The sequence below is a fragment of the Protopterus annectens genome, chromosome 3.part0 (assembly GCF_019279795.1).
Source record: "Protopterus annectens isolate FY-2018-M chromosome 3.part0, PAN1.0, whole genome shotgun sequence".
In the NCBI taxonomy this organism is placed as follows: domain Eukaryota; kingdom Metazoa; phylum Chordata; order Ceratodontiformes; family Protopteridae; genus Protopterus; species Protopterus annectens.
Window position 1 is genome coordinate 1906359740 of NC_056731.1, and position 568632 is coordinate 1906928371.

At 39.7% G+C, this 568632-nt stretch overlaps 1 protein-coding gene across 1 annotated transcript; it reads left to right on the top strand.

Annotated features, from left to right (window-relative positions):
- Nucleotides 1-115398: 115398 nt before the first annotated feature.
- Nucleotides 115399-473911, top strand: ATP6V0D2 (ATPase H+ transporting V0 subunit d2). Its single transcript, XM_044065990.1, has 8 exons — nt 115399-115685; nt 277290-277461; nt 364977-365155; nt 377805-377884; nt 427049-427126; nt 443353-443529; nt 464734-464811; nt 473442-473911. Exons 1-8 carry the CDS (start codon nt 115556-115558, stop codon nt 473601-473603), a joined length of 1056 nt encoding a protein of 351 aa, XP_043921925.1. The 5' UTR covers nt 115399-115555; the 3' UTR covers nt 473604-473911.
- The last annotated feature ends 94721 nt before the right edge of the window (nt 473912-568632 follow it).

Sequence of the window (568632 nt, forward strand, 5' to 3'; positions counted from 1 at the left end):
CCTTCTTTTGGCAATGATTGAGATTAAGCAAAAGTGAAAGATGTAAGACTTTCAGATTTTAAAGCATCCACACAGAAAATAATAAAACTACTAGCTGGTTCACAGAAAGAGTTTTAAACACATATAATGTGTTGTCACAGTTAGTTAAGGAGAGCCACAATGTAGAATTTATCAAAAAGGTCTTAGATAAGCAATTTTTAACAGTCAACATGTTGGGGTTTCAGCAAATCCTGAAACATTATTGCCTTGTTTTGTTTTGTATTGCAGTGTACTTTATTGTATTTTACTGAATGGGCAAACTATACATCAGCACCCTGATTGGAGAATGAACCTTTTCCAGCAGGGTGTTAATATACAAGTAATGCCCTTTGAAAAATTAGTCCGCCTTTTCACGGCAGCATATCAAGCTGCTGTGGAGCTCGGACTGGAAAAACCTAATGGCCGCCATTATTTTATACTCGCTAAGCTGCTGTTTAGTGACTGTAAAATGTAAAAAAAAAAAAGAAGAAAGAAAATTTAAACAAAACTATGTGCATGTTTACGTCTGTGGGCATGTAAGTGTATTCCTGCATGTGAGTGAAAGCAAGATCGATCAAGCCATTATTTTACATTGGTTAAGCTGCTGTTTAGTGAGTGTAAAATGTAAAAAAAAAAAAAAAAATAAGAAACAAAATTTAAACAAAACTATGTGCGTGTTTACGTCTGTGGGCATGTAAGTGTATTCCTGCATGTGAGTGAAAGCAAGATCGATCAAGCCATTATTTTACACTGGTTAAGCAGCACTTTTGCCATTTACTGATTGTAAAAGAAAAATAAAATAAACAGAAAAAAGTGTATATGTATTTATGTATGTGTACGAGTTTGTTTTTATTTCTGTCTGTATGTGTGAGTGAATTCCTGCATAAAAGCAGAAGATACTGTGTGTATATGTATGTGTGTGTATGCATTTGTGTAAAAACAGAAGAGACTGTGTGTGTGTGTGTGTGTGTGTGTGTGTGTGTGTGTGTGTGTGTGTGTGTATGAGAGACAGAGAGAGAGTAAACAGTAAAAAAAAGAAAGAAAATTTAAACAAAACTATGTGCATGTTTGTGTCTGTGGGTGTGTAAATGTATTCATGCATGTGAGTGAAAGCAATTTCAATCAAGCCATTATTTTACATGCACTAAGCAGCACTTTTGCTGTTTATCGAGTGTAAAGTAAAAAAGAAAAGAAACTTAAAAAAGTGTGTTTGTGTATGTCTGTGAGTTAGAGAGTGTATGCATGTATGAAAGCTGAAGAGATTGTGTGTGTGCACGTGTGTGTGCAGGTGTATGTGCGTGTGCAGACGTGCAGTGTGTGTGTGTGTGAGAGAGAGAGAGTAAACAGTAAAAAAAAAGAAAGAAATTTTAAACAAAACGATCTGCATGTTTGTGTCTGTGGGTGTGTAAATGTATTTGTGCATGTGAGTGAAAGCAATTTCAATCAATCCATTATTTTACACTCACTAAGCAGCACTTTTGCTGTTTATCGAGTGTAAAGTAAAATGAAAAGAAACTTAAAAAAGCATGTTTGTGTATGTCTGTGAGTTCGAGAGTGTATGCATGTATGAAAGCAGAAGAGACTGTGTGTGTGTGTGTGTGTGTGTGTGTGTGTGTGTGTGTGTGTGTGTGTGTGTGTGTGTGTGTGTGTGAGCAACAGTTAAGGGGTATGCATATCTCTCAACCTCTTACCTCAACATATCTGGATAAGCATAAAATAAACACGGGGCAAAGGCTCAAAATAACAATATATTTTTACATGATCCTGTTATAAATTCACAACATTACCTCAAGATTAGTATCTGTATCAGCTTGCATTTTCTGAAGCAAAAGTGTGTGTATGTGTACCCGCATGAGAGAGATTGACCACTGGCAATAGTAGTAAAGTAGTAAAAAACATACCTCTCAACCTTTCAGCTAAAGAAATACAAATAAGATAAAGGGAGAACAATGGCTCAAAATAGTAACAGATTTTAATTATTGTTGTTAAAAAGAGAATTTATGTTAGAATGACTTTTCTAAATGAAATGAAGGTCTGAAACTCAAATCTATGTCATCATTTAGAGACATCAATCTCTAATAAATGGCAACAAACCGAGCATTTTAGGAGAAAGGAACCAAGAAAATAAAATAAATATCTGGACATTTTAAAGTGCTATATTTTGAATGTAAAATGCGTCTTCCAACACAATTAATGTATACTACAGTGAGTTTGAGACATTAATTGGAGGAACTATTTTACATCAAAAATATAGTAAAAAAAATAATATAGTACTTAAAAATAAATAAATAAGTAAAACGCTACAATTTTACAGAGAAGCCATTCTCTAAGTGCAATGATGCCCTCCAGGGTATGTGTTAATGTGCAATTAGTGTCCTTCCAGGGGTACAGATGCCCTCCCCTGTGGCATCAACCCACGTAACACCCCTGCGCATACGTTAATTACACATTAACACACACCCTATCAGGCATTATTGCTTGCATCTAGTGCTATATCTCTGATCACACTGTTTCAGTTAAATTAATGTTACAGTGTGGTGATTAGTGGTTGTACTTATCTCAGTTAGGTCCAAAGGAGAGGTATCCTAGTGAAATAGACTTAACTAACACATATCGTAGAAGAGTCTTAACTAATATATATCCTCCAAGAGTATTTCAGTGAAACTTCCAGATAATTAATGGCTCATCATAGCAGTCACTGACTTTCACTTTTTTATTTCCATTTGTTCTGCTTAAATGAAACTTTCAACCACATGTCCTCCAAATAAAAAAAATAAAGCAAGAAAGAACTCAGTAAGCTGTTTTCATCTTATGAAAGTTACTAAACCAAACTAAAGTCCCGGTAGCTACTTGCAGAAGCTTCTCCTGGATAAAAAGGAGCAGGGAAAGCTTATAAAGGGTACATGTGGTAAGAGAAGGACCTCATCCTATAGGGGGTAAGAAGATAGCTTGAATGTTATTGGAAATTAATCCCTGTCCATTTTTGATTCAAAACATACTATTAGACACCTAGGTAAGGTATGCTAGAAAAAAGGTTGATATGAAACCTTCAAGTGCATGATTATCAGTTTATATCTTGCCTTGGGGTTTTTTTTCCAAACTACGTGTAGGTGCATTATAACCATACTCATGCAATTCCAATGGGAGGGGGGTCATGATATGTATGGGAGACTGGAATATGGTCATGAGGATTGTGGATATGTCTGATGGGCATAGAATACAGAGGTTTCCCTTGGACAGGTACTGCACAGGTTTGCATTTGAAAATGATAAGGTTAACAGATGTTGTTCAATCAGTTTATTACAGGCTGCACTATCCCTTTTATAAACAGAACCTATCTGAGTCAGACAGGATTTATCTATGACAGAAAAATGCATTCCTGGTAGGTAAGGTTGGTATCCATCCACAGGGGTATTTGATCATGATGTAGTACTGACTGTGATATGAAATCAGGAACATCAGATTACAGGCACTAGAGATTCATAATTTATAATTTAAAATAAAATCATTTTAGGAAACAGAACAATAAATTATTAATGGAAATTATTAAATGTAGCCTGTACTGAATATGAATCAATGGTGACATAGGATAATTTTAAACATTCATCACAGATAGGTAAAGGCCCTTAATATGGAGTTGTGGATTAGTGGCTGTCAAAGATATAAACACCTGGAGATGGGAGTCGTGGAAAATAGAAAATATGTATGAGCAAGATGATGAGTAAAGGGAGCAGCAGGTTAAAAATATTAAGAAGAAGATAGAAGAGATCCTAGATAAAAAATAAAGTTTCTGTAGGAGTTGCTAAAACATATTTTTTGAAAATGAATGACTATTCACCTTAGGAAGCAAAGGGCCCAGTGTATCATTCCTACACTGTGTTCACCCTTACATACAGACAAATCTTAAGGCTCTAGAAGAGATTGGGTTAGTATTCCACAGTTTCTGTGGAGCTTTATTTACAGCAGAAATTCAATGCAAGGGCAAAGAGACTTTTATAATTGCATTTTTTAAATGGATTAGATCTGTCTAATGTGTCAGAAGCTGAATGTTCTGACTAGCATCCAAGACATGCAAGAAATTATTAGTAAGCAGGTTTTGGGAAAGACTCCATGGACTGCAGGGTCATCACTGGATATTTGGAAGTAAGTAGGGGTGATTTTAACGCGTCATTAGTGAGGCTGTTTAATGACACACTATACATGATCCTAGCCAAAAGGCCAGTAAGTGACATTTTGGTTCCTACCATGGTCCCTGATTCATGGAAAAAAGATATGGTAGTTATAACACCAAAAGAAGGAACTGATCATAAATTGCCACCTCCAAAAGGACATTCTCACTATTGGATCACAACTGCTGAATCATTATGGCCTTGTTGACATCACCACTTGCTCATCTTATCCTGAGGCTTGTGAACTTGGATCAGGCTAAGTTTTGTAGGGGGACAGCAGACTTCTGACAATATTTTGAGAACAACATTGACACCAAGGGATACTTGAGAAATGAGGAAGTAGGTTGTGCTGATTAGCTTAGATGAAGAAAAAATATTTAAAGAGTAGAATGGGTATACATATGGTTGGTGTTGCAAAAGTATGAGATCTCCATTAAATTGGTGCAACTACTCTAAACTCTATGGAGCCTCTATGGCTAGAGGGAAGACCCCTTTTGGGCTATTCCATCAGCTTCAACTTTCCAAAGTATCTAGGCAGGATTGCTCCAGGTTGCTGATGTTAGTTGCTATTTATTTAGAGTCAGTGATAGTCCATAGTAGTCCCAGATGGTAACCATTTGAAATCTGGAACCTGCTAGAGTGAGTCCCAAAATATGGAGATTGAATGGCCAAAAGAATGGACTTACATATACTTTAAAGAGATATTTAAGCAAACTTTGTAAAGAACGTATGGACATTAGCAAAATGTATGATAACAGAGGATTATGGACTGGTGGATTAGACTGCCATGTTGTACTGAAAATGGAGAAAGAAAAAGTCGTTATATCCCTAGTGTGATAAATGTAGAGGGTAATGTGGGTGTTGTAAAATATTGAGGACAACCTAAAACATGTTTTTTTTCTGTGAAAAAGATGATAATTTGATAAGTAACTGAGATAAGAGGAAATGTTATATTTGTGGGGAAACAGGTCATGACACAAAAAAGTCTGAGCTGAAATGCTACAAATGTAACAAAATTGGATGGATTGTAGTCTAGAGGAAAATAATGAAGAAGAAGAAAATAAAAGTGAGGATAGTGTACAGAGAGAAGAAACAGTGCCAGTAAGCGATAAAGGGGAAGCAGAATAGCAAAATCAAGGTAGAAATAAAGATAAGGATAAAGAGAAAACTGAAAAACAAGATAATATAGAAAACATTCTGAAATAAGTCATGATGAGGATATAAACTGGAAAGTAGTGAAAGGTAAAAATTATTCTATTAAAAAAGTAACAGACAGAAAAAGAAAGTTTAAGGGGATAAAAGTAAAAGAAAATAAGAAAGGAAATGGATAAAGCAAATGAGATAAATACTTCAAATTTTAGATAATTTCTGGTAAGCTACAACACAGACATGATGGCAATTTCTTTCAGTGCACATGAATAATATTAAAAACATAAGCAGAAGAATATATATCAGAAATTTGTATAGTTGGTGTGATATCAATGTAATAATATTCAAAGATGTAATATTTTTGACACAAGAAGAGAGATCACAAGCAAACAGACTTTGGGAAGGAGATATAATATGGAACCTAGGAAAGGAACTGTGTTCAGACATAGTTGTACTTTGTAGAAAATCAGTGAAAATATTGACTATAACATTATCAGTGATGGGAAGATTAACTACTGTAGATCTCAGATGGCATAATCAGGTTTATAGAATTATAGCACTGTATCCCTATGTTAAAAGGAACATTTATTTCATAAAATTGTGGATTATGCAGTAATAAATATGAATAAAGATTAGTGGGAGATTTTAATTTTGATTTAACAGGAAAAAAAAGAAGAGAGAAAATGATGTTAAGAACATTTTTGAAGTTATAAAATGTGGCAATTTAAAAATTTCGAATAATAATTTGTGGACATATAGTCAAGTGCAAATAAGATGGAAATAGAGTATTTTATTATATCCTAAGGTTTAAATATAGCTAAGGGAGGTACACTTATAACAACTTTTCAGATCACGCAACTAGGTCTATATCACTTCAGCAAAAAACCTATTCATTGAATACCTTTTTCTCAACCTCTGATTATTGAAGCCTCAAACAATCAAATGCTAATTTAAGCAAATTAGTTTCCCAGGGGAAAAAATTTTAGCCAACCTAATGAGCATCACAAAATGTAAAACCCACCCAGGTGGGGAGCTCTGCCCCCACACCCCCAATGTAGGGGGCTGTTCCCCCCACACCACTCCATCTACATATGCCAACTATGAGATTGTGCTACAGTGGGAAAAATGGCAAATTCCCAATGATGGTCTATGTTTTTGCCCTAGCAAAAAAATTGCTTAAATGAATGCTCGTTGGAGTAACGCTTCAACAAATAGAGTTCGACAAAATGGTGTTCGATGAATAGGTTCTTTGACAAAGTGAAGTAGGCCCCATTCAACCATAGGGATAGAAACACAAGAAAATAAAGAATAAATGAGATTGGGAAAAGAAATAAAAAAATTAGAAATTATAGGATGAAAATGGAAAGAAAGATCACATTACCACTAGACTGTGCTACAAAAATTGGTCTGAGTAGTGGTTAGCTTTTAAATAAAACTATAAAAAATGTTTTTAGAATGGCACAAATCATAAAACAATCTATATAAATGTTTTAAATAATTTGGAAAGGAATGATAGAGCATATTATGCAATAGAATGGAAAATTTATGAGAAGAATTAAGAGAAAATTAAAGAATTACTACTTAAGCAAATATATTACTTGCAAGGTAAAAGAGAAGATGTATCAACTTATTTGAGTGGCATAGTTAAAGACAATACTACTATAATGACAGAAATGAAAGATAATAGAGGAGAGGTAGAAATATCTCAGGAACAATGGTAATAAATTATGCAAAGAAAAAGTTTTGAGATAGAAAGAAAGTACAAAAAATAATGGCATGTTAAAAATGAACAGCACAAAAAATAAAGAACTGGAAAGCAAAATGTCCTTATTTGAATTAGAAAAAAAATTATTTTATATAAAATAAAAATTAAAATAAAAATGAGAGGAAAGTGTGGTATACAATTATCATGACACAATATTATTATGTTATTCCTTGGGATGAGCTGGAGAACAAAACAGTTAAGCTATAAAAGTACTAATAAAAGTACAAAAAGCTTGGTGTAATAAGCAAATAGAATATTGAGATTGTTTTATAGAGATTAGTGATTAATATAAAAGAAAATATGCCATATAAAATTCTATATATTGTTGTAAAGAAGAAGCTACAGAACATGTTTTCTTACAAAATATAAGGGTTGCAAAATTGGGGGAAAATTATGTAAAAAAAAGTTCTTTGAAAATATAAAGGATGTAAATGAAATAAATATGAATATGAGTATATACATATATTATAACCATAAAAATTAAGAATATGTTAGTAAAATAGATAAAATATTATTTTCCACTCTGTGGACCATTTGGAATGAAAGGATAAATTAAATCATATTTAATTGTAAATGGAGGCTAGCAATAATTTTAAGAAAAAAATAGATGGTGGTTATGGAAAAGGAGTGGGAGTCAAGCAAGGATAATGAAGACAAACGTTTAATATAATAGTGAAAAGTAATGTATTTATGATTGCAAGCCAATAACAAAAAGGAATGGAAAATTGTGCACTGTATACATTGTAACTATATAAATATATAAGTTTGTAAATAGTATTCTAAATAATGTTTTATTTTAAATAAAGAACCCCTACTGGTTTTGATAGGTTCCATGGGGTTTTTAAATCCACCTGAGCTACCACCAACTCAGGCAGATGGGGCCTCACTTTAACATCTCATCTAAAGGATGGCACAATCAGAAGTGCAACACCCCCCTTATACTGCAATGCAGTAAAAACAATCAATTTAGCTAGTGTGGCAATAGAACCCAGAGGTAAGGGTGTTACCTGTTGTGCTACTGACCTTCTTTGAGTTCTCTCTTCCTTACCTCACTGTCTCTTCCTTGAATTTGCCACTCTAGTTTTTAGCTGACTCAACAACCATAGATAATGCTCTAATGTAGTTTTCTTTAGCATAATTGATTTATATCCATCTAAACTTTTTATGGAAAGAATAAACAGCTTTCATTTTTCATCCTTGCTAAATCAGCCTTCACTATTTGTAGACTATGGGGTTTCTTGTGCCATTTTTAAAGTTAATAAAATATGATTAAAAAGTACTCTTTATAGAAAAAAGTACATACAATGCAGTGTTCTTACCCTAGCCATGATATTTCCAGTTTGCAGTGTAATGACTCCATCATGTTTGAACTTTAGGGTTGTCCATAATTTTGTGTTTTTTTAAAATACCTTTTTATTAATTTTAAAACAAAGATTGTACAAAATTATTGAAAGATAAATAGAACAAAACATAAATATTTACAGATATCCACAACAAAATCAAACATAGAAAATAAAATCATTAAAATGTATCAAGTAAATAATTTTAATTTTGACCAAAATCTAAACTGATGAGTAATATTCGAAGTTCTCATTTTGGCAGTTGACAATTCTTTTTTTACAGACATTTTTTGCTAAATTAACAAATTCAGAGAAAGAAAGAGTAGTTTTACATTTCCAATTCTTTGTGACTATTTTTGCAGTCCAATATCATATGAAACCAAGCTATGTAAGAGACATCATTATACCTCCAACAATTAATTTTCCCATAGTTATATATTAAAGCTGCTTTATGTTGAGTTAAGAAATCCCCATGTATATATTTTCCAATAAAGGCAAGAAGTACATTTTCTCAGAGATTTAAGAATAAAGCATTCATCTTAATCAGAAAATGCCTTCTCAATAAATGTAGTTGAGTAATTCCAAAATAATGAATCTGTGGAAACAAATTCTTCTCTTATTATTTTATAAAGTATTGATATATATGATTTACTCTTATCTGAGTTACTATTGATTGTGAAAAAAAAAACTCAAGTATCTTTGGGATATGTTTTTGTTTGCAAATCCATGGAGATTTTTATTTAATCACTAACACATTTTTTACAAGATTGTATAGTCAACCAATATTTTTTAAACAATGTCTTGCAAGAAGATACATGCATTATGTGATTTATTTCCAATTAAGAACTGATGCCAAAAGATTAAATTTGCATCTCTAATATCTAGCATTTTATTTATATTAAAAGTTCCCAAACAACCTGCAGTATTTGATATACAGAACAACAAAAACAATAAATCTTAAGTAATTAGAATTCATTAATCTTTTAAAATGTATAAGGGTGTTATCAGTGAAGGGAGAGGAATAGTATTTTTTTCTTTTCATATAAACATAAGTCTTTCAAGATCCAGTAAAATGTATTAATTCTAAAGTTAGAGAAAGATTCTACAACATAGCTGTTATTATTTATTAAACTTTCATGAATGGATTTCCAAGTGGCTTGGTAAGAGGAATTTAACCATAGCAATATTAAATTGAGAATTATGGATTTGGCATATAATTCAACATCTAAAAAACTTAATCCACTTTCTTGCAAACTTTAAACATGCTAATCAAATATATTCTTGGTTTATTGGGTAATCAGAGGAAATTAAGAAGAATATAATTTAATTTCTTAAATAATTGTTAGGAGAGAGAATAATTAGTGATTGTAGATAGAAAAGCATTTTGGTAGGAAGTCTATCTTCCATCATAAAAAAATTGTTCCAAATAATTATTTTAGTAACAGTGTCTATTGAATTATTATAATTTACTGATATTGAGCATTTTACAGTAAATGAAATTATAATTCCAAGATAATTAATTTGTGGATTGTCCCAAATAAGATTATTATAGTTTCTTAAATAACTATTAACTGTTTTATTAATAAGTATAGTTTCTGTTTTATCAGGGTTAATTATTAAACCTGATGCCTTTTCAATGTAATTAATAGACTTAGTTAAATTTTCTATTGATGCGTCAGCATCCCTACTTGTTATTAAAATGCCATCTGCAAATAAATGAATTTTACAGGAATAACTTTCATCTATTGAGAATCCCTGAATTTTGCTATTAGATCTAACAAAGTTTGTGAAAGTTGCAATTGCTAGAGCAAATAATAGAGGTGACAAGGGACAACCCTGCTTTGTGTTTTTGTAATATTTTAAAAGAACTAGAAAGAAAAGAGCCAATTTTAATAAAAGAGAATGAGTTACTATATAGGTCAGTTATAACATTTATAAAATCTAGGGAAATTCATATTATTTAAGTGCTTTGAACAAATAATTCCAACTAATAGAACCAAAAGCCTTATTGATATCAAGACTTATTATAGTTAGTTCTTTTTTGCTTTTATTAGCCAGCTCTATTAAAGTATTAAGCCTGATTATGTTATCTTGAACCTTTCTATGTAATATAAAGCCAGTCTGATCATCATTTATTAACCCTGGCATAATGAGGTTCAATCTATTTGCAAGAGTAGACATAAATATTGTATAATCAAAATGCAATACTGAAATAGGACAATAATAAGAATATAAGTTATAGTCTTTATTGGTTTCAACATAAGAGATATCAGGGAATATTTCCAGGAGGAGGGATGGTTGACATATGTTTAACTTGTTCAAAAACATTTACTAGGATATTTAAAATATTCTCTGGGAATAATATGTATACTTCTGGGATTATACCATCAAGACCAGGGGCTTTATTTAGTTAAAGATTATTAATTAGATTTTTTTTGGATCTTTGTTCTTTGGTTCATTTAAACTTTATGTTATCTTTTAAAAAGTCATTGGTTATGTTGTTGATTTCTAAACATGTCTCTTTGCTATTAATGTCTTCATATTTCCAAAATCATTCTAGTATATATTTTAACTCAGTCACTTTTTATCTTATCACATTGTTTGGCAATTATTTCTTTAATATGATTAGTATTTATTTATTTTTTTTCTTAGATCTAACCACCAACCCATGTAAGCTTTTCGGGTTTATTGAGTAAGTTTGTAATTTAAAATTTTCCAGATTTATTGATATTATATGGTGAAGTACATCAAGGTATTTCTGATTTAGTATTTTCACCTCAGTGTTTGCTGATTTGTCATAAGGTTTTAAATTGGATTTTAATTTGCTATAGTAGGCTGCAAAGGCATCAGCTTTTTATCACACTCTTTTACATATGTACCAAATTTTAATTCTTCCATATTAAGTTTTTAAAGAATCCAAGATAAAAACTTCTGAAACTTTTCCATTATTATTAATTTTAATGTATTGATATATTTCTTTTAGACACCATTCCTTAGAGTTGTTTTAATTTTACTATATAAGCAGGGATTCTCTGGTAGTAAATCAAATTACTTGGCATTAAGTTTAACATTAATGTAATAATATCGTAGTCAGATAAAGGACATGAAGTTATCAATACATCTTCAATTTTAGTAAATAAACTACTAGAAGTAAAAACTTTATCAATGTTTGTCTGGGCGCCAAATCTGAAAGAATGATGTGTAAAGTTACGAGAGTTAGTTGATTTAATATCATAGGTATCTCTCAAATGTTGAGAAGTAATAAAATGTATTTATTTTTTTTATTTTATTTAACATTTATTAACCGGGAAAGTCCAACATGGAATGAAGCCAGTTTTCAGCTGAGGCCTGAAAGGCTCCAGATGCATGTCTTTGTTATGTGGGAGGAAACCAGATTACCCGAAGGAAACCTACATGAATGCAGGGAGGACATGCAGACTCCACACAGAAGGCACCCCAGCTGAGAATCGAATCAGAGAACCTGTTGTTGTGAGATGACAATGCTACCGCTGCACCACTGTGTCGTCCATAAATAAACAGCCTTGCAGGTCTTGAACCCAGGACCCTATACACTATAGTCACAGTAGTTAACCACCAAGCCATCACAGCATCAAATATCTAAGTGTTTATTTACTGAGGATAGTTTAGAAACCTTATCAGCAGTTGTGTCTTTACTATTAAGAATACTGTTAAAATCTCCTGTAATAATCAATTCACCTTTTGTATATAAGATTATAGTATGCAAATATTTCTTAACAACTTTGACTCCAATTCCAGGTATCCAGTAAGAATTCACAAAAGTATAAGGTTTGCTGTCAATTTCTACTACTCCTAACCCCCAAATACCATTTTTATCTGAATAGGTAATTAATATCTTAGGCATAGGTAATGAATTTCTCCAATGAATAAATGTGCATCTCCTTTTTGATTTAAAATGACAGCTCACAAGAGTTGAATAATCTTTTAACATAAATCTATCTACATCTTCAGATAACAAATGTGTTTCTTGTAAGAAAATTATACGAGCTTAATGCAATTTTAAATATTTGTTTAAGCTACTCCTCTTTAATGGATTACTAAGTTCATCGATGTTTAATGAGAGACAATTATATGCTAACATTCATAAGAACATGTAAATGCATGGATTTAAGATGATTTAGCTTATAATATAATAACCAATTACTAATAACTGCTGTTATGGACAAATACAAAAAAGCTACATTTCAAGCTTATATATATTCAAAGCTCCCATCATGAAATGAAAATTCCCTGATTTGATTATATAATCATACAAATCACACACCAACCAACCCATCCCAATGTCACCTATCTAAACAGTTGCTACTGCTTCTTAATTTAAAACAATATTATGACTTATAATTATTTAGAGCACACTGAAGTCATGTTAAAAGGAAAACAATATAAAGTGGTAGCATTGTTGCCTCACAGCAAGAGGTTCTCCTGTTCAATTCTCGGCTGGAGTGCCTTCTGTGTGGAGTCTGCATGTCCTCCCCGCAGTCTAATGGCCTCCAAAAGACATACGTGAATGGGCGTGCCTTTGCTGAAGGTTGGGCATCGAGCTGGCAACTCGGCACCATAAAAAATCAACTGCCAATCATTAGCGGACCGGAGGTCCACTGTGGCGATCCCTAACCGGGAAAAGCCATAAAGACAAACATTTGAAACATATTAATATTTAAGATCATAGAACTATAAATGTGGAAATGTTAATAATAAAGAATTATAGTATGTATTTCTGAATATATCAAAAATATCCCAGAAATAATGCATTTCAAATTTCTCTCTTTGATCAAGACATTTTATATAATTCTTTCTTCTAATTAATCCTACTATAGAAAATACTATAAATAGCCTAGTATTTAAGCATTTATATGAAGGAAATAAATAAAACAAACAACACCTATAATACATTAACCTATAGACATTATAACACCAATACATATCAAGATCATGTACCATCAAACTTTTAAAACTCACTTAATAACATGGGTGAAAAGGTGAAAGCAATAGTTAGAATATGGAATTATAATTAAAAGGTGCTACAATTTAAAATTACATATTTGTGTACTGTATGTGCTTATAAATGCATAATTTATTTAAATGGATGTGCATACATATAACTGTGTGTATATACTTTTGAATTATGAGTAGGTGCTTGATATTTATATTAACAGTTAAGAGAGTGAATATGTTCTATGTATCTATGTATGATAGTGAATATACAAATGACTGAGTGGTTTTAAGTGAATGTTTGTATTATGAATATATATATGTTGCTATCAATACCTCTAGTACTTAGAATATGCATTTAACATCTAACTTCTGTACAGGAAGCTTTCTTCTATGAATATATTTTAAGTATAATGTACTTACAAATGTGCTTATAGTACTTTTCATTGCCATATTCTGAAATGTGCGGATCAAGTTTTTGTATTCATCATACTAGTGGGAGATGAAACATGCTTGAAATGATTTAAAAGTCAGTTTAGTATAAAACAAAATCACATATTTCACTAACAAATGCAGAACACTTTGAAGAGTTAAATCTGCTCATTGATATTATTTTCCAAAAATTAGCGAAGTAACTCTGAATAATTAAGGCAACAGATGTTGAGCAGATTGAGTTGTTTTAAACATCTTCGCCTCTAAACTGTTTCATGTAGCACAGAAATAAACAGCTTATATTAAAGTATAAGCAAAGTAATGTATACAAATGCTGTTATATGCAAATTAATATCTATAAAAATCAAATAAATATATTTCTCTCAGAGCAAGTTTATAAGCACTGTTAATAGTTTCTAGTCAAATGTCTGTAAAATTGTATTGTATAAAAACTATTTTTAGCAATCAGTGTACAGAGGTATGAACCATATGTTATTCCATATAAGATATGCTAGCTTCCTGTATGCTTGCTTTCATTTGCATTTTAGTAATGAAGTGTTTCCTGTGTTTAACCTTATAGTTTTGTTACATTGCACAGCTCTTTTGTGAATCACATCAGGTGTTAGACTTCACAATTGCATTTCAAGGAAAGCATTGGGACAACTATATACTAAAGTAATACCAAAAGGTTATGAGGGTATTTAATTTTTGTAGGCAGTTGATTATACCTTATCTATATATATCTGTAGACCCCTTACTTATGAATAGACAAGTGTGGTATGTATAAATATGTATTTAAATTTGATTTCAATTACAGGCAACCTGTAAATGGTTCATCTTCCAGGCCTCTACTTGTAAATGTTTCATCTCCCAACCTCCTGCTTACACTTATCAAGGGTATCAGAACTTGTCAGAGATTTGGGATGCATGCCTAGGCTTAAAAAGTCCCTTGTGGCCATTAGCCTAGTAAACACCTATGAACCTAGGAATCTATGAGTGTGGTTTTGCATGTGGTGACCTTATATATATATATATATATATATATATATATAGAGAGAGAGAGAGAGAGAGAACTGCAATCTAGCATCATTTATTTAAGTACACAGATGCTTAATCTGTATCTTACCAACTTTCAGATGATTAATAGCTCTCCATAACAATAGTTTAATACACTGCCAGATGTTATGCATGCCACATGTCATTTTTCTGTTTGCTATGCTATCAGCTTCATTCATGCTATTCATTTGTAAGTAACCTTTATTCCACCAACAGTCTTTATACTTAATTATCTCTTTGTATTATATCTTAGGTCTTCCATTATCTGTGGATCACCCATGGTCTATGTGTTTTTATATTTTTTATGAGATTAAACCTTTAGGCATGCCACTGTCTGTTGCAAGAAGCAGATCAGTTATTTTACTTATTAGATCTTATTCAATGAAACTATCTATTCTTGTCAAGAATCTGTTTTCAGAGGGAGCTCAGGTAGAAAATACCAGATAGCCCTTGAACAATGCAAAAGTTAGAAAATGCCAGAAATATAGGACATAGCTAGCAAGAAGTTAATGATTTGTACTTGCATAAATGAAATGTGGATATGAAACACTATATTAGGTCAGCGACAATAATGAATCAGTTAATAAAATCTCAGGACTCACAATGCCAAGTCCTGAAATGTTTAGACTGAATAATCAAAAATCCAATTTGCCAGTGTGTAAATATTTATGTGTATAATATAATAGGTAGCATGTTACAGAACCAGAGAAACTATGGAGGAAATTCTATCTAGTTCATTATTATTAAAGTTATAGTAGTTCTTTCAGCTTCTTTCGTGACATATTAAAACTAGTAATAGTGTTTTAAACAAGCATTTTAATCAATATAAATGACATATTTCTCGGTACTGTGCTGTATGAGTATATTATATTTACACTGTACTTATATAAAGAATACAACTTTCAGTGAACATTCATTAGGATGACCAGGTGTCTTTAAGTCTGCAGATGTCTTCTTTTTCTTCTTCCCACTGCATTCTTCTTTCCTTTTCTTTTTTTCATTATTCCACTTTTTAAAAGATAATGAGCACAAAATCTACATTTATATGTTTTAAAATTAACTAGATTAATTTTAAGTGTTCTATTTTTGTGTTTCTGCTGCTCATTTTAACATTCTAAAAGTGCACTTCCTGTAAATGATGGTTAAAGTTCAAAATGCATTTCCTGCAGCACAGGCAGCTTTAACAAGGAATCTACACTGTTATAAGTTGAAAAACAGCTCAAGGTATGTGAAAAAAAAAACATTCTAAAGCAATTTAACTAACATTAAGTGGGAAAAGGGACAGAAAAGAAGCAGTTACTTTAAAAAATGATTAGTGACCACATTTAACATTCATGAGTTAAACAGAAAGCCATTTTTCTTCTTTTAATAAGAACAAGCACTAGTCTTTTTTAAAAAAAATGATTTAATACTTATATAAATAAATGTACCAACAGTCAATATCATCTCTAATTCTTTGAATAACAGTCCAAGAAATGAATAAACACCACATTAAACCTATTAAAAGAAAGTGAAGTAATGTATATAAATGATTTTCATGCAGCCAAAATCACTCAACACAACACACACTACTTGAAATTATGTAGAGAAAGTATATATAAATTAAGTTGATTAGTTAAACATCTTAATATGCACCCCCATACTGTCTATGTTATAAAATAATGTTCGAGAGGATTTAAATAAAATAATAAAGAGATTTATAAGTAATAGTAATATTAATATATATGCACACACTATCTCAGATTCTGTCAGTACACACCCCCACCACATACACACTACTTTCTATGTTTGAAAATAATGTTAGAGAGAATTAAAATAAAATAATAAAGAAACATAAGTAATAGTAATAATAACGCATATGCACTATTAAAGATAATATAGAAAAGGTATTTTGACAAAGTAGACTTTTTTATTTGTTGTATCTAGTATTTGATGATGAACTATAAAAGATCACAAAAATGAATACTTATAGGAAAGCTATTTAGGCAAAATAGAAATGAGAACAACATTACTTTTCTTTAACACTTTTACTATTTTTGTCCTTCAAACACCAGCCATTTCTTGTTGCTTGTCTCTTTAAGCTGACAAGAGTGCAATCCATATTTTCTGATTGATTAAAATGTTTCTTTTTCTGAGAAAAGTCCACTGCATCTTCTAGAGAACTAAAAGTTTTCTGATCTGCTGGTAAAAAGATTCTAATTCTGGCTGGAAAATTTAGTTGAGCTTTAATGTTTAGCTTCAAGTCTTTTATGACTGGAATACATGCTTTCCTTTTGGTCATAACAGATACAGTATAGTCACTGTCAAACCTGATATTGTTATTTATTTTTATAAGAGAATTAGCCTAAGCAGTCTTCAGTACCAATTCCCTTTCTTGGCTGCAGAGAAATTTTACAATAATAGATGTGGGGACTGGAGGATTTTTCTTCAAAGAGGAAGTCAAAAGAGATCTATGGGCTCTCTCAATACCAAAAGAGAGAGTTTCTTGAAAATTTAGAATTTTAGGCATCCAGTTAGTTAAAAACTGCAATATATTGTCTCCTTTTTCATTTTCTAGTATTCCATATATTCTATTACTTCTTCTAAATCTACTTTTTAGGTCCTCAAGTTTTTCCAAAAACAAAGTATTTTGTTTTAACAAGAATTATGTGTGATTCTCTCTCTCTCTCTCTCTCTCTCTCTCTCTGTGCCTGTCTGATATCCAGATCATTTACTGTATCTTCTATTGCTAAGATCTGAACAGATTGTTGTTTTATGATCTCTTTTAACATTTCTGTTTTTTTCTTGGGATCTTCTTTTATATTGTCCATTTTGATCTCAAGTTTATCAAATTTAATAGAAAGCTCCTGGATACTGCCCATTATAGACTGTAGTTCCTTTTTCACTAAGTTGTGTTAAGAGGCCACTTTTGAGTGGCTCATTCTGTCACAACAACCAATAAAATTCTGACAAGAAACAGTCAAAGAAAAACAATAAAAACTTGCTTTCTCTTTCAAATTGTTGTCCAAGTTTGTTTAAAAGACTCAAAATATATAAGAAAATAAGTTTTTGTTAAGTTTGTATAATAAATTTCTGTCCAAAAAAAAGAAAATAAAGCAGAGCTAAGACTTTGTGCTGTTAGCAGTTTGCCATCTTGACCATGCCCTGGTTGTCCATAATTTCATAATGAAATAAAGTATGTCTTTTATCTGCATCTTTAGGCTTCCTAGCATGTTAGTTACCAGGTAGATAGCTTCCAAGGAATATGTGCTGTTCATTGACCACAGGGTAGCCCTATTACATCATACTCTACAAATATATTCTCAATTCATGCTGAATCTTCTTCCCTTGTTATTTGATAAATAACTTGCCCAAGCCTAGCATTTGTTAGTGTATTTAGCTGTTCTAAGCACTCAAATTGTAGTAAGACTCCTTTTGAAATGCTGTAGTTCTAAGGCTGTTTAACTGGAGCTGATGTGTCAAGCAAAAGATGAAAACAAAAAAGCTACTTGGTCTGATGTATCCTTGAATTTGATCGCTGATTTGTACTGTATATCTTACAAAAGTGTATTTTTCACCAGCATTGCCTTTGTGGTTACCCAAAAATATTAAAGTATAAAATGGTAGTAAATAAAGGCTAATACCCATTGAACCCACCTGAATATATAGCTTGGCTCCACATAGCTGTCCTGCCTCTCTTTTTACTATCCCACCTCTTTTTCATGTTAAAATCACCCCACTGATACAAATTTTACTATGAATTTCTTAAGCTACTGGTAATAAAAGTGACTTGCATCTTCATTGTGGGGGAAGACAACTGGTACCACTATCTTAATTCCAGATACTAAATCATGTTATAAATGTAAACTGAATCCAGAAATGCATCATTTTTAGCAATTCCCTACAATTTATTCTAATCTGGGAACTCATTTCAGTCTTATTACTGCATCAAAATAAATGCATCTCACTTACTAACCCAAGTTCAGAAGTATATCAGATACAGCAATATATCATTAATTCTAATATGGAAGTTTGTTTCAGTCTGATAATCTAACTAAATGTCATCTCATCTAACAGTGAAGATTAACTTAGACCATTAGTATTTCATCTGTACTGAATTCATTACAGTAACTGTAAAACAAGACCTCTGGTCTTTCTAAATCACTGTATTGAACCAAATATTTTAACTGTATGTGCCACTTCAGTCTGTACTTACCTATTCCTCACATAACAGGAAAGTTAACTGGCTGGATAGAGAGCTAATGCTCACCCTACCAGCTGATGGCATATCAAGCTGTGTTAGTTTTATGTCCAGCTATAACATGGCATATGTTCCAAAGAGTAGCTCTTCACTGCTACAAAGGGCAACATGGCAAGAATTACAGCAACAAATACAAACATCTGATTTTGTAACCTTAAAGAATATAGCCAGACTATCATTGCCACACTTTTAGTTTTTACCAACCACCCATCTAACAGTACTAAACCATCAGTAAGCTTGACAACCAACTACTTGTGTGCTCAACCAATTCCTCCAGGGCAACAAATGAATTTGGTTAATCTGCATGAGTATCAATAGGCTTACAAAAATATATCCTTCTTTTCAGGCCCTGCTAAGGCTCTACATGCCTGTTGTACTTTTATTGTCTGATACATGGCTTAAGCTACACATCTTAGATGATAATGTTACACTGAAGTGCTTCTAGCCATTCAGAAAGGACATAATTTGCAAATTTACCAATCTCCACTTTCCACCAAACATATACTGGAGTAATGCTATAATAAAATTAGTAAGTTTGCACTTAGCCTCTCACCCTGCTCCAACCACTGCATAGCCCTAAACACCTTCAACTGGCATGAACTCCTCCATCACATCTCTTTATTACATAATTCATGGCACACATGATATTACAGCACTGACTTAATGCACCTTCACTGGCTAATCTCATCAACTGGTATGTGTCAAATAGAAATGTATGCTCCAAAGGACTTAAACAAGCTCAGTCCAATAAATCCAGTAACTCATATGGCAACCTGCTATACTCATTCAGCATCTCTAAGGCATGGAGCAACATTCCAACTAATATCAAACTCCTGTGCAATATCCAACACTTCAAAGCTGCATTGAAAGATCAACTGGTGAAAAGCAAACTATGCAACTACTTTACCCACAGGTTGATTTCCACATTTTCTTTTACCTTCTTTTTCCTCCTTCCCTGTACTAGTAACATGACCTTCCCCTTATGTTTTTCCTTATATTTCCTTGCTGCGTGACTCTTTCCTCTTCTAGTTGTTTTCCTTGTACACTACCTTCTATTAACTATCCCCATCTCTTAATCCCAACTTCCCATTAATTCCCTGTCTGCTTTCACCATCATCTAAACTAAACTACTTTGCACATTAAACCCTCTCACCTTAAGCACTAACCCTAATTAACCAAAAACTGCATCATCTTCCACTTTTGGCAACACAAAACTACCAGTGTGTAAACCTGAACAAAACAAGCATGTAAAAGTGGAACAAAAACCAGAAACATTAAAAAGCTCTTCAGAGTGTAAACTTAGCAAACCTTTTGCACTTTGTAGCATTTTGTAAATTCTCTGCATTTCTTTGACTGCCCTGTTGTCTAGTTTCTAAGGTCTGCAAAAATATTTGAACTTTGTAACACAGTTTAAATACTTCTGTCTTTGTATCTTATTAATATTTCTATGCAACTGGCACTTTACCCACAAGGCATCTGCTGAAAATGGGCATGTAATCCCAGTAAGACTTTCTTGGTAAATAAAAGGAACTAAATGTTTACAAACAAGAAGGAAAATAAAAGAAGACAACAGCAGGCCAAGTTATGTATCTAGTGCAGTGCAGACCCTCCATGATGAGGCTCAGCCATCAATGAATGTAGGCTGTGAATAAAATGTTATCAGTGCCTCCATGTAAGACACCATGAAAAGTAAAAAAATTAAATCACAGTAATCTGAAAAATTACAGTCATTCCAACAACTAACAGGAACAACATCTTCACAGAGAGAGAGAGAAAGAGAGAGAGAGAGATCTAAGTACCACACTAATGGTTAACGGAGGTATGCTAGCTGTAAATACCAAGTGGTAAGTTCAACGTCCTCAGCTGAAAGGGCTCCCCAAGTGGAAAACCAAGCTGCACTATTCAGCTTCTCAATAACCTGAAAATGTGCATCCTATTAGCTAGCCATAATGGATACCTTCTTGTACATGAAAGCAGCTTTATAACTGGGCATCTCCATTTGTTGTGAGGTATAATACTTGTCTTGTCTAAATTTATCCTTCTGCGAATGGGTGCATGCTCACTGCCAACTCAGTTCTTCATCCAGTCCTATGATAAGATTGGAGCACATTGTCATATCAGCTTTCACATAGGGCAACAAGATCCAGAGACATGAGAATTAAATAACAGGTACTTTCTGTGCCTTACCACTGGATGCATCATGAAATTGATACAGGAAAGGAAACAAGATTTCATGTGTGGCTAAAATCAATAATTTCTGTACTACACCAGTACTTAACTTGAATGAGAAGCCCAGGGGTGCTTAAATGGCAAAGGACACTAGGCAGCTGTTATACTGAGACCAGCTCCACTAATATTGAGTTGGAAACCCAAGTGCAGAGTAGGTCCAAAAGGAGGTAATAATTTAAGCAAACTCAAATCCCTTCATAATACAGATGATTTTTAAGACAGACATGAACATCTCAGTTGCCCAGATGTTGATATCACCACAAATTAATCGGCTTAGGATGATTGTCAATGAGACAACAAAGAAATCTGTGAACTCGTTGAAGGAAATGTCCTCAGATAATCAGAGGGATGGTAGATGAAGAAGAAATTCTGGTTTGATCCTGTACCCTTGACATATCTAATACACAAAGTGAGTCCACCACTTTCAGAACAGTGCTCTGAAGACAAGAGTGCATGTTGGGAATCCTACAGTTCTTCCTCCTTCAGCAGCTGCTGTCATGGTAATAAATGGTATTGCCACACCCCATACAGATGCATATCTATTAATATGTCTGCAGTACTCCAAAAAGAAACTGAACATTGCATGTTCTCAGTAGTAGAGCTGAGTAAAACTTGTGAATTCAGCTTTTACCAGCCTGTACATCTGGAATGAAGTCCTCCATTCAATCAGTTCAGCTCAAGAAGCATATATCTGTACTACCACTAATGGTGAAACTAACAAAAAATAAATGGACAACTGATAAACTTCCCGTAGAACACCATTGAAATGAATAAAACCCTTATTGAAACAAATGAGAAAAATGTAAAACAATTTATAAAAACAACAAAAGGACTAACAGAACTTAAAATGGCACAGAAAAGACAAGAATATATGCAAAATAATAAAAGGAGAAATAGCTTGTATAAAAATGTATCAAACCAATAAAATCAGCCTCAGAGGAAGAAAAGTTTGCAGAAATGTAGACAACCACTTACATATTGAATTCAGCAACAGGGCTAAATAGACAAAATTAGCTTCCACCCTCCATTTTTTCTGTTTGGAAGTATTTATGCTTCTGTCATGGCATCCATTCTTCCACTACAAGGTTCTACAGGGCAGTTTGGCAAAAAATGAAAGTAGTGATACCAGAAATGTGAACTTCTCAGTACTGCTTCTGTCACACCAGGAAAAAAAAATAAAGAAAAATGTTCAGCTTGCTGATAGTGCTGTCAGGCTTGTCATAAAGCTATGTAATGGAGCTAATCTTGCATGGCTTAGTGCACTAAAAATGGTTCAAACTAAATTCTAAAAGGGTAGTATCATCACTTTTGGTATGCAACCCCGTCCTCTCATCCTACTGTCCTAGAAACACAATTCAAAAAAAAGAATGAAAATGAAATTAGGGACCTAGGTATTTGGGTTGATAGCTCCCTGTTTTTTGGGCCATCATTTAACAATGGTTGTCAGGAAATCTTTTTGTTTAGTCAAGCTAATTGCCAAAGAAATATCATCAAGGTCTAAAGAGATAAACACTCCCTTATACTCAATATTGGTCAGGCCTGTTATCCAGTACAATGCCCTCTTTGGGATATATCTCACTAAACATATCAAAAATTAGCAGAACTCCAAAGGTTCCTAACCAAACTTATAACACACCTAAAGTCCCTGAGCTACCAAGACAGGCTGAAAGTTCTATTACTTTATTCAATGGGTTATAGACATTTCAGGAAAGATCTACATCTTATTTGCAGGTCCATTTGAGACTTGATTGCTGGGGAGCTCTTATTTCTCTACAAGTCTAATATCTCCACCAATACTTGGGCCAGGTATTTAATATCTTCATCAACAGTTAAATAAAACATGATAGATGGATAGGTTTAAAACCTAGTGCCTCCCAATCATCTGGAATAAACTTCCCATGCATGCTAAGCAGTGTAACTCAATATTTTCCTCTAAACATAAACTAGATGATTGAATGAGTAAGCACAAGTTTATTCCAGGATTGACTGGTATGGCCAGCCTGGAGAAAGGAGCTACTGTCTAAGGGAGGGCACTGGCAAGACAAGAATAGTTATGTGACTCAGTGGCCTTGGAATATCTATAAATCTGTGAATCTACTAGAGACAAACATATTACATACTTTAAGCTATATACACCTGCCTCAAGTTGCAATCCAGTAGTCTGGTGCCTTAGTCTGTGGTAAGATTGCAATAATGGCAGTATTGTGAATTCTGCTTCAGTACTTTTTATAGCTGTATATTCCTGCTTAAAGTTCCATTCCAGTAGTCTGGTACCTTAGTCTGTGGTAGGACTGCAGTAGTGACTGTATTGTGAATTGTATTCCAGCATATCTCTCAGCTGTCACAAATGTCCAGATTTTTGCAGAATGTCCATATTTTTGTTTTATATTTTTGGACTATTCCTCATAAAAATGCATGGTTTTCTGGCAAATCAATGAGGACTGAAGTCACTAAACAATGACATACATTTCAGCTTCAGATGTTACATCCTTCAAGAAAATGCATATTAATGCAACACCTGTTATTCTAGCAACTTTCTAAGTTTATTGGAGCCATATTTCAAATCCCTCCCTATTTTTGGAATTTATCACCCAATTATTTTTGACTTTGCCCAGATTTCTTGCATTAAGAATTTGAAAAGTATGTTCAAAGATTTATACTTCAGTACTTTTTATATCAGTATATACCTACTTAAAGTTGCATTCCAGTGACTTTCTGTTTACCTTGCTGCTGTTTTTTTCCCACTTTTGAGTTTTCCCCAGCCTCAACTGAGACATTAAGCTAAAAGTTTCTGAAATTCTAACCGTAGCACTAGAGTTCCAGTTTGATTTTTTTCAAAACCTCTCACCTTTTTCTTGTGGTTTTAAAAGGCTATGTCTCTGGCTGGATCTATCTTACAACGTCGACAAGTCAAAACGCCGAAAACGAAATCACCGACACCACATAACCGACATTTCACAAACACGAAACCTCACATGCCCGACACACCATAATCCCGACAAGCAACAAACAAAACAAATCCCCGGTCCAAAAAGCACACACACAACACAAGCACACCAAAATCCTTACAAACCAACACTAAACCTCACATACACAACTACCTACAACCTTAACCCAAACCCTAACCCTAAGGTCCGCCACTATCGCACACTCACCTAACCCGCCTCTAACCCTAACTCACTTAACCCGCCCTAACCCACAAACTATCACAGTCGCACACTTACCTAGCCGCCTAACCCTAACTCACTTAACCCGCCCTAACCCACAAACTATCACAGTCGCACACTTACCTAGCCCGCCAACCCTAACTCACTTAACCGCCCCTAACCCACAAACTATCACAGTCGCACACTTACCTAGCCGCGCCCTAACCCTAACTCACTTAACCCCCAACCCACAAACTATCACAGTCGCACTTACCTTACTGCACCCTACCGTCCGTCACTACCGCATACATCCACAGCCTTTTCCCATGTCGATGTTCTCAGCGTCGGGGTTTTGATCCGTCGGTCTTCTCCGTTTTCGATCTTCTGGCGTCGGTGTTCTCGCTGTCGGCGTTCTGACTTGTCGACGTAGTCAGATAGAACCCTCTGGCTTCCATCTCTTATGGTAATCTCACTGCCAAAGACTCTCCCTCTTCTCTTACATTGCTATTGTCTGTTGTGTAACCTATTTAACTACCCCCCCCACTGTTCTCCATATACACATAATACTAAGTGCCCACCCAGCAAACCAGTATTGTACTTGAGTAAACCTCCCTTACCACAAATTGACTCCTACTTATTTTCCAAGAGCTCCCATCTCCTTGGCACCCTCATCACACTCTGAGAGTGTCCTGAGTTAATCCTGCTCCATTCATGGCAGATAAGAGATTTAGTTTATCGTTTTGCCCTTCAGTTAACTGTTTAGAGTGATTCTGCTTTATGTTTGCTTTATTTGTTGATTTTGCCTATAAATCATTCTTAAGGTCTCTGATACTCAAAATTGCCTTGTCAAAGTAGTTTATTTAAGTTGTTTCCTTCTAGCATTATACTCACAAGCAATCTTTCTTGTTGTTTTTATATCAAGAGGTTAGCAGTGCCCTGTACAGACATAAATGCCCAGGTCATTTTTTTTCTATAAAACTACCATTAGAACTGAAACCAGTAACTAAGTGTGGCTAAAATAAAGCCAATGTGCAGAAACATGCTTAGAGCCACTAGTTTGCACATTAAGCAGTACTACTATCAAATCTTAGTACGACCTAACCAGCTTGGTTGATATGGACATCCTGAGACAATGTAGTTATTGTCTCATGTTTCAGACAATCATTTAATCCTTAAAGTAACAAACAGTATGCAAGAGATGCACATACACAATTTCGCTGTTGTCATAAGGGACTCCAATGCATGACACACAGATGCCCCATTCACCAGACTGAACAAGGAAAAAATAATGGAGACAGGATTCGACAAGTTACACACACACTCAAGTTAATACACCACAGGTACTAGCATGATTCTATTATAGTCCATGTGGGTGTTATTGACCAGAGACATACTTCACTGCACTATATGAAGACAGACATTTTTGATCTCTCTGAATATGTGTCTCAAGCAGGTATGTGCCTTGCACTGAGCAGAATTCTACCTTCACCAAGGATGATGTATAATATGAACAAAAGATAATTGACTTAATTGTCTTAGTTTCTGGTGGCTTTCCAGGGGGGTTTAATTGTCGTCAGCATGAGAGGACATGGTTAAACAAACCATGTTACTTTGACAAGGATATTCTGCACCTGTCTCCCCTAGGCTTTCTGAATATTGGCTAACACTTCATCCACCCCTTAGAGCCTCTGTTAGGCAATGCCAAATTGACAAACCTACTGACATAGCAAATAAAAAGAAACCTAAAGGTGCTATTAATACTAGGAGTATAAACAAGAAACTCCACACCCTAAAAGTTCTCACTTTGGAGAATATAGACATCTGTGCCATTGTCAAGACATGGTTTAAATACACAGAAAGTAATCCTGCAGTGCAAGGCTTCAGTGCCTTCCACACAATATTACCATCAGCTGCACAGGCAGGGAAAAAAGTGGAGGAGTCTCAATCTATATAAGCAACAAGCTTAACTCTAAGTTGGTAAATCAGGATGATGCCCTGGAATTTTTGTCATTGTGCAAGTCACCATAGACACAGTCCCATACCATATTCTAGGACGCTATAAGTTACCCCTTCTGTCACTGGAATCCCATAGCTCATACATAGACCTACTAGAGATACTCACCTTTAAACCAAAAACCCTACTCATGGGAGACTTGAACTACCCTACTATAGACTGGGAAAGATATACTACCTCATACTCACCAGTACAATGAATCCTGCACTTTATTAACACAAATTACCCACAAGAGGATCAAACATACTACATCTGGTACTCACAAAGATGGGGCAGCACTACAACCCTCCCCCATGCCACTTCTTTATTGGTGAGGTTGGATAAAGCTGTCTCCTTTGAAATAAAAATCAATCATTGCCCCTTCTGACCCAGATTTCACAGTAACCTATGCAGAATTTTTGACAGAAACCCTGTAAATAGCTGTATAGATGCTGCTGTATTTACTAGAAGTAGGCCCAAAATAAACTCTAGAAACAAACTACACTGGTGGAATTCTAACCTTAATAGAGTATATCTCAAAAGGAAAGAAAGTCATGGATAAAATCAGGAAGAGCAACTCCTATAATTATAGGAGCTCACTAATTAAACTAAACAGAAAACTAAGAGGACTAATGAAGTCCAACAAAGCCAATTACATGGTCCAGATAGCCTCACAGGCTAAAGACAACCACAATGCCTTCTACAGCTTTATCCAAAACTTCAAATGCAGCACTTATCACTGTGCCAAACTCATGTTCAGTAGTGCCACTCTCACTGAGCAGACTGACATGGCAAATTTGCCAGCTGACAAATTCAGCTCAAACTTCACCCCCACTCCCTGCCTGCCCCCCCCCATGAAATACCAATTAGCGTAATGCCCTCCAAACTATTAACAGGTAGTAAGTCCTGGCAGTGCTCAATAAGGCCAAAACACAGCCTCAGTGGGTGCCAACAATATCCCAAGATGCCTCCTAAACAGATTGAAATATGACCTATCAGGACCACTTCAGTCTGTTTTCAACTATAGCTTCAAAACAGGCTTTGTACCACAAGAATGGAAGACTGCAATGGTTATCTCACTTCACAAGAGTGGACCATCAGCAAACCCTGGAATCTACAAACCTATTAGACTGACTAGTCTAATATGTAAAGTCATGGAATGAATTATCATGGAAATGATCAACAAAGGTATAGGCAACCTTCAGAAACTGGACCCAACCCAATTTATCTTTGTCAAGGGAATGTCATGCCTAGGAAACCTGTTAGATTTCTTTGAGAAGGTCACCAAAGCATTGGATGAGGGGAAATGGTGCATACCTCCTACCTGGACCTGACTAAGGCATTTGATACAATACCTCATTCAGGTGTAGTTAACAAGTTCACAGAAGTTGGCTTTAACCAATACATAACTTACTGGATTGCCAGGTGGCTCACAGACAGGTCCCAGGAAGTAAAGATTAGTGATACCACCTCCCCTGAGAAATTTATCACCAGTGGGGTACCTCAGGGCTCCATGCTGGGACTGCTCCTATATCGCATCTACTCTTGGAGGTAAAGGCTTATATCAACCAATGCATAACTTACTGGATTGCCAGGTGGCTCACAGGCAGGTCCCAGGAAGTCGAGATTGGTGATACCACCTCCCCTGAGAAATTTATCACTAGTGGGGTACCTCAGGGCTCCATGCTGGGGCTGCTCCTATTTCGCATCTACTCTTGGAGGTAAAGGCTTATATCAAGGGCCTTTGGCTGACCAAGTTTGCATATGACTGCAAATTGGAAGCTATCATAAATCCCCCCATGATACAAACATCTTTACAAGAAGGTCTAACAAAGCGAATGACTGGTGCTAAGGTCATGGATTAAAATTCAATGCCAAGAAATACATTATAGTGCCTTCTGGGAAACAGCTAGCCAGGTTAATTACTCCATCAACAAGAAACCCCTAAGAGTTGACCCAGTAGTCAGGGTTCTGGGAACATATGTGAATAGTAATCTGGCCTTTGACTAACATGTGGTCAAGGCATTAAGAAAACCATTCTATGTCACACAACGTATAAGTAAGCAATGTAAACCCATCATTGAGTATAATGCCTCTTTCTGCATGTACCTGACCAGACATATGCAACAACTGGAACAACACAAAGGTTCTTTAACAGCAGAATCCAGATTTTAAACACATTGTCCTATACAGATCACCTTAAAAGTCTTATTCAGTCTCCTACAGGTTACTGAGAAGCAATCTATGCCTGGCATACAAGGCATCCTCATAACCAGCTCTGATGGATCTTTTGCACAACTGCAAAATTAAAGGCATCAGAGCCATTAGATCCAAGGATATACATTTTTCTTGTGACATAAATAAGACACAGTGGCAAGATAGATATATGTCTCAGAGGATCCCCATTCTCTGGAACACGTGAAACAGAGTCCATCCCTAGCCCTATTTAAGCATTACCTTGACCAATGTATGGAAAGCATAAATTCACCCCTGGTCCCCCATATCTTTGATAGACAGAGGCAGACACTAATGCCCAAGCTAACATAACCTCTAGAAACTTAATAATTAACATACCCCTCCTAATAAATGTCCATGATACATATAGGTACAATTGGGTTGGATTGCATGGCTAGACTTGTAAAGGCCCTGGTGGTTGTTAGCCTAGTATATACCTATGAAACTATGAACCTATTAAGTTGGCTGTTATTGGTAGCAGATTTAAACAATACTATGACTCTAAAGAGAAGTTGCCATATATTCACGATTTATTTTTCATTTGAAATCAAGGGCCAGTAAGGCTCTATTGATGACTTTGTGACTGAAGGGAAGTGAGATACAAAGCTAAGAATTGTGACTTTGGAGAGCTACATGATTCACTGCTGAGACACAGAATCACCTGTGGCATAGGGGCAGTGGCGGCTGGTGATTTCAAATCAAAGGGGGGCTGCAGGAGACAGCTGAATGGGTGGGGTCAATGAGAAGAGGTACAGCCAACTAGAAAGGGGAGGAGCTATGCTCAAAACCACAAAAACTAACTTTAATTAAATACGCTTCCCTGGGTGCCAAACCATCATTATGAGAGTCCAATCAAGACAAAATGAAATGTAGAAGAAAAAAATATTTCAATGCATTGGCTGCATGACAGCTTACTTAATATCTAGATAGAAACAAAAAGGTTGTGAGGCATGAAAAAATAAATTACTTTTTAAATACATTACTGGAATGCCAGTCTAAATCAAGTATAAGAAAAACAAGCAGCACTCAACTCAAACCACTTCTCCTTGCACTGCAGTTCTAATTATAATTTATATTCAGCTTTATTAAAGTACCAAGTAAAATGCTGAAAGTAACAATCTCTGTGATATCCTCACTTGTAAAAATGTTTCTTATCCAAAAATGACCTGCTGCCTGACAACTATCTACTTGTTTCATGGGGAAAACATGATCAAAGTAAAAAATGAAAAGCAAACAAGAAACAAGCTCAAGATACATTGCTTAAAGGATTACTGTACAGGTTATGGACCACACATGATAGATTGGCATTCTGTTTAGTTTATGGGTAAAGCCTGCAGAGATGATTGGAACTCTCCAACAATTGTAATGAGCTTCTTAAAATAACATAATCCTGTCCTTTATTACAAATACTGTCATATGCATTTCAATACCCAAGGCTTATACATTATCTAGTTATGTAAGTATTATCTGCATGGCAACAACAGAAAGGCTTTCAATGTTGGCAATTCTTTAACAGTATGCTTATTAAAGCTTACTTGCATCTTACGATCTCAGACAAGCTTACCTGATGGTCATCAAAGCATTGCTACTTAAACACAGAGCAACAGGCACTTTCTGAGTAATAAGCATAAATCAACAGTACAAAAATATGACAGAAACCAGACCATTCTCCAAAATCAAGGACAGATGAAAAACCACTGTAGTACTTATGTCTACCTTGGATGGGGGATACTCTGCACATTTACACTGCATAACTGCTCCTTGCCTTGCTTGGACACATCCAGAGTCACTACATGGGGGAGTGGGGTGCAACAAGTATGTCACAATTTGAAATGTCTCTGGCTGACTGTGATGGCCCTGACACATTTGTCATACCTCTAAACCTCAGAGCAAGAAATCTGAACAAAGCCATACACAGACGTGGGACAAAGGCCCAAAAATAAGGACAATTTTTAAATACTGCTCTTATAAACTTAGAAAGATAATTAAATAGTAGGTATTGCATTAGTATGCATTTTCTGAAGGGTATGAAATCTGAAACTCAAATGTCTGTCATTATTTTCTAACTTCAGTCTTTAATGATTTGCCACTAATTTGCCAAAAAACACAATTTTTTTAAAAAATGGACCAAAAATGTGATGCAAAAATATAAAATAGCCACACAATACAGCTGGGAACCTGTCAAAGAAGGGACACTTTTTTAATATTAGTACTGCTAACTTGAGCACCTGACAAAATAAAAGAATCTACATGCATTTCTGAAATAAAAGTAATCTATAACTCTGATCATTACAGTTATTTCTTAATTGTAAACCCTCCATGTTTTCTTCCAAAATTGCTATATTGCAGAGGGATTATTAGGGGAAGAGCAACATTTTGAGCCAAAATCGGGGACAGTTGAGAGGTTTGGCTATGCCTAATTCTATAAAGCAATTTATTTGCATGTACCTCTCAACCTGTTAATGCAATAAATCTAGACAAGGCCAAATATATTAGGGGAACATATAAACTGTACTAAAAATTGCTCTTGTATAAACAGAGACAGTTGATATAATAACAGGTCTTACTTTACCATGCATTTTTCTGAAGGTTATGAAGTCTGAAACTCAGTGGGCCCGATTCACGATGGCTTGCACGGAGTCTAAGAGTAGAGTAAGACTCCATGCAGCCATCATGTCCGACGAGTGATTCAGGAACAGCCTGCAGGGGCGTGCAAGAGAGCTCCTAAAATGGCTCTTACACGGACAGGGCTGGGATATGCAAATTAACTCAACTGCAGGCGAAAGGCATGCAAATGAGGTAGATTTGCAATTCAGGAAACCCGAACCTGTCCGAGTAAGAGCAGTGTTATTTGCAGAAATGTACTCAGTTGACAACTGAGTACCATTCTGCAAATAGCAAAACGGAGCCGTGACAGCTCCAAATAAAGGTTGCATCCAGTGCAGGAAGCATGCCAATGGCCAAATATACGGCCATTGGAAATGTTTCCTGATGCAATATGAAAATAAAAATAATTTTTTTTTTCTCCGATTTCCGATGTTTAAGCGTAGCGCAGCGCCATGAAAACGGGCTGCGCTCTAAAACCCAGAATACTAAAAATTAAAACCCACAAATGTGAATCTTATTTAAATTGTTAATGTACAATGCAAGGGAATGGCAGGCTGAAGACAACATGGCCACCAAGTAGAGGTTGCTAAGGGGGGAAGCTCAGTCTAAGAGATGTAACCAAGCATTAGTAGGCAATCCTATGTAAATGAGGGTTAGGATAGTGAATCGCAAGTTTACATAGCAAATGAGCACTGTCAGTGGAGTGTAGGAGTAGGATAAGGGGAGTAACAGAGTAGAAGATAGGTGACATCACGAGGGGGGTATGTATGAAAGAAGTGAAGCTCTTTGGAGCAGAGTGGCATGTGTCAGCTGTTATTTACACATCATGGAAAGAGGTGTGTCAACAGGTAGGCTAGGGAAAGGCAAGAAATGGAAGGTGTATGCCGTGGATAACACCAAAGTTTCTTGCTGAGCGTGCATGCGCGCATGTGCGTGCCTGTAAACCCGAGTAAGACAGAGTGCGCATGTGTAAGCATGAGTGTGCACGTTTAAGCCGGAGTAAGCATGTATAAGGCTGTTTAAAGAGTTGTAAGCGCATTTGCGCTGGTGTGCACTCATTTTAACCTGAATAAGCAGGTTTTAGTCCATGTAAGCATGTGTGCATGCGTGTTAGCTGCTCTGTGCATGTTTGCACTTGTGTGTGCGGCGCTCCCCCCTGAGGAAACAGAAAGGAAAAAGGAAGCATAACAAATAGTAGGAAGCTACCAGGGAGTACTAGCAGAGCTAGCAGGTGAAAACAATCAGAATCAGACAATTACACAGGCAGTACACTAGCTCAGCCCAGCCTAGCACTTAAAACTCTGCAAACAACAGTCCATTATGTTTCTCACAACAGACACTGCAGTAAGCTAATAGAAGTGAAAACTGAAAAAGCTTTACTGAGACAAAGAAATGTTAGGGGCTGCCATTGCTGTTATAAGGTGACATATGCAACATGCTGAGGGTGATGACAATGGAAATGCTGCTGGACAACCCACAGTGAGGAGACGGAGAAGAGTGTACAGGCCCAGGGTAACCTACCAGGGGCTACATGAGCTGGAGATAGTGGAGCACTATAGAGTGGACAGAGACCTCCTGCAGCAAATTGTTGAGTTGTGCAGGCCACGCCTCACACACAGAACCAACAGAGAGGAACCCATCCCAGTGGAAACCAAGGTATGTGTTGGCCTAAGAATATTAGCAACAGGTATCTTCCAGAGACCAACTGGTGATATGATGGGGATATCACAGGCATCAGCATCCAGGGTACTGCACCAGTTCCTGGATGCTATGTCAGCACATGTCGGTGAACATGTATATTTCCCCAATTCCTGTGAGGTATTGGCCAGCAATATGTGTCTCTTCCAGCAAATAGCGGAATACCCTGAGGTAATGGGTGCAATAGATTGCACGCACATATGCATCAAAGCACCAGCCAGTGAGCGGGGTAGGGTCTACTTCATCCGCAAGGGCTTCCCCTCCATCAACTGCCAGGTCATGTGTGATGCCCAGGGCATAATACTGAATGTGTGTGCAGGCTGCCCTGGAAGCTACCATGATTCCCATATCTGGCATCTGACTCAGCTGTGCCAGATATTTGCCAATGGGGACATCCCACATGGTCACCTAGTGGGGGATGCTGGCTATGCACTGGAGCCATGGCTGATGACACCCATCAGAAACGCACACACACCTGAACAGGAACGCCATAATGAGGCACACGCACAAACACGTAATGTAATAGAGCATGTGTTTGGGCTGCTCAAGTCACGGTTCTGGTGCCTGGACACATCTGGTGGAGCCTTGCAGTACTCACCAACTACATGTACCCAAATTGTCATGGTATGTTCTATGCTACATAATATGATCCTGCAAAAACAGCTGCAGCAGGACCAGCATCGGCCTGGACCAAACAGCCCCCAACCATTGCCAAGGCCATCACAGGCAGAGCGTGACTCAGAGGAGGAACAACCTGAGCCTGCCCCAGTAGGCAGAAGGAGGCATGCCCAGTATGCTTTGGCCTTGGCAAAGAGGCAATGCATAGCACATACACTGGCTCACTAGGAACTCTGGAAATTATACCTCTCTCTGACTTGCACATAAAGTAAAAGGGATGCCCAAGTTGACACTACCTGCTTTCAAACATGTACAGGGAGTGCAGTATGTGCATCCGACATAGGCAGCCCTGCAGCACCACCTAAGGCATGATTGCCATGTGTTAAGCAATATAAAGCAGTGCTAAACAGCATTTACCACCATGTAGTATATGCAAACAAAATCGCACACACCAACTAGCACAACTGTGGTCAATGTTGAGTAATACTGGGCAACGTCCAGCAATGTTGGTGAATATTGAGCAATGTCGGACAAGCCTGGTCTAAGTAGGGCATAGCTGAACAAAAGCCAACATGCTCATATTTGCTTAACTGGCCCTTAAGCAGTCTGGTCTGCTCAGTATGAACATATAAAGTAGTGATGGGCCTCGAACCCTGTGCAGTATAGTCAAAGTACTGAACCACTAAACCATGACAGCATTGCAGTGGCCAGCCTGTATGAAGGAATGTTGATAAGTCTATGAAAAGTATCTCATGGAAACCCTGCAGGCACAGCATAATCCCTGTCAAGTTATGACACAAAGGTGAGTCCTGCAGTAAGAACAGAACCTGAGTTCCAACACACACAGTGTATAAATGTTAATATTGGTCATGTTCACACACATCAACAAATGTAGTGGACCTCAGATAGCAACATACTGAAAGGTTACACTGGGCATGCTGACACACTTGAATAAATGAGACAAATGTTAGGCAACAAAACATGGAAAGCCTGAACTGGGCATGCTCACACACTTAGGCCATGTCTGAGTACAGCAGTGGGCCACGCATATCTGGCAGTTGCATGTGTTAACCCAGGAACCTGTCACTATACAGCAATCCGCCCTGTGCAAACAGTTATATGACAACAGACACATCTATAATATAGTGGAACCCTGTCATAATCAAATATGTTCTGCAGATACCGAAGTTGTTCATGGAAACTGGTAAAGCAAAGACGATAAAGACATGCAAACAGTATCAGCAATAAACATTGTGCATCCTGAACATTAGCATAGGTTCAGAGGTCGATACTAGGCTATCTGCCCTAGGGCATGTACAAGCCTAGCCAGAGTGTGTTTGGCATTCGCAACCCTGTCAGATTACTACACTGTGTGTGTGAATAGTAGGTCACACAAGATAGCCCATGTACGTTTAGGCTAGTGTGCCTCTGTCTAGCAGGGACACAGAAGATATCCCAGGGGTAAACATACGATCACCCATACAGTCGTCAAGATGTCTCCTGTAGGTGGTCAGTGGGTGGCTCTGCCTATGTGAAACTGGGATTACAATCTGGAGTGAGTGGAGCCTCTGGGATAAGAATCTGTCCCTCCAGCATGTCCTATTAACATCTGTGCTGAGGTATACGTCCCTGGAGTGTGTAGCTCCAAGGGAGTTGGATATCCTGAGGTGGAGCATGTCCAGTAATTCTGGGTTGGGTATATCTGTAAACAACAGGCACACATCATATTCGAGTAGGTGGTAAGAGACTGAGTAGAGCTGGAGTTACTGCATCCAAGCTGTGCAGGGCATCTGTGTGAGTCCCTAGATCTGCTTGGTGAGGAACTTCTGTGGCCAGTACAGTTGCTGCAGGTGTCGGGTAAGGTACAGCCCAAATATTGCATTGTAACCAAGCATGGTTATGATGAGTATAGGGGCACAATGACCTCACTCGATCTAGATGTGAAACCATATGGGATAAGGTGGCCCACATAGAAGGTGTGTCCAACCACTTTGGCAATGTGAATGTCAAAGGCGACAGTACGAACAAGTCATGTCCCCAAACCCCTAACAACTCCCACCGTATGTAGTGGAGTACTACCTATGTGATAATGTGTGGGCATGTTGTTATTCCCAAAGGGGATGACTATGCAACTAATGGCATTTAGCTGTAGGCCATGACTCAGGCACCACGCATCCATCTTTGTGAGACCCTGTTTGAGTATGCATGTGGCAGCTGGAGAGTTGATCATGGCACCCAGTTTGCAGTCAAGTGCAAACATGTTCAGCCATATTCCCCCTGTGGTAGCCTGTACGTCAGACAAATATATACTGAACAAGAGAGGTCCCAGGACTGAGCCATGTGGGATGCCACGTGTAACTGGTGTATAGTCAGACATGGCACCTGCAATTCTGACCATGTGGGTGATATCCCTGATCCAGGTAGCAATCCATCGTGTGAGATATGTGTCCATATCGACGCTGGTGAGCCTATGCATAATGGCCCAGTGGGTTATTGTGTTGAAGGGTTTTGCAAGGTTCAGGTAGGCTGTGTGGACAACCGTCCCTATGTCGATGGACCTGTTAACCATTTAAAGAATACAAACAGGTTCAAGAGGCAAGATCTGCCCACAACAACGCTGAAATGTGTAGGACACAGTGTCTGTAGGTTCCCGATGTCTATGTGCATGAGTCCCATGATAATACGCTCCATAGCTTTGCAGAACAGGCTAGTTAGGCTTATAGGGCAATATTGTCTGTGGTCCGTTGTGGCACCAACTCTGTGGAGTGGGATCACTGTTGCTGTATGCCATTCCTTGGGTACATATCCTGTAGTAACTCCGATAGTGAACAGTGATGTAATGTGAGGGTTACGTCTGTCATGAAGCTCATGTAAGATGCAGGCCAAGACACTGTCTGGTCCCATTGATACTGTGATGTACGCTTTGGGGAGGGCAGCACTCACCTGTTACTGTGTGATGTCAGGGAGGTTATACTCTGTTGGGATGGATAGTTGCTCCTTAGGGGGGATGGGGGGAGACATCTGCACTGAACCTGTTTGCCAGGATGTTGGCAATGCCAGTGGGTTCAGGGTACGTTTAGTCAGTATTCAGTAACTCACAGCATATCAGTGAGTGTTCACCCAGGTTCCTGACATAACTGAAGAAGGCTGTGTGATAGTTCTACATGTCTGGTGCAATTGTCCGGTAGAAGCAGCACTTATAAAAGTTCATGAGTGATCGTAGTTGTCTGCTAGTACAGATCACAGATGCCTTCCCAGTCTGGGATTGTGCTCTTTCATGTAGTAGCATCCTCTTGACGTTGTACAGCTTATTAATGGCTGGGGTCTACCAGACAGGTCCCCTGCCATTGGAGTAGTGAGTCCTGTTGTTATTTGGGATAGCACAATTCATGCAGTCCACTAGGTGTCCATAGAATGTGAATGTAAAAGATTCAGCAGTGTGAGCGGTATTTGCCACTGTCTCAGAGTCTCTGAAGGATACCACCTTGCTTTGGTGAAGTGAGACATTGGCTCATGAGAAGTTCACCAAGATTACCCAGGATCGGTGTGTGGAGGGTATATGTATGTCCAGTGAGATACATGTATGTTCTGAACTTACCAATGAGGGGTATATCACTGGTGTGGAACATAGAGTCCCCATGTTGGTGATGATCAGGTCCAATATGTATTCCACCTTGTGGCTGTGCTGACTGGTTGTGCCATAGCATATGAGTCTACAAATTGTAGTGACTGTTGGGTGAGGGTGTTGGGGCTTGAGTAGTATCCCCAGTCAATATTTGTGTATATGAAGTCACCCAATATAATGGTGTTTGTGGAAACCTTCATATTCTCCATAGTTCCCATGAAAGCCGAGTGTGGTTCCTGAGTTTGGGAGGGTGATCTGTAGCAGGCAACAAATTGAAAGGCAGTTTTGCACAATGGTAGTTGTGTATGTATGGTCTGTGATGCTTTGTGTAGTGCTACTAACCCGGAGGTGTGTGTATCTGTGATGTATATGGATGCTCCCCCTAGTTGTGTTGTCTGTTCCAAGTCTTGTTGTCAGAAAGCATGGTATGAAACATAACCTGGTAGTGCTGGTGTGCATAAGTGAGCCTGAACCAGGCATCTGTTAGTGCACAGATATCACTATCCTCCATACTGAGGAGAGTCCTGAGTGGCCGCAATATGAGGGTAACACATCTGGTGTTGACCAGTATTACCCTTAGTTTCATTTAACCTGTAATGTATATGGAGGTGGGTTTGTCTTTTGAGCCCTGCTTAAAAAGGGCACTATGGTGGTAGCAAGAGCCTTGCCAGCATTCAAAAGTCCAAGGGTGACAGGTGCAAGCTGTCCATAGTGAAGCTACGTGCCATGTTGAGCATGTCACCACAGGCTGACAGACACTGTATCCCCTATGAATGAAAACAAATTTGTTAGGAAACTGTTAAACGTGATATGTTTGTCTATATACTGTGACATCATAATTGGTGGGTGTAAGATGCTAGACAAGGTCAGGGTCATACTGGCCTGGGCTACATGATCAGAGTGTTCCTCCATGTATCATGTCATGTGGTCCAGGGGAGTAACGTCTGAGGTTTTACGCACCAGCATGGACAATGATGGTGCCAGTCCTGTACTTGCTTTGGAGTGACCTGACTGCCTGTGTTATGTGGCAGATCCTGGCACCCGACAGACAGCCCAAAGTGACTATTCCCTTGTTAGGGCTGGTGAGTGGTACGTCAGTGTGTCTGACAATAAGTGCTGCCTATTACAAGTGTATTAGGTGTGTTGTTTAGCCCGAAGGGCAGTGACTGTGTGGCACACTGACATTGTGAACTATGTGATATGTGGGTATTGTAGTGGGGTAGCAGTTGTGTGTGTGTCTGCTTTGGAGGTCTCTGCTGCTGAGGCAGAGTACATTTACAGCATCCGAGTATGTCTATGTGTGATAATGGGGTTTGAGTGCTGTTGCTAGAGGATATGTGAGACTGATATGTGGTGTGTGTGGTTACCTTCACCACCTGATAGACTATGCCAGTCATGGGTCGAGAGAGTTCAGCACCCTGTATGTCTATATAGGTGCATCTCACACATATATCTGAGTTTGTCGGGAGGAGGAGAGGGTTGTCTGTGTACATGAGGCAGATGTGACATTGTGTCAATATTACAATATTCACCAACTGGACTGGAGAGTACACACGAAACCGACCCCTGGACATGCCAGGATATTATGATGACATACTCTGTAGCCTGATCACAAAGGATCAGTAGGGTGTTAAGTGTGTAAAAGAGTATAACAGGGATTAGTGCTCATGTTCGTTGGTGTTTTGTAAAGAGTAGCTGAGAAGGAGTCCAGACTGAATCATGACACCTCCTTCAGCTATGTCATAAATAGCAATGTATACCCATATATGTCCTGAGTCAGGGCCAACTGTACCTGACTGACAATGACGACATCCTGACAGACAGGCCCATATGTACATACCCACCTCCCACTGACAATAGTCCATATCATCATACCAGGAGATATCACATGTAGAATGGATGAGCAGCTACCCCCACTGCCAAAAGCATGTCAGCAAGTGGAATACATTGATTCCCAATATGTGTCATGCACAAACTACAGAACAAACAGATCCTGCACCTGAACAGTCACCTGAGCCTCACCCCCTACACAGGATGTGGAACCGTTGAATGTGTCACAGCAACATATGGCACTCTCCACAAGTGTTGGTGCACAACACACCATGGGAAGTCAAGTCCAGTACGCCTATGAAATCTGATCTGCAAAGTCATGGAGTCCATCATGGTTGCAGTCATAAACAGAGCTATTGGAAGCTGACTTACACACAGTCCTACCAACTGTGGTATGTTCATGTGTGGATCATGGTTCCCAAACATGCTAGACTGTTTGCAAGGCAGCCACCCAGGACATACATCAATGAACTCATCTACACATGTCTCACATAGACTTTGAATAGCCCTTTATCAACATCCCAGACACATGTAGTATCTGCAAAACCAACAAGCTGTGCATAAATATGTGTTGACATATGACGGAATGTCAATGTGTCCACAGATAGATCACACAAGGTAAGGATTATGAGGTCTTATTCAAGCTGTTGACACCTGCTGACCCACATGGACCATTCCTGGAATGGCATAAAACAAAGTGTACACACATCACCATGTCCAGTCTGATGATGTCACCATCCTACAAATACAGCAGGAGAAGGGAAACCAGCCAGTAAAGCAAATAGCGCGCTGTGTTAATGCATCTCTCTCTAGTATCATAACATAGTTAGGTAGGGGTTTGAATCCTGCAAACAGTGAGTGTGTGTGGGGGTGGGGGTGTATGTGTGCAGTTTCCTTTGAGAGGTATTCCCTTTTTGGAGACTGGAAAAACCCACTAAAAGAGGTACATTCTTCTTTGGAAAGTCTGATGATGTCACCATCCTACAAATACAGCAGGAGAAGGGAAACCACCCATTAAAGCAAATAGCGTGCCATGTTAATGCATTTCTCTCTAGTATCATAACATAGTTAGGTAGGGGTTTGGATCCTGCAAACGCTGACTGTGTGTGTGGGGGGGTGTTTGCAATTGTCTTTGAAAGGAGTGCCCTTTTTGGAGACTGGGAAAACACACTAAAAGATGTACATTCCTCTTTGGAAAGACTGACAATGTCACCATCCTACAAATACAGACGGAGAAGGGAACCCCCCCCCATAAAGCAAATAGCGTGCTGTGTTAATGCATCTTTCTCTAGTATTATAACATAGTTAGATAGGGGTTTGAATCCTGCAAATGCTGACTGTGTGTGTGTCACTGTTGGTCAATGCGGTGTGGGTTTTGCTTTTACTATGGTATGACATGTTATGATTACAACAGCAACAGCATTGCACACATCAGGTATCTGCGTGGCAAATATATATGTGTACATGTCCCCTCAATCAGTACATAGGTGTGACGCCTGCATACTACATGAATACATTTGTTTCCATTGACAGGTTGTGCTGCTGCTTCTCAGATTGTAGGTCACATATGTATGTATGTGACAAGGCCGTCCACTGTCGTGTTCTGTGGCCAAGGTCATCTGTGCCACACACACCCATGACAGTTATTTAAGAGTAGTGTGAGTGAGGGTATATGCCTGGTGTATATGTCAGACATGTTCATACACAACGACGACTGCCAATAATGGACAGTCTTTATAGGTCTACAACTGCCTTGTGGATATGCATTCAGACCTCTAATGTCTTATGTGATACACCTTGGGACTCCACAATACCTATGGATATGTGGATACCAAGGGACTCATGACATAACATGAGGCTGTATGTACACATTGGTACCCATCATACATGTTGAGGGCTACCACCTGTGTGGTACTGACGGGATAGTATGTATAGTACATGAGGATGACTATGCCATAGTCGGCTTACTGCTATGCAGCATGTATCAGACAACAGGTATCGGTCTGTATGATACCCTTGTGTAGGATATGCGTCCCATCCAGGGAATACATTGTAGGTCAATGCATGTATTTTCAGATTTGGATGGACACATCCCTAGTGTGTTTGCATGTACCTAAGGGGGCTATATGCCAAACAGGTGTGGTCACAGGAATGGGTGGCGGTCATTACCACTGGTTAGTGTTATAGTGTAGCACCAGAAGGATCCAACTGTTACTGAGTTCCCTACGACTGTGTGTCATTTGTCAGGACATCATCCAGTGATTGCTTATAGTCATGCTGTTGAGGTTGTGTATGCTACCAGACCACAAATCATTGATAGATATTAATGGTATCACCCACAGCATAGTGTCAACCCATGTCATACACACATGTCTACCCATGTTAGTACATAACTGTAGTAGAATGGATACTGGCCATTGAAAGATACTATGAGATGTTAACAATGTGTACGACAGGGTATGCCACACGTCCCATGTGTCCACTATGCACGTACATGCAGACAGTGCGCACCCACCATGTTCACAGATGTACACTTGGTAATCTGTACTGCACACATCACACACGTACTGTCCACTCACTAACACATGCTGGCAATACATTACACTTCAGCCAAGTGGCACATGGGTGGACAATTCATACTCAGACCTAACAGTGGTGTAAACAATGCTACATTGACAATCAGAGCTTTGATGCATAATGTCTGCTCAGATATACCTACAAGGATGTCGTTACACTTTCTTGTTGACAACTTGCTAATATTGCCACACTGCTATAGTGACACCCTGTGCATCAGCACCATGTTAGCCTGTTCCTCCATCAATGTTGCAATGACAAGAGGCGACACAGGTATCATCATATGCACAGGATGTTTTGTTGTTTGCCATAGCCTGACATTGACCCATCCAATCGACATGTGTGTGTATGTGTGTGTGTGTGTGTGTGTGTGTGTGTGTGTGTGTGTGTGTGTGTGTGAGGGACAACAGTACAGCATGGGCCAATGTTGATGTAATGTGTGTGTGTATGTATGAGCCCTAGTTGTTTGGTTAATGTGTCTGTGTCTGCATGCACACAGCTCCACCATGTGGCTGCCATATACGGTAGTTTGTGGGACAGCCACAGACTGTACCTGCTAGGCTGTACAGATCACTGTCTCCGGCCACGGACACATTACCTGTGCCTGGCAGTGCTGCTACGGACAGTATCGGGTACCAACCCTGACTGGGTACTGTCATCAGAGGCAGAGGTATGACGACTGGACCCATTTCCCTGCTGGGACTGGCCAGAGCCATGTGCACGTGGTCTACTGGGATTGTCAATGGACAGGCCAGCCCCAGCATTGCTGGGGCTGGTACTGCCACTACGGGAGCGGCTGTGAACTGTGGGCCATTCGCGACCACTGCCAGCTGTTGCTGTTGCTGGCATGCATCCGCGTCAATGTCGCAACCGTCCCGCACGGTCCTGGCTTATGGAAGACATATTGTGGAGGGCATCTAATGTCTCCCCCCAACGTCTATCAATAACCTCGGTGTAAGTCCGGATGGCACCTACAAGGTCAGGGATGCTGTCATTGATAGCGGTGTAATGTGCCCTCTGCACCCTAAGTCCCTGCCTGGTGTACCGTTCCATACGTGCCTGAGCCTGCATTACAGCCCAGAACATATTGGACGTCATAAGACCTGTGAGGGCATGCCTGCCAGGGGCAATACGACCAGCGGTGCTCCCCCGAGAACACCTGGACCTCCGCCTATGTCGTACCATTCCAGGAATATGGCTACGGCTGCTGTGAGGGGATGCAAGTGCCATGGGTAAAACACTCTCCTGGTCAATGCCAATTCTATGCTGTCCCTCGCCTATGGCCATTGGTGGTGAGGGATGTATTGACAGTATGAGTGTGCGCATAGATGGAGTTGAACGCTGTGTACTGTCGACTGGCGGACCAATGACAAACCCTGTCAAACCTTCCTGTGCCAAAATACATGTCTCATCATCACCACTATTCGTGGCAGTGGCTTCAGGTTGCCTGCTGCTTTCGCCAACCGCTAACTCAGCACCTGTGAGAGGAAGACAGGAAACACACTTTACGGTCTGCACATGCACACATGCACACATGCGCACATGAACATATGCACACATGCACACATGCACACACGCACACATGAACACATGAACAGTAATATACTCCTCACTACAGCACATACACACACACACACTAGCAATCCAACACATACTCTATAGTGGGTGAAGGTGGGTGTCAGTATCACAAGGTAAACAGTCACCACACACGTGTCAGCATGCAGAATATGTGTTGCACAAGACCATGCAGTGCAAGTGTAGACACCCATATTTAATGGCTTTGATGCAACTGTGTAGTTGTTCAGTGATTAGCTACACCCTGGAACACAATGTGTACATGGACACAACATTGCTGTGCAGGTATTATCAGCTCTGCAATGCCCTGTGCACCATCACTCACAAGTAAACATGCCATGGCTGCATGTGCTATCTGTGTGACACATAGATATCCATGTCTGAGTACAGTGTCTGTGTCCATAGCAGATAATAGTGGGCACGGGTGTAGCACATGCATGCTATGTACACACACGGGATGTGTGGTGCATGTTGACGTGAAGGAATCCCAATGCTTGACATGGCCAGTGTACAGTGGTTATGGTGAGTGTGGGACATATTGCAGATATGTCGGTGCCAGACATGGCATGGCATGCTACATGACTGCAACATTAAACACCACACATACCCAATGTGTGTCAAGTGACCTATATACCCACTAGCATTCCAGGACATATATGTGACACTTTGTTTGGATGTTGACTGCTGTGCATATTGTGTATACTGGCATATGTAAGCACACACACAACATGCTATGCATATTGTGTATAGGTGCATATGTTTGCACACACACAACATTGAGGTGCAAAGCAATGACTGCTATGAGTAGTACTGTGGTCACTGTAACTGGATGGGGTGTAGTACCCTGTGCCATCATCAACATACATCTTGTGGTCACTCACAGCTACTAATGTGTGCAAGACCACCGCCTAGCATGCTGTACCTGAACTGCAGTACCGTGGCTACGTTCACAATTACACAGCCACCTTGTACTTGGGTGTGTGAAGTGCCCAGTAGGGAGCATTGCCTAACATGACTGTGTTATGTGTTGCAGAGTGTTGCACAGCCCCATGATAGGCCTCTACCCCTGAGGTACATCATGTGTGTGTGCATGACATGTGGGATACTGAAGTGTGACCTTACAGCGGGTGCGTGGTAATACCAAATGTAGCATGTTTTCGTCTACTGCGTATGGCAAACGTGTTCTATTGTGTACAGCTGTAGCAACGATGCATATTCAATGTGCAGTACAGTGTTGCCACAATTGTGTCTGCTGCACTGTGCATTGCATGTGATTGAGGCAGCTACTGACTTTACTGAGATGATTGATGTCTCACAGCAAACATGCACAGCATGCATTATGCATAGGTGTGTTATGTGTACATGGCCTAGACCTCACCTAACCTCACCTATGACATGCACATTTCATTACCAATATTAAAGTGTTAACACACTCACCAGCATGTATCGTCTGCCCTGCTGTCACACCAGAGGGACCTACAAGAATATGACACAGTTTGTCAGTGGCCACAACTGTGGCATTGCTACTGTGAGTGTGCTAAACTACAGTGAAACAACAGTCAACAGTCACAGGTGTACGGATACTATTCCAAATATCAGTATTGCACACGTCAGGCAGCACAACTGCTAAACACACAGTACACATCTCACATATGCATATTTTAACAATACAGGTAACGGTAGTCTACAGCTAGGGCATATTACCTGCACACGCCATGTCATCCTGCTGGGTGGCTCCGGCCTCCATGATGACACATGTGTGATGCTGTTGCTGCTGTAGGCCAGGAGCCACCACGCTTAGGATCAGCTCCTCCACTCTGGTGAGGGGGGGATGTATGGCCGTCCCACCACCTGTGGCAAGCTGTTGCCTATGGATATCAGACGCACGCCACCGGACATGTCTAATTAAATCACTGAAGTGATGGTGTACCTGCTCATATGTCCGGTTATGCATGCCTATGTCATTTACCCGGCAAACAAGGTCTTGCCACAGTGCAGTACGCTCATGCTGGTGCTGGCTGGCCCTGGAAAAAAGCAGGTTATAGTGCTGCACCAGGCTGTTCTGAATTTCCTGCACCTCAGCAGCTGTATACGATGGATTATGTTGATGAGCCATAACCCTGGAAGACAATTAAACGATATGTGTGAGCAAGTCATGTGGCACACTTAACATTATGAAGTACAGATATCACTTAACTGCCATATATAGCATCTATCTGTCTATCAGAGGATACACACGTTCAATACCACATATCAGTGCTCAGTCCACAACTGGCTGACAGTGCCTGCCACACTCCATATAACAAACTAGTATACACCAGTAGTTGGCACACTGTTTGGGATACAATGCACAACCTCTCCCCGGCGGTATATATCAGGCTAATGCATGAAGAAATATGTCATCCAATGCAATGAATGTAATGTACATTTACCTTATTACCAGTAAACCACCCTAGTCTTTGATGCCATATCCCTACCTAACATATGTGCACGGTTGTTAATATAGCTGGCATACTGCTGTAACAGAGTATACATGTTGCTAGGTACACACACATACCCTATAACACACATGTGATTGCGGGCATGGTACAGGCATCATTACACACACATCAGACATAAATACAACACACAGATATATGCCGACACAGATGAGCATTACCTGTGTACCTTATAGTACTGTGTGCCCCTACTTGCAGATACCTATGCCTGAGGTATGTAATCTGTGCAGACTACAGGAAACACACAAGACAGTGTTACCAGGGACTGTGAACATACACCATACTGTGCTGTTTAGGCCTACAGCTTCAGGTAGTACAACAGTTCATATGTGAGCTGGAGTCACCAGCAGTACCACTTACTGAGCATACATGTATTGCTTCAGCCTACAATGGGACACCACAGTCGTACACAAGGAACTATGTCACAACATATGCCATCCTACTATGTCTGCATCCCAATAACTGACACATATTTCTCTGGCCTCACATCTAGGACACAAACTACCATGACAGACACAACCTCACACTAAGCTATCACACCTTTACAAACCTTGCACACAGTCACTGTCACACTCATTTCACCTCACATAGCAGGTATTGCACTGAGTACATGTGTGTGTGCATTGTGTCATAGGTAGGTAATACGCTATTGGCCCTAGGGCCTAGAGCAGCCTAGCCATATGCTACCCCGGCCTTTGACACACATCTAATGTGATTTCACTTGCTCCTGTCAACCGGATACACAGAGGTGACTCCCAGGGCATATTACCTATCTCCAAAACAATCATCAGGGGTATGTATGACATCTGCTAATGAGGAGCCTTGTTTGTTAATGCTGGGTGGTTTAGTCCAGAGTATGGCATATTTGTGGATATGAACCTGTACCTCCAGCATGTGCTGTTTAGTGAGGTGACAAGGATTAGGGCCCTAGGTCATGTAGCCCAGAGTGATTGTGAGGTGTTGTCATGGTGGTTGGCCGACTGCTATGGGTGTGACATACCTCTGTGTGTCCGGCAGTGGTAACCTCTGGGTGGGCGGTATGCAATGCACTCTAGCTGTGGTTTTGTGAGTCAGTCTGCATAGGGCATGTGTTTGAGGGCAGTATTACTCTTTGTTAGGTATGTCTGTGGCCTTTCCACTTGCTGTAGTTGTCATGTGAGGTACATACCACATGGGGCATTGTGATGAGTAGAGGGGAACGCTGTCCTATATTTCCCTAGATGACACACCTTTTGTGATGACACGTACCACGTAGACAGATTACATGACTACTGTGGCACTGTGATTATCAAAGGGGAGCCTACTGTCCACCTGTGTCCCATGTTCCCTTCTGACACCTTCAGTGTTAGGCAGGCTACCACCTATGTGGCAGTTACTGCGTAAGGTGTTTTGGAATGGGGTATGGCACTGCAGTATCAACACTGGTGTTCAGTCCATGCCTTGGACAACAGGCACCTGTTGCAGTACATATGACCCCGTGTCTCTCTCTCTCTCTATATATATACATATATATATATATATATATATATATATATATATATATATATATATACATATATACATATCTATCCATATCTATACATATCTATCCATATCCATACATATCCATACATATCTATATATATCTATATATATCCATATATATCTATATATATATCTATATATATCTTTATTTATCCATATATACCCATATATATCTATATATATCCATAGATATATATATATATATATATATATATATATATATATATATATATATATATATATATATATATATATATATATATATATATATATATCCATATATATATAAAGATATATATAAAAATATATATATACATATATAAAGATATACATATAAAGATATATATATACATATATATATCTACATATATCTATAGCTATCTTTATATGTATATATGCATATATTTATATATAGATCTATATATCTATAATTCTATATATCTATATTTCTATCTATCTATATATATATATATATATATATATATATATATATGTGTGTGTGTGTGTGTGTACATATATATATATATATATATATATATATATATATATAATCTATATATATATATATATATATATATACATATATACATATATATATATATATCTACACACACACACACACACACACACACATATATATATATATATATATATATATATATATATATATATATATATATACATGTATATATACACATACATCTAAACATCCATTGCTGCACATATAGTTGCACATATAGGCACATATACTGCCCACCTTTCATGGTGGGGATGTCAATTATGCAACAGTTGTGAGACATATGGTTATATAATACTATTGCACAATGTTGTGCAGAATGCATTCTGCTGTCCTCAGGCCGTATAGCTGTAGCAGGCCTCACTGCCTGTAGTTCAGTCCCACAGTGTTTAATCACCACATGATATATACCGCCACTGCTTGCTGTCTGCAATGCCACACACTACAACCTACATACATATGTACACATAGCAGCCTTCAACAACATACATATGTCCAGCCTTCACTGACAGTTGCAGTATGTCCCTTGCCCTATGCAAATGTGCATGTACATATAGATAAGGACTGCTGCCACATATGGATGATTCACAGTATGTAGGGTACCCTTCAGACACATCTTTCGGATGTCAGCAAATACATATCTGTTACATACCTTACCTTTGTATTCCTCACCTCCGTCTGTTGTAGGTGTTGTATTTTTTTTATTTTTTTTTTTTTTGGTTTTGGTTTCCTCTGTGTGTTGCTGTTTGTTTTCAGTGTCTGTCTCCTACTGCCTGTTTGTATCCGTCTGTCTGTCTGTCTGTCTCTGTCTCTCTCTCTCTCTCTCTCTCTCTCTCTCCCAGTTGGTGCAATGATATTATTGCATGTGTAGACAGCAGATACAGGCTGCTTTCTAGGTATCTGCACATGTGCATGTGATGGCCTCTGCACCAATTGGTGCCCACCAATTAGTAATTGCATGCAGCCTGCTGTGTGGTAATTGCAGTTCTCACTGTGATTTCAGGACACTGCTATAAAATGATAGGTTAGGTAGGCGTAGCCCTTTGAGTTTTGCAAGGTGGGGACCATGCTTGTTTGCTGTGGACACTGTTGTCTCAGTCAGAAGGTTGGTATATGTCTCATATCTGAAGCTGGGTTGTAGCCAGTGAAATGCATGTTGTACTGAAACCTGACTGTTGCTTCTTCCAGTACACTCTTCTCAGGTTTACTCACACCTCCTAATGCTAACACTGGATACATGGGAGTACGTACTTTCTTTTTGAATTAGAGAATTAACTGGCATACGACAGTAGTTATTGCAAAGTATTCCTATGGCTTTCCTATTTTCCCTTTACATTCACTCATTGTAATGCATGTTATATTTCTTTCAACACCAAGTTATTGTATGTTTGCTGTGGCTTAGCGGTACGTCATGCAGACTGGTGAGTCCAAGGTGTGGGGTTTGAGACTGACAAGGGTATTTTATTTTGCTGCTGAGCAGTACAAGGGCCCTGTCATACAGAGTGACTAAGGCACTTTTAAGCTGTTGTAAGCGGGTTTGCATGGGTTTGCACTAAGCTTAGCTTAGTTTATTTTATTTTAGCAATACTAAGCTAAGCCATATCTTAGCAATGCTAAGCTAAGCGCACACATGCGCACACTGGTGCAAACACGCTTACTACTGTTTACAAGTGCTCACTCTCGCTAACCCCTGTGCTCATTTCTTTGACAGAAAAGTAAATGGGGAGATAGGAATGTGGTGATAAAGGGTGCACAAAGAGGGGAAGACAGTAGGGAAACCAGCTCGGGATGTACAGGATGGATGTGGAGAAGGTCCATAGCTGCCCATTTCTTTACCAGCAACAGCTGTGCATATGCAATACATTAGGAGGGATATTTAAAACCTTCCACCCCTGAGAGAGGGGTGAGGACAACTAAGTATGTTGTACTACCAATTATGAATATCAGGCACATGCACTGTTTGTGAACTGCTATACTGTCATTAGTACGTTACTCACTTCTGAACAGTTTGTGGTTTGTTTGTGTTGACATTAGCACAGTCTGCTCAGGACAACTGGACATATTTCACTACTGTGTATGCCTACCTACACCCTTGGTTTTGCCTGACTACACGGGTATGTAGTACCTTTGGGTAGGGGTGCAGAACTGCAGAGTGCATTATTTATTATCGTGTGATGTTTATCTTGCTGAACATGCAGAGTTGCTGTGTACGTGTAAGTCTATAAAGGCTAGTAATCTGTCTGAGTAGCTCCCACCTGTGGACATATCCAGATGATAGACAGAGGTTAGCCTAGTATTCATTGACTGTGCACCACACCAGTCTTTTCAGCATCTGAGCAATGGCATTGTCACAGGTGGTTGCTAGCAGTACATGGCTACATCCTTTGATATTTCTGTGTTGTACTCCTACATAAGGGCATGCTTGTGGAATTCATTCTACAGCTATTCGTAGAGTGTGTAACAGCAGACAGGCTGATATGCCTGTGTGTTTCTGACTCTTCCAGGCCTCAGATACTCTCAGGTATATATTTGAACAGCCTCAGGGAAAGGTACATATCAGTGGGATACACCTGCGATATAATTCAGATATTTTGCAGTTGCGACTTTGGGGGATTCTGAGCATATGTATTACTACACCTTTTCTGACGTGCAAGCAGTGTCTGCTCTCACTTATTGAAATTTATCATTAAGTCGGATTCCCCACCTTTCTGCCTACTGTTACTACATTTCACAGGGAGTCTGAGGGGCACAACTAACATTTGTTTGAAAATCAGGGACATCCCTGTAAACCAATCACAGTAGGGAGGTCTGTCCACTGACCTATTAAAATATGCCAGTGTTTATCCTGCTCTGATACTGTGTGGGGTTTGTAAGGTGCTACTGTAACATTATTCCCTACTAGCATGGCTGGTTCTCTTTTCACAGTCATGTCATGCAATTCCACAACACTTGCTGGTTAAGGGCCACAGAACATGATTTGTGTTATGCCATTCCTATTCTCCCGTTACATTCACTCATTGTAATGCATGATATATTTCTTTCAGCACCAAGTTATTGTATATCTACTGTGGTGTAGTGGTACTTCATGCAGACTGGTGAGCCCAAGGTGTGGGTTTCGAGACTAACAGGTGTATTTTATTTGCTGCTGAGCAATACAAGGGCCCTGTCATACAGAGTGACTAAGGCACTTTTAAGCAGTTGTAAGCGGGTTTGCGTGACACTTAGCGATGCTTAGCTAAGCACACACAAGCTCACACTCGCGCACCCCTGCTAACTACTGCTTAAACGTGCTTTCTCCCGCTAACCCCCGTGCTAATTTCTTTGAAAGAAAAGAAAATGGGGAGATAGGAAAGTGGTGAAAAAGGGGACACAGAGAGGGAAAGACAGTAGGGAAACCAGCTGGGATGTGCAGGAAGGGTGTAGGGAAGGTCCATAGCTGCCCATTTCTTTACCAGCAACAGCTGTGCATATGTTCGTAATTTGGTGCGAAATTTGCAACCTTCCACCCCTGAGAGAGGGGTGAGGACAACAGAGTATGTTGTACTGCCAATTATAATTATCAGTTTACATGTCCTGCGGACATGTGTGCGAAATGGGCAGCTATGTATGGGGCGTAATTTTTTTGTGGGAACAGATTGCCCTTTTTTTTATTTTTTTTTCAGGTGAGAGTGGAATGTGAGGTAGGGGATGTAAGTATATTTGGGGAGGTAGGTTGGGGAGGTAAACAGACAAGACAAACAAGATGCATACAGGGGCAGAATTTGACACATGGGGTGGGTGAGCACAATTGACGGGGAAGGTTGTTTGGAAATCGCAAGCCCATGAGCCCATAGATGGTAACAGTGAAACTGAGATCCTCACCCATGGGCAGTCACCACTGCACCTTCACAGCCCCGAGGGTGGCTGTGCTGGGGGCTGAGTAGGACGGGCAGGCTCACCCGAGAGACGCGCCACTCTCGCCTCAAGCTGGCGTAGGGGATCAGTGACTGAACGCTGGATCTCCCTACGCACCGCAGCCCGGACCCTTCGAAGGGTGACAGGTGGCCCTTCTCTGCCCACGCTTGCATGGGGGGATGAGCCCCATCCCCTGCAGCGCTTCCACCCGAAGGTGGCACTGGACCAACAGAGGAGGGGAGCCGGGGCTGGGCACCAGACCTGCTGGTGCCAGGTGCACTCGCCGGCTGAGGTGGGACAGGTGGGTCCGCTGGGACTGGCTCTCCCATACGTTCTGTGATTAGGTGTGTTTAATTACAGCATAAGCAAAACAGCATTCCAGATTAGTTGTAACAGCATGCAATAATATTCTCATTAACCCAACACACCAAGGGTACAACAGTTGAACAGCAAGCATAACTCATGCATATATTGAACCACAGTGGTTATTCCAACAGCATGCAGGGATGTTTGGTAGCAACAGACCACCATGATTGTGGTGTTTAAACAGGGCACATGCATCAACGTGAATGCGAATATTTATAGAACAATAGGACATATGTCCCAACAAATATTTAAGATTACACATACCCACTGAGGTGTGGAATTGCATGGTTTATGCACATACAGTAGGGTGTAGAAAAAAACCTCGGTTAACATCTTTTTATGACCTTTTCATCTACACTACACTCCTAGTGACTGCAAGTGTATATCCCCTACATGTAAAATTACACTTGCCACCATACATTAGGTTGTGTAATGGGTTTGGCTAGTTCAATATATGCCTGACCTATATCTGACATACTAACTGTCCAGGATCCAGATGTTACTGCTACATATTTCTTGATTGCATTTATATTTCCTTATCTACATATCTGGGATGTTTTCACATGACATTTTCACTTCGATTTATACAGAACCCTGCATTTCTTGACACACACTCACATTTTTGGTGAAAAAATAACATGCTACACGTGTGCCAGATTTACTCATTCATGCCAGCCAGTAACTCACTGTTGTGGACTGTATATATGTTTCACAGCTACTAGCACTTCCATCACCTACTTTATATGGGACTGCACAACTCTGGGTTGCCAGCACCTTTTCAAACAGTACTGTTTGTATAATGCAAGGGTACAACAACATTTCAGACTCTGTGACACAGACACACTCTGGGATTTAGACCTTTATTAATGACATTAAACACTTTTCCACAGGCTCACTCCTTTATTTGTTTTAATGGTGTATATGGCAGACATGTTCAAGACATATTATACCTTTATTAATAGGTTAGAACAATCTTTTTTCAGGCTCACTCAGTTATGTTATATAACAGTGCCTGCAGAGATATTATTCCAGACATATGTTACCTTTCTTAATGGGTTACTACACTCTTTTTCTGCCTCTCTGACATTTTTATCTGACAGTACATGCAGAGGACTTATTCAGGCAATTTTATGGCTGTTTTATTGGACTACACCACTTTCTTTCATGCTCTCTCCCATATTTTATATAACAATACATGCAGAATAATCACTAACCTGCCTGGTGGCGCAGCCTTAGCAGCCTAATCAGCATAGGCTTGCTGATTTGTAGCATGGTCACCTGCAGCTGTAAAGTAAATGAAGGGATATTGAGACATACCTATCCGTTATATATACTCCATTATCAATTCTTACATACTGCATTCCATGGCTACATACCCAGTTGTGGGGCATCCCGCATCCCACAGGCCTCCTGTATCCATTGGTTCAGGTGGTCCTGCTTTCATCTCTTCAGGTCTGCATGGTGGTGACGGACCTGATCACCAGTCTGAGGAACGCCTGTGGCACTGGTGAGGTCACGAGCTAATTGGTTCCAAGCCTCTGCCTTGTACACCATCCCTTGGAACTGACCCTGCAGGAGTCTTGATTCGTGACGGTGGACAAGGAGCCAAACCATGTATTTGGACTCCTCAATGCCCCAACGTTGTGCTCGGAAGCATGTTCCCTCTCCGACACCAGACATTCTAACTGCAGATGTGAGCTACAATCAGTTATGGCATGTATTCCCACCTGTGGGGCTTAAATATGCCACATTTCCCGCACTTTTTTGTGATTGGCCGTTTTGTAAAATTCTCGGCTGACTGCAGACCTGCTTAGTAATGGTTAAACTACCATTCGTAAGTATATGAATGTTAATAGTGGCTGTTTCCTGTATGTTGTCATGGCTTAGTGGTTCTGTACTTTGATTATGATGCACAGGGTCCTGGGTTCGAACCTTCTCATTCTTTTATTTTAATACTGTCTAGACAGGCTAGGGGGTGTGGCTGTGTTTAAGCAACTTCGCTCTATGTTGCTCCCTGGTGCCCTGGTTGGCACGGCGCGCACGTCCGCACAACAACATTGCGCTGGGTAAAGCGCTATTAAACTATGGGCAACTCTGTTTAGCTGGGTAAAGCGCTATTAAACTATGGGCACCTCTGTTTAGCTGGGTAAAGCACTATTCAACTATGGGAACCTCTGTTTAGCTGGGTAAAGTATTGCTTAACGGCAGGCTATTATATATCTGGATCCTTTAAAAATATATATTTTGTTCACTGATACATTGGCCATTTCACTGCTTTTACTAATATTTTCATCATATATGTCTGGTATTATTTCAAATACTGATTTAAAACATAAATAAGAAGGGGAGTGGTGGGACTCGAATCATGAATGCCTCCTCTTTGTGCATACGCTCTACCATTATGCTATTGCAATTTGGTGTGATTTGTATAAACATTCTTTCTTATGCTCTTCCATGTCGGAATTGCTAACTATAGCTAAGTAATGGGCACACCCGCGCACACACGTGCAAATACGGGCAGCTATATCGTGGATTTAAAAAAATAAATTAATATTTTACTTTTTATAACTGTGATGGGGGTTTACAGTGTCAGGGAGTGTGGTGTTGGGTGCAAGCACATTTGAGCGAACTCGCTCTTGTGTGTTGACATTTTGCTTTTACTACACTTGCAGGGGCGTGGACATTTAGACTGCTCGGCAGTCAGACATGCCCCCTGCTTTCATACTCGGTCCGTGTAAGAGTTACGGTTGAGTCAGCGTGCCCTCATGAATATTCATGGCACGCTGACATCATACCGTTCAACTGCAGCCTCCGAGTAAGACAGATTAAGTTTTACACGGAGGATTCGTGAATCCGGGGGAGTGTCTGTCATTGTTTAGTGACTTAATTACTAAAGAAAACCACACATTTTCTAAGGAACAAACCAAAAATAAGAAGCAAAAATCTATTCATTCTGTGAAAATCTGGACAGTTGGGAGGTATAGTTCAGCCGGGACTGTCTTTGAATTTGCCACCCTTCCCCCTCACAAAATCATGGTTGAATGAAGCCTCCCCCCTGCAGCCATTCCAAAGAACCATTACTTGGCTATTTCACCCCATTTACCATAAACACTAATGTGCATACTGCTTTACTTCTATGATAATTTGGACTTTGTTTGAAAGTTTTATTTTGCATTTTACATCACAAACACTAAGACATCTGCTAAACAAAGCAATGCAGTCTCACAATGAAAACAGACTTATTAAAACTTCTCTGCCATTGAAACTCACATTCATTGAAACATCATTGAAACCCACATTCAAAGAAAATAAATTTTGCCAGTGGCAGATAAAGATTAACTTTGGGCTGTTTTCAAATCCTAGGCCCCTTGCACATGAAACATACATGTGCTCTTTGATACACCTTCCTGGTTGTACTAAATTATATTCCTTGTACAATACAGTACAGTTGTTAGAGGGCATTTTAAATTTATTGTTTTGAACATTTTTCCAGTAAACAATGAAACATAATGCATGCACCAATAATGACAAAACTGCCCAGTTCAGAACATTTTTCCAGTAAACAATGAAACAAAATGCATGCACCAACAATGACAAAAGTGCCCAGTTCAGAACATTTCCATAATAAAGGTCTACTCAAACTTCTACAGTCCACCATTATCAGTAAATATGCACAATCTCTGAAGAAGTAAAAGTCATCTAAATAATTCCACATTAAAGAAATCTGTTACTAATGAAAAGGTTGCTGCAAGCAAACACCTTTATATTTCATGGTTTCATCAAAAAATAAAGTGTCTGTTGCCCCTGAGGAATAAATTGCTTATATTACATTAAAAAAATGATAAGCTAGTAATATTGCAATAGGAAATGGATGGCAAACTAATAACAGGTTTATAGTTAGTATCTTTGCCAAAGCGAACATTTTCAGTACAGTAGCATCCATCATTTGTGGGAGTAGAACCCACAACCTTCTGCATCAAAAGCAAGTATACAACCTGTTGTGCTATTAACAATGCAAGCTGCCTCAGTATAAGCAGCACTAAACTTCTCTTCCCCTGCAGCTCTCAGCTCCTTGTAAAATCTACTCAATACTCAACTGCATCTCAACTTCGCAGCACAAGAAATCTGGAAAAAGCCAAATTTATTGGGGGAGGGGGGTCAAAAGCCGAAAAAACAGGGACACATTAAACATTGCTTGTATAAGCTTGGAAAGTTGCTAGAATAAAATGCTGTTACCACTATACATTTTACTGCCAAGGTCCCTGTGCAAATCAGTCAGAGCAACACACCACTATGCCAAATCAGCTGCTTTGTGAAAGAGAGGAAGACTAAAACTTAAATGGCTATCATTTAGTGAATTCAGTTCTCATCATAGCTGTCAACCTCTTAGCACAAAACACCTGGACAAACTCAGTAATGAGAGAATACAGCCCTCAAACATATTCAGTGAATCAGTTCTTGCCATAGCTGTCAACCTTAGCACAAAAAACCTGGACAAAGCCAATAATGGGGGAATACAGTCCCAAAAATAGGGACAAATTTCAAATATTCATCTTATAAACTTAGAAAATTGCTAGAATAAAAGGTTTTGTGTTACTATGTATTTTCTGAAGAATATGGAGTCTGAAATTCAAATGCCTGTCAATTTTACTTATTTAACATTTGTTAACCAGGAAAGTCTGACAGAACAAAAACAATTTTCAGCAGAGGCCCAGGGAGAAATACTGCAGACACATGTCTTTGTAAAATGGCAGAACACCAGAGCAAACTCACACAAACACAGGGAGGAGATGCAGACTCCACACAGAAGGCATCCCAGCAAGAATCAAACCAGAGAACCTGTAGCTGTGAGGCAACAATGCTACCACTGTATCTTCAAATATTTAAGGAATTAAACATTCAGAAACCTGAAGTCTGAAATTCAAATGCCTGTCAATTTTATTTAACATTTGTTAACCAGGACAGTCTGATTTGGAACAAAAAAAAACAATTTTCAGCAGAGGCCCAGGAAGAAATAATGTAGACACATGTCTTTGTAACATGGGAGGACACAAAAGCAAACCCACACAGAAAGAAGATGCAGACCCCACAGCCAAGAATCAAACCTGAGAATCTGTAGCTGTGAGGCAATGATGCTACCACTGCACCATCAAATATCTAAGTATTGAAATATTTAGAAACCACAGATATTATGAGGAACAGAACAGATCAAATATGAGGCAAACATTTGCAATTTTTTTGCAAATGGTGGTGGGTAGGGAATGCAGGCTCTTACCACCTGCATACAAGGTACAGAGTTCAAGCCTGAGGTATTCCCTCCCACACCACCATGAGATTGCTCTAGCCACCAGTATATAGCAACTGGGGCATTACACACACACACATACACACACACACACACACACACACACACACACACACACACACACACACACACACACACACACACACACACACACACACTGCTCACCTTGTTGCTGGTGTACATTAGCTGATTGCCAATGAGCAACCCTAGATATCCAAACAGTCCAAATCCCACTGGTGTACATTAGCTGCTTGCTGATGAGCAACCCTAGATATCTGAACAGTCCAACTCCCCACTGGTGTACATTAGTTGCTTGCAATTGGTCCGGTGCACCTCATTAGCTGCTACATGCATCTTGATTGGTCCAGCTTGCTGCTGCAGTCCAGAGTGCCTCCATTCTGTGATGTCACCACTGCACAGAGTAGAGTGCTGGGCATCTTGGGGATGAGATGCCTTTCCCCCTATCTAGACTGCTGAGAAAGCAGTCTGAGAGTATTCCCGTGTATCTAGAGTGTGCGCACATGCTCAGTGTACTTGCGGGAATTACGGTGTTTGGTTTTGTGTTTTTTATTTTTATTTTTATTTGTTTTCTAGGTGGGAGGGCTGCAGTCCTATATCACAAGTCGCCCCTGCATAGGGGACATTAAAGTGAGAAGCAACAATTTTGTCATAGTCAAACTTAAGTCTTGGCAAATGTGTACAGTGCAACATAACTGAGAAGCATTCAGATGAAAGACCTGAGCATATAAATGCATGTAGAATTACAATGAAGCAAAGATCTGTGAAAAATAATCAAAATAAATCTGACAGGGCACAACATAGTATGAAAAGCATTTCTAACTATGTGCCAAAAAAAAAACAGATGCCACATTGTTCAAAGTGTGGACATCTATGTGATAAGAAGCCTTGCCCAGCAATACACAGAGAATGCAGAACATCTGCCAGAATTTAAGGAGAAACAAATGTCAAGTGAGTTTTGCATATAATTGGTGCAAATAAAACTACTGACTCCAGTCAGTGACACAAACAGCACCCTATCAGCAATTAAACTGCTTGTAAATGCAACTGATGTGTATTATTTGCATGCTGTTTCGTCAAAGGGACAGAAATTCAGCAAATATCACTTGTCTAAAAGCTCAGGTTATAAATGGCAAAAGAAAAGCTTTACTTTTAATTTTGAAACTGATACAAAATGTAATACCCTAACTGAGAGTATGTTTAAACACTTAGCCTGAAAGGTGTCAACAGTCTGAAACTATACTACTGACTTACCCTGGTCATAAATTTACACCAATGGGTCAGAAAAAGCTGAGTCTTATTTATAAAAAAAAGAAACCCTACACATTTTTTTAATTTAAAATAGTTTCAACAGAACAACAAAATATTTGGACAAAAAGGCGTGAGACCAACATAGCGTGACTAAACTAATGCACAGTGGAAGATTGCAGTTGCACTGCACTAGAGGGCAGTGTGCAGTCACTCAAGAAAACCATTAACACACTCAAACAGTAAATGATTCATAGAGGCATGCTCTCCCAAGTAATCATGTTGCACATTCATGCAGGAAGTGATTCACATATTTTTGATTTGTGAAGACAATAGTCTGTAGGTTTATGAAGCAGATGTGCACATTCATGCATTATAGTCCTTCACAATTCAGTCTGTAATGAATATAAAAGTTTGATGTAAACAAATATATGAATGTTGATGATCCATTTATTTTGAACAGTATCCTTATTCACCTACCAATGTAGAAGACAGTGTTTCATCCAGACCCATATGACAAGATGTTACCACATGAAATATTAGGCAGGCCACAGAGAAAAGAAGTTACACATTTACTCCATTTCAAAGAATGTCATTACTGCATTTGTTTTGACTAACATTTGAAGTGCCCTCAAACAGTGGCAGATCCCAAACACATACAGCTGGGGGAGCTATTGCTGCCCAAACATGAATGCCAATAGCCATTCAGCATTACATGCCCCTACGTCTTGATTCACTTCTCCTCCCCATTTTCTTTTTTTCTGCATATTTAAAAATGTACATTATACAACGACCCCCCCCCATTAATATTCCAAAACATGTACGCTGATTGGTCAGTGCGCACGTTGTAAATCAGAGTTACAGTAATGGAAAAAGGTCCGGTGGCCCAGACTTTTTCCATTAGTATAACTCTTTTTTTTTTTTTTTTTTTGACAGTAACGGAGAACGCAAGATCTCCGTTGCGTTTTACAACCTGTCTCGCTATGTTAAACAAGTTTAACATAGTGAGACAGCTTTAAAAAAAGTAACAGAGATCTTCCTATCTCCGTTGTTTTTTTTAAAGGTGTCTCGCTATGTTAAATGGGTTTAACATAGCGAGACAGCTTTAAAAAAGCAATGGAGACTCTCCGTTGCTTTTTTTAAAGCTGTCTCGCTATGTTAAACACCTTTAACATAGCGAGACAGTTTGTAAAAAGCAACGGAGATCTTTTTTATTTTTTTTTTTTTTATTTAACATTTGTTAACCGGGAAAGTCCGACTTGGAATGAAGCCAATTTTCAGTGGAGGCCCAGGGAGAAAGGCTCCAGATGCATGTCTTTGTAACGTGGGAGGAAACCGGAGCACCTGGAGGAAACCCACACGAACGCAGAGAGAACATGCAGACTCCACACAGAAGGCACCCCAACCAGAGAACCTCTTGCTGTGAGGTGACAATGCTACCGCTGCACCACTGCACTGTCATCTTGCTATCTCCGTTGCTTTTGCCCACAGCTCTGATGTACTGCATAAGCATACGCATGTGCAGTACATCAGAACTGCCACAGAATACCAGACAGCTGTGGAAGGGCAGCAAGGAGGCATTATACAATGCCATTATTTAAGAAAAGTAATTATTTTTTTTCTTAAATAATGTCATTGTATAATAGCAATAACCCACTTCTTGGTGTGGGTAATGCTGGATTTAGCCACGGTTGTCTTTGTTTGGCTACTCGGGCTTCACCCTCGTGACCAAACCACACCAACCGTGGGTAAATCCAGCATTACCCACACCCAGGCATGGGTTATTGCTATAATATGACACTGTGAACATTGAACTGCAGAAAGCAAGTACATTTCATATAGACATTAAAGACATAAGATGATTCCATAATATTAGTTATGATGTTTAGCCCAAGGTGATAATTCTGGCTTGTCTTCCATGACCTTGGTCATCATCTTCCCCACAACATCTGGATGATGTTTTTCATGTATTTTCATGTTTTTTCTTAAACTGAGTACTAGGAATGGCGAAGAGTGCACTGAAATAACTAAAATTAAGTCAGTGCTCTGTGGGTTGTCAGAGATCCGAAAGCTGGGGGTTTTAGATACTTTGAGGTACATTTTAGAAAAATTTTCAACCTTTTGAAACAATAATGGCCTGAACAAAAATCTTAACTAAGGAAAAAAATTCAATCTTATTTTCTTTCAAGGAAGAGATCAGTTCTGTCCAAGGCCGTATGCTCAAAGCTGAAAAAAATAGTATTTCACAGTAAACTAAGAAGGCATATGCTTACAAGGATACATACAGCATACTTTGAAATTGTGGTTGTCTTCCTACCATCCCCCAAAAATATTGTAAAATTGTCGGCTAAACACCACGGCTTAATTATTATTCATTGAAACATTTGTTTATTGAATAAAGAGGTTTTCTACCGAAGCATTTGTCTCGTCTAGTGTTTCAATGAACAATAATTAAGCCATGGTGTTGCATTCGTCTTGTCAAGATTTTCAATGAACAATAATTAAGCTGTGGTGTTTAGCCAAAGATTTTGCTTTGTTTCTTCAGTTTTCATTTTTTGGCAAACTTCAGCAGTGTTAACAGAGTTTTTTTTTCCCAAAAAAATATTGTAGTCACTTCCTATGCACCCCCTCTGGTATTAGATTGGGATTAAAATGAAAGAACAAATAATCACAATCATATAATTACACAGCATGTCTCATCATAACAACCACCAAACAACATCTTCTGTGTGCCCCTCTAATGTCAGACCGTGTTAAAAATTAACAAAATGCCAGACTACATGTTTAAATTTAATTCTGTCATGCCTCCTTATCCCTATCCCTGAAAGTCAGCCAACTCTGCATGTCTAATGTCTGACTGTGAGTAAAGTGCAAAAAAATACTGATCACAGTAATGTAGTGCAGCATGCTGCTCCTAAATAGCACACTGCCACCAGACAAAGTCTAATGACCTTCTCTGCAATCCTCTGAGGCCCAGTTCTGAGAAGAGTTTAAAAAATGACTAAACTGTCCCCAGCCCCCAAAATACTGTAGGAAACTTTTGTGCACACCTCTCGTCAGGGCTGCTTTTTACTTTTAGACTAAGTGAAGCATGGAACAGAGGTTTGAAGATGATGTCCTGCATGCTAAGTCTGTGTCAGAAGCTTGAAGTGTAGTATTGCCAGATCCCCAAAAGGTGTGAGTCCAGGTGTTCTGTGGTATATTATCTGCTTTATTTTTGAAAGATAATTACTTGCTTTATTTTTTACTATCCTGAAACGTTATGTATATTATCAAACCTGTTATTCTAGCAACTTTCCAAGTTTATAAGAGCAATATTAAAATTTGTCCCTATTTTTGGGCCTTTGCCCCCCACCATTATTTTAGGCTTTATTCATATTTCTTGTACTAAGAGGTTGAGAGATATGTATATTATCCAATACTGTACATGTCCTCAAATAAAATAGGTGGCACACACACACACACACACACACACACACACACACATACAGTATATACAAACATTGACACTTTTCCTGAGAAGCCAGATCTATCACAAGATACACACACACACACACACACACACACACACACACACACACACACACACACACGCACACACACACACACACACCATTGTCTGGCAGCATACACCTCATTGCATGCTTATGATCATATTAATTAATAAATTCATAAATAATGGCCTAGAAATGTATTTCAATTCACTGCAGTCAGATCCATAGAATAACACAATCAACTGAATCCAGCTGCCCTCTTAACTCATCATTTAGTGATTACAGTTCACATTTTCCCATAAAGCAGCATTTTTTTAGAAGAAATAGACCAAAATATGAGGTAAAATTGTGAGATAGTTCAGAGAAATGCCCACTGCCCCAGCCCTTACACACACACACACACACACACACTCGCACACGATCATCTACAAGCATTTGTATGATTCTGGGCTTATGATAAATAAATGGCTCAGTAGTACATTCCATCTTGTTGCTTTCTGAACCATAAAGAGCACCCCCTTGGCTCAAGAATCGGAGACAAAGCTAAAAGTTATCATAGGTCAAAAGTCCAAAACACAGGGATGAACTTTAAGTGCTACCTTTAAAAGCTACTGCAATAACAGGGTTTGCATCCATTTTCCCCAAGGATATGAGGTGTGAAACTCAAATATCTGTCATTATGCTGGGGACTGCAATCATCAGTTTGTCAGAAATCCACATTTTACTAGGAGCTACCCAAAATGCAAGGCAACAATCAGGAGCATTTTGCAAAATTGGAGACAGTTGAGCGGTATGCTAAAAAAAGCAAATATAAGTTGACCTTTTGTGCTCCTGTAGTGGCACATATACCTAAAATCTCAAACCTGAATCTACAGGCCTCTCCAAATCTTATGTTTAATAAGTCTGCTGACAGAAGCAATGACAGCCATAAACGCAGTCTGGACACTAAGACAAACTGCATTATTTCAGGTTTTACTGTGCAGTCTTTAACTCCCGGTCCACACTTTAAAGCTTGGCTCCTGAATGCAACTGGATAGATGAGATCAGCTGACAAGGAACTGATTCTCACAGTCCAATTGTGTTTGAGAAGCCATGCTGTCAAGTTAACTAAAAAATATCAGTTCTTAATCAGAAAAACTCTAAAAATAAAATGCACTGCCAAAAGTGATACACTTGAGAGAGGCAGATGTTAATAGTAGTTTTAGTTCCCTTAACTCCCTGGTAAACTTGCCACTGTAAAGCTAATTGAGTCATTATCAGATTCCATTACTATGCTTCTTAAAGCAATGTTGCCACATCTTGGAATTCCAGGCATCATACTTTCTGTTCTACAATTTGCAAATCAGGAATTGTGCTTCCTTTCACAGGAACAGAAATTATAACACATGGCACTTAGTCCAATATATCCCTAAGCAAATTAGCTGTAGATATTTGCTCAGCTTTACCTAAATACTGAAATTCTCTACTGCTACATGATGGGTTATCACCTTCTAATTTGTTAATGGGAGAGGAGAATGAAAACAAAAAAATTGCCTATGTAACTAGTGTTGTTAAAACCAGAGCATATAATAAATGTTAAATTGGCTTGGCAAAGAGTCTTAACTAAAACAAAAAGGTTTCTATGCCAAATCAACTAGAGTATTGTTTGCATTTCAGTCTGGAGAAGTTATAAGACTAAAAGAACTCAAATGACAAATGCTCAGAGCAAAAAAAAGCTGTTGCCTTTAAACTAGCTGATACCCTGAGTTTCTCGTACATAGTTGAGAACAAAGACTGGCAGTTGCTAAGGCCTAGTAGAAGACATCCATACAAAATAGAGCTGATGAAGACTAGCTATTTTTGTGCCTGGTGCCATTTTCTGATCTGGCACCCCTTCTCTTCTACTCACACATGAAGGAGGAAAAATCATTTTCTCTGCTAATAAAGAGCAAAAAAAAAGTTTTATAACACACACAGAACACTACAATGTTCAGTTACCACTGCAAATGCAATATTGGCATTTAGAAATTAATGCCAGTATATAGTGAAGAGAGATAGTGATTGGTCAATTAACACTTTGCACCCAGGGAGGTTGCCCCCTTTGCTTCACCCTAGCTTTACTTCTGGATTTAGGGGTTTATTCTATATGCATAGAATGTGCTGGATTAAAAATCTGTCACATGACCAAGTGCTGCTTTTCTTATGAAGGATGTTGCGGTCTTTGTAATGAATATTACATGGATCAATGGTTCTGCAGAGGTGAAAAGGTGAAGAAAGAAGGGACTTCCAATAGTCAAAAGGTTAAAGTAGATCATTCCTCAGTAGTTGATACAAAACAGAGCAAAAAGATAGAGTTTTTAGTCTTTTGGCAAATGTAAGTTGTGTAGTCTAAATACTGATTTGGTCAGAAACCTTTGGGCATCTTCTAAGCTGACCAAAGTTTTTTGTGAGGTACATTCTGAAAGGGCATCGTATCCAAGGTTAGAGCTAATAAAGAAAGAGTATGGAAGGGTCAGGACTGCATGAGACCTATAGGAGATATCCCTACAGATCAGCTGAGCAAGGTAGAAGTACTTCTTAACCACAACCAAAACACGGAGATCACAATATTGTTATCAACATAGATACCCAAGTCCTAGATAACTGTATCTGTTTTGAGAGTACTAGCAATGTGATAAAAATAGGGATGATGTCTTTCCCACAGGTGATATATTGATTTTTTTGCATTTAAAGTGATCCTATGACTGACATACCAGGTGCTGCTCTGGTCCTGACTCATCTGGGGCATTTGAAAGCCCAAGGAGGGTTTGAGATTTGAGACATTTTGAGCTGCACCCAGTAAAAATCAAACCTAAATAGCTATACTCCTCTGAGAACTGGTTTCATTTCTAAGAAGTAGATGTACAAGAGTAAGGGTCCCAGGACACAGCCTTGTGGAATTAATACCGATAGATATCCTCTGCCTACAAGAGGTATGCCCTTCCTTAACAGAGTGAATTCTATTAAGGAGCCAACTAGCTATCCAGTGGAATAAAAATGTATTTATTGATATATGTATGTACATTATGTATATATTTATGTGTTTATTTATTTATTTATTAATCATACATTAATTAGGTTAATGGACTGGTATAAGACTCTTTTCAGCCACTGCCTGGGACATATGGCAAAATCAAAGTACAATGTGTTACAAAGAAGCACTGAAACACACCACATACATAAATCATTTTCATATTAACAAGAAACAGAAACTGCAGTAGTAGGAATACATACAATGAGATAAGTAAATATTCAAAGCAGCACTTGAACGTAGTTTAATTCATATTAAATCATATCATATCATATTAAATGCATCACTTGCTGGGGAATGAAAATGCAATTAGCAGTGCAAATATTGCAAAAAGATAAATAGAGAGATTCAAAGTAATATTTACACAGGTAGCATCTTCGGTTTTGCAAATTACAGTAGCACAAGAAGATGAAATCAAATTTAGCAAGAGTTAGAAGGTAGAGCAAATGTCATATTGAAAGGAAGAGATGTGCCAAGGCTAAAATAGTTAATGAAAATATATTTATGGAGCAGCCTACTATGTACTGCTATATACAAGACAAGATATTTACAAGATATGTAATGCCTAAGCACTTTCCAAAATGCCAGGTAATAGGTAACACAGGTACAGGCAAAGGTGCCATAGTATATAATCAGCATCTCTACAATGTTTATATTGATATTCTTGGAGCAGAACTAGTTTTAGCTGTAGCTGTAACGGCACCAGCTGGGATGTTTCAGTAAGCAAGAGCAAGTTTGAAAAATGAATTTTTACAGGCTGTAAATATAAAATTAGGCCTGTGTAGCTTTAAAGTGCTGTTTCTGAGTAAGAAGATTCATGAATGAATAGTTTGATGAGGGGGCCAGTAATTACATTTAAGTAGCCTAAATAAAAGCATGTTGAGATAGGAGGACCTTTCAGATAAAGGAAGCCATTGCAACATTTGTATAGTGGTGTAATGTTTTTAAGGATTGATAGATGGAGGATCTTGTTGTCCATAGTTTGAAGTAGAGTGGTATTTTGTCCTGAAAGGAACAAAATAATGGGAAGTATGTATTTCAGTTGAGGCCAACAACATTTATAGCAATGATCCACCAGGCTTTAGCTGATAGTACGTTTGCAATTATGTAGTGTTACAGTAATACAACATGTAGTATTGCCATCTCAGAGGAAAAGGTTCTGTTGTTCAATTCTTGGCTGGGGGTGATTTCAGTATGGAGTCTACATGCCCTCCCTATGTTCATGTGGGTTTTCTCTGGATGCTCAAATTTTCATACACATTCCAAAGACATGCCGTAGGTGAATCAAAGACATTTTCTTTAAGTGTGTGTGTGTGTGTGTGTGTGTGCGTGTGCGTGTGTGTGTGTGTGTGTGTGTGTGTGTGTGTGTGTGTGTGTGTGTGTGTGTGTGTGTGTGTGATATGGAAGAAAGATCTAGCAACCTACTTAAAAGAGTACCAAAAGAAGTATAAAAGGACATCTCCTGTCAGAAGCCTATTTTCCAAGTTGGTGTATATTTATATCCAATACAAACATATGGGATAGTGTCAAAGGCCTTGGTGAGCAGTACTGACTGTCAGGCCTTTGTTCAGGGCTTCATTGACCTTTTAGAAGAAATCATCTAGGTTTAGTTACTTTGACAAGCCCAAACTGGTTTGGGTTCAGGATTTGAAGGTAACCTATATTATCTTTAATCAGTTTGACAGTTACTACTTTAATACTTGAGTCAAATAGGTCAACAGTTTATGTTGTCTATTATGGGGCCACCTTTCTCTAATGGTATCACTGTGGATGTTTTTCATGCTTCAGTGACATAACCCGTGGAGAAGATTAAACTGGAGAGGTTTAAGATGATTTGGCTAAGTGGTGCGTACACTAATTGACAGACAACCAGAGATATTATTGGATCTCATTAAGATAGAGCAGACATAACATGATCAAGCGTGCTTTGGGGAGGAATGAGATTGGTGGGAGTGAAAGGAACATCTGGCTGACTTTGGGCATGAAATTTGCATAAAGTTCCTCTGTGAGGATATCAGCAAAAATGTCAGGATTAGAGTGGGAGATTCCATTGGAAATATATTTGGTACATTAATGTACATCATTTCTTCTAAGTTTCCTAATGCAATTAAAGAAGGCCTTGTAATTATCTTTAGAGTTGGTAATGATCCTGAATTCATACATTGCCTTACATTCCTTTAGATTGTTCTTAATCTGTTCCTTGATGGTGTACTTAAAGGTTTTATTTATTAGGCTTAAGTTCCTTTTATAACGGGAGGGTTACAGATAGATTGACATTTCTTATTTTAGCTGTCAAGCTTGTTTGTTTGTGAATCCCATTATATGGGCTTATTTCTGAGTTTGCTATTATTCTTATGGTGGATGGGAACATACTTGTTGAAGTATCCATCCATTAAGGAATAGAATTCATAGAATTCATATGATTATGCAAATAGGATTTGGTACCGTGTTATTTCAAGAACTGAACCATTTATAGTTGTTAAGCAAGTCTATAAATATGAGAAAGATTGTTATGGAGGAACCACAAAATTCTGGTACAAAGGGGAACAATCTGATTTTAGGAATTAGCGTTAATGAAAGTGAGGATCCCTTTAATGTATTTTGAACTAGTTATATAAGTGTGTCAGTTTATTATGGGGTAGTTAAAGTCAGTAATAATAAGTGTATTCATTTTAATGAAGAATATTCTGATCTGACTTAGATAATCAGCATTTTAAGAGGGGGAGATAAAAGGGGCCATTAGTTGACAATGATATAGTAAGCAGTTTTAGTGAGAGTTTCTTGGGCTCCTACACAGTCCATTATGGTATAAGTTCATAGGTTAGTACTAGGCTAACTGTCCTTGTGGGCCATTTTAAGCCAAGCCAATTACCCCATGTGAGAATCAAACCCTGAACCTTGTGTCTGCAAGGTAAACACCTTAACCATTTTCCCATCCTCCCACTTGAACGATATGCACCCACAGTTCCCTATAGACTTTAACATATGATAGGTGCTGAACTCTGGTAAAGAGGGAGGGATAGCTTTGTAATGGAACCAGGTTTATGTAAGTACAAAAATAAGTATAGGTTCATAGGTTCATAGGTTCGTACTAGGCTATCTGCCCTAAGGCATTTATAAGCCTAGCCAGAGTGTCTGATGAAGGGTTGGTGAACCCGAAAGCGCTTACCACTATTTGGAGTTTGTATCTGCAGTTGTTTTTATTAAAACTGAGTTATTTTATCAGCCTTGTCTTGCCAATCTTTTCTTCACAAGTTTTGGACTATTTGATTTTGGCAAGACTTTAGCCCTAGCACAGAACATTGTTTTCTTGACTTCCTAGCCAGAGTGTATGTGGCTTACACCACCCCTTAGGATGAGAATACTACGCCCTTTTAGGGTTTAGTTTACTATGCCTCTGTCTAGTAGTGACACAGAGATGACCCCCAGGGTAAACCTACGATCTCCCATCCACTCGTCGAGATTTCTCTTGAATAGAGTCAGTGAGGGGCTCTGCCTAACATGGACTGGGATTCTGTTCCAGAGTGTAGGGAGCCTCTGGGTTATGAATCTGTCCCTCCAGCACGTCCTATTTATTTCTGTGTTGAGGTTTAAGTCACTTGTTCTCATGGCTCTGATGGATTTGGATTTTCTGAGGTGGAGCATGTCCATTAATTCAGGATTGGACATGGCCTTGTACGTCAGGCACAGATCACCTCTGAGTAGGCGGTATGCGACTGAATAGAGCTGGTGTTTTTTCAGTCGGGCAGCATATGACATATGTTTAAGACCCTGTATCCTCTCGGTGAGGAACTTTTGGGGTCTTTCCAACTGCTGCAGGTGTCGGGTGAGATACATCCCAAATGGGGCATTGTACTCAATCATTGGCCTGATAAGAGAAGAGTACAGGGGCACAATGACCTCTCTTGATCTAGATGTGAAACCGTTCATGATAAGGTGGGCAATATAGAAGGTCTTCCTAACCATTTTGGCAATGTGAGTGTCAAATGAGAGGTTACTGTCAACCTGGGTCCCTAGGTCCCTGATTACCTCTTCCGTACTTAATGGATTTCCGCCTATGTGGTAATTTGTCGGTACCTTGTTTTTCCCAAAGGGTATGACTATACATTTTTTGGCGTTCAGCTTAAGGCCATGGCTCTGGTACCAATTATCCGTTTCTATGAGGCCTCTCTGAAGGATGTTTGTGTCCGCTGGAGTATCAATTATGGCGCCCAGTTTGCAGTCATCTGCGAACTTTGTCAGCCACAATCCTCCTATGTTTGCCTGTACCTCGGAAAAATAAATGCCGAACAAGAGGGGTCCCAGGACTGAGCCCTGTGGGACACCGCTTGTGACTGGCTTAGAGTCTGACATAGCTCCAGCAACTCTGACCCTGTGGGTTCTGTCCTTGAGCCAGTTTGCAACCCATCTTGTGACATATGGGTTTACATTTAAGCTGGTGAGTTTGTCTATGATGCCCGAGTGGGGTATTGTGTCAAAGGCTTTTGCAAGGTCAAGGTAGGCTGTGTGAACTGCCTTACCCTTATCAATGGCCTTAGTGACTGTTTCAAAAAAGTCGACCAAGTTCAAAAGGCAGGATCTGCCCTTGACAAAGCCAGATTGGGTAGGATCCAATGTCTGTAGGTCCCCAATGTCTTTGTTTATGAGTTCCATAATGATCCTCTCCATAGCTTTGCAGACCAGGCTCGTCAAGCTTATGGGGCGGTAATTTCCAGGGTCCGTAGAAGCACCGCCTTTGTGAAGTGGGACCACTGTTGCCGTCGCCACTCTTTGGAGTGCGTATCCTGTAGTAAGGCTAAGATTAAACAGCAGCCTTTTGTGTGGGTTTAGTTCCTCTTGGAGTTCATGTAGCACACAGCCCGGGACACCATCCGGTCCCATTGATGCTGTGTTTTTAGCTTTAGAGATGGCGGCTCTCACCATGGCATCTGAGATGTTAGGGAGGCTACACTCTGCTGGGATAGTTATTTCTCCTTTTGGGGGGGGGGGAGGAGAAATTTGCACTGAACCTGTCTGCCAGAATGTTGGCAATGTCAGTGGGTTCAGTGTATTTTGTGTCATTTTGGACTAACTCTGAGCATATCTAGGAGTTTCCACCCAGGTTTCTAACATAGCTAAAGAAGGCCTTGTGATTGTCTTTTGTGTCTTTTGTGATTTTTCTCTCAAAGTTGGCCTTGGATGATTTTATGAGTGATCGTAGTTTTTTGCTAGTACTGATCAGAGACGCCTTCCCTTTTAGGGATTTTGCTCTGTCATGTAGTAGCTTCCTCCTCCTGTTGTAAAGTTTGTTTATGGCTGGGGTCTGCCAGACCGGGCGCCTGCCTTTGGGGGAATGGGTCTTGGTTTTATTTGGGATTGCATGATCCATGCATTCTTGAAGGTGCCCATAGAAGGCATTTGCAAAGGATTCAGCAGTGTGGGTTGTGGTTTCCACTGGCCCAGGGGCCTTGAAGGATACCACTTCAGTCTTAAGAAGTGTGAAGTTTGCTTTTGAGAAGTTCTTCACTGTGGTCTTTTGTGCAGGGGGTGGGGGCGGGATTGTGGATTTCCAGTGAGATTAATTTATGGTCTGATCTTACCAAAGAGGGATATACTTCCGGTGTCGAGCATTTTGCCCCCATGTTTGTGATGATCAGGTCTAGTATATTGTCTCCTCTTGTGGGAATGGTGACTAGTTGTTCCATTGCATTTGAGTTTATGAATTCTAGGAACCTTTGGGCTAGGGTGTTGGGGCTTGAGTAATGTTCCCAGTCTATGTTTGGGTAGTTGAAGTCTCCCAAAATGATGGTATTTGGAGAGACATTCATACTCTCCAGTGTCTTCAGGAAGGCTGTGTGGGGTTCCTGAGTTTGAGAGGGTGGTCTGTAGCATGCTACAAACTGTAAGGCAGTTTTGCCTATGGTTAGTTGCACCTGGATAGTCTCCGATGCTTCGTGCGTTGCCACTAACCTGGAGGTGTGGGTATCTTTGATGAAAATGGATACTCCCCCTCCTTTTGTGGTTCGGTCCAGGTTTTGGGGTCGGAAAGCATGATATGAGGTAAAACCTGATAGTGCTGAGGTGCTCTCAGGAGCCTTGAACCAGGTTTCAGTCACTGCACAGACATCGATGTTCTCCATACTGAGGAGGGCTTCGAGGGTGTGCATCTTGAGGTTTAGACTTCTGGCATTGAGCAGCATTACCCTTAGTTTTTTTCCACTTGTGTTTTCTAGGGAGGTAGGTTTGTCATTTGAGCCTTGCCTAAAAAGGCACTATGGGGGTGGCAAGAGCCTTGGCCAATATCCGGAAGCCCAGGGTGACAGGTGCAAGCCATCCCTTGAGCAGCGTGGCTTGTCAAGCATGTCATCCCAAGCAGACAGACATTGGATCCCCTTAGAATGACACCAGTAATTAAGCCAATTGTTAAAACTGATCATTTTGTCTTTGTACTGTGGCATCATTCTTGGTGAGGGTAAGATGCTGCTTAGGGTCAGGGTCATACCGGCCTGGGCTACATAATCAGAGAGCTCCTCTATGTCTCTTTTCATGTAGTCCAGGGAGGTACGTCTCAGGTCGTTCACACCGGCATGTACAATGACTGAGTCATATTTGTACTTGCTGTGGAGTGACCTTAGTGCTTGTGTTATGTGGCGGATTCTAGCTCCCGACAGACAGCTTACTGTGACCTTTTCCTTGTTCAGTCTGGTGAGCGGGACGTCAGTATGTCTGACTATGGAGTCACCTATTACAAGTGTGTCTGGCATGTTGTTTGGCCTTAAGGGCTGTGACTGTTTAGCACACTGACTTTGTGAACTATGTGTTGCATGTGCTATGTCTTGAGGTGGTGGTTGCTTGGGTGTCTGCTTTGGAGGCCTCTGTTGTTTTGGTAGATTTTTAATCAGCGCCTCCGAGTATGTTTTTGTGTGTTTATGTGTTTGGTTTGCTGTTGTGATAGTTCTATGTAAGACTGGGTTTGTGGTGTGCGTGGTTACCTTCTCCTCCTGACTGGTCTTGCCAGTACTGAATTGAGAGAGCTCAGCCTCCAGTTTGGCTATATAGTTGCATCTCTCATATATTTGTATTTGTTGGGAGGAGGAGAGGGTTGTCTGTGTACATGAGGCAATTGTAACATTGCCTCAAGATTCCCAGATTCACCAGCTGAACAGGAGAGGACGCCAGCAACCGACCCTTCGACATGCTAGAAATAGTGAAAAAGATTGCTGTGTAACTGAGTCAGAAAGGACCTATAGGGAGATGTGTACTCAACAGAATTTAGGTGAATGAAGTACTTTCTTTTGTTTAAGAGTGCTTTACCTGTATAAAAATGCTTTAGGAGCAAGTGCTGAGCTTTTCAGATAGAGTATAGGCTGTTTAGATTGCAAGTAGAACAGTTCTAAGGGAAAAATTGAAGAGCAGACTTGGCAGAGCCAGAAAAAGTTTAACCTTGTTTACCCGGCGCTGCGCTATGCGCAAAGCCGTGCAAAGGCGGATTTTAAGCAGTGAACTACAAAAGAGCTAGGAATGGTCCCAAACAACCAATTACTACAGCTTCTTGTGCTGAGGTCACTTCCCCCAAGGACAGGTAGACTGCTCAAGGCTCCCTACTCCCACTGGTGAGCAAAGAAACTTCCTTCTATCCAAGTAAGGTAATGGACAACACAGGAACTACACCACAGCCCAGAATACAGCAATGCCTGTATACTGGTCTAAACTAGTCGAGAAAGGCGGGAAAACAAGGATTATTTTTTTGTTTTTTTGGGTTTTTTTTTGTAGAAATACACAGAAAATGCAGAGACAGTGATAAATTAGGTACACAGGCTAGCACACTTTAGTGGGCAGCCTCCACAGTTAAATTAAACAAACAAACAAGCAAACTTTCGATTAAATTCGACTAAATGTAACTTTAAGTGCAGATTTAAAAATAAATGCAGTAATCAGAAAAAAACAGTTCAGGCTAGTTTAATGTAAGCAACAGAAGCTATTTCCAATGGAAAAAAAGCAAATATACTTAAATCCAGAAGGTAGTCGCTTTTTCGAGTTCCTTGCTGCTAGGACCACTCTGTAAACCCACGTGGAGCTTGTCTGAGCAGTATAGCCAGAAAAAAATGCCCAGAGGCGGATTTTAAGCAGTGAACTACAAAAGAGCTAGGAATGGTCCCAAACAACCAATTACTACAGCTTCTTGTGCTGAGGTCACTTTTCCAAGGACAGGTAGGCTGCTCAAGGCTCCCCACTCCCACTGGTGAGCAAAGAAACTTCCTTCTATCCAAGTAAGGTAATGGACAACACAGGAACTACACCACAGCCCAGAATACAGCAATGCCTGTATACTGGTCTAAACTAGTCGAGAAAGGCGGGAAAACAAGGATTAGTTTTTTGTTTTTTTTTGTAGAAATACACAGAAAATGCAGAGACAGTGATAAATTAGTTACATAGGCTAGCACACTTTAGTGGGCAGCCTCCACAGTTAAATTAAACAAACAAACAAGCAAACTTTCAATTAAATTCGACTAAATGTAACTTTAAGTGCAGATTTAAAAATAAATGCAGTAATCAGAAAAAAAAAAAATTCAGGATAGTTTAAAGTAAGCAACAGAAGCTATTTCCAGTGAAAAAAAGCAAATATATTTAAATCCAGAAGGTAGTCGCTTTTTCGAGTTCCTTGCTGCTAGGACCACTCTGTAAACCCACGTGGAGCTTGTCTGAGCAGTATAGCCAGAAAAAAATGCCCAGAAGTGGATTTTAAGCAGTGAACTACAAAAGAGCTAGGAATGGTCCCAAACAATCAATTACTACAGCTTCTTGTGCTGAGGTCACTTCCCCCAAGGACAGGTAGGCTGATCAAGGCTCCCCACTCCCACTGGTGAGCAAAGAAACTTCCTTCTATCCAAGTAAGGTAATGGACAACACAGGAGCTACACCACAGCCCAGAATACAGCAATGCCTGTATACTGGTCTAAACTAGTCGAGAAAGGTGGGAAAACAAGGATATATACCTCTATGAATAGAGAATGGTTTCAAGCTCATGCAGTTTGTTATTCAGGCTTCTGGCACTGAGCAGTAAAAGCCTGATACTCTTCCCTTCACTAAGTTGTTCTATCTATGAGCTGACTTTTGCATAAAAATGGCATTCAAGGGGCAACAAAGGCTTTAGCCAGTAAGCATAACACATACAGTAAGAGGTGTTTCCCTTCCTTGGCAAAGCATGATGGCTTCTTAACCATCTCTTCCTAGATGGATACATGCTGGGTTCCCCTGGAATTACACCAGTTAACTAGCCACTTGCTGAAGCCAATAATGTTATCTTTGAACTTTGACATCATTATTGATAACAGTAAAATATTACTTAACACCAATAACTTTCCTTTCTTGAAGGCAAATTTGGAGAACTCAGTAATGTCTTTCCACATCTCTTCCAAGGTGGAATGTGCAAGGCCATTCAGTCCTACATGACAACCACAAGGCCACATTTACACATAAAATAGTGAAGGGTCCGAGGGCATCATTGAAGCAGATTACTGTAATCATGTTGTTTTCCATTTTGGTTACCAATAGCATGACCTTTTTGACTCCTTGCAGACCTACAGGCCATCAAGTGAGAAGACTTGAGTTTGATGATTCTTCATAGAGGTATATATGGGTAGAGTCATGCCCAGAGACGTGTGACTCCCTGGGTGGCTGAAGCTTGTTAAATTGAGTGACTGGGAGGCTTAGGTGGACATTTTTTTAACCACTTCAGCATGTGTAAAGGTAGCATGCTGTGCTGCTATTTTGTGATACCAGGCATTGTCAGGAACATGTCTCCATACTAAGTAAGTATTTACATCATATCTTGCATTTGGAATTAGGATGTCCCAGAAATAAATGTCAATAAACATAAAATAGTTGCTACACTGCCTCAAAATCCTTATTGCCAGCAGACTGTCAAGGGAAGAGGTATGGAAAAGACATGCGTCCTTAATGATAGCAGCAGCAGCACTGGCATTTTTGGAGTTTTTTGAAGGAAATAGACAAGGACTGCCAGCAGTAAAAAAAAAACATAATGTTTCACCTATTGGCTACTGCTTATCTACTAATACAGCCAGTCTCCCTACAGTTGCACTCACCATGAAATTACTGACCCTCCACTCCCTGTCTCACTAAGTCCAGATGTAGCACTAATGTCAAGATGGTTATTGAAAAGCAGATCACAGGCTCTATAACAAAAACAAGTTTTGTTACAGATGTTGTAGGGGCCTGTAGGCTTGACATAAAAGACTTGGTAGGTGCACCAAGTAATGCATTCATCAGCTCAGCACAATACAACACTGAGCTGTGCAGTGGTTTGGAAAAACTATCACCAGGAGAATAATCAGATGAAAAGGGGAAGACACACACACACACACACACACACACACACACACACACACACACACACACACACACACACTGCATCCATGTCCTTCTCTTTTCTTCTCATACAGGGCAATGTAGAAGTACTAATCCAAAGATGGCTGCTGGATGGTTTGTTGTCTTTCCAGTCACTGGAAATCTATAGGAAGGCTAGGAATCAATAACCCTATACTCCCTTTTTATTCATAAACAAAACAGTAGTGTTAATCCTAAACTAATTCCAGAGGCATTTTCAATGATCATTAGTATCATACAAGACTGCCAAGATTTTTTAAAAACAAGTTGGAAAAAGAAGGCAATATTGTATGTATTGCAGTGTGTACCAAATGGGTGGGAAGATGTGAAATGTAACTGAAGTTTTATTAGTTTAAGGGGGACCCTTCCTAATATGGCCATGTAATACTCAGTAGTATGAGCAGACTAAAATACCAGGAGTCAAATTTTCAAAAGGAACAGACAATGCATTTAAAAGTACAACAACGACAGGATGGACAGAAAACATCTAAAATGGTCACAAAGCAGCTTACCTGGCAGCTCACAAGATTAAACTTTCTGTTGTTCTACTTACCTTAAATAAAAATGCTTTTTCTCAACTCCTCCCACCACTGAATAGTGTTAACAATAAATGCAATACAAATGATTGCTTAATGACTCAAAACAAGACGTTCAATGTTTTTAAATCAAAGAAAAAAATGTATATTAAAACAAACTGCAACAAAACAAGAGCAAAATATAAGAAGCAATGTAAGTATGTAAACTATAAATCAATAAATTCAGAATGGCCATAAATTAGATTTACCTGGTAGCTTGCAATTGTTAAACTGTCCCCTGTTCTGCTTACTTTAAATAAAAATACTACTTCTCAGGTCCACCCACAATTCCAATAGAGTCAATTTTTTTCAGTCAAACAAATTGTCAAAGCTAGCATTTTGAAAAGCAAACTTACTAAAAGTCAAAAACAATGGAAATAAAAAATATTGAAAAAGCAGTGCAAATATATGTAAACTGATACTAAGAATATTTTTAAAACTCCTAGAAAAATAATGTAAACAGATTTAAAGCAAAGCAAACCAAGAATGTTATTAAAAATCCTAGAAAAATAATTTAAACAAATTTAAAGCAAAGCAAATTTCAGTAACACAAGAGTGTACAATAAAGAAGAATGCACGTTTACAATTCAGATTTCCTTTATTATTTTTAATTTCTTCCTTTGATAAATAGGTAGTTGGACTGATCCTTGAACCCTTTTCAGCCTCAACCCAAACCCAAATGGCACAGAGTGAAAATATATATACTGGAACTAGCAGTTAGCAATATTATACAAAAAACTATCACAGATATTTGAATTAATGGCATAGAAACAATTGTATTTTACAGAGACAATAAATTGCAACAATCACTCAGACGTATTAGTGATGAACAGATAATGTGATTCTTTGAATATCAGCTTTTTAGTTAACATCCACTATGCAGTTATTTTTTTTTTTCGATACTGAACATCATACCCAATTGTAGACAGATATAGTTAGTACATGATATGCTAAGAATAACACCAGAGACAACAGACCAATTTTAATTGTGGAATGGCTTACTATTATTTACATATTTACAAATATCCAATAAGAAATGCAATCTGAGCATGTCTTCCAGTTAATGGGTGTGATATTTATTATGAATTTATTTGTGGCTAGTGAATCAGAAAGATGAAAGGTTGGTTTATTAGAAAAAGTTGCTTTTACTTGCGTCTTTGAGGTGTTTGAGAAATTTTCTTTCTTTACTTAAAACCTTTGTATTCTGTCACCTTTCTGAGATCTGGAAGGATATTGTTCCAATTAGAGGATATAACTTTTAAGAAGCTTTTTCATTTACTACAGAAATAAATGAGGGGCTTCTGAAAGGAAGGATGCTTTACCCTGCTCACCTTACTAATGCATGCTAATCCTAAACCTAATACTGCCACTGCCCTTAACCTGCACCTCACATTAGAAAAGCCCTTTCAGTAATATTATTACTATTCAGATAAACCATGTTCTATGATATTAATGTTATGCTCTTGTTGTTGTTGTGTATTTGTAGTATAGCTTAATCAGAAAAATAGAGTGCCTGTTTTTTGCTATCAGTTTAATATGAATTTTGTCTGTATTTTGAGTGTCAGCATTTTGATGTGTTAAAATTATGAACTGTCAGTATTTTGGTGTCAATATTGTGAGTGTCTGTATTTGTGCTTATATCTATCTATATATCTGTCTTTATATATATATATATATATATATATATATATATATAATATACACAGAAATATATATTATATATATATATATATATATATATATATATATATATGTGTGTGCATTTACTTTAGTGGATCGAACATATTACAAGTTTTAACCAGATATGGCCGAGACCATGGGCCGGATTCACGAAGGCTTGCACAGAGTCTAAGAGTACAGTAAGACTCCATGCAGCCAACATGTCTGCCGAGAGATCCAGGAACAGCCTGTAGGGGCGTGCAACAGAGCTGCTAAAACGACTCTTACACGGACAGGTCTAGGATATGCAAATTACCTCATTTGCTGCTGAAAGGTATGCAAATGAAGAAAATTTGTGGTTCAGGAAACCCTAACCTGTCCGAGTAAGAGTCGTGTTATTTGCAGAAATGTACTCCATTGACAACTGAGTGCGTTTCTGCAAATAGCAAAACAGAGCCGTGACAGCTCCAAAAAAAGGATGCATCCAGTCAAGGAAACATGCCAATGGCCAAAAATACGGCCATTGGCAATGTCCATTGATGCAAAAATAAAATAAATTAAAATACATTTTTTTCCCGATCGCTGATGTTTAAGCATAGCGCAGCCCCGTGCAAACACGGTAAGCTGTAAAAACCAGAAAACCAATAATTAAAAAGCATAAATGTTGATTTTATAGTAATCCCTCCTAATATACAATGCAAGGGAATGGCAGTCCAAAGACAACATGGCTACTGAGTAGAGGTTGCTAAGGGGGGAAGCTCAGTCTAAGAGTTGTAACCAAGCATTAGTAGGCAATCCTATGCAAATGAGGGTAAGGATAGTGAATCCCAAGTTTACATAGCAAAAGAGCACAGTCAGTGTAGTGTAGGAGTAGGATAAGGGGTGTAACAGAGTAGAAGATAGGTGACATCATAAGGGGGTATGTCTGAGAGAAGTGAAGCTCATTGGAGTAGAGTAGCATGTGTCTGCTGTCAGATACTAATCACTGGAAGAGGTGTGTCAACAGGTACCCTAGCTAAAGGCAAGAAATTGATGGTGTATGACGTGAACAACACCAAAGTTTCTTGTAGAAATGCCTGCACCGTGTATGCGTGCGTGTGCGCGCCTGTAAAACCAAGTAAGCCTGTGTGTGTGTGTGTGTGTGTGTGTGTGTGTGTGTGTGTGTGTGTGTGTGTGTGTGTGTGCACCTGTGTGCGCGCGTTTAAGCCCGAGTAAGCAAGTGTAAGGATGTTGAAACCCGTGTAAGCACGTTTGCGCCTGTGTGCGCGCGTTAGCAAGAATAAGCAAGTTGTAGTCCATGTAAGCATGTGTGCGTGCATGTGAGCTGGTGTGTGCATGTGTGCGCTTGTTTGCGTGGTGCTGCCCCCTGAGGAAACAGAAAGGGAAAAGGAAGCACAACAAATAGTAGGAAGTTAACCAGGGAGTACTAGCAGAGCTAGCAGGTGAAAACAATCAGAATCAGGCAATTACACAGGTAGTACACTAGCCCAGCCCAGCCCAGCACTTAAAACTCAGCAAAAAACATTCCAGTATGTTTTTCTCAGACACACTGCAACACTGCAGTAAGCTAATAGAAGTGAAAACTGAAAAAGCTTTACTGAGACAAAGAAATGTTAGGGGTTGCCATTGCTGTCATAAGGCGACATATGCAACATGCTGAGGGTGGTGACAATGCAAATGCTGCTGAGCAACCCACAGTGAGGAGACAGAGAAGAGTGTACAGGCCTAGAGTAACCTACCAGGGGCTACATGAGCTGGAGATAGTGAAGCGCTATAGGGTGGCCAGAGACCTCATGCAGCAAATTGTTGAGCTGTGCAGGCCACGCCTCACACACAGAACCAACAGAGGGGAACCCATCCCAGTGGAAACCAAGGTATGTGTTGGCCTAAGAATATTAGCAACAGGTACCTTCCAGAGACCAACTGGCGATATGATGGGGATTTCACAGGCATCAGCATCTAGGGTACTGCACCAGTTCCTGAATGCCATGGCAGCACATGTCGATGATCATGTATATTTCCCCAATTCCTGTGAGGTATTAGCCAGCAATATGCATCTCTTCCAGCAAATAGCGGAGTACCCTGAGGTAGTGGGTGCAATAGACTGCACGCACATTCACATCAAAACACCAACCGGTGAGCGGGGTAGGGTCTACTATAACCACAAGGGTTACCCATCCATCAACTGCCAGGTCATGTGTGATGCCCAAGGCATAATAATGAATGTGTCTGCTGGCTGCCCTGGAAGCTACCATGACTCCCATATCTGGCATCTGACACAGCTGTACCAGACATTTGCTAATGGGGACATCCCTCATGGTCACCTAGTGGAGGATGCTGGATATGCACTCGAGCCTTGGCTGATGACACCCATCAGAAATGCACACACACCTGAACAGGAACGCCATAATGAGGCACACGCATAAACATGAAATGTAATTGAGCGTGTGTTTGGGCTGCTCAAATCACGGTTCTGGTGACTGGACACATCTGGTGGAGCCTTGCAGTACTCACCAACTACATGTACCCAAATAGTCATGGTATGTGCTATGCTACACAATATGATCCTGAGAAAACAGCTGCAGCAGGAGCAGCATAGGGCCGGGCACAACAGCCCTCCACCATTTCCAAGGCCATCACAGGCAGAGCGTGACTTGGAGGAGGAACAACCTGAGCCTGCCCCAGTAGGCAGAAGGAGGTGTGCCCAGTATGCTTTGGCCTTGGCAAAGAGACAACGCATAGCATATACATTGGCTCAGTAGGAACCCTGGAAATGATACCTCTCTCCGACTCGCACATATAGTAAAAGCAATGCCTAACTTGACACTACCTGTTAACAAACATGTATAGAGAGTGTAAAATGTGCATCCAACATAGGCAGCCCTGCAGCACCACCTGATGCATGATTGCTATGTGTTTAGCAATATAAAGCACTGCTAAACAGCTCTCACCACTATTTAGTATATGTAAACAAAATTGCACACACTAAGCAGCACAACTACAGGCAATGTTCAGCAATATTGTGCACTGTCCAGCAATGTTGGGCAACATTGAGCAATGTTGTGCAAGTCTGGTCAAATGTGGGTATAGTTCATCAAAAGCAGGTTAACATGTTCATATTTGCTTCACTTTTCTTGAAGCAGTCTGTTCTGGCATGTATGAAAATATGAAGCAGTGACAGTCCTCGAACCCAGGATACAGTGCACTATAGTCATAGTACAGAACCACTAAACCCTGACAGTATGTCAATGGTCAGCTTGTATGAAAAAATGTTGATAAGTCAATGCTAAGTATCTCATGGAAACCTTGCAAGCATAGCATAATCCCCGTCGAGTTAAGACACAAAGGTAAGGCCTGCAGTAATAATAGAACCTGATATTCAACACACATATAGTATAAATGTTAATATTGGTAATGTTCACACACATCAACAAATGTAGTGGACCTCAGACAGCAACATACTGCAAGGTCACACTGGGCATGCTCACACACTTGAAAATATGAGACAAATGTCAGGCAACAAAACACTGAAAGTCTGAACTGGGCATGCTCACACACTTAGGGCAATTTTGAGTACAGCAGTGGGCCACACATATCCCTCAGTTGCATGTGTCAACCCAGGAACCTCGCACTATTCACCAATCTGCCATGTGCACACAGTGATATGACAACAGACACAATATAATATAGTGAAATCCTGTCACAATCAAATATGTTATGCAGAAACCTAGGTTGTTCATAGGAAGTGGTAAAGCAAAGAAGAAACAAAACCTGCAATCAGTACCATCACTGAACAATGTGCATCCTGAACATTAGCATAGGTTCAGAAGTTGACACTAGGCTATCTGCCCTAGGGTATGCAGAAGCCTAACCACAGTGTGTTTGTATTTTGTAACCCACTAGATCAGTAGACTGTGCCTGTTAATAGTAGGTCACACAAGATATCTCACATATGTTCATTTCATTCTGCCTGTCTAGCAAGGACCCATAACACATCCCAGGGCTAAACATATGATCACCCATCCACATGTGAAGATGTCACCTGCAGGTGGTCAGCATGGGTCTGTGCGTATGTGGGACTGTGATCACATTCCCGAGTGAGTGGAGCCTCTGTGATGGTAATATGCCCTTCCAGCATGTCCTGTTAACATCATTGCTCACGTACCTGTCCCTGGAGCATGTAGCTGTAAGGGACTTTGATATCCTCATGTGGAGCCTGTCCATCAGTGCTGTGATGGACATGGCTTCAAACAAAAGGCACAGACTGCATCCAAGTAGGCAGTAAGCAACTGAGGAGAGCTGGGGTCATCATAGCCAAACTGCGCATACCATCTGTGTGAGTCCCTAGATCCACTTAGTTATGTAAATCTGTGTACATTCCAGTTGCTGCAGGTGTTGGGTAAGGTACATCGGAAATGGGGCATTGTATCCAAGCATGTGCCTGATGACTATAGGGTCACAATGACCCCACCTGATCTGGATGTAAAACCGTATGGGATAAGGTTGGCTAAATAAAAGGTGTGTCCAACAACATTGGCAATGTGAATGTCAAAGGTGAGAGTACTAAGTATTCATGTCCCCAAATCACAAATCACACACATTGTACGTGATGTACCATCACCTATGTGGTAATGTGTGTGCACGATGTTACTACCAAAGGTGATGACTATGCATCTAAAGGAAGGTAGCTGTAGGCCATGGCTCTGGCACCAGTCATCCATCTCTCAGAGACCCTTTCTGAGGATGCTTGTGCCAGCTGTGGAGTCGATTATGGCACACAGTTTGCAGTCATCTGCAAACATGGTCATCCATATTCCTCCTGTGTTAGCCAGTATGTATCAGAAATATATACAGAACAAGAAAGGTCCCAGGACTGAGCCCTGTGGGATGCCACGTGTAACTGGTGTATAGTCAGACATGGCACCTGCAATACTGACCATATGTGTGCTATCCATGATCCAGTTATCAATCCATCTTGTGACATATGTGTAGATATTGAATCTGGTGATCTAATGTATAAAGGCCAAGTGGGGTATTGTGTAGAACTGGTGTGTGAGCTCCAGGTAGGCTGTGTGGACAACCCTGTGTACATATATGGACCTGTTAACTGTTTAAAGACATCAAACATCTGCAAGAGGCAAGATATGCCCACAACAAAACCAAATTGTGTAGGATCCAGTGTCTGTAGGTTCACAATGTGTATGTGTTCCATGATGATACACTCCATAGCATAGCAGACCAGGATAGTTAGGCATATACTGGGATAATGTCCAGGGTCCCTTGTGGCACCAGCACTGTGGCGCGGGTACACCGTAGCTGTACGCCATTCCATGGGTACATATCCTGTAGTAACTGTGATATTGAACAGTGACATAATGTGAGTGTGAAGTGTGTCATGAATCTCGTGTATGCCACAGTCTGGGACACCATCTGGTCCCACTGATGCTGTGTTGTCTGCTATGGAGAGGGCAGCACACACATGTTCACCTGTGATGTCAGGGAGGCTACACCCTGTTGTGATGGAGGGGGGATGGTGGGGAAACATTCCCACTGAAACTGTTGTCCAGGATGTTCGCAATGTCAGTGGGTTCGCTGTACCATTTGTAATTATGCAGTAACTCACAGCATATCTGTGAGTTCCCACCCAGGTTCCTGACATAACTAAATAAGGCCTTGTGATTGTCCATAGTGTCTGTTGCAAGTATCTGTTAGAAGTGGGCCTTAGATGAATCAACAAGTGACTGTAGCTATACCATAGTACTGATCAGAGATGCCTTCCTGATTGTGATTATGCTCTATAATGTAGTAGCCTCCCCCTGTCCCTGTATAGCTCAGTAATGGCCGTGGTCCAGTAGACAGGTCCCCTGCCTTTGGAGGAGTGAGTCTTGTAGTTATTTGGGATAGCATGATCCATGCATTCCAGTAGTTGTCCATAGAATGGGCTTGTAAAGTATGAAGTGGTCTGAGCCATAATTAACACTGTCCCAGGTTCATTGAGGGATACCACCTCAGTTTGTACAAGTATGACATTTGCTCAGGAGAAGTACATCACTGAGATCACATAGGATGTGTGTGTGTATGGGATATGTATGTCTAGTGAGATGAATGTATGTTCCGACCTTAACAATGACAGGTATACCTCTGTCGTGGAACATAGAGTCCCCATGTGGGTGATGATCAGGTCCCACATGTTTTACCACCCTGTGGTTGTGCTGACCAGGTCTGCCATAGCATTTGAGTGTAAAATCCTAGCAACTGTTGTGCGAGGGTGTCAGTGCTTGAGTAGTATACCCAGTCAATGTTTGTGTATTTGAAGTCACACAATATAATGGTGTTTGGTGAGACCTTCACATTCCCCAGTGTTCCCAGGAATAACGAGTGTCATTCCCGAGTTTGGGAGTGTGGTCTGTAGCAGTCTACAAACTGAAATGCAGTTTGGCCCACTGTCAGTTGCACATGTACATTCTCCGATGCTTTGTGCAGTGCTACCAACCCGGAGGTGTGTGTATGAATGATGTATATGGATACACCCCCCTATTGTTGTTGTCCGGACCGAGTCTTGTGTCCAAAAACCATGGTATGAAGTAAAACCTGGTAGTGCTGGTGTGCTTTTGTGAGCCTGAACCAGGTGTTTGTTACTGCACATATATCGACAGATTCCATACTGATGTGAGTCCTGAGTGCATGCATTCTGAGGGTTAGACATCAGTTGTTGAGCACCATCACTCTCCGTTTCCTGTACCCTGTAATGTCTATGGCTGTGGTTATGTCTTCTGACCCTCACTTCAAACAGCCACTATGTGTGTGTCAAGAGCCTAAGGCAGTCTGTGAAAGCCTATGGGTGACAGGTGCATGGCGTCCATAGCGAATGTACGTGGCATGTTGAGCATGTAATCCCAGGCTGACAGACACTGGATCCCCAGTGAATGACAACAATATGTTAGGCAACTGTTAAAAGTCATCATTTCATCTGTATACTGTGACATAGTACTTGGTGAGGGCAAGATGCTACACAAGGTCAGGGTCATACTGGCGTGGGCTACATGATCAGAGAGCTCCTCTATGTCTCTTGTCATGTAGTCCAGGGAGGAATGTCTGAGGGTTTACACACCAGAATGGTCAATGATGGAGCCATATTTGTACTTGCAGTGGACTGACAACAGTGCATGTGTCATGTGGCATATCCTGGCACCCGACACACAGCACAAAGTGACCTTCACCTTGTTCAGCCTGGTGAGTGGGATGTCAGTATGACTGACAATTACAGTCACCTAATACAAGTGTATGAGGTGTGTTGTGTAGGCCTAAGGGCGGTGACTGTGTGGCACAATGACTTTGTGAACTATGTGATATGTGTGTATGGTTGTGTGTTAGCAGTTGTTTGTATGTCTGCTTTGGATGTCTCTGCTGCTTAGGCAGAGTATATTTAGATGCTCCAAGTATGTCTTTGTGTGTCAATATATATGGTTTGCTGTTGTCATAGGTCCACGTGCGACTGTATTTGTGGTGTGTGTGGTTACCTTCACCACCCGATAGACTGTGCCAGTCATGGCTTGGGAGAGCTCAGCCTCCTGTCTGTCGATACAGTTGCACCTCTCACATATATCTGAGTTTGTTGGTAGGAGGACAGTGTTCCCTGTGTACATAAGGCAGTTGTAACAATGCGTCAAAATTCCAATATGCACCAGCTGGACTGGAGAGTACACACGAAACCGACCTTTGGACATGCCAGGCTATAATGATGACATACACTGTCGACTGATCACAAAGGATCGGTAGTGTGTCAAGTGTGTAAAAGAGTATAACAGGGGTTTAGTGTTTAGGTTTGTTGTTGCTGTGAAAGGATAATCTGCAAAGGAGTACAGACAGAAACATTACACCTCCTTCAGCTATGTCAGAAATATAGATGTACAGTCATATATGCCCTGAGTCAGGGTCAACTGTACCTGACTGACAATGTCGACATCCTGTCAGACAGGCCCATACATACATACCCACCTCCCAGTGACAAAAGGCCTTAACATCATACCAGGAGATATCACATGTAGAATGTGTAAACCGGTCCTCCCAATGCCAAATGAATCCCATCACGTGGATAACATTGTTTCCCCATATGTGTCATAAGTGAACAACAGGACAAACAGACACTGCACCCGAACAGTCTGTTGAGCCTCACACTCTCTACAGGATCTTACGTTGAATGTGTTACAGCAACATGTGACACACCCCACAAGTGTTGGTGCACAACACACCATGGGAACTATATTCCTATAAGCCTACGAAGTCCAAAATGCTAGTCCATGGAGTCCATCATGATTGCAGTCAGGAACAGAGATATTGTAAACCGACAAACACACAACCCAAATGTCTGTGGTATGTTAATGAGCACATCATGTTCGCCAAACCTGCTAGATATCTTGCAAGGCAGCCGTCCAGGACATACATCACTGACAGGAGCAACACAGGTCCCACATAGACTTTGAATAGCCCTTTACCAACATCACAGACACATGTTGTATCCACACAACCTACAATCCATGCATGAATATGTATTGTCATATGAAGGAATGGTAATTTGTCCACAGATAGATCACACAAGCTATGAATTGTGTATTCCTGTTCAAGATGTTCACACCTGCTGACCCACAAGGTTCATTCCTGGGATTGCATAACACTAAGTGCACACACATTACCATGTCCAGTCTGATGATGTCAGCAACCTACAAATATAGCATGTGAATAGAAACCATACAGTAAAGCATATAGCATGTTGTGTTAATGCTCATCTCACTAGTATCATAGCATAGTTAGGTAGGTGTTTGAATCCTGCAGTTGCTCAGTGTGTGTATGTGTCTCTGTGTGTGTGTGAGATTGGCTTTGAGGGAAGTGGCCTTTTTGGAGACTGTGGAAACACATTAGGAGTGGTGAATACCTCTTTTCCAAGTGTGATGATGTCAGCATCCTACAAATAGAGCTTTGGAAATGAATGCTCAAGTAAAGCCAATAGCGTGTCGTGTTAATGCATATCTCACTAGTGTCACAACATAATTAGATATGGGTTTGAATCCTGCAAATGCAGAGTATGAATGTGTGTGTGTGGGATTGCCTTTGAGAGGAGTGGCCTTTTTGGAGACTGTGGAAACACATTAGGAGTTGTGAATACCTCTTTGCCAAGTGTGATGATGTCAGTATCCCACAAATACAGCAGTGGAGATTACAGCACTCAATAAAGCATACAGCGTGTCATGTTAATGTGTATCTTACTAGCAACATGACATAGTTAGGTAGGGGTTTGAATCCTACAAATGCTGAGTGCGTGTGTGGGTATATATATGTGTGTGTGTGTGTAATCCTATGAGAGGAGTGGCCTTTTCTGAGAATATGAAAACACATTGAAAGAGGTAAATACCCCTTTTGCTGGTTTGATGATGTCAGTATCCCACAAAAACAGCAGTGGAAATGAAAACACTCAGTAAAGCATATGACGCATAGTGGTAATGCATATGTGTCTAGTACCATGACATAGGTAGGTAGGGTTTTGAATCCTGCAATTGTTGAGTGTGTGTGTGTGATACTGTTGAGCAAAGTGTTGTGTGTTTTGCTACTACTACTGTATGACATATCAGTAAAACAACAGTATGTGCATTGCACACTGCTGGTATCTGTGTGGCAAATACACATATGTACATGTGACCTAAATTGGTAACTGTGTGGACAAGACATATATGTACATGTGACCTCATTCACATCATAGGTGTGAAGTCTGCTGTCAACACAACTACATCTGTCACCATTGACATTTTTTGCTGCTGCTTCTTGGACCGTAGCTCACATATGTATGTATGTATGTAACAGGTCCAGCCACTGTAGTGAGCTGTGCCCTAGGTCATCTGTGTCACACACACACATGACAGTTGTTATACAATAGTGTGAGTGTGGGTGTATGCCTGTGGCATATGACAGACATGCCCAAGCACAACACAGTCTGTCAATAATGGCCATTCATGGTAGGTATACAACAAACCCATGTATATGCATACAGACACCTTATTACTTATGTGATACACTGAGGGACATCAGCATAGCCTTGGGGATGTGGATATCAAAGGAAAGATGAAATCACATGTGGCTGTCTGTACACATCGGTACCCCTGCTACACGTTGTGTGCTACTACCAATGTGGTACAATCAGGATACTATGTGTAGCAAATGTGGATGAGTATGCTGTTGTTGAATCATAGCTTCACAACATGTGTTTGTCAACAGGTATGTGTCTGTATGATACCCTCATGGAAGATAGGTGTCTAATCCAGGGAATGCTTTGTAGGCCACTGTATGCATCACCAGATGTGGATGTACATATCCCTAGTGTGTCTGCGTGTATCTAGGATGGACACATGGCAAACAAGAGTGGTCACGGGAATGTGTGGTGGTCATTAACACTGGTAACTGGTATAGTACAAAACCAGAATGATTCTAATGCTACTGTGTATCCTACAGCTGTGTGTCAGTTGTCAAGACATCATGTAACGATTTGTTAAAATCAGGCTGTTGAGGTTATGTACACTACCAGAATGCTAACCAATGACTGATATCAACACTATCACCCACAGCTTAGTGTCATACCATGTCATACACACATGTGTACCCAAGTTGTGACATATGTGTAGTGACATGCATATTGGACACCAATAGGAAATGCGAAGTATTAACACTGTGTAGTACAGGGCATGTCATCCTTTACATGTGCCCACCATGCACATACATGCAAACAGTGCACCTCCACCATGTTCACAAATGTACACCTTGTAATCTGTACAGCACACATCATAGATGTTACATCCACTCAACAACACATGCTGCCAGTACCACACACATCAGCCAACTGTCACATGTGTGGACAATTCATGTTTGGTATTACCACTGGTGTATACAAAACAAAATTGATAATCACTGCTGGGATGCATCATGCCTGCTCAGATACACCTACAAGGATATCATTACCCATTACTGTTCGCAACATGCTAACATTGCTACACTGCTAGTAGGTCACCCTGTGCATCAGCACCGTGTTATCTTGTTCCTGCATCAATGTCACAGATGACAGGAGGTGACACAGTTTCATCATATGCACAGAGTGTGTGGTTGTTTTCCAGAGCCCGACAATGACCCAGCCAATCAACATGTATGTGTGTGTGTGTGTGTGTGTGTGAGGGACAACAGTACAGTATGGGTCAGTGTTGATGTGATGTGTGTGTATGTGTTAGCCTTATGTGTTGGTAGTATGTGTGTGTGTCTGCATGCACACAGTACCCCCTTGTGGCTGCCAATTACGGGAGTTTGTGGAACAGCCACAGACCGTACCTGCCAGGCTGTACAGATCACTGTCTCTGGCCATGGACACAGTACCTGTGCCTGCCAGGGGTGACACGGACTGTATCGGGTACTAAGCCAGACTGAGTACTATTGTCAGAGGCAGAGGGATGTTGACTGGACCCATGTCCCTGCTGGGACTGGCCAGATCCATGTGCACGTGGACATCTCGGACGGTTTACCGACAGCCCAGCCACAACACAGCTAGGGCTGGTACTGGCACTACGGGAACGGCTGGCACTTGGTTGTCATCTGCGTTGGCTGCCAGCTGAGGATGTTGCTGGCATACGTCCACGTCAACGTCCCAGCCATCCTGCACTGTCCTGGCACATGGACATAACATTGCGGAGGACATCTAGTGTCTCCGCCCAACGTCTATCAATGACATCGGTGTAATTGCAGATGGCACCGGCAAGGTCACGGATACTGTCATTGATCGCAGTGTTATGAGCCCTCTGCACCCTTAGTCCCTGCCTGGTGTACCGTTCCATACATGCCTGTTCTTGCATCACAGCCCAGAGCATACCTGAGGTTGTGAGACCTGTGCGGGCACGCCTGCCAGAGGCATTATGCCCAGTGATGCTCCCATGAGAACCCCTGGACATATGCCTATGTGGTACTGTTCCATGTGTCTGGGCATGGCTGCTGTGTGAGGTTGCATGTGCCATGGATACCACACTTTCCTGGTCAATGCCTACCGTATGCTGTTCCTCACCTAAGGCCATTGGTGTCGAGGGATGTAATGGCAGTACATATGTGCACATAGATGGGGTGGAAAGCTGTGTACTGTCGATTGGTGGACCACCGACAGGCCCTGTCAAACATGCCTGTGCCACTACACATGTATCATCATGGTCACTATTAGTGGCAGTGACCTCAGGTACCCCGCTGCACCCATCCAACATTACCTCAGCACCTGTGAGAGGGAGACAGGAAGCACACTTTACCATCTGCACAGGATGTTCGCACACATGCACACATGCACACATGAACACATGCACACATGAACAATGCACACATGAACACATGCACACACGAACACATGAACACATGCACACATGCACACATGCACACATGAACACATGAATACATGAACACATGCACACATGCACACATGAACACATGAACAAATGAACATATGCACACATGAACGCATGAACACATGCACACTAATACACTACACATTCAAGTTGACACACACACACCAACAGCAATATGGAACATAGTCATTAGTGGTTGATGGTGGAGTACAGTATCACAATACAAAGAGTCCTCTCACACGTGTCAGCATGCAGGATGTATGTTGCTTGACAGCATGCAGTGTGAGTGTAGAGAGTCCTTGTAGTTAACAGTATACATGTCGTTGATGCATGTGTGTTGTTCATTGATTGCCCTCACCCTGGTAGACAATGTGAACATGGACACAACATTGCACTGCAAGTCTGAAACACTTTCCAATGTCGTGTGCACCATCACTCATAGGTATACAAACCATGTCCGGATGCATACAACTGTCAGGTGTCTAACAATGAAAGCTATGTGTAGTACTGCAGGTACTGTAACTGGATGTAGTGTAGTACCATGAGCCATCATCAGGCAGCATCATGTGGTCACTCAAAGACACTGATGCATGTCACATTGGCAACTATCTTGCTGTACCTGACCTGCACCACTTAGGCTACATTAAACAGTTCACAGACAGTCGTTGCATGGGCATGTCAGGTGTTTAGTAGGGAACATTGCCTAATATGACTGTGTTGTGTGTTGACGCATGTCACACTGCCCCATGATAGGGCTCTACCCCCAGGTATAGTATGTGTGCTGTGTTGATGACATATGGGATACTGGAGTATGACCTTACAGCAGGTGTCTACATACGCCATGTGTATCATATTAACACATACTGCATATGACAAAGTGGTGTATGTTGTGTGCATGTGTATTGACGATGCCTATACAATGTCCACTACAGTGTACTCCATTTGTTTGTGATGCTTTGTGTGTTGCATGTGTATGAGTCTGCTACTCATGTCATTGTGAAGTGCATAGTCACACAGAGAACATGCAGAGCATGCACTATGCGTAGGTGTTTAACATGTGTATATGGCCTACAACTCTCCTATGACATGCAGATGTTATATGCTAAATTGACTGTAGCCCACTCACCAGAATGGGTCTCCTGTCTTGCTATTACACCAGAGGGACCTGCAAGGATATGAGACAGTATGTCAGTGTCGACAACTATGGCATTGCTGCTGTGCGTCTGCAATTATACAGTAGTACATGGGGTGACAGTCATAGGCATACAGATAATGTCCCGAATTATCAGTATTGCATGACACCAGGCACCACATATTCTGCATACACAGTACGCATCTGATTAATGCATATTACAACACTTTGAATAACAGTGGTCTACGGATATGCCATGTTACCTGCACACTTGTTGTCGCTGTGCTGGGTGACTCCGGCCTCCATGATGACACAGGTTTGTTGTAATGGTTGGCAGGAGCCACCATGCTGAGGAGCAGCTCTTCCACTCTGGTGAGGGGGGGGGGGTGTGTGGCAGCACCACCACCTGTGGCAAGCTGTTGCCTGTGGACATCGGAGGCATGCTGCCGGGCATGTCTGATTAAATCACTGCAGTGATGGCTAACCTGCTCATAAGTCCGGTTATGCATGCCTACATTATTCACCCGATGGACAACATCCTGCCACAGTGCAGTGCGGCCATGCTGGTCCTGGCAGGATCTTGAAAACAGTAGATTGTAATGTTGGATGAGTGTATCTCTGATGACATCCTCCTCCTCAGGGGTATATGATGGCTTTCGGTTATGTGCCATAACACTGGAAGACAATTAAACAGTAATTGTGAAAAAGACATGTTGCACACTCAACATTCTAATGTACAGACATCATTTAAATGCCATATGTAGCAACCTATTGGCTGTCAGCAGATACACACTTTTAATAACACATATGACTGCTAAGACCACAACTGCCTGACAGAGCCTGGCACATGCTAAATAGAAAACCATGTTTTGCACAACCACAAAGTGAAACCAGTATGTAGGACAATACAACAGTACATGGCACACTGTATGTGACACAATGCAACACCTAGCCACATGGAGGTGTATATGAAGCTAATGCATACAGATATTTGTCATCCATTTAAATCTATGCACAGTACGGTTACAGTACTAGCAGTACACCACACTACTTGTTGATAGCAAACCCCTCAGTAACATATGTGCACATTCACCACTATAGGTGGCATACTGCTGCACTACACTATACATGTTGCTAGATACGCACCTATATCCTGTGACACACATACCACCAAGGACATGTTACAGTCATACCCACACACACATCAGACATACCTACAAGACACAAGGGTATGGCAACCCAGATTACTGTTACCTGTGTACCATACATTACTGTGTGTCAGCACATACATAACCTCATGCCTGAGGTATGTCATGTGTGTGGACTACAGGGAACAAACAAAAGTGTGTTACCAAGCCATGTGGATATAAACCACACTGTGCAGTTGAGGCATACAGCTTCAGGTAGTACTACAGTCCATACGTGACTTGTATTCACTAGTGTTAACAATCAATAAGCATACATGTACTGCTTTAGCCTACAAAGGCACACTCCATTTGACAACATGGGACTACATCACAACATATGCCATAGTGATTTTCAGCCCTGACAATAGCATACAGACCTTTGGATGGGATTAGAGCTACAACACTACATACCATGGTATACACAGACTCCCAGTAGGCTATCACACATATACACATCATTGATACATTCACATATGCATTCTCCATCACACACAGTCAACCTCACATAGCATGTGTTGCAACAGGTACATGCGTGTGTGTATCATGTCCTAGGTAGCTGATAGGCTGTTATCCACAGAGCCTATGGAAGCATAGACATATCGTACCCTGCACTACAACACACATGTAATGTAGGTTCCTGTGCCCCTGTCATGCAAAGCCACATGGGTGATTACTGGGTTGTGTTTCCTATCTCACATGCAATCATCATGGTTATTGATGGCAACTGCTAATGAGGACCTTCATATGCTGTTGATAGGTGGTTGGTTCGACAGTATGGTATGTGTCTGTGATGATGATGTGCCAGTCAAGCATGTTCTGCTTTTTACATTACAAGGTGTTGGACAGTAGAGTGTGTATCTTGTCTGGTGTTCCATCTGTTTACATGGAGCACGTCCAACACCTGTGGGGTTTGCCATAGCTTTGTATGTTGGCCAGGGGTGGCTCTGGGTAGGCGGTATGCGACACAGTGTACAATTGGTTTGGTAAGACAGTCAGCATAGGGCATCTGTTGTAATCCGGTACCACTCTTTGTGAGGTATGTGTCTGGCATCTACTGTTGCTGTGTATGTGTTCTGAGGTACATACCAACAGTGACATTGTACTCTATGATGGGTGTTATGACTGATGAGTGGAGTGGAACCCTGACCTCTGTTTCAATGGATGACACAAATTTACTGATGACATATGGACTGTACTAGTTTTACATGACTAGTGTGGCACAGTGATCATCATTAGGGACACTACTGTCCACCTGTGTCCCATAGTCTCTTATCACACCTTCGGTGTTGAGTACACTACCACCTATGTTTTAGTTCATGGGTACAGGGCTTTTAACAACAGGGATAGCAATACATGTACAACATTCACCTGGGGCGTACATTTCAACATCCACTGGTGTACACATTGATATGCATATCAGCACATATACAGTCCACCTTTCATGGTGGGAATATTAATAATGCTAAGGTTGAGGGGGATGCAGTTATGTAATGATATTGCACAGTCTTGTGCAGAATGCATGGAAGGTGTTCTCAGCCCATAATTGTTTAGCAGGACCCCATATCTGGGAGACTATATACCTAACAAAGCATACCCATGGCATTTGAACAACACATGTCATATGCCAGCACTGTATGCTGTCTTGTTTGACACACACTACAACCTACATAGATATATGCACATAACCTGCACCAACATATAAATGTCCGCCTTTCACAAACACTTGCAGTATGTCCCTTGCTCTATGCACATGTTCAGATGCTCAGAAATCAGACACAAATGTATCTCGACATATGTGTGTGACATACAGACACAAGGTCCACAATGTTGTAAGTCCATACACCTCACGGATGACCTGTTGGGCCTTGCTACAGGTAGGACAGTTGTCACATGTGTGCATACAGTAATAGTACAAGGGTATACATAGCTGCAAATGATATATCACTATGCTAGCCTGCTACAGCAATTGCCAATGCTAAGCTACACATTATGTGACTATCATGCATGTCTTACTCTGTGACATCCAAGTTTATCTAGGTGTTTGCAATACTCCCCAAAACTGACTTTAAATGCAGTACTGTACAGACCATAGATAACATGTTCAGATGTTTGACATGTACTGCTGGCCTACAACTGTCACACTTATGTCCCACTGCACACAGCTACCCAACAATTTCTCCATGGCAATACATTTGCATGGCATCAATGCATACATACCTACTGCTACCACATATGCATGTATCAGAGGATCAACAGTACTAGCCATAACCATCTACTATCTGTCAGTAACTACAAACTGTTACATACCTGTATGTCCCTTCTGGGTCCATCTGTGTATGTAATTTTTTTTGTGTGTGTGTACTGAAATGTACTGTTTTTTTTTTTTTTTTTTTTTTTCCTGCTTGCTATGTGCAACTTACAATGTAATGATTGCATGTGGGGCTAGCAAGTCCTATCTGCTTTTATAGGTATCTGCACATGTGCATGTGATACCCTCTGCACCAATTGTTGGCCAGCATTTGGTAAATGCATACAGCCTGCTGAGTGGTAATTGCAGTACTCACTGTCATAGCAACCCAATGCTATAAATTTCTAAGGTATGTAGGCATAGCCCTTTCAGATATCCAGAGTGGGGCCCATGGTTGTTTGCTGTGGAGACTGTTGTGTAAGTCAGACAGTTAGTATATGTCTTATAAATGAAACTAGAGGTGTAGACAGTGCTGTACATGTTGTACTCAGACCTGACTGTTGCCACTTCCAACGCTAAGCTATCAGTGTAGAGTTTTGCTCACCACTACAAATGCTTACACAAAATTTATGTGACTATACTGGGAATATTAATGTACTGACATCTGCAGGGTTATGTTTTTTTACTGTTGACATTAGCACAGGGTTCGCAGGACAACCGGACAATTCCTGTACTGAGTATGCCTACCTACACAGTTGGTAGACCCTAAACGCACAAGTATCTTTTAATTGGGGGGGGGGCTTACATACTGAGAGCATTATGCATTAATGTGTGAATATTATCTTACTGGACTTGCAGGATTGGTGTGTACCTGTGTGTTTATCAGGGCAAGGTGTCTGTCTGCATGGTTCCCACCTGTGAACTTACCCAGTTGGTAGCCAGACGTTACACTGTCATTCTTTGTCTGTGCAACTCACAGGTGTTTTCAGAACTGTTACAATGGCATTGTTATAGTCAGTTGCTACCAGTACATGGCGACATCCATTAGTATTTCTGTGTTATACTCCTACATAAAGGTATGCTTGGAGAGGGCCTAAGAAAGCTATTTGCAGAGGGTGTAACAGCAGTATAGCCTATATGCCTGTGTGTTTGGGCCTCTGCTGGGCCTATAGAACAGTTACATACATCTTTGCATGGTGTCATGGATATGTAGTTGAATGTGAGGTACACCTTACACATAATAGGAACAGTAGGTGTATACTTCAGTGAAGCAGTGCATATGGATTAGTACTCCTTTCATGACATACAAGCAGTGTCTACTGTAATTATTGTCAGTATTCATTGTGTAATAGCCCACCATTCTGACTGACGTCAGTACTTTTCTGTGGGATTCTGAGGGACACAGCTAAAATATGTTTCACAATCAGGGACATCCCTGGAAAGTTGACTGAGTTAGGAGGTATGGCCTCTGCCCTACTCAGATATGCCAGTGTTTGTGCTGCTATGAAAATATGTGGGGGTTGTAAAGTGACTCTGCAACATTATTTTCTGCTTGATTAGCTGCTTCTCACATCACACTCATGTAATGCAATCCCACAACAATTGCTGGTAAAGATCCACAGAACAGGCTTTGTGTTATGGCCTTCCTATATTTCCTTTACATTCACTCATTGTAATAAATTATATATTTTTGCAGCACAAAGTTACTGTATATGCGCTGTGGCTTAGTGGTACTTCATGCAGTCTTATGTGTCCAAGGTCTGGGGTTTGAGACTGACAAAGGTATTTTAATTTTGCTGCTGAACAGAACAAGGGCCCTGACCTAGAGTGACTAAGGCACTTTTAAGCAGTTGTAAGCGGGTTTGCGTGGGTTTGCGCGATGCTTAGTGATGCTTAGCTAAGCGCACACATGTGCACACTCACTTAATCCCACTTACTACTGCTTAAAAGTGCTTACTCCCACTAACCCCCGCGCTAATTTCTTTGAAAGAAAAGAAATTGGGGAGATAGGAAAGTGGTGCTAAAGGGGGCACAAAGAGGTGAAGACAGTAGGAAAACAAGCTCGGGATGTGCAGGACAGGTGTAGGGAAGGTCCATAGCTGCCCATTTCTTTACCAGCAACAGCTGTGTATATGTTGCAAATTTGGAGTGAAATTTGAAACCTTCCACCCTTGAGAGAGGGGTGAGGACAACATAGTTTGTTGTACTGCCAATTAGAATTATCAGTGTACATGTCCAACGGACATGTGTGCGAAATGGGAAGCTATGTATGGGACGTAATTTTTTTTCGGGTACAGATTGCCCTTTTTTTTTTTTTTTTCCAGGGGACAGTGGAAAGTGAGGTAGAGGAAGTAGGCATATTTGGGGAGGTAGGTTAGGTAGGTAAACAGACAAGACAAACAAGATGCATACAGGGGTGGAGTATGACACATGGGGTGGGTGAACACAATTGATGGGGACAGATGTTTGGAAATCGCAAGTCCATGAGCCCACAGATGGTAACAGTGGGACTGAGATCCCCACCCATGGGCAGTCACCACTGGACCTTCACAGACCCAAGGGTCGCTGTGCTGGGGGCTGCGTAGGAGGGGCAGACTCACCCGTGAATCGCGCCACTCTCGCCTCGAGCTGGCATAGGGGATCAGTGACTAAACACTGGATCTCCCTATGCACCACAACCCGGACTCTCCGGAGGGTGACAGGAGGCCCTTCTCCGCCCACGCTTGCAGGGGGGGTGAGCCCCATCCTCAGCAGTGCTTCCACCCAAAGGTGGCACAGGACCTACGGAGGAGGGTGGCCCGGGCTGGGCACCAGACCTGCTGGTACCAGGTGCAACTGCCAGCTGAGAAGGGGCAGGTGGGTCCGCTGGGACCGGCCTTCCCATACGTTCTGTGATTAGGTGTGTTTAGTTACAGCATAGACAACAGCATTCCAAGTTAGTTGTAACAGCATGCAGTAATATTCCCATTAACCCAACACACCAGGGTTACAACAGTTGAACAGCAAGCATAACACATGCATGTACTGAACGACAGTGGACATTACAACAGCATGCAGGGATGATTGGTGGCAACAGGCCACCAAGATTGTGGTGTTTTAACAGGGGACATGCATCAAAGTAAGTCCAGATTTTATATAACAATAGGACATATGTCCCAACAAATGTTATGAGATTAGACATACCCATTGAGGTGTGGAATTGCATTGTTTATGCACATGGAGTACGGTGTAAAAAGAATCCTCCATTAACATCTTATTAGTACTTTAACTGTACACTACATTCCCATTGACTGCAGGTGTATATCCCCTACATGTATTCTTACACTAGGCAACATGCATTTGATTGCGTTATGGGTTTTGCTACTTCATGATATACCTGACCTATATCTGACATAGTAACTGTCCAGGATGCAGATGTTACTGCTACATACTTGTATTACATTGACTTGTTTATGTATCTGCACATCTGGATGTGTTCACATGCCTTTTTCACTTGTTTTCTACACAACCCTACTTTTCAGGTAGCACACTAACATTTCTAGGGAACACCTTGACAGGCTACTTGTGTGCCAGATTTACCTATGCATGTCAGCCATTTCACAACTGTTGAGGACTGTTGCATACTTCACAGCTACTGGCACTTCCTTCATCCAATTTATATGGGACTGCACTACTGGGGGTTGTCAGCACTTACTACAACAGAGTAACATTTCTTCACTGCAAGGGTACAACAACATTTCTGAGTAACTGGCACATACACACTGCAAGCATTATACCTTTCTTATTTACATTAAAACTCTTTTCTACAGGCTCTCTCCTTTATTTGACATTACACTGCATACAGTAGACCTATTCAGGACATGTTATACCTTTATTGATAGGTCACAAGACTGTTTTGCAGGCTCACTCACTTTTTATCTATGACAGTGCATGCAGAGATAGTATTCCAGACATGTTTTTGCTTTATTCATGGGTTACTACACTCTATTCCTGGCTATCTGACTTATGATATGTAACAGTACATGCAGAGGATTTATTCAGGGAATGCATGTTTTATGCTTCACAGCTACTGCCACTTCCTTCATCCACTTCCTATGGGACTGCACAACTGTGGGCTGACAGCACCTAATACAACAGTACTATTTTTTATTGCAAGGGTACAACAACATTTCAAAGTAAGTGACACAGACACACTCCAAGTTTTATACCTTTATTAATTACATTGAACACTCTTTTCTACAGGCTCTCTCCTTTACTTGTTATTACAGTGCATACGAAAGACATATTCAGGACATATTATACCTTTCTTGATAGGTTACAACACTCTTTTTTAGGCCTGCTCACTTATATGTTATGACAGTACATGCAGGGATACTATTCCAGAATTATTTTACCTTGATTGGTGGGTTAGTACACTCTATTTCTGGCTCACTGACTTTTGTTATATAACAGTACATGCAGAGGATTTAATCAAGACATTTTATTGCCGTAGTATTGGGCTTAAACACTTTTGTCATGCTCACTCACATATATCATGTAACAATACATGCAGAATATTTACTAACCTGCCTGGTGGTGCAGCCTTAGCAGCCTATCTGCATAGGCTTGCTGATTCATAGCATGAGCACCTGCAGCTGTGGAGTAAATAAAGGGATATTGAGACATACCTATCCATTATTTAGACTATATTAGCTTGTCTTACATACTGCATTCCATGGCTACCTACTTAGTAGTGGGGCATCACGCATTTGATGGGCCTCCTGGATCCACTGGTTTAGAAGGCCCTGCTTCCACCTCTTCAGGTCTGCATGGTGGTGACGGACCTGCTCACCAGTCCGAGGGATGCCTGTGGCACTGGTGAGTTCATGAGACAACCGGTTCCAAGCCTCCGCCTTATACTCCGTTCCTTGGAACTGGCCCTGCAGGAGTCGAGTCTCATGCCAATGGACTAGGAGCCAAACCATATATCTTGACTCCTCGATGCCCCAGCATTGCGCTCGAAAGCATGTACCCTCTCCAGCACCAGACATTCTAACTGCAGATGGGAGCTACAATCAGTTATGGCGAGTATTCCCGCCTATGTGGCTTAAATATGCCGCATTTCCCGCACTTTTCTGTGATTGGCCATTTATGAATATTCTCGGCTGACTGCAGACCTGCTTAGCAATGGTTAATCAAACATTTATTACTATATATATGTTAACAGTGGACGTTTATCCTAAGCTGTCATGACTTAGTGGTTCAGTACTTTAATTATGGTGCATGGTGTCCTGGGTTCAAACCTTATCATTGCTTTTTATTTTACTACTGTCCAGACAGGTTAGGGGACGTGGCTGTGTTTAAGCAACTTTGCTCTACATTGCTCCACGTTGCCCGACGGTGCACTGGTTGGTGAGGTGCGCACCTCCACGCAAACCAATTGCGCTGGGTAAAGCGCTATTTAGCTATGGGCAATTATTTTGTGCTGGGTAAATTGTGATTTAGCTATGGGCAACTACATTGAGCTGGGTAAAGCGCAAATTAGCTAGGGGCAACTATATTGAGCTGGGTTAAGCGTTGCTTAACTGCGGCCAATTATATGTCAGGTTCCTTTATAAATATACAATTTGTTCACTGATACATAAGCCATTTGAATGCTTTTTAGTAAAAGTTTCAGCATATAGGTCAGGAATTATTTCATATACTAATTTGAAACAGAAAATAGGAAGGGGAGTGGTAGGACTTGAACCATGAATACCTCCTCTTTGTGCAAACGCTCTACCACTATGCTATTGCTATTTGGTGTAATTTGCATAAACATTAATTATTATGCTCTTCCATGTCAAGATTGCTAACTGCAGCTAAGCAATGGGCACACACGCGCACACACATGCAAATATGGGCAGCTATATTGGGAATTTGAAAAAAAAATTAATAGTTTTACTTTTTAGAACTGTACTGGGGTTTACAATAACAGGGAGTGTGGTGTTGGGTACATGGACATTTGAGCGGACTCGGTCTTGTGTGTTCACATTTTGTTTTTTAACACACTTGCAGTGGCGTAGACATTGCCACTGCTCATCAGTCAGACACACCCCCTGCTTGACTGCATGGTCCGTGTTGGACTTGGGTTTGAGTCAGCGTGCCCTCATGAATATTCATAGCACGCTCACATCATACCGTTCAACTGCAGCCTCCGAGTAAGACTTATTTAGTCTTACATGGAGGATTCATGAATCCGGGGGCATATGTTCGAACTTGTAATAGTTCGAACACTGAAGTAAAAAAAGAAAAAACAACAAAAACAAAATTAAACCTCTGTAGCAGGGGCCCCTGCACCCCCCACACCCTCTTTACTTAAATATACCAACTCCGAGATCGCACTAGATTGCAGAAAAGGGAAATCTTCCCATTCTGCACTGTACAGAGATTTCCATTCAGTCCGATCAAACATTTACAAGTTCGAACATATGGTCTCGGCCATATGAGGTTCGAACTTGTTATATGTTCGATCTACTGAAGTGGACCCATACATATATAGACAGCTTCATAACATTTAATAAAAAATGCACAAGCATTGAATCAAAAATTATCAAAGGTGACATTCTGAAAAACAAACTTACCAAAAGACAAAAACAATGGAAATAAAAACAAATACTGAAAAATCAAAGCAAATACTTTCCTTTTCCAATCCAATAAAACTCTACCACTATATTCAGACCAAATTGGTTTGAATACTAGCAGTGTTACTAAGGTAAGATGTTAGGTTAGGGCTGCGGCAGAGTTAGGGTTTGGGTAATGGTTAGCATGCATTAGTAAGGTTGTGCTAACCCTAACCCAGTCCCATATCTATGGAAAACCCTATCATTAGATACCTTGAATGTGTAGTAGTAATATTTACTGTTCAGTAATTAGTATTTTTTATTTACAATTGAAGTATCCATGGCAAATCATATCAAATCATGTTAATTCATAAAAATAACTTTTTTGCAAGTGTAAAATAACACATTTAACTATAAACCAACCAAAAAGCAGTAACCACGATAGAAGGCGCCAACCAGTAATTTTTGAAGGAGACTTGTCCAATTTTATTTCAAACACACACAGATAAAACATAAACGCCTTCACCATACATCCATTTGCGTTTTCGTCATGAGAATGACTTCATCAGATGACCAGCATACCCTAAAGCTTTCAATTTATACTTAAATACATCATCTTCCACCAATAAAAATTCACTTTTAATTAATTAAATATTTTTTATAAAAATATATGTATATATGTAAAATCCATTTCAGTTAAATATTGTTAAATATACTAAATGTATTTAATAAATATAATGTTGTAAACATATTCAGTTTAAAAACAATCATTAATTAAAACATCAATTAAAATTAAAACATTTAAAACCATTAATATTACTTGCAGGGAAATAATGTATCTCCTACCCATGAGTTTAATAAAACAGTGCCCTCTCCTGACCAAATATGTTTATTACATTCAAAGTTTTGCAGCTCTCATTTTTAATAGAGGTACTATGGAAATACAATCATTCAAACCTGGTGTTTTGTCAGCTTCTAAAGTGATCTGCCACCACAGTTCTCTAAATTCAATTGTTTCTTCCCATAATCCCCCTCTATTGTCACTTTTAACCTGTTCTACAACTAAGAATTTGTACTTGTATTCAGGACAAACTTTGGTGTGCTTAAACAAAGCATTACTTACTTTCCCTACTGAGATATCATAAACATGTTCGTAAATCCTTCTTTTTAATTTCCTTTCAGTCTTTCCTATATAAAACGAGCCACATTTTTCACAAATAGCTATATATATTAAACCTTTGGATTCACAATTGTAAAATTCTCCACTGTTTACATGTCTACCTCTACTTTCTAAAAATATTCTATCATTGTTAATAATATATGGACACTGGGTACAATGCCCACATTTGCATGTACCTATTCTACTTCTCTTTTTTTTCTATTTTATTTCTATTACTACTATTCTCTATTATAGATCTTATGTTTTGTGAATTTTTGAAAATTACTTTCTGTGGTATAGTAGTTACATTTTCTATATCTGTCAAGGCTATGAATTTCCCCCATTCTTTTAAAAATATTTTTTTAACTATATTATTCAGTCCATTATATTCGAGCACCAACGTTTGCTGATATTCTTCTCTTTCTTGCTTATTATTACAATCTGTTTCCTTAATAGCTTCCCTCTTTTTGTATATAGGGCAAAATTTGTCACCTCTCCCTTTTTCCACCTCCTGTCTTATTTGTGTAATAAATGCTAATGGGTAACTTCTCTCTAGAAACATTTTTTCTAAGAGGTCACATTCCTTTTTAAAATCAATATCAGAACTTGTCATTCTATTTCCTCGAACAAACTGTCCCTTCACTATGTTTCTTTTACAGTGAAAGGGGTGAGCACTCTCAAAGTGTAGATAAGAATTACAAAAAGTATCTTTTCTAAATATTCTAGTTCTTAATTCATTTCCTTCTTTGTATACTTCCAAGTCCAAATAATATACATTAGATTCGGACATATTATGTGTAAATTTTAGAAAGTTAGTAGTATTTTCTATATATTTTAAAAATTCAGTGAATTTTTCTTTTCCAGCTGTCCATAAAATTAAAATATCATCCAGGAACCTTCTATATATTTTCCAACAATTCTTAAATTCTGAATTAAATATATATTTTTCTTCCCAATAAGCAAGTATTAAATTAGCATATGTAGGGGCGCAAGCCGCCCCCATAGCTACTCCCTGTTTTTGCTGATAAAATTCCCCATTGAAATAAATAAAGTTATTCTTCAAAACTAATTCCATTAGCCAGGTACTTGTTAATTTCTCATTTTGTGTTAATAATACATCTTCATAAACAATTTCCTCGAACATTATTGTCCCTTCTTTATACGGAATGCAGGAAAATAAATCAATAATGTCTATTGTTACAAACAATATTTGATCATTAACAGGACTATCAGGTAATTCCATTAGTAAGTCCCAAGAATCTTTCAAAATACATTTCCTTTTCATCCAAACACTTTTTAATTTTTTATCTATAAATTTGGCTAAAGGATATGTTTTTGAACCTTCTGCCAAAACTATCGGTCTAAAGGGTGGATCCTCTTCATTTTTGTGGATTTTAGGTATCCCAAATATCGTGGGGGTTCTAGGTTTATCCACTTTCAAATATTTGAAGGTATGGTAGTCTATAATTTCTTCATCCAGCATATTCTGTAAAATAACATCTATTTTATTATAGGCTATATTCATTTCATTTAAGGATACTATTGAGTATCTGACCTAGTTCCACAGGATAGTATTCATTTTACCTTCATATAGGATAGTGTCCATAATAACTAACCCACCTCCTTTGTCAGGTTTCATAACCCTAATTTTACTATTATTTTTTATTTTATGCAGCAAATCACTTTCTTCCTTACTTAAATTTGGGTTGTACCATATTTTGTTTACCTGTTTCCTCACTTCAGATTCTATAATTCTCTCTACATTTTTTAATTGGGGATGTAGCGGGGGGTTGTAGATGCTTTTCCGTTTCAATTCTGTCTTAAATTGAACTTTATTATTGTTGGGAAACATAATATGTAGGTTTACTTTTCTTAAAAAACTTTTTATATCTAATATACTACCTGTTATGTCACCTTTCCTTTTAGGAATATATTTTAGGCCCCTAGAGAATAAATAAAAATGTTCTTTCTCTAAAACTAATTCACTGAAATTGTAAATTGTAAAGTTATTGTACACATATTTATACCTATCCTTTACTATTTCATTGTCAACATGTATGTTGGGGTGGGGATTCAATAAAATTTCCCCCTCCCCCTTCTCCCCCCTCTCCCTGGAAAATTTTGCTGTTGAGGGCCGTTTGCTTTTCAGTCTTTCAGATCTCCTTAAAGGTGGGAATTCAACATCATAGTCTTGTCCATCCTCTTCATAAAAACATGTTTCACCATCATTTACATTGAAATTATTTTGTCTATCATTGTATTTATGTCCATCAACATAGTTGTTATATCTTTTGTTAGGTATAGGGTAACATGTATTGTTCTCATATTCATTAATATCCCTCTCAAGTTTTCTAATTTTCCTACCTATTAAATCTTCACATTTTGTATCAATATCCTTCCTAATGTTGTAGTATTTTTCTTTTTCTTCTCTAATTGAAAAAATTAAATCATCTTTGATATGCTGGTCCAATTCATCAATATCTTTCTGTAAAGCTTCTTGGCTTTTTGTGTTATCTTTTATAATCAACTTTAAAACATCAATACCACATTTGTTGAACACATCCAAAAGCTCTTTATGAAAGTCAGTACCAATAACCACATTATTCGGAAATTTAAACACACGTAATCCCTTAGGAACAATGTCTCTGGTAATACATTCTTTTAAATACTCATTCTCAATACTCAATACTTTGAATTTGTGCATTAGTTTAGACAATTTATCAACTTTGTTTTTGTAAGAATCATTTAAACTTTCTCTTTTCTTATTGTTACAGTCCCATTTAAACACATATTTGCCTTTTAGCCAGTCGGAGGTCTCTTTATACATAGTAGTTAACACAGTACCTGAGTTACAGCCACGCTCTTCTCGAAAAGCGTTATTATTTCGATTTAGGCCACTTCTTGCTTCCAGGTTGTGAAAAATCGTCGGAGTGTTAGCAGCGTCAAAAATACCTTCTATTCCCCCATTGTTAGTTCCACCAAGGTTGCCGGCTTCAGAATTAACGTCAATAAGTTCCCCTTGCTTCCGGTTGTTTTTTACACTTTTAGCGTTAAACCCTTCGGTTCTTGTCACTTGCGCTTGTAGGTTGACGCTGCTAGCCTCAATAAACGACTGGCTAATGGGTGTGAGTAATTCCACTAGGGCTGTTAACTGACCAATGAGCTTCCTTACTTGCTCTGTTTCGTCCTGCCTCCTAGAATCAGGAAGTGGTGAGCCATCCATTGTGAATCCACAAAGATAAACCAATAAAGTACGAAAAAAATAGAATAATACTGCCAAAAGTCACCAAAAAACAACCAAAAAGCAGTAACCACGATAGAAGGCACCAACCAGTAATTTTTGAAGCAGACTTGTCCAATTTTATTTCGAACACACACAGATAAAACTTAAACGCCTTCACCATACATCCATTTGTGTTTTCGTCATGAGAATGATTTCATCAGATGACCAGCATACCCTAAAGCTTTCAATTTATACTTAAATACATCATCTTCCACCAATAAAAATTCACTTTTAATTAATTAATTAATTAAATATTTTTTATAAAAATATATGTATATATGTAAAATCCATTTCAGTTAAATATTGTTAAATATACTAAATGTATTTAATAAATATAATAAATATAATGTTGTAAACATATTCAGTTTAAAAACAATCATTAATTAAAACATCAATTAAAATTAAAACATTTAAAACCATTAATATTACTTGCAGGGAAATAATGTATCTCTTACCCATGAGTTTAATAAAACAGTGCCCTCTCCTGACCAAACATGTTTATTACATTCAAAGTTTTGCAGCTCTGCACCCCCCACACCCTCTTTACTTAAATATACCAACTCCGAGATCGCACTAGATTGCAGAAAAGGGAAATCTTCCCATTCTGCACTGTACGGAGATTTCCATTCAGTCCGATCAAACATTTACAAGTTCGAACATATGGTCTCGGCCATATGAGGTTCGAACTTGTTATATGTTCGATCTACTGAAGTGGACCCATACATATATAGACAGCTTCATAACATTTAATAAAAAATGCACAAGCATTGAATCAAAAATTATCAAAGGTGACATTCTGAAAAACATACTTACCAAAAGACAAAAACAATGGAAATAAAAACAAATACTGAAAAATCAAAGCAAATACTTTCCTTTTCCAATCCAATAAAACTCTACCACTATATTCAGACCAAATTGATTTGAATACTAGCAGTGTTACTAAGGTAAGATGTTAGGTTAGGGTTGCGGCAGAGTTATGGTTTGGGTAATGGTTAGCATGCATTAGTAAGGTTGTGCTAACCCTAACCCAGTCCCATATCTATGGAAAACCCTATCATTAGATACCTTGAATGTGTAGTAGTAATATTTACTGTTCAGTAATTAGTATTTTTTATTTACAATTGAAGTATCCATGGCAAATCATATCAAATCATGTTAATTCATAAAAATAACTTTTGTGCAAGTGTAAAATAACACATTTAACTATGCTTTTGAGCTTCCTTGTTGAACATGTTTGTGTCCTACATTTTGACCATTTGTTTTCAAGATGAAAGATAGTGTTCCACATTTTGGACATTGAAGATTTGAGACCTACATGCCTGTGTTCAGCAACAGCTCATTATGTTACAATGAAGCAGTGAGTGCTGATAAATATATTTATATGTTTTAATTTTTTAGGTTACTTCTAACAGGATCACCAATAGTCTTCTGGATCAACAGCAGAGTACTGCCCAATGAACCAATGAACCTATGAGCAAATCCATGCAGTCTCTCTTTCTTATGCACACTTGCACATACACAAACAGGTGCATGTGCGTTTGCGAGCGCACACACAGACACACACACACACACACACACACACACACACACACACACACACACACTCACTGCAGACATGTACACACACACATGCACACTCTGGGAAAAAGAAGCAATCTAGCACTTCTACTGTAGTCTGAAGAATCAGTCTTGTAGGAGATGCACAGAGTTTGATACAGTATCTGACTAGCTGGAAAATCAAGGAAGAACATACACTGTCTGCAAAAAAACCCTTCTGATAATGCAAATGTTATAAATTTTGGCATATCATGGTCTCATACATTCCATCAAAGTGTGAAATATTTAGCACCATATTTAGTAATCGTTTATCATGCTATCTGCCTATATATTCTAATGTTTTTTGCGCATTTAATCCATTGTTTGCTTGTTTATTCACTCAGTTAAATTAGCAGGGTTATTTTTGCTGAACTAGGGACTTTGTAGACAAGGTCTGGAGCACAATTGTTTATAAGTACAAGTATAGATATAAAATATGTACACATAGCATTGTATGTTTATTTGTTATGCTCACTGTATAGATCTGTAAAGGTACTACTACAATTTTTCTCTTCACCACTGCAGTATGAGGGCTTAATAGCTAATTATTTAGAGCATAATATGTAATTAGCCATGAAAGTGGTTAATAACGCATATACTGCACAGCAAACACTTGCATTCACCTCCTGCAGCCTCATGGGTTCATTGTTTTATTTATTAAGTTTTCCATTTTTTGTCTAAGAAAGTTTGTCCATAGGTTCTTTTCAGCAGCAACCCCACCCACAAACCACAAGGGTAAATAAATATGGATGAAAATATATGGACAACTTAGTGTACCTAATCAAGGATTATGTTTTTGACAGTAATCCAGAATACCCATGCAGACACAGGTAAAGCATGGAAACTGCAGTGACCAGAAGTCAAGATTGAATCCCAAATCTTGACACTGTAAGGAAGAGATATTTGCATTGAACCATATACTAACGCATGTAATAAAAATGATTACCAAATGCAATACACTCTCCAACAAGAACAACATAAACATAACATCATGAAAAGTCACATTCATATTAGAATCACATAAGCTCCATCGTATGCGACTGAGAACTCAGAAGTACATACTTCAGCTAGTACATACCATTTATGCTAAGGATACATAAGATTCTTTTTTGTGGAAGATGACAGACTTTTGCCTCTTCTCATTATTGTCAATTATTTAATAAGTAATTATGAGGGTAGCGAGCTGGCCCACTGGTGCAAGACCACTTGCACCATAGGTGAACTGGATACATATGCAGCTAGCATGCCAGAAGGCTGACCAGAGCAAGGTCCTCAGGGACATAAGCCTGCATGGGAAGCTAGGTGACATGAGCCAGAGATAGTCATTCAAACTGCAGAATGTAAATATTGGTTGAAAATTTAAACATGGTGGATGTGGATACTATTCTTCACCATCTAGGTAAGGGACCTCTGAGTTGTTCAGATTAAGTAAACTTGTGCATAATGCGTATCTCCTTGAAAGGGAATTGTGAGGATATGCACTCCCTACAAAAATTGTTCAGTGGTTGTACCTAGCAAGCTTTTTTTTATGAAATGTCCGTTCACTGTGTAACCTATTTTTTTTATTTCAGAGCCCAGCTGCAATATACATCTCTCTTTCTCTCCCCTTCATATGTTCATAGGTACTTACTAACTTAATGATCTGTGAGAATCCTAAGAAACCTAACCCTGCATTCCCATGGTAACTATTAGGCGTTATAATTTGCAATGTGTATCTCCAAAGACAGACCTCACAAGTATATGTTGGTTACTTACATCGTTCCCCAGTCTATAAGGACCATTGGAGTTAAACCAGGTATGAATTTGTGGATACCCAGCTATTCGTCAAAGTTACATTTGAATAGAATAAGAGAAGTACCTGGCTTTATGTGGAAGAGAAGCTACTTCCATACATACCAATCTCTCCTGCATGATATGTTAATCTTCAAAGGAGATTGATGCTCCTTGAGTGGGTGATCCTGATAACACTGGACTTCCGAATGTGTAATAGGTCTAATAGAGTAGGATCTGTTGAGGCTTGAAGGATAGGTCACCTCTTAGTAATCTTTATAATACTGAAAGGAGAGCTAAGGCTTTGAGATGGTCTACATATTTTTTATGATTTAGGCTCATTATTGGCCTAATTAGTGCTGAGTAAAGAGAAACAATTACATCCAACGGTCTAGATTTCATACCCGTCAATGCAAGCTATGCAATGAGAAAGGACTTTGTTATTTATTTATTTATGCATCTATTTATTTATTTATTTATTTATTTATTTGACATTTGTTCACCGAGATAGTCCGACTAAGCTAGTGCCCTTTTTCGGCATAGGTCCAAGGAGAAAAGCTCCAAAGTAAAGTGGAAAAACATAACAAAGATTTAAGTAAATATACAATATAAAAGATTGCAGTAAAAATACAATAAAAATAAGCAAAAAGAAATTGCAAAAAACTGAAGCAGAATACAATAAAATACAATAAAAATATATACAGTTATGTAATTCTGCAGATGTCCAAATTGTAGTAGAAGACTAAGAAATCTGTAAAAGAGACATTGGGATGAAATAGCGAGTATAGAAGTGGGTAGTGACAGAAGTCTGCTGTAAAGAGAGGACAAAAATAATGAAGTTCGGATTATCAACAGTGGGCAACAGAAAATAAGAGGGTATTGTTTTATAAACAATAGATTGTGAGGATACGAGCTACAGAGCAGTTGCGTGTAGTAGACAGTAAGTTTAAAATGTGAGCAGGTGAAGAAGGTTGGAGACTAGTAGCTGACTGTAATTGTCAGTAATTGGGGGTTAGCAGGGAAAGGATTAGTAGAGGGAAGGGAGAAATAGGAGGGAGAGTGAGGAAAGAGTAGAGGTTCGTGGGGGAGAGGGGAAAGGGCTCAGTTGGGGTGACTGCAGTGACAAATCCAGGTGCTATTGAGGTAGTTTTTTTACAGATTTCTTGAAGTCAAGGACTTGGGGTTTAATTGTGAGGGATAAGGGGAGCTTCTTCCAAGATAGAGCTAGAAAGTAGCTGTACAGATTTTTTCCAATAGAGCTTTTTAGGTTTGTAAATTTGTAAGAGGCATTTTCCTTAAGAAAGTGGGTACAGGGTGATCAAAGAACACTTCATTGTCAAAAAAGGTTCCCAGTTCTTTAGCTATGGGTCAGTTTCCAGAGGGATATTGTCGATGTGATAGTTACAAAGGACTCATGCTTGTTGAAGGATACAATTATAGATTTCTTGGCATTTCTCTTCAGTCCATGATTTTGGCACCAGCTATTTGTTTGGGACAGGTCCTCTTATAGGTTCATGGGTAAGCACTAGGCTATTAATGATTATATATTATCCCTAAAGAGAATAAATGGGATTGTACCATAGATAATTTGAGGGGACCCATGCATGGGATAAAGTATTTAGGAGGGGGTAGTCCTGGGGTAAATTTTATGTTTCCCACTCATCAATTTAATTTGCACTTGAAAATTGAAAGGGATGAATTTGTTTTATATGGATGGGGAGTCTGTTCCATAGCAGTAGTATTCTCTGCAGAATATACCTCTCCCTCCAAACTGTTCTGTTGATGTTGCAAAAGAGGTTTAGATCCCTAGATCAAGTATTTCTGATGCCATTTGACTTACTGATGTTCAGTAAATCCATCATTAGTGGGTCAGATGATGCCTTCTATACCAGACACAGGTCACCACTTAACAGTCTGTAGGATACCAAATATAGTGACAAGGCTTATTGGGATCACCGTGTCCTCTGGCACATTTATGGCAACTGGTAAGCACAATCCCTTAACATTAGCTTTGACCTCTGAGAAGTAAATAACAAAGAGAAGAGGCCCAAAGATTAAACTCCTAGGATACTGCACAAGTGACAGGTCTCCCTTACTTCCTATATTCTATTTGTGAGACAGTTTGCTATCGATTAAGCTGCACAGGAGTGAACATTTAGCTGGGAGAGTTTATGTATAATGACTAAGTGTGGCATGATGTCAAATGCCTTTGCATGGTCCAGGTAAGCAGTGTGCACTGATTTGCCCTTGTCCACTGCGTCAGTGACATTTTCAAAGAAGTCAACCATGTTAAGTATGTAGGACCTGTACTTCACAAATCTGCATTGGGTTTGGTCAAGAGTCTATTATTAGTTCTATAATGATTCTTTCTATAGTCTTGCAGATGAGGCTGTTCGGGCTCATGGATCTTTAATTACCTGGGTCTCTCACATCTCCACCTTTATGTAAAGCAATGACTCTTGATTTCCTCCATTCATCCAGCATAAAGACTGTTTTAAGGCCAATATTGAATAGCCTCTGCAGGGGGTCTGGCAATTCATGTTTCAGGCTTGCCAGTTGGCAGTCTGCTATGTTATCCAGCCCCATAGACATAGTATTATTGGCCTTAGATAGAGCCTTAAGAAGTTGTTCTTGCGAGATTTGATATGGGGGATAGATGTGGATATTTAATCTGAGAATATTGAAGGAAGAAGAGGAGAGGGGGTTGAAGTCGGAGCTGAATTTGTCCTCTAGTAGACTGGCAATGTCCACTGGATCTGAGTATGTGGTATTATTTGCTTGTAGCTCTGCACAGTGCTTCTTATTGTTTCTTAAATTTCTAACATAGTTAAAGAAGGCTTTGTGGTTATCTTTCACATGGGTGGTTATTTTCACCTGATATCTAGCTTTGGTTGATTTGATTAGGGTTCAGAGTTTCTTGTTTATTTTATCAAGAGCATTTTTGGCTTAATGAGACTTAGATTTAGGTTTGTGTACAGTGATTTTTTTTCTTTTGCTAAAGGGTCTGTTTTCTATTAGAGTTCCACCACAGGGGTTTATTGTTGAATTTTGCATTGTATATATTTTGAAGGTGGACAGATGCATCTATGCAACCATTTACACGTGCATAGAACTTGGCAGTAAAGGATTTCTTATTAGCAGTAAGATTGTCAAGTGAAAGCGGTTTTGGAATTTAGTCAGGTTATCATTCAGTTTTAGTAGATTAGCCAAGTCATTATCTTGTCTATTGAGTCTGGACGTGAGTTTTTTTTTTAATTTAGAGACACTACCACCTTCAGTGCCTGCTCCTAATGCAATGGGCCTGGCTAAGTGATAGGAACTAAAGGGCTCCACTGATGGAGTGCTTTCACCAGATTTGAATCAAGTGTCAGTGATAATGTATATCTCTACATTTTCCAGGGAAAGTAGTGCTAGTAGGGCGTGGAATGTTTTGTAAAAGCTCCAGGGATTGAGCAGTAATACTTTAATGTTGTCCAGATTCCATTTAATTATGATAGAAGTTTTAGAAGGCTGACTTTGCCTGTAAAAGGCACAATGGAGGTGGACAAGGTTTTAGCCAATATGCATAAGCCTTGGGGAATGAAGTACAGACCCTCCCTGGCAAAGCAGTTTGGGACTGCCTGCCATCTCATCCCAGGCTGATATATATTATCCTCCCTTAGAATGACACCAGAATCTAAACCAGTTGTTGAAATCGATAATCTTTTGCTCATATTGTGGCATCATTCTTTGTGATGGTAGAATACTGCTCAGGGCTAGGTTCATTCCTGCCTCGGCCACATATTCCAAGAGCTCCATCATGCCTCTTTTCACATAGACCATAGAAGTCTCAAGTCATTTACTTCCACATGTACAATGACAGTGTTATATGTGTACTTATCAGGAACCTGAGTGCTTGTATGATGTGGTAAATTGTGGCCCCTGATAGACACCTGACCTTAACCCTTTCTTTACACAGCCTGTTGAGTCGTGAATCAGTTTGTTTCACTATGGAGGCACATATGACAAGGATATTGGTATGACTGGTGGTTTGCTTTATGGGTTTTTAGACTGAGTCTGCATGACTCATGCATGCATGTTTCATGGTGGGTGCTGCCTGTGATTTGCATTTGGGAGGATGCTGAGGGTAATTGTTTCTTGATTTACATTTAGACTGTCACTGTAGTTTAGGTAGGTTATTTCTAAAAGCCTCAGCATATGTAAGGCTATGTGCTTGGTCTGATTTGTTTGAGACAGGTTTGGTGTGGTGTTGTGTGGTGCTGACAACCATGTAATTTGTTATGGATTTCTTTGAGAGCTTTGCCTCCAATAACACTATATAACTACGTCTCTCTCACACACATACCTCTCAAATGTATAGATTTTCACAGAATGTCCAGATTTATGCTTCATATTTTTGGTCCGTTTTCCAGAAAATTGTGGTTTTTCTGGCAAATTATTGGCAAATCATTAAAGGCTGAAGTTAGAACAATAATGACAGACACTTGAGTTTCAGACTTCATACATTTGTCCCACTTTTATATATGGCTTTGTCCAGATTTCTTGTTCTAAGAGGTTGAGAGGTATGCACACTGTGTTGGATTGTTTAAATAATAAGTTGGTGTCCATAAACATGAGACAATTGTTGCATTTCTCATGATGCTCATTTCAACCAAACTGGCTACAGAGGCAGTTGGAAAGTGTCAATCCATGGTTCCAGTTGTTTACTACAGTGGGCTGTTGGGGCAGTAGTACGTAGAAGTTTAGGAGTTGCTTAACTGGAATGTTCTCTAAGACAAGCAACACAAGTCTACACACAAAGAGAAATGAACCACTTCAAGCAACTACTAACTATAAAATACACTTAGATGAGAGTTGGAGGACCTCCCCCCTTGGGACCCCACGTGGGACTTCACTTTGTTCTAACACCCCCCTAGAGAAGATAATGGAATCTGTGAATAGTCATCTACCAGAAGCAGGCCTTTCTCTGTCGCCTACTTTGCATACAGAAACACATATTTCTGAAAGTTTACACCTACAGAGCCAAACATTTTGAGGAATTGCTGAAAACTTGGTTTAAGGAGAAAGTGAACATGGTTAGGCCTTAATAAGGAGAAAAAATACCCACTTCATGAATCAATTGCCTTCACCAGTCCAGATTTTGTTCCCCTTGTAAAGAATAAATGAGGGTAAAGTGGGACATCAACACTAGCATGATGGAACTAAAACTGTCTGGTGGTTGATCAAGTCTTTTATAGGCAAATTGTTCATACCTGTTCTTGTCAATCATATTCTGACTGCATTGCCCTGTTACTGTTTGTGTCTGTTGTATACATTATTAATTTAATGGAAGTAAAATACTTCCATTGCTCTTAACCTATGACATCGTCAGCCAAGGAGCGAACCTTTATAAACTGCAATCATTAATTTGAAAACTAATAAATGGATGTACTGCTCCTAGACCATTCTCTGCACAAGTCTGTACTTTCTGATTTGGATCCACCACCTTCTGTCCTGAAATCAGAACTTATATGAAGGAAAAAGGAAAAAACTGAGTGAAACACAAAGTTGTTCCTAACTATGAGAATAGTTAAACTGCATGGCTGCATTAAAACCTCTAGTAGTGCATACTTTAGAAGCATTAGTGTCAGTATCAGTGTATGTCTGCCCCGTATCAGTTCACGTGGCCAGCTGCAAAACATAACTAAGAAACATAGAAAACAATAATATAGATGATCAGAGCTAACACAGATCTCATACTATGACGATTACTGAATAGAACTCAAATTGAAGTCAACTAACAGTCCCACTTATGAACCCATTAAATTCAAGCTTGTGCTGTGAGTTCTTAAATAATGTAAAAGCACATTGAACTGGAATTTAGCTCATTTCTCTCAAGGTGACATTATGAAAGCTACAGGCATTTTTTTTCTGCACTCTAGACTAGACACAGCCTGATCGATGCAGAACTTAAGACAGCAGAAACAAAGAGTCATTTTGTCATCAGACTGAGTCAGCTTCCAAAAAAAATTGTCATTTATCTTGGACCATATCTCAGAATACTTCAATGTTAACACTGTTGACTAAACAAGTGCTGTTTATACTTATACAGTTAAAATACCACAGGCTAACTGGTTATTGTATGCCATGCATCATAAGAACCCTGGTTTCAGCATGTAATACAAGTAAGGTGTGTGTGTGTGTGTGTGTGTGTGTGTGTGTGTGTGTGTGTGTGTGTGTGTGTGTGTGTGTGTGTGTGTGTGTGGGAGGAGCTGAGATGCAGAAGAACAGACTGAAATTTCAACTGAAAAAAGAAACTGAGAACTTGTGAGTTTCAGAGCATTCAGCTGTGGATTGAACCTGCTGGTGCTAACAAGTGAGCTCTGTGATTTCTAGTGTCGAAAGACAGGTCGTCTACATGAGAACATAGTTTACCTACAAAGAGATCTGAAGAATTTTTCACTATGGCAGGATATTCTGAGTTTTATTTTAATGTTGACAGTGGCTACCTGGAAGGGCTTGTGAGGGGATTCAAAGCAGGGATCCTAACGCAAGCCGACTATGCTAACCTGGTTCAGTGTGAAACACTAGAAGGTAAGCTTTTAAGGTATGACTGAAATTATCACATAGTAGTGGAGCAAGTTTAACTTAGCAGTGAATTTAGCACAAAGTTTTTTGCTAATGCTAAAGTCTCTTCATAGCATTTGTATAGTCCTACAGGCACAGAGACGTCAGATGTCTTTTAATGTGTTAGCAATGCATTGTGTTTGGAACAGATTACAGGTAATATTTTTTAATATTTTCAATACAAACCTCCAAACTATGATATATATTTGTAGTTTATAGAAGACAGCAGTAGTGGGCCTCCTATATTACTACCCCATTCACCTTCAGTTATTCATCTGCTTCTATACGTCTGGGTCAGTGACTAGGGGAACAATGTGAGATATGTTATGCCATCATTAGGCCCCCTTAGAAGTAGCACAATACATTTTGTTGATTCTGAGATATTACCTACAGTTTGCAAGTACAACACCATGATTATAGACCTCCGATAATGGCAGGGTATACTGCCACTTAAAATAAGAAAGTTACTCTCAGTGCAAGTAAATGTAACTAGAGTGTGAAATGCCATGACTAGTTAAAGAAAAAAATGAGAGAAAAATATGGAATATCCTTGCAAAATTCTGAGCACAAGCTTTATGACTGTTGCATTGTCAGGCAGCAATGGTTATTTCATTCATGTTAAATGGATGTGATATTATATAAAAGCTTTTTTATACATTATTCATTTAATGCTAACCTCACTTAAGTTTATATATATTTTTTGTATTTGTTCAATTACTTTTGTAACCAGGTATGTTGACTAACACAAAAAGGAACCTCAGCTATAATGCTGTGGAAATAAAAACAATCTGAAGTTACAGACTCAGTCTATCAAAGACACACTTTCTCACACATCAAGCAAGTCACTTGCCCAACAGTCCCACTGAAATGGGTCTGGATGCATATGATAAATGAAAAACCCAGCAGGCCTATTTATAATCTTAAAAATCCCAAGAGATACCTCTGTAACAATACTAAAACTCTCACTGAAAGCAGAATAGAAACTGAATGATAATCTGAAAATTATCTCCTCTGGAAAGCAATAGAAATGTCTCTCTAAAAAAATAATAATAAAAAAACTTGTGTTTTAGAAATGTTTACATGCGAGGCCATCTTGGGGGTGAAAACTGTTTCATGAGGCATTTGTTGCTTTCACTGTCTGTGCTTATTTACCAGAGAGTGGCTTGCACACATCTACTCTGGGAATAGGAATCTTTTATGCAAATATTTAGAAGTGTTAATATTACAGAGTTTGATTGTATGTATTAACATATGTATGAACTTATTTATATCACCTTAGTAATGTAGTGCTCCCATTAAAAGACAGTAGCCTCTTATCAATGAGATAAGCCTATGGTAGGTGACGTAAATATATATCATAGAAACATAAGAACATACTAGACAAGCAATCACTGGCACAAGAAGATGCTTAGCTGTATATACCTTTAAGATAACCCTTTTCAAGCAACTAAAAGTGTTCACCTCCCAAACTAGGCAGGTCTGTACATGATACCCTGGTGTGACTTTGTGTCCATCCATCTAGTCATCAAAACTAGCCTTAAAAGTAGACAAGCAGTACTTTGTTTGACCTGTAGAGGTAACCTATTCCATAGGCTAGAAATACATTAAGAGCCTATCTTTGCAGAGAGTCTTATTTATTTGTTGGTGTAGATTTAGGTCCTTAGTGCAGGTGTTTGTAGAGACACATTTTTTGCAAGAAAATATGAGGTCATATAGGACTGGGTCTTTCAAGCTTTGAAAAGCAAGACATAGGTCGCCTCGTAAACTGTAGGCTACTACAGATATAAGGGAAGTTGTGCTAATCTACTGGGGTAGTTAAAAGATTTAAGACCTATTTTCTTGGTTAGAAATCTTTGGGATCTTTCCATTTGAGTGATATGCTTGGATCCAGTGAAGGGTCTGATAACTTCTTTGGATCTTGAAGCTATTCCATTGGAAATCAACTGGGCCAGATAAAAGGATTTCCTGACTATGGTGGAAACATTATGACTGAATCTCTCTCAATCTCTCTCTCTCTCTCTCTCTCTATATATATATATATATATATATATATATATATATGTATATATATATATATATATGTATATATATATATATATATATATATATATATATATATATATATATATATATATATATATATATATATATATATATATATATATATATATATATACAAACACACACACACACACACACACACACACATATATATATATATATATATATATATATATATATATATATATATATATATATATATAAATATATACAGAGAGAGACTGAATCCTTTGAAGAAAATACAAGTTGTTGTGTCTTTCGGCTTTTCCCGGTTAGGGGTCGCCACAGCAGAACTCCGGTCCGCAAATGATTGGTAGCTGATTTTTACGTGCCGAGTTACCAGCCCTGACGCACAACCTTCAATGAAAGTATGCCCATTCATGCATGTCTCCACGCAGAAGACGCTCTAGCTGAGAATCAAACCAGACAGCGTCTTAAGTTGTTCAAAAAGAAAAGGTAATCCCATAACAATGACTGTATGTGTGTATGTGACTGAATGTGTGAATGTGCGAGAGTGTGTGTGTGTGTGTGTGTGTGTGTGTGTGTGTGTGTGTGTGTGTGTGTGTGTGTGTGTGTGTGTGAGGGCTATAAAGCCTCAATCCTCACCAAGGCTAAAAAAATAGATCCTACAACATTGGCGTGACAGACAATAGACACCAGGAATAACTCTTTATAGCATGACTAGAAGGCACTTAAAAATAAAAAAACAAAGTTTTGTAGCACGAAAAATATAGTGGGGACAGCACTAGATACCGGGGGTTCTCTATATAGACTACCCTAAAGGCAATAACAAAGACACCCTGTAAACTCACAGGCTACACAGAGAATATTCACTTTCTGTACCACCATTAAACACCAGTGAGGATGTGAAATATTACCTAAGTTTTAAAAAGTGTAAAGTTAAAGGAGAGAAATGTCTCAAACCCATCATGCTTGAGATAGAAACCAGCTCTATTAACATGCCATGATAACTCATCTGTAAGTACTGCAAGCTTTTTCCTTTACTTATTACGAAGTATGAAATGCTTCATCTCTGGCAAGAATTCATGAGTTGCAAGGAATAGGGCAGCTAGAAGAGGCAACAACAGAAGCATCCTGTAGAATCAGGGAGAGACAGTTGTGTGTCAATGTTGGGGTAGCTTCAGGACAAATTTGGGAGGAACATTAGACAACACAGGGATAATTTTTTTTAAATATGATGAGCAGTCACTTAAAGAGGTAAAAGAACAACAGGTCTAGCATCATGATACACTTTATGACTATTAAGGAGAATGAAACTCTAATGCCAGGCGTTATTGACGGACTGTAAGGCTCCATGCACTTTATTTTCTGTGCTCAGAGCTATCCAGACCTTGCTGTGGCAGAGGGAAGTCCTACTGCCTACCAGTGGGACTGGTGAGCATTGTACTGCCTATCTAATGCTAGAGGAGTGGTTTCCAGCTCTGAAATTGTAATTTTATTAGCCTTTTTGGGCTGATTTCTATCCCTTTCAACTTTCTGGCTTAAAAACGCGTGTGTTTGCACATTTTTCACATCGTGCAGCACTACAAGGCTACAGTTAAACTATTCCAGGTGCCAGAAAATCTGCTCTTCAAATTTTCCCTTAAAACTAGCTGGTTTCTCAGTAGTAGCACTAAAATCTGAACCCCTGTGACTAGCACGTGCTCTAGAACCTGCTGTAAAGCACTAGGAAGCCTGAACCTGATACAAGCACTCAGCTCTCCTTGTCAATAAGGGGAAATGAATCATAGGCACTAAACAGCCTACAATTGCAAAGTACCTTGCAAAGGTAAGGGAAAACAGCTCTTAAACCTTACAAAAAAGCACCTAAACAGGCATATCCAAGGGTCAGCTTCCGGTGGTTTCTCCTGTCCACCTGGTGAATCTGGGCATACTGGGGCAATGCGGCAACTGCCTCATGTACACAGACAATCCTCTCCTCCTACCAGCCAACACTACAACCTGCGAGATGCACTTACATAGCCAAACTGGAAGCAAAGCTCTCTCCTGTCAAGACTGTGCTAGACAGTCAAGAGGAGAAGGCTAACACCTGCATTATACCTCTAGCAACTCATAGCCCTTCAAAACCCACATCATCAACTCCCACACACAGCAATACTAAACCCACATATGTGGAGGCCCTCAACATTAACCTGCCCAAGCAACAAGGACCTCCGAAGCCGAAACGCAAACAAACACCAGTCACAACCAAAGTGACACATAGCTCACAACACCAGTGTGCCACCCAACAACAGCCCCTAAGGCAAGACAATGTACCCAACACTTTAGTCATAGGTGACTCTATAGTCAGGCACACTGATGTCCCACTCACCAGGCTGAGCAAGTAGAAAATTACAGTCAGCTGCATGTCGGGTGCCAGGATCCGCCACATACCGCATGCACTCAAGTCACTCCACAACAAGTACAAATACGACTCTGTCATTGTCCATGCTGGAGTAAATGACTTGAGACGTACCTCCTTGGACTACATGAAAAGAGACATGGAAGAGCTCTTGGATCATGTGACCCAGGCAGGTATGACCCTAGCCCTGAGTAGTATCCTGCCTTCGCCCAGAATGATACCACAGTATAAGGACAAAATGATTGACTTCAACAATTGGCTAAGCTTCTGGTGTCATTCAAAGGGGATCCAGTATTTGTCTGCCTGGGAAGACATGATCGACAAACCACGATGCTTTGCCAGAGATGGTCTGCACCTGTCACCCCTGGGATTCAGGTTACTGGCTAAAGCTCTTGCCACCCCTATAGTGCCTTTTTAGGCAAGGTTCAAAGGATAAAACCACCACCGTAACAGATACAAGCATGCAAAATCTGAAGGTAATGCTACTCAATGCTAGAAGTCTAAACCTCAAAATGCACTCTCTCGAGGCACTCCTAAAAATGGAGAACATCGATATCTGTGCAGTGACTGAGACCTGGTTCAAGGCTCCAGAGAGCACCCCTGCAAATACCAGGCTACAATTCTTACCACACTTTTCGGCCACAAAACCAAGACCGAAACACTAAAGGTGGAGAAGTGTCCATATTCACCAAGGATATTCACACCTCCAGGCTAGTTGCCCAACACAATGCATCTGAAATTCTCCAGGTGCAACTAACACTAGGTAAGACTGCAATCCAAATTGTAGCTTGCTACAGATCCCCCACCATACCCCAAGATTCTCACTACACCTTCCTAAACATACTGGAAAATATTAAGATACAACCAAACACCCTAATACTAGGCGATTTCAACTACCCTGCCATTAATTGGGAAAACTACTCAGGTACCAACTCCTTTTCCCAACGGTTCTTGGAATTCATAAATTCCAACACCCTGGATCAACTAATCCATTGTCCCTCCAGGGACTGCAATATCCTAGACCCGGTCATTACCAACATGGGAGATAGATGCTCCACACCAGTGGTCACCCCCTCATTGGTCAGGTCTGACCATAAGCAAATCACCCTTGACATCCACATCCCACCCCCACCCCCCAGTAAGGAAACCTCCTTAAAAAACTTCTCCAAAGCCAACTTCATGCTACTGAAGTCAGAAGTGACAAACTTCACATCACCCACGCAGACAGGATCTGGAAGTTTGACTGCAGAATCCTACACTAAGACACTGTATGAGCACATCCACTCATGCATGAATCATGCCATCCCAAATAGAACCAAGATGCTCTTCTCCAAAAGAAGGAAGCCAATCTGGTGGTCACCTGCTATAAACAAACTATACAACAGAAGGAAGAAACTGTTGCAGAAAAGAGGAAAATCCCAGGATGCAAAAAACTCCTTCACCAGCCTCAGTAAGAAGCTGAGATCCCTCATAAAATCCTCAAAAGCTAGTTACGAAAATAAAATTGCCAAAGATTCCAAAGACAACCACAAGGCATTCTATAGTTATGTCAAGAATCTAAATGGCAATGCTCAGATCTGCTCTGAACTACAACAGAATGGCATTAAATATACTGATCCCAAGGATATTGCCAATATCCTGGCAGATCGATTTAGTGCCAACTTCACTCCCCTCTCACCCCTTAAAGGGCCCATCTCAATACCAAAAGATTGCCAAATTCCGATAATCACAGCCACACAGGTAGAAACAGCACTCTCCAAAGCTAAGAATACAGCATCCATTGGACCAGATGACATCCCAGGCTGTGTACTACATGAACTACAAAATGAACTGGCACCCCACCTAAGTGTCATGTTTAATCATAGCCTCACCTCAGGCTTCATACCCACTGAGTGGCGCACAGCTACAGTTATCCCACTCCACAAGGGAGGATCCACCTTGGATCCCGGGAACTACCGTCCCATCAGTCTGACAAGCCTGATCTGCAAGGGCATGGAACGCATTATCATGGAACTTATAAACAAAGACATTGGCAACCTCCAGACACTGGACCCCACCCGTTTGGGTTTGTGAAGGGCCGATCTTGTCTTCTGAATCTGATTGACTTCTTCGAATTGGTCTCCAGAGCTGTGGACGAGGGTAAGGAGGTCCACACAGCCTATCTGGACCTTGCCAAGGCCTTCGACACCATCCTCCACTCTGGAATCATAGATAAACTTACTAAGCTGGGCATAAATCCCTACGTCACTCGATGGGTTGCCAACTGGCTTACTGACAGAACCCAGACTGTAAAAGTAGCCGACTCCAAATCCAGCTCCAGACAAGTGACAAGTGGAGTACCTCAGGGTTCAGTCCTGGGACCACTCTTGTTTGGCATCTACTTCTCTGAAGTACAGGCCAACATTAAGGGACTCTGGCTAACAAAGTTTGCAGATGACTGCAAACCGGGAGCCATTATTGAATCCCCAAATGATGTGGATATTCTACAAAAGGGCCTTACAGAAACAGATGCCTGGTGCCAGAGCCATGGGCTCAAGCTTAATGCCAAGAAATGTATAGTCATCCCCTTTGGAAAAAAACATGTACCCACGAACTACCACATAGGTGGCAGGACACCTAACATCAAAAGTGTGATGAGAGACTTAGGGACACAAGTGGACAGTGGTCTCACTTTCGATAACCACATCGCCACAACAGTCAGGAAATCCTTCTACGTGGCACACCTCATCACTAAGGGCTTTTCATCCAGAAAAAAGGAGGTCATTGTCCCACTGTACTCAGCCCTCATTAGACCCATTATAGGGTATAATGCCCCATTTGGTATGTACCTCACAAGCCATCTGCAACAGCTGGAAAGGCCACAGAAATACCTCACTAAAAGAATCACAGGCCTAAAGCAGATGACATATGCTGACCGTCTAAAAAAACTCCAGCTATACTCTGAGGCATATCGTCTACTCAGACGCGATCTCTGCTTAACATACAAGGCCATGTCAAACCCTGAGCTGTTGGACATGCTCCACTTAAAGAAATCCCAATCCCTCAGAGCCACATGCTCCAGGGATCTAAACCTTATTATCACATTGAACAAAACATGCTGGAGGGATAGGTTCCTGACCCAGAGACTCCCCATACTCTGGAATAGACTGCCCATACATGTCACTCTTCAAAAGGAACCTTGATGATTGGATGGGAGATAGGAAATTCACCCTGGGGATCATGTCATTCACCCTGCTAGACAGGGGCCCATAGAAGTAAATATTGTGGGAAAAAATTTCCAGGGAATTGTTATGGCTAGGCTTGCATAGGCCTTAGGGCCGATAGCCTAGTACCAACCTATGAACCTATGATTATGTCAGGCGTTATTGACGGACTGTAAGGCTCCATGATTATGTCAGGCATTATTGATGGACTGTAAGGCTCCCTGATTATGTCAGGCATTATTGACGGACTTTAAGGCTCCATGATTACGTCAGGTGTTATTGACGGACTGTAAGGCTCCATGATCATGTCAGGTGTTATTGATGGACTGTAAGGCTCCATGATTATGTCAGGCATTATTGACGGACTGTAAGGCTCCATGATTTACATGGGCAGTGAGAAAATAAGAAGTGTAAATTACAGTAATGCTGGTACAGTAGTTAAATAGAAAGGTTTGTAGGATGCACGGTGCCATAGATATGGATTTGAAACCCCCACCTGCTGCTTTTCCTCCAAAAGACCTGTCCCTAACAGTGTACCCCAGTGTTCAGTCCTTGAGCCACACCTCTTTGGCATTTACCTCCCAGAAGTCAAAGCAAATGCTAAGGTTTATGACTGACCAAGTTTACAGATGACTGTAAATTGGTCACATCTTAAATTCCTCAGAGGACACCAAAATCTTCCAAAAGGGCCTTTCCCAAACAAATAGTTGGTATGAAAACCAGGGACTAAAACTAAATGCCAAGGAATGTATGACGGTGTCCTTCAGTAAGCATGCTTTCCCTTGTAACTATCACATAGACAACACACCTCTGAAAGTTGATTCCAGAGTCAGGGATGTGGAAACCTATATGAACAACAAACTGCCTTTTGATCATCACATACTTTTGCATGGAAGTCTTTTTACATTGCACAGCTTATATCTAAAGGTATGGCATCCAATTCCAGGATTGTAATCATTGAATATAATACCCAGTTCAGTATGTACCTGTCCAAATACTTGTCACAACTGATTCAACCACAATACTTTCTCAGTAAAATAATCAAGAGCCTAAATCACAAAACATATGCAGACCATATCAAAGCCTTGTCTGTCTTCTCAGTATCATAAAGGCTACTAAGAGGTAACTCCTGGCTTATGCATAGAGACTCCACAGACCCTGTCTTGTCAAAACCTTTACACATTGCTAGTCCAGTGGTAGAATCCACACCTGATCAAGGGATCTCAGTCTCCTTAACATTATAAATAGAACATGTTGGAGGGATAGGTATGTATCACAGAGACTACCTGTAGAACTCTTTTACACTCTACTTCTCCTTTTTTCAAATATACTTTGATGAATGGATGGGAAACGCCACATTCATCCCTGGTTTAGCAGCTGGGGCAACAAGTAAACATCCCATAATATCCTTATTTCACACACCTCAAGATTATTCATATCCAAAATGCAATGCCTAAAATCTACCATGAGAATGTAAAGCTAGGCTTCTTAAGATTCTCACCGATCAATAGCCTAGTAACCACCTATGAAGCTATGAACATCAGGGACATTCTATCAACTTAGTGACAGTTATGAGGTGTTTGTGTGTGTGTGTGTGTGTGTGTGTGTGTGTGTGTGTGTGTGTGTGTGTGTGTGTTTGAATGTGAGCATGTTTGTGGGAGAGTGAATGAGGAGGGTATCTGTGCCAATGTGATGTTTGGACTGCCAGTGTTAACTATAATGGGAAGGTGCTGATTTGTACTCCCAGTTTAAGGGCAATTCAGGGACATGCAAATTAGCTGATAATGAGGTCATTTCTCATTCCTGTTAATGTGTCTTTGAATTGCATTTTTCACATTGTGTAAACAGACCCTTTTGGCCACAGTTCTTACTGCCAGCAGTGAGGTTCTTTCAGAATCCCCAGGAATGTTTATGAACTTGGTCCTTGCTTTTCAAGACAGATCTACTAGAAAATAAAAAAAAAAACAGTTTTCTTGGGTAAGTGAAATTATTAGCAGCCACAAAGTAAGCAAATGAAGGGTGTGGAAATCAAACCTGGAAGGACAGTTTGCAACTCATTAACAAATTATTGGCATATTACTATGAAAGCGAAGTAATCTATCCATCCACAATCATCTAGAGTCAAGGATTACAAAGCTGGGTGACTAGACCTGCCACATTAGTTCTTCCACATCAGACACTCACATGTGCACTCACACCTATAGCCAATTTAAGGTGTCCAATTCACCTACTGTATGTCTTCGGAATGTGGGAGAAAAACAGAGTACCCAGAGGAAATCCACACAAACACAGGGAGGACATGCAGACTCCATACAGAAAGCACCTCAGCCAAGAATCAAACCAGAGAATCTCTTGCTGTGAGGTAACAACACTACCCTCTGTGCTGGAAAGCCAGGTAAGCCAGATTGTTACATCTACTTTGCATAAAATAACTTCTGCACGCCCTGCCAGTTAAGAAATACTGAGTAAGACTGATAACGTGACTGCACAGAAAATAAGGATTCTGTAGGCATGAATAGGAAGGTTGCATCTATTAAAGTGATTTGCTTGTGTTTCTGTATACATCACAACAGTCAATGAGTCAAGTACTGCAATGTATTTTCCAGCTTGTTTTTACCTCCTTTTTTGGATATTTTTTTAATAAAAAGCTCTGTAAACTTTTTATTAAACCAGGCCCCAAAATGTAGCTTTTCCAGTTGTGGCTTTACCATAGGGTAAAGTGAACTACATCCATAGACTTTTAATGGGGTACCTTTGTGCATGTGTTGTGGTGCGCCCATTAAAGCCTAGGGACACAACAGATGTTTTGTAAATATCAACTTCACTGAGGTTAAACTTCCTTGTTTTTCCTCAGTGACATTACTGCAAGGAAACCATAAATTTAAAACTAATTTTATATAGGAATGGGATAACCAAAACCTTTCCTGATAGCGGAAAGTGCAGTTTGAGAGTTTAATCACAGCATGCTGAAATGCTAAGGTACATTGAAAGACACTGACAAATCACTTTAAGTTAGTCCAGAAACAAAATGGAGGAAAATAGAAAAGCGGCAAGAACTACCAGTGATTTGTGCATCTGTGTGTGTGTGTGTGTGTGTGTGTGTGTGTGTGTGTGTGTGTGTGTGTGTGCGTGTGTGTGTGTGTGTGTGTCCTTGTCTGTGTCTGTATCTGTGCATAAATTTGTAAAAGGGTGAAGCTTTATCCAACATGGCAAACATATATCTATGTATTGATCCTGAATGTCTTACACTGTGCTGTATATTAAAAGATGCATACATCATGGCACTATTATGAGTGTTAATGTCTTGCATTATACCTAAAGGAAGTCCACTTCCTCAATATACCCAGGTGGTTAACTAATAAATAAATATTTTATTATTTCCATGCTTTTTCTCAGAGAAGAAGCAAAGACTGTTTGTATTAGGTAGAGATTTCATTTATGTGCAGACCTGTTATTACGGACTAAGTAATTGATTAGGTGCCAATACCCCAGAATATAGAAATGTGAGGCGAGTTTGCACAATGCTGAGTACACACATGTAACACAACTGATGCACATCATCATCAGAAAGTAAAGGGACTGCAGTTCATGCAAACATATATTTTAATGATGAAAGACAAAAGGTACAATAGGTAAGGTAACTTATATAAGAGTGCTCCAATTGATTTAAACCCTTATGGACTGTTTCATAGGAACATTTCAGTCTGGGTCAAATACATGGAAAATACAGCTGCATCATGCACTTTCCATCAATAAAGGTTGCTACAGGCCAAGTGAGGCATTTCTGTGATTTGTTAAGACACTGCCTGCAACAAGACTTTGGTGAATCAAAATAAAAAAGTTTGTATTAAAGTGACTGAGTAGAAGAGTAAGGTTCGGGAAGTTTTCAAACTAGTTGCCTGAAAAAAATATTACTCCATTTTTTTTCTGGCTGGTTTACCACCCATGTCTCCCAAGGACTGGGGCAACAAGTAAATGTCCCAGAACGCACCTCAGCCGAGAACCTGCTGCTGTAAGGCAACAACATTATCATATATATATATATATATATATATATATATATATATATATATATATATATATAAATAAAATTAACCGCACTCAAAAAAATTGAACGAAGAGAAGAAACTTTAACTAAGAAATGAACTTCGTGACAATAAAAGCATTCAATAAAATAGTAAATAACACCAACAACTCTTGCAGAACTTTAGCGCTTTCGTCTTATTTATTATCAAGACTTCTTCAGAAAGACATGTTTATGTCTTTCTGAAGAAGTCTTGATAATAAATAAGACGAAAGCGCTAAAGTTCTACAAGAGTTGTTGGTGTTATTTACTATTTTATTGAATGCTTTTATTGTCACAAAGTTCATTTCTTAGATATATATATATATATATATATATATATATATATATATATATATATATATATATATGGGTTACCTTCATTTGCCTGACAGCTCATTTGACTGAAATTCATTTCCCTGACAAGTAGTACTTGCAGTGCACTGTAAGGCAAATAAAAGGGATATGTCCTTTTCCTCACTGTAGTGCAACCCTGGAGTTAGTATATATAGTTGGGGGTGTGGGGGACTGTGGGGTGTGGGGGGCAGAGCCCCCTGCCTAGTTTGGTTTTACTGAACAATATAAAACAAAAAGCATAGAATTTAAATCAAGCATTACATTTTCTCATTTCTGTTGCATTGTTACCCCTTGAATTATTACACTGCAGCATACTAACCTAATACTTCATTAAAGCCATAATCCTCAAGTGCGTCAAATGAGTAGTTCTCTGTGCTGCTTGCAAGACCAAAATACTTCTTTCTATAAAACCATTGCAGTCCCATAAAAGTATACCTCTTAAAAATGGATCACTGTGCCAAAACATGTGGTCAACTATTAGGGTTGCCACTTTTTGTAGATGCCCAAAGTGGAACATTCTTATTGAATCTTGAAATTTTGCAGGGTAAACTATTCCATCAACCAATGAAGAGGAATTATATTGGAATTTATTACTGAAATAAACACTCTGTGATATGCAATGTTGATTGTTAACACTAATTTGTATGATAATAAGATGATTTAAATGTATTTTTATAGTTTTCTGCAACATTTAGAGACAGAAAAGATTTTTTTTTTGTAAAAAGGTGGTAATTCTATAAACTGTGGGCACTGATACTGTTTCGCTACTATTCTGGAACAAAGGCAGTGGAGAACAGTTTCACAACACTCTGCTCTGCTACTTTTTTATAACACCGACTGCAATCAGCAACACTAGTTACCTATGAAAGAAATGGGGTAGTACCTGACAAGAAAAAACTACAGATTTCCCTGGGTCTGTGGTATGTCGTGCAGGAAGAGACAAATTCCTCTGCCAAAGCATGTGAGAATTTAAACTTAATAAAATGGTGGGTGAGGTTTCCCTTCCTTAATTCCAAGGCAAGGAAATGAAAGTTGTATAAAATATAGACAGGTTTCTAGTAACTAAGTTATACCTGCAACCAACTAGTGAGAAAAGTAGGTTAAGGATTGAGTTAAACTATATGAGAGGGTTGAGTTTTCCTTTTAGTATTTATTAAAGTTTTTCTAATACATTTTCCGGTAATCTCCAAGCGAAGTACCTCGCGGGCGGTTCCGCGCAGCTTTGGGCGGGGAGTGGGCATTGCTGACATGATTGGCAAGTGTCCGAGAATGCATCATGTCAAGAAATGTCAACAGCTAGCACAATCGCAGTAATAGCATGACAAGCTATTATTAACAGTACCTGACACTTCGCTAAAAATAGCACGTCACATACATACTCACAGTTATATGTTTAGCACCTTATTATATCTGGAAGAAGGTTTCTTTGTTGTTTTAGCTCAAACAAAAGTGTTAATGTAATGGTCGCTGTGTTTGGTGTAAGAAATGTAAAACTTCTTAAGAGCTGTGTAAACAACTTGGTTTTGGGATGGCAGGCCTGTGTCAAGGGCTTTTTCCATGGTGGGAAGATTTGAGAGAAAATTGCTTTCTTTATTGCAACGGAGTACTTTGCTAAGGTATTTAGTCATTGATTAATATGTTTGAACATTGGATTAGTTGCATGCAGTAGTGGTCAAAGAAAACAGGCAGGGGCTGCAATCTTAACAGTAAGATTAATAAGAGAGATGATAAACAGTAACCGTTCTATATAATCAACTAATCAGCAGAAGTATAATGTATTGTTTTCTTAATAGAAATATGCACAGACTATTGTCATTGTGGGTTTCGGAAAATATGAGAATAAATGTAGTCTCTAATATTGTTTGTACAACGCTGTTGTCATTCTTTTCCTTGCTATGTGTTCTATGTGTTCGTAGTCTTGCAATTCTTTCCAATTCAATTTGTTTACATGCTTACATGACATTTCGGAATATATGTACAAACAATTCAATGTGTTCTTTAAGGCCGGAAAACATAAATATTCATGCACGCTTGCCTAGGAGGCGTGTTCGGGGCGGGTTTTGCTACTGCGCATCATGCAAGGTACTTCACTTGGAGAATCAGAATTTCCAAAGTCTAGAATGGATGCAGTTTTGTTTTACCTTTCTGACTATGTTTATTGTTCTTTTTAGGTGTAAGTTTTATTTTGAATCATGCTGATTACTGTTAGGAATTCTCAATACCATCTTTTGTTTTGTGTGTATAATTAATGACTACTCAGTCCACAATGGTGTAGCTGCTGTATTGCTCACCCTCTGTGATTCTAAACTGACAGGCAAACCTCAAATCAGCACTACTGTCATGTCAGTAAACAGCTTCACCAGTCAGAGGCTAAAATTACCATACAGTAATACATCAAAGCAAAGATGTTTATCAGTGACTGATGCTTTTTACTTTCCTCTGAGGGAGGAAGTATACACAATGTACATTTAGTTCATCTTACCAAAACTGAAAAGGAAAGCTGCCATCTGGCTAACATGGTACAGTGAAAATTAAGGATAAATGTTTATAAACTTTTAAATCAGTATAACATGAACAAAGACAGCCACATGATTCTTTTCTAGTATGCCTTTTCAAATGCACTTACAGCTCTCTAGTGTAGCTTAATATTGTCAGGTTCCAAAGAGTCTTTCAAAGCTGACATACTAAATAGTCCACACCCACTGACAATATTCAACAGGCATAACATGCAATTCACTTTTTAAAAAGTAATTTATTAGATTTTATGCAGCAAGGTGTGCTAGAATTTGTATAAAACTATAAAATAGCTTCTCCCCAGTCCATGTTTTTTATGTAAGCTTGTCATATAACTTAGTACTGAAACAGGATGTGGTATACATCTCAGAAGTATTGTGGGGTCAACACTAGTACACAGTTCCAAAATGCCCCTGTAGTAAGTAGATCATTCATGGGTCCTGCCATGCAAAGGAATTGCAAACTTGAGACAGCTGCCTTTCAAGCAGTTGAAAACTACAAATAAGCCACTTAAGAGTAATGTTGAAAGCATCGGGTGATGAGAAAATTAGAAAGGTGAACACACAACCAGAAAGATTTCAGTTATTCCAAAACACTCTAGAATTAGACCCCCTTGTTTAAGCCATACTTCTGTAATTCACTCTGTATCAGGGTTGTGAGTGCTGAGCTAAGCTTCAAGGTAGCAAATGTATTTCTAATGCTATAACTACAAAATACACCACTACAAATGCTTTTTTGATTGGCTGTGTGGAACACGATGAGAGTTTTATAGTATTCAGCAATACCACACAAAATCAGAGAGTAAAAAATGTATTTTATTTATTTCAGTTTGATTACCGGGGAAGTCTACTGGGCCAAGAAGTACCCATTTTCAGTGGAGGCCCGGGGAGAAAAGCTCCAAAGACAGTACAATCAATGTTACATACAGTAATGGATGATAATACAATGTCACAAACAGTTAAGAATATGTGAGGTGCAGTAGTAGGCAATACAGTAAGGATTACATAAAATACAATCATAAAAAGTGCAATGTCCAAGATGCAGAGTCTACAAAGAAAGAAAAAAAAAAAGTTTAAATTTTTTTTTTTTTTTTTTTTTTAAATATAAATCATCAGAAGCAACAAAGTCAGATAAAGTATCTCCAAAGTACCCTGCATTTAAAATGAGATCCTGGCAGTAAATGAGGTCCCTTAATAACAAAATAATGCTATAAGGAAGTGATGTAATACAGATACAATAAAGATAATATTGCCCTAGAGGCAGGTTGATATGGAATGGGTAGCAGCATTCCCTTCATATTTATCAAAGGCAGTGATAAAGAAGGCAGCAACTATCTGTTTCCTGTACTTGCATATAACTTCTCATAAGGTACATGTTATGTTTGTGGGTAAAAGAAAAGGGGAAACAAAGTCAGGGCTGGCACTTTCAGAAAATAGTGCAAGCATTTGATTCAGTAAACTGTCCTGAGAATAATCATCCTACTGCAAGAAAAAAGGCCAGATTTTATTAAAAAGCCCTCTTATTAACCTTAATTGGGACAGTTTTCACCTACAGCCTATTCCTAGTCCAACTGAACATTACCCAGGGTAGGTGAGCAGAGAATCATTACCCAAGAAATCACTCCATTGTTTCCATGAGTGAAAATAGAAGCCCGGTGCTGAATGAGACCCTTTTCCATACATTTTAGTATCCTATATTGCAGAAACTCTGTTTCTGCACTAGTAAGGTTCTGTCTGCCAGTTTTAGAAACAGGGAAATGATATAGTTTAAAACATTGATACTACATCACCCTTACGCCCGACTCAGAAACAGGAAATGGAGCAAAATTCGGGTCAAACACCATTAATCTTCCAGAGTAATTTTGTCCATGTCCTCCCAGTTCAGGTGGAACAGAAAAATAAATTAACTATTCAAGATGTCTACTTTTTCTGCAACCTTACGTATTTTCTCCAGATTCCCTTTCCATTCATGATTATAGCTTAGAGATAATATTGCAGAGGTTATGGCAGTTTCCCCAAATAAAGGAGAATTACATAGGAAAGATAGCGATAACAAATTTGTAGCTACTGCATGTGTACCCTTTTTCAACCAGAAGAAGATTAGGTTTTGTCACAGTAGTATTACAACTACACCAAACTATTTGCTGAAAATTGGGCACATCATTTTCTTATTTACTCACTTATTTATGCATTTATTTGTTTATTCACTTATAAAATTATTTTGTCCCCCTTTCTCCTTGAATATCAGTCCCATATCCCTGGCTGTCCTATTCATTCCTTCTGATTCCAAGTATCCTAGGATACCAGGAGAATGAGGAATGAGGGTCGGGGATAAGAGATTTTTATATGCTTCTAACAATGTCCTCTTTGGGCTTGAACGTGTAATGCAATGACAGTTATTCTGAACCTTGATTGAGTGTGTAATTCTGCATACCTGCAGTTCCAGAGAGAGTGCACTAGGACTCCTTAGAAGCCTTCTGTTTCCCAAATTCCCCAGATGGAAATGCTGCAGTCTTGGCCTTTCCTGCAAATTTAGCTCTTGCAGCACAGCTCTGTCACTACCACCCTCCTCCCCTGGAATGGGCGAGCTCACATTAGCTACTCATCTACACCCCACACCCCCAGTTGGCTTCTCCAGACCCTGGGACACTTGCTGAAGCCAGGTCATATGGGACACAGTTATAGCTAAAGCCTATATAATGGACAGACATTTTTTGTATATGTACATGTGTTTATGCATTTTATTTTATTTATTTATGTGTGTATGTGTGTGTTTCTTTATTTTGCTGACCACATAGGTCTTCCTGAATTTAAGTTAAGTATTTATCAGACCATATTACAAATCATAAACTCTTAATAACTAACAAGTTAATTGTTTGGTTACAGCAAAACAAAGTCATTCATCAACAACACAGAAATGAGACTTTTGGCTATATCAACTCTAGCCACAATCTTCCTGAGAATACCTTAGTGTAAGTAGCAAATCCGAGAAATTAACAGGTAGACTGCTTTTATACTTGTGATTTAAAACCAAGAAGGCATGCAGATGGTGTTAAACAAGTTAATTACATTAAATAATATTACCTAGGATTTACAAACAATCCCCAAAGCTGTATTGAAAAATTCATGCACAGGAAACAACTAAGCTATACAGTGAAACTTGCATATATAACCTTGGTGCCATGAATAAAGCCTCTACTATGTAGACTAGCCATAACAAAGGTCATGAGGTATATCTCGTTGTCCAACATGAACAACTTTCGCTGGGCAGAAAGTCACTCCCGGAGGATACAAAGTAAAGTCTCCATTTGTGCAGTCTTTCTAGTGCATTATGTATTTCACTACATTGGATTGCATTGTTCCCAACTACAATGCAATGCAATGCACTGTAAACAGGAGTAAATAGTTGTCATACCTCTATGTCAGTTGCACAGCGGTAGTTGACATCCATCTGTGAACATCATGCCTGGATACCAGTACCCTCCCAGCTTTATCCCAGATCATGGTATTCCATGTTCCTGAAGGAGTATGACTGCCCCGTGCAACACCTCCAACTACTCTGTAGAACTGTGTGGGGCATTCAGCAGCATTAACAAAGATACTATTTGCTTATCTCTGCGCTGGTGAAACTGTCTAACACACAGGATAGTTGAAGGCATCTTTGACACTGCAGATATCGCAGGCTTTTCTTATTCTTGCTCCAGGCACAGCCCTCCATATACTTGAAGTAAGCCATTCACAAAGTTCAGCCATCATCATAAACTACAACATCCTGATATATTTTTTAACTGACTGTTGATACTAGAATAATATATACTGGTGATATTAGCTTGTTGTACAGCAGTGGACATTTTTTAATGAGAGTATGAACAAATATTATCTTATTTAAAACAGTTTCAGTTTTGTGCATTCTATGTAAAACACACACACACACACGCACATACATGCACACACACACACACACACACACACACACACACACACACACACACACACACACACACACACACACACACACCAGATTATGTTACAAATTGTATATATTATTATGGTTCAGCAGGTTGTATACTTGCATTTGATGCCTGGAAGTTCAAATGATGTGGGTTCTGCTCCTACACCAGTTGCCTGGATTTGTATTCCAATAATGGCATTGAAATGCAGCATAAGGGAGGTGCTGCACTCATGAGCTTCCTTCTTTCAGGTGATACATTAAACCAAAGTTTTATATACCTTAGGTGGTGGTAGCTTAGGTAAATATAAAATATTCCATGCCAGTTAGAGTAGAGGAATTTCCCCATAGTACTGGCCAAAGTGTCCCCATTTGTAGAAATATCACCTTGAGCCTCCACTAAAAATAGACCACAAGCTTAGTGGAACTAACATGGTCAAGAAAAATGTAAATAAAGTATGTTAGTAAGCAAACTCAAATGGCTCATAACATCCTGACTCAGCTAGAATGGAAGAAGAACATACAGAAAGCAGGCTTACTAAAACAAATAAGGATAATTTTCTGAAGACAGTAAACACATAACTCAACATTTTATTTGTGGGTAAGCCCCTTTATGTCTTTCCATCACCAGTAATTACATTTCATATACAAAGTCACATAATGCAGAAAAAAAGAAGAAAAAAAGAAAAAAAAAAGAAAAAGTTTTTTTTACTTCTAAGCTCCTGCGATCTTTGAGTGGGAATATACATTAAGGTGGTTATGGCAATACAATTCCCTGCACAGCCCCTAAGCTATTGCAACTGTGGAGAGGAAATACAAATTAAGGTGGTTGTGGCAGTATGATTTACTGCACAGGGTCATTGAACTGATTGCTTCTTTGAAACACGTAAAACACTGCATCACAGAAGCACACACCATTGTTGTAAATGTTATTAGCACTTTTATCATCTTGTCTTTCAAGTTAAATGGCATTGTCTGTCTACTACTTACTACTTCCTTTCTTTTAAGACTCCATTGCTGGATTCTTCCAGGTTTATTTCATAAATGAAACAGAATTTGTATTATGTCTTATCAATATTTATGCTTGTGAAGAAAGGAGGTTCTGCAAGCACAGCTAGCTGGAATTTTGTAAATAATTACATGTCATTGGTGAATACTGAAATGGTTTATACAAGATGCTTGTGTTACAGATGTATTAGAACTGTATGCCATATGTATATCAAACTTATTTGTAGAGGTTTGTATTGAAAAGATATTTGTAAAGTGCTTGAATTTAAAATGTACCCATAGTATGCCCTACTGGAAGAGAACAGAAATGTAGATGCACTATTGTTAACTGTTTAAATATATATGTTTTAACAGAGGAAACTGGAGGATTAACCTCAGTCCAGCAAACCTTAGAAAAATATCTGAAATGAAATAACTTTATAGGCTAGGACATAAAGATGCTATCTCACAGGTTTCAATGCAGCCTGCAACACAGAGTCTGTACTAGGAAGCTTTCTGTATTGTCTTTGGGGTGAACTAATCATTACCCTGAAAGCACGGAGAATGCAATTGTTTTATGACTTCCAGCACCTGCCAAAAACCTGAGCAAAAGTCCTTGTATGTGTATTTTTTTGGGTAGGTGTTAAATATTGCCAGCTGCCAGCAGTGGGGGGTTTGCCTGGGAACTAGAAGTCAGATGACCAGAAATAATGTAATTCTGCAAGCTATTCCAGCAGTAATATTTTGGATATTATTTTGAGAAGTCTCTTAGACGGAGACAGAGCATTCTGCATTCTGTCTTGGACCTGTCACCAAGAAGAACCATTCACCACATCATCTGCCTTGCTCTATTAGTAGGTTACTAGGGAATAGTATAACTCTCTTAGATTCAGTCAGGAATATAGTGAAGCTTCGTTTAGATATTATTTTTCTTTATTTGTTTGAGACTGTCTTTCAATGTTGTTTTAAATATTTCCTGTGATTTTGAACTCTGATGTCACTGTGAATATATACTTAGTATTTTCTTGTTCTTTTATTATATATTATTAACTATATTTAAGCCTTTCATTGTAGCTGATCTTTGGTAAGGTATTTAAGTTTTGTGAGTACATGCATATTTATTTGGTGACACTGTGTGGGCCACTCCTAACAGCCTTGCTCTTGGTCAAACTACCATTTGTATTAATATACATATTACACAGTAAAATTGGACACCCTTTGTTAAGGGCCTTAAAGTGGCTGTCAAGGGATTCTGGTGGCAGTGGTAACTACCTTATAGTCTGGGCATAAGGGAGGTGTGTGTGTGTGTGTGTGTGTGTGTGTGTGTGTGTGTGTGTGTGTGTGTGTGTGTGTGTGTGTGTGTGTGTGTGCGTGTGTGTGTGTGCGTGTGTGTGTGTGTGTGTGCAAATCAAATCTCCAAGAGTATGTGTGTGTGTCAACTACTTTGGTAGGAACATGAAGCACTGGTTGGACAGAGAGAGTGTTGGAGGACTTGGCTTGGAACCCTGGCTAAGGACTCAACTCTATAGCTGTGCTAGTGGGGAGTTTTATTGGGGATCTGGAGAAAGAGAAACCAGTCCTGGACTGACTGTGGTCTCTGTGTGCTCTTGAGTGAAATTGCACTTGATGGAAATACTGAGTTTCACCTGTTATCCTCCCAGTGAATGTCTCCCCACATGTGCCAGTGGTGAGGATAGAGGCTCCTTGATTACTGGCACAGAGGTGAGCTATCCATGTCACATATTGGTTGTCAGTGGTGGGTCGTCACAATGTTAGCAAATCGTTAGCCATGGAATCACTGTATCAATATGAATAACAGCCATGGAGTGTTATTAGACATGCTATTTATTAGAGTAATACATATCATCTGTCATCATAAGACTAAAGTCTTTATCCCTTATTTGTTAGTCCATAAAAGCAGGAAAACACATAAATTAGTCCTTACAATATATCATGTAGTTTTAATAATTAACTCTCTAACATCATATAGTTAGAAGGAACTTCAATCTGCCAGCTCAAGTTGTAAGATATTGTGGGGCAAGGATTTAATTTTGCGAAAATCATGAAACAGGCAAGTCACATGAAGGTAAATGTAGGCAGATAGTAATAAAGCATTTGTCAATTTATACAGAAGGTGAGTGGGAGAAATTGCTGGAGAATGCAGCTCATCTTATGTCTGTACAAGCATTCAAATAATGGTTAGAGACAAATGGCAATGACATGAGTGACAATGGATTTAATCAGGGGGGCATAGTGAGGGACTGTTAATATATCAACATTTCACTGTATGGCACTAGATCTAGTCTAGAAACTGTAACACTGAGAGTTGTGTTTAGGCAAATGTTTCAACTTTTTTCTCCATTTATTTCTGATTTTGGTTTATTAACATTCCCCACATCATTCATTCCACAGTTGGCATATTACTCACCGCAGCTGTACAGCTGTTTCAGACTGTGTCTGCTTGTACTTTAATAATTTCCTTCACAGTCTTTATAGAAGGAAGTTAAGATGAAAAGATAGCGAGTAAGTAACATGAGATTATAGCGGTTTGTGTTTGTATGCAGATGTTCCATGAAACTTCCTCCTACTTTATTAACTTGAGTTTAGAAAAACAAACAATAAAACTATTCTTTTTTTATATTCCATTGATAACAAACCACTCTGAGAAGTACATTCAGTATAACCTCCTAATTAAGAAACAGGCTGAAAGAAAATGAACACATACATACAAATATTTTAAAAATGCTGAAGTGTTTGCCAGTATTGCTGTTAGCATTGCCATATTATTAAACTGTAACAGAGCTACAAGGAACAGCGAAAGAGCCATGCGTGACTGTAAAGCTGCAGGTTACAGACATCTGCTTTACATCGTATGTTTCTGTGAACACATGTGCAGTGTACTTATAAGGTTCTCAATTGATTTAAAAGGATCTCAGCTAAATAGTCTTATGTACAGTTCGGAATGCATCTGATATAATTCTGTCATTCTAGTTTAATTTCTTTAACTATGCTAGCAGGTAAGGCTCCAGATAAAAGATATCCATTTAAAAAGAGACTATGTGAGTTAAGCAGGCTTCTCGAAGTAAATAGTAAATAAGTGGAGTGGATGAGATTCAGGTAGTATGCCCTACTACTTCCTATAATTCTGTCAGATGTTAATAGTTTAAATCTAGAAATGTATATTCATAGGCAAATGCACCAAACATTACATTTCCTAGGTACTAGTATATAGCATGGTAGTTGCTTTTTTCAATGTCTTGGAATCAGATATAAGGCAAACTGTCTAAAATGAGTACAGCAAGGATTTGTATTCATATACTATAGATAAGACCACATTGTTGCAAAAAAATAAATAAATAAGTAAATAAAAATAAAAACAAAGGATCGTTGTACCAGGTGGTATTTTGAATTCCTTTACAGAAGTATTTCATTATGATTACTGGCTTATTAGACAGAGAGCTGACCACCATCAGTCGCATCTTCTGTGGGGTTTTCTTCATTCAGAAGCTACTGGAAATACTCCTTCTATCTGCCTTTGATGTTCTGTAGACTAGTAAACAGGTTGTTCTGGCATTCCTTATGAAGAGGGTCTGGTGACTATCTTCGTTATTTTTCTTTCTTTGCCTTGCAACCTGATAGAGTCAATTTGTGCCATCTTTTGCCTCTGATTCCTTGTTTTTTCTGCTATTGCAGCTGCTATCTTTGCCTCATTGTCAGCCAACCAGTATTTCTTCTTAGCTTGGTAAGTCTTTCCTGTCTCCCACTTTTTCTGCACTCCTTCTTTCTTTTGATAACTTCTTGGGCTTCTGCAATTCCCCAACGTCCTTCTTTATGTACATTGTTTCCATACCTGGCTTAGCCGCATACCTGCTCTATAGTCCTCACGTACGTTGTTTTGAGGCCCTGTCATTCTCCTTCTTCTTTAGCTCCACCTATTTCCTCCTGCTCCGGGCGAGCTTTAGTTCTAACTGTTTCTTGATCTCTTGTGCTTTTGCTCCACTCAGCTTCCAGGTCTTCATTTAGTTTCTATCGACATCAGAGCTTTCTCTGATCATTGCTTGCTGCTGATTGTGACAACCAGTGGTTTATGCTGTGGGCCGAAGATTTCACTGGGGATGAATTTGCAATCACTGATTCAATGCCAGTCCCCTTTCCTTACTAAGTGAAAGTCTACATGTGTTGCATGTTGGCCACTCTTTTATATGATCTTGTGTCTGTCTCTCTTTTGTTAAACCACTTGTTGACCACCATCAAGACATTTGTCAGACAGAAAACTAGAATGGCATTTCTTTCCTTGTGCCTTTTTCCCACCCATGTGGACCCAGACAGTCCTTACAGCCTATTCTGTTTGTCCTGATATAAACATTCCCCCCATTATCAACATCAATTCATGTTGTCTTGATTTATTTAGAAGGTCCTGCAACTGCTGCCTGAGGGAATTATTTTCCTCACTATCACAACCCTGCTGTGGAATATAGCTGAGATGATAGATACCGCCCTATCTTTGCAATGGAGTCTGATTGCCTTAAGTCTATCACTAATTCTAATGATATCCCAAACTGTCTTCAGAAGACTCTCCTTCACCACAGTTCCATGCCATTTCTATTTTTTTCCTCCCTGAATAGACTCTGGATCCCAAGCCAAATGAGTTTGCTGCACTGCCCTTTAATCTTGTCCCCTGGATACACAGAATGTCCAGCCTCCTCCTTACCACCATGTCATCTACTTTCAAGCTATGTTCTGTCAGTGAACCTATACTGAGTGTAGCAATCCTTAGTTCATATTTAGCAGATTGGTTTTGCTTCCAGCTTTCACTTAACACATTTATCCCAGGTAACCCAACCAAAGGAACTGAATGCTGGCTGTATAGTAGTTTATTGACCTAGGCTTTATGGTGAGCACACACTGGCCAACAGGGGCATGTGGACCCCTTCCAACCATTATCATGGGTCCCTGGTGTAGGTCAGATCCTTAACCTAATTATAAACTGGCAAATATGTATGTCAATTTTTGATGATATTAGAAAACATGACCAAATCACTTAAATCCAATTTTTACACCATTGAGTGGCTAGCTATGGCATGGTGCTCAGTCTGTCATCCATGTTCTCCAGTTTATGCCCAAAGTGGTTGATCTATACAACTCTTTCACTGATAGGTGCAACCTAGAGTCTGTGCTGTTGCTGCCTCAGGACTTTATTCAATTTTTGGGGGAAAGTTTAAGGTGGAAATATCCAGCATGTTTTTGGAAGAGGGAGGAACCCCACAGAGACACAGGGGGAACACGCAAACTCCACAAAGGCATTTGTTGTCAATCAGGATTGAACTTTGTACCTTGTGCATGATAGCTGAAAACCCTTAACCATTATGCTAACTGTGTGAAAGATATACTCTGCTCTAAAACATGGTAAGCCTCTTTGAAAAGGTCATAAAGGAAGAGGCATGCTGCCTATCTGAAGCTGACCAAAATGTTTGACAGCATTGCTAGTATTATAAACAAATTAATAAAGCTTAAAATAACCCCTATCACTGCCCATTGAATTGGAAATTGATGGAACTCAACTTGTGAAAATTGTGGGTACCCTCTTGTAATGTAACACTATAATTGGCAGTGACCAACACAGTTATATGCTGATATATCTCCTCTTTGGCATCTGATTTGCTTGCATCCGTGCCCTACACCCCAAAAGTGTGGCTATCCAAGCTCACTGGCATTTGGAAACTGGGCACTATAACTCAATGCCCCACTGGTAACAATTGCTCCAGCAGGGATTGGAGTATGCCTACTCCTGTTGTTAAGCAAATGGACTCAGACTTAATGATAAAAAGTGCAGAGTGGTACAGCTCACCAAGCAAACCATTCCCACTTCCTGTCATATATGTAATGTGCCTTTACAGACACTGTTATAAGACACATAGGTACATATTTGAATAACTTACCAGAAATCTCTTTATCCAAGGGAAATTCCTTAAGGCTTAAAGATGTCATTGTTTCACTGCCTTCCTCCATAGCATGTCCCATGCAACATGCATGTAATATATTACTTAACCAGACATGCCACAGAAATTTCTAACTAAGAAAATAAAGGATCTTAGAGCCCTCACCTGGTCTGACAGATTAGTTTGACTAACCTTGTGTTCTGCGCTTTAGTAGTTCCTTTGTGGTGACCTATGCCTAGCTTACAATGTCATAAAGGACCAGTTCTGTCAGACCTATATTGCTTGGCAGGATCAGTGGCATCTCCATTTCCCATACAAAATATCTTCATCTACACCACTCATGGACCCCAAGTTTTGAAAATTGTGGTTACCTTGTTGTAATATAAAACTGTAATTATCAGTATCCTACACAGTTAACTGCTGGGGTATTAAAATGAAGTCCCATCAGTCTGAGTTGGTGGTAGCTCAGGCGGCTGTAAAAGATCTCATGGCTCCTACTGAAAAGAGTAAGGCCTTTTATTTAGCACAACATAAAAACATTATTTGCATATTTACAGAATGTACATATTTGCAGTCATTTACACAAATATATTATTATGTTTGACTGTTTATAATTTTTTTCTTATAACATCCTCATTATCTTTCTTCCATAATTGTCCCTGCTCCTTCTTCCACAACCAGAATCTGATTTTTCTCAATATATCTGCCAAAATCCATTTCCCACTAAATAAAATTTAATTCAGTCTTTCATTCCAAATAATCCATAATACACAAAATAGATTATCTACCCTTCTCAAATATTAGTTCTTCTTATTCTCATATCAATATATTATCATAGTCATATGTATATTGCTTATGTCATTAATATTCTCAAAAAATCTTCACACAACTTTTTCCAGAGTTTCACTGCTCTTTTACATTTCAAAAAAATATATATCCTATAGTCTCTTCCTCCCCATAAAATAAACACACTCTTTCAACTTTATTTCTACATGGCATATTCTCCTTTATAGGTAATTTATTTATAACCAGTCCCCATAGAAAATCTGACAAGTCTCTATTTTGGTATACCACTTTTTCCTTACTTTCATGAATTTAATAACTTCTTCTGGTAAATTTTCCATGGATTTACAAAATACTATTGTTTCATCGCATTATTATACCACATCCTTCTATCTTTCTCTATATCATCAATTTTTATTTCCCATTTTAGCATTTTCTCTTGATAATTTTTAATTTCTTCATTTACATATTCTTTTTTCTCTTTTTCTTATTCTTATCATTTCCCAGAATGTTTTGTACTTATACTTAAACATTATCATTATTAAATTTGCACTCTCTTCCTTTACCTACTTTAAAACTCCAAACAAGATTAATGAAGCAGAATAAACAACTCGATTTAGTAACCCCAATCCCCCTTCATCTTCTTTCATATATTACACATCTCTTTTCAATGGGTTTAATCTTGAACCCATATGGAAGAAAACATCAATTGCACAATTTCCTTTTCATAGTTTTCTGGGATCAGATAAAGATTTGACATGTATGCTATTTTCCCATTAATACAGAACTCACCAGATAAACCTTTTTCCTGAATGATAATCTATACTTCCTCCACAGAAGATGTATTTCTTTCATTTCATTTATCAAACCCTTCATAATTACATATTTTTCCCAAGTTTTACTCCTCACTTAATTTATTAAAGAATGCATACATCCCGTTTTCACTACATCACCCAAACCCTTACCTTTACCTTTATTCAAGCCCATTCCCATTTCCTTTAAACATCCATTCAGACAAACCAACAATTCCCTCATCCTTATTTTGTTCTTAGCAACTATAACTATATCAGCTGTGTATGTCAAAATTACTGAAATCACCTCATCCTTTTGCTTCACATATCTAGCGTCTTTTATTTTATAAGCTACTTCACTCGTTATTTCATTTGTTACCAGAGCAAGCAATATTCTACTTGTTGGACATCCTTATCTTATGCCACATTTCATCTATATGTCTTTACTCAGCCACCCATTCACTAATATTCTCACTCTATTATTCTGATATGTGATACACACACTCTCCAAATTCTATTATCTATTCCATGCTTCTCTATAACATCCAAAAAACATCATGTCTTACTGTGTCAAATGCCTGGCTAACATCGCCTATCATAAGTTTCACATCATCCCTTTTACTTATACTGTCATCTAAAATTTCTCTCACAACCAGTACAATTCTTGACATTCATTCCCTTTTATACAATATTTACTTTCTTCCACAAAGTCCCTTATCCTTCCTTCCATTCTCCTCTGTATTATTCTCATAAAAGTATAATCTGTGTTATTTAGTGTGATGGGTCTTCAGTTTTCTATTTCATTCTTCTCATATTTCTTGCATTAAAATTTTAATAGTACATTACATAACTCTTCACAAACAAACACTTCCGCCAACATTTACAAAATACTCTCTTTGCCAATCCATTAATGTCTTATACATACCATACCCTATACCACCTGGGCTACTGATACTGAATCAATATTTACTTTCCAAAGGGCTTCATCCAGTTTACTAATAATTTCTTTTTCACTTTCTTCCTTAACTCTGGATTTTTTTACCTTCCATTCGCTCTTATTTTCCTTCTTTTTACTCTTGCACATACTTTTTCATGCTGTACTACAATACTCATAGTTTCCTCTTGCATTATTTGACCTCTCCTTTTATATTTTAAATTTTCCTCATTATAATAATATTTCCTTTCCTATTTTGCTTGAATATGCAGATACGTCCTCCTTTCTCCCTTGTAAATAATATCTTTGCCTAAACAGTAATGCCTTATTTTTTTTTTTGATTTCTTTTATATATTTATTTTTCCATAGCATAATACTCTCTTTTTTAAATTGTCTAATACATTTTTGCATATTTTCCTATACTTCATTTTATCTTCCTTTCTGGCATTGAAAGAAAATCACTTTTTATACTTATTTTTAAATTCAATCCACCATTCAGACCATTTTATAGAAGTCCATCAAGGTTATATGATATTTCCATTACTGCAATACTTCCCACTCTCCAGTTTCATCCCATAATTTCTCCTTTATTCTTTACTCCCTTTCTTCCATTACTTCCATCCATATTGCTAAATGGTCTGAAACACCCATCACAACTGCATCACCATCTGCTACCCCCAAGCCTTCAAGATACAAAATAATCAATTTCAGATCCAAGTGCCCCACTTCTATGTCTATTGACTTTTGTTTCATACAGCTAATTTACCACATTTTATCACTTCCTGTATATTTTTAAATCTTTCCCTTTCTTTTCACATCACAATTAAAGTCCCCTGCAATTATAATTTTCATGTTAGCCACCACAGTCTAATATTTGATGAAATACATTCGCTTTCCTTGCTAGTTACATATGCCTATAATACTAAAATTCTATAAGCCTGTTCTCTCTACCTCACATCCACAACACTGCATAAAAAATAGGAAACTGAAGGTAGAAATCCACAAACACTTGTAAATGATAACCATTTTTGTTCCTTTATTCCAAGTAGGAGAACTTCATCTGATTCCTACCTTTGATTTCCCATTGTTTGTGCAGTGGTTTTCTCTTATAATTTGGTTGGTTTGCATCACATCCACAAAAGTTACCCTTCCCATCCTTACCAATGTTACATCTAGTAGTTTCACTGTTTTTTTTTTTTTATACAACATAGACACTCCGGAACAATGTTCACATCCTAAATTTCATATTATATTTCTACCCATTTGCATTCACTCTTCATTTGTCAGGAATGTTGCATCTTCTAACAGAATAGCATTCACATCAGATTTAGCACACCATTCCAATATCCCTATCCTTCTTACAGTGTTGATAATATCATTTACATTTACTGAAAATACTCTAAAATTGTTGCTTTTCATTCTTTTTTAAGTTTAGGGAAAATATTTTTATACTTTAATTTTCTTATATTTTTTCATACGTTTATATACAAATAATCCTTGATCCTCAGAATAAGTTTTCTCACTAGTTAGAACTTAAAAAAAATACTATAAATCCCTTTTCCTGACATCTCTTCTTGCATGCACTCTCTCCATATTATTTTCTACAGTTTCTTCTTCACCTAGTTCACCCCCTCCTCCAACCTCTTGTTATCTTTATTCATGTATGTTTTCTTCCATTTCCCCTTCTTTTTCATTATTTACTGTTTGCTCCTGACAATGTATCCAAAAGTCCCCTTTTCTTATGCAGCCTGCATTCAGGCACACACGGTCTTGCTATAGGTCCTTTCTCGCCATATTGGTTACATTGTCCCTTGTCAAATCAATCACGGATTTAAGTAAAACACAGCTCGAACAAAATCACAACAAAGGAAAAACAAACTGGGTAGCGTAGCAATTTAAACACAAAGAACAAAGCTTTCAGGTTAAAAACCCTTCATCAGTATTAACTCAATATCCTACTACACGCAATTTATATAAACCGCAATTAAGTCACAACCAATAGAATTCATCATATGTTATTAAAGAAATACCACTGCAAAACCAGACACCTTTTCAGTTTGTTTCTGCTTTCCTCTGTTACTTTCTGTCACTGTTGCATACGTTTTTACTTCTGCACTGTCTGCTGGCACATCACCAGGTTCCTTCCTCACATTACCTTCCTCAGCACTTCCAAAATAAAATGTCTACCATTTAACCCCAACAGCAGAAGTGTCACTTGGATCATCCTGCGCCATTATTTTAACAGAACATCATCTGCAAGCCCTCCTGACACCATTTCTGTTATCTGCAGCACTTCAGCAGACTTGCTTACTTCACTCTCCATTGAGACAGTTATATGGTGCTCATTTGTAACATCCAATCATACAGGAGTCTTTGTTTACATTTTGAACCTACATATCGAACAAATTTCTCTCCAAATTCTAATTTTCCATCTCCAAACTCTTCATAGCTTTTCTCTCCTCCTCCTCCATGCTGCTGCTTCCTTTAGGCCCATTCCTTGCTGCTGCAGGAGCCTTCTGGTGCCATCTAGCAGCTCCATAGAGTAGGAGAGGTTCTCCAATGCACTAGTCAAATTTCCTGTAGTAGTATAAATACCACATTGAGTCTCTCCTGAAAAGAGACTACTAGCCTTGTGGGACTAAACCAATCAACAAAGAATATATAATAAATAAATAAATGGACAATGTTACCCATTCCCATGTGTTCAGTCAGTCACATATGTTTGTTTAACTTATTTGAGAAGTAATTTGTTAAGAACACTGAAAAAAAGAAGAGTGTGCTATTTAATATGTATTTTCCTGTTTAATATAGAAGTTTTAACTTTAGTTTCTGATAAGGTTCATGGCAGTTTCAGACCGAAAGCTTCTTACAGGCAAATAGCCGTCTTCACAAAGTGTGAAAGCATTGTATTGATGACAACAGTGCCCTAAACAGCACTACTGAAACATGACAACTTAGAGTAATGTTCTAAGGTACATTATATCCCCATCATTGCTTTAGCTGCTATCAATCACAGCAACATTCTATACTATTACACACTAATGGGAAATAATTCTAATGCTGTGCAGTCCATGACTTAACTGATACAGCTTACTTCCTACAGAGAAGATTTACAAATGTTTTTGCATTTTATTTTCACATTTTAAAATAAAAAAAAAACATTCTGAGTGATGTGCAGTCTGTTTGCAAGTAGCTCGCCACTGCAGATTTCGTTTAAAAGAAAAATGCTTTCTGTCATTCATATGATTCACTCATGTACTTCAAAACCAAACTCAGTATTGCTTTACAAACATCACCATTCTTATCTATGTCAGTTCAAAATGAAATAAGGGTCATCGTACCATAATAGCTTCTTTCATGAAGGATGACTGAAGATAACCATATGTTTGTAGTGTTAATCAAACAATATGCAGCTGAAGCTAACTGAAATTGGTTTGGTGGCTGAACCAAGTGTATCTATCTGTCTATCTATCTATCTATCTATCTATCTATCTATCTATCTATCTATCTATCTATCTATCTATCTATCTATCTGTCTGTCTATCTATCTATTTGTCTGTGTGCCTGTTCTAGTTTTGTTGACCTCTGTGTGTCTGTCTATGTGCCTGTTCTGGTTTTGTTGATCTAGAGGACTAGTTATGCAGTGCTCTTTTTACAGCTGGATCTGGGTTTGTATGTTATTGAATTTGCATTGCCCATGATACTGTGAAAGTGGATTCCTTGGCCTGTCATAACTACTATTAGAACTTAGAAATGCTATAACTGTATTGACCGCAATTCACAGAACAGCAAATGTACCATCTCCAGCAAACTACCACCCATACTGCACTGCACTGTCAACACTAAAATTAAACTCGTGCCTGCTTGGAATCCTAAGTGCCCCGAGGGTAGGAATCAGTAATACAGTATGCAGCTATTCCAGTGCTTGCAAATCTGAATAAAAAGCCCAGCATGCAGAAATGCTGATGAACCCGTGTTTTCTTCTGTTGATTCGGAAAAAGAAGCTGAGGTTTTCAGCAAGTATTTAGTATTATTAATGATGTTTTTAACATGTTTTTGTTGCTAGTTCCAGATTTTTTCAGTACACCTGGTAATTTGCAGAGCTTTCAGATGCATATGTTGTCTTTTGTACATTATAAACATTCTCAGCTGCTAACTGCCAGACAAAATGACTCTAGTTCTCATGAACAACTTTTAGTCTTAGTTGATTTATTCTCCATCTGGAAAGGCACAAGTAAAACAGGTTTCTTCTGGTCAGGAGCTCTGCATTCATATGAGTATTTAAGGCAATACAATGTTTTGTTTATGTATAAACATGTTTTACCACTGCACTTCAATGGAAATAACATCAAATTCCATGTTGAAATACTATTTAGTGAGATGAAGGAGTCACATGCAAATGTATAAGGCCAGACCCATTTCTGTTTATTCCCTCTCAGCTATTGAGATTTGTGAACCACAAGTCAAAACTATGCATGTTAATTTGCCTTTGTGCTAGTAATTGTGTGGAATAGGTAGTGTCAGCAGTAGCAGCATGACCAGTATAGCGTTTTAACAAATGGGTCAAGGTAATATGAACATGCAGAACAATGTGTTTTGCTTGTAATAAACATGCCACGAGCTTTTGTTATTAAAACATGTTTCCTCATACTCCAAGCATTTTCATTATTTTTAAACTCATTGACATCCTGAAGCTTAGCGTTGCAGCTTGGTGATGTCTACTGATAAGCCAAGATGTCCATGCTAAACTGCAAAATGCAATCCAAAAGGGTGGTCCTAAATGGAGACCCATGAATAATTTATTACATACTTTGATGAACTATAAAAAAAAAAAAAAAAAACAGACAGAGGTTGGCTTACTGCAGCCATACCTTAATGAATGGACCAATGCCACAGACATCCATATATTGCTTGTCACATTGCTGTCAGTTGGTTGAGATCAGATGAAGAACTGTGAGTACAGGTAGCCAAGGAATTTTTAAGTTATTATTAAATGCATATACTTGCTTGTTGAAACTGCTAAGTACGCAAGGCATCTATAACAGATTCTGTTCCTTTTTCTTGCACTATGTCTACAAATCTTGTGCTGCCCAGAAGAAACCTCAGTTTGCAGTTAAGGAATAGTTCTACCAGAATTGTGACTCACAATTAATTCCTCTATTTTATAACTCACTTTCTTTGAATGATGAAATGTTAAGCAAACAGCTTGCACAGAGTTGCAAAAGCACTTCCACAGTGGTACCAGTTATCAGGCACTTCATGCTTAATCAAAATAACCCTTTCAAATAAGTGCAACATTTTATAAATCATACTATTTAAACTTTGACTTTGTCATTGTTTTCCTAGCCTTGTTTTGGCCAATGTCTAGGCACAAGCTTCATAAAGATTACAGATCTAGTCTTCTTACTAAATCTTGTGAAGACCTTTCCCTTTCTCTGATCGCCATCTATATTCTGAGGACCAGTTGTAATATGGTTGAATATCTTCTTGATTACATAGAAAAGAGTTGACGAGATGCAAATGACTTCTGCCATTTCTTAGCCCAAGGCCATGTCTCTCTGAGTTGCAGAAAGAGTTAAATACTGACCTCTTTTTAGGGATGATTAGTTTCAATGACCTGTAGTGAAACTATGAACCTACAACCCTCGTCCAGTAATATAATATAGGAGTGCTGCTATATCCATAACCTGTTCTAAAATATAAGAACAACTCCAGGAAGGTTTTGGAAAGTTTTAGAGGTGATTGACTGGCAAATGTTTTATATCCAATGTTTTCACAACAATGGCAAGACTGTTTGAAGGCAAACACTTAACAAGGGCAGGGCAGAGATAATTCAGTGACAGCAGTCTAAATACCTTGGATTTCATCTTATGCAAGAGATGGCATTTGCTCAGTTTATTGTTCTAGTGTTTTATCATTTTCCTGTGTTTTCTGTGCTTTTGTCAAGAAAGACACAATGAGGATCCTGTGTGTAGTCATGAGTGCTACGATTCTGGAATCCAATTGCTTAGGGCTCCTCTGATTCTCTTATAGGTTCATAGGTTCATAGGTAGGTACTAGGCTATTGGCCCTAGGGCCCATACAAGCCTAGCCAAAAAATGTACCCTGGCTTTTGCCACCCAAGAACATTATTTTCCTGTGCCCCTGTCGAGCAGAGCCACAGAAGTGATCCCCGGGGTGAATTTTCCATTTCCCATCCAATCATCAAGATTTTTCTTGAAGAGTGCTAATGAGGAGCTCTGTTTGACATAGATAGGTAGTCTGTTCCAGAGTATGGGAAGTCTCTGGGACAGGAATCTATCCCTCCAGCATGTTCTGTTTATTGTGGTGACAAGATTAAGGTCCCCAGAGCGTGTAGCTCGGAGGGATTGGGATTTCTTTAAGTGGAGCTCTGGGTTTGCTCTTGTTGTACAACTCCTTAATTGTAATTGTCTCATTCCTAATTCCTATGATTGAACCTAAAATGTTTGGTCACATAACATTAAATAATGAAATTGGCTTCAGATGTATTTTAATTAAGTACTCCTACTCCAGGAAAGATCTCAGAGAAACATATTAGTGATCAGCTTGCAACCTATCTTCAGAAGTATCAGTCTCCAAAGAACAACACTGATTTTGGTCTGGCAGAAACAAAATGACTACTCTCCAGACTCTCAAGGATGATATACTCAGTAACATATATATAAAGGATAGCTAACAGGTGCTGTTTTCATTGACTTAAGATGCACCTTTAATGTTGTCAAACACTGCATCCTGATAACACACCTTACAGACATAAGAATTAGGCCACTGACTATCAAGTGATTTCAGAACATCCTAACAAACAGATCGTTCTGGGTGAAAATTGACTATTCCTTCTCCCAGTCAGCTAAAATTTTCTCTGGTGTCCCACAAGGCTCAATTATAGCCCCTTTACCGTTGTCCAGTTGTATTACTAAGCACCTTTTTGCTCTCCTGCTATATGCTGATGATAGAGTTATCTGAAGGTTTAGCTCAAATCTCCTTGACATACAGCAACAACTACCAACAGACCTCCTACAACTAAAGAATTGGCTCAGGTCAAATAAACACATTCTTAACTAAATATATATATATATATATATATATATATATATATATATATATTAGTAAAACCAAACAACTGTCTAAATACTCAAAAACAATTCACATCATTAATCAATATAACAACCTCATTGCAACAGTTACAACCATTACATACTAAGGTATTTGGCTAGATTAGTCACTCAGTTTTCAGGAGCACATAAACAATATCAGAAACAAAATTAATTACACACATTCTGGACTCAAAAAAAAGTTAATTTTTCTCTCTCCACCTGCCAAAGTTGCCATTGGTAAAGGCATTCTCTTTGCACAATAGAATACAGTTTACCTATATTTGCTTCAGTTTCACTCAAAAACAAATCATCAAGACAATCCATTTCAAATAAAATCTGCCATTTTATTACAAATTCTCCTCAACTGCAACATCACTGTATCATCCTCTCCAAAGTTAAATGGTTACCAACATATGGCAGATCAACTTTTCTCCTGGGAGCCCTCCTTTTCAGACTAATAAATCAGGGCACATCTTTGCCTCTTGCAATGAAACTTACTGAAGTTGCTTCACCATACAGTCTCAGAAATCAAACTAGAGTAATCACAACTCCTCAAACTTCTTCAACTAAATAACACTGCTCTGACCACAGCTTCTCCATCCTAGCCCCCAAGCTCTGGCTAGTACTTCCTGAATATTTAACTGATACTTCTGAATATTCATACTTCCCAGCCCAGCTCTTCAAATGTAAATGTTTTAATGCAGAACATATTACCTAACTTAATATCACAGCCAATGATGTCCTAACAAACTTAACTCTATATTCAAATCTTTTTCAATTTATTGCTGCTTTGTAAATAAATAAATTCACTCATTGCTGTCACCTCTTTACAGTCTATGAATGACCCGCCCTCATAGATAGACTGTTGTTACTTCAAGCTAATACTCATAATCACCATGACTGCTCCAGACAGGTGACAGGAACTGTGCCAAGCTATCCATCAGTTACTAAGTCTTCTGAGTGGATCTTATGTATAGTCATCTGAATAGCTGCTGATATGAAAGTATCTAGAACTATACTAGTTAACAAGTGCAAGGTTATCAAAGTTGTTATTCCCAGTCTATAGAACATCTTCCCAATGGGGAATACAGACCCGTCTCTCCAAAATTGCATTTAGAGTTATACTAAAGAAGTAATTATTGAGAAGGAACAAACGTGTGTTATGGTACTCTAAAAGCTGACTGCATTATGTCTACCTGACTGTCTGAACTGTAACACTAATGTAAGCTAGAAATCTAAGAGAAGGAAAACCAAATCCAATTTTGGAAAAAGGTCGTGTATGTAAAAAAGGGCCAAAGATATAGTGGATTTAACAACAACATTTTGATGTGATCTCATTCTTACTCTACTTTATCACACTCTAGTTTACAATTTTCCAAGGAATTTTGTTTGCTGCAAGTGTTATACTGAGACACATCAATGCTTCTTTATTTATACGTTAATCAGAAAAGGCATACAACACACAGCTACCTCTTTTTTTGAGCAGGTCAATAACAGTGATCTTGTTAAGATTTTGCTCAAGATCACTGATAGAATTGAAAAAGCCAAAAAAGGTCTTCATACGCTGGTAATACTGACCAATCTATATCTGCAGATTGTGCCTCCTAACATCTTACTGCCCCCAATAATATGATTAGGATTTATTCTACAGATCACTTCCTTAAAAAACACAGCTCCATTCTCCTCTGCAGGCCACCATTTTAACTGACAGTATGTAAAAATGCATTCTCCAGATCTGCCTCATCTTCATGAAATTCCCAGATGACCTAAGACAATAAAATAACTTTCATGAGCTATGTAAGCTACTCCTACAATTTCTTTATGAGCAATCAGCTTGTAACTGCCTTCAGCACCATGGGTAATGTAGAGCACTATTATGACACCATTTGCCCTAATCACACAACCACCTCCCAGTGTAACAGTACAGCTCCATTACCCCAGTGCACACTAGTCATAAAGGAATGGTATCTTTCAAGTTCAATTCCCTTATACAAATTCTTTCTCCCTGGATTCAGCAAGCCCTGCACGGTGTGCAGGAACAGTACAGGAGCTCCAGGAGGCAATATGTCCGCCGTGTGATCCAGGAATAAGCTGCAGGGCCGTACACGAGCGCTCCTGCACTATTCCTGTACAGACGCAGCTCCTGTATGCAAATTACCCCATTTGGAAGTGAAAACCATGCACATGAGGTGAATTTGCGATCCAGGAAGCTGGCAGCCAGCTATGCAGGACTAGTGTAATCTGCAGAAATGTACTCGGTTAGTAACCGAGTACATTTCTGCAAACTACAAAACGGATCCATGACAGCTCCAAATAAAGGGTGTATATAACGTGTAAAGCATGCCAATGGCAAAATATATGGCCATTGGCATGGAAAACAGTTTAAAAAAAAAAGATAGCTTTTATTTTCTTTTTAGCTGATTTCGGCTGTTTAAGCGTAGGGCAGCGGCGTGCAAACAGGATCGAGCAAAAAATAAAAAAAAAAAATAACCTGAAATAAGCATTCTGTCCAAAATCTATTTTTCCATTATACTCAATGCCAGGCAAAAGACAACATGGCCAGTGAATAGTGGTTGCTAAGGGGGGAGGCTCAGTGTGGGACATGCAACTATGCATTAGCAGGCAATCCTATGCAAATGAGGGGAATGATACTGAATCCCAGATTTCCCCTCAATGCTAGTCAGCACCCAGCAGTGTAAGTGCAGGAATAGCTTGGTGTAAGCCTAGGAGTTAGCTGACATCATAATGGGTGTGTCAGGCATACTGTAAACGGATTGGAGCCCTGTGACTCAGGTTTGCACTTAGCTTAGCAGAGCTAAACAAGGGGGTGTGTCTAAGGCTCCCTAGCACTCTTTACATTGCCTAAGCAGGTGTGTGCGCTGCACACCGTGTTTTAAAGGAAAAAAAAAAGTAAACCAGGAAATAGCAGCTCTGTGCACATTTGAGCACTGTGTTTGCGCGGCGCACCACGGGCTTAAACAGGAAGGCAATGGGAAGGGAAAACAGTATTAGGAAGGTCATCAAGGAGAACTAGCATAGCTGGCAGGTGAAATGTATCAGAATCAGCCAATTACACAGGCAGCAGACCAGCCCCAGCCCAGAACACTACTATAAACTATGCAAAAACCTTTCCCTCTGGTTTTTCCCATATACTCTACACCACCGGTGTATACAAGTGGGGACATTTTAACAAACAAAAACAACAAAATGATAGGGGCTGCAATAGCTACCATACTTTAACATGTGGAACAGACTGAGGGTGGTGAGGATGAGAATGCTGTCGACCAACCCACAGTGAGGAGCTGAAGAAGAGTGTACAGACCCAGGGTAACCTACCAGGGGCTACATGAGCTAGAGATAGTAGCGCACTATAGGGTGGACAGGGACCTCCTACAGCAAATTGTTGAGCTGTGCCAGCCATGCCTGACACACAGAACTAACAGAGGGGAACCCATCCCAGTGGATACCAAGGTATGTGTAGGTCTAAAAATACTAGCCACAGGTACCTTCTAAAGGGCAACTGGGGATATCATGGGGATCTCACAAGCATCAGCATCCAGGGTACTCCACCAGTTCCTGGATGCCATGTCAGCACATGCTGGTGAGCATGTATATTTCTCCAACACCCGTGAGGCATTGGCCAGCAATATGCGTCTCTTCCACCAAATAGCAGAATGCCCTGATATAGTGGGTGCTATAGACTGCACCACATATGCATCAAAGCACCACCCAGTAAGCGGGGTAGGGTCTACATCAACCACAAGGGCTTCTCCTCCATCAACTGCCAGGCCGTGTACGATGCCCAGGGCATTATAATGAATGTGTGCGCTGGCTGCCCTGGAAGCTATCATGATTCCCACATCTGGCATTTGACGCAGCTGTACCAGAGATTTGCCAATGGGGTCATCCCTTACGGTCACCTAGTGGGGGATGCTGGTTACGCACTGGAGCTGTGGCTGATGACACCCATCAGAAATGCACACACACCTGAACAAGAACTTCATAATGAAGCACATGCGCAGACCAGAATTATAATAGAGCATGTGCTTGTGATGCTCAAGTCATGGTTCCAGTGCCTGGACACATCAGGTGGAGCCTTGCAGTACTCACCAGCTACATGTACTCAGATTGTCATCGTATGTGCCATGCTACACAATATGATCCTGCGAAAACAGCTGCAACAGGAACAGCATGAGGCAGGGACACACAGCCCCCCACCATTGCCAAGGCCTACACAGGCACAGCGTGACTCGGAGGAGGAACAACCTGAGCCTGCCCAGTAGGCAGAAGGAGACGTGCTGAGTATGCCCTGGCCTTGGCAAAGAGGCAACGCATAGCACATACACTGACACAGTAGGGACCCAAGGAATGATTCCTCTCTTTGACTTTCACATACAGTAAAAGGGATGCCAAACATGACACTACTTGTGCTCAACCATGTATAGGGGGTGTACTATGTGCATCCGACATAGTCAGTCCTCCAGCACCATCTTCAATACTGGCACACATCTACAAGGTAAGTCACTCTTCTTACCAATTGCTGAATGGAGTAGTATGTGTTGTTACTTGTATCTACGGTATGGATGTGAGCATGCAAGGGACTCGGGTGGCTGAATGGGTTACCAGCAGATAGTAGACACCTACAGTGGCAGCATGAGATGTACAACAAATACTGGTGTCACCACAGTAGCCAGTACTACACATGGTGACAAAACCCACTGCAGAAAATGCACTGGGCCACATGTGTGTCCATATGACACACAAAAGCCAGTCAGGGAAGTTCACATATTCAACAACAGTCTCAGCCAGCAGGACAGGTGTAGACAAACACAAGCAAAGGCTGTGCTAAGGCCTCTGAATGAAGGCTATTAGTAACCTCCCCCCCAGGCCTACACAGACAGACTACATCAGGTCAGGTAGTGGGATGTTAATTCTGAAGGGTAAGAAGTCAGAAACTGATATGTAGGTCAATCAAACCTAAGACCTGTAGTGCACTGATATGCCTGTAGTTATCATGATAGGTTAGAATACAGAATGAAATGGAGTACCTGACATACCAATACAGTCATAGCAAATGTGTACAAGTTTCAGGTCTGCCCCTCCGGTTCTATGTAGAAATGTAGTAACAGTCAGGTGTGCCCCCCAATCCTATGTAGAAATGTAGAAACAGTCAGGTGTGCCCCCCCAATCCTATGTAGAAATGTAGAAACAGTCAGGTGTGCCCCCCAATCCTATGTAGAAATGTAGTAACAGTCTGGTGTGCCCCCCAATCCTATGTAGAACTGTAGAAACAGTCAGGTGTGCCCCCCATCCTATATAGAAATGTAGTAACAGTCTGGTGTGCCCCCCAGTCCGATGTAGACACATTGTAACAGTCAGGTGTGCCCCCCAATCCTATGTAGAAATGTAGTAACAGTCTGGTGTGCCCCCCCAATCCTATGTAGAAATGTAGAAACAGTCAGGTGTGCCCCCCAATCCTATGTAGAAATGTAGAAACAGTCAGGTGTGCCCCTCTCCCAATCCTATGTAGAAATGTAGAAACAGTCAGGTGTGCCCCCCAATCCTATTTAGAAATGTAGAAACAGCCAGGTGTGCTCCCCCAATTCTATGTAGAAATGTAGTAACAGCCAGGTGATCCCCCCAATCCTTTGTAGAAATTTAGTAACTGTCAGGTGTGCCCCCCAATCCGATGTAGACACGTAGTTACAGTCCAGTGTGCCCCCCAATCCTATGTAGAAATGTAGTAACAGTGAGGTGTGCCCCCCCCTCCCAATCCGATGTGGAAATGTAGTAACATGAATGTGTAGGCATAATACCAGTGGAGCACAGATTACCTGAGGTTGCCATGGAAGCAGGATAGATTGTAGCATTTGTACAATATGCAGGTATTCATGTGTTAGGTTGGTGTGTGTTTCATATTGTGTGAGAGTGGTCAATATGTATGCATGGTGAGATTTGACCTGGTGACCATTGCCCAGTACCGTCAATGACAGGGCCAAGCCCTCACAACTGCAGTGCCAAACACAATGTTCCCCAGTATAACACATTCTAGCAGTAAGCCATTGTAAATGTATGGAGGTAATATGTGTCACCATCTGAAAGATGGACATGGTATGACTGTTGGGCCAGATATACAAATAGTACACAGGGGAAAGTACCCCAGACAGACAGTGTATAATGTGTAACCATGAAATGGACACACTCTTGGAATTATACATACAGGTTTGCATCACATTATCTGGGCTTGTAGTAGGGAATACTGATGTCATCTGGCCAAACACTCGCAGATAACAAAGGTCATCGGAATGATGCATTGAGAAACAGCTGATGTCCATGCACAAGCCAGCATAAGTGGAATGCCCCATGCATATCTGTAAGTTAGATGCAAGTAGTGTCCATAGCACACATGCACCCAGCTCACCCAACCACCACCCACAGGTACCTCTCCGGTCTTATCCCTGCTGTTGAGAATGGGTGCAATATGACCCCCACCTGTGTATGGCAATAGTGAAAGAATGCAGCATGCAGTGTAGGTGTCCTATGCAGGTGTGTCCTTAGCTGTAAGCAGCATCCTGCCAGCATCCACTCCACCTGATCAATACTGACAGAAAGTATTGGCATGAACAACTAGCACACCTACCCTGTCACCCCAGAGGAATATACTGTATGGTAGTCTGGTACTGTAGGACTGACAGAATACAATGGCCTCCTACAGCTGGCCTGCATCACTACCAAATGGCCTACAGTCCTCTGCCAAAGACCTGCATCTCACCCGTACTGCCAATGTATGTTATGTCATGGACTCCCAAATAACAATATAACACAGTCCACAGAACCCATATGCAAGGCCATGTGGACAAACCACAGTAACATGTCCACCATGTCCCACTGCATGAACTGTGGACCAACACCAATACACTGCTGTGATGAGGTGATAACTATAGGGAAAGTATCAGAGAATGTTTGAATAATGTATGGAAGAGGATAGAATAATAGGGGGGGGGTGGGAGCATGGGCAGCATGGCATGTGTGAAGTCTGAAACACAGCCGTGTGTACATACTATCCCTGGCTGCAAACACAAAAATGGGTAGCTACAACCCTACCCGTACACCACAATAGGTGTAATGTCTTGACTTATGACCGCTGCCTCTGGGTAACCTCTGTGAATCTGTACAGCTGTGAAGTATTGCCAAAGCAAGATAAGGCCATACTGTCACGTTGGTGAATATACAAGTATGGGATCCTCTGCCACCACTGTACCAAGGTGCTGAACCAGTTACACAGACCCAGCAGCAAGTGTCTGCAGCTCCCCCTCCAGAATAGCATTAGCTTGCAGTAATGTGTAGGCATTTGACCACAATACTGGACACAGCTGTATTCACCCTGTGTTCCCCAGGACATCACTGCGAGCAAAAATGTCTATCTGATAGTACCTTGAAGACATAAAACATCACAGTGTATAACACTACACACGTCTGAATATCTCTGCTAACACCAGGACCATGTAGCAGAAGCAGCACAGACACAATTACCTACAGTACCCACTATTCCTTGCCCAGTTTGACCCCATATTGCCAACTGATCTACAGATATCCTGCGGAAACAGTTTGCTAGCTGTAGGTGTAGAACACAAAAGTCTGCACTGGAATACAATCTACCTGGGATGGATCCACGCATTCAAAACAGAAGGGCATACTGGGCATGCTCCCACACTTACAAAAATGAAGGCAATGTCAGACAACAAAATACTGAAAGGTCATACTGGGCATGCTCAAACACACAAAGAAATGAAGCCCATGTCTGGCAACAACAGTAGACCATACATATCTGACAGTTGCAGATGCTAGTGCATACACTCCTCAGTATGCACCAGTCATGCTTTGCACACACATTGGATAGGAATACATATATATATCTAAGGACAACACACTATAATGTGATAAACTAGTTAGGTAGGAGCTCTAATCCCAGACATGGCAACTGTGTGTGTGTGTTTGTCTGTGGAGGGAGCAATGCTTTTTAGGCTAGTCACATCCACTACAATTCAAATGCCCTACTTTGGCAAGCCTGCTGATGTCATTCACTTTGAAATACACCTTTGGGGAAGGAGTTGTCCAGTAATCTCTGTGGTGTGTCCTATAACAGTGGAATTCTGTAGTGTGATATAGCAGTCCAGTATGGGTTCTATTCCCAGACATGGCAAGTGTGGATGCCTGTGTATTCGTTTGTCTATGTAGGAAGCAATGTTTTTAAGGCCATTCACAGTCACTACAACCTCCACTGCCCTTCTTTGGCAAGCCTGCTGATGTCATTCCCAGTGAAATACACCTTTGGGGAAGGAATAATCCACTAATCTCCATAGCGCATCAAATAACTGCATAATGCTGTAGTGTGATAAACTAGTTAGATAGGAATTCTAATCCCAGATGTAGCAACTGTGTGTGTGTGTGTGTGTGTGTGTGTGTGTGTGTGTGTGTGTGTGTGTGTGTGTGTGCGTGTGTGTGTGTGTTGATCTGTCATTCATATCCTGTGTGGAGGTGGCTGTGAGTGTGTAACAACTGGACTCATTGTGGAGCGGGTTCCGCAAATTTCTTATATGGTGGGCCTATTATATGTCACAATGTCCACCTCTCAAGGATAACAGATGTCAAATAGCTGAGAGGCTGTGAAGTGGAGTGGCAATCCATACCCCTACATGTAACATCAAGGCCTGGCGAACAAAGTAAACAACTCTTGTATTATCCAGAGAACACTCTCAACCCATGTCTAATACACAAACACACTTGCCTAGGCAACAACTGCTTTGTTGGTAGTACCCTGCATATTTCCCACAGATAGTAACTATGGTGTGATTGCAGTGGACTACAGAGGGCATGGCACCCTGTCTCATCACTACAATAGGCGCATAATTGCAGAGAGTGCGCATTCACTATGTTCCCCACTGGACTCCTGCAACAACCATGGTGCCATCAAATGTGACCCACAAAGGACAGACCATGCCTTAAACACATGCCCTGTATGGACAGATGCCACTGACACCAGGAAATACCTGTATCATGCTATCAATGTAGATGCAGGGTCAACCTGGTGTCCATTACCAGTTCCAGCCACATTAGGCCAGGATTGGCACATCTGATGATAACAATCTGTGTACACAACATGGGCCAGACACCCCAGGTACAGTTCCACATGTCACTGAATATGCATGTGGGATGTGTGCACATTCCAGGCACCATCCATGTCATGGACTATAGAACACATACATGGCAAGCACTGCAGAGCACTGACCACACACAATAGTAACCCAGGTGACTGGATGGTGAATACAATACCCACCTGTGTAGGCCAATCCAGACACTACACCCCTGAGCCACACTGCAGACCACTGTCATGTGGCCTGATGGCCAGGTATACCCTTCACCTAGCCTTGTACAGCCTTCTGACACAGTCAACCACTACACACCCATGAAGCAATGCACCCATGCATGTCAGTACTGGCACGTTGTGTCTGTGTGTGTGGAGTATGATGCTTTTGACCACATTCACACTCGCTACAACTCCCATTGACCTACTAAAGCATGCTGTCTGATGTCAGGCACCTTCACATACCCTTTGCCCATATAACCTGTGGTGCATGTGATACCTGCGCATTACTGCATTGTGGCAAACTAGCTAGTTAGGAAGTCTATTCCTGCCCCTACCAACTGTGTCAATGTGTGTGAGTCCCTGAGAGAGTGTGGCTGTGTTGACATTGACACCTTTTCATGTGGACAGGCACGTGTACTACACCTACCTTATCGCTACTATATCACTGTTGCAGATGTCACTCACCATCAGATATACCTTTGGACAGCTCCCCAGCATGTAAGCTATGTGGAGCATGCAATAATTGCATAGACATGGGATAGAAATACATAGTCAGTCAGGGGTTTGAAACCCCGTACTGGTAGGTGTGTGACACAAACATTCTTAGGTTTTACTCTCCCACCCCCTCCCTGACTTACTTTGTCTCTGTCTGTCTCTCTCGGTCCCTCTCTGGTGGATATGGAAAAGTACACCTGCTTTGCTTAGGTTGCAGCTTGTGTTTTGTAAGTGATGCTCATGATCAGCTGATGGCCTCTGCACGAATTGCAGTCCCCCTCTAGCTCATTGCATGTGGAACAGCTGTGGTAACATTCCCATAGCCAATTGCATGGAAACACACTCCAATATCTAGAAACATCATGTTGGTATTGGGCCTTTTCATTCACTGTGAGCAGGACCTAAATCTGGTGTTTGGCAAACATCATCACAGATGGTATTGGGATTTACCTCTAACAACATACACTGTGGAAACAGGCCAACAGATGGGAGGGGGTGTGCCTAACATAACTACAGAATGTAAGTGCTGCTCTTCTGCATTTGGAGTAATGTTGGTTTAACAGTGTGTGTGTGTGGATATGGCTGGTCTAAATGATTTAATACCTGTCATGACAGTGTTATGTGTTTGAGGAACATCCCATCTGAAGGGTTATCTGCTGACTGGGCAGTGTGTGGAGCCTTTCGTTTCTTCTGTTACTCACAGAACACCTATCTGAGAACTGTAGAAGCATAGTGTGAAGATTGCAGTCAGTACATGGTGACAGCCATGGGAGTTACTGACTTCATATCCCTCATAGGACATATGTCACAACAAACCCTGGTACAACAGTAAATGTATGAGGTTATCAGAGCAACATGCCAATATTGGGCAAGTGTTTGTAGCTCCAGCCACAAGTCTGTCAACCTTTGTACATATGTCATGCTGTAAGAGGTACATATGTTCTGTACACCATTATTTATTGACATCATACCTGATAACAAGCCAGTTAGATATCAGACTGCTAGACATGCTATGTATAGTAGGGGTTGTTTCTGAGGACATAACTTGGGCATGTGGGTGGTCTTGGCTTGAGAGTTTTTGGCTGATGTGGGCTTGGTGTGGCACCGACTCAGTTCCAGGGATGGAAGTGATAACCCATCAGTGATGAATGAATGAAGATAAACAACATAGATGGAAAGTTATGGTAAGACATAACTTCTTTATTTTGTACCTAGTGCACTTAGTGCATTCTTGTTGTCTCTATGGATTTGCAATACGGTACATTGTTAACAATGCAGGTATACTCCTAAAGTACTGTGTAGCATAAACTGTAAATAACCAGATGTATATATTTGTAAATGGGTTCCTTTTTTTTTAATTTTCCATAAACAATACTACCAAACTCTTCCTTCCAGAGGTCAGAGGTATGTAAAAAAATGTTTTTTCAAAACCTTGTATCACATGTATGCTAAGTTTTGGAATACTTTTATTGCTTTGTAATATTCTGGACACATTTGTATTGTAGCAGCTTTCACTGTGCTTGAGTCTAGGCTGAAAAATTTCTAAGGATTAATCCACCCATCAGGTTAACAAGTGAGTGGTTTGATATAGTCCCTTAATTTATATGATGGGTGTTTCTGAAAGATGTGATTTCAATGCTGGACTTTTCCTAGCATTAGTGGCTGGGAATGATGTAAGACGTTCTCTGTTGTTAGATGAACCTGGTATTAAGGGGCATATGTCATATATTTCATATATAGTGCTTCCATTACTCTTTTCCAGAGTTTCAGTTCAGAGAACTGGTTAGAGTAGGTGTAGGATGTCAGACCTACTCTGCCTGGTACTGAATGGCAGCACAGCAAGCCTGTCAGGAGGCAGAATCCATTACTTAGTAAAAAGTTGGAAGAGTATCAGCCCCCCCCCCCCCCCCCATAGACTTAGTGACCTTTTCATCAACACTGCTGCTCTTCTTTTCATGCGAAGACATTCTTCAGTCATTCTAAATTTATTGATTTTCATTTTCTGATTACCCGCTTAATGTGGTTTTGATTTATGGGGTGGTGGGCATGCCTGTTCCAGCACTCACTTAGCACAAAGCAGTGGCTTTCGCACAACTTTAAAATGGATACATGGCTACCATAGAGACTTCATGCATCACAACTAGTTTTGTCAAACAAAGTCAACACTGCATATTGTTGACTGCAGCAAACTATAGTACAACAGTGTCTTTACAGGGTGCAAGCTCCTTTACGCTTCCACATAGTGGCTATTCCTCCACTCCACCCTCCTGCATCTCTAAATATAACAGTGTGAGATTACATACCCTTGAGGAGGAGGAAACGCTTCTCCAATGAAACATGGGAATCAATACTTGAAAAACAATTCTGACTAGTGTGCTCTTAGAGACAAGAAAAGAAATAGTACTCCCTAACAAAACCCCACACAGATACAGTGAGGAGGTGCAGATTCTGCACAGTAGTGGCACACCAGATAAAAAACAAATGTTAGTCAGGTTACAGCTGCATGTGTTTTTGCATTTGCTCATTTTTTTTAGTTGTTCAACCATTATACCTCAAGCTTGCAGTTGCTTGTGGGCTGTTGCTCACTTCACAGAGGAGTTTTGTATGCATGCTCTTACTGTAGAATATGGGATGGTCTGATCTGTCTGCTTTTATGAGAAAGAGCACAACAGGTGTTTCATGGTCCATCTCTGTCTGGAATTGCTCTTCTTCCAAACTGCAGTGACTGTAGAATGAGAATAATAATCGTATAAGGAGGTATGAGGAGTGCAAGGAGCTTCCCCGAAAACATTTTTAATAGCTACCAAAAACAAATAACACAGACACCTAAAATAATTTCAGAGCTTTTGCTTCTACATTTTATGTGAGTTTTTTCAATATGAAAAACAATTCAATACATTTTAAATAATTAAAAATACTAACCATATCACATTTAAATACAATCAATCACATAAAAATTTGACCCTCTTTTAAAGGTCTACCTTCTAGAATACCTTTAATATTAATTCCATGTAAACCTGATAGAGACATCGCCCTCCCTCAAAGTAAGTTGCGAAAATATTTCTCTAGTTTGTCATAAATTATCAAAATCACCCCTTCAAGATTTTGAACCAAAGGTATGTTAGACTGTGCTTTGCAAATAAACAGTAAGATTCACAGGTTAAACAAGTGGCTAGTTATTCTGTACCTGTAGACTAACAACTATAATGCCCCCAACACCAAAAATGATCATGTTTTAACCGTAGTATAAGAGGAAGTACTAACATATCTGCCCTGTGAACAAGCATGACACTGAAACATTGTTAGAAACTTTTGAAATAACAACAGGACATCCTGTTGTGAAGTAATTATATTGAAAATCTCAGCAAATATTGCTATTTTATCTCTCTTCCCACCCAACTGCCTTACTGAATTGTTGACTCTGACCATTGCCAGTAAAGGTTCTAGATAAAAACAAATAAGACTTGTGATTTGGGAAACCTTTTAGTCCCACAAAGTTGGGCAAATGATTCTGATGCCCATCTTCCTAACTTAACTTTGGCCAGACAGCCCTTGTATATACTAAAGATAAAGTTACTGATTCTTGTGAATTCCACTTGCCTCATAACCTCTTTTAAGTTCCAATCTACTTTACCAAGTTATTTTTGTGTATTGAAGCTTATTATTAATAGAGGTCTTTTGGTTTATTGCCTCTTCTCATAACATGGTTGTATTCTAAAATGTTTTCATCTTCTTGTCACAAATCCACATTTTACTAATTTAGGTAGTAGTCCAGCTGTTCTCTTTGTTAAAATACCTCCAAAGATTTTGTAATCATGATAGAGTACAGAAATTGGTCTATATGAAGTTGGGCTCTTAGGATCTTTCTGTTCTTTCAAAATTAAAACAATTACTTGATTCCAAGAATTGATTTATTTATTGCATTTGTTTACTGGGATGATCCAACTTGGTAGATAAGCAGCCTGTTTTCAGCTGAGATCAGGGAGAAAAGCTTCAGAATAAAATGAGTAAATAGTAAATCAATAGTTAAAAAATTTTAGACAGTAAGCATAAATATATCTTGGTCTATACAGGTAGTCTTGGTTTGTTAAAGATTTTTTTTACACCTGATATGGAAAGAGTACACAGATTAAAAATGGTGTTACAGTGTTGCATTTGAGGACAAAAAATGGAAACAGATTAATGATTGCAACAAATTTCATTACATGTCAAAGCTTTATGTCAGAAATTCTTTGTAAATTATGAGGTTGACTATGAACATAGAGGTTCTTTGAAGTGCAAAGCTCGGTAGATCAGATTGTGGTTATACCAGGAGGAATATGAGAACCATTTAGTGTTAGGCTGTATGGAGAGCAAAGAGGCCCAGGAAAAGAGGTTGAGAGTGGCAGCTTTTAGGTTACCTCAGGAGAGGTGCATGAGGCTAGCATAGAAACTTCAAGTGATCCTTATATCTTAGAAGACACTTAAAGAAACAAAGAACTATACCAATAATAGTTATTGGAATTATTATCATGTTAATCAAAAGGCTCCTGATAAAAATGAAAAAGAAGTGATCCTTTTATCACCAAGCCTTACCACCAAGTCAGTTCAGTGGAAACTTTATGCATGGAAATTCCTACACAGATCCTTTCTAACCCCTCATAGACTAGAACTAATATATAAGAAACATATTGATTGTTGGAGATATAAAACGCATACAAAAGCAGATTGGGAACACGTTTTTTTTTTATTGTCATTCACTGAATAAATATTGGTTTGAAACTAATTATTTCTTTCAAACAATTTTTAATGATACTTTTCAGTTAACCAAATCATTAGTTTTGTTTACCGTACCCATACCATAATGTGTCCCAAAAGTAAAACATCCTTTACTGTGGACACTGCTTACCATTGCATGTAAAGCCATAACAACTTACTGGAAGAATAAAGCACCACCAACGTTTCAAGATTTCAAGAAAATCACAGTCTTCATGTCTCGAATGGAAGTAGCAACCATAAAGAAAAGAACTGATGAGACAACATCATACATCACTTATTGACAGAAACTTGAAATATTGGACAAAACAAATTGATCTGATTAGTCAGCACAGCATCTTAATACAAATTGCATATTGTATATGAAAACGTGATGTTATAGATTGTATACTTAGGCAATTATATCTAGTTTTTTTTGTAAATAGTTGATTTGTTGATTATATTATTTTATGTTTCACTATTTATGGTTCAGTCTATTTGAAGATATGAAAAAAATTTTAATAAAAGTGTCTTTGAGTAAAAATTATCCTTATAGCTTGAGGAACGTATGTTTTCTAATATTCTAAGATAATGAGGTATGGAATTCTAGGTTTTATAGTAGAGAGGAGTACAAGCAGTCTCCAGAAGTTTGATTTAGTTACAGTTAACAGCATTTTGTCAGAAGAGCGTAATGCTGTTTTGCGACTGTAGAGCTGGAGAATATTGTTCAGATTTGAGCTTTTCGCTGGGTCATATATGAGCTTATAAGTCATGACAGTGAGCATGTTTAGTGCCTTAATTCCAACCACCAAAGTCGCTTTAATGCGAGGCAGTGATGAGATTTCTTTCCCATAAAATCCTGTGGTTTTTCTAGTGTGAGAGCTATTTGAGTTAAGAAAATCTTAAATTTTACTTAATTATGGCTTGTGTTCTCTATTATCCAACTGACCCAAAGAGGCATGTCTTTTTATCAGTATTAAATACTTTATTGGCTAGGATGTCAATAGTTTTCTATATCTTGTCTCTCACCTGAAAGATGGTTTGAAAAATCTCCCACAAAATGATATTAGGCTTTTTTCCTGTCTGTTTATAGAAGCAGCCCCAGTAATGCAACTTCACTACAAGAGGATGCACCTGTAAATAAAAAGGTAAACTAATCACCTTTATCTCCCTAATAGTGGTAAGTTTAGGCTTCTCCAGTGCTAAGTGGGAAGAAATTATTTCTTTAGAAGCCAATGCAAGACTGTATGTTGTGCTGCCAAAGCATATAGTTAAACATCCGGGACACTAAGTCCACCCTGCATTTAATGTTAAAGATATAAGATCCCACTCCAGCCAATACCTACCCACCCAAAATGACCCACAGGTCATTTTCAAAAGTCTACTGAAAACTTCATTTTGCAGGTGGGATAGGTAGTCCTTAAAAAGTATATAATGTCAAAGGAAACACAAACCAAATGATTCAGCCAGCTGCAGGGAATTTATTTAAGCTGAGTTCCGCCCAGCAATGAGTTATTAGTTTAGTCCTGTTTAACATAGCACGACAGGATTATATCTACCAGGTTGGCATGATGGTTAAGGTGTTTAATTTAAAGACACAAGGTGCATGGTTTGATTCTCACATGGGGTAATTGGTTAGGTTTAAAATGGCCCACAAGGGCAGTTAACTTAGTACTAACCTATGAACCTATTCTGTGGTTGTGTGTACAGTATTGGGGTGTGTACTTATGGTGATTGTCAACAGTATGTGTATTGCGCATACATACCTTGGGCTGTGCACAGACTGTGGTAGATGCCATTGTTCATGGTCCTGTTCTATCTGATGTTACGTGCTGCTCAGTGTATGGTACCCTATTGGCTCATGTCTGTAGGGCCAGACACACACGTGTCCCATACTACAAACAGGAACTGGACCACACTGTGTCATGACCCAGTGTATGTAGGGTTAGTGTGTGAGTGGCACATATGAGGATGGTGTTTATCAGACAGTCCATATAGTGTCATATTAAGCTTGTGTACCATATGTGGCCTTACTCTGTGGTTTGACATGCATGTAGAGCCTGCTATAATTGCAGGTACATGTGTATTCCCCCATACAAAATGTAGTCCAGTGTTATGGCAGTCTGCCTGTAGCTTACACAGTGCTTTGTGACATGCCTAGCAGCCTAGTGTAATTACGCAGTGTACTATGTCCAGTTATTTGCAAGATATACTGCTGCCAGGCCACCATAACTGTTGTGTATTTCTGACAAAGCAGTAGGATTCTGTACAGATGTATGTCAGTAACTACTGGGTAGTATGTGGCCATGTGACCTCTGCACTACCAGGTATTATGTTTCAGGACAGACTGGCGTGTTTGAATGCATAAACAGTGCGGGCATATGCAGTCCAGTATTTACGTGATATATCCATGTACAAGGCTATTAACATCCACACTGTGAGGCATGGTCCACATGTCTCATATGAAGGGGATTTGTGTACACGTCTGGACTGACCACAGAGTGCCAGACTGTCCACATATATTGGTCATATCTCTGCTGTAGTCCACAGGATCATTACTGTGCTAGTAGTGGTACTGTACTATGATGTCCTTAGGATGTCTGTCAGTAGCCAATGGCGCACACGTCAAAAGCAGATGTGACCTCCCACACACAACATGTCTGTTAAGACAACCACTGTTGCAGTATCAACAGTCTACATATATACCTGTAATACATACATGACACCCCTTGCACTAAGAGTTTGGGACTATTGGTGCTGAGGAAAGACTCCACTCCATGTTCTGGACATATGGTAAACATATATGTGTGTGTGTATATATATATATATATATATATATATATATATATATATATATATATATATGCACATATACATATATAAATATATATATATATATATATGTATATATATATATATATATATATATATATATATATATATATATATATATATGTACACACACACACACACACATATATATATATATATATATACATATGCACATATAGTTATGGATAGCTACATATATATCAACACAAATAGGTATATCTGTACATATAGGATTTGCATACATATATATCTATGTGTGTATATATATATATATATATATATATATATATATATATATATATTCACAAATAGATCTACAAATGGCCATATATATGATGCACTATACAATGTGGACATACATACGTATGAATATATATGTGTATGTACATGTAGACATATATCAACATATGTATATATATATATATATATATATATATATCCATATTCCTGTCATGTGTAAACATCATGGTTGTGTATACCTTCCCAGATGTATCTCACCATATGTATCTGATATGTGTATATTTAGATATAACAACATATGTAATGAAACAGTAATATCAATAACAAGTACTACACAATTGTGGAAGTCAAAGCAATTGTGCAATATTATTCAATATGTATAGTGACAGATATATTGGAAAACAACAACTGTCTTCACAGCTGTCATGGCGGAGTGGGTAACTGTTGTAACTATAGTGTGCAGGGTCCTGGGTTCAATACCTGCAAGGGCTGTTTATTTTGTTGCTGGGCAGAAGAAGGACTGATGGGTACAGAGTGGTTAAGGCAGTTTTGGGCAGCTTTAAGCCCATTTATGCAGGTTTGCGTGAAGCTAAGTGGTGCTAAGCTATGTTTAAAAGTATGGGTGCTTACACCATGTAGGCTTTGCTTACCAGTGCGCAAATCTGCTTAGCTGTTAAACTGCAACAATGCTGAAATCTGCTAAGCATGGCTCAGCCCTGGTAACCAGTGCTCACATCCCAGTCTGATAACATAGCAGGGTAATGACATCTGTAATAAGTGTATGTAATGCCATGTACAATACATGCGTCCATGTGTCATTACAGTAGCAAGGGGTGAGAGTGTCATGTCTGGGACACACAAGTATATAAAACCTGCACAGCACTTTTATCCATGTGAATGTATTACATACAAGGGTAGTAACCCAGGTTACATGCTGTCACACTGGCATGTAGTGTATCATGGCAGTACTAATGTTGACAGTGCTTTCCCAGGCAAGAGTAGAGTGCTAAATGTAGTACTGACAACAAGCACACCTGCAGGCATAGCTGGACTCTGAGGCCTCACTGTCGTGTTCCTGGTGTATGAGTTGTGTGACAGTCTATATCCCCTACTGGATAATGATCTGACATGTGGAATGTAACTGTAGACTACCATCTGTACAGCACATGTCAGTGAGGGCTTCCAACATGTAGTAATGGCATACATATTGTTGTCAAATGTCTATCTGTTGACACATTCATCCTACTGCATAGCTACTTGCCAAGCTGATGTCTGTCAGTCCCTGTACAGATGTGCAGATGGCAGGTATTCAGCTTGGATACATACAGGTAACCTATACTTGACTGACACTGACGTGTCTGCCCAGATGTGTTATAACTGGCACATATAGAAGACAACACCCTGTACGCACCACATGCCATGGGTACCTCCACTACACTATCACAGTCAACAGAACATGCTTGTCTACAGGTCTCCATCACAGACACTAACCATGTGTTGTAAAACATCTTGCATACATGTCAATTGGATCACCTCAGTGGCCATTCGCAGAAGGCACCCAGAGGATTGGTTGATGCATGTCACTCACACCCTCAAGATCACCACAGTGGTGTCTGTTGATAGATTGCCTGCTGGTACATGGTAGGTGGCATGATACCACTGTACACACATCCCCTACACTACCCATCTCTCCATGGACAATAGCCAGGTACACACCTATGACCACCTGCAGCAATGCACCCCAGTACTGACACATGTGTATGTGTGCATTACTGAGGATAGCAATGTCTGTGTGTTAGTGCACCTATAGTTGGGAATACCATGAGGGCCTTCACAATCACCACAACACCCATTGCCATAGTAAGATGTGGCTGCTGCTGCTGTATCAGACATTACATGTACCCTGTTAAGCTCCTCTCCCTAATGGCTACATGAGCCTTGCAGTACCAGCACAACAATGTTGTACAAATGGGTCAATTGGCATGGGATTCCCATTGAGTTCTGGCAAGTGTGTGTATGTGTGCATGTCTGTATACCTGTAGGGTACAGCATTCCAAAGCCACATACTCCTATTACAATACGCATTGCCACACAATAGTATGGATAGTGTTGTTGCTTCCCATAGGTGAGGCATAACAATGCAACACCCTACTATGCCTGTGGCATGTGCATTAGATGCATATCCCTGTAATACCACTGTTGGGATATGCAATAGGTTCTATCACAGTTTTGGGCAATGTGTGATGGTGGGTATGTCAGAGTGTCATCATGGGTTCCAGTGAGTACAATATCCACTGTGGGATGTGGGCACTGTGTACACTGTTATTACACCATGGTACACCCAGTATATATCCCATGTACCACTGTACGGTAACCACTGTCACTATCAAGCATACAGGTAACTGATACCAAAATCCAGACCAGTTATGCATGTGCTGTATGCAGCCTACCTGTAACATATTGGACACACTGACAAGTTAGCACCGATAGGCCCAGGTCTCTTGGATGTGTGTCTGCCTGTTATGTGTCTGTTAATGTGTATATGATGGTATGTCACACTATGTATTGTCCATATACAACTATTACAACCCCATTACCATACTGTACATGTCTGGGGATGTTCTACATGTAACCTGGAACACACCTCACCCTAAACGCTGTGTGGTGTTTGCAATGAAAGCCACACACTTCAGTAGCATTACATACCTAGGTAGTGGTCTAGTCCCAGTGTTGCCAAGTAAGAGTGTGCATGTATGTGGATGGGTCTACATCAGGTTGCTGATTATACATGTCCCAGCAGGTCACCTGTCCATGTGGCACAGGCAATAAATGTTATACAAACCTGTGACATGTGTTCAACTGTACTCCAGATATGTCACAGCCATTATGTCACCACAGTGCCATACCCCTTGTGGAATATGACTGCAGACCATCCTCCTGCTGACACATGTACACCTACAACACAAATGGATAACATTATGGAGACCACAATCACCCAGTGTTACTAACAGCTATAATGCATCATTGCTGGATGGCTACACTACATGACATGTATGCATTAAACATTACTCCTGACAACATGTTACACTGCAGTACATTGGTACACTGCAGTAGAGTCACCATGTGCATCAGAACCATATTAGCCTGTCACTGCATCAATGTTATGGATGACAGGGATGTGGCACAGGTATCATCATATGCACAGGGTGTGTTGTTGGTTTGCCAGAGACCGAGGGTGGGCCATACATTTGACACCATGTGTGTGGGTGAGGGGTGTAATTAGTTGAAATGGGCATGGTGATGTGGTGTGTGTAGGTATGGGGTTGCCCTAGGTGTGTTCATATAGTGTGTGGGTATGCCTGCACACAGTTCAGCCATGTGTCTGCCCTATACAGGTGTGTCTTGGACAGCTGCAGACCATACCTGACAGAGTGCTCAGTTCACCGCCTCTGGCCACAGACACATGGACTGTGCCTGCCAGGGGTTCCATGGGCATGTCCAGGTACAGGCCTCGATGTTCTACTCTCCCCTGATGATGACAGATGTCCATTGGAACCAGGTCCCTCCTAAGACTGGCCAGGGCTATGTGCACGTGGCCTGCTGTGGTGTGGACAGCAACCCCCCCCTGCAGTGCTGGGGCAGATACTGCCACTATGGGAGTGCCTTGATGTCCTAACACATCCATGTTGACCACCAGCTGTTGGTGTTGCTGGCCTACATCCATGAGGCCATCGCCACACTTCCACCACATGTTCAAGCAAGGACAAACCACAGTCGATGAGGCCCACCATCTCACCCAATCATCTATCCATGACCTTGGTATAATCATGAAGGGCACCAGACAGTTCATGGAAGTTGTTGCTTGCAGATGTGAGAGCAGCCCTGTGCAGACTCAGGCCCTGTCTGGTGTACAATTCCATACATGCCTGCACCCCCATGACAGTCTGAAACATGTGCCAGGTGGTACCAGTTGTGGCACTTCTGCCAGGGTCATGATGACCAGCGGCCCTACCATGAGCACCCCGGTACATCTGCCTATGTGGTGCCCTGCCAGACATCTGGCTATGCCTCCTGTGACCAGACACAGTAGGCATAGATACCACACTCTCCTGTGCTCTGCCACCAACCGCCAACTGTCCCTCTGCTATGGCCACTGGTAATGGGGTATGTATAGGCACTGTAACTGTGTGCAGGGTTGGGGTGACTAAGAGGGGGATGTCAAACGATGGTGCAGTTTTGGCCCCTAACAACTCCGCCTGTGCCTAAACAGTACTATCATCATCTTCGGTGACTGTATGGACACCAAAATCAGATTATATGCAGAAGGGACCCATACCCATCTCGTCACCTGTGGGGGAAAACAAGAAATGCACTTTAAGACCTGTACAGCACTGCATAACAGTACACACACATACACACACACACACACACACACACACACACACACACACGCACACACACACCCACATTCCACCTTAATACCTACCTGTCCCTGATTTTACAGTCAGTCTCATGTTTATTCACATAAGTTCCCCATCCTGCATCACACTTGGTAACATACACTCATTAATACCACTCATTAATGTATAATTTCTCTAAATGCCTAGATGAGTGATCATAATACAAGGCCTGTTACTCCATTACCTCCTTGACCTGCGCAGAGTAGGTTTTACATGGCCTCACTGCTGTCATCCAGTGTTCGCCCTGTGTATGTCCGAACATCATGAGCATGGCCCCTATATGTTAGGGGCTACTACGTTCACTCTATAATGTCACGCACTGGAGTGTCATGTGTAAGTATTGCTCAGTACATGCCAGATCTGCTGCTCAATCAACCTATCATATGGACAACAGCAATATATGGATACACTCCTTCATGTTGTCTACTGATTCCCCAATGCATCTGTAGTGCTGCATATGTGGGTAGACATTTACCTCTCTGCTGATTGCAATATTAAGGGTATACCTGGTGTCTACTTTCCCTCCCAGTGCATGATCCATGCTACAGACCTTATTATACTATTAGCTGTCCTGTGATTACATATCAGACACGTATTCCTGGTGTCTCATGTGTCAGTCCATGTCCATGTACTGCACAATCCCATAGGGAAGTACTGCCATATGAACAACCCCACAATCACACATGTGCATACATGGACACCCACACAAACATACACACATGCACACACACATCCTACATACATCAACCCCCCTCCACTCCACCAGATTGCACTTACAGACAAAATAACCCCCCACTCAGACACACACACACACACATACAGGTGAGGTTGCACAAAGATAGTACACACAGTCCTCCCATTACCCATCTGTCAACATGCATAACATATGGTACTCAACAGCATGCAGTGCAGCTATAGTCAATCCATGCTAAAAACAGTATACATGTGTGTGATGCATGGGCTGTGTTAGTAGGTGATGCCCCTTCCCCTGGAAAACACTGCACCCATGTATACAGTATTGCTGTGCACCTGTACTGCACCCTGCCATGTACTGTACACCAAACCTCACAGGTGTACAAACCATTGATGAATGTGTATTACTGTGTGGGTTATGTCTGCACTAATGCTCACAGACCCTATGTTTTTCAGCGACACATACCTGGGATGATATGTAGACAGATGTCATTTGTGAATGCCTGATGTCTGGTTTACAGATCTCAACATCAGCGGTGAATGTATGATCAATCCAATACCATTACACTGACAACTGTCAGACTGTACTATGGCTACGGGGAGTGTACACACCCTTATTGATATGACACACTCTTCCGTGATCTGCCATGGGACCACATCACTGCATATATTAACAGTACATGAGCCTGATATGTGACATATGTCCTGTACATTCACATGCACTGTCTAAGAAATGCATTAGGTGTGCAGATGCTGACCGCAATGTATACACTCCGTGGGTGCATATGCATGCACTCCCTTATCATGACGATTTGTTGCACCTATTGTTATATGTACTACAACAGTCACTATTCCTGGCAGGAGTATACTAGCATGGGCCATCTGCATTTGCCAGTATATGGTCAGTCTGCCCTACACATGTCTCCCAACTTTGCATGATTGCAAGGTCTACTCATGTTCACATCCCTTGGTGTTCACACACTGCCATCACTATTGCTGTGGGGATAGAGTTACATCTGCCACAGTTCCTGAACCTGACTGTGTGCAGATACAACCATTCTTAGCATCCTTAGGATCCCTTCTGTAGTGCACTGGTGTGTCATGCTGACACACCCTCCCCACCTTCAGCCTTTTTGCAGATGCTTGACAAGTATGGCCTACACATGTGTGTCAGTTTGCAGTGTCCCATACACTGAACACCACATGTTACAGCCTAGTCCCAGCTAATAATGTGGACCACAGTATTATGCTATGCCATAGTGTAGATTTGTAACAGTTGCCATTGTAATACTGGTATATACACTGTTGTTGCACTGTATAAGGGTGATGTTTCATACATGTCCTTACTGTAGGCCATGTGTCATAGGTTCATAAGTTCATAGGTTGATAGTAGGCTATCTGCCCTAGGGCATTTATAAGCCTAGCCAGAGTGTGTTTGGTTTTCGCCACCCTTTTAGATTAGTTGACTGTGCCTCTGTATAGTAGATCACAGAAGATAGCCCTTTTAAGGTTAGTTTACTGTGCGTCTGTCTAGTAGGGACACAGAAGAGATCCAAGGGGTAAACCTACGATCTCCCATCCACTCGTCAAGATTTCTATTGAAGAGGGTCATTGAGGGGCTCTGCCTAACATGGATTGGGATTTTGTTCCAGAGTGAGGGGAGGCTCTGGGATATGAATCTGTCCCTCCAGCATGTCCTATTTATTTCTGTGCTGAGGTTTAAGTCCCTGGAGCATGTAGCTCTAAGGGATTTGGATTTTTTGAGGTGGAGCATGTCCATTAATTCTGGTTTGGACATGGCTTTATACGTCAGGCACAGATCGCCTCTGAGTAGGCGGTAAGCAACTGAGTAGAGCTGGAGTTTCTTTAGCCTAACTGCATAGGGCATCTGTTTGAGTCCCTTGATCCTCTTGGTGAGGTACTTTTGGGGTCTTTCCAGTTGCTGCAGGTGTCGGGTAAGGTACATCCCAAATGGGGCATTGTATTCAATTATGGGCCTGATGAGTGATGAGTAGAGGGGCACAATGGCCTCTCTTGATCTAGATGTGAACCCTTTCATGGTAAGGTGAGCTATATAGAAGGTCTTTCTAACCACTTTGGCAATGGGATTGTCAAAGGACAGATTGCTATCTACTTGGGTCCCCAAATCCTTAATTACTTCTTCCGTACTTAATGGATTACCACCTATTTCCCACCACTATGTTCATCCCTATGGACACATTTCACAATGATAGGCTGTTAGTTATCTTGCAGGTGTCTGACATACCCTTCAGATACCCCATCATGGTCACCACTGTGATGCAGTGCATTTAACAGCAACAATACATGAACATGTATGGCATGAATTATGGGTAGGTATGTTAGATGTGTGCATGGAATATACCATAGCCATTACATGCCCGGTGTATTGGCAAACATCAACATAAACCATACTCACCAGCTACAGGCTGCTGTCTTGGGGGTATACCAGAGGGACATACATAAAAGTGTGACAGATGCAATGTCAGTGGCCACAGCTGTGGCATTGTTACAGGGTGGGTGCATCATTACAGTACATCAACAGTACAAGTCCACAATACTACTGTGTATGCACATCTGTTTATTATTACTATGCAGCAACAGACTATATATATGACATCTCACATATGCATGATCTACCTGTACAGATGCGGATGCATATGCAACAGTGGTCTACTGATGTGCCCTGTGGCCTTACCTGCATGCTCCTCAGCTGGTGTTTGGGTAGCATCCACCTCCACAATGGTCTCTGTCAGTTGTTGGGTGTGTGGGTGGGCAGATGCCATGAAGCTGGCGAGGAGCTCCTCAACACGTTTCGGGGGGGTGGCTGGCATGACCCCCCATTGCAAGGTGATCCCCCCTGACTGCAGCAGCACACCAACGGGCATTGTGAGGCAGGTCAGAACAATGATGCCAGACCTGCTCATAACTGCATTTATGCAGGCTGACATCATTGACCCTGTGGCCTACATCGTTCCACGGGGGGGGGGGTCTGCTCCTGCTACTCATGGGTGGCCCTGCTGAACAAAACTGGATAGTGCTGTATTAGGTGGTTCAACACAACCTCATTTTCCACCACTGAACACGCAGGTAGGCGGTGGTGGGACATCTTGCCTGAAAGACATAAAGATGGAAACAGGTCTGAGCAACTCATACAGCAAGGTTACCATAGTTCTTAATACACATCTCTGTCACCCCTCCACCATATTAGTGACAACAAACTGTTCACACAACTCAATAGGTATGGCTACAGCTTACCTACCATTGGGATATATATTGTATTGTACCACACTTTGTGCTATGTGTTTGTAGCCATATTCCCTGTGTGGACACTATCATTGCTGGCCTGTTACGGACTATTTCACCTGCATGCCATTGTCAGGGCCACTATGGTTCCATATATGCATGTGGTATGCTTGCTATGCGATTGCTGCACATCTGTCATTCTGTGTTATTGGGGATATCTATGCATGCTGTTGGACATGTTCCGGGAATGTGTGGACTATTACTACCCACATATGTTCTATAACAGTGACACAATAGCATGTTTAGGGAATAGTTGCCAGCAGAACTACCTCTCCCACCTCATCTGGCCATGTTACCAGGCCACATCACATGTGGGACCCACCCTGGGGCCTCCTTATCTATTGGTCCAGCACTACCTTCAGGTGGAACCACCTCAGGGGATGTTGCCCCGCCGGCGGCACACACAGACATGATCCTGTCACCTGAGGTCAGATCCAGGGTCTGTTCCATAGGGGGCTCCACAGACACTTCTGGGAAGTGCTACAGCACCTTGAGGCACACAGTACACATTTACAGGGTCCATATGCTCCTCCTGCTTAGCCTCCAGGCCAGGTACATTCAGGGCTGTGGACTGCTGTTGTGAGTAGCAATGGGTGGGGGGCCTTGTTCCCATTGTTTCCAAATGGAGGCTCATGGGGCTTCCACATCACAGACTCCACACACCATCCAGGGTGTTTACCCACCACATGTGTCATATAACACCTCTGTAGGCTGTCCTCTATATCTACCAACCCGAACCACCTCCACAAATATACCTGCTATCCTTCCCCATATTCCCATTCCCTACTTTACAGACAAGGGCAATGTGGGCCCAACAAGGGGTTCACATGTGACATACCCATCCATGTTGCACACACTTATAGCTGTATATATCTGTGTGTATTGCTATGTATGCTGTTCCCTGACACATAGCATGCAACACTGTGGTGGTACTATAGGGGACATGTATTTACATACATATATGTGTGCATGGTTGTATATATGTAGACATATGCATATATATATATATATATATATGTGTGTGTGTGTGTGTGTGTGTGTGTGTGTGTGTGTGTGTGTGTGTGTGTGTGTGTGTGTGTGCGGGTGTACACACATATATATGTCTACATATGGGTATCTGTATATCTATACACATACATATATATATGTGTATGTATATATATATATATATATATATATATATATATATATATATATATATATATATATATACACATATACATACCTATATATGGGATGCATTCACACATAAGGTCCACAATCTCTAACCTGCAAAGCTGCACTGTTCTGCCTTGCTACAGCACAGACAAGTGCCACATATGGACACAGCCTAACATTAGGGGGGTATATATAGGGCCAGATTGCAGGTAAGCCTATTACACACCTATGGCATTTCAGCATGCTACAATACATGTTAACCTGAGTGTCCTGCAAGTGGTGGGCTCTGAAACTCACATGTCCATCATTATGGCATTACTTCCACCACCAGCTATTGGCCACAGTAATATACATCCTTTCCTTTACACAACACACACTATGTTGGCTTACATCTTGTCAGTCAGTGCTGCTCTGTACAGTTGACGGGTATGGCCCACTACCCACAGGGACAGACTCTAATGTCCGTAGCAGTTGTTCAGCTGAACATCATTACAACAGCAACACCTGATGGCACATATATATATCATTCCACATCATCTACCCCAGTATTATGGACCAAGTACTACAGTCAATTACATGCATATATACTTCACATACCTGAGGTGGGAATGAGGTCTGTTGTGGATGGTGTCCTTGTAGGAGTTTTTTTTCTCCTTGGCTAAGGCCTTAGCCTGCTTCCTTTGTTTCTGTTTTTGGCTTGGTTATGGTTCCGGTTTTGGTTGTGGATCTGTTTTCTCTTTCTCTCTCTCTCTCTCTCTCTGTCTCCATCTCCCTCTCTCTCTCCAGTAAATGGATTGAGCTGTTTGAAATAGATTACAGCATTGATTTTGTAGGTGATGCACATGATCAGGTGATGGCCTCTGCACAAATCTGTGTCTTTCACTTGCTACCTGCATGCAGCATGCTGTGTAGTACTTCCAATTACCACTGTCATGGCAACCCACTGCTATAAATCCCTACATCATGTGGGCATGGTCCCTTTACCTTTCCTGTATAGTGGACATCCTTACTGTGTGTGGGCAGCAGTGTTACAGAAAGCAGATAGCAATACCTCTTACAAGAGAACTTGCACACTCAGGCCAGCTACATATTTGTATGACGTTCCAGAACTACAAACAGAGTGTGAGTAGTGTTGTTGTATGCATTGTATAGCACCAGTGTTACAGGATTTGTGTGTACATACTAGTTTAACATGGACTGCAGTCTGTCTGCATAGCTCTCAACTGCGTGCCTAGCCACTTTATGACCAGAAGTGTGCCTGTTATGTTTTGCCTGTACACCACACAGGTCTCGTGTCAGATATATCACTGGCAGTGTTTGTGTGTTGAGTGCTATCAGTACATGGCTACATCCATTTGTGTTTCTGACCTCATATTCCTGACTAAGAGTATGTTGCAAACTATCCTGTAATACCATCAACTTGCTTAGTGTATGACAACACTATTTCACATATGGGCCTGTGTTCTGGCCTCTGGCCTCCACCTAAATAACAGGCTTTGTCCATATGACGTGCTGTCAGGGGCTTTGTAGTGGCCTGTGAGTATGTCATGCTGCTATTCTGCCATCATTCCACTGCTGTTGTGGCCCCCATACATATTCTGGGGTTGGGTCCATATATGTGTGGCCTTCATCTGCACAATAAATGTGTGCCCTTATGCAGTCCAGAGGTCAGTGTATGTAACAGTGGTATATGCCCCTGTATGTCAGTCTATGGGGGGGAATGCACCATAACTAACCTAGGCTGTTACAAAATGAGAGTGATATCAAGGGGTAAGCTGCCTTAAGGTATCTGGATGCACATTACCATACAATTTACCTTGGGTAAATGCAGGCCTACTGCTTCCTGCTATACAGACTGTTCTGTTTGTCAGTGTGATTGTGATGGTTTCAGTTATGCCTTGTTATGTAACAGATACATCCCATTGTGTCAGCTGAAGCCTTTACCCCCTAAAGATTGTGTACAGTGTGTAGATAGAGGCTGCTGGACTATACATCTGCATTACTTATTGTTGATTGCTATCCTGTGGCCCAGTATGTCTTTACTGCTGTATTACTTGAAGGCCATGTCCTGGACAGCAACATATGTTATGCTTTCCGGAATACTGTATTAATTGATCTGCTTGAGAGTTGCATTAGTCTGTTTATATGTATTCCACAGTCTAAACAGCTATATGACATGGCATATACAACTGTAATAGTACACAAATAAAGCTTTCTCATGTATACAAACCTGTGTGTGGTGTTATATCATTTGATCTCTCTGTGGGTATATGTTTCAGGCAACACTTGTCTTTTGTATGGGTGACTCATACAGTGTCCAGTTGGTAAGGTGGCAACTGTAGGCATATTGGCTGTTCCATATGGTGTGCACCCTCTAAATATGTATCTTCCTATACAAATCTCTGTGTGTGTATGTGTAGTTACATATATATGTATATATATATATATATATATATATATATATATATATATATATATATATATACACATATATATATATATATATATATATGTGTGTGTGTGTGTGTGTGTGTATCTGCATATAGGTGTATGTGTATATGCATCTTAGGAATGTTTATTGCTTCTACATTGTACATTCGCAATGGTAGCCAGACTGTACTGCATGATATGTTATTGATGCCAGCCTGACATTATACAGTTGGGATGAATTACTGTTAACATCTTGTGCCCATGTTGTGTTGAGTCCTGGTTATGGGACTTGCAACAGCTGGTATTGTATTGCAGGGCAGACCTGTTTGTTTGTGGGGGGGGGTTAATATCAATACGTACAAAACATATGTAGCTTGGGCCCCCTCACCCCCATTAACGGTGTCTGTGGTCATATATGTATTTATGTTCTCTTTTATATCTATATATATATACAGCTGTATACACACACACACACACACACACACACATATATATATATATATATATATATATATATATATATATATATATATATATACTTACATAGCTATATTGCTCTATATATAGAGAGACATATATATGTAGACATATCTATATCTATAGATGTATGCATATGTATATATATATATATATATATATATATATATATATATATATATATATATATGTAAATATTTATATGTGTGTGCACATATATATATATATATATATATATATAGATATAGATAGATAGATATAGATATAGATATGTATATATCTATTTAGATATAAATATATATACAGACACACATACATCTGCATGCTTAAATACATTTCCTGTACTGTTGAAGGCCTGTACTGGATGATATGTTTGTAAAAACATCAATGTTATGTATATCTGACATGGCTTACTGGCCAATCACTTTGGCTATGGTGTGCAGGGTCCTGGGTTTGAGCCTTGCAGAGGCTTTTGTTGTTGGGCAGAACAAGGGCCATTGGATACAGAGTGAGTAAGGCACATTTAAGCAGTTGTAAGTGGGTTTGCACAGGTTTGCACAAAGGTAAGCACTGCTAACTTCCAGTTACACTTTCTTATACTCAGCTTCTGAATTGCTTAACCTGTGTAGGCATTGCTTACACCCACGCAAGCAGGCTTTAACCTGCTTACTGCTGCTTAAAAGTGCTTACTCCCACTTACCCCTGCACTAATTTCTTTAAAAGAAATGAAAAAAGTTTGATAGGAAAGTGGCAAAAAAAGGGGCACAAAGAGGGAAAGATGGTAGGAAAATAGCTAGGGATGTGCAGGAAGGGTGTAGGGAAGGTCCATAGCTCCCCATTTCTTCTACAGCAACAGCTGTGCATATACACTGAATTTGGAGATAGATTTGGACACTCATACCCCTGAGAGAAGGGTGAGGACAACAATAATATATTAAGCCAATTAGACCAGATTACATAGGTCCAGTGGACACATGTGCGAAATGGACAGCTATGTATGGGGTGAGATTTATTTTTTGGAACAGATTGGCCTTTTTTTTTTTTTTTTTTTAGGTGAGAGTGGGATGTTGGTGGAGGGATAGTAGATATATTTGGGGAGGTAGGTTGGGTAGGTTAACAGACAAGACAAACAAGAACCATACAGGGGCGGTATATGACACATGTGGGGGGTAAACACCTTGATGGGGAGGGATATTGGGAAATGGGAAACCCATGAGCCCCCTAGTGGAAACAGTGGGACTGAGGTCCCCACCCATGGGCAGTCACCGCTGCACCTTCACAGCTTTGAAGGTGGCTGTGCTGGGGGGCTGAGTAGGAGACCCAGGCCGACCCTCTAGTCATGACACACAACCCTCAAGCTGTCGTAGCAGATCTTTGACCTCCCAGCAGAGTTCACTATGCACCACGACCCAGACCTGGTGACAGGCGACAGGTTCCTGTTCGCGCCCACTCCCAGGGGGAGGCAAGCCCCATCCTACTTCTACCCGAAGGTGGTGCAGGACCAACGGATGAGGAGGTCCTGGATTGGGCCCCAGACATGCTGGTGACCAGTGCCACGGCCAGCTGAGGTGGGACAGGTGGGTCCAATGGGACCCGCCTTCCCATACCTGCTATGGTGTTTACGTTTTATCAACATATGTGGGTTAGTAATAGTCAACGCATTCCAGGATTAGGTATAACAGCATGCATAGATATTCCCATTAACCCAAACACCAGATATGAAATAGTTGCATAGCAATCAGAACAGATGCATATATGGGACCACAGTGGTCATTACAACAGCATGCAGGTATATTGATGGCAGCATGCCACCAATGTGGGAGTATTTCAACATAGCACATGCAAAGAAACAGATTTAAATAATTATCAAACAATAGGACATATGTCCCAACATTAAAGTTAAGTCAGCACATACCAATTGAGTTGTTTATTTAGTTTATTTTTGCAGATATGGTGAGGGGGAGAGAAAGATGTCAATTAAAATTAGTATATTCCTAAAGTTCACATTACTTTCCTAGTCAGTGCTGTGATCTGTACCTTACAAGTATTAGTACACTACCCTATTGCCTTAGTTTGGACAGTGGTATGGCTGTCGACAACTATATACATGAACTAGTTTTACCTGCAGTATACACCTCTTACCTGGTATACCTGTGGAGATATTGTTTGTTAATACTACCTAACTGTTTCTACACATACTCCCAGATTGCAGGTTGATGTTATGCACCTACCTGTCCATCTCTTTTTGCACACACTCTGGGCATGTCTTCACCATATGCAGGTGAACCGGAACTTATTTCCACTATTGCCCTCTTAAACCTTTAGTGACTTGTACAATGACAGGTTTGTTTTATTTGACATTTTTTAAATTTGTACAGGTCTGGCAGTCAGTTATATGACATGACATGCTGCCTACATGTCAGAAATTGGCACACTGATATGGCAGGGGGCAGGGTAACAGCCAGCAGATATGGGCCAAATAACTGGACATTCTGGACATTTCTGCAGACTTGTGAGGTATGATTCTGCATACAGCTTACTACCACTCCCAGGATTTGAACCATGGTTGTGTCTGCTAAAAATAAGACACTGTCCATCACAGTTGAATATACTATATAGGTATTGCTGCATATCTTTTGTCTGATTTCTGTCTATAATTCTCCTGTGGTTTTACATTCTGACCTTGTAATTACAACACTCTTATACAGGATTTCCTAGACAGTTGTATTATGTAGTACAGTGTTGGTGACAGTGATGAATAATACCTTATTATTCTGAACAACTGCAACACTAACAATGCCATACAATACCAGAGTAAACAGTACCAGTACAGGATATCAATATTTTATTTATAGGCACAGTGTTCATATCTGACAGACCTGTGGGAGCAATGTTTGTTAGTACTACATGCATGTTGTCACACAAATTACCAGTTTCCACATTAGTATTATGCACACATGTCTCACTCTGTTACTGTACACACTCTGGTCACAGCTTGGCAACATGGGGGTGGAGATGGGACATACTTCGCTACTTACTCTCATAACATTTTGGGGGGGTTTGTTGTTATGGACGTCTGACAATCAGTTGCATGTCTTGTTTGGTGCCTAAACATCTGGGATCATCCCACCGGTTTGCCAGGGGGACATGGTGACAGGCAGCAGCTATGGGCCGATTTATTAGACATTCTGGACATTTCTGTACACTTGTGAGGTATGATTCTGCATACAGCCTACTACCACTCCCAGGATTCGAACCATGGTTGTGTGTTTAAAAAATACAGCAGTTTACATCGCAGTTGTGTGCGCTATTTGGATTTTGTTGTTTGTCTTTTCAGTGTTTTCTAAGTCTCTCTCAGTTGTACTATTTGACCTCTTGGGATTATAACAGTCACATACAGACATGCCTACACAATTTACTTATGTAGCACAGTGTGGGTAACAGTGCTTACTACAACAGTACTGTTAAGTGATTTTAGCTCTACATTACCATATGATACCAGACTGAACACATGCAGTCTAGCAGTTAGATCTTAATTGTCAGGCTACTTTGCTTTTATTTACATACAACTTATATGAGACTCTTCCTGCCCTATTCTCTGGTGTATGCAGTACATGCCTTAAACAATACAGGTTTTATACAGGCAATTAACTTACTACTACTTTTAGATTTATTTCCTATGACAGTACATGCAAGAGTATTACTAACCTGCCTCACGTTACAACCATTCCAATCTACAGCCATGGACCTCGTGGTTCATAGCCCACTCACTTGTCGTTGTGAAAGACATAAGAGGAATATTTAGCTATACCTATCCATAATATACATGAGCTGGCAATTATTAAACAGGTAGTGGACTGATACACACGGCTGGGCCTTCCCCTATCCTCCTAGCCTCTTGGATCCACTGATCCAAGAGATCCCCCTTTCGCTGCTTCAGGTCAGCATAGTAATGCCTGACCTGCTCACCAGTTCAGGGTATGCCAGTGGCACTGATGAGGTCACGGGTGAGATAGTCCCAGGCTTCCACTTTGTATTGGGAACCCTGGTACTGGCCCCGCAGCAGTCTCATGTCATGGACATGAAAGCAAAGTCATGAAAGAAAGTCATGAAAGTGGTCATGTCATGGCAACTGGAAAGACCCCAAAAGTACCTCACCAAGAGGATCAAAGGGCTCAAACAGATGCCATATGCTGCCCGGTTAAAGAAACTCCAGCTCTACTCAGTGGCATACCGCCTGTTCAGAGGCGATTTGTGCCTGACGTATAAAGCCATGTCCAACCCGGAATTAATGGACATGCTGCACCTCAGAAAATCCAAATCCCATTGAGCTACGCTAGAGACTTGAACCTCAGCACTGAAATAAATAGGACATGCTGGAGGGACAGATTCATAACCCAGAGGCTCCCTTCACTCTGGAATAAAATCCCAGTCCAGGTTAGGCAGAGTCCCTCATTGACTCTCTTCAAGAGGAATCCTGATGAGTGGATGGGAGATCGTAGGTTTACCCCGGGTATCACTTCTGTGTCACTATTAGACAGAGGCACAGTATACTAGCCTCAAAAAAGGGCATAGCAAAATAAATTTAAAATGGGTGGCGAAAGCCAAACACATTCTGGCTAGGCTTATAAATGCCCTAGGGCAGATAGCCTAGTGTGAACCTATGAACCTATGGTCTTTCACAAGGAGTCCTCCCATAACTCTGGACTCCTGGATGCCCCAGTGCTGTGCCCGAAAGCACAACCCTCTCCCATTCCAGACATTGTGCCTACAAGGGGAAGCTACAACCGGTTATGAGATGCATTGCTGCCTGCTGGGATTAAATAGGGCCAGTTTCTAACACTTTGCCATGATTGGATGGTTTTGAGAAGGCTAAGCTATGGGCAAACCTGCTTACCTAAGGTTGGCATTGCTTAAGGGGGTATACCAATGGCCAGACTGAGTTAGCTGGCCTACACATTGCTTACACCTACTCAGCTGGGCTGTGCAATGCTTAGCATTGCTTAATATTTAAGTTGCATTATATTTGCATTGTGGCATTGATTTATTATTCATTACATGTTATATATGTGTTTGGTATCCATGATTCATGGGTATGTAAACTGTATGGGGTCCTTGTGTTTATTAGGGGATTTCAACAATGACACCTCACACCTGGGCTTAATGCAGTACTCCAGTTCACATATTTATGTCCTGTAGTTGGTTATACAATATAAAACTGTATATAGATTATTTTCACATGTTCAGTTTGTATTTCCTATGGTGAGGATCTGTTTGGTGATACCACAATCTTATGCACTGCTGTGATGGCTTAGTGGTTAATTACGGTGACTATAGTATACAGGGTCCTCGGTTCAAGACCTGCAAAGACTGTTTATTTTGGTTCTGGGCAGAACAGCAGCTGATGCATACAGAGTGATTAAGGCACTTTTAAGCAATTGTAAGTGGGTTTGCGCAGGTTTGCATGAAGGTAAGCAATGCTAACCTCAGGTTAAGTATGCTTACAGTGAGTTAGCTTCAATATTGCTTAACCTGTGTTGCTCATACCCATGCAAACAGGCTTAAACCCACTTACTACTGCTTAAATATGCTTACTCCAGCCTACTATTGCATAACTATGCTTACTCTTGCTTACTAGTGCTTACACCCACTTACCACTGCACTAATTTAGACAGCGATGTCTAATGGTTCTTGGACAGGTGGTGGATTTGGCAACTGTATGGATTTATCATTCATTACACATTTTACCTTCCATTTGTATTCCTGATTCCTGTGTACATATACTGTATGGGGCACTTGGGATTATCTGTGGACTTTGCAACATTATGACAATGACACCTCACATCTGCATTTAATGCAGTACTCCAGTTTACAAATATATGTTATGTCGTAGGTTATGCAACAAAATAAATTCATCATAAAGTGATTTGACATGGAAAATGGATTGTACTGGAGTGTGACTCGAACCGGGAATGACTGCTCATAAGGAGAATGCTCTGCCCACTACACTATTGGTGTACTGCTTCATTTGCATATATCTTGCTTTTTATCCTCTTGTGCCATTTAAGCTGCATTAACTGTAGCTAAGTGATGAACAAACCCGTGCACCTACGGTTAAATTTGATCTGTTTCATAAAAAAAAAAATCTCTATATTTAAATGTTGTAACTATTGCTTTTATACACTTGGGGGGATGTTGCTGGGGGTATGCGAACACCTATGAGTGGTCTCACTCATTCTTATTCCTACGCTGCTGTTCTTGATTGCAGGGGTGTGTATATTCTGAGAGCTCTGCTCCATGTCTGTTTCGTAGCTCAGGCTGCGCACCTTCATTACTATGCATGGCGCGCTGCCGTCCTGTTCCTAAATGGCCTCATCCGTGCAGGACTAAGCTAGTCCTGCACGGAAGGATAGTGAATCTAGGGGCTTGTGTATTCATAAGAGTGCTATCTTTTAATTGAGTTCCGTTGTGCACACTTATGTTATTATTATCATATAGGCTGTTGTGTGCTAATAATATAGACTATTCATTATATCTGCTCTTACATTCATGCATCTCACTTCTTTCATGACAATTCTTTATCTTTACACATTTTGCATTGCCGTATGCACTTAATAATTTTGTATATTATGTAAGTTTGCTGGTTTGTCATGTCTAGCTTTATGTTCATAAATTTGGTATACCATGTGACTTATTAATTTTCTGCCTGTAGTAACTACCTCTAGACCCCAGAAATGTTCAAAAAATGTCCTCAGACCAGCTCATTACCCCAGTTAACAAACTCAAATAAATGATTAAGTAAGCTTATCAGTGAATTTATTGATTAGATTGAATTTTCCTAATGTCTTTCATTAAAAATATAACCTTCACAGAAACAAAAATACTTTCTGGAGATCAAGTTAAAAATTGCTACTGCTGGCTAGGTGCATTGTCCATTATATACTGAATATTTAGCCAGAGGCTCCATCAGTACAGTGTGACTGACTGTTTTGTGATTTACTCACATAACTGAGAATCAAAGAAGAGTGCATTTGCTGAATAGAAAGGACTTTCAAAGTCATAAAAGTTGGGGAAAATATTTTTTTGTGGAGGGAGCTCTTTGTACTTCCACACCCTTCCTACCTATATATACTAACTCCACAATTGCTGTGTTGTGGGGAAAAAGGCAAATCCCTGAATGTCACAATCTTGACCTTTGAAAGCAAAATCTTGGAATTGTATACTACTGATCATACATTTGATTGCTGATCAACAGTGTGCCACAGTTAAGCATGACACCCTTAGATGGATCCAGACCATATCTGCACTTCCATATCTTCCTTTGATAAACCTTAATTGCATTGGAGAGGTCAATTGAAAAATGGTATTTTCCACCCTATGGGCTAAAAAATTGTATATTTCAGCTGGAAGAAGGAATATAGATCGATAACTTGCCAGTTTCCGAGAATTTTTTCTTTGTTGGGGAAACAAAAGCATGTTCACAAGACATGAAAATGCAAAAAATTCTACCTGCTTTTCATCCTCTTGAAAAATATAAAGCAAGGGAAAATAATTGTCTTTCTTGTACTGCAGAAAACATGACGTAATGTTGTCCAACCCTGGCACTTTATGGGAAACCATAGACTCTGTCACACAGTCATATTCTTGAACAGAGATTAGATCATCTGTCTAGAATTTCACAGAATGTCCAAATTTTTGCCTCATATTTTTTATCTGCCAGTTGTAAAATGTGTGCTTTTGTGGTAAATCAATGAAGATTGAAGTCATTAAATAATAACAGATATTTGAATTTCAGACTTCATATCCTTCAGAAAAACACATACTGCATCAAAATCTGTTATTCTAGCAAATTTCTAAGATTATAAGAGCAATATTTAAAATCTATTCTTGACCTGGGGCCTTTGTTACCCCATCATTTTTGGATATGTCCAGAATTCCTGTACTAAGAGGTTGTGAGGTATGTGTGGGTAGCTAGCTAGTTGTGCTACCAGCAAAGTGGGAAATGTTAACATGAATTCACAAGACATCAGATTGATCCTTGATGTTTTTCTGGAAAAAGAAACATACAAGGAAGGTGGGTGATTCTTAAAGTATAAACTCAGGAATGAATAATTTTTGGCTATGTCTGTGATCTGACAGAAAGCAATATAAAATCAATTGAAGACTTATTCAGAATGATAAATAGAATTGAGCAGGGGGATACACCTGGAGCTGCTTTCTGTCACTTGCAGTGGTCAATCACTGGAAATGAAACTGTACAAAAAGTCATTCAACTGCTTCAGGCAATAATGTAGTATTTAATAAGTTAGTGGTTTGATATTCTTAGAACATGATATCATGAATTACAGTAATGTTATGATATACCTTATCAGTCATATATACTAATGCAAAAAAGGTATGTTCCTTCCTTTTCTTTAGGCCTTCAAGGTCTGCTTGAAGCTTATATTTCTTCCTACCTATCTCTTATTTATAAAGCAGAAGCAAACATTTTCAGTTCTAACTATATTTCCAAGTTAGCTGAGATCAAAGACCTTCTGTCAAGAGTTCTGACAAAATGTAGTAAGGCAGTCCTTCAGAAGAATTAGATCTGACTCCAAAGCCTCGGGCAGCTGAAGAACATCTGTCCTTCTCCCCTACTAGTGATCTCCTTATAAGGGGCAATATACATAAATTATTTTGCTAAGAAGATTGAAGGCTCTCCATGCATTTGCTAGGTCACTAAAATCCTACCTAAACTGGGATCCAGAGCAGCACCAAAGCACCCTTCAACAATAGAAGGTGTATCCCCCTGCTCAATTCTATTTATCATTCTGAATAAGTCTTCAATTGATTTTATATTGCTTTCTGTCAGATCACAGACATAGCCAAAAATTATTCATTCCTGAGTTTATACTTTAAGAATCACCCACCTTCCTTGTATGTTTCTTTTTCCAGAAAAACATCAAGGATCAATCTGATGTCTTGTGAATTCATGTTAACATTTCCCACTTTGCTGGTAGCACAACTAGCTAGCTACCCACACATACCTCACAACCTCTTAGTACAGGAATTCTGGACATATCCAAAAATGATGGGGTAACAAAGGCCCCAGGTCAAGAATAGATTTTAAATATTGCTCTTATAATCTTAGAAATTTGCTAGAATAACAGATTTTGATGCAGTATGTGTTTTTCTGAAGGATATGAAGTCTGAAATTCAAATATCTGTTATTATTTAATGACTTCAATCTTCATTGATTTACCACAAAAGCACGCATTTTACAACTGGCAGATAAAAAAATATGAGGCAAAAATTTGGACATTCTGTGAAATTCTAGACAGATGAGCGGTATGATCATCTATCTTTACCTATATCTTAAGAATCCTACTGATTCCAAACTTTAAGTTAATTTCATGAAGGATCATTACAAAGGCCTCCACTTTATCCAGCTGTATCATCATCAACTTAGCTTTAATGGGAGGTCTTAGCCCTTTCAAATTCCAAGTTATACATTGGTTACAGTGGAATCTCCTGACATTGAATTGGAGCCTCACAGTGATACATGAGACTACAACATACTGGTCCAAATAAAGTGCAATGTGTCAGTGTATCCTCTCTTTTCCTATCCGTTATGATTGAAAAAGATTACACTGAACTAAATCCAGGCTAAATCTACTATAAAAACATACAGAGGTTGCCTCTAAATGTAGGTAATAAAGAGGAAAAATTGCATGTAACAACAGCGGCTTGCATTTTTGACACTGCATGATATAGAGCATCTGAGAATATACTGCTGAACCAGTATGAGTCAGACTATCTATCAGCCCCTGTTCCAGCTAAGAATGTACACCATCACATTATTTTATTCCAGATGCGGCAATGTCTACCAGTCTGAAGGATAGCATTGATGCTAATTTAAAAAAATGCATCCAGACATACTAATAACAAAGGAACATCATCTCAAAATGTGTAGCTACATTACTGACTATTTCCACTGTAGCACTGCTATCCAAAACCCATCACAAGGTCTCTTTTGTGTAGTGTATAAGCTTCAGAGTTACCCAAGACTAAAACTATTCTTCAGTCCTGAGGAGAAGATTAACTGTAGTTAGGCTTATCCCACTCATATCCTTGCTCCATGGTAGTAAGCATTACCTTCGTCTAAAACTAAAGCATTTACCTTAGAAGGTAGACCCCTGGCACTATCTCACCCTGTGCACTGCCAGCTCACCCTGAAGCCACTTACTAAAAACAGTCCCGCTTTTAAGAGACTGAGATTTAATGGCTGTAGTAAAACAACAGCAGGTCCCTTAGATGTGCCATGGAAATACTCATACAGGTACGCATTTCTTGTGTTAGAAAAAGAAAAGAATGAGCAATTTGAAATCATGGCACGTTCTAAAATGAAATATCAAAACCGAAAAGTGTATTTAAATTTAAACCTGAAGATTGTTTGATAAATGGATATTGAGACATATTCCTAGTATCCTCACAGTATCAGGAAGCCACTCAAAAGGAGTGTGGTGGTTGCTCTGGGTTACTTTTACCACTAATTCATTCAAATCTAATAAAGGCATACATCTGGTCTGTGTTGTAAGAGCTGAATCATACAGATTCTGCTTTGCGCCATAATTCTTGGGATATGTTATATGTGACAGCTAGGTATTTCAGCTGTTCTTTAATTCTGAATATCTGAGTAGTATTGGTGAAAAAGGTCAGTCTCGCTTCTCCTTATCTGTGGCTGGCATCTGTTGTGGTTTATCTATATTTTTATATAGAAGTTTCAGTGGTGTTATTCATGATGTATTAACATTGTGCAAGGATATTACTTCTAATGACATAGTGAATGAATGCATCTGGTTATTCAAATTAATATAAGCATAGCTAAGAACTGTAATTGAACCATAAGTCTCATTTCTTTGTAGATTTTTAGAACTCAGAGAAAAGCCCTCCTTTAAAGAACAATGAATTGCTGAAATCTATAGCCAGCTACACTGCCTATCCAGCAATTTTAGATGCAGTGTCCAGCAGTGCCCAGCTTCTATGTTTTCCACAATATTCTTTTTATGTAATTATAACTCACACTTCAGAAAATAAAATACCTCATTTAAGTTGAGTTCCAAATCTGAAGATGATACTGCATGCCATTCTAATGACTGGCATTTGTTAAGACAAGAAAAGTCTTCATTTCAGCATTAATAAAGTTGATAGGATTACCCCTTCCCAGCCTTCAGGCAGAGTAATGATTCTGACATTGTCATATCTTGCTTTGTTCACTGAGTATATATACTGAATGAATTACCCAGGACTGGAAATCTGGAATAGCTTTAGACTGGCATATCATAAATCTCCTTTGCTCCATAAACTCTCGATCTTGTCGCACTACCTTTTCTCATTTTTTGTAGTTACAGATCATAATTAACAATGATGCTCTTAATCAGTTGCACATCCATAAGTGCAAACCTTTACATTGATGACAGCAGTTCTCAACTATTTCAAATGGCGTTGATGTCTTCTGATGTGGTAGGGCCCTTCTGGATCCAGGATGGGAAGACACATGGTTCACCCTAAATTTATGCAGATTTGCACCATAAACAGAAACAATCAAAAAGTAGTTGATAAGAGATGAAGACAGCACAGTTACCATCTGGCCTGCCCTTAAAGAAGAAAGGTTAATGTTCAGCATTTATTTAGTATAACTGTTAATGACCTATCAATGACCCCCCTCCAAGGAGCAGGCAGCTTAGCAACCATGCATGGACTCTGTGCCTGTCCCTGTACATTCCCCTGACTCTTTGCTTCATATGTACATATGTTGTATTATTTCTTAACCCGTTTGCAATAATTTCAATGTAGGAATATGGTTTAATAATTGCTTCAGAGTTTTGCATGGAGTATTTACTCTGAAAAATCACATTCTGCCATATGTTTGACAGTTTCTGCTTCTGGTATTCATGAGACAGTATCATTAAAATATTGTGTTGCACACATTGAAACAAAATATTGAAAAAGGCTGGAGTTATATAATACTGTACTTCATTTGACAAATATAGTATCTCTGAATTGCTGTGATACAGCTATGATACAGCAGTTTATCCTGAAGTGGTAACAGTCATTAGTAAGGGTATGTTATGAAAGCAGTAACTGCTATTTGCCAATTGCAAATGTCAAATTAATTTTTCAGTCCAAACAGAAGGTTTTTAATTTGACTGTGTGGAATCATTACCTGCACAAAACATGAATATTTTTGCTTTCCATTTTATAGAATTAGCATCACAAAAACATCACTTTGCAATGTTGATGTCAATGTGCTTAAAACTATCAACGTTATTGTGCTTAAAACTATCAACGTTATATTAGGATTATCCATTTCATTTGACTTACTATGAAGTTATTTCTGTACTGCTCCAAAGTAATGTGTCAACTGCCCCCTTCTCTGTCTAGTCCCAACATGTTTTTCTCTCACTTACAAAAATATTTTGTGCTCACTTTATGAAATTCTTTACCAGACTTTGAGAAAATTGTTGCTGCTTGCATTTACTAGGCGCCATCATAATTGTTCTATGTTAATCTTTTCAGATTCAGGTGTTGTATTCACTTTGCTAAAGGCAGATGAGTAATTTCTAATTTTTAAAATGGCATCCAATACCTTACAGGTTCATATGTTAGTACCAGGTTAACTGACCTGGCATGCCATTTTAAGCTTAGTCAATTATGCCATTTGTTGAGTAAAATTAATCTATCCTGTTGGAGTTTAGATTAACCTAACACCTTCCAAGATCTATATTTATATATTACTATAGTGATAATTACTAGATCAAAACATAGATATTTGGAGGGGACCCATGTGTTTTGATAAAGCATTTAGGAGCTGCCTCTGTCCATTAGTAGCGCAGAGGGAATCCTGGGGTAAATTTCCTATTTCCCATCTATTGATGTAAGTTTTGTTTTACTTGGCTGGTATCCTCTGTGAGATATACCTATCTTTTCAAACCATTCTCTTAATGTTGCAGAAGAGGTTTAGTTCTCTGGACTGAGTATTTCTAGTAGCATTTGACTTGTGTATGCGAATTAAGTCCATCAGTAATGTGTCTGAAGATGCTTTGTAAGCTATACACAGGTCACCTTATTTTCAGGTTGCAGTAGACAGAATATAGAAATAAGACATTGAGGCAGTCCAAGTAGGACATATTTTTTAGGCCTAGTATCCTTTTTGCGAGGTATCTCTATCTCTATGGGCATTCCAGTTGCTGCATGCATGTAGACAGGCATGTGCCAAAATGGGAATTATACTCAGTGATTGTTCTAAAGAGGGCTTAGTAAAGGGGACAATGGCCATTCTGGATCTAGAAGCAATCTCCTTGTTTATGAGCTGTGCTATATAGATGGATTTCCTTAGCATAGTGGACACGTGCTGGTCAAAAGTTAGGTCAGTGTCCAAATAAGATCCCAAATCCCGAACTACTGGATCAACCGTTAGGGGTGTGGTGTCAATGTGGTAGTTACCTGGGGAATCAACTTTCCAAAGTTGACGATAATGCATTTTTTGCTTTTAGATTTAGTCCATGTGTCTGGCTCCCATTATTTGTTTGGGACAGGCCTGCCTGTTGGATGGCTAAGGTTTTGGGGGATTTGATCACTGCTCCTAGCTTGCAGTCATTTGCAAACTTAGTTAGCCAGAGCCTTTTTGGTATTGGCTTTTACTTCTGAAAAGAAGATGCTAAACAGAAGAGGTTCCAGCACCAACCCCTGGAGGACTCCACTGGTGACTTTTTTTCCCTGGTGGTAGATTCTCCTATTTTAATCTCCTGTGTTCTATCTGTGAGCCAGTTGTCAATCCAGTTGTTGAGGAAGGGGCTTATTCTTAGTTTATTGGCTTTTCTACTATGCCTGAGAGGGGGACTGTATCAAAACATTGGCCAGGCCAAGATACATGGTGTGTACCATTTTACCTTTGTTGCTTTGGAGACCTTTTTAAAAGCATCCTCCAGGTTGAGTAAGCATGGCCTGCCTCTTGCAAATTCAAACTGAGATGTGTCCAGTGACTGGACTTTACATATGAGCCTGGTAAGTTATGAATATATAATTGCCTGGGTCTATGGATCGTCCTCCCTTATGCAGGGGAATAATTGTTACTGTTCTCACTTGGTACAAAAATAGTACAGAGGCTAAGGTTGAACAGTGTTATATGGGGTTTTGTTAAATTGTGCTTCATCCTGGGATATTGTCAGGACCCATTAACTCAATATTTTTTGCTCCTGATAGTGCTTTCAGGACTTGGTCTGTGAGATTGCTGGTGATGAGCCAGTTTCATATATTTCATGTAAGATAGATGGGTGAATGTTGAGCTGAATTTATTGGCCAGTAGGTTAGCTATATCTTCCGTGACGATAATATCATTTGCAATCAGCTCAGAGCATTGCTGTGGTGTGCTCCTGAGAGTATAAACATAGGTTCATAGGTTCATAGGTTCATAGGTTCATACTAGGCTATCTGCCCAAGGGCATTTACAAGCCTAGCCCATCGTTTTGTGGCTTACGCCACCCCTTTAGTATGGGGAACTATACCCATTATTTTGCTGTGCCTCTGTCGAGCAGTGATGCTGAGGTAATCCCTGGGGTATATCTGCGATCTCCCATCCATTGGTCAAGATTTCTCTTGAACAAGGCCAGCGAGGTGCTCTGCCTCACATATACCGGGATTTTGTTCCACAGCCTAGGGAGTCTTTGGGTGATGAATCTATCCCTCCAGCACGTCCTATTAATAGCCGTGTCGAGGTTTAAGTCTCCCGCCCTTGTGGCTCTGATGGATCTAGATTTATTGAGGTGAAGCATATTCATCAAATCTGGGTTTGACATGGCCTTGTATGTTAGGCAACGGTCACCTCTGAGCAAGCGGTAAGCGACTGAATAGAGCTGGAGTTCTTTCAGTCGGGCAGCATAGGACAGATTTTTGAGACCCTTTATCCTTTTGGTGAGGAACTTTTGTGGCCTCTCCAGCTGCTGCAAGTGTCGGGTCAGATACATTCCGAATGGGGCATTGTACTCAATCATTGGTCTGATGAGTGATGAGTAAAGGGAGACTATGACCTCCCTTGATCTAGATGAGAATCCCTTCATGATGAGGTGGGCAATGTAGAAGGTCTTCCTAACTACTTTAGCTACATGGGTGTCGAATGACAGACTACTATCAACCTGGGTCCCCAAGTCCCTGATAACTTCTTCTGTGCTCAGTGGATTGCCACCTATTTGGTAGCTAGGGGTAACTTTGTTTTCCCGAAGGGTATGACTATGCATTTTTGGCATTTAACTTTAGGCCGTGGCTCTGGCACCAGTTATCCGTTTCTGTGAGACCCTTCTGAAGGATATCTGTGTCAGATGTGTTTTCTACTATGGCGCCCAGTTTGCAGTCATCTGCAAACTTTGTCAGCCATAACCCTCCTGTGTTTGCTTGTACTTTGGAAAAGTAGATGCCAAACAAGAGTGGGCCCAGGACTGAGCCCTGTGGGACACCACTTGTGACAGGCTTTGAGTCTGACATGGCGCCAGCAACTCTGACCCTGTGGGTTCTGTCACTCAGCCAGTTTGCAACCCATCTTGTGATGTATGGGTTAACATTTAAGCTGATGAGTTTTCAATGATACCCGAGTGGGGTATTGTATTGAAGGCCTTCGCCAGATCGAGGTAGGCTGTATGGACTGCCTTTCCCTCATCAATGGCTTTGGTGACTGTTTGAAAAAGTCAACCAAGTTTAAAAGGCATGATCTGCCTTTGACAAAGCCAAACTGGGTTGGATCCAAAGTCTGCAAATTCCCTATGTCTTTATTTATGAGGTCCATTATGATCCTCTCCATGGCTTTGCAGATAAGGCTTGTCAAGCTAATGGGCGGTAATTTCCAGGGTCGGTGGAGGCACCGCCTTTGTGAAGTGGGACCACAGTTGCAGTGCGCCACTCCTGGAGTGCGTATCCAGAGGTAAGACTTTGATTAAACAGCTGTCCTAGCTGTGGGTTTAATTCCTCATTGAGTTCGTGGAGCACACAGCCGGGGACACCATCAGGTCCCATGGATGCTGTGTTTTTGCTTTGGAGAGCAGTTCTCACTTGGGCGCTGGAGATGTTTGGGGGGCTGCAATCGTTTGGTATAGATATCTCTCCTTTTGGGGGGGAGGGGGGGGAGTTTGCACTGAACCTGTCAGCCAGTATGTTGGCAATGTCTGTAGGTTCAGTAATCTTCACATCATTTTGAACTAGTTCTGAGCATATCTGGGAGTTTCCTCCCAGGTTTCTAACATAGCTAAAGAAGGCCTTATGATTGTCTTTTGAGTCTTTAGCTATTTTTCTCTCGAAATTTGCTTTGGATGATTTTATGAGAGCTCTTAGTTTTTTACTTATAGTGATCAAGGGTGTCTTACCTTTTAAGGATTTTGCTCTATCTTGTAGTAGCTTCCTCCTTTTGTTGTAGAGTTTGTTTATGGCTGGGGTCCACCAGACTGGACGCTTGCCTTTGGTACAAACAGTCTTTGTTTTGCTTGGGATTGCCTTATCCATGCAGTCCTGCAGGTGCTGGTAGAAGGCATTTGTAAGTGATTCAGCGGCTTGAGTACTGTTTTCCGCCGGCTCGGGGGCCTTAAAGGAGACCACACTAGTCTTTAGAAGTGTGAAGTCGGCTTTCGAGAAACCCTTGTAATTGTCCTTTGTTGGGGGGGGGGTTTATTTTTGCCCTAAACTTGGCTTTAGTAGATTTCATTAATCACCTAAGTTGCTTATTTAGTTTAATAATGAGGGCTTTAGCATTCTGTATATTGCTATTCTTACTTTTAGCCAATAATCTCTTACTTTTGTTTTTGTAAAGCTCGTTAATATTAAAGTTCCAGGGGGGGGGGGTTGGACTCGTGCACTAGTGGTGGTATAGGTTTCCCAGTCTATAGATGGATTATATTGACATTAATATTGCATGGCTGTAGTTCTTTCTTGTAGATATGGATTGTGGCTTTCTTAGTTCATAGAGAGAGTTCTATAGCGAACCAATATGTGGTAAGGAGGTATTTCTGATGGGGATTTGGACATGAAGAAGCTCTAGTGCTTCATATTGCTTAACTAGTCCTTGGGTGTGTCTTCTGAACCTCCACATATTCCTTCTTACAGGCATTTTTTAGGTCAAGAAAAAAAGCATAAAAGAAGATTTTCCTCTCACTTCCAAAATGACCTATCTTCACATACTTGAAACTGTTGGTTGTGTGCCTTTTATTCTGTTCAAAACATTTGACCTACACAAAACCAAAACACTTGTCCATATCTAGTGGGTCTGGCTTGTTGATCTGATTTCATGAAAAAGTTATTGTCTTTGTGTATTTTTGAGCTAGTGTGCTGAAACATTTCCCATATATCCAAGAATAATCTATATACCTCCCATGATGCCATGAAAAAGGAAAGTTTGTAAATGTCTTACAACACACATTATAATAATGTATAATCATCTCTTTCAACCTCTTAATACAAGAAATCTGGAGAAAGCCCAAAGTAAAGGCCCAAAAATAGAGACAGATTTTAAATACTGCCCTTATAAACTTAGAAAGCTGTTAGAATAGCAGGTTTTGTGTTAGCATGCATTTTTGAAATGATATAAAGTCTGAAACTCAAATGTGTGCCATTATTTAATGACTTCTGTCCTCAGTGATGTGCCAGAAAACCACAAATTTTATTATGAGGAAATGACCAAACATATAAGGCAAAAATCTGGATATTCTGTGAAAATATAGACAGTTGAGAGCTATGTGTACAATATCTTTTATTACTTAATACTACTCACCTGTATTGTTATTATTTATTCATATCACTTTTAATGTACAGGTAATTGCCAGCATCATGTTCTGCATTTTGACATAATTGCTAGCCCCGTATAGACAATTTAGTTTAGTTGCTCATCATTCTTTTTTTTTAAAGGAGCCCTTCTGCGTTATATATTATGTAAAATTATGCTACTAAAACAATTATGAAACTGGGTTTGCCCACCTACTCAGTATATGGCTAAACTGTGGACGGCGCAGTGGTGCAGCGGTAGTGTTGTCGCCTCACAGCAAGAGGTTCTCCGGTTCGATTGTCAGCTGGGGTGCCTTCTATGTGGAGTCTGCATGTCCTCCCTGCATTTGTGTGGGTTTCCTCTGGTTTCCTCTCACATTACAAAGACATGCATCTGGAGCCTTTCTCCCTGGGCCTCCGCTGAAAATTGGCTTTGTTCCAAGTCGGGCTTTCCCGGTTAACAAATGATAAATAAATAAACAATTTTATCACTGCCTCTCCTACAATAGAAAGCTGTCACCTGCTGCCCTCTAGTGAAAAAAAGATGTAAGTCTGTTTTGCTGTGTGCAAACAAGAAAAAGTTCAGTTTTGTACCTACCATAAATGTAGATGTTCGAGGATCTCCATTGCTGCAGTCCTGACATAAGGGTATTCCGCTGTCCACCATCGGCCCGAATACCAAAGGGCTAGAACCGGCGTCGGTCATCGGCGCTCGAGACTGACATCAGTACGTGCCAGTACAAATGCGCATGACCGACGCCATAACCTCAGTCTTTCTTGCCTCAGACGTCAGAATGCAAAAAACACCACCCAAACCCCAACCTAAAAAGAAAAAGGGGGAAGGAGGGAGGGAAAATTGGACTGCAGCAATGGAGATCCTCGAACATCTACATTTATGGTAGGTACAAAACTGTACTATGTTCTTCGTCTCCCATTGCTGCAGTCCTGACATAAGGGTAGAATCCCAGAGCAACGGAAAAAGGGAGGCTGGGGAACTAAATAGTGGTAGGAGCAGCTGACATGCCCAGTAAGATGGCAGTGGCAAACCCAGCCCTAGACCTAGAATAAAGAGGTAAATGATAATGCTTTGTAAAGGTATGTACAGAACTCCAAGTAGCTGCTTCTAGAATGTCTTTAGTAGCTACCCTCTCAAAAAGCAGTAGAAGTGGCCGTAGCCCTAGTAGAATGAGGCCTGATCCCAGCTGGAACATCCTCACCATGATGAGAGTAACAAAAGCAATACAATGGCTAATCCACTTGGAAATAGTTTGTTTGAGACAGCTTTCCTCGTGAAGTCAAAGCAAAAGAAACAAATAATTGTTGAGATCTTCTGAACTCTTTGGTTCTGCTCAAATAATACCTCAACTGCCTATGTACATCCAAAGAATGCAAAACTTTTTCCCCTTCATTTTGGGGGTTAGCATAAAAAGTAGGCAAATGTATAGATTGGTTCAATGCCACATTAGAAATCACTTTAGGCAGAAAAGTAGGATTAGTACGTAAGGAAACTCTGTCATTGTGAAAAATCAGAAAAGGTTCCACTGCCATGAGGGCCTGTAATTCAGATACCCTTCTAGCAGAAGTAATAGCCAACAAAAAAGCAGTCTTCCAAGACAAGAACTGCAATTCAGCTGTAGCTGCAGGTTCAAAAGGAGGCAGAGTCAGCTTTTCCAAAACAAAATTAAGATCCCAGGTAGGAGTAGGAGCCCTCCGTGGGGTCTGATATTCTTTGCCCTCTAAGAAACTGTTTAACCAATGGATGTGAAAATAAAGGAGGGTCACAATCATAGTGAGCAGAAATAGCTGCAGCATGCACTTTTACAGAAGAGAAGGACAAACCCTTGTCCAATAAAACAGTCAAATATTGCAATGTACAACTCAAATTAGGCAATTCGACATCAAAGCCTTTAGCTGAACTCCAAAGAAAAAATCTCTTCCATTTACCAGCATAAACTTTTCGAGTACTAGGACGCCTGGCTTCCAAAATAACATCCAAAACTTGTTGAGGGAGCTGAAGGTCCTCCTTCTCTAAAACAGAATCGCCAGGCTGTCAGGTGCAGGAGTGCACCCTGACATTGAGAAAATGATTGTTTTCCTGAGACAATAAGTGAGGAATCTGTGGCAATGGCCAAGGTGGTACATGAATCAAGCTCCTCAACAGAGGGTACCAATGCTGACGAGGCCAATCCGGTGCTATAAGGATCATGCAAGGCTTGTCCCTCCTGACTTTCAACAGCACCTTTGGAAGAAGAGGCAAAGGAGGAAAAGCATACACGTGAAGGTTGCTCCAACTGAAGGATAGTGCATCTATTTTCCAGGCTTTCGGATGAAATAGCCTTGTGCAAAACAGTGGCAGTTGGAAATTCAGAGGAGAAGCAAACAGATCTATGTCCGGAGTTCCCCAAGCCATTGTCAACTGAAGAAATACCTGAGGGTCCAATTTCCATTCGTGAGGATCCACAATCTGTCTGCTCAGAACATCTGCTAAAGAATTTTGTGCTCCTGGCAGAAACTGTGCTCGAAGAGTGATGTGCAGATTCAAAGCAGTTTCCCACAACAGCATTGCTTGTCTGCAAAGAGGGTAAGAATGAGTTCCCCCTTGCTTGTTGATGTACCACATGACAGTCGTATTGTCTGTTCGAATCAACACCAGTCCTGGTTGAAGTAGGCTTTTGAATCCCTCCAAAGCAAATTGAACTGCCAGCATCTCTTTCATGTTGATATGCAAGTGAAGTAGCTCTGGGGCCCAAAGGTCTTGAATCCATTTTCCTCTGAAATGAGCTCCCCAGGCTGACTCCGAGGCGTCTGTCGTTAATATCTGACTTGCCTCTGGTTGGGTCACAGAGAGCCCCTTGTTTAGGTGACATTCCTGAGCCCACCACAGAAATTCTCTCTGAATGCAAGGTAGAATCTGAATGACAGTGTCCAAATCGTGGCAGTGTTGAGTCCAAACGTTCTTGAGATACCATTGTAGCTTCCTCATATGCAGTTTGGCATTGGGAAGTACTAGAATGCAAGATGCCATGAACCCCAAGGCTTGAAGGACTGTCCTTGCAGTCAGCCTGGACATTACTGATAGCTGTTGGAAGTATAGGTGAAGATTCCTTTGTTTGTCCGGGGTAAGAAATGCCATCTGAGCAGCTGTATTCAGTTTCACACCCAGAAAACACATCTCTTGTGAGGGTACTAGACTGGACTTTATTTCGTTCACAGAATACCCTAGGCATCTGAAAACTGTCATTACATACTGCAGATGTTGAAGAAGTTCGTGCTTGCCTTGAGCCAGAATCAAACAGTCGTCCAGATAAGGATAAATTTGAATTCCTGCTAGCCTGAGAAAAGCTATTACTGGAGCCAGGACTTTCGTGAATACCCTGGGCAGTAGAGAAGCCAAAGGGCAATGCAGAGAACTGATAATGCAAATTCCCATTCCGAAACCTCAGGAATTTCCTGCAACTGGGCCTGATAGGAATGTGAAGATAGGCCTCTTTGAGATCCAGAGTCACCATCCAGTGATCTTTGCCCAGCATAGGTAACAGCTGTTGCAGTGTTAACATCTTGAATTTTGGAATTTCCAGAAAGGTATTTAGAATGGACAAGTCCAGAATTGGTCTCCAAGTATTTCCTTTCTTTGGCACTAAGAAAAGATGGGAATAAAACCCCGTGCCTCTTTCTGCAGAAGGTACTTCCTGTATTGCTTCCAACTGAAGCAGAGAAGAAATTTGAGTCTGCTTCCAGTCTTTGCTGACGAGGCACATCCGGCATACCTTTGAAAGGAGGGAATGTGTGAAAATAAAATTTGTAGCCTCGATTTATTATGTCCAATACCCATTTGTCTTGGGTAACCGAATGCCAATTCCTTTTGAAAAATCTCAGTTTTCCTCCTAGAGGGGCTGCCAGCAAGGCAGAGTCCGGCAGCTGAAGACACGGGTCATTGGGTCTGTTTCCGAAAGGACTGACCCCTGCCCTCCCCAGCAGAAGGGGTAGAAGAACTCAAAGACCTAGAAGTAACAGGGCACTGAGAGGAAGCCCTACCCATACCTCGCCTCGACCTGCCCCTAGACTGATAATCCAAAGAGGGGAAAGACCAACCCTTAGCAGGCCAATTCCTACTGAACTTAGGGGGCTGAACCTGTAAAAAATCCTTAACTGTCTGCATAGACTTAGCTTTTTCCTCCATTTTTTTCAAAACTGATTCTACTGGAGGACCAAAAAGAACATCAGATTGCAGAGGAGCATCCATAATTCGAGCCTTAACATGCTCTGACAAGGTCTGATCTTTAAGCCAAGCATGCCTACGAATAACTGAACTAGTAGCAGCCACCCTGGAAGAAGCCTGTAAAGCATCAAAACCACACTGCAAAGAATGCTTACCAACTTGGTCTGAAGCATGCACTAAATCCTGAAGCTCCTTACATTCAATACCTTCAGCTAAAGCATCTACTTTACATTTCAATTGGCCCAGCAAATAATTTTGATACCGGAGCATATGAAACTGACAATTTAAAGCTCTCATAGCCAAAGTGAAAGAGGTATACAGTTTCTTACCCCACCTATCCAGGGCCCTAGCATCCTTGTCCAGGGGAACCAGATTTCTAACCACAGAAGCCCTAACCCCTTTGGGGCCTTGAGTAACAGTTTCTGGATCAGCCCTAGGACTCTTATACAAGTACTTGTGAGCTTCCGGAACCCTGTAGTATCTATCTGGTTTAACCGGGGCAGGAGGCAGAGAATCTGGGTTAAGGGCAGCCTCAGAAAACACATCCTGAACAACATCCAGTACAGGGGGAATAGCCAAGGGCCTATGCTGAGGCAAAAACAAGAATTCCCTTAGTCTTTTACGAGAATCAGAATAATCCTGGCCCTCCCATTTGAAATGTTCCCTCATGGAATGCAAAGTCTCAGAGAAAGAAAAATCTTCTGGAGGGGACGCAGAGGGAGTAGAGTCCTCAGCCTCCGAATCAGAATAAGAAGGGAAATCCTGAAGTTCTTCTACAGAGGAATCTGACTCATTGGAAGACTGAACCAAACCCTCCAACTCTGTCTCTACCCTGGGCCTCTTCGCAGGGGGGGGCATAGAACCCCTAATTAAAGTAATCAAATCTTCAGCCATCTTTAACATGTGCTTTCTAGGAGCTGGACCCTGGGGACTAGCACCAGCAGGGGCAGACTTAGACTTAGAATGGGCTCTGCTCTGAGAAGGAGGAGGCCTAACTACCCTATGAGGGGAGGGAACCACTGACAATAGAGAAGCACCCTCAGCCTGGCCTAACACAGGAGAAGCCACTTCCTGCAGTAACAAAGGCTCCCCTTGAGACTCAGGTAAACCTTCAGAAGGAGCCGCAGAAGTAGCCAGTGGTACAACAGAACCGGCGTCCGGAGTGGACGCCTCATCCTGTTTGGACCGCAAAGACTTTTCTTTGCGTTTCTTAGAAGAACCAGTCGTCGGAGAATCCGACGGCATGTTATAATTACAACGTTTACCAAACACCAGCCTAGCACAGTCCAACTGACGTTTAATAGTACGCTTGTTAAAAGTAGCACAAAAGCGACACCCAACAACGTCGTGCTCAGGCCCTAAACAAGGAATGCAGAGTGAATGGTAATCCCTATGAGGAATCTGTTTCCCACAAGAAATACAGTTATTAACTTTTTCTGACATCCGTCAATACTGAGGCAAGAAAAAGACAAAAGTGTCCCCAACGGGGTACTTAGCCCAACTTGGTCTCCGGTCTGAAACTCGAAAACCGACAATTCCAGAACGCCAAATGGCACTTGCAAATGCTGCTTCTGCTTAGGACCACGCGGCAAGAAAGACTGAGGTTATGGCGTCGGTCATGCGCATTTGTACTGGCACATACTGATGTCAGTCTCGAGCGCCGATGACCGACGCCGGTTCTAGCCCTTTGGTATTCGGGCCGATGGTGGACAGCGGAATACCCTTATGTCAGGACTGCAGCAATGGGAGACGAAGAACATCTAAAACTATCTCATTGAGTATTATTCAGCATCTCACAAAGATAATTTAATCAATGTTATTTTAGCCAGGTCACTGTTTTGCATGGCTTACCAGCTTTACTTAAATACATACTTTTAAGATAACAATGTTATATCTATCCTGTGTGCAGGACACAAATCAGCATTTATAAACTCCAATAGATTCTACTATTAAGGAAACTGTTTTTTCAGAAAGGGAAAAACAATAATCCTCACTGAAGTGATTATAATAAGCTTTAACATGCTGGATAAATTGTATCATACGTAACAGCAATCTAAGTTTTCTAATTCAGCTGAAGTCATTCCTTGTGCAGGCATACAAATAAGATGCAAGATGCTTAGACACACACACACCTACACCCACCCACACACACACACACACACACACACACACACACACACACACACACACACACACAGTGATGGCAACTCATGCCTAGGCATTCTTTTTAATTTGCAGAGATCTGTAAAACTTTATCTGCATCTGCTTTAGATTGCACCTTCTAACACTACTTTATCATGTGTCTAGTCTATCAGAAATGCACCACTAACAACTCCAACCTGGGTTGGGGACTTATCTCTGCTGCAGTTCCTGTAGATTCACAAACTGTGTAGTACTGCGTAACGTTTGTAGCAATCCTTTGTAGTCTAATGCCAGGGCCTAGATTTTTGTAAAAGTCAAGTGAAGCAGTTTTTATGCCTTTGCAGTTTACTGCTCCCTTAGAGAAATATAACGTGTGCCATTCTGAAAAGTGAGTCCTACATGATCACTTTGGTTAAACTGGTGCCTCACTAATTTATTTCCTCTCCCTTTCAAGCATCAACTTTTGCATTTCATTTTTCTGAGAAGATATGTATATGCTGCATAAAATCTGTTTAACCATTTCTCCTAACACTTTTAGTAGGAATAGTAGAAATTCAGTAGAATTATGGTGTTTTGTCACAAAAAGCTGCTAACAGGCTTACTACCTGGTATATTCAGCTTGAGGTCATGGACAACAAGAACCTATAGTGGCAAGTAAGCATGTATAAATCTAGAACCATCATGGATGGGTCCCAGTCCATCACAGGACACATTCACTTGCATACTAAATACAGATCTAGAGGTCTATTCATATGACCATACTTGTCATGAGGGAGCATCCCACATATGGTTGGTTCTTCATAGGGATAAATGGACGTCACACTTCAGAGTGGCACATTTCATTTATTGCGTTTTTTTTGTTCTTTTTTTGTTTTTGTCCATGAACTCAAAATTGCAGAAGTGGTTCTTAGTTAAGCTGCTTATTCACCAACTGCAATAATATTGCCTTAAGATGTTTAATTAAAGAGGAGATAGAGGGAAAAGAGTTCCCATTTCTCCATAAGTACAGTGTGCAGGTGTTACTTCAGGGTGTATAAGAAGATCTAATGATATAGGGATGGGTCTGGTGAAAGCAGAAACAATGTGTGTCAGTAGCATAACCCCCCTCCGTAAGCAAAAGACATTTTATATATACCATAACCTTAGTAGGGTATATCTCAAAAGAAAAAAGTCATGGCTAAAATCAGGAAGAGCAGCTCCCATAATGACAGGAGCTCTCTTATTAAGCTAAACAGGAAACTAAGAGGACTAATTAAGTCCAACAAGGCCAATTATGAGCTCAAGATAGCTTTATAGGCTGAAGATAACCACAAGGCCTTCCATATGTCCTGAGCCTCAAAGGCAGCACACAACAGTGTGCCAAATTGGAGATCAATGGTATCACCTTTACTGAGCAGAGCATCATAACAAATTTGCTAGCTGATAAATTCAGCTCAAACTAACTTAAGCTCAGACTTCACCCCCCACTCCTCCTGCCTCACCCATGAAATAGCTACGTGCATAACCACCCCCCCAAATATTAACAGAGACCATTCCTGTACCCTCTAAGCCTAAAACACAGCCTCAAAGGACTCCAACAATATCCCAGGATGCTTTCTAAATAGCTTGAAACATAAACTATCAAGACCGCTTGAGTCACGTTTCAACCACAGCCTCAAAACAGGTTTTGTACTATAAGAATGGAGGACTACAGCAGTTATCAACCAACCCTGAAAACTACAGACCTTTTAGACTGACTAGTCTAATATGCAAAACCATGGAAAGAATTATCTTGGAAATGATCAACAAAAACATATGCAACTTTCAGACACTGGACCCAACCCAGTTTGGCTTTGTCAAGGGAAGGTGATGTCTACTAAACCTGCTAGACTTCTTTGAGAAGGTCACCAAAGCAATGTATGAGGGAAAACAATGCATACCACCTACCTGGACCTGGCTAAGTAGTTTTATACAATACGTCACTTGGGTATAATTGACAAACTCACCAAACTGTGCATAAACCCTACATAACTGGCTGGATTGCCAGCTGAGTCGCAAACAGGGCCAAGGAAGTCAGGATTGGTGTAGCCATCTCCTCTAACAGACCAATCACCTGGGGGTACCTCAGGTCTCCATGCTGCCACTGCTCCTATTTTACATTTAATTCTTGAAGGTAAATGCTAGTGTCAAGAGCCTTTGACTGACTAAGTTCACAGATGACTGCAAACTGGGAGCTATCATACATTTTCCCCATGATACAAACATCTCACAAGAGAGTCTAACACAGACAAATAACTGGTGCCAAAGTCACAGACTTAAACACATTTCCAAAAAATACATTATAGTGCCTTTTGGGAAAACTGCCACCCAGGTTAATTTCTCCATTGATAAGACACCCCTAAGAGTTGATCTAGTAGTCAGGGATCTGGGAACATATGTAGACAGTAATCTGGCTTTTAACCAACATGTAGCCAAGGTAGTAAGAAAATCATTCTTTGTCACCCAACTTGTAAGTAAGGGCAAGGCATGCAGATCCAAGGAAGTCATAGTGCCACTTTATTCAGCCCTTATCAGACCCATCATTGAATATAATGCCCCCTTCAGCATGCAACTGTCCAGACATATGCAGCAAATGGAACACCCACAAAAGTTTCTTACTACGAGAATCCAAGGTATAAACACATTGTCCTATACAGATTGCCTTAAAGCCCTGTATCTGTACTTTTTGTCTTCAGCAGGTTACTGAGAAGTGATCTACGCCTGCCATACAAGCTCTAGCTCTAAAGGGCTTTTTGCTCATCTGCAAAATGAACACCATCATAACCATGATATCTAAAGATTTCAAATTGCTTGTAATATAAATAAGACAAGTTGGTGAGACATATATGTGTCTCAGAGGATTCCCATGCTCTGAAACAGGCTCCAAATCCATATAAAGCAGAGTTCATCCCCTTCCCTTAACCCTATTTAATTGTAACCTTGACCAATGGATGGGAAATCAGAAATTTATCCTGGGTCTGGCCCCCATGTCTCTGATAGACAGAGGCAGATAGTATGCCCAAACTAATATGCCTCCCTACATAACCTTTAGAAACTTCTTAACTAACATACCCCCTCCTAATAAATGCCCATGATACATAGGGACACATTTGAGTTGGATTGCACAGCTAGGCTTATAAAGGCCCTGGTGGTCGTTAGCCTAGTATTTACCTATGAACCTGTATAGTGGGTCTTTTCTGATATATCAAAGCACTGCCTATCAGTGCTTGACTTACTGAGCACATGCCCACTACCCAATCTGAGTGGCATGTATCATTAATAAAAATGCCTCACTTTAAAGCATTTATGAAGTAGGGATTGTGCCCAACTGCACCTATGATGGGGGAGGATCTGTTCCCACCCCCTTATATTTTATTCTTCAAGATATTGCAACCTCAAAAGTAGCACATTAATGTGAGTGAATGGAGCAAAGTTGCGCTACAAAAAAATAAATCTATCAATACACAGTAAATTGTGCATAGTAGCTGCAACTTAACCTAAAGCATATCAAATATAACAAAAACCTGGAATTAACTGTTTGGAATTTCTTTGCAAATTACAAAAAGCACTCATGTTGTTTAAGGTTCACCAAAATTAAAATAAGAAAATTATGTTCCAATATGAACATTTCCACACTGATGATGTGCAGGTCTAAGTACCTTGACACTCTGTATGGTGAGGAAAGTGATATGGATAAGTATTTACATTGTGGCACAAGTGAGTGGCTCATGTTTGGTCACATTCTAGTGTTGGTGGTAAAGACACAAGTGCTGGAAAGTTGGAGGATAGTGTGCCAGATGAACTCTTTGTTCTTGATATTTAACCATCCTAAGTACAAGGCAGAAATGATTCATATATTCCCAGCTTTAATTAAGCCTCTGCTTTATAATACATCCTCCAATATTCCTCACAACTCTACTTGATTTTCAAGGCCATCTTCAATATTGCCTTAAAATGTTGCTGAAAAAGGAAGTATTGCAGTCATTAAATATTGCTGTGTATTACTGTTAAAAAATGATTAGCACCAGAAAGCATTGTTTTATCAAAGGGAGAGCTTGCCAAATTATTTGGGTGGTTTCCATGACTGAATTACAAACTGTTCAAAAAAAATGTGTATACTTAAGGTGATGAAAGTAGGTCAAAGAATGGTTGATGAATTGAGGACTTGCTGTCTAATGGGTCTGAGAAAGTGATAGTGAGATGAAATTGTCACAAATTAAAGCAGGAGATAGCAGTGCTCCATGTGAAACAATTTTTGGTCAAAGTTTATTATTATATTGTATTGTTCCTAGGCTATAGTGAATAACATTAAGGTATACACAGATGACGCAAAACTGGATACAGTGGTTGTTTGTTTGTCTTTCGGCTTTTCCCGATTAGGGGTCGCCACAGCGGAACTCCGGTCAGCTAATGATTGGCAGTAGATTTATACGTGCCGAGTTGCCGGCCCTGACACATAACTTTCAACGAAGGTACGCCCATTCACGCATGTCTCCACACAGAAGACGCTCTAGCTGAGAATCAAACAGGACAACATCTTACTGTGAGGCGACAACGCTACCGCAGCACCACCACCACAGTAAAACTGGATACAATGGTACAGCTTGAAATAAAATGCCTTTAAAGAAGAGTTAGGCTGATAGTAATTAACGTCAAGTAAATGTGAGAAAATTCAGATTAATGCATTTAGGGTTTATCACCACGTGGCCAAAGTGGTTAGAAAAACATTTTATATAGCCCACCTAATCATGAAGGGATTCACATCTAGATCAGGGGAGGTCATCGTGCCTCTTTACCCATCCCTCATCAGGCCCATAATTGAGTACAATGCCCCTTTTGCGATGTACCTTACCAGACACCTGCAGCAACTGGAAAGACCCCAAAAGTACCTCACCAAGAGGATCAAAGGGCTCAAACAGATGCCATATGCTGCCCGGTTAAAGAAACTCCAGCTCTACTTAGTGGCATACCACCTGCTCAGAGGTGATCTGTGCCTGACATATAAAGCTATGTCCAACTCGGAATTAATGGACATGCTGCACCTCAGAAAATCCAAATCACATCGAGCTACGCACTCGAGAGACTTGAACCACAGCACTGAAATAAATAGGACATGCTGGAGGCACAGATTCATAACCCAGAGGCTCCCTTCACTCTGGAATAAAATCCCAGTCCAGGTTAGGCAGAGTCCCTCATTGACTCTCTTCAAGAGGAATCTTAATGAGTGGATGGGAGATTGTAGGTTTACCCCGGGTATCACTTCTGTGTCACTGTTAGATAGAGGCACAGTATACTAACCTCGAAAAAGGACATAGCAAAATTAATTTAAAATGGGTGGTGAAAGCCAAACACACTCTGGCTAGGCTTATAAATGCCCTAGGGCAGATAGCCTAGTATGAACCTATGAACCTAATCAGTTCTAGGGCTAAGTATGTATTAAATAGATTCACAATGGAGGTAAGTAAGGAGGATTACAAAGCTTTTGGGTTGTGGACTTCATTGATGCTTAATCAGTCTATTCACTTTTGTAAAGCAGTGTGCAAGCGTGAATTCTAAAAAGCATTTTGAGGCCTCATCTAGAGGATTATGTGTGATATAGTGGACATAGAAAGAAAGATATGAAGGTTAGAATACTTGAGTGTTTTATGTTTTGTTTGTTTTTATGGAAAGAGTGGTTGATAGTTGTAATAACATAAATAGTCTTTTGAAAAGGATTCAGACTTGGTTGGAATAGGCAGTATACACTGGTTAAATTTGGGACAGCCACAGATAATTAGCTGTGTAACCAGACATCTTGACAGACATCTGTCTTCCTTTGTAACTTTTACATGCAGTTTCTATGTATACCTTCATTAAAACTAATCATAGAAATGTCATTCATAAAAATTTATTTGCCTTCTGAACTGAATGAAAATTTGTCTTGGCTCTATTATCTGAGTATAGGATGCATATTAATTAATGAATTTTATGTAACAATTTGAGAAGCCCTGCAGCTCTGAACAACTTCTTTAAGAAAAAATGCAACTTATACTACAGTTAAATAGTTCCTGAATATAATCCTGCATCTTAGAACACACAAAAACATCCCCTTCCTTGGACCAGAACTAAAAAACAATCTCTACAATCCTTTGTGCTTGCTATCAGATCTTCTGATGAAATCCCTGAAGCTTAGATTAGTCAAGAAGAACAAAAGGACAATACAGACAGAGCTGTCATAATGTTTAGCCAAGAGATGAGGGGCAGGAGTATACTTTGGTATCTAAGAGGTGGGTACAAAGGTTTGCTTTGAAGCACTTGGGATTTACGATTTGTCTTAGGTCTTGTGGGAGAGTATTCCAACATTTGGATACATATGAAGAATGCATTGCTTCACCGTGTTTATTATTTGTCTATGGACTTGGACAAGATATGTGTCCTTAGACCCAAGAGATTTAGATGGGAAGTACCATAGCATTATTTTCATCAGTGCTGAACATTTGTTTAGATGATGCTCTACTTTGAGCCACTTTATGTTGATTGGATTTTTGATTATTTCAGTATTCCAAACACTTTACTTGATTGAATGTAAGGCAATGATGGGTTTTACTTGGAAGGTGGGTTGTAAATTTGTATTATAATATTGTTCTGGGTTTGTTAAAAGAGAGAAGATGACATTTGTGAGCAGGGGAGAAGCATAGAAGATAGTTGGCAATAGAAATGTCTTTCTAGATTTTAAAGTGAGGTAGGGAGATGCTTTGTAAAGGAGACCTGGGTTTATAAGGGTCTTTATGATAGGATTTTGGATGTGCAGGCTAAACTTTAAATTATCATCTATGGTGCGCTAAAGCAATTCAGTATGTGTGATAACCTCAAGTCTAGTTTGTTTGTTTTTTTTTTGTTTTTTTGCAGATGATATAGTAAAGGTATTTTTGTGTTGAGAAAATTTTTGAGAGGATGAAAAATAGAATTTTTGTTCTGTTTGGATTCAGTGAAATTAATCTCATTCAGCAATCATTGCTAAGCTGGCTTCTGAGCTGCCCCAAACCAGTCCATTGAGATGCTTTTCCACTTTCTAAAACATAAACATGAAATTGTGACAATTCTACACTGAATAGCTAAGCACTCTGATTGGGCAAATATAAGCATGTTTTACACAGGGTGTTTAAGACCTGTCTGTCTGATTTGTTGCCACCACTGCAAACATTTACAAGAACATTTCTGCTCAGAGTATTTGCAAGGCTTATATATGAACATATATATGTTTAGGTCATTCGCTGAATAGGGATTTCGACAATTAGGATTCGATGATTAGTTATTCAATAAAATAAAAGTTCAACAAACTGATATAGAGTTGAAACAATTTTGTCCAGCAAACGTGGAGCATAGTAATTACATTCCTGTATCTAAAAAAAGAGAAATCAGTTAAGCACTACTTTAGCACGAGACCTGGTCTTAACATATGAAAAGCACCCCCTGCTTAATTGTTAAAGTCAGGTCTTGCACTAAATAGTCAAATCTGCCAGTACTGAGCAACAAACAGTGACAATTTGTTTCTCCCTGTTGTTTGTGCTAGTAACAGATATCTGACTTCCTCTTATAAACTTATAAAGTTGCTAGAATAACAGAATTTGTGTTTGCCTGCATTTTCTAAAGGGTAGGAAGTTTGAAACTCAAGTGAATGTCATTACTTACTGACTTTAATCCTCAATGATTTGTCAGGAAACCACCGATTTTATGAGGAATACACCAAATATATGAGGCAAAAACCTGGACAGCCTAGGAATATCTGGATAGCTGAGAGGCATGGAAGGTGAGTATAAACAAGAAACTGAATTACACTATCTTTCTGACAGCTCTTGCTAAGGGCTTTATGGCTTTAAAAGCCTGCAAAACACTTTGCATTTTTTTCTGTAACCAGTACTACATGCAGCAGATAAAGCTCCTCACACACTGCACACACTCCAATGAATTATGATCAGGTCTCAGATCATAACCCCTAATTATGTGTTCTCAACATGGATGACAAGATTCACCTCTCGAGCTTCGCTCTTGAGGTGAATTTCTTGGCATCCATCTCTCAAACACATAATAAACAGGTTATAATTAGCAATCTACCATAAGCCTCTATGTCTTTTTCCCATCTTCATAGTATAATGGTGGTATCCCTTGCATTACACAGTAATATACAAGTTTCCTTTGTGCAAAAGGAAAATAACATTAAAACTGAGTTATTCACTAATCTGTGATAGTGAGCACAACTGTTTGCATACATTTTTAAGAAGTTCCACAGATTGTAGCTAGTTAATAGAAAAGCTTAGGTGATGGAAAGATAGGACAAGCAATTACAAATGTCTCTTTATCTAAACTGTGAAATGAGTTCTAAACTCTTTAATGGACTGAGGCTCTGTGTTGCTGTGGAAAGGACATACTACTTAATGGCCCAAGAAGTAAGAAGGCATGGTCAACTTGATATAAGCGAGTGTGATGTTCATTGGAAAACCAGCATGTCATCAAAATAGAATACATGAGAGTATATTGTTATTTTGGGGTACAACCTTGAGACAAGCTGTGGAGAGAAAAAAATTCCAGAAATGTAAATATGCATTAGACAAAGATAAGTGCTTCCCTTTATTTGGATCCAGTTTGCTCTAGAGAAGTACATGTTGCTCATATCTTAGAGACAGCAAAAAAGTCTGCAAATTGTCCCAAAGAGGGATCTGTAGATCAGATAGATTTTAAGGGAGGCATTAGCTGTTAGAAAGGGGCTATAATTTGATATGTAGTGTTTTTTTTTTTTCCATTGTATGAACTTGCCATAGAAGTAAGGAGTCGGGATAGTTTATAGCAGCCAGCAAGACTGTGATTTTGTGCTTAAGCTGGAGTCATGAAATATTCCTACATAGTTCCATATTCTTTTCATGCCACGGTGGTACAGCGGTAGCGTTGTTACCTCACAGCAAGAGGTTCTCCCATTCGAATCTTGGCTTGGCTTGGGAGTGCCTTCTGTGTGGAGTCTGCATGTCCTCCCCACGGTTGGGTAGCATTCGAAAGACATGTGTGCATAAATGGATGTGCCTTCGTTAAAGGTTGGGCGTTGAGCGTTTCATAAAAATCTACTGCCAATCTTTAGCGGACCGGAGTTCCACTGTGGCGACCCCTTACCAGGAAAAAGCCAAACAACAGTTCCATATTCTTTTCATGACAGGAGAGAAATTATTTCCTTGGAAGTAGTGGTTTTAACTTGGCTGAAGGGAAAACTAATACGTATTGACTTTCATTACAGTTTAAATTCAATTGCTTATCACTAAGCCAATTCACAAGGGTTTTGTGGCCTTGCTGGAGGTTATGTTTAATTGTAAGGTAAAATGCAGGGTTTCAAAGATGACCTGATTATTAACACATATAATAAGATTAGAGGGGTTGAGGTCAAAAGCGAGTGAGTTAATCATTATGGCTAATATGTGGACCCAGGACTGAGTCTTGAGGAACACCTGAGTTTAAGATAATGAGAGGGTACAGAGGAGCCAAGCTTTATCCTAAACGATCTTTCAGTATATAGCTTCCAAACTCAAAATAGCATCAGCAGCAAAACAACAATATTGAAAGAGACAAGCGTAAGATAAAGGTTACCAAGGCTTTTGGTAAAGTCACCTCTGGAATAAAGATATTCATCCATAGTGGTGAAAGTAGTGTCTGTGCATGAGAAGAGGGCAGTCCAGCTACTAATGCACTGAGTGAAGACATGTTGATATCTGGGCAGTGTTTGATATCTGTCAGTTTAGTGCAGACAATTAATGCAATAAGCTATCCAGTACTGCTGCAGGCCTGCTCTTGATTTCTTCAGTTTAATTTCTTAACGCTGAGCAACTCATTTAATCAGGCAGCTCTCCTAGGCTTCTACTGAAAACCAAGGTGGACAAGCTAGTTTATAAAATATATAAATAAATAAAGATATTCCGAGCTTTCCAGACAAGTCGCCATTTCAAGCAATTTGGCCGGGTAGTCGGAAAGGAGGGAGATGTGTGGTCTCAGTAAGTGAGAGGGCAGTAGGATTTTAGAAAAAAAGGAAGACTACAGTTTTCTTCATGGCAGAGGGGAAGGTACATTGGCAAAGAGAAAAGTTCAACAGGTAACACAGAGGAAAAGTTATTAAGCCTTTAGACATCTATGCAACTATCGGAAGATGACACCACTCCCAGGATCACTGTTCTGAAGACCTGTCAAGCAGCTTTTCAATTAATTTATGTGAGACCATGTTTAAGATGAAAAGGGTTTCAGAGAAACTCTGAAGATGAAGAAGGAGACTGTTAGTGAGGATGAAGTATGGGGTATATCTGAGTTCTTTTTGTTGTCATTAACTCAACAGATTAGGCTCATCTGTCATGGTGGATGGGTTGTATATATTTAATGATGTGTTAATGGGCTGTTTTGCACATTGGCAAAACATCTTGGATATTTATTTATTATTTATTTTACATTTGTTAACCGGGATAGTCCGACTGGATATATGTCCATTTTCAGCGGAGGCCCGGGGAGAAAAGCTCCAACAAAAGCAACAAAAACATAAAGAAAGACAAAAACAATGTACAAAAGTATTGGGTTGCTTGGAGAAGCGACGAAAAACATTTTAGAACACGGATTATGTATTGCTGAACATTTAAACAATAATCAATGTAAAAAGTAAAATAATGCTCTTTAAATATACTTTAACACACAAAGTAGAAAAGTTTATGATTATATCAACAAACAGCAACAATACAGACCTAATAAATTAGGCTGGCGGGGAGGCTATCTGACCAAGAAAAGAGATATGTTCCTCAGTTAGGTAGTCTTTTTCTACAGGTTTACATGAAAAATTGTAATAAACCAAATAATGTGTGTGTGTGTGTGTGTGTGTGTGTGTGTGTGTGTGTGTGTGTGTGTGTGTGTGTGTGTGTAGGTACAATTTGAAATTATTTACTACTAGAGTTCAATATGTTGTTATAAGGTACTGATATAATTTTCACTATATTTCATCTTGTATACATATAATATAAAATTTGTAATTCAAAAGTATGGACACAGTACACCTGGAGCCACAATTCACGATAAAAAGGTTGCTTTGATGTTGAAGTGCTGATAAAAACAAGTAAAAGATAAACTCTTTCTTCTTCTTAATGAAAACTTCTTCAGATAAAACCATGTTTGAAAAATTGAGTCCATATATACACCAGTCTAAGGAAGGGGAATAGATCACATGAATACCAAGCCACCACCAGAGATGTTGTATTTCCTTTTGGAGGATTTAAAGAGGATTTTTAGAAGATTTAAAGGGCCATGCAGGTAGAAAACTGACACGAATTACAACAAAATTAAAGTTAGTTTATACATGTGCTTCTGATTTTTTACATACTAATAATGTACTGACAACATATTGCAGCCATCACCGTTCTAAAGATTTCAGTATTTTAAAATACAGGTAATGGATATTTGGTCATTCAAGCTAGGCCACTTCATGGCATTAAGTTTCAATTGCCAGCAAAGTTCAAGTTTATCCAGACTGAGCGTCCACAGGCCCCCCTCTATCTGACAGGGCAAATGTTTCTAAAATGAAAAATTTAAAGGTGTGATCAGGGTATTCCATGGTATGTTTGGAAAGAGCATTAGTATCCCAAAGGAAGCATGACATCACTGGGGGCTTGGCATTCATGTAATCTATTTCTCTTCCTTAGATTGGTGTATATATGGACTCAGCTACCTTGGTTTGCAGTTTGTTCTTTCTGGATTATAAAATGTGTAATTTTTGTTCCATTTTCAGACATGGTTCCTTCTTTCACTAATAAGAGTGCTTGCTTTATTAATAGTTCAAATGGGATCATATTCACTTGATTTTGTTTCCACTAACATAAGCTGCTTTACAACATAATGTACTTTTATGACTTTAGCTTTTATTTATAAGTTGCTGTTATATATGCATTGCCATATTAATATAATTGTTTGAATAAAGTATGTTTCATAGAAGAGTTCTCATCGAGTTAATATTTATAAATATCTTTTTCACTTTAAATAAGATTAATATGGTGATTTTTTTTATTGGAATGCATGTATGCTAGCAAGATAGTTTGCTTACTAGATCTTATTTGTGAAGGTGTACATATTTTAAAAACACTAAAACCTGTATGTTTTTATTGTCTGCTTGAATAGTTTAGTGTCACTTCTGTGGCTTCACATACTTGAAGAAGGAACAGCTTGTTCCTCATTACGTACATCTGCAATAACATACATCTAGTAACCTTGTGGATTTGAATATTATACATTTTTTTAAATTCTGTGGCGATGTAATGTGTATTGCAGTTATTGATTCAGAATGCACAAGCGTGCACATACACACACACACACACACACACACACACACACACACACACACACACACACACACAGTATTGAGGCAGGCTTGTGTGCTCTTCTTTGTGATTAATTCTAAATTTACCTAGAGGCATCATTATTTATTCACTTGGGCTTTGCCTTGATGATCAAACAATGCCTACCTTAGGTAACTCTAACATTACCCACACGCATTTGTGGGTTCTTACTAAAATGTATGGCAAGGTCTTTTTAGAATCACAATATTTCTTAAATGTGTCCTCCATATCAACGTAATCAGTCAGTTTCTCTTCAGTAATATTAAATGCATTGACTACCTTTATGGCATCATCTCCAACAAGGTGAAGAATCACAACAACTTGTGCCTCTTAACTCTTCTCTGCTACATCAATTGTAATACCAAAGAGATTGAATTTCTGAAATCATTGTGATTTGTTCTGTAGGACCAATGGTGGATGAAGGAAGTTTAAAAATGGATGCTGTTACGCATTTGTAGCTGTACTCAAAAAGAAATCACTATCTCATCTGAGAGATTTTGATTCTGAATCAGTTTAGTGTGTTGTGACGTTATTTCTTGACTCAGGCCTTTGTTTTTCAAATATATTGCTCATGTAGTTTGAAATGTCTCGCCCATCTGCACGTTTTCTGTTTTATTACTCACGTCATCATTTTTTTGATATCATGTTTTTATTTATTTATTTATGTATGTATGCATTTTTTACTCATTCCATCTGTCAAATTTTACCTGATGGTCTAGTGGTTGATTTGTCATTTGCACCATCTGTTTTGGATAGTTGCAATTCATGGCAGTAGTGGTCATATAAAGAATGTGCCTTATAGCCACATCAGAGGAGTCAGTTCTGCTAAATAGACATTAAAAGTGAATTCCATAAGTGCTACTTGATCCTCTTCTGACAGCATGTGATAATCAGTTTCTTTCAGATATACCATAGGCCTCTTAGGTGGTGGGGACATAAGACAGATGTACAGAAATCAGTGTAGATTGCATCCATTTCACTTACTGACATTGGAGTAACTAATGAAGTGGGAAGACCCATGTGACACCAGGTGTGCATGTTACCCTTATGGGTAGTGATTGTTAAAGGGGTATTTTCATTATATATATTGCATAATGGTGCAAGTGATTTATGAGATACTGTTCCAGATTCTGAAAGGAAATAATATACATTTTGGGGAGCCTAACAACACATTAAAATGTATGTCTGTCAAAAACTGTCAGGCATTATAATTTAAATCAAATATGCAATACTGATGAAAATAACGTCTCATACTGACTAGCATTCCTAGGACACACACTGTAAGAGACGGTACATCTCTTTCCTTATTCTGCCATATTACAACCACCTACAAAGATAAAGACTAGTGAAAATAACCATCATGTGCCTGGAGTAATGAGGTCCATATGTCTGATGTTAACATCACAATGGGGTAAGCCAATACTACAAATGGATGGCTTCTTGTATAATTTAGGGAAAATGACAGAAAAAAAGAAAAACTGGATATGTTAATATAAGCTAGTAGCAAAATGTAGAGCCATGAGACAGGGCTATTACTGAATCATCATTATGTGGGGCAACGTGAGCAAAGGTAAGTATATATCAACATGCATACATGCATACAAATATTTCAAGCATGGGTATTAATGCCCTTCTAGCCTGCCAATATACCAAAACACTTGTTCCCATAATAAGTGTCCAAGCTGTTCTTAAGAATATCTAAACTAGTACTTAATTTAATGTAATTTGGTAGTCTGTTCTATGCATCAGCTGCTCTCTCAGAGAACCAATTAGTACACTTCTCATTCCTATAGAATCTTCTACATAGGTTGTCTGATGATTGTCTACTACTTTTTAATAACCCTAAACATTCCAAGAGGTAGTTGTCTCTAAATTCCCTATATACCTCAATAAGGTCTCCTCGTAGATATCTATAAGAGATACTTTACAAGGCCAGATATTCTAGCCTTTCATAATAACTTAAATTTTCACATCCATCAATGTCCTTGGTATATTTCCATTGTACTCTTTCCAGTTTACTCATTCATGCCTGTTTCCATACCGTTATTCCATACTCAAGTTTGGGTGTAATATAACTAACAAACAATGACTTCATAATTTCTGATTTCCTAGACTTTATAAATTTTTCTATACAATCTATACTTCTATAGCTATCATTAACCAATTGGTTTATATGATTAAAAAAACTCAAAGCGAGATCTACTCATATACCCAGGTCCTTAAATGAGTCTATAGTTTCAATCACTGTGTGCTGCATTAAATATTCACCTTTCAGTTCATGTCTTCCAAATCTCATATGCTTAGTTTTTGATGTATTTATTAGCATATTATTCTCCTGTTCCCAAATGGTCAATTTGGTCAAGTACTTTTGCAGACATGCCTTATCTGTAATGCGTTTAATCAAGTTTAACTTACCTAATTTTAAGTCATCTGCATATAGACTGTAGAATGCCTCAGATGAAAAAGTTAGGTCTGAAAGATACAATCTAGGTTCATAAGTTCATAGGTGTTTACAAGGCTAAAGATCACAAGGGCCTTTTTAAGCCTAGCCATATATCCCAAATCTCTGACAAGTTCTGGTACCCTCGATAAGTGTAAGCAGGGGGTAGGGAGATGAAACATTTACAAGCAGTGGCCTGGGAGATGAATCATTTAAAGGCTGCCTGTGTCCATTATAGACATAGGTGCCAAACCAGGGATGAAGTTCCTGTTCCCCATCCAATTGTCCAAGTTGCACTTGAATTGGATTAGGGAGGAACTCTTTTTCACATGGATGGGGAGCCTGTTCCATAGATGGGGTAGTCTCTGAGATACATACCTGTCTCTCCAGCTGGTTCTATTTACAGGTAAGGACCTAAGACAGAGCCCTGTGAGACACCCTGACTGTAACCAAGAATTGTACCTGTCCAATTGCTGTATGATACCTGACACTCTGACTGTAACCAAGAATTTCACCTGTCCAATTGCTGTATGATACTTGACACCCTGACTGTAACCAAGAATATCACCCGTAGAATTGTTGTATGATACTTGACACCCTGACTGTAACCAAGAATTTCACCTGTCCAATTGCTGTATACTTGACACCCTGACTGTAACCAAGAATTTCACCTGTCCAATTGCTGTATGATACTTGACACCCTGACTGCAACCAAGAATTTCACCTGTCCAATTGCTGTATGATACTTGACACCCTGACTGTAACCAAGAATTTCATCTGTCCAATTGCTGCATGATACTTGACACCCTAACTGTAACCAAGAATTTCACCTGTCCAGTTGCTGTATGGTACTTGACACCCTGACTGTAACCAAGAATTTCACCTGTCCAATTGCTGTATGATATTTGACACCCTGACTGTAACCAAGAATTTCACCTGTCCAATCGCTGTATGATACTTGACACCCTGACTGTAACCAAGAATTTCACCTGTCCAATCGCTGTATGATACTTGACACCATGACTGTAACCAAGAATTTCACCTGTCCAATTGCTGTATGATACTTGACACCCTGACTGTAACCAAGAATTTCACCTGTCCAATTGCTGTATGATACTTGACACCCTGACTGTAACCAAGAATTTCACCTGTCCAATTGCTGTATGATACTTGACACCCTGACTGTAACCAAGAATTTCAGCTGTCCAATTGTTGTATGATACTTGACACCCTGACTGTAACCAAGAATTTCACCTGTCCAATTGCTGTATGATACTTGACACCCTGACTGTAACCAAGAATTTCACCTGTCCAATCGCTGTATGATACTAGACATCCTGACTGTAACCAAGAATTTCACCTGTCCAATTGCTGTATGATACTTGCCATGCGGCTCTCCATCTTATCAAGAGTACATTGGTACCTAGTTGTTCTAATTTATTGAGCAGTGTTTGTAACTGACCCTGTCAAATGCTGAAGCTAAATCTATATAAATTACATCACAGCACAATGGCAGGGGAAGCATACATTCCAACATAAGAATTTCTCAAAAGGTGGAAACAGTAACATCATACTGGAAAATCAAAATGTTTCTGAGTGGAAATTAAAGAATGGGGAATTCCTGAATAATAAAAAAATGTCAGATGTATTTTGTGGTGTGCATGTGATAGTCTTTTCCATCAAAGATGACAAGCATATGGTTGATGAATGGTAAGTTTTTAACACACGGAAAGTTGCCTAGGTAATTGTACAGCTGGCATGGCTTCATCACATATAACAATGGAACCTGCACTAACCCATTAGTATTTGTGCTGATGTCAAAGAAATATTTAAAGACTTACAACCTGATGTGGACATGTGTGTTTGAAGTGATTCATGAGCAGCAGTTGGCATTGTGGTTACGTTGTGTGTTATGTGACTGTAAACAAACCACTATTAAAAGAGGACAGAGAAATATTGCAAACATTCTGGTAAGGGATGCATCTTTCATTTTTCACAAAACCTGTACAGAAAGACTCAGACAGTGGGTGTAGCAGCACACTATGTGAACAATTGCACAGAACAAATTTGTGTGAAAAGGTTATTGGCTTTGGAGTTATAGGGGAAGTTAATGATGCTTATCTGGCTTTATGTAAAGAGTTTCTACTGAATGCTCACCTTTTTAAGTACTTTGAGGACATAAATCTTTTTAGTAAAGCTTGTATGTTTTCCACTATGGGAATATTAACAGCAAATGCCACCCCCCCCCAATATTCCCTTCACAGTGCTGGAATGTCAGTGTCCTAAATCACATTTATCTACTCATGACACAAAACTTGGTAGAGCCCTGGTATCACTAGGTAAGGTGTCTTCTGCATAAAAGGTTAATTGATCTGTCTGTGATCATGGATTTTCTTATACTGGAACAAAACTATGTAGATGAGATAGGTGTAAGCTCCTATCTGGTGGAATGTTATCTCTCAAAAGATGGTATTTGGCTGAACTTGAAAAGCAACTGAAGAAAGTGATGCCCAACAGAGTGACTTACTCTGTTGATGCATTTCTCACTGCTGTAACGCACAATATGAAACTGTGATAGCAAAGGAGCACTTCATCACATCCCCTGTTATACTGCAGCAGTATTATGTATCACTGTTTACAGCCCACATGGTACACATATTTCATTTCCATTTCTGGGATTTTATGTTACATCACTGTAATAGTTATTTAGGGTCTAATATTATGTATTTCCCTGTGGAGTTTTGTGCTTTTCTATCTCAGCATCCAGTTAGGTATATGTCAATGCAAATTAATGGGATTTTTTTTCTTGCACAACATCAGTGTTTGACACATTCACTTTGTTACCCACACTGCATTCTGACTTTGCACTAGCTTCCCCTGTTTTTTCAATAAAGCTCACATCAATAAAAATCACAGTTGACAATATCTCATTCAACTATGTAAAGTCGACATGTGTCCTATTGATGGATATGCATTTTGACATGTTTTAAGACTCACCAGTTTTCATAAAAAGTCAATCAAGCTAATATAAAGCAACTGCAGTATGGTTTGCATAAAGGAAATAAAGGGAGAATAATTAAACCCTGTTTTTACTTTCATGTGGCACTCTGTGAATCGAATTATGAGGAACAAACAGCAGTGCATGTGTGAATAGAAAAGAAAACAAAACTTGATGTCCTTTATAATCCTTCAAAGTAATTTTGTATGGTATCTAATTTAAACATGTGAGAAGTGACTGTATTAACTAACTTATTATACCTATTTTATTGGTCACGGTTGCTGCTTTTAGTAGGGATAATTTGAAGGTTCTTGTAGTTCATAGCTAGAGAGTCAGTGATTATGACTGTGGAGAGGTAAAAGCAAGCTCTAGGATTAAACAGTGTGGTTTGAGCTCCATATTACACTTTGTCTTGTACTCCAAAGGGGTCAGATTTACAAGGGTGGCTGACAGCTTCAAGGCAACATGTTAAAGTGCTCCTGAAGGCAACCTTTTTAGCAATTTTCATTTGTTGGTCACTAGGAAAACCTCACAAGGCACAAGTGACTGTTTTCTTGTATTACCCAGAAGCATTATTGTGAAGTTAAAATAGAAGCAGTTTTTTTGTCCAGGAAGTATGCATCATTTCCCGTTTCTGCACTGCTTTATCGCATAACAGCCAGATTTTAAGTGTTACATTTGACTCCTATGTTATAATAAATGGCTTCCTTTGTTTTATTCAATCTGTGATACTTTTGACTCCTATGTTATAATAAATGGTTTCCTTTGTTTTATTCAATTTGCAGTATTCTATAGCTCAACAGAAAATATAAAAGATTCGGTATCATTTCTTTCTGTTCACAGTCTGTTTACATAACTTGCCTTTCAACAGGCAAATAGGACAATGTCCAGTTATGCCAAAGTGATAACCATGAGTATTAAATTATCACACTTATTTTTTTGCATTCATCAAATTGCTTCTGGCAGAAAATTGAATGTACCTGTCAAAAATATATTAAAGACAGGAAATGTTTGAAAACAGTGTGTTAGAGAACTTTCAGTAGGAGCTTCATTAAATTGTAGCATTATAAACTTTTTTTGTTTCTTTATAGTGACATGCTTACTTTTAAACATGACCTGCATAAAGTGTTGCATTTCATATTTGTAAGTAATGACAGTTTTAAAAGAAAAGGAAACTACATTGCATTTTCTGTTTGTTTTAAACTTTGGCTTTCATTTAAAACACTACAGAAAGGTGGCTAAAGATATCAGGAACTTTTAGTCTTTTAATTCCCAGCTAAATCCAAGAACTCAAAAGGTAACTTAACTTACAAAACAGAATACCAAAAGGAACAAGAGCAGCTTCACTCCTAACTCTCTGCCTTCAGTTAAGAAGAAATTAGAATAACAGATACAGAAAAAAGAGTGGACATTATAAATGTTAATGGAGCAACATCTTGCATCAAAAACCTGGAAATTTGAGGTCCTAATCTTCTCAGTCAGCACCTCCAAGATCCATAATGACATAAGTACTTAACTCTGCCATATTCCACATATCATTGCTTTGTACATTACTCAGATCATGTCACATCAACAACCATTAAATCGAATATCAGCAGACCAAGGAAATATTGACAAAACAACTTTCAGTGACAGTGGAGTTTTCTCTTTTCTCCACTGTTGTGTGACATATGATTAGGTATATATGTTTTGGTGTCCAAGGAAAAAAATGAACTTTGAGGTCCTCCAAAAGTTTTTTTTTGTGGATTTTTTTTTTTTTTTTTTAGTCTACCAGCCTTTGATTTGATGCTTGTCAACAGCTCATCGTGATTCCAATCATTCTAGCTCTTCCTGTTACTTGACATAAAGGTAGCAGGTTAAGCAGGGCAGAACAAACTCCCTTTCTATAACCACAGACTTATGATCAGGCCAGTCAAGACTGTATAATCTCTGCAGTATGTTCTGAGCCTGTCCCATGGTCACTGTGGGCTGTGCCTGAAACAATTCCAGCAGAAGCCATCCGCCAATTATCCTTACAATGTCTATCAAATGTCACTGATTTTACACAATGCCCCTGATTTTTGCCTCATATTTTTGCCTTATATGGCACAAATGTTTTGATATTCTGGTAAATTACTGAGTCTGCCAATAATGCCACTTATTAACGTTTTGTATTTTTTATTGTTCAGAAAATGCACATTGATGTAAAACCTGTTCTGTTAACTTTTTAATTGAATTAGAGAAATATTTAAAAATATCCTTAATTTTGGGGCTTTGTCCAGAATTCTTGGCCAAAGAAGTTGAGAGGTCTGTCCTTATAGCATGGCTGAACTAGCTCACTTGGTTCCTTCTTCATCTGAAGGAACAGTGTTTCTGTTCTAAAGCTCTACAAAATCCGAGGTCCTCACCCTGACATGGTCAGTACCCCCAGTAACCCTGCAAACATATCTAGTTTCTGACACTTATACCCATGATCTTGTTCTTTAGTCACAACCCAAAGCTCATGACCATGGGTAAGGAAAGGGATATTGACTGGTAAATGAAAAAAAAATTTTTTTTACAAAAAATCAGTTCTGACTTCCCCACCACAGACAGTTTGCTTCCATTCATTAAGGTGATTTCTCATGAGCAAGACCCTTACATACTTAAACTTTTCAAAAGGTAGATATTCCTCCCAACACACATATATGCACACTAAAAATAAACAGATCACTCTTTTCCCAAAGAATATTGTGGATTTGGAGCTGCTAAGTTTCATATAAGCTACTCTGCACCCAGCAGTGAATCCCCTATGTGGCCAACATGCAAGTCAGATGAACCCAAAGGGCATCATGTGCAAACAAAAGAGGTGTCACAACTTGGCCCCCATCTTATTCACCCTCCTACCCACAGCTGGGTTTGTATGTCCCATCTATGAAAACAAGGAACAGGAGTGGTGATAAAGAGTTCAATGCCCACAGTAAATAAATTCAGCTTAATGTAAGAATATAAACACACCATGCATTGCATTCATACAGAGATTGAACAGCATGCATCAGTGGCTCTTTTATTATGTAAACCTACAGTACCTCCATCCAATAGCACATGTCAAAATATACGGTCATAAATATTCTCCAATCCAGGAAAACCGCTACAGATTGGATTAGCTGCCTTCCGTGACACTCACACAGCTGCACTTGTCTAAAGAGCAGTTCGAATGACTAGGCAGAAACTGTATTGTTCCTCCTAAATCTGAGATTTGGCTGCTAGTCAAGTGCTTTCCTTCAACACTCTGACATCATCTATTCTAAGGAGACTGAGAAGTGCAGTCCTTTGATAGCTGGGAAATACTCCAAGCTCCTTTTTTTTAAATGGGTGTCACCACCCCAGTTTGCCAGACTACAGATGCAATGTCCATTTCCATACAAACAGAGAAGAGAAGAGATATGTTTGCCATAGTACCACAGTCCTGTCCAGTGTCTTTAACCTTCCAGCTAGATCACATCCACAACTGCATCTTTATCATTGCAGAGGCATCTGATCACTGTAGTAGTTCTAAGAAAAGTAATATGCCCCAGACCATTGGGCATGCCTTGCACTGACTTCTTACTAAAGGATATGCCTGCAAGATTAAGAAGCTTCTCAAAATGTTCTTTTTATTTCCTGATTATCTCCAAAGTAATGGTCAGTAGTACCTCACCCTTGCTTAACACAACCTAACCAAAGTTGCATCATTTCCTCTTGAGGAAATGAATTGTTTGACAGAGCTTCTTTAAGGTTAACAATCAGTCTTGCTGTCTCTTCTATATACTCTGTACATGTCAAAGCTATTGCTTTTGAAACCATTGCTGAAAAATTGTTGTCCTGGCAGTACCTCTTAGCTGATCAGGAAGTACACCCCATAAGCATTGGTCAGATAGTACTGTTCTTCTTTTTAATAGCTTCAAACACCAGTGCTGTCAACTAGCATGTCCTATGGTTAACATCATTACAGGCACCAACCTGCTTCTGACTACATCTACTTGTTGAGATCTCAGTGACTGAAGTCTTCAGCATGATCCTTTCTTATTAAGTATCCCAGTCCTTAATTTAGATACAGTCAATGTCTTTTCAGATATAGAAGTTCAACTTATCTCTAAAAAAAAAAAAGGAAAAAAAAGAAAATATTTGCCAGGCATTCTGAAGAGTCACTGACTGCTCCTTTGGGATTCCCAAGTCTGCCTTTTCTATGCCCTGTCTGATGACTTCAAGTCACCAAGACATTTCCTTCACATAAATGTCAAAAGTGTATGGTCTTAGACCTAGTAATATGGCCACACTATTCATCACTGACATTAAGTCCAAGATGCTCTGATACCAACTACACTTGAGTTTGTTCAAATATAGCCTATGTTATGAACAACCTATGATATGCACAAAATTCCGATAAAACTTTACTACTCAAATTTATATTGTGAAGGTCATTCATCAATGTCATGTTCCTCAAATTATTACCAGCATTCCTTACATGAGCACTGAAATCTCCTAATAAGATTTCAATTAGGTAGTGGCACCATCAAGCATTCAAATTCTTTGAAGCAACTCCCCCTTTTCAATTTTCAACAGGGGGAAATCTAATTGCCTGGCTGTTATGCTAGAACTTGTGAACATTCTCTCATCTGCATGGACCTTTTCATAAAGAGCAACTGCAGAATAAGACAGAGGCCACCTCTAACAAGAAGCTTGATTCCAGAGCCCATGATTTGTGTAGAGGTTAAAATGACCACATCTAATCATATCCTCCACTTCTTGTTCCTTCATGGGTTCCTTCCCTATCAATATCACTGTATTATGTTTAAGTCCATAAGGCAACTCCACTTAAACTAAATCAGCTTGACCTTCACTAATAAGATGTCAACAAGCCATTATGAGGGTGCTATCTGTCTTCATAGCATTCGGAAGCACTTCTGTCTCTTGTTTGTTGAAATTTACCTACTTCTTCCTCACAGTTAAACAACTAACCACTGATAAATTGCATAATAAATACATGTGTAGGTAACTAAGGTATACCTGCCTATTACTCATAACACTACCTATTTTTTAGTCTAATTCTAACAGTTATTACCAATGTAAACTGAAAAATATGAATGCAAATAGAATGCAAATTCAAATTTTCAGGTTAGATATATACCATATAAATCTGTTGACAGTAAATTATGTTGTGATACATTTCAAAAGGTGACGTTAAAATATCTATAGCATATATGCATCTCTCTAACAGCTGTGTTCATTCACATAGGTTCATAGGTTAGTATGAGGCTAACTGTTCATGCAGGCCATTTTAAGCCTAGCCAATTATTCCATTTAGTGCTTAAAATTAACCTATCCCACTGGAGGTTAGAGTCATCTAACCCTTTCCAAAATCTATATTTATGCATTACTCTAGTGGCAGTTATTACATTAAAGCATATATGTGTAGATGGGACCTATGAGTTTGGGTAAAGCATTTAGTAGCTGCCACTTACCATTAGTCCTACAAAGAGGAGTCCTAGGGTAAATTTCCTATTTCCCATTCAGTGATCCAAGTTGCATGCAAATGTGGTCAGGGATGAGCTTTGTTTTATATGGATGGGGAGTCTATTTCAGAGCAGTCGTATCCTCTGCAGTATATACCTGTCCCTCCAAAATGTTCTGTTAATGTTGCAGAAGAGGTTTAGGTCCCAGGTTTGAATATTTCTAATACAATTTAACTTGTGTATGTGAATTAAGTCCATCAATAATAGCTTGGAGGATGCCTTGCATGTTAGACATGGGTGACCTCGTAGCAGTCTGTAAGAGACTGAATATAGTGATAGGCTTGAGGTAGTCCATGTCGAATATATTGTTTAGACCCTGCATCCTTTTTATAAGGTATCTCTACAGATGTTCCAATTGTTGCATGTGTGTGGACAGATATATGCTGTAATGGGTATTATACTCAATGGCTTACCTAATGATGGCTGAGTAAAAGGAAACAACAGCATCCCTGGATATAAAAGCAATTCCCTTGTTAATGAGCTGTACAATATAGAAGGACTTCCTTACCACAGTGGACACATGCTAGTTAAAAGTTAGATCACTGTCCACATACGTTCCCAAATCTTGAACCAGTGGGTCAATTCTCTGCTTTCAATGTGGTAGTTCCCCAGAGTACATGACTTTCCAAAGGAGAAATAATGTTTTTGGGGGGGGGGGGGGCATTTAGCTGTAGTCCATGAGTCTGGCACCAGTTATTTGTTTGGGACAAACCTTCTTGTAGGGCATTTGAGTCTTTACGGGGTTCAATTACCATTCCTTGTTTGCAGTCATCTGCAAATATAGTTATCCAGAACCCTTTGGTATTGTTTTTTTTCATTTTTGAGAAGTAGATACTGAGTAGAACAGGTCCCAGCAGTGAGCCCTGGGGGACACCACTGGTGACTGGTCTTTTTATGGAGGAGTTTCTCCTCTTTTGATCTCCTGCATCCTATCTGTGAATCAGTTGGCAATCTAGTGGGTGATGAAGGGGTTTATTCCTAGTTTATTGAGCTCTTCTACTATGCTTGAGTGGGGGATTTTGTTAAAAGCCTTGGGCCAATTGAGGTAAATGGTACCATTTTATCTTCATCCACTGTTTTGGTGATCTATTCAAAAAGGCCACCAGGTAGAATAAGCATGACTTGCCTTTGATGAATCCAAACTGAGATGGTCCAGTGTTTGCAGGTTCCCTATGCCCTTATTAATTAATCCCATCATAATTCTTTACATGGTTTTGCATATACAGTTAGTCAGACTTATGGGTCAGTAATTGCTTGGGTCTCTGAAAAGTCCTCTTTTATACAGGGAAATAGCTGTAGATGTTTTCATTCATTTGGTTCAAAACCGATGTGGAGACTAAGGTTGAACAGTATTCTTAGGGGTTGGCTATGTTGTGCTTCATACTGTTCAAGATGCATGCTGGGATATTGTCAGGACTTCTTCTTTCAGCTTTTCCCGGTTAGGGGTCACCACAGCGGATCACCTGTCCGCTCATGAATGGCAGTGGAGTTTTACGGTGTCAAGTTGCCATCCTGGCGCCCAACCTTCCACTGAAGGCACACACAATCATGCATTCACACCTAGGGCCAATTTAGAATATCCAATCCACCTACAGCATGTTTTTGGGATGTGGGAAGAAACCGGAGCACCCAGACGAAACCCACGCAACCACAGGGAGGACATGCAGACTCCGCACAGAAGGCACCACAGCCAAGGATCGAACCGGAGAACCTCTTGCTATGAAGCGGGGATATTGTCAGGACCATCTGGTGCAATATTTTTGCTTTTGATAGCACATTTAGAACTTAGTCTTGTGTGATTGTTGGTGGTGAGCCAGTTTCAGACATTTCATTTGAGATAGATGGGGGAGGGATAAAGTTTGACCTGTCTCCATTTTTGGTGTAAGTAACATTGTTTACAATCAGCTCATCACGTTGTTACATTGTGCTCCTGAGATTATGAACATAAGTTCAAAAATGCCTTGTGATTATCCTTTGCTTGGGTGGCTATTTTCACTTCCACCTTTGCTTTGTCGGACTTAATTAAGCACCCAAGTTGATTATGCAGGCTGCGTCATTCTCTGTATTGCTCTTCTTACTTTTCACCAATAATCTCTTCATGTTATTATATAGCTTAAAATATTAAAGTTCCACCATGGAGGTTTATTTTGTGGTATCCCCTTCATTTATTTCTACTGGGTACAGCGACATCAATGCAACTGTTTGCATGCTGGTAGAGTTTAGTGTTTCCATATATTCAGTAGTTAACTGGGTTTGCTGGGGCTTTGAAACTTGCTAATGTAACACTTAGGAGGTGATATTTTCAGAGAAATGAAGGTCTGTATCATATGACTTATAGTCTATACAACACTTTAAGAGACACACACACAGCCCAAAATACTAGTCTAAGCTAAGAAGCATTCCAGTAACTTACTGCTCATCCAGTGTCAAATTTCATACAGAAGTAGCAAAAATAAAATAACTTTGTTACTGTGTGCATCACACTGCAATGTACATATCAAGCTGCATACTGTTCCAGCATTTCATAGACATGGAGGCTTGAGTAATATGGATTAAAGTATACCTTACGCTCTGCCTATTACTTCATCTCAGACCAAAGCTGTTGTCAGCAGTCTGCATCCTAGAAAACAGACTGTTCAGTCACATATACACACTCAAAATATCAATGGCCATATAAAGAAGTAGGGAGGCAAGCTATACTGCCCAGGCCTTTCGAATATTGCACAGTACAGGAATAACAGGCCCATGTATATGTTGACAGGTGTTACTTCAAACAACACTGTAATGCCTAAGCAATGAAGAATGATAACATGTACAGTGCTGCAAAATGAAACTTACTAATTGTGACAATAATCACCTCAAAAAATAAATAGCTTCCATCAACAAGAAATGAGTATGCAGCATCGCCAAACACAAAAAGATGCACCAGCAAATGGACATCAGAGGGTATCAGTAGTGGGCCGGTATTCTAATGATATTTAAAAAGGCTTTGCTATGCCATATTTGCAATTAAGTATATGCAGTTCAGTTCTTCCTGAATCATTTCAAGAAGAAACTGCAAGCCTTTATCTCCAAAGGAAACATGGTATGCAATTCACTTAACTCAGTAACACCAACAGTACTTATCGTATTGTGGTGTTATTCACGCCTGTAGTGCTAGTTGTGCAGACTGGCTTGCCTCATTCAAGCAAGAGGCAGACCATACAGAGCACTTCAGTCTCATTGTACCTTAACTTTGATACTAAATCAGCAGCATTCAGAGCTGCAGATAACATCTTATTTGTGAAAAAGTACTTTGATTGAATAAGAAATATAAAAAGAGTCATGTTTTCTGGTTTAACTGAAAATATTTTCTGACATTAAATGTTCCTTCTGAGTCACTGATCTATTTAGCTGTGATCCAGTCTGCCAGTAATCATGAATATTACACTTAATTGATTGACTGCCAGTAGGTGTTAATAAGTTCATTTATGAATAAAACCACAACAGGCACCCAAAGAGGCAGAAGGTAATAATAAAACACGAGCCTGTAGGTGTAAGCAGCAGCAGGTTTAATCGCATAAACGCCACACAATACAAAGCGTTTTTGTCCACCAGACTTCCTCAGATGTAAAATGAAAGAATGAAGGCTGTGCCTGCTTATATACCCCTCCCAATCTAATTAGTAGTTAAAACAATTGTTTAATTGACGCCAATTAAATCCTGTAACTAAAATATTCGTGACAACCTACCAACTTGCCACAAATACAGATGAAAGTAGATAAAAACATGCACTTTTAAAAGAACTTTAAAATAAATATATAAATACTAAAACCATCACAATGTGTTGGACAGATAAATAAACTTGAATCAAAAACCAACAAAAGGAACTTGCAAAACAATATATATATACTTATTTTATAGTTTTGCAGCTCTCATTTTTAAAATGGGGGCAATGGATATGTATTCATTCAGCCCTGGGAATCTATTGGCTTCCAATAACAACTGCCAAAATATTTCTCTCACCGCTATCCTATTTTCCCACGGGCCCCCCCTCACATCACATTGCACCTTCTCTACAACAAAGAAGCCCCATTTTGCTTGGGGACATGTCAGTGTATGTTTAAACAAGGCATTTTTAGTATCTTCGACTCTAATAGCATATAAATGCTCATAAATCCTCCTTTTGAGTTTACGAGTATTTTTTCCAATGTAAAATGCACCACAGGTTTTACATAGGTTCATAGGTTCATAGGTTCATAGGTTCATAGGTTGGTACTAGGCTATCAGCCCTAGGGCGTATACAAGCCTAGCCATAACAATTCCCTGGCTATTTCTTCCCACATTATTTACTTTCCTGAACCCCTGTCTAGCAGGGCGACTGACGTGATCCCTGGGGTGAATTTCCTTTCTCCCATCCAATCGTCAAGGTTCCTCTTGAAGAGGTCCAAAGAGGCACTCTGCTTGACATGTATGGGCAATCTATTCCAGAGTCTGGGGAGTCTCTGGGTCAGGAACCTATCCCTCCAGCATGTTTTGTTTATTGTGATGACAAGGTTTAGATCCCTGGAGCGTGTAGCTCTGAGGGATTGGGATTTCTTTAAGTGTAGCATGTCCAACAGCTCTGGGTTTGACATGGCCTTGTATGTTAAGCAGAGATCGCCTCTGAGTAGACGATATGCGACAGAGTATAGCTGGAGTTTTTAAGGCGGTCAGCGAGGGCATCTGCTTTAGGCCTGTGATTCTTTTAGTGAGGTATTTCTGAGGCCTTTCCAGTTGTTGCAGATGTCTTGAGAGGTACATACCAAATGGGGCATTGTATTCTATAATGGGTCTAATGAGGGATGAGTACAGTGGGACAATGACCTCCTTTTTTCTGGATGAAAAGCCCTTCGTGATGAGGTGTGCCACATAGAAGGATTTCTTGACTGTTGTGGCGATGTGGTTATCAAAGGTGAGACCACTGTCCACCTGTGTCCCTAAGTCTCTTATCACACTTTCTGTGTTTAGTGTACTGCCACCTATATGGTAATTCATGAATACATGTTTTTTCCCAAAGGGATAACAATACATTTCTTGGCATTGAGCTTGAGCCCATGGCTCTGGCACCAAGCATCTGTTTCTGTAAGGCCCTTTTGTAGAGTATCCACATCATTTGGGGATTCAATAATGGCTCCCAGTTTGCAGTCATCTGCAAACTTTGTTAGCCAGAGTCCCTTAGTGTTGACCTGTACTTCAGAGAAGTAGATGCCAAACAAGAGCGGCCCCAGGACTGAACCCTGAGGTACTCCACTTGTCACTTGTCTGGAGCTGGATTTGGAGTCGGCTACTTTTACAGTGTGGGTTCTATCAGTAAGCCATTTAGCAACCCATTGGGTGACATAGGGATTAATGCCCAACTTAGTAAGTTTATCTATGATTCCAGAGTGGGGGATGGTGTCAAAGGCCTTGGCAAGGTCTAGATAGGCTGTGTGGACCACCTTACCCATGTCCATGGCTCTGGAGACTGATTCAAAGAAGTCAATCAGGTTCAGGAGACAAGATCGGCCCTTCACAAACCCAAACTGGGTGGGGTCCAGTGTTTGAAGGTTGCCAATGTCTTTGTTTATAAGTTCCATGATAATACGCTCCATGGCCTTGCAGATAAGGCTTGTCAGACTGATGGGATGGTAGTTTCCGGGATCCAAGGTGGATCCCCCCTTGTGGATTGGGATAACTGTAGCTCTGCGCCACTCAGTGGGCACGAAACCTGAGGTGAGGCTATGATTAAACATGACACTTAGGTGAGGTGCCAGTTCATATTGTAGTTCATGTAGTACACAGCCGGGATGTCATCTGGTCCCATGGATGCTGTATTCTTGGCTTTAGAGAGTGCGTTTTGTACCTGTGTGGCCGTTATTACTGGAATTTGGCAATCTTCCGGTATTGAGATGGGCCATTTAGGGGTGAGAGGGGGTGAAGTTGGCACTGAATCGATCTGCCAGGATATTGGCAATATCCTTTGGATCAGTATATTTAATGCCATTCTGTTTTAGCTCAGAGCAGATCTGAGCATTGCCATTTAGATTCTTGACATAGTTATAGAATGCTTTGTGGTTGTCTTTGGAATCTTTGGCAATTTTATTTTCGTAACTAGCTTTGGAGGATTTTATGAGGCATCTCAGTTTCTTACTGAGGCTAGTAAGGGAGTTTTTGCATCCTGGGATTTTCCCTTTTCTGCAAAAGTTTCTTCCTTTTGTTGTAAAGTTTGTTTATGGCAGGGGACCACCAGATTGGCTTCCTTTTTGGAGGAGAGCATCATGGTTCTATTTGCGATGGCAGGATTCATGCATGAGTGGATGTGCTATTACAGTGCCTTAGTGTAGGATTCAGCAATCGAACTTTCAGTTCCCGTCTGCATGGGTGTTATGAAGTTTGTCACTTCTGACTTGAGTAGCATGAAGTTGGCTTTGGAGAAGTTTTTATGGTGGTTTCTTTACTGGGGGTGGGGTGGGATGTGGATGTTAAGGGTGATTAGCTTATGGTCAGACCTGACTAACGAGGGGTGACCATAGGTATGGAGCATTGATTTCCCATGTTGGTAATGACCAGGTCTAGGATATTGGAGCCCCTGGTGGGACTATGGATTAGTTGATCCAGGGCATTGGAATTTATGAATTCCAAGAACCGTTGCGCAAAGGTGTTGGGACATGAGTAGTTTTCCCAGTTAATGGCAGGGTAGTTAAAATCACCCAGTATTAGGGTGTTTGGTTCTATCTTAATATTTTCCAGTATGTTTAGAAAGGTATAGTGAGAATCTTGGGGTATGGTGGGGGATCTGTAGCAAGCAACAATAGGGCTAAATAAATCAAGCCTTCACTATTACAGTTGGAAAAACTGCTACTCTGAATCTGATGGTCTCTTGACAGGATGTATACAGAATCCTGTCTAAGTATATATGGGCATTGGGCACATGCCCCACATTTGTAGGTTCCCAATTTCTTGCATGAAACAATAGAACCATTATGCTCCAGCAAATCCTTGAGGTTCCTGCCTTTTTTATATGTAAATCCTAAGGTGTTGGTAAACAAAACGTCCAACTCTGAATAACACCTAAACCTGCTCCAGTGTTGAGTAATAATGTTTTTAACCCTAGAGGTATTCTGATTATAAAACATCACATAGTTACCCCCAAGGTTTCTTGATTTCATCCCTGGTAACGTCAACCCTGGTTGTTGTGTGGTACCCTGTACATTTATTGGTACTATCACACTTGTATCTCCTGTTCCCAAAATAGGGGCAAACCTATCCTTTCTCCCATTCTTTACTTCCTCCAAAACCTCATCAATTAAATAGTTAGGATACTTCCTAGATATAAACATTTCTTTGACTCTCTGACTTTCGTCTTCGAAGTCAGAGTCCAAAGAGGTCATCCTACAACTACGGACAAATTGTCCCTTGATAATACTTCTCTTCTGTTTAAACGGATAGGAACTAGTGAAATATAGGTACGAGTTAGAAAAGGTTTCCTTTCTATATACATTAGATGTAAACTGCTGCCCTAGGACGTCTTTTTTAATAGTGACGTCCAGAAAGTTCATATAGTCATGTGTAATATGGGAAATAAATTTCAAAAAATTAGTGGTATGGTTTAGATAGTCTATGAATTCTGTTAACTTTTCCATACTACCTTTCCAAAAAATGCAAATATCATCCAGGTAACGTTTGTAATATACCCAATATTGTGCATATTCAGACTGGAATACAAACTTCTCTTCCCAAACCATGAGCACAATGTTGGCATAAGTAGGGGCACAACTTGCCCCCATGGCCACTCCCTGGATCTGTTTAAACAACTCACCCTCAAAAAATATAAAGTTGTGTTTCAATATCAAATCCATCAACTCTGTATAAACCAGAAAAGTATTGTGGTCAAGTTTTACATGTTGGTGAATGGCATCATGGAACCATTCTGAACCTGTAGAGTGTGGAATCACATTAAATAAATCCTGAATATCAAGGGTTACAAATATTAAGGAATCTGAATACATGTTGCTATTAATGCTTCTCAAAAATTCCCAGGAGTCCTTAAGTATACCATTGGCCCTAACCCAAATATCTTTTAATTTTATATCCAAAAATTTGGCAAAAGGATGGGTTTTAGAGCCATTGGCTGCCACAATGGGTCTCAGGGGTGGATCCTCCACACTTTTATGTACCTTGGGTATCCCGAAAATAGCAGGGATACGGGGGTCTGTCCACACTGAAATACTTAAAAGTGTCCTGGTTTATAAAATTGTCATTCAGCATGTCCTGTAAAACCAAATCAATCTTACGGTATGCAAATTAATCTCATTCTTGGATACCCTAACATACCTGTTGGTATCATTAAGCATATCCATCATCTTACTGGAATACAAAATACTGTCCATGAAGACCACCCCTCCACCTTTGTCGGGTTGCATCACCCTCAGGTATCTATTTTCTTGAATGGATTTGAGAAGTACCTTTTCTTCTCTAGTCATGTTAAATTTACCATGCCATCCCCCCCTATAAACATTCCTGATTTCTTCTTCGACCTCCCTTTCAAAATTTTTTAGCTGGTGGTGTATAGGGGGATTATAGGTACTAGGTCTTCTAATACCACTATTAGTACCACCATCCTGTTGCCCCTGAAACATAATATCTAAATTCTTTTTCCGTAGAAAAATCCTCAGGTCTATTAAGCTGTCCACTAAATTACCCCCTGTAGAGGGGATAAAATTAAAACCTTTTGAAAATAAAAGAAAATGTTTCCTGTCAATCTCCTCACTACTGTAACTGTAAATTTTAAAGTCATGTAGGGTGTGACATGGTCCATCCACAGTAATATTCCCTGTACTCCATTGGTCCAACATGATGGCTAGTCCCCCTTCCTGGCTACCAATCTTATTTATCTCGTGCCATTTGGGGGAACCCTGTAAAAATACCGCACAGGGGATTTGTGCCTTAACCTATCTGATCTCCTAAGTTCAGGGAATTCAGTATTGTTTGAATCCTGATGTTCCCCCATCCCTGAATCACTGTAGATTACTCTGTGGTCCATAGAGTCCCAGGCATTGTGTCCCCCTGGTGGAAAAGAAGAGGAATAAGTACTGTGTTGTGGTCCAGATTTATCAAAAAAATTATTTTTTCGACCACATTTGTCATTCTTAGGGTACGGGTATGCTTTTTTCTGTCTGTAATCCCTCAAATCCTTATCTATTTTGCCACACTTCCTTTTAAAAATAACATGACATTTTTCTTCCACCTGTTGCTTAATAATAAAATATTTTCTCTTCTCATTTTCAACAGAAAACATAAGATCATTGGTCACTACTTCATTAATGATAAGATCACTGGTCACTACTTCATTAATAAGATCATTGGTCACTACTTCATTAATGATAAGATCATTGGTCACCACTTCATTAATGTATTCTATCTCCTGATATACTTGCCCCATAATCCTTTCATTTTCTTTAATCAGGGCTTTCATGACTTCAAAACCACTATGGTCAAAAATACTCAACAATTCTTCGTGAAAGGGGGAGCCTTCCACTACATTGTTCGGAAACTTATAAATCCTTTGGGTACTATACCCCTTTTAATACAGTCATGCAAGTAACAATTGTCAATACCCAGAGTTTTATGTTTGTAAATTAAATCAGTGAGTTTTTTAATATTGGCTCTATAAGACACTTCACTGTCCTTCTCAACATCCCGGTCATTAAATGTAAAGTTATTATCAGTACCTTGGTGACTGGAAAAAGACTTGTAACTAACAAGCCATGAAGCCAAAGAGGAAGAGTCCGTCCACTCGTGCACTCCATTGTCACCATTAGCCATACTATCAGTCATTTCCACAGGAGCATGTCCCTGAACACCACGTTCCCCTAAAAGGGAGGACTGTCCATTCGGACCTTGGTTCTGGGAATTCAATGCCAAATGATTGTAACAAAATTTAGTTGCAGCTCCCTTCTGTAATGCAGCCTCACCTCTAGTGCCCCTCGACGGCAAACCGGAAAAAGTTGCAGTTACTTCCTCTACGGGCACATCAGCCTGTCTGCGATCCAAATCGGTTTCCTAATTGCATGCAGGAGTGGAAATGCAATCCTTCCTGTGGGTAGGCCTCATAGGGTTGATATCAAAAGAATTGTCTTTCCCTCGCTGAGAGTTACCAGTCATAAGCAAAATCAAATGGGTAAGCTGCCCCTCCACACGAGACAGGCGCGAATCCAGGTCAGTACCTGGAACTGCTTCCCCATCCTGGAAGCTAGCCTCTGCCTCAGATACCTCCATGTAACAAGTAATCCAAAAACTCCAAGGAAAGGGTGCCACAGAACCAGGAACCAATAAAACCACAACAGGCACCCAAAGAGGCAGAAGGTAATAATGAAACACGAGCCTGTAGGTGTAAGCAGCAGCAGGTTTAATCACATAAACGCCACACAATACAAAGCATTTTCGTCCACCAGACTTCCTCAGATGTAAAATGAAAGAATGAAGGCTGTGCCTGCTTATATACCCCTCCCAATCTAATTAGTAGTTAAAACAATTGTTTAATTGATGCCAATTAAATCCTGTAACTAAAATATTCGTGACAACCTACCAACTTGATAACTTATTTAATTGGCATCAATTAAACAATTGTTTTAACTACTAATTAGATTGGGAGGGGTATATAAGCAGGCACAGCCTTCATTCTTTCATTTTACATCTGAGGAAGTCTGGTGGATGAAAATGCTTTGTATTGTGTGGCGCTTATGTGATTAAACCTGCTGCTGCTTACACCTACAGGCTCGTGTTTTATTATTACCTTCTGCCTCTTTGGGTGCCTGTTGTGGTTTTATTGGTTCCTGGTTCTGTGGCACCCTTTCCTTGGAGTTTTTGGATTACTTGTTACATGGAGGTTTCTGAGGCAGAGGCTAGCTTCCAGGATGGGGAAGCAGTTCAAGGTACTGACCTGGATTCGCGCCTGTCTCGTGTGGAGGGGCAGCTTACTCAATTGATTTTGCTTATGACTGGTAACTCTCAGCGAGGGAAAGACAATTCTTTTGATATCAACCCTATGAGGCCTACCCACAGAAAGGATTGCATTTCCACTCCTGCATGCAATCAAGAAGCTGATTTGGATCGCAGACAGGCTGATGTGCCCGTAGAGGAAGTAACTGCAACTTCTTCCGGTTTTCCGTCGAGGGGCACTAGAGGTGAGGCTGCATTACAGAAGGGAGCTGCAACTAAATTTTGTTACAATCATTTGGCATTGAATTCCTAGAACCAAGGTCCGAATGGACAGTCCTCCCTTTTAGGGGAACATGGTGTTCAGGGACATGCTCCTGTGGAAATGACTGATAGTATGGCTAATGGTGACAATGGAGTGCACGAGTGGACGGACTCTTCCTCTTTGGCTTCATGGCTTGTTAATTACAAGTCTTTTTCCAGTCACCAAGGTACTGATAACAACTTTACATTTAATGACTGGGATGTTGAGAAGGACAGTGAAGTGTCTTATAGAGCCAATATTAAAAAACTCACTGATTTAATTTACAAACATAAAACTCTGGGTATTGACAATTGTTACTTGCATGACTGTATTAAAAGGGGTATAGTACCCAAAGGATTGCGTTTTTATAAGTTTCCGAACAATGTAGTGGAAGGCTCCCCCTTTCACGAAGAATTGTTGAGTATTTTTGACCGTAGTGGTTTTGAAGTCATGAAAGCCCTGATTAAAGAAAATGAAAGGATTACAGGGCAAGTATATCAGGAGATAGAATACATTAATGAAGTGGTGACCAATGATCTGATCATTAATGAAGTAGTGACCAATGATCTTATCATTAATGAAGTAGTGACCAGTGATCTTATCATTAATGAAGTAGTGACCAATGATCTTATGTTTTCTGTTGAAAATGAGAAGAGAAAATATTTTATTATTAAGCAACAGGTGGAAGAAAAATGTCATGTTATTTTTAAAAGGAAGTGTGGCAAAATAGATAGGGATTTGAGGGATTACAGACAGAAAAAAGCATACCTGTACCCTAAGAATGACAAATTTGGTCAAAAAAAATATTTTTTTTGATAAATCTGGACCACAACACAGTACTTATTCCTCTTCTTTTCCACCAGGGGGACACAATGCCTGGGACTCTATGGACCATAGAGTAATCTTCAGTGATTCAGGGATGGGGGAACATCAGGATTCAAACAATACTGAATTCCCTGAACTTAGGAGATCAGATAGGTTAAGGCACAAATCCCCTGTGCGGTATTTTTACAGGGGTCCCCCAAACGGTACGAGATAAATAAGAGTGGTAGCCAAGAAGGGGGACTAGCCATCATGTTGGACCAATGGAGTACAGGGAATATTATTGTGGATGGACCATGTCACACCCTACATGACTTTGAAATTTACAATTACAGTAGTGAGGAGATTGACAGGAAACATTTTCTTTTATTTTCAAAAGGTTTTAAATTTATCCCCTCTACAGGGGGTAATTTAGTGGACAGCTTAATAGACCTGAGGATTTTTCTATGGAAAAAGAATTTAGATATTATGTTTCAGGGGCAACAGGATGGTGGTACTAATTGTGGTATTAGAAGACCTAGTACCTATAATCCCCCTATACACCCCCAGCTAAACAATTTTGAAAGGGAGGTCGAAGAAGAAATCAGGAATGTTTATAGGGGTGGATGGCATGGTAAATTTAACATGACTAGAGAAGAAAAGGTACTTCCCAAATCCATTCAAGAAAATAGATACCTGAGGGTGATGCAACCCGACAAAGGTGGAGGGGTGGTCTTCATGGACAGTATTTTGTATTCCAGTAAGATGATGGATATGCTTAATGATACCAACAGGTATGTTAGGGTATCCAAGAATGAGATTAACTTAGCATACCGTTAAGATTGATTTGGTTTTACAGGACATGCTGAATGACAATTTTATAAACCAGGATACTTTTAAGTATTTCAGTGTGGACAGACCCCGTATCCCTGCTATTTTCGGGATACCCAAGGTACATAAAAGTGTGGAGGATCCACCCCTGAGACCCATTGTGGCAGCCAATGGCTCTAAAACCCATCCGTTGACCAAATTTTTGGATATAAAATTAAAAGATATTTGGGTTAGGGCCAATGGTATACTTAAGGACTCCAGGGAATTTTTGAGGAGCATTAATAGCAACATGTATTCAGATTCCTTAATATTTGTAACCCTTGATATTCAGGATTTATTTAATGTGATTCCACACTCTACAGGGTCAGAATGGTTCCAGGATGCTATTCACCAACATGGAAAACTTGACCACAATACTTTTCTGGTTTATACAGAGTTGATGGATTTGGTATTGAAACACAACTTTATATTTTTTGAGGGTGAGTTGTTTAAACAGATCCAGGGAGTGGCCATGGGGGCAAGTTGTGCCCCTACTTATGCCAACATTGTGCTCATGGTTTGGGAAGAGAAGTTTGTGTTCCAGTATGAATATGCACAATATTGGGTATATTACAAATGTTACCTGGATGATATTTGCATTTTTTGGAAAGGTAGTATGGAAAAGTTAACAGAATTCATAGACTATCTAAACCATACCACTAATTTTTTCAAATTTACTTCCCAAATTACAAATGACTATATGAACTTTCTGGACGTCACTATTAAAAAAGACGTCCTAGGGCAGCAGTTTAAATCTAATGTTTATAGAAAGGAAACCTTTTCTAACTCATACCTATATTTCACTAGTTCCCATCCGTTTAAACAGAAGAGAAGTATTATCAAGGGACAATTTGTCCGTAGTTGTAGGATGACCTCTTTGGACTCTGACTTCGAAGACGAAAGTCAGAGAGTCAAAGAAATGTTTATATCTAGGAAGTATCCTAACTATTTAATTGATGAGGTTTTGGAGGAAGTAAAGAATGGGAGAAAGGATAGCTTTGCCCCTATTTTGGGAACAGGAGATACAAGTGTGATAGTACCAATAAATGTGCAGGGTACCACACAACAACCAGGGCTGACGTTACCAGGGATGAAATCAAGAAACCTTGGGGGTAACTATGTGATGTTTTATAATCAGAATACCTCTAGGGTTAAAAACATTATTACTCAACACTGGAGCAGGTTTAGGTGTTATTCAGAGATGGACGTTTTGTTTACCAACACCTTAGGATTTACATATAAAAAAGCAGGAACCTCAAGGATTTGCTGGAGCATAATGGTTCTATTGTTTCATGCAAGAAATTGGGAACCTACAAATGTGGGGCATGTGCCCAATGCCCATATATACTTAGACAGGATTCTGTATACATCCTGTCAAGAGACCATCAGATTCAGAGTAGTAGTTTTTCCAACTGTAATAGTAAAGGCTTGATTTATTTAGCCCTATGTAAAACCTGTGGTGCATTTTACATTGGAAAAACTACTTGTAAACTCAAAAGGAGGATTCATGAGCATTTATATGCTATTAGAGTCGAAGATACTAAAAATGCCTTGTTTAAACATACACTGACATGTCCCCTAGCAAAATGGGGCTTCTTTGTTGTAGAGAAGGTGCAATGTGATGTGAGGGGGGGGCCCGTGGGAAAATAGGATAGAGGTGAGAGAAATATTTTGGCAGTTGTTATTGGAAGCCAATAGATTCCCAGGGCTGAATGAATACATATCCATTGCCCCCATTTTAAAAATGACAGCTGCAAAACTATAAAATAAGTATATATATTGTTTTGCAAGTTCCTTTTGTTGGTTTTTCATTCAAGTTTATTTATCTGTCCAACACATTGTGATGGTTTTAGTATTTATATATTTATTTTAAAGTTCTTTTAAAAGTGCATGTTTTTATCTACTTTCATCTGTATTTGTGGCAAGTTTGTAGGTTGTCACGAATATTTTAGTTACAGGATTTAATTGGCGTCAATTAAACAATTGTTTTAACTACTAATTAGATTGGGAGGGGTATATAAGCAGGCACAGCCTTCATTCTTTCATTTTACATCTGAGGAAGTCTGGTGGACGAAAACGCTTTGTTTTGTGTGGCGTTTATGTGATTAAACCTGCTGCTGCTTACACCTACAGGCTCGTGTTTTATTATTACCTTCTGCCTCTTTGGGTGCCTGTTGTGGTTTTATTGGTTCCTGGTTCTGTGGCACCCTTTCCTTGAAGTTAATTTATGATGTTAATGCAGTATGCAAAAACAGATGCTGCACCCGTTAACCCAATGTTATGCTAGTTAAGGGATGTAAGGTAAACCCTTGATACACATGCCTGAAAGCCATGTAAACACTCGATGTATGTGCTCACACATTAGTACATTTAATCAGTTCAACTAACATACAAAAAAAGCAGGATAAGGCATTATTTTACATGTTAACATCTGACGAAGCAGTGTCAATAACTCTGAAAGTACTTACATATTTATTTTTCGTATTGGATTACAATAAATAGATCAAGTACTTTTATTAGTATATGGTCATCATCTTATCCTGCTTTTTTGTATGTTAGTTGAACTGATTAATTTGTGGAGCAGGATATTTGTTTGGAGTTTCTCACTTGTGCTTCTGTGTACATTAACACATTTATCTATTTCTGTCTAGCAAGAAAATATAGCAGCACACCTAAAACAAAGGTTTCCATTATGAGAAGCAGGGAGACAGAGACGCTTATCATCAAGAGGGTATTCAAGGCAAGTGTGCTGTGCCTCAAAGAGTGTCACCGTAATGCAAAGTACAGCAGTTGTACATCTCTGTACTATAATGTGCATATTGTGAGTGATAAAATGGACAAGGTCAATTGACTAATCAGATTTTTAACTGCCTGTGCATCAAATATGCTACACACATTGGAGATAGCTAGTGAGGGCCACCTAGACCTCATTTCATCTCTCAAATCCTTTCTCCTTTCAGCTTTCAAAATCTCAGTGGCAGTCATTTTTTTCTCTCAACCACTTACTTTTACCCACTTGGTGAGGAGGACTTTAAGGTGGCTTGTGAACTTTGTGTTAATTTTACTCGATTTATTTTAAAAGAAGGGAGAAGTAGACTAGAGTTAGAGAAGCTTAAGGCTTCTTCTACTGCCCCAGTTCAGGCTTCCTCCTCTCTACTGAGGTATTTCTTCCTTGTTCCTGACTCAACATTTGTACACCATAAGGGCAATGATATTAAGATGAATGCTCCTGCTTTGGACATGGACCCTTCTCCAGTTCCTGCCAGTGTGAAGCCCAAGTCCATAGTTTTCACTTCCCATGCTTGACTTGCAAGTGCATCTATTGTGTTGTCTGAGGAGTGCCCTGCAGACCCTTTGCTGTTCAGAGATCACTTCCTGTGCAGCATCTGAACCTCAAATTAGAAAGTTTTAGCTAGTGCTTTGACCTTCGTGTTTCAGGTCCCTTAGGTCCTGTAGGTCCGTATCTTTTCGGCTGGATTATGCAAAAATATGGCAGGCTTTTTCACTGATGTAACACATATGGTCTTCTGTCTCTTTCAGTGCTAACATCAGGGTGATCAGAGTACCTTCCTTACCAAATGTTGTTGCCCAGTACCCTTGAATATCACATTTTGTTTCTCAATGTCCGCATCTCCCTTCACTGGGCCCAAGTAAGGCTCTAGCTCCAATGGGATTATTGATCGACTAGCAGTTTTTGACATCAGTATTGATGGATGTTTCAGCACAGAGTATAATCCCAATGTCAGGGCTGCAGTCTTTTACTGCAATTTCACCAAAATTTACATGACCAATAGGGTAGACTTCTTGATATTGGTTCCTTTAGCATTAAGAGGTCCTCAGCTTTGAAGCTTAGTTCAAACTACTTGGGGTCAAAGTTCTTCCCTAATCCCTTCAGAGTCCACCATACCATTGCCATGTTCAGCTTTTTAGTCCTTGACATTAAGGCCCCCAACACTGCTACTAAGGCCAAATCAGTCTTCGGCTAAGTAAAGTCAGGGTCAAATCATCAGTATCTGTATTTTCTTTCTTTCTTTCACTGCTAGGTTCAGTCTCATTTGCCTTTGATGCTGATTGATACTTGTCATTAGCATCCATCTTTGTCACAACCTAGGAACTATGTATGACTGATACTCCAGGTATTCACCAGCCTCCTCTGTAGAACATCGAGTTTGGTGGGCCATTGCAATATGCTGGTACCATATTCAGACAGCAGTGTTTTTCTTCCATCTTAGACCTGTCACCTCTGTGGGTAGGAAAGAATAACAAATACAAGGCGGGAATTTAGAATCCCCAGCAGTGTATCTGAGTCTGGGTACTGATGAAAATGAGGAAGCTAATTCCCCCCAGATAACTGCAAGTTTATGGAAATATTACAACTTATGAGGATTATGTTGAGATGTCTCCTAAGCTTCACCTTCATTTGAACACATCTTGCAAGAAGTCTTCCAGTCTACTAAGCCAACCTCCTGTGTAATCCCACCATATGATAAGGTGGTTCAACTAGTGGTCATATCAGCATGGCAAATGGTCTATCAGGATCCTCCAGACTCATAAGGGCTGGACATATTGATCACAACATGTGAACTCCATAGTTAGTGCAGCAGCTGTGAAGAAGACATCAGCTCTGCAGTGCACAGTCTACTTTTTCCTTGGGAGCCGCACATGATTTTTCACGTATGCTTCATTTCCAAAGACATCTGGTGGGTTAAATTAACTATCTCTGGATACATTGCCAGGTGGGAATTTAAAAAAGAAACCTCCAATCCCAAGTATCAATCTTATCATCTGTTTCTATTGTAACCATGCACTTATCTCACAATGCAGCAGATGGGATGGTAAAAGGTGATGAATGCTGAACTTACTGTGTGTCAGTATGCTTGAGTCTACCTAACTGATTGTAATGAAAATACAAACGCCAATTTTTGAACTCCTCTTTTGATGGGACTTTACTTTTTAGTTCAACAGTTAAATCCAAGCTCAAGAAACAAGGACAATTAGGGAAGACTTTCACAGATGCTGGAGTTAAGTTCAGTCTTCCCAACTCTCATTCTTTAGACCCAGTGCAAACTTCATCATCTGTGGTTCTAGCATAACAAAAACAATGCTAATATAGAAGCTCTGGGAAGGACCAATATGGACACAGCAGTTTTTACCCAGCATGTGGCTGCAATGAGAAAATCGCTAGTTGCCCAGAGGCAAATGAAATAATCAGCAAAGTAACCAAGAATATTGCAGCTCCTTTTCTAAGGGTTTATATTTCACACTTATCTGGCTATCCAACTGTAGAATCAGTCAAGGGTCAACTATCCCTCCTTTGCCTATATCAATGGCCATCACACAGGATGAATAAGGACTATCATATCATATTCAAAGGCTTAAAATCCCTTTCCATCTTCCCTCTTAAAATCATCCAACAAGAAGTATTGCTAAACCTTTTTCATAGGAGAACCATTCAAGAGGTCCCAGTTTCACCTGAGTAGAAAGAGTTAGGATTTTATTCAAGATTTTGTTTAGTGCAAAAGGAAGCAAAGAATCTTAGGCCCTTTCTTGATCTGAATGGCCTGAATTAATCCATTCCAAATTAGTCCTTTCATATATAGTCATGGTGCAGTCTATCCTTCCTTGTTTGTCTGAAGGAGAATGGATATGCCGTCTGGATTTCCAGACATTTATCTTCAAGTCAGAATTTTTCTTCAGTGGAGGAAGTTTCTGCACTTCTGAATAAAAGCTATTCACTGACAGTTTTGGATGCTGCCAGCTGGGCTCACCACAAGCCTCTAGCATGTTCACCAAGTCCATGTCCACAGCTAAAGCATACTAGAAGTTGAAAGATGCCAAGACTTTCCCCACTTGGATGACTAGCTCATAGCTGCCCCACAACCATGGACAGTCTTTTAGCAATGAAGGAGTCACTTCTAGCAATGTTTCAATCCTTGAGAATCACAGCAAACACTTCAAAGTCACCATTAATGCTCATGGCAAAGATAAGATTATTTGGATGCACATAGGGCCCTCAGTCTTATTTAGCTTGTAAACCTCTACACCTAATTTTACTTCCAAGAGTACACTTTACCAAATCAGGATCACCTTGTGGATCCCATGACCTTACCTGTAAAAATATCCCAGACATGCAAAGGCATGTAAGTTGGTGGCTTCATTGGTCCAATGTAACACTAGGCCAACACTTCCGAGCTCCTATACAACTGTGGCTGTCACCAAAGGCATTTCTGTCCTAGGTTGGGGATCATTTTTTGGGCCAGACAGTCCAAGGTGTGTGGTCACACAAATCAGTCTGCAGATACATGTTTGAAAATGAGGGCTATCCTCCTTACTCTTCCTGCCTTTCTTACTCTAGAGTTAGTCAATTGTCAAAGACCATCACACAGAACTAGTGGATAATAACATGGCTGTGGTATGTTATATCAAGAAGCATGGTGGAACCAGGCCCTACTCTGTCTGTAAGGAAGCTGTGAGAGTTTTCAAATGAACCCAGGAGGCTGTGAGAGACTTGGAATGGCCTATATCCACCGGCGATCTTCTCATTGCAATCACATGCTAAGTGAAGCCATCTCCTTGACAGCTCAGTTAATGTTTTTCTGATGCCACCCTCATGGTCTGTCATCCAGTAGTTAGCACAGATATTGTTCCATTATGGGAGAGGCTTATTGGGGTCTGTTTACATCCCCAATAAACACCCAGTGTAAGACCCACTTTTCCTTGTTTTATTCCTTTGGTAAAGGGTCCACAAGATACAGTTGTCCAGAAGTGGTATAGGACTCCTTTGTGTTTTCCCCCATTTCCCACAATCCACAATGTTTATGGAAGTTCACAGTGTGCGAAGAAGAGTTAATTCTCATTGCTCTCTTTTGGCCCTGACAAGTATTGTTTCTTCTATATTTTGGCCCTGACAAATATTGTTGTGGCCTTATGTTCTGGAGCAACCTGTCTGGGTGAGGCCTTTCAGAATCATCATAAAAAATCCAACTGACAAACATTATCTGTGCCTTTACTCCTGCAGTCGACCACATGGTAGCTCCAGTGAAGGCCCAACAGCTTTCTTACCTAAAAGGATGGTTCATATTTTTAACTCCTGCCCAGATACCCATTACTGGGAAGAATTGCAAAAGCAGATGGATTGTCACCGCCAACAGTTTAGACTCATTTTCTGTCCCTACTTCTGCCATTCTTGACTATTAATCACAGGTGTGCCAGTCAGGTTTAAGATATTTTTCCATTAAAATTCATTTGGCAGTCATATCCAACTTTATTCAGGCTAATCACTCTTTGTTTTTGGATTCTTTGAAAGTTTGCAAAACTTTCTTGATAAGTACCTTCTAAGGATCTTTTTCCTGCATGGGACCTCTCTTTTGTATTGAAAAACATAACTGTTCTATGCTTTGATTGAGTCTTTTCAGAGAAGCTAGAATACATGTCTCAAAAAACTATCTTTCTAGTAACCATTACATCAGCCAGAAGGATTTCAGAACTTCAAGCAAGATGTATCAATTTTCCCTACTTTTTTTCATAAAGAGAGAATGTCCATGAGAACATCTTTCTTTCTTATTCAAGCTAGCTATAAAAGCAAATATGAACTAGCTAACTGATTCACATGCCTTTTATTCTAACTAACCCAAACAAAGGCAAACATTTATTACACTACATGTATCTGCACAATCAGTTAAGATTTTATCATGACAGAACAAAATCTATCCATAAGAAAAGACTCTCTGAGTTGTAAATCTTTAAAATGCACTCTAGCAAATTAACTTTCTGTTTGTACTTGGTTCTGGTACCAAAAGCATAACAAGCCTTTACCATTTATGCCTATAGTTTACTCAAACAGACCTATACCTTCTTCAAACTTTCCTCAGGAATGCACCCTTGGATATTGTCTATGTAGCTGCTACATGAATGTCTTGAAAAATGTTTACGGAATTCTATAATCTGGATGTGAACACAAGATCTAGGTCACCCTTTAGAGGTACCATCATTAGAGGCATGGTTCCATGTGGAGCTGCCCGGGAGAGTGAACTTGAGACTGTGTCATCAACATGACAAAGAAGTCCCAGTCCCAATCATGAACAATACATCTTTACCATAATGATACATAAGAATAGATATGTGTTTGTTTTAGTAGTTTATACTCTGCTTTACAAGTCCTAAACTCTAACTCATACAGCATTGTGGCAAAGGGCATTGGCTTTACAAGCATGAGAAAGTTGCAGATGCCAGGATAAGTCCTGCCAGTCTTAGTTCTCAAGGTAATGAAGTTAGACCTACCAATCCAGATCCATTGTTATGATAACTACACAACTGTCATTTATTGCTGTTTTCACTGATAATTGGAACCTTGCAGTTTACAAGTGGGTGCTGATTGAATCAAATCTGCATGTCCATGTTATAGTATGACCACATTCTACTACACTACACACTAGGCAGCACTACCAGGCAACTTAATAACTCAATAGTCCATTTTACAATAATGGTAGTCTAATACTTTGGATAATTCCACATTTTGATTTAAGCTATCAGTCTGCAGCATGCAAAGCATTTGATTCAAGCTGCTTTGGCATTTGTTTTTTTTTTCATATCTTCTGAGTCTGTGTGTAATCACTCTGAATACTGTTTTACACTAAATTAAAACTCACAATCCTAAGGTAGAAATAAATGCTGGTAAGTAATGAGAAAACCAAAACAGGTGATTAATTTCAATCTGAAATAATTCAGTGATTATTTTACATTAGTTACACATCTTGTCTACCTCTAGATTATTATATATTTATGTATGTATATATGTGTATGCATCTATGGGTCTACCTCTAATAATCTAAACACCACTTACCTGAAACTGAATTTACCAAGATGACAACACAGAACTGTTAATTTGACAAGCGATCACACTACCAAATATTTTAACAAGGAAAGTATGCACTTGGCCAACATGGGGAAACTTACCCTTTTCCCCACTGTAGTGTGATCCTGGAGTTGGTATATTTAATTAGGGGGTGTGGGTTTGACATAGTACAGTGCATTTCTTTGTTCAATGTTGGCCAAGTGCATATTTTCACTGTTAAAAAATTAGGTAGTGTGATCGTTTGGTAAATTAACAGTTCGGTGTTGTCATCTCAGTAAATTATCTTTCAGGTAAGTGGTCGTACTTACTATAGCCTCCAAACAGGCTTTATCCCTCATGAATGGAGAACAGAAACAATCATCCCTCTGCACAAATGTGGGCCATCTACAGAACCTGGAAACAACAGACCCATAAGTGTCACTAGTCTTATATGTAAAGCCATGGAAAAAATTACCATAGAAATGATCAGTAGCGATGGAGTAAACCTCCAGACACTGGCCCCATCCCAGTTTGGTTTTGTCAAAGGCAGATCATGCCTACTCAACCTGGTGGACTTCTTTGAGAAGATCACTAAAGCAATGGATGAGGGCAAAATGGTTCACACTGCCTACCTTGACCTGGCCAAGGCATTTGACATAATACCCCACTTGGGCATTGTTTACAAACTCAAGAAGTTAGGTACAAAATCATATGTTACCCAGTGGATAGCCAACTGGCTCACATACAGGATTCAGGAAGTTAGAATTAGGGAGTTCACCTCTGTAAAGAGGCCAGTCACAAGTGGAGTCCCTCAGAGATCAGTCCTTGGACCGCTCCTTTTTGGCATTTATTTTTCTGAAGTCAAGGCTAATGTCAGTGGTCTCTAGCTGACTAAATTTGCAGATTATTGCAAATTAGTAGCTGTCATTGAATCCCACACTGACACAAATGTTCTCCAGGAGGGGTTGACACAGACAAACAACTGTCAAAGCCATAGACTAAAACTAAATGCCAAGAAATGCATAATAGTATCCTTCAGGAAGTCATCCACCCCTGGTAACTATCATATTGACAACATACCCCTTAGAGTTGACCCAGTAGTCAGGGATTTAGGGACACACATAGATGGTAATCTAGCCTTTGACCATCACGTGTCTGCATCGTCATCATCAGCCCTCTTTTTCCCATTTTTCCTACATAGGGTCGGGGTATCATGTTAACTTTCGCCAACTTTGTTGATTCAGTGCCACACTCCTGCCTTCTTCAGCACTCATGCCTGACTGTCACAGATCTTCTTTCACACAATCCATCCACCTTTTTGCTGGACATCCTCACTTCCACTTACCTTCTTCCTGTCTGTCCCAAATCTTCTTCATCAGATTGTCTTCTGCTTTTCTACATATGTATCCAAACCACCATAATCTGTTCGCTTTGATCTTTTCTGCAATTGGAGCTACTTTGGCTTCTGCTCTTATGTCCTTATTTCTTCATCTGTCTCACCATGTGCATCCTACTACCCTTGTCAGGCACTTCATTTTCATCACCTCAAGCTTTTTCAACTGTTCTGTCTTTACTGCTCAGGTTTCTGTATGATACAGGAGTACTGGTCACACTGTCTTGTACACCTTACTTTTCAGCTTCTTTGGCATTCTTCTTTCATAGACTACACCTGACAGTCTATGCCAGTTGGCTGCAGTCCCTCTGATTCTAGCTTTGACTTCTTCATTCAGACTACCCTTCTCCTCAACCACCTCTCCCAGACACTTGAAGCTGTTTACCTGTTCCATTATCTTCCCTTCTATCTCTAGTCACAGCTTCTTCTGATTTTCCCAGTTTGCTGCCATTACCACCGTCTTATCTGTGTTTAGTTTCATCTCATGTGCCTTCAGTATTACATTCCATTCTCCTATCCTTTGCTGAAATTTTCACTCAAAGTCTGCCTGTAATGCCACATTTTCTGCATATAGCAAATTTGTTGATTTGACCTGTTTGCTAATGTAGTCCATCGCCAGTATGAACAGCAGTGGGCTCAGAGCTGAACCCTGGTGTACACCCAGTCACACTGGGAACCTCTCTGTGAGGCCGAACACTTAGTCATACTTGAGTCATTGGGTCCTTATACATAGCCTGCACTAATTCTGCCAATGTTTCTGGGACGTCAAACCAATGTAGTATTGCCCAGATCAGCTTCCTTGGGACCTTGTCATCCAAGTCTAGGAATGCCCAGTTGGTCTCTCTCCTCATCTCTAGCTTCTTCTCAAGTATCTGTCTACTGCAAACATTGGGTCAGTTGTGCTGCATCCTGATCTGAATCCAAACTGCATCATGTGTCTACAGTAGTGAGGGAATAATTCTATGTTGCGCAGCTTATAAACAAAGGTATGGCATCTAAGTCCAAGGAAGGCATTGTTCCACTGTATATGGCATTCATCAGACCTATCATTGAGTACAATGCCCCCTTTGGCATGTACCTAACAGGCATATCCAACAAGTGGAATGTCCACAGAGGTTCCTCATTAAAAGAATACAGGGCTTAAGTAAAACGTCCTATGCAGACCACCTCAAGGCTCTATCCCTGTATTCTGTCTCCTACAGACTTTTATGGCGAGATCTATGCCTGACATACAGGGCATTGTCAGACCCCATTCTGATGGATCTCCTGCATATCTGCAAAACAAACAGCACCATAATTACCCATTCTAAAGACATAAACCTTGCCTGTGATATAAATAGGACCAGCTGGAGAGACAGGTATGCATACCAGAGATTATCCCGTCTCTGGAACAGACTCCCCATCCATGTGAAGCAGAGTTCCTCCCTAACCAAATTCAAGTGCAACCTGGACAATTGGATGGGGAACAGTTAATTCATCCCTGGTTTGACACCTATGTCTCTAATGGACACAGGCAACCTGTAAATGGTTCGTCTTCCAGGCCCTAACTTGTAAATGTTTCATCTCCCAAGTCCCGGATTGCACTTATCAAACGTATCAGAACTTGTAAGAGATTTGGGATCCATGGCTAGGCTTCATACCTCTCAACTTCTTAGCACAAAAAAATCTGGACAAAGCCATAAATTATGGTGGAACAAAGGCCCACAAATAGGGACACTTAAATATTGCTCTTAGAAACTTAGAAAGTTGATAGAATAGCAGGTTTTACATTAGCATGAATTTTCCGATGGGTATGAAGTCTGAAACTCAAATGCATGTCATTATATCCTGACTTCAGCCTTCAAAGATTTATCAATGGTTTGCCAGAAAACCACAATTTTATGAGAAACTGACCAAAAATATTTTTATTTATTTATCATTTTGTTGACCGGGAAAGTCCGACTAGGTTCCACAGAGCCTGTTTTCAGCGGAGGCCCGGGGAGAAATCTGGACATTCTGCGAAAATCTGTACAGTTGAGAGGTATGCTAGGCTTAAAAAGGCCCTTGTGGCCATTAGCTTAGTAAACACCTATGAACCTATTAGAAGTAGACCCGTATCTATATATAGCATTTCTCTATCAGACTGTCTTATCTATCTATCTCTAATGTGTGTGTGTGCGTGTGTGTGTGTGTCTGTGCACGCTATATGTGTGTGTGTGTGTGTGTGTGTGTGTGTGTGTGTGTGTGTGTGTGTGTGTAGATGCATGTGCGTGCATGTGTATAACAGCAATTTCATTAGAACTAAAAGGGAGCACTTGCTTCCATGGGCAGTTATCTGCAGACTGACTTATATGCACTTTACTTTAGCTGAAGAATCATTCACACCTTATGCAGAACGGAGTCTTTGTTTTTGTGTGGCCTTCTAATTCATCTAGTCCTCTATTTTGGACACATGCAAAGAATGATGATCTCATACTGATACCATGCTCCTGTAATATTGTTTACATATTGCCATACTCCTGGAAACTTCTTTATACTTTATATATTGCAAGAAGCTCACATCCTCTAAAAGTGAGTATTCCCTCTTCCCACAGGTCAGGGTGCATTTAATGTAGGTCTGGGGGGCAGTTTTTCAGCATAGACAACCTTTAATTTCCTGGTCAGCACTGCAAACTGAATATGCAAATGCTGGTAGTATGAAGCACTGACATTCTAAAATGCAGATTTATAACTAAAAGCAATAATAAAATTATAGAAACTGAGTTAGGCCTTGAATGATTCTGGTCTCACCGTTTTCTTCTGTTCAGATGTGTTTGTGAGAACTCGTATAAACTATATGTGTAATTTAAAAATCCCCCTTATTTAGCTAGGCGATTACCTGCTTACAAAATACAATCCTGCACAGTGCTCTTACATACTTAGGCATGTGTAGAAAAGTAATGTTAATGAGAGACAGATGAGCTAGCATTTATGGCTCAGTTGTGCAATTTAAATAAAAATACCTTCCTCGTGTAATAAAGATTAAGTACTCAGTAGATGTCAAATATTCTCCATAAGAATCCTTCATCCTTAATTAAACTGGAAGTAAATGACTTCATTACATTTATCACTATTTAAAAAAAATCAATAATTATAGCACACAATTAAGCAGTGAATAGGACCAAATATAACATATTATCAAAGAAAAGAGAAAGCTGTGGATTGCTCACTGCTGTGAACTCAAGACGTGTCAAGTTACTGCTGAGGCCATTGCGGTCTCAACAGAAAGAGCTATGCCTGCAGGCAAGTACAAGTGAAATGCCGTACTGCAAAAATAAGAAAGCTGTGGTTTTGTTCTTTAAACCAGCCTGCTCTCTACAAGCAGACATTACAGAGCTTTTAAACAATGTGGTAATTAATATGCAAGTCATTCATCTACATGTAAGTAAGTGCATCCAATAGTAATTATATATGTATGGACATATGTCTGCAAGTAGGAACATGTGCGTACATGTATGTTCATAGGCTAACGACCACCACCCCGTGCAACCCAACCCAGTTTTGTCCCAGAGCTCCTTGGATACCTCTATGGTTGGTTATGTTGGTAAAGAGGTAGCTAAGGGTTATGAGGGGGTATTTTAGTTGAGTATATTATGTATATATTTATTTCTGAATGGCTAAACAGGACATGATAAAAGTAACTATTCTGAGTAGTTGCTAGAAATTCCAAAACAAAGAAATAGGCTTAGATCTTTGCTGCATATCTTGATGGTGAATAAAACGTACCAGAATAATAGTTTCTCCTGTCTTCAGTGTCCTTTGACAAGGATACTTACTGTTGGCTTTCTGTAAACAGTATGTGTATTCAGATGTATTCAGATGCACTCTGTGTAAAATCTGAAGCAGAGATTTAATCTGTGACTCTCTATTTCCCTTGTATAATATACATGGAATTTGAACGTTAACTGCTACAGTAAGTCTGTGAGTGAGAGTATTGTGTTACCTCTTCAGTACAGTGGCTGCCTTCAGAATAATTCTTGTCTTAACAATTGTTTGTTAGAATGCAAGATTAATCTCACATCTCTTGTGAAAACGAAGAATACCAGAGAAGTACAATTAAAACCAACAGGACTTACTGCAGAGGGATAACTCTTTTCATTGCCAGTTTGATTATAGTCATCATGAATCTCAGAATTTAATAATTTAAAACTTTTCTTTTAGTTTCTTTCTTCCTGATGATGACCAAAGTTACGTCTGTGAATATTAGTTGCCCACACAAGTATGACCCACAGTATTTAGTCCAATTCAAACTGCAGAAAATGTTCCTATGACTAGCAGGATTTAGCAGCCACACTATAGCTACATTCAGAGAGACTGTTCAATTATCCTATTGATTTGAATTTGAATATTTTTGACAGGTCCCCAGGACTAAGCAGAAAAAACAGTAATTCCTCAAAACACTGAGTCCTATATTTTGTTGTATTGTTTTATTGAAACTCCTGAACTTCCATGTTGTATTAAGTAAGTGGGTGGTTTCCTGCATGGCGAAATGTTGGCAGATCAACCCCAACAATCACACTTTTCCAAGGACCTAACCGGGAAAAGTGGAAAGACACAAACAATCCTAGTAATATTGCCTTAGACATGAAGCATTCCCATAACATTAACTATAGTTTTGGTGGATTCATGTTTCTACTTCAGTAGGTTCATATTCTGAAATACCATCACTGAACTTAAATGACACTAAAGAACAACTGCAATGATCGGATTTTTTTTTTTTTTTTTTTTTTTGAGAATATGTTAAAAAGTCAGTGGATTGCTGAGGTGTCAAAGTTGTTATACAAGACATAACAGAGTCAGTTTCTCCTTTTTTGATGCAGTCTATTAAATGTGAAGAATCTTATGGATAGTTTAGTGAGTACTTTTAAATTCCCTGCTGAATTCACAGACAGACGTGAGTGAGTTGCAAACATGTCTCCTACATCTATTGTTAGTGTACCTTTTCTATACCAGGTCTCGGGGAGTACATTTTTGGCTGTGTTGCTGTTAGGAAAATAGATAGGGATGTTATGTTGCCTGAATATGATTTTGTATTGCCTGAGCTAATTCTCTGATGCAAATTGATTACTAATGAATGGTACATGACTGAGTTGAACAATACATGTATATTATATGGTTTTATGGGGGGTTGTTTTTTGAAAGAAAAGAGACAAAGACGTTCTTACCAACTGAATACCAATATTGTTATGTGATGCTGAATACAAAACTGTTACGCAATTGTTGCAGATAAAAGTAAACAAATATGCGTCTTATTTGTTTGGTATGGATGGTTATGTGAAAGTAGTAAAGATGTCAAACACTTGTTATTAACTGTGCATTAAATGGTTTCTAAAATTTCATATAGTTACCCTGATATTGGCTAACTCTCTTCTGGTATTTTTAAAATAATTTAATTCTCTGTCTTATTTTGCAATATGGGCCTAGTTATTTGAATATAGCTTTAGTTCTGACTTTTTGTATTTTTGCCATTCCATATATAGCCTGTCCTATATCCTATCACTGCACTACCACCTGTGTATTGCCCTCCCTGGTAAGGTCAGACCATAAATCCATCTCGTTTGAATTAAAGATCAAACCTGACATCCCCACAGGAGTAATTTTAGGAGTTTATTGCATGTCAATCAATGTCATCAGTGAAGTACGATTCATTTCTCAAAGAGGGAGGATGTAGAATACGTATGTGTGCTGCACTTTTCGGAAGCATTTCCAAGGACAGTACGTGCATACAAATAGCAAGCACATGCTACCTTCAGTGCATTTTGAGGGTGCAGCCAGAGAGTGAACATATATGTGGGAGAGAGAGTCAGTTTGTTTAGAAGTTTATCTAAGTTAAAATTATTGTCTCATTCCTGATGTCTTTGTACATAATAAAGCTGCTTGAACAGAACCCATGGAAACTCATCTGTTACATCCTGACTGGGCGAATGATAGTAATCCAGTCAGTGCTAACATTGACTAGGATTATAATTTCCTGATATATGCTGGTGGAGATGCTTTACTGAATGTCCTCTAGAGTACATATATTGTCTCTTGGGGGATATATAAATTGTTATGGCTATTCTTTTGTGGAAATCCTTCTATGTGGCACACCTCATCACTAAGGGCTTTTCATCCAGAAAAAAGGAGGTCATTGTCCCACTGTACTCATCCCTCATTAGACCCATTATAGAATATAACGCCCCATTTGGTATGTACCTCTCAAGACATCTGTAGCAACTAGAAAGGCCACAGAAATACCTCACTAAAAGAATCACAGGCCTAAAGCAGATGCCCTACGCTGACTGCCTTAAAAAACTCCAGCTATACTCTGTCGCATATCATCTACTCAGAGGCGATCTCTGCTTAACATACAAGGCCATGTCAAACCAAGAGCTGTTGGACATGCTACACTTAAAGAAATTCCAATCCCTCAAAGCCACATGCTCCAGGGATCTAAACCTTGTCATCACAATAAACAAAACATGCTGGAGGGATAGGTTCCTGACCCAGACACTCCCCAGACTCTGGAATAGACTGCCCATACATGTCAAGCAGAGCGCCTCCTTAGCCCTCTTCAAAAGGAGCTTTGATGATTGGATACGAGAAAGGAAATTTACCCCGAGGATCACGTCAGCCACCCCGCTAGACAGGGGTCCAGGGAAGTAAATAGTGTGGGAAGAAATAGCCAGGCAATTGTTATGACTAGGCTTGTATAGGCCCTAGGGCCAATAGCCTAGTGCCAACCTATGAACCTATGAACCTATGAATTGAGCTTGAGGGATGTTATGAGTAATTCACCATTATCAAATTGGGGTATTTCACAGTTGCGTTTTATTAGCTGTGCGCCTACTGAATTAACACTTCATATGTGTTAAATCATTCACTATAAAATCTTAAAACGTGATTTATGCTTGCTTTAACTGTTTTCCCTTCCATACTGTTGATTAAAAACTATGAACATGTACTTTATAATACTTGCCTGAAATGAAATCTGTATGTTCTTTCTTGTTTCTTGCATTTATGTGAAATAACTTAATCTGTTGCTCTCTCTCTCTCTCTCTCTCTATATATATATATATATATATATATATATATATATATATATATATGTAGATCTACTTTGGAACCTCAAAGTTTCTAAACTTCGAACGTCAAAAGGCCGAGACCATAATATTGAAGTTTTGAAACTTTGAAAATGTAATAAAAAAATAAAAACAAAAAAGCCCCCCTGCACCCCGCACACCCCCCCTGCTAAATAAATATATCAACTCTGAGATCACACTACAGTGATAAAAACAGTAAATTTCCTGTTACGAGCTGTATGTCAATCTCCACTCAGAACGTTTGAAGTTTCAAACTTCGATCTCATGATCTTGGCCTTTTGAAGTTGGCAGATTTGAATCTTCGAGCTTCTGAATGGTATATATATATATATATATATATATATATATATATATATATATATATATAAACTTTGTAAATTTGACACATTTTATATCTTTGCCATTTGACCTGTCTCATGGCTGAAAATGATACTTGGGCCAGTCCATCTCCCTGATTAACAAATTTAAAATACAACAAATAAAATAAAATAAAAAAGGCATTTCAGTACTCAGACAGAGCTCCTTGTACTTGCTTTCAAGCATCACCCACTAAGAACTCCAAAAGAAAGGGTTTCATAGTAAAATAAGACTGCCCTAAGTCAGAAACCAGAACATGAAAAGTAGCATCCATCAGCAGGGCACCATTTAAATGCTTCACACATTTCCCTAACCCTATTATCCAGGTCCAATGCCAAATTCACCCCAGGTAGTCAAATGACCAGAAAAGCCAATAGCATAGCCCCAGTCTGCCATGTGGTACAGAGGTTAAGGTTGCAAGCTATAATTCCTAAGACACAAGGTTTTATTCCCTCAAATCCTTGTTTACCTACTGTGTGACCTTGAGCTAGTCAATTAAAAAAGCGTTGGTCTCAGGTCACCCCTGAAAAGGGAATGTGTGTCCGGTGGGCCTACATGGTTAACAAACAGGGTTATTATAGCCCCATATCTGAAGTTTGTGAATCCCTGGTGGGAGTAAGGTGAACTCAATTTCAGTTTCAAGGCATCCTGTATAGAACAGTAATATGTTGGTCGTGGAAAATGTGTATGCTCCTTTAAATGACAGTCAGAATATATATTACAGTATGGAGTGGAGAATATTCTCATAGCAATTTGTTAAATTACAAGATCTTAATTTCCAATTGCAACAATATAAATGAGTGTAGTTTAGAGGGCTATATTCAGGAAGTTAGCTCCTCACATGCCACCAGTAGGCAGTGCTATTATTGCAACCTGCACTGTCCCGATAGGGCACCCCTCCCCCCAAAATAGGCAAGGAATAAATAAAAACAAAAAAAAAAGCTCTTGTGTTTTTTTAAACTGTAGTGAAGAACTGCTTGTTACATTTGTAGCAAGCAGTTGCAGCAGTTTATACCACAAAATGAGTGTTAAAGTGCTCAGTTTTGACTGCAAATGCAATACCGGCATTTATTTCAAAATGTTGGTAGGCACTGCAGAGCAGTCAGGATTGGTCAATCGCACTCCCTACCATCAAATACTTGGGAGGTTGCCCTTTCATCCCAGAATAGCTATGCCACTGCCAGCCAACCTACTTAGTCTCTAGGCTGCTCGGATTTTATGTTATGTTATTTATTTATGTATGTGTGTATGTATGTATGCATGTATGCCATTTGTTTCATAGCAGACATGCATATGAAGTGTTCTAGCTGACAAACTCAGTAAATATCAGAATCAAAATCTGAAAATAATATAAATATACTTGTACTTGCAGAAAGCATAAACTTTAGGCCAGAATGACTGCTAGTAGCTCGCAAACTGGAATTGCTTATTGTATAGTTTTTATTCCTTTCCTGGTATAAGAATACCCTTGGTTCTTCTTTGGTCTAACTTCATAACAGTATCACAAAGCCTGATATAAATTCCAGTATCTTTGCATCTGGTAATGGCCAGCAGCGGGAGTGCACAGGACGCAGCAATATTCACTTCAAAAATTTGGTCTGTGTGAGAGCTGGGTCATCTCCTAATTTGTGAAAGTCTAATTAAATCACTACACTGTCTTCAGCATTGATTCCAGCATATGCATTTTTAAAGGAATCAACAATATTTTCATGGGTGCATCACTTCTGTGCCCTACACATTTTTATGTGAATTAGGGGCGGCCACGGTGGTGCAGCAGTTAGCATTGTCTTCTCACAGCAAGAGGTTCTCCGGTTCGATCCTCAGCTGGGGTGCCTTCTGTGCGGAGTCTGCATGTCCTCCCTGTGGTCACGTGGGTTTCCTCCCACATCCCAAAGACATGCTGTAGGTGGATTGGATACTCTAAATTGGCCCTAGGCATGAGTGTGTGCGTGTGTGTGCCTTTCGTGGAAGGTTGGGCACCGGGCTGGCAACTCGACACTGTAAAACTCCACTGCCAATCATGAGTGGACAGGTGATCCGCTGTGGTGACCCCTAAACATGAAAAGCCAAAAGAAGAAGAAATGGGAAGTGAAGAGCATTTGTAATGAACTGTACTGAGTAAAAAGGAGGAAAAGAGAGAGAAAGAAGGAGACAGAGGGAGGAAGGAAGTAGTAACCTAATGCTATTCACTACAACGTCTCTGCACAACTTGCTTACTGTTGATTGCATGGCCCATGACATGACATAGATGTTCTGAACTTTTAATGATGAAATATGCAGGCATCTGTTTCTATTCATGTCGTATTCTTAAACATAAATCTGTTATATACACATACTGTTTTAGGCAAGGCCATTGCTTCTTTTGAGCAGCCTTGCAGTTACTATACACCATGCTGCCTTTATATTCAAAGCACTTAAGAGAATATACCAGAGGGATGGCAAAGAGCAAAGTGTTGCCACAGGGGCCCATGACTTCTCCAGGCTGTCACTGCATGCATCTTCTTCCTCATTAAACCGTACACTGCTGAGAATAGTGTCTGTTCAGCTTTGCTTAGTACCTGCATTTGGTAAATGCAGATCCTGTCTTTCAGCATCACTCTGTTCATCGCACAGTAACCTAATTCAATTATCAGATGCATGACCATAACAGAATTTGACCATATTCTTGCAAATTAAGTCAGATGCAGATTACATGTCAGGGTTTGCACTATGTTGTCATATACATTTTTCTGCAATATATAACTAACATGGCAAGTTATTCGAGAGGGATAAAATATTGGTCAAGTCTTCCTGATTTTGCAGTTAGTATCTTAGCTGAAGTTGTATCACTGATCCACATGACTCTAGTGACTATACCTCACTGCTTCTTTCCACCTATCCACAAACTCCATCAGATATATATGTCCCATTTTTTCTACTCTTTTGTTAATGCAAAATGCAGCTCTTTTTCGTTGGCTACTAACAGTGGCTCTTATTTTATTGCGTCTGTGTAATACTGTAGAAGAATTTGGATGTCAGCACATTTTTTATAAATTCAAATTCCTAATCTTTTGAATTGGTCAGATATGAATACTCAAAAATCATTAAGTTTAGTAGTATCAATTCAGTCTGTACAAAGTGCAGCATCCAAACCCCCAACTGTGTATGGAACAATGCATATACTCACCGGGGAGTCTTTCTGTAGCAATCTACCAAACCCCCAACTGTGTATGGAACAATGCATGCGCTCACCAGTGAGTCTTTCTGTAGCAATCTACCAAACCCCCAACTGTGTATGGAACAATGCATGTGCTCACCAGGGAGTCTTTCTGTAGCAATCTACCAAACCCCCAACTGTGCATGGAGCAATGCATGCGCTCACCAGGAAGTCTTTCTGTAGCAATCTACCAAACCCCCAACTGTGCATGGAACAATGCAAACACTCACCAGGGAGTCTTTCTGTAGCAATCTGCCAAACCCCTAACTGTGCATGGAACAATGCATACACTCACCAGGAAGTCTTTCTGTAGCAATCTGCCAAACCCCTAACTGTGCATGGAACAATGCATGCACTCACCAGGGAGTCTTTCTGTAGCAATCTACCAAACCCCCAACTGTGCATGGAACAATGCATGTACTCACCAGGGAATCTTTCTGTAGCAATCTGCTGAGTAATCACTTCCTTACACCACTCCCTCTTCTTGTAACTTGCATTACTTAATATGTGCTCTGCATTTTTAGTCTAAGTGAGAGGTAACATAATGCTGAATGTTATTTTGGAAGCCAGTCGGCCAGTAATCTGCAGACAAAGGAAGGAAAAGTTGTTAAGGCAAAAATTACAAGTGAGATGAACACTAGTGATTGAAGACATATGGAAAGTGGGTGGATTAGGAATTTTAAAAACAAACTTGAGTGCCATGTATGTGTAAAACTAAACATATATGCCCAGAAATAATACATGATTTTTTTGACTACAAAATGATTTTCTGATGTGTTACTAAACACACACACCACACATACACACACACACACACACACACACACACACACACACACACACACACACACACACACACACACACGCGCACGCACACACACACACACACACACACACACACACACACACACACACACACACACACACACACAAAATAGAATGGGAAACTTATTAAGACAACATATAAAAGACCCTAGAGCAAAATTCTTGACATTGCAGGTTGTATGAACATTTTGTTATTATAGAACACGGGGTAATTTATGTTTAAAGCGTGAAACTCTATGTGTGGGTTGGGAGGGTGGCCTAATGGTTAAGGTGCTTGCCTTATAAGCACAAGGTGCAGAGTTTGAGTCTCACAAGGGATAATTGGCTAGGCTTAAAATGACTCACAAGGGCAGTTAGCTTAGTACTAATCTATCAACCTATTAATTTCAGTAGGATTTAATAATAATGAAAGCACCAAGAAAAAAACATCTATGCTGAGTGCTAAACTTGTGATCTGTTTACAAGTACCACAAAAATGAATAAATAAATAAATACAAATATTTGTACACGTTTTCAAGAATTTGCAAAGTCATTTTGGCCCAATACCTTCACTATAGAAAGCATTAGACTCCACAATAGAAATAAGTTGAGATATGAAAGCATTGACAGAATACATGGGCTGTACAGATTGAAGTATATTTATAACTTGTAAATGGTCTGTGTGTAGCACATCATGTAGACACATGCAGGAACTGAAATAAAAAAGGTGGTGTTAAGCGATAGTACAGAAGTCTGATAAACAAATACAAATAGTGAGTAAGTGAATACAGCAGCTGATAAATTTGAATCAACACTATTTTTAAGCAAAGCAGGCATTGTTAATGATATTCTAGGAGTGTCTTCATACATCAATGACATCTCAATATATCTTGCATAACATAAATTGCTGTTCCAATAACCATCTACTGCCCCCTAAACAATATCTATGTGCAAAAGTCTTTATTGTCTGCCAGCTTAGCTCAGAAGGTTAAGGGTTTGAACTGTTAACAAGCTTCATGCTGTATTTCTGAGTCTGAATCCTTCAGTTTCACTTGCAAACTGTATGAATCTAAGCACAAAACATACCCAGAAAGTGCTCCCAGATCACCCCTGAAAGTGACACTGCATCCAGTGACATTACCCAGCACATTCAGTGACATAAATTTACATGTTGATAACTGCATACCAGCACACAAGAGTAAAGTATTCTACGGAGGCAAGTCATCCCTTATAGCACACCTGCCTGTGTTTTCAGCAGGATGTAATGTGCACCTTATCATATTATTGCATCTTTAACAATTAACACCTTAATCACAGCTGGCAATATTTCCAAGTCCTGTTGAAAAGGATAACAGGAATTAATGACAAATGTAATAGATGATATATGAGAGGCAAAAGATGGATATTTTCCACAGACAGCATTTTGCCAATACAAACAACAGGAGTTTACATTCCGTTTGAATTAAAAAAGGTGAACTTGAAAAGAAATTCAGACTCAGATTTTTGTTTATTTGTTTATTTATTTAATGAGGATCATCCTCTTATTTAAAGTAATCAGCTTCAAGGTTCTACACCTTGGCAAAAGAAGAATTTCCCCTACAGTGATTTCAGTGAAAAAAATGAGTGAAGTTTTGCACACCATGACATTTGCAATTGATGTTTGCACCAGCTCTGTACTGTGAATGATGAGTGCAGAGAAAAGGTAACGCCTCTGGGTACTGTACATAAGGGAATCACTGCAGTCAGAATATACATTGTAATTTAAGAGATCAGAATTCATAGCTATATATATATATATATATAGAGAGAGAGAGAGAGAGAGAGAGAGAGAGGGAGGGGTATGTGTCATTTGACCTAATTACATTTCATTAAAAAGCAAAAACACTGGCACGATCGAAAACACATTTAATTGAAGACACAGCTTGCAGAATTACATTTGACAGAAAAATGCGTATGGCTGTAGAAAATTACTGCTTCTTTGGTTTTGGATCACATTAATTTCAATGCAAATTAGTGCTGATCAGTATTTGTACCCTTCCGATGTCTACTGTTGTTTGCACCTCCATGAATTTGTGTGTCAACGGTGATTCAGTGTGCAAGGAGTTTCCTCGTTTCCCTGCAGTTGTGTGACTGTGAAGCGATTATATTTAAGTAAGGAAGGTGTGGGAAAGCAGAGGGGCTTGCCCCCGGAAAAAAAAAAACGTTGTGGGATATATTTAATGTATATGAAATTTTCTATGAAATCTGTTTCTGTGATTTGTGTGTGTTTTCAATCAATTATGTCATTATTTTTTTCTTTTCGATAAAATGTGAGTAGATCAAATGAAATACAATCATATATATATATATATATATATATAGATAGATAGATAGATAGAGTGATATATATTGTAAGAATAGATCAGGAATAGGTTGTTTTACTACAAATACGTAAAGAGCAATTCTTGAAGTAGACCAGACCACAGTTATGCATCATGCCTGTTTTGTGATTCAGGACCATATGTTAGAATGACAGTCTACCAAACTTGTAAAAATGCATGCTTTGCAAGGTCATTGCTAGTGGGCATGCATACTCATCTATCATTCAAACAGTTTCAAAATAACAAACCTAATTGCTTGCAAAGCAGTCTGTCTCTGTCACATGTCATGATGTTCAGATTTTGTGCTGATAAAGCAGTGAGTTTACATAGGTACTGTAATAAAGGACCAAGACAACACGTTTGCTTTGCTTTTCATTAAGAAGTCCAAGAGAATATTCATTCATTTCAATGATATGGAAAAGCTCATAATTAGCACCTGGAAGGAGACAAGAACATTTTGGGGTATTTAAATGACAAGATTTGTGTCTCCTGATCTGTGATTAAAAAAAAAAAACAACAGAACTTTTAGTTTGGTGATTCATACTGAAATACCTACATGTTAAATATGCATTTGTGTTGTTCTTGCTTATTGCATGAGTGCATGAGTGCTTGCTTTTCTGCATTTTGCAATGATAGCCTTTCTTTCCTGCAGTTTACCGGCCTCCATTTTGGCTTGAGTTTCTTAACTATTGCTGTCCTACTGGTACTAAGTGTCTTTGTTAACTTATCTACTCATACATTTTATTCCACTTTCTTTTAATTTCATAGTTTTTGTCATGGTTAAATTATAGCAAATCTTTGAAATATTGAGAAATCTAGTAATTATGTGACAATACCCCTGTTAAATTGTAAGACTAATACTTAACCCATCTGAAATCCTCTTATCATGCTTACCTGCCTACTCCCTTGTAATTTCATGATATCCTGAATTTATAAATAAATCTCCAACCGTCAGCTGTCACCTACATTTCATGCACTAATCTTCTTCTTCGGCTTTTCCCGGTTAGGGGTCGCCACAGCGGATCACCTGTCCACTGATTGGCAGTGGAGTTTTATAGTGTCGATTTGCCAGCCCGACGCCCAAACTTCCACAGAAGGCACACACATGCACACACTCATGCCTAGGGCCAATTTAGAGTGTCCAATCCACCTACTAATAGGCTACAAAATTAGCTTTTTCCATAGCTTAGCACCCCCAAATATGAACATGCAATAATTTACTGCCTTAGATGATCTTTTCAACTGCCAGGCAAAGCATATGGATTGAAAATAATATATTGTTCCCTTAAACCACTAATTCCCAGATCAAAGCCCTGAAGTTCTTGTTGACTTCCTGAATGATCACTTTCTATCACAGAGATTGCCATTTGTTCACTGTAGCTAGGACTCATGAACATGGCTCTACAGATGTGTGCCATGTGGTTATTCATAATGCTAATAGTTCAATGTAGGAGAAGGTATTTGGCAGCAGGGAGCAGCAGACTCTAGCATAGAAAAGTGTCACATGGAATGGAGCAGTGCCCTGGCAGACTGCTTGACACCTAACAGTGATGTGCTGCGCTAACAGATCACTTGACATAACTTTGCACTTTATATGATATATCTCAGTCACATAAGGTTGGATCACTTGATACATCAGTGTTGTATGGAATGGCACACTACACTGGCAGATCACATGATACATCTAGTATTGTTGGAGTTGGAATGTTACACTGGCAGATTACTTGGCACATGGCAATGTTGCATGGGTGGAAACACTACACTGGCAAATCACCTAGTGAATTTCACTGTTGCATAGGCTAGAACGCTACACTGGTAGTCACATGGCAGATTTATGTGTTATATGGGGTGGAACATTACACTGTCAGATCACTTGGCACACCTCAGATTTCTTGGGGGTAAGAACAATACACTGGCAGCTCACCTGGCATATTTCAGTGTTGCACGGATAGGAGCACTACACAGCAAATTGCTTAACAAATCTTTCCCAGGATGCAGTGCATGAGCATTAGTTGTTACTCACATGGAAAGAATTATCATGGAAATGCTCGATAATGATATAGTAAACCTCCAGACACTGGACCCAGCCCAGTCTGGTTTTGTCAAGGGCAGGTCATGCCTACTCAGTCTGGTAGACTTCTTTGAGAAGATCGCTAAAGCAATGAATGAGGTTAAAATGGTTCACACTGCCTACCTTAAACCTGGCCAAGGCATTTGACACAATATCCCACTCAGGCATTGTTGACAAATTCAAGAGGTCAGGTAAAAATCTATATGTCAACCAGTGGATAGCCAACTGACTCACAGACAGGGCCCAGGAAGTTAGATTGAAGAGTCCACCTCTACAAAGAGGCCAGTCACAAGTGGAGTCCCTCAAGGATCAGTCCTTCAAATGCTTGTTTTTGGCATTTACTTCTATGAAGTCAGGTCCATTATCACAGGTCTCTGGCAGACTAAATTTGCAGATGATTTCAAATTAAGAGCTGTCATTGAATCCCACACTGACATAAATGTTCTCCAGAAAGGGCTGACACAGACAAACAACTGGTGTCAGAGCCATGGACTAAAACTAAACACCAAGAAGTGCATAATAATATCCTTTGGAGAGTCATTCACCCCTGGTAACTATCATATTGACAACACACCGCTTAGAGTTGACCCAGTAGTCAGGGACTTAGGGACAGGCATAGACAGTAATCTAACATTTGAACATCACATGTCTACAGTAGTGAGGAAGTCATTCTATGTTGTGCAACCTATAAACAAAGGTATGGCATCTAGGTCCAAGGAAGTCATTGTTCCACTGTATTCAGCAGTCATCAGACCTATCAAGCACAATGTCCCCTTTGATATGTACCTAACCAGCATATCCAACAACTGGAACATCCGCAAAGGTTCCTCACTAAAAGAATATAAGGCATAAGTAACATGTCCTATGCAGACCACCTCAAGACTCTATCCCTGTATTCTGTCTCCTACAGGCTGATCTATGCCTGGCATACAGGGCATTGTCAGACCCCACTCTGATTGACCTCCTGCATATCCACAAAACAAACAGCACCAGAATTAAACATTCTAAAGACTTAAATCTTGCTTGTGATATAATTGGACCTGCTGGAGAGACAGATAAGTATCCCAGAGACTAATCCCATCCATGGAACAGGCTCCCTATCCATGTGAAGTAGAGTTCCTCCCGAACCCAATTCAAGTGCAACTTGGACAAATTGATGGGGAACAGGAAATTCGCCCCTTGTTTGGCACCAATGTCTCTAATGGACACAGGCAATCTGTAAATGGTTCCTCTCCCAGGCCCTCGCTTGTAAATGTTTCATCTCCTAAGCCCCTGCTTACACTTATCAAGGGTACCAGAACTTGTCAGAGATTTGGGATGCATGGCTAGGCTTAAAATCATTAGCCTAGTAAACACCTATGAATCTATGAACATCGATTCATAACATGGGAAGATGGAGCTCTGATTGTATTGCAGGACACCTGCATTCAATTCGATTCATGGGATCACAGGAGAAAGCTAGGCAATTGACCCTAAAGGACCTTTTTTCATCTAACCATGCTTCCCAGAAATATCAGAAAGGCTTTGGTCCATTAGGTTTTGTGGTGGGTATATAACCTTGGGAATGAGTGGTCAAGCATTTACAAGCTTCCTGTCTCTAATAGAGTTTATGATTCCCCATCCACTGATCCAACATTTACTTGAATAAGTGCAGGGAAGGACTTTGCCTCACATAAATGGGAAGCCTGCCTTAGAGAAGGGGTAGCATCTGAGACACACAGTGGTCCCAACAGCATGTCCTATTTATGTTGCAGGCAAGGCTTACATCCTTGGATCAGGTGTTCCTGATGGTATTTATTTTGTGGATGTGCAACAGGTTACTTTTCAGCAACCTGTAAGAGAATGAGTATAAGGACAGGGCTTTAAGCAGTCCACATAGGACTTGTTTTCTATACCATGTATTCTTTTTGTGAGGAACCCCTGTGGATGTCCCAGTTGTTGCATGTACCTGGTCAGGTAAATGCCAAAGGGGCACTGTACTCAATAATTTATCTAATAAGGGCAGAGTACAAAGGCACAATCACATCCCTGGACCTGGATGTCATACCCTTGCTTTTATGTTGTGCAACATAGAATGCTTTCCTTACTACTGTAGAAGCATCATGATCAAAGGCCAAGTCACTATCTACATGCATTCCCAAATCCCTGACTAATGGTGCTACTCTTAAATGTGTATTATCAATGTAGCAATTGGAGGGGATGACTGTCTTCCTGAAAGATACTGTTATGCACTTCTTGGTATTGAGTTTAAGACAATGACTCTACACCATTTATTTGTCTCTATCAGACCACCCTGGAGGGAATTTGTGTCTTGGGGGATTCAGTGACTGCACATAATTTGCAATCATTTGTGAACTTGGTCAGCCAGATGCCTTTGACATTAGCTTTGACTTCAGAGAAGTTGATGCCAAACAGGAGCAGCCCCAGCACTGAACCATGAGGCACTCATCTAGTGCCTGGCCTTTTTGAGGAGGTAGATTATCCATCCTAATTTCTTATCTCCTATCTGTGAGCTAGTTGGCTATTCAGCAGGTGACATAGGAGTCAATACCTAATTCATTGAGCTTGTTTACAATGCCTGAGTGGGGTATTATGTCGAATGCTTTGGCCAAGTTAAGGTAGGCAGTGTGCACCATCTTGTCCTCATCCATTGCTTTGGTGACCTTCTTGAAGAAGTCCACCAAACTGAGCAGGAATCACCTGCCCTTGATGAAACCAATCTAAGCTGGATCTAGTGGATCTAGTGCCTGTAGTTTACCTATGTCTTTATTTAACATATCCATGATTATTCTTTCCATGACTTTACATATTAGACTAAGCAAGCTTATGGGTCAATAGCATACGTCTCAACGGTTCAGATTTTCACAGAATGTGCAGATTTTTGCCACATATTTTTGGTCTGTTTCTCATAAAATGTGTCGTTTTCTGGTAAATCATGGAAGATCTATGTCACTACATAATGGCAGACATTTCAGTTTTGGACTTCATAGCCATCAGAAAATGCATGCTGACACAAAACCTATTATCGTATCAACTTTCTGAGTTTAGAAGAGCAATATTTAAAATCTTTCCCCATTTTTGGGTCTTTTTCTCCCCATTATTTTAGGCTGTGTCCTGACTTCTTATATTAAAAGGTTGAGAGGTATGGTCGATAGTTCCCTGGGTCCGTGGATGACCCACTCTTACAAAGTTGGATAATCATTACAGTCCTCTATTAATTTAGCATGAAATCTGTTTGAAGGATGTGGTTAAATACTGATTCTAATAGGCCCAAGAGTCATGTTTCATGCTATTAAGAAGGCATTCTGAGGTAGTATTGGGGCCAATCAATGCAGTGTTCTTGGCCTTTTAGAGTGCCTTGAGGACCTGTTTCCTAGTGATAACTGGGGGAGTTATGATGTTCCCTAGTGATAGCTGGGGGAGTTATGGCTGTGGGTATTTCCTAATGGGTGTCTTGGGTTGGAGGTGGGTTAAACTTGAGCTAAACCTGTCAGGCACTAGATTTGCTAAATCTTCCAGATCAGAACAAATGGCTCCATTTATAACTAATTCAGTACATTGCTGTATCTTGCCTTTGAGGTTGCAAACACAGGAGAAGAAAGTGTTGTGATTGTCCTTGCCCTGGGAAGCTATTTTTCCTCAAATTTGCTTTGGTAGACTTGATGAGCCCCCATAGTAGCTTGCTTAGATTGCATCTCCTAATTTTCACCACAATTTACTTCCTTTTGTTGTACTACCTATTGATGTTTGGATTTTCTAGGGTGGCTTGTTTTTTGAGTTAGTCCTGCACTTGTTATGGGAGGGTAAAGCTGCCACTATTCAGTTGTTAGTATGGTTATATCAGGTTTCATGAACAATTCCACAAAGGGAAAAGTGTCCTCAGGGTTTGTGAGGCTTGGAATTTTGCCAAGTTGTCACTTAATGGTAGGAGGTTTGCCTTAGAATAATTATTAAAAGTTCTGGAGATAGCTAGGGTTCTGGGTTTTATTTTTATTTCAAAGATGACAGTTTTATGGTCCAACTTCACAAGTGAGGATGATACACTAGGGATGGTGCAACATTCTCCCATGTTTGTGAGGACCAGGTCAAGAATATTTGTGCCCCTAATGGGAATCCCTGGGCATGTATATTAGGGATCATGTATGACTTCCAGCAATAGTGAGGCTGTTAAAATTGCCCATGAATATGGTGCTGGGATGAATGGGGAATGTCTTTAGTATATTTAAGTATGTGTTATGGGTTTCTTTGGTCATGGGGACAGGCAGCTTGCCAGGATGTGGAATGGGACTTTGCCTGCAATAATTTGGACATGAAGAAGCTCGAGCGCATCATACTGATTGACCAGCCTTGAGGTGGGTATGTTTCTGTTGTAAATTAAGACACCTCCACATTTCTTCCCTTCATGTGCAGTATCTAAATGTGCAGAAGACATTAAGCCGTAAACTGCCAGGGTGCTCACCATGGCATTAAACCAAGTCTCAGTAACTGCACAAATATCTATATCCTCCAGGGATGGTGATGGAATTTCTTGTTTAGAACCTGGCATTGAGCAGTAACACCCTTCAATAGTCTTGCATTGATTCTGCTATGTTGGAAGGTTTATCAGATTAACAATACATAAAAAGGCACTATAGGGGAGAACAAAACATGTTGTGTAGATTAGATAGGAAAACAAGATGGATGCTTCATGTTCACCAAATGATTTATAAAAATCAGTGCCTACCAAGATTATATTTTCGCCGTTCTGAAGGAGGGATGGGCCTCCTTGAAATTGATTAGATGTATAGATCTGCAATCATGGGACTCCACACATATCTGCTGACTTCACAAGACCCAAACATAGTGAAAGTTTTGAAACATGAGGAGAATAAATCAAAGATTACTTCACTGATTAGTCTAGTAGAAGCATATCGGCATCAAGCAGGAATGGAAATCAAACCACAAGTAGATAAAAATCAGGCAGCAACTGAATGTGCCAAAAAACAAATGAAAGAATATAAGGTGAAAACCAGATGAGAAGGCAAGACATGTGGAAAAAACATAAATATAGTTGCAAGTATAGAAAACGTCTGGAAGAACCACATGTTAATCAGGAACAAACACAGGAATGGTTAAGGAGAGGCAAATTTAAACCAAGAGATGAAAGGTGGCGGCCCAAGATAGTGGGCTACATATGTGTTGGTTTACAAAGTCAATTGGACATGTCGGAGAAATAGACAAATGTAGGTTTTGTAAAACAGAATTGGAAACAGTTGCACACCTCATTGCTGGTTGTGACATACTGATGACAGAAGGACTGTATACTGAAAGGCATAATAATGCATTGAGACCGTTGCACTGGGAATTGTGCAATTATGGTATTAAAGTGGCTGAAAAACACTGGAAATATGAGCCACAAAGAATCATAGAAAATGATAAAGTCTACATCACATGGGATCATCCATTACCAACAGTTTAAAAGACAGATGCTAGAAAATTAGATATAGTGGTTCAGGGAAAGAAGACAAAAGCAGCATTGATCATTGAAATCGCCACACTCAATGACTATAGTGTCCTGCATACAGAGAGACATAAAGTCATAAAATATCAGGATTTGCAGGCAGAAACAAGAGCAATGTGGAAGAAAGATACCCAGATAGTTCCAACAGTAGTAGGATCAACAGGTCTTATAGAAAAGAGTCTACAATCATATTTAGATTAGATATATTGCCAATACATGTAACTCAGTACGAACTGCAGAAGGAGTCATTACTGGGCAAATTGCAGGTGATGCGAAGAGCACTACTGGCTGACATCAAAGAGTGAAACAATACTAATTTCATGAACTTTAATCATAGTTTTACTTAGGAATGGGGTCCATTCCCATCACGGTATTAGAAACACAAAAGATATGTAGCAATTAAAAAAGGGGAGAACAAAGTTTTAGCCAATATAACAAAGCTTAAAGGAGACCAGTGCAGACCATCCCTAGCAAAACACCATGGTCTGTCTACCATATCCTCTCAGGCTCACAAATGTTATACTCTCTTTGAATGACACCAAAAACTAAGAATTGTTAAAGGCAATTATCTTCTGTTTATATTGTGGCATCATCCTTGTAGAAAGTAGAATGCTGCTCAGTGCTAGGCTCATAAGACCATGAGACACATAGCCCAAGAGCATATTCAGGTCACTCTTCATATTGTCCAGGAAGGTATATCTCGGGTTGTTTACACCCACATGGACTTGGACTAAGTCATATTGGTACTTCTGGTTCATAACCTGAGTGCATGCAAGATCTAGCAGATCCTGACCCCTGACAGACAATTGGTTGTGATTCTCTTCTTACTTAGCCTAGTTAGTGGGACATCTGTGTCTCAAAAGGGAATCTCCAAAGACCAAAATATTGGGCTGTGTTTTTTCCCTTATAGGTTTAGGGGTTGAGATGCGGTCCGATGTGGCTGTACATGTCGTGGTGGGTGTCACTTTGGGAGAGTGCTTTTAAGGTTGCTGAGAATACATATTGTGAGTGTAACATCTGGGAGGCCTTTGGGGTATAGAAATATTACATCTAAGAGCCTCAGCATATGTTGGTCTATGTGTCTGGTGATTAGTCAATCAAATCTCTGAGGAATCAGCTTTGGAGTAAAAATAAGCAGAATTTTTTTACCAGCTCACCTATCTTGAGGAAATGGCATTTGTTTCATTTTTGGCAAGGGCTATGACCCACAGTAGAGACTGGGAGGCTTCAGCCATACCACAGATATGAAAAATGCTTCAGAAGTTCATCTGTAAACATAGATCCATACTGATGGCATATTAGATATGGGGTGAAACAAAGGGTAAAGTATAAATCAATATCAGTATGGTAGCTCACCTTGACAGGACTCAAATTAGGTGGTTGTGTGATGTCAGCCAGCCAGTGACAGAAAGAATGCACCATATGGCTGAGGAAGGGATTGTTTGTTGGTGAAGAGGTCAAAACGTTCCTCTCTACCTCTTAACACTATAAATCTGGATAAAGTCAAACATAATGGATGAGGCAAAGGCCCAAAAATAGGGGCAGATTTTAAATATTGCTTTTATAAACTTAGACATTTGCTAGAATAACAGGTTTTGTTTTAGCGTGCGTTTTTCTGAAGGATATGAAGTCTGAAACTCAAATGTATGTCATTATTTAGTGACTTCAATCACCAGTGCTTTGCTAGAAAACTAAAAAATTTATAAGAAATGGATAAAAAATGAGTCAGAAATCTGTACATTCTGTAAAAATCTGAGCAGTTGAGAGGTATGTATCAAAACATAAATGATTAGGCACCTCATTTACATACAAATGGGACAGTGTTCACTTTACACCATCAGGCCTAACACACATGGAAAGCACATAAGTGGACCATGGAACATCAGAGTCATGGCAGGATGGATGGCAACATCTATTGGTACATTGGCTTACCTCTTGGAGGAAAAACACCAATCACTATTCTATTTAAGAAGGCACTAATTGCTGATAAATTATTTGGAACAGAAAGGCATTTCCTATCAAAATAAGTAGGCTGATCATTGAAATGGATCACTAATCATTCTTTTAGGATATGTGGGAGATTACAAGCAAATTCTTGCTAGGTTTGGAGAACTCTGAACATTTGTTGCATTGGTTGCAACAAGCAGAGGATATGGGAGATGGAGAGGTTCTGTTTTTTTGCCAGAATGGATGTGAAGGATACTTCTGGAAAGTGACTCAGCAGATGGCACAAAGAAACTCTGTCACACAGATTCATGACTGTATCAATGGTACAAAACAATTTATCATTTATATTTAATAAAATGTTAGGTTTATAAATCATCCTTATGAATTGTTCCAAATGCTATTAATAACTTACCATAAATAGACTCACACTGCACTGTACTCTGTTATCATTAATTTTAAGAATAAACCTGTATTATAGTTTTGTCCCAAAGCATGACAGTGTCATGTATTTGTTCATTCATTCATTTTCTGCTTACTCACTTAATCCATTTCAGGGTCACAGATTAACCAGAGACTATCCAGGCACTCACTGGAGAAGAGACAGAGCCTGAGGACATAATTCTAAATGGTGGTGCCAACCATTCAAACGATGTGTACACTCACTTACTCTTACACAGCACACACACACACACATACCTAGAAACAATTTAAAGGAATGCCTATATAAAATGAAAGTAAAGCCCCCACCAAAAATCCAAGTGAACACAGAGAGGCTATTCAGATTCCACACAGAAGGCACTCCAGCCAAAAATGAAACAGGAGAACCATGTGCTTTAAGGCAGCAACAGAAACTGATTTACCACTGTACCACTTTATCATTGTATAATTACTGTACAGCATGAGTGCACCTTTGAGCAGGGACATCTGCAGGTGCTCTCAGGCCCTTGAATATGCCTGAAGAATCTTCCTCTTCATCTAGTTTTCAACAGTGAATCCAATCATCTTGTTTATGTGTTGCTCATTCTTTTGTTCTGCAGTCTGGCATTGGCAACCTACAGTAATAAAACCTGACTATTTTGAAAGTTAACAATGTGTGCTATTATTGTTTTTCTTTGTTTATTCAGTGTAATAAGGCCAAATGGAACAGTTTTACTGATGTTCTACAGAATTAATGTATATTAAGTTACTGTCACGAAATGTCTTAGTAGTGCAATTTTAAATTACCAAAACTTGAGATACGTTGATTACTTAATGTCAAAGCACAAATGCACATTAATATTTTCAGACATAATCATAACATTTCATAAGTCTAGTCCAGCTGCCCTTGCAGGCCATTTTAAGCCTAGACAATTTCCCTATTTCTGCTCAAAATAACCTACAGTATCTCATTTGGTTATAAATTGGCCTTACCCATCCCATGTTTGATAATTATATATCTCCCCTAATAAGAATAACTAAAATCATACCATAGATAATTGAAGGGGTAACAGGCATGGGATAAAGCATTTATGAGCTGCCTCTGTACATTAATAGTACAGGGGCAGTCCTGGAGTAAATTTTCTGTTCCCCATCTATAGATCTAATTTGTGCTTAAAAATGGCCAGGGATGAACTTTGTTTCATGTGGATGGGGATTCTCTTCCATAACAGTGCTATCCTCTGTGAAATATGTATGTCCCTCAAAACCATTCTATTGATGTTGCAGAAGAGGTTTAGATTCCTATAGTGAGTATTTAGGATGCCATTTGACTTGCTGATGTACAGTAAATCCATTAGTATTTGGAGGATGCCTGGTATGCCTGGCACAGGTCACCAGGTCATCTTTTAGCAGTCTGTAAAACACTGAATATAGTGATAGGGCTTTGAGTCAGTCCAGGTAGGACATGTTGTTTAGGCCTTGTATCCTTTTAGTAAAGTATCTCTGTGGGAGTCTCAGTTTTTGCATGTGCTGGACAGATACTTGCCGGGGGGGGGGGCATTATATTCAATGACTGGCCTAATGAGGACTGGGTAAAGAGGGGCAATGACATCCCTAGATCTAGACACAATCCCTTTGTTCATAAACTGTGCAATATAGAAAAACTTTATTACAACAAGACATATGTTGGTCAAAAGTTAGGTCACTGTCCAAATAAGTTCCCAAATCCCAAGCAGTTGGGTCTACTCTTAGTGGAGAATTGTCAGTGTAGTATTTCCCTGGGTAGATAACTCATTTATAATTGACTGATGGTTGGTGATGACTTTGTTAGGGTGTGGATGAATTATGACTTTTCTTCCTGAAGTATTTATTTCTAGTAGTTGCTACTTTAATGTTTTTTGCTGATGTTTCTATTTTTATTGTAGATTTAAAATTACAACTGCAAGCTACAGATTATGGAAGTTTCCTGGCCAGTGAGACCGGATCGCTTACTGTCTCTGTCATTGACGATAAGCTAAAAGAAAAGCTGGTTACAGAATTCAACTATTTCAGAAATCATTCCTTTCAGCCCTTGACAACATTTCTTGACTACATCACGTAAGTGCAGTGGTAGATGTGGTAATGGTTTCCTCAAAAACTGATTAGTAAATGAGATTTCAGGAAATGTTTTAATTGTACAAGTGTACAAAATTCTACAATTTTTTAACTTCTTTGATAGTAGTAATACTAGATAAATGAGTGCAGTTTAAGATAAAATCTTTAAAAAATTAAGTTAAGATTAGTTTATATGTATAATCAAATTACTTCTCCCATCATTACCTATACTGTTGAGACTGCAAATGCTTTTTAAAGCAGATAATGCTTACATCGTAAATGTTGTGGGGCGTATGCTGCCCATGTGCAAAAGAGTTTATATATTTGGTTGCATTTAACAAAAATGATCAATGTCAAACTTTTACTTATTTATTTAACAGAAATGATCAATGTCAAAGGTAAACTTTTTATTTATTTATTTATTTATTTATGCTTGCTGTTGAGTGGATTAGATCACTATATTCGTGACATATGTATGCCCTACTGACAGGAAAGACCAGAAATTGCATTTATACAGTTGGAAGAATATGGATTATAAGGACAATCCCCCTGCTCTTTCAGACATGGCAGTTACTGGAGATTCCTGAAAGTGTTGCACAATAGCAGAGGCTAGTTTGGAGTCATTTATGACAAATCCTGACAGATAAAAGTTCACAAAGTGATATGGTTACCATTCCTCTTGCAAGGGTGTAGTGGATGCAGGGTATACTTCCATGGCATTATAGATGGCTTAAAGATTCCCTGCATTTCTTTTGTTGTTTTACTTCAGTTTTTTTTTCCTCAAAATTTTTTTATTTTTCAAATACAGTTGAATAAATTCCATAGTGTTTGTATATAATATCTTAATAACTATGTACACTATTTACATCAGCCTGACACTATAACGGAGCTCAATATATACAATTACTTTATAGGTATAACAATCTAGTTATCAGAGTATCCCCTGGATTCACGAATCCCCCAAGTAAGACTAAATAAGTCTTACTCGGAGGCTGCAGTTGAACGGTATGATGTCAGCATTCCATGAATATTCATGAGGGCATGGTGATTCATCCCCAAGTCTAACACGGACCATGCAGGCAAGCTGGGGGAGTGTCCGACTGCCAAGTAGTGTAAAGGTCCACACCCCTGCAAGTGTGTGAAATGTAAAATGTCAACACACAAGAGCGAGTCTGCTCAAATGTCCATGTACCCAACACCACACTCCCTGACATTGTAACCCCCCAGCACAGTTATAAAAAGTAAAACATTAATTCTTTATTCTAATTCCCGATATAGCTGCCCGTATTTGCGAGTTTGTATGCGGGTGTGCCCATTGCTTAGCTGCAGTTAGCAATCTCGACATGGAAGAGCATAATAAGGAATGGTTATGCAAATTGCACCAAATAGTAATAGCGTAGTGGTAGAGTGTTCGCACAAAGAGGAAGTATTCACGGTTCGAGTCCCACCACTCCCCTTCCTATTTTATGTTAAAAATGAGTATATGAAATAAGTCCCGACAGATATGATAAAACTTTTACTAAAAAGCATTGAAATGGCCTATGTGTCAGTGAACAAAATGTAAAGTTATAAAGGAACCTGACACATAATTGTCCGCAGTTAAGCAGCGCTTTACCCAGCGCAATGTAGTTGCCCATAGCTAAATCGTGCTTAACCCAGTGCAATATAGTTGCCCATAGCTAAATAGCGCTATACCCAGCGCAATTTAGTTGCCCATAGCTAAATAGCACTATACCCAGCACAATCGGTTTGCACGGAGGTGCGCGCCGTGCCAACCCGGTCCCCTTCAGGCAACGTGGAGTAACGTAGACCAAAGTTGCTTAAACACAGTCACGCCCCCTAACCTGTCCGGACAGTAGTAAAATAAAAAGCAATGATAAGGTTTGAACCCAGGACACTGTGCACCATAATCAAAGTACTGAACCACTAAGCCACGCCAGCTTAGGATAAACATCCCCTGTTAACATACATATAGTAATAAAAGGTAGATTAACCATTGCTAAGCAGGGCTGCATTCAGCCGAGAATATTCAAAAACGGCCAATCACAGAAAAGTGCGGGAAATGCGGCATATTTTGGCCGCACAGGCGGGAATACTCACTATTACTGATTGTAGCTCTCATCTGCAGTTAGAATGTCTGGTGTCAGAGAGGGAACACGCTTTAGAGCGTAACGCTGGGGCATCGAGGAGTCAAGATACATGGTTTGGCTCCTAGTCCATCAGCATGAGACTCGACTCCTTCAGGGCCAGTTCCAAGGAACGGAGTATAAGGCAGAGGCTTGGAACCGGTTGGCTCATGAACTCACCAGTGCCACTGGCGTCCCAAGGACTGGTGAGCAGGTCCGTCACAACCATGCAGACCTGAAGAGATCCAAGCAGGACCTTCTGAACCAGTGGATCCAGGAGGCCCGTCAGATGCATGATGCCCCACTACTAAGTAGGTAGCCATGGAATGCAATATGTAAGACAAGCTAATATAGTCTAAATAATGGATAGATATGTCTCACTATCCCTTCATTTACTCCACAGCTGCAGGTGCTCATGCTATGAATCAGCAAGCCTATGCAGATAGGCTGCTAAGGCTGCGCCACCAGGCAGGTTAGTAAATATTCAGCATGTATTGTTATATAAAATATGTGAGAGAGCATGACAAAAGTGTCATAATAGAGTGTAGTAACCCATTAATAAAGGTAAAATAAGTGTGGAATACTATCTCTGCATGTACTGTCAGATAATATAAGTGAGCAATCCTGAAAAAGGGTGTTGTAACCTATCAATAAAGGTATAATATGTCCTGAATAGTTCTCCCGTACACACTGTAATATCAAAATAAAGGAGACAGCCTGTGGAAAAGAGTGTTCGATGTAATTAATAAAGGTATAATACTTGGAGTGTGTCTGTGTCAGTTACTTAGAAATGTTGTTGTACCCTTGCATCCAATAAATAGTACTGTTGTATTAAGTGCTGCCAACCCACAGTTCTGCAGTCCCATATAAAGTGGATGAAGGAAGTGGCAGTAGCTGTGAAGCATATAACATTAATTCCCTGAATAAATCCTCTGTATGTACTGTTACATATCAAAAGTCAGCGAGCCAGGAATACAGTGTAGTAACCCATTAAGAAAGGTAAAAAAGTCTGTAATACTATCTCTGCACGTACTGTCATATAAAATAAGTTAGCGAGCCTGAAAAACAGTGTTGGAATCTATCAATAAAGGTATAATATGTCCTGAATATGTCCTCTGTATGCACTGTAATGTCATATTAAGGGGAGAGCCTGTAGAAAAGAGTGTTTAATGTTAATAATAAATGTGTAATACTTGGAGTGTGTCTGTGTCAGTTACATAGAAATGTTGTTGTACCCTTGCATCCAAACAATAGTACTGTTGTATGAAGTGCTGTCAACCCACAGTTCTGCAGTCCCATATAAAGTGGATGAAGGAAGTGCCAGTAGCTGTGAAGCATATAACATGAATTCCATGAATAAATTCTCTGCATGTACTGTAATAAAACAAAATTCAGAAAGCCAGGAATAGAGTGTAGTAAACCATTAATAAAGGTAAAACAGGTCTGGAATACTATCTCTGCATGTACTGTCACAGAAAATAAGTGAGCGAGCCTGGAAAGGAGTGTTGGAACCTATCAATGAAGGTATAAAATTTCCTGAATATGTCTTCTGTATGCACTGTAATATCAAATTAAGGGGAGAGCCTGTAGAAAAGAGTGTTTAATGTGAATAATAAAGGTCTAATACTCGGAGTGTGTCAGTGTCAGTTACTATTAAATGTTGTTGTACACTTGCATTCAATATATAGTACTATTGTATTAAGGGCTGTCAACCCACAGTCCTGCAGTCACATATAAAGTGGATGAAGGAAGTGCCAGTAGCTGTGAAGCATACAGTCCTCAACAGTTGCTAAATGGCTGTCATGCATAGGTAAATCTGGCACATGAGTAGCTTGTCAAGGTGTTCACCAGAAATGTGAGTGTGCTGCATGAAATGTAGGGTGCTGTAGAAAATTAAGTGAAAATGTCACATGAATACAACCAGATGTGTAGATACATCAATATGCAAATAAAATACAAGTATGTAGCAGTAACATCTGCAGCCTGGACAGTTATTAATGCAGATATATGTCAGGTATATAATGAACTAGCCAAACCCATTACACAATCTAATGCATGTTGTCTAGTGTAATAATACATGTAGGGGATATACACTTGCAGTCAATAGGAATGTGGTGCAGAGTAAAGGTACTAATAATATGTGAAAGGATGTTTCTTTTTACCTCCTACTCCATGTGCATGAACATTGCAATTCCACACTTCAATGGGTATGTGTATTCTCATAACATTTGTTGGGACATATGTCCTATTGTTCAATAAACTTACTTTTTACTTTGATGCATGTGCCCTGTTCAAACACCACAATCTTGGTGGCCTGTTGCCACCAAACATCCCTGCATGCTCTTGTAATGTCCACTGTTGTTCAATATATGCATGTGTTATGCTTGCTGTTCAACTGTTGTAACCCTGGTGCGTTGGGTTAATGGGAATATTACTGCATGCTGTTACAACTAATCTGGAATGCTGTTGTCTATGTTGTAATTAAATACACCTAATCACAGAACGTATGGGAAGGCCGGTCCCAGCGGACCCACCTGTCCATCCTCAGCTGGTGATTGCACCTGGCACCAGCATGTCCGGTGCCCAGCCCGGGCTACCCTCCTCCATTGGTCCTGTGCCACCTTCGGGTGGAAGTGCTGCAGCGGATGGGGCTCGCCTCCCCTGCAAGCGTGGGCGGAGAAGGGCCACCTGTCACCCTCCGAATGGTCCAGGTTGTGGTGCGTAGGGAGAACCAGCGTTTAGTCGCTGATCCCCTATGCCAGCTCGAGGCGAGAGTGGCGTGACTCATGGGTGAACCTGCCCCTCCTACACAGCCCTCAGCACAGCCACTCTCAGGTCTGTGAAGGTTCAGTGGAGACTGCCCATGGGTGGGGATCTCAGTCCCACTGTTACCATCTGTGGACTCATGGGCTTGCGATTTCCAAACATCTGTCCCCATCAATTGTGTTCACCCACCCCATGTGTCAAACTCCGCCCCTGTATGTGTCTTGTTTGTCTTGTCTGTTTACCTCCCCAACCTACCTCTCCAAAAATACCTACACCCCCTACCTCACTTTCCACTCTCACCTGAAAAAAAAGGGCAATCTGTACCCACAAAAAAATTACGCCCCATGCATAGCTGCCCATTTTGCACACATGTCCGCTGGACATGTAAACTGATAATTCTAATTGGCAGTACAACATACTTTGTTGTCGCCACCCCTCTCCCAGGGGTGGAAGGAGTCAAATTCATGTCAAAATGCATTGCATATGCACAGCTGTTGCTGTTAAAGAAATGGGCAGCTATGGACCATCCCTATACACTTCCTGCACATCCCGAGCTTGTTTTCCTACTGTCTTTCCCTCTTTGTGCCCCCTTTTTCACCACTTTCCTATCTCCCCATTTTCTTTTCTTTCAAAGAAATTAGCGCGGGGGTTAGCGGGAGTAAGCACTCTCAAGCAGTAGTAAGCGGGTTTAAGCGAGTGTGCGCATATGTGCGCTTAGCTAAGCTTAGCTAAGCATCGCGCAAACCCACGCAAACCTGCTTACAACTGCTTAAAAGTGCCTTAGTGACTCCATGTCTGGGCCCTTGTTCTGCTCATCAGCAATATAAAAACTCTGTCAGTCTTGAACCCCAGACCCTGGATGCACTAGACTGCATGCAGTACCACTAAGCCACAGCAGATATACAATAACTTTGTGCTGAAATAAATATATCATGCATTACAATGAGTGAATGTAAAGGAAAAATAGGAAGGCCATAACACAAAGCTTGTTCTATGGATCTTTACCAGCAATTGTTGTGGAATTGCATTACATGACTGTGATGCGAGAAGCAGCCATGCAAGCAGCAAATGTTACAGAGGCACTTTACAACCCCCACACAGTATCAAAGCAGGACAAACAGTGCCATATCTGATAAGGGCAGAGGCCATACCTAGTAACTGCAACTACTTTTCAGGGATGTACCTGATCATGAAACATATTTCAGCTGTGTCCCTCTAAATCCCTCTGAAAAGTACTGACGTCAGTCAAAAAGGTGGGGTATTACACAATGAATACTGACAATAATAACAGTAGACACCGCCTGTATGTCATAAAAGGAGTACTAATCCATATGCACTGCTTCACTCAAGTCTACACTTACTGTCCCTAAAATGTGTAAGGTGCACCTCAGTTTTAACTACCCATCCCTGACTCCATGCAAAGATGTATCTGAGTGTTTAGTAGGCCTGGCAGAGGCACAAACACACAGGCATATAAGCTATTCTGTTGTTACACACTCTGCAAATAGCTTTGGTAGGACCCCCACAAGCATACCCTTATGTAGGGGTACAACACAGAAATACCAAAGGATGTAACCATCTACTGGTAGCAACTGCCTGTAATAATGCTATTGTAACAGTCCTGAATACACCTGTGAGTTGCAAAGACAAAGAATAACAGTGTAACTTCTGGCTAACATCTGGATAGGTTCACAGTTGTGAACTATGCAGACAGACCAACTGCCTTGATAAACTAACAGGTACGCACCAATCCTTTAAGTCCAGTAAGATAATATTCACACAATAATACATAATGCTCTCTGTATGTAAGCACCCCCCCCCACATTTAAAATATACATGTGTGTTTAGGGTCTACCAAGGGTGTAGGTAGGCATACTCAGTCATGGAATTGTTCAGCTGTCTTGATAACCCTGTGCTAATGTCAACAATAAAAAACACAAACTCTGCAGAAGTGAGTACACTAATATTCACAGTATAACAGTTCACAAACAGTTCATGTGCCAAAAGAATAGTTCTCAATAACTAGATTTGTATAGCAGTTAATAATATGAGTACAAAAGAAACTACATAGTCACATAAATGTTGTGTAAGCATTTGTAGGGGTGAGTTAAACTCTACACTGATAGCTCTGTACTGGAAGTGGCAACAGTCAGGTCTGAGTACAACATGTACATCACTGTCTATACCACTAGCTGCATTTATAAGACGTATACCAACCTTCTGACTTACACAACAATATCCATAGCAAACAAGCATGGGCCCCACTCTGAAATTCTGAAAGGGGTATGCCTACATACCTTAGCAATTTATAGCATTGGGTTGCTATGACAGTGAGTACTGCAATTACCACTCAGCAGGCTGTATGCATTTACCTAATGCTGGGCAATAATTGGTGCAGAGGGCATCACATGCACATGTGCAGATACCTATAAAAGCAGATAGTACTTGCTATCCCCACATGCAATCATTACATTGCATGTTCCAGATAGTGAACAACTCCAAACAGGAAAAAAAAAATCCAAAACAAACAACAGTACATTCCTGTACTTCAGATAACAATAACTGCAAAGCATACACAGACAGACCTGAAAGGGACATACAGGTATGTAACAGTCTGTAGTTACCGGCAAGCAGTAGATGTTTATGGTTAGTACTGTAGAGCCTCTGAAACATGCATATGTGGCAGCAGTAGGTATGTATGTACTGATGCCATGCATGAGTATTGCCATGGAGACATTGTTGTGTAGCTGTGTGCAGTGGAACATAAGTGTGACATTTGTATCTCAGCAGTACATGTCAAACATCTTAACATGTTATCTATGGTCTGTACAGTACTGCGTTTAAATGCAGTTTGGGGGAGTACTGCAAACACCTATATAAACTTGGATGTCACAGAGTAAGACAAGCATGATAGTTACATAATGTGTAGCTTAGTATTGGCAACTGCTGTAGCAGGCTAGCATAGTAATGTATCATTTGCAGCTATGTATACCCTTGTGCTATTACTGTATGCACACATGTGACAACTGTCCATGTTGTAGCAAGGCCCAACAGGTCATCCGTGAGGTGTATGGACTGACAACAGTGTGGACCTTGTGTCTGTATGGCACTCACATATGTCGAGATACATGTGTGTCTGATTTATAAGCATCTGAACATGTGCATAGAGCAAGGGACATACTGCAATTGTTTGTGAAGGGCGGACATTTATATGTTGGTGCAGGTTGTTATGTGCATATATATATATATATGTAGGTTGTAGTGTGTGTCAAACAAGGCAGCATACAGTGCTGGCATATGACATGTGTTGTTCAAACGCCGTAGTATGAATTGTTAGGTATATAGTCTTCCAGATAGGGGGCCCTGCTAAACATATATGGGCTGAGAACACCTTCCATGCATTCTGCACAAGACTGTGCAATATCATTGCATAACTGCATCCCCCTCAACCTGTGCATAATTGATATTCCCACCATGAAAGCTGGACTGTATATGTGCCGATATGCATATCTATGTGTACACCGGTGGATGTTCAAATGTACGGTCCAGCTGAATGTTGTACATGTATTGCCATCCCTGTTGTTAAAAGACCTGTACCCATGAACTAACACATAGGTGGTAGTGTACTCAACACCGGAGGTGTGATAAGAGACTAAGAGACACAGTTGGACAGTAGTGTCCCTAATGATGATCACTGTGCCACACTAGTCATGTAAACCTAGTACAGTCCACATGTCATCAGTAAATGTGTGTCAACTATGGAAACAGAGGTCAGTGTTCCACTCCACTCATCAGTCATAACACCCATCATAGAGTACAATGTCCCTGTTGGTATGTACCTCAGAAGACATCCACAGCAACAGTAGATGCCAGACACATACCTCACAAAGAGTATTACCGGACTCCAACAGATGCCCTATGCTGACTGTCTTACAAATCCACAGCTACACTGTGTCACATACCACCTACCCAGAGGCTACTCCTGCCTAACATACATAGCAATGGTATACACACAGGTGTTGGACATGCTCCATGTAAACAGATGGAACACCAGACAAGATACACACTCTACTGATCTACACCTTGTAATGTAAAAAGCAGAACATGCTCGACTGGAACATTATCATCACAGACACATACCATACTGCGGAACCAACTACCTATCAACAGCATATGAAGGTCCTCATTAGCAGTTGCCATGAATAACCATGATGATTGCATGTGAAATAGGAAACACAACCCGGTAATCACCCCTGTGGCTCTGCATGACAGGGGCACATGAACCTACATTACATGGGTGTTGTAGTGCAGGGTACCATATGTCTAAGTTACATAGGCCCTATGTATTTACCTAGGACACGATACACACACACATGTACCTGTTGCATTACATGCTATGTGAGGTTGACTGTGTGTGATGGAGAATGTGTATGTGAATGTGGCAATGATGTGCATATGTGTGATAGCCTAGTGGGAATCTGTGTATACCATGTTATGTAGTGTTGTAGCTCTAATCCCATCAAGAGGTCTATATGCTATTGCCAGGCAGGAAATGCAGTATGGCATACATTGTGACGTAGTCCCATGGTGTCGACTGGAGTGTGCCATTGTAGGCTAAAGCAGTACATGTATGCTTATTGATTGCTAACACTAGTGAATACAAGTCACATATGGACTGTAGTACTACCTGAAGCTGTAAGCCTCAACTGCACAGAATGGTTTATATCCACATGACCTGTAGTCCTCACACATGACATACCTCAGGCATGAGGTTATGTAGGTGCTGACACACAGTAATGTATGGTACACAGGTAATTGTAATCTGGGATGCCATACCTGTGTGTCTTGTAGGTATGTGTGATGTGTGTGTGGGTATACCTGTAACATGGCCTCGGTGGTATGTGTGTCGCAAGATATAGGTACGTATCTAGCAACATGTATAGTGTAGTACAGCAGTATGCCACCTATAGTGATGAATGTGCACATATGTTACTGGGGGGTTTGCTATCAACAAGTAGTGTGGTGTACTGGTAGTACTGTAACCATGCTGTACATTGATTTCAATGGATGACAAATGTCTGTATGCATTAGCTTCATATACACCTCCTGTGGCTAGGTGTTGCATTGTGTCACATACAGTGTGCCATGTACTGTTGTATAGTCTTACATACTGGTTTCTCTTTGTGGCTGTGCAGAACATGGTGTGGTATATAGTATTGCCAGGCACTGACAGGCAGTTGTGGCCTTAGCAGTCATATGTGGCATTAAAAGTGTGCGTCTACTGACAGCCAATAGGTTGCTATATGTGGCATTTCATTGATGTCTGTACATTAGAATGTTGAGTGTGCCACATGACTTGCTCACAATTACTGTTTAATTGTCTTCCAGGGTTATGTCACACAACAGAAAGCCAGCCTATTCCCCTGAGGAGGAGGAAGTTACCTCAGATGCACTCATCCAACTTTATAACCTTCTGTTCTCAAGATCCTGCCAGGACCAGCACAGTCGCATTGCACTGTGGCAGGATGTTGTTCGTCGGGTGAATGATGTAGGTATGCATAACCGGACTTATGAGCAGGTACGCCATCACTGCAGTGATTTAATCAGACATGTCCGGCAGCATGCCTCCGATGTCCACAGACAACAGCTTACTACAGGTGGTGGTGCTGCTACACATCCCCCCCTCACCAGAGTGGAGGAGCTGCTCCTCAGCATGGTGGCTCCTGGCCAACCAGTACAACACACCTGTGTCATCATGGAGGTCAGAGTCACCCAGCACAGTGATAACGAGCGTGCAGGTAACATGGCACATCCGTAGACCATTGTTATCCCAAGTGTTATAATATGCATTAATCAGATGTGTACTGTGTATGCAGAATATGTGGAGCCTGGTGTTATGCAATACTGATAATTCTGAACATTATCTGTATGCCTGTGACTGTCACCACATGTACTACTGTATAATTGCAGACTCACAGCAGCAATGCCATAGTTGTTGACACTGACATACTGTCTCATATCCTTGCAGGTCCCTCTGGTGTGATAGCAAGTCAGCAGACCCATGCTGGTGAGTGAGCTACAGTCAATTTAGCATATAACATGTGCATGTCATAGGGGAGTTGTAGGCCGTATACACATGTTAAACACCTACACATAGTGCATGCTCTGCATGTTCTCTGTGTGACTATGCACTTCCCAGTGACATGAGTAGCTGACTCATACACATGCAACACACAGAGCATCACAATTAAGTGGGGTACACTGTAGTGGACATTGTATAGACAGAGTCAATACACATGCACACAACATACACCACTTTGTCATATGCAGTATGTGTTAATATGATACACATGGCATATGTAGACACCTGCTGTAAGGTCATACTCCAGTATTCCATATGTCATCAACACAGCACACATACTATACCTGGGGGTAGACGCCTATCATGGGGTGGTGTGACATGCGTCAACACACAACACAGTCATGTTAGGTAATGCTCCCTATTGAACACCTGACATGCCCATGTAACAACTGTCTGTGAACTGTTAAATGTAGCCTAAGTGATGCAGGTCAGGTACAGCAAGATAGTCGCCAGTGTGACATGCATCAGTGACCACATGATGCTGCCTGATGATGGCTCATGGTATTACACTACATACAGTTACAGTACCTGCAGTACTACACATAGCGTTCATTGTCATACACCTGACAGTTGTGTGCATCTGGACATGTTTTGTATACCCATCACTGATGGTGCACAGGACATTGGAAAGTGTTTCAGACTTGCAGTGCAATGTTGTGTCCATGTACACATTGTGTACCAGGGTGTGGCCAATCACTGAACAACACCCATGCATCAACGACATGTATACTGTTATCAACAAGGACTCTCAACACTCGAACTGCATGCTGTTGAGCAACACACATCCTGCATGCTGACACGTGTGATAGGACCCTTTGGGTTGTGATACTGTACTCCACCATCAACCACTAATGATTATGTTCCATATTGCTGTTGGTGTGTGTGTGTCAACTTGAATGTGTAGTGTATTAGTGTGCATGTGTGCATGTGTGCACGTGTGCACGTGTGCATGTGTGCATGGGTGCATGTGTGCATGTGTTCATGTGTGTATGTGTGCATGTGTGCATGTGTGCGAACATCCTGTACAGATGGTAAAGTGTGCTTCCTGTCTCCCTCTCACAGGTGCTGAGGTATTGTTGGATGGGTGCAGCAGGGAACCTGAGGTTACTGCCACAAATAGTGACCATGATGATACATGTGTAGTGGCACAGCCATGTTTGACAGGGTCTGTCGGTGGTCCACCAATCGACAGTACACAGCTTTCCACACCATCTATGCACACATATGTACTGCCATTACATCCCTCTACACCAATGGCCTTAGGTGAGGAACAGCATATGGTAGGCATTGACCATGAAAGTGTGGTATCCATGGCACATGCAACCCCACACAGCAGCCATGCCCAGACACCCAGAATGGTACCACATAGGCATATGTCCAGGGGTTCTTGTGGGAGCATCGCTGGTCATGCCTGCACAGGTCTCACAACCTCAGATATGTTTTGGGCTGTGATGCAAGCACAGGCATGTATGGAACGGTACACCAGGCAGGAACTAAGGGCACAGAGGGCTCATAATACCGCGATCAATGACAGTATCCATGACCTTGCCTGTGCCATCCGCAATTACACCGATGTCATTGATAGACATTAGGGGGAGACACTAGATGTCCTCCGCAATGTGATGTCCATGTGCCAGGACAGTGCAGGACAGCTGGGCCGTCGACGTGGACGTATGCCAGCAACATCATCAGCTGGCAGTCATCGTAGATGACACCCAAGTGCCAGCCACTCCCGTAGTGCCAGTACCAGCCCCAGCAATGTTGTGGCTGGGCTGTCGGTAGACCATCTGAGATGACCATGTGCACTTGGCTCTGGCCAGTCCCAGCAGGGACATGGGTCCAGTCAACATCCCTCTGCCTCTGACGATAGTACACAGTCTGGCTTAGTACCCGATACTGTCCATGTCACAACTGACACAGGTACTGTGTCCATGGCCGGAGACAGTGATCTGTACAGCCTGGCAGGTACAGTCTGTGGCTGTCCCACAAACACCTGTATTTGGCAGCCACAAGGGGGTACTGTGCGCATGCAGACACACACACATACTACCAACATGTAGGGCTAACACATACACACACACATCACATCATCACTGACCCATGCTGTACTGTTGTCCCTGACACACACACATGCACATACATGTTGCTTGGATGGGTCATTGTCGGGCTCTGGAATAATGAACACACACCCTGTGCATATGATGAAACTGTGCCACCTCCTGTCATCTGTGACATTGATGCAGGAACAGGATAACATGGTGCTGATGCACAGGGTGACCTACTAGCAGTGTAACTATGTTAGCATGTTGTGAACAGTAAAGTGTAGTGATATCCTTGTAGGTGTATCTGAGCAGGCATGATGCATCACAGCAGTGATTATCAATTTAGTATTGTTTACACCAGTGTAAGTTCCAAACATGGATTGTCCACACATGTGCCAGTTGGCTGCTGTGTGTGGTACTGGCAGCATGTGTCGGTGAGTGGATGCTACGTGTGTGATGTGTGCAGTACAGATGTCAAGGTGTACATTTGTGAACATGGTGGAGGTGCACTGTTTGCATTTATGTGCATGGTGGGCACATGGGAAGGGTGACATGCCCTGTATTACACAGTGTTAATACTTCATATTTCCTATTGGTGTCCAATATGCATGTCACGATGCATATGTCACAACATGGGTACACATGTGTGTATGACATGGTATGACACTATACTGTGGGTGATACTGTTGATATCGGTCATTGGTTAGCATTCTGGTAGTGTACATAACCTCAACAGCCTGATCTTAACCAATCGTTAGATGATGTCTTGACAACTGACACACAGCTGTAGAATACACAGTAGCATTAGAATCTATCCGGTATTGTATTATACCAGTTACCAGTGGTAATGACCACCACACATTCCCGTGACCACTCCTGTTTGGCATGTGTCCATCCTAGGTACAAGCAGACACACTAGGGATATGTACGCCCATATCTGGTGATGCATACAGTGGCCTACAAAGCATTCCCCAGATTAGACACTTATCCTCCACAAGGGTATCATACAGACAGATACCTGTTGACAAACCCATGTTGTGAAGCTATGAGCCAACAATAGCATAGTCATCCACATTTACTACACATAGTACCCTGATAGTACCACATTCATCATAGCACACAACATGTAGCAGGGGTACCAATGTGTACAAACAGCCACATGTGATTTCATCTGTCCTTTGATATCCACATTCCCAAAGCTATGCTGATGTCCCTCAGTGTATCACATGAGCAATAAGGGGTCTGTATGCATATCCACGGAGTTGTTGTATACCTACAATGATTGGCCATTATTGACAGACTGTGTTGGGTTTGAACATGTCTGTCATATGCCACAGGCATAGACCCACACTCACACTATTCTATAACAACTGTCATGTGTGTGTGTGACACAGATGACCTAGGGCAGAGCTCATTACAGTGGCTGGACTTGCCACATACATACATATGTGAGCTACGGTCCAAGAAGCAGCAGCAACAACTGTCAATGGTAACAGATGTAGTCGTGTTGACAGCAGGCTTTACACCTATGAAGTGAATGAGGTCACATGTACATATATGTCTTGGCCACACAGTTACCAATGTAGGTCACATGTACATATGTGTATTTTCCACACAGATACCTGCAGTGTGCAATGCACATACTGTTGTTTTACTGATATGTCATACAGTAGTAAAAGAAATACCCACAACACATTGCTCAACAGTGTCACACAGACTCAGCAATTGCAGGATTCAGACCCCTACCTACCTATGTCATGATACTAGACAGATATGCATTACCACGATGCGCCATATGCTTTACTGGGAGTTTTCATTTCCACTGCTGTATTTGTGGGATACTGACATCATCAAACCGGCAAAAGGGGAATTCACCTCTTTAAATGTGTTTTCACAGTCTCCATAAAGGCCAGTCCTCTCATAGGATTAGACACACACACACTTACCATTTGCAGGATTCAAACCCCTACCTAACTATGTTATGATACTGGTGAGATACACATTAACACAACGCGCTCAATGCTTTACTTGGAGTATTCTTTTCCAAATCTGTATTTGTGGGGTACTGACATCATCACACTTGGCAAAAGGGAATCCACCTCTTCTAATGTGTTTTCACAGTCTCCAAAAAGGCCACTCCTCTCAAAGGGAATCTCACACACACACATTCACAGGATTCAAGCCCCTACCTAACTATGTTATGACACTAGTGAGATATGCATTAACATGACGCCCTATATGCTTTACTGGGAGTATTACTTTCCAAAGCTGTATTTGTGGGGTACTGACATCATCACACTTGGCAAAGGGGAATCCACCTCTTCTAATGTGTTTTCACAGTCTCCAAAAAGGTCACTCCTCTCAAAGGGAATCACACACACATACATGCACACTCAGCATTTGCAGGATTCAAACCCCTACCTAACTATGCTATGACACTAGGGAGATACACATTAACATGACGCGCTATATGCTTTATTGAGAGCATTCTTTTCCAAAGCTGTATTGTGGGGTACTAACATCATCACACTTGGCAAAGAGGAATTCACCTCTTCTAATGTGTTTACACAGTCTCCAAAATGGCCACTCCTCTCAAAGGGAATCACACACACACATACACTCAACAATTGCAGGACTCAAACCCCTACCTAACTATGTTATGACACTAGTGTGATACGCATTAACACAACGCACTAGATGCTGGGTGTTATAATCTCCACTGCTGTATTTGTGGGATACTAACATCATCAGACATGGCAAACAGGTGTTCACCTCTTTTAATGTGTTGTGAAAGTCTACAAAAAGGGCACTCCTCCAAAAGGGAATCATACACATACATACATACATACATATATGTACACTCCCATGCACACACAGCAATTGCAGGATTCAAACCCCTAACTAATTATGTTATGATACTAGAGAGATACGCATTAACACGATGCGCTATATGCTTTACGATGTGGTTTCTATTTTCCTGCTATATTTGTAGGATGCTGACATCATCAGACTGGACATGGTAATGTGTGTGCACTTAGTTTTATGCAATCCCAGGAATGAACCATGTGGGTCAGCAGGTGTGAACAGCTTGAACAGGAATCCACAATTCATAGCTTGTGTGATCTATCTGTGGACAAATTGGCATTCCTTCATATGATAATACATATTTATGCACAGATTGTTGTTTTTGTGGATATAACATGTGTCTGTGATGTTGATAAAGGGCTATTCAAAGTCGATGTGGGATGTGTGTTGCTCCTTTCAGTGATGTATGTCCTGGGTGGCTGCCTTGAATACAATCTAGCAGGTTTGGGGAACATGATCTGCTCATTAACATACCACAGATGTTTGGGTTGTGTGTTTGTGGGATTACAATAGCTCTGTTCCTGACTGCAATCATGATGGACTCCATGGCCTAGCAGTTCAGACTTCATAGGCCTATAGGACTATAGTTCCCATGGTCTGTTGTGCACCAACACTTGTGGGGTGTGCCACATGTTGCTGTAACACATTCAACAGTTTAAGATCCTGTAGAGAGTGTGAGGCTCAACAGACTGTTCAGGTGCAGGGTCTGTTTGTTCTGTTGTTCACTTATGACACATATGGGGAAACAATGTTATCCACGTGATGGGATTCATTTGTCTTTGGGAGGAGCAGTTTACACATTCTACATGTCATATCTCCTGGTATGATGATAGGGCCTTTGGTCACTGGGAGGTGGGTATGTATGTATGGGCCTGTCTGACAGGATGTCGACATTGTCAGTCAGGTACAGCTGACCCTGACTCAGGACATATATGGCTGTACATTGCTATTTCTGACATAGCTGAAGGAGGTGTAATGGTTCTGTCTGAACTCCTTCGCAGATAATCTTTCCAAAGCAATGACAAACCTGAACACTACACCCGTTATATTCTTTTACACACTTAACACACTACTGATCCTTTGTGGTCAGTCAACAGCGTATGTCATCATTATACCCTGGCATGTACAAAGGTCAGTTTTGTGTGTACTCTCGAGTCCAGCTGGTGCATATTGGAATTATAACACATTGTTACTACTGCCTTATGTACACAGAGAACCCTGTCCTCCTACCAATAAACTCATATATATGTGAGAGATGCAACTGTATAGACAGACAGGAGGCTGAGCTCTCACAAGCCGTGACTGGCACAGTCTATCAGGTGGTGATGGTAACCACACACACCACAACTCCAGTCTCACATGGACCTATGGTGACAGCAAACCAAATACATTACCACACAAACACATACTCAGAGCCTCTAAATATACTCTGCCTAAGCAGCAGAGACATCCAAAGCAGACAACCAAACAACTGCTAACCCACAACTATATACACATATCACATAGTTCACTAAGTCAGTGTGCCACACAGTCACTGCCCTTAGGCCTACACAACACACCTAATACACTTGTAATAGGTGACTATAATTGTCAGTCACACTGACATCCCACTCACCAGGCTGAACAAGGTGAAGGTCACTTTGTGCTGTCTGTCGGGTGCCAGGATCTGCCACATGACACATGCACTCTTGTCAGCCCACTGCAAGTACAAATATGGCTCCATCATTGACCATGCTGGTGTGTAAACCCTCAGACGTTCCTCCCTGGACTACATGACAAGAGACATAGTGGAGCTCTCTGATCATGTAGCTCAGGCCAGTATGACCCTGACCTTGCATAGCATCTTACCCTCACTAAGAATTATGTCACAGTATACAGACAAACTGATCACTTTTAACAGTTGGCTAACATATTGGTGTCATTCACAGGGGATCCAGTGTCTGTCAGCCTGGGATTACATGCTCGACATGCCACATAGATTTGCTATGGACGCCATGCACCTGTCACCCCTAGGCTTTCACAGACTGGCTTAGGATCTTGCCACACCCATAGTGGCTGTTTGAAGCGAGCCTCAGAAGACAAAACCACCTCCATAGATGTTACAGGGTAAAGGGAACGGAGAGTAATGCTGCTCAACAACAGATGTCTAACCCTCAGAATGCATGCACTCAGGACACACATCAGTATGGAGACTGTGGATATATGTGCAGTAACAGACACCTGGTTCAGGCTTCCAAAGGCACACCAGCACTACCAGGTGTTACGTCTTACCATGATTTTTGGACACAAGACTCGGACCAGCCAGCAACAATAGGGGGGGTATCCATATACATCATACATGCACACACCTCTGGGTTGGTAGCACTGCACAAAGCATTGGAGGACGTACATGTGCAAATGACAGTGGGCCAAACTGCATTTCAGTTTGTAGACTGCTACAGACCACACTCCCATACTTGGGAACAACACTCGTTATTCCTGGGAACACTGGGGAATGTGAAGGTCTCACCAAACACCATTATATTGTGTGACTTCAAATACACAAACATTGACTGGGAATACTACTCATGCACCGATGCCCTCACACAACAGTTGCTAGGATTTATAGACTCAAATGTTATGGCAGAACTGGTCAACACAACCACAGGGGGTTAAAATATGTGGGACCTGATCATCACCAACATGGGGACTCTATGCTCCACACCAGAGGTATACCCCTCATTGTTAAGGTCAGAACATACATTCATCTCACTGGACATACATATCCCATACACACACACATCCTAGGTGATCTCAGTGAAGTACTTCTCATATGCAAACGTCACACTTATACAAACCGAGGTGGTATCCGTCAAAGACCCTGGGACAGTGTTAATTACGGCTCAGATCACTTAATCCTTTACAAACACATTCTATGGACAACTACTGGAATGCATGGATCATGCTATCCCAGATAACTACAAGACTCACTCCTCCAAATGCAGGGGACCTGTCTGGTGGACCACGGCCATTAATGAGCTATACAAGGACAGGAGGAGGCTACTACATGATAGAGCACAATCCCAATCAGGAAGGCATCTCTGATCAGTACTATGGAATAGCTACGATCATTTGTTGATTCATCTGAGGGCCACTTCTAACGGACACTTGCAACAGACACTATGGGCAATCACAAGGCCTTCTTTAGTTATGTCAGGGACCTGGGTGGGAACTCACAGATATGCTGTGAGTTGCTGCATAATGACAAAACATACAGTGAACCCACTGACATTGCAAACATCCTGGCATACAGGTTCAGTGGAAATGTTTCCCCACCATCCCCCCTGCAGTGCACATGTCCATCCCAACAGGGTGTAGCCTCCCTGACATCACTGATTAACAGGTGAGTGCTGCCCTCTCCATAGCAGACAGCGCAGCATCAATGATACCAGACGGTGTCCCGGCCTGCGGCTTACACGAGATTCATGACAACATTCACACTCACATTATGTCACTGTTCAATATCAGAGTTACTATGGGATTTTTACCCAATAAATGGTGTACAGCAACAGTGTTCCCACTCTACAGTGGTGGTGCCACAAGGGACCCTCGACAATATTGCACTATATGCCTAACTATCCTGGTCTGCTAAGCTATGGAGCGTATCGTCATGGAACACATACACATAGACATTGTGAACCTACAGACACTGGATCCTACACAGTTTGGCTGTGTTGTGGGCAGATCTTGCCTCTTGCACATGTTTGATGTCTTTAAACAGTAAACAGGTCCATAGACTTACGGAGGGTTGTCCACACAGCCTACCTGGAGCTTGCACAACAGTTCATCACAATACCCCACTCGACCATTATACATAAGCTCACCGGCTTCAATATCTACACATATGTCACAAGATGGATTGCTAACTGGATCATGGATAGCACCCACATGGTCAGTATTGCAGGTGCCATGTCTGACTATACACCAGTTACACGTGGCATCCCACAGGGCTCAGTCCTGGGACCTCTCTGGTTCCATATATATTTCTCAGACGTACTGGCTAACACAGGAGGAATATGGCTGACCATGTTCTCAGATGACTGCAAACTGTATGCCATACTCGACTCCACAGCTGGCGCAAGCATCCTCATAAAGGGTCTCACAGAGATGGATAACTGGTGCCAGAGCCATGGCCTACAGATACCTTCCATTACGTGCATAGTCATCACCTTTGGTAGTGACAACGTGCCCACACATTACCATATAGGTGATGATACATCACATACAGTGTGTATGATTTGTGATTTGGGGACATGAATAGTTAGTACTCCCGCCTTTGACATTCATGTTGCCAATGTTGTTGGACACACCTTCTATATGGCCCACCTTATCCCATAGGGTTTTACATCTAGATCGGGGGGGGGTCATTGTGCCCCTATACCTATCAGGCCCATGCGTAGATACAATGGGCCATTTCAGATGTACCTTACCCAACACCTGCAGCAACTGTAATGTCCACAAATGTACCAAACCAAGTGGATCTACGGACTCACACAGATGGTATGCACAGTTTGGCTATGGTGACCACAGCTCTTGTCAGTTGCTTACTGCCTACTTGGATGCAATCTGTGCCTGTTGTTTGAAGCCATGTCCATCACTGCATTGATGGACAGGCTCCACCTCAGGATATCAAAGTCCCTTACAGCTACACCTCCAGGGATGGGAACGTCAGCACTGATGTTAATAGGACATGCTGGAGGGGCAGATTACCATCCCAGAGGCTACACTCACTCGGGAATGGAATTTCAGTCACACATACACGGAGACCCAAACTGACCACCTACAGGTGACATCTTGACAGGTGGATGGGTGATCATATGTTTAGCCCTGGGATGTGTTCTGGGTCCCTGCTGGACAGAGGCTGAATAACATGAGCATGTGTGGGATATCTTGTGTGACCTACTATTCACAGGCACAGTCTAGATTAGTAAATCTAGCAGGGTTGCATGAGCCAAACACACTGTGGCTAGGCTTATAGATGCCCTAGGGCAGATAGCCTAGTGTCAACCTCTGATCCTATGATAATGTTCGGGATGCACATAGTTCTGTGATGGTGCTGTTTGCAGGTTTTGTTCCTTCTTTGCTTTCCCACTTTCGATGAACAACCTAAGTATCTGCATAACATATTTGATTATGACAGGCTTTCACTATATTATATCTGTGTCTGTTATCATATAACTGTGTGCACATGATGGATTGGTGATTAGTGCAAGGTTCCTGGGTTGACACATGCAACTGACGGATATGTGTGGCCCACTGCTGTACTCATACATGCCCTAAGTGTGTGAGCATGCCCAGTTCAGTCTTTCAGTATTTTGTTGCCTGACATTTGTCTCTTATTTTCAAGTGTGTGAGCATGCCCAGTGTGACCTTGCAGTATGTTGCTGTCTGAGGTCCACTATATTTGTTGATGTGTGTGAACATTCACAATATTAACATTTATACTATATGTGTGTTGTATATCAGGTTCTATTCTTACTGCATGCCTCACCTTTGTGTCTTAACTCGGCAGGGATTATGCTATGCCTGCAAGGTTTCCATGAGATACTTTGCATAGACATATCAACCTTTTTTCATACAAGCTGACCATTGACATACTGTCATGGTTTAGTGGTTCTGTACTATGACTATAGTGCACTGTATCGTGGGTTTGAGGACTGTCACTGCTTCATTTTTTCATACATGGTAGGACAGACTGCTTCAAGGTAAGTGAAGCATATATGAACATGTTTACCTGCTTTTGCTGAGTTATGGTCAAAGTTGACTGGACTTGCACAACATTGATCAATGTTGACCAACATTGGTGAACAGTGCCCAATATTGCTCAACATTGCCTGTAGTTGTGCTACTTAGTGTGTGTGCATTTTGTTTACATATACTAAATAGTGCTGAGAGCTGTTTAGCACTGCTTTATATTGCTTAACACATAGCAATCATGCCTCAGATGGTGCTGCAGGGCTGCCTATGTTGGATGCACATTGTACACTCCCTATACATGTTTGTTAACAGGTTGTGTTGAGTTAGGCATCCCTTTTACTATGTGTGCGAGTCGGAGAGAGGTATCATTTCCAGGGTTCCTACTGAGCCAGTGTATATGCTATGCATTGCCTCATTGCCAAGGCCAAAGCATACTGGGCACGCCTCCTTCTGCCTACTGGGGCAGGCTCAGGTTGTTCCTCCTCTGAGTCACTCTCTGCCTGTGATGGCCTTGGCATGGGTGGGGGGGGGGCTGTTGTGCCCAGCCCTATGCTGCTCCTGCTGCAGCTGTTTTCGCAGGATCATATTGTGTAGCATAGCACATACCATGACAATTTGGGTACATGTAGTTGGTGAGTACTGCAAGGCTCCACCAGATGTGTCCAGTCACCAGAACCGTGACTTGAGCAGCCCAAACACACACTCAATTACATTTTGTGTTTGTGCATGTGCCTCATTATAGCGTTCCTGTTCAGGTGTGTGTGCATTTCTGATGGGTGTCATCAGCCACGGCTCAAGTGCATATCCAGCATCCCCCACTAGATGACCATGAGGGATGTCCCCATTGGCAAATGTCTGGTACAGCTGTGTCAGATGCCAGATATGGAAGTCATGGTAGCTTCAAGTGCAGCCAGCACACACATTCATTATTATGCCCTGGGCATCACACATGACCTGGCAGTTGATGGAGGGGTAACCCTTGCAGTTATAGTAGACCCTACCCCGCTCACCAGCTGGTGCTTTAATGCGAATGTGCGTGGAGTCTATTGCACCCACTACCTCAGGGTATTCCGCTATTTGCTGGAAGAGGTGCATATTGCTGGCCAATACCTCATAGGAATCAGGAAATATACATGATCATCGACATGTGCTGACATGGCATTCAGGAACTGGTGGAGTACCCTGGATGCTGATGCCTGTGAAATCCCCATCATATTGCCAGTTGGTCTCTGGAAGGTACCTGTTGCTAGAATTCTTAGGCCAACACATACCTTGGTTTCCATTGGGATGGGTTCCCCTCTGTTGGTTCTGTGTGTGAGGTGTGGCCTGCACAGCTCAACAATTTGCTGCATGAGGTCTCTGTCCACTCTATAGCGCTCCACTATCTCCAGCTTATGTAGCCCCTGGTAGGTTACCCTAGGCCTGTACACTCTTCTCCGACTCCTTACTGTGGGTTGCTCAGCAGCATTCACATTGTCACCACCCTCAGCATGTTGCATATGTTGCCTTATAACAGCAATGGCAGCCCCTAACATATCTTTGTCTCAGTAAAGCTTTTTCAGTTTTCACTTCTATTAGCTTACTGCAGTGTTGCAGTGTCTCTGAGAAACACATACTGGAAAGTTGTTTGCTGAGTTTCAAGTGCTGGGCTGGGCTGGGCTAGTGCACTGCCTGTGTAATTGCCTGATTCTGATTGTTTCCACCTGCTGGCTCTGCTAGTACTCCCTGGTTAACTTCCTACTATTTGTTGTGCTTCCTTTTCCCTTTCTATTTCCCCAGGGGGCAGCGCTGCTCACACAAGTGCAAACACGCGCACACCAGCTCACACACGTGCACACATGCTTACACGGGCTAAAACTTGCTTACTCTTGCTAACACGCATGCACACAGGTGCAAACGCGCTTACATGGGCTTCAACATCCTTACACTTGCTTACTCAGGCTTACACACGTGCACACAGGAGCACAGGTGCGCACACAGGCTTACTTGCTTTTACAGGCGTGCACACGCACACATACACGTTGCAGGCATTTCTACAAGAATCTTTGGTGTTGTTCACAGCGTACACTTTCAATTTCTTGCCTTTAGCTAGGTTACCTATTGACACACCTCTTCCAGTGACTAGCATCTGACAGCAGACACATGCCACTCTACTCCAATGGGCTTCACTTCTCTCAGACATACCCCCCTTATGATGTCACCTATCATCTACTCTGTTACACCCCTTATCCTACTCCTACTCTGCACTGACTGTGCTCATTTGCTATGTAAACTTGTGATTCACTATCCTTACTCTCATTTGCATAGGATTGCCTACTAATGCTTGGTTACATCTCTTAGACTGGGCTTGCCCCCTTAGCAACCTCTACTCGGTAGCCATGTTGTCTTTGCACTGCCATTCCCTTGCATTGTATATTAGGGATTACTGTAAAATCCACATGTATGCATTTTAATTTATTGGCTTTCTGATTTTTATAGCGCACCATGTTTGTGTGGCGCTGTGCTACGCTTAAACATCGGAGATCGTGAAAAACATATTTTTTATTTTATTTTAAGTTTGCATCAGTGGACATTGCCAATGGCCATATTTTTGGCCATTGGCATGCTTCCCCGACTAGATGCATCCTTTATTTCGAGCTGTCACAGCTCCATTTTGCTATTTGCAGAACCGTACTTAGTTGTCAACTGAGTACATTTCTGCAAATAACACTACTCTTACTCAGACAGGTTCGGGCTTCCTGGATCGCAAATTGACCTCATTTGCATAGCTTTCAGCTGCAAATGAGGTAATTTGCATATCCTAGCCCTGTCTGTTTAAGACTCGTTTTGGGTGCTCTGTTGCAGGCCCCTACTGGCTGTTCTTGGATCGCTCGGCAGACATGATGTCTGCATGGAGTTTTACTCTACTCTTAGACTCCGTGCAAGCCTCCATGAATCCGGCCCTATATCTGTTCATTATTGTAAAGTATCAATCAATGATATGACTTTTTTCCATGGATTGTTAATAAATGGCTTAGGATGAATCCTTAATTCTTTAATTTTAATTTTCAACAATGCTGTGGTCTTCAGTAGGCTGTAGAAGTCTTCCAAAGTCGGTATTGTGTTTGTATTCCATCTTCTTATTATACACTTCCTTGATATTGCAAGTATTGTCCATACTAGATACATATTTGACTCATTCAAATGAGGACCTTCGTACACATTTAAAAATACTACAGATTTAGATAAGTTAAATGATTCATTAAATAAAGCTTATAAAAAGTTTTTAATACCATTCCAAAATGGCTTAATTTTAACACAGTCGAAAAAAATAGGATTCCAATCTGCATTGTGTATTTGCTCACACCTCCAACATATTCCCTTTGTGGAAGAATTAATTTTAGTAGTTCTATCTGGAGTTAAGTATGCTCTGTGCAAGCATTTCCAATTAAAAAAACTTTCCAGTATTGTGTAAAGGATGTATGTTTTATTGATAATAAAATATTTGATTTAATTTCTTCAGTTAGCCGTAATGAGTGTCCTTTTGTTATATAATTCCAATATGAGGATTTGGGTGTTGTTTTATAATTTATCAATATCGTGTAAATTTTTGAAATACTATTTCCCATGTCATAATCATTATATATGATTTCATATAGGTAATTCATAAGTTTAAGCATTTCTTTAAATGAAGAATTACTAATTATTCTACATACATCTTGTGAATATGTCAGAATGCTTTGTATAGTTAGCCAATCTTGCTGTGGAATTTTGTATGTTGTTTCTATTGTTTGCATATTCAGAACTTTTAGTTCTTTGATATATTGAAACCAACAAACAAATCATTTCTGTTCCCAGGAATTAACTATTTCTCGTTATATTTTATGTGGATAGCTATTTATAACTATGAATGGTGCTAAAAGATCGAACCAGATTTTTAAATCTATATTTGCATTAATACTTTTCCTAAATGAGTCAATGTAATAATTAATCATACGAGTTTTAGTGGGCTTAGTTACGTTATATTGCATACTAATACACATGTGCCATGGCCAATTTTTTTTGTCTATTTGAAATTTTTTTTTGGTAAATCAAATTCATTTGTTGATATTACAGTTACTAATTCTTTCCAATTTGCAGTATAATTTGGACATATCCAGTCTGAGATTGTTTTAGATATTGATGCCTTTATATATGTTTCTATATTAGGAAAGTGTAATCCTCCCTGTTTCCATGGTCTGATATGATATATTAAAGCTATTCTGTTTCTTTTAGGAAACCATAAAAATTTTATTAGGCATGAGTTTATTTCTTTGACTATATTCCTTTCTGGTAACAGTTGTATTGCCAAAGCTATATGTAGAATCTTGGGTAGTAAAACCATTTTTATTAACTGTAGTGTATCTTCAAATGTTAATATTATTTTGTTCCACTTTTCCACAGAGATTTTAATTGTACTGATGATATCATTGTAGTTTTTTGAGACTAATTCATTATTATCCTTGCAAAACTCAGTTCCTAGATATTTAAAGATAGATTCTTGTTTCCCTATAATGTGATTTCCCCTTCATTTGCAATTCCTTTTTTTTATTTAAAAATAAAAAAATTTGATTTTGATTTATTGAAATGGAGTCCTGAAGTCCTGTAAAATGTGACAGTTAAAATATCTAATTCTTCCAATGTCTCTTATGTATTGGATAATGTTAATAATATGTCATCAGCAAAGAGCATTACTTTAGAATTGTATTGTTCATAAACATCTACTCCTTTGATTTTTGTATTGTTATGTATTGAATCTGCCAATATTTCAATAGCCAAAGCAAATAGAATCGGTGAGATGGGACATCTTTGTTTAGTACCCTTTGTTATATGTATAGATTCAGAGGTGAAAGGACCTAGCTTAACATACTCTAAATTATTTATATATATATATATATCCTTTGGTAGATGAACAAAGGAAGGAGGAAATTCAAATAACACCAGAATTTTGAATAAATAGCCCCAATTTAGGGAATCAAAGGCTTTCTCTATATCTAAGCCAATTACAAGTGTTTCTTTATTTTCTTTATTAACATAATCTAGAAGAAAAATTATCCCTTTAATATTGTCATGTGTGTCACTATGATATATAAATCCAGTCTGATCATTATTTAATGTTTTGGATAGTGGTATTTGCATTCTGTTAGTTAATATTGTCATAAATATCTTATAATTATTATTTAATAATAAACACAACTGAGAAGGAAAAAGTGCTTGGAAGCAGTACCAAAATCACTATAAACCAAAGCACTTGCAGAACCAGCAAACAAAACGCCTCTTCAGGTCAGTGAACCAAAAAGATTTATTTAACGCCACAAAACAATAACTTGCATTTTCGTCCTTAGACTTAATCAGAATGAATAGTTAACCAAGCTAGTAATCTCCTTAAATATTTAATAATGATATAGGTCTATATGAGGTACAGACATCTGGGGTTATGTTTTCCTTTAGGATTGGTGTGATTAAGGAATATCTCAAAGAGGGTGGTATTAAAGCTTGTGACTAAATGTCTAATAGAATTTTATGCAAGAGGGACAGCACCTTTGAAGGAAAAAGTTTATATATTTCCATAATTATGCCATCTATACCTGGAGCTTTATTATTTTTACCCTCTTTTATTGTATCTGTAATTTCTTTTTAGGATATGGGTGCTCACAGATCTAGTTTTCATTTTTCTGGTATTTGTTTATATTAGAACATTTTTCATCTAGATTTAATTGATCAATATATATATTTTCTTTTTGGAAATTTTCCATATAGTGATTTTTATAGACAACAAGAATGTCACCTATATCCAATACATTTTTCCCTTTCCTTTCATGGAAGATACTTTTAATGTTATTAGCTTTTGATCATATTTGATTCTTTTGGATAAATTATGTAGATATTTGGGAGAAGTGGCCAAGGTTTTCATTTTTAGTTTTTCTAAAGCTAAGCTAGTTTTATGTATTAGAATTTCATTGTATTTATTGTTTAATACTTCTACTTTCTTTTTCATCTCCAAATGATTTTCATTTTTTCAGCTTTTACTGACAAAGGTTTGGATTGTACATCTAATAATTTGGAATCCCATTTTCTGATTTTTTTTTTTATACCAAGTTGGGGTTTTGCATATATGTAAGCTTTTAATTAGTCCCATATCATTATTTTATTTACCTCTGTGGTGTAATTAATATATAAGAAGAACTGTAATTCATATAATAACCAGGGTTTGAACTCTTTAATTTTAGTTATATATGCTGGAATTCTGGAGTTAAAGACTAATGGTTTGTACCCATTTTGAAGTTTTAGTATCAATGAATTGTGGTCTGAAAAGGGGCAGGGAGTGATTGAGAAATTAATGATTTTAGAGTGTAAGTAATGGGGAGCAAATATTTTATTTATTCTAGTTTGGGTACCAAATCTGTGATCTTGATGGGAAAACAACAAAGATTTATCTTTTTTAAATTTGAAAGTATCTACAAGATGAAATGATTCTACCCACTTGTTTAAAGCTTTAAAGCTTTTGATACAGCAGATGTACGCAGCAGTCTATTTGTAGTTTCAGAAATATCAAATATACAGTTAAAATCTCCTCCTAATATTAAGTTGCCTTAATAATTATTGGAAATTAAATCCAAGTGTTTTTTAACAGTTCCTAATCCAATGCCTAGGAACCAGTATAGAGTGGCTAGGATCCATATTATGTTATTATATTTAACTATTACTAATGCCATAAGGCCTTCTTTATCTTCATACTTATAAATGATTTCTGGGCTAATCACATTTGTTTTCCATAAAATTGTTACCCCTTTTGTCTTTGTGTTATAAATGGATTGCGCCAATATCATATATTCCTTAGGATTCCATTTATAATTGTCATTTGTTTTGAAATTAGTTTCTTGAAAGAAGACAATTTGTGCTTTCTTCAGTTTTAAATATTTCAGTAGATTTGATCTCTTGCTAGGATTGTTTAAGCCATTGGTATTTAAAGATAATAAAGTTAAATCCATCTTATGTTATTTAGACTATGTATTTTTTGTTTTATTGTGACTATTAAACATTTTCCTCTGATAACTATAAAGTATATGTTTGAGCTTTTAAAGGAAATTATCAGTTTTATACTTTGAGTGTTTACCAATAAAGTAATGTTTTGGCCAGGCATACTAAAAATGTTTTTGTGAAACAAATTTAAATTAATAAATGTTAACCAAACTAAGCTCCGCACTAGCCATGGAATGAAAATCATTCCTAATCTGATGGATAAACCTAAATCCATCAGATTATCACTCATACCTTGACAATCTAGAACATCTGAGCTCCATACATTGAATTATCATATGGAGAATATTTGTAATAGGAATAAGCAATATTTATATTATTTTGAACAGATATAGTACTATTGTAGATTAGACAGAATTATGATGCAATATGAATGTCTACTTATTGTGTAAGCAATTAATATTTACATGAAAGATAGATAACAAGCATAGTAAAGTAGGATGTATCATATATAAAACCTCAGTAAAATATTATACCACACAGTTATTTAACATATTCACCCTTATTGATGAAGTCTTTCAAAACTTATTACTTAATATAAATAGATGGCAATAATATTTTTATCTAATGTTTATAATACAATGTATTTTACTGGATATATCAGAAGTCATATTTCATTGTTTGCCAGCATTTAAGTAATCACTTTGTTTGTTCTTAACTTACTTAAAGTATCAAGTTTGTTTTATGTGAACATTGATGAAAGTTAATGCATTTTAATTATCAGTGCATCCTTCTTCCCACCATTTCCTACACATAAAGATTTTCATATCTGTCATTTCTTATAATAAAATGAGTGACATTATGGGTTAAAAACAACACATTCACTTATTGTGATTAATGATTACAAATTCCCTTTCCATATTCATAAATTGCCATTTTATGGCATATACTGAAATGTTTTAGATATAATCAGCAAAGGATAAACTGAGTGATAATTGTCAATGTAATACTATTTGTTCAGAATGAGATTGTTACATTCTGTGACATTCCTAGTTCAGGTTTCTATTGTTTCCCTTAAACAACTTTGTCAGTTTGATTTAATATATAAAACATTAGTTACCTTGGTAACAGCTTAAGTATTACGTATGGTCAAGATGGGTTACAAAACCACAATTCAAGTTAAAGCAATTATATGACTTGTTATGCACATTTACTTATATGAGAAAATCATCATGCTTCCCCTTGATGTTCAATATAGTGTATGTCATTTATGACAAGTTAAAACAGTAATGTTGTTATACACAAGCCCATGTTATTAACTGAGTATCTACTGTCAATTTAATGCTATTTGTTCAGAATATGATTGCTACATTCTGTGGCATTTCAAGTTCAGGCTTCTATTGTTTCTCTTGAACAACTTTGTCAGTTTGATGTCATGTATAAAAAATTAGTTACCTTGGTAACCGCTTAAGTATTATATATGGTCAAGATGGGTTTCAAAAACTACAATTCAAGTTAAAGCAATTACATGACTTGTTATGCATATTTACTTGTATAAGAAAATCATCATGCTTCCCCTTGATGTTCAATGTAGTGTGTGTAATTTATGGCAAGTTAAGACAGTAGTGTTATTATACACAAGCCCATGTTATTAAATCTTGTCTTTAATATCTAAATTCAGCAGACTGCGTCATCTTATATGATGATTATATATTTTATGTCTAGATTTACTAAAATCATACATTACATAACTATTTTGTGTGTTTTTATTTTGTGGCTGTTTCTTAGTTATTTGAGAGACCACAAGCTGTAATGCTTATTATTATTATTAGCTCCTTCCAAGCATGTTTATACAGTCCATAGACTTTAAATTATGAGACCCTTCTAGTTTCTTATTTGTTGTAAGTATATTTCCATCCTTACATATACACATATCAGTACTTCAAGCACGGGCAACAATGCCCATCCAGTTTTGCCAGAATACCATTCACTATTTCATGCGGTGTGTTTCCAGGCTGTTCTTAAAATATCCAAACCAAAATTTGTGCTGTTTTATTTTACCTGCCTGTTCCATGCAGTGGCCACTCTGCCAGTGAACCACTGAACACACCTTCCATTTGCACAGATATTTTCACAAAGGAAATCTGATGACTCTCTAGTACTTCCCGGCAACCCCAAACAACCCTAGAATCAACTATCCTCACATGTCCAACATGTCCGAGCAAGCTCACCTCCCAGACACTGCAAAGGGTACTGCACAAGACCAAGTGCTCTTAGCCTTTCACAGTAACTCAGACTTCCACTCTTATGTAAGTCCTTAATGTGTTTGGACCAAAATACATTTTAAATATAAAATTGCACTTATTATTTATTTTTTTTATCAAGAATCAACTTAATGAGCTAAACAAAGTGCTGGGAGACCATCTTACTTCAGTTTTTGATGTTTCAGAACTTGGAGTTCTGAGTATTGTACTTTCAGATGACAAGATGTTGTTTTTCATATAATTAATTATCACAGGTTGACGGTAATTTTTCTCTTAATATGGCAATATGACAATACATGTGCATAAAACAATGCATTTCACCGTAAAAGAAAAGCACAAAATGGCATGCCACAAATCAAAGCAGGATGCTGGTGTTTAATGTACATGATGATATAAGAATGGGATTTACTAATCACACTGAGCATTTCTCACCTGAATCTCAATTTTGTCAAGCAACAGTTGGTATTCAGAGTTAGAACATGGAACTTTCAAGGAACAGAATAGACCCAAAGTTACACGGTGTTGGCAATAGCATATTTAGAAATGTAAGGGTCTGGTAGTTGCATGAAGGACTTAACACTATGCAAAAACATGCATAGTGTTAAGTCCTTTATAAAATAATTTTAGAAAGTTTAATTTACTGACCAGATACACTAAAACAGCAACATAATAACACACTATTCATTTTTTTCATCAAAAGCACATTATAAGACATTCTCTTGTGATTACAGAAGCAATTGTGGATAGACAGAGACCTGCTGATACTAGTAATAAAATGCCAAAAAACTACCAATACTACTCTTAAGAAACTACTCTAACAATTGTGGGTCATCTTACTAAAACGGATTATTACAGAAAGTATATTTTACCTGACTATGCTTAACCAGGTACTTGTTTAGAAACTATTTTGATTCCAGATGGCATGTGAAGATATTTTCTTCCTCTGTTTTTTGCATATTCTTGGGTATCTGTGAGTGCATGAATGAATGTTATTGCTAGTTTATGCTCCAGCAGTTGTACTGACTGAATTGTTCCAGTGTCTGCAGTTACTGTATTCAAAGTGTTAAGTTGCACTATCATCTACACACTGTCTCATTTGGCTGTTTTGTGTCTGCAGCAAGAAATACAGGAAGAATATTCTTTCATGAAGAGTAGCACTTTTAAAGATGAAGTCACACATTATGACCTGAATTTAAAAGCTTTCCTCTATAGTCCATTATATTTATAGAATGTCCATTAGAATGTATCCATTCAAGAATAAGACTGGGCATGAATGAAGTCTCTGTTTTTTGTTGTCTTGCTTTAGATTGGATTCACAGTAACTTTTTCAAATGACTTACACTGCACTGCTAATACTCATAAAAGTTAACAGTGGACAATGTAGCCTTTCACAACAGCACAAAAAACAAGCATGTTTTTGCATAGTGCTAAGCTCTTCGTGTAACTACTAGACCCTTACATTTCCAAATATACAAAACCCAACACAGTGCAACTTTGGGGCTATTCTGTTCCTTGAAAATTCCATGATCTGACTCTGAATATCAGCTGCTACTTGACAGAATTGAGATTCAACTCAGTGTGATTAGTGAATCCCATTCTAATATAGACATGTACATTAAGCACCTGCATCCTGCTTCGATTTGTAGCATACTATTTTGTGCTTTTCTTTTATGGTGGTATGCATTGTTTTTTGCACCTGTAATGCAGATCTGATATTTTATTCTTACTAGGTTTGCTTCATTTGCTCTGAAAATTGTTCACTTGTTTTAAATATCATGTTTTATATGACACCTTATTGCATCAACTATAAGTGACTGATATTCCTGCTAAATCAAAATTACCAAACCAAATGACTAAAGTGGCATCTAAGAAAGACAATTAAACTAACAGAAGGCAGAAAAAATTTAAAGAGTATAGATACTCTTGTACCCCCATGTGGAGTTGAGAGCCGCTATACTCCCCTCTAGTCTTATGCCCCAGCTCTGTGGAAGTCCTTTGCTAAGTTTGCTACAATGCAAAGCAAACTATTATTGCTGCTACACTGTGTAACTGGAGTTGACTTTAATAGTATGGGTGGGTGGAAGGGGTAGCCTCACATATGTGAAGTACAGAGTGGGGGGGGGGACTGTAGTTCAGTGAGGTGTGTTTTGGCAGGATATGCTTTCTACCTGTAGTAGATGCAACTTTAATCTGAAATATACGCATAATGCAGATTATACAAAACATAGGTAGTACACTGCCTGAAGGTGTGGCTTCTTAGTTGGAAACAGGCTACATATTTTATGAAATATCTTTAAAATGTCACATTATACACAACTAACTAATTATGAGCTGTCTCACTGCAGAGAAAGGGGCACTTTATTTGCACTTAAATTGGGTCACATATTTCACCTTTCATTCTAATGCTTTCGTATACAAGCTTTTGCAGTCTCATTGTACCTTTTTTTAGGCAAGGTCAAACTGATGAACCTCCCAACTTAACATCCAAAACAAATCAACCATTGGACCATATCAGGATGGATGTACTTAATATTAGAAGTCTAAACAACAAACAGCTTGAACTTCAGGGCTTCCTGAATTTGGAGTACATCCATGTATATATTGTTACAAAAACCTGGTTTGAGTGCCCAGAGAATACTCCCTCAGTACCTGGGTTTTCTGCTTTCTACTCATTTAGACCTGATTATAACTGTGGTGGTATAGTCATATTTATTAGTGACCACATTATCTCAAGGCAGGTATGTAGACACCCTCAAGTCGGACTTATAGAGATTGAAATCTTACTAAATAAGATCAACTGTCAGATCTTAGCATGCTAAAAAACCCTGTTCCTGTATCCAGAAAGTCATACAATATTCATAAATATTCTGGATGAACTCCCAGTAAATAGGAATGCTATTATCCTACGTGATTTAAAGTACCCATTGATTACCACCAATCATAGGATCATAGGAGATTACTAGGCTATCAACCTGGAGGTAATTTTAAGCCTAGCCTTTTCAACCCAATGTAATATCATAGAAGTACTGGTCAATACCCAAGATTGCATTTAGTGATGACTGCCCATGTCCAGGAGGGTTGAGGGAGCTAGCCCCAGTAAGAATTTATGGTCCCCCATCCACTCTTCCTGGTTCTTCTTGAACAGTGTCATAGAGGTTTTCTGTTTCACATGAATTGTACTAAAGATGTGGCAAACACTTGGAGATAAATCCGCCCCTCCAGCATGTCTTATTTAGGTCACAGGCCATATTTAAGTCTCTGCAATGGGTAGCCCTAGTCCTATTTGATTTACAGATATGCAGTAAGTTCATTAGGTTTGGGTCTTGGCTTGCTCTGACGGCCAGTAATAAGTCTCCCCTAAGAAGTCTATATGATATGAAGTATAGCGACAGGAACATTAGTTGGTCCATTTTAGGCATATGCTGGAGGCCCTTGACCTTCTTTGCTACAAACCTCTGAGGTCTCTAATTGCTGCAGGTGTTTAGTATGGTACATATCAAATGAGGCATTATACTCAATTATGCGCCGGATAAGTGCCGGGTATGGGGGGAGTATAACTACTTTTGTTCTTGAGACAATGCCTTTACTAATCAAGTGAGCTACGTGGAAATCTTTCCTTACAAGGGTAGACACATGGTGGTTGAAATTAAGGTTGTGGTCAACCTGTGATCCCAGGTCTCTTACTACTTCATAAGTACTTAGGGTATTGCTGTTGATTTGATAGTGTGAAGGGACATTGTTTGTGCTGAAGGGAATGGTGATGTATTTTTTTGCATTCAGTTTGAGACCCTGACTAATACACCAGTCTCTGGTCTGTGTGAGACCCTCCTGGAGTATACTGACATCATCTGGAGATTCAATGATTGCACCTAGTTTGCAGTCATCTGCAGACTTGGTCAGCCAAAACTCTTTAGTTTTGAATTGAACTTCTGAGAAGTATATACCAATCAGTAGGGGGTCCAACACTGAACCCTGTGGCACCTCACCACTTTGATAATGTGTCTCTGGTTTGTGAACCAGTTGGCAACCCATCTTACAACAAAAGGGTTTACATTCAGTTTTCTATGTTTATCCATAATGCCTAAATGTGGGATTGTGTCAAAAGCCTTTGTCAAGTCAAAGTATGCTGTGTGCACAGATTTGCCCTCATCCATGGCCTTGGACGCACTTTCAAAGAAATCTGCCAGATTTAACAGGCAGGATCTGCCCTTCACAAAGCTGAATTGGGTAGGATCCAGGGTTTGGAGATCACCTGTGTCTTTATTTATGAGATCCATAATGATACATTCCATGGCCTTACAGATGAGGCTGATCAGGCTTATGGGTTTGCAATTCCCTGGGTCTGTTGCTAGGCAACCTCTGTGGAGGGGAATAACTGTAACTGTTCTCCATTCCACGAGAACAAAGCTTGGGGTTAGGCTATGATTGAAAAGGGTACCTAGTTATGATGCTAGTTCATGTTTTTGATTGTTTGGAAGACAGCCTGGGATGTCATCTAGTCCCATAGAGGCTGTGTTCTTTATCTTGGACAGGGCTTTGAGGACTTGCTCTGCAGACATGTAAGGAGGGGGGAGGTTGGAAGAGGGTTTATTGCAAGTTAGGAGGGGATAAGAAAGTGAAATTTTCACCAAACCTATCCATATCCACTAGCAGGTTCACTATCTCTGTGGGGTCAATGTGTGTGATACCGTTGACCACCAGTTCTGCACATGCTTGGGTTCTACCATTTAGGTATGTACATAGCTGTAAAAGGCCTTATGGTTATCCTTGGCAATACTTGCTAGGTTTCTCTTGAAGAAGATCTTGGAGGATTTGACAAGTTGTCTTATTTGCCTGTTAAGGCTGAGTAGGGTGCTTTTCCATTGTTGGGTCCTTGTCTTTGTTTTCTTGGACAGCAACGTTTTGCATTTATTGTAGAGCTTGTTGATGTTGGAAGTCAACCATGGCAGATTGACTTTACTTGGGTCTCTGGCTTTGATTCTGTGTGGTACAGCTGAGTATATACACTTATGCAAGTGATTGTACAGGCCTTTAGTGTAAGCTTCAGCTTAGTTACCACTTTCAGCTTGGGGTGGGGCTTAGAATGCATTTATACCTTCACCTAGGAGGGTATAGCTTGCCATGGTAAAGTTTTTTAGTCTGATTTCACCCTTTGTGAGTTCTGGTGTTAGTGTCAGTTCAAAGGTGACTGATTTGTGGTCAGTTTTAACCAATGAGGGTCCAACAGTTGCAGCAGTGCACCTGTTTGACATGTTGGTGAGGACCAGATCTAGAATGTTTGTTCATCTTGTCGGGTAGGGACAATTTACTCCAGGGCATTTGAAGTCACAAAGTCAAGGAAATTTTGTGCTAGCGAGTTTGGGCTAGAGTAGGTTTCCCATTTGATGGTGGGATAATTGAAATCCCCCATAACCAGTGTGTTTGGTAAAATTTGGATTGTCTTCAATTTGGTTAAGTAGGTTTCATGGGTGTTGTGGCCCATGGAAAGGGATCTATAAATGGCTAGGACTTGAATGGGGGTCTTACTCACTGTAGCCTGGAACTGGAGTAATTCCATGGAGTTGTCCAGTCTAACTAGACAGGAGGTGAATTTATCTCTAATATAGATTGAAACACCACCTCCTTTGTTTTTCACACATTCATTTTTTGGTCTAAAAGTGCAGAAGGCACTGTAACCTTGCAGGACTGGGGTACTCTCTGAGGCCTTAAACTAGGTCTCTGTGACTGCACAGACATCTACATCTTCTAGTGATAAAAGTGTTTCCAGGGGCTGCAGTTTTTTTTTAAGTGCCTAGCATTTAGCAGCATGACCTTTATTTGTTTCTGATTGGTTAATTTCACATTGGTAATGTTGTTTTCAAGACCTTGCCTAAAAAGGTACTATGGGGGAGACAAGAGCCTTTGCCAGCAGCCAGCAGCCAAAAGCAAAGGGGTGATAGGTGCAAACCATCCCTGGCAAAGCAGCGAGGTTTGTCGGAAGTGACTTCCCAGGCAGACAGAAACTGAATCCCCTTGGAATGACACCAAAAATGAAGCCAATTATTGAAATCAAACATTTTTGTTTATACTGTGGCACCATTCTAGGTGAGGGTAGTATACTGCTCAAGGCTAGGGACATACCTGCCTGGGACACATACGCAGAGAGGTCAACGATGTCACTCTTTATATAGTCCAGCAAGGTACATTTCAGGTCATTCACACCAGTATGAACTATGACAGAGTCACAACAGTACTTGCTGAGAGACTTGAGTGCATGCATGATTTGGCGAATCATGGGACTTGACAGGCAGCTGATCCTGACTTTCTCCTTGTCCAGCCTGGTGAGTGGGATATCTGTGTGTCTCACTACTGAGTCTCTAATGACAAGAAAACTTTTTTTTTTAGTGTTATGCCTTATGGGCTCAGTGGGTGAGACACTAGTGTTGTTATATGTCATGGGTGCTGTGGAGACTGTATTAGCTGTAACAGACTTGTGTTTTGGAGGTCTCCAGTGTTTTGATAAGTTTTTCAAGAGAATCTCTGCATATGTGGATTTATGTGTTTGATGAGCACTATGTGTGTGAGTAGTAGTATGTGTACAAGTAGTGATACTATGTGACTATGTAGTGGTGGGTGAGTTGACAACCTTCTCCGTGTTACTGTTTTGAGTGAGAGAGAGCATCGATTCTAGATTCATGGTGTAAATACATCTCTCACACTCTGTACTACATTGTGTTATTAGTTGTCTGTGTACATGAGGCAATTGCTACACTGCCTCAAGACACCCAAGTCAACAAGGTTGGCAGGAGAAACAAAGGTAGTCCAACTGTCCATAATGCTAGCTTGAAGACTGTTGTCACTAGGGGTGGCTTTTCAGAAATTTCTGCCTGGGTTTTAAGGGAAAATTTGTTGAATGTAACTATCCGGCTTTGGTGCAAAATTGCACTGCAGTGCATGGTGCTGCATGATGATCAAACAAGCAGAAACCTGCTCAGATGCAGGACCTAAATACCAGAAGCTAAAACTTGAAAAACACTCTAACAAAATTCAAAAGGACCAATGAAGATGCTTATTCCAAGCCCTAGACCAGCCTCCCTGTACCAGTCAGGTCCCAATCAACACAATTCTTTCACAAAACTGTAATTAGGCCCCTTCCAATCCAAGATGGCCTGGAAAATATGCTCAGAGCAAACCAACCACTACAAACAGTTCCAAAAGCAGCAGGCCTAGATCTAGACTATTTTATAGCTACTAGCTACCCTAGTTTCAGCAGACAATACTAGAGAATCAAAAATTAAAAAATAATGGAAAACACGGCATACACTTCCTTTCTTGAACAAAAGTTTAATAAATAAAACAGTAGTGTTACGCACTTTATTCCCAAATAAGACTTCTTCAGAACTACCATAGTGTGAATTTAATCAGTTAATATACAGTACAAATGTCACATGACTCTACTAAAGAATTAATTAATTAATAATTCAATTAGTAATTAAAATCATACCATTCACTCAAAATATTTACTATCTAAAAACATAAAATCCAGTGTAATTCCATACAACAATATTTTTAAAAATATATATTTTAAAATATTTAAACATGCAAACTTTTAAGTTTAAGTAATAGAGCAATGGAACAAGCCTCATTCAAACCTGGGGTCACTGTGGCCTCCAACCTTATTTGCCAAACAAATTCTTTAAAAATAAAATTCTCATCTATAACATAACCTCTTGAATCTTTCTTCACTTAATTTTGGCATGTATCAATGGGAGAGTAATATTTGTAAAAAAACTAGTACATTTAACCCCCATTAAATCAGAATGTCAGCCTATATGAAAATCTATGTGAAAGAGACATAAGGAAAATATTGAGTAAATCTCCATCAAACAAAGGGTATAATCTGACCTCCCAAGAGCATGACTTGCTTCTAGATGTTGCTTATGACAAAACTATTAAGTTAATAAAGCCTGACAAGGGGGGTGGATTAGTCATAATGGATGCTAGTGAATACTCCAACAGAATGAATAGCTTGTTACTTAGTGACACATATGTGGAAATATCTAGGAATGAGCTCCATACACCTTATGCTAAGATTGATATGGGGCTGTATGATATGTTAATGCATGGTCAGATTAATAAGGAAGCATTTGATTTTCTGGATAACCAGTGGCCAGTAGTGGGAGGTATTATTGCAATACCTAAAATTCACAAGTGTTTGACTGATCCACCCCTTCGGCCCATTGCCAATGCAAATAGAAGTAAGGCATATTATATTTCTAAATTTGTGGATGGTTTACTGAAAGAGTCAGTGGCAAAACTACCACAGATATGTCACAACTCATGAGAATTTTTAACCAAAGTGTCTGGTATTGAGTTTAGTGAGCATTGTTTTCTGGTTACATTTGATGTCTGTAATTTGTATTCTGTTATACCACATCTTGAAGGGCTGACTTGGGTGGAAGAAATTTTATATGAAGTAAGTTTTTAGAACAAGATCAAATTAACTTGGCTGTTAGTCTTATGGATATGATGTTATCGAATAATTTCTTGTTTTTTGAAGGACAATTATTTAAGCAAATTAGTGGTGTAGCAATGGGGCAAGTTGTGCCCCGAGTTTTGCCAATCTCATGATTGCTTATTGGGAATCAAAGTTTCTTTTTAATATGTTGGCTTTTTTACACCTGCTTTTTGGATGACATATTTATTGCGTGGACAGATACCGAAGAGAAATTAATGGAGTTGGTTCAGTATATTAATATTTTTACATCCTTTTTAAAGTTTTGTTTTTCCTATAACACTGATTGTATAGCATTTTTAGATGTGTTTTTGTATAAGGATTATGAAAAGGGGTGTTTATTGCCAATATTCATGGGAAGTTCACTTTTTCTAACAGCTATCTTCACTATCAGAGTTGTCATCCGACATTTCAGAAAAAAATCTGTGGTGAAAGGGCAGTTAGTTAAGTTGGTCCATATGGTTTCAGATGAGAATGTTTTTATGGTGGAGTGTGACAAGCTGATGGATATGTTTTGAAAGCGGGGCTATCCCTTGGACTTCCTGGTAGGGATTAAAAATGAAGTTGTGAGTAAAATGTTGAATGACGTTTACAACCCCTTGTTATGTAACTATTCTGAGGGAAGAAAAATTCCTAATACATACCCCATGGTTAGAAGGGAACGTCAATCATTGATTGAAAAACCTTTTATTGTAATTTATTCAGTGGATGTGTATAACATCATGAAGTGTATTTTTAACAAATGGTTTGTTTTATTAACGGATGACCACATAAGGGGATTATTAGGGGGCAAGCCTAAAATAGTTTGTAGAAAAAACAAATGTTTTAAACAAATATTAGAGGAAAACATGGGAAGCCTTGGGAGTACTAAGAATGGTATGTCTAAATGTGGTTATTGTAAACAATGCATGGTTGGGGAGGTGTTTTACCATTAAGGGATATACCTACAAAATCCAGGGATTTTTTAATGTGAATCAAGCTGGGTGGTCTATGCAGCATGTTGTGAATCTTGTCCAGCCTTTTATATAGGCAAAACTTCTAGAAGATTGAAATATAGAATTTACAAACATGAGCTTGAAATAAAAAAGGCAAGGAAAATCAATGCCTTGTATAGGCATGTACATGACCACCCGAATCACACATTTAAATTTGTGGAGGTGGAGCAAGTAAAAAAGATTCAAGCGGTTATGTTATAGATGAGCATTTATTTTTTAAAAAAAATAGTTTGGAAAATAAGGTTGGAGGCCACAGTGACCGCAGGCTTGAACAAGGCTTGTTCCATTGCTCCATTACTCAAACTTAAACGTTTGTATGTTTAAATATTCTAAAATATATATTTTTAAAAATATTATTGTATAGAATTAAACTCGATTTTATGTTTTTAGATAGTCAATATTTTGAGTTTATAGTGAATGGTATGACTTTAATGACTAATTGAATTATTAATTAATTACTTCTTTAGCACAGTCATGTGACATTTGAATTGTACATTAACTAATTGAATTCGCACTACGGTATTTCTGACAAAGTCCCATTAGGGATGAAAGTACTTAACACTACTGTTTTATTTATTAAACTTTGGTTCACAAAAGAAAGCATCTGCTGTATTTTCCATTATTTTTTTATTTTTTGGTTCTTAGTCAATTTGTTTTTTTCATCCAGTGTTCTTTAAATACTACAGAATGCTTAGCATAGCAGAAAAATAGCTGTGAGACACTGAAAAAATGTTTAAAACAAAAGAAAATCAGTCAGGAGACTTTAAAGAACAATTTAAACAGTTAACAGGTCAGTTAATTAAGTACTGCTTGGTGGGAAAACCAGAGCAGGCTAAACAGATAGCTTTAAAACTGTGAAAAAAATATCAGTAAGTACTTAACAAACAGTGGAAACAGCAAAAAAAAAACTTGCTAAACAGTGAAAACAGCAAAAAAATTTGATTTTACAGGCAGTGTAGCAGGCAATTGCATTATAACAGTGTAGTTTAGTAGACAGTAAATAAATACAGTATAAAAGTAGGCGACTGGCAATAAAAAAGTGCAGTAAGTAGTATAGATAAGCAAAAAAAAAACAGGCAACTAATGTGTTTTTGGAAGTTACACGGTGTTGGCGTTAGCACATTTAGAAATGTAAGGGTCTGGTAGTTGCATGAAGGACTTAACACTATGCAAAATCATGCATAGTGTGAAGTCCTTTATAAAATAATTTTAGAAAGAAGTTTGATTTACTGACCAGAGACACTAAAACAGCAACATAATAACACACTATTCATTTTTTCATCAAAAGCATATTTGAATGAAGTATTTGTGGATAGATAGAGACCTGCTGATACTAGTAATAAAATTCCAAAAAACTATCAATAATATTCTTAAGAAACTACTCTAACAATTGTGGGTCATCTTACTAAAACGGATTATTACAAAAAGTATATTTTACCTGACTATGCTTAACCAGGTACTTGTTTAGAAACTATTTTGATTCCAGACTGCATGTGAAGATGTTTTCTTCCTCTTTGTTTTTTGCATATTCTTGGGTATCTGTGAGTGCATGAATGAATGTTATTGCTACTTTATGCTCCAGCAGTTGTACTGATTGAATCGTTCCAGTGTCTGCAATTACTGTATTCAAAGTGTTAAGTTGCACTATCATCTACACACTGTCTCATTTGGCTGTTTTGTGTCTGCAGCAAGAAATGCAGGAATAATATTCTTTCATGAAGAGTAGCACTTTTAAAGATGAAGTCACACATTATGGCCTGAATTTGAAAGCTTCCTCTATAGTCCATTATATTTATAGAATGTCCATTAGAATGTATCCATTCAAGAATAAGACTGGGCATGAATGAAGTCTCTGTTTTTTGTTGTCTTCCTTTAGATTGGATTCACAGTAACTTTTTCAAATGACTTACACTGCACTGCTAATACTCATAAAAGTTAACAGTGGACAATGTAATCTTTCACAACAGCACAAAAAACATTCCAAAGTATAGAAACAGAGTATGAATACAGAGAGTGGCCAGATTTTCTTGTGGTTTTTGAGATAGCTAAGAGATGTTTGTCTTCTGATCGTAGGGATCGATTTGGTGTGTAAGGTGTGACTAGATTGGCTAGTGCAGGGCAGGCAGTAGGCTTGAAAATAAGGATGTGCAAGGTGGATAGCTGAATAAAGGCAAGTTGGTTGGGGAGTTCAAGCCAGTTTAATTCTAGGAGTGGTTTACAGTCGTGCGTGTGATATTTAGAGTTTGTGGCAAACTTTGCAACTTTGTTGTAGCACTGTTCTAACTTGTTTAGGGTAGAATTTTGTAAGTTAGTTAAGACAGGGGCACCATAAAGAAGGCAGGGAAGTAAAAAATGTTTTTGCAACGGTAGTTTTGGTCGCTGCAGTAAATAAATATTTGTTTCTATATAAGAGTCCCAGTTTTTGATGAGTTTACTTTATATTTTGCTGTATATGGGGGTCAAATGAAAGTTTCTTGTCAATGATAACAACTAGAAGTTTGGTTTCCTGCACTCTTTCTATGACAGTGTTGTCAGATGCAAGGATGTTGAAATGATCAGTGACAGGGGAGGTGTTTTTGGGATGAAAGAGTACTAGTTTTGTGTTCTTTGGATTAAGAAAGAGTTGGGTATTTCTTAGCCAGGATTTGACTGCAGTAAAGGACTGTTGAGTTTTTGAAAGTAGTTCTGGTAGTGATTGAGCAGTGCAGATTATTGTGGAATCATCAGCATATTGAATGAGGATCCCAGGGTGAGAGACAATGTGAAGGTTGTTTGTGAAAATGTTGAAGAGTAGGGGTTTTAGGATGGAGCCTTGGGGGACACTAGTAGGGTTGTGCAGGAAGGGTCAGAGTTCATTGGACCATTTCACTGCTTGTTTATGATCCTTGAGATAGCTCTGAAACCATTTTACTGTGTTATGTGAGAAGCCTAAGTTAGACAGTGCGTAAAAAAGGAAGGGGTGAGTCACTGTGTCAAAGACTTGGAGAGATCAAGAAATACTGAAGCTGTATAGCATCCTGTATCTCTGGCCTTGTTCATGGTGTCTGTAAAAGATAATAGGGCTGTAGCTGTGCTGTGCTGTGGCTAGGCCAGAAGCTATGTTGGGTTTTGGTTAAAAGATTGTTTTGCAATAGATATTGCATTACCTACTGATGGATACCTCTCTCGAGAATTTTGGATGTGGGGGACAAGATGGATATACAGGACGGAAATTGGATGGATCAAAAGAGTTGCCTTCTTTGTGGATGGGGTGATGTGAGATTGTTTCCATATGGTAGGTACTTCTGATTCAGATAAAGACCTATCTATAAGGATACTGATTGGGTAGGCTACTGAGTTAGCAGCCAGTTTCAGGTAGTATGGGGGAGATTGTCAGCTGAGGTAGAGCATGGTTTTAGTTTTTGTAGCAGTTTCTTAATGGTGTCAGTGGGTATGGGTTGAAATGAGAATAGGGTTTGTATGACATTTTGTTGAGTAGGTGGGTTAGTATTGACAGGGTTAAAAGTAGTTGATGGCCTGAGGTTGGTGTCTGAATAGGTTGAAGGGTGGGGGGGGGGGGGGTCCAGCATTAGGATTTTTACTTAACAGGTCCGAAATTGATTTTATGAAGTGCTTGTTAAAGTTTTCAGCTATTTATTATGGAAGAGTATCTGGTGATAGGGTGTGCTCTCCATTTCTTCCAGGGTTAAGCAGAGAAGGTATGAAGTGGCAACATTTACTGGGGTGATTGTATGCTGGAGTTGAAACTGGGAATAATATGACTTCTTGTCTCTGTTGATTAGTTTTGTCACTTTGTTACGTAATGTTTTGAAATTAACATGATTTTGTTCATTTTTGTTTTGTTTCCAGGTTGTCCAGGCTAGGCCCCTTTGCTTCATCAGGTGTTTATGTTCCTTAGAGAGCCATGGTGCTGAGTTCTTTTTGATTCTTTTCATACGAATGGGAGTTAGCGTATTAAGTATGTGAAGGAAGGTGTTATTAAAGTATAGTACAGCATCATTAAGGGGTAGTTGTTTAAGGGGTGGCCAGTCTATTTCCTGTAGGAGATTGTTGAATTTATGCTGATAAAAATTAGTTGAGTCCCTAACTGATTTTATAGTGTGTACTCTTAGTTGTTGGGAGTTTACTTAGGGAGTTAGACAGTGCACCAGAAGACGGGTAATTGGCAGGGTGGGATACTAGAATCCAGTCTAAGGTGGATTGGCAGGTAAGATATTTGCTGTATCTTGTTGGAGCATTGATAAGCTGAGAAAAACCATACAGATTTATGCTATTTGTGGGGGAGTAGGAAGCTATGGTTTGCCAATCTATATTTACATCTCCTAAGATTATTCTTTCAAGGTTTATTGTTTGGGATGTCTAGGATAAAATATTTTCCAACACTGGTATATTGTTACTTGGTGGGATATATATTACTGTTATGCAAATTATTTTTGATATATTGAGGTTCAAAAAGGAGATTAGTACCTTAGCACTGGAAAAGATGGGTATATTACTGGTGTAGGTTGTGATGTTGAGTGTAGAGGGATATTGAAGTGCTATCCCTCCCCCCTTTTTTTAGATCTACCTCTTCTGGTTATTGCAAAGTTTGGAGGTAATATTCCTGAGTCTTTTACATTGGGGTGTAGCCATGTTTCAGTAAGGGCTAGTATGTCAGGTTTATTTTGATCAATCCAGGCATGCATTGTTAAGCGCCTTGTCTCCTCGACTAAATCTAACAACAAAGCTGGTGACTCACTTTTCTCAAACACAGTAGGTAAAAACTGGAATCAACTTCCTTCCGAAATATCAACCTTGCTTCTACTCCTCTATTTAAAAAACAACTTAAAGAACATCTTATAACTCATTGGCTTTGTCCATGTGCTAACCCAGACTGATATCTCTTTCCCTTCCTGCTCTTACCCCTTTCCCTACTCCTCTAACCTATGCCCTCAAATCTAGTTACTACTCTTTTCTTCATAGTAAGAGAATAAAATATAAGGGTTTTTCTCTCTTAGCTGGGTCTTGCTCATACCTACTATTGTGTTTAGTATAATTTTTTAGTATTATTTTTAGTATAATTTTTATAGTTTACAATTTTATTATTATAATTCTTCTTTTGACCAATGCTGCCTCTGTATTGTGATTTTACATGTCTTTTTATATATTGTTAACTTTGTCACTGTTTATGCTTGGAGCTTATCTCCCCGGGCCTCTACTGAAAATGGACATATATCCAGTTAGACTAGCCCGGTCAACAAATGTAAAATAAATAAATAAATAAATGCATTGGAGCTATTTTATTACATATACTTCTAATGTTAAGTGTAAGTATGTTTAAGTCTTTGGGGTTACCCTTGTGGTTAGAATTAGAGGGTGGGCCAGGATTAGGATGTATGTCTTCACATTTGAGTAGATAGGTAATGAGGAATGCGTACCATGGGAAGTGTTTTTTATTCCTAGGTGAGAGTAGTGGTGTCAAGTGGTGTTTCATAGGAGGTGAGGAGGCCAGTTTGTGGCTTGAATAGAATGGGAGGGTATAGGGGAAAAGCTGGGAGGAGATATTTAGAAACTGTGTGTTTACTGGGGAGAGGGGTAGAGGAGGTTGTTGATGTGTATTGGTGTGTGGGGGTATGTGAAGATATAGCTGTAGTGAGGCTGAGAATTAAGAGTAAAGACGCTCTGCAAGTTAGGAGGAGCATGTCAACTGTGATAGTGGGTTTAAAAATAGTAACAGTGGAATTTGTGTGATTGAATTTAGTACAGTGTAAATAAAGATTGTTATCATGTGATATGTGTGCAGCTGAAGATAAAGTTGGAAATGGTTTTGACTTCAGAGTGGGCTTTGATAATGTAGCTAGGTGATTTATCTTACAGTTTGTGATAAGGATGGGTGGGAGAGATGCGATTGGTCAGTAGTAAAAGTATGGTGCAATACTAGTTTGTGTGAATAGTCCAATGCTAGTTTGGGAGTATAGTAGAAAAGAAGGTGGTAAGCCTGGAGTTAATGTAAAATAGTTTCAGGTAGTGATTTTATTGTGATGGTAAGGTAGAGTAAGATGCAAAGAATTATAGTAGAGGGCATGTGATTTCAAAGTGATGGATGTAAGGGAGAGCAGATAAGTTTGGCTAAATAAAAGAAAGTACGGTGTGCATGAAATGTGGGTGTGGACAAGGTACAGTTGAATTTAATTGGATCATAACAATGAGGGGGAGTGGTTTGCTTAGGATAAAAGTAGAGGTGCTGGGGAGGGTTGGATATGGGGGAAGGGCAGGGGAGTGGAGTGAGTAGAGTGAATGGAGCGGGAAGAACCTCCCAGATGGTTTACGACCATAAACAATCAGTGAGGTAGAATGTTCATGGATACAAAGACAAGGTGGCTGAACTCCAAGTGCTTGTCTTGAGTCGCAGCATCTAATTTTATAGTTATGGGCTTTTAAATGTCTTTCCAGGGATATATTACGCTGATAAGACTGAAATATGCTGAAGTGTTAATGTAGCTTCATCTTCAGCAGTAAAAGGCCTGTGAGTGTGGGGGTGGGGTGGGGATATCCTTCCAGCAGATTCAACACTACAAAATAATACACACTAGACTTAACAAATTAAGTTATTAGTTTGAGTTTTGGAGATAGCCTTACATAGATTTTACTTGGTTATTTGTTCCTTGTGAAACCTTTGCCAAGTGCAGGTGAAATTCAGCTGTGCAAGTTTTTTATGTAGTGTGATATGATAAGTCTGAATACTGCTGCTGCTGCAGAAGGTACATGTGCTTGTTTCACTTTTTGTAGAGTGAAGCAGCTGGATGGAGAAAACATTTGGGACATGGGGTAGTGAAGTGATTATCACTATTATGAATAAAATAGGAAATAATATAGGAATCTCCCCTGATGCTAGGTCTGTGGTTGAGCTGATTGACTTGACTTGCGTAAAGTGCTCCCTCCCTGCCACAATAACTAAAAGGAAAACCACCTTACAAACCTGGACACCCCTGAAGCTGACGGCTAACCAAGCCTAACACAAACGCTTATAGCCTAAAGTAAATGTACGTTAAAGTGTTCTGGGCGCTCCCTCCCTGCCACAATAACTAAAAGGAAAACCACCTTACAAACATGAAGACACCCCTGAAGCTGAAGGCTAACCAAGCCTAACACAAAAGCTTATAGCCTGAAGTAAATGTACATTAAAGTGTTCCGGGCGCTCCCTCCCTGCCACAATAACTAAAAGGAAATCCACCTTACAAACCTGAAGGCACCCCTGAAGCTGATGGCTAACCAAGCCTAACACAAAAGCTTATAGCCTAAAGTAAATGTACATTAAAGTGTTCTGGGTGCCCCCTCCCTGCCACAATAACCAAAAGGAAAACCACCTTATAAACCTGAAGACACCCCTGAAGCTGATGGCTAACCAAGCCTAACACAAAAGCTTATAGCTTAAAGTAAATGTACATTAAAGTGTTCCGGGCGCTCCCTCCCTGCCACAATAACTAAAAGGAAAACCACCTTACAAACCTGAAGACACCCCTGAAGCTGATGGCTAATGAAGCCTAACACAAAAGCTTATAGCCTAAAGTAAATGTACATGTATGTTGTTAATACCTATTTTTTTCTGAATGCCTAAAATGCTTGTGAACTCCTCCATGCGAGTTTCAGCAGCCAAACGCAGACTCCTAGCCACTATTCCTCCCCCAGTCTTTTTTCCCTAGGCCTATTTTTATTTTTCACTGAAATAACCCTCTTACTTACCTCTTCTAGTTGGTATTTTTCCCCAGTGTCCACTAGGTAGCAATATTCTACCAACTCGGTTTTTAACCTGCAATTCCCAAACGTCTTAGACCTATTTTACAGTGACTATCTTCAAATATTTTCCTCCTGCTAAACTCTTAGGAAATTTCACTCCTACCACAATAACTAATACTTATATTTTAGATAAGATAACACACTTTTTCCCTCTATTTTACTCTCATTTCTAATTTATCCAGCCATAACTTTAAATGTCAGCTGATACTTTTTTCTGCTGTACCTACCTTATTGCTCTTGCCCGCTCCGTTCACCCTGCGGACTCACACCGCTCCCCTACCCTACCCCCAAATCCCACCCACCCCTAGAACACCTAACCTTATACTTCCTTAGCCACACCTCGAACCCTCATCAACCAATAGCTCACTCGATCTTGTTACATACTTATCTAATTAATACTAATTTACCTACCCTTCTCTTTGGATAGACACACCCTTATCGTGGTCCTTCCTTAATCACTACACTCCATCTTTTTACCCATACCACACCTCCTACTATCGCTATTACTGTCTTACAAAGCTATCTTAACCTACTCCTCATGTCCACAGTCCTTACCACCCTTCTTCTATCCCACAGCCTCTCCTGCTATGAATACCTAAGCCTTACTAAATTTCACCACCCCTTAAAGCAAACAACCCCTTTATCTTCTCTAGTCTTGCAAACCCTTAGTAACATTACATCCTCATCATCCTACCTGTGACCACAGTTCCATATTCTAACCCATATTAAGCATTTCCAAACCTGGAAAACTGACCCTATCTTATGTAAACTCAGGAAACCTTCACAGAAGCAGAATCCCCAACAGCACCGATTACTACATGGGGACATTCATCCAAACCCAGGTCCTAGCATTTCCACTTATAATTCCCAATCTTACTACCCTTGCACATCACATACCCCCACAAAAACCTCAAACTCTCTTCTCATATCTCACCTTAATATACGCAGCATAAATAATAAAATCACTGAGCTGCACGCCCTGCTAGATTTACATTCCTTTGATATCCTATGTATAATAGAAACCTGGCTCAAACCAGTTATTAAAGACAATGTTATTCTCCCACCTGGCTACAGCATCCTGATACTAGACCGCCTTAATAAAAAGGGTGGTGGGGTGGCAATACTTTTCAAATCCGAATTACAAGTCACCTCACTTGATACTCGACCACCCTCACCTAGTAATGCCGAGATCTTAATATCCAAGCTCCAAGTTAATGCAAACAAATCCATATACATTATTTGCTCATACATCCCCCCAGGTAATATCATAAATACCCTTGAAAACACCCTTAGTCGGCTCTCCACATCCTTCCCACAAGAAACTATAATCCTTGGGGATTTTAATATTGATTGGAAATGTTGTATATCTGTAAATCCAACTACTCTCATCAATCTTTATGGCTTTCATCAAACCTTCACCTACCCTACCAGAACCCATAAACCTAGCAACAAACAAACCACCTTAGACTGGATATTAGTTAACAGTAGTCCCCAATTATACAAAACAGACTTACTCCCTGATGATATTAGTGACCATTCCCTGACCTTTATATCTAGACAAAGACCTCAATTCCCAACCAAATTAACTTTAGAACTACATGAAACAAGAAAAATCTTAACCTAGTTAACTTTCAAGCTGAGCTTAAAGCTTGCAGTTGGTCACCCCGAAAATCACTACCTCTTGATGAAGCAGTCTCTTACTTTAACAATAAATTCTTACAAATTCTGGAACACCATGCTCCCTCATGCACTGTTAGAATTAGGAAAAAACCTGCTCCTTGGCTCACAAAGGAGTCTAGACAAAAAATGAGACTGAGAAATCAAACCTGGTCCAAATGGAGAAAAACTAAAAACTCTACTGATCACCTACATTTTAGACAGCTTAGAAATGCTACAAAAATCAATATTCCTTGATAAAAGAAACTATTACCTCAAATTTCAACAAACCCAACATCAAAACCCACAAAAATTCTGGTCAGGAATAAATAAATTGCTCCACCCTGAACATGTAAAACACCGACCCCCTCTAATTTGACTCAAAACTCTTCTACCCAGATTGCTGACATTTTTAACAAATTTTTCTCTGAAACAGTCCAATCTTTAGCTAATACCTTACCCCCCACACACCACCTGTTACCACTACTGAGCTACCCCTCTCAACAATTTTACCCCACACACTCCACCTCCAGCCTGTCCCAACATCCTTCATACACACCCAACTCCTCAAACTTAAACCATGTACTCCATCAGCTGAACTCCTTCCAGCTGAATACCTACAAATGGCAGCTGGAGTACTTGCCTACCCAACTGCTATATTAATAAACAGAATGATTACAGAATGTTCCATCCCATATCTATGGAAAGTCTCACACATTATACCCCTCCATAAGGGAGGTAACGCAAATGAACCCTCCAACGTCAGCCCCATAGCCCTACTTTCCCCACTAGCAAAAATTATGGCGAGATGTATTCATCATCAAATACTTGATTATCTTCTCCAAAACTACCTACTAGTGGACTACCAGCATGGCTTTAGGGCATTCCATAGTACAACAGCACTCCTATCCTTTTCAGACTGCATTAATAAAAACCGTAACAACAACTTACTGTCCTCAGCCCTCTTTATTCACCTCTCAAAGGGATTTGACATGGTGAATCATCAACTACTGCCAGATATACTTAGATCTTTCTCTTTTGACACCCAAACAGTCAAGTGGTTTAACTCCTACTTAGGAAACAGACAGCAAGCAGTCCTCTGGGACAATAAACTATCCACTCAGCTCCCTATCTCTCTCTTGGTGTCCCACAAGGCTCCATTCTGGGACCTCTCCTATTTACCATTTTCATTAATGACCTGAAAACATCCATTCCACAGGCCACCTGCATACAATACGCCGACGACTCAACATTAATATGTAGCACCAGCTCACCTGCAGAGCTTCAAGCCAAGACCCAAACAGTATTTAATTTAGTCAAAAAATGATTCCATCAACGCTGTCTCCTACTCAATTCCACAAAAACAAAACTATTATTGTTCACTCCCACCCTAAAGTCCCCCACTATTAACTTTACAATCACATCCAACAATGGTACTAAAATAGCTCCCAACATAACCACCAAACTTCCAGGTGTAACAATTGATAATAATCTTAACTTTGACACACATATTAACCTAATTATTAAATCAGTTAATAAAAAACCTGGTTCCCTTTATAGACTTAAACCCTTTCTCACGGCTTCATCTAGGTCTACTATCGCCCAAACTCACCTACTTTCCACCCTTCTCTATACCTCCCCAATTTATACAAACCTCTCCAAAAGCAGTATCAACAAATTGGAAACATGCTATAATAACACTGCCATATTTGCCACTGGATCCCCATTCAGAACCCATCACTGCCAGAATCTCAAACTACTAGGTTGGCTGGAATTGCAAAGTGAGCTTCTTATACAGCAACTTACAATTATTCATAAAATTCTGTATCATCCCACAAATACTCCCATACTCTGTAAGCTTATTAGCCCATACAAAAACCTAACGACCTTACGATCTGCCAATAGGGTAGTAGTATCTACCTTAAAAGCCAACAACAAGTCTGGGGACTGCCTGTTCACTAACTCTGTTGGTAACATTTGGAACAAGCTTCCAAATGAACTAACATCCCTTTCATCCACTGCACTGTTTAAAAAGCAACTAAGTATCCTCCTAAATTCACAATGGTTATGCCCTTGCACTAATCCTGACTGACATTATTCACCTCATCCATGACCACCTCTGTTGGCTATTATACCTCTCACTGTTGCTTTGTTTTTTCTCTCTATTAATCTACTGAAGGAATATACTTCCTACGGAACCATTATGTATATATATATATATATATATATATATATATATATATATATATATATATATATATATATATATATATAAACCCTAAACAGCTTTGTATGTCTGGTTTATATAACTATCAATGACTTGTATATTGCTTAGCATGTAATCACTTTGTAATTTTTGGTAATGTTTTGGAGCTTTTCTCCCCGGGCCTCTGCTAAAAATGGACATATATCCCGGTCAACAAATGTAAAATAAAAATAAAATAAATAAATATTAGTTAAAATAATATGCATGCTGATTGGCCAGTGTGCCCACTGTAAATCCCACAATATACCAACGGAAAAGGTCCGGTCACCCAAACTTTTTTTTCATTGGTATAAAGTGCTCTAAAAAAGAAAAAACGGAGCAACGGAGACTTTCTTTTCTCCATTTCAAAGCATTGATGTACTGGGTATGCGTGGGACGCAAGTCCCATATGCATGCGCAGTACATCAAAACAAGGAAGCAGTGTATTATAACCAGTGGAAGAACAGTAATGCACTGTCGTGATTAAACCACACCATCTGTGGGTAAATCTTCAATATACCACACCACGTTGTCGGTTATTGCTTAAATAACACGACACTAATTGAAGAAAAGAGAAATGCAATTTTAAATTTAATGGAATGTATTATCAGTTAAATGTAGCAGAGGCAGATTACACACAATTTCACAGTGCCATTGTATTGGCAAACAGCTATGTATTTAACTCTTCTAGCTTCTTGCTCTGGAAGCACATTCATTTTATAGAGAAATTTCCAGTAATATATATTTATTGTTTTATCCATAATTTTTAATTTCTTATCCTTCATAGTGTCATTCAGTAACTTCAAATGTTGCTTCCCTGATTTTCCCTGATCTATAGCTTAATTTGCTATATACAAAACATTAGTATCCATTTAATATATTCACATATTTGCTCAGTAATGTCTATCCTCATCTTTTAATGTGTTGGAGCATAAATATTAAGAAGCTGCAGCACTCTATATATTTTATGAACACAGTAAACATATATCACCATATTTATTTCTGTAGCACTCTTCAGACCAGCAGTTTTAACCATTCCTCCCTTCTGAAAAAGAGTATCTACTTTACTCTCTCTGTTTTATTTAATCTCTCTTCCCCTTGCTTACTAACAAAAAGAAATAACATCATGCAAGAATATAACAACAGCAAATTGAAGATTATTGCAGGAAATGCAGACCTGTTGCAGGTGTTAGGAATAAAATGTAAGTTTATAAATAAAACAGGTAGGAATTTAAAACAACTGTTTGAACATAAGGAATCTAACAATAACAACTATTAAGCCTTTTAGAAATTTTAAGTGTAAGTTTTGTTCTCATTTTAACTTATTGACAAAGGTCGTGTTTTTTAAATCTATGACATTATTAGTTGGCCTCAAAACATGTCATCTGTCAGTCAGTAGGTGTGGTATTATATGAGGCAGGGCACATTTGATGTCATCATTTTAATGTCAGTGAAATGACTAGAAAACTGCCACAAATAATGTATAAACAGCTTTCTGTGTTTAGGCACAAGATGATATTAATGTTTTGTTGAAGCGCACCCTTGAAGGTAGGACATTTTTTAATAATCAGACTAATGTGGACCCCAGTGGTGGCAATTTCAATACTTTATGGAAGCATGTAATACCTGGCTTCCAATTCTGTGGTGCTTACTAGCCACCTAACTAGTTTATAGGTTCATAGGTTCATACTAGGCTATCTGCCCTAGGGCATTTATAAGCCTAGCCAGAGTGTGTTTGGCTTTCACCACCCATTTTAAAATAATTTTGCTATGCCCTTTTTCAAGGTTAGTATACTGTGCCTCTGTCTAACAGTGACACAGAAGTGATACCCGGGGTAATCCTACGATCTCCCATCCACTCCTCAAGATTCCTCTTGAAGAGAGTCAATGAGAGATTCTGCCTAACCTGGACTGGGATTTTATTCCAGAGTGAAGGGAACCTCTGGGTTATGAATCTGTCCCTCCAGCATGTCATATTTATTTCAGTGATGAGGTTCAAGTCTCTCGAGCGCGTAGCTCGATGGGATTTGGATTTTCTGAGGTGCAGCATGTCCATTAATTCCGGGTTGGACATGGCTTTATATGTCAGGCACAGATCGTCTCTGAGCAGGCGGTATGCCACTGAGTAGAGCTGGAGTTTCTTTAACTGTGCAGCATATGGCATCTGTTTGAGCCCTTTGATCCTCTTGGTGAGGTACTTTTGGGGTCTTTCCAGTTGCTGCAGGTGTCTGGTAAGGTACATCCCAAAAGGGGCATTGTACTCAATTATGGGCCTGATGAGGGATGAGTAAAGAGGCACGATGACCTCCCCTGATCAAGATGTGAATCCCTTCATGATTAGGTGGGCTATATAAAATGTTTTTCTAACCACTTTGGCCACGTGGTTGTCAAATGAGAGATTGCTATCAACTTGGGTCCCCAGGTCCCTAATTACTTCTTCTGTACTTAATGGATTACCACCTATGTGGTAATTTGTGGACACTTTGTTTTTGCCAAAGGGGATGACTATACACTTTTTGGTGTTTAGCTTGAGGCCATGGCTCCGGCACCAGTTGTCTGTTTCTATGAGGCCCTTTTGGAGGATACTTGTGTCGGCTGGAGTGTCGATTATGGCACCCAGTTTGCAGTCATCTGCAAACTTGGTCAGCCACAGTCCTTCCGTGTTGGCCTATACCTCCGAGAAATATATACCGAACAAGAGAGGTCCCAGGACTGAGACTTGTGGGACGCCACTTGTAACTGGTTTGGAGTCTGACATGGCTCCAGCAATTCTAACCATGTGCGTTCTGTCCTTGAGCCAGTTTGCAACCCATCTAGTGACATAGGGGTTTATATTTAAGCTGGTGAGCTTATCTATAGTGCCCAAGTGGGGTATTGTATCGAAGGCTTTTGCGAGGTCCAGGTAGGCTGTGTGGACCACCTTCCCCTCGTCAATGGCCTTAGTGACTGTTTCAAAGAAATCAACCAGATTTAAGAGGCAGGATCTGCCCTTAACAAAGCCAAACTGGGTAGGATCCAGTGTCTGTAGGTCCCCAATATCTTTATTTATGAGGTCCATGATGATCCTTTCCATAGCTTTGCAGACCAAGCTAGTCAGGCTTATGGGGCAATAGTTTCCAGGATCCGTTGAGGCACCACCTTTGTGGAGAGGGACCACTGTTGCTGTACACCACTCTTTGGGTACATATTCTGTAGTAAGACTGAGATTGAACAGTAGTTTTATGTTTGGGTTTAGCTCTTCTTGGAGTTCATGTAGGACGCAGCCCAGGACACCGTCTGGTCCCATTGATGCTGTGTTTTTTGCTTTGGAGAGGGCAGCTCTTACCTGAGCATCTGAGATGTCAGGGGGGCAGCATTCTGCTGGGATAGATATTTGCCCTTTTGGTGGTTGGGGGGGGGGTTTGCGCTGAACCTGTCAGCTAGGATGTTGGCAATGTCTGTGGGTTCGGTGTATTTTTTGTCATTTTGGCCTAATTCTGAGCATATCTGGGAATTCCCACCCAGGTTCCTAACATAACTAAAGAAAGCCTTGTGATTATCCTTAGTGTCCTGTGCAATTTTTCTCTCGAAGCTGGCCTTAGATGATTTTATGAGTGCCCGTAGTTTTTTGCTAATACTGATCGGAGATACCTTCCCTTTTTGGGATTTTGCTCTATCATGTAGTAGCTGGAGAAGGAAGTATATGACTTACACAGATGGCATTTGCATCATGTACCATTCAAAAACACCTTTAATTCCATTTTATCATCCATTGTTTAGGTCAACAAACCCAGCTGAAAGACATAGCAAACATACCTGCAGAACACTTCTGTAAACTGAAGCATGAAATGTGCCTACAGGAAACACTGTGTACTTAAGTAACGGTAATTAATTTGTAATTCACATGGAACACTTGGTACACTGCTAAAAGGGTAAGTGTCAAGGTAATCAAATGAAATGTAACTATGCCAAGAAAGATATGCGGGAGAATGTAGCACTGCAAGTTCTCCAAACCTTTCCACCTTTACGTCACTAGGAAAAAGAAACTCTCATCTTAAGTCAACTAAAATGGAAGTTCTGCATGAATAAAACAGACAAAACTGTTTACGAACACCTGCAATATTTTGGCAAAGCACATCTATTGCACAAGTTCACAACCATAAAAAAACAGGTGCAAAGTAATGACCTCAGTACAAATGTCAGTAAATAACAGCATTATGAATTGTGACAAAAAAAAATTAAAGTAAAACCAAAAGGCAACAAATTGAAAACCTTTGTAAGAGTAAAGAAACAACAACAACAAAAGTTGTTTGTATGACAGTGTGTATTCTCCTGATGCTTTATAGAAAGCAGCAAGCTTGTGGGCCACTAGATCAAACAGTGACAAACTGGAAACTGCTCATTTCTAACCCCCCCCCCCCAGAATGATTCATAAACTGCAAACTACCATGTGAAACATGCACACTAAATTCATGGTCCAAAACAAAAGTTATGATGAATCGTGTTGCCACAAAAATGTGAGTGCTGATGTCACAAGGTCTTCATGGTGTTAGCAGCACATCTAAGTACTATTTAAGGGGAAACATACTTGGATACATTGCTAACAACATCCATCCATCCACAATCCCTTTTTCTCATTTTGCACATGGGGAATTATGCAGTAAAGAGTATTTTGCATCCAAAAACATCCACACTGATTGGACAGCCCAATCAGCATGCCTATTGTAAATCCACCATATACAAACAGAAACAAGTCCAGCCACTAAACTGAACTGATCATACTTTTTGTAATGTACCTTCACAGTATGTCCTTTTTTACATCATAGTTCATAGGTTCATAGGTTCATAATAGGTACTAGGTTATTGGCCCTAGGGCCTATACAAGCCTAGCCAAAAAGGTACCCTGGCTTTCGCCACCCAAGAAAATTATTTTCCTGTGCCCCTGTCAAGCAGAGCCACAGAAGTGATCCCCGGGGTGAATTTCCTATTACCCATCCAATCATCAAGATTTTTCTTGAAGAGTGCTAATGAGGAGCTCTGTTTGACATAGATAGGTAGTCTGTTCCAGAGTATGGGAAGTCTTTGGGACAGGAATCTATCCCTCCAGCATGTTCTGTTTATTGTGGTGACAAGGTTTAGGTCTCTAGAGCGTGTAGCTCGGAGATATTGGGATTTCTTTAAGTGGAGCATGTCCAACAGCTCTGGGTTTGACATAGCTTTGTATGTTAGGCAGAGATCGCCTCTGAGTAGGCGATATGTGACGGAGTAAAGCTGGAGTTTTTTGAGACGGTCTGCGTAAGGCATCTATTTGAGGCCAGTAATCCTCTTTATGAAGTATTTTTGCGGCCTTTCCAGTTGTTGTAGATGTCTTGTGAGGTACATACCAAAAGGGGCATTGTACTCTATAATGGGTCTATTGAGTGATGAGTACAGGGGAACAATGACCTCTTTTTTTCTGGATGAGAAACCTTTTGTAATGAAGTGTGCCACATAGAAGGATTTCCTGACCACTGTGGCAATGTGATTATCAGAGGAGAGACTACTGTCCACCTGTGTCCCTTTTGTTCCTCATAAAATGTTCAATTTTGTGGTAAATTGCCAAGCCGAAGTCAGTTCAAGATGATGTTCATACGTCTAGTTCATAAATTTCATTTGGAGGAAGAACCTCTTTTAATATTACCTTTTAAAAGTAAATTAAGTAGTAGTGAAAAAGTGTCCTTAATCCTGGCTATTCCTGCCCAAGTAATTTAATATTAAAAAATGTGCATACTGATTGCTCTATCCAATCAGCATGCTCATTATAAAAGAAGCTTGTCTCACAGAAACTACAATTAAAACACCTTTGAGCTGCTAACTGGAGAATTTAACTCTTTCAAAACAAAAACTCACTCTCACACTAGTAAACGGCTCTGTGGAGCATAGTAATATAATGTTAACAGCTCTCAATGCCTGGAATACCCATTCTGGATTGCTTATTATTATTTACTGACTTCAGCCATAATGATTTGCCAAAACACCACAGCTTTTTTGCAGGAAAGATCTAAGATCTAAAATATAAGGCTAATACTGTGGTATTCTGTGAACATGTAAATGGTTAAGAGGTATGCTATACAGAATACAGACCAGGGCAATGGAAACTCCTAAATATAGACAACAACTTACTGTACAGTTTATACATTTAGAGCATGTGCAGTACATACCTTTCATGCCCTGGATTACCAGAGACCAGCAGAAGAACATTAAAGTCCATTTATATACTGACATCATTGAAAAAAGTTGTCTTTTTTTCTTAAATAATGTCATTAGATAACAACAATAATCTACTCACGTGTGTGGGTAATGCAGGATTTACACACACTTGACTATGTTTAATCACTCAGACTTCGCACTTGTGATCAAACCACATCAACCACGGGTAAAGCCTGTATTACCCACACCCAGTCATGGATTATTGCTAAAAAATCATACAGTTGTAAAATATTCTGTCTAAACAGATGACTCATATAGCATGTGAACACATCCACAGAATCAGGAAGTCTTTAAACAGAGAGCAGACCTTCAGCTCTTTGCTTAAAAAAGGCAAAAATAATGACAGAGGACAAAGTGTCAAAAGCAGGGACAACATTTTATTGCAATTCATTTAAAAAGTTAATAGAACAGGTTTTACATCACCATTTCCTTAAATATTTGGGGTCGTTTTGAAGTAATTTCCTCATACACTAGTGAGGTTTATGTTAATATTTGTAGAAAATTTTTCGTAGTTTAATATTTTAGTTAATAATTTAATGTTAGTTTAATTTTAAGCTTTCCAGTCTGATTTTTCCCACTACTATTTTATACCTGACTGCTTACTATTACTTGTTGTTGTGACTTTCAGCTTTTCCCGGTTAGGGGTCGCCACAGCGGAACTCCGGTCCGCTAATGATTAGCAGTTGAGTTTTACGTACCGAGTTGTCAGCCCTGACACACAATCTTCAACGAAGGTACACCCATTCATGCATGTCTCCACACAGAAGACGCTCTAGCTGAGAGTCGAACCGGACAGCGTCTTACTGTGAAGTGACAATACTACCACAGCACCACCACCGCTATTTCTGTTAAATGTTATTACTTTAAGTAGTTTATTATAAGTTAAATAAAGCACCACACTGTAGAACAAACCAGACTTCACACCACAAGTTCCAGGCCAGATTAATTTACTCAGTTTAGTACACAGACTGATTTATTAAAATAAAAAATAACTTCTGCAGTAAAAGTTAACAGCAAAACTTCAAAGTCTTATACCATTAAGAGCAAGTAACAAAGCACACAGTGAGGTAGTTAGGTTATACTAATTTCACAATTAAGTGATAAACATAAGGAATACTGGGAAAAAGCTTCACCAGAAAAGTAGAATGAAAGATAAAATTATCACTGATTCCTTAAACATACCAGGTCAGTACATGTGGTGTCACAGTAAAAGTGGAAATTTGCTGAATTTAAATGACATCTATAGTGACTACGGAGCTGGCCCAGATGGGCTGGAGACAGTGAACTATGGTGAAAACAATTTCAAGCAGTTAGACCTTGTCTTTGAAAGGCATTTTTAAGTATTGTGCATAACATTAGTGAAAACCAGACAACATATAAGATACTACAGTGATATGAATAACCTTAAATTTAGGTGACCTGCTAAAAGTTAAATATCAGCTCATGGTAGGATAGCTGTGAGCAAAATCTTAATGAATATGTTTCAGGAGAAACATGAGAAAATACAATTATAGAATGATGTGATGATATGATAAAACATGGTACCAGATAAAGAAATGGGAATGTAGAAGACAGGTTAAGTCTGAAATCCAGAGTGAAATGCTTGATTTAAAAGTAAGTTCAGTAGTAGCAAACTCAGACTGCTAGCTAGCATGCTGTTTTCTCTGTCTCTCTGTTTTTACTTGAAGCGTAGTAGTATGGAAGGTTCTTATCAGAAATTATGGTAAATACCAGTCAATATTTATAGGTATATATTGCAATTTATAGGAATTACTCATTCCTCCATTCCCAATAACCTGTTTAATCTAGTTCATTGTTGAAGGGGAGCCAGATCCTAACCTTGCACTCATTGGGTGTAAAGTGAAAGTAATGCTAAACAAGGTATTTGATCCAGGGCCAGATTCAGCACTAGGTAAAGTACTCATAGGTAGAGCCCAGTGCTGGCTGGAGGGTCTGGCCACATTACAGTAATTAAAAAAAGAAAAGGTTTCCTACAAACATATTAAAGCAGCAGAATACTGCTTTTCTTGTTCCATCAACAACATAGTACTGCTGAACTTCCTGACTGAGCAGATGATTTCCAACTTTTCATGTCAGAGTTAGTCTCATTGGTTCAGCATTTAAAACTGGTGATGGCATAGAGAATCAGAAAACTTCCAGGAATTGGCCTGAGATTTTAACACTTGCGAATTTTGAATAGCAAAGCAGATCTGTGAGAAAAGCTGAAGAAACAACTTACTGTGCTAGTAGCACTTGGGGAAATGAGCTGAGCAAATAGCATGTTTTTTGTTGCAACAACCAAACCAAGCATATAGCATTCGTTCTTTTTGCCAAGCCACTAGGGGAAACAGCTAAGAGACAGCAGCATTTTTTATAGCAGTGTGTGTGTGTGTGTGTGTGTGTGTGTGTGTGTCTATGTTCAAATGCCCCTTTTAGAGGGCACTGTTTAGTTAAGACATTTGTTCAAACTCAAACCACATACATTAAGTGGAGGAGACAAGAGCCTTATTCCTTCACATCAAATGCCAGACCTCCATTAACTTATTACTTTTTTTTTGGTAAATCCCTCATGATTGGAGTCAGTCAATGTTAGTCATTAAGAGTTGCAGTTTTTGAATATGTGTTGATGTAAAAGATGTTCTGTTAACTTTTTAAAGTGATTTTGAGTTGTCTGCTCTTATGTGTCCAGCTTTGCAGAACATCTCTGACTTTACTTCATATTTATTCTCTGCCCTTGAGTGAGTCACTTAACCAGGCAGGTCTTTTATGCAACTAGAAATCTGGGTTAGGCTCCTCCATGGTTCCCTGCATTGAAAGCCTAGAACCTACCTATGAAAATGAGTAGGTATGGCATAAAGGAAGGAAATTGATTGTAGTAAACAGGAGCATCATTATATGAGCCATGTTCGTTCACTGTGATTTGTTGTTTCCTTTATGTTGGCAGTGTGTATTATTCAGCGAGAAATAAACTGGACAGCATGCCGTCAGAGTTTAATGTTACAATATTAACCATTAATATGCCTTTAATTTTTTTTTCAATCAGACAAGGGTGAAATGTACTGTTTGTCTAGTACTTAGTGCAGATGAGTAATGCTATGAGCTGCTAGATTATTTCTGTAGTGCATGGTTTGATTCCCTTAGCCTTCATTAGTCTTCTATATGACTTGGCCAAATTACTTCACCAAACAATACTTCTGGGAAAAGGGACACTTGTGTCCAGTGGGCTGTACCATGCTGTGAACAAATGCTTTATACATTTGTTTTTTGAATTTCTGCATAATTCACATAGACACTAATTAGTACTTCCCTATATGCAATTTGAGTATGAATCCCATCAAGTCTCTTGTAGTTTACTGGCTTGCCAGAAGTATTGTTTCAAGGTAAGTTTACTCTATCTCATTATAAGTCTGTTTTCAGTGTGACAGCATTTTGTTTTGTTTAGAAAATGGTTGTCACTCACCCGGATTCACGAATCCTCCGTGTAAGACTAAATAAGTCTTACTCGGAGACTGCAGTTGAACAGTATGACATCAGCATGCCATGAATATTCATGAGGGCACACTGAATCCACTCCAAGTCTAACACGGACTGTGCAGGAAAGCAGGGGGCGTGTCCGACTGCCGAGCAGTCCAAAGGTCCATGCCCCTGCAAGTGTCTGAATTGTAAGATGTCAACACACAAGAGCAAGTCCACTCAAATGTCCACGTACCCAACACCACACTCCCTGACGTAAACCCCCAGCACAGTTATAAAAAGTAAAACTTAAAATTTTTTTTTCTAATTCCCGATATAGCTGCCTGTATTTGTGAGTGTGTGTGCGGGTGTGCCCATTGCTTAGCTGCAGTTAGCAATCTCGACATGGAAGAGCATAATAAGGAATGTTTATGCAAATCATGCCAAATAGCAATAGCGTAGTGGTAGAGCCTTTGCACAAAGAGGGGATAGTCATGGTTCAAGTCCCAACACTCCCCTTCCTATTTAATGTTTTAAATTAGTGTATGAAAAATAACTGACATATATGATTAAAGTTTTACTAAACAGCATTGAAATGGCCTATGTATCAGTGAACAAAATGTATATCTATAAAGGATCCTGACATATAATTGCCCGCAGTTAAGTAATGCTTTACCCAGCGCAATATAGATGCCCGTAGTTAAGCAGCATTTTAGCCAGTGCAATAGAGGTGCCCGTAGTTAAGCAGCGCTTTAGCCAGTGCAATAGAGGTGCCCATAGCTAAATAGTGCTTTACCCGGCGCAATCAGTTTGCGCGGAGGTGCGCGCCATGCCAACCAGCGCACAGACGGGCAACGTGGAGCAACATAGAGCAAAGTTGCCTAAACACAGCCACACCCCCTAGCCTGTCTGGACAGTAGTAAAATAAAAAGCAATGACAAGGTTCGAACCCGGGAAACCTTGCACCATAATCAAAGTACTGAACCACTAAGCCATGACAGCTTAGGATAAGCAGCCACTGTTAACATACATATAATTATAAATGGTAGATTAACCATTGCTAAGCAGGTCTTCAGTCAGCCGAGAATTTTCAAAAATGGCCAATCACAAAAAAGGGTGGGAAATAAAGCATATTTAAGCCCCATAGGCGGGAATACTCACCATAACTGATTGTAGCTCCCATCTCCAGTTAGAATGGCTGATGCTGGAGCGGATACATGCTTTAAAGCGCAACACTGGGGCATCGAGGAGTCAAAATACATGGTTTGGCTCCTTGTCCACCGTCATGAGTTAAGACTCCTGCAGGGCCAGTTCCAAGGGATGGAGTACAAAGCAGCGGCTTGGAACCAGTTAGCTCATGACCTCACCAGTGTCACAGGCATTCCTCGGACTGGTGAGCAGGTCCATCACCACCATGCAGACCTGAAGAGATGGAAGCAAGACCTACTGAACCAATGGGTACAGGAGGCCTGTGGTATGCAAGATGCCCCACTACTGAGTAGGTAGCCATGGAATGCAGTATGTAAGAGATGCTAATTTATTCTATATAATGGATAGGTATGTCTCAATATCCCTTCATTTACTTCACAGCTGCAGGTCTCCGTGCTGCGAATCAGCAAGCCTATGCAGATAGGCTGCTAAGGCTGTGCCACCAGGCAGGTTAGTAATTATTCTGCATGTATTGTTATATAAAATAGGTGAGAGAGCCTGAAAGAAAGTGTTGTAGCCCAATAATACAGCCATAAAATGCCCTGAATAATTCCTCTGCATGTACTGTTATATAAAATAAGTCAGAGAGACAGAAAAAAGTGTAGTAACCCATTAAGAAAGGTAAAATATGTCTGGAATAATATCCCTGCATGTAATGTCATATAAAATAAGTGAGCGAGCCTGAAAAAGAGTGTTCTAACCTATTAATAAAGGTATAATATGTCTTGAATATGTCTTCCATATGCACTGTAATACCAAATAAAGGAGAGAGCCTGTGGAAAAGTGTGTAATGCAATTAATAAAGGTATAAAACCTGGAGTGTGTCTGTGTCACTTACTTTGAAATGTTGTTGTACCCTTGCATTATACAAATAGTACTGTTTTAATAAGTGCTGGCAACCCACAGTTGGGCAGTCCCATCTAAAGTGGTTGATGGAAGTGCCAGTAGCTGTGAAGCATATACACAGTCCTCAACAGTCAGTTACTGGCTGGCATGCATAAGTAAATCTGGCACACGAGTAGCTTGTTAATTAGATCCCCAGAAATGTGGGTGTGCTACACGAAATGTAGGGTTCTGTACAAATTTAACTGAAAATGTCATGTGAACACATCCAGATATGTAGATAAAGAAATATAAATAAAATCAATAAATATGTAGCAGTAACATCTGCATCTTGGATAGTTAGTATGTCAGATATAGGTCAGGTATATAATGAACTAGCCAAACCCATTACACAGCCTAATGCATGTTGCCAAGTGTAATAATACATGTAGGGGATATACACCTGCAGTCAATAGGAATGTAGTGTAGACTAAAAGTACTTATAAGATATTAATTGAGGTTTCTTTGTACACCCTACTGTATGTGCATAAACAATGCAATTCCACACCTCAATGGGTATGTGTAATCTCAAAACATTTGTTGGGATATATGTCCTATTGTTCTATAAATATCTGCATTCACTTTGATGCATGTGCCCTGTTCAAACACCACAATCATGGTGGCCTGTTGCCACCAATCATCCCTGCATGCTGTTGGAATGTCCACTGTCATTCAATATATGCATGTGTTATGCTTGCTGTTCAACTGTTGGAACCTTGGTCTGTTGAGTTAATGGGAATATTACTGCATGCTGTTACAACTAACTTGGAATGCTGTTGTTTATGTTGTAATTAAACATACCTAATCACAGAACGTATGGGAAGGCCGGTCCCAGTGGACCCACCTGTCCCTCCTCAGCTGGCGAGTGCACCTGGCACCAGCAGGTCCGGGGCCCAGCCCGGGATCCCTTCCTCCATTGGTCCTGTGCCACCTTCGGGTGGAAAGCTGCAGGGGATGGGGCTCGTCCCCCCCGTGCAAGCATGGGTGGAGAAGGGCCACCTGTCACCCTTCGAAGGGTCCAGGCTGTGGTGAGTAGGAAGATCCAGCATTCAGTCGCTGATCCCCTACGCCAGCTTGAGGCGAGAGTGGCGCATCTCACGGGTGAGCCTGCCCATCCTACGCAGCTCCCAGCATAGCCACCCTCGGGGCTGTGAAGGTGCAGTGGTGACTGCCCATGGATGGGGATCTCAGTTCCACTGTTACCATCTGTGGGCTCATGGGCTTGCAATTTCCAAACACCCATCCCTGTCAATTGTGTTCACCCACCCCATGTGTCATACACCACCCCTGTATGTGTCTTGTTTGTCTTGTCTGTTTTCCTCCCCAACCTACCTCCCCAAATATACCTACTTCTTCTACATCACTTTCCACTCTCACCTGAAAAAAAAAGGGCAATCTGTACCCACAAAAAAATGACGCCTCATACATAGCTGCCCATTTTGCACACATGCCCGCTGGACAGGTAAACTGATAATTATAACTGGCAGTACAACATACTTTGTTGTCCTCACCCCTCTCCCAGGGGTGGAAGGTTTCAAATTTCACTCCAAATTTATTACATATGCACAGCTGTTGTTGGTAAAGAAATGGGCAGCTATGGACCTTCCTTACACCCGTCCTGCACATCCCAAGCTTGTTTTCCTACTGTCTTTCCCTCTTTGTGCCCCCTTTTTCACCACTTTCCTATAGCCCCATTTTCTTTTCTTTCAAAGAAATTAGCGCGGGTGTTAGCGGAAGTAAGCACTTTTAAGCAGTAGTAAGCGGGTTTAAGCGAGTGTGCGCATGTGTGCGCTTAGCTAAGCATCGCTAAGCATCATGCAAACCAGCTTACAACTGCTTAAAAGTGCCTTAGTTACTCTGCATGGCAGGGCCCTTGTTTTGCTGAGTAGGAAAATAAAACACCTTTGTCAGTCTCGAACCCCAAACCTTGGGCACACTAGACTGCATGAAGTACCACTAAGCCACAGCAGATATCCAACAACTTGGTGCTGAAATAAATATATCATGCATTACAATGAGTGAATGTAAAGGAAAAATAGGAAGGCCATAACGCAAAGCTTGTTCTGTGGATCTTTACCAGCAATTGTTGTGGAATTGCATTACATAAGTGTGATATGAGAAGCAGCCATTCTAGCAGCAAATAATGTTACAGTGGCACTTTACAACCCCCACACAGTATCATAGCAGGACAAACACTGGCATATCTGATTAGGGCAGAGGCCATACTTCCTAACTGTGACTACCTTTCAGGGATGTCCCTGATTGTGAAACATATTTTAGTTGTGTCCCTCTGAATCCCTCTGAAAAGTACTGATGTCAGTCATAAAGGTGGGTATTACACAATGAATACTGATAATAATAACAGTAGACACTGCTTGTACTTCATAAAAGGTGTACTAATCCATATGCACTGCTTCACTCAAGTCTGCACTTACTGTTTCTATAATGTGTAAGGTGTACCATACTTTTAACTACCTATCCCTGACTCCATGCAAAGATGTATCTGAGTGTTTCATAGGCCTGGCAGAGGCACAAACACACAGGCATATCAGCTATTCTGCTGTTACACACTCTGCAAATAGCTTTAGTAGGACTTCCACAAGCATACCCGTATGTAGGAGTACAACACAGAATTCCCAAAGGATGTAGCCATGTACTGGTAGCAACTGACTGTAACAATGCCATTGTACCAGTGCTGAAAACACCTGTGGGTTGCACAGACAAAGAATAACAGTGTAACATCTGGCTACCATCTGGATAGGTTCACAGTTGGGAACTATGCAGACAGACCACCTGCCTTGATAAACTAACAGGTACACACCAATCCTTTAAGTCCAGTAAGATAACATTCACACAATAATACATAATGTTCTCTGTATGTCAGCACCCCCCCCCCACAATTAAAATATACTTGTGTGTTTAGGGTCTACCAAGGATGTAGGTAGGCATACTCAGTACTGGAATTGTCCAGTTGTCCTAAGAACCCTGTGCTAATGTCAACAATAAAAACACAAACCCTGCAGAAGTGAGTACATTAATATTCATAGTATAACAGTTCACAAACAGTTCATGTGCCAAAATAATACTTCTCAATAACTACTTTTGTATGGCAGTTAATTATATGAGTAGAAAAGAAACTACATAGTCACATATATCCTGTGTAAGTATTTGCAGGGGTGAGTTAAACTCTACACTGATAGCTCTGTACTGGAAGTGGCAACAGTCAGGTCTTAGTACAACATGTACATCACTGTCTACACCTCTAGCTTCAGATATAAGAAGTATACCAACCTTCTGACTTACACAACAGTATCCACAGCAAACAAGCATGGGCCCCACTCTGGAAATATGAAAGGGCTACACCTACATAGCTTAGCAATTTATAGCATTGGGTTGTTATGACAGTGAGTACTGCAATTACCACACAGCAGGCTGTATGCATTTACCAAATGCTGGGCACCAATTGGTGCAGAGGGCATCACATGCACATGCGCAGATACCTATAAAAGCAAACTGTACTAGTTATCCCCACATGCAATCATTACATTGCACGTGTCAGAGACTATATAACTCCTGGAGAGTAGTGAGAAAAAAATATTACTTAATAAAAAAATATTTAATTAAGTAAAAAAAATATATACTTAATTACTAAAACTATAAATTAAGAAAAAAAAATACTTAATTAATAACCAAAAATAAAACTTAAGTAAAAAAAACTTTACTTAATAAATAAAAAATAAATAAATAAAAATTTGTCAAAGCATACACAGACGGACCTGAAAGTGACAAACAGGTATGTAACAGATATGTAGTTACTGGCAAGTAGTAGAAGTTTATGAATAGTACTGTACATACTCTGAAACATGCATATGTGGCAGCAGCAGGTATGTATGCACTGATGCCATGCATAACTACTGCCATGGACAAATTAGTGTGTAGCTGTGTGCAGTGGGACATAACTGTTTCATATGTAGCTCAGCATTATATGTGAAACATCTGATCATGTTATCTATGCTCTGTACAGTACTGTGTATAATGGCAGTTTGGGGGAGCAGTGCAAACACCTATATAAACTTGGATGTGACAGAGTAAGACATGCATGATAGTCATATAATGTGTAGCTTAGCATTGGCAACTGCTGTACCAGGCTAGTATAGTAATGTAGCATTTGCAGCTATATATACTCCCTGTACTATTACTGTATGCACACATGTGACAACTGTCCATGTTGTAGCAAGGCCAAACAGGTCATCCGTAAGGTGTATGGACTTGCAACAGTGTGGACCTTGTGTGTGTATGGCACACACATATGGAAAGATATTTATGTGTCCAATACATTAGCATCTTAACATGTGCATAGAGCAAGGGACATACTGCAACTGTTTGTGAAGGGTGGACATTTATATGGTGGTGCAGGCTGTTATGTGCATATTTATATGTAGGTTGTAGTGTGTGGCAAACAAGACAGCATACAATGCCGGCATATGACATGGGGTGTTTAAACGCTGTGGGTATGATTTGTTAGGTTTTTAGTCTTCCAGACAGTGGGTCCTGCTAAAGATACATGGGCTGAGAATACCTTCCATGCATTCCGCACAAGACTGTGCAATATTATTACATAACTATATCCCTCTCAACCTTTGCATAATTGATATTCCCACCATGAAAGGTGGACTGTATATGTTCCTATATGTATATCTATATGTACACCAATGGATGTTCATGTGTACTCTCAAGCTCAATATTGTAAATGTATTGCCATCCCTTTTGTTAAAAACCCTGTACCCATGAACTACCACATAGGTGGTAGTCTACTCAACACCAAAAGTGTGATAAGAGACTATGGGACACAGGTGGACAGTAGTGTCCCTTTTGATAATCACAGTGCTACACTAGTTATGTACGGTCCACATGTCATCAGAAAAGTTGTGTCATCCATGGAAAAAGAGGTCAGTGTTCCACTCTACTCATCTGTCATAACACCCATCATAGAGTACAATGGCCCTGTTGGTATGTACCTCAGAAGATATGTACAGCAACTGTAGATGCCAGACACATACCTCACAAAGAGTATTACCAGACTCAAACAGATGCCCTATGCAGACTGTCTTACAAAACCACAGCTACACTGTCACATACCGCCTACCCAGAGACAACCTCTGCCTAACATACAAAGCTATGCCAAACCCACAGGTGTTGGACATGCTCCATATAAACAGATTAAAATCCATACAAGCTACACACTGTACTGATCTAAACCTTGTAACGTCAAAAAGCAGAACATGCTGGAGTGGTACATTATCATGTCAGACACATACCATACTTTGGAACTAACTACCTATCAATAGCAAATGAAGGTCCTCATTAGCAGTTGTCATGAATAATCATGATGATTGGATGTGAGATAGGAAACACAACCCAGGAATCACCTCTGTGGCTCTGCATGACAGGGGTACATGAACCTAAATTACATGGGTGTTGAAGGGCAGGGTACCATATGGCTAGGCTTCCATAGGCCCTACGGCTAACAGCCTATAAGCTACCTAGGACCCGATACACACACACATGTACTTGTTGCATTACTTGCTATGTGAGGTTGACTGAGTGTGATGGTGAATGTGTAGGTGAATGTGTCAAATTTGTGTATATGTGTGATAGCCTAGTGTGAAACTGTTTATATCATGGTATGTAGTGTTGTAGCTCTGATCCCAGCAAAAGATATGTATGCTACTACTAGGCAGGAAAAGCAGTATGGCATACGGTGTGATACAGTCCCATGATGTTGACTGGAGTGTGCCATTGTAGGCTAAAGCAGTACATGTATGCTTATTGATTGTTAACACTAGTGAACACAAATCCTGTATGAACTGTAGTACTACCTGAAGCTGTAGGCCTAAACAGCACAGTATGGTGTATATACACACTGCTTGGAAACACTGTTTTGTTTGTTACCTGTAGTCCTCCCACATTACATACCTCAGGCATGAGATTTTGTAAGTGCTGACACACAGTACTGTATGGTACACAGGTAAAACTCATCTGGGTTACCATACCTTTGTGTCTTGTAGGTATGCCTGATGTGTGTGTGGGTATGCCTGTAACATGGCCTCGGTGGTATGTGTGTCACAGAATATAAGTGCATATCTAGCAACATGTATAGTGTAGTATAGCAGTATGCCACCTATACTGATGAATGTGCACATATGTTACTGAGGGGTTTGCTATCAACAAGTAACGTGGTGTACTGGTAGTACTATAACTGTACTTTACAATCATTTCAATGGATGACAAATGTCTGTATGCATTAGCTTCATATATACCTCCTGTGGCTAGGTGGTGCATGGTGTCACATACAGTGTGCCATGTACTGTTGTATAGTCTTACATACTGGTTTCACTTTGTTGCTGTGCAGAACATGGTTTGGTGTATAGTATGTGCCTGGCACTGTCAGGCAGTTGTGGACTGAGCAGTGATATGTGGTATTAAAAGTGTATATCTACTGACAGCCAATAGGTTGCTATATATGGCATTTCACTGATGTCTGTACATTAGAATGTTAAGTGTGCCACATGACTTGCTCACAATAATTGTTTTATTGTCTTCCAGGGACATGTCTCACAATAGAAAACCCGCGTATTCCCCTGAAAAGGAGGAAGTCATCCTAGATGCCCTTATACAACATCACAACCAACTGTTCTCCAGAATCAGCCAGGACCAGCATGGGTGCACTGCACTGTGGCAGGATATTGTCCATCGGGTGAATGATGTAGGCATGCATAACCAGACTTATGAGCAGGTACGCCATCACTGCAGTGATTTAATCAGACATGTCTGGCAGCATGCCTCCGATGTCCATAGACAACAGCTTGCCACAGATGGTGGTGCAGCAACACATCCACCCCTCACCAGAGTGGAAGAGCTGCTCCTCAGCATGGTGGCTCCTGGCCAACCACTGCAACAGACATGTGTCATCATGGAGGCCGGAGTCACCCAGCACGTCGACTTAGAGCGTGCAGGTAACATGGCATATCTGTAGACTACTGTTAGCTCGATTGTTAGAACATGCATTTATCAGATATGTACTGTGTATTCAGAAGATGTGGAGCCTGGTGTCATGCAATACTGATAATTTGGAACATAATCTGTATGCCTGTGACTGTCACCTGTTGTACTACTGTAAAATTGCAAACACACAGCAGCAATGCCATAGTTGTTGACACTGAAAACTGTCTCATATCCTTGTAGGTCCCTCTGGTGTGATAGCAAGAGAGCAGACCCATGCTGGTGAGTGTTCTACATTTAATATAGCATATAACATGTGCATGTCATAGGAGAGTTGTAGGCCATATACACATGTAAAACACCTACACATAATGCATGCTCTGCATGTTCTCTGTGGGACTATGCACATCCCAGTAACATGAGTAGCTACCTCAAACACATGCAATCCACAGAACATACAAACCAATTGTGGTACACTGTAGTGGACATTGTATAGGCAGAGTCAATACACATGCACACAACATACACAACTTTGTCATATGCAGTAAGCATTAATATGATACACATGGCGTATGTAGACACCTGCTTTAAGGTCATACTCCAGTATCCCAAATGTCATCAACATAGCACACATACTATACCTGAAGGGTAGAGGCCTATCATGGGGTGGTGCGACACACTTCAACACACAACACATTCATGTTAGGCAATGCTCCCTATTGAACACCTTACATACCCATGTAACAACTGGCTGTGAAATGGTTAATGTAGCTAAAGTGGTGCAGGTCAGGTACAGCAAGATAGCTGCCAGTGTGGCATACATTAGTGGCCTTGAGTGACCACGTGATGCTGCCTGATGATGGCTCATGGTACTACACTACATCCGGTTACAGTAACTACAGTACTACACATAGCATTCATTGCTATACACCTGACAGTTGTGTGCATCCGGCCATGATATGTATACCTATGAGTGATGGTGCACAGGATATTGGAAAGCATTTTAGACTTGCACAGCAATGTTGTGTCCATGTATACATTGTGTTCCAGGGTGAGGCCAATCATTGAATAACACACATGCATCAATGGCATGGATACTGTTATCAACAAGGACTCTCTACACTCTCACTGCATGCTGTTAAGCAACACACATCCTGCATGCTGACACATGTGATAGGACTCTTTGGCTTGTGATACTGTACTCCACCATCAACCACTAATGAATATGTTCCGTATTGCTGTGTGTGTGTGTGTGTGTGTGTGTGTGTGTGTGTGTGTGTGTGTGTGTGTGTGTGTGTGTGTGTGTGAACTTGACTGAGTAGTGTATGTGTGCATGTGTTCATGTGTGCATGTGTGCATGTGTTCATGTGTGCATGTGTGCATGTGTTCATGTGTGCATTTGTTCATGTGTTCATGTGCTCATGTGTGCTAACATCCTGTACAGATTGTAAAGTGTGTTTCCTGTCTTCCTCTCACAGGTGCTGAGGTATTGTTGGATGAGTGCAACAGGGAACCTGAAGCCACTGCCACAAATAGTGGACATGATGATATATGTGTTGTGGCACAGGCAGGTTTGACAGTGTCTGTCGTTGGTCCACCAATCGACAGTACACAGCTTTCCACCCCATCTATGTGCACATTCATACTGCCGATACATCCCTCAACACCAATGGCCTTAGCTGAGGAACAGCATACAGTAGGCATTGACCAGAATAGTGTGGTATCTATGGCACATGAAACCCCACACAGCAGCCATACCCAGACGCCTGGAATGGTACCACATAGGCATATGTCCAGGGGTTCTCGTGGGAGCACTGCTGGTCATAATGCCCCTGGAAGACGTGCCCCCACAGGTCTCACAACCTCAGGTATGTTGCAGGCTGTAATGCAGGCACAGGCACGTATGGAACGGTATACCAGGCAGGGACTAAGGGCACAGAGGGCTCATATAACACCGCTATCAATGACAGTATCCGTGACCTTGCCGGTGCCATCCATAATTACATCGAGGTCATTGATAGACATTGGGGGGAGACACTAGATGTCCTCTGCAATGTAATGTCCATGTGCCAGGACAGTGAAGGATGGCTGAGACATCAACGTGGATGTATGCCAGCAACATCATCAACTGGCAGTTGTCGTGGATGACACACAAGTCCCAGCCGCTCCCGTAGTGGTAGTACCAGCCCCAGCAATGTTGGGGCTGGGCTGTCAATAGACCGTCCTAGATGACCACGTGCACATGGCTTTGGCCAATTCCAGCAGGGACATGGGTCCAGTCGACATCCCTCTGCCTCTGACGATAGTACCCAGTCTGGCTTAGTACCTGATACTGTCTGTGGCACCCCTGCTAGGCACAGGTACTGTGTCCGTGGCCAAATACAGTGATCTGTACAGCCTGGCAGGTACAGTCTGTGGCTGTCCCATAACCTCCCGTATTTGGCAGCCACAAGGTGGAACTGTGTGCATGCAGACACACACATATAAACCAAACACCTAGGGCTAAAACATACACACACACATTACATCAACATTGACCCATACTATACTGTTGTCCCTCACACACACACATACATGTCGATTGGATGGATCATTGTCGGGCTCGGGCAAACCAATAACACACCCTGTGCATATGATGAAACTGTGCTACCTACTGTCATCTGTGACATTGATGCAGGAACAGGCTTACATGGTACTGATGCACAGGGTGACCTAATATTAGTGTAACAATGTTAGCATGTTGTCAGCAGTAAAGTGTAATGATATCCTTGTAGGTATATCTGAGCAGGCATGATGCATTAAAGCTATGATTATCAATGTAGTATTGTTTACACCAGTGTTAATTCCAAAAACGTATTGTCCGACCATGTGCCACTTGGCTGATGTGTGTGGTACTGGCAGCATGTGTTGGTGAGTGGATGGTACGTGTGTGATGTGTGCAGTACAGATTTGCAGGTGTACATTTGTGAACATGGTGCAGGTGCACTGTCTGCATGTACGTGCATAGTGGACACATGGGAAGGGTGACATGCCCTGTATTACACAGTGTTAACACTTCATATTTCCTATTGGTGGCCAGTATGCATTTTACTACACATATGTTACAACTTGGGTACATGTGTGTATGACATGGTTTGACACTATGCTGTGGGTGATACTGTTAATATTGGTCACTGGTTTGCATTCTGGTAGTATACATAACCTCAACAGCCTGATTTTAACCAATCGTTAGATGATGTCTTGACAACTGACACACAGATGTAGGATACACAGTAGCATTTGAATCCTTCTGGTACTATACTATACCAGTAACCAGTGGTATTGACCACCACCCATTCCTGGGACCACTCCTGTTTGGCATGTAGCCGTCCTAGGTACAAGCAAACACACTAGGGATATGTCCGTCTACATCTGGTAATGCATACAGTGGCCTACAATGCATTCCCCAGATGAGACACTTATCCTCCACAAGGGTATCATACAGACAGATACCTGTTGACCAACCCATGCTGTAAAGCTATAAGCCAACTATAGCATAGTCATCCACATTTACTATACATGGTATCCTGACAGTACCACATTGGTAGTAGCCCACAACATGTAGCAGGGGTACAGATGTGTACATACAGCCACATGTTATGTCATCTGTTCTTTGGTATTCACATTTCCAAAGGTATGCTGATGTCCCTCAGTGTATCACATAAGCAATAAGGGGTCTGTATGCATGCCCACGAAGTTGTTGTACACCTATAATGAATGCCCATTATTGACAGACTGTGTTGTATTTGAACATGTCTGAAATATACCCCAGGCATGAACCCTCACTCACACTATTCTATAGAAACTGTCATGGGTGTGTGTGACACAGATGACCTAGGCCACAGATCACTACAGTGGCTGGTCTTGTCACATACATACATACATATGTGACCTAAGGTCTGAGAAGCAGCAGCACAAACTGTCAATGTTAACAGATGTATTCATGTAGAAAGCAGGCTTCACACCTATGAACTAATTGAGGTCACATGTACATATATGTATTTGCCACACAGATACCAATTGAGGTCACATGTACATATATGTATTTGCCACACAGATACCTGAAGTGTGCAATGCACATACTGTTGTTTTACTGATATGTCATACAGTTGTAAAAGCAAAACCCACACCACCTTGACCAACAGTGTCACACACACTCAGCAATTGCAGGATTCAAACCCCTACCTAACTATGTTACAATACTAGAGAGATACGCATTAACATGACATGCTATATGCTTCACTGGGAGCTTTGATTTCCACTGCTGTATTTGTGGGATACTGACATCATCAGACTTGCCAAAGAGGAATGTACCTCTTTTAATGTGTTTTCCTAGTCTCCAAAAAGGGAACTCCTCTCAAAGGAAATCACACACATACACCCCCCACACACAAACACTCAGCAATTGCAGGATCCAAACCCCTATATAACTAGGTTATGACACCAGAGAGATATAGCATTAACACAACGCACTATATGCTTTATTGGGAATTTATTTCCACTGCTGAATTTGTGGGATACTGACATCATCAGACTTGCCTAAGAGGAATTTACCTCTTTTAATGTGTTTTCCCAGTCTCCAAAAAGGGCACTCTTTTCACAGGAGATCACGGACACACATACACACACTCTTAGCGATTGCAGGATTCATACCCCTACCTAACTATGCTTTGATACTAAAGAGATATGCATTAACATGATGCGCTACATTCTTTACTGGGGAGATTTGTTTCCACTGCTGTATTTGTGGGATACTGACATCATCAGACTTGCCAAAGAGGAATTTACCTCTTTTAATGTGTTTTCCCAGTCTCCGAAAAGAGCACTTCTCACAGGAAATCACACACACACATACCCCCCCCCCACACACACTCAGCAATTGCAGGATTCGTACCCCTACCTAACTATGCTATGATACTAGAAAAATACGCATTAACACAATGCGCTATATGTTTTAGTGGGAAAATTTGTTTCCACTGCAATATTTGTGGGATACTGACATCATCAGACTTGCCAAAGAGGAATCTACCTCTTTTAATGTGTTTTCCTAGTCTCCAAAAAGGGCACTCCTCTCAAAGGAAACTACACACACCCCCACAAACACTCAGCAATTGCAGGATTCACACCCCTACCTAACTATGTTATGACACTAGAGAGATACACATTAACACGACACACCACATGCTTTATTGGGTTGCTTCTTTTCTCCTGCTATATTTGTAGGATGCTGACATCATCAGACTGGACATGGTAATGTGTGTGCACTTTGTTTTATGCAATCCCAGGAATGAACCATGTGGGTCAGCAGGTGTTAACAGCTTGAACAGGACTCCACAATTCTTAACTTGTGTGATCTATCTGTGGACAAATTGCCATTCCTTCATATGACAATACATATTTATGCACATATTGTTGATTTTGTGGATACGACATGTGTCTGGGATGTTGATAAAGGGCTATTCAAAGTCTATGTGGGACATGTGTAGCTCCTTTCAGTGATGTATGTCCTGGGTGGCTGCCTTGCAAACAGTCTAGCAGGTTTGGGAACCATGATCTGCCCATGAACATACCAAAGTTGGTAGGGTTGTGTGTTTGTCGGCTTCCAGTACCTCTGTTTATGACTTCAATCATGATGGACTCAATGGCCTTGCAGATCAGATGTCATAGGCTTATAGGACTATAGTTCCCATGGTCTGTTGTACATCAACACTTGTGGGGTATGCCATATGTTGCTGTAACACATTCAACAGTTTCAGATCCTGTAAAGAAGGTGTAGCTCAACAGACTGTTCAGGTGAAGGGTCTGTTTGTTCTGCAGTTCACTTATGACACATATCGGGAAACAATGTCATCCAATTGATGCCATGTTTTCGGCTTTGGAAGGAGCTGTACATGTGATATCTCCTAGTATGATGATAGGGCCTTTTGTCAGTGGGAGGTGGGCATGTATGTATGGCCCTGTCTGACAGGGTGTCGGCATTGTCAGTCAGGTACAGTTGGCCCTGACTCAGGACATATATGAGTGTACATTGCTATTCATGACATAGCTGAAGGAAGTGTCATGGTTCTGTCTGGACTCCTTCGCAGATAATCTTTCCAAAACACCGACAAACCTGAGCACTAAACCCCTGTTATACTCTTTTACACACTTAACACCCTACTGATCCTTTTTGATCAGTCAACAGAGTATTTCATCATAATATCCTGGCATGTCCAAAGGTCGGTTTCGTGTGTACTCTCCGGTCCAGCTGGTGAATATGGGAATTTTAAGGCAATGCTACAACTGCCTTATGTACACAGACAACCCTCTCCTCCTCCCAACAAACTCAGATATATGTGAGAGATGCAACTATATAGACAAACAGGAGGCTGAGCTCTCTCAACCCATGACTGGCACAGTCTATCAGGTGGTGAAGGTAACCACACACACCACAAATCCAGTCTCACATAGACCTATAGCGACAGCAAACAAAATACATTACCACACAAAAACATACTCAGAGGCTCTAAATAAAATCTGCCTAAGCAGCAGAGACCTCCAAAGCAGACACCCAAACAACTGCTACCCCACAACAATACCCACATATCACATAGTTCTCAAAGTCATTGTGGCACACAGTCACTGCCTTTAAGGCTAAACAACACACCTAATACACTTGTAATAGGTGACTCTATTATCAGATGCACTGATGTCCCACTCACCAGGCTGAACAAGGAGAAGGTCACTTTGAGCTGTCTGTCGGGTGCCAGGATCCGCCACATAACACATGCACTCAGGTCACTCCAAAGCAAGTACGAATATGGCTCCATCATTGTCCATGCTGGTGTGAATGACCTCAGATGTTCCTCCCTGGACTACATGACAAGAGACATAGAGGAGCTCTCTGATCATGCAGCCCAGGCTGGTATGACCTTGACCTTGTGTAGTATCTTACCCTCACCAAGAATGATGGCACAGTATACAAACAAACTGATCAATTTTAACAGTTGGCTAATGTATTGGTGTCATTCAAAGGGGATCCAGTGTCTGTCAGCCTGGGATGACATGCTCGACATGCCACGTAGCTTCGCTATGGATGGCTTGCACCTGTCACCCCTGGACTTTCGAATACTGGCTAAGGCTCTTGCCACCCCCATAGTGCCTTTTTTAGGCAAGGCTGAAAAGACAAACCCACCTCCATAGACAATACAAGGTAAAAGAAACTAAGGGTAATGCTGCTCAACACCAGATGTCTAAACCTCAAAATGCATGCATTCAAGACTCTCCTCAGTATGGAGAATGTCGATATCTGTGCAGTAACAGACACCTGGTTCAGGCTCCCGAAAGCAGCCCAGTACTACCAGGTTATACTTCATACCATGCTTTTCAGCCACAAGACTTGGACCAACCAACAAAAATAGGGGGAGTACCCATATACATCACAGATACACACACTTCCAGGTTAGTAGCACTGCACGAAGCATTGGAACCATACATGTGCAACTAACAGTGGGCAAAACTGCCTTTCAGTTTGTAGCCTGCTACAGACCCCCCTCCCAAACTCAGGAACCCTACTCAGCTTTCCTGGGAACACTGGAGAATATGAAGGTCTCTCCAAACACCATTATATGGGGTGACTTCAACTACCCAAACATTGACTGGGAATACTACTCAAGCCCCAACACCCTCGACCAATGGTTGCTAGAATTTATAAACTCAAATGCTATGGCACAACTGGTCACCACACCCACAAGAGGGGAAAACATATTGGACCTGATCATCACCAACATGGGGACTCTATGTTCCACACCAGAGGTATACCCCTCATTGGTAAGGTCAGACCATACATTTATCTCACTGGACATCCATATCCCATCCCCACCCCCATCCTAGGTAATCTCGGTGAAGAACTTCTCAAAAGCAAACGTCACACTTCTCAAAACTGAGGTGATATCCTTCAAAGACCCTGGGACAGTGGTAAATATGGCTCAGACCACTGAATCCTTTACAAATACATTCTATGGACACCTACTGGAATGCATAGATCGTGCTATCCCAAATAAAAACAAGACTCACTCCTCCAAAGGCAGGGGACCTGTCTGGTGGACCCTGGCCATAAATAAGCTATACAACAAAAGGAGGAGGCTACTACATGATAGAGCACAATCCCAAAAAGGGAAGGCATCTCTGATCAGTACTAGCAAGAAGCTACGATCACTCATGAATTCATCTAAGGCCCGCTTCAAAAGGAAAATTGCACCAGACACTAAGGACAATCGTAAGGCCTTCTTTAGTTATGTCAGGAACCTGGGTGGCAACTCCCAGATATGCTATGAGTTACTGCAAAATGACAAAACATACACTAAACCCACAGACATTGCCAACATCCTGGCAAACAGGTTCAGTGCAAATGTCTCCCCCCCATCCCCCCTAATGAGCAAATGTCCATCCAAACAGAGTGTAGCCTCCTTGGCATCACAGATGAACAAGTTCAGTTGCCCTCTCCAAAGCAGACAACACAGCATCAGTGGAACTGGATGGTGTCCCGGCCTGCATCTTACACGAGCTTCATGACGAACGTAACCCTCACATTAAGTCACTGTTCAGTATCAGACTTATTACAGGATATGTACCCAAGGAATGGCGTACAGCAACAGTGGTCCCACTCCACAAAGGTGGTGCCACAATGGACCCCGGACACTATCGCCCTATAAGCCTTACTAGCCTGGTCCGCAAAGCTATGGAGCATATCATCATGGAAGTCATACATAAAGACTCCCCAGACTCTGGAATAGATTGCCCATACATGTCAAGCAGAGTGCCTCTTTGGACCTCTTCAAGAGGAACCTTGATGATTGGATGGGAGAAAGGAAATTCACCCCAGGGATCACATCAGTCGCCCTGCTAGACAGGGGTCCAGGAAAGTAAATAATGTGGGAAGAAATAGCCAGGGAATTGTTATGGCTAGGCTTGTATAGGCCCTAGGGCTGATAGCCTAGTACCAACCTATGAACCTATAAGACATCGGGAACCTACAGACACTGAATCCTACTCAATTTGGCTTTGTTGTGGGCAGATCTTGCCTCCTGAACCTGGTTGACTTCTCTAAATAGTTACCAGGTCCATAGACGTAGGGAAGGTAGTCCACACAGCCTAACTGGACCTCGCAAAACCCTTCAACACAATACCCCACTTGGGCATCATACATAAGCTTACCAGCTTAGATATCAAAACATATGTCACAAGATGGATTGCTAACTGGATCAGGGATAGCACCCAAATGGTCAGTATTGCAGGTGCCATGTCTGACTCTACACCAGTTACATGTGGTGTCCCACAAGGCTCAGTCTTTGGACCTCTCTTGTTCAGTATATATTTCTCTGACGTACAGGCTAACACAGGAGGAATATGCCTGACCATGTTCGCAGATGACTACAAACTGTGTGCCATATTCAACTCTCCAGCTGGCACAAGCATCCTCCAAAAGGATCTCACAGAGATTGATAACTGGTGCCAGAGCCATGGCCTACAGTTAAATGCCATTAAATGCATAGTCATCCCCTTTGGGAATAACAATGTGCCCACACATTACCACATAGGTGGTAATCCATTAAGTACGGTAGAAGTTATTAGGGATTTGGGGACACAAGTAGTTAGTAATCTCGCCTTTGACAAACACGTTGCCAAAGTGGTTAGACAGACCTTTTATATAGCCCACCTTATCCCAAAAGGTTTCACATCTAGATCAAGTGAGGTCATTGTGCCCCTATACTCATCAGGCCCATGATTGGGATACAATGCCCCATTTGGGATGTACCTTACCAGACACCTGCAGCAACTGTAATGGCCACAAAAGTACCTCACCAAGTGGATCTAGGGACTCACACAGATGCCCTGTGCAGTTTGGCTAAAGTAACTCCAGCTCTACTCAATCGCTTACCGCCTACTCGGATGCGATCTGTGCCTGTTGTTTAAAGCCATGTCCAACCCAGAATTAATGGACATGCTCCACCTCAGGATATCCGAATCCCTTAGAGCTACACGTTCCAGGGACTTAAACCTCAGCACAGATATTAATAGGACATGCTGGAGGGACAGATTCATATCCCAGAGGCTCCCGTCACTCTGGAATGAGATCCCAGTCCTGCATAGGCAGAGCCCCCTACTGACTCCCTACAGGAGACATCTTGACGAGTGGATGGGCGATCGTATGTTTACCCCTGGGATCTCTTCTGGGTCCCTGTTAGACAGAGGCACGATAAACTAAACGTAAAAGGGCTATCTTGTGTGACCTACTATTCACTGGCACAGTCTACTAATCTAACAGGGCTGCAAAAGCCAAACACACTCTGGCTAGGCTTATAAATGCCCTAGGGCAGATAGCCTATTATCAACCTATGAACCTATGATAATGTTCGGGATGCACATTGTTTATTGATGAAACTGATTTCAGTTTTTTTATCTTCTTTGCTTTCCCACTTTCTATGAACAACCTAAGTATCTGCAGAACACATTTTATTATGACAGGGTTCCAATATATTATATATGTGTCTGTTGTCATATAACTGTGTGCACAAGGCGGATTGGCGAATAGTGAGTGGTTCCTGGGTTAACACATGCAACTGCCGGATATGTGTGGCCCACTGCTGTACTCAGACATAGCCTAAGTGTATGAGCATGCCCAGTTTGGCCTTTCAGTGTTTTGTTGCCTGACATTTGTCTCATTTATTCAAGTGTGTGAACATGCCCAGTGTGGCCTTTCAGTATGTTGCTGTTGAAGTCCACTACATTTGTTGATGTGTGTGAACATGACCAATATTAACATTTATACTATATGTGTGTTGAAAATCAGGTTCTATTCTTACTGCAGGGCTCACCTTTGTGTCATAACTCAACAGGGATTTTGCTCTGCCTGCAGGGTTTCCATGAGATACTTTGCAAAGACTTATCAATATTTCTTCATACAGGCTGACCAGTGAAATACTGTCATGGTTTAGTACTATGACTATAATGCACAGTATCCTGGGTTCGAGGCCTGTCACTGCTTTATATTTTCATACTGTGCAGACTAGACTGCTTAAGGGCAAGTAGAGCAAATATGAGCATGTTGGCTTTTGTTCAGCTATGCCCAACTTAGACCAAGCTTGTCCAACATTGCTCAACGTTAACCAACATTGCTGAACATTGCCCAATATTGCTCAACATTGACCACAGTTGTGCTAGTTAGTGTGTGCAATTTTGTTTACATATAATAAATGGTGGTAAAAGCTGTTTAGCACTACTTTATATTGCTTAACACATGGCAATCATGCCTCAGGTGATGCTGCAGGGCTGCCTATGTCAGGTGCATATACTACACTCCCTATACATGTTTGAAAACAGGTAGTGTCAAGTTAGGCATCCATTTTACTATATGTGCGGGTCAGAGAGAGGTATAATTTCCAGGGTTCCTACTGAGCCAGTGTATACGCTATGCATTGCCTCTTTGCCAAGGCCAAAGCATACTGGGCACGTCTCCTTCTGCCTACTGGGGCAGGCTCAGGTTGTTTCTCCTCCGAGTCACGCTCTGCCTGTGATGGCCTTGGCAATGGTGGGGGGGCTGTTTGGCCCAGGCCTATGCTGCTCCTGCTGCAGCTGTTTTCGCAGGATCATATTATGTAGCATAGCACATACCATGACAATTTGGGTACATGTAGTTGGTAAGTACTGCAAGGTTCCATCAGATGTGTCCAGGCACCAGAACCGTGACTTGAGCAGCCCAAACACACACTCAATTACATTTCGTGTTTGTGCATGTGCCTCATTATGGCATTCCTGTTCAGGTGTGTGTGCATTTCTGATGGGTGTCATCAGCCATGGCTCCAGTGCATAGCCAGCATTCCCCACTAGGTGACCATGAGGGATGTCCCCATTGGCAAATGTCTGGTACAGCTGTGTCAGATGCTAGATATGGGAATCATGGTAGCTTCCAGGGCAGCCAGCACACACATTCAGTATTATGCCCTGGGCATCACACACAACCTGGCAGTTGATGGAGGGGAAGCCCTTGCGGTTAAAGTAGACCCTACCCCGCTCACCGGCTAGTGCTTTGATGCGTATGTGCGTGCAGTCTGTTGCACCCCCTACCTCAGGGTATTCCGCTATTTGCTGGAAGAGACACATATTGCTGGCCAATACCTCACGGGAATTGGGGAAATATACATGATCACCGACATGTGCTGAAATGGCATCCAGGAACTGATGCAGTACCCTGGATGCTGATGTCTGTGATATCCCCATCATATCACCAGTTGGTCTCTGGAAGGTACCTGTTGCTAATATACTTAGGCCAACACATACCTTGGTTTCCACTGGGATGGGTTCCCCTCTGTTGGTTCTGTGTGTGAGGCATGGCCTGCACAGCTCAACAATTTGCTGCAAGAGGTCTCTGTCCACTCTATAGCGCTCCACTATCTCCAGCTCATGTAGCCCCTGATAGGTTACCCTGGGCCTGTACACTCTTCTCCATCTCCTCACTGTGGGTTCTCCAGCAGCATTCACATTGTCACCACCTTCAGTATGCTTCATATGTCGCCTTATAACAGCAATGGCAGCCCCTAACATTTCTTTGTCTCAGTAAAGCTTTTTCAGTTTTCACTTCTATTAGCTTACTGCAGTGTTGCAGTGTCTCTGAGAGAAACATAGTGGAATGTTGTTTGCAGAGTTTTAAGTGCTGGGCTGGGCTAGTGTACTGCCTGTGTAATTGCCTGATTCTGATTGTTTTCACCTGCTAACTCTGCTAGTACTCCCTGGTTAACTTCCTACTATTTGTTGTGTTTCCTTTTCCCTTTCTGTTTCCTCAGGGGGGCAGCGGCGCACACACAAGTGCAAACACGTGCACACCAGCTCACACGCGCGCACACATGCTTACATGGAATAAAACTTGCTTATTCTTGCTAAAACGTGTGCACACAGGCGCATACACACTTATACACATTTCATCAACCACATGCTTACTCCGGCTTAAACGCGTGCACACAGGCGTACACGTGCGCACACAGTCTTACTCGGATATACAGGCTCGCACTCACGCGCAAACACATTGCAAGCACTTCAACAAGAAACTTTAGTGTTATCCACGGCATACACCTTCAATTTCTTGCCTTTAGCTAGGGTACCTGTTGACACACCTCTTCCAGTGATGAGTAACTGACAGCAAACACATGCCACTCTGCTCCAATAAGCTTCACTTCTTTCATACATACCCCCCTCGTGATGTCACCTATCTCCTACTCTGATACTCCCCTTATCATACTCCTACACTCCACTGACTGTGCTCATTTGCTATGTAAACTTGGGATTCACTATCCTTACCCTCATTTGCATAGGATTGCCTACTAATGCTTGGTTACATCTCTTAGACTGAGCTTCCCCCCTTAGCAACCTCTACTCGGTAGCCATGTTGTCTTCAGACTGCCATTGCCTTGCATTGTACATTTGGAATTACAATAACATCCATATTTGTGGATTTTAATTATTGGTTTTCTGGTTTTTAGAGTGCAGCACATTTGCGCAGCGCTGTGCTGCGCTTAAAGTTCGGAGATCGGGATAAAAAAAATATTTTATTTTTATTTTGCATCAGTGAACATTGCCAATGGCCATATTTTTGGCCATTGGCATGCTTCCTCAACTGGATGCATCCTTTTTTTGGGGCTGTCACGGCTCCGTTTTGCTATTTGCAGAACGGTACTCAGTTGTCAACGGAGTACATTTCTGCAAATAACACTACTCTTACTCGGACAGGTTTGGGTTTCCTGGATCGCAAATTTACCTCATTTGCATAGCTTTCACCTGCAACTGAGGTAATTTGCATATCCTAGCCCTGTCTGTGTAAGAGTTGTTTTAGGAGCTCTCTTGCATGCCCCTACCAGCTGTTCCTGGATCGCTCAGCGGACATGTTGGCTGCACAGAGTCTTACTCTACTCTTAGACTCAGTGCAAGCCTTCGTGAATCCAGTCCACTGTTTTTTTCTGTAAAATTTAAAATAAAAGTTTTTTAAATGAAATCCAAATCTCTGTGATAATTGTAAAAGTAAAGAAGAAAATAGTATGTACACTGACAGGTTTGAACAGTGTTTAGGATAACTGGGAACAGACAGCTAAGTAATGAGATATTGATATGGCTGTCAGGGGCCTGATCTGTTATGCTGCATAGGGTCCCATTTGTTCATAATCCTAATATGATGACTCTAAAGGTATTTGCTACAACAATACAGCTTTATTAGCCTGTACTGAGTGATGTCAGAGTGGATAGTTATTTTTAATGACAGAAGAGATAAAGAGGTCATAAATTAGATGTAGGTGTTCTGTAAGCATGTAAGCAACCCACCCAAAAAAATGCACTATATGTAGTAATACTTCAAATTTTTGTATTTATTGTTGAATAAAAGCTGCTGCAGCATTAAAATTGTATAACTATTTTGCTTTATGCATTGCATTAAAGAATGAATTGATTCACTAATACGCCTGGATTGCATAATATAGTCTATTCATGTCATGTTTTATTTTAGTAGTCTAAACATATTGTATTTTAGTAATATATTTTTGCAGTAGTTTCTTTACAGTCTCAGGCAGCTGCAAGAGGATAAAATTTATCAGGTTATGCAGTCTGCATTATTATTTGGAGTGATGATCAAAACCATCTGATCTTCAGCATTTATTCTGTAGTCATTGTCGTATATTACTGTGATACAGACTGGATTATTAAGGATTTCTGCATTTAGCTAAATTATGCTGTTCTGGCAGCTAGCTCAGTGGTCTAAATATCTGACTTGTTAATGAATGTCTTCCTGTGGCAAAGATACAGGGTTTGAATCTTTGCAGCTTCATTTACCTACCATCTGACATGAGTAAGTCACATAACCAGACAGTGTTTTGGTGCAACTCAGAATTTGGGCTAGGCTCCTTAATGGTCACCAGGACTGCATGCCTAGTAACTATGAACCTGTTGTCATTGTTTGCCAGCCATTGCCTATTACATAGCTGATCTAGTTCAGGAAATGTTATGGCAATTATTACCAGCACATCATTCTTGTAGCGCAACATATGCAATTAATTCTTCAAAGACAACAGGTATTGCACTTCTAGATGAATCACTGAAATGCAAAGTTGTTTTCCAGCTGCAGACTGTGCGTTAGTAAATTTTCTGCAAATAAATCAAAGTGCAAACAACCAGGAATTAAAACTGGAAATCCACTTTATTTGTTCAACAGTTAAGCACTTTCATCCCAACGTCTCATAGGAACTTTTTCAGTTCTGAATTGGAATACTTTACTGAGTGCATTTTTATCACAATCAGGCATGTATACAATCAATAAAGTGGCCATGATTACTGAGTACAAATTTTGATAGATTATAATGATGGTAGTTTGAGTAGTCTTTTATGGCTGAAATATTCTGAAAGTGGTACTTTTGTCATTATTGGTTCATACATACATTTTATTTCATGGCTTACTGGAAAAAGTGTTCAGAACTACACATTTAAAATGTATTCTAACAAATGTTGAGCAATAAATATAAATTATTACAATCAGGAAGGTGAACCAAAGAATACATGTATTTATGCATGGTCCTAAAATGTGTGCCGGGAGCCCATTATTTGAAAACAGCACAGCCCAAAGTATATTTCTTCTGCCACTGGCCAGATATATTTTCAATGAATATGAGATTGAGATTCAGTGCATTACACTAAATGTTTCTAAGGAAGATAAGTTTACTGTTGCCCATGCTAAGTCTCTTTTCAATGTGAGACTATTTTGTTTAGCAAACAGCCACCAGAGTTTGTGTAATAAAATCTGAAATAAAAGTTTTAAATTAAATCTAAAAGTAAAGAAGAAAAGAGCTTATATACTAGAAGGTTTGAGCAGTATTTATAGTAACTGGAGAGAGATAGACAAGTAATGGACCACTGCAGTGTTGGAGAGGGGCTTCACTAATTCAACAATGGTAACACTTTGAGATGTGAGATGAAACTGGAACACCTGACAAAAAAAAAACATGCAGACAAAGAAAGAATGCTAATCCTCCATGCAGAAGCTACTCCAGCCAGGAACAGAACTGGAGTTAAGTTATGAATCAGCAACATTAACAGCTGTGACACTGTCTTTCCAGTTATTCCTTTTGAATTATTCTCTTTAAGTTGATGTGTTACTTAAAATGAACTAAAGTACCATTGTTTAGCCATTTAAAATTATAAATATTTTTTTTATTTTTTATTTTTAAATGCTTAAATAAATATACTTTATATTTTGAACTTTTTGTGCTGCCTGTTCCTTCATCCACTCAGTTAAGTTTTTAGGTTACCAGTTTTAAGTGGAATACCCGATGGTAAACGCACCATTTCTTTGCTTGTTTTACTGTAATATGTAATGTTGAAGGTACTATTCTTAAATCCCTCAATTCATGTAGCAGACCAGAAACCTAGCCAATTAAAAACTATAATGATATGTTTGACAGCTATGAGGTGAAACTGAAAATTAGTAACAAAGACTTGTTCACTGAATTTATCATGTCTTACTAGTCATTATAAAATGTCAATATGTTGTTTAATTGATTCATATGTCTTTGTCTTGTCCAACCGCAGATACAGCTATATGATTGACAATGTGATTCTACTGATTACTGGCACTCTACGGGGAAGACCAATAGCTGAACTTCTACCCAAATGTCACCCTTTGGGCAGTTTTGAGCAGATGGAAGCTGTCAGCATTGCTCAAACAGCTGCAGAGCTCTTCAATGCAATTCTAGTCGATACTCCCCTAGGTATGAAAACACAAATTCACTATAATGTTTCTTTACATCATTCATACCCAGCTTGCTGTACTCTATAAGCACTTATATAAATGTGCTTCTACACAGTTATCATGCATCTATGTATCAAAATAATGTCACACTATGTGTAGATGGTTCATATCTGCAGGGCATACACTATAGATCAGGGTAGAGGTGTCCAGCCTGTTGGGTGATAAGAGCCACATCTCAACTTGCTGTGTAATATAATATCCACATTTATAGTGCCAGGAAAGCAGTGAAGCACAGCAGAGTATGCAAAATAAATACTTTTGCACAGTGTGAGGAAGGAGTTGATATATTTATTCTGATATTAAAATACATTTAACATTCTATCTTGTTTCCATCCCTTCCTCCCTCCCTCACCCTTTCTCCACCTGACCCATGCCCTCTTGCATGTGTGTCTGGATTTCCTCATTTTCAACATGTGTTCATTGCCTTCTCTGTGAAGTATTTTTAAATATTCAGGAAGTAGTTAGTCTGTAAAACCTGTTGTCTATGCCCCTCTTCTTCCTATCCTTCATGTGCAGGGTGGAGCTTTCATTTCTTGCTGACATGATCTTGTGTATCTATATCATGTCCTGTGGGTTGTTTTCTTGGGGTCTATATTATAACATCGAAGTCTTACAACTTTGAATGTTATAATAAAACCCATTCGGTCGAAAGACCATAAAATCGAACAGTCAGAATAGTGAATTTTTTCCCAGGGAAAAAATTTGCTGTTCCAACAAACATACACACAAAACAAGCACACCAAAATAAATAATCCACACACATACACTTCACAAAACCCTACACTAAACCATACATACACTACTAGCTATCCACTTACCTTAACTCAACCCTAACCCTAAGGTCCATAACTATCACACACTCACCTTACCCGCTCCCTAACCCTAAAGTCCCTATCGCACACTCACCTTACCCGCTCCCTAACCCTAAAGTCTCTATCACACACTCACCTTACCTGCTCCCTAACCCTAAGGTCCCTATCACACACTCACCTTCGTTCACACACTTACCTTAACCCGGTCCATAACCTTCGCTCCACAGTCGAGGAAATACCAAAGCTGCAGAAATGGCCCATTGAATTCTTTCCCTAGGAAAGTATTCAATATTCTGCAGCTTCGCTATTTTCAGAATTCAGTGCATAGGGTTCGATGTTATAACATTCAAAGTTTTAAGACTTCAATGTTATAATATAGACCCGTTTTCTTGCTGGACAAGCATTCAGAAAATGAAATCTGCTTAATGCCACTAGAAGTGATTGAATAGTCATATGATCACAAAATGCTTTTATTACTTTGTAGGAGGTTGGATTGTATAAGGGAGTGGGAATTTCCCTTCTTCCTGATTTTGTATGATCTTGGTGTGGGTTTATTTAACTAGCATGGGGTATAATGATACAGCCCCCAATGGGGGAGTTACAAGGGGGCTTGTCCCCCTCTGCAAATGCATTTTAGTTTGCAAGTGTGTTGTTTTAGATAATTTGAATTTCGATATTTGTAGGCTGATGTTTTGTAATTCAACTATTTCATTTAATGATTAAATGAGATATAGGCATCATATGACCTCTTCTAATCCCAAATGAGGTGAACTCCAACTCTTCTAATTTCTTATCATGCACTGTTCAGTCTATCTCACACAACATCTGATGGCTTTTGTTTGGACTTTGGTCAACAGCCTGATTCATCTGTGTTCTTATAAGCTCCATAAATGCATATAATAGCAGACTACTGCCAAATACAGCAGAAGCAATTACCTCTTTGATTTCCAATCCATCCCCCTGAGGACACAGTATGCTGTACCTTCTCTCTATAGTCCTGGTTTTCCAGCTTTGAGATCAACACCAGAGATTTTGCTAGATCATTGTTAACAAATGGCATCTCCTCAGCCTCTTAGCCATAGCTGACGACCCAGAAAATGGCCTTCAACCAGAGGACTTCAATTAAAGAAGGACTTCAGTCACTTCACTGACTTTGGCTTAAATGCATAAGCAATTTCATTCATACAGTACAAACAAAGAACTATTGTGTGCATATATGATCATGCCTGCTTAAGGGCTGCTTGATAATGCTATACTTCCAGGGAGGGGCCAGACAGCCACTATTCAAAGCTAGAGTTTGTGCTCCTTAACTCCTTGTACGTGCGACAGCTGCCACTTTCACCTTTCCCTTGTTACAGCCCTGATCAACACCCTCATCCAGATACTTTTTCTGATCTTTTCCATCAGTTTCAGTCCATCCAACTGATACTTGACAGTAGGGTTGCAGCACAACTGCAGTACTTTTATCTGTAATGACCTCCAAATGGCCTTTAAAAATCCCTTAGACTTTTCCACACATTTTAACTTCTAACTCCTTTTTTTGTGTCATCAACAAAGAGTACTGGATCCATAACACACTCTTGATGAACTTCCCTAGCCAGTTACCTAATTCCTGATTCAGCCATCAAATCACAGCCCTCTGTGTCCTACCATTCTACCAAGCAACATTCCACTTCCTCAGTTTTGATGCAGCCCACCCTTCAAGTTTTTCTGTCGGTCAGTTGGACTTACATTGCTATGTCTCTCACTGGGACTATATCACTTAATCAAAATACGTATTCACTGGGGTCTATATTATTAGTTTGGATGCAGAATTGTCTGAACGCCGAAACTTTGAACTAGGAAATTCAAAATCTCAAAATAGCAAAGCCGCGGAACACCAAATTTTTTCACAGGGAAAACATTCGGTGGGCCGTTTCTGCGTCTTTGCTATTTCCTCCACTGTGTTGCGATCTCGGAGTTAGTATATTTATGTAGGGGGGTGTGGGGGGGGGGCACAGTGAAGCCCCCCACATTAGGAAGAGTTTTTAGTGTTCGTTTTTTTTTTTTTCATTTTGTACCAGAACAGCAATTTTTTTCCCAGGGAAAAAAATTGCTGTTCTGAGTCTTCAAAGTTCTTCCATTTTGAACTGCCGGGTTTGATATTTACATAGTCAAACTTATGACAGTTTGACTATGTGATATAGACCCTATTCATTGAATATGTATTCATCGAACTCTAAACATCGAAATTCGTGTCAGTGAACCCCAGACTTTTTCCCAGGGTTAGGAAGCACTTGGCCATCACAACTTTGCCCTTTTCCTCACTATAGTGTGATTTCAGAGTTAGTGTATATAGTTAGGGGGGTGTGGGAGGCGAAAGCCCCCCCAGTTAGGTGGGTTTGATTTAGTGAGGTGTGTGTTCTGGAGTGCTAGTTGGCAAGTGGAAATTCAAAATCTCAAAATAGCAAAGCCGCGGAACACCAAATTTTTTCACAGGGAAAACATTCGGTGGGCCGTTTCTGCGTCTTTGCTATTTCCTCCACTGTGTTGCGATCTCGGAGTTAGTATATTTATGTAGGGGGGTGTGGGGGGGGGCACAGTGAAGCCCCCCACATTAGGAAGAGTTTTTAGTGTTCGTTTTTTTTTTTTTCATTTTGTACCAGAACAGCAATTTTTTTCCCAGGGAAAAAAATTGCTGTTCTGAGTCTTCAAAGTTCTTCCATTTTGAACTGCCGGGTTTGATATTTACATAGTCAAACTTATGACAGTTTGACTATGTGATATAGACCCTATTCATTGAATATGTATTCATCGAACTCTAAACATCGAAATTCGTGTCAGTGAACCCCAGACTTTTTCCCAGGGTTAGGAAGCACTTGGCCATCACAACTTTGCCCTTTTCCTCACTATAGTGTGATTTCAGAGTTAGTGTATATAGTTAGGGGGGTGTGGGAGGCGAAAGCCCCCCCAGTTAGGTGGGTTTGATTTAGTGAGGTGTGTGTTCTGGAGTGCTAGTTGGCAAGTGGAAATTCAAAATCTCAAAATAGCAAAGCCGCGGAACACCAAATTTTTTCACAGGGAAAACATTCGGTGGACCGTTTCTGCGTCTTTGCTATTTCCTCCACTGTGTTGCGATCTCGGAGTTAGTATATTTATGTAGGGGGGTGGGGGGGGGGCACAGTGAAGCCCCCCACATTAGGAAGAGTTTTTAGTGTTCGTTTTTTTTTTTTTCATTTTGTACCAGAACAGCAATTTTTTTCCCAGGGAAAAAAATTGCTGTTCTGAGTCTTCAAAGTTCTTCCATTTTGAACTGCCGGGTTTGATATTTACATAGTCAAACTTATGACAGTTTGACTATGTGATATAGACCCTATTCATTGAATATGTATTCATCGAACTCTAAACATCGAAATTCGTGTCAGTGAACCCCAGACTTTTTCCCAGGGTTAGGAAGCACTTGGCCATCACAACTTTGCCCTTTTCCTCACTATAGTGTGATTTCAGAGTTAGTGTATATAGTTAGGGGGGTGTGGGAGGCGAAAGCCCCCCCAGTTAGGTGGGTTTGATTTAGTGAGGTGTGTGTTCTGGAGTGCTAGTTGGCAAGTGGTTCCTAACCCTGGAAAAAAGTCTGAGGTTCACTGAAATGAATTTCAATGTTTAGAGTTCGATGAATATGTATTCAATGAATACGTATTTCAATTACGTGATATAGACCCCTCTCACCTATATACATCTGTTATTATCTCTTCCATGTATATACTTCATCCTCTGCACTATCTTTAATTGCTTATTAAATTTTCATACAAAATAGACCACAAAACATAATTTTATTATCAAACAAATACAAATCAGGTAAGATGTGCCAAAGTACTTACTAAGTCAGTCTATTCCAAAAAAAAAAAATGTAGTCTGTGAAACAATGAAGTGAACCTCACTTTATTTTTCACTCAGTTTGGCACTCTCTTCCTTGAAATCAGGACTTATTTGGAACTGTTTATTCTGAATAAGTCCTGATGTGGAGGACAAAAGCACTAAACTGAATATAAAATTAATGTGAGGATCACTTATTTCTTCCATGAAGTATGACTTGGGGGATATTTGTTTAAACGTTATTAATTCCATACAGTACTACTTTCATATTCAGTCCTTGTGCATGGTGCACGGTATCTGATTCTTTTCATACCCTATCCATATTTTTTCCCTTCCCCCCCCATTTCCATTTTGGTTCACTTAGTCACTCCAGCTGGTATAATCATTACTCTTGTAGTTTAATACCTCTTTTGTTTGCTTTTTGACTTTTCCCTCCTCTCCTTTTCTCATTCTAGTAAATTTCTGCTATCTTCTCCCCATGTACATGAAACTTTTTTAAGCGCCATATAAAGAATTCTCAAGTACATTTTGATTTCTTTTGAAATACGACCCCCCCCCAAAAAAAAATCTTCTGTGCATGCTTCCAGGCTTCTTGTGCCCACCCACAGTCCCAGAACATGTGCATCATACTTGTCTCTTCCTGCTGATACCTTCAGCACCAACTGTTCTCCTTTCTCCCTTATCAATCTCATAGAGGTTAGCCCTTATCTATGGAGTATTCTCTGGCTTTGGTCTTACATTCTGTGTACTTCTTGCATGTGTGTCACTGCTTGACTTCTTTTATGCCAGTACCCTGCAGCTGCCTTCTATTCTTCTTCTCTTTCCCAGTTCTTTCTCATTCTATCTTCTAACTCTTCTTTTTTCCCTTAATGTTTCATAGATAGATCTGTTTGGTTGTTTTCCTCCCTAACCTCTTTCATTTTGGCCAGGGTGCTGTCTTCTTTCTTATTTCCTTCTCTTCCTACCTGCGTCTTTTTCCTGTTGCCTTCTCTGCATTATTTTCTCATGTAGCAAATAGTTTTACCAGTGGGCCTCTAGTATTCAGTATTTCTGAATTAACTCCACTATTGTTTCAAATCTTTCCCCACAATCTTTTTCCTTCATACCAAATCCAAACCATCTTGAACTATCCCGCACCTCCAGCAAATTTCTTCAGTTTTCTTCCCTATCATTGCGTTCCACCTTTGTGCTCCAAACAGATTTTGAGGTTCCCTTCATCCAATTTCATTCACCCCAGTTCTTCTAGTGCTACTTCAGTCATGTCAATTAGTAAGCTTCTCCATGCCTCCCTTACTCTTTTTTGCACAATGACCCTCCGTTTTGTTTCAATCCAGTGAAGGATGTTATGTGTTCATGCGGTTTCCTATGAAACCATCGAAGTAACATTACATCGACTCTCGGAACATCGAGACTACTACATCGAAAGCTGGAATCAGAGAAAACGAAAACCATCGAGTTCCAACATATCGAAATTGCAAAGGAAACACGCCTATTTATGTGTCATGGTAATACATGTTCCGTAAACTCGATGTTCTCTAACTCGATGGTTTTCGTTTTCGCTGATTTCAGCTTTCGATGTAGTAGTCTCGATGTTCCGAGAGTCGATGTAATGTTACTTCAACGGTTTCATAGGAAACCGTTCATGCATATGTAGCGATATGCAGGAGACATACCTTTCAACCTCTTGGAGCAAGAATTCTGGACAGAGCCAAAACTAATGCAGGGATGACAGTCTAAAAATAGGGACAGATTTTAAACATTGCTCTTATGAACTTACAAAGTTGGTGGAATAAGAGGTTTTGTGTTAACGTGCATTTTCAGAAGGATATAAAGCCTGAAACTTAAATATCTGTCACTATTTTAGTGACTTCAACCTTCAGTGATTTGCAAGAAAATCACAAATTTTATGAGGAATGGGCCGACAGATGAGGCAAAAAATTTTGGACATTCTGCTAAAATCTGGACAATTGAAAGCTATGGTGGGAGACTCCAGCCCACCCTCCTTTTCTTATTCACTCTCATTTTTGCCTTGCTCACATTTTTCTCCTTACCTTTGTTGACCCAGTCTTTCTTGTGTTTTTGCATCTGCTGTACCCTTTTTTCCCTGGTCTATTTGTATGTTGCACAGTTGATGGAGGATTATTGGTGGTATATATCATCATCCTTGCTGCATTAATTCTCTAAGGCAATGCATAAGATTCCCAACTTCCCTCTGTAGAGTATCCCTTACCTTTCCTCCATCCTTTACATTTTTCTCCATTTTTTTCTCTCACTAAGTTACCAAACTAATGCCCAAGGTAATTGGAGCACTCTGCCTATTTGATCGCACCAGTCCCCCCCCCTTTTTCCTAATGCCACTGTCTTTTCATTGTTGCACCTAAGTCACACCATTTCCCTAAACTATGTGAATGTTTCTCCTATAATTCTCACTGTAGCAGCCACACCCTCTGACATTAGCATACAGTCATCTGGATGCAACAGAAACTGAGATATTACCTCCTTTTATTCAAGCATTGTAATGTGTGTCTCACTTCCACTTCTAGTTTCATGATCACAAGTGTGAACAGACCTGGGGGAATCGGGCACTTCTGTCTAATCCCTCTCTCTATCCTTGTCTCCTCAGATACTCTTCCATTTATGAGTATTTCAGTTTCTGGGTCTTGGTATATGGTCTGTATACAGTGTAGAAACTTTTTCCCCTATCTGTCTTTGCTGCAGAGTCTTCCATATGAATTTCCACCTCACCATATCAAAGAACTTCTGTAGGTCAAAGAGTACAATCATACCTTTCCCTTCTTGCTTTTTTTCTACCCTGTGCATGAATTCCAGAAGGTACCAGCATGATTTCGGCCTTCCTCCCCTTCGCAAAGTCATTTGACCCTGCTTATATTACTTTTGTAAATACTTCACCCAGACTTCCTGCCAATAGCTTTGCCAAAATATTAATGTCTGCATTAATCAAAAAGATGGGCCTATAATTTCCCATGTCCTCCCTTTTTCCTCTTCATTAAGGTATCATGGCTATCCTGGTCTTCCTGAAGCTTTTATACATTTTGCCCAAGTCTTGTATTCTCATGTACTCCTGCTGTAAGACTTTCCATATTTTCTCCCCTCCACAGTTGTAGAATTCTAGGGGACATACATCTGGCCTTCCAGTTTTCCTCTTGTTCATCTGGTATATGGCTTTCCTTTTCTTATCCATTGTCACCTTCACATTCAGCTAGTCTTTTCATTCTTTCTCCAGTATATATCTCATTCTTTCCCCATTTCCATTCTGAAACCTTTGACCCTTCCTGTTTCTTGTAAATCTCCCTGTAGTATTCCTTAAATCTTTCCCTGTTTAGTTCTTCTTCTTCTAAATATTGTCCATCTTGTCCCCTTATCCACTGTGCCCCCCTCTTTGTGTGTTTCTTCTTATATTTCTTGGCTAGCTGTTCCCCTTAGTCCTTCCAAGCTATCCATCCGTAGTCCCTTCAATACCATTGTTGAATTTCTTGCACTGTAATAATTTTACCCTCTACTTCCATTTTCACTGCTCTTTCTGTGATATGTAGTGCCTCCCTTCTACTTTCATCTCTTCTGGCTTTCTTCTCTACCACTTCTAGGTCTCTCTCACCAGATCCACAATCACCCTTCCTTCTTCCCTTCTGTGCTCATCAGTTGTCCCCTTTAAGTGACCTTGATCCCATCCCACCAGTACTCTTCCAGCTTGTCTCTGTCTTTCATATTGTCCTTTCATGATTCTTTTACTAGGCAATGTAATGTTTTCTTGTCCCATCTCTTTCCATTTATAGCTAACCCAGCTCCTACCCAATCTCATTGCTTTTGTTCCTGCACACTTAGCTTATGTCTCACTACTGCATGACCTGGTATGTCTTTTTCCTGTATTTGGATCTCATATATTATTTCTATTAGGTTTAACTTCCCTAAGATCCTGTCTAGCCTACTTACCTGTACCAAAGTGTTTCTTATGAAGGTTTATTCCCACTTGGTTGGCTTTCTTTCCCAGCATATGTCCAGCCAGCCTCATTCCTTGGGCTAGTTCTTTTTTTATCTTTCTGTTTTACTCCCTCCTTCCATATAACCTGTATTTTTCTGTTTCTGTCATGACATTGTAGCCCCCCCTCAGTTATCTCATTTCCTTACCTTCTTGTCTGTACCCAACTAGCAAAAAAGTTCTTGTAGAATCCTTCTTCATCCCTGTTTGGTGCATATATATATATATATATATATATCCTGTAATCCAGCATTCACCTTCATCATTCTCTGCCAGATGATCCATCTCTCTACCCTGCTTTTTTATCAGAAGCCCACTATGAAATACATTTGCTACCCCCCCCCCCCCCATTCTCCATTTCTTCATTTGGATAGTCATATCTCATTATCTTCTCTACATCTTTGATTTTCAGGTTTGTTTCATGTAATAAGCACTGCTTCCCCACATCCTATTTAAAATTTCATGTATTAACCTTCTTCTGATGGGATCTGACAAGCCCCAGTGTTCCCCGTAATTATCTGTATTTTATTTGTTGCTTTTTCCCAACATTCCCTGCTTTCCTAGTTGTTGCCATCTGTCATTGCCCTTCCTCTGGGCCAGCACTGCAGTAAACATTGTGTTCTTTGGTGTCTGCCTACGACCAGATCTCTCATCCCCAAACCTAACCTCTGGATTCCTGCCTCTTGGTTCTTGCATGTGCAAGGGTATGCCCTGGATGTGGGCTTTTCAAGACTTACTTTTTCTCCCTTCCACTGTCCCTCACAATACAAGATTGCATGTCAACCCAGTAGTAATGTTACAGTCTTTTTATATCACAACATTCCCATTCATTGGTCACCCCTCTCCACTGTTGATCATCAGTCTGGTGTGCCATCGCCATTTTGTGATGCTCCAGCATTTTTATTTCATTATTATTATTATTATTATTATTAGTATGATTACTGCTGTTTACTTTACTGTGTTACTTAATCACCTCCCTCCATTATTTCACATTTGCATGCTGCTCATTCTCCACCTGACTGTTCCTGTTTCTCCCATACATTCCTTTTCATGTCCCTAATTGTTAAATCAGCTATTATCATTAATTTGTTCATAGACTTAGATATTAAACTTATGTTTATTACTGTTTATTATACATCATTAAGTAGTAATAAAAATATATTTTTTACCTTTGAGGCTTTCTCCTATGCCCCCTTGACTACATTACCTGTAATTGTCCTGATAATTGATTTAGCTCCTCCCATTTTTTATAAAGTTTTTAAGGGTGTTTTCCTCCGTACATGTTTACAAGGTAAGGTTTTGTTTCATGTAATACATCCTTCCTGCCCTGCCCACAGCTGCCTGCCTTTCAGTAGCCATTCCTTCCACTTAATTGCGTCTTTCTGTCGCCACTTTCTTTCCTTCTGTAGTCCTGCATTCTACCTCTCTGACTCTGCCATCCATGATAAATCCTTCTTTCCAGCTTGCTTTTCCCTCAGTTGTCAAACAGTTCCCCTCTGAGTCACTTGAAACATCTGATGCACCACCCCTCATTGTCATAGATCCTTTCCTTGTCTGTGTTTGCTTCTTTCTCTTTTTCGGAGAGGCTTCTCATTCTTCTGCCTTTTGATAGAAGTCTTTCACTTGTTTCTCCTCCATCATCTTGTCTCTTTTCTCAACTCCTTGTGATTACCTCTCTGATTTATTTATTCCTGCCCATGTCTTTTAATGTCATCTAGCCAAACTACACTGCTTGGTCTCTTCCCCCTGTGGGGATTTCAGCATCTGATGCTGCAGTAGTTACTGCATTAAGATAGTTCTTGCTGTCATTTTGTCCATCTCTGTTTCTGCCAGTGATCCAAATATTCTAATTCTGCCTGGAGACTTGGCTTAAATCTTTCAAGGTTAAAATTATCATTATAAACTTATTTTCCTTTTATTGCATCCAGTCCAAATGAATGAATGATTGTTATTTTAATCTTTATTTTACTGAATGCTTCTTTCTCAAATAATATGAAATGAGTGGTATTTGAATGAAGGTGACAAACCTGCATTTGGGCTTCTCATGTAAGAGGGCTTTCATCCCTACCATTCCCTTACTTAGATAACCAGCTTAAAAACAGTGCATATTTTAATTAGCGTATATTAATTCTCAGCAAAATGGACTAAGGAACAAATCATTTGCAAACTACCACTAATAACACTACTAATGCTACTACTGCTGCTTCCACTACTGCTACTAATACTACTAGTGCTACTAGTAGCACTTTACTACTGCTACTACAACTACTACTACTACCACTACTACTGCTATTACTGCTATTATTACTACTACTGCTGCTACTAGTACCACTACTACTACTGCTACTACAACTACTACTACTGCTATGTTTACTACTACTATTATTACTACTACTACTACTGCTACCGCTGCTATGACCACTAATGCTATTACTCCTATTACTACTACTGCTATTACTACTACTACTACTGCTACTAGTACCACTACTACTGCTACTATAACTACTACTACTATTATTAGTACTACTGCTACTGCTACTACTGCCACTAATGCTATAACTGCTATTACAACTACTGCTATTATTACTACTACAACTGCTACTAGTACCACTACTACTACTGTTACTACTACCACCACTATTACTATTATTACTACTACTGCTACTAGTATGACTACTACTACTGCTACTACAACTACTACTGCTACTACTACTACTACCACTATTACTATTATTACTACTGTCATTACTATTACTAGTATTACTACTACTACTGCTACTAGCATTTTTCATGGCCTCTAATGTTTTGAATTGAGTCAGAATTATTTTAGACATGTCATGACAGACAAAATAATTGTATCTAGTATAACAGAGTATTATTTGAACTGTTGAGGTTGTCTGTCAAACCTGTTGTTTAGTACAAAGGCTATTTAGCTATTCAAGATAAATGTAACTAAACAAGGTTTCACATAAGGCAAGGAAGGTCTTAGAGATAAATTTCAGTGATCCTGTTAATGGCTTAATTACAGCTAATCATCTATGGTTTGCCAAACAAACTTATCGCCTTTAGGCATGTTATATTTTTATATGTTTTACCTGACAGACCTGTTCTCAAAGTTGTCGGTTTTGTTCCACGTCTGTACAAGCTGTTAGCAGTTACGTATTAATGTAGTGTAGATATGTTTTTAACACACACTGCAGTCCTGAGTTTGAATGCCACAAAATCCCTCTTCATTTTTGTCTTGAATGCTCTTATACACAGCTTATCAATGCAACAAAATACTGAAGTAATTACAACAGGTCTGCATCTTCTGTTATGCTTTTCTCTTGTTTAAAATGTATCTTCCACATACTGTAATAATAAAAGGCCTTTAGAGATAAAAGTGCATTTTGATTATTGTCTAAAAGTATGTGATTATTCTATGAATTAAATATCCAATAGATTATCTGATATGTAGCATGAACCTCTGCAAGTGCTTTATTTACATGTAGATCTGATTCAGCTGAAAGTATAAACAGGTGGACCCTGGGAAACACTAAGCAGTTATTGACATTAATATCTGTTGTTAGACTTTGTCCTGGGTACAGGAGATCTAGGAAAAAGAGTCCCTGAGGAGAGGAATTATAAAGTTATAGTTCTGAATAAAAATTATTTAAATATATGGTTATGTTTTCAAAATACCTGTTTGTTCTATTCACCATAAATATGCACAAACTAAGCTGTGAAGTCAGGCATTCTGAATAATCAGTTAGACTGCCTGATAGCTGTGAATCTAAATTATTACATTGTACAATGGCTTTTCACTGTAACAAGTAACCAGTCTATAAAACCCAAAACTGTATTTAAAAATTGTAGTATATAACTGTATTTAGCTACATTTTCAGCATAATTCAGTAATATTTAAGTGTGAATGATGCAAAAAATCAGTTTTTGATGATTTGTTTCAGCTCCATTTTTCCAGGACTGTCTGTCTGAAAATGATATAGATGAAATGAACATTGAATTAATGCGTAACAAGCTTTACAAGGTAAAAAAATATTTATATTCTTTTGTGTTCTCCTGTCTTTAATGTTAATTCTTGTTTAACTTGTGAATTAGATGAATTAAAACTATTTTGATAAATTACATATCTTTCTGTAAAATAATATCCTTTGTTGTAGCAATTCTTCATTATTTATTACCATTAGTATATCATTCAGAAGGAAGATAAAGACAATCCCTTGGATTCACTAACAATTGTCTAGGTGGTGCTCTAAGCCTACATGATGTAAGTATTAGCGCGATGAGCAGCAGTGCTAATCAAATATTCATGCTGCTCATCTCACCTACATGTTCATAGGTTCATAGGTTCATACTAGGCTATCTGCCCAAGGGCATTTATAAGCCTAGCCCATAGTTATGTGGCTTTCACCACCCCTTTAGTTTGAAGAAAACTATGCCTATTATTTTGCTGTGCCTCTGTCAAGCAGTGACACTGATGTAATCCCTGGGGTATATCTGCGATCTCCCATCCATTGGTCAAGATTCCTCTTGAACAAGGCCAGTGAGGTGCTCTGCCTCACATGTACTGGGATCTTGTTCCACAGCATAGGGAGTCTCTGGGTGATGAATCTGTCCCTCCAGCACGTTCTATTAATAACCGTGTCAAGGTTTAAGTCTCCCGCCCTTGTGGTTCTGAGGGATCTAGATTTTTTGAGGTGAAGCATATTCATCAAATCTGGGTTTGACATGGCCTTGTATGTCAGGCACAGGTCACCTCTGAGCAAGCGGTATGCGACTGAATAGAGCTGGAGTTCTTTCAGTCGGGCAGCATAAGACATATTTTTGAGACCCTTAATCCTTTTGGTGAGGAACTTTTGGGGCCTTTCCAGCTGCTGCAGGTGTCGGGTCAGATACATTCCGAATGGGGCATTGTACTCAATCATAGGTCTAATGAGTGATGAGTACAGGGGGACGATGACCTCCCTTGATCTAGATGTGAATCCCTTCATGATCAGGTGGGCAATGTAGAAGGTCTTCCTAACTACTTTAGCAACGAGTGTCAAGCGAAGGTTACTGTCAACCTGGGTCCCCAGATCCCTGATAACTTCTTCTGTGCTCAGTGGATTGCCACCTATATGGTAGCTAGGGGTAACTTTGTTTTTCCCGAAGGGTATGACTATGCATTTCTTGGCGTTTAACTTTAGGCCATGGCTCTGGCACCAGTTATCCGTTTCTGTGAGGCCCTTCTGAAGGATATCTGTGTCAGATGTGTTTTCGACTATGGCACCCAGTTTGCAGTCATCTGCAAACTTTGTCAGCCATAACCCTCCTGTGTTTGCTTGTACTTCAGAAAAGTAGATGCTGAACAAGAGTGGACCCAGGACTGAGCCCTGTGGGACACCACTTGTGACTGGCTTAGAGTCTGACATGGCACCAGCAACTCTGACCCTGTGGGTTCTGTCACTTAGCCAGTTTGCAACCCATCTTGTGATGTATGGGTTTACATTCAAGCTGATGAGTTTTTCGATGATACCTGAGTGGGGTATTGTGTCGAAGGCCTTTGCCAGGTCGAGGTAGGCTGTATGGACAGCCTTACCCTCATCAATGGCCTTGGTGACTGTTTCGAAAAAGTCAACCAAGTTTAAAAGGCATGATCTGCCTTTGACAAAGCCAAACTGGGTTGGATCCAAAGTCTGCAAGTTCCCTATGTCTTTACTTATGAGTTCCATTATGATCCTCTCCATGGCTTTGCAGATAAGGCTTGTCAAGCTAATGGGATGGTAATTTCCAGGGTCGGTGGAGGCACCGCCCTTGTGAAGTGGGACCACAGTCGCGGCGCCACTCCTTGGAGTGCGTATCCTGAGGTGAGGCTAAGATTAAACAGCTGTCCTAACTGCGGGTTTAATTCCTCATTGAGTTCGTGGAGTACACAGCCGGGGACACCATCCGGTCCCATGGATGCTGTGTTTTTTGCCTTGGAGAGAGCAGTTCTCACCTGGGCATTAGAGATGTTTGGGGGGCTACAATCCTCTGGTATAGATATCTCTCCTTTTGGGGGGGGGGGGAGAAGTTAGCACTGAACCTGTCAGCCAGTATGTTGGCAATGTGTGTAGGTTCAGTAATCTTCACATCATTTTGAACTAATTCTGAGCATATCTGGGAGTTTCCTCCTAGGTTTCTAACATAGCTAAAGAAGGCCTTATGATTGTCTTTTGAGTCCTTGGCGATTTTTCTCTCAAAATTTGCCTTGGATGATTTTATGAGAGCTCTTAGTTTTTTACTTATAATGATTAAGGGTGTCTTACTTTTCAAGGATTTTGCTCTATCTTGTAGTAGCTTCCTCCTTTTGTTGTAGAGCTTGTTTATGGCTGGGGTCCACCAGACTGGACGCTTGCCTTTGGTACAAAGAGTCTTAGTTTTGTTTGGGATTGCCTGATCCAAGCAGTCCTGTAGGTGCTGGTAGAAGGCATTTGTAAGTGATTCAGCGGTTTGAGTAATGTTTACCACCGGCTCAGGGGCCTTAAAGGAGACCACACTAGTTTTTAGAAGTGTGAAGTCGGCTTTTGAGAAGTTTTTCACTGTGGTCTGTTTTATTTCAGGTGGGGGCAGGATGAGGACCTTCAGCGAGATTAGTTTATGATCTGATCTCACCAGTGAGGGCTATACTTCCGGTGTTGAACATTGTGGTCCCATGTTCGTGATGATGAGATCAAGTATGTTTTCTCCTCTTGTGGGGATGGTGACTAGTTGTTCCATGGCATTTGAGTTTATGAACTCCAGGAACCTTTGGCTAGAGTGTTTGGGCTTGAGTAGTGTTCCCAGTCTATATTAGGGTAGTTGAAGTCACCTAGTATGATGGTGTTTAGAGATACATTTATCCCCTCCAGTGTTTTCAGGAAGGCCATGTGAGGTTCCTGAGTTTGAGAGGGTGGCCTGTAACATGCTACAAATTGCAGAGCAGTTTTGCCTATGGTTAGTTGCACCTGGATGGTCTCTGATGCATCGTGCGTTGCCACCAACCTTGAGGTGTGGGTGTTCTTTATGAATATGGACACCCCCCCTCCTTTCTTGGTGTTGTCCGGATTTTGGGTCCGGAACGCATGATATGAGGTAAAACCTGATAGTGCTGGGGTGCTCTCAGGAGCCTTGAACCAGGTTTCCGTCACAGCACAGACATCGATGTTCTCCATACTGAGAAGGGCCTCGAGTGCGTGCATCTTGAGATTGAGACTTCTGGCATTGAGCAGCATTACCCTTAGATTTTTTTCTTTTTTGTGTTCTAGGGTGGTAGGTTTAGAATTTGAGCCTTGCCTAAAAAAGGCACTATGGGGGTGGCAAGAGCCTTTGCCAATATCCGGAAGCCCAGGGGTGACAGGTGCAAGCCGTCCCTTGTGAAGCAGCGTGGCTTGTCCAGCATGTCATCCCAGGCAGACAGACATTGGATCCCCTTTGAATGACACCAGAATTTAAGCCAATTATTAAAGCTGATCATCTTATCACTGTATTGTGGCATCATTCTAGGTGAAGGTAGGATACTGCTCAAGGTCAGGGTCATACCCGCCTGGGCTACATAATCAGAGAGCTCCTCAATGTCTCTTTTCATGTAGTCCAAGGAGGTACGTCTCAGGTCGTTGACACCAGCGTGGACAATGACTGAGTCGTACTTGTACCTGCTGTTGAGAGACCTGAGTGCTTGCGTTATGTGGCGGATTCTAGCACCCGACAGGCAGTTTACTGTGACCTTCTCCTTACTCAGTCTGGTGAGCGGGACGTCAGTGTGTCTGACTATGGAGTCACCAATGACGAGTGTGTCTGGCATTGTGTTTGGCCTTAAGGGCTGCGACTGTTTGACACTCTGACTGTGTGGTCTATGTGTTGCATGTGTTTGGTCCTGAGGTGGTAGTTGTTTGGGTGTCTGCTTTGGTGGCCTCTGCTGTTTTGGTAGATTTTGATCAGAGCCTCCAGTATGTCTTTGTGTGATTATGTGTATGATTTGAAGTTGTGATGGTACTATGTGTGACTGGGTATGTAGTGTGTGTGGTTACCTTCTCCTCCTGTCTGGTCTTGCCAGTCCTATGTTGAGAGAGCTCAGCCTCCAGTTTGGCCGTATAGTTGCATCTCTCACATGTATTTGTGTTTTGTGGGAGAAGGAGAGGGTTGTCTGTGTACATGAGGCAATTGTAACATTGCCTCAATATTCCCAGGTTCACTAGCTGAGCAGGAGAGGACACTAGCAACTGATCCCTCGACATGCTAGAAGGATTAGATAAAAAGACTTACAAAAGACTCCGGGGGATGTGGGTTCTAGGCTGGTGGAGTACTACCAATAATAACAGTGCTTTATCAAGGTGGAAGTACTGTAGGAGTAAGTGCTAGGCTTTACAGATAGAGAATAGTCTACTTGGGAATCAAGTAGAGATGAACTTTTTAGTTATAGGATATGCTGGTTAGATCAGCAGTACAGTTCGAGGAAGGTAGTTTTAAGGGAAAAATTGAAGAGTGGAATTTAGGTAGCCCGAATAGTTTAACCTTGTTTAACCGCCGCTGCTCTTGTGTGCAACAGTGGCAACTCCGTGCTAACGTGTGCTTTATAGCAGGGGGCTGGAAAAAACAGGAAATGACCCAAAATGGCCAACGAATTACTAGTTGCTGTCTCTAACCACTCCTATGAGGACAAACAAGCAGCTCAGTACTCCCCACTCCCACTGGTGAGTAAAGAAACTACCTCTGGCCACACAAGAAAATGGAGGAACACAGGAACCAAATACAAAGCCCAGGGATCAGCAAAATCTGATCACTGGAACAACTAGCTAGGAAAGTTTAGGAAAGTAGAAGTATTGTTTTGGTTTTTTTAGTTTTTTTTGAACACAGACAGAAAAAATACAGTAAATGCTTTGATTTTTGACTAAAATTGCTATCAGAGGCTGGTACACTTGAGTGTATTAGCCTGTTTGTTACTTTTAAGCAAAACTTTAGCCAACAAGTGCAATCAACAATTTAAGCACAGAAAAACATGAAAATCAGGTAATAAAACAGTAATATAGGCACAAACAGTAGTCATAAAGCACAAAAGATCGAAAAATGCAAAATAAAATGTTTAAAAATACTTATAATCAAGAAAGTCGCTTTTACTGCTCTCTGCTGGCTTAGGAACTCTGCAGGGGACCACGAGGAGCTATGCCAAGTTCTCTAATGCCAGAAAAGCCCGCCAAAGTGTGCTTTATAGCAGGGGGCTGGAAAAAACAGGAAATTACCCAAAATGGCCAACAAATTACTAGTTGCTGTCTCTAACCACTCCTCTGAGGACAAACAAGCAGCTCAGTACTCCCCACTCCCACTGGTGAGTAAAGAAACTACCTCTGGCCACACAAGAAAATGGAGGAACACAGGAACCAAATACAAAGCCCAGGGATCAGCAAAATCTGATCACTGGAACAACTAGCTAAGAAAGTAGAAGTATTTTTTTGTTTTTTTTAGTTTTTTTTTGCACACAGACAGAAAAAAATACAGTAAATGCTTTGATTCTCGACTAGATTGCTATCAAAGGCTGGTACACTTGAATGTATTAGCCTGTTTGTTACTTTTAAGCAAAACTTTAGCCAACAAGTGCAATCAACAATTTAAGCACAGAAAAACAGGAAAATCAGGTAATAAAACAGTAATATAGGCACAAACAGTAGTCGAAAAGCTCAAAAGGTCGAAAAATGCAAAATAAAATGTTTAAAAATACTTATAATCAAGAAAGTCGCTTTTTCTGCTCTCTGCTGGCTTAGGAACTCTGCAGGGGACCACGAGGAGCTATGCCAAGTTCTCTAATGCCAGAAAAGCCTGCCAAAGCGTGCTTTATAGCAGGGGGCTGGAAAAAACAGGAAATGACCCAAAATGGCCAACAAATTACTAGTTGCTGTCTCTAACCACTCCTCTGAGGACAAACAAGCAGCTCAGTACTCCCCACTCCCACTGGTGAGTAAAGAAACTACCTCTGGCCACACAAGAAAATGGAGGAACACAGGAACCAAATACAAAGCCCAGGGATCAGCAAAATCTGATCACTGGAACAACTAGCTAGGAAAGTTTAGGAAAGTAGAAGTATTTTTTTGGTTTTTTTAGTTTTTTTTGAACACAGACAGAAAAAATACAGTAAATGCTTTGATTTTCGACTAAAATTCCTATCAGAGGCTGGTACACTTGAGTGTATTAGCCTGTTTGTTACTTTTAAGCAAAACTTTAGCCAACAAGTGCAATCAACAATTTAAGCACAGAAAAACATGAAAATCAGGTAATAAAACAGTAATATAGGCACAAACAGTAGTCATAAAGCACAAAAGATCGAAAAATGCAAAATAAAATGTTTAAAAATACTTATAATCAAGAAAGTCGCTTTTTCTGCTCTCTGCTGGCTTAGGAACTCTGCAGGGGACCACGAGGAGCTATGCCAAGTTCTCTAATGCCAGAAAAGCCTGCCAAAGTGTGCTTTATAGCAGGGGGCTGGAAAAAACAGGAAATTACCCAAAATGGCCAACAAATTACTAGTTGCTGTCTCTAACCACTCCTATGAGGACAAACAAGCAGCTCAGTACTCCCCACTCCCACTGGTGAGTAAAGAAACTACCTCTGGCCACACAAGAAAATGGAGGAACACAGGAACCAAATACAAAGCCCAGGGATCAGCAAAATCTGATCACTGGAACAACTAGCTAAGAAAGTAGAAGTATTTTTTTGTTTTTTTTAGTTTTTTTTGCACACAGACAGAAAAAATACAGTAAATGCTTTGATTTTCGACTAAATTGCTATCAAAGGCTGGTACACTTGAGTGTATTAGCCTGTTTGTTACACAAGCAAAACTTTAGCCAACAAGTGCAATCAACAATTTAAGCACAGAAAAACAGGAAAATCAGGTAATAAAACAGTAATATAGGCACAAACAGTAGTCGAAAAGCACAAAAGATCGAAAAATGCAAAATAAAATGTTTAAAAAATGTTTAAAAAATACTTATCAAGAAAGTCGCTTTTTCTGCTCTCTGCTGGCTTAGGAATTCTGCAGGGGACCACGAGGAGCTATGCCAAGTTCTCTAATGTTGCAAGAAAGAGCACAGAATATAAACAAAATGCCTTTCATATAGGCAAAGCTCACTACGAGCGCATTTTGTAGCGCAGACATATTAAGGCCAAATACAGGGAAAAAATACAGAAAGAACGGAAATGAAATGGAGGAATTGTACACCAATATACTGCATAATTAATTAATGAAATGGAAATGTTTAAAGTGTACTCATGTACCACAGGCAAATGTGACCAAGAATATAAGAAGCATTTCTTACATAAATCCTACAATATTGATGTAATGAAAATTAATGTCGATGACAATAACACAGTTATGCACATAAATAAAAACAGCCATGCTAATAAAGGATGTGATAGGGATATAAAGCTGCAGTGTAACAAATGGGAGTGAAAATGTGATATATACATTAATTAAATGCCAAACTGAAGTAACAGTCAGCAAGGAGAGAAGATACATTATGGGATGAATGCATAGACTGCAGTTACTACATATGAGATGCAAGCCAACACAACTGGCGTATTCCCCAACTCAGGATGTATACACAAGAACAAAAGGACCTTACAGCTGTAATGTCAGGTATATCAGAAACAGACATGTTTTTACAAAGAAATGACAGTGGCACCTAAAGGAAAGGGTTCACCACCTACTAGAATGTAATAGATATACAAGTGTTGTATAATTATGTAAATACTAAATGCTAATCTAATAACACACAATATACATAAGTGACAAACTACAAGACAGAGTTAGCAGCACAACAGGTAGCATGATTAGATGACATACCATGAGTTCAGATTTTCAGATTATCCATTGGTGATTTGCAAACATCTCAGACATCTTTATACTGGGCATGTTCACATGGAATTACAGGTAACAGTAACATAACAGCAGTAACACAATAGAAGGTGTAATAACAGAGGACCAATTACAGTTTCTGATGGTCTGGTAGCATGGCATACAGTTAAAAACATTTATGGAATCCCTCATCTGCCATTAAGCTGTATAGTGTGACGAAAACAACTGCAGTAATAAAAACATGTCTGGGTGAAGACATTCAATACAGAGAATAATTATTTTGTGAATAGGTAATGCATGTGAGCAATGAATGGCATATGAAACATTCACATCTTGCCATATTTGAACACATGCCAAGATAGATATCAGAAAGATAGATAACATTCATGATCGCCACAGAAATACTCATATCGATCATGTCATGAAAAAACCCTTGAAGGGCTATACTTTCCTATCATATAAGGTATATGGATGACCTACCTTGTAGAACAAGGCCTGAAAAAGGTGTCCCTCTCAGTGTGTCATAACTATTATCTGTATGTAAGCCACTGTTGTCTGACAGACAGATGTTACCAGATTCAAGTTCCTGTCTAATATACAGGGCTCTTGAGAAAGAGCTCTGTACTGGCTACATGTGCCACATCAGGTAGTAATGCAGACTGTCACAAATAACTGAACTGAATGCAGGAATTAGGATAGGAGTTAAGAATATAATATGAAGAATTGGATTTAGTCAGAATGCTGGAAAAGAGTTACACATGTTACTCTCCATACAACAGTAATCATTCCAGTATCAATGCACCTTTGACAAGTAAGCTGTTTCCATCATGTAGGACACACACTGCCCCAGAACTGAACCATAGTTTATCTGTGTAGGTATGCTATACAAGCTGGTAATCAATGCATGTGCCACAGGAGCACACATATCAGGTTGTTTCACAAATAACCATTTCACTGCCATGCAATCACAACCTGTGATGATACATCATTGTCCAACATAAAAATGTTTAACAATAAATAGAAACAATGGTGTTTATGTAACAACAGTGCATTCATACAATGTAGCTCCTTTCAGGAATGGAACAGCAAGCTATGTGACTCTACTGACTGATGACATGTGGATCAACCACAAGCACCACAAAATAAGTCTTAACACTGTTGTGACACTCCACCTGTGCTTACTTATTACATCGGATATATGTGTGGTAAACAGTCTCTAAGATAAAAGGGATGGGGAGGCCTCTACCACTGTAAATGGGCACATTATAACTGTGGTAGATGCCATTCATGCATTATAGTATAAGGCCCAACAATGTTAGCAGGCACAGAGCGTGGATGTTAAATACATAACTATTTGACAACAGAAAATGTATGATATTCTACATGGTGAATGCACCTCACTAAAAGTTTCACTACAATTGTGAGATAAATCATTATGTGAAGGCATTACATTATGTTATTGATACAAGTGATATGTGTGCCTGCAATTGCTATACTAAGTCAACAGCATGCAGCATGTCATCACATTCCCTCATGGCTTAAGTTAACACTTTCTACATATCTTATGTAAGGAAAATGCAAATACATGTCATCATTAGTCTGAATAAAAGCATTGCTGTGTGTGAAATTATCATAGCTTTTTGTTAGAGAGAACCACATCTATACATGTACATGGCAAATGGGTTTGATAACAGTGTTAGTGACATGGACAGTCACAGTAAGATTAACATAATGTAATCTGAGCAATAATGGCTGGATATGAAATAACTACACAAGATCACAAGCTAAGGATTAGTGCCTGAATCACAAGCACCACACTGCATGTTGAGGTACAACTGGGACTGTGCACAGTTAATTGAATGACATCACCAATGTTTGTTAGCTAAATGCTAAAAAGAGATCAACGTGCACAATAACACTGTACAGCTACACATCATATATGTCTTTAAAGAATAGTATACACAGTATGATGGTGAAAGACACACTCACAGCAGGCCACAAACATCCTACATATGTAGTTAGACAATGTACAAAGCACAGTATCAAAGTTACTCAACACAAGATAATTCACACTCCAAACGTGAGATACTGTAGGTATGGTAGCATTATGTAATCATTGCGTGGCCAAAACATTATTTTCCCTGCAGATGGCAGAATTTGCTAGCATCACACAGTCATACTGTAAATCCAGCTTATCACCACAAGTATACATAAAGGGGTCTACTTCAGATGACTGAAGTTTTAAAACTTAGAACATCATATGGCTGAGGACCAAATGACTGAAGTTTTGAAACTTCGAACATCAAATAATAATAAAAAAAAGTTTTATTTTAAAATTTTCCAGGGGGCAAGCCCCCACTTTACCACCTACTAATTAAATATACCAACTCTGAGATCACACTACAGCAAGGAAAATGGTAAACTTCCCATTCCACTCTGTATGGCAATCTCCATTCAGAACATTCAAAGTTTCAAAACTTCAGTCATCTGGTCTGCAGCCATATGATGTTCAAAGTTTTCAAACTTCAGTCATTTGAAGGGGACCCACATAAAAGTGGCCAATTGTATATGACAGCAGTCAGTCACTTGTATATGACAGCAATCAGTCACACTATTGAAGCAGTGATGAACTCAAACCACTTACCTATTCACTTACACCATCTACACAGCACATCATAAGCAGCCAGTACCTCAGGAGAATACAATGAAGGGCTGACATAAGCAGTGCATTGCCAAAGAGATGTGTCTTGTAAAATGAGTTTTCCAGCCATCTGGAGCTGTAAAAGTTGCTACTGTTAGTGTGTGTAAAACAATCCTGAATTCATTTGCAGTCACAACTATAGAAGTTATGCACTATTGTATTGTAACCTCCTACCTGTCTATTTACACATTCTAGAGAATAGTGTAAGACATGCAAGCATCACATGAGAAGTCTGACATTTAAATAGTGACAGTTCACTTGTGAAAGAATGACCTCATCAGTGTGTTGTAATTGTGTGCTCTTATTACAGCCCCATAAAACACCTGTTATTTGAAAAATGGAAGTGTTCTCCTCCCAACCCACTTAAAAGTTTGCATCACTTTCCCTCTAAAAACATTAAATGGGTATTTTTTTCAGTCTGTGGCATTCTTATTGGAAGGATTAATTTAGACAGTTGCGGACAGAGTATAGCCTAAATCAGCTATGTTTTTCTTTAAGTAGTGCCAAGAAAATTGTACTCAGCAGAGTACACCCACTATGCACAGCTACACCTTTGTGTTGCAAAGAAGTTCTGGATGTGAAAGGTAAGATTAGGGGAGGTTGAAGTCATGTAGCAGTTTAAAACATTTATCCAAAGTAGAAGTTGATAGTGAGTCAACTAACTGTAAACATCCCCACTTACACATGCAAGTTCACTTCTACATATCTAGTTAGGCAATGTAGAAAGCACTGTATTAATCACAAGCACCACAGGAAAAACCTGACTCTTAAGGGTAGACAGTATATTTTTGTCAGGATGAACTCATCAATGTGTTTCACAGAGGATGTTTCAGTAAAAATTGGGATAATGGAGTTGTGTACACATTTCAAAGCAGTCAGTTTATTTGAAGTGGATATAGCACTAAGTGTCGCATGCAGTTTCACACACACACACACACACACACACACACACACACACACACACACACACACAAGTCTTCCATGTTGGGCATCAAACCTCCTACTTATTCTGTTACACACCATCCAGAGTACTGTATTAGTCACAAGTTCCACTGGAAAATTCTGACTCTTAAGGTTAGAGGGTGCACTTTTGTCAGGATGGCCTCATAAGTGTATTTTATATAAGATGTTACATCCAAAAGGGATAAGGGAGCAGTGTGAACAGATAAATGTATTATTCTCAAAGGACGTGGCTAGAGCATCAAATGTTACACACAGTCTAATATACACAAGTCTTCCATGTTGGGCATTGAACCTCCTACCTATCTAATTACACAATCTAGAAAGTATAACTTGTCCTTTTGAATTTCATACTTTGTAATGTGGAGTTGTGAGAACGGTGAATTTTTTTTCTTTTTTATACTTCCAAATTTGTACTCAGGATGTCTCTGCTGAAAAGGGGCACTAGCTCAGATGGACTACCCCAGTCAATAAATGTCAAATAAATAAATAATAAATATTGTATTAGTTGCAAGTGCCACTGGAAAAGTTTGAAATTAACTATGTGAAATAGGACATTTGACATTTTTTGAAATCTACTGTTGGAACAGATGGTCATATTAATTACAGGTTATACAACAAATGCATATGTGGGCACAGGACAATGTAACATCACTACGATTGTCAAATTTAATTACATAGTTCTCTACTAACATTTATTCATGTACATTGCATTAGTGGGAGGGATACTGACATGTTTCATGTTATGGAATGATGTTGTACACCACTGGATCATCAATCAAACTTTGCTGCAACTTCATGCCGGGATGATTACACCCTTGTATTGTTTCATACTTGTACTATGTGCATTGTCAAGACAAACATGTAAGCCATACATAGGATATTGCACTACAGAATAACAGTGATGAATTATGTGAGTATAGGTTAATCCAACATGTAACACAGTTGTAGTCATAAACACTGCATAGCAAACATATATTAAATGACTGAATTAATTGAGTCATTATTCTGAAATCAAGATCACCTGTTGACAAAAGAGAGACATACAAATGTTGTGCAACCTAAAACGAGAATTGATTATATTCTGATTTTTTTATTCAAAAAATTTTTTAAAAAACTTAAAAAAAAATGTAGTGCTGCCAAGCTGAATTGCATTGCTGATGGCAAGGTATAAGCACGTACACTTCTTAAGACTGGAGTGGTATCCTTCAAGGCCCCCGAGCCAGTGGAAACCACAACCCATGCTGCTGAAACCCTTACAAATGCCTTCTACGAGCACCTCCAGGAATGTATGGATCAAGCAATCCCTAATAAAATCAAGACCCTTTCCACCAAAGGCAGGTGCCCGGTCTGGTGGACCCCAGCCATAAACAAACTCTACAACAAGAGGAGAAAGCTACTACATGACAGAGCAAAATCCCTAAAAGGGAAGGCATCTCTGATCAATACTAGCAAAAAACTACGATCACTCATAAAATCATCCAAGGCCAACTTTGAGAGAAAAATCGCTAATGACACAAAAGACAATCATAAAGCCTTCTTTAGCTATGTTAGAAACCTGGGTGGAAACTCCCAGATATGCTCAGAATTAGTCCAAAATGATAAAAAAATTACTGAACCCACAGACATTGCCAACATACTGGCAGACAGTTTCAGTGCAAATTTCTCCCCCCCCCCCCCAAAAGGAGAAATATCTATCCCACCAGAGTCTAGCCTCCCAAACATCTCAGATGCCCAGGTGAGAGCTGCTCTCTCTAAAGCAAAAAACACAGTATCAATGGGACCGGACGGTGTCCCCGGCTGTGTGCTACATGAACTCAATGAGGAACTAAACCCACACATAAGGCTGCTGTTTAATCTTAGCCTTACTACAGGATACGTACCCAAAGAATGGCATACGGCAACTGTGGTCCCACTCCACAAAGGCGGTGCTTCTACGGACCCTGGAAATTACCGCCCCATAAGCTTGACGAGCCTTGTCTGCAAAGCTATGGAGAGGATCATAATGGAACTCATAAATAAAGACATTGGGGACCTACAGACACTGGATCCTAATTTGGCTTTGTCAAGGGCAGATCCTGCCTCTTGAACTTGGTCGACTTTTTCGAAACAGTCACTAAGGCCATTGATGAGGGTAAGGCAGTTCACACAGCCTACCTTGACCTAGCAAAAGCGTTCGACACAATACCCCACTCGGGCATCATAGAAAAGCTCACCAGCTTAGATGTAAACCCATATGTCACAAGATGGGTTGCAAACTGGCTCAAGGACAGAACACACAGGGTTAGAGTTGCTGGTGCCATGTCAGACTCTAAGCCGGTCACGAATGGTGTCCCACAGGGCTCAGTCCTGGGCCCCCTCTTGTTCGGCATTTATTTTTCTGAAGTGCAGGCAAACATAGGGGGATTGTGGCTGACAAAATTTGCAGATGACTGCAAACTGGGCACCATAATTGACACTCCATCAGACACAGACATCCTCCAGAGAGGTTTCATAGAAATGGATAACTGGTGCCAGAGCCATGGCCTTAAGCTAAATGCCAAAAAATGTATAGTCATACCCTTTGGGAAAAACAAGGTAACCCCTAATTACCACTTAGGTGGTAATCCATTAAACACGGAAGAAGTTATCAGGGACCTGGGGACCCAAGTTGACAGTAACCTCTCTTTTGACACTCACATTGCCAAAGTGGTTAGGAAGACCTTCTACATTGCCCACCTGATCATGAAGGGATTCACATCCAGATCAGGAGAGGTCATTGTAGCCCTGTACTCTTCACTTATCAGACCAATGATTGAGTACAACGCCCCATTCGGAATGTACCTTACCCGACACCTGCAGCAGTTGGAAAGACCCCAAAAGTTCCTCACCAAAAGGATAAAGGGGCTCAAACATATGTCATACGATGCCCGACTGAAGAAACTCCAGCTCTATTCAGTCGCATACCATCTGCTCAGAGGTGATCTGTGCCTGACATACAAGGCCATGTCCAACCCGGAATTAATGGACATGCTCCACCTCAAAAAATCCAAATCCACCAGAGCCACGAGAGCAAGAGACTTAAACCTCAACACGAATATAAATAGGACGTGCTGGAGGGACAGATTCATCACCCAGAGACTCCCTACACTATGGAACAGAATCCCAGTCCATGTGAGGCAGAGCCCCTCACTGACTCTGTTCAAGAGAAATCTTGGCGAGTGGATGGGAGATCGTAGGTCTACCCCAGGAATCATCTCTGTATCACTGCTGGACAGAGGCATAGCAAACTAATGGGTATAGTATTCTCATCCTAAGGGGTGGTGAAAGCCACACACACTCTGGCTAGGCTTATAAATGCCCTAGGGCAGATAGCCTAGTATGAACCTATGAACCTATGAACATAATAATATCATGAAGTTTTGAACTTAGAGGGGAAATTAGCAGCAGTCTATGTTGCTTTATGCTGACCTTCATGCAAAGATCAGTACAAGATAGGCTTCACAATAGGTAGCAGACACATTAGTATAGCAGCAGGATAATGATGTGTTAAGTAAAGGTGTAGGCAGCATTTACATAAATTCACAGGAATCAGACAACACATTCTGAAACATTTTTTCATTCATCTGTATTCAAACAATTACAGCATGCCAAGAAAAAAAAATTATACCTGAGTATTATGTAAGCACACCATGTAGGAAATCATAATTCTAATATGTATTATTTGACAGCTGATTTCATCAAAGGTGAATGCAGGTATTCATCTTCATTACCATATTCACGACTGCACTCTGTACATGCAAGTCTTCAGCTTGTTGCAAAGTACATTAAACTGACAAAACATAGCTTAGCACAGTGGTACAAAGTGTGCCTGAGTAATGCAGATGGCAACAAAAATCACAAGCTATTACCATAAGCTATGTGCTTTCAGTTAGCCTTAGTTGCAGCCATTGCCCATCATCAGACATTGCACAAATGCATGTTGGAAGATTAGTGATACAGAAGGGAGAAGATCCTTCGACAGGGTGACATGGAGGTACTGACTAAGTAGATTATGACAGAAGAAGGATAATGGTGGCTCATAATAATATTATTATTGCTCCAAAAACAGTCAGTAACACTTAGCTAATGGCTGGATTAGATCCCTTGAAATTTGTCAAAACTCTTTCTACACATGTGAGCATTAGCACATTATACGACAAATGAATTACTATGCACAGCAATAAAAACAGCACAGTGAAGCAGAATGACAAACAATTAAAGCAAAGTGGTAAACACAAATAGATACAGAGAGATGCAAACAGGAATCACAACAGTATGTTTTGTGGAACATGTAGAAACATCTGTATGGTGTTTTAATCTCGCTTGTTAAATCATCATTAATTCATCAGGCTCTGCAAAATAAAGTGCTTGCTATAGGTACCAATAAGAGTTAGAAGAGTGCAATAAAAATGAATATCTAACCAGGATAAGGTTGACTTAATAAGCCTCCCTGTTGGGGCTGCAAAGTTTTTGAAAATGATGTCTTGCTGCACTATTCAAATGTTATGTTAAGAAAATGTTTTATATGGAGAGACATGCAAGCATTTTCAATTAAACATATGACAGGAATATGAAGTGTAATGATTTAATAAACTGGCCTACAAGTGTATTCAAATACATGGCACTATGCAAAAACATCAGTCTGCAAACAAGGTAATTATCTCAACATGCCACATAGGAAATTCTACTTTAGTACATCCAGCAGCCTAAGAACTGTCACATTAAATGTTCCACAATACTACCTGAATGTCGAAGTATGCCTATCTAACATGCTAGTACTTAAGGGAATGAAAATAAAGTTCAAGCTTGAATTTGCACATGGGTCATACTTACCCAGTGCCTTGCAAGTTAATTTGTCCTGGTTTACCTCATGGTTTGCATCTATCTCCTCTGCAGCTGTATGGTACAAAAAGAAAAGAAATATATATGAAAGCATAATAAATACATGTAGTGGCTGGCTAGATCATTAGTACTATATCATAGACAGGTTATGGATCAGTATACTTACACAACTAAGGGGGTGTTTGCAGTCCTAATCAGCTTATGAGGTCCTACTTGTATTTCTTAAGGTCACTGTAGCAGTGACAGCATTGTTCCCCAGTGTGAGGAATTCCTGTTGCATTGGAGACTGCCTTGGCTAGGCTATTACAATCCTCAGCCATATACTGAGACCCAGTATAATGCCCCCTGCAGCAGCCTACCACTGTAGTGTTTTGCAAGTAGTGACACTAATATCCTGGACTCCTCAAAGCCATACATTTGTGCTCTAAATTCAGCACCTTTCTTGCCCTCACTAGCCATGCTTGCAAAATTCAAGCTAACAAAATATGGCTGAATTGGTGCCCACTGCAGATCTTGCATATTTCTGGTATAGTGCATAGATGAACAGCTTTGCCAACTGCATTTGCACAATTGTAAGCAAATGTTTCATTAGCAGATGCACTGGCACTACTGACATCACATAGAAGTACATGTGTGAAACATGGCGTTGAGCTTTGCCATGTGTGATGCTCAACCTATTGACACAGGTTCAAGTGTTCAAAAATGGATTGCTTAATGGAATCGCTTTTAATCCTTGACATTTGGAAGGACAAACAGGATGATTTGTGATGGCTTACACAATGTTAAAATAGTATTGTACCAGCTGGGAAATGAACCCATGGGATAAAGCATGCAAAAAGTTAAGCTTTTCTTATTAACTGATATTGCCACAGGAGAACTACCTCTCCAGTGTGGAAATTAGATCATAAACTAATTTCAGAATAAATGGAGCTACACTTGAGACACTTATACTGCATGTGTGTGGTTTTAATTAGTTCTGGGAATGTATTCCTATGTAAAGTAAATATATATCTGTTTGCAAATATATTTCATATGGATGCAGTTGAATGTGCTGATTAATACAGGTTGATTTGTGTTACATATTACTTCAAAAGACATAACTTTCCTAAACACATAGTTGGGCTATGTGATGAGTCATGATGGTTATAACAAAATTATTGTGCGCACTACACATATGCAAGTGAATTCTGTATTAAATATCAAAACTGTCATAATGAAATATGCTAAATAGAAAATTTAATTGTGCAAGGATTACTGATACATTGCTTTCAAAAAACAGATTTACTGTAATCATTTTTCTTTATTGTTAACAGCCCTAATAAAAATGTTGTGAGAAATGGTCTTCTTACACCCTTTTAACTTTTAACCAGCTGCATTCTTTATCTAAAGTCACTTCACTTACACCTTGTGCCACATAGATACCTATGTGAGTGGTGGAATTTACACTGCCAGTACTGTTCAGAGTGGTGAAGAAAGTGCACATTGCCAAGTTTGTTCACACTACCTAAGGCAGCCCAAACTATATGTTTCACTTTTTTCCTTAAGTAGAGAACCATGTTTGTAAGCTGCCAAACAGACAGCAAATGTAAATTAAAATGAAAAAAAAAGAAAAAATGCATATTGTGAATAATTACAATGGGGTCTCTAAACAGGATTTGAACAAACCTTCATGTGCCTTCTCTCAACTCACATGAGGTACACCTTATGCCACAGAGACAGGTATGTGACAGGTGGAATTTCTCCTCTCAGAACTGTCCAACATGCTGAGGAAAGTCCACTATTGCCAGGTGTGTTTGCACTACCTAAGAAAGTCTAAACTAAATTTTTCACTTTTTCCTTAGTTAGAGAACCGTGTTTGTGCACTACCAAGTGGAGAGCAACTGCAAATTAAAATGACAAATAAAATTTTACATTTTATTTAGTTATTTTTGTTTAAAATTTGTTTACCTGGAAAGTCTGACTGGGAAACAGAGCCCATTTTCACCGGAAGACTGGGGAGATAGGCTCCAGAGCAATGTACAATTAACATTGAATATAAAATACATCAAATACAGACTGCCTATATTTCAGAATTACAAAAGATACTAAAATAAAAAGATAGACATTGTGTATTTTATACAAGTACCTAAAGCATAAAATTTTGAAATCACATGGAATAGAGGGCATTATGAAATCCCATAGAGAGGAGCTGTAACAACTTGTATAGTGAAAGTAAAAACATGAGATTTCAGGTGGTCTTAATATATGACATTCTTGACTAGTTCACATAGATATGCTTATAACAATATAACTAAAAACTGTTGAAATCAATTAGTATGGGTGGATAAAAGTAAAGAATATAAATGCAGAGTATGAAGAGGGAGAAAATATGTAGTTTATTTCCTAGAAAAATAGAGTGAGAGAATAGAGAATAAAGGAAAAGTGAGGAGTATAGTAAGATGGGGGAGAAGTATGGATGATAAAGGGTATTAAAGGTAGAGAAGTAAGTGGTAAAAGAAAGAAAATGTATGAAGTTTAATTTTGTGTGCTGGACATAAAGTGGATGATCAGTCAATATAGACATAAATAGTTAGGAAGATTAGGAATTTATCCTGGGGTGGAACATGATCTAAGTCAGTTATTACTCAGGTAGTCCTTAAGTAGTTTCTTGAAGTGAGTGCAATTCACATATTGTGAATAATTGCAATGGGATCTCTAAACAAGATTCGAAAAATCCTTCATGTACCTTCTCTCAGTTCTCTTCAGTTACCCCTTGCACCACAGAATTTGACATCTGTCCAGTTTATTCTCTGAAGTAAGTACTATCCATGTTATGGAGGGCTCTATATAGGGCAGCCTAAACTAAATGTTTCACTTTTTCCTTAGGCAGTGAATCATGTTTAATGCTGCTGAGCAGAGGAAAAATGGAAAAGACATTAGAAAATAAATATATGATAGAGAAAAAAAACAAAAAGTAAATGAAATACAGTGAATTGGTATATGTAGCAATAACCAAAGCAACAAGTGCATTAAAGTGGAACATTCATCCTTCTCACATCTCCTTTCAGCATTAGACATGTAGTTTGTGGAACACATTATCAGACAAATAATGTGAAAGTGGACAGACAAAAGATCACATTGTTAGCAATAGTGACAACAGTTGTTTTTCAAACAACATAACGTGATTAAATATGTATTCAGACAACCCTCTGTAAAATTATCCTTTAAGTGTATTCAAACCATGCATCACATATCATTTTTCTCTAAGCTCACTGCACTTGCACATTGTGCCACACAGAAAATACCTGTCAGGTATATTTTCTTTCCTGAGTACTTTCCAGAGTGCTAATAGCTGGACAACACTGCCAGGTTGGTTTGCACTACATAAGGCAGCATAAACTAAAATGTTCACTATTTTCCTTTTTTAAACACCTCAGTGTAAACCCTGGATCGAGATGATTGTCACTGCTGAAGTGACACCCCAATCCTATGTGCAAAATGGGAAAAGGAATTTAGGATGGATGGATGGACTGAATTATCACTTGTGACACAGGAAAATTTACATTTATACTAAAGCAATCACACTGTATTAACAAATTAATATTAACACACATTATACTTCATATATATTGATATATATCATATAACCTAAGCATCATTACATAAATTATTCAATTACTGCCCCTTTTTTTAAACAAGAAACATCTTTATTAAATCATCACAACATAAACATACAGAAGAAAACAAACCATACCAACACAATCCTAACTGCAAGCACTTTACATCACAGACCACACTGACACATTTCCCAGTTGCAAACATTATACATCACTTATAATCTACCCAATCATTTCAGTCAAACATTATATAGCTCATGTAAGTCCTGCCTTCTTTTAAATCTCATTCCTCCCCTGTATGTATTGTTCCCACAATTAAAGTTAAGCCATGAAAGGGAATTGTTCACTGCCGAGTAGTGTGCAAATGCAGAAGGCAATATTTAGCAGAAACATTCAAATAGCTTTTTCAGGATAACAATTTGAAGACACATTAAATGAATCCCATTGTATACATAGCAATGAGTTCAGCTGGTACTGCATTGCAGTGATACATTCAGCCATCTCAGCTCTCACTGACACATCAGTATTATCATGCATGTGCTACAATATAAGGATATTAGCTAATGCCATGGGAATGGAGAAGAGCACAGGGAACAACAGAAATGCTTTCATTGGTCATATAATACAGTCAATTAATATTTACATAATTTCAAATGACTTATCTGTCAATACTAACCTTACTTGAGTTTTCCACATCCACACATCCATAAAACATAATGCATATCAAGATTTAATATGAACTCCTTAAGTAAAATGATCTAGGAAACAGGTTTCAGTCCCTGCATCACCTGCACTGTTTCCCTATGCTCAATGCATTTGCACAATATGCCACATAAATAGGAGTGTGACAACTTTAATTTCTTCACTTAGTACTGTTTAGTCTGCTGAGGAAAGCTCTACAATGCCCATCTTCATTGTGTTATTGACAGCAGCCCAAATAAAATTCATCAGAGTTTCATTTTCAGCAGTCAAAGGGAGTTCAATGCTATTGACCACTGCCAGTCAATGGAGTACAATGCCATATGACATGCAAATGATATAAGAAAAAAGTTAGATCAAATACACATGTATGTACATGTCACATGTGTAAGCAACTTTGCTGTCTTGCAAAAGGGACATGTATAGATTTGAACTCTCAAACAGGGGTATTGAGAACAATCATTTAAGAGTATTTCAAACAGTTGCCACAGACAAAAACATATATTAACAAGGAGAAAAGAGTTTAGATGTAATGATATTGTTACATTGTATCAAACCACATTGAAAGTGCAACAAAAACATGTTAGGCAAGTTGTCCTTTCTGATTTGGCAGTAAATGTCTTAATGATTGGAGTATTGCAAAAAGTTAGGATACCTAATAATCACACAATATTAAACAAAGACTGCAAATATTGCAGGTGTATCCCTTTCTTTCTTTCTTTCTTTCTGTATGATGCCTCATTCCCTCATCTATGCTTTCTTAATACCAAGTCTATATCTGTTTTATTGCCATATGTTATCTTTACCCATGTTTAAAGTACTTCCTTGAGTATAAACAGCATTTCTTACTAAGGGGCAGCAATTGTGATCATTAAAGCCAGCATTTGAATGTTAGGACTGTCGCTCTCCTAAATCACTCAACGTAGTTTCAAACTTCTTGGTAAGTTTCTTCTCCCTGACACATCCTCAGTAAATGTACATGAAAGAGGTGAGGCTATGAAAGCTGATTGTTCCTTCAGTCAAAGTAATCATAGACACCTGCAGTCCATTAACTGTGAACACTTCTTAATGCTCATCCTTGTATTGCTAGGCCATGTGCATGTAATTGTGTAGGCCCTTTCACCATGCTTACATTCTGTACACGTAGTATAGATTGTGGTATTCATGAATGCTGATGATTTAACAACTCATTTGCATACTGACAGTACTCACAGGACTGACTCTGAACTATATAAAGCTAATTGTGTAGCTAATGCCCTTATATCACTCTGGAGAGACTGTTGTGATCCAGAGAGCTCAATACTGCTAAAAAAACTAATATTCTGGAGAATTATCCATTTTTCTACTGCTATATTTTTCAAGGTATGTTGCTATTTCTTACTTAATGCTTTTAGTTTTACATTAAAAGGTGAATTGCACTGACTGCTGAAAAACATTTTTTATCTTAATGTTTTTTCTTTTATCCATTTATTTTGTCATAACAATGTCTGCATTACAGAAATTATTTTACAGAATGCTATGTGACTTATGTTTTAGTTTGTATTTAGTTTGATGTTTGCACACTTATTGCAGATGAGTGTGTTCTAACTTTGTAGGAAGGTCTGGCATTTTTACCTGTGTTGTCAGAAAAAGGAAATGCATTCTGTTTGTGGATTTCTACCTGACTGACCTCCACACCAGTGGAGATGGCAGTTATAATAGTTTTGTCTTATATTTCTATTGCTAAACTTTTAATTGTTATTGTTAAAGCTGCAATGTATTACACAGTTCACCTGAGTTATCTCCATCACAGAAGTGTTATAGATCAGTGTTGATATTTGATTTTGAAAACAACTATTTTGGGGGGTTCCTACCTTATAGGGAGCAATAAACTTTTTAATTTTTTTGTGTATGTTAGATGCATGCCGTCACACATAACTGAGCTTACAGCCTTTCTGTCTGTGTAATATATATGTGAATATGTGTGTCTGTTTTTTGGTTCACCTCATACAGGGATATGGCACCCAAGAATAAATTGGTACCCAGCAAGCCACCACATAGCAATGCAGAAAATGAGATCATTATCCAGGCCTTATGTCAACATGAAGCTTTACTGTTAGGGAAAGTAGCAATGACCAATCTGACTGAAACAGTATATGGCAGCAGGTGGTTTATCACATTAATGCTGTCAGAGGGCATGGCAGATATGACACTGGGCAAGTGACATAATAACCTCTGCCTGCCATTGGGTGGCTCAGTTGCCTGGGAGCAGGTGTCTCCAGGGGGGTGGATGACCCAGCTACTGAACCACCACTAACTGAAAAGAGGAGCTCCTGTCCATTGTTAGGGATCCAGAGAGTCCTTGATAGCGGTGTAGATGTGAAAAATAGACTCAGAGTGTCACAAGCAGACCTTCCAGGTATGCAAAATGCAAGTGTCTTTGTTGTATGCACATATCTTAGATGTCTGATACATATACAGAGCCAGCAATAACTGTGAGTCAGATTTCAGTCATAGAGAAATACTAGAGGTTGTTTTGAGGGTGGGAGTGAAATCCAACTGTTCAGTGCATTTTTGTTTCAGAAGATTTTAAATCTGCACTTGTGAAGGAGTTTGCTCTATTTTTTTGTTTCATTTGTATTGTATTGTGATACCTAGACTTCTTTCCTTTCCATTCTTAACATGAAGACACTTATAGATTGCAGGCTACCAGTCCACCTGCACATAGTAAGCACATATTTGGTTATTGTTACTATTATATAAAAGGTACATTCAGATTTACATGAGAGTAAAGTTTGTGTTGCTTTAGTATCTGTTAAAAGTTTAATATACCTTTCATATAATTAAATTATGTGATCCATTTTATTCTCCCTTTTTCTGTTTTTTTATGTTTACTGCTTGTTATCAGAGGTGAGAGTGGCACTGTGGTGTAACGGTAGCCACTGATGTTGATGGGGGTGATAAAGAGGCACAGTCCAAGCAGAGGGTCAGTCTGTCACTGAGGTTGTGGCTTCCACATCCCATGCCCATATTTCAGACACAATCAGTATGCCTACACATACCCATGACACAGAGACCTCTGATATAGGGTTAAGGGTGACACAGCTGATCAGGTTAGTGTGGTTACCATCATGAGGGCATGTTGCTACACAGGAGGGTTGGTAGGGATGCTCATAATAGGCCTGATGTCCACTCTCCTCCTGATGCTGGTGTGGCAGACATATTTGTAGGGCCATATTGGAGGCACATGCACGTTCCACCGGGGCCTTGGAAGCGAGAGTGTGACTAGCAAATATTCTGTATTCTGACATGAATGACTCCTTCAACCATGTGGGCTGCTCCTTAGACAGGATGAACAACACACTGGTTTGGGCAGTGCCTGTGATGGAACATCTGTTGGGGGAGGGTGGGAGGATGGGCATTCACATGGCCTGAGAGCCACTACATCTTCTAGTGTTAGCAGATATGGCCATGCAAGATCCCATTCCCATAGTGCCACTACATCAACTGCTCTGTCATTGATTGTGGTGTCCATACCCAGATGTGGTAGGCCACTGGGTTGTGGTCTTGGACATATTCAAGAGGAGAACTCATCCAGCAGACATCGCTCACATTCAAGTAGCACCCAAACATCTAGCCAGGGGCATGGAGGTAGGAATGCAACTCCTGGCAGAGGTGATTCCCATGGTTGGGGGGTAATGATGCTAAACTAACTACTGTACTCATGGCTCAGACCTGTCCAAGATGTCAGGATGTAGTGCTAACACAGTGCTTGATTGTGTTTGTGCAGACACACACTCATAGAAAAAAAATTCACTTGCCAAATATCAATTCACACACATGTAGACTATCTAAATAATACTGCTGAGTGCTGTTGCTACTGGCCCTTGAACACTGTATACTTGGATAGATCCATGTGTTCCTTACTCGCAGACACTCACTCCTTTGGTGTCAGTCTTGCCCTCATACCCCCCCACCCCACCCTGTACAAATGATGATGACTGTGCCCTCTTCTTTGCATATGCCTTTTTGATTTGGGGTTGTAGGGTTGCATATATGTCCAATACACACAATGAATAGCTAATGCTTGCATATTTACAAGCTTGCATTTATCAATAGACATTACAGAAAAAAAAAGTTATTGACTTCTTGTTCATACCCATTTGTGAATGATTGCTTCTATAATCAGTGTATTTCAGTTAGTATTGTCATTATAGCACTGGAAACATTAGGTACTACTGTCTTGCTTCTTGGTATATTTGAGAAAATAAGGTTATAACGAACCTCTTCCATTTATAGAGGTTCATTTTATAGATTATGGTCAATTGAAATTTTGATGCACAGCATTCCTTGTAATAAATAAGTGAATATAGTAAAAATCGACAGAGAAGATATTACTGATATAACTGTACACCTCAGACAAGTATTTTGCCTAGGGACATATACATATTTCTATATGACAGTAAACAGTTCCATAACTTTTTTTTTCTTTACAGGTTCACACTTACCTTGGCATTAGTGCAGGTATAGACTATGTCATTCGCTGTTGTCCCTGTCTGATGCTATCAGAACACAGCTATTACATGGTTAAGTAATGGTTGTGCTATTTGAAAGGCATCAATTTTCCTATTTGTATGTGAGTAAAAACTAAGAGACAATTCTAGCCAAGCTAGAATTTCCACTGAGTGACCCCTCAAACCTCTTGTATTACAGGCACATGGGATATATGCAAATTACCCTTAAGAACATCAGGTGTTTCAGCTATATGGCGATTCTGAATGCCCATGACTTTTTTCTTTTGAAATCATTTAATGGACAAATTCAGGTCAATAAAGCCAAACCCAACTAGCTGTGGACATGCATGTTTCAGCCTTGTAATGACCTCATCAGCACAGCACAAGCGGACTGTTTGACTAAGCATTAGAAACACAGGACTGTTATACCCAGCTGATGTCTATTACCAATAGGGTGTCTGCAAAATATCCCAAATAAACTAAAACAATGAGTGAAAAGGTCACAGAAAAACCAATCAGTAAAAACTAAGAGAAATTTCTAGCCAAGCTAGAATTTCCACTGAGTGACCCCTCAAAACTCTTGTATTAGAGGCATATGGGACACACATACATGTCTCCATCTGCCAGCACTGTGTACAGCTGGTGGTTCCCCCTCAATCTCCTCAGCTGTACCTGCTGCTGCTGGCCCTGTCTGTGGTCCTTAAAACTGTGGGCCAGCCCCTTGCTGTCCTCAGTGAAGCTGTTTCCTGCATATTACATTGTGCAACATGACATAGACTGTATTTCAGAAAAGGTGCCTGTGACTTACTGCAGTGCACCTCCTGATATGTCTAGACAATGGAACCTTGATTTCAGCAATCCAAATACATGTTCTCCAATAATCCTAGTTTGAGCATGGGCCTCATTGTATCCTTGCTCAGTGGGGTTGTGTGGGTTTCTCATGGGTGTCATGGGCCAGGGCTCCAATGCATAACCTGCATCCCCTACTAGATACCCTTGAGGAATGTCACCCAGAGCAAACATGGTGTAAAGTTCACAAGTGTGCCATATGTGTGAGTCATGGAAACTGCCTGATTTACCTGCACAGATATTGCAGATGATCCCTTGGGCATTACAGACAACTTGACAGTGTGTGTGTGTGTGTGTGTGTGTGTGTGTGTGTGTGTGTGTGTGTGTGTGTGTGTGTGTGTGTGTGTGTGTAATTTCTGGCCCCCAACACTTCAGGGAAATGAGTACTGCATAGAATTCCTGCATGGTTCTTGATCTCTTCTGTGGGGTTTATCGAAAGCAGATATTCTCCCTTGCACATAGTAACATTGCATTTCAAAACTGATGCAATATTTTAGAGTATGATGCCTGTTACATCCCTAATATATCTCCTGTGAGTCTCTGTAAAGTACCAGTAGCTGGCATACATACTGCTAAATATACCTTTGTTTCCACTGGGATGGGTTCTCCACAGTTTCCCTGGGGCCTAAGTTGGGGGTGGCAGAGGTTGCATATTTCCTCCAGTGTTTCGCTGTCCATCCTGTATCTCTCAACAATGTTTGCATCACGAAGTCCATGATAAGTCAAATGGGGTCTAAACATCCTTCTTCTTGACCATGGTTTGGCAGCAGCAGCACACTGATTTAAAGCCTGTTACACATACAGCATAATTGTAGCAGCAACAACCCCTAACATGTTTTTCTTCCTAAATTTAATCCAGCCTGTATTCCAAAGAATTTTTGTGTACAAGGCAAAAGCCTACACTGAGTGCACACTATTGCTTTATAGCTTCCTGAATAGGTCTATTGTGTTTGTTTGTTAATTAGTATGCACTTTGGCTCTTTATCCTTTCATTAGCATATTCTGCCATTTATCTGTGTTTGGCAGCTCTACATGCTGCTTAATGAATAACAAATAGCATGCTATCGCTGCACTTTGTTTAGCAATTAATTAATCCAGCCCATACTTTGGCATTCCAGTGAGATATAAAAAGAAATGGAAGCTAATCTCTGGCTTTATCAACAAATGACTCCTTATAAACAGATTTAAAATGTCCTTTTTGCAAGGATTACAGATTCATTTAAGCCTCACCTCATCTTTATCTCCCTCACTGCCCAAAATTAATTAAAAGAAGACTTGAAATGACACATAAAGGTATCACCCACATATGCTATCAGATTACAAATGATTTGGGAGTAGCATTGTGGAGGGCCTCTGTCGAACAGCAGCACTACCAAGATAGTGAAATCACTGCTCAACCCCCCCCCCCCCCACTGACATGGCATCATGCCAGGGGGCTTTAGACTACACCTAAGACTCCCTAACTCTACCCCAGCACTATAACTGACTGCAGTAGATGTTACACCAAGTTGAGATCATGAGGTTCTGAAAGATTCTATGTAAATGAAAATCAATACCTACTCATTGTGAAGGTTAAACCCAGAAGAACCAACAATGATCCACCAAAGTTGCTTATCCCCTTAGTACCACCTGTATATCAGATGGGGCATACTGTGAGGCAACGTTAATGAAGTGCAACCATAATTCTATCCTTCTCACTGTCTTAAGTTTTCAATATGTCCAGAAAGGACAACTCATAGAAACAGCAATCGTACATACATACAGTCTTCAGTCACCCCACCCCCCCCAACCTGCTTGCAGCCTGCAGTACAGCTCCACATTTATGCAGCCACTAATACTGCAGGCTACTGGCCTTGCCACTGTATAATGCTTGCAGCACAGATACTGGCATACAAGTGAAGCACTACCTCTGCAGCTGTTTGTATGTGCCAGTCTATCACTCAGATATTTTACACTGGTGTACAACCAGCTGTATTGTAAAGCCAATTCATGTCATTTATGTCAGGAAAAAAAATAGATGATCCATGCTTTTGGCATTTTGCCATTTCAAGTAAACACATTTGATGAAACAGCATTCACAGTTTCAAGCATTCGCTTAAATAATAAGAACCCCAATCAACTGCTGAGAAGCAAAACTCTAAATATACATGGAGCATGGTAACATAATAATAAGAGAAACGTGCAAGAAAGAAATAAGTGATTTTAATAAAGACAAAAATGCATTTTAATTTAGAACAATGTTTTACATGTTAGGGAAAAGATGATTTCAAATAGCAAAATATCAAAAGTAAAAGCATATGTTGTACTGGAAGGAAACGCGACAACCAATTGTTCAAGGGAAATAAATGTAAAAATATTAAGTATCTAAAACCCCTATACCACATTCTCAGCTGTGAAAAACAATCCAAACATGTAATTTTACTAAGTAATATTTAAAAGAAGTTAGGAATATTGCCAAAATGAAAAATAGGTTTGGTAAAATCATAAAAGCCAGAACCCAAAGTACTTAAATAATAGTAAAACTAGTTAAGAATACCATAATAGTGTATATGAGTCTAGGACAAAAAAATGTCAGTTTCCTTCTGATCAGTCACAGTTACAAACATGGAACTGCAATCTATTAAAACCTCAGAAACAATTGCTTTACGTGGGGAAGGCCACAAATCCAACATCCCTCACACACGCTGACGCTTTGCTAAATTTTATAATCACGAAAGGGATTTCAATGTAATGGAGAAAAAAAATAAATTCTTAGCTCATGTATTTTCCTATATCAGTTGTATTGCAAATTCGGAAAGGGCAAGCAGGTTTTCCAAAATATACTTCTTAAATATATATGAATCATGCAGCTGTGTTTCAGAAACCACTCCATGTCCCAAGGTTAATATAGCAATAACCAATGGCTGGGTGTGGGTAATGCTGGATTTACTGGCGGTTGGTGGGGTTTCATGATGGGGGTGAAGCCAGAGTGACTAAACAAAGCCAACCATGTGTAAATCCAGGATTACCCACACCCAGGCGTGGGATTTTGCTATTATACAATGACATTATTTAAGAAAAAAAAGTCAGTTACTTTTCTTAAATAATGTCCTTGTATAAGGGTGCTGTGCTGCTCTTCTGCATTTTTCCCCAGGTATCCTGGGGCTTTCTTGATTTACTGCGCATGTGTATTGGACTTTCATTCCCAAACTTATGCAGTACATCAGTGCTATGCAACAGAGAAAGAAAGATCTATGTTACTTTTTTTTTTTTTTAACTAAAAAAAAAAAAAAGAAACTGGGAAACTTTCAATGTATGGAGATGGGATATTGAAAATAAAAGGATAATCAGGTATGTTTCTCTAGTTTTGCAGAATGTACCTGATTATCTTTGCATTTTTCTCTGTCCCATCTCTCTCATTCATTTGAAGTCTCTAGTTTTCTAAGTTTATTTTTTTTTTAAAAATGAAAGAAAAATATTTTTTTTATTACACATGTTAATGGAAGAAAGTCCAGGCGACCGGACCTTTCCATTGGTATATGCTCAATTTATAACAGGCACGCTGGTTGGACTGACCACTGATTTTTGAATGTTAATGGTCAGTCATTGTATAACTGAGAATAAGTAACTAGTAGCTGGCAGTGACAAAAGAATCCTGGTCAGGAGTCTCCTAGAAGGCTGTATAGTCGAGGCACTAAAGTGTGTATATTGAAACAATAAATCTTTTAAATTGGTGTATCTTCTGGCCTTTGTGGTTACTTTTTATAAGCTTCTCTATTTCATTCATCACATGCTTTCTTAAACATCACTAGACTTGTGCAGTGCTTTATGTCAGTAGATATTTTATTCCAACTGATTACTACTCTCTTAGAGAGTCAATTTGTAGTTTTGTTGCTCCTCCTGAATGTCCTTTTAATCTCCTCACTGTTCCCACTTCTTTCAGTCCTAGGCATTGCCACAAAAAGGGGTCTTTACTTGCTTTATAGACTTGAATCAGGCATCCATTCTTGATTTTTCAGTTCACTATACAGGTTGACATATTCAATGTTTGGCCTTACTAGGTTATTAGAAATACCTATCATTGACATTGAAAGTCCTCAGTTTAATAAAGCTTCTGATGCAACATATGATAACCAAAATCAAGTTTGTCAACATCCCATACACCAGGGTCTTTAAACAGAGACACGTGCTCAATCTCTTTGTTTCCAAGATGTAATTATGCTGTAAATGTCTGAGACTGAAGGTTCATGTACTTAGCTTTATCTATATTAAATATCATATTGTTTACCTTGCCCAATCATACAAGTCTTCCAGATATTGTTGAAATTTCTCTTGACCATCCTTGCTTGTTACAAATTTACCCACTTGTAGATTACCAGCATAAAAGAAATACAAGATATGCGATGGAAATTTTATATCAGGGATGTACAAAATTAAGAGGCAAGGCCACCAAATCAGTCTCTGCCACATCTTGCTACCATATCCCATGATGTTCCTACAAGATTTATTTTCAATGTGCTACTTTCTATTTTGCAGACTTATTTGCTTGATCTTAGATCCAGATATACCTATTTTTTATCAGTTTGTTATCATTAATTCATGGTTAATCTTACTTAATGCATTTGTGAAGTCAATATATACAGCAGCCTGGATGTTTGTTTTCCTTGCAGTAACTGCATTAATATAACATAGTTGGTTATACATAGCGGCTGAGCTGTCCTCAGTATAAGTGTATTGATAACTATTAAATATATTAAATATTAAGCAAGCTTAATCTCCTCAATCCTATAAGTATTTTTAAAGCAAACTTGCTCAAAGGAGCATGTACACATAAAACAAAAAAGAAAAAAAGTGTCAAAACGCTGAGTAATCCACAAACTGGTAGGAAGGAGAACAAAAGAACTGTTTATTCACAGACTAAACGCTTTCACCCTATGTCCATAGGGCATCATCAGAGTGAATTAACACAAAAAAACTCTACATTTATACAACTCTAAAATACAAACCCCCATTTAGGCCCCTTGTCTCTGCGACTGACTCAAAAACTATTATAGCAGCATACATAGACTTCTGGTGTAAAAATGGTGTACTGTATTATAAACACATTTTAAAGGATTCATGGCACTGTTTAGAAATCTTAAGGGACACTTCCATTAATGATGACTTTTTATTTGTTACAGTTGATGTCACAAATTTATTCATCTCTATACCAAACAATCAAGGCTTGGTGCTTTTTGGAGATGCCCTGTTTGGCAAAGAGGGAAGGCACAATGTGAAAAGACAACTTTTAGTTGTTTTGATGGAACTAGTGTTATTGAATAATTTCCTACTATTTGAAGGTGAAATTTTTCATCAAACAATGGGTGTAGCTATGGGGGCTAAAATGTGCATCCATATATGCTAACCTGGTATTAGCTAAGTCCGAAGAAAACTGTGTTTTTGAACACAACTTGTATGGTAAAGTGATTACATGGTAAAGACTCCTTGATAACATACTGATCTTATGGCGAGGGTCAGTAGGTGAGCTTGAAGAATTTATTAGGTATTTAAATTCCACTATATCATTTTTGAACTTTACATATAAAGTTGGTAATTAGAGCATTGATTTTCTTGACATTACACTAATTTGGGATAAAAACAATAAGAAATTAATTTCTAGAGTGCATAGAAAGAAACCATACTCCAATTCCCTCCTACATTACAACAGTTGTCACCCCAACCTTCAAAAAAAGAGTGTAGTAAATGGCCAAATGGTTAAGATTTCAAGACTGACAAGTAGTGAAGGTGATTTTGAACAGGAAATGTATACTCTTGTAGGTATGTTTCAAAAAAGAGGTTACCCAAACAAGCTACTGATTAAAATTAGGAATGAAGTACGTAGAAAAAGAAAAGAAAAATTCTTACCTATCTTGCATACCAACACAGGGACTACATTCACAAAATTAAAGGTGATAGATTATGATGCAGCTTTAGTATTGCCTTTTAATTATGAAGCTATACAAATACAGACTTTGGTCAACAATTCATAGAACCAGATTTTAAGTCCTGACATTAAAAATATGTTAGGACTGGCCACTAAAGCGACTTTTTCTAGCGGTGCCAACCTTAAGAATCTATTTAAAAAAACATGTAAAAAGAAAAGGATGGTATCTAGGATGTCTAAGTGTAACGTGTAAGGCATGTAAGTTTAACACAGGGCCATATGTCATGGTAGAGGGGTACCAACGTTCGATACCTAGTCCAGGCAATTGTAATTGTAATACTAGGATGGTGGTCTATATAGCTACATGTTTGACCTGTTCAGCGTTCTATGTGGGTAAAAACCCTAGAAAATTGAAAGAAAGAATATTAGAGCATGTAAGGGACATTAAAAAAAGTAAGAAGGAAAGTGCACTTTGCAATCATTCAGTGAGATGCGAGGGTTTCAATAAATTCTTGTTTTTTATTATTGAAAGAATTGTTGACCATTTTAGAGAGGGTGATGTTAACCTATACCTAGAGAATTTGGAATCAGAATGGCAATTGAGGACAAATGCCACTATATCTCCAGGCATTAATGATAATATATCATCAAGTTCTGTATTGAAGTTAAGAGCATTACAGGTTTAAGGTGACCACTAGAAATAATGTCTCTTTTACAATAACATCCCCCCTTTTTGCAATGTCACATATGCAGGTTTAAAATACAAATATGTTTCTTTGGTACTTTTCTGTTAGTCAAGTTTTTAACTTAACTTATTTATTTATAGCAGGATTTGCACATACTTATGTATATTTATATTCATTTGTGCATGGTTATATATATTTTTACTTAGTTATCCAGTTATTCAGTATTATAGTACATTTATTAATGTGTTCTATTGTTTTTAACTATATTTCTTTAAGAATTAATTGGCACAGCATTTTATAATTAGTATCGGGCATGTATTTTAGAGTTGTATAAATGTAGAGTTTTTTTTGTGTTAATTCACTCTGATGGTGCCCTATGGACATAGGGTGAAAGCACTTAGTCTTTGAATAAACAGTTCTTTCGTTCTCCTTCCTACCAGTTTGTGGATTGCTCAGTGTTTTGACAATTTTTTCTTTTTTGTTTTATAGGTATTTTTTCCTCTTTTCCCCATACCTTTGTATATTAGCTTGACAGTTGCAAATTTACAATAATCTTAAATCTCGATGATTTTGTAACTTGCGTTAAAGATGTAGATAAAAGGTTGTACCAGAGTGTGTTTTCAAGTTTTTGTGATAATTCACTGCCCACAGACTTTGGCATAATCCAGCCTGCCAAGTATTGTAATAAGTTCCTCAGCCATCACTCTAAAACTGGGATCATCTACCCTTTCTCCTTTACACTTAAAGAGGACCTTTTAGACCCATAGCAACAGGCAAAATAATTAGTGAATAATACAGTAAAGTCAGTTCCTTTAGTTATTCTATTTAAAGTAATCACCCAAAGAGGCTGGTTCATTATACTTTCTGATATATTTTAATATATTTTAAAATGCCTTTTCATTATTTGTATACACATCCTAAAGATGTTTTTGTTGTTGATCACAATTTGTGCTAGATTTAATGCTTTTATCCAGTGTATTTGTCTTGGCTTTCAGGAAACAGTCCTTTCCTACTTTCCATTTTAAGTGATTTATCTTTACTTTTAATTAAGAATCTCATCCATTTACTAAGGGGTGTAGTAGAAAATAAATGTTTCTATATTACTAGGAACCATAGTAGCCAGCACTGTGTACTATTTATTCTGTCCAAGCCCAGAGTGTTGTATATATAAATAGTGCTCTGAGGAGTGGTATCCTGTATACTACTAAGGTAAACAACTGTTAGCACTATGCAGATTATATTATAGCCACATTCTACACATCTAGACAGATGTACAACACTAAGTGCTATACCGCAGTGTTGCACTGTGCTGTCTACATCATACCTAGGCTCATAGCAGGCAAGGGAGGGAATCAATAGTTCTTGACTGGTGGGCTTCTTATCTCTTATGCCACTTGTAGTCGGTGGTCTGAAAGATTAATTCTTCCAGCAGTTGAGAAGTGTAACAGACCATGATTTGTTAATCACAATGTATATGGCACCACAAGGTTCAATGGTTTGAGTACCAAGCTTACAACTACTGGTCTTCAAGAAGCATTATTACTTTAATCCTATTTTGACATTCTCTGCTTCATGTAAACACACACACGCACACACACACACACAGATAAATGCATACATATATACATATATAGAATGAAAGAAGATAATGAGTGGCTTTTACTGATTGGAAGGAGAAGATGATTCCATAACCTTGGAAAATTATATATAATGTATCTGTCACATTTTTTGTGTTATTAATATTTTTTCTAGAATTAGGTTCCCTCATCTGGTGTTAGCTCACATTGGGGTACACTTCATGTACAGACTTTCTAAGAAAAATGGAATAAACATTGCTCTATAGATAAGGCAGAAGTTACCTATAATAAACAGATTATAATGGCAGTCCCTGAAGCCTTTCTGAGTAGCTCTGATTTTCTCTTTTTCCAGTTGTATAATTCTTGTAGTTAGGAATCATTGGACCTTGGCAGATTACTTCAGGTGATTTGTTCAAAGGCATTATTTATGTGACTCTTTTTGTAATACTCATAGCAGAATTCCTCCTTTATATCTGAAAAGAACACTCCAAATAGAATCGACCCCATTACAGACTCCTGTGGGGCAACTCCTATAACTCCTTTCAAGTGAGACATGTAACTCCCCTCTGCTATGATTTCTTGGGTCCTGCTGTTAAACCAATGTTTACCTCTTGAATTGTGTATTGATTACTGCTTGATTCTTTTAATTTATCAGTTATTCCTTTATGTGGAATTGTCTTAAATACCTTTAAAAGGTCAAAATAAGGAGTGTGCATTGTCAGCTCTTCATCAAATTCTGCTGTTACCACTTCAGAGAATATCACAGACTTCAAAGGGCAAGGCATCATTTTGCAAACCCATAGTTTTTCATATCAAACAGTGCCATTTTGGATAAGCTAATTTATGACACTCTCCATTATTTTACATAAAATATGGTCAGGCTGATGATTCTAAAATTGTTTGGATCTGTTGTGAGCCCCTTTCTTTGCGAACTGGTACCATAAGTCAAGGCTGTGCCCCTGAGCTAATATTTTATTCAAAATGTTTGATGGAGGTTATACAGGTGATCATTGATTCTATGTAGAAAATCAGCATATATGTTATATGTTCCCAAGGAACTTGAGTTTTTCGTTTAACAGTAAGGCCAGGTATCCTGTCTGTAATTGTATAAGGGTAGTTACTTCTTGTCTCTATAGTAGTAAGATATATTGCAACAACATTTTTTTGTGGGTACATTTCCTGTACCCTGTGACTGACTGACTGATTCTTGATTGCGTATTGATAACAGGTTACATTCCAATCTTTCTCTGTCAGTTTTCTGGTGTAATTAAATAATACCTTATTATTGCCTTTTAAAAATGAATATTCTCTTTGGAAAGTTGCTTCTGCATGTCTTTGCTTGTTGTGTCACTATGGAGAAGAATGATTATTTATTTATTTGTTTGTTTATTTATTTATTTATTTATTTATTTATTAAGTGGGTAAGTCCAGTGGTCACAAGTATACCTTTTCAAGGTGATCTGGAAGCCTTGTATGGCTCAGTAACTTGCTCAGAATCACACAGTTTGCAAATGGAGGCCAAGGAAGTCAAATCCTAGAGTAGGGGAACTCATTACAGCCAAGTGCGCCTCCAGGCATTTTTGCAGTTACCTCCTACTATCTAGGTGTCAAATATTGCCTGTTCATATTTCCATTAATAATTCTAAATACATACTACATACAAGGTATCAGAATATTTTATCCTGAAACATACATGATGGGAAACACATTTGCAATGATGTTTGACCTCTGTCTAGTGTTTATTAGAACTGTAAGGTGATAACTTCATTTTTAAAGTCTTAAGCCTGGAAGTTAAAGGTACACACTCAAAAGAGCTGTACTGGAGAGCATGAGTTAATAGCTTATAGCCTTAGTCTTCTGCACTATCTAGTAGTTTCTCTTTGCTTCTGCATCCTCCTCATGCCATATAACTCCACTTCTGTGGGATCTGTATATCATCAGTGTAAAGTGTTATATTTAGTGAGGTCATGGCGTTGGCTTAGTCATTAATAAAGACAAGAAATGGAATAGGGCCCAGTACTGAATCATGGTGAACCTCTGCAGTAAATATTCCTTCCTGTGACAGGTGCTGTATATTAATTTTTAGTTAACTTGCTGTCTGTTGAACCATTTAGTAGACCCTCATCTAACCTTAGCTATTTGAGTTCATACAGAAATAAAGGATAATATACAGCCTGAAAGACTCTGTTCTGGACTAGAAATACACTTCCTTTTAAGTTGCCTTTACCATACTACAAAAGACTGAATCAACATCAGTTAGTGTATGCCATTGTTACTGTGTTATAGGCTTCTTAGAAAGTAATTAAGAAAAATGTTTCTGTGGTTACATAAAGTGCCTTCTGCAGGTAGGTCAATTTACACAATCACAAGAAATGTGATTCACAGATGTTTTCATCTGCATTAAGGAAGACCGCCTTATCAGCTAATGTACATGTCTCTGAATTGCTCCTAATTAGTGCTGGCGCAACATTCACTTTGTGCCAGTAATTACCTCTGGCAGCCTATGCATGACATTGGCACAGTTACCCCAATGCACTCCTACATACACATTCATACATTCATGCAGAAAAACACACATTCATAGACATCCCAATGTATGCAAACAGACATCTACATAACATCATACACCTAAGCCCTGGGTTTTGATGCACTTGCTCGAAGCACTCCTCAAAATGGTGAACATCAACATTTGTGTTGTAACAGAGACCTGGTTTAAAGCAGCAGAAAGCATCCCTGCACTACCAGGCTATAACTCATTCTACACCTTTCATCCCCAGAACATAGACCAAAGCTCCAAAGGCAGTGGTGTCTCCATATTCATAAAGGATATGCACACCTCCGGACTAGTAGCCCACCATAATGATTCTGAGATACTTCAGGTACAACTAACATTGGATAAGATGGAGATTCGGGTCATAGCCTGATATAGGTCCCCAACCATGTCCCAAGACTCTCACGCCATGTTCCTAAGCACCCTGGAAACTATTAGGGTCTAACCCAACACTGTCATACTAGGTGACTTCAACTACCCCTCCATCAACTGGGAAAACTACTCATGCCCCAATACAATGGCCCAATGTTTCCTGGAATTCATCAATTCCAGTGCCCTGGACCAGCTCGTTCTTACCCCCACTAGAGGAAGTAACATCCTTGACCTGGTTATTACTAACATGGGCAACCATTGCTCTACACCAATAGTCAATTCCTCCCTGGTTAGATCCGACCACAAACTAATCACCATGGAAATCCACATCTCACCCTCACCCCCTGCAAAGGTAACCACCATGAAAAACTTCTCCAAAGCTGACTTTGAGTTCCTAAAAACAGAGGTGGATAACTTCACGGCACCCATGTCAATGGAAAATAGATGCATTACTGTTGAATTATACACCAATGCACTGTATGAACACATACATAAATGCATGGAACTAGCCATACCTAACAGAACCAAGACGCTCTCCTCCAAAAAAATGGAAGCCAATCTGGTGGTCTTCTGCCATTAATAAACTCTACAACAGAAAGAAGAAACTGTTGCAGAAAAAGGTGCAATCCCATGACTAGAAAAACTCCCTTATTAGCCTCAACAAAAAGTTGAGATCCCTCATCAAAACCTCTAAAGCCAGCAATGAAGGCAAAATTGCAGCAGACACTAAAAAGAACCCCAAAGCATTCATTAGTTATATCAAGAATCTCCACAGCAATACCCAAGTTTGCTCAGAGTTACTACACAATGGTACATCCTATACTGAGCCAACAGATATTGCCAACTTTACCCCACTCTCCCCAAAGGGCCAATCACAATACCAGAGGAATGCGTGGCACCCAGCATTACTGCAGCAGAAGTTAAAGTTGCATTGTCCAAGGCCAAGAATACAGCTTCCATGGGACCCGACAATATCCCTGGATGAGTTCTACATTAACTACAAAATGAACTGGTACCACATCTATGTACCCTGTTCAATCACAGCCTCACCTCAAGCTTTGTCCCTATCGAATGGCGCACTGCTACAGTCATCCCTCTCCATAAAGGGGGAGCAACTACAGACCCTGGGAGTTATCGCCTCATTAGCCTGATGGAGTCTGATATGTAAGGCTATGGAGCACATCATCATAGACCTAATTAACAAGTATATAGGGAATATTCAAACTCTAAATCTCACGCAATTTGGTTTTGAAAAAGATAGATCATGCCTGCTCAACCTGGTTGACTTCTTTGAGTCAGTCACCAGAGCTGTGGATGAGGGCAGATACCATTCCCCATTCAGGAATTACTGATAAACTCATCAAACTAGGCATCAACCTCTATAGCACTGGGTGGGTTGCAAATTGGCTCACAGATAGACCTCACAGTGTGAAAGTAGCAGACTCCAAGTCAGACTGCCGACCAGTCACAAGTAGAATCCCACAGGGATCGGTCCTAGGTCTTCTCCTGTTTGGCATCTACTTCTCAGAAGTCCAGGCCAACATGGGGAGACTCTGGCTGACCAAGTTCATAGATGACTGCAAGTTGGGAGCCATTCTTAACTCCCCAAGTGATGTAGACATCCTACAGAAAGGCGTCACTGAGACCAATGACTGGTGTCGAAACCATGGCATTAAGCTTAATGACAAAAAAATGCGTCATTATCCCCTTCGGAAAAAATTCAGTTCCCACTAATTACCACATCGATGGGAGCCCACTGAACACTGAAGGCATTATAAGAGATCTGAGTGCTCAGGTTGACAGCAACCTCTCCTTCGACCACCACATTGCCCTGTGGTCAGAATGTCCTTCTATGTAGCACATCTCATTACTAAGGGTTTTGCATCCAGGAAGAAAGAGGTCATCATCTCTCTCTACTCTTCCTTCATTAGGCCAATCATCAAGTATAATGCCCCATTTGGCATGTACCTCACTAGAAACATGCAACAGCTAGAAAGGCCACAAAAGTACCTCATGAAGAGTATGCTGGGCCTTAAACACATGTCCTACATGGACAGACTCAAAAAACTCCAGCTATTCTCTGTCTCATATAGTCTACTAAGAGGTGATCTCTGCTTGACTTACAAAGCCATGTCTGACCCAGCTCTGTTAGAAATGCTATATCTAAAGAAATCCCAAGCCATCCGGACCACACTCTCCAGAGACCTCAACCTCATTACCACAATCAACAGAACATGCTGGAGGGACAGGTTCATAACCCAGAGATTGCCCATGCTCTTGAACAGACTTGAATAGACTTCCCATACATGTCAAGCAGAGAACCTCACTGGCCCTCTTCAAGAGAAATCTTGATGAGTGGATGGGAAATAGAAAGTTCACCCTGGGGATCACTCCAGTGGCTTTACTTGATAGAGGCACTGGGAACTAACGTTGGGCGGCATGATGCCAGGGCACTTCTATGGGCTAGGCTTGCAAAAGCTCCAGGGCCATTAGCCTAGTACACACCTATGAACCTATGGCCCTCCCGATGGACTCCCAGAAACATTCACCCATTCACCCACATATGTACACACACACACACACACACACACACACACACACACACACACACACACACACACAAAAAAAAACACTCACATGGGACACATTCTCAGTCCGCTACCTAATGCCCCTGTTATGTCCACCCACACACAGATAGTCACAGTCATCCTATCTTATTCATACATCTGCAGAGATGTACACACATAGCTGCACACAGCTATACACATCCACACACTCCTACTTGCCCACCACTATGTCTCCAGTGAACTTCACTAAATTTACCTGCAACAGGGTCTTTCCTATTGAGTTGAATGGGTGACCGCAGCTTTTATTTAATTTTAACAGCTGGCTGGCCTAATTCACTTAGCCAAACAATTCTCCTAATTACTTGACAGTATAAATGGATTACTGCAGGCATTTCCAGAGGAAAGCACATGGCTATTTAGCATTATATGCTCCCCAAGATGGCCTCATTATCCTAAGGCACAACCAGGGGACAGCCCATCATGGTGATTTTTTTTCATCTGTGGAAAATCCTTTCAGTGGGTCTGTCTCTGAATTGGAAAGGGTTGCTGCAAGGAGCAGGCTGCTCATGTTGGGGCTTAATAACCCTTTCTGAAACCTAGGGTATGTTCACATGAGGACAAAATATTCTTCTTCTTGATATCTAGGTGCTATCATGCTTAATTGGATTTTATACTGTTTATTCCAATCTGTTTTGAGTAACATAGTGAATAAATATCTGGATATATTTGTTTGACATTGAGGAATTTATTCAGCCAATATTTGAGTAGTTAAAATCTCTCACAAGAACTGTATTTTCATTGTTTTTCATATCCTAGCCTTTAGTGAGGAACTCCTCATGGCCTATAGGTTACATAGATGGTGCCTGGCAGATTCCTTTAATCTTATATCCAATATTACTGATATTAATTACTGTGTGAGCAATCTTCTGGTCCTACTTGTTTTATTATAAACTGGCTTTTGGGTATTCATTTGCAAATATTGAGACACCATCACCTAATTCAACAGATTTGCAACAATGAAAGAATGTGTACTTTAGAATTTGTGTTACGAATTTGGATCTTTAAACCATATTTCAGTAATAGCACAGCTACCATTATCCTACAGGCAGAATACAAAACATCACTTGTATTTGTCATCAGCATAGATGACGTGGTGGTACGGCAGTAGCGTTGTTACCTCACAGCAAGAGGTTCTCCCGTTCGATTCTTGGCTGGGCTTGGGAGTGCCTTCTGTGTGGAGTCTGCATGTCCTCCCCGCGGTTGGGTAGCATTCGAAAGACATGCATGCATAAATGGGCGTGCCTTCGTTGAAGGTTGAGCGTCGAGCTGGCACCTCAGCGGTTTGTAAAAATCTACTGCTAATCATTAGTGGACCGGAGTTCCGCTGTGGTGACCCCTTACCGGGAAAAGCCGAAAGACAAACATTATGCTGATGATGCTTAGATCCACATTTACATCACTTGAGAAATTGTGTCAGATTTTACCACCATAAAATACTGCTTGTGGTCAGTCTGATATTTAACTACCATTCACCCTAGCAAAGCTTTAGACAATGTTGTCCATCAATTGCATGATTTTCCTTCCCCTTGCTATTTATGGAATAGACTTGTAAAGTGTTTCTTAGTTTTGTGATCAGGGAGTGATACTTGATGACAAACTTACACTCAAGGGCCACATATCGGCCGTTATCAAGACATCATAGCTCCACCTAAATAATAGTGCCTGGATCCAGAACCTCATTCTAAGGTCACACCTTGTAACTGTGATGCAGTAATCTATGCACTGTTATATTCTTGATTAGACTACTGCAGCATTCTTTACCTTGGGGATCTGGTACAAATGTAGTATATACAAAATACAACAAAAATAATGCCTAAAGCCGCCTGGTCATGTCATACAACTCAATACTTTGGGATTTGCATTGACCGACAATTGCTGCTATGTCATCTTTTAAGATTCTAGTTTTGTAGTCAGGGCTCGATGCAGTCAGATTCTAGCTAATATAATAAAGTTTTTGCTGCCCTATGTTCTGACTTGTGCTATTAACTTGTCAGGAGATGGGTCACTGTCTGTTTCAATGATCTATTTGGAAAACTCTTGTAGAGGAGATCAGTGAAGAGGCATCTTTTTTGTAGGGTATATCTAAAGCCAGTTCAGGTATCTGTCTTTTATTTTTGCTCTGGTCAGCCCCTGATCATCAATCTTCTTGCCCCAAAACAGTCTTCTTACCCATTTATCCACCAAACGTGACAGACCAATGTCTTATTCATTCCACTGGAGCAAAGGTCAAACATGGAGTTGTGCTGCCATCCACATGAGGAATAAAGGTTTTTTCTTTTAGCCTTACCATTTTTTTTGTACATGCCTAACTGGGTATTATATGAGACTGTATTTCTTTTCTCTGATGTACGTCTAGATGCATCTGGCCTCTTTTAAGCTAAAACCCCCACTGGGTTTCCAGTCTCCAGTAAGGAGCTTGAACACAGAAAACATTTGTGGATGTATGCTCTTTTCTGCTCCCTGCAGGAAGTAAGCAAGCTCAGCATCTCCATTCCTCCCCTGTCCTTAGCAGTCTCTTCCAGTGGGACTACTAATTGATCCCAGGTCATCTGGGGAACAGTCAGGACTCTATCTCTATATACATGGTAGCAGACCATCTTTACAGATCTTTACTTTTAATAAAATATTTTAATATTTGTTTACATTTGTACCATGTTTCATCTGCTTTTTAATGACAATGTTATATTTTTCATTCAGTACAATGTGAAGGTATTAATCATTTCAACACTCTTAATTAATAAGTAAATTATTGAGTACACAGGTGTATAGCATTTTACCCTGAACATTGAACTTGCACTCTAGCAACCTGGGGGGAGAATTCACATTAGGGGAATACACAGCAGTACAGTGCTCTACACCCTAAAGCAGAGTTGTAAAACAGACACTCTGGGAGGGTTGTAAGCCTAATGCTTAAGGTGTGTAACAATGCAGCAATGTGTGCAGAACTATTTTGTCTTGCACCAGGCATAGATGGAGGGAAGGGAGGGATGCTAAACATGCACATAGGCCATGTTATCTACAATGTTTTGTGGTAAAGACAGTTTGGTTTAACCCAACCGACCAAAACTGCATGCAATTCTAAAAGCAAAACTGCTTCCTGCTGGAGACACGTTCCTTGAATCCAGTACATATCCTAGATCCTAGCAAGCTCACATAACACTAGTCTGTTCACAAAAGTTTGTAAACTGCAGCTCAACTACAGACATTATCATATGATGCACGTACTTGCAGCTGGCTCTGTCTTTATTCATTCAGACCTTTTTGGCATGTGTACTTTGTATGTATGCATAATATGAAAATAATGTCTATGGCCTCCCCATTAAATATATATATATATATATATATATATATATATATATATATATATATATATATATATATATGTGTGTGTGTGTGTGTGTGTGTGTGCGTGTGGCTGTGTGTATGTAAAATAAACATAATGTGAACTGACTAAATGCTGTTGGTTAACAAATGTAACAAAATAAAGAAAAGGGTGTACATGAGCTGCTCAATTTAGAAGCAGCCATGATTAAAAAAGTGTACCTGCATGCCCATGTTAAGGGGAAACACAACCCTCAAACTTTATTATTCTTACTCTGAGATCATTGTACCTCAGAAATACAGAAACCTTTGACAGGCTGTATAAAGCCTTCCTTGTCCTTTCTCCAAGCAGCACCAACCTTAGACTACCCGTATCTGTAAGCTGCAAATATAACAATCGCACTCTAAATGTAAGTAAGCAACAGAAGACAAGCTTATAACAAACTGAGCCTGTATGCTCAAGAAACCGTGAGTCAAGATCAAGTGCTCTAGGCAATGTCCATAAATCATTGTCCCACACATCCCCCCTACAGTGGAGGACTCTTGCACTTGACATCTCTTTACTATAACTAGCCCCATGTTTGTCAGATATCAGAAAAAGTATTATGCAATGGTCAGTTTATCCACCTAATGTTGACCAAATATTATTCAGTGAACTGGGCTGTGACAGAACAACCTGAACATAATGCTTAGAATACATACACTCTTCCACTTAATCATGCTCCAAAGTTTGGGGGTAGATTACATATGATGATGGGACACAGCACTGCAACCTCTTATGGCCTATATTCAAATCACAAGGCAGCAAGTAGTCATTAAACATTAGGGTGTGCAGCAGGTTATCTTTGTGTAGCCTATGTATCTCAATACAATGTACTTATAGTCCAATTCAGCAGTGATATTATGGATAACAGCAGAGCTCTGTGTACCTTAGACCTACGTAATGTGGCAACACTAGATAGTTAATATGGGGAAAAAGTATGCATTGTGTCTAGGCTATTAGACAGGAATGTGCAAAGCAATGTAGCATTGTACTGGACTGCATTGTGCTCATTACTCATTCATGTATACTAACTATTCATTTGCATCTCATTTAAAATCATACTCTATGACAACAATCATAGAGCTTTGGAGTCTTGCCGGCTAAGCAGCATATACTGTGCTGTTCTGATAGCTGTGCACACCATTTATGCAAATTATTAACACATGCATGTAGCTTTTGTACAGCTACTGCTGCTGTGGTGATTAAGTATGGATGACATGACAGCAACATATTATACTGCTATGTGTGCCATATCTTTTATGTATGTCTGTACGAGTATGTGTTTATTTATGTGTGCGTGCATTACTCCTCAACCTCTCAGAGCAAGAAATCCCGACAAAGCCCTAAATAATGGGGGCAAAGGCTCAAAATAAGGAACAGATTTCAAATATTGCTCTTATAAACACAGCAAATTGTTACAATAACAGTGTTTTTATTACCATGTATGAAACATGAAACTCAAATGTCTGTCACCATTTAGTGACTTCAGTCTTGAATGATATGACATTAAACCACAAATTTTATGAGAATCAGAACAAAAAATATGAGGCAAACATCTAAACTCTCTGCAAAATTCTGGGAAATTGAGAGATATGGTGCATTCATATGCATGCAAATATGTGTTTTGTGTGTGTGTGTGTGTGTGTGTGTGTGTGTGTGTGTGTCTTTGATGTTGTGGGGTGATTCATGTATCCAGTACTAATCATGCGCCACAGCTGGGATTACCAGATGTATTTCCACAACCACATAGCAGACACTTTTCTGCTGTGACTCTACACAGCTGTAGTTTCATTACACAGCTGTAGGGTGTGCTTTCATGCTGAGAAATTAATTTGCTAACATATGGTGTACTGGTTTTCTTCTTCATTCTCAGAAAACATTGCTTTTACAGGAGCAATATGTAGATCTTCTAAACTATGCATTGGTCTTTTCTCTGTATATTACATCTGTTTGGCCCTCTGCAGTGCTGAAAATGTTTCTGGCTGTCACCCCACAGCAGTTTAACACAGTCTGAAGCAAAGCACAGATATCATTTGCATAAACTAGTAACAAACTTAGTTTAATTAGTAATCGAGAGATAAAGAAAAGCAACAATTGTCTGGTTGAATTAGTAAACCAAAGGTGAAGATATTAAGCATCAACCACCTCAGTTTAGTTGAGAAAAAAAAAGGTGAAAAAGTAAATATGCAATGCAAATATAAAGTATTTAGGAATATAAGACTTTACTAAATCAAATTACGGAACTGCGGTGGTGGTGCTGTGGTACCGTTGTCACCTCACAGCAAGACGTTGTGCCGTTCGATTCTCAGCCAGAGCGTCTTCTGTGTGAAGACATGCATGAATGGGTGTACCTCCGTTGAAGGTTGTGCGTCAGGGCTGGCAAACTTGGCACGTAAAAAAATCTATTGCCAATCATTAGCGGACCGGAGTTCCGCTGTGGCAACCCCTAACCAAGAAAAGCCGAAAGACACAAACAAACTAAAGCAAATTACGACAGTAATTTAGAAAACTGCAGCTATGTTACCATTCAGAAAGTGTTATAATTGCCGGTGCATGCAAATTGATATAAAAAATGAATAATTATAACCATTTTTATTTCATTGTGTAATGTGTATTAATATATCTAGTGCACAGTTATTTTACAATGCAGCATTGTACTTTATGTGCTAATAAATATGAAGAAAATAGATCTTTGAAGTGAAATGTACCATTTAGTTACTTCTTCGGTTAACAGAAATTGCCATCACAACCAGCTGCTGTGCTCTCCTTTTTGTTTACTGTCACTCACATTAAACTATTAAAAGAAATAAAGCAAGATAAAAATCTATTGTTCCAGGTAAATATCTCTCAATATGGATAAAGTTAATACCTCTTTGAAGCAAAATAAGTCGATATGATCAGACGATAAACGTTACTATACCATTATAGCATTTGGCCAGCTAGTCCAAACAACCTCATAGATTTGCAATATAAAGAAGAAGCTGTTTACATGATGTGCGTGTATGTGTGTGTGCATGTGTGCACATGTGCGTACATGTATGTGTGCAATATCTACATATATTTTGTATTTACATTTAGAAAAAAGCATGAAATACCTGGGCACAACAGCCCTTGTCAGACATGAGACATTATTATCTATGATGCCAGAGAGATGCATAATATCAAACCCTTAACCGGATCTAGGGAGGCAGTGTGCCCAGACTTGCTTTTGACCACTGCATCTTTGACCTTTTCAAAGAAATTCACCAAGTTTGATATGCATGATACATGTTTCAAAAAGCCAAACTGGCTTAGATGAAGGGCTAGTAAGTTACCAATATACTTAGTTATAAGATCCATGAGTACACTTTCCAGCATTTTACAAATTATACTAGTAAGGGTAATTGATCTTAATTTTTAAGGTAGGTGGCAGGGTTCCTTTGTGGTGAGGTACCACAGCAGCTGTTCTCTCAACACCTAGTATAGATCCCAATGAGAGGCTAAGATGTAATAAGTCTGGGAGGGGATTAATTAGACAGTGATTCATACTGATAAGGGAACAATCTTGTATGTTATGAAAGCCAACACAGCAAGCTTTAATAGTTTTAAAATGGGCTTATAGGACTTGTTTGGGAAAGATCTTAGGGAACACTGCTGAGTGGATGGTGTGAGGGTGACATTGGTGGAAGAGATGTGAAAAGTTTGACCTAAACGTGTCAACTTATATATTTTCAGTTTCCTCAGGATCAGAGTGGTTAATGACATTAGACATGAGCTCAGTGCAGTGCTGAATATTGTTTCTAAAATTCCTAACATCGTTAAAACAATTATGAAATGCTGTGCTAGTCCATCAATTTTAAAATTCTTGACATAGTTAAAAAATTAAGAAATGCTGTATTGGTCCACTAATATAAAAGCAAAGACACCAGAACACAGACATGATGTAATACTCTTTACTGGACCAACATAGGATTTGCAATTGCCAGAGCTTTTGAGATGTCAAGTAATTTTAAAACTTTCATTGGTCCAAAAGAGTATTATCACATTTGTGTTCTAGTCTACCATCCACCCTTGTTGGAGTATTGATAACAATAATGTATTAATAATGTGTTTTTTATTAGCGATGATAAGGGATTCATGGGAACTTTTAGTACATTGCTGAAGTTGCCTTGCATAAAAAAAGGACTACTACCTCTTCAGAAGTATGTGTTTCGGAGGTGTACTCTTTATTAATTAGTGAAAGTCACTGTACCTCCATTTCCCAGCATCCAATCCAAATCCATTTAGAATCTACAGATTTTCTTGAAGGATTCACTACCTTAAAAGCAAAAGATTTGCAAGTCTCTTATCGCTCTCACTCATAGCTCTCATCTATTTGGAACTGGCTGTCGATCATTAGACAATACTGAAGCTCACTTTACTTCTTTTTATCATTATTTGTATAGGTATGCCCTCCAAAAAATGTTGTTATCCCACTAACTCTTACAAAGTTAATATTTTAGACATTTTGTTCCTAGTGAATTTACACACAAATATTCACAATGGAGTACCTCAAAGAAGCATTGCTTCTTATTTGTTTGGAAACTATTTGGCCTTGCCTACAGACTGTAGACACTCTGTGTAACGATGTAGTACAAATTTGCACATTGCTACAGATTAGAGTCTTCTTGCTATGAATTTACTGACTCTTATATCCCTCTGCCTATAGTTCTTCAATAACTACTCAGGATTCAGATACCACTATCCACTCAATTCTGAAGCATTTAACTTAACTGTAATATGAATTATCACAATTTGTTTTATTTATAGAACAGCTTGCAGGTGGCATTTTCACATTTTAGCAGAGATCTTCATTCTTGTCTTCCAACACGCATTTGTTTCAATACATTGAATTTGTTTATAAGATCGCCCACTGTCAACATTTTAACATAACTTAATTCCACTCTATAAAGACTTTCCAGCATTTGACCTTGCAACCAGTATTCTGAAGGTCACAAAAAGGAAAACATACAGATCCTCCAACCTGCATGAGAAAGAGTGTTTTCCTAGTAACCTGTCCAGATTTGTTCTAATCAGTATAAATTCCATGCTTGCACTCCTCTGAAAAAGAGGCTGCTTATACAGTGATATCTATCCAGTCAACAGAATGCAATAAATAAAAGATTATTTGTCTATTGCTGCAAATTATTTTATTTATGCTTGATAACGGGGAGGTTCTAGCCTCCATTTTCAGTGAAAAAATGCCCAGTACAGTAAAAATGAGTACATGGGTACTTAAATGTCTTTAAAATAATCATTGGATAATGGCAATTACATGCAGTAGAAAAATGAATATATTGATGTATTCAAACAGCTTCACAGATCACTTCAAATGTTCAAAAAAAGATGAAGTATACATACACTCTGTATAACAGTAATATAACTTCAGTACACTTATTGGCAGAGATGTATATTCATCTGCATGGCTTTCATACTGAAATAAGTGCACTTTTGTAGTTTACATACAATATTTAGAGAAAATGCCAGAAGGCATCACATTATGACATTTACAAAGAGATAGAAAAATGAAAGAGTGGTGGTACAACTTAACAAATGCTATGAGAAATAGAAGCACAGACATTCTGAAGAGATCAGCACAAGGTGAGTAGGGAAGCTCTGAAACAAAGTGCATTTGAGTTACAGACTGCTAGTAAAACAGTAAGGAGAAAAGCAGGGAAGAAAAAGGGAAAAGAAAAAAATGAAAGTGGGACCTTTAGCAAGGAGTGAGTTGTTATAGGGTAGGGACAAGAAGACGTTAATAAGAAAATGAGTGGGAGTAAGGGGTATATGATTGTGTTGGTAGAGCAATAGACACGGTTTTAAATGTAATTTGGCAGAGATCTATAAGTGGAGTATTCTGAATACATATATTTTTGATGACACAGAAAGGGATTATAATGTCTATCACAAACATGAGAAAATAAATGACAAAGAGAAGAGGTCACATCATACCTATGTGGTAGAGCATGCCTGAAGACTGATGTTATCAGAAATCTGAAAAAAATTAGCAGTTTCAGTAAACTTTACTTTTTATTATACAATTTTAACTGCAGTTAAAGATTTACATTGTCTTTTTATTTTGCCAAAACAGTCTTACCTTGAAAGTTTCTACAAATTCTGTGAAGAACAAGGAAACACAACGGAAGAGATTATGTGTTCCATTCTTGCGGTAAGAAGAGTTATATTTTACTTCCAATGGCATAAAATTAGTAGTCTCCTTGCTAGAAAATCTACAGTCCGGTGTTTCAGAATTTCACACATATAGCTTGCTTTCATACCTCTCAATGTCTTTGCTTAAGAAATTTGCACAAAGCCAAAAATAATGGGGGGCCCCAAGTCAGGGCCACTTTCAATATATTACTCTAATTCATTTAAAAAGTTAATGCTAGAGTTTTTTGCATCAGCATGTATTCCCTGAACAGTAAGAAGTAGTACGAAACTCCAATGTCTGGCATTATTGGCTGACTGTAATGCTTGGCGATTTACCAGAAAAATGTTTTGAGGGACAGGGCACAAATATAAAGAAAAATCAAGGACATTCTGCAAAATCGGGGACAACTAAGAGGTGTGTTTGCTTTTCTCTCAAAAGTCATTATGTTTCCTTTTTTATCCTATAATGCAGTCGCCAGACTAAATCAAGTATTGAGTTTGTAAAGCGTAAGAATATATATCCTTTACATATCTTAAAATAAAGATGTAAAGAAATGCATCTTTGAAAACAATTTGGTTCTGTTTCCCTAATGCTTCTTACTTTATGCAACTAAATGTTGGTTATAAGCAAGTCAAGATAACCATACATGAGGTAGAGTAGGTCTTCATTTGTCCCATCATGAACTGGTGTGGATGTTCATTGAAAGCCTTAGGTTCATACTAGTCCAGCTGTCCCTGCAGGACATTTTAGGCCTAGCCAAATTATCTTTTTGTTTTAGAAATAACCTATCCCATTTGGTTATAGATTGGCCTAACCCATCTCATGGTTGATAATTATATATTATCACTAGTAAGAATAACTGGGATCATACCACAGATAATTTGAGGGGACCCATGCATGGAATAAAGCATTTAGGAGCTGCTTTTTTCCATTAGTAGAACAGGGGACAGTACTGGGGTAAATTTTCTGTTTCCAATCCACAGATCTAAGTTGTACTTGAAAATGGACAGGAATGAACTTTGTTTTATATGGACTGGAGGTCTGTTCCACAGCAGTGATATCCTCTGCAAAATATTCCTGCCCCTCCAAACCATTCTTTTGATGTCACAGAAAAGGTTTAGATCCCTAAACTGAATATTTCTGATGCCATCTGATGTGCAGTAAATCTCTCGGTAATGGGTTGGAGGATGGCTTCTATGCCAGACACAGGTTACTTCTTAACAGTCTGTAGGGCACAGAGTATAGAGCTTTGAGTCAGTCCCTATAGGGCATGTTGTTTAGGCCTTGTATCCTTTTAGTAAGGTATCCCTGTGGACTTTCCAGTTGTTGCATGTGACTGGAGAGATACATGCCAAAGGTGGGATTGTATTCAATGACTGGCCAAATGAGGGCTGAGTAAAAGGGGACAATGATATCCCCTAGATCTAGCAAAATCACTTTATTCATAAGCTATTCAGTATAGAAGGACTTTTTTACAACAATAGACACATGTTGGTCAAAAGTTAGGCCACTGTCCATGTAAGTTCCTAAATCCTGAGAAGCTGGTAAACCCTTAGGGGAGTATTGTCAATGTGGTAGTCCCTGAGGTAGATGACTTCCCAAAGGAAAGAAGAATGCATTTTTGACATTTAGTTTCAGATCATGATGTTGACACCAGTTATTTACTTGAGACAAACCTTCCTGCAGGATGGCTAAACCAGTTGGGAATTCAGTGACTGCTCCTAGCTTACAGTCATCTGCAAACTTAGTCAGCCAGAGCTATTTGGTACTGGCGTTTACTTCAAAAAAGTAGATACCATACAGGAGAGGTCCCAACACAGAACCATGGGTGACTTCACTGGTGACTGGTCTCTTTGTAGAGGTAACATCCCCAATTTTGATTATCTACATCCTATCTGTGAGCCAGCTGACAATCCAGCGGGTGACATAGGCATTTATTCACAGTTTATTTAGCTTTTCTATTATGCCTGAGTGGCAAATTAGCCAGGTCAAGGTATGCAGTGTGTACCATTTTACCTTCATCCATTGCTTTGGTAACTTTTTCAAAAAATCCACCAAGTTGAGTAAGCATGACCTGCCCTTGATGAATCCAAACTGAGATGGGTCCAGTGTTTGAAGGCTTTCATTGTCCTTATTGATTAATATCATGATAAATCTTTCCATGGCTTTGCATATTAGGCTGGTCAGGCTTATGAGTCTGTAGTTGCCTGGATCTGTGGAAGGTCCTCCCTTATGCAGGGGAATGACTGTAGCTGTCCTCCATTCATTTGGTACAAAACTTGTATAGAGGCTGACACTGAACAATGTTGTTAGGGGTGTGACTAAATTGTGCTTCGTGCTATTTAAGATGCATCCAGGGATATTGTCATGACCCATTGATGCAGCGTTTTTAGCTTTTGATAGCACTTTTAGGACTTGGTCATGTGAGATAGTTGGAGATGAGCCAGTTTCATGTATATCTTGTGGGACAGCTAGAAGAAAGAGAGGGGTAAAGTTAGAGCTAAATTTATCAGCCAACAGGTTCACTGTATCTTCAGCCTCATTGTAATTAACACTATTCACAATAAGCTCAATGCATTGCTGCATTTTGCTTTTGAGATTACAAACATAAAAAAATGCCTTGTGATTGCTTTTGGCTTGGGTAGCTCTTTAGCCTCAAATATGGCTTTGGTGGCTTTTGTTAAGCTCCTGAGTTGTTTGTTTATTTTAGTGGCAAGGACTATAACATTCTGGAAGTTACTATTAATACTTTTGGTCAAAATTCTTTTCTTTTTATTATAAAGCTTGTTGATACTATGGTTCCACTATGTGGGTTGGTTTTCGGGGTTTGCCCTGCACGTGTTTCCAAGGGGTATAGCTGCATTTGTGCAGCTGTTTACATGCTGATACAGTGTGGTGCTGTACATTTCTGCATATTCAGTGGAGTTAACAGGGTTTGGTGTTGATTTGAAGCTTGCCAATGTATCACTTAGGAGTAGGTAGTTTGTCTTAAAGAAATTTCTAAAGGTACCTTAGATGGAAAGAATCTCTAGTTTCAGTTTTATTTTGAAGGTGACTGCTTTATGGTCTGACCTACCAAGTGATAAAGATACGCAAGGGATGGTCCAAGATGCTCCCATATTAGTAAGGACAAGATCCAAGATGTTATTCTCCCTAATTTGTACTCTAAGAAAGGAAAGAATTTATATACTTTACTGTTATATTTTTGCATTTAGTTTTTCAGATTGTCCTAGTGCAATTACAAATATTTACCTCTGTTTAGTTATTTGTCTCTTATTTCAATAAAGTGTTTATAATCTTGTAGTTGAGTAGCCATGATAAAACCTGCTAGGCAGGCCCGACTTTTCATTTTAATGCAAATTGCTTAAAATATGCCCAGCAAAATAGTACATTACTGCATTTATATACATATTTTTGTTTGCATTTATCACTATGTTAACCATTGTATCTTTTGCACGGCTGCTATTATTCATTATTGTTTTCCTTACATTATAAATTCATTATTTTATATTAGAATGTAACAAACTAGTTTCAACATTTTAAGTGTAAATACTATACTACTACTACTACTACTACTAGAACACCTATAACAATTTTTCTGCATCTTTACAACTTTGCTTGGACCAAACGCTCTCCTATACTCACTCCTAACTTATATTTTGTAATGTTAAGCTGTGGATCACTACTTTAAACTGTGTATTTTTTATATGTAAAACTTGTCCTCGGATTCTAATTACTTGTATAATTTGTACTGTGGAGCTTTTCTCCTCAGGCCTCCAATGAAAAAAGGCACAAGGTCAGATGGACTAACCCAGTCAACAAATGTCAAATAAATAAATAAATCTTCGGATATATGAAAAAGAAAAGTGTATTGGGTTTGCTAACCATTTTATTTTTCGTCCACTTCATTACCTTTTCCTGCTTCTGTTGTATTTATATTATGAACCATTAAACAGGTAGGGTTCTGTACCCTCACATCAAGAGCATACATGTTTATGGACATTGTTCCTCAGCTGAATAATCTCAAGTTAAGGAGCAGAATTCGGAATAGGAAGGTCAAAGTTAGTTTTGTCTAATAATGGGGGTGAAAACACAGACTATAGGCTTTTTTATCTCTTCTTAAGTATACCCAATAGTGGTTTATCCAACATTGCTAAGTAAGCACCCCTGTTAGCAGTCGCTGCAGCTCGCCCTCTCAACTATCCTTATTTTGGAGGAACATTCCCATTTTCGGGTCTGATTCACCCCTGCACTTGATGTACCTATTTTTGGAGGTGTGTTCTTATTTTCAATCTTGATTTACCCATTCATATAATTTTCTGAATCCCTCTCACCACACTTGATTTTTGAACCTATCTAGAACACATAAAACCACATTACATGACCAACATACTATTGATAACAGTAATGTAAAGTAAGGGGAGCACATCTTACATCTCCCTTTTCAGAAGCAAAATACAAATGACCTTGTATGGTGGAATTTTGCAATACAGTTCATTAACGTCTACAAATTTCACATAGTCTCTTTAATATGTTTATATTTTTCCATAATTTTTTTGTCCATCTCTGCTTTTTCAACGTGTTTCTGAATAGTATCCCGCATAACCACATTCCTACTGAAAGCTGAAAATTATGTGTTAGTTGGTATTCAAATGTTTATGCTAATACGATGTACCTACTTTTCAAGGTCTTTTGTTCCTGTTTTCAATGTCTCCAGGTTGACACTTGTGGCCACTAAATCTTCCCTCCCTTGTCTATACAATACTCAGTCATTTTATACCATTTGAGAAGGGCTGTTCATCCAGAGACATTACTGGAGTCCTCTCACCTTACCAACCACACTCTTATACAGAGGTTGTCCCCTTTAAATAATTAAATCCACTTAATCAGAGGCGGGCTCTCAAGCTGAAGCCTCTCTCCGATAGGTTTAACGCTCACCATCCCACTGTAGCTTTAGAATTGCTCTTTCCCTACTGCACCTTTAACCTCAGGCATAGCTTGGAGCCACTTCCTATTTAGCCTTCTCATGGTTTGCCCTACTTTTGGGTATTCAGCAGTTAAAGTAAAATCATCTCTAAAGTTGCCTATTATGTCTTTCCCCACTTATCAAGTTGTGCACAATGATTTTAAGATGTGTCCAAAGCACGTTGCTGCTCCTTATTCTTTGAGCTGGTAAGTCCTACGTCTGTCAGGTAAAAATACAAGTATCATATAAGGTTATGCATGTAATTCTGATTTTACATTTCTGCATCAACTTCATTACGTTAGCATTGAGACCAAAACATATTAGACTAGGTCCTTGTAATTTTCACCATGGCTTAAATGTTAGCAACTCTAGCTGTGTAATATCTATTTTGACAGATGGTTCATCACCCAGGCAAGAGCTGATGTAGAGGAACTGTCACTTAAAAAGACATTAGGGTAGTTCAGGTTTTCTTCTTAGCCATAACACATTCACATGCTCATTCAGGTCCAATGAGTTAATGTACAAATGGTCCTTTGAGTTGCTTACCTCACCTCTGTATGACATAATCATTGGCCCTACCCACCTCCCCCCTTGTAGACAAGTATTTCCATGTAATCCCAGTCTCCACTGGGGATTCTGACATAACAGAGTATGTTCACAAACACATGGCCTTCTCTTCCCCCTGAAGGAAGCTGATCATGAATTGGCCTTTTCATTCTTCTCCTCCGTACAATAGCTCCAACAGATACACAAGCTGCCAGTCAGACTCAGATTGTCTGGGTCATAGATGGGGCTTTATCCCTCTATACCAATGGAGTTCTAAAACATTAGTGTCTTGTGCTCTTGAAAGTAGTCCAGGGACCAGCTTAGTAGTTAGAAATCCACAACAATAAAAAACAACTCAGCAGTAACAAGAAATACAGTGTAGCACTCAAGTAGGAGCTTATTCAGTTCACATAAATATGTGAAGCTTCTGCAATAAGGCTATAAAATTCCATGCTTGATTATGTGACCTACAACCTCACATTTCAGTAATACTGAAGGCATGGTTAAAGCCACTCATAAACGACAATGAGGTACTGATAGCTGGCAAGTCTGTAGATAGTTCTAGTGACTCAGAAGGTATAAGACTTGTACTCGTGCTGTAAAGATCAGAGGAATGTAGATTAATTTTCCAATATTGACACTGTGGTCCGGCATAAAACTGGTGCTGCAGTCTTGAAGTACTGCCCTTCAGACGCTGTGTGAACCTGAGGTCATGTCTGATTTGGAAGTAGTTTGGATAGATGTAAAAGTTTCCATACCTCTTTAAAATGAGGAAAAGAGTTTCCCAGTACTCTGGTCAAAATAATAGTAGCACTACTTCAGGTCTACCCTAAACTGGACATGCCTAGTGGGACTAGGCAACAGCAAAATAAAATAAAAATAAAAAATAAGTAGGAAAGACTGCATTGAGTCAGGAGCTGGACGAGTAGTAATGTTTATATGTGCTTTTCTACTCTTATTTGCTCTGTATGTGAAACAGCCACAAATTATTTTAGGGCAAAAAGATGTTTTGGTTAAACTGCACATAGAGGGTGTAAAGCATGTCTCTGTAATTAGTGTCTACCTGAAACCTGAAAAAGAACTGTATCTACTGAACCCTATCCTTTAATTTTTGAAGAAATTCCTTATAATGAATTATTTGCTGGGTGATTTTAATATTTTGTGGAAACCAAAATCATATTTTCGGTGAATGATAGCACTTGGTTAATTTCTACTCATTCAGATACCCCTACAGTTGGCAATGTGACGGGCACAGATAATGTACTTTCATCTTATTTTTAACTAAGTTACCACTTTTTACTTACAGACATGCCTATTGTAGTTAATGATCATTCATCACTGCAAACTACTTGAAAGAATATGCACCTCACTTCCACACTGCTTAAAATGTTGAAAAGTTTACGAAATCTCACTACAGCATCTACTCTACACAAGCTGTACATTGTTAAATACTTCTTCCTAAATACAGTAAAGTCTCAGTTATCCAGAACTCATGCAACCAGAAAAAAAAAAAATCAAAGAAATACAGTACATTATGAACAATTCAATTTTCATTTTTTGCACTTTCTGTTTTTCCCCCAGCCAGGCTTTTAATTATTGTACTTTAATATTAAAATCAAATCAATACAGTGTTTATGGTATGGTATGGCATAGTATAGGGTACAGTATTAGTCAGGTCTATTTTTAATAGTAACTCTCAAGCAGCCAGAAACTACAGTTATCTGGCGTCTACCAATCCCCATTGTTGCTGGTTAACTGAGAGTTTACTGTACTAATCCTGCCATTAAACTCACAAAGTTTTCACAAATTCATAAGATTATTGAATAAACAGGGCCCTCAGAGAGAAGTAAGAACAAGGAATAGGGGATACAAATATGTGTGTGTGTGTGTGTGTGTGTGTGTGTGTGTGTGTGTGTGTGTGTGTGTGTGTGTGTGTGTGTGTATGTGTGTGTGTGTGTGTGTGTGTGTGTGTGTGTGTGTGTATGTGTACATATATATATATAATTATACACACACACACACACACAGATATATATATATATATATATATATATATATATATAGCTCCATATGTATCATGACAACTGAATTTTATTTTTTTTAAGAACTGCAAACTGATGTCTCTAATTTTTGTTAGAGTTACAGACCCACACACTGCCCATCCACTTATCCTCATCATGGTCAGAAGTTTACTGGAAAGTATCACCTCAGAACCTACAAAAGAAGTAAGATTATTCTTATGTGTAAAGGTTGGGAGCATGCAAATACTAAGAGTTATAGACCGGTCAGCATTCTCAACCACTCAGCTTACTAATTTCCTAACATATTACAGTATCCTACCTCCAGCTATATTAGAGAGGGCACAAACAGAGTAAGATAAGAAATATGTCTGTATAACCTATCTCACATTGTAGAAACAAGTATGATCAGTATACATAGCATACAGGCAGAAAAAAAAGTCTTTCAGCTGTTAAATAATACTTTTGAAGAACTTGATGTAGGGGAAAGTGAGGGTAAGAATCTACAGGAAATGAGGAAGAACTTTAGCAGTGAGGATATGAAGGTGACAATGGAAAGTAAAAGTGGTTCTTTATATTGTAGAGTGCACAAATGAAAAAGAAAGTTGAAAGGCATAGGCAGTAAGAGTAAAATAAAAGCAATGATTTTTTCTACTTAATCTATAAAAGTCAGCAGCAGTAATGAAGCTCAATGAATTATAATATTATAGTGGTTAAAAACAACATTAAGAATGTATAATCCTTCTGGATGCAAGATTGTCTTCTCAGTGGGAAACAGAGAAGTTGGTAGAACTGTATTTCTTTGGTCAGTCCTGACTGATACCTGTTCAATACTACTTCCCATTCAAAATAGCATGCGGCAATTATTAATGATTTTTTTTAAATATGGACAGATAGGGGATTAATGGTTGATGCAACAGATAAAATACAGTTAGAATAATTGTGTTAAATGCCAGGATGTACTATGATGATGGATACAGGTTTATAGAGGCTCTGAGGGCATATATAATGTTGAATTTACCAGTTGTTATACTGGGTGACTTTAATTTTAGATAAGACATGCAAAATGAAAGATAGCCAGAGATGTAAGATTGGTAAGCACCTTTTAATGATAGGCAATTTACAGTCAGAGGAGCGTGCCGGTCAGAGATAGTCTTCTTATTTTCTAAGAGGTTACTAGAAGTAACAGGACGCTATATGACAGGAGTTTGCTGATGAATTAGGGAGTTTTGTAATAGGAAGGACTAAAAATTAATGGCCCAATGGATTCACATGAAGGAGTATTTTAATAGATCATCACCTCAGAAACATGAATATTCACTAGAAACATATGGCCAAATATTATCTAAAAAGAGAAGAAGAAACATATGAAAATAATAGACAAAGAGTACAGAAGTTATGCATAGACCAGATAGTTTTAAAAGGAAAAAAGTATTATATTTTTAAGTGGGTGGATTAATAGGCATGAAAGTACAATTTATAGTTTGCTTAATGACACTGGAACAGAAAGAAAGGGTAAGGTAAGCAACCTAGTATAACAATTGTAAATAAACCAATAAATGGCAAATTTGTATGAACGCAAGGAAAGTGAGGAGTTAAGACACTGGTATTTAGGACAGATAGATGATTTCCAAAATCAAAAATTAACAATAAAATTGAGATAGATGAGCCTAAAATGGTATTTGGAGTGATAAATAATGATACCTCTCTCCAGGTCAAAATAGACATGATTATGGATTTTATATTTCCATAGAAGATAACACAAAAAGTATGTTTGGATGTTTTGGACATTTTGAATGAATGATTTGCTTTAAGGTTCATAATGATTGCATAATACATATTGTCATAAACTTTTTATGGAAAAGGGATGACAAACAGGATAGGTAAATTGGAGAGCTATTGCTCTATGTAACCCAGATTACCAATTCACTCCTGATGAAAGTTCTATAGGTTAGAATTAAAGAAGGTGTTACTAGGTATAATAGGTATATGATATCAGAAATGTATGGTGTAGCAAGAAAGTAAATTAAGGTACTATTATTGTTACTCAAACATAATATATGAGATACATCAAGACAAGAGAGGGTAGTTTTATGATACAGTGAAGGCTTTTGATAGCTTGTATCAATATACGAAGTATTATGACAATAGAGTTTTAGTTTCAATATGTGGAGAGTGATATGGGCAGTATATAGTAAGTCAACTGTGTCATTGTTAATAATTAATAATAATGTTAATAATAATTGCTGGATTGGCAACTGGCTCACAGATAGGACACAGAAGATCCAAATATGTTAAGCTACCTGCACAAATTGAGCAATCACCAATGGAGTCCCAAGGGTACAGTGTTGGGATCCAGTAGCACAGAGTGGGTGAAGGGGGTATAAAGTATTAGGAGGTATGATGAGGAACAGCAATTCCTGCATTCTTTATGTACTGGCATTTTTGTGAATGCCAGTACTGAAAGGCACCTCACAGCCTCCTGTATGCAAAGTGCTTGTTTTTTTTTTGGTTTTTTTTTGTTTTTTTTTTTTTTTATTAATATATATATTTTTTTTGCGCTTCAGTGGAAGAGCTGGGGTGGTGTGGATCTGTCTTTAATAAGCCATCCAGTCGCTAAAATGCAATTGGCTTAATACTGGAAGGTGCGTTTTTCCTTTTTCTTTATTTTTGTTCTCTTCAATGGAAGAACGTGGGGGGGCATGGATGATCTGATTTTGTTTTTCTTCATTGCTAGAGCTGGGAGGTATATATCTGATGGTAAGAAGCTGGGGGGCATGGATGATCTGACTTTTTTTTTCTTCATTGCTAGAGCTGGGAGGTATATATCTGATGGTAAGAAGCTGGGGGGGGCATGGATGATCTGACTTTTTTTCTTCATTGCTAGAGCTGGGAGGTATATATCTGATGGTAAGAAGTTGGTCATTATAATGTCATGATCAGCTTAATACAGTGAAGTGCTGAGAGCGGTGGGGCACTACTTTGAGAACTGGCACTGAGTGGGTGCTAGATGAGCCAGCTATGGCTCTGATGGGACCTGTCTTTTTTGGCATCTACTTCTCTGAAGTAAAAGCCAAAACCCAAAGGCTCTGGCTGACTAAATTTGCAGATGAGTGCTAGAATCAGTCATTGAATCCTCAGTTGACTTAGCCATCCTGCAAGAAGGTGTATGCCAAATTAATAATAGGTGCAAATATCATGTACTGAAACTAAATGCCAAAATATGCATTACTGTATCCTTTGAGAAGTCTTCTACCCCAGGGAACTACCACACTGAAAATATGCCCCTAAGAGTTGTTCATGATTTGAGAACTTATGTTGACAGTGACCTAACTTTTGATGAACATGTGTCCATTGTCATAAGAAAGTCCTTCTATATTGCACAGCTTATAAACAAAGCAATGCGTCTTAGTGTCATCATCCTCCTTTACTCAGTCCTCATTAAGCTAATCATTCAGTGTAATACCCCCTTTGGCATGTATCTCTCTAGACACATGAAGCAACTGGAATGCCTGGAAAGATACCTTACTAAGAGGATACCAGACCTAAGTATTACATCCTATATGGACTGATTCAAAGCCCTGTCAATATATTAGGTATCCTACAGGCTTCCAAGAGATAACCTATGTCTGACATACAAGGCATCCTCTGACCCATTACTGATGGATTTACTGCACATCAGCAAGTTCATTGGCATCATAAATACTCAATTTAGGGATCTAAACCTCTTTTGCAACATCAGCAGAACAGTTTGGAGGGACAGGTATATCTTTCAGAGGATACCACTGCTCTGGAACAGACTCCTAATCCACATAAAACAAAGCCCATCCTTGTCCATATTCAAGTGCAACTTGGATTTATGGAAAGTAATAAAAGATTTACCCTAGGACTGCCCCCTGTACTACTAATGGACAGAAGCAGCTCCTAAATGCCTTATCCCATGCATGGGTCCACTCAGATGATCTGTGATATGACTCCAGTTATTTTACTGGGGTAATATGCAAGTACTGACCATGGGATAGGTAAGACCAATCTAACACCAAATGGATAGGTTAACTCAAGTACCAAAAGGAAAATTGATAGGTTTAAAATGCCCCACAAGGGCATCTAGCCTAGTACTTATCTATAATCCTATAAAATACCTTATGAATCTATAAATATTTGGGATGGTACAAACATCAAAATGCAGAGAGGAGTTAGGGAATGATGCCCATTAAGTGACATTCTTTTTTTACCTAGTGATGAATGCTGTCATAAAGTACTTGGGAGTTAGATTTTAAGGGGACAATAGAAGTTGCTTAAGGAGGTGTAAAGTAATTGAATTTTAGTTTATGTAGATGGTTTAATGTTAGTTTTTATTTTGGAATAAACTGTTACTGCAATATTTATTTGAAGACATGAAAAGTGCTTAAAGAAAAGGGGAATTACAAGTCAATAGGGAAAATGTAAAAGTTATAGGACAGCCATTGAGGTACCAGGAAAAGAATTGTCTTTACTGGCATGAAAAGCTTTAGACCTTACTTTTGGTGGACCAAAAAGTGTTTAGAGTCAGTAGGAAGTTCTTATTTCGAAAATGAAGGACACAATGTGGTTTCTAAATTATCATTTAGGAAGGCAGTTTATTTATTAAATGAAATGATTATCTAATGTATTACATAGCTGGTATTTTTCTTTTGCCCAAAGAAAGGGGAAAAATATTATGAGTTCTCAATTAAATTTCATCAAACCCAGTAATAAACCTCTTCAAATGCTCAATATTCAACATCAGTTAATGCATGAGCATCTTTTATACTGTAATCGTTCCCTCATGAATGTAATCTAATTAACAAATGAATGTATAATTGTTCAAGCATATTATTTAATGTCTGCTCTTGTATATTACTGAATGTCCATTTAAAGTTTTTGCAGTATGTTTGAACTTTTCTAGTAGAGCCTGCTGAAAAGGGGGCTTTACTAAACCCAGTCAAACCTGGTAAAAAATGTAAAATAAATAAACCAAAATAAAATACAAGTATATGTTATAAAGCATTAAAGATAGGGGCACATATTTATTTAGGTATTCGTTTTTCTTTATGAGATATCAGTATTTTGGAATAGTAATGAAAAACTGCAATCCAAATTGTTGCTTGCTACAGATCCCCCACCATGCCCCTGGATTCCCACTCCTCTTTTCTTGATGTACTGGAAAATATTAGGGTTCAACCAAACACCCTAATAATGGGCAATTTCAACTACCCCACCATTAACTGGGAAAACTACTCATGTACCAACTCCTTCACTCAACGCTTTCTGGAATTCATAAACTCCAATGCCCTGGATCAACTTATCTACACCCCCACCAGGAGCAACAATATCCTAGATCTAGTCATTACCAACATGAGTGACTGGTGTTCCACACCTGAAGTCAACGCCTCATTGGTCCAATCTGACCATAAGCTAATTACCCTAGATATCCACATCCTGCCCACCCCCCACCCCCATTAAGGAAACCACGGTAAAGAATTTCTCCAAAGCCAGCTTCATGCTTCTTAAGACAGAAGTGGGAAACTTCATGACACCCATGCAGATGGACAATACAGTTATAACTACTGAATCCTACACAATTGCACTTTATAAGCACTTACACAAGTGCATGGATCGTGCTATCCCAAACAGAACCAAGATGCTATCCTCCAAAAAAAGGAAGCCAATCTGGTGGTCCCCTGCCATAAACAAACTGTACAACACAAGGAATAAACTGTTGCAAAAGAGAGTAAAATCCCATGAGTGGAGGAGCTCCCTGGTCAGCCTCAGTAAGAAGCTGCGATCACTAATAAAATCCTCCAAAGCTAGTTACGAAAAAAAATTGCCACTGATTCTAAAGACAACCACAAAGTATTCTATAGCTATGTCAAGAATTTCAATGGCAACACTCAGATCTGCTCTGAGTTACAGCACAATGGCACTAAATATACAGACCCAACCGATATTGCCAACATCCTGGCAGATAGGTTCAGTGCTAACTTTACCCCTCTCACCCCCTAAAGAGCCCATCTCTATACCGGAAGAATGCAAAGTTCCTGTAATCACAGCTGCACAGGTAAAAACCACACTCTCCAAAGCCAAGAACACAGCATACATGGGACCAGACAACATCCCAGGCTGCATTCTACATGCACTACAGAATGAACTGGCACCCCACCTAAGTACCATGTTCAATCATAGCCTCACCTCAGGCTTTGTGCCCGCTGAATGGTGCACAGAGACTGTTATCCCACTCCACAAGGAGGGAGCCACCACGGACCCCAGGAACTACCGCCCCATTAGCCTGATGAGCCTGGTCTGCAAGGCCATGGAACGTATCATCATGGAACTTATAAACAAAGGCATTGGGTAATCTCCAAACTCTGGACCCCACCCAGTTCGGGTTTGTAAAAGGCAAGATCATGTCTCCTAAACCTGATAGACTTCTTTGAAGCAGTCACCAAAGCCGTAGACGAGGGTAAGGTGGTTCACACAGCCTATCTAGAACTTGCCAAGGCTTTCGACACCATCCCCCACTCTGGAATTATAGACAAACTCACTAAACTAGGTATAAATCCCTATGTCACAAGATGGGTTGCCAACTGGCTCACTGACAGAAACCACACTGTGAAAGTAGCAGACTCCAAATTCGACTTCAGACCAGTGACAAGTGGAGTACCACAGGGTTCAGTCCTGGGTCCTCTCCTGTTTGGTATCTACTTCTCTGAAGTACAGGCTAACACAGAAGGTCTTTGGCTAACGAAGGTTCGCAGATGACTGCAAACTAGGAGCCATAATCGAAACTCCTAACGAATGTGGACATCCTACAAAATGGCCTCACTGAGACAGATGCTTGGTGTCAAAGCCATGGCCTCAAGCTCAATGCCAAAAAGTGCATTGTCATCCCCTTTGGTAAAAACTCTGTACCCATGAACTACAACATAGGCAGTAGTATACTTAACACCGAAAGTGTGATAAGAGACCTTGGGACACAGGTGGACAGTAGTCTCTCCTTTGATAATCACCTCGTCACAGTAGTCAGGAAATCCTTCTATGTGGCACACCTCATCACAAAAGGTTTCTCATCCAGAAAAAAAGAGGTCATTGTTCCCCTCTACTCATCACTCATTAGACCCATTATAGAGTACAACTCCCCTTTTGGTATGTACCTCACAAGACATCTACAACAACTGGACAGGCCACAGAAATACCTCACAAAGAGGATTAATGGCCTCAAACAGATGGTCTACGCAGACCATCTAAAAAAACTCCAGCTTTACTCCGTCGCATATCGCCTACTCAGAGGTGATCTCTGCCTAACATACAAAGCTATGTCAAACCCAGAGCTGTTGGACATGCTCCACTTAAAGAAGTCCTAATCCCTCCGAGCTATATGCTCTAGGGACCTAAACCTTGTCACCACAATAAACAGAACATGCTGGAGGGATAGATTCCTGTCCCAGAGACTTCCCATACTCTGGAATAAACTACCTATCTATATCAAACAAAGCTCCTCATTAGTACTCTTCAAGAAAAATCTTGATGATTGGATGGGAAATAGGAAATTCACCCTGGGGATCACTTCTCTGGCTCTGCTCGACAGTGGCACAGGAAAATAATTTTCTTGGGTGGCAAAAGCCAGGGTACCTTTTTGGCTGGGCTTGTATAGGCCCTAGGGCCGATAGCCTAGTACCTACCTATGACCCTATAAGAAAAGAAGGTAAGATTCAGTGGGGAACTAGAAATGAACAAATTTCAGAATAGGAAGTACCAGTGGGAAATTTGTATATGAAACCTGGTGGCTGATAGAAAATGGCAGTATGTACGTATTATGGAACTTTTTTCTTACGAAAATGGATATTGTCGAAATGGATATGGAGAGGTGTCCAAGAAAGACAGGGAATTATAAAGAGGAGACTTAAGCATGGTGAAATGCCAAAATGTTTAGCCTTTTTGTGGCAGCTAACCTTATTAAAAGTACCTGTTAAACAAAACATAGGGTATAAAACTTTGGCAGAACAAAGTGTCATAAGCAAGGATGCAACATAGAGGAAAACGGAAAACATGTTTTTTTTTTAATGTACAAGATTTCAAAATTTTAGGTTTATGTTAGACAAGGAATTTTAAATTGAGAAAATAAAATAGTGTCAATGGCTATTATAAGATTTTCAGACTATGGGATTCTGTGGGATACACTTGTTGAGAAAATTGATATTTTTCCCCTATTTAGTTCTTATGGTTAACAAGATGCCATGAAGTATTATATAAGAAGAAGTGTTGCTTGAGAGACGTTCTGTGTAAACTAAAATGTTGGTTATGGATAAAAGAGTGGTGGGGTAAATTATCTTTCATTGTTCTATTGTTTCTTTCATAATTATTTAAATTTAAAAGCTAGAGTGCTTTTAAATCAATGGATGTTATTTCTTGTTTAGAACTTTGTAATAAAGAAGCCCTAATCTTTAAGAAGTATCATGGGGCCATTTGCACCCACCAGCTCAGGCAAATATAGTGCATCAGTTTGAAATTTCATGAGTGATGGCACATTCAGGATTGCAAGTAATCAACAAATCTACTCCCCTGGGGTGGGAATGAAATCCCTAAGCCAAGATAAGCATCCCTTTTTATAGTTGTTCACAATATAATTGAAACTTTTATAAAAATGTTTAGTTTTCTGACTTCTCCTAAATATTTTATTTTCTCTCGCTACAAAGTTTGAAGCAGACCGACGAGCATTTATCATAACCATTAACTCCTTTGGCACCGAACTAAGTAAGGAAGACCGAGAGGAATTATATCCAACTTGTGGAAAACTTTACCCAGAAGGCTTGCGTTTACTGGCTAGTGCTGACAGCAATGAGCAAGTGAAAGCCACAGCAGAGTACTACGCTGTAAGTATAACATACCAAGTACTGGTCTGCATGTTAATTAATATGGATGCATGGCTGTCTTTTTCTTAGATCTGCAACTTTAGAATTCTAGGCTACCTTTATAAAAATAGCAAGCATGTTTTAATAGAGGACACATATCTATCAATTACTATGATTTAGGCATAGTACTATAATTTTGGCCTTCAAATTTAGTCTTGCTCCTCCTAGAATTTTGATGTTCCTCATAAAGTCAGGCCAGTTTATAGGTACGAACTTTATTAAAACATAAACTAAGCCTTTACAAAGATTCATTACAACTATATAATGTTGAATAAATAAATACCTTATATCATGAAAAATAAGAAAGTGCTCCACCTTCTGACACTCTACTATGATTTTTAGTGGTCAGTGGCTGAGAGGTATGGGAGGAAGTCAAGAAATACTGAACTAGCACCACGATATAACTGCACATCACAGAACTTACAGGTAGCAACTATAAGCACCTGAGTGTTTTCTTGACTACATTAAGTATAATTTCAGCTTTGCATCCCTGTAGGAAACATTCTAAACTTCTACAGTTTAAGCTCTATCACCCTTGTCACTAGTTAGAGTGACTCATGATTCCAGTCTAGTCACGCATGAAAATATATGCTGATTGTATAATGTAATTATTAGTAAATCTATATTAAATTCATATATTAGTACTAGGCTAACTGCCCTTGTGGGCCATTTTCAGCCTAGCCAATTACCCCATGTGAGAATCAAACCCTGCACCTTGTGTTTGTAAGGTAAACACCTTAACTATTATGCCAACATCCCACCCCCAAATGGCTATATAGTTAAACTATATAGAAGCACAGTGATACAATCAACACTTCTGTATGGCCCAAAAAAATGGGCACTGAAGGCATAGCAGCTGAGGAAGCTTGAGGTAAAGGACGTGAAGTGCCAGAGAGGGGGGTAATAGGATTCATATTGTGGGACAAATGAAGAAATGAGGACATCAGAGCAGAAGGCAAAGTAGCCCCACTTGCATTAGTAGTCACATATGCAGAAAAAGTAGAAGATTATTTGGTAAAGAAGATTTTGGAGAGACAAGAAGAAGGCAAGAGGAGACAAAGACATCCAGCCAAGAGATGAATGGATTGTGTGGGAGAAGATCTGCTACAGTCAGGCATAATAGCTGAAGAAGGTAGTAGAGTGGCTCTGAATCATGAGAGATGGAGGCAATTGACACAACATCCTGATCCCATTCAGAAATGGAAAAAAAGAGGGCTGGTGATGGGGATAATGAGAAGGTGTATGGCAATAGTGATTAGAAGCACAAATAGCTTTACGCTCGGCTGATGACTTACAAAGGCATAACAACATCAGATTTATGTACAAAGAATGTCTATAACTATACAGTAGTAACACCTAGTAGTTAAGGACCCGTTAAACTCTAAGCATTTCACTAGTAGACTCCTTAACCTTAAACTGGTAATAAGTACACGAGTTCATTGAAATTCGTGAAAACATATTCACATTTGACTTGAGACACAAATCACCTAGCACTGCTCAACGAAGCAACAAAATATGCAAAGTGCAAATAAACTGAATAAAAACATCATCAATGCTACACTACCCTAAAGAAGTAAGTAAGCAACACAAACAAATTGTAAATCAAAATTTAGTGGTAGGTTAAAGCTCCCTTCCACCCACACCCCTGCTACTTTATTACAATACCCAGAACACACAACAACAGGGATGGGAGGGTTGTCCCCCATCTTTGAAGTGCTGATTATCATTAAGTATGAGGTAGTAGGGTCTTTGTGCACTTGATGCTTGCACTAGTATCACTATGAGAGGCACGTTTTCATTAATAAACAGACATATATTGCACTTCACTGGACTTCATATCATAAAAACATTTCAAGTTTTGATGTCTTGCACATTAATTCATCCCATTTTAATGACACCATATTGTGAAGACACATCACATACCCTAGCTAAAAATATATTCTTTGTGTGAGAGGTTCTCCTGCATAGTGAAACTGTGCAGTAACAAATGCCAACACAAACACACACACATACACACACACTGTAACAACTTGTGTGTTTGCTACAGGCCTTTAAATGTGGGTGAAGTACATCTTATCTAGGATATTTGCCTGTAAATGTGCATGAAGTATCACTGTGTCTGTAAAGTTCTCACAATAATTTAGAAAGGCAACCTGACTGCATTATGTTGTTAATAAGAAAAACTGATTGCCAGTCAGTGGTGTATAAACGTCTGCAGTCAGAACAAAGAAAAAAAGGCAGGAAGTTTGTTCCTCAAGTAAAAGATCCATTGTGGGGTAGAACTCTTCTTATGATTCACCTTACCTAAAACTCAATGGTACAGTCAGGCCCTACTGTGGATGTGTCCTGAAGGAAGTTCAGGTGGAGAACCTTGTGGAGCTAAAAGAAAGGCCTTGCCAAACCCTGCACCCATGACCTTCATTTGATGACCTGCTGGAATTGAGCTTATGTGATGGTTACCTATATTAACAGTGAACTTGTATTTTAAGATACTGTAAACAATGTAAATATTTTGTAGAATTCAGAGAAAAGCCAAGTGAGGTAACATTTCATTTGATTCTTCAAATAAGCCTTTTTTTACATATTTATTTCTCCAGCATCTCTTAAAAGCTTACATTAGTGGAGAATGCAAGTAGTTTGGTCAAGGATCTGCCACTGTGCCGTTTCTTGCCACGTGTCTTCTGCCAAGCGCATGGACTGTTTGAGCTAAATTATTCAGAATGTTTTATATAAGCTAGATAAGTTATTTCTCCTGTTGCCTAGTGTTGTATCACTGACCTGACTTTTCTGCTGTGTTTTGTTTACTGATAACCATGTGGAAGTTATTAAAGGCTTTAGTGGAATCTTAGGTAGAGCCCAGTCAGAAGCTGGTACAGCTGCAGCAAAAATTACTGGCATTGGCCAGTGTAACTGTTACCCTCCAGAACTGTACCTACCATTAAAAACCTAATCAAAGAGGAGGGTATTGAGTTATATTTAGTAATATATGACAGTTATGCCATCAACAAAAAAATGGGAGAAGTCAGAATGGGCCACAGTTCTTTCTTCCCTGCTGACAAGCAAAGCTTTAAAACTTGTATGGACGTGAAGAGGATAGAGTATATTATGAAAACATAAATGGGAACAGTTAGCAAGGGATAGGATAACTTCCAAAGTGCAAGCAGTAGAATATTACAGCTGGATTTTGATGCTGGTCAGCTGTTAAGAGCCTAAATGTCTAACTTAAAACATATTTATAAAGCTATGGCTATATCCTTATAACAGCAATAAAATGTACAAAAGTTAGAAATTCTAGCAGTGCATTTTTTAATGAAAGCTTTACTTAGTAATATGAGAAAGTTGATTTTGCGAAGTGATCACAGGGCCTCTGACATACCATTTAACTCTGAATTATCTGTTTCTAAATTTAAAATTAAAGTAAGAAATGTGTAATTTTTCTGAATTATCTTGTTTCAGATTTGAAGGGTGGAGGACACATAGCCAGATTCTGTTCCACCAATACTGAAAATACCTGTATTAAAAATTAAAGCCAAATATGCATTTTACAAATGACACATTTCCTATGGATTGTGATAAGACTGAAGCCAGGATTAAGCCAGGATTATGCTACTGTGTGGCAATCAAGCTAGTAAGGTGTACTCTGTTTTTGGAAGGGAGAGTATTTCAGGCTTTACTGGATCCTGGAATCACGGTTATACTTGCAAAAGATCCCTATGTATGTAAATGAGTAAATATCACATTTCTGAATTGCACTTCATCAATGAGCAAAACATTGAAGTTAAAAGATTGATCAGCAACTGGTCAAATCTCCAGGACAGGCTTTAATATTGGCTGTTGGGGGAAAGTCTTACATTTGCTTGTATTTGCCTCCCAGATGTACTATACCATAGATTCAGAAGAAAAATAAGTCAGAGGCACTGCTTTTAATCCAGTGGGCTCGAGCAATCAAGCTCAATATTTTGTACCTTGATCAATCAAACTTCAACTATCTGAATGAAAACAATGTAAACTTAAGTTTAATGATAAAAGGTAGAAATGGTATATGTTTATGAACATAAAAAGGAAGACCACCTCACACACAAAACAAATTTGATCAGTTCTAAGAAAATATTTGCATCCTGACTTCATTCATGATGTTATAACGGGAAGTGACTTTCCCCATTTTAAGACTCTGTGAAATATATGGGAGGAGAGAACATCCATAGGCACAATGTGGCAGGCCAAGACACCTAGTGAGAAAGAGAGAAAACAAAACCTTGATGCACCCACCCACTATAGGAAAGGGAACAAAATGAATTTTGTAAATAAGCAGATCCAGAATCAAAAGGGAATGACAGTAGAAGCTATAAAAAGGGACTAGAATTTGTTTTTGATTAGATGGTAAGGGGATTGTGTGTGTTACTAGAAACTTGCCCCAGTAACAGATTAGCAAAAATCAAATAACACAAGAGATGTCAACACAGAAACTGAAGATAAACTGGTAGAAAACTCTGAAGTAAAAATCAGTATAAGGCAAATGACTGCACAGAAATTTATAACATATTTGTATAGAAGCAGAGATGATAGAACTGGAAGAAAACAGAGAATTTAGTGAGGACAATAGGAGCAAAGAAATAGCAGTGTGTAGTAAAATGAGACATACTACTTCTAAACCCATTTCTGTCTAAGGGGAACAGAATGTTAAAAGGAACTGTCAAAGGGGGGTCTTGAGATAGTAATAAAATTAAAACAAATGGAAATTTTTGTATAGAACTACATGGTGCAGACAAAGACGTACATGAAGCTTCAGTGTCATTTTTTTCCAGGAGGAAGAGAGGAATCTGTACCTTCCACCAACTTCAAGACAAGCTAGTAAAGAAAGTAACCCTGAATTTGTAGACTTGCAGATAATCACTATACGCTTTAAAAAAGCATAAAAGAAAAATTATACATTAAGCAGATCAAGACAGAATGCAGCTAATGTTGTATCAGAAGATGGTGAACAAGATATTTTCCTTCTTACCCCTATTTTGAGTTAAAAGATTACTTCTCATACATAGTAAGTAAAGATAGGGTAGAAATACTACATCAGTAATGACATTAGTACAGCGGTATCAAACTCCTATCACACTGCATAAATGTTCTGGAGAGGGGGGATTGATAAATATGCAGAGCAGTTCATATTCAGATCAGGATGCAGAACAACTGACCCAATATTTTCAGTAAGATTATAGTTGAGAAGAAGCTTGAGATGAGGAAAGACTCCAACTGGGCATTCCTAGACTTGGAGAAAGTAAATGATAAGGTCCCAAGAAAGATGATATGGGCAGACCTGTAATGGCTTGAAGTCCCAGAAACATTGGTAGAATCAGTGCTGACTATGTACAAGGACCCACTGACACAAATGCAATTGGTGTTTGGAGTCACAGATGGGTTCCAGTGGGAGTGTGAGTGTGCATCAGGGTTCAGCTCTGAACCCACTGCTGTTTATACTGGTGATGGATGACATTAATGAGCAGGCTGGCAGGACAGTTCAACAAAAATTCTGCATACAGTCAATGTGGCATTACAGGCAAATTCTGAACAAGAAGTTCAACAAAGGATAGAAGAATGGAATGCAAAACTGAAGGTACACAGGATGAAACTGAGTACAGACAAGACAGCTGTAATGGCAACAAATGGACATCAGAAGAAGCTGAGAACTGAGATAGAAGAGAAAGAGTGGAACAAATTAACAGCTGAAGGTACCTTGGATGGGTGGTTGAGGAGAAGAGAAATCTAAATGAGGAGGTCAAACCAAGAATTAGATGGGCTACAGTCAATTGGCACAGTGTCAGGGCAGAATGTCAAAGAAGCTGAAAAGTAAGATGTGCTAAAAATGTACAAAACAATGGTGCAAACAGTACTACTGTATGGTACAGAAACCCTGGCACTGAAGGCAGAGCAGGTGAAGAAGCTAGAAATGATGGGATGAATTGCCTGAGATGGGTGATGGAATGCTCTTGAGACAAAGAACTGAGAACATCAGCGTAGAAGCCCAAGTAACTCTAAGAACAGAGTATGATGGTTCGGGCACATGTGCAGGAAAGCAGAAGACTACCTGGTAAAGAAGACTTAGAGCAGAGTGGAAGAAGGGGAAGGAAGGGTGTCCAGTAAATTGATGGATGGATTGTGTGAAAGAAGACATATGACAGATAGACATGACTGTCGAAAAAGGTAGGAGAGTGGCACTGAATCAAGAGAGATGGAGACATCTGGCACAACACCCCAACACCATGTAGAAAATGGAAAAATGGGATTGATGATGATGATTGTAACAATTGACAGGACTACAGAATACTCAAATGGACTGGAAATAACCTGAAGAAACTGGAATGAGGCTGGAATTAATGTCTTTATCTTTTAATTACCCAGAACTGTGCTGAACAGATGCAAGTCTCTTCTTTATGTGCCAAATCTTCTTGGACCTTTCAGAATAAAAGTCTGCATACACTGCAGTTCAGCTAAGAATGTTTTATTATGTACAGTGAAGCTAGATACCAATAATATCCAAATCAAATGTTATGAATACCAAAAACAGTGCTAATAAACTGAATTATAATGCCCATAGCTTCTTCACTCATTGTACTGTCCACAAATTCTGTACAGAGAAAATTTTACTGTCCACAAATTCTGTACAGAGAAAATTTTACTGTCTCCAATAAGAGTGATGATAAACTAAAATAGACTGAGTTTGCATGTCCATAGTTTCTGCAATCATTATATTTAGAATTATTCATTACTTCTCGAATAACATAATTAATATTCTGGAATGCTGGATATTTGACCTGATTTCTTTGCTCAGTCTCATGTGTCTGTACCAAACATCTGAGGACTGCACTGCAATGACTTTGTATCAGTCTGAATGAACTGACTCACTTCTGTGTCTGAAGTATATCTCCTAATAATACCAAAACCCCGTAACTTTCCTAAAAGTTCTACGCACCTTTTTTCAACCTTGGTTCCAAGCCTGTTTGTACTTATTGTATTGCACATTATGTTAGCATATGTTATTCTTATCAGTATTCTTGACTGAAGGTTACTGAAACATTCCTTTCTATTGAATAATAAGGCTGCAGTTCTAGGCTTATGCAAAGAGAATAAATGAAGCCTAATCTTACAGTGATAATGATGATGATTGTCATCATGAGTAATGATGTAACCCAAAGTTGTGTCTAAGGAGGTCATTTCAGGATGGAAAAAACAAAGGCAAGAGTGTTAGCCAGATTTTATTAGCAGGTATATTGAAATAAATAGAACATTTCTGTACTCCTTGTTAAGAATTTTAGAAAACTGTTATGCATCATGTGCTTAACAGCCTACTGATTCCAGCACCTGTTATATAAGTGCCATTTAAGTGCATTGCTATGAACACTGTGGGGCCACTAGTGAAATCTTGCAACCAGTACCAGTACATACCAGTAATAATGGGCTATGCTACAAAATTTCTGGATGTTGAACCATTATGCAAGGTTAATTTTAAGGCTGTTGCCAGGGAAGTGGTATTATTTTTTCTCTACTTTGGGTATCCCTAAAGAGACACTTGCTGAGTAAGGCGTGCCCTTTATGTCAGGGGTATTATATCAACTTGTCAATGATTTAATGATAAGCTGTTAAAAATGTTTAATAACCATCCACAGACTGATGGTTTAGTAGAGAGGTTCAATATAACACTGAAATGCATGCAAAGCAAAGCAGTTGACACAGATAGCATCATTAGAAGCAGTAGTTACCCTGCTTGCTGGACATGATAAGAGAAGGCACAATTTAAAAGTATTATAGAACATTATATTAATTTACAGAATAGACTAAATCTGGTGATGCCCATAGAAAAGGAGCACATACAGGCAGTGCACAAGGTACAGCAATGAGTTTACAATAAAAATACCAAACTTAGAGAATTTAACCCAGGAAATCAGGTATTAGTGCAAGTGTCAAGGGCCATTTGTAGAGATTGAAGGAATAAATACACTCTTCGCCCTCTCTGTTTTCTCACAGGAACACCACCTGTGAGAATTCTAGCTGCTCTTCTTTCATGAATTTCAGAGTATTGTCCTATACAAATGTCATAATAAATGTCACAATAAGCAAGTATCAGATCATTAATTCTTCCTGTACAGTTTCCATCGTTCCTGTGAACAACATAAGATCTTCATCCCTGTATTTGACCAGCTACTTTAGCTACAGGCTGCAAACTTTCCCATGACTTTTACATTTGTATGTTAGCTTCAACTAATAAATATCTAATGTCCTGCAGTCTTTATCATAGGATCATAGAAGATTACAAGGCTATTGACCCAGAGGTCATTTTAAGCCTAGCTGTTTCAATCCAATGTAAAAGCTGTAGAGGTACTAGTCAATACCAAGCACTGCATTTAGTGATGACTGCCCATGTCCAGGAGGGTTGTGGGCACTATCCCCAGTAAGAACTTATGGTGCCCCATCCACTCATCCAAGTTCCTCTTAAAAAGTGTCATAGTGGTGCTCTATTTCACATGAATTGGTAGCCTGTTCCAAAGATATGGCAGCCGCTGGGAGATAAATCTGCCCCTCCCAAATGTCCTATTTAAGTCATAGGCCATATTTAAGTCCCTGGAATGGGTGGCCCTAGACCCGTTTGATTTATGGATATGCAGTAAGTTCGTTAGATTTGGGTATTGGGTTGCTCTATAGGCCAGGCATTAGTCTCCCATAAGAAGTCTATACCATATGGAGTATTGTGACAGGGATTTTAGTCAGTCTGTGTATTTGTTAGAAACCTCTGAGGTCTCTCTAATTGCTCTAGGTGCTTAGAACGGTACATACCGAATGGGGTATTATACTCAATTATGGGCCAGATAAGTGCTGATTATAGGGGGTTAGAAATTTTGCTCTCAAGGTGATTCCTTTACTAATCAAGTGAGCTATGTAGAAAGCTTTCCTTACAATGGTAGACACATGGGGGTCGAAGTTAAGGTCAAGGTCAGCCTGTGATCCCAGGTCCCTTACCACTCACGGGTACTTAGGGTATAGTTATCGATTTGATAGTGTGAAGAGATATTGTTTGTGCTGAAGGAAATGATGATGCATTTTTTAGCATTCAGTTCGAGACCATGACCAATATACCAGTCACTGGTCTGTGTGAGACCATCCTGGAGTATACTGACATCACTTGGAGATTCAATGATTGCACCCAGTTTGCAGTCATCTGCAAACTTGGTCAGCCACAACCCTTTATTTTTGAACTGAATTTCTGAGAAGTATATACCAAACAGTAGGGGGCCCAGCACTGACCCCTGTGGTGCCCCACTGGTAACAAGTATGCTGGTTGATGTGGAGTTACCCACTTTGATGGTGTATGCCCAGTCTGTGAGTCAGTTGGCAACCCATCTTACAACAATGGGTTTAACATTCAGTTTGCTAAGTTTATTGGTAATGCCTGAATGTAGGATTGGGCAGAAAGCCTTTGCCAAGTCCAGGTGTGCTGTGTGCACAGATTTGCCCTCATCAGTGGCCTTGGCCACCATTTCAAAGAAATCCACCAGATTTAATATGCAGGATCTCCCCCCTCACAAAGCCAAATTGGGTAGTAACCAGGGTTTGGAGGTCACCTATATCTTCATTCATGAGGTCGATAATGATACATTCACTGGCCTTACAGATGAGGCTGGTCAGGCTTATGGGTCTGTAATTTCCCAGGTCTGTGCTAAGCCACCTTTATGGAGGGAAATAACTGTAGCTGTTCTCCATTCCGCAGGAACAAAGTCTGTGGTTAGGCTATGACTGAAAAGGGTACTTAGTGGTGATGTTAGTTCATGTTTTGATGTTCATATTCTTTGCCTTGGACAGGGCTTTGAGGACATGCTCTTCAGATATGTAAGGTGGGAGGGTTTGTTTTAAGTTAGGACGGGATGGGGAGTGAAATTTTCACCAAACCTATCCACTAGCAGGTTCACTATCTCTGTGGTGTCAGTGTGTGCCTGATACCATTTGCCAACAGTTCTGCACATGCTTGGGTGCTACCCTTTAGGTTATGTACATAGCTATAAAAGGCTTTATGGTTATCCTTTGCAGTACTTTCTAGGTTTCTCTCAAAGGAGCTCTTGGAGGATTTGACAAGTTGTCTTATTTGCCTGTTAAGTGAACCTTAACACAGGAATAAACCAAACCAGCATTGAGAAATTCACACAGATAAGAGAGAGCTAAAGGAACATCCACAGAAAGTGGATCCATGTTACAAGAAAGACACCAAACAGAAAACCTCATCCATTTGGATAAGTAGGATTTCCTAGTATTTGGTTTCCTGGCCTCCTGCAGGACCCTAAGCATGCCCTCAGAAAAAAAGTGTCTGCGTGGAATCAAAATAATATCACCCACAGTGTCAGCTGAAGAGTGGATAGGTGGGGATGGATGAGAGATCCCTTATCTTGTGAGAGTAGGTCCACCCTGTGAGATAACTTGTGATGATTGCCCTTGGCTAAATGCAGAGGAAAAGGGAACCAATGCTGTCTCAGCCAAAAGGGTGTCATCAACAAGATTTTGTTTAATTTTGAACAGGACTTTTGGAATGAGGGTAAGGGGAGGGAAAGCATAAAGACACATCCCCTTCCAAGAAAAAGATAAGGCATCCACCTTCCTAACCAGAGAACCTGGGACTTTGGAATAAGTTGTCTCTTTAGAGGGGAGTGGAAAAGATCTACTTGAGGAGTACTGAACTGGTGGACAGTATCCAGAAACACATCCCTGTGAAGTATCTATTTGTGGGATTGAGTTAAGGACCTGTTCAGAGTGTCTGCCACAATATTTTTCCCCGAGGGAATGGAAACAGCCTGAAGAGACACATGATACTGGATAGCACATTCCCACACTGGGAGTGCCAACTGACAAAGAAGATAAGATTTTGTCCTTTGATCCTTTGATAAGATTTTGTCCTCCTGCTTGTTTACATACAGCATCACTATGTTATGGTCTGGAAACACCTTGAGAGATCCCAGGGAGAAGAGAGGATGAAAAGCCTGAAGAGCCAGAAGAGCTCTCATCTCTTTGACACTGATGTGCTCTTTCTGTAGATAAAGCAACCACACCCTCTGCACATTTTGGGAGTCAAAAGCTGCCCACCATCCCACATCTGAAGCATCTGTAAACAGCACCAAGAGAGAAGAGGGAGATGAAAAGGGAGCTCAAGTTAGAGACAACTGCTGAATCCACCACCGAAGTTCGTTTTTGCGTAGAAGAGGAACTACATGTGCATGTTCAAGCCAATCTGACTTCAGAAACCACTAAAACTTTCTCACGTCGAGTTTGGCCAGAGTGAGCATAGGAATGGTGGAAACCATGAATCCCAGAGCTCTCAGAAACTCCCTGGCTGTTATAGCAGCCAGAAGAAGAGTTTGAAAGAAGTAAAAAAAGAACTTATGTACCTACCATAATGTTTCATCTGTGTTGTCCATTTTCATTCTTCCTCAACTGTTGGTTTCAGATCCGATCCTAGGATTCAACTTGGCCTTTACAAAAGCTTGTGACTACCAAAAACTCTCAAGCCCTTCCCCTATCCATTGCACCAACCCCTAACATACATCAGATCTTGTCTGATGTCTTACATAAAATAGAATCAATACAACTTTCTTGACAAAAAGGTCACATCTGGAGCTCAATATTATGGACAGTGCTCTTCTTAAAGTGTCTTGTTCTTCCAGAAGTCAATAAAGGCAAAGTATGGGGGTTAGTGAGTTGGAAGTTGAAGAATGAAAATGGACAACACAGATGGAATGTTATGGTAGGTACACAACTTTTTAATCAGATTTTGTCAATTTTCATTCTATCCTCAACTGTTGGGACAGAGTCCCCAGCTAAAATTCCCAAGTGGACTCCAAGGAAGGATATTCCTGAGCACAGTCGAGCCAAAAGCTGCTTTTCCCCTCAAGCTGAGATCCAATTTGTAATGAATAATAAAGGTATGAGGGTTGGACCAAGTTGCAGCCACACACATGTTGTCCATGGAAGCACCAGAGAGAAATACTGAAGATGTAACCATGGACCTAGTTGAATGGGCTCTTAGAAGTCTTGGTAAGGATAGACCTATTTTGCTGTAAATGAATGATATGCAATCTGTCAGCCATCTGGCTAAAGTCACCTTTGCAACTGATTTGCCCAATTTAGAATCTGCAAAGGATACAAACAATTGGTCTTTCTTATTTGTTTTGTTCTATGTAAGTAAAAATTTAATTGTCTGCGAACATCCAACAGATGTAATTTATTTGCCTTTGTTTGCAAATTTCAGAAAGAAAACTGTCAAACAAATAGATCGATTGATAGTGGATTCTGACACCACCTTAGGAAGGAATGATGTATTGGTACATAAAGTGACTATGTCCTTATGAAAGATCAAGTACGGATGTTTAGATAATAATGCCTGAAGTTCTGAAATATTAGCAGAGGTAATGGCCACTAGAAAGACAGTTTTCCAGGTCAGAAACTTAAGAGTGTATTTTGCTGCTGGTTCAAAGAATAAGTCAAGGCTTGCAGTACCAGGTTCAAATCCCATGGTGAAGTGTGATCTTTATATGGGGGGGGGGGGGCGTCTCAGAAGAACTGTGCCTCTCATAAAAGATTTACAAAGTTTAGACGAAGCTAGAGAAGAATTCTCAAATCCAGTATGAAAGTTAGAGACTGCTGCTAAATGAAATTTACTCATTGAGGAAAGAAAAGTTGTGTAAAATCTTACCATAACCATAGATGTCCTTCTCTTCCATCCTAAAAGCATTTCTGTCTTTGCTAATTTCTTTCCAGCATTTCCATTACTTTGTCTTGATTTTCAGGTATCAGTAATATAGCAAATGGAAGTAATTTGCTTTTCAAACTTTTGCTTTTCAGTAAGTGAGTAGGGGAGAAACTGAGCCCCTTAAATGGAGGATTCCAAAATGAGGAGATGACAATCCTCAGATCTATAGCTACAGCTATTTCTCATGAGATGTTTCACTGTTTGGATAATTCTCATCACCTGTCCATTCGACTGTGGACGCTTTGGACTAGACATCATGTTACTGAATTCCTGTTTATGCACCACATGCTGAATTCCTGACTTTTGTCGCATGGACCATGTCATATAAGGCAACAGCAGGTGTGCCCTTTCTTAAGATAATAGACATTCATACACTAATTACACTTTCATTTCTTCTGTCTGTCAATTTGATTATTTCAAAGTACTTAGAATAATAATCAACATATGCAAGATAAGAGACTTCTTTAAACTCAATCAAATTTGTGTCCACATAACTCCACTGCCAGATGACCATGGAGTATATCAGTTGATATATCATCTTAAAGGTTCATAGGTGCTTACTAGGCTATTGGTCTGTGAGGATCTTTAGAAGCCTATCTTTACATTCTCATGAAATGTTTAGCCCTTATACTTTAAGTATGAATAACCCAGAGACCAGCAGAACATTTTTATATGCTGACCCTATACATGTGGGACAGGGGCACTAAACAAGAGGTGAATTTGCTGTTGCCCATCCATCCATGCTGACTTTTTTTTTAATAGTTTAAGAGAAGTACTTAGTTTTATCTGGAGAGGAAGGCAATTCCAAAGAAGTATTATATTTGATACATATTTTCTCTCCAATGTGTACTATTTATGTTGCAAAAGAGATTTAGATTTCTTAAGTAGCTGCGTATGTCCCATTGGTCTTGCAAATGTGGAATAGGTCTGACAGGATAGGGCCTGTTAAGGCAGAGGCAGCCTCTCTGTAGCCTGTATAGCACTGAGAAGAGGGACAAGGCTTTGAAACAATCCACACAGTTATGATTTAGGCCCTTAAATTCCTTAGTAAGAAAGTGATGTGGGCATTTAAGTTGTGACAGATGTTTGTACAGGTACATACCAATGGGAGCATTATACTCTGTGGTCGATAAAAAGGAGTGCAGAAAGTATAGCTGTGCATAGTCTTGCCATAACCTCAGAAGTATTTCTCTTCTATGTTGCAGTATTCTTAACATGTGGGAGATCCTCCTCCCCAAGCAAACTGATGTCCGGCTAGCATACAACAGCTTTTAGCTACTACAAGCACATAGGATGGCACACATATGGCTTGTCGAACATCATCCATAAAAAGGACATCTGCACGTACAATACTCAAAACTGAAATGCCCCAGGATGAACACCAGTGTAAGGAAAAAGGAAAATAATCTGCCATCCAAGGAAAAGAACAAGTTAGAGGGGGAAGGAGGGAGGGATAGAATGCTGCAACATAGAAAAGAAGGGCATCTAAGATTATGGTAAGATTTTACACAACTATTCTATGTCTTTCTATTCTAATGTTGCAGTATTATTAACATGTGGGAGAGTACCAAAGCTTAGGAAGAAACTTGGGAGGAAGAACAAACAGAGAAAAACTTTCTACAAAAGCCATGACAAATGGCTCTAGCAAAACCAGACCTGGATTTAGAAACACTATCCAGCTTGTAATGCTTGGTGAATGTATGAACAGAAAATCAAGTGGCAGCCTTCAAAATGATGTTAGTATCCAAACCCTTAAAGAAAGAACCAGAGAAAGTGACAGACTTAGTGGACTGTGCCTTAACAGGAACAGGGAGACTCTCACCATGAAACACATAACAAAACAAAATAGCCTTAGCAATCCAAGAGGAAATAGTCTGCTTGGAAGCAGGCAAGCCCAGAGCTCTGGGATGAAAAGAAATAAAAAGCTGCTCAGATTTCCTGATAGCATTAGTCTTATCCAAATAAAATCTGAGTTGTCTATGCACATCCAAGGTGTGTGTCCTCTCACTGGATGATTGTGGAGAAGGAGAAAAAGTGGGAAACTGAATAGATTAAGAGACAACTCATTCACCACCTTGGACATAAAAGAAGGACTAGTACACAATGAGACCATATCCTTATGAAAAACAAGAAAAGGTGGAGACGCCATTAAAACTTGAATCTCAGAGAACCTCCTACCAGAGGTTAAGGCTAGTAAAAGAATAGTTTTCCAGAAGCTGCAGCTGCAAGTTCAGAAGAGGCCACACTTAGATTATCTAAAACATAATTCAAATCCCAAGGAGGAGGAACTAGTTTTCTGAAATGATTAATGTGAAGGACACCTTTCAGAAAATGTTTTATTTCCAGTCTAGAAGCTAAAGGGGGATCAATGGCAAGCAAGCATAAATGGCTGACAAGTGAACTTTCACTGAGGAATAAGCCAAATCACTCTTAAGTAACTCATATAAGTAAGAAAGAACAACTGGGATATCCACCAACAGTGGTTCCAGATTATGTGAAAGACACCAAGTAGAAAATGTCTTCCATTTAGATAAGTAAGATCTAGTATTCGGTTTTCTGGCCTCCTACAGTACCCTAAGCATGTCCTCTTTAAAAAGGTGTGTGAAAGGAATCAAAAGTTTATCACCCACAGAGTTAGTTGTAAAGCTGACAGATGTGGATGAAGCAGAGATGCCTTGCCCTGTGTGAGAAGGTTCATCCTGTGAGGTAACTTATGATGATAACCTTTGGCTAAATACTGTCTTGGCCAAAAGGGAGTTACTAGCAAGATTTTTGGTTTGTCCTTCTGAATCTTCAGCAGAAATTTTTGAATTAGAGGAAAGGGGGGAATGCATAAAGAAACATCCCCTTCCATGTGAAAGATAGGGCATCCACCTTCCAAACCAGAGGATCTGGGACTCTGGCACAAAAAACAGGAAGTTGTCCTTTCAGAGCGGAGGCAAAAGGATCCACTAGAGGAGTACCTCACCAATGGATCAACTCCAGAAACACATCCCAGTGAAGTATCCTTTCATGAGATTGACTCACTGACCTGCTTAGAGTGTCTGCCACAAAATTTTGAATGGATAAAATGTAAACTGCTTGAAGAGCCACCTTGTACTGAACTGCCCAGTTCCATCCCATCAGAGCCAATCTGCAAAGAAGATATGACTTTATCCTACCCTGCTTGTTTACATACCAGAGGACTGTGGTGTTGTCCATAAACACTTTCAGAGGTCCTGGATGAAACAGAGGATGGAAAGCCTATAGAACTAGAATAAGGGCTCCAAAAGAAGAAACAAAAGCATTCAAAATTGTTGTCAATACAGGTGGCACAGCAGAAGGAGAAGGAGATTCCATTTGTAAAAGGTCATAATATTTGTTTGCACCTCAGACACCTGAAAGCAGTCCTATCTCAAGAATTCTCTCATCTTGTTAATAGTTTCCCCAAAAGATATTTCTTCCACTGGAGAATCTGACCATTGGATTCTTCCTAAGGGGAAGCATATTCTAAAGGAGATGCAATTTGAGTTGAATATGTCAAGGAATCCTCATCAGATGATGACACACCCTCTAAAACTCCTTTTCTGTAACCCTCCTAACAGGAGAAGAAGTAAAGGAGGGAGCAGAAACAGCAGAAGGAGGCTTAACAGCCACTAAAGTCTTAATCAATCCCTGTGGAAAAGTATCCCAATCTGACTGAGGAGATTTAGGGGCCAGAAGATGCTTTGTTTTTTCTTAACATGCACCTCTTCTTGATGGCAAGTGGAAGAACCTGACATATTCCTTCCTTCGATGACCAACACCGGGACCTGTTCCCTAACAAGAATCTGAGGTATGTCTCTCGACCGTTCTGACACTATAAACCATGGTTTCCCTTGACCGTCCAATACAGATGTTTGCACTGCCTCTGAGGACATGCCTAGGTCACATTCTTTAATGGCCTCCGAAGTGGTACCCACCAGAGAACCAGACCCAGACTTCAAATGTACCTCCGGGTCTTCATTAACCTCAAGGGATACTTCAGCGGAAAGAAGCACAGCAGAAAAAGATTCAGGCCTAGGCTTACTGACCTTGCTCTTCAAAGATGGCTTGGCCGAAGGACCCACAAAGCCCTCCATAACATCCTTCCCTAAGAAACTGTGATCCTGAGAAGGGGAAAGAAAGGATTTTTTTTAATTTATTGTGCTTTAGAAAAGTGCTTAAATGGGAAAGGTCCAGAATGGGTCTTCAAAGACTTTCCTTTCTGGGCACAAGAAACATTCTTGAGTAAAACTTTTCAAATGTTGGTTCTCTAAATAAAGACGCAAAGCCAAAAGATGGCTTTGCAAGGTCTTTGGGACAAAGGCTTGACAAATAGCACATGAACGGTGGTCGTGATTTGGGCTTAGAAAAAAAAATCAAAGATTGTGACTGTTCTTATGGGAGTTTGCCTTCCACACCTGCACTTGCCCTTTCTGGATGACATAAACTAAACAAAAAAGGCAGTAGCAATAAAAAAGTAAACTCCAATGAGGCACTTATCTGTAAGCTGGCAGCAGACTGACGTATGAGTCAAGTGTTCCGAATGGTGGCAGAGAAGTTCTGAGGGCTGTACGTGCGGACGTCTTTTTTATGGTTGATGTTTGAAAAGCCATATATGTGGTGTTCCATGTACTTGCAGTAGCTAAAAGCTGCTGTATGCTGGACATGTTGGATTGCTTGGGGCAGAGGATCCCCCACACGTTAAGAATACTGCAACATTAGAATAGAAGGCCATCAGAATGGAATGATCAAATCCCTGTACACGAATGCCATACCCTTTGTAATAAGTTATGCAATAAAAAAGGACTTTTAATAACAGTGGATACCTGGTGATCAAAGGACAGTTCATTGTCTACATAGGTTCCTAGGTTCCTAATTAGTGGATCAGTTTTCACAGATGTGTTGTCAGTATGATAATTGCAAGAAAATTCATACTTATTAAAGAGCCCTATTATACATTTCTTAGTATTTAGTTTTAGTCCATGGTTTTGGCACCAGCACTTGGTTTGGGAAATGTGTGTGTGTGTGTGTGTGTGTGTGTGGGCACACATATATATATGTGTGTGTGTGTGTGTGTATACACACACACACACACACATTACGTTGAACTTGTAGAAGTTCGAACGTTGTAATATCGAACCCAAAAGTCCGAAATACGAAAATAGCGAAGCCACGGCATACTGATTTTTTTCCCAGGGAAAAAATCGGTGTGCTGTTCTCGGGGCTTTGCTATTTCCTCCACTCTGGTGTAATCTCGGAGTTGGTATATTTAAGTAGGGAGTCTGTGGGGGGCACAGCCCTCCATTTGGGGAGGTGTAGGGGCAAAGGACCCCACTTTAGTTTAAGTTTAAAGTGCAAGTTTTTTTTTTGTCACAGAACAGCAATTTTTTTTCCGTGGGAAAGTTTTAGGGCATTTTCTAAAGCTGTTTCCTAATGATTTCTTTAGCTTTCTGCTTGCTGATGTCTGTGTTTGTCCATTCAGGTCCTACTATACTCCTTCTTTTGTCGCCCTAACAGACTGCATCCCAAAACCCTTTCACCCCAGTTTAATGTCATAATTGTCCTGCTATACCTTACCATTCCGGATTTCAATAATACTTAAATGGAGATGAAGTTTACTGCTGGCATAGAGGTTTTCCCTTTGCCATGCCTCAACCAGCCACCCCTAGACCTCATTCCTGCTCATCACTACACTGATAATTTGACATAGGTATGACCTCTGAAAAAGCACCTGTACATCCCATAGCTATGCATATGTTGGTCCCTTCATTTATCTTTCTTTGCATCTTTTCTGCACATCCCCATACCTAGTCATCAGTGCTTGCATACACAATAACATACATGTATTTCAGGCATTGCTTGAGACATTTTCCAGTTTTCTGGCTTTTACTATCTAATGTCAGTCCAGTACAGTTTTCACTGCCACTTGTCCATTTCATTCTGCTTTGCCTGCCCACCTAACATTCATTGTGCTCACATCTCCAATCATTAGGTCTTCCCCCAGTTCTCACCTACCATCATTTCTGCAGTCATTCCTAGGGTACCTCTGCTTGCTCTTCTACACACTTTTACTAAGCTATTTCTGCTATCTGCACCTCTTTTGTAGTTTGGTCATTTCTCATCTGTGCTCATCCCCTATTAGCTGCCTGAAAGCCTAATACTATATTTTGTCAGCTTTGTCACCTTACTCTTTCTTCCCACATTGCCCATTACCAGTCACTCCTTCCTCTCTTCCTTGTTTCCATCCTATCTAATCTCCTCTTCTATGTATACATAAGTTTAATCTTTTCCCTCTGCATCTGGTGTGTTTGCTATTTCCTGACCAGCTCTGCTACCTCTTCTATGTCTCCATTATATGTTCTGGGCTGTTCCACTGTAGTTGTAGCTTGCACCCTCTTCTTTTCTTATTCATCATGCCTCCCATTTTTTTCTCTTCTGTCTCTGCTCTCTTGTCTCGTAACCCTTTCCTTCCTTCTATGTCTCTGCGTTGTATCTACCCAGGTCCTGTTATTTCCCCATCTCTCCACCTACAATTGACTGTCAGAGGCTTTCAGCTCCTCAGTCAGTTTTATTTTCAGTTGAACTGCTTCAGCTTTTAGCATTCCATTCCCCTTGAAGGGTCTAAAGCCTATTCCATCCCACAAGCCCCTAATTTACACTACAATATCACGCCTGGAGCACCTAACCCATCCCACTCACCCATGCCCCTCCAAATTCTTTTTTTTTTTTTTTTGCTTTCTCTTGTGTTTCAGTTAATATGTGTATGTATCTTTATTCATTGATTTCTAATGATGTAATGACTGATTGCTAACCCACTCTTATTTATATCTCCCTAGCAACTGTTTAAAATTATGTTCCATCCTCCTACTGTCTACCTCTTACTGTTATTACTACTATTACTACTATTACTACAATTGCTAAACAGTCATTTTTATTTTCTTGGAAAGAACTACTTAATGGTTTGCATTTGTTAAACCAGTTATATAAGCTATGGTATCAGCTGGTCTGTCACTTGGCACTTTTAGTAATAATATATAAATGACAATATATACCTGACAAACATCACGAATGCCTCATTACATTTTTACCTACTGAAAGCAAAAGCCTAATTAGTTTTAAGGCTACAAATGTCAGATAAACATTTTCATATCCCCTGCACACTGACTTCCACAGTTATTCTTTGTATTTAAGAACAGGTACCCTTTAGCTCAAGCAGAAAAGTAAAAAAAAATCAAAAAGTGAAATAAGTAGTGAGGGAAAAAATATGCTGAGGCAAGCTTTGAAGTAACTGCAAAGATGATGGAATATCCAAGACCAGGCACAAGGAAGTAGCTCAGGGAAAAAGATGCTAATTGAACAGGTGAACAGGAAGGAAGTAATTTTTAGTCAAGTTTCAGAAAGGAAGAAGACAACACTGATTTAATTGGTTCATCAATACGAAATGGGGGAAGGGATGGTGACAATGTAGCAGAAGCATTAAATGAGCTAGCTATTCTGTATTTTAATCACTATCACTCTACTTGGTATCATACAGATTGCTCAGGGATTATCTGTGTCTCACATACAAGGCAATTTCAGAACCTGTTCCATATCCGTAAGTCCAACTCCTCATGCACTACCCGCTCAAAAGGCCTGAATCTAATATGCAACATCAACAAAACCTGCTGAAGTGACAGGTTTGTCTCCCAGAGGCTGCCCTGTCTCTGAAATAGATTTCCCATACAAGTCAAACAGAGCACCTCGCTGATCCTCTTCAAGCACACCCTGGTGAGTGGATGGGAAACCACAAATTTATCCCAGAGGTTCACCTGTATCCCTCATTGACAGAGGTGACAGGTGCTGACTGAGGTTTCTTTTTGGGGATAAACCCTTGGCTAGTATTGGAAGAGCCCCAGGGGCATTAGCCTAGCAACCTCCTATGATCCTATGAAGAGCAGTTAAAATTATTACATTTATGCTAAATGTAAACTAGGTAAGAAAGATGGTTTACAATATGGATGCACATGATACTGCATGAAAAAAAGCTAAGGGGTGTCAGAGAGTTGCAGAGACAGGAGACAAATGAGATATCACTATGAGCAGTTGATGGATAATCATTTAATCTGAATCTGAGGAGATTTATTTTCTCCACTGAGAAAAGTGTGGACCCTTGTATACACTGTATGAGTGGTTAGCATGGAGTGAATCCACAAGAGCTTTAGGCAAGGCATGGGATTGCTGGGGAAGAGTGCAAATAATTTCTAGGTGTGCCCTCCAGGTAGACTCAATCTTAAAATTGTCACATTCGTCTGTTGTGTTACATTATGTGATTTGATATCATGTTATATTATTTCAAAATATGTTATGTGATGTAATATATTTCCTATTGCATCTTAATTTTCTAGGAGTACAAAGCTTTATTTGAAGGATCTGCATCTGATTCCAAAGACAAGACACTGGAAGACAATTTTTTTGAACATGAGGTATATTTTTATAAATACATTATTACTAATAATAATATAGTAATTTCTAAAACCTAAAATTATTCTTGTAGTACATCAGTAAAAAGTTTGTCTGAAAAATAGACATCATACAGTGTGTCACCTCACTGCAGGTAATTTGAGGGAGCTGAAACACCGTGAAACCACATTACTGAAAAACACTTTCAGTTATCCAGAAACAAAGCTTTCTTTTGAAAATGGGGAAGTCATTATGCACTGAAAGTGGTTTTCAGTGACAGTGATCTGAGATGTCAAGATTCACACAATAGTGCTCATACACGTATCAAGCTCATTGAGTATAATAGACTCTTGCAATGTCCCAAAGTATGACAACAGCCCCAGCAGCAATGCATTTTTTTCTTAGTTATTCTATTTTTATAACCATGTTCATGTATCTGATAGTGTTAGTTATTCTGTAGGACTAGAACAACAGAGTTTTACTAATAAGAACTGATAGTGTTAATTACAATCTACAGATCTAGAGCAATAGATTTTTACTCATCAGGACTGATTGCATGAGACTCTGGTGGTAATGTGTAAACTAAGTGATTGCAGTTTGAAGGATCAGCAAGTAACTACAAAAGCAAAGGTGATAAATAATTAAGTCATGCTAACCTACCATACCTAACTCTCCACAGACTTCATAGAGCCTGGCACTCTGAAGCTTACCCTTTATTTTGATTACCTACCATCTCTCTCCACCTCCACATTGTACCTCTCAACTGTACAGATTTTTTCAGAATGTACAGATTTTTGCCTCATATTTTTGGTTCATTTTTCAGAAAATTGTGGTTTTCTAGCAAATTAGTTGTAAATCATTGAGTGCTGAAGTTAGAAAATAATGACAGACATTGAGTTTCAGACTTCATGCCCTTCAGAAAATTCATGCTAATGCAAAACCTATTCTATCAACTTTCTAAGTTTGTATGAGCAATATTTAAAAATTAATCCCATTTGTGGACCTTTGTCCCACTTTTATTAATGGCTTTGTACAGACAGATTTCTTGGTCTAAGAGGTTGAGAGGTATATTCTTTTGCTCCCTTTGTCTTTCATCACAATCCACCCTGTACCTTGTCTTGGAGTAAGCACATTCTTCGTATCCCTGTATGTGTTTACTGTCCTGATAGAATCATCCTGTTGCAATATAATTGCATGTTTTCTTTCAGTCTCATAGACTAGCATTGCATTTGGTACCTTGTGTGTGTGTGTGTGTGTGTGTGTGTGTGTGTGTGTGTGTGTGTGTGTGTGTGTGTGTGTGTGTGTGTGTGTGTGTGTGTAATTTAGAGAGATAGATTCTTAACAGTGTTAATATCTAGTCTCAACAATGATGTTAATAAACTGTTTTTTGCTTATTTCTTTAAATTCATTGTCCATACGTTTACCATCTAAACTTCTATCTAACTGCACAATGAATGTATGGCAACAGTTCTATATTCAGATAAACATATACTTCTACCTACAGAGAAGATGCTCAACAGCACCTCCCTGAACTCATTTGTGTACTTATTTTCTTAGCTTCAGTATGCTTGTATATACTTTCTTGCCTGCAGCTTATGCTTTACATTCTCTGAAAATACATGCTGTAGTGATTTTAATTAAATGTGAATATTATAGCTGTCATCAACATATAATGAAACCCACTTGCTCCTTCTCAGATTTTGTATTTTGTTTAGTATGGCATATGCATGCCTGCCGGTTTCAAAAGTGCCTGCATTTTGTGCCTGCCTTAACATATAAGGTACCTGCCTGCACCAATGGCATAGAGAGATAAAGTTCTGATTATGGCCCAGGTGCCACGAATCAGAGCATCACCTCAGGCATTTGATGGAGCAGACAAGGAGGATGGACTTGCTCAGAGTGAGCTGGTGTTGACTGTGGAGACATCAGCTCATACTTCTGCCTTTGAGTGTGTGGGTGGCTTGCTGGTGTCAGTTCCATGTGAAACTGAAGAACGAGACATTGCTGACACATAGTGCATACATTCCACCCAGGGGGTGTTACTGGGTGCATGCAAGGGGCTAGTAATTAAAGTGAAAACACTCCCCAGAAGCAATATGACATTGCCCCAGATGCCTCAATCTTCTCACTGGCCCTGAAAATGTGTCAGATATAGTCCAGAAGGTCAGGAGGTTTGATAGACTCAGTGGACTAGGAAAGGCCTCAGAAGCAGCTAATGATCAGTTGTAGAAAAATTGAAAGTACCTGATGTGCTAAGAAATAGTCACCATTTATAAAATACATATCATTGCTCATTGCAATAATAGTTTTCACCTGTCTGATTTTGCCTCATTTGCCCTGTCCCTCATAAAAGTTTTGGTTGACTGCTATATCACTGAGAGTTACAATCAGTCAGTCAGTAATGACAGGTATTACATTTTATAGCTGCTATTCTTAGAAAATAGATGTTGACACAAAACCTAATATTTTTTTAACTTTCAAAGTGTACTACAGTAACATTAAAAAAGTTGTTTCTGATTTGGGGCTTTTGTCTCTCGTTATTTTTGGCTTTGTCTATGATTGTTGAGCAAAGAAATTAAAAGTTAATACCGGCAGCATTCTGGATTTACCATGTCTAGCTTTCCTGTTTGTCAAAAGTAAGTACATATGAGTTCTAAAGGAAGAAAAATTTGTGATGGTTCTAGATGAAAATCTTATATGAGCAGGTTTGAAGCTGTTGGGCTAGCTATGGAGATCTATATGTTCTGTGATGTACTTTATAGATTATTATCAAAAGAACATTGTTTTGTTAATTTACCTGTTTTTGCATACTTTTTGCTATAAGATCTTTTATCTTAACAAGATATTTTATCTTAACAACATATCAGTTATTGGGCATTCTCCAAAACACAGAAGAATGGATGAACAGTCTGTAACATTTACAAAATATGTTGGGAAAACTATTTTCACTCAACGGGTTCATGCATACAAGGAGATATTAATCAGGAAAACAACAATAGTATGACTGCTTACATCTGTTATGAAATTCTAATGATTATTCCCTCTAAAGGACACATGAACAGGTTGCATCTTTCAAAGGAGCTCTGAAAACACAGACCATAATAAAGTCATTCTCAAGACTGCCCTACTATATAATGTCAGCTTGTAAAAATATTGCAGGCTGAGGGTCTAGGACTATGCATAACCTAATCACCTTACCATTATAAGGTTCTGCGACCATGAGATACTTTTTGACCTTTGGCGTTGAGTTCCATACAGTGATGTCAGAAATCACTAAGAGTAACAAATTCTTGCCATGAACGTTTCATTTTTTATTCTCTGTTCTTATAAATTACTCAACCACCTAATATGCACTAGAATTTTAACTGTTACTTGAAGCATTTTCAGAAATACCAGTACAAAGCATGCATGAAATCTGTAATCAAATTCACACTGAGAAACACAATAACCAAAATGAATTAACTTAAAAGTAATGAAAATGCAATATGGATTAAGGCCCTGCATCATAAGGCACACTCTGACTTTTTCACTATAAATGACCACCATTACACTAATGATGTTTTGCAGTATATCTGCTATTTATCTTATTTGTATAGTGAATACTTGGTATAACATTTACATTTGCATGTGCATGTTTTCCAGATTTCTGCCTAAGCAGGTTATATTTTTTTAATATCATCAGATCTATGCATGAACCACACAGCTGATAGCCTACAGATATGTGGCCTATTTTCACTCATAACTTAGCTTCTGTGGTCTAGTGATACTGCATTAGGAGGAAACTGATGAATTTGGAAGTTCCTTTGTAGTACTTTGTAGTTACCCGAAGCCCTGTTACCCCTTAAGCATATAGTGTTTGATGTCGTGTGTGTACAATAGTTTTCTAATCTCTAAATATGCTGCTGTTTCTTATATGAGGTATGAAAGACTTCCAAGTAGCTGGAACAGTTCTGGAGAATGTTATTTTTTTCTGTTGATGCATTTAAGAAAGTGGATCTAATTAATGTTAGTGCAGACTCACTGTTTGAGTTAAGGGATTCATTTGCATATTGAATATTTAATTTATTGTTCATGTCTGGAGATAACAGCATTGGCTGCCTATGAAGAAAAACTTAGTTCACTTTTTTTAATGACATTTCTGGGTTCATAAACTGAGCACTACATGATTTTCACTTTGCTTAGTTTATTAGCTTGGATTCTACATTAAATGTAGTATTTAGTAGATTTTTGTTTTTGATGAAGTGAGGCATTATTTCTGTAGAGTTGAGCATCTTCTGGTGGGTTTGGCTTCCAGCATTGTGTGATCTTCCAGACTCGTTTTGTAGTCGACAGATGTTGCATTGTCTGACGTCCTTTGTCTCTTGTCTGAGTTCTGTTGACACTGCACTTTCCAAGTAATTGGGCGGCGCAGTGGTGCAGCGATTAATGCTGTCGCCTCACAGCAAGAGGTTCTCTGGTTCGATTCTCGGCTGGGGTGCCTTCTGTGTGGAGTTTGCATGTTCTCCCTGTGTTTGCGTGGGTTTCCTCCCACATTCTAAAGACATGCTTCTGGAGCATTTCTCCCCAGGCCTCCGCTGAAAACAGGATCTGTGGAACCTAGTCGGACTTTCCCGGTCAACAAATGTTAAATAAATAAATAATTCTTTTGCAGCTGTGTCCATCTCAAGTCAGAACTGGGATGATTCTGTGAACTTGATTCCTAGATGCCACAAATAAGGACTACTGTTTTCTCCACAGAGGCTCTATGGATTTGGAGTGTTCAGAGTGACTGTATTCCAGCATTATATAGCAATGGAATTTTCAACGCCACAAACTAGACTTGTTTACTGCAGTTCAGATTCCACATAATGGAACATTTTGTTCTTTTAAATACACCGAGTATAAACTGTACGTAGGTATGGATTATCACTGGTTTATTTTCATTGTATTAGTTATCCTTCCAATGATGATTTTGTTTATTATGCTTAGACTATCAGTTTCATTATTACTGATGCATCATATGTAATACATTTTTTCAGATTTCATTTTTTGTATAATTTGCTTCTTTTTGATAAATGTATGAGTGCATATGAAATAAGCACTATAATAAAATCAAAGTGGAAGTTGAAGTTGATTTTGATGGCAGAGATTAGGACTCTCTACTTCAAGATTTTAATGTAGATAATACATCTCAGTAACTGCCCCAGTAATTCAGTATTATTTCCTCTGATGCACCATCAGCATCTGATCTGAAAAAATGGTAATAAGTAATATTGCAATATAATTAATGAGGAAAATGAGGGAGCTAAGATTTCCTAAACATTTAAGTCAATCCAAGTACAACTCATTTAGCTTTTTATGATACCAATGAAAGTGAATGAAAACCCAAAGCTACAGTGAATAATATTCATGCTCTGATATACTGTTTTTCTAAAAGCAGCAAAAAAATATATAAAAGGGATTAAACTTGAAGAAGAAGAAAAAAAAGACAAAAAAGCTTTTCTCACTAGTTCAAGACCCTCTTTAATGATTTGAATTAGGCGGTTTACCTTCTGCTAAGACTGATTAAGAAGTGATATTTCATGTTGTTACGCCTCAAGAGAAAGGCACAATATGCATAGTAATAGAATCAATGTTTCTGTTTTTATTTGTAATCATGTCAATCTATTGACACTTTTCTCCATGAAAGCAAAACATTGCAAACATTTTTGACCAAAAGTACTTTTGGAAAAACTCAGAGTAAATATTTTTTGCCCCTCCTGAACCTCCATGTGGAGGGTCACTCCTGTACCCTACAAACTGAAATATACCTACTCCAAGGTCCCACAGCTGTGCAGAAAAATGGAATTCTTTACTGCTAGCAAAAGTGCTTTCAGCAAAACAATGTTGCTGAAATGGCAGATGCCAAAATTGCCATTGATCTACTGACTGGTTCCCTTTTTTCTTATTTTTCCCACATATTGACCAGCACTCATTCCTAATCACTCATGCATTCATCAAAGACAAATTATATGAAAATGGAAATATAAAAAATATATTACATATGATGCAGTATGAATAATGAAACTGGCAGTCTAAGCATAATAAAGAAAATCATCTAACATACAGTCATTTAAAAGGATAACTATCACCATGAAACTAAACAAGTTACAGATGAGAACATTTCACCATTTACTTAAGAAATATTTTAGACCAGTGAAGGAACTTGTGGTCATGGAGAGCTCTTTCATTACCTCTTGACATAAGATAATGTACCGATGAGTATCAACAGCCCAGACTAATGCAAGCATTAATGGCTCCATGCCCAGCATGCATAAGTGGGACATGTCCACTCAAGAGTTTTATTATTTATTTATTTTTAGCCCCCTTTTAGTTAAAATAGGGCCTTAGGCACTTTGCAGCATATGACACTGCAAATCATAGTAGAAAGAGGGAGTAGCCTAAATTAAAGCCAGAATGCCAATTGTACTATAATGGCTTTTCGGTCCAGCTGTCAAAATTGCAATGATATCAGAAATACTAGAATATTTTTGTTTTCAAGTTTTTGTCCCTGCTGCCTGCTGATCATCTGCCCCCTCACAGCCACTTGTCCCAATCACCCGAGCAGGAGTCAACTGGCAGATGCAATTATTAAGGTAGTTATCTACGTTTTTTTTTTTTAAGACCTACCTCCCCACACTCACTTGGGTGGGTCATGCCAATGGCCATCTGCATTGTACCATCTCCAAATTTCACAAGAAGCTGATTTCAGTAGGACTCTCCACCCACCCACAGGAAGCACCTTGTGCCAGTTCCTTTAGTCTGTACCAAGCAAATATGACCATTGGCATGTGTCCCTGAGTATGTCCACATCTTTTCATTCAGGATGAATATGCCCATCCTCCCCTGCTTCAAGCAATGGAGCCTCTAATCAAATATGGGTCAGCTGGGTTGTAGTCAGTGTTGTCAGTAGGTGTGTTACAACATCAACTGTAATTGAATTATTTATTTACTTTATATTTGTTTACCTGGAAGTTCGACTGGGCTAAAAGAACCCATTTTCAATGAAGGCCAGGGGAGAAAAGCTCCAATATGCACAAAATTACAATTATAAAATTATATGAAAATTGACATTTTAGGGATAAAATTAATGCAGTTTCAGAGATTTCATGTTTGGAAAACTATCTATTCATTTGAGTTACGTCGTGAGAGGTTTAATACATTACTCCATAATAAAAAATTAATTATACTGTCTAATGTTGATTACATGATTAAATAAACCACAAAACAGTGTACTATGTAAACTTGAAAATAAGAAAATGCCGTGACAAAAGTCCCAGCCAAATGTTTATTCACCACAGTTCTAGCGTTTTCATTCCAAAACACAAGAACTTCATCAGAAACTGTACCAAAGTAACTTCCTTCCTTTTAAAGACTCAGAAAGAGGCTCCATGCCTGTCCCAGCAATATTTAAAGAAACACACACTCTTAGCTACACAATTAAAAGTAGCTCTAGAAGTGCACATTTAAAAAATACTTACCTAAAATGTGTTGTATAAAATAAATATATGTCAATAAATTGTTCCTTCAAATAATAAATCTGCAAAAATATAAGCATTTGAAAGTTTTCATAAGAATAAAATGAAAAAAGTTTGTAGATATAAAAAGTTCTGTCATAAAATATACATATAAAAGTACTGAAAATTACAAATGTATATGTAATATAAAAGCAGACTAGGTGTGGGGCTACGCCCCCCACACCCCCAATGTGGGGGTCTGCACCCCCACACTCCCCCTAACTATATATACTAACTCCAGGATCACACTACAGTGGGGAAAAGAGCATATACATTTCACTTACCTTACAGTAGTCTACATGCTGTCACTACTATGCCCTTTTCCCCATATACCTTTCACTTACCTTACACTAGTCTACATGCAGCCACTACTATGCCATTTTCCCCACTGTAATGCAATCCTGGAGTTAGTATATATAGTTACGGGGTGTGGGGGCACAGCCCTCACTTTGGGGGTTGTGGGGGTGTAGCCCCCCCGCCTAGTCGGCTTTCATATGGTCCAGTTTAAAATGTAGTATGTTGAAATGTTATTATGGGTTTCAGTCTTATGGGTTTCAGTCAAGTGACTTTTCAGTCTTTTGAAATTTCAGTCTTTTGGTCTCAGTCAAATGCGAGTCAGTCAGATGAGATTTGTATCATATGATATGGATCCATAGCAATATATATGAACTATAATGTTTATGTTAACATAGTTTGATTACTTCTATATGAATGCAAATTTGCCTATGTCACAAATGATAATTCAATAAAGGTGTTTGAAAAAAAAGGTTCGTTCAAGTGGGAGAGAGCAGTAATATTAATTTACAAAATTACAGATTATGGCAGCAAAGCAGATGTTCTTCTATTTGCTTTCCAGAAATCCTCATTTACAATATATACACAAAAGTGATCTCAGTGGTTTCTGAGATTTAAGAACTGACTTACTTAACTAACTATTGACTGAAACAGCATATGCTGAATTTTTTGATGTCCACAAAAGTTTCAGAGGCGATTGTATTTACTCAGATGGTGCCTGTTACCGTTAGTGTATTGTTCTACATCACAATTAGCATTCTGGTATTATGAATGAAACTACATAGAAACTGTAATCAAGTTTTTGACTTTCGTTTTTTTATTAGGTGAAATTGAATGTTCTTGCCTTCATGAACCAGTTCCACTTTGGAGTGTTTTACGCCTATGTTAAGCTGAAAGAACAAGAATGCAGAAATGTTGTATGGATTGCAGAATGTATTTCCCAAAGGCATCGAACCAAGATTGACAACTACATTCCTATCTTCTGAATACAAAACTTAAGAGACCAAATAAAATAAGTGTTCGTTTAATATGAAATGGTCAATAATGTGTAATGCAATTAATTATTAGCATATTGGTTTATACAGAATGTTAACATATCTCTGCTAGTTTCCTGCTGCAACTTTTTCATTTGTTATTCACATTTCTTAACATAATTAGCATTCCAATGGTATTTTATTTCCTTTTAGTCTAATAAGCAGTCATAACTAAACATTTTTGTGCAATATTTACTGCCTGATATATATATATATATATATATATATATATATATATATATATATATATATATATATATATATATATATATGGATCTACTTCAGTTGATCGACAAACCATTTGATCGAAACTCATTTGCTCAAAATTTCATTTGATCAAAAACCAGTATTCAAGGCATAAAACTGGGATTTGTCCTCTCCCCAATGTTTTGTGACCCTGGAGTTGATATATATAGTTAGGGGGGGTGGGGGGGCACAGCCCCCACATTGGGGGATGTGGGGTGTGAAGCCCCCCCACCTATTTATGTTTAAAAGAAGAAAATAAAACAAAACGTACACATTTTAAATAAAAATAGGTGGGGGGCTTCGCTCCTCCACACCCCCCAATGTGGTGGGCTGTGCTCCCCACACACCCCCTAACTATATATATCAACTCCAGGGTTGCACGACATTAGGGAGGGGGACAATTCCCTGTTAAGTGCCTTGAATACTGGTTTTCGATCAAATTAAATTTCGTCCAAATAAGTTTGGATCAAATGGTCTGCCGATCAACTGAAGTAGATTCATATATATATATATATATATATATATATATATATATATATATATATATATATATATATATATATATATATGGGTCTACTTCAAAGGATCAAAATTTCACATTGAACCTCTGATCATCAAAGACCAGAGGATCGAAGTTGTAAAATATTAAACCTAAGAAAAACAAAAGTCTAACAACTGAAAACTTATGTTTTCATTTTTTTGTAGGGGGCAAGCCCCCCTGCAACCCAATGTGGGGGTCTGTGCCCCCCACACCCCCTGCCACTTAAATATACCAACTCAGAGATATATATATATATATATATATATATATATATATATATATATATATATATATATATATATATATATATATATATATATATATATATATATATATATATATATATATATATATGTTCCGTGTGCTAATTTAAAATCAGACTTTCTGTACTCTTTTTGACAAAGTACTGATTACATAAGATTTTCCTTATGCCCTAAATCTCCCCGTTTATTCCCAGTGTTAAACAAACACAGTATCAGAGCAAGGCCTGCAAGACTAGGCCACACATATGTGCATTTTTCGGGTCTATATTATATTCTTGAAAGCCGACAATATTGAAGCTGATATTGTCGACACGAGAATAGCGAAAGTGCACAACATTGAACGTGCAAACGGAAATCTCTGTAAGGGGAGATTTCTGTTTACTGCAATGTAGTGTGGTCTCAGAGTTGATATATTTAAGTAAAGGGGGGTGTGGGGGGTGCAGGGGTGCTTGCTTCCCTGCTTAAACCCGTAAGGGTACTTTTTCTTTTGTTTCTGTTGTTTTTATAAGTTCGATGTTTGAAGACATCGACCATATGGTGTTCAATGTTTTCAACCGTCGATCTTATAATATAAACCCACATTTTTCTGGACACCCACACCTCAACTAAAGTATAAGGACTTCCTTTCCTTGTTAGCCAAGTGCCTGTACTTTTAACAGTATCATCTATCCAACAGTTGCAGCTTGACCAGCAGGACTAATCCACCTTTCCAAGGATGTCCAGTTAATCAGATGCATCCCCACCCAACCTCTAACTCCCAGGCTCACTCATTACATTTCAGTAATTAGGGATGTTGTGAGCATTCCATCTTTCTGCACCATGGAACCAACAGGCTCTGTAGTAAACACTGTGCACTGACTGTAATCTATTTCCTTCTCAATTATATAACAACAGAATTTAGCAGCAGAAAACTTACCTTACAAGACACACTGATGATAACAGAACATATGTATTCACAGTTTGAAAACAATAGCTTTATAGCTCAGATCTACATTTGCATAAATATATCATACTGTATTCTTCTTTAAAATTGACATCTGACAAAGGACATCAGCAAAATGGGGCAGTGCAGAGTAGTACTACTGAAATTACCCTGGGTAAGCAGGAAAACTTTAAATAATAAAGTTGTTTCAGCTATGAAATGTGCACAATCATAGTTGTAATGTGCAACCTTTAACTTCAGTAAAAATGCTACATAACTAATTGTGTTCATATATTGCTGTATATAACGGCAGGCAAAATACAACAGAATGTTCTGGTTGTTCATTTTGTTTTACAGGGGGTATTTATAATATAAATGTATCATTTTACTGAGTACTGAAGCATGAAGTGTGTGATCAGTATCACAAATGTTCCTGCTCATTCTCTTTTTGGATGTCTACCTCACTGCATTTTGACATACTTCAATGCAAAATAGTAGTAAAGGTTTGTCAGAAAGCTCAAAATATTTTCATTATAACTCTCCAAAACTTTCCTGAGAAAGTGCCATCTTTTCCACCGGAATCTGTATTTTACACTGAACTTGAAAAATTTGCATTTCATTTAATTTTTTTCTTCACAGCCCATTATATTCAATGTAAAAAAAAAGTATAATATTTGCTTCTACATTGTGCTGCCATGAATCAAGGCTGGAAGTGCAAAAGAAATATCTATGAGCACCAATATCAATTTTGTGTGTATATGTGAGAGAGAGAGAGAGTGCCTTTCAAGGGCATTTACTTCCACTTACCTGACTGTGTGAAATTCATTGCATTTGAATTTGGAAAAGTACATTAAAACAAATTATGCTTACAGAATGTTTTATTATTCAGATATGCTAATGTATGTACTAGGTTTTGCAAGATATAATTTCTCAATAAACAGTTATTGTACAGATAATGACATAATATGTGCATCAGGCAATAAGAAACTGTTTTATGATACAGGTTTTTAACCAATAATCACTGCATATTGAATGGATTTTGGAGTCTCACCTTTTTAAAAGCAATTCAAAGTTCTTAAGCAACAGAAAACAAAATTTGAAACCAATCATTTTGCATTCAGATATTAATGATAGTAAAAAACAAAGGTTTACTAATACATGTAAACCTCTAAAGTACAAGTAAGTATAATATCCAGGCACTTTATATATAAAATTAGACTTTATTTAGCTATACAAGACAATTAAAGACAACTACCTCTGGGAATTTATGCGATTATCAAAATGTAGTAGAGAAGCATCAGACAACCTTTGTAGAAGATTCTATAGGAATGAGGAGTGCACTAATTAGTTCTCTGACAGAGCAGCTGATTGATACATGGAACAGACTACCAAATTATATTAAAGCAAACACTAGTTTAGATCTTTTTAGGAACAGCCTGGAGTCTGGACACTTATTATGTGAACAAATGTTTTGGTATATTGGCAGGCTAGAAGGGCATTAATGCCTATGCTTGAAATATTTGTATGTATGCATGTGTTTCAAATACTTTAAATAGAATAGATGTCTTGAGAGAATGAAAGTAAATTTTTTAGTGTCAGTGCAAATATTAAAAGGATCTATGAAACTCATAGACAATGCACACCTACGTAAGCCTCATTTGTTTGTAGCCGATGGTTTATATTTACCAACAGCTGGAAAGAGAGCTCTTGAAAGCACTGTTAAATCACATTTGAAAATGACTCTGGAAATAGGTTTGGAATAAGATTTCTGAAAGGAGACCATCCAAACTAAATAAAAAAGTCTTTCCAATTATTGCTAACAAATATATAGAAGTAGTTTAATGTAAAATAGAACTGCAGTATAATCAACCAATATTAAGTCATACTGACATCAATGTCCTGACAGAAGCATGGAGTAGACATGGAGACTGGCTCATGGATAATCATAATGTTCAGTTTATACATGTAATAAAGAGTTAGGTAAACGCAGAGAATTAATTATAGCAACATTTGTAAAAAAAAAGATATGATTCAGAAAGATAACATTTCTGACAATAACAGGTGTAAGATATAATGTGCTGTTGTGACTACAGAAATAAACAAATCTGATATTGCTATAATCCCGCTATATAGGATACCTCACAATGCCATAGTAGAATATCAGTAACAAAATTCCTAGTTTTATCTAATCATATCAACTGTTATTAGGAGACTTTAATTTGCCTTGTACTAAATGGAGTTCAGCTGGCTCTTCCAAATCATTTTGAAGTTTTATGACCAACTAGTGACAAATTAAAACTGAACATAGGTTTTTAAGAATCCAACTAACATACATGATGTCATGTATTTGGATTTTTTTTCCCTCATTATAGTCTATTTGATGGCAGTAATTGCCCATATAAGTCTCATTTCTGCTTTTTGTAATATGATTTTACTTACTGACTATAAGAGCCCAATGGAAATGAATGTTTTGAATTAATGCTAATGTCTTTTTCTTTAATGTTGACTCTTGCTTATTTTTTGTCTCTTTTACAGTAATGCCTTTTTTTTACATTAATGATGAGTTTTGTCATATACTTTTGTTAATACTGTTTATATGATGTTATATATATTATTGTAACGGGAGTTGGAGCTTTTCTCCCCGGGCCTCCACTGAAAATTTGTCTCTGGCCCAGTGGACTTTCCCGGTTGCCAAATGTCAATAAATAAATAAATAACTAGAGGATGCAATGTGTTAGACACTACGTTTATAGACAAATCTGTATTGAAACATCATATGGCACACAAGGACTATTGCTGAGAAATGACCAATCAGTTATCTGGGTGTCCATATATGTTCAGTTGTGTTAATAAACTAGAGAAATAACTTTGATCAAGGTCCTTATATAAAAATATATATTACTCTAGAAAGAACAAATGTTGGTCTCGTTGTGACTATCAGACTGAGCTACACAACAAAACAACAGATGACTTCTAGGAAAGCATCATATCAGAGGTATCTAGTTAATAAACTCACTTTGTTGATATTATTACCACCAACAAATCAACCAACTTGTATATAGTCTGCCAGGTCATCAAAATACATGTAATCATTTTTGGGGACAGCATCTTGATTGCTTTAAATGGATATTTAGAAGTTGATGTCATGTATATGGATTTCACAAGTTCCCATGACAATGTTTGTCACCAGAAATTGATTTATAATATACATAATATGTGTTTTTTAACTGTACTAATACAGTGGATAGCTATTTACAAAGTATGGCGTGGTACACAAAGCGTAACAGCTTGAAAACTGAATAGTGTTCTTAAAGAAAACGTGACCCACAACATTCTGTACTGGAAATTGACTTTATGCACTTAACCTAATGCTGGATTAGGCTCCCTATTGAAATGTCAGCAGTTGAAATGCAGAGTGCCGACATGCCAAAAAAAAAGACCAAAAACACAGGAGATGAGCGAATCACGAAGATTGCTCTTCTCCTTAAAATTTCTTTTTGCAGGGGAGCAAGCCCCACACACACAGCCCCCCCACACACACACCCCAAACTTATATATACCAAATCTGAGATTGCCATACCTGAAAGAAAAGGGAATATTCCAAGAAATGGCATCTCAGACTTAGAATATTTGAATCTATTCTTTTGGTCATTCAGTCTCCATATTTTGGGACTCACTCTAATGATTCTCAATATTTCAAATGGTTACTGCTGGATCATTTTCATCTTAGCCCTATGGTACAACTGTTGGATACTGAGACACATGTTGGATTGAATCTGGCCATCTATAGTGGTCCTAGACTTGAGGTCCTTCAGTCTTTCCTGCCATAATTCATCTGTGCCTTAACAAACCTCAGATTGAGTTTGATGGATAGTAAGTATACAACCAAGGCACAAGATGTCATAATCATAACTGGAAAGGGCAGAAGAGCTTCAGGTTGGCCTGCTAGGTCCTTTGGAATAAGGTGAGAATTTGGATGGAGAAAGGAGGGAGGAATGTCATATCAGACAGATTAGGATGAGAAGGATTCAGCATTTTTTAAAGTACATAACTCTTCTTGTATTTATTGTATTCATTGTATATTGTATTGTTTTCATTCATCCATCCATTTCAGCTGCTGAGACATGATCCCAGACTACCTGACCTGACAGGTGATATCATGATAAGATACCTCTCAGAACCGCAGCGCCAAAGGAAGTTCTAGACCTGAATATTACGTCCAGATTATAATATTTGGCTATGATAAACAATGAAGACCATGTTGTTGCAGCACAAATTTCATTCACAGTACAGTTTCTGAAAAAAGGCAACAGAAACTGATGCAGGTCTAGGGGAGTGAGCTTTTGGTTTAATTGTCAAAGATTTATTTCTGGAAGAATATGCAAATACTGAAACCTTATCTAAATGCTGCATTGTACATATGTTAGAAGTTATATGTAAAGCAAGTAGCATCTTTGGAACAGTACCCTGTACTATGAGAAGAAAATCTGTTTGTATTGTTGTTCCCTAAAGTCTATGTAAATCATGTTAATTAAAACATTTTTGAATTTTCAATCTAAGAAATGCTTAACTATGCATATGCACTAAATAGTGCTCACATATAAGCATGTATGTCTAGGAGTGCTGTCTTTACATACTGTATTTTAGAAACTGGCAGAAATTGTATTACAGGGTGTGCCAGATACTGATGTTAATATGGATTGCACCAAAGGATCGTTTGTTGAACATAGCTGTAGTACTAAAAGGACAGAAGGATGTAGTCTTGCGTCTTAAAAATAATGAATATGCATTTGAAATGAGCTTTGTATTAAATCGTTATGGTTTACTGCATGTAGAGTCCAAAGCTAATGATATTGTGGAAGCTTCATCTCCTACAGCTATTACTGAGTTAAAAACACATTTGGATGTATTTAATTATTATATTTTTGACTAAACCTTGCAGCACTGTTAAATCCTTTCCATCATTTCTGATGCAAGGTCAAGTGATGGAAATGATTATGGAACAGAAATTAACATTTCACAAGAGAAAAACCTTGCTGCAGCCTGTTGACATACTTTGTTAGTCAAGGAGCTCTACTTTTATATAGATTGTCTGATCGCATGCGAAACACTTTGGTTTGTGCCTGTCTGACTGAGTGAGAAACACTTTGGTTTATGTCCCATAGTCTAACATCAGCTGAACAAAACTTCTCACAACTAGTTAAGGATTGTAATTCTTGATATCTAGAGCTCTTGCATGCATTTATATGGGCATATTTTGCTAAAAGTAGAGATTGCAAATCACTGATTGCATTGCTTAGGGAATGAAACCTGTTAAACAAATTGGTCCATCAACAGTACAGCAATGTCACTAAAACTATATGTATATAGAATTCTTTCTGTGACATTAATACATACAGTGATAGAATATACAGTGCTAATGCGATATTTTAAGTAGGATGCCTATTTTAGAAAAACCTTCAGACTTACACGTACCTGATTAAGTCTTGGTCTTTAATATTACTAAAGGCACACCAGTACATACTGAGCATGTGAAACACTAGGCTGCTAAAGATATTGTCATAAACAGATTAATATGTTGTGAGAGGTTAGCCTAAAATACATGAGCCAAGGATATGCTATATTGTTCCAGAAGGCTAAAACTATATGCCAGAGACAGCTGTGCAGTGTGTGAGGATCTAAAGTCAATAATCCTTCTGTTAGGTCATTTTATAACATTGAAAAGGTTTTGTCATGATCATCCAAGAAGGTCAATAGTGAAGGATTTATGCAAATGGTATGTATGATGTACTGACGTGGGTAAGAATATGGAAAAAGAGCTGGAGTATTTGTGAGGAGTCCACCACTGAATGCACTTTTGTACATAAGGGGATGACCCTAGAAGCCATATTCTAGAGTATGTATGCATCAACTGTGTTGCTCCATTCCCTGAAAAAAGGTTTCAGTTTTAATAGATGCTCATTCAAACTGAATGGGTGTATATGCCATAATGTCTCTTATTTTTCATACAATTATTTATTTATTTATTTATTTATTTATTATTTTATTTTATTTTACATTTGTTGACCAGGATAGTCCGACTGGATACATGTCCATTTTCAGCGGAGGCCTGGGGAGAAAAGCCCCAGACTTACAAACAAGTTCCAGTATATGTCTAAGCGGGTCTACCTGACATTGCAGACAGTCCAGAATGCTGACAACCATATGGCCGACACCATATGATCAATATTCTGATTGCTGACAATGGAAAACCCACATCACACTATAGTGCAGAATGGAAAGATTTCCATTTCTGCACTGTAGTGCGATCTTGGAGTTGGTATATTAAAGTTATGGGGGGGTGGAGTCCCCCACAGGGGGTGCAGGGGGGCAGAACCCCCCTGCTAGCAGTTGAAAGGGAAGTTTACGTTAGTTTTTTATGATTTTTAAGAATAAGGGTGATGTGCAGAGCTGTAGTAACTACAGAGGGATTAAATTAATCAGTCACAGCATGAAGTTATGGGAAAGAGTAGTGGAAGCTAGGTTAAGAAGGGAGGTGATGATTAGTGATCAGCAGTATGGTTTTATGCCAGGAAAGAGCACTACTTATGCAATGTTTGCTTTGAGAGTGTTGATGGAGAAGTACAGAGAATGTCAGAAGGAGTTGCATTGTGTCTTTGTGGATTTAGAGAAAGCATATGACAGGGTGCCTAGAGAGGAGTTGTGGTATTGTATGAGGAAGTTGGGAGTGTCAGAGAAATATGTAAGAGTGGTACAGGACATGTACAAGGGTAGTGTGACAGCGGTGAGGTCTGCGGTGGGAGTGACGGATGCGTTTAAGGTGGAGGTGGGATTACATCAAGGTTCAGCTCTGAGCAATTTCTTATTTGTAATGGTGATGGACAGGTTGACAAACGAGATCAGACAGGAGTCCCCGTGGACTATGATGTTTGCAGATGACATTGTGATCTGTAGTGAGAGCAGGGAACAGGTAGAGGAGACCCTGGAGAGGTGGAGATATGCTCTAGAGAGAGAAGAGGAATGAAGGTCAGCAGGACTAAGACAGAATATATGTGTGTGAATGACAGGGAGGATAGAGGAACGGTGAGGATGCAGGGAGTAGAGGTGGTGAAGGTGGATGAGTTTAAATACTTGGGATCAACAATTCAGAGTAATGGTGAGTGTGGAAGAGAGGTGAAGAAGAGAGTACAGGCAGGATGGAGTGGGTAGAGAAGAGTGTCAGGAGTGATTTGTGACAGACGAGTACCAGTAAGAGTGAAAGGAAAGGTCTACAAGAGGGTAGTGAGACCAGCTATGTTATATGGGTTGGAGACAGTGGTATTGACAAAAAGGCAGGAGTCAGAGCTTGACATGGCAGAGTTGAAGATGTTAAGATTTGCACTGGGTGTGACGAGGATGGACAGGATTAGGAATAAGTATATTAGAGGGTCAGCCCAGGCTGGAAGGTTTGGAGACAAAGCCAGAGAGGCAAGATTATGCTGGTTTGGACATGTGCTGAGGAGGGATGCAGAGTATATTGGAAAAAAAGATGCTAAGGATGAAGCTGCCAGGTAACAGGAAAAGAGGAAGGCCTAAGATAAGGTTTATGGATGTGGTGAGAGAGGACATGCAGGTGGTTGGTGTGACAGAGCAAGATGCTGAGGACAGGAAGACATGGAAACAGTTGATCTGCTGTGGTGACCCCTGACGGGAGCAGCCAAAAGAAGATTGTGCTGTTGAGATTTTGGTTTTCAGTGATGTGGTGTCGGCCATGTCGTTGTCAGTGTTTTGGGGTTTCAGTGTTTTCAGGTAGATCTGTCTAAGCATATAGTATCAAGATATAAGTTACAGTATCACATTTCAAGACGATGAAGAATGCAGTTTAAAAGCAAAAAATATACATACATGTTGCAGTTTCTTTTGTCAGACCTAAATGTGCAGCTATATACAAAGTATCTACACACAAGATACAGTTTGTTTTTCAAACCTTTAATGAAGAGGTAGGTAGCTGTGTTTAATAATTGCAGGGATAGGATGATAGATGAGGTTTTAGTCAGGCTTAGAGCAGGGACATAACCAGTGAGTTCTGAAATACTGGGTCAGATTTTTTTTAAATGGTTAATTGAGGGGTTCAGAGTAAGGTCAGATGGGAGGGAATTCCAGATTTTACCCACTGTATTTGCAAACAAAGATTCTCCAGATAGATTGTTAGCTTTAACAGATTGAACCAAAAGTTTTGTGGTGGAACGAAGTTGGATTGCATTTTTGTAGGGCTGGATAATACTTTTCAGGGAGGGTGTTTTTTCTGGGTGGTTAATAACCTTAAATGCTATAGTGAGCTGATTATATTGAATTATCCTGGGGGGTTCTAGCCATCCTAAGAGGTTTAGATCTTTACAGTGGTGTGTCCTATAGGGGGTATCTGTGGCAAACCTGGCAATTTGGTTGTAGCAGTTAGAGACTTTACAGAGTTCAGATTTATTCAATTTGGAAAGAATTGGTGAGGCATAGAGTAGAGTTGAAAGCAGATGGGTACGGGTAATTGCAGACCTGGCTAGAGGGGTGAGGAAAGGTTTATTTTTGTAGAGGGAACCAAGTTTTTTATTAATGGTTTTAATGGTTTGGTTGACATGCATGTCATATGTAAGGTTGTTATCAATTATAACACCCAGGAGTTTGGTAGACTTACCTGGTGAGATTATGGTCCCATTGTTAGAAGTTATAGTAAAGGAGGATAGCAAGGATTTGTGAGGAGGGGAGAAGAGTAATAGCTTTGTTTTATTGGGGTTTAATATCAGCTGTTGATCAGTGAGCCAATGTTCCACTGTGTTAAAGGTTTTCTGGGCTAACCTGAGGAGGACTGAGGGGTTAGTGGCTGAGCAAACCAGGGTGGAATCAGCATATTGTATACAAGTTGCTTGTAGGATTATAGAGTGGAGGTCATTGATAAAGAGGGAGAAAAAAGGTGACCTAATATGGAGCCTTGAGTGACACCAAGGTAATGGGGAGAAGGGTGGAGAGTTTGTCTTGCCATAAGACAGCCTGCTGTCTTCCACTAAGATAAGATTGAAACCACTGTATGGCATGATTGTCTAGGGATATTTTATTTAGGGTGGATAAGAGTAAGTTGTGGTTGACCATGTCGAAGGCCTTGGAAAGGTCAAGAAATGGGCAGGGGATAGTTTGTTGTTGTTAAGGTTGGAATTTATAACATTAGAAAAGGAGAGGAGGGCTGTGGTGGTGCTGTGATGGGGTCTAAATCCATGCTAGGTGTTGCCCAGGATATTATGTTGAATAAGGTAGTGTAAGAGTTTTTTATGGATACACTTTTCCATAATTTTTGGTAGAGGGGAGAGGATAGCTATCGGTCTATAATTTGACAGTTCAGCTGCCTCCTTTGTGGAGTGGAATGACGTGATATTTTCCAGATGTTGGGAATAGAGGTTTCAGTTGTGGGTCTATTTATCAAAATAGAGACAGGGTAAGCTATGACATCAGAAGCTTTTTGCAGATAGTCTGTGGGGAGGAGGTCAGCAAATAGGGCGGTTGGTTTAAGTTTTTTAATGAGGGCTTTAATGAGTGAGGTAAGAACTTTTTGGAAGCTAAAGGAGAGTTTATCATTGGTTTTAGGCACACCAGCATTAGGACAAGTGGATTTAAGTTTGCTAGCAAGGGTTTGGATTCTGTAAAGAAACTGTTGAATGTGTTGGCAATGGACCCTGGTGTTTTTTGGGTTTGGGCTGAGGTGGTCGGGGTTGTGGATTGTCCTGGGTGGAGGAGTTTGTTAATACCTGCCAGAACTTCTGAGGCTTGTTATGGTGTTTCTGATGTAATTGGCAGAAATACTTTTTTTGTCTAGTAATATGGATTTTTTTGTATCATTCCTATACTGTCAAAATTTGAGTTGATCTTGTGGGGTTTTAGAGGAGTGCCAGGTGTTCCAGGCATTATTTCTTTGGATAAATTTTAGTTTGGTATCCTTGGTGAGCCAAGGGGCTACTTTTGTTTTAATTCTGCATGGTTGTCAAGTATGGCTAGGAATATATTATTAAAGTGTGTAACTGCTTCATCTAGAGGTAGTTGCTTTAGGATTGACCAATTGCATAATTTTAGTTCTTCGAAGAATTTATTAAGGTTGTAATTTTTATCTCTTATTGTTTTATAGGTGGGTAGATGTGGACATTCTACTTTATGCCTAATAATGTACGGTAAGAAATGATCACTTAGATCTTCAGGGAGAGTACCTGATTTGTACTTGTGGTGGGGGCTGTTAATTAGTTTCCAGTCTAGGATACTTTCTTTATTACTGGGCTTACTGATCCTAGTAGGAGTGGATATAGTTTGTGTAAACCCATGTAGGTTTACGTGGGTGGCTGGGGTCTCTGCTGTACATATTGAGGTCCCCTAGAACAATCATTTCTTGGGGATAAGTATTAGATTGCCAGTGGAGGATGTCTTCAAGGGTCCTTGAGTTATTGCCTGGGGGAATATGAACAGATACTATGTTTATACACTTGTTTTTATTTATTTGTAGTTTGGAGATCAAAATTTCTGCTTTATTGAACATGGGTGGTTGTAGATTGTCTAGTGTAACATTTAGGGTGTTTTTGTAGAGAACAGCTACCCCTCCCCCTTTCCTGGTAGTAGTGTCGAGTTTCAGTATATTATATCCTGGTGTTAAAATTTCATTATCTGGCATAGTTGGTTTTAGCCAGTTTTGGTGAGAGAAAGTACATCGGGAGAATAGACTGTAAGGAGGGCATGCGGGTTGTGGACCTTGTTGTTAATGCTTCTAATGTTCAAGTGGGAGTTTCGTGCAACAACTGAAAAACAGTGATAAACTTTTAACAAGCAAGTTAGTATCTAATATTGAATGCTGTTTCACCTAACAGAATTTACAAATTTTATAAAAAGAAATAGAATTTGCCATGTAAGTACTACACCAATTGACTTTTTCTATATGCTTGCCTGACAAAGAGGGCTATATAGAGTTTGAAAAGAATGGAAGAAGAAAATTAAATAAGAAACTGTGGAACAGTTAGAAAATCACCTCTTAGATGATAATGAGCTTATCAGTACTTATGTTAAAAAAGGCTAAGATATACATTTGACTTTCTTCTCCAAGATCTAAAAAAAAATCCAGAGAAAACAAAGGGATCAGAAACAAACTTCACACAAACATCCAAAATGGAGAAATGTTGCACTTGAAGATAAGTTTTATTTGAGGAAGCATAGTTACAGTCCTAAGTGGATCGATACCTCTCAACTTCTATCCATATCTCTCAACTTCTAACTGCAAAAAAGCTGGACAAAGCCAACAATAATAGGACATAAAGGCCCATAAAATAGGGACAGATTTTACATATTACTCTTATAAACTTAGTACATTGCTAGAATAACAGATTATGAAATAGCATGCCTTTTCTGAATGACATGAAATCTGAAACTCAATTTTTTGTTATTATTTAGTGACTTCAATCCTCAAAGATTTTCCAGAAAACACACACTTTTTTTTTAAATGGACCAAAAATATAAGGCAAAAAAGTGAATTCACAGAATAATTCAAAGCTGTTCAGTACCTTTGTCTCATACTGTAGCAGTGGTCACAGTTAGGCTGTGAGAAGGCATGCTGATAAAAGTTTACAAAGACAGAATTAGTCTGTTAACAAGTTAAAAAAATAAAAAATTCCTTAAGTAATACAGAGGTTCCCATATTTACTGCCATCTGATATAACTGTGGAAGTTTGAGTTCAGAAACTTGCATCTGTTCCAGTCAGGAGCGGCCTTAGGTCAACTGGTGCCCTAGGCAAAAAGGCTCCATGGCACCCCCCCACCACACCACCCGGTGCCCCCATCCTGGTCTATCTACACCAAATAAACACTGAAAAAGCACCCCTGCTAGAGCGGCGCCCTAGGCGGCCGCCTAGTTGGCCTATGCCTAAGGCCGGCTATGGTTCCAGTAATGATCAAAGAGAGTAAAAGAACCTTTACCTGTAACAGTTGTAAGAGAAGGCAGACATTCTTCAGAAACTACAGATTTTGTTGTTACCACTCTATCTAGATGAAAGACATCCTACTTAAGATAAAAGTTAGTTGTGAGACATTTTCCCAGGGAAAGAGTAAGAATGTATTTTGGTTTATTGAAAATCTAGAAGTGGTCCTAAATTTTCTTAGAAAACGGTAATGACACCTAGAAATGTTAACACATTAAGACCTATGTGGTGTGTAATATCACACCTCTAGAAGCTTACACACAGCTTGCATTCCTGAGCATTTTCTGAAAAATAAACTTAAAAAGTATAAGACAGGTAAATGTAAATATTTTGTGAACAGTAAAATCTATTAAATCTTTACAAATACCAATGTTATCACTCAGAAGTATTCTTTACAGTGATAATAGTCAGTGTGTTTATAGTCTTCCCATAAATGCTATAATTTATTATAATGTACACAAACTCCAATTTATATTTTTTCTTAGCTTTCACAAATTCTCATATCTTGGAAACTGTAAAACCTAGACATACACTGTTAAAACATTTTTGTTAAGGAGACATAAGCTTTTATGTACTGGCAAGAAATTCCTCTCTGAGTGCATGTTTATTGAGATACTTACAGAAATATGAAAACATATGCTTACTTGTATAATTAGCAATATAAATAACGCTGAATATGTGCAACTTACTGTTCAAATATCAAATAGTTTTCTTCAACAACATCTAAGGTTTAACCCGATGTCATGCATAGTTTGCAAGTTGCTTTTTGAAATATTAAGTGCATATGGAAATATTGTTTATTTTCATAATTACTAACAAACAGCTAGCAATATCACAGGTATAGAACAATAAAGATTGACATTAACAATGAATTTCCCTGTCTCCTACCATGGCATTTCACACCATACACCTCAATAACACGTAGAGTTCTCAGTTATGAAAATATGAAGACAAAAATGAAAATATGAAAATATGAATAATAAACAACAAATAATGATTCATTTCTCTATGGCAGCACATCCTGGATTAACAATCTTAGTGTAATTTTGTTAATAACGTATTTCACTTTCTAATACTGCCTATTATTAGCTGGTAAGTTGCTTAGTTAAAGTAGCCAAACCCAAAGAAGGTCTGGATGCCATATGGAGCTATGGGTGTGATCTTGGAAATATACAAAAAGGGTGTTTTAGACTTGAATGAGTTAAACTGGTGTTTGATTATTAATACATTCTGTAGAGTGAAACGATAAACTTTTGAGCTTTCTAAATGTATGATATTTAGCAGAGTATTTTGGGGTAATAAAATTAGTTTATATGAGGGAGTTTTAGCCAAAAAGGTGTGTAGTATTTCAATTTTAAATGTGTAAGTTGGCACACAATGCTAATATCAAGTATTTAATTGATAACCTGTTGAAGCTGGTTTTGTGCCTCTCTCTCATCGCTGTTAGGTCTGCTACCTCTGTGCATTGCATCTGGAAGGCTCTCTATACTAAGCCATCCACAAACTCTCCTGAAGTATAATTTTTTAACTTAAATCAATGATTGTGCTTAAACTTTTTGTTCAGTATATAACAGTCAGTGAGAAGGATGAATCAAAATTCATAGAGGGAATAGAGAGAAAAAAGCAAAAAAAAAAAAAAGAGGAAACAATTTTGGATGGAAGCAGGGAGCCAGGTCAGGTTCATAAAGTAACATAAGGAGTCTACACACAGGGCAACCTACACAGAACAACAAATGTGGAGTTGCGTGATCTGCTGACAGGACTGCAGAAGAATACTTTGGCATAACTAGTAAGTTGGATGTCAAATGAAGCAAGTTAGAAAGTGTGGTGTTTTTTCTGAGGTCCTAAAGCTGTCTTAAGTCAGCAAAGCTAGGAAGGAAAGGATAGTAGATGATAACTGCTAGCGAAGGGCTGTGGAATTAGCAGAGATTCTGAGTAGGTGAAAACTGGTGAAAAACTTAGAAGAATGAGGACTTGTTTGTGAGAGAAATGCTCCATTTCTGAATAATTGTTTACAAATGCACATCAGAACAATGTGTAATGGAGTGTAAGAAGTAAGTAATCATAATGGGAAATTCTACCATTCCAGAAATAGCCTGGAACATTCTAGCATTCAGACTTGACTAAAACAATAACATACTTAAGACAGGGAGAACACTTCACTGCATGTAAAGGAGGCAGTTAAGAGGAACTAGATTTGAGCATTGTTCTGAGCAAGATGAAGGGGACAGAAGGATTTGAGATGAGAATACTTCCAATGAAGAGTGACCCTGCTTTTATTTATTTATTTATTTTTTTATACCAATGACTTTTAAAACAGTAACAGATATTACGTTCTCCTGGGACTTTTTTAAGGAGTATTGCCATCATCTAATTTTAAGAGGCTCAAGGGAGCTTTAATTTAGAATTTTATATTGTAAGGTGCATAGAAGATAATTGGAACTTTCAGTAATAGGTGGTTAATTTAGGTAATTTAGAAGGTTGCGGTGATGTACTCAGGTATCAACAAGGAGGGCAAATCCGGCAATTTTACACTCAGTGACTTATAGTCTTTGAGTTTTATGAACTGAGTGTAATAAGACTATATATAGGTTCATAGGTAAGTACTAGGCTATCTGCCCAAGGGCATCTATAACCCTAGCCAGAATGTGTTGGCTTTTGCCACCCCCTTAGATTAGTTCCCTGTGCCTCTGTCCAGCAGAGCCATTAGTTCCCTGTGCCTCTGTCCAGCAGAGCCACTGCAGTGATCCCTGGGGTAAATTTTCTGTTTCCCATCCACTCGTCAAGGTTTCTCTTGAAGAGTGTTAGTGAGGGCTCTGCCTAATGTAGATTGGAATCCTGTTCCAAAGCATGAGGAGTCTCTGGGACAAGAATCTATCCCACCAGCACATCCTATTTATCATTGTGGTGAGGTTTAGATCCCTAGAGCGTGTGGCTCTTGGGGATTTGTTTTTTTTTAGGTGGAGCATGTCCATCAATTCTGGGTTGGACATGGCCTTGTATGTTAGGCAGAGATCACCTCTGAGTAAGCGGTATGCAACCGAGTACAGCTGGAGTTTCTTCAGTCGGGCTGCATAGGGCATATGTTTGAGGCCAGTAATCTTCTTAGTGAGGTACTTCTGTGGTCTTTCCAGCTGTTGCAGGTGTCTTGTAAGGTACATCCCAAATGGGGGGGGTTGTACTCTATGATGGGTCTGATGAGTGATGAGTAGAGGGGCACAATAACCTCTTTTGTTCTAGATGCAAACCCTTTTGTGATTAGGTGGGCCACATAGAAGGATTTTCTAACCACCTTGGCAATATGATTATCAAAGGAGAGATTACTATCTACTTGGGTCCCCAGATCCCTTATTACATTTTCTGTATTTAGGGGACTACCACATATGTGGTAGTTTGTGGGTACTTTGTTTTTTCCAAAGGGGATGACTATGCACTTTTTGGCATTTAGCTTTATGCCATGATTTTGACACCAGGTATCCGTCTCAGTGAGACTCTTCTGGAAGATGTCTGTATCAGCCGGAGAGTCAATTATGACCCCCAGTTTGCAGTTGTCTGCACCTGTACCTCTGAGAAGTATATGCTGAGCAGGAGAGGTCCCAGGACTGAGCCCTGGGGGACGCCACTTGTAACCGGTTTAGAGTCAGACCTAGAGCCTGTAACTCTCACCATTTGGGTTCTATCTCTGAGCCAATTGGCAACCCATCTCATGACATAGAAGTTTATGTTCAGGCTGGTGAGCTTGTCTATAATACCAGAATGGAGAATGGTGTTGAAAGCCTTTGCAAGTCTAGGTAGACTGTGTGGACCTCCTTTCCTTCGTCTAAAGCCTTGGTAACTGTCTCAAAGAAGTCCACCAGGTTTAGAAGGCATGATCTGCCCTTAACAAAGCCAAACTGGGTAGGGTCCAATGTTTGGAGGTGCCCAGTGTCTCTGTTAATGAGTTCCATGATGATGAGCTCCATAGCCTTGCAGACCAGGCTAGTCAGTCTTATAGGGCGATAGTTCCTGTGGTCGGTTGTGGCTCCACCTTTGTGGAGCGGGATAACTGTTGCTGTGCACCACTCTTTGGATACATAGCCAGTAGAGAGGCTAATTTTAAACAGTTTGTTTAGGTGAGGGGGTTAGTTCATTTTAGAGCTTGTGTAAGACACAGCCTGGGCCACCATCTGGTCCCATTGAAGCTTTGTTTTTGGCTTTGGATAGGGCTGTTTTAACCTGTGTGTCAGTGATTGCCGGGGCTGTACATTCTTCTGGTATGGTTATGGGCCCTTTACGGGGTGAGATGGGAGTGAAGTTTGCACTAAACCTGTCTTTCAGAATGCTGGCAATATCCGAAAGCAATATTCTAGTTTAAGGAGAAGGACATTCTTGGAGGAGTAGGTGATAGTAGATATGGCAGCATACCACTAGTTGTGATAGGACTTTACTAATAATATTATCAATGCAGGTTGTAAAGCTTAATGCAGAGTCAAGGGTTAGGTCTAAGCATTTGTACTCAGTTACAAAAGAATAATATGGTTGCTATTTTCTAAGATACTAAAGACAGGAAGTCCTTACATTACATTACCTTACATTAGCTTTTAATCAGAGGGAAACAGGTGAGGCAGAAAGGGTTAAAGGCTGCTAAAGCTATCACATAGCAATATGGGGGGCAGCAAGGTGGTGCAGGGGGCTGTTATAAATCCTGCTATATGACTTTATACTTTTCCATTTTTAAAATAACAGGTGTTCATACCTCAACTGCCAGATATTTGCTGAATATCCAGATTTATGCTTCATATTTTGCTGTGCTTCTCATAGAATTTAGGGATTAAAGTCATTAAATAATGACATACATTTGAATTTCAGACTTTATATGCTTCAGAAAATGCATGGTAATGGAAAGCCTGATATTTTGTCAATTTTCTAAAGTTATAAGGGTAATATTTACAACCTGTCCCTAATTTGGGGCCTTTGTCCCCACACCCCATTGTTTTTGGCTTTGTCCAGATTTCTTGTGCTTAGAGGTTGAGAGGTATACAGTATTCTGCCTAAACATTTCCTAATTTTTAGTATTTAAATGGTTTCAATACAGTAACAGGAATAATCCACATTCCTAAGTTGTGAAATCAGTATTGCATCAGTCTTTGATGTTTGCAAATGTATTCTACTCAGCACTTACAAAGTACAAAATGTAGCCTTCTTCTGTAATTACATGATGTTACGTATATTTATAGCATAGTTAAGTATGCCTGGAAATAATTTTTTTAATTAACCCAATTATGCCTCCTCCCTCACAGTAAGATGCTGTCCGGTTCGATTCTCAGCTAGAGCGTCTTCTGCGTGGAGACATGCGTGAATGGGCATACCTTCGTTGAAGGTTGTGCGTCAGGGCTGGTAACTCGGCACGTAAAAATCAACTACCAATCATTAGCGGACTGGAGGTCCACTGTGGCGACCCCTAACCGGGAAAAGCCGAAAGACACCACAACGCCTCCTACTACTTGAACTACATGAGTGTACCCTCTCCACACCGTCATCTACAATATCTGTTTTTCTTACCTCTAGTTTCCTGACATTTGATACTGGATAATCCCACATGATAATTACTTTATCATTTTCAGTAATTCTTTGTGGTTCATTTCCAATTCCTTTTAGTTTCTTGTATATGTAACATTTGTGCAGCCTTTTATCAATATTGTACCTTTCGGTATACAGACTTTCAGCTACTAGTATATCACAGCATGAAACAAAATGTGTAACTACTTGTAGTTTTGTACTGCAGAGCCTACAACTGTCTGTATCTCCCAGTTTTCCTATAGATTTCTTGAACCAGCATGAATGTAGCCTATTGTCCTGATCTGCCATTATTAGCCTTTCATCTTTTGGTTACATCAAAGTTTGATCAAAATGTGAGTCCCCAAGCAGATCTCTGTATTCCAACGGTAATTGTGGACTTGCCAGTTTGTATTTATTTATTTTTACTTTCTTCTAGTCATTATCTTTATATATTATTTTGCAGTTTAGTGCTTCCTGGTACAAGTTGTTTTTGTCCACCTTAGATTTGATTTCCATTTCTTCTTCCTTGCAAATTGTTAATCTTAACGAAGAATGTCATCTTGCACTTGTTTTCTTCATGGTTTTGAACAATCCCTGTGTCTGGATCTGATGATATCAGCAAATACGTACGTATGTAGTCCTCTATGTGCCCATTATCTTCTCCATTCTCAAAACCTTTTTAAAAGGCAGATTGCCAGAAACTTGAAGAAAGAGGAAGTGTGCCTGCAACCCATTATAAAAGACTGGCAATGTACTCTGGTACATTTGAAAGTGCAAGGTTTTGTTTCCTGCATTGTTTCATGGATTTCCATTATAAATTCAGATAAGGTAAATGGCTAGTCAGAATTGCAAAAATGTAGCTGTCATTAGGGTAAAATATGCAGCAAGTGCATATTCTCACTTTTCTGAGAGACAGTAGCCTCAGAGTAAATATATACAAGTATGAGGGGTGTGTGGCTATTTCTACCTTTCAAAAATGCTTTAATGCGTAACTGTGAACTTTGCAGTTTGCTGCTGTATTCTCATTATCACACTTACATTGTCTGAGTTTTGAGACTCATAGTATATTGAGTCACAAATAGCCACTGTGGTGCAGCAGTTAGCGTTGTCGCCACACAGCAAGAGGTTCTCCCATTCGATTCTCGGCTTGAGCGCCTTCTGTGTGGAGTCTGCATGTCCTCCCACAGTCGAGTGATGTTTAAATACATCCAGGTAGGTGCATGCGTGAATGGGTGTGCCTTCTTTGAAGGTCGGGCATCTGGCCGGCAACTTGGCACCGTAAAAAATTCACTGCCAATCATTAGCGGATCGAAGTTTTGCTGTGGTGACCCCTAATCAGGAAAAGCCGAAAGACATTACTTTTTTTTAGTAAATTGAGTCACAAACTTCCAAAAGGTCACCACAGTTCATCTAACAGACATGATGTAACTAATTAAAGAAAGGACATTTGTTTTCATTTTAGTGCTCGAGTGCTGAACTATAATAAGGCAGTATAAAGTTAGGATAAAAAGGCAAATATGTGAACAGGTTAATTTCTGCATTGAAACCCAGTCATATTAACATCAAAAGTCATTATGCAGAATGTCCGTATAATGTCAAAGTGGATATGTATCCTTTGTGCCAATTTTGTCATAATGAAATAAACAGAAAACAAAGCCATTCAGTGTTTGACAGCAGTCATTAAATTAAAATATAATGCTTGCATCTTACCACTATTCAACACTTTGTTATGTGCTTTCAGCTCTTTACTAAAGGAAACCAGTTGTTTCAATTATAGAATCAGTCAACTATTTCAACAAAATGCTTATTTAAAGGTCTTCAATTTCTATTTCTTTATGAAAAATCAATCAGTTTTCAGCTGAAGAAATTTCTACTTAGAATGTATAGATTTTTGTATTTCTTCTCCTGATTGAATGGGAAGATCAATTTGCGTGATTACTTTAAGCAACTTCAGACCTGGATCACAGCCCGGTATCCATTAATAAATGTCCAGCCAGCAGAATAAACTGGAAAAGTGAAAAACTGATACTCTTAGAAGCATATGCAATTAACTTTTATAGAAAATAAGGCATGAACTCCTTTGTGTTGATTTGTGTGATGTCACAAGAGCTCTGTGTTGACTGCACATCTATACATAGTGACGGGAAATTTACTCCAGTAGTTGAGATAAACAACTGTGTCATTCATTTTTGCCTTGACAGCCTTTCCTCTAATGTCTGATGAAATGCAAATATAGCAGAAGGCTCAAGTACAACAACTATATAGCTATATATATATATATATATATATATATATATATATATATATATATATATGGGTCTAGTACATTTAGACATTTAGTCTAAACTGCTTTCGGTTGACATACAAATGGTTGACAAAAACTGTGTAAAACAGATAATATCAACAGAATCGATATTACACCATTGAGGGGTATATGTCTCTTCCCCACTGTAGTGCCATATTAAATTAGGGGGTGTGGGGGGGTTTCAGCTTCCACAAGGGGGTGTAGGGGGGTTTGCCTCCCTGCAAAAATATTTTATATCATTAGCAGATCAAATTAGATTACTAATGAAGTACAAAACCACTGAAATGTTCCTCTACTTTAAATCAGTCCATCCATCCACAACCCCCTTTTCCCATTTTTGTACATAAGGTCAGAGAGTCACTTCAACACGACAATCATCTAGATAGAAAATACACAAAACGACATGGTACATTAATTTGTTTGTTCATTTATTAATTTTGCACTAAAGGTATGCGGTCAAACCAAAAAATGCTAAAACAAATATTGGTGTAGTTTCTTTTGATGACATCTGAGTTCTTTAACCATACTAATGTGAATATTCTACAAAATGGTGCTTTTCTCCAAATTCAACAAAGGAAGGAGAAATACAAATGCATGTCTGAGTACACATGGGAATTCAAAAATAACTACTTACGTTTTGTTTGAGTAATGGTCACTTCAGAGGTGATTATGTCACGTAGCTAGGGATATGGTAGGTGCAGTCCCTATGTGGATGGAGAAACTTGATCTCTCATAAAGTAGTAATGTCAGATAAATGTCTGTTTTCACACTTTCATGCTTCTGGGTTGGAATGATCAATGTTTTGGAAAAATCCATAAATATTTATAGTTTTGAGTCTTGTACTTACAACACCTCATCACATCTCACTTAATCAAGATGCAAATAATCATTATGGGCTGAACATGTAACAATACCCTATTGGAGAATGAATGTTCTGAAACCGGGAATTAATGTTTAGGTATCGCCTGGTAAAAAACAAGTCCATGGCTTCACAGCAGCATATAAAATAATCATGAAACATAGACGCAAAAAACAATTGGCTGTCATCTTCCCTGGGATTCATTAATGATTGTATAGGCTTTGTGCAAAGCCTACTTAATTTAACGGCATTAGCAAGAAAAACAGCAGTGCTCATTGAATATGCATCTGCTCATCTCACTTGCACATTGATAAGCACCTTTTCATGGCCAGCAGAAGTGCTGCTGGTGCCGAAAAGGTGCAGGGAAACCAAGAACACAATGTAAACAAAGAGGCTTGCCTGTAGGCAAACCTATCATGTAAGCATGCATGGACAGCTTATAAAAATTGGGGGCAAGTTGACTGAAAGAATAAGATGTGTGTAAAGTTAAATGGGGAGAATGTACACAAAAGGCAATAGGATTAGTGCAGAAATAAGTCAGTCAAGCATTGCATAGCTCTTTCATATCCTGCCTTCTTTTAAACCTCATTCCTCCTCTGCATGTACTGTTTCCACACTTCCCATTTTTTCTATGTAATTTGCTCCTACCCTTTTCTAAAGATCCAAATTCCAGTTGTTTTATCTCTGTTACTATATTCACTGCTTCTAGCAAAGTTAGTTTAGACTTTGATTTTTGATAGCCACCATAATTAGACTTAGCAAGGCTTTAATATGTCTAGAAATCCAAAGCAAACACCTGCAGGCAGGAAGTAGCAAATCCGCACAGAATTTTATTATTCCAAGAATAAGTGCTTTTGTCCCTGTCACTTTGTTTTAACAGGAACTTCATCAGAAACAAATAAAAACCTAGTACACCAGTTATATAGTGATAAAATATGACATTGCATCCTCTCAATAGTTATCCCATCTAAAAGTCACACCCCTTTCAAATTACAATTGCAATGCATACAAGATGCAAAAAACTTAAAATAATATATTGTTACTATTATTTAAAATAATAAAATACCCTTTAAAATAATATTCTATATGCAAGCTCTGAAGTTATGACACTTATTAAATATGTTTAAAACTATTCCAACCAATCGCAAACTTTAAAAAACAATTGCCATTTAAACCTTAAAGAAATACCCTTCTAACCATGTATATTTACTTATAAAACCAAAGTCTGGTGTTTGAGACTAGGCATGAGGGAGCAACAATCATTAATACTAGTAGCCACCATTGCATTAGTTCTAAACTGCCAATAATGTTCTGCCCTTTCCAATTTATTTTCCCAACTCCCCCTCTGGGATCCCTCTCCACAATCTCCAAAATACCAAAAAGAAACTTTTTACAAGAGGGGTACTTTGTAAACTGTCTATAAAGGGCATTGTTCTCACCTTCCCATCTAATAGCATACAGATGTTCATAAATATGTTTTCTAAAAATTCTCTCCATTTTACCCACATAATAATGTTGGCATTCTTGGCAAACCACCATGTATACCAGTCCAGTAGACCCACAGGTGCCAGATGCCAAATTAACTTGAATGGAGGGTTCACCTACCACTACAGTCCTTGTTTGTAAAATATAATTACAATATCTACAGGACCCACACTTAACAGTGTCCTTATTAATCCTACTCTGAGGAATAATTGGATGTTAACAGGGGTTTTATGATTTGACTAAGGATGAAAGTAAGTTGTTGAGAGAATTGAGGACTAACCCTAATTTGAGATTTTGTTCCTGTTGAGATTCCTGTTTTTTCAGTTACAAGTACTCGAGCACATTTTTGTGTTTAAGTTATTTTTGGGCACTTGTTGTCACACTGTTTGTGTTTGGAGTTGTCTTATCATGGAGATGATCAATAGATATATAGTAAACCTCCAGACACTGGACCCAACCCAGTTTGATTTTGTCAAGGGCAGATCATGCCTACTCAACCTGGTAGACTTCTTTGAGGAAGTCACCAAAGCAATGGATGAAAGCAAAATTGTTTGCACTGCCTACCTTGACCTGGCCAAGGCATTTGACACAATACCCTTCTCGGGCATTGTTGATAAACTCAAGAGGATAGGTACAAACCCATATGTCACCCAATGGATAGCCAACTGGCTCACAGACAGGATGCAAGAAGTTAGAAATGGAGAGTCCACCTCTACAAAGAGGCCAGTTACAAGTGAAGTCCCTCAGGGATCAGTCCTTAGACCGCTCCTTTTTGGCGTTTACTTCTCAGAAGTCAAGGCCAATGTCAGTGGTTTCTGGCTGACTAAATTTGCAGATGATTTCAAATTAGGAGCTGTCATTGAATCTCACACTGACACAAATGTTCTCCAGGAGGGGCTGACACAGACAAACAACTGGTGTCAGAGTCATGGACTAAAACTAAATGCCAGGAAATGCATAATAGTATCCTTTGGGAAGTCATCCATCCCTGGTAACTATCATATTGACAACACACCCTTTAGAGTTGACCCAGTAGTCAGGGAGTTAGGGATACACATAGATAGTTATCTAACCTTTGATAATCACGTCTACAGTGGTGACAAAATCATTCTATGTTGTGCAACTTATAAACAAAGGTATGGCATCTAAGTTCAAGGAAGTCATTGTTCCACTGTATTCGGCATTCATCAGACCTAGCAATGAGTACAATGCCCCCTTTGGTGTATACTTAACCAGGCATATCCAACAACTGGAATGTCCATAGAGATTCCTCACTAAAAGCATACAGGGCAAAGTAATATGTCCTATAAAGACTGCCTCAAGGTCCTATCCCTGTATTCTGTCTCCTACAGGCTTTTGAGGGGAGATCTATGCCTGGCATACAGGGCATTGTCAGACCCCCACTCTGATGGACCTCCTGCATATCCAGAAAGCAAACAGTACCAGAAATACCCATTCTAAAGATTTAACCTTGCCTGTGATATAAATAGGACCTGCTGGAGAGATAGGTATGTATCCCAGAGACTACGCCATCTATGGAACAGGCTCGCCATTCATGTGAAGCAGTTCCTCCCTAATCCATTTCAAGTGCAACTTGGACAATTGGATGGGAAACCAGAAATTCATCCCTGGTTTGGCAGCTATTTCTCTGATGGAAACAGGTAACCTGTAAATGGTTCATCTCCCAGGCCCATGCTTACACTTATCAAAGGTGTCAGAACTTGTCAGAGATTTGGAATGCATGCCAAGGCTTAAAAAGGCCTTTGTGGTCATTAGCCTAGTAAACATCTATGAACATATGAACCCATGAACCTATGAAAACACTTCCAAGCAAAGATTCCAAATCTTCTAGACTTTGTTGCATATTTGAAGACATACATTTATTCCCCCATTGTTTGTTTGTGAATTGCTTATTCAGTCTGTCTTTCCAATCCTTTCAAATCTCCTTGAATTGATTCTTATAGTTATCATGCAATACTTTGTAAGAACTGCGGTGGTGGTGCTGCGGTAGCATTGTCGCCTCACAGTAAGACGTTGTCCTGTTTGATTCTCAGCTAAAGTGTCTTCTGTGTGGAGACATGCGTGAATGGGCGTATCTTCATTGAAGGTTGTACGTCAGGGCTGGCAACTCGATACGTAAAAATCTGCTGAGTTCCGCTGTGGTGACCCCTAACCGGGAAAAGCCAAAAGATACAACAACAACAACAACTTTGTATGCTCTACTAATTATTCCTTTCCAGCAGCTTCTGTTCTAGATTCTACTAGAAACTCTACCAGTGTTGGTCTTTCACTTAGGCTGCCCCTATTTCTTTCTTTTGCCTATACTCCAATATCAATCCTTGATAGGGAAGGCAATCTTCAGCCTGCAATCTGAATAAATGATTTGCCTCTTCCCCTTCTATTACCTTTCCCTCTCTAATTATTTCCTCCCAATACCTTTTTTTGTCAGTTTTCTCCAATAAATTCCAGTCACCTCTTGCCTATTGTCTGTATCCCTAATTGTAGTCATCCCTATCAGCAGAATCTCCTTTCTCCATTCACATGTTGGCTTGCTTTTTAGAATACTTTATTCTACTTTATGAATATAATATTCTGTATGGTTATTGTTATTTTCCTTAAGGATCTCCATCAAAAATCCCAGTCCCCCCTATTTTATCATCATCCATTTCCACTTTGAATTACATGTTTCTGCTTGAGCTATGTATAGGAGCCATAACTGTGTAGCTCTGAAATACCCCTTTCTAATCAGGCAGTTCCAAACAGCCTTGTTCAATTGGAAAAGTCAGCATACCCCACTTGATTCTTGCCATCTTCCCCTCCCAAATAAACTCCTTCAGCTCTTTTTTAATTGCTATCCACAATTTTTCCTCTGGTTGATAAAAATATGCCTGCCTTGTGTATAAGACTAAAGGGACTAAAACATTTTAACTGCTTGTATCTTACTATCCATATATCCATATAACAGAGCTTCCAATTTCTCAGTTTTTGTATTATCTTTTATTTAGTCTCTTCCCACATATTCTTAGCTGCCACATCAGAATCATTTTTAATCCATAGTCCCAAGTACTTCATTTTATCATGTCCCCATAAATATGCATATTGCTGAACCAATTCATGTGGGTTTATAATTTACAGCTATTGCACTTGTTTTAGCTTCAATGATTTTGTATCATGAAAAGACTTGAAACTGCCTCAAAATGTTCCACAACACTGAAATGTCCTTTTCTGATTTTATCAGGTATAAAATAATATCATCTGCAACTAGAGCCAGCTTTTCTTGACTATCATACTAATTATATTACTGAATTTCTGAGTCTCTTATTTTCTTTACCAGTGGTTCTAAATATAGTGCAAACAAGAAAGAGGAAAGAGGACACCCCTGCCTAGTTCCTCTGCTAAAACAGAAATTATCAGAGAGGAACATACTCACTTAAATTTTTGCCTCAGATCCCTCATACATCTTCCTAATCAATCTTGTAATTTTATCAGGGATTGCAAATGTTTTCATTGCTCTACTCATAAACTCCGAGCTTACTCTGCCAAATGCTTTATCTGCATCAAGACCCACCAAGAACAGTTCTATTTTCTTACATTCAGCTTCCATCTGGACCATCAATGTTATGTTAATGTTGTTAAATGTTTGCCTGCACTCCACAAACAATACTTGTACCTTTTATTAATCGTCATATTTCTCTGCTTTATACAGATTTTTCATGAAACTTCTGAAATATTTCTAATACCTCTACAAAATTTCTTGTTATCTTCCTTGTTATAGGCTCCCTGAGCTTGCTGACTACCCATTCTACTTTCTGTTGCCTGAGTAGTTGCTCTAAAAGTTTTTCTGTTCTAGCATTATTATAAAAAACAGTTGCTTAACAGCAATCCTTCTATAATCATGCATATTGTTGTGGTTTTCCTTTATTTTCTGCTTAGCATTCTGCAATTGCTGGTCTTATTGTACTTCCTGTTACTTCTTAACTATATCTCTCTTTTATTTACACCCTATTTTTAAGCTCCACTTTAATTTTATCCCACTCCCTGGCTATATTTTCAGAAGAATTTTATATCTTCTCTAATAACTCCAGAATAATTTCTACTGCCTATTCCTTAAATCCTCTCTTTTCAACAGATAGGTGGGAAAGTGCCAGTGTCTCATTTTTATTTCATTACCCTGATGATTTTATTTTAGTTATTATTGGTGCATGATCTGAAATAGTTAATGGAAGTATATCAAAACTTTCAATTAAATGCACATGTTCCTTTGAAATGTAAGATCTGTCTAGCCTAGCCCAGTTTTTATATCTTAAGGAATAATATGTAAATTCACTCCAAACTCCTACTACTGAATGCACATCTTCTATGCTAAATATTTTCATGTCTTCAAAAATCTACCCTCCTTTGTTATATTTTCCCTTCTGGGCCCTAAGACACATCTTCACAGCTGCAAATCAAATTCCATTCCCCACCTATAAGTAATATTCCCTTCTGAAAATTGATTATTTCTCCCAGAATTTTTTATGTTCCATTATAACAGTTTTAGGTGGAGTATAAATACATGATAGTATAATCCTCCTCCCTTGCCAGTAGCCCCTTAGTACTACAAAAGTGCCATTATTATCTTTTTATCCTCTTCTATCACTATTGGAGCACCTCCTGCAATTAATATACGTACTATTTTCCTTTGTCCCAGGTATTCCACTGAATAACCATCCTAAAAGCTTTTCTTTATCAAATTCACATGTTCAGTTCTTTCCAAATGTATCTCCTGTAGAATAGCTCTTTGCACTCTACATTTTTAATATAGTTCACTACTCTTTCTTTTTGTATATATCTGTGAGGCCATTAACATTTAAAGATAATATAGAAAGTGTCATTATGCTAAAAAGTTATTATTCCCACCTTTTATTTGTAACAACCTTTTAAGTATGTAGATCCAGCTTTTGTGTTACATGCACACACTAATGTTTGTCAGGTTGATCTTTTATACAGTTGTTTCTTGTCATATCCATTTGAGCCTATGTCACATCTTGTAAAACCTTTGTTTTATTGAAAGCCTTCAAAAAAAAAAAAAAAACAAATACACCCCAATACACCCCTAAAACATATTAACTTATACTAACATACAAAACTATGTACATCTTCAAAGACTGAAGTTTTACCCTCCTAATAGGAACAATTATCCCATACTGACAGCCACACTCACAGGCTTGGGTTAACCTAAAAGGAAGGTTAACCATGCCAAGACACATGGTACAGCCTGTGCTTCTACTAAGTGTTGTCTGGTTTTGTCTTATCTTTATTGTGCTCCCAGAATGGAACAACATTTGAATGCTTTTAGAAAACATTATCTCCTAGAAACTGAAAGAAAGAAGTATTATGTTTTTATTGCTCTTTATCAGATGGTCTCCATGGAGGCATGAGAACTAGATGCAACATTGTTTCTACAAACATTTATGTATTTGCTAGAGGAAAGCTTTATTATATTCAATGTTCCTTTTTATTTATTTGCTTTCTCTTAAAATGTGTTACTAGATCAAGCCAAGGGGTTTCATCCAGTCATTCCCTATGCAGGAATGAGAAAAAAAAACACATCAAATTTTTGTATCATACTCTTTTGACCAGACATTTCTTCCTTTTTCACATTGTAGTTCCTACATTTCTTATAATTAAAAAAGGAGAAAGAGAAAAGAAGAAAAAAACAAGGGAACCTGTTTACTTTAGTATTCTCATTACACTTGAAAATAACTGAAAACGTTACTTTATAGCATGCACATTATATCATGTACTATAAAAATACTACTGTTAATTAGAAAATTTTCATTTTACTTGCAGTTAACTCTCTCCCTCCTCTTCCTCTCTCTTCAGTGTTCCTCCAAATGTTAATGACCTGAAGTAGGAAACATGCCTTAAAGTCCCCTACAAGTTTAACTAAGTCAAAGAAGTCCAATTTCTAGGTTTTCTTGTTCTGTCATGTATCACAAATATAATTAATGCTTTGCAGTCTCACATTTATTTGTCAATTTCCGAGTTTCTGGTTTTATTCCTGTTTATCTCCATCTCCCAAATCCAGTCTCATTTTCATTTTCAATGTACTCTCAGATCTTCTAGTCAACTCTTGTGCTTTTTTGTGTCTCTCAAGAATTTTCCAGTGAAGCATTGGAAAAGGTCTCACTAGCACAGTCTCTCTGTGGTCTTTATTACCAGAAGAACAAGAAGCAGAATCTCCTTCTGTTTCACAGCTCACTTTTTGTTGGACACACTTTTGTATTTCCTCCTTAGCATGTTCTGCATCAAAAAATTATTTTGTCCCCCCAGGAAAGAATATTCCAAATATATCTAGGTACAGCAGTTTGAATCTCATGCCTGCTTCTCCATATTCCATGATTAGTGGAATAAATGTAGTCCTCTTCTACCTTGTTTACAGTAATTAATAATTTTTCACAAATACGCTACTGTCTCCCACTTTTAGTACTTTGTCCTTCTTGTCCAGTTTTATCAGAATCCAATCCTTCTGCTGGAAGGATGGCATTTCTACTATCAAAGGTCTAGGTTGCTTTCTCATGGCCAGGTTTGGAGCATACACATGATGTGCTCTTTCAGTGAACAACTCCTGCTGTGGAATACCAGTCCAGTTACTTATTTGTGCTTTCATAGAATTAATACAGTCTGCTCCTTCTAGCTTCTCTGGTACAGCAGAAAATCTCAGGTTTTCCCCTACATACTCTGTCCTCTAATTCTATTATTTTTTGAAACATCTTTCCTTGAGTAGTCTTATTGTCAGCCAGCCTTTTCTTCATTCTGACCTCTAATTTTTTTACAGTTTTATCTCCTCATCTGAATATCTGTTTCAATCTTCTTCCATTTTTTCCAGCCTTTTGTTATTTGAGTTGATATACTCCATCAGTGTTTTGTTTATTTTAATCAGATCTGAGTACATTTGACTTAGTTTTCCTCTAGGTTACTGGAAGTCATGTCTTGCACCAAAGCTGGAGCTTGCACTGTTTTATGCTGAACAGCTGCAGAATTCTCCTCAGTCAGTGTTCCTCAACGTTTGTGATAGATTTTCTTTCAGAGTCTCTGAATTTAATTTTTGCTGATATCCAGATGGTGCACTTACTAGCTGGTTACTGGAATTTACCCAAAAATACAACTTTACTGGGTCTTTCTTCTGAGTTTCTGTTTTCACAATAGGACAGCCGAAATTAAGCTGTTACTTAATGTGCAGTCATTGTGGAAGTCCAATGTGGCCCTTGGCTTGTATCATAAATACCTTGACAAACTAAGGAAACAACAAATGACTAAATAAATAAAACCGCTGGTGAAGGAACTGAAAACTAGTAACATGAAGCACTTTTCATCCAGTCCTGTGACTGAACTTCTTCAGATAATTAACAAATGGTTAGCAGCATTTAAATATCTAAGACACACACCCCCATGCGACCATACTCTGATGCAATGTAACAAAACATTTTCAAAGCATTCATATTTCAAACCTTGAAGTTCTAACTGTACAAGTACACAAGTATAATATAATAAGCATTTTTAACTTTTTATATAAAGCTAAAATATGTTCTTAGCGTCATATTGTCTTGAGCTAACAAAATTATCAAGAACCATAAAGAATATAAAATATAGAATATAAAATATCTTAAATGTATGCAAACTACTTAACATTGTTAACAATTACATTACTAGTGTTATCTAAAAAGACTTTTCAACTTCAAAATGCATGTAATAGAGATCATCTCATTCAAACCTGGGTATCTGCAAGAATCTAACCGTAACTGCCATAATAGTCCTTGTTTCTCCAATAGTAATGAAAATGGGCCCCCCTCCCCAGTGTCTGGTACTATTTGATCTATAACTCTAAAATGCAATACATGTGTTGAGTGACTTGCACAATATCGTGCTAATGCATTCTCAGTTTTTGCCCTTACTAATGCTGTAACCGTGCTCATACACACTTTCTCTCAGTTTCCTGTCAGTTTTACTGACATAGAAAGTTATACATGACTGGCATTGGGCTAAGTAGAGCACTGCTTTTGAATTACAATTATATCTATCATTGACTTTATATGTTTGTCACCAATTGTAAAAGTGTGTCCAGTTAACATATATCTACAAAACTTACATGACTCGCACTTAAACATTCCTGGTGTCCTGTTAGTTGTAAGTTTCTGCATCTCAAGTAGAGTTTTCATATTCCTACCCCTTTTAAATAGTATAATAGGTGTTCACCTACTCTACTCACTAACTCCCTATCAGAAAGTAGTAAGTCCCAGTTCTTCATTAATATACTCCTGATGCTATTTGCATCTAAACTGTGTAATAAAACTAGTAATAAAACTCGTTCCCTGCACTTGTTCAACATGACTCGTATCTATAGATACATAATTATCCCTATTATTCATGTTCAGTGGACTATTAGTTACAAATGTTTCCACTGTACATAAAATGGGTCTATAGGTACCATTATCCCTTTTGTATTGTACTTCAGTTATAAGTTGCATAATCAATGGATCTGGATAACCCCTATGTAAAAATATATGTCTTAGATATTCGCTTTCTTCAAAAAATGCCTCATCTTCTGTAACCATTCTTGCTGCTCAGACTAACTGGCCTTTAACTACTGATCTTTTTTGATGAAATGGTGCGAGCTGGTATAATGTAGAAAATAATTTGAATATGTTTTTTTGACGGTAAATTCTTGCAGTATATTGCCCCTTACTTTTGTCTTTCCTAAGCTCAATATCCAAATATGCAGTCTTCTCACTATGAAAATTACTTGTAAATTTTAAAAAACTAGTCGTACCATTCAAATAGTTTATCATTCGTTCAGCAGCTTCCACATTACCTTTAAAAATAATAAAAATATCATCAAGAAAATGTGTATAAAAATGAATTGAATCTTTAGTTTGAATGTGGTTAAAGATAAACTGATGATCCCAATGGGCCATCACCAGGTTAGCGAAACTCACATCACATGGTGAGCCCATTGCTACCCCTATTTTTTGGAGGCAGATTTCGTTGTTAAACATCACATAGTAATTTAATATAATAATGTCCAATAACTCTTCGATTAATCTAATTTCAGAATGTGGTGCCCCTTGCCATCTTAATCTAACAGTGACTCATTCTATACCCACCACCTGTGGTATTGAAGAATACAAGTCTATGACATCTATTGTAAGGAAATTCAGTTGCTCCCCATACTCAAGTGCATTAATAGCTGATAGAAATGCCCATGAATAGTTACAAATCTGTGTCTCACATTCTACATATTTTTTCAAAACTTGAGTCCACAAACTTTACACTGGCATATGTTTTAGAATGTCTGGCATCAACTAATGCCCTCATTGGGGGATCAGTAGTGCTCGTATGTATTTTAGGAATACCGAGTAACACTGGTACCCTCGGTGAAAGAGTTCACAAGTAGTTAAAGCTGTGCACATCAACCATTTCATCAATAAATAAATAAATTATTCATAAATGATTTAATATGGTTGTATGCTATGTTCAATTCATTTAAACTTACTTTAACATATGTATCACTTTCTACTACTATTTGCATCCTCCCTATATAATCTTGTGTGTCCATTAATACTAGGCCGCCACCTTTATCTGGTTTAAGTATATGTACTAGTAGTGTTCTAAGTTCGCACAATGCATCCATTTCCATCTTTGAAACATTAAAATGTGTGCCATTCACTTGGTTGTTAACATAATTGTACAAACACCTAAAGTCTAGATCACAAATATGATCAGCAAATACACGAGAAGAACAGGAAACTGTAGACAAAGTCACCAGCCACTCAAAATTTAGTGTCGGACATGAGAAATAGGTTCAAAGTCCGTAAATCTTGATGTACAAAGTAGTAATCCTCAATTTCGAGAACAAAACAGCAAAGAAACCAAAGTGAGAAAGCCAAAATTGCTTTAATTTGATAGACCACAACAAGTAAAAACGAGCGCTTTCGCCTGGTGTATCCCAGGCTTTATCAAGTTACAAATGTGATATGGCCATCCCCTTTATTTATATCATGGGATAGGCCAGTCAATTAATTAATTAAGCCATTTCAAGTATTGTTTAACCATAAAAGAAACATTTAAAATTGTTTTAAAAACTATACATCATAAATTAAAAATATAGAAAAATATATATGTATATATAAGATGCAAGCATTCACATGATCTGTGTAGATTATATTTGGCTACAAAGCCATAAATAATAAATATAAATATATATTTTAATTACATATCAATATAACTGAACTTTTTCATAAAGTTATGCAATTCTTAATTTATGCTTTCATGTTACAAATACTGACCCACATAATATAAAACATAGTCTAAATAACTTGTCACTAGGACATTGTATTACCATAAATATATAAAAATGTAGAAATTATGTAAAAATCAATAGCCCACCTAGTGGATTCCAATTATATAATACAATACAAAGTTAGTCTTTCTTGGTGCATATTGAAAAAATCATAAGAAAAAGTAACTACCTGTTGTAACAATAAATCAAAGAACAGATTTATTAAACTCCGGGTATTATATTATATTTACCCAGAAAAGTGATATCAAAGGTGTCAAGAAATAAACTACAGTACTAGTATCCCTATAATTGTTTGTTTCTAATTTTAAGAACACTTTTGAGGCTAACACCATCATTAAGGCCTGGGAATCTAGTAGCATCCAACTGTAGTTGCCACATCAATTCACGATGTTCCAGGAAATAAATAAATAAATTATTCATAAATGATTTAATATGGTTGTATGCTATGTTCAATTCATTTAAACTTACTTTAACATATGTATCACTTTCTACTACCATTTGCATCCTCCCTATATAATCTTGTGTGTCCATTAATACTAGGCCGCCACCTTTATCTGGTTTAAGTATATGTACTAGTAGTGTTCTAAGTTCGCACAATGCATCCATTTCCATCTTTGAAACATTAAAATGTGTGCCATTCACTTGGTTGTTAACATAATTGTACAAACACCTAAAGTCTAGATCACAAATATGATCAACAAATGTTAATAAAGGGTGAATGGGAGGATTATAAGTACTTGCAACTCTCAAATCATCATCTTCACTAGAGTTGTTGCCAAACATTACAGCCAAGTTTAGCTTCCAAGTATATAATTTCACGTCTACTAATGTCCTAGATAAATCAAACTGTCTCAAAGGTACAAATGTTAAACCTTTAGAAAACAATTCAATTAACAATGGCTCCACCTCATATGTAGAAAAATTATAAATTTTGAAGTCTCCATCTCTATTTGTAATGATCGTACACTCTTTTTTATTTTTAATTAATGAAGTCCTTTCCACAGTTTGGTTATTTACCTTTTCTTTTTGTTTTTGTTGGTTCTCCTCGTATTGTACACTCTGTGGTTCTGGCCTCTGGTTTTGGAAAAACCCTGAAAAATTAAAAATGCTTATTATATTATACTTATTGTGTACTTGTACAGTTAGAACTTCAAGCTTTGAAATATAAATGTTTTGAAAGTGTTTTGTTACATTGTATCGGAGTATGGTCACATGAGGGGGGGGTGTCTTAGATATTTAAATGCTGCTAACCATTTGTTAATTATCTGAAGAAGTTCAGTCACAGGACTGGATGAAAAGTGCTTCATGTTACTAGTTTTATTAAAGCTGTTTTTATTTTATTACATGGAGTTCTCGGTTCCTTCACCAGCAGTTTTATTTACCATAAATACCTTCTTTGTCTGAGCTACTCCTGTCTGACACAGTTATCAGACAGATATCACCAGATTCAAACCCCTGTCTATCATGCTACACTCTGCAGAGCTGTATATTGGCTGCATCTGTGACAGGAGATACCAATGGCGCTTGTCACAAATAACTGAAATGTGTGAGGTAAGAAAGGATTTTTCATGATAATTTGTAAATATTAATTTGACGGAATGATGACAAGAATGCACCTATGTTAATGTTCACACAACTGTGAGCAGTCCAATTTCAATGTTTCTAGGCCAAGGCAGCTTTTTCCATTGTTTTGAACACACACTGTCCTAGAACTGAACCACACTCTATCTGTGTACATATGCTATACAAGTTAGTACTCAATGCATGTTCCACAGGAGCACTCACGCCATGACATTTGCAGAACAACTGTGTTACTGCCATGAAATTACAAAATGTGCTTAGATTTGTTTGTCCAGTGTAAAACTGATAATAATATCTTGATGCAGTGTTGTTCATGTAATGTCAGTGCATTCATATAAAGTTGCACTTTGCTGGAATTGAACTGCAAGCTATGTAAGTCCAGCAACTGACAACATGTGTACCTGTCACATGTGCCACAGTGGAAGTCTTAACACACCTGTGAGACTCTACCTATGTGAAGTTATTACATCATATGACTGCGCTGCAAACAATTTGTATGAGATAAAAGAGATGGAGTGGCTTCTCCCACTGTAATTGTACACATTATTACTGTGGTGGATGTTATTCATTCATAACAGTATCAGGACACGCAATGCTTATAGTCATCCAATCCTGGTTTAAACACCTGACAATTTGACGACAGAAGCTACATAATATTGTAAAGAATGAACATGCCACACTACAATTGTTGCTGCAATTGTGAGATATTTGTATATATGAATGCATGACATCATGTTATTGCTGCAAGAGATGTGCATCTGTAATTTCTTTAAAAGACTGTTTATTTATTTAATATTTGTTTACTGGGAAAGTCCAACTTGGAATGAGAAAATTTTCAGTGAAGGCCCAGGGAGAAACACTGGAAACAAAGCTCTCTCCACCCAAGATTGTGCTAGACAGTCAAGAGGAGAAGGTTAACAACCGCACTACACTTCAAGCAACAAATAGCCCTTCTAAACTCACACCACCAATGCCCACACATAGCAACACTAAATCCACATATGCGGAGGCCCTTAACTGTAACCTGCCCAAGCAACAAGGACCTTCAAAGCTGAAACTCAAACAAAAACCAATCACAACCAAAGTGTCACATAGCTCACAACACCAGTGTGCCACCCAGCAATAGCCCCTAAGGCATGCCGTACCTAACACTTTAGTCATAGGTGACTCTATAGTCAGACACACTGATGTCCCACTCACCTGGATGAACAAGGAGAAAATTACAGTGAGCTGCCTGTCGGATGCCAGGATCCACCACATAACTCATGCACTCAAGTCACTCCACAACAAGTACAAATATTACTCTGTCATTGTCCATGTTGGAGTGAATGACTTGAGACGTACCTCCCTAGATTACATGAAAAGAGACATGGAAGAGCTCTCGGATCATGTGGTTCAGGCAGGTATGACCCTATCCCTGAGTAGCATCCTGCCTTTACCCAGAATGATACCACAATATAAGGACAAAATGATTGACTTCAACAATTGGCTAAGCTTCCGGTGTCATTCAAAGGGGATCCAGTATCTGTCTGCCTGGGACGACATGATCAACAGACCACAATGCTTTGCCAGAGATGGTCTGCACCTGTCGCCCCTGGGATTCAGGTTACTGGCTAAGGCTCTTGCTACCCCTATAGTGCCTTTTTAGGCAAAGTTCAAAGGACAAAACCACCACTGTAACAGGTACAAACATGCAAAATCTGAAGGTAAAGCTACTCAATGCTAGAAGTCTAAACCTCAAAATGCACTCTCTTGAGGCACTCCTTACAATGGAGAACATCAATATCTGTGCAGTAACTGAGACCTGGTTCAAGGCTCCAGAGCGCACCCCTGCAATACCAGGCTACAACTCTTACCACACTTTTCAGCCACCAAACCAGGATCTAAACACTAAAGGTGGAGGAGTGTCCATATTCACCAAGGATATTCACACCACCAAGTTAGTTGCCCAACACAATGCGTCTGAAATTCTCCAGGTGCAACTAACAATAGGTAAGACTGCAATCCAAATTGTAGCTTGCTACAGATCCCCCACCATGCCCCAAGATTCTCATTACATCTTTCTAAACATACTGGAAAATATTAATATACAACCAAACACCCCAGTACTGGGTTATTTCAACTACCCTGCCATTAACTGGGAAAACTACTCATGTACCAACACCTTTGCCCAATGATTCTTGGAATTCATAAATTCTAATGCCCTGGATCAACTAATCCATAGTCCCACCAGGGGCTCCAATATCCTAGACCTGGTCATTACCAACATGGGAAATCGATGCTCCACACCTATGGTCACCCCCTCGTTGGTCAGGTCAGACCATAAGCTAATCACCCTTAACATCCACATCCCACCCCCACCCCCCAGTAAGGAAACCTCCATAAAAAACTTCTCCAAAGCCAACTTCATGCTACTCAAGTCAGAAGTTACAAACTTCATGACACCCATGCAGATGGGAATTGAAAGTTCAACTGCTGAGTCCTACACTAAGGCACTGTACGAGCACATCCACTCATGCATGAATTGTGCCATCCCAAATAGAACCAAGATGCTCTCCTCCAAAAAAAGGAAGCCAATCTGGTGGTTCCCCCTGCCATAAACAAGCTTAACAACAAAAGAAAGAAACTGTTGCAGAAAAGAGGAAAATCCCAGGATGCAAAAAACTCCCTTACCAGCCTCAGTAAGAAGCTGAGATTCCTCATAAAATTCTCCAAAGCTAGTTACGAAAATAAAATTGCCAAAGATTCTAAAGACAACCACAAGGCATTCTATAACTATGTCAAAAATCTAAATGGCAATGCTCAGGTCTTCTCTGAGCTACAACAGAATGGCATTAAATATACTGATCCCAAGGATATTGCCAATATCCTGGCAGATCGATTCAGTGCCAACTTCACCCCATTCTCATCCCCTAAATGGCCCATCTCAATACCAGAAGATTGCCAAATTCTGGTAATAACGGCCACACAGGTAAAAAACGCACTCTCCAAAGCTAAGAATACAGCATCCATGGGACCAGATGACATCCCGGGCTGTGTACTACATGAACTACAAAATGAACTGGCACCTCACCTAAGTGTCATGTTTAATCATACCCTCACCTCAGGCTTCGTGCCCACTGAGTGGCGCACAGCTACAGTTATCCCACTCCACAAGGGGGGATCCACCATGGATCCCAGGAGCTACTGTCCCATCAATCTGATGAGCCTGATCTGCAAGGCCAAGGAGCGTATTATCATGGAACTTCTGAACAAAGACATTGGCAACCTTAAAACACTGTACCCCACCCAGTTTGGGTTCATGAAGGGCTGATCTTGTCTCCTGAACCTGATTGACTTCTTTGAATCAGTCTCCAGAGCTGTGGACGTGGGTAAGGTAGTCCACACAGCCTATTTGGACCTCGTCAAGGCCTTTGACACCATCCCCCACTCTGTAATCATAGATAAACTTACTAAGCTGGGAATTAATCCCTACATCACTCGATGGGTTGCCAACTGGCTTACTGACAGAACCACACTGTAAAAGTAGCTGACTCCAAATCCAGCTCCAGACAAGTGACAAGTGGAGTACCTCAGGGTACAGTCCTGGGACCTCTCTTGTTTGGCATCTACTTCTCTGAAGTACAGGCCAACACTAAGGGACTATGGCTAACAAAGTTTGCGGATGACTGCAAACTGGGAGCCATTATTAAATCCCCAGATGATGTGGATACTCTACAAAAGGGCCTTACAGAAACAGATGCTTGGTGCCAGAGCCATGGGCTCAAGCTCAATGCCAAGAAATGTATAGTTATCCCCTTTGAGAAAAAACATGTACCCATGAATTACAACATAGGTGGCAGTACACTAAACACCAAAGGTGTGATAAGAGACTTAGGGACACAGGTGGACAGTGGTCTCACCTTCAATAACCACATCACCACAACAGTCAGGAAATCCTTCTATGGGACACATCTCATCACTAAGGGCTTTTCATCCAGAAAAAAGGAGGTCATTGTCCCACTGTACTCATCCCTCATTAGACCCATTATAGAATACAATGCCCCATTTGGTATGTACCTCTCAAGACATCTGCAACAACTGGAAAGGCCGCAGAAATACCTCACTAAAAGAATCACAGGCCTAAAGCAGATGCCCTATGCTGACCGCCTTAAAAAACTCCAGCTATACTCTGTCACATATCGTCTACTCCAAGGTGATCTCTGCTTAACATACAAGGCCATGTCAAACCCAGAGCTGTTGGACATGCTACACTTAACGAAATCCCAATCCCTCAGAACCACATGCTCCAGGAATGTAAACCTTGTCATCACAATAAACAAAACATGCTGGAGGGATAGGTTCCTGACCCAGAGACTCCCCAGACTCTGAAATAGACTGCCCATACATGTCAAGCAGAGCTTCTCTTTGGCCCTCTTCAAAAGGAACCTTGATAATTGGATGGGAGAAAGGAAATTCACCCCGGGGATCACGTCAGTCGCCATGCTAGACAGGGGTTCAGGAAAGTAAATAGTGTGGGAAGAAATAGCCAGGGAATTGTCATGGCTAGGCTTGTATAGGCCCTAGGGCCGATAGCCTAGTACCAACCTATGAACCTATGAACCTATGTATGTCTTTGTAATGTGGGAGGAAACCAGAGCACTCGGAGGTAACTAATGCAGGAGGACATGCAAACTCCACACAGAAGGCAACCCAGCCAGGAACGGAACCGGAGAACCTCTTGCTGTGAGATGGCAATGCAAACTGCTGTACCACTGTGCCATCATAAAATGTCCAGAATGCCCTGTATAAGAAACCCTGACCATGTGTATGGCAGCCCTACACTGTTACTATATGTCTATTTGTCACACAGCATTGCATGATGCTAGGTATGTCCAAACACACATGATGCACAATGTAGTCATCACTGTGACAGTAGAATGGCAATTGTACAATGTGTAGATAATCATGGATCCATACACATGCCTTACTAAATCAACAAAATACAGAACATTATCTGCTTTCCTAATGCCACAGAAGAAGTCTTAGTAATTATCTTGGGAAAACCAAATTTCATCAACTGTCATCATCAGCATGAAAGAAAACATTTCTCTGTGAAAAATTAGCAAAAGTTCTTGTTTGAGGCATTCCCAGCTATGCATGGATACAACACATAGCTGGGTGACAACATCGTTACCTACATGCACATTCACAATCATACTGACACAAGTAAGTCTAAGAAGTAATGGCTGAATTTGAATTGACTACCCAAGATGACAAGATACAGAACATTACCTGAACAACACATGCTACACAAGCTGTTGGTTTACAATTGTGACAGTACACATTTGAATGGATGACATCATCATTGTTTAATAGGGTGATGTTTCTGCTAAAAAATAAAGAAAGTGATTGAAGGGCACAGTAACACTGCACATCTGGTATAAATTAGAAGTCTTCTGCACACAGTATGATAGACAAACATTGCTAATTTCAAACCACCTACATATTTAGTTGCATAGTGTAAAGAGCGCAGTATCAACAGCTAGTGCCACAAGATAAGTTATACTTCAAATTTGAGGTTGTTCATTTTTGAAAACGTGATGTGATCATTGTGTTTCCAGAACTGGGTTTTGCCTGGGATTAGACAGAGATAGGCATGGACACCATGATTGGGGATAGGTAAGGGACATCAGAGGTGCATCCATGTCCAGCTTGAGAATTGTGCGAATCTACTCCTCACTCTGAGAACTGTCATCTCTGTCTCTTTTGTCAGTTGCCATGGTCAATGTCGGATGTAGCATCAGTTTGGCAATATGATGCAGTTCCTTTCCAACCATTTCAATTCAGGCACCAAGGCCTCTCCATTATTCCCTGCACCAACCCTGTCAGGTCCTGACAGTTGACAAAATCACCACCTCCACTAGTACTGCTACAAGAGGGTACCACTGAACCAGCAGCAGGGGCAGACCTACCTGACACAGGTGGAGCAGGTAGAGCAGATTGTGACCTAGATGTGCTGTGAGTCTGTTCTGCCTGTGGTGGTGCCATTTCAGCCATCTGTGATGGTATGGTGGGCCAGACCACAGTAGTTGGTCCAGCTCCCTGTGCTGATGATCATTTTGTTTTCAAATGTATTAATATATATATACATATATATATATATATATATATATATATATATATATATATATATATATATATACACATATATAGAGTTTGCTATCAAAATGTGTAACGGCACTTACGCAATGCCAATCCAGAAATTTTCGAATCCACATTAGCTAATATGGAATCGATGTTTTGATACCAGATCGCACTACAGTGAGGATCAGGAAATTTACCGTTTTCCTCACTGTAGTGAAATCTTGGAGTTGGAATTTAGACTATGCTGGGGGTGTGAGGGGTGCAGGGGGGCTTGCCCCCCCTGCAAAACTGTAAAAAATCGTGCTATAGATGTATTATTCCTACAACAGCTTCAGCACAAGTGTCCGAGGGTCTGACATCACCTCCTGACATTTCTAATAAGTTTGAATGTGGAAGTCGAGGTGATGATTTACAGCATTCTGCAAAAGTGACATTACCAAATTCAAAATGTCAGTTCAAGCAATTGAATAGATTTTGTTGTGAGATTCAACATTTTGATAGCAAACTTTATATATAAATATATATATATATGTGTGTGTGTGTGTGTGTGTGTGTGTGTGTGTGTGTGTGTGTGTGTGTGTGTGTGTGTGTGTGTGTGTGTGTGTGAAAAAAGAGGGATAGGGTAGGGGAGACAAAAAAGAGAGTTAGATCAATGACATGTCACTTTATTTTATTATTTCAATACATAAACAAATATTAGAACTAAATATGTACACCTCTGCCACATCCAGATGTGATAGCAAGGCATTAATTTGTCATAAAATCAATAACAGTGGTACAATATGACAAATGTATTTGACTATGCCATACATATATATATATATATATATATATATATATATATATATATATATATATATATATGCTTTGAAAGTTAATAATTGCATTTGCAAAAATTAAATTGTTAGTGTTGTTTAGTATTGCAATTAATATCTTATAAATACTATCCTGATAGCTGTGCACTGGTTCCAGGCTTGTTCGCAATGCAGAAGGCAGCAAACATTACATTTTTCACTTTTTTCCTTCATCCATGAACCATGTTTGCTTCCTGATGAACAGAGTCCAAAAGCAAAAGGCATTATAAGAAAAGAATAAAAATCGCCTTGTATTGTAGTGTAACACATTTTATGGATATGTGTAGCAAGGAACACACCAATTATAACATTAGCATGACAAATTCATCCTTTTCACATCTCAAGTAGCATTTAGGTTACACATCATAAGTATTTCATGTAATGGTAATTGTTCTGAAAGGGAGCACACAGAGACAGGATGTCATTCCTGAGACAGTACATAGAATAATTAATGACATAAAAGTTTACAATATAATGTATTATTGTCATGATGAATACTTGAGAGATACCGATAACTTATAGGACACTTATGTCCACATTGCTCATGTTACTGTTCTTGCGTTATCACACTTTACAAAATGTCATATGTTGCAACATCCATAGCGCATATTGTTATTAATAATGAGAAGAGCTGAATTTACAACAACAGCTTCTTTGTATCAATTTACATAGAGTGCAGGTAAGATTTTAAGCATTTATCATTCACTTTAGCCTGTTCATTTCATATAAAGCATTGGGTGTCAATATTTATTCTGAATCCTGTCCGTAAGTATCTGTAAACTGTACTTGAACCCTGTATTATGTGGCCTCATTCTCTAAGCTCACTTCACTTATACTTTGTGCCACAGAAAAAGATATCTGACAGATGGAATTTCTTCACTCAGTACTGTCTAGGAAGCCGATGAAAGCCCAATGGCACCTGTCTCATTTGCGCCACTGATGGAATTCAAAATTAAATTTGTCATTTTTTACCTTACGAAGTAAACTCTTGTTCATTGCTAGAGTCCACTGCCAGTCAAGAGTGTGCAATACCAAACAACATGCAAAAGATGAAGAGAGAGAAAAAAGAAATGAAAAAAAAAAGAAACATTATGAAACAAGTACTTAAAACATGCATTTGTGATGTTTCCTCAACTGTGTTGTCTTGCAATATAAACGTATGCTCCTTAGACATCACTATGTTCACACAAACAGCACCCTCTCTGGATTTGAATCATCACATCAGAGTATTAATAATACACACTTGAAATTATTATCGCTGTTTGCCACAGACAGAGACATATATTAGAAAGAAGGAAAAAAAGTAGGTTACATATACTCAAGATGTGACATTGTATCGATGCACATTAAAGATGCAACAAAATCAAGTACTGAAAGTTATCCTTTGGGGGCATGGCTAAGATGAGCACAGAGTAGCAGCAGATTTTAGCAGCTCTACTTAGTTAACTTCTATTCTCCGGAATTTTTGTCTTCAAATTTCAAAACTTTAATTTTTTTCGTCAAATCTTCTTAAGAATAGTCTACTACAACAATATAAAAAAAAAAATCTGCAGAAGGCAGATTTTCCAGTCAAATATTTACTTGGAAATATTCTTCTCATCTGAAAAGAACATCATGAGCTTCTCTAAGGCTAACAGTCAAGCCTCCAGCCTTAAAAAAGTACTCCAAACTTTATTATCTAATATACAGGACTTAACTACTAAAATTGAAAAAATTGACTTAAAAATTGACAATTTTAAAGAAAGAAGCTCTAAATAAATGGACTTACTACACGAAGACTTACAACAACAAAAACATAAATCACCGGTATTGAGGAAGCATTCAGTGACATAGACTGTATGATAAAAGAAAATGAAAATAACGTAGAATTTCTTCTTAAACAAAATACCATGCTTCAAAACAAACTAACTGATCTGGAAAATAGATCTCATCGAAATAATATAAGGATCTTTGGTCTACCCGAGAACATTAAGGGCAACAACATGACCAGTTTTTTAATATCTTGGCTACCTAAAATTCTTGACCTGCCAGAAGCCCTACCATTTGGCATAGACAGAGCCCACAAGTCATTATCTATATCAGCTACAAACAAAAAAAAATAAATCACCAAAATCTGTAATAGTTAGATTCTTGTCTACATCTGAATAAGAACTAGTTTTAAAATCTGCATGGGCTATGTGATGCCTGTGCACTGGCCTAGTAATCAAGGAGCCTCAATCCTCACCACTAACACCAATGAGGGGTACCCACATTGGGAAGGATAACAAATACACACACAGTAAAATACACTTTCCCTTAAGAGCACACAGAGATCACAGTCAGTCTGGGGCTGGTTTCTCCCTTTCTCTCCAGAAACCATTAAGACTTCCCACTGGCACAACTATAGGGTGTAGATCTCAGCCTAGTGGTCAAGCTAAAACCTCCAGCACCCTCTCTGTCCAACCGGTGCTTCCTGTCCCTGCCCAAGTAGCTCACACACACACACACACACACACACACACACACACACACACACACACGTTGAGATATGAGTTATATACAAACACACAGGCACTCCTGGGGAAGGCTGTCACAGGTTCTCCAGCTATGCCCCCTTCTCTGCCATGCTATAACATAGAAATCACTGCCACCAACCACTAATATCAGCTACTAATAAGGCCCTTGCTAAAGGGTGTCCCAATATTACTGTGCAATATTATTATCCAAATGGTAAGTGTAACTGAACAGCAAGGCTTATTGGAGTGGCTTAGTACAGTATAACTATATATATATATGCAATGTACTCTAGAGCTTATATTATTCCTACACAAAACAGCCACAGTTGAAAGGTTCAAAAATATTTAATTATAAATAATAAAAACACAAGATAATACTTCATACTACACAATGCTAGTCAAGAGTTCAGAGATCATAGGAAAATGCTTAAAATAATACAGTAGAATAGTTCTGACATCATCCCAAAGACATGCTGTAGGTGGATTGGACACTCTAAATTGGCCCTAGGCATGAGTGCATGTGTGTGTGTGCCTTCTGTGGAAGGTTGGGCGCCAGGCTGGCAACTCAACACCGTAAAACTGCACTGCCAATCATGAGCGGACAGATGATCCGCTGTGGTGACCTCTAACCAGGAAAAGACAAAAGAAGAAGAAGTTAAGTTCTGACATCAATACAGAAAACAAATAGTCTAATCTTCCTATTTCCTAGCTATAGCTAAGAGCAAACACAATTCTAAAGTAAACTTACATATCGAGCAAGACAGTGCTGGTGATGTTGGATGTTCTGAAGACAAATGCAAAATGCCCTGAGTCTCTCTGTCCTTAAATTGATAACACAGTACTACTGACTCATTTCAGATTACATCATTTTTTTCTCTGGTCCCAGGTGAACAGAAACTCTACATTTACATTGCTTTGATGTGCACCTGGCCAGGAACCCACAGTAATTAAAGACATTATATATGTAAAATTTAGCAATTAACTCTGGTGACAAAACAAAAGAAAGAATGTGCTGGTTCAGACACCATGGCTCTGAGCCCTGAGAGCTAAACCAGTCATAAATGCTTGACTTAGCTTTCTTACAGCAGAGTGCACTGTTGTTACATTTTTGCAGTTCAACATCCAATACAGTCTTTTCACATTTAAGAGAACAAGCCTGTGGCTTATATTAGTATTTACAAATGACAGAATTATCTACAAAATTCTGTCTAGCTAGGCTGGCAGCCTTCACATGTCTTCACATACACCCTCCCAGAGAACTCAAGCTAGATTTTCAGGTGACCCTTGAGAAACATTGCTTGAGAGGGTTACGTTTATCTGAGTATACCTTACCCATTCTCTGTCTTTAGAGCCCATCTGTGTTGGCATTGCTAATCCCACTGCGGTGCTGCACTGACATATCATATGCTTGCAACCCTAGGCTCACTTAGCAACTTGGTATTTTTCTGGCTGGCTCTGTGTAACCATGTTAGGGGATTGTGGTCTGTCACTACAGTGAATTTTCTTCCATACAGATATGGCTGAAGTTTCTGCAGTGCCCACACTATGGCTAGACATTCCTTTTCTACAGCTGCATAGCATTCCTCCCTGGGTTGGAGCCTATGACTGAGATAAACCACTGGGTGCTCTTCTCCCTCTGAAGAAATCTGGCTAAGTACAGCCCCCACCCCATGGTTTGAAGCATCCACCTGCACAACAAATTCTTTACTGTAATCTGGACTTGCTAACACAGGGGGTCCTCCCAACGCTTCTTCAAGCTTATGGAATGCCTGCTGATATGCTGGGGTCCACACTACCTTATCTGGCCTGTTTTTCTTTGGCAGGTCTGTCAGGGGATCAGCTATGGTACTATAACTGGGGATGAACTTTCTGTAGTACCCTGTTGGCCCTAAGAATTCCCTCACCTGCTTTTTGGTAACAGGTGCAGGCCATGTCTGAATGGCTTCCACTTTGGCAGGCTCTGGCCTGATCTTACCACTCCCCACTCTATGTCCCAGGTAGGAGACCTCTGCCATACCCACCTGACATTTGCTGGGCTTAATGATCAACCCTGCACTTTGTAGTCTGCCCAGCACCTTCCTGACATGTTCAAGGTTCTCTTGCCAGGAATGGCTGTAGATGGCAATATCATCTAGGCAAGCAAGGGCAAATCCTCCTGCTCTGCTAGGATATGATATACCAGCCTCTGGAAAGTCACTGGGGCATTTTTCATCCCAAAGGGCATCTTTGTGAACTCATACAAGCCAAAAGGAGTCACAAAGGCTAACCTCTCTCTAGCACTGGGAGTCAAGGACACCTGCCAGTAACCCTTGGTAAGATCAATGGTGGTAAGATACTTAGCCCCACCCAGCTGTTCTAGGGCCTCATCTGTCTTAGACATGGGGTAAGGATCTGACTCTGTGTGACTATTTAATTTCCTATAGTCCACACAGAACCTGGTGCTGCCATCCTTCTTTGGCACCAGCACCACTGAGGATGCCCAGGGACTGTTGGACTCTTGAATTACCCATAGTTCCAACATCTGCTGTACCTCCTCCCTCAGAGTCTGTTTGACTCTCTCAGGCATCCTATACGGGGCCTGCCTAATAGGCCTTTGGGGTTCTGTATGCACCTGGTGCTGCACCAGGTGCATGCACCCTGGTTTCCCAGTGAATATGCCCTCAAACTCCTGTAACACTGCTCAGATTTCTCAAACCTGGGTAGGAGATAGCTGCTGGGACATTGCTACCCCTTCCACTGAAGTGTCAGCCCAAGCCTCACTGAGGAGCTTAGTCACTAGATCTCCCTCAGACTCCTCCTGCAATCCACTGCAAATGCTCAGCACATAGGACTCCCTATCATAGTAAGGTTTCATCATGTTAACATGGTGCAATTTATGCCCCTGCCTCCTAACTAGCAGTTCTACCATGTAGTTAACATTACTTACCTTTCTTATCACCTTGTAGGGTCCTTCCCAAACTGCTTGCAGCTTGTTGTGTCTGACAGGAATAAGAACTATTACCTGCTGCCCTACAGCATACTCTCTAGCTCGAGCATTCCTGTCATACCATATCTTTTTCTGTTGTTGGGCTTCTGCCAGGTTCTCCCGGGCCAAGCCCATGAGTTCCCTGAGCCTTGTCCTGAGGTTTAGGACATATGTCACAACAGACTCCTTGTGAGATTTTCACTCACCTTCCCATTAATTAAATCTAGAAGTCCCCTCACCCTATTCCCATACAGCAACTCAAAGGGTGAAAAAACTGTGTATTCCTGGGGAACCTCTCTGTAAGCAAACATGTGTCCCACTCCATCTTAAAATGTTCTGCAAATGCCTGTAGCATGGACTTGATTGTAGAGTTTAACCTCTCAACAAGACCATTAGTCTGGAGATGGTAGGGGTTGTCTTCAGGTGCTTCACCCCACAGTACTTCCACAGACAAGCCAGCAGGTCTGACATGAAATTGGCACCTCTGTCAGTCAGTATTTCTTTTGGGAAACCTACCCTGCTGAAAATCTCTAACAAAGCATTTGCCACCTTTTCTACCTCAAGTGAGGACAAAGTCACTGTCTCAGGGTATCTTGTAGCATAGTCTATTACCACTAGGGTATACTTTTACCCCGGTGGAACTTGGGGTACTCAGAGGCCCCACAATATCCATAGCTACAATCTTAAATGGCTCTTCAATCACAGGCAAAGGCATCAAAGAAGCTCTCATCTTGTCTTCTACCTTAACTACCTTTTGGCACTGCTCACAGGTCCTGCAGTACCCTGTCACATCTCTGGAAATTCCAAACCAGTAGAAGTTCTGCATAATACATCTTTTTGTACATTTTATGCCTATATGACCTGCAAAGGGAATATCATGGGCTATGTCTAGAAGCACCAGATGGTAGGCTCTAGGAACTACCAACTGCTGTATTTGCTCACCTTCTAGCCCTCCCTCAGGGGTCCACTCTCTGTACAGTAACCCTTTGTCCCAGTATACAGATTCCCCCTTCCCTTGAGAATCAGGTCCCTCACTAGATACCTCTCTCAGGCCTTGCAATGTAGGGCCTGAGAGCTGAGCCTTTCTCTTTGTAACCCTCCCCAGCTCCCCTTCCACAGGAAGTCTGGTATCCTCTGACAGTGGTGCCTCACTGTCAGCCTGGGTAGTACTACTCACTTCTACCCTTGCAGTCACTCTGTCCAAGGGAAAATCAGTACCCACAAGCAGCTGTGGCTCACCTTCAGTCTCACTGCTACAGGGTAGCTCCCTCCCTGAAGTAACCACCTCACCAGTCCTGGCTGCAAGTATGCGGTTTGTCTGGGTCTGCCCCAGGCTACCAGACTGACATGCTTGTCTCCAAGCCTGACTGCAGGTAAATGCACAAGCACATGGTACTGGACTATCAAAATCATTCCCTATCAGGACATCTGCAGGGATATCCTCAAACACACCTACTTGCTGGCTTCCTTTTCCACCCTCCCAGTCAAGGTGAACCCTAGCCAACAGTAATTGGAATGGGATCCCTCCTAAAGCTCTAACTGGTGTAGATCACCCAGGCAAGTAGTGCTCCTCTGTAACCATTTCAGGCTTCACAATGGTTGTGTCAAAGGCTGTGTCTCTCTTAGCAATGGCCACTTTGCCATTCACTATGATAGGATATAACCTCTTGTGGTAGTTGGGTACCCTTGTTGTCTAAGACAACCTACTGTTGGTATTTGTCTTCCCCACTTACTGGCTCCCACACCTTTTGTTCCTCACCTTGCCTCCATGGATATCGGTATGCCACATGGCCTCACTGCTTGCATTCAAAACATTTAACCCTAGGTCCTGGATGTGTACCTGGACTAGTGGCTTCTCCTGCTACTGGCAGATTCTGTAGAGGCAGTCTGAGCTGTCCACCATGAGTTCCTTTAGACCCATGAGCAGTACTGGGGGTCCTCTTCCTGTGCAGGGATGCCCTGATTGCTAGGTATAGGTCTCCCTTCTTCCCCAACTCCTCTGAAGTAGCACATTGTCTACCAGCTAACCATATCCTTATGTCCTCAGGCAAAGTGTTAAGGGCTTGTTCCCTCACCAAAAGGTCTGCCATCCCTTCAAAAGTGGTGACCTGACATCCACTCACCCACCTATGAAAATAACTGCTCAGTTCAGCAACATATTCACACACACTTTCATCTGCATTGCGTCTATGCTCACGAAACTTTTTCCTATAAGTTTCAGGTGTTGGCTTAAAACATTCTAACAAGCGATTCTTAACAGCAGTATAATCAAAACATTCACAATCATATAATTTAGACAGCACAGTTACAGCTTTATCATGGAGTAAGGGGGTCAGGAACCGTACCCAGAGCCTTTGGTCAACATCATACTGTTTATATACCCTCTCAAACATATGAATGAAACTATCAAAAGTATCCCCCTCTATAAACTGTGGAAGAAAATTACTGTCCTTTTGTGCTTCTGGGGTTCAGTTACTCCCTTCCCCATTACCTCCATGACTATGGCGAAGAGTCAGCATCTCCTTTTCATGCTGCCTCTGCCACTCCTTTTCCACAGCTTCCATTTCCAAATGCCTGGCTTCCAGCTCAAGTCTCTTTAGCTCCAGATGGATTTTTAAGTCTTTTGCACAAAGTTTGAGCTGTCCATTCCCTGAGTGGTGTACCTCTCCATGCCCAGTCTGATCGTCCTCCTAGTTGCTGTTTTCTGATGCAGCTGTGACCAAAGCTGCAATCATGTCTGCCTTAGTCAGGTTTCCATGCACCAGTCTCCTAGCCTGGCACATCTCAGCTAGCTGGCTCCTTGTCAGCTTTCCGTACTCCTCGGCTGACATGCTTGCCTGCTCTCCCTGACTAACTAAGCTAACAAAAGAAATAAAACAATTGTGAACTGAACTCTGAGTATTCACTGCATGGCTGATTTAGAGTACAAAAACACCTTCAATGATCACTGTACACAAGCTACAAGAATTCACTATCCAAACCATTACAAGCCAATTAGTATGTGCCAACCAATTAATATGTGGTGTGTATATCCCACCACTGCCAAACAATTAATATGTGACACCCGTGCACTGGTCCAGTAATCATGGAGCCTCACTCCTCACCACTAACACCAGTGAGGGTCAGACACACTGGGAAGGATAACAAATACACACACAGTAAAGTACAATTTCCCTTAAGAGCACACAGAGATCACAGTCAGTCTGGGACTGGTTCCTCCCTTTCTCTCCAGATCCTCAATAAGACTCCCCACTGGCATAGCTATATGGTGTAGATCTCAGCCTAGTAGTCAAGCTAAAACCTCCAGCACCCTCTCTGTCCAACCAGTCTGGCCAGAAAGAGTCATAGCTAGTAAATCTGTGCCAGCCTTTCCCAGGTGTGTGTGTGTGTGTGTGTGTGTGTGTGTGTGTGTGTGTGTGTGTGTGTGTGTGTGTGTGTGTGTGTGTGTGTGAAAATCAAATCCGAGTGTCAGCTGTTTGGAGGAGGGACATGAAGCACTGAATTCACAGAGAGTGGTGGAGGACCTGGCTTGGACACACTGCTGAAGACTCAATGTTATGCCCAGATGGAGTGTGCTCCATTTGTGCTCTTAAGGGAAATTGTGCTTGATGATAATTTTCTTGGGTGGCAAAAGCCAGGGTACCATTTGGCTAGGCTTATATAGGCCCTAGGGCCAATAACCTAGTATCTACCTATGAACTTATGAACCTATGAACCAGTGCTTCGTGTCCCTACCCAAGTAGCTCACACACACACACACTTGGAGATATGAGTTATATACAAACACACAGGCACTTCTGGGGAAGGCTGGAACAGGTTCTCCAGCTATGCCCCCTTCTCTGCCAGGCTATAAGGTAGAAATCACTGCCATCAACCACTAATATCAGCTATTAATAAGGCCCTTACTAAAGGGTGTCCAATTATTATTGTGCAATATTATTATCTAAATGGTAAGTGTAACTGAACAGCAAGGCTTATTGGAGTGGCTTAGTACAGTATTACTATATACATGTAATGTACTCTAGAGCTTAAATTATCCCTACACAAAACAGCCACAGTTGAAAGGTTCAAAAATATTTAATAATAAATAATAAAAACACAAAACAATACTTCTTACTACACAGTGCTAGTCAAGAGTTCAGAGAACATACGAAAATGCTTAAAATAATACAGTAGAATAGTTCTGACATCAATACAGAAAAACAACTAGTCTAATCTTCCTATTTCATAGCTATAGCTAAGAGCAAACACAGTTCTAAAGTAAACTTACATATAGAGCAAGACAGTGCTGGTGATTTTGGATGTTCTGAAGACAAATGCAAAATGCCCTGAGTCTCTCTGTCCTTAAATTGATAACACAGTACTACTGACTCATTTCAGATTACATCATTTTTTTCTCTGGTTCCCATGCTAACAGAAACTCTGCATTTACATTGCTTTGATCTTGCACCTGGTCAGAAAACCACAGTAATTAAAGACATTATATATGTAAAATTTAGCAATTAACTCTGGTCTCAAAACAAAAGAAAGAATCTGCTGGTTCAGACATCACAGATCCGAGCCCTGAGATCAAAACCAGTCATAAAATGCTTGACTTATCAGCTTTCTTACAGCAGAGTGCACTGTTGTTGCATTTTTGCAGTTCAATATCCAATACAGTCTTTTCACATTTAAGAGAACAAGCCTGTGGCTTATATTAATATTTACAAATGACAACATTATCTACAAAATTCTATCTAGCTAGGCTGGCAGCCTTCACATATCTTCACATGCTAAATCACTAATACAAGTCAATGAATCAACAATCTGCTTTGACAATGACTACACATCAAAGGTTATTGCCAAAGGGAAGATTTTTTTACCTTTGATAAAAGAACTAAAAAAAAGCTCAAGTGAAGACACCTCCTGTTCCCAGCAAGACTGAAGATTTTTCTTCCTAAAGGTCCCAAGACATTTGAAGATCTGGAAGTTCTAGCTCTAAACTAATCAGGGACAAATTTTAAACAGAATCAGGGACAACGTCAGAAAAAATCAGGGACAATCAGGGACAATTTTAAAATATTAGTGCTATTAACTTGAGACATTGACAGAATCAGGCCATATGAATTAATATACATTTTCTGAAATAAAAGAAATCTAGAACTCTTAATCATTGCCATTATTCATTAAGAGTAATTCACCACCTTTCATCCAAAAGTCACTAGTTTTAGGAGGGATTAAGAGGGACTGAGCTAAAATTTGAGTCAAAATCAGGGATGTCCCTGAAAATCAGGGACAGTTGAGAGGCATTATCTGGACTCTGCTTTGATTTATGTTAAAAACCATAAAATCCTGGAAAAATAGAAGAAATTGAATGGGCTAGCCCTTCTCTCAAAAGAATGGCTTCAAGCACAACATGGAAAACCTCTGACAAGCAAAAAAGACTTAAAAACAAATGTCTTTTATCACAGACACTCAGTTCTTTTTTTTTCATATTAATTAACACTACATTTCAAAAATAACATCTTTTTCTCTAAATTACATACACGGTAAACTTAAAATGTTACCACTCAAACATTTCTATATAGGGTATTTATTATTCTATACCTGAAACTGAAATATCAAAGCATGGCGGGGTGGTATGGTGGCAACTACCCATCTACAATACTTATTAATCTCCTCATTTAATTAAATGTCACTAAAAATGGCTAAAACAGAGACGACATCTTTTAAATGGTTTGAATTGTGTAGTAGATATATTCTGTATATGATATATTATTCATAAAATCCAACTTGATTATAGGGGGTGGTGTGGGTCTTTATAAAAAATTATTTTCTTGGAATATATTCCATTCTGCTTGCTTCCTTTCCCCCTCTCTATTTTTCTGGTGCAAGTCCTTGGATGAGGTAACTGTTTTCCCATTTGCTTAAGGGTGGTTTGCCTTGTTGGCACGGTCACACATTCATTTAGAGTTTGGATATGTAGGTTTTTGTCACACGGTCTGCTTATATTTATTTTTCATAATTGTACTGGTTTAAAAGAAGACTTATAGGTGTTTTAGTGATTTATGTTGCCTGCTGTAGTATATTTCTTGTTGGCCTTGACTGTTTAGTGCATGTGTGCAGCAGCAAGACACTTTGGCTTGTGCTCTGTGCAGGCTATGTGTTTTTGAGACTAGCTACATTTTCTGTCAGAGAAATTGTAAAAATGGTAAAAGAAGCACCTCACTCCTCATTTTCCCACTGAAACATTTTTAGTTGACATCTTCTGCCCTGAATCACCTCGCACAGACCATCAGCGAAGTAATACTTCCCCTGCAACTCCGTGGGAACTTTGTTAAGCCCTACATTCAATTTTAATCCTAACTGTTGCTTGAATGTGATGTAATTAAGAAGTCAAGCAACCCAGGAAGTTACTATTTGTAAATACAGGAAGCCACAGTGAGGTTCATCTGACGGACTTCCTAAAAAAACTTGAAGTAAGTTATTTTTGTTGATTTAATTCAGTCAGAGTGTCCAATTGCTTTATTGATCAAGAATGTATTTCTTTTGTATACTATAGGGCAGAGTTTCTTGACTTACTACTTGTACACATTTACCGAGTGAGACAGGATTGTTACAACTCTTGGATTTAGACCAGAAGTGGGTGGTACAGCCAAAAAGACAGACTGATCATTTTATATTATGCTTTTTGTGAAAGTGCTGGCTAGATACTAATTGACAGGCTGTCCTGTATACTGAAGGTCTAGTGGTCAGTGGTTGTTGGGGGGAACTTGCTCTAAAGAACACTGGTGGAGTATATGAATGTACACTTATTTTACATTTTCCGTGCTGATTCTCCTTATAAGCTCCTGACTAAACTATGTCATTCAGTGTCCTGTAAAGGTATCTTTGATCTTTTGTTGGATGACAGCTGCACTAATTTTAAAAAGATAAGAGAAGGAAAAAGAGAAGGAAGGGAAGGAGAAGGAACAAAAGAGGAGGAAAAAGGAAAAAAACACCTTTTTTCTTGCTGCAGAATGAAATGAAAAGGGAAGTGCGCACTGCTTAATGTGCAAGCTAATATTTATCCCTACATATTATGTCTAAGAGGCTTTTGATGTGTTGCAAATACCATAAACTGCTTGTTTATATCTGTTTTTCTGTTAATTTGCTGATTTACCTGGTTGAAGACATTGTTAGTAAAACAGACATGCTCAACTTTCACACTTTACTGCATCAAGTATAGTTATGTTAATATCTTTTAATGTACGCCTCTGCTATCTAAGCACCTACACCCTTCAATGTGCTTTTAACACTGGGCTTCAAATCAAAAAATAATAGTAGGTAACATTCTGTAATGCATGTCTAAATGTACATTTTCAGCTTCTTGGTGAAATATGATTATAAATATCTTACCATTATATAATTATTAATGCAACAATGGATCAAACGTAAAGATGGTTATATATTTCTGTTAGTTTGGTTGCCATCCTGACCTCATTTTACTCCTAGAAACAGATTAATTTGTTTATAATTCTTACGTTAATGTGTTTTTCTTAGAATATTTTTAAAATAGAGAAAGAGAAAAGAAACGAAAGGAAAAAAGAAAATAAAAAAGAAGAGAGAAGAAAAAAAGAAAGAAATTCGGTATAACTTTATATATACTGTACAAGTTTAATGTTACTCAATATAATGCATTCATACCCCAGGATTCACTAATCGTCCGTGTAAGACTAAATTAGTCTTACACGGAAGAGCCAGTTTAAAAGTAAGATGGCAGCGTGCCATGCATATTAATGAGGGCGTGCTGCCTCAACTCTAAAACTAACACGGAGCATGGACGAGTGTAGGTGGCATGTCGGACTGCCGATCAGTCCAAAAATCCACGCCCTGCAAGTTTGAAACATGGGAAATGTCTAGTTACATGAGCGAGTCCGCTCACATGTGTACATTCTAACACTAAACTCCCCCATATAGTAAACACCGTACAAATATAAAAAGTAAAAGACAATTTTTTTTCTCCATATAGCTGCCTGTATTTGCGCGGGTTTGCCCATTGCTTAGCTACAGTTAGCAGTTTAGACACCAAAGAGGATAATAAGAAAAATATATGCAAATTAAATGAAATAGCAATAGCGTAGTGGTTAGAACCTTCGCACAAAGAGGAGGCATTCCCAGTTCGAGTCCCACCACTACACTTTTCATTTTCTGTTGGAAATCTGTATACAAAAATATTTCCTGACATATATTATTTAAAGTTTTGTAAAAAGCATTGAAATGTTATATGTAGTAGTGAACGAATTTTATATATATATATATATATATGTATATATGTATAGGAAGGTGAAATGGTTATGCATACTGATGCATGAGTAAATTATTTTAAGCAATGTAAAGCACTGCTAAGCACATTTTACCAGTATTGAGCATATTTATATTTAATTGCTCATAGCTGAGCACTGCGTTAACTAGCACAATGTCTTTGCATGAATCTGCGGATCGCGCAAACTAGCACAAACAGAACATGTTTGCGTGTAGCTGCGCACCGCGCTAACCAGTGCAATGTCAGGCAACGTCGGGCAACGTCAGGCAATGTCAAGCAAAGCTGAGCAACGTCGGGCAAAGTTGAGCAAAGTCGGCTAAACAGAGCCACACCTCCTTCACTGTACCTTAACCATTGAGGTCTGGCCAGTAGGAAAATAAAAAACAGTGACAGGGCTCGAACTCGGGATACTGTGCACAATAGTCACAGTACATAACCACTAAGCCATGACAGCATTTCATAACCATGCACTTTCAACAGACACATATCTATCAAGGAATATTAAACATTGCTAACATCAGCTAAGCAGGTGTGCCTACAGCTGAGTTTTTTCCAACCTGGCCAATCACAAATAAGTGCAGGAAATGAGGCATATTTAAGCTCCACAGGCAGGAATACTTGCCATAATTGGTTGTAGCTCCCTTCTGCAGTCAGCATGGCCGGGGTTGGAGAAGGCACTCGATTTTTAGCCCAACGTTGGGGCATTGAGGAGACCAAAGTAATGGTTTGGCTCCTTGTCCACAATCACAAGGAAAGACTCCTGCAGGGCCAGTACCAGGGCACCCAATACAAAGCAGAGGCCTGGAACTGTCTAGCTCGTGATCTCACCAGTGCCACTGGCATTCCTCGGACTGGTGAGCAGGTCAGGCACCATTATTCTGACCTGAAGCGACGCAAGGAGGATAAACTGGACCAGTGGATCCAGGAGGCCCGTGGGATGGCAAATGCCCCAGTACTGAGTAAGTAGCCATTGTATTAAGTATTTAAGAATTGCTATTCTTGTCGATACTATGGATAGGTATGTCTCATTATCACTGCATTTACTTCACAGCTGCAGGTGTCCGGGCTATGAATCAGCAAGCCCATGAAGATAGGCTGCAAAGGCTGCATCACCAGGCAGGTTAGTAGTTATTCTGCATGTACTGTTATATAAAATAAATGAGAGAGCCTTCAAAAAAGTGTTTAACCCAATAAATAAAGGTATAATAATTCTTTAATAATTATTCTGCATGTACTGTTATATAAAATAAATGAGGGAGCCTTCCAAAAAGTGTTTTAACCCAATAAATAAAGGTGTAATAATTATTTAATAAAGGTATCATTCCTGGAGTGCGTCTGTGTGATTTTCTTTGATATGTTGTTGTACTGTTACATTTTAGAAATAGTACTGTTGTATTAAGCAGTGTTAGTTAACCCACACTTGGGTAGGCCCATATAAAGTGGATGAAGGGAGGGCCAGTAGTTTTTATGCATATTTACAGCCCTTAACTGTTGGTTCATGCCCAGAATGTACAGGTTAAACTGGCACATGAGTAGCTTGGTATTGTGTTCCCCAGAAATGTCAGTGTGCTGCCAGAAATGTAGGGAGCTGTTAACATATAACTGATAATTTCACCTGAACATATCTAGATAATTATATGAAAGCAGAGCTGTCAGTGTACCATCACAGCAGTAGTGTGTGTGAGCAACTCTCAAAATATGTAGCAGTAACATCTGCATCCTGGACAGTTTGTATATCAGATACAGCTCATGTATATAATGATCTAGCAAAATCCAAGTGCACAATAGAAGGACATTAGGTAGTGTAGTAATACATGTAAGGGACATATAACTGCAGTTAATAGGAATGTCGTGTAAACTAGAAGGATATACAAGTTGTTAATTGAGCTATCTTTTCCACCCTACTGTATGCGCATAAAAAATGCAATTCCACACCTCAATGGGTATGTCTAATCTCAAAACATTTGTTGGGACATATGTCCTATTGGTTTATAAATATTTGCATTCATTTCTATGCATGTGCCCTGTTCAAATACTACAATACTGGTGGCCTGTTGCCATCAATTAAACCTGCATGCTGTTGTAATGTCCACTATTGTTCTATATTTGCATGTGTTATGCTTGCTTTTCAACTGTTGAAACTCTGGTGTGTTGGGTTAATGGGAATACTTCTGCATGCTGTTATAACTAACTGGGAATGCTGTTGACTGTTACTAACCCATATCTTTATTAAATTCTCCAAAACATAGTTTGTATGGGAAGGCCGGTCCCAGCGGACCCACCTGTCCCACCTCAGCTGGCCATGGCACCTGGCACCAGCAGGTCCGGTGCCCAGCCTGGGACCTCCTCCTCCATTGGCCCTGTGCCACCTTCAGGTGGAAGCACTGCAGGGGATGGGGCTCGGCCCCCCTATGCAAGCTAGGGCGGAGGGGGGCCACCTATCACCCTTCGAACGGTCCGGGCTGTGGTGTGTAGAGAGATCGAGCGTTCTGTTTCAGAACCTCTATGCCAGCTTGAGGCACGAGTGGCACAACTCCCGGGTCAGCCTGCCCCTCCTACACAGCCCCCAGCACAGTCACCCTCTGGGCTGTAAAGTTGCAGTGGTGACTGCCCATGGGTGGGGACCTCAGTTCCACTGTTTCCATCTATGGGCTAATGGGCTTGCAATTTCCAAACATCCCTCCCCATCAATGGTGTTCACCAACCACATGTGTCATATTCCACCCCTGTATGTGTCTTGTTTTTCTTGTCTGTTTACCTCCCCAACCTACCTCCCCAAATATACCTACTTCCCCTACCCCACATTCCACTCTCACCTGAAAAAAAAGGGCAATCTGCTCCCAAAAAAAAAAGATAACACCCCATACACAGCTTCCCATTTTGCACATGTGTCCCCTGGACACATAAAATGTAATTTAATTGGCATTACAACATACTTTGTTGTCCTCACTCCTCTCTCAGGGGTTGAAGGTTTCATATTTACCTCCAAATTTATTCCATATGCACAGCTGTTGCTGTTAAAGAAATGGGCAGCTATGGACCTTCCCTACACCAGTCCTGCACATCCCGAGCTATTTTCCCTACTTTCTTTCCCTCTTTGTGCCCCTTTTTCACCACTTTCCTATCTCGCCATTTTCTTTTCCTTCAAAGAAATGATCATGGGAATTAGCGGGAGTAAGCACTATTAAGCAGTAGTTAGCGGGTTTGCGCGAGTGTGTGCTTGTTTGCACTTAGCTAAGCATTGATAAGCATCGCACAAACCCACTTACAACTGCTTAAAAGTGCCTTAGTCATTCTGTATGTGAGGGCCCTTGTTCTGCTCAGCTCTGTCTCTGACTCTTGTCAGTCTCGAACCCGGGACCTTGTATGCACTACACTGCATGAAGTACCACTAAGCCACGGTAGATATACAAGTTGGTGCTGAAATAAATATATTATGCATCAGAATGAGTGAATGTAAAGGAAAAATAGGAATGCCATACCACACAACTTGTTCTGTGGATCTTTACCAACAGTTGTTGTGGGATTGCATTACATGACTGTGATAAGAGAAGCAGCCATTCTAACAGGAAATAATGTTACACCATCACTTTACAAACCCCACACAGTATCACAGCAGGATAAACACTGGCATATCTGTTTAGGGCAGAGGCCATACCTCCCAAATGTCCCTAATTTTCAGGGATGTCCCTGATTTTGAAACAAAATTTAGCTCTGTCCCTCTGAACCCTCCGAAAACTACTGACTTTGGCCAGAAAGGTGGTGAATTACACGTAATGAGTAATGACAATAATTAAGAGTTAGACACTTCTTTTACTTCAGAAAAGGTGTATTAATCCATATGCTCTGGCTCTCTCAAAGTCTCAACTTAATGGCACTAATATTTTAAAGGTGTCCTTGACTTTTTCTCTACTTTTCCCTGCGTCTGTTTAAATATGTACCTGAGTGTTTGAGAGGTCTGGCAGAGGCAGAATCACAGAGGCATAGCAACCTTTCTGCTGTTACACACTGTGCAAATAGCTTTGGAAGGAGTTCCGGAAGCATACCCGTATGTAGGAATACAACACTGAAATACAAAAGGATGTAGCCATGTACTGGTAGCAACCAACTGTAACAATGCCATTGCTCTAGCGCTGAAAAGACCTGTGTGGTGCACAGACAAAGAATAACAGGCTAATCTCTGCCTACCATGTGGATAGGTCCACAGTTGGGAGTTACGCAGACAGACTACTTGCCTTGATAAACTAATATGTACACAGCAACCCTGTAAGTCCAGCAAGATAAAATCCACACAATAATACTTACGCTCTCTGTACTTCTGCACCCCTACCCAAATGTAGAATATACCTGTGTGTGCAGGGTCTACCAAGGATGTAGGTAAGCATACTCACAGTACTGAAATGTGTCCAGTTTTTCTGAGCAGCTTGTGCTAATGTCAGCACTAAAAAAGCACAAACTGTTTAGAACTGAGTAAATGAATATTCACAGTATAGCAGTTCACAAACAATTCTTGTGCCAAAGGAATACATCTCGATAACTAGCTTTGTATGACAGTTAATTGTAAAATTTGAAAAGAAAGTACATCCTCCCATGTATCTTAGGTTAGCATTTTGAGGGGTGAGTACATTTCTACACTGACAAGTGTGTACTGGAAGCAGCAACATTTAGGTCTGAGTACAAAATGTAAATCACTGGCTACACCCCTGGCTTCTGATATAAGAACTATACCAACCTTCTGTCTTAAACAGTGATGTCCACAGCAAACAAGGATGATCTCCATCTTGGAAAGCTGAAAGGGCCATGCCTACCTGAGTTAGCAATTTATAGTACTGGGTTGCTATGACAGTGATTACTGCAATTACTACACAGCAGGCTGCATGCAATTAACAAATGGTGGCCACTAATTGGTGCAGAGGCCATCACATGCTCATGTGCAAATACCTACAAAAGCAGGCTGCAATCGCTGCCAACAAACTCAATCACTCTATTGCAGAGAATGACAGAGAGAGCAAAACAGAGAGAGAGAGAAAGACAGAGAAAAGGAAAAAGAAAAAGAAATACCAAATCATAAAAAGGAAAGGTATGTGACACATATGTATTTACTGGCATGTAGTAGATGTTTTTGAAGAGTAGTCTACATAATGTGAACCATTCATATGTGGCAGCAGTACTTATCTATGCACAGATGTCCTGCTTAACTACTGCTATGGACAATACAGTGTGTATCTGTGGGCAGTGGGACATACCTGCGAAATGTGTAGCTCAGCGTTAAATGTCAAAAATCTGATCCATGTTATCTGTGTTCAGTACAGTAGTGTGGCCAATGGCTGTTGGGGGGATTAGTGCTGCCATTATATAAACATGGGTGTGACAGAGCAACACATGCATGATAGTCATATTAAAGTGTAGCTTAGCATTGGCAACTGCTGCAGCAGTCTAGTATGCTTATCTAGCATTTGTAGCTATATATACCCCCTCTAATGTTAGTGTGTGTTCACATGTGACATCTGTTTGTGTTGCAGCAAGGCCCAACAGTTCAGATGTGAGGTCCAGGGACTTACAACAGTGTGGACCTTGTGTGTGTATGCCACACACATACAGAGAAATATATATGTGTCATATATATTCACATCTGTATATGTGCATAGAGCAGGGGACATATTGCAACTGTTTGTGAAGGTTGGAGATATATATGTTGGTGAAGGTTAGTATGCGCATATTTGTATGTAGGTTTTAGTGTGTGACAAACAAGACAGCATACAGTGCTAGTATATGACATGTGGTGTTTAAACAGTCTGGGTGGTTTGTTCAGTTTGCAATGCTGAAGCCAGTGAGGCCTGCTAAAGCTACCTGGGCTGTGAACACTTTCAATGCATTTATCACAAGACTGTGCAATATTATTACATTACTGTACACCTCACATCCGTTGTATAATTGATATTCCCACTATGAAAGGTGAAATGTATATGTGCCTACATATATACGTATATGTACACCAATGGATGTGTATATGTATATATATACACACACACACATTTTATATATATATATATATATATAGAGAGAGAGAGAGAGTCATATATACTCATACACACCTACATCTACTTGTTGCAATAGATTCTCTTTACTGTTGACTGACTGTGACGGTCAATGTATTGTGAATACATCAAATATATGTATTTGTGGGATAGCTTAGTGGGAAACTGTTTATGTCATAGTATTATGGGTCCTTGCTTTGATCCCAGCAAAAGCTGTGTATTCTGTTGCTAGGCAGAAAAAGTGCTATGGCATACAGTGTGATTAAGTCCCTTGGTTTTAACTGGGGTGTGTCATTGGAGGCTAAAGCACTACATCTATGATTATTGATTGGTACTGATGTTGAATCCAAATCCTGTGTGTACTATAGTACTACTTGAATCTCTGGGCCTGTACAGCAAAGTATGGTGTATGTCCACATTGCTTGCATCCACTGTTTTGTGTGGTCCCTGTATTCATCACAGATTACATTCCCAAAGATTAATGTTTTGTAAGTACTGACACACAGTACTGTACAGTACACACGTAAAGCTTATCAAGGTTGCCATACCTTTGTGTCCTGTAATTATGTCTGATGTGTGTGTGTGGGTATGTCTGTAACATGTCCTCTGTCATATGTGTGGTAAAACATATAACTGCGTATCTATCAACATTTATAGTGGACTACAGCAGTATGCGACCTATATTCCCAGTTGTGCACATATTTTGGCCACGGGTTTGCCATTAACAAGTTGTGTGGTATAATAGTAATACATTTACTGGACCTTACACTCATTGTGATGAATGACATATTTCTTTACACATCAGCTTGATGTATATCTGCTGTGGCTAGGTGGTGCATTGTGTTGCATACAGTGTGCCAGGTACTCTTGTACAGTCTTATATAGTGATTTTATTTTGTTGCTTTGCAGAACATGGTTCATTAGATAGAGTGAGCCAGGCACTTTCAAGCAGTTGTGGGGTGAGCAGTGATAAGTGGTAGTTAAAGTATTTCACTCTCAGTTAGCTAATAGGTTGCTATATATGGCAGTTCAGTGATATCTGTACTGTATAATGTTAAATGTGCCATATGACTTGCTCAGACATATTTTTTCTTTATGTCTTCCAGGGATCATGGCACATCACAGAAATCCCAGCTATACTAGTGCTAAAGACGAGATCATTACTAGCTGTATGATTCAGCACTACAGTCTAATGTTCTCACGAACCAGCCAGAACCAGCAGGAGCGTACTGCAATGTGGCAAGAAGTTGTCCGGTGGGTAAATGAGGTAGGCCTGCATAACTAGACATATGAGCAGGTACGCCACCACTGCAGTGATCGATTCAGACATGTCCGTCAGCGTGCTTCTGATGTGTGGAGACAACAGCTTGCAAAAGGAGGTGGTGTTAATATCCATTCCCCCTTACCAGAGTAGAGGAGCTGCTCCCGAGCCTCGTGGCACCTGCCCAACAACAGCAGCAGACATACACCATGATGGAGGTTGGAGCCAGCCAACAACCACACATGGAGCATGCAGGTAACATGGCATATCTGTAGACTACTATTATCTGTATTGGTAGATCATGCATATGTGAGATGTGGAGTGTGTAGTTAGAAGATGTGGAGCCTGTTGTTGTGCAATACTGATCATTTGGAACATAATCTGTAGGCCTGTGAATGTAAACTGTTGTTCTACTGTAAGATTGCAAACACACAGTAGCAATGCCACAGTTGTGGCCACTGACAAACTGTCTCATCTCTATTGTAGGTCCCTCTGGGGTGGCATCAAGGCAGCGGATAGATGCTGGTGAGTGTGTTCTACATTTATTATTGTAAATAAAAAGTGCATGTCATAGTTAAGGTGTAGGCAATGTACACATGTAACACACCTACCCATAATGCATGCTGTGCATGCTTGGTGTAAGACCACGCACATCCCACTAATGTGATTAGCTGCTTCAAACACATGCAATACCCAGATCATCTCAAACAAATGTGGCTACACTGTAGTGACCATTGGATAGGCAAAGTTGATACTCAACATGCACATAACACACACAACTATGTCATACACATAGCATTTTAACATGTTACACATAAAGGATTCACAAACCCTCTGTAAAGACACACTCCAGTATCCAAAATCTCATCCACACATTACAAATAATATACCTGAGGGGTAGAGGCCTATCATGGGGCATTTAAACACTCTGCAACACACCAAACATTCATGTCAGGGAATGCTCCTTATTGGCCTCCTTACAAACCCATGTAACAACTGGTTGTGAAATGGTAAATGTAGCCAAGGTAGTACATTTCCGGTACAGCATGATTAGTGCTGGTTTGGGAAACATTTGTAGCCTTGAGTGACTACATGATACTTCATGATGATGGCCTATGATACTATACCCCATCCAGTTATTGTAACCACAGTACTACACATTGCTTTCATTGCTATACACCTCAATGTTGTGTGTGTGCAAACATATGCACCTCTAAACAATATGCATACCAATCACCTTTTGCACAACTGACATATATGTCTTGTGATGCTATTGAGTGGCTAGGTCATATGAGACACATTGGGTATGTGTGATGTTTAAATATGCAGTTGTGTTTTAGCATGCTGTGTCATGGATGACACTGGCATGTCCACAATATGATCTACATATTTGACATAGTTGTGTGTGTTTCATAGCTAGTCAGCTCTCACCTAACAACTTTACTTTACCTACTAATAAAGCAACCTCTCCCCCTTCTTTTCACTTTCAACCCATACCATCATCATATATACTAACCCTTCTTCAGAAATTGAAACCATGCTCTCCCTCAGCAGACCAACTACCTGCTGAATTCCTACAACTAGCCGCTAAAACTATTGCCTATCCAATATCTATCCTGATCAATAGAACTATTACCGAAAGCTATATCCCTACTTTATGGAAAATTTCCCATATTATCCCGCTCCACAAAGGTGGGCAATCCACTGAACTCTCCAACTATCGTCCCATTGCCCTCCTCGCACCTCTGGCAAAGATCATGGAAAAATGCGTTCACAGACAACTACTTCACCATCTAACACAAAATAATTTACTAGCCAACTGTCAGCATGGTTTTAGACCTTCACATAGCACCACTACTGCCCTTCTTTCCTTCACAGACAGTATCAACAAACACCGCAATCTAAACAAACTCTCTTCTGCCCTATTTATTGACCTGTCTAAAGCTTTTGACATGGTAAATCACCAAATTCTCATCACAATACTAAAATCCCTGTCACTTGATTCATCCTCCATAAATTGGTTCCAGTCTTACCTTGACAAAAGACAACAGGCCGTACTATGGCGCAAATCTCTCTCTACTCACCTGCCCGTCAACCTTGGTGTCCCCCAAGGATCCATCCTTGGACCTCTACTTTTTTCCATTTTCATCAATGACCTTCACCTTGCCATCCCCCAAGCCACATGCATACAATATGCAGATGATTCCACACTGATATGCTCAGCCCCCTCCTCTTCTGAACTTCTCTACCTCACCCAACAAGTCTTTAACTTAGTTGAGCAATGGTTCACACATAGATGCCTTCTCTTAAACCCCAAAAAGACTAAACTCCTCCTTTTCTCTCCTACTAGAAAATCCCCCCCATTGGATTTCTCAGTTAATTCTACCAATAAAACTATTATATCACCTGAACCTACCACCAAACTATTAGGAGTCACCATTGACAATAATCTAAACTTTGATACCCATATAAACAATACTATAAAAACTGTCAACAAAAAGTTAGGCTCTCTTTATAGGATAAAATCATTTCTCCTACCTTCAGCTCGAACCACAATAGCACACACTCATCTAATCTCTCCTCTTCTATATGCCTCATCTATTTTACTAAACTATCTAAAATAATCTCAGCAAACTGGAAATGTCCTACAATAACATTGCCAGATTTGCAACAGGTAACCATTTAGAACCCATCACTGCCTTAATCTAAAACAGCTAGGATGGCTTGAACTACAAAATCTAATTAAATACCATCAACTAACTATAGCTCACAAAACCCTTTACACACCTTCCAAAACACCTATTCTTTCCACACTAATCACTCCCTATAAAAACCTAGATTCCTTAAGGTCTTCTCAGAAACTCCTAGCACATACTACTAAAACAAACAACAAGGCTGGTGACTCACTTTTTTCTAATATAGTTGGAAAAGCGTGGAATCTCCTACCAAACGATCTCTCCACACTTCCCTCACTTTCCTGTTTCAAAAACAATCTGAAAGTGCATCTCAAAACTCACTGGCTATGCCCATGCTCCAAACCTGACTAGCTCAAGAGTCACTAAATACTCTGATCTTCCCATCCCACCTACTCTTCTAAAGAAACTTCTTCCTTATAAAACTAGTTCTACTTACCATCTCTAGAACTCCTAAGCTATACTACTTTCTTCTGCTATGACTGTATTCTATACTGTAAATTTTGGGTTTTAACTGCATCCTTTGTTATGCCTGTATTCGACACTGTTATTTTTTTTTTACTATGATAACCTGTAATTGGCACTGTAAATAGATGTGTTTGTCTTATATATCCATAGATAGAATTGTGTTAAATTCATTGTTTACCTAGGAGCTTTTCTCCCCGGGCCTCTACTGAAAATGGACATGTATCCAGTTAGACTAGCCCGGTAAACAAATGTAAAATAAATAAATAAAATAAAATACACTCACCATAACTACTGTACATTGGGTATGTGGACGAATGGTATTCCATCAATTATACATGCATCACTGATGATGTTGTGTGAATACTCACCATGCATGTGCTAAAACTGTGTCCACAATTAGTTGCTAAAGACACAGAGGCTGTAATCAGCATTGGATACCTATCTGATACACAGACACACATCCAGCCATGGTATGTAGACCTGTGAGATATGGTGCACAGTACATTACAGAGTTTTGAATACTTGCACAGCAATGTTGTGTCCATGTATGCATTGCATTCCAGGGGGAGGCCAATCACCTAATAACAAAACACATGCATCAAAGCCATGCATAGTGTTAGTAACAAGGACTGTCTACACTTGCACTGCATGCTGTTGAGCAACACATGTCCTGCTTGCTGACATGTGTGATATGACTGTTTTGCTTGTGATACTGTACCCCACCATCACCTGCTATTGTGTATGTTCTGAGATTGCTGGTGTTGTGTGTGTGTGTGTGTGTGTGTGTGTGTGTGTGTGTGTGTGTGTGTGTGTGTGTGTGTGTGTGTGTGTGTGTGTGTGTGTCTGCTTTAGGGAGGAGTGTATTTGTGTGTATGCATGTGTGCATGTGTGCATGTGCATGTGTGCACGTGCATGTGTGCATGTGTGCATGTGCATGTGAGCATGTGCACATGTGCGCATGTGTGCATGTGCACATGTGTGCATGTGCATGTGTGCATGTGTGCATGTGGTCTGACATCATGTTAACTTCTTAAAGTGTGTTTCCTGTTTTCCTCTCTCAGGTGCTGAGGTGGGGCAGGTTCAGTACAGCAGGGAACCTGATGTCACTGAGACAGACAGTGATCATGAGGTTAGGTGTGTTGAGGCACAGGCAGGTTTGTCAGGGTCTGTTGTTGGGCCACCGATTGACAGTACACAAGTCTCCACCCCATCCATGCACACAGTCATACTGCCTGTACATCCATCACCATTGCCCTTAGCTAAGGGACAGTGTACATAGGCAGATGCCCAGGGGTTCTCATCAGAGCACTGCTGGTCATCACGCCCCTGGCAGACGTGCCACAACTATTTCAACCACACGCATGTTCCAGGCTGTCAGAGGCACAGGCATGAATGGAGCGGTACACCAGACATGGACTAAGGGCACAGAGGGCTCATAACACCTCTGTAAATGACAGTATCTGTGACCTAGCAGGTGCCATATGTAATTACACTGAGGTCATTGATAGACGTTGGAGTGAGACATTGGATGTCCTACACAATGTCATGTCCATGTGTCAGGACAGTGCGGGACAGTTGAGACGTCGGCATGGACATATGCCAGCAACATCAGCAGCTGGAGGTCGCTGTGGACATCCAGCAAGTCACAGCTGCTCCCGTAGTGCCAGCCCCAGCAATGTTGGGGGGGCTGTCTATAGACCATCCTAGAAGACCATGTGCACGTGGCTCTGGCCAGTCCCAGCAGGGACCTGGATCCAGTGGACATATGTCAACCTCTGAGGATAGTACCCAGTCTGGATTAGTACCTGATACTGTCTGTAGCACCCCGGCCAGGCACAGGTTCCGTATCCATGGCCAGAGACAGTGATCTGTAAAGCCTGCCAGGTACAGTCTGTAGCTGTCCCACAAATCCCCATATATGGCAGCCACATGGTGGAACTGTGTGCATGCAGACACACACACAAACCAGAAACCTAGGGCAAACACATACCCGCACACATTACATCAACATTGGCCCATAACAGTACTCATGGCTCTCACACACACACTCACACACACGTCGATTGTATGGCTCAGTGTAGGCCTCTGGCAAACCAACAACACACCCTGTGCATATGATGAAACCTGTACCACCTCCTGTCATCTGTAATATTGATGCAGGAACAGGCTAAGATAGTGTTGATGCACAGGGTGACTTTGATAAAGTATAGCAATGGTTGAATGTGCCGCATGTTGTCAGCAGTAAAGTGTAATTATATCATTGAAAGTGTAGCTGAGCAGGCATGATGCATTAAAGCTGTAATTAGCAATGTTGTATTGTTTCCACCAGTGTTTATTCCAATTGTGTTTTGTTTGCCCATGTGCCACTTGGCTGATGTGTGTAGTTGTGCCAGCATGTGTTATACAGTGGAAAGTAAGTGTGGGGTGTGTGCAGCACAGGTTTGCAGGTGTACATTTGTGAACATGGTGGAGATGCACTGTCTGCATGCACGTGCATATTGGACACATGGGCAAGGTGACATGCTCTGTATTGGCCAGTGTTAACACTACATAGTTTCTATTGGTGGCCAGTATGCATTGTACTACACACATTTTGGAACTTGAGTATGCATGTGTGTGTATGACATGGGTTGACACTGTGCTGTGGATGATGCTGTTGTTCCCATCTGTCATTGGTTTGCATTAGTAAGGTTAACAGTGTCCCAGCTGCATAATCCTGTATTAATTCACACTGTTCACCTACAGGGTTGCATGGACTGTGCCATCACAAACACAAGAAATTCTCACTTATACAGTAAAAGTGCATTAGTCTCATGGACCCCTGCCATAAACTAAATATATAATAGAAGGTGTGATGTTATACCAAAAAAGAGTTACATACCAAGAAGGGATAACCTCTCTGGTCAGTATAATTTGGAAAATTCAATCCCTCAATAAACATACAAGGCAAGCTTCAAAATACAAAATAGCAATGATTCCAAAGACAACACTAAAGCTGTCTTTACTGTTGTTCATAATCTACAGGGGAAATCTCAGATTGGGTCACAGTTAATGTAAATGGTCACAAAGTACACTTATCTGACTGACATTGCCAATTCCTTGTCAGACAGTTTGAATGCAGATTTCACCACCCTGTCGCTATACAAGGGCCACATATCCAGACCTGCAGAACGTGATACCTGATGATTCACAGACACTCTAGTTAAAACATCTCTTTAACAAGGTCCACACCACAGTGGCAATGGTACTGGACAGTGTCCCAGGCTATGTCATACACAAGCTGTCATATGAAGTCACCACTCACCTAAACGCTCTGTCCATATGGAGCCTCTATACAGGTTACATACATGTGGAATGACGTACGGTAATGGTGTTCACAGTCCACAAGGGTTGAGCTACATCTTCTTCTCCTTTCGGATGCTCACATTAGGGGTTACCACAGTTCATCATCTGTTTCCATGTCTTCCTGCCCTCTGCATCTTGCACTGTCACACCATCCACTTGCATGTCCTCTCTCACCACAACCATAAACCTCATCCTAGGCATTCCTCTTTTCCTTTTACCTGGTGGCTTCATCCTTAGCATCTATTTCACTATATACTCTGCATCCCTCCTCAGCACATGTACAAACCAACTTAATCCTGCCTATCTGGCATGGTCTACTAACCTTCAGACCTGGCCTGACCCTCTAATATACTTATTCTTAAACCTGTCTACCCTCGTCACACCCAGTGCAAATGTTAACTTAAATTGATTAAGGGTAGAACTACAACAGGTCCTGGAAACTCTCACCCTATAAGCCAGACCAATGTTATCTGGAAGGCTATGGAGCACAGCATTATGGAACTCATTAACAGAGACATTATGAACCTGAAAACACTGCACCATACCCACTTAGGTTCTCTAAAGGCCAGATCATGGCTCCTACACCTAGTAGACTTCAAGCCAGTCAACAAGGCTATAGGTGTGGGAGGGGATGTCAACACAGCCAAGCTATAGCTCACCAGCAAATCATACCCATCCCACATACTGGTATTAGACATAACCTCAACAGATTGACCATAAACGATTGTTAGATGATGGCTTGACAACTAACGCACAGATGTAGGACACACAGTAACATTTGCAGCCTCCATGTACTATTCTATGCCAGTAACAAGTGGTATTCACCTGCACTCAGTCCTGGGACCACTCCTGTTTGGCATATAGCTTTCTTAGGTACAAGCAAACACAGTAGGGATATATGTGCCCACGTTTGATGAAAATGCATACTGTGGGCTATACTTTATTCTCCAGATGACACACACATCCTCCAAAAGGGTATCATACAGATAGATACCTGGTGTCAAACTCATGCTGTAAAGCTATAAGCCTAAGAAAGCATAGTTATCCACTTTTAGAAAACAAAGTATCCCCAGAGTACCACATAGGTAGTTGCCCCCAAAATGTGGAACAGGTACTAATGTATACATAGAGCCATGTGTTAAGTCATCTCTCCTTTGATAATCACATTACCAAAGGGTTTTGGAAATCCCTCTGTGGAGCACATAAGCAATAAAGGGTTTGCATGCAGATCCACAGAGGTTGTTGTACACCTATAATGATTAGTCATCTTTGGCAGACTTTGCTTGCTTTGGAACAGGTTTCAAATATACCTCAAGCATAAACCTTCACTCACACTCTTCAATAGAAACCGTGATGAGTGGATGTGAAATGGAAGCCATATCCCAAGGATCACTGCAGTGGCTAAGCTTGTCACAAGCATACAGAAGTGACCCAAGGTCTGGAAAGTGCCAGCACGCTCTGGCAAAGATAACACATGCGTTCATGGAGAAAGCAGAGTACCCACCTATGAAATACTTGAGGTCAGATATATGTATATGAATTTGCCCCACAGCTACCTTACATGTGTAATGCACATACAGTTGTCATTGTGATATGTTATACACTATAAAAATCAAAACCCACTCCACATTGGCCAACAGTGTCACACACCTGGAGCACAGACACACAGTCAGCAAGTGCGCGATTCAAACTCTTTCCTAACTACATTATGATACTACAGCAGTATGCGTTTACACGATGCACTACACGCATTACTGGGAGTTCAACTTTCCACAGGTATATTTGTAGGATGGTGACATCACTGGACTTGACAAAGATGAGTATACCACTTTTAAGGTGTTTGAGTAGTCTCCAAAAAGGTTGCTTCTCCCCAGGGAGACACACATACACAGTTAGCAAGTTCAGGATTCAAACCCCTACCTAACTACATTATGATACTACAGCAGTACACATTTACATGACACGCTATACACATTACTGGGATTTCACCTTTCCACGGGTATATTTGTAGAATGGTGACATCATCGGACTTGACAAAGATGAGTATACCACTTTTAAGGTGTTTGAGTAGTCCCCAGGGAGACGCACACAGTTGGCAAGTGTGGTGTTCTTAATCCAAACTAAGTACGTCAATATGGAGTTACAGGGTGCAATACAGACATTACTTGCTGACAGTTTGCACAAAGTTTTTTTTTCACATTTGCTAACCTCAGCAGGCTTTTCATACCAGGTGTATTGTGAGTGTATTGTATGCATAGGCCATGACCATATCATATATGGGTTGATGCACCACATGCTGGCACACACAGGGTCAAACCTTGAGTAGCATCTTACCTTCACCTACATGGTACTGCAATATAACAGAAAGATGATAAAATTCAACAATTGGCTGAGCTTCCAGTGTCATTCAAAGGGGATCCAGTCTCTGTCTGCCTGTGATGACATGATAGACAAGCCTTGTTGCTTCACTAAAGATGGTTTGCACCTGTCGCCCCTATGCTTCTGAATAATGGCCAAGGCTCGTGCTGTCCCCATATTACCTTTTTTGGGCAAGGCTCAAAGGTTTATAGGTTCATAGGTAGGTACTAGTCTATTGGCCCTGGGGCCAATACAAGGCCAGCCAAAAAGGTACCCTGGCTTTTGCCACCCAAGAAATTTATTTTCCTGTACCGCTGTCGTGCAGAGACACAGAAGTGATCCCCAGGGTGAATTTCCTATTTCCCATCCAATAATCAAGATTTTCCTTGAAGAGTGCCAATGGGGAGCTTTGTTTGATATAGATAGGTAGTTTATTCTGGAGTATGTGAAGTCTGTGGGACAGGAATCTATCCCTCTGGCATGTTCTGCTTATTGTGGTGACAAGGTTTAGGTCCATAGAGCGTGTAGGTTCATAGATTCATAGGTAGGTACTAGGCTATCTGCCCAAGGGCATTTATAAGCCTAGCCAGAATGTGTTGGCTTTCGCCTCCCTTTTAAATTAGTTTCCTGGGCCTCTGTCTAGCAGGGCCACTGAAGTGATCCCAGGGGTAAATTTACAATTTCCCATCCACTCATTAAGATTCCTCTTGAAGAGAGTCTGCAAGAGACTCTGCCTAACATCAACTGGGATTCTATTCCAGAGTGAGGGAAGTCTCTGGGACAGGGATCTATCCCTCCAGCACATCCTGTTTATTGCTTTGCTGAGGTTTAATTCACTGGAGCGTGTGGCTCTCAGAGATTTGTTTTTCTTGAGGTGGAGCATGTCCATTAATTCCGGGTTGGACATGGCCTTATATGTCAGGCATAGATCACATCTGAGCAGGCAGTAAGCAACCGAGTAGAGCTGGAGTTTCTTTAGTCGAGCTGCATAGGGCATCTCTTTGAGGCCCATGATCCTCTTGGTGAAGTACTTCTGTGGTCTTACCAGCTGTTGCATGTGCCAGTTAAGGTACATACCAAATGGGGCATTGTACTCTATTATGGGCCTAATGAGTGATGAGTAGAGGGGCACAATGACCTCTCGATCTAGAGGTGAACCCTTTCATGATTAGGTGGGCTACATTGAAGGAATAACTAACCACTTTGCCAATGTGATTATCAAAGGAGAGGTTACTATCTACCTGGGTCCCCAGGTCCCTAATTACATTTTCCGTACCTAGTGGATTACCACCTATGTGGAAATTTGTGGGCACTTTGTTTTTTACAAAGGGGATGACTATGCATTTTTTGCCATTCAGCTTGAGGCCATGGTTTTGACACCAGGTATCTGTCTCTGTAAGACCTTTCTGGAGGATGTCTGTGTCAGCCAGAGAATCGATTATGGCCCCCAGTTTACAGTCATCTGGGAACTTGGTCAGCCATAGTCCTCCCGTGCTTGCCTGTACCTCAGACGTATATACTGAACAGGAGGGGTCCCCGGGCCGAGACCTGTGGGATGCCACTTCTGACTGGTTTAGAGTCAGACATGGCACCTGCAACTCTGACCATGTGTGTTCTATCCGTGAGCCAGTTGGCCACCCATCTTGTGACATAGGGGTTAATGTTCAAGCTGGTAAGCTTGTCTATGATGCCAGAGTGGGGAATGGTGTCAAAGGCCTTAGTGAGGTCCAGGTAGGCTGTGTGGACTACATTCCCTTCATCTATGGCCTTGGTAACTGTTTCAAAGAAGTTAACTAGGTTTAGGAGGCAGGATCTGCCTTTAACAAAGCCAAATTTGGTAGGGTCCAGTATCTGGAGGTTTCCAATGTCTCTGTTTATGAGTTCCATGATAATTTTCTCCATAGCTTTGCAGACCAGGCTGGTCAGGCTTATAGGGCGATAGTTCCCAGGTTCTGTTTTGGCACCACCTTTGTGGAGTGGGATGACTATTGCTGTACACCATTCTTTGGGTACATAGCCTGTGGTAAGGTTGAGTATGAACAGTGAATGTAGGTGAGGGTTTAGTTCCTTTAGGAGCTCATGTAAGACACAGCCTGGGACACCATCCAGTCCCATTGATGCTGTTTTCTTAGCTTTGGAGAGGGCTGTTTTTACCTGCATGTCCATGAAGTCTGGGACTCTGCATTCTTCTGGGATGGACACGGGCCCTTTTGGGGGGGGGGGGTGAAGTTTGCACTGAACTTGTCCACCAGGATGTTGGCAATGTCAATTGGTTCAGTGTATTTTTTGCCATTTTGCAGTAGCCGAAAGCATATCTGAGAGTTGCCACCAAAATGTTTGATATAGCTAAAGAAGGCTTTGTGGTTATCTTTAGATTCCTTGGCAATTTTTCTTTAGAAACTGGACTTGGATTATTTTATGAGTGATCGTAGTTTCTTGCTAATAATGATCAGTGATGCCTTTCCTTTTTAGAATTTTGCTCTATCATGTGTTAATTTCCTCCTTCTGTTGTATAGCTTATTTATGGGCAAGGACCACCAGAATGGTTTCTTCTTTTTGGAGGAGTGAGTCTTGGTTTAAATTGGGATTGCTCGATCCATGCATCCCTGTAGATGCTCATAGAATGTACTTGTAAAGGATTCTGCAGATTGGATAGCATTATCCTGTAGCAAGGGGGCTTTGAAACTTTCCATTTCAGTCTTGAGAAGTGTAAAGTTTGCTTCTGAAAAGTTTTTCACAGTGGTTTTGTTGACTGGGGGGGGGGTCGGGATGTGGATGTCCAGTGTGATTACTTCATGATCTGATATTACCAGCGAGGGGTTTACCTCTGGTGTGGAACACTGATCCCCCATGTTGGTGATGATCAGGTCAAGTATGTTGTCACCTCTAGTGGGCGTGGTGACCAGCTGTTCCAGGCCGTTTGAGTTTATAAACTCTAGGAAGCATTGGGCAAAGGATTTTGTACTCAAGCAATTCTTCCAGTCAATGTTTGGGTAGTTGAAATCTCCTCATATCATGGTGTTTATATTTCCCAGTGTTCTCAGGAATACTGAGTGAGGGTCCTGAGACAAGGTATGTGATCTATAGCAGGCTACAATCTGATAAGCAACTTTGCCCAATGTTAGTTGCACTTGCATGGTCTCCAAGGCCTCGAGCTATGCCACTAACCTGGAGGTGTGGGTATCCTTTATGAAAATGGATACACCCCCCTCCTTTAGTATTTCAGTCTGGGTTTTGGGGCCGACGCTCGGAGGGATTGGGATTTCTTTAAGTGGAGCATGTCCGACAGCTCTGTGTTTGACATAGCTTTGTATGTTAGGCAGAGATTACCTCTAAGTAAGCGATACGCGACAGAGTAAAGCTGTAGTGTTTTGAGACGGTCTGTGTATGGCATGTCTTTGAGGCTGCTAATCCTCTTTGTGAGGTATTTCTGTGGGCTTTCCAGTTGTTGTAGATGTCTTGTGAGGTACATAGCAAAAGGGGCATTGTACTCTATAATGGATCTAATGAGTGATGTGTAGAGGGGAACAATGACCTCTTTTATTCTGCATGAGACACCTTTTGTGATGAGGTGTGCCACGTAGAAGGATTTCCTGACTACTGTGGTGATGTGATTATCAAGGGAGAGTCTACTGTCCACCTGTGTCCCAAGGTATCTTATCACACTTTCGGTGTTAAGTATACTACCACCTATGTTGTAGTTCATGGGTACAGTGTTTTTACCAAAGGGGATGACAATGCACTTTTTGGCATTGAGCTTGAGGCCATGGCTTTGACACCAGGCATCTGTCTCAGTGAGGCCCTTTTGTAGGATGTCCACATCGTTAGTAGTCTCGATTATCGCTCCTAGTTTGCAGTCATCTGGGAACTTCATTAGCCAGAGACCTTCCATGTTAACCTGTACTACAGGGAAGTAGATACCAAACAGGACAGGACCCAGGAATGAACCCTGTGGTACTCCACTTGTCACTGGTCTGAAGTCCAACTTGGAGTCTGCTACTTTCACAGTGTGGGTGGTGTCAGTCAGCCAGTTGGCAACCTATCTTGTGACATAGGGATTTATACCTAGTTTAGTGGGTTTATCCATAATTCCAGAGTGGGGGATGGTGTTGAAAGCCGTGGCAAGATCTAGATAGGCTGTGTGAACCACCTTACCCTTGTCTAGGGCTTTGGTGACTGCTTCACAGAAGTCTATCAGGTTTAGGAAACATGATCTGCCTTTTACAAACCCAAAATGGTTGTGGTCCAGAGTTTGGAGATTACCAATGTCTTTGTTTATAAGTTCCATGATGATATGTTCCATGGCCTTGCAGACCAGGCTCATCAGGCTAATGGGGTGCTAGTTCCCGGGGTCCGTGGTGGCTCCTCCCTTGTGTAGCGGGATAACCGTCGCTGTGTGCCATTCAGCAGGCACAAAGCCTGAGGTGAGGCTATTACTGAACATGGTATGTAGGTGTGGTGTCAGTTCGTTCTGTAGTTCGTGTAGAACGCAGCCTGGGATGTAATCTGTTCCCATGGATGCTGTGTTCCTGGCTTTGGAGAGTGGTTTTCACCTGTGCAGCCATGATGACAGCAACTTTGCATTCTTCTGATATAGAGATGTGCTCTTTCATGGGTGAGAGGGGGGGTAAAGTTAGCACTGATCCTATCTGCCAGGCTGTTGGCAATATCAGTTGGGTCTGTATATTTAGTACCATTCTGCTGCAACTCAGAGCAGATCTGAGTGTTGCCATTGAAATTCTTGACATAGCTATAGAATGCTTTATGGTTGTCTTTAGAATCAGTGTCGACTTTGTTTTCGTAACTAGCTTTGGAGGATTTTATCAGGGATCGCAGCTTCTTCCTGAGGCTGACCAGGGTGCTCCTCCACTCATGGGATTTTACCCTCTTTTGCAACAGTTTCTTCCTTCTGTTGTGCAGTTTGTTTATGGCAGGGGACCACCAGATTGGCTTCCTTTTCTTGCAGGATAGTGTCTTGGTTCTGTTTGGGATAGCACAATGCATACACTCATGTAAGTGCTTATAAAGTGCAATTGTGAAGAATTCAGTAGACTTAACAGTATTGTCCATCTGCATGGGTGTCCTGAAGTTCAGCACTTCTGTCTTAAGAAGCATGAAGTTGGCTTTGGATACATTTTTTAACATGGTTTCCTTAATGGTGGGTGGGTCCAGAATGTGGCTATGTAGGGTAATTAGCTTATGGTCAGATGGGACCAATGAGCCATTGACTTCAGGTGTGGAACACCGGTCACTCAGGACAAACCAAACCCCATAACCAACACAAATAACCACAAAGTTAGCTAAATGCTACTCATTGCCAGAAGTCTCAGCCTCCAGATGCACACACTCGAGGCGCATCTCAGTATGGAGAATATTGATATCTGTGCAGTAACAGAAACCTAGTTCAAGGCTCCAGAGAGCACACCAGCGCTACCAGGATACTACTCATTCCATACCTTCCAGCATCAGGACCTGGATCATAGCACATAGGGTGGGGATGTATCCATATTCATCAAGGATACCTACACCTCTCTCTACATGCTCTGCACAGGATATGTACCCATAGAATGTTGCACAGCAACATTCTTCACACTCCACAGGGGTGGGGCCACAAAATCCCCTTGGCATTCATGCTCTATGAGCCTGGCAAGTCTGCTCTTTAAGGCAATGGAGCCAGTCATAATGGAAGTCAACAATGAAGAGATTGTGAACCTTCACACAGTTGAGCACACCCAGTTTGGCTTCATCATATGCAAATCACACCTCCTGAACTGGGTGGATTTCTTTGAGACTGTTACCCAGGCTACAGATGATTGAAATGAGCTCAACACAGCCTATCTATACCTCATTACAGCCTTTGACACCATTCCCCAGTCAGGTATCATAGATGAACTCACCAACCTGGGCATGAATCCATACATCACAAGATGGATTGCAAACTGGCTCACAGATAGATTCCACAAACTAAGAGTTGCTGGCTACATGTCAGACTGTACACCGGTCACAACTGGTGGCCCCCAGGGTTCAGTCATGGGGTCCCTCCTGTTTGGTATAGACTTCTCAAATGTACATGCCAACACATGAGGGTTGTGGTTGACTAAGTTTGCTGGGAACTGTAAAGTGTTTGCCATAATAGATTCCCCGGATGACATAAATATTCTCCAGAAAGGACTCTGAGACAGATGTGTGGTGTCAGAATCATGGCCTCAAGCTCAATGTGGAGGAATGCATAGTGATCCCCTTTGGTGAAAACAAAGTACACACAAACTACCACATAGGTGTTACCCCCTTAAAACTGACAAGGTAATAAGGGATCTGGGGACACAAGTAGATAGTCATCTTTACTTTGACAACCATGTTGCCAAAGTGATTGGGAAATCCTATGTGGCCCACCTAATCAACAAAGGGTTTGCATCAGGATTCAAAGAGGTAGTGGTGGCCCTCTACTCTTAAGTCATCAGTCCCATCATTGAGTATAATGCACCATTTTGGATGTACTCGACTACGCATATCCAGCAGCTGTAGAGACCACAGAGGTACCTCACCAAGAGAATTACTGGCCTCAAACAGTTGTGTTATGCAACACAACTGGTAAAACTAAATCTGTTCTTCGTTGCGTACCGCCTACTCAGAGGCACACTCTGCCTAACATACAGAGCTATGTCCAATACATAACTGCTGAGCATGCTCCATCTACAGATAACAAAACTGAGTCGCCCTACACACTCCAGGGATATGAACCTCATCACAACAATGAATACAACATGCTGGTGGAATAGAGTACCATCCCAGACACTTGCCTTACTGTGGAACAGAGTCCCAATGTACATCAGACAGAGCTCCTCGCTGACACTCTTCAATAGGAACCTTGATGAGTGGATGGGAAACAGACAATTCACGCCAGGCATCACACCAGCAGCCCCACTAGAAAGGGGCTTAGGGTACTAACTATTAGAACGAGGGCTTGGGAGACTACCCAATGGGGTGGTGAAAGCTGCACAACTTGCCTAGGCTAACATATGCCTTATTGAAGATAGGTTCATAGGTATGTAGTAGACTATGTGACAGGTACATGTCTATAGATAGTAGATATGTACTTCACTGTACCGTCATGTTGTACAGCAGGCACATGGACCACATACACTGTAATGCTTACAGATACTGGTGGCTGTTATGTACACTGGGTGAGATGTGCATCTCATGTCTTTTGTGCCATTGGGATGTGTGCTGGCTGAGACAGTCCTGGATGGCTCCCTGTCATGGCCACCCTCTTACACACATCTCTGCCCATCCATCTTTGGCTTATTATACTGTGTTCCCCCTATATATATATATATATATATATATATATATGTACATAGGTAGGTAATAGGCTATCTGCCTGAAGGCATATATTAGTATGGCCAGAATGTGCAGCTATTACCACCCATGAAGTTAGTTCCCTAGGCGTCTGTGTAGTAGAGCTGATGAAGTGATCCATGGTGTGACAGTTCAGTTTCACATACACTCATCAAAGCTCGTCTGGAAGAGTGTCAGTGAGGGACTCAGCTTAATGTAGGTTGGGAGGGAGCCTGTTCCAAAGAAAGGGAAGTCTGTGAGTTATTAATGTATCCCTCCAACATGTTATATTTATTGTTGTGATGATGATATCCCTAGAGCATGCAGTACACTGAGCTTGGGGTTACTTCAGATAGCACATGTACATCCATTCTGCATTGGACATGGACCTGTCTGTTGGGCAGAGATCACCTGAGTAGATAGTATGCAACAGAGTGCAGATTGAGTTAAATTCGGTCTTGTTGCATGGGGCAACTGTTTGAGGCCAGTAATGCTGTTGTTGAGGTACGTCAGTGGTCTTTCCAGCTGCTGAAGGTGCCTAGTCAGATTCATCGCAAGTGTGTTGTGGTACTCTATGATGGGTCTGATGACTGATGAGTAGAGGGGACCTCCTTTGACCTACATGCAAAGACCTTGGCAGTTTGTGGGAACATATAGCATAATTTTCTAACCACTTTGTGAATGTGTTTCTGGAAGTAGTGATGACTATCCACATGTGTCCATATATCCCTTATTATTACCTCCATATTTAGGGTGTTGGCACCTATGTGGTATTTGTATGACTGTAGCTCGAGCCCATAAGTTTGACACCACATCTGTCTGACTGAGACCCTTTTTAAGGATGTCTCTGTTGTCCCAAACATCGATTATGACAACCTTTTTGCAGTCATCCACAAACCTTGCTAAACATAGCCCTCGTGTTTGACTGTATTTCTGAAAAGTATACACCAGACAGGAGGGGTCCCAGAACTGAGCCATGGGGGGCAGCAGTTGTTACCAGCTTGAACAGGAGACCACAATTCTTACCTTGTGGGATCTATCTTTGCCCCAGTTGGCAATCCATCAGATGACATATGTGTTTATGCACAGGTTGTTGATTTTGTGGATACAACATGTGTGTGGGATGTTGGAAAAGGGATTTTCAATGTTTATGTAGGCAGTGTGTAGCTCATTTTATTGATGCATGTCCTGGGTGATTGCCTTGAAAACTGTCTAGCAGGTTTAGGAACCATGATCTGCCCCTGACGAAACCAAAATGGGTAGGGTTGGGTGTTTGTAGGCTCTCAATAGCTCTGTTTATGAGTTCCATAATGATGGACTCCATGGCCTTGCACATCAGGCTTATTAGGCTTAAAAGACAATAGTACTCATGGTCTGTTGTGCACCAACACTTGTGGAGTGTGCCAAACGTTGTAACCCATTCAACAGTTTCATATCCTGTACAGACGGTGAGTTTCAACAGACTGTTCAGGTGCAAGGTCTGTTTGTTTTGGAGTTCACATATGACACAGCCAGGGAAACCATTTTATCCCATATACGCTGTGTTTTTAGGTTTGGAAAGAGCTGTTTAACCATTGTATATGTGATTTCTGGGTTTTCACAATCTCCAGGTATGATAATGGGCCCTTTTGTCAGTGAGAAGGGGGTAAATATGTATGAACCTGTCTGACAAGATGTTGGCAATGTCATTAATGTACATGTATTCATTTACAGTTTGCACTGACTCAGAACATATACGAGTTTACATTGATATTTATGACATAGCGAAAGAAAGCTTCATGGTTCTCTTTGGACTCTTTGACCATGGCTTGGATAATGTTAGGAGTGCTCATTGTTTCTTGATGATACTGATCGGAGTATTGATATTCTTTGGTTTTCACTTTCTTTGAACAATTTAAGTACTTGGAGTACATAGTTTGATTATGACAGGTGTCCAATATATTATATGGGTCTGTTTTCATATCAGTGTGTGCACAAGGCAGGATTGGTGAATAGTGGCAAGTGTCTGGAGTAAGAACTGCAACTGTCAGATGTGTGGCCCACTGCTGTACTCAGACATGGCCTAAGTGTGTGAGCATGCCCAGTGTGACCTTTCACTATGTTGCTGACTGAAATTTGCTAAATTTGTTTGTGTGTGAGCATGCCCAGTATGAGCATATATACTATATGTGTGTGAAAATCAAGTTGGTTTTTACTGCAGGGCTCACCTTTATGTTGTACATTGACAGGAAGCACAGTGTGCCTGCAGGGTTTCCATGAGTCATTCTACATACAGTGGGGACAGCTATTATTTGTACATTTCTACCCGGGGGGGGGGCACACCTGATTGTTACTGTGGGTGTACATAGGATGAAGGGTTCACCTGACACTTATACACATTTGCTAGGCCTGCACTGCTATGTCAGGTACTCCATTTCAGTTTGTACTGTTGCCTATCGTACTGGCTTGAGGCATACCACTGCACTACAGACATTAGCTTCCAATTACACGCATATTAGTTTGTGACTTCATAGCCTACCTAACCCACATCACACTGCCTGGCCTGCTGTTATCTGTCTGCATAGGCCTGGGGGGAGGTTACTCATATGCCTCCTCAGAGTGCATGATACAGCATTTGTTTGTGTTTGCGTTTGTCTACATTTGTCCTGTTGGCTGTGACTGTTAGGTATGTGACCCCCTCAACTGGTATGTGTGAGTGAGTTAAGTTGTGTCTGTGCCAGTGAAATGCTGTCATGGCTTAGTGGTTCAGTACTGTGACTATAGTGCACAGTATCCTGAGTTCGAGCCCTGTCACTGCTTTTTATTTTCCTGCTGGGCAGACCAGACTGCTTAAGGAACAGTAAAGCAGGTGTGAGCGTGTTTACTCGACTTTGCTCAACTTTGCCCGACCTTGCCCGACTTTGCCCAACATTGCCCAACGTTGCACTGGTTAGCACTGTGCGCAGCTACACACAATTGTATTTAAATAGATTCATAGATTCATAGATAGATTCATATATTATTTCTAGGCTAACTGCCCTTGTGGGTCATTTTAAGCCTAGCCTACTACCCCATGTGAGAATCAAAGCCTGCACCTTGTGTTTGCAAGGTAAACACCTTAACCATTATACCAACCTAATACTGGTAAAATGTGCATAGCAGTGTTTTATATTGCTTAAAATAGGGCACTCATGCCTCAGGTGGTGCTGCAGGGCTGCCTATGTTGAATACACATAGTACACTCCCTGCACATGTTTGAAAACAGGTAGTGTCAAGTTAGGCATCCCTTTTACAGTATGTGCGAGTCAGAGAGAGGTGTCATTTCCAGGCTTCCTACTGAGTCAGTGTATGTGCTATGCATTGCCTCTTTGCCAAGGCCAGGGCATACTGGGCACACCTCCTTCTGCTTACTGGGGCAGGCTCAGGTTGTTCCTCCTCTGAGTCATGCTGTGCCTGTGCAGGCCTTGGCAATGGTGGGGGGCTGTTTGCCCTGCCCCATGCTGTTCCTGCTGCAGCTGTTTTCACAGGATCATATTGTGTAGCATGGCACATACCATGACAATTTGGGTACATGTAGTTGATGAGTACTGCAAGGCTCCACCAGATGTGTCCAGACACCGGAACCGTGACTTGAGCATCCCAAACACACGCTCAATGTTTCTTGTTTGTGCGTGTGCCTCATTATGGAGTTCTTGTTTGGGTGTGTGTGCATTTCTGATGGGTGTCATCAGTCACGGCTCCAGTGCGTATCCCGCATCCCCCACTAGGTGACCATCAGGGATGTCCCCATTGGCAAATCTCTGGTACAGCTGCGTCAGATGCCAGATGTGGGAATCGTGATAGCTTCCAGGGCAGCCAGCACACACATTCATTATTATGCCCTGGGCATCACACATGACCTGGCAGTTGATGGAGGGGAAGCCCTTGCGGTTGATGTAGACCCTACCCCACTCACCAGATGGTGCTTTGATGTGTATGTGCGTGCAGTCTATTGCACCCACTACCTCAGGGTATTCTGCCATTTGGTGGAAAAGATGCATATTGCTGGCCAATGCCTCGCGGGAATTGGGTAAATATACGTGCTCACCAACATGTGCTGACATGGCATCCAGGAACTGGTGCAGTACCCTGGATGCTGATGCTTGTGAAATCCCCATCATATCACCAGTTGGTCTCTGGAAGGTACCTGTAGCTAGTATTCTTAGGCCAACACATACCTTGGTATCCACTGGGATGGGTTCCCCACTGTTGGTTCTGTGTGTGAGGCGTGGCCAGCACAGTTCAACAATTTGCTGCAGGAGGTCTCTGTCCACCCTATAGCACTCCACTATCTCCAGCTCATGTAGCCCCTGGTAGGTTACCCTGGGTCTGTACACTCCTCTTCGTCTCCTCACTGTGGGTTGCTCAGCAGCATTCACAACATCACCACCCCCAGCACCTTGCACATGATGGTTTATAATAGCAAGAGCAGCTCCTAACATTTTGTCTGAATTTAAAGTTTTTAAGCTTTCCCTCTTTGTATACTGCAGTGTTGCAGAGTTCTTGGGGAAAAAAACAGGGAAGAATGCTGTTTGCAGAGTTTAAAGTGCTGGGCTGGGCTAGTCTGCTGCCTGTGTAATTGGCTGATTCTGATATATTTTACCTGGCAGCTCTGCTAGTTCTCCTTGTTTAACTTCCTACTACTTCTTTTCCTTCCTTTTCCATTTCTGTTTCCGCCCGGGGCAGCGCTGCACAAACATGCGCACACGAGCACACATGGGCGCACATGTGTGCACACGCTGTGGGCCCGTTTGTAAGAAATTTCAGATATTTTCACAGTGTACACCTTTGGTTTCTGGTTTTCAAAAAGGACAACTGTAGACACACCTCTTGCAATCCTGAGCAACTCAGAGCAAACACAGGACACTGTGCTCCAATAAGCATACAGCCTTTCTGAGATACCCCCTCATGATGTCACCTATCTTCTACTCTACTACTCACCTACTCCTACACTTACACTCTTGGGACATGGCTTACCTGCTGGTGAAAATTGGGATTCGCTATCCTTATTCTCATTTGCATAGGATTGCCTACTAATGCTTGGTTACATCTCTCACACTGAGCTTCCCCCCCTTAGCAACCAGTACTCAGTGGCCATGTTGTCTTCAGCCTGCCATTCACCTGCATGGCAGGATAAGCTTTTTAGTGAAAATGCCTATTTTTGGCTATTTTGAAATTATTTTATTGTTTTTTTAAGTGCTGCACATTTGCGCAGTGCTGCGCTATGCTTAAACATCAGAGATCGGGGAAAAAAATAGATTTTAATAATTTTAAACATTTAAAAATGCCAATGGCCTTATATTTGGCCATTGGTATGCTTCTTCAACTGGATGCATTCTTTATTTGGAAGTGTCATAGCTCTGTTTAGCAATTTGCAGAATGGTACTCCATTACCAACGGAGTACATTTCTGCAAATAACACTACTCTTCCATGGACAGGTTAGTGTTTCCCGGATTGCAAATTTACCTCATTTGCACATCTTTCAGCAGCAAATGAGGTAATTTGCATACCATGACGCTGTCCGTGCAAGAGTAGCTTTAGAAGCTCTCATGCACACCCCTGCTGGCTGTTGCTGGATCGCTCGGCAGACATATTGGCTGTCTGATGTCTTACTCTACTTTACAACTCCATGCAACCTTTCGTAAATCCGGCCCACAGTCTTTTACAAGATTAACTTTGATGTATTCATCAGCAAATTGCTCTGTTGTGCCTCAGTTGTCATTTTGGTGAAACTCTTGTGCAGACATGTTCATTTTCAGCAGATGAAACAATCTACTCATTTTCAAATCACTTATAAGTAGACTATAAAACATATTAGGTGGAAAAGATACAGCGAAAAAGTACAATTGAAATAAATATGGGCATAGGATAGAAACCTGACAGACAATCTAATAGTAACCTAGATTTTCAGATGTCCAGTTACCATTTTTTACTGGTTATGTTATATCTGTAAGCCGTACAACTTTCCATTTGTCAAGATTTCACTAATACCTAGTTGTTGTATTTTACCTATGTTTTGTATACCACTCATCTCAGGGCTGAACTTCAGTTTGTATAGATTACAACATTCTGAAAGTCTTATAACCATTATACACTCAATTTTGAACCCTCGATGATCCTGCAAAACAAGAAGGTTATACCTTTGCAGTTTGACACATCTAATGTGTGTGTGCTAGGGAGGGCTACATCTATGTTCATGCATTTTATACATACACCAAATATCAGACGGTAATCTAGATGAGATATATGACATTATATATAGTTAATTCAATTGAAAAGATAATACATTCTATTAATAATCTGAATTCAAGTAGTATACATATTTAAGTGGTTGCTGTTTTTTGCTGTTACTGTTAGGGGGATAGTTCTAAGGGGGTGATGCCTCTTGGACAGGGATTTTATAACTCCAGGCTGGATGCAGCATTTTTTCCTAATAACTGGCAGTGTTTATTTAACTTCATAGAACTTTCGCAACAGACATCCGGTTTATTAAGTACCCACAAGACTACAAATTATTTCAATATAAAATCATACACTACTCACTGTAAAACTCAGTTTATGGACAATAGATTTAACATTTATAATACAGGAGGGGGAATTATAAGGAATTCATATGTCATATAGTTGCCTAACTCTTTCATACATTTAGAATGGTTTTATTGAAAGGTATCTCAATTAATATTAATGGCCTAAACAACCCAAATAAAAGAGGGAGTATATTTAGATATCTAGCCATACATAAATCTAACTTGATATTCTTACAAGAAACTCATCTTTTAAAGGAAAATATAAAAACATTAAGCACTAATAAATACACAACTTTAGTAAGTTCAGAGCATTCAAAAAAAAAAAAAAAAGAGGAGCAGCGATACTTTGGAACAAATCGCCACCTACACCAAGAATAATTAAATCTTATCAAGATGATAAGGGGATGCCTTGTCCGGTTGTAGTTGAAATAAATAAAAAGATTTTTACATTAGTTAACATCTATTGGCTACCGAGTATAGATGCCAATACAGTTAAGCAACATCTAAATCAGGTAGTCCTCCAGTGAAAAGGTAATATTATTATGGTAGAGGACTTCAATTGTATCCTAAAAGATCACGATACCAGCACTTCAGGGAAAAGGAAAGGGTCTTGGTTTTATTTGGGATTGCATGATCCATGCATTCCTGAAGGTGTTTATAGAATGCGTTTATAAAGGATTCTGCGGTCTGGGCCGTATTTTCCACAGGCCCGGGGGCTTTGAAGGATTTCGCCTCGGTTTTGAGGCATATGAAATTTGCTTTAGAGAAGTTTTTCACTGTGGTTTTCTGGGCAGGGGGTGGGGTCGGGATGTGAATATACAGTGAGATTAGTTTATGGTCTGATCTTACCAGTGAGGGATACACTTCTGGTCTGGAGCATAGTGTCCCCATGTTGGTGATGATCAGGTCCAGTATGTTTTCCCCTCTTGTGGGAGTGGTAACAAGTTGTTCCATAGCATTTGAGTTTATAAATTCTAGGAACCTTTGGGCTAGGGTGTTGGAGCTAGAGTAATGCTCCCAGTCTATGTTTGGGTAGTTGAAGTCGCCCAATATAATGGTGTTTGGAGAGACCTTCATATTTTCCAGTATTCTCAGGAAGGCCGAGTGGGGTTCCTGTGTTTGGGAGGGTGGTCTGTAGCAGGCTATAAACTGGAAGGCAGTTTTACCCACAGTTAGTTGCACATGGATAGTCTCTGATGCTTCGTGCTGTGCCACCAACCTGGAGGTGTGGGTATCTTTGACGAATATTGATACTCCCCCTCTTGTGGTTCGGTCCAAGTTTTGGGGCCGAAAAGCATGGTATGAGGTATAACCTGGTAGTGCTGGGGTACTCTCGGGAGCCTTGAACCAGGTTTCTGTTACTGCACAGATATCGATGTTTTCCAGGCTAAGGAGAGTTTCGAGTGCGTGCATCTTGAGGTTTAGACTTCTGGCATTAAGTAGCATTACTCTTAGTTTCTTATCCCTTGTGATACCTATGGAGGTGGGTTTGTCTTTTGAGCCTTGCCTAAAAAAGGCACTATGGGGGTAGCAAGAGCCTTTGCCAATATCCAAAAGCCCAGGGGTGACAGGTGCAAGCCGTCCCTAGCGAATCATCGTGGCTTGTCGAGCATGTCATCCCAGGCTGACAGGCATTGGATCCCCTTTGAATGACACCAACACTTAAGCCAGTTGTTGAAATTGATCATCTTGTCTTCATATTGTGGCATCATTCTTGGTGAGGGTAAGATGCTACTCAAGGTCAGGGTCATACCAGCCTGGGCTACATGCTCAGAGAGCTCCTCTATGTCTCTTTTCATGTAGTCCAGGGAGGTACGTCTCAGGTCATTCACACCAGCATGGACAATGACTGAGTCATATTTGTACTTGCCTTGGAGTGACCTGAGTGCTTGTGTTATGTGGCGGATCCTAGCACCCGACAGGCAGCTCACCGTGACCTTCTCCTTGTTCAGCCTGGTGAGCGGGACGTCAGTGTGCCTGATGATAGAGTCACCTATTACAAGTGTATCAGGTGTGTTGTTTAGCCTTAAGGGCTGTAACTGTTCGGCACACTGGCTTTGTGAACTATGTGTTGCACGTGTTTTGTTTTGGGGTAGCGGTTGCTTGGGTGTCTGCTTTGGAGGTCTCTGCTGCTTAGGCAGATTTTTATTTAGAGCCTCCATGTATGTTTTTGTGTGTTTATGTGTTTGGTTTGTTGTCATGGTAGGTCTATGTGAGACTGGAATTGTAGTGAGTGTGGTTTCCTTCTCCTCCTGATTGGTTACACCAGTACTGAGTTGAGAGAGCTTAGCCTCCAGTTTGGCTATATGGTTGCATCTCTCATGTGTTGGAATTTGTTGGGGGGAGGAGAGGGTTGTCTGTGTACATGAGGCAGTTGCAACATTGCCTCAAGATTCCCAGATTCACCAGCTGGACCGGAGAGGAGATTGACAACTGACCTTTGGACATGCTAGAATAGTATTGGGAATTCCTTTATAATTGAAAAAGGGCCAGTGGGGAACAAGGTACTCAAGGGGATTTTGTGAGGGTGTAGTGCTTTTAATTTTTTAGAGCTGACTTATATAATTGCTTTAGTGAGCAAGTGCCAAGTAACTTAAATGCAATGTATTACAGGTAACTTAAATGCAAAAACGACAAACAGTAACTTTCTTTCAAGTGAAACAAGGAAATAAGTACAGTAAGCAATGCAGATATCACTAGGGATCCACAGAAGTGCTAAAAGGCCGCATTTTAGGTGGAATTAGAGTTTCAGGGAAACAAACAAACAACAAGCATACAAACAAAGCTAGATTCAGCAGGCCTGGATCTAGTCTATGCTACAGCAAACAAGGTGTACCAATTTCAGTAAGAAACAGTTAGAATATGCAGGCACTATAAGCCTTTAACCAGAAATTCCCTGCTCAGAAGGGCAGCGTCCAGCCTCTCCTCCCACAAGAGTGCAGACCGCAATCCTTCTTAACGTAAATTAACTGGCCTGAAGCCCAAGTGCTTAAACCAGAACTAATACACTTTTAGAATAACAGACACTGATCTCTCAATCAGCAGTTCCCAACTTAGAAGGATGTAAGCTACCTGTCCTGCCACCACAGTGCAGGCCACAAACCTTCCTAATGTAAAACAACTGGTCTGAAGCCCAAGTGCTTAATCCAAAAGACTTAGAAATGATAGCTACACTTTAATCAAGTTACTACCAGCAGTAATAAATACAACTGAATACTTTAAAGAATGCCTGGATTAGTGCTCAAGTTATACAAACAAAGCTAGATTCAGCAGGCCTGGATCTAGTCTATGCTACAGCAAACAAGGTGTACCAATTTCAGTAAGAAGCAGTTCAAATATGCAGGCACTATAAGCCTTTAACCAGAAATTCCCAGCTCAGAAGGACAGAGTCCAGCCTCTCCTCCCACAAGAGTGCAGAACACGAACCCTCTTAATGTAAAATAACTGGCCTCAAGCCCAAGTGCTTAAACCAGAATTAATACACTTTTAGAATAACAGACACTGAGCCCTCAATCAGCAGTTCCCAACTTAGAAGGATGTAAGCTACCTGTTCTGCCACTACAGTGCAGACCACAAACCTTCTTAATGTAAAACTGCTCTGAAGCCCAGGTGCTTAAACTAAAAGGCTAAGAATGAGTTACACCAAGCAGTAATAAATACAATTGAGTACTTTTAAGATGACGCAAAAGCAAAATAAAGTAGGAAAAAACACAAATACAGTAAAAGCAGATAGAAAGGAAAGAGAGAAAGGAGTAGCAGAAACTAAGCTGATTGGCCTTCTCAAATGCTCTCCCCATACTGGGTAGAATGAGGTAATGACACTAGACTGGGAGGAGGGTCCCAGATCAAATTTACACTAAGGGCGGGCAACTGCAAAGCCACCAACTATAAAAACACTATACCAACAGGGAGGGAGGGTGAGAAACAAACTGCAGAAATGTTACTCACAGCTGAAAAGCAGCAGTGAGCCTTTAAATGAAAGTTTTAAACAGCTAAAAGAGCCACTAGAAAAAAGAGTTTAACTGCAACAAGTTATCATAAACAAACAACCCAAAAGATGCTTAATAAGAGTGGACAATTTCCAGTTAATACCTCACACACAGTGAAACTAGCTAGAAAAAAATACACAGTACACAAAGTGCTATAAACAACAAAGAAATAAAGAACAAAATAAAGAAAAAACAGGATACTTAATGTTATATATTATAGCTCCGAGTTTGCTGAGTGTCCTTCCTTCGATTAGCTCACTGTAAAATGGCAGAACACTCACAACTGAGCTTCTTAGGTAACAGAAAGTTGAAACCTGAGACAGCTTTTAAGAAAGAAATCTCAAAATAACCAATGAGGTGCTTAGTCTAAGCTGTAGTCCAGGAGACCTCAGTCAGCCAATGACCTCAAACAATTCTCTCACTGAAATGCCTGATGGCTTTGGCTAAAACAAGATGTCCCTGAATTATGTGCTCAGACACACAGCCTCCACAAACACTAGGCCCAAATACAAGCCTGAATATGGAAATGCTACAAATATCCCCACTACTTAGAACAAACTGCAGAAATGTTACTCACAGCTGAAAAGCAGCAGTGAGCCTTTAAATGAAAGTTTTAAACAGCTAAAGGAGCCACTAGAAAAAAGAGTTTAACTGCAACAAGTTATCATAAACAAACAACCCAACAGATGCTTAAGAGTGGACAATTTCCAGTTAATACCTCACACACAGTGAAACTAGCTAGAAAAAATACACAGTACACAAAGTGCTATAAACAAAGAAATAAAGAACAAAATAAACAAAAAACAGGATACTTAATGTTATATATTATAGCTCCGAGTTGTGAGAGTTCTGCCATTTCACACTGAGCTAATCGAAGGAAGGACACTGAGGAAACTCGGAGCTATAATATATAACATTAAGTATCCTGTTTTTTGTTTATTTTGTTCTTTATTTCTTTGTTATTTATAGCACTTTGTGTACTGTGTATTTTTCTAGCTAGTTTCACTGTGTGTGAGGTATAACTTTCATTTAAAGGCTCACTGCTGCTTTTCAGCTGTGAGAAACATTTCTGCAGTTTGTTTCCCACCCTCCCTCCCTGTTGGAATAGTGTTTTTATATTTGGTGGCTTTGCAGTTGCCCACCCCAAGTGTAAATTTGATCTGGGACCCTCCTCCCAGTCTAGTGTCATTACCTCATTCTACCCAGTACAGGGAGAACATTTGAGAAGGCCAATCAGCTTAGTTTCTGCTACTCCTTTCTCTCTTTCCTTTCTCTCTTTCCACTAAAAAAAATGTATCTGCTTTTACTGTATTTGTGTTTCTTCCTACTTTATTTTGCTTTTGCGTCATCTTAAAAGTACTCAATTGTATTTATTACTGCTTGGTGTAACTCATTCTAAGCCTTTAAGTTTAAGCACTTTGGCTTCAGACCAGTTGTTTTACATTAAGAAGGTTTGTGGTCTGCACTGTAGTGGCAGAACAGGTAGCTTACATCCTTCTAAGTTGGGAACTGCTGATTGAGGGCTCAGTGTCTGTTATTCTAAAAGTGTATTAGTTCTAGTTTAAGCACTTGGGCTTCAGGCCAGTTATTTTACATTAAGAATGTTTGTGGTCTGCACTCTTGTGGGAGGAGAGGCTGGACTCTGTCCTTCTGAGCTGGGAATTTCTGGTTAAAGGCTTATAGTGCCTGCATATTTGAACTGTTTCTTACTGAAATTGGTACACCTTGTTTGCTGTAAAATAGACTAGATCCAGGCCTGCTGAATCTAGCTTTGTTTGTATGCTTGTTTGTTTGCTTGTTATTTCCCTGAAACACTAATTCCACCTAAAACGCAGCTTTTCAGCGCTTCTGTGGATTCCTAGTGATATCTGCATTGCTTACTGTACTTATTTCCTTGTTTCACTTGAAAGAAAGTTACTGTTTGTCATTTTTGCATTTAAGTTACCTGTAACACAATGCATTTAAGTTTCCTGGCACTTGCTCACTAAAGCAATTATATAAGTCAGCACTAAAAAATTAAAAGCACTACACCCTCACAAACTCCCCTTGAGTACCTTGTTCCCCACTGGCCCTTTTTTTTCAATTATAAAGGAATTCCCAATACTATTCTAGCATGTCTAAAGGTCAGTTGTCAATCTCCTCTCCGGTCCAGCTGGTGAATCTGGGAATCTTGAAGCAATGTTACAACTGCCTCATGTACACAGACAACCCACTCCTCCTCCCAACAAATTCCAACACATGTGAGAGATGCAACCATATAGCCAAACTGGAGGCTAAGCTCTCTCAACTCAGTACTGGCATAACCAGTCAGGAGGAGAAGGAAACCACACTCACTACAATTCCAGTCTCACATAGACCTACCACGACAGCAAACCAAGCACATAAACACACAAAAACATACTCGGAGGCTCTAAATAAAAATCTGCCTAAGCAGCAGAGACCTCCAAAGCAGACACCCAAGCAACCGCTACCCCAAAACAAAACACGTGCAACACAAAGCTCACAAAGCCAGTGTGCCGAACAGTCACAGCCCTTAAGGCTAAACAACACACCTGATACACTTGTAATAGGTGACTCTATCGTCAGGCACACTGACGTCCCGCTCACAAGGCTGAACAAGGAGAAGGTCGCAGTAAGCTGCCCGTCGGGCGCTAGGATCTGCCACATAACACAAGCACTCAGGTCACTCCAAGGCAAGTACAAATATGACTCAGTCATTGTCCATGCTGGTGTGAATGACCCGAGATGTACCTCCCTGGACTACATGAAAAGAGACATAGAGGAGCCCTCTGAGCATGTAGACCAGGCCAGTATGACCCTGACCTTGAGTAGCATCTTACCCTCACCAAGAATGATGCCACAATATGAAGACAAGATGATCAATTTCAACAATTGGCTTAAGTATTGGTGTCATTCAAAGGGGATCCAATGCCTGTCAGCCTGGGATGACATGCTCGACAAGCCACGATGCTTCACTAGGGATGGCTTGCACCTGTCACACCTGGGCTTTCAGATATTGGCAAAGGCTCTTGCTACCCCCATAGTGCCTTTTTAGGCAAGGCTCAAAAGACAAACCTACCTCCATAGGTATCACAAGGGATAAGAAACTAAGAGTAATGCTACTCAACGCCAGAAGTCTAAACCTCAAGATGCACGCACTCAAAACTCTCCTTAGTATGGAGAACATCGATATCTGTGCAGTAACAGAAACCTGGTTCAAGGCTCCCGAGAGCACTCCAGCACTACCATGTTATACTTCATACCATGCTTTTCGGCCCCAAAACTTGGACAGAACCACAAAAGGAGGGGGAGTATCAATATTCGTCAAAGATACCCACACCTCCAGGTTGGTGGCACAGCATGAAGCATCAGAGACTATCCATGTGCAACTAACAGTGGGTAAAACTGCCTTCCAGTTTATAGCCTGCTACAGACCACCCTCCCAAACCCAGGAACCCCACTCGGCCTTCCTGAGAACACTGGAAAATATGAAGGTCTCTCCAAACACCATTATATTGGGCGACTTCAACTACCCAAACAGACTGGGAGCATTACTCTAGCTCCAACACCCTAGCCCAAACGTTCCTAAAATTTATAAACTCAAATGCTATGGAACAACTTGTTACCACTCCCACAAGAGGGGAAAACATACTGGACATGATCACCACCAACGTGGGGACTCTATGCTCCAGACCAGAAGTGTATCCCTCACTGGTAAGATCAGACCATAAACTAATCTCACTGGATATTCACATCCCAACCCCACCCCCTGCCCAGAAAACCACAGTGAAAAACTACACTAAAGCAAATTTCACACTCCTCAAAACCAAGGTGGAATCTTTCAAAGCCTCTGGGCCTGTGGAAAATACGGCCCAGACCGCAGAATCCTTTATAAACGCATTCTATGAACACCTTCAGGAATGCATGGATCATACAATCCCAAATAAAACCAAGACCCAATCCTCCAAAGGCAGACATCCTGTCTGGTGGACCCCAGCCATAAACAAACTATACAATAGAAGTAGGAAGCTACTACATGATAGAGCAAAATCCCAAAAAGGGAAGGCATCTCTGATCAGTATTAGCAAAAAACTATGGGCACTCATAAAATCGTCTAAGGCCAGCTTTGAGAGAAAAATTGCACAGGACACTAAGGATAATCACAAG

Coding starts and splice junctions, on each gene's coding strand:
- ATP6V0D2 (XM_044065990.1), top strand. CDS start 115,556: ATGGCAGGATATTCTGAGTTTTATTTTAATGTTGACAGTGGCTACCTG. Junction 377,885..427,048: donor TGCGTAACAAGCTTTACAAG/GTAAAAAAATAT, acceptor TTGCCAAAACAG/TCTTACCTTGAAAGTTTCTA. Junction 464,812..473,441: donor ACAATTTTTTTGAACATGAG/GTATATTTTTAT, acceptor TTTTTTTATTAG/GTGAAATTGAATGTTCTTGC.